Consider the following 560,758-nt stretch of genomic DNA (forward strand, 5'->3'; position numbering starts at 1 on the left):
GGCAGGGTGCGGGCCGGCCCCGGCGGCGATTGCGGCGGGCAGCAGGCCTCTTGGACAGGTTGAGAGATAAAAAAATAATAATTCCCATGCAGTCTCAATGGCGGGGTGCGGGCCGGGGAATAGGCCTCTTGGCCGGGGTGAATAGCGTTGGAACACGGCCCGCGGAAATAGTAGCGGCTGGAGGTACCGGGGGCGATGCCCGCCCCGGCCCGGCGGCCAAGTTAAAAAAATAAATAATCCCCTTCAGTCTCATGGCAGGGTGCGGGCCGGCCCGGCGGCGAGTGCGGCGGGCAGCAGGCCTCTTGGACAGGTTGAGAGATAAAAAAATATTAATTCCCGTTCAGTCTCAATGGCAGGGTGCGGGCCGGCCCGGCGGCGAGTGCGGCGGGCAGCAGGCCTCTTGGACAGGTTGAGAGATAAAAAAATAATAATTCCCGTTCAGTCTCAATGGCAGGGTGCGGGCCGGCCCGGCGGCGATTGCGGCGAGCAGCAGGCCTCTTGGACAGGTTGAGAGATAAAAAAATAATAATTCCCGTTCAGTCTCAATGGCAGGGTGCGGGCCGGCCCGGCGGCAATTGCGGCGGGCAGCAGGCCTCTTGGACAGGTTGAGAGATAAAAAAATAATAATTCCCATGCAGTCTCATTGGCGGGGTGCGGGCCGGGGAATAGGCCTCTTGGCCGGGGTGAATGTGTTGGAACGCGGCGCGCGTAAATAGAAGCGGCTGGAGGTACCGGGGGCGAAGCCCGCCCCGGGCCGGAGGCCGAGTTAAAAAAAATAATAATCCCCGTTCAGTCTCAATGGCGGGGTGCGGGCCGGCCCGGCGGCGAGTGCGGCGGGCAGCAGGCCTCTTGGACAGGTTGAGAGATAAAAAAATAATAATTCCCGTGCAGTCTCAATGGCGGGGTGCGGGCCGGGGAATAGGCCTCTTGGCCGGGGTGAATATGTTGGAACGCGGCGCGCGTAAATAGAAGCGGCTGGAGGTACCGGGGGCGAAGCCCGCCCCGGCCCGGAGGCCGGGTTTAAAAAAATAATAATCCCCGTTCAGTCTCAATGGCGGGGTGCGGGCCGGCCCGGCGGCGAGTGCGGCGGGCAGCAGGCCTCTTGGACAGGTTGAGAGATAAAAAAATAATAATTCCCGTGCAGTCTCAATGGCGGGGTGCGGGCCGGGGAATAGGCCTCTTGGCCGGGGTGAATAGTGTTGGAACACGGCCCGCGGAAATAGTAGCGGCTGGAGGTACCGGGGGCGATGCCCGCCCCGGCCCGGCGGCCAAGTTAAAAAAATAAATAATCCCGTTCAGTCTCAATGGCAGGGTGCGGGCCGGCCCGGCGGCGATTGCGGCGGGCAGCAGGCCTCTTGGACAGGTTGAGAGATAAAAAAAATAATAATTCCCGTGCAGTCTCAATGGCGGGGTGCGGGCCGGGGAATAGGCCTCTTGGCCGGGGTGAATATGTTGGAACGCGGCGCGCGTAAATAGAAGCGGCTGGAGGTACCGGGGGCGAAGCCCGCCCCGGCCCGGAGGCCGAGTTAAAAAAAATAATAATCCCCGTTCAGTCTCAATGGCGGGGTGCGGGCCGGCCCGGCGGCGAGTGCGGCGGGCAGCAGGCCTCTTGGACAGGTTGAGAGATAAAAAAATAATAATTCCCGTGCAGTCTCAATGGCGGGGTGCGGGCCGGGGAATAGGCCTCTTGGCCGGGGTGAATAGTGTTGGAACACGGCCCGCGGAAATAGTAGCGGCTGGAGGTACCGGGGGCGATGCCCGCCCCGGGCCGGCGGCCAAGTTAAAAAAATAAATAATCCCCGTTCAGTCTCAATGGCAGGGTGCGGGCCGGCCCGGCGGCGAGTGCGGCGGGCAGCAGGCCTCTTGGACAGGTTGAGAGATAAAAAAATAATAATTCCCCTTCAGTCTCAATCGCAGGGTGCGGGCCGGCCCGGCGGCAATTGTGGCGGGCAGCAGGCCTCTTGGACAGGTTGAGAGATAAAAAAATAATAATTCCCATGCAGTCTCAATGGCGGGGTGCGGGCCGGGGAATAGGCCTCTTGGCCGGGGTGAATAGTGTTGGAACACGGCCCGCGGAAATAGTAACGGCTGGAGGTACCGGGGGCGATGCCCGCCCCGGCCCGGCGGCCAAGTTAAAAAAATAAATAATCCCCGTTCAGTCTCAATGGCAGGGTGCGGGCCGGCCCGGCGGCGATTGCGGCGGGCAGCAGGCCTCTTGGATAGGTTGAGAGATATAAAAATAATAATTCCCGTGCAGTCTCAACGGCGGGGTGCGGGCCGGCCCGGCGGACGAGTGTGGCCGGGGAATAGGCCTCTTGGCCGGGGTGAATATGTTGGAACGCGGCGCGCGTAAATAGAAGCGGCTGGAGGTACCGGGGGCGAAGCCCGCCCCGGCCCGGAGGCCGAGTTAAAAAAAATAATAATCCCCGTTCAGTCTCAATGGCGGGGTGCGGGCCGGCCCGGCGGCGAGTGCGGCGGGCAGCAGGCCTCTTGGACAGGTTGAGAGATAAAAAAATTATAATTCCGTGCAGTCTCAATGGCGGGGTGCGGGCCGGGGAATAGGCCTCTTGGCCGGGGTGAATAGTGTTGGAACATGGCCCGCGGAAATAGTAGCGGCTGGAGGTACCGGGGGCGATGCCCGGCCATGCCCGGCGGCCAAGTTAAAAAAATAAATAATCCCCGTTCAGTCTCAATGGCAGGGTGCGGGCCGGCCCGGCGGCGATTGCGGCGGGCAGCAGGCCTCTTGGACAGGTTGAGAGATAAAAAAATAATAATTCCCATGCAGTCTCAATGGCGGGGTGCGGGCCGGGGAATAGGCCTCTTGGCCGGGGTGAATAGTGTTGGAACACGGCCCGCGGAAATAGTAGCGGCTGGAGGTACCGGGGGCGATGCCCGCCCCGGGCCGGCGGCCAAGTTAAAAAAATAAATAATCCCCGTTCAGTCTCAATGGCAGGGTGCGGGCCGGCCCGGCGGCGAGTGCGGCGGGCAGCAGGCCTCTTGGACAGGGTGAGAGATAAAAAAATAATAATTCCCGTTCAGTCTCAATGGCAGGGTGCGGGCCGGCCCGGCGGCAATTGCGGCGGGCAGCAGGCCTCTTGGACAGGTTGAGAGATAAAAAAATAATAATTCCCATGCAGTCTCAATGGCGGGGTGCGGGCCGGGGAATAGGCCTCTTGGCCGGGGTGAATATGTTGGAACGCGGCGCGCGTAAATAGAAGCGGCTGGAGGTACCGGGGGCGAAGCCCGCCCCGGCCCGGAGGCCGAGTTAAAAAAAATAATAATCCCCGTTCAGTCTCAATGGCGGGGTGCGGGCCGGCCCGGCGGCGAGTGCGGCGGGCAGCAGGCCTCTTGGACAGGTTGAGAGATAAAAAAATAATAATTCCCATGCAGTCTCAATGGCGGGGTGCGGGCCGGGGAATAGGCCTCTTGGCCGGGGTGAATAGTGTTGGAACACGGCCCGCGGAAATAGTAACGGCTGGAGGTACCGGGGGCGATGCCCGCCCCGGCCCGGCGGCAAAGTTAAAAAAATAAATAATCCCCGTTCAGTCTCAATGGCAGGGTGCGGGCCGGCCCGGCGGCGATTGCGGCGGGCAGCAGGCCTCTTGGACAGGTTGAGAGATAAAAAAATAATAATTCCCATGCAGTCTCAATGGCGGGGTGCGGGCCGGGGAATAGGCCTCTTGGCCGGGGTGAATATGTTGGAACGCGGCGCGCGTAAATAGAAGCGGCTGGAGGTACCGGGGGCGAAGCCCGCCCCGGCCCGGAGGCCGAGTTAAAAAAAATAATAATCCCCGTTCAGTCTCAATGGCGGGGTGCGGGCCGGCCCGGCGGCGAGTGCGGCGGGCAGCAGGCCTCTTGGACAGGTTGAGAGATAAAAAAATAATAATTCCCATGCAGTCTCAATGGCGGGGTGCGGGCCGGGGAATAGGCCTCTTGGCCGGGGTGAATAGTGTTGGAACACGGCCCGCGGAAATAGTAGCGGCTGGAGGTACCGGGGGCGATGCCCGCCCCGGCCCGGCGGCCAAGTTAAAAAAATAAATAATTCCCGTTCAGTCTCAATGGCGGGGTGCGGGCCGGCCCGGCGGCAATTGCGGCGGGCAGCAGGCCTCTTGGACAGGTTGAGAGATAAAAAAATAATAATTCCCATGCAGTCTCAATGGCGGGGTGCGGGCCGGGGAATAGGCCTCTTGGCCGGGGTGAATGTGTTGGAACGCGGCGCGCGTAAATAGAAGCGGCTGGAGGTACCGGGGGCGAAGCCCGCCCCGGCCCGGAGGCCGAGTTAAAAAAATAATAATCCCCGTTCAGTCTCAATGGCGGGGTGCGGGCCGGCCCGGCGGCGAGTGCGGCGGGCAGCAGGCCTCTTGAACAGGTTGAGAGATAAAAAAATAATAATTCCCGTGCAGTCTCAATGGCGGGGTGCGGGCCGGGGAATAGGCCTCTTGGCCGGGGTGAATATGTTGGAACGCGGTGCGCGTAAATAGAAGCGGCTGGAGGTACCGGGGGCGAAGCCCGCCCCGGCCCGGCGGCCAAGTTAAAAAAATAAATAATCCCCGTTCAGTCTCAATGGCAGGGTGCGGGCCGGCCCGGCGGCGATTGCGGCGGGCAGCAGGCCTCTTGGACAGGTTGAGAGATAAAAAAATAATAATTCCCATGCAGTCTCAATGGCGGGGTGCGGGCCGGGGAATAGGCCTCTTGGCCGGGGTGAATAGTGTTGGAACACGGCCCGCGGAAATAGTAGCGGCTGGAGGTACCGGGGGCGATGCCCGCCCCGGGCCGGCGGCCAAGTTAAAAAAATAAATAATCCCCGTTCAGTCTCAATGGCAGGGTGCGGGCCGGCCCGGCGGCGAGTGCGGCGGGCAGCAGGCCTCTTGGACAGGGTGAGAGATAAAAAAATAATAATTCCCGTTCAGTCTCAATGGCAGGGTGCGGGCCGGCCCGGCGGCAATTGCGGCGGGCAGCAGGCCTCTTGGACAGGTTGAGAGATAAAAAAATAATAATTCCCATGCAGTCTCAATGGCGGGGTGCGGGCCGGGGAATAGGCCTCTTGGCCGGGGTGAATATGTTGGAACGCGGCGCGCGTAAATAGAAGCGGCTGGAGGTACCGGGGGCGAAGCCCGCCCCGGCCCGGAGGCCGAGTTAAAAAAAATAATAATCCCCGTTCAGTCTCAATGGCGGGGTGCGGGCCGGCCCGGCGGCGAGTGCGGCGGGCAGCAGGCCTCTTGGACAGGTTGAGAGATAAAAAAATAATAATTCCCATGCAGTCTCAATGGCGGGGTGCGGGCCGGGGAATAGGCCTCTTGGCCGGGGTGAATAGTGTTGGAACACGGCCCGCGGAAATAGTAACGGCTGGAGGTACCAGGGGCGATGCCTGCCCCGGCCCGGCGGCAAAGTTAAAAAAATAAATAATCCCCGTTCAGTCTCAATGGCAGGGTGCGGGCCGGCCCGGCGGCGATTGCGGCGGGCAGCAGGCCTCTTGGACAGGTTGAGAGATAAAAAAATAATAATTCCCATGCAGTCTCAATGGCGGGGTGCGGGCCGGGGAATAGGCCTCTTGGCCGGGGTGAATATGTTGGAACGCGGCGCGCGTAAATAGAAGCGGCTGGAGGTACCGGGGGCGAAGCCCGCCCCGGCCCGGAGGCCGAGTTAAAAAAAATAATAATCCCCGTTCAGTCTCAATGGCGGGGTGCGGGCCGGCCCGGCGGCGAGTGCGGCGGGCAGCAGGCCTCTTGGACAGGTTGAGAGATAAAAAAATTATAATTCCGTGCAGTCTCAATGGCGGGGTGCGGGCCGGGGAATAGGCCTCTTGGCCGGGGTGAATAGTGTTGGAACATGGCCCGCGGAAATAGTAGCGGCTGGAGGTACCGGGGGCGATGCCCGGCCATGCCCGGCGGCCAAGTTAAAAAAATAAATAATCCCCGTTCAGTCTCAATGGCAGGGTGCGGGCCGGCCCGGCGGCGATTGCGGCGGGCAGCAGGCCTCTTGGACAGGTTGAGAGATAAAAAAATAATAATTCCCATGCAGTCTCAATGGCGGGGTGCGGGCCGGGGAATAGGCCTCTTGGCCGGGGTGAATAGTGTTGGAACACGGCCCGCGGAAATAGTAGCGGCTGGAGGTACCGGGGGCGATGCCCGCCCCGGGCCGGCGGCCAAGTTAAAAAAATAAATAATCCCCGTTCAGTCTCAATGGCAGGGTGCGGGCCGGCCCGGCGGCGAGTGCGGCGGGCAGCAGGCCTCTTGGACAGGGTGAGAGATAAAAAAATAATAATTCCCGTTCAGTCTCAATGGCAGGGTGCGGGCCGGCCCGGCGGCAATTGCGGCGGGCAGCAGGCCTCTTGGACAGGTTGAGAGATAAAAAAATAATAATTCCCATGCAGTCTCAATGGCGGGGTGCGGGCCGGGGAATAGGCCTCTTGGCCGGGGTGAATATGTTGGAACGCGGCGCGCGTAAATAGAAGCGGCTGGAGGTACCGGGGGCGAAGCCCGCCCCGGCCCGGAGGCCGAGTTAAAAAAAATAATAATCCCCGTTCAGTCTCAATGGCGGGGTGCGGGCCGGCCCGGCGGCGAGTGCGGCGGGCAGCAGGCCTCTTGGACAGGTTGAGAGATAAAAAAATAATAATTCCCATGCAGTCTCAATGGCGGGGTGCGGGCCGGGGAATAGGCCTCTTGGCCGGGGTGAATAGTGTTGGAACACGGCCCGCGGAAATAGTAGCGGCTGGAGGTACCGGGGGCGATGCCCGCCCCGGCCCGGCGGCCAAGTTAAAAAAATAAATAATCCCCTTCAGTCTCATGGCAGGGTGCGGGCCGACCCGGCGGCGATTGCGGCGGGCAGCAGGCCTCTTGGACAGGTTGACAGATAAAAAAATAATAATTCCCGTGCAGTCTCAATGGCGGGGTGCGGGCCGGGGAATAGGCCTCTTGGCCGGGGTGAATATGTTGGAACGCGGCGCGCGTAAATAGAAGCGGCTGGAGGTACCGGGGGCGATGCCCGCCCTGGCCCGGCGGCCAAGTTAAAAAAATAAATAATCCCGTTCAGTCTCAATGGCAGGGTGCGGGCCGGCCCGGCGGCGATTGCGGCGGGCAGCAGGCCTCTTGGACAGGTTGAGAGATAAAAAAATAATAATTCCCATGCAGTCTCAATGGCGGGGTGCGGGCCGGGGAATAGGCCTCTTGGCCGGGGTGAATATGTTGGAACGCGGCGCGCGTAAATAGAAGCGGCTGGAGGTACCGGGGGCGATGCCCGCCCTGGCCCGGCGGCCAAGTTAAAAAAATAAATAATCCCGTTCAGTCTCAATGGCAGGGTGCGGGCCGGCCCGGCGGCGATTGCGGCGGGCAGCAGGCCTCTTGGACAGGTTGAGAGATAAAAAAATAATAATTCCCATGCCGTCTCAATGGCGGGGTGCGGGCCGGGGAATAGGCCTCTTGGCCGGGGTGAATAGTGTTGGAACACGGCCCGCGGAAATAGTAGCGGCTGGAGGTACCGGGGGCGATGCCCGCCCCGGCCCGGCGGCCGAGTTAAAAAAAATAATAATCCCCGTTCAGTCTCAATGGCGGGGTGCGGCCGACCCGGCGGCGAGTGCGGCGGGCAGCAGGCCTCTTGGACAGGTTGAGAGATAAAAAAATAATAATTCCCGTTCAGTCTCAATGGCAGGGTGCGGGCCGGCCCGGCGGCAATTGCGGCGGGCAGCAGGCCTCTTGGACAGGTTGAGAGATAAAAAAATAATAATTCCCATGCAGTCTCAATGGCGGGGTGCGGGCCGGGGAATAGGCCTCTTGGCCGGGGTGAATATGTTGGAACGCGGTGCGCGTAAATAGAAGCGGCTGGAGGTACGGGGGCGAAGCCCGCCCCGGCCCGGAGGCCGAGTTAAAAAAAATAATAATCCCCGTTCAGTCTCAATGGCGGGGTGCGGGCCGACCCGGCGGCGATTGCGGCGGGCAGCAGGACTCTTGGACAGGTTGACAGATAAAAAAATAATAATTCCCGTGCAGTCTCAATGGCGGGGTGCGGGCCGGGGAATAGGCCTCTTGGCCGGGGTGAATATGTTGGAACGCGGCGCGCGTAAATAGAAGCGGCTGGAGGTACCGGGGGCGATGCCCGCCCTGGCCCGGCGGCCAAGTTAAAAAAATAAATAATCCCGTTCAGTCTCAATGGCAGGGTGCGGGCCGGCCCGGCGGCGATTGCGGCGGGCAGCAGGCCTCTTGGACAGGTTGAGAGATAAAAAAATAATAATTCCCATGCAGTCTCAATGGCGGGGTGCGGGCCGGGGAATAGGCCTCTTGGCCGGGGTGAATATGTTGGAACGCGGCGCGCGTAAATAGAAGCGGCTGGAGGTACCGGGGGCGATGCCCGCCCTGGCCCGGCGGCCAAGTTAAAAAAATAAATAATCCCGTTCAGTCTCAATGGCAGGGTGCGGGCCGGCCCCGGCGGCGATTGCGGCGGGCAGCAGGCCTCTTGGACAGGTTGAGAGATAAAAAAATAATAATTCCCATGCAGTCTCAATGGCGGGGTGCGGGCCGGGGAATAGGCCTCTTGGCCGGGGTGAATAGCGTTGGAACACGGCCCGCGGAAATAGTAGCGGCTGGAGGTACCGGGGGCGATGCCCGCCCCGGCCCGGCGGCCAAGTTAAAAAAATAAATAATCCCCTTCAGTCTCATGGCAGGGTGCGGGCCGGCCCGGCGGCGAGTGCGGCGGGCAGCAGGCCTCTTGGACAGGTTGAGAGATAAAAAAATATTAATTCCCGTTCAGTCTCAATGGCAGGGTGCGGGCCGGCCCGGCGGCGAGTGCGGCGGGCAGCAGGCCTCTTGGACAGGTTGAGAGATAAAAAAATAATAATTCCCGTTCAGTCTCAATGGCAGGGTGCGGGCCGGCCCGGCGGCGATTGCGGCGAGCAGCAGGCCTCTTGGACAGGTTGAGAGATAAAAAAATAATAATTCCCGTTCAGTCTCAATGGCAGGGTGCGGGCCGGCCCGGCGGCAATTGCGGCGGGCAGCAGGCCTCTTGGACAGGTTGAGAGATAAAAAAATAATAATTCCCATGCAGTCTCATTGGCGGGGTGCGGGCCGGGGAATAGGCCTCTTGGCCGGGGTGAATGTGTTGGAACGCGGCGCGCGTAAATAGAAGCGGCTGGAGGTACCGGGGGCGAAGCCCGCCCCGGGCCGGAGGCCGAGTTAAAAAAAATAATAATCCCCGTTCAGTCTCAATGGCGGGGTGCGGGCCGGCCCGGCGGCGAGTGCGGCGGGCAGCAGGCCTCTTGGACAGGTTGAGAGATAAAAAAATAATAATTCCCGTGCAGTCTCAATGGCGGGGTGCGGGCCGGGGAATAGGCCTCTTGGCCGGGGTGAATATGTTGGAACGCGGCGCGCGTAAATAGAAGCGGCTGGAGGTACCGGGGGCGAAGCCCGCCCCGGCCCGGAGGCCGGGTTTAAAAAAATAATAATCCCCGTTCAGTCTCAATGGCGGGGTGCGGGCCGGCCCGGCGGCGAGTGCGGCGGGCAGCAGGCCTCTTGGACAGGTTGAGAGATAAAAAAATAATAATTCCCGTGCAGTCTCAATGGCGGGGTGCGGGCCGGGGAATAGGCCTCTTGGCCGGGGTGAATAGTGTTGGAACACGGCCCGCGGAAATAGTAGCGGCTGGAGGTACCGGGGGCGATGCCCGCCCCGGCCCGGCGGCCAAGTTAAAAAAATAAATAATCCCGTTCAGTCTCAATGGCAGGGTGCGGGCCGGCCCGGCGGCGATTGCGGCGGGCAGCAGGCCTCTTGGACAGGTTGAGAGATAAAAAAAATAATAATTCCCGTGCAGTCTCAATGGCGGGGTGCGGGCCGGGGAATAGGCCTCTTGGCCGGGGTGAATATGTTGGAACGCGGCGCGCGTAAATAGAAGCGGCTGGAGGTACCGGGGGCGAAGCCCGCCCCGGCCCGGAGGCCGAGTTAAAAAAAATAATAATCCCCGTTCAGTCTCAATGGCGGGGTGCGGGCCGGCCCGGCGGCGAGTGCGGCGGGCAGCAGGCCTCTTGGACAGGTTGAGAGATAAAAAAATAATAATTCCCGTGCAGTCTCAATGGCGGGGTGCGGGCCGGGGAATAGGCCTCTTGGCCGGGGTGAATAGTGTTGGAACACGGCCCGCGGAAATAGTAGCGGCTGGAGGTACCGGGGGCGATGCCCGCCCCGGGCCGGCGGCCAAGTTAAAAAAATAAATAATCCCCGTTCAGTCTCAATGGCAGGGTGCGGGCCGGCCCGGCGGCGAGTGCGGCGGGCAGCAGGCCTCTTGGACAGGTTGAGAGATAAAAAAATAATAATTCCCCTTCAGTCTCAATCGCAGGGTGCGGGCCGGCCCGGCGGCAATTGTGGCGGGCAGCAGGCCTCTTGGACAGGTTGAGAGATAAAAAAATAATAATTCCCATGCAGTCTCAATGGCGGGGTGCGGGCCGGGGAATAGGCCTCTTGGCCGGGGTGAATAGTGTTGGAACACGGCCCGCGGAAATAGTAACGGCTGGAGGTACCGGGGGCGATGCCCGCCCCGGCCCGGCGGCCAAGTTAAAAAAATAAATAATCCCCGTTCAGTCTCAATGGCAGGGTGCGGGCCGGCCCGGCGGCGATTGCGGCGGGCAGCAGGCCTCTTGGATAGGTTGAGAGATATAAAAATAATAATTCCCGTGCAGTCTCAACGGCGGGGTGCGGGCCGGCCCGGCGGACGAGTGTGGCCGGGGAATAGGCCTCTTGGCCGGGGTGAATATGTTGGAACGCGGCGCGCGTAAATAGAAGCGGCTGGAGGTACCGGGGGCGAAGCCCGCCCCGGCCCGGAGGCCGAGTTAAAAAAAATAATAATCCCCGTTCAGTCTCAATGGCGGGGTGCGGGCCGGCCCGGCGGCGAGTGCGGCGGGCAGCAGGCCTCTTGGACAGGTTGAGAGATAAAAAAATTATAATTCCGTGCAGTCTCAATGGCGGGGTGCGGGCCGGGGAATAGGCCTCTTGGCCGGGGTGAATAGTGTTGGAACATGGCCCGCGGAAATAGTAGCGGCTGGAGGTACCGGGGGCGATGCCCGGCCATGCCCGGCGGCCAAGTTAAAAAAATAAATAATCCCCGTTCAGTCTCAATGGCAGGGTGCGGGCCGGCCCGGCGGCGATTGCGGCGGGCAGCAGGCCTCTTGGACAGGTTGAGAGATAAAAAAATAATAATTCCCATGCAGTCTCAATGGCGGGGTGCGGGCCGGGGAATAGGCCTCTTGGCCGGGGTGAATAGTGTTGGAACACGGCCCGCGGAAATAGTAGCGGCTGGAGGTACCGGGGGCGATGCCCGCCCCGGGCCGGCGGCCAAGTTAAAAAAATAAATAATCCCCGTTCAGTCTCAATGGCAGGGTGCGGGCCGGCCCGGCGGCGAGTGCGGCGGGCAGCAGGCCTCTTGGACAGGGTGAGAGATAAAAAAATAATAATTCCCGTTCAGTCTCAATGGCAGGGTGCGGGCCGGCCCGGCGGCAATTGCGGCGGGCAGCAGGCCTCTTGGACAGGTTGAGAGATAAAAAAATAATAATTCCCATGCAGTCTCAATGGCGGGGTGCGGGCCGGGGAATAGGCCTCTTGGCCGGGGTGAATATGTTGGAACGCGGCGCGCGTAAATAGAAGCGGCTGGAGGTACCGGGGGCGAAGCCCGCCCCGGCCCGGAGGCCGAGTTAAAAAAAATAATAATCCCCGTTCAGTCTCAATGGCGGGGTGCGGGCCGGCCCGGCGGCGAGTGCGGCGGGCAGCAGGCCTCTTGGACAGGTTGAGAGATAAAAAAATAATAATTCCCATGCAGTCTCAATGGCGGGGTGCGGGCCGGGGAATAGGCCTCTTGGCCGGGGTGAATAGTGTTGGAACACGGCCCGCGGAAATAGTAACGGCTGGAGGTACCGGGGGCGATGCCCGCCCCGGCCCGGCGGCAAAGTTAAAAAAATAAATAATCCCCGTTCAGTCTCAATGGCAGGGTGCGGGCCGGCCCGGCGGCGATTGCGGCGGGCAGCAGGCCTCTTGGACAGGTTGAGAGATAAAAAAATAATAATTCCCATGCAGTCTCAATGGCGGGGTGCGGGCCGGGGAATAGGCCTCTTGGCCGGGGTGAATATGTTGGAACGCGGCGCGCGTAAATAGAAGCGGCTGGAGGTACCGGGGGCGAAGCCCGCCCCGGCCCGGAGGCCGAGTTAAAAAAAATAATAATCCCCGTTCAGTCTCAATGGCGGGGTGCGGGCCGGCCCGGCGGCGAGTGCGGCGGGCAGCAGGCCTCTTGGACAGGTTGAGAGATAAAAAAATAATAATTCCCATGCAGTCTCAATGGCGGGGTGCGGGCCGGGGAATAGGCCTCTTGGCCGGGGTGAATAGTGTTGGAACACGGCCCGCGGAAATAGTAGCGGCTGGAGGTACCGGGGGCGATGCCCGCCCCGGCCCGGCGGCCAAGTTAAAAAAATAAATAATTCCCGTTCAGTCTCAATGGCGGGGTGCGGGCCGGCCCGGCGGCAATTGCGGCGGGCAGCAGGCCTCTTGGACAGGTTGAGAGATAAAAAAATAATAATTCCCATGCAGTCTCAATGGCGGGGTGCGGGCCGGGGAATAGGCCTCTTGGCCGGGGTGAATGTGTTGGAACGCGGCGCGCGTAAATAGAAGCGGCTGGAGGTACCGGGGGCGAAGCCCGCCCCGGCCCGGAGGCCGAGTTAAAAAAATAATAATCCCCGTTCAGTCTCAATGGCGGGGTGCGGGCCGGCCCGGCGGCGAGTGCGGCGGGCAGCAGGCCTCTTGAACAGGTTGAGAGATAAAAAAATAATAATTCCCGTGCAGTCTCAATGGCGGGGTGCGGGCCGGGGAATAGGCCTCTTGGCCGGGGTGAATATGTTGGAACGCGGTGCGCGTAAATAGAAGCGGCTGGAGGTACCGGGGGCGAAGCCCGCCCCGGCCCGGCGGCCAAGTTAAAAAAATAAATAATCCCCGTTCAGTCTCAATGGCAGGGTGCGGGCCGGCCCGGCGGCGATTGCGGCGGGCAGCAGGCCTCTTGGACAGGTTGAGAGATAAAAAAATAATAATTCCCATGCAGTCTCAATGGCGGGGTGCGGGCCGGGGAATAGGCCTCTTGGCCGGGGTGAATAGTGTTGGAACACGGCCCGCGGAAATAGTAGCGGCTGGAGGTACCGGGGGCGATGCCCGCCCCGGGCCGGCGGCCAAGTTAAAAAAATAAATAATCCCCGTTCAGTCTCAATGGCAGGGTGCGGGCCGGCCCGGCGGCGAGTGCGGCGGGCAGCAGGCCTCTTGGACAGGGTGAGAGATAAAAAAATAATAATTCCCGTTCAGTCTCAATGGCAGGGTGCGGGCCGGCCCGGCGGCAATTGCGGCGGGCAGCAGGCCTCTTGGACAGGTTGAGAGATAAAAAAATAATAATTCCCATGCAGTCTCAATGGCGGGGTGCGGGCCGGGGAATAGGCCTCTTGGCCGGGGTGAATATGTTGGAACGCGGCGCGCGTAAATAGAAGCGGCTGGAGGTACCGGGGGCGAAGCCCGCCCCGGCCCGGAGGCCGAGTTAAAAAAAATAATAATCCCCGTTCAGTCTCAATGGCGGGGTGCGGGCCGGCCCGGCGGCGAGTGCGGCGGGCAGCAGGCCTCTTGGACAGGTTGAGAGATAAAAAAATAATAATTCCCATGCAGTCTCAATGGCGGGGTGCGGGCCGGGGAATAGGCCTCTTGGCCGGGGTGAATAGTGTTGGAACACGGCCCGCGGAAATAGTAACGGCTGGAGGTACCAGGGGCGATGCCTGCCCCGGCCCGGCGGCAAAGTTAAAAAAATAAATAATCCCCGTTCAGTCTCAATGGCAGGGTGCGGGCCGGCCCGGCGGCGATTGCGGCGGGCAGCAGGCCTCTTGGACAGGTTGAGAGATAAAAAAATAATAATTCCCATGCAGTCTCAATGGCGGGGTGCGGGCCGGGGAATAGGCCTCTTGGCCGGGGTGAATATGTTGGAACGCGGCGCGCGTAAATAGAAGCGGCTGGAGGTACCGGGGGCGAAGCCCGCCCCGGCCCGGAGGCCGAGTTAAAAAAAATAATAATCCCCGTTCAGTCTCAATGGCGGGGTGCGGGCCGGCCCGGCGGCGAGTGCGGCGGGCAGCAGGCCTCTTGGACAGGTTGAGAGATAAAAAAATTATAATTCCGTGCAGTCTCAATGGCGGGGTGCGGGCCGGGGAATAGGCCTCTTGGCCGGGGTGAATAGTGTTGGAACATGGCCCGCGGAAATAGTAGCGGCTGGAGGTACCGGGGGCGATGCCCGGCCATGCCCGGCGGCCAAGTTAAAAAAATAAATAATCCCCGTTCAGTCTCAATGGCAGGGTGCGGGCCGGCCCGGCGGCGATTGCGGCGGGCAGCAGGCCTCTTGGACAGGTTGAGAGATAAAAAAATAATAATTCCCATGCAGTCTCAATGGCGGGGTGCGGGCCGGGGAATAGGCCTCTTGGCCGGGGTGAATAGTGTTGGAACACGGCCCGCGGAAATAGTAGCGGCTGGAGGTACCGGGGGCGATGCCCGCCCCGGGCCGGCGGCCAAGTTAAAAAAATAAATAATCCCCGTTCAGTCTCAATGGCAGGGTGCGGGCCGGCCCGGCGGCGAGTGCGGCGGGCAGCAGGCCTCTTGGACAGGGTGAGAGATAAAAAAATAATAATTCCCGTTCAGTCTCAATGGCAGGGTGCGGGCCGGCCCGGCGGCAATTGCGGCGGGCAGCAGGCCTCTTGGACAGGTTGAGAGATAAAAAAATAATAATTCCCATGCAGTCTCAATGGCGGGGTGCGGGCCGGGGAATAGGCCTCTTGGCCGGGGTGAATATGTTGGAACGCGGCGCGCGTAAATAGAAGCGGCTGGAGGTACCGGGGGCGAAGCCCGCCCCGGCCCGGAGGCCGAGTTAAAAAAAATAATAATCCCCGTTCAGTCTCAATGGCGGGGTGCGGGCCGGCCCGGCGGCGAGTGCGGCGGGCAGCAGGCCTCTTGGACAGGTTGAGAGATAAAAAAATAATAATTCCCATGCAGTCTCAATGGCGGGGTGCGGGCCGGGGAATAGGCCTCTTGGCCGGGGTGAATAGTGTTGGAACACGGCCCGCGGAAATAGTAACGGCTGGAGGTACCGGGGGCGATGCCCGCCCCGGCCCGGCGGCAAAGTTAAAAAAATAAATAATCCCCGTTCAGTCTCAATGGCAGGGTGCGGGCCGGCCCGGCGGCGATTGCGGCGGGCAGCAGGCCTCTTGGACAGGTTGAGAGATAAAAAAATAATAATTCCCATGCAGTCTCAATGGCGGGGTGCGGGCCGGGGAATAGGCCTCTTGGCCGGGGTGAATATGTTGGAACGCGGCGCGCGTAAATAGAAGCGGCTGGAGGTACCGGGGGCGAAGCCCGCCCCGGCCCGGAGGCCGAGTTAAAAAAAATAATAATCCCCGTTCAGTCTCAATGGCGGGGTGCGGGCCGGCCCGGCGGCGAGTGCGGCGGACAGCAGGCCTCTTGGACAGGTTGAGAGATAAAAAAAATAATAATTCCCGTGCAGTCTCAATGGCGGGGTGCGGGCCGGGGAATAGGCCTCTTGGCCGGGGTGAATATGTTGGAACGCGGCGCGCGTAAATAGAAGCGGCTGGAGGTACCGGGGGCGAAGCCCGCCCCGGCCCGGAGGCCGAGTTAAAAAAAATAATAATCCCCGTTCAGTCTCAATGGCGGGGTGCGGGCCGGCCCGGTGGCGAGTGGGGCGGGCAGCAGGCCTCTTGGACAGGTTGAGAGATAAAAAAATAATAATTCCCGTGCAGTCTCAATGGCGGGGTGCGGGCCGGGGAATAGGCCTCTTGGCCGGGGTGAATAGTGTTGGAACACGGCCCGCGGAAATAGTAGCGGCTGGAGGTACCGGGGGCGATGCCCGCCCCGGCCCGGCGGCCAAGTTAAAAAAATAAATAATCCCCGTTCAGTCTCAATGGCAGGGTGCGGGCCGGCCCGGCGGCGATTGCGGCGGGCAGCAGGCCTCTTGGACAGGTTGAGAGATAAAAAAATAATAATTCCCGTTCAGTCTCAATGGCAGGGTGCGGGCCGGCCCGGCGGCAATTGCGGCGGGCAGCAGGCCTCTTGGACAGGTTGAGAGATAAAAAAATAATAATTCCCATGCAGTCTCAATGGCGGGGTGCGGGCCGGGGAATAGGCCTCTTGGCCGGGGTGAATGTGTTGGAACGCGGCGCGCGTAAATAGAAGCGGCTGGAGGTACCGGGGGCGAAGCCCGCCCCGGCCCGGAGGCCGAGTTAAAAAAAATAATAATCCCCGTTCAGTCTCAATGGCGGGGTGCGGGCCGGCCCGGCGGCGAGTGCGGCGGGCAGCAGGCCTCTTGGACAGGTTGAGAGATAAAAAAAATAATAATTCCCGTGCAGTCTCAATGGCGGGGTGCGGGCCGGGGAATAGGCCTCTTGGCCGGGGTGAATAGTGTTGGAACGCGGCGCGCGTAAATAGAAGCGGCTGGAGGTACCGGGGGCGAAGCCCGCCCCAGCCCGGAGGCCGAGTTAAAAAAATAAATAATCCCCGTTCAGTCTCAATGGCAGGGTGCGGGCCGGCCCGGCGGCGATTGCGGCGGGCAGCAGGCCTCTTGGACAGGTTGAGAGATATAAAAATAATAATTCCCGTGCAGTCTCAACGGCGGGGTGCGGGCCGGCCCGGCGGACGAGTGTGGCCGGGGAATAGGCCTCTTGGCCGGGGTGAATATGTTGGAACGCGGCGCGCGTAAATAGAAGCGGCTGGAGGTACCGGGGGCGAAGCCCGCCCCGGCCCGGAGGCCGAGTTAAAAAAAATAATAATCCCCGTTCAGTCTCAATGGCGGGGTGCGGGCCGGCCCGGCGGCGAGTGCGGCGGGCAGCAGGCCTCTTGGACAGGTTGAGAGATAAAAAAATAATAATTCCCGTGCAGTCTCAATGGCGGGGTGCGGGCCGGGGAATAGGCCTCTTGGCCGGGGTGAATAGTGTTGGAACACGGCCCGCGGAAATAGTAGCGGCTGGAGGTACCGGGGGCGATGCCCGCCCCGGGCCGGCGGCCAAGTTAAAAAAATAAATAATCCCCGTTCAGTCTCAATGGCAGGGTGCGGGCCGGCCCGGCGGCGAGTGCGGCGGGCAGCAGGCCTCTTGGACAGGTTGAGAGATAAAAAAATAATAATTCCCGTTCAGTCTCAATCGCAGGGTGCGGGCCGGCCCGGCGGCAATTGCGGCGGGCAGCAGGCCTCTTGGACAGGTTGAGAGATAAAAAAATAATAATTCCCATGCAGTCTCAATGGCGGGGTGCGGGCCGGGGAATAGGCCTCTTGGCCGGGGTGAATATGTTGGAACGCGGCGCGCGTAAATAGAAGCGGCTGGAGGTACCGGGGGCGAAGCCCGCCCCGGCCCGGAGGCCGAGTTAAAAAAAATAATAATCCCCGTTCAGTCTCAATGGCGGGGTGCGGGCCGGCCCGGCGGCGAGTGCGGCGGGCAGCAGGCCTCTTGGACAGGTTGAGAGATAAAAAAATAATAATTCCCATGCAGTCTCAATGGCGGGGTGCGGGCCGGGGAATAGGCCTCTTGGCCGGGGTGAATAGTGTTGGAACACGGCCCGCGGAAATAGTAACGGCCGGAGGTACCGGGGGCGATGCCCGCCCCGGCCCGGCGGCCAAGTTAAAAAAATAAATAATCCCCGTTCAGTCTCAATGGCAGGGTGCGGGCCGGCCCGGCGGCGATTGCGGCGGGCAGCAGGCCTCTTGGACAGGTTGAGAGATATAAAAATAATAATTCCCGTGCAGTCTCAACGGCGGGGTGCGGGCCGGCCCGGCGGACGAGTGTGGCCGGGGAATAGGCCTCTTGGCCGGGGTGAATATGTTGGAACGCGGCCCGCGGAAATAGTAGCGGCTGGAGGTACCGGGGGCGATGCCCGCCCCGGCCCAGAGGCCGAGTTAAAAAAATAAATAATCCCCGTTCAGTCTCAATGGCGGGGTGCGGGCCGGCCCGGCGGCGATTGCGGCGGGCAGCAGGCCTCTTGGACAGGTTGAGAGATAAAAAAATTATAATTCCGTGCAGTCTCAATGGCGGGGTGCGGGCCGGGGAATAGGCCTCTTGGCCGGGGTGAATAGTGTTGGAACACGGCCCGCGGAAATAGTAGCGGCTGGAGGTACCGGGGGCGATGCCCGCCCCGGGCCGGCGGCCAAGTTAAAAAAATAAATAATCCCCGTTCAGTCTCAATGGCAGGGTGCGGGCCGGCCCGGCGGCGAGTGCGGCGGGCAGCAGGCCTCTTGGACAGGGTGAGAGATAAAAAAATAATAATTCCCGTTCAGTCTCAATGGCAGGGTGCGGGCCGGCCCGGCGGCAATTGCGGTGGGCAGCAGGCCTCTTGGACAGGTTGAGAGATAAAAAAATAATAATTCCCATGCAGTCTCAATGGCGGGGTGCGGGCCGGGGAATAGGCCTCTTGGCCGGGGTGAATATGTTGGAACGCGGCGCGCGTAAATAGAAGCGGCTGGAGGTACCGGGGGCGAAGCCCGCCCCGGCCCGGAGGCCGAGTTAAAAAAAATAATAATCCCCGTTCAGTCTCAATGGCGGGGTGCGGGCCGGCCCGGCGGCGAGTGCGGCGGGCAGCAGGCCTCTTGGACAGGTTGAGAGATAAAAAAATAATAATTCCCATGCAGTCTCAATGGCGGGGTAGGGCCGGGGAATAGGCCTCTTGGCCGGGGTGAATAGTGTTGGAACACGGCCCGCGGAAATAGTAACGGCTGGAGGTACCGGGGGCGATGCCCGCCCCGGCCCGGCGGCAAAGTTAAAAAAATAAATAATCCCCGTTCAGTCTCAATGGCAGGGTGCGGGCCGGCCCGGCGGCGATTGCGGCGGGCAGCAGGCCTCTTGGACAGGTTGAGAGATAAAAAAATAATAATTCCCATGCAGTCTCAATGGCGGGGTGCGGGCCGGGGAATAGGCCTCTTGGCCGGGGTGAATATGTTGGAACGCGGCGCGCGTAAATAGAAGCGGCTGGAGGTACCGGGGGCGAAGCCCGCCCCGGCCCGGAGGCCGAGTTAAAAAAAATAATAATCCCCGTTCAGTCTCAATGGCGGGGTGCGGGCCGGCCCGGCGGCGAGTGCGGCGGGCAGCAGGCCTCTTGGACAGGTTGAGAGATAAAAAAATAATAATTCCCATGCAGTCTCAATGGCGGGGTGCGGGCCGGGGAATAGGCCTCTTGGCCGGGGTGAATAGTGTTGGAACACGGCCCGCGGAAATAGTAGCGGCTGGAGGTACCGGGGGCGATGCCCGCCCCGGCCCGGCGGCCAAGTTAAAAAAATAAATAATCCCGTTCAGTCTCAATGGCAGGGTGCGGGCCGGCCCGGCGGCGATTGCGGCGGGCAGCAGGCCTCTTGGACAGGTTGAGAGATAAAAAAATAATAATTCCCATGCAGTCTCAATGGCGGGGTGCGGGCCGGGGAATAGGCCTCTTGGCCGGGGTGAATATGTTGGAACGCGGCGCGCGTAAATAGAAGCGGCTGGAGGTACCGGGGGCGAAGCCCGCCCCGGCCCGGAGGCCGAGTTAAAAAAAAATAATAATCCCCGTTCAGTCTCAATGGCGGGGTGCGGGCCGGCCCGGCGGCGAGTGCGGCGGGCAGCAGGCCTCTTGGACAGGTTGAGAGATAAAAAAATAATAATTCCCATGCAGTCTCAATGGCGGGGTGCGGGCCGGGGAATAGGCCTCTTGGCCGGGGTGAATAGTGTTGGAACACGGCCCGCGGAAATAGTAACGGCTGGAGGTACCGGGGGCGATGCCCGCCCCGGCCCGGCGGCAAAGTTAAAAAAATAAATAATCCCCGTTCAGTCTCAATGGCAGGGTGCGGGCCGGCCCGGCGGCGATTGCGGCGGGCAGCAGGCCTCTTGGACAGGTTGAGAGATAAAAAAATAATAATTCCCATGCAGTCTCAATGGCGGGTTGCGGGCCGGGGAATAGGCCTCTTGGCCGGGGTGAATATGTTGGAACGCGGCGCGCGTAAATAGAAGCGGCTGGAGGTACCGGGGGCGAAGCCCGCCCCGGCCCGGAGGCCGAGTTAAAAAAAATAATAATCCCCGTTCAGTCTCAATGGCGGGGTGCGGGCCGGCCCGGCGGCGAGTGCGGCGGGCAGCAGGACTCTTGGACAGGTTGAGAGATAAAAAAATAATAATTCCCATGCAGTCTCAATGGCGGGGTGCGGGCCGGGGAATAGGCCTCTTGGCCGGGGTGAATAGTGTTGGAACACGGCCCGCGGAAATAGTAGCGGCTGGAGGTACCGGGGGCGATGCCCGCCCCGGCCCGGCGGCCAAGTTAAAAAAATAAATAATCCCGTTCAGTCTCAATGGCAGGGTGCGGGCCGGCCCGGCGGCGAGTGCGGCGGGCAGCAGGCCTCTTGGACAGGTTGAGAGATAAAAAAATAATAATTCCCGTGCAGTCTCAATGGCGGGGTGCGGGCCGGGGAATAGGCCTCTTGGCCGGGGTGAATAGTGTTGGAACACGGCCCGCGGAAATAGTAACGGCTGGAGGTACCGGGGGCGATGCCCGCCCCGGCCCGGCGGCCAAGTTAAAAAAATAAATAATCCCCGTTCAGTCTCAATGGCAGGGTGCGGGCCTGCCCGGCGGCGATTGCGGCGGGCAGCAGGCCTCTTGGACAGGTTGAGAGATATAAAAATAATAATTCCCGTGCCGTCTCAATGGCGGGGTGCGGGCCGGCCCGGCGGACGAGTGTGGCCGGGGAAGAGGCCTCTTGGCCGGGGTGAATATGTTGGAACGCGGCGCGCGTAAATAGAAGCGGCTGGAGGTACCGGGGGCGAAGCCCGCCCCGGCCCGGAGGCCGAGTTAAAAAAAATAATAATCCCCGTTCAGTCTCAACGGCGGGGTGCGGGCCGGCCCGGCGGCGAGTGCGGCGGGCTGCAGGCCTCTTGGACAGGTTGAGAGATAAAAAAATAATAATTCCCGTGCAGTCTCAATGGCGGGGTGCGGGCCGGCCCGGCGGACGAGTGTGGCCGGGGAAGAGGCCTCTTGGCCGGGGTGAATATGTTGGAACGCGGCGCGCGTAAATAGAAGCGGCTGGAGGTACCGGGGGCGAAGCCCGCCCCGGCCCGGCGGCCGAGTTAAAAAAAATAATAATCCCCGTACAGTCTCAATGGCGGGGTGCGGGCCGGCCCGGCGGCGAGTGCGGCGGGCAGCAGGCCTCTTGGACAGGTTGAGAGATAAAAAAATAATAATTCCCGTGCAGTCTCAATGGCGGGGTGCGGGCCGGCCCGGCGGACGAGTGTGGCCGGGGAAGAGGCCTCTTGGCCGGGGTGAATATGTTGGAACGCGGCGCGCGTAAATAGAAGCGGCTGGAGGTACCGGGGGCGAAGGCCTTCCCCGGCCCGGAGGCCGAGTTAAAAAAAATAATAATCCCCGTTCAGTCTCAATGGCGGGGTGCGGGCCGGCCCGGCGGCGAGTGCGGCGGGCAGCAGGCCTCTTGGACAGGTTGAGAGATAAAAAAATAATAATTCCCGTGCAGTCTCAATGGCGGGGTGCGGGCCGGGGAATAGGCCTCTTGGCCGGGGTGAATAGTGTTGGAACACGGCCCGCGGAAATAGTAGCGGCTGGAGGTACCGGGGGCGATGCCCGCCCCGGCCCGGCGGCCAAGTTAAAAAAATAAATAATCCCGTTCAGTCTCAATGGCAGGGTGCGGGCCGGCCCGGCGGCGATTGCGGCGGGCAGCAGGCCTCTTGGACAGGTTGAGAGATAAACAAATAATAATTCCCATGCAGTCTCAATGGCGGGGTGCGGGCCGGGGAATAGGCCTCTTGGCCGGGGTGAATATGTTGGAACGCGGCGCGCGTAAATAGAAGCGGCTGGAGGTACCGGGGGCGAAGCCCGCCCCGGCCCGGAGGCCGAGTTAAAAAAAAAAATAATCCCCGTTCAGTCTCAATGGCGGGGTGCGGGCCGGCCCGGCGGCGAGTGCGGCGGGCAGCAGGCCTCTTGGACAGGTTGAGAGATAAAAAAATAATAATTCCCGTGCAGTCTCAATGGCGGGGTGCGGGCCGGGGAATAGGCCTCTTGGCCGGGGTGAATAGTGTTGGAACACGGCCCGCGGAAATAGTAGCGGCTGGAGGTACCGGGGGCGATGCCCGCCCCGGCCCGGCGGCCAAGTTAAAAAAATAAATAATCCCGTTCAGTCTCAATGGCAGGGTGCGGGCCGGCCCGGCGGCGATTGCGGCGGGCAGCAGGCCTCTTGGACAGGTTGAGAGATAAAAAAATAATAATTCCCATGCAGTCTCAATGGCGGGGTGCGGGCCGGGGAATAGGCCTCTTGGCCGGGGTGAATAGTGTTGGAACACGGCCCGCGGAAATAGTAGCGGCTGGAGGTACCGGGGGCGATGCCCGCCCCGGCCCGGCGGCCAAGTTAAAAAAATAAATAATCCCCGTTCAGTCTCAATGGCAGGGTGCGGGCCGGCCCGGCGGCGATTGCGGCGGGCAGCAGGCCTCTTGGACAGGTTGAGAGATAAAAAAATAATAATTCCCATGCAGTCTCAATGGCGGGGTGCGGGCCGGGGAATAGGCCTCTTGGCCGGGGTGAATATGTTGGAACGCGGCGCGCGTAAATAGAAGCGGCTGGAGGTACCGGGGGCGATGCCCGCCCTGGCCCGGCGGCCAAGTTAAAAAAATAAATAATCCCCTTCAGTCTCATGGCAGGGTGCGGGCCGGCCCGGCGGCGAGTGCGGCGGGCAGCAGGCCTCTTGGACAGGTTGAGAGATAAAAAAATAATAATTCCCGCTCAGTCTCAATGGCAGGGTGCGGGCCGGCCCGGCGGCGAGTGCGGCGGGCAGCAGGCCTCTTGGAAAGGTTGAGAGATAAAAAAATAATAATTCCCGTGCAGTCTCAATGGCGGGGTGCGGGCCGGGGAATAGGCCTCTTGGCCGGGGTCAATATGTTGGAACGCGGCGCGCGTAAATAGAAGCGGCTGGAGGTACCGGGGGCGAAGCCCGCCCCGGCCCGGAGGCCGAGTTAAAAAAAATAATAATCCCCGTTCAGTCTCAATGGCGGGGTGCGGGCCGGCCCGGCGGCGAGTGCGGCGGGCAGCAGGCCTCTTGGACAGGTTGAGAGATAAAAAAATAATAATTCCCGTGCAGTCTCAATGGCGGGGTGCGGGCCGGGGAATAGGCCTCTTGGCCGGGGTGAATAGTGTTGGAACACGGCCCGCGGAAATAGTAGCGGCTGGAGGTACCGGGGGCGATGCCCGCCCCGGCCCGGCGGCCAAGTTAAAAAAATAAATAATCCCGTTCAGTCTCAATGGCAGGGTGCGGGCCGGCCCGGCGGCGATTGCGGCGGGCAGCAGGCCTCTTGGACAGGTTGAGAGATAAAAAAATAATAATTCCCGTTCAGTCTCAATGGCAGGGTGCGGGCCGGCCCGGCGGCAATTGCGGCGGGCAGCAGGCCTCTTGGACAGGTTGAGAGATAAAAAAATAATAATTCCCATGCAGTCTCAATGGCGGGGTGCGGGCCGGGGAATAGGCCTCTTGGCCGGGGTGAATATGTTGGAACGCGGCGCGCGTAAATAGAAGCGGCTGGAGGTACCGGGGGGCGAAGCCCGCCCCGGCCCGGAGGCCGAGTTAAAAAAAATAATAATCCCCGTTCAGTCTCAATGGCGGGGTGCGGGCCGGCCCGGCGGCGAGTGCGGCGGGCAGCAGGCCTCTTGGACAGGTTGAGAGATAAAAAAAATAATAATTCCCGTGCAGTCTCAATGGCGGGGTGCGGGCCGGGGAATAGGCCTCTTGGCCGGGGTGAATATGTTGGAACGCGGCGCGCGTAAATAGAAGCGGCTGGAGGTACCGGGGGCGAAGCCCGCCCCGGCCCGGAGGCCGAGTTAAAAAAAATAATAATCCCCGTTCAGTCTCAATGGCGGGGTGCGGGCCGGCCCGGCGGCGAGTGCGGCGGACAGCAGGCCTCTTGGACAGGTTGAGAGATAAAAAAAATAATAATTCCCGTGCAGTCTCAATGGCGGGGTGCGGGCCGGGGAATAGGCCTCTTGGCCGGGGTGAATATGTTGGAACGCGGCGCGCGTAAATAGAAGCGGCTGGAGGTACCGGGGGCGAAGCCCGCCCCGGCCCGGAGGCCGAGTTAAAAAAAATAATAATCCCCGTTCAGTCTCAATGGCGGGGTGCGGGCCGGCCCGGTGGCGAGTGGGGCGGGCAGCAGGCCTCTTGGACAGGTTGAGAGATAAAAAAATAATAATTCCCGTGCAGTCTCAATGGCGGGGTGCGGGCCGGGGAATAGGCCTCTTGGCCGGGGTGAATAGTGTTGGAACACGGCCCGCGGAAATAGTAGCGGCTGGAGGTACCGGGGGCGATGCCCGCCCCGGCCCGGCGGCCAAGTTAAAAAAATAAATAATCCCCGTTCAGTCTCAATGGCAGGGTGCGGGCCGGCCCGGCGGCGATTGCGGCGGGCAGCAGGCCTCTTGGACAGGTTGAGAGATAAAAAAATAATAATTCCCGTTCAGTCTCAATGGCAGGGTGCGGGCCGGCCCGGCGGCAATTGCGGCGGGCAGCAGGCCTCTTGGACAGGTTGAGAGATAAAAAAATAATAATTCCCATGCAGTCTCAATGGCGGGGTGCGGGCCGGGGAATAGGCCTCTTGGCCGGGGTGAATGTGTTGGAACGCGGCGCGCGTAAATAGAAGCGGCTGGAGGTACCGGGGGCGAAGCCCGCCCCGGCCCGGAGGCCGAGTTAAAAAAAATAATAATCCCCGTTCAGTCTCAATGGCGGGGTGCGGGCCGGCCCGGCGGCGAGTGCGGCGGGCAGCAGGCCTCTTGGACAGGTTGAGAGATAAAAAAATAATAATTCCCGTGCAGTCTCAATGGCGGGGTGCGGGCCGGGGAATAGGCCTCTTGGCCGGGGTGAATGTGTTGGAACGCGGCGCGCGTAAATAGAAGCGGCTGGAGGTAACGGGGGCGAAGCCCGCCCCGGCCCGGAGGCCGAGTTAAAAAAAATAATAATCCCCGTTCAGTCTCAATGACGGGGTGCGGGCCGGCCCGGCGGCGAGTGCGGCGGGCAGCAGGCCTCTTGGACAGGTTGAGAGATAAAAAAAATAATAATTCCCGTGCAGTCTCAATGGCGGGGTGCGGGCCGGGGAATAGGCCTCTTGGCCGGGGTGAATAGTGTTGGAACGCGGCGCGCGTAAATAGAAGCGGCTGGAGGTACCGGGGGCGAAGCCCGCCCCAGCCCGGAGGCCGAGTTAAAAAAAATAATAATCCCCGTTCAGTCTCAATGGCGGGGTGCGGGCCGGCCCGGCGGCGAGTGCGGCGGGCAGCAGGCCTCTTGGACAGGTTGAGAGATAAAAAAATAATAATTCCCGTGCAGTCTCAATGGCGGGGTGCGGGCCGGGGAATAGGCCTCTTGGCCGGGGTGAATAGTGTTGGAACACGGCCCGCGGAAATAGTAGCGGCTGGAGGTACCGGGGGCGATGCCCGCCCCGGCCCGGCGGCCAAGTTAAAAAAATAAATAATCCCCGTTCAGTCTCAATGGCAGGGTGCGGGCCGGCCCGGCGGCGATTGCGGCGGGCAGCAGGCCTCTTGGACAGGTTGAGAGATATAAAAATAATAATTCCCGTGCAGTCTCAACGGCGGGGTGCGGGCCGGCCCGGCGGACGAGTGTGGCCGGGGAATAGGCCTCTTGGCCGGGGTGAATATGTTGGAACGCGGCGCGCGTAAATAGAAGCGGCTGGAGGTACCGGGGGCGAAGCCCGCCCCGGCCCGGAGGCCGAGTTAAAAAAAATAATAATCCCCGTTCAGTCTCAATGGCGGGGTGCGGGCCGGCCCGGCGGCGAGTGCGGCGGGCAGCAGGCCTCTTGGACAGGTTGAGAGATAAAAAAATAATAATTCCCGTGCAGTCTCAATGGCGGGGTGCGGGCCGGGGAATAGGCCTCTTGGCCGGGGTGAATAGTGTTGGAACACGGCCCGCGGAAATAGTAGCGGCTGGAGGTACCGGGGGCGATGCCCGCCCCGGGCCGGCGGCCAAGTTAAAAAAATAAATAATCCCCGTTCAGTCTCAATGGCAGGGTGCGGGCCGGCCCGGCGGCGAGTGCGGCGGGCAGCAGGCCTCTTGGACAGGTTGAGAGATAAAAAAATAATAATTCCCGTTCAGTCTCAATCGCAGGGTGCGGGCCGGCCCGGCGGCAATTGCGGCGGGCAGCAGGCCTCTTGGACAGGTTGAGAGATAAAAAAATAATAATTCCCATGCAGTCTCAATGGCGGGGTGCGGGCCGGGGAATAGGCCTCTTGGCCGGGGTGAATATGTTGGAACGCGGCGCGCGTAAATAGAAGCGGCTGGAGGTACCGGGGGCGAAGCCCGCCCCGGCCCGGAGGCCGAGTTAAAAAAAATAATAATCCCCGTTCAGTCTCAATGGCGGGGTGCGGGCCGGCCCGGCGGCGAGTGCGGCGGGCAGCAGGCCTCTTGGACAGGTTGAGAGATAAAAAAATAATAATTCCCATGCAGTCTCAATGGCGGGGTGCGGGCCGGGGAATAGGCCTCTTGGCCGGGGTGAATAGTGTTGGAACACGGCCCGCGGAAATAGTAACGGCCGGAGGTACCGGGGGCGATGCCCGCCCCGGCCCGGCGGCCAAGTTAAAAAAATAAATAATCCCCGTTCAGTCTCAATGGCAGGGTGCGGGCCGGCCCGGCGGCGATTGCGGCGGGCAGCAGGCCTCTTGGACAGGTTGAGAGATATAAAAATAATAATTCCCGTGCAGTCTCAACGGCGGGGTGCGGGCCGGCCCGGCGGACGAGTGTGGCCGGGGAATAGGCCTCTTGGCCGGGGTGAATATGTTGGAACGCGGCGCGCGTAAATAGAAGCGGCTGGAGGTACCGGGGGCGAAGCCCGCCCCGGCCCAGAGGCCGAGTTAAAAAAAATAATAATCCCCGTTCAGTCTCAATGGCGGGGTGCGGGCCGGCCCGGCGGCGAGTGCGGCGGGCAGCAGGCCTCTTGGACAAGTTGAGAGATAAAAAAATAATAATTCTGTGCAGTCTCAATGGCGGGGTGCGGGCCGGGGAATAGGCCTCTTGGCCGGGGTGAATAGTGTTGGAACACGGCCCGCGGAAATAGTAGCGGCTGGAGGTACCGGGGGCGATGCCCGCCCCGGCCCGGCGGCCAAGTTAAAAAAATAAATAATCCCCGTTCAGTCTCAATGGCAGGGTGCGGGCCGACCCGGCGGCGATTGCGGCGGGCAGCAGGCCTCTTGGACAAGTTGAGAGATAAAAAAATAATAATTCCCATGCAGTCTCAATGGCGGGGTGCGGGCCGGGGAATAGGCCTCTTGGCCGGGGTGAATAGTGTTGGAACACGGCCCGCGGAAATAGTAGCGGCTGGAGGTACCGGGGGCGATGCCCGCCCCGGGCCGGCGGCCAAGTTAAAAAAATAAATAATCCCCGTTCAGTCTCAATGGCAGGGTGCGGGCCGGCCCGGCGGCGAGTGCGGCGGGCAGCAGGCCTCTTGGACAGGGTGAGAGATAAAAAAATAATAATTCCCGTTCAGTCTCAATGGCAGGGTGCGGGCCGGCCCGGCGGCAATTGCGGTGGGCAGCAGGCCTCTTGGACAGGTTGAGAGATAAAAAAATAATAATTCCCATGCAGTCTCAATGGCGGGGTGCGGGCCGGGGAATAGGCCTCTTGGCCGGGGTGAATATGTTGGAACGCGGCGCGCGTAAATAGAAGCGGCTGGAGGTACCGGGGGCGAAGCCCGCCCCGGCCCGGAGGCCGAGTTAAAAAAAATAATAATCCCCGTTCAGTCTCAATGGCGGGGTGCGGGCCGGCCCGGCGGCGAGTGCGGCGGGCAGCAGGCCTCTTGGACAGGTTGAGAGATAAAAAAATAATAATTCCCATGCAGTCTCAATGGCGGGGTGCGGGCCGGGGAATAGGCCTCTTGGCCGGGGTGAATAGTGTTGGAACACGGCCCGCGGAAATAGTAACGGCTGGAGGTACCGGGGGCGATGCCCGCCCCGGCCCGGCGGCAAAGTTAAAAAAATAAATAATCCCCGTTCAGTCTCAATGGCAGGGTGCGGGCCGGCCCGGCGGCGATTGCGGCGGGCAGCAGGCCTCTTGGACAGGTTGAGAGATAAAAAAATAATAATTCCCATGCAGTCTCAATGGCGGGGTGCGGGCCGGGGAATAGGCCTCTTGGCCGGGGTGAATATGTTGGAACGCGGCGCGCGTAAATAGAAGCGGCTGGAGGTACCGGGGGCGAAGCCCGCCCCGGCCCGGAGGCCGAGTTAAAAAAAATAATAATCCCCGTTCAGTCTCAATGGCGGGGTGCGGGCCGGCCCGGCGGCGAGTGCGGCGGGCAGCAGGCCTCTTGGACAGGTTGAGAGATAAAAAAATAATAATTCCCATGCAGTCTCAATGGCGGGGTGCGGGCCGGGGAATAGGCCTCTTGGCCGGGGTGAATAGTGTTGGAACACGGCCCGCGGAAATAGTAGCGGCTGGAGGTACCGGGGGCGATGCCCGCCCCGGCCCGGCGGCCAAGTTAAAAAAATAAATAATCCCGTTCAGTCTCAATGGCAGGGTGCGGGCCGGCCCGGCGGCGATTGCGGCGGGCAGCAGGCCTCTTGGACAGGTTGAGAGATAAAAAAATAATAATTCCAATGCAGTCTCAATGGCGGGGTGCGGGCCGGGGAATAGGCCTCTTGGCCGGGGTGAATATGTTGGAACGCGGCGCGCGTAAATAGAAGCGGTTGGAGGTACCGGGGGCGAAGCCCGCCCCGGCCCGGAGGCCGAGTTAAAAAAAAATAATAATCCCCGTTCAGTCTCAATGGCGGGGTGCGGGCCGGCCCGGCGGCGAGTGCGGCGGGCAGCAGGCCTCTTGGACAGGTTGAGAGATAAAAAAATAATAATTCCCATGCAGTCTCAATGGCGGGGTGCGGGCCGGGGAATAGGCCTCTTGGCCGGGGTGAATAGTGTTGGAACACGGCCCGCGGAAATAGTAACGGCTGGAGGTACCGGGGGCGATGCCCGCCCCGGCCCGGCGGCAAAGTTAAAAAAATAAATAATCCCCGTTCAGTCTCAATGGCAGGGTGCGGGCCGGCCCGGCGGCGATTGCGGCGGGCAGCAGGCCTCTTGGACAGGTTGAGAGATAAAAAAATAATAATTCCCATGCAGTCTCAATGGCGGGGTGCGGGCCGGGGAATAGGCCTCTTGGCCGGGGTGAATATGTTGGAACGCGGCGCGCGTAAATAGAAGCGGCTGGAGGTACCGGGGGCGAAGCCCGCCCCGGCCCGGAGGCCGAGTTAAAAAAAATAATAATCCCCGTTCAGTCTCAATGGCGGGGTGCGGGCCGGCCCGGCGGCGAGTGCGGCGGGCAGCAGGCCTCTTGGACAGGTTGAGAGATAAAAAAATAATAATTCCCATGCAGTCTCAATGGCGGGGTGCGGGCCGGGGAATAGGCCTCTTGGCCGGGGTGAATAGTGTTGGAACACGGCCCGCGGAAATAGTAGCGGCTGGAGGTACCGGGGGCGATGCCCGCCCCGGCCCGGCGGCCAAGTTAAAAAAATAAATAATCCCGTTCAGTCTCAATGGCAGGGTGCGGGCCGGCCCGGCGGCGAGTGCGGCGGGCAGCAGGCCTCTTGGACAGGTTGAGAGATAAAAAAATAATAATTCCCGTGCAGTCTCAATGGCGGGGTGCGGGCCGGGGAATAGGCCTCTTGGCCGGGGTGAATAGTGTTGGAACACGGCCCGCGGAAATAGTAACGGCTGGAGGTACCGGGGGCGATGCCCGCCCCGGCCCGGCGGCCAAGTTAAAAAAATAAATAATCCCCGTTCAGTCTCAATGGCAGGGTGCGGGCCTGCCCGGCGGCGATTGCGGCGGGCAGCAGGCCTCTTGGACAGGTTGAGAGATATAAAAATAATAATTCCCGTGCCGTCTCAATGGCGGGGTGCGGGCCGGCCCGGCGGACGAGTGTGGCCGGGGAAGAGGCCTCTTGGCCGGGGTGAATATGTTGGAACGCGGCGCGCGTAAATAGAAGCGGCTGGAGGTACCGGGGGCGAAGCCCGCCCCGGCCCGGAGGCCGAGTTAAAAAAAATAATAATCCCCGTTCAGTCTCAACGGCGGGGTGCGGGCCGGCCCGGCGGCGAGTGCGGCGGGCTGCAGGCCTCTTGGACAGGTTGAGAGATAAAAAAATAATAATTCCCGTGCAGTCTCAATGGCGGGGTGCGGGCCGGCCCGGCGGACGAGTGTGGCCGGGGAAGAGGCCTCTTGGCCGGGGTGAATATGTTGGAACGCGGCGCGCGTAAATAGAAGCGGCTGGAGGTACCGGGGGCGAAGCCCGCCCCGGCCCGGCGGCCGAGTTAAAAAAAATAATAATCCCCGTACAGTCTCAATGGCGGGGTGCGGGCCGGCCCGGCGGCGAGTGCGGCGGGCAGCAGGCCTCTTGGACAGGTTGAGAGATAAAAAAATAATAATTCCCGTGCAGTCTCAATGGCGGGGTGCGGGCCGGCCCGGCGGACGAGTGTGGCCGGGGAAGAGGCCTCTTGGCCGGGGTGAATATGTTGGAACGCGGCGCGCGTAAATAGAAGCGGCTGGAGGTACCGGGGGCGAAGGCCTTCCCCGGCCCGGAGGCCGAGTTAAAAAAAATAATAATCCCCGTTCAGTCTCAATGGCGGGGTGCGGGCCGGCCCGGCGGCGAGTGCGGCGGGCAGCAGGCCTCTTGGACAGGTTGAGAGATAAAAAAATAATAATTCCCGTGCAGTCTCAATGGCGGGGTGCAGGCCGGGGAATAGGCCTCTTGGCCGGGGTGAATAGTGTTGGAACACGGCCCGCGGAAATAGTAGCGGCTGGAGGTACCGGGGGCGATGCCCGCCCCGGCCCGGCGGCCAAGTTAAAAAAATAAATAATCCCGTTCAGTCTCAATGGCAGGGTGCGGGCCGGCCCGGCGGCGATTGCGGCGGGCAGCAGGCCTCTTGGACAGGTTGAGAGATAAACAAATAATAATTCCCATGCAGTCTCAATGGCGGGGTGCGGGCCGGGGAATAGGCCTCTTGGCCGGGGTGAATATGTTGGAACGCGGCGCGCGTAAATAGAAGCGGCTGGAGGTACCGGGGGCGAAGCCCGCCCCGGCCCGGAGGCCGAGTTAAAAAAAAAAAAAATCCCCGTTCAGTCTCAATGGCGGGGTGCGGGCCGGCCCGGCGGCGAGTGCGGCGGGCAGCAGGCCTCTTGGACAGGTTGAGAGATAAAAAAATAATAATTCCCGTGCAGTCTCAATGGCGGGGTGCGGGCCGGGGAATAGGCCTCTTGGCCGGGGTGAATAGTGTTGGAACACGGCCCGCGGAAATAGTAGCGGCTGGAGGTACCGGGGGCGATGCCCGCCCCGGCCCGGCGGCCAAGTTAAAAAAATAAATAATCCCGTTCAGTCTCAATGGCAGGGTGCGGGCCGGCCCGGCGGCGATTGCGGCGGGCAGCAGGCCTCTTGGACAGGTTGAGAGATAAAAAAATAATAATTCCCATGCAGTCTCAATGGCGGGGTGCGGGCCGGGGAATAGGCCTCTTGGCCGGGGTGAATAGTGTTGGAACACGGCCCGCGGAAATAGTAGCGGCTGGAGGTACCGGGGGCGATGCCCGCCCCGGCCCGGCGGCCAAGTTAAAAAAATAAATAATCCCCGTTCAGTCTCAATGGCAGGGTGCGGGCCGGCCCGGCGGCGAGTGCGGCGGGCAGCAGGCCTCTTGGACAGGTTGAGAGATAAAAAAATAATAATTCCCGTTCAGTCTCAATGGCAGGGTGCGGGCCGGCCCGGCGGCAATTGCGGCGGGCAGCAGGCCTCTTGGACAGGTTGAGAGATAAAAAAATAATAATTCCCATGCAGTCTCAATGGCGGGGTGCGGGCCGGGGAATAGGCCTCTTGGCCGGGGTGAATATGTTGGAACGCGGCGCGCGTAAATAGAGGCGGCTGGAGGTACCGGGGGCGAAGCCCGCCCCGGCCCGGAGGCCGAGTTAAAAAAAATAATAATCCCCGTTCAGTCTCAATGGCGGGGTGCGGGCCGGCCCGGCGGCGAGTGCGGCGGGCAGCAGGCCTCTTGGACAGGTTGAGAGATAAAAAAATAATAATTCCCGTGCAGTCTCAATGGCGGGGTGCGGGCCGGGGAATAGGCCTCTTGGCCGGGGTGAATAGTGTTGGAACACGGCCCGCGGAAATAGTAGCGGCTGGAGGTACCGGGGGCGATGCCCGCCCCGGCCCGGCGGCCAAGTTAAAAAAATAAATAATCCCGTTCAGTCTCAATGGCAGGGTGCGGGCCGGCCCGGCGGCGATTGCGGCGGGCAGCAGGCCTCTTGGACAGGTTGAGAGATAAAAAAATAATAATTCCCATGCAGTCTCAATGGCGGGGTGCGGGCCGGGGAATAGGCCTCTTGGCCGGGGTGAATATGTTGGAACGCGGCGCGCATAAATAGAAGCGGCTGGAGGTACCGGGGGCGAAGCCCGCCCCGGCCCGGAGGCCGAGTTAAAAAAAATAATAATCCCCGTTCAGTCTCAATGGCGGGGTGCGGGCCGGCCCGGCGGCGAGTGCGGCGGGCAGCAGGCCTCTTGGACAGGTTGAGAGATAAAAAAATAATAATTCCCGTGCAGTCTCAATGGCGGGGTGCGGGCCGGGGAATAGGCCTCTTGGCCGGGGTGAATAGTGTTGGAACACGGCCCGCGGAAATAGTAGCGGCTGGAGGTACCGGGGGCGATGCCCACCCCGGCCCGGCGGCCAAGTTAAAAAAAAAAAAATCCCCGTTCAGTCTCAATGGCAGGGTGCGGGCCGGCCCGGCGGCGATTGCGGCGGGCAGCAGGCCTCTTGGACAGGTTGAGAGATAAAAAAATAATAATTCCCATGCAGTCTCAATGGCGGGGTGCGGGCCGGGGAATAGGCCTCTTGGCCGGGGTGAATATGTTGGAACGCGGCGCGCATAAATAGAAGCGGCTGGAGGTACCGGGGGCGAAGCCCGCCCCGGCCCGGAGGCCGAGTTAAAAAAAATAATAATCCCCGTTCAGTCTCAATGGCGGGGTGCGGGCCGGCCCGGCGGCGAGTGCGGCGGGCAGCAGGCCTCTTGGACAGGTTGAGAGATAAAAAAATAATAATTCCCGTGCAGTCTCAATGGCGGGGTGCGGGCCGGGGAATAGGCCTCTTGGCCGGGGTGAATAGTGTTGGAACACGGCCCGCGGAAATAGTAGCGGCTGGAGGTACCTGGGGCGATGCCCACCCCGGCCCGGCGGCCAAGTTAAAAAAAAAAAAAATCCCCGTTCAGTCTCAATGGCAGGGTGCGGGCCGGCCCGGCGGCGATTGCGGCGGGCAGCAGGCCTCTTGGACAGGTTGAGAGATAAAAAAATAATAATTCCCATGCAGTTTCAATGGCGGGTTGCGGGCCGGGGAATAGGCCTCTTGGCCGGGGTGAATAGTGTTGGAACATGGCCCGCGGAAATAGTAGCGGCTGGAGGTACCGGGGGCGATGCCCGTCCCGGGCCGGCGGCCAAGTTAAAAAAATAAATAATCCCCGTTCAGTCTCAATGGCAGGGTGCGGGCCGGCCCGGCGGCGATTGCGGCGGGCAGCAGGCCTCTTGGACAGGTTGAGAGATAAAAAAATAATAATTCCCGTGCAGTCTCAATGGCGGGGTGCGGGCCGGGGAATAGGCCTCTTGGCCGGGGTGAATAGTGTTGGAACACGGCCCGCGGAAATAGTAGCGGCTGGAGGTACCGGGGGCGATGCCCGCCCCGGCCCGGCGGCCAAGTTAAAAAAATAAATAATCCCGTTCAGTCTCAATGGCAGGGTGCGGGCCGGCCCGGCGGCGATTGCGGCGGGCAGCAGGCCTCTTGGACAGGTTGAGAGATAAAAAAATAATAATTCCCATGCAGTCTCAATGGCGGGGTGCGGGCCGGGGAATAGGCCTCTTGGCCGGGGTGAATATGTTGGAACGCGGCGCGCATAAATAGAAGCGGCTGGAGGTACCGGGGGCGAAGCCCGCCCCGGCCCGGAGGCCGAGTTAAAAAAAATAATAATCCCCGTTCAGTCTCAATGGCGGGGTGCGGGCCGGCCCGGCGGCGAGTGCGGCGGGCAGCAGGCCTCTTGGACAGGTTGAGAGATAAAAAAATAATAATTCCCGTGCAGTCTCAATGGCGGGGTGCGGGCCGGGGAATAGGCCTCTTGGCCGGGGTGAATAGTGTTGGAACACGGCCCGCGGAAATAGTAGCGGCTGGAGGTACCGGGGGCGATGCCCACCCCGGCCCGGCGGCCAAGTTAAAAAAAAAAATAATCCCCGTTCAGTCTCAATGGCAGGGTGCGGGCCGGCCCGGCGGCGATTGCGGCGGGCAGCAGGCCTCTTGGACAGGTTGAGAGATAAAAAAATAATAATTCCCGTGCAGTCTCAATGGCGGGGTGCGGGCCGGCCCGGCGGACGAGTGTGGCCGGGGAAGAGGCCTCTTTGCCGGGGTGAATATGTTGGAACGCGGCGCGCGTAAATAGAAGCGGCTGGAGGTACCGGGGGCGAAGCCCGCCCCGGCCCGGAGGCCGAGTTAAAAAAAATAATAATCCCCGTTCAGTCTCAATGGCGGGGTGCGGGCCGGCCCGGCGGCGAGTGCGGCGGGCAGCAGGCCTCTTGGACAGGTTGAGAGATAAAAAAATAATAATTCCCGTGCAGTCTCAATGGCGGGGTGCGGGCCGGCCCGGCGGACGAGTGTGGCCGGGGAAGAGGCCTCTTGGCCGGGGTGAATATGTTGGAACGCGGCGCGCGTAAATAGAAGCGGCTGGAGGTACCGGGGGCGAAGCCCGCCCCGGCCCGGCGGCCGAGTTAAAAAAAATAATAATCCCCGTACAGTCTCAATGGCGGGGTGCGGGCCGGCCCGGCGGCGAGTGCGGCGGGCAGCAGGCCTCTTGGACAGGTTGAGAGATAAAAAAATAATAATTCCCGTGCAGTCTCAATGGCGGGGTGCGGGCCGGGGAATAGGCCTCTTGGCCGGGGTGAATAGTGTTGGAACACGGCCCGCGGAAATAGTAGCGGCTGGAGGTACCGGGGGCGATGCCCGCCCCGGCCCGGCGGCCAAGTTAAAAAAATAAATAATCCCCGTTCAGTCTCAATGGCAGGGTGCGGGCCGGCCCGGCGGCGATTGCGGCGGGCAGCAGGCCTCTTGGACAGGTTGAGAGATAAAAAAATAATAATTCCCATGCAGTCTCAATGGCGGGGTGCGGGCCGGGGAATAGGCCTCTTGGCCGGGGTGAATAGTGTTGGAACACGGCCCGCGGAAATAGTAGCGGCTGGAGGTACCGGGGGCGATGCCCGCCCCGGGCCGGCGGCCAAGTTAAAAAAATAAATAATCCCCGTTCAGTCTCAATGGCAGGGTGCGGGCCGGCCCGGCGGCGATTGCGGCGGGCAGCAGGCCTCTTGGACAGGTTGAGAGATATAAAAATAATAATTCCCGTGCAGTCTCAACGGCGGGGTGCGGGCCGGCCCGGCGGACGAGTGTGGCCGGGGAATAGGCCTCTTGGCCGGGGTGAATATGTTGGAACGCGGCGCGCGTAAATAGAAGCGGCTGGAGGTACCGGGGGCGAAGCCCGCCCCGGCCCGGAGGCCGAGTTAAAAAAAATAATAATCCCCGTTCAGTCTCAATGGCGGGGTGCGGGCCGGCCCGGCAGCGAGTGCGGCGGGCAGCAGGCCTCTTGGACAGGTTGAGAGATAAAAAAATAATAATTCCCGTGCAGTCTCAATGGCGGGGTGCGGGCCGGGGAATAGGCCTCTTGGCCGGGGTGAATAGTGTTGGAACACGGCCCGCGGAAATAGTAGCGGCTGGAGGTACCGGGGGCGATGCCCGCCCTGGCCCGGCGGCCAAGTTAAAAAAATAAATAATCCCCGTTCAGTCTCAATGGCAGGGTGCGGGCCGGCCCGGCGGCGATTGCGGCGGGCAGCAGGCCTCTTGGACAGGTTGAGAGATAAAAAAATAATAATTCCCGTTCAGTCTCAATGGCAGGGTGCGGGCCGGCCCGGCGGCAATTGCGGCGGGCAGCAGGCCTCTTGGACAGGTTGAGAGATAAAAAAATAATAATTCCCTTGCAGTCTCAATGGCGGGGTGCGGGCCGGGGAATAGGCCTCTTGGCCGGGGTGAATATGTTGGAACGCAGCGCGCGTAAATAGAAGCGGCTGGAGGTACCGGGGGCGAAGCCCGCCCCGGCCCGGAGGCCGAGTTAAAAAAAATAATAATCCCCGTTCAGTCTCAATGGCGGGGTGCGGGCCGGCCCGGCGGCGAGTGCGGCGGGCAGCAGGCCTCTTGGACAGGTTGAGAGATAAAAAAATAATAATTCCCGTGCAGTCTCAATGGCGGGGTGCGGGCCGGGGAATAGGCCTCTTGGCCGGGGTGAATATGTTGGAACGCGGCGCGCGTAAATAGAAGCGGCTGGAGGTACCGGGGGCGAAGCCCGCCCCGGCCCGGAGGCCGAGTTAAAAAAAATAATAATCCCCGTTCAGTCTCAATGGCGGGGTGCGGGCCGGCCCGGCGGCGAGTGCGGCGGGCAGCAGGCCTCTTGGACAGGTTGAGAGATAAAAAAATAATAATTCCCGTGCAGTCTCAATTGCGGGGTGCGGGCCGGGGAATAGGCCTCTTGGCCGGGGTGAATATGTTGGAACGCGGCGCGCGTAAATAGAAGCGGCTGGAGGTACCGGGGGCGAAGCCCGCCCCGGCCCGGAGGCCGAGTTAAAAAAAATAATAATCCCCGTTCAGTCTCAATGGCGGGGTGCGGGCCGGCCCGGCGGCGAGTGCGGCGGGCAGCAGGCCTCTTGGACAGGTTGAGAGATAAAAAAATAATAATTCCCGTGCAGTCTCAATGGCGGGGTGCGGGCCGGGGAATAGGCCTCTTGGCCGGGGTGAATAGTGTTGGAACACGGCCCGCGGAAATAGTAGCGGCTGGAGGTACCGGGGGCGATGCCCGCCCCGGCCCGGCGGCCAAGTTAAAAAAATAAATAATCCCGTTCAGTCTCAATGGCAGGGTGCGGGCCGGCCCGGCGGCGATTGCGGCGGGCAGCAGGCCTCTTGGACAGGTTGAGAGATAAAAAAATAATAATTCCCATGCAGTCTCAATGGCGGGGTGCGGGCCGGGGAATAGGCCTCTTGGCCGGGGTGAATATGTTGGAACGCGGCGCGCGTAAATAGAAGCGGCTGGAGGTACCGGGGGCGAAGCCCGCCCCGGCCCGGAGGCCGAGTTAAAAAAAATAATAATCCCCCTTCAGTCTCAATGGCGGGGTGCGGGCCGGCCCGGCAGCGAGTGCGGCGGGCAGCAGGCCTCTTGGACAGGTTGAGAGATAAAAAAATAATAATTCCCGTGCAGTCTCAATGGCGGGGTGCGGGCCGGGGAATAGGCCTCTTGGCCGGGGTGAATAGTGTTGGAACACGGCCCGCGGAAATAGTAGCGGCTGGAGGTACCGGGGGCGATGCCCGCCCCGGCCCGGCGGCCAAGTTAAAAAAATAAATAATCCCGTTCAGTCTCAATGGCAGGGTGCGGGCCGGCCCGGCGGCGATTGCGGCGGGCAGCAGGCCTCTTGGACAGGTTGAGAGATAAAAAAATAATAATTCCCATGCAGTCTCAATGGCGGGGTGCGGGCCGGGGAATAGGCCTCTTGGCCGGGGTGAATATGTTGGAACGCGGCGCGCGTAAATAGAAGCGGCTGGAGGTACCGGGGGCGATGCCCGCCCTGGCCCGGCGGCCAAGTTAAAAAAATAAATAATCCCCGTTCAGTCTCAATGGCAGGGTGCGGGCCGGCCCGGCGGCGATTGCGGCGGGCAGCAGGCCTCTTGGACAGGTTGAGAGATAAAAAAATAATAATTCCCGTTCAGTCTCAATGGAAGGGTGCGGGCCGGCCCGGCGGCAATTGCGGCGGGCAGCAGGCCTCTTGGACAGGTTGAGAGATAAAAAAATAATAATTCCCTTGCAGTCTCAATGGCGGGGTGCGGGCCGGGGAATAGGCCTCTTGGCCGGGGTGAATATGTTGGAACGCGGTGCGCGTAAATAGAAGCGGCTGGAGGTACCGGGGGCGAAGCCCGCCCCGGCCCGGAGGCCGAGTTAAAAAAAATAATAATCCCTGTTCAGTCTCAATGGCGGGGTGCGGGCCGGCCCGGCGGCGAGTGCGGCGGGCAGCAGGCCTTTTGGACAGGTTGAGAGATAAAAAAATAATAATTCCCGTGCAGTCTCAATGGCGTGGTGCGGGCCGGGGAATAGGCCTCTTGGCCGGGGTGAATATGTTGGAACGCGGCGCGCGTAAATAGAAGCGGCTGGAGGTACCGGGGGCGAAGCCCGCCCCGGCCCGGAGGCCGAGTTAAAAAAAATAATAATCCCCGTTCAGTCTCAATGGCGGGGTGCGGGCCGGCCCGGCGGCGAGTGCGGCGGGCAGCAGGCCTCTTGGACAGGTTGAGAGATAAAAAAATAATAATTCCCGTGCAGTCTCAATGGCGGGGTGCGGGCCGGGGAATAGGCCTCTTGGCCGGGGTGAATAGTGTTGGAACACGGCCCGCGGAAATAGTAGCGGCTGGAGGTACCGGGGGCGATGCCCGCCCCGGCCCGGCGGCCAAGTTAAAAAAATAAATAATCCCGTTCAGTCTCAATGGCAGGGTGCGGGCCGGCCCGGCGGCGATTGCGGCGGGCAGCAGGCCTCTTGGACAGGTTGAGAGATAAAAAAATAATAATTCCCATGCAGTCTCAATGGCGGGGTGCGGGCCGGGGAATAGGCCTCTTGGCCGGGGTGAATATGTTGGAACGCGGCGCGCGTAAATAGAAGCGGCTGGAGGTACCGGGGGCGAAGCCCGCCCCGGCCCGGAGGCCGAGTTAAAAAAAATAATAATCCCCGTTCAGTCTCAATGGCGGGGTGCGGGCCGGCCCGGCAGCGAGTGCGGCGGGCAGCAGGCCTCTTGGACAGGTTGAGAGATAAAAAAATAATAATTCCCGTGCAGTCTCAATGGCGGGGTGCGGGCCGGGGAATAGGCCTCTTGGCCGGGGTGAATAGTGTTGGAACACAGCCCGCGGAAATAGGAGCGGCTGGAGGTACCGGGGGCGATGCCCGCCCTGGCCCGGCGGCCAAGTTAAAAAAATAAATAATCCCCGTTCAGTCTCAATGGCAGGGTGCGGGCCGGCCCGGCGGCGATTGCGGCGGGCAGCAGGCCTCTTGGACAGGTTGAGAGATAAAAAAATAATAATTCCCGTTCAGTCTCAATGGCAGGGTGCGGGCCGGCCCGGCGGCAATTGCGGCGGGCAGCAGGCCTCTTGGACAGGTTGAGAGATAAAAAAATAATAATTCCCTTGCAGTCTCAATGGCGGGGTGCGGGCCGGGGAATAGGCCTCTTGGCCGGGGTGAATATGTTGGAACGCGGCGCGCGTAAATAGAAGCGGCTGGAGGTACCGGGGGCGAAGCCCGCCCCGGCCCGGAGGCCGAGTTAAAAAAAATAATAATCCCCGTTCAGTCTCAATGGCGGGGTGCGGGCCGGCCCGGCGGCGAGTGCGGCGGGCAGCAGGCCTCTTGGACAGGTTGAGAGATAAAAAAATAATAATTCCCGTGCAGTCTCAATGGCGGGGTGCGGGCCGGGGAATAGGCCTCTTGGCCGGGGTGAATATGTTGGAACGCGGCGCGCGTAAATAGAAGCGGCTGGAGGTACCGGGGGCGAAGCCCGCCCCGGCCCGGAGGCCGAGTTAAAAAAAATAATAATCCCCTTTCAGTCTCAATGGCGGGGTGCGGGCCGGCCCGGCGGCGAGTGCGGCGGGCAGCAGGCCTCTTGGACAGGTTGAGAGATAAAAAAATAATAATTCCCGTGCAGTCTCAATGGCGGGGTGCGGGCCGGGGAATAGGCCTCTTGGCCGGGGTGAATAGTGTTGGAACACGGCCCGCGGAAATAGTAGCGGCTGGAGGTACCGGGGGCGATGCCCGCCCTGGCCCGGCGGCCAAGTTAAAAAAATAAATAATCCCCGTTCAGTCTCAATGGCAGGGTGCGGGCCGGCCCGGCGGCAATTGCGGCGGGCAGCAGGCCTCTTGGACAGGTTGAGAGATAAAAAAATAATAATTCCCTTGCAGTCTCAATGGCGGGGTGCGGGCCGGGGAATAGGCCTCTTGGCCGGGGTGAATATGTTGGAACGCGGCGCGCGTAAATAGAAGCGGCTGGAGGTACCGGGGGCGAAGCCCGCCCCGGCCCGGAGGCCGAGTTAAAAAAAATAATAATCCCCGTTACAGTCTCAATGGCGGGGTGCGGGCCGGCCCGGCGGCGAGTGCGGCGGGCAGCAGGCCTCTTGGACAGGTTGAGAGATAAAAAAATAATAATTCCCGTGCAGTCTCAATGGCGGGGTGCGGGCCGGGGAATAGGCCTCTTGGCCGGGGTGAATAGTGTTGGAACACGGCCCGCGGAAATAGTAGCGGCTGGAGGTACCGGGGGCGATGCCCGCCCTGGCCCGGCGGCCAAGTTAAAAAAATAAATAATCCCCGTTCAGTCTCAATGGCAGGGTGCGGGCCGGCCCGGCGGCAATTGCGGCGGGCAGCAGGCCTCTTGGACAGGTTGAGAGATAAAAAAATAATAATTCCCGTGCAGTCTCAATGGCGGGGTGCGGGCCGGGGAATAGGCCTCTTGGCCGGGGTGAATATGTTGGAACGCGGCGCGCGTAAATAGAAGCGGCTGGAGGTACCGGGGGCGAAGCCCGCCCCGGCCCGGAGGCCGAGTTAAAAAAAATAATAATCCCCGTTCAGTCTCAATGGCGGGGTGCGGGCCGGCCCGGCGGCGATTGCGGCGGGCAGCAGGCCTCTTGGACAGGTTGAGAGATAAAAAAATAATAATTCCCGTTCAGTCTCAATGGCAGGGTGCGGGCCGGCCCGGCGGCAATTGCGGCGGGCAGCAGGCCTCTTGGACAGGTTGAGAGATAAAAAAATAATAATTCCCTTGCAGTCTCAATGGCGGGGTGCGGGCCGGGGAATAGGCCTCTTGGCCGGGGTGAATATGTTGGAACGCGGCGCGCGTAAATAGAAGCGGCTGGAGGTACCGGGGGCGAAGCCCGCCCCGGCCCGGAGGCCGAGTTAAAAAAAATAATAATCCCCGTTCAGTCTCAATGGCGGGGTGCGGGCCGGCCCGGCGGCGAGTGCGGCGGGCAGCAGGCCTCTTGGACAGGTTGAGAGATAAAAAAATAATAATTCCCGTGCAGTCTCAATGGCGGGGTGCGGGCCGGGGAATAGGCCTCTTGGCCGGGGTGAATATGTTGGAACGCGGCGCGCGTAAATAGAAGCGGCTGGAGGTACCGGGGGCGAAGCCCGCCCCGGCCCGGAGGCCGAGTTAAAAAAAATAATAATCCCCGTTCAGTCTCAATGGCGGGGTGCGGGCCGGCCCGGCGGCGAGTGCGGCGGGCAGCAGGCCTCTTGGACAGGTTGAGAGATAAAAAAATAATAATTCCCGTGCAGTCTCAATGGCGGGGTGCGGGCCGGGGAATAGGCCTCTTGGCCGGGGTGAATAGTGTTGGAACACGGCCCGCGGAAATAGTAGCGGCTGGAGGTACCGGGGGCGATGCCCGCCCCGGCCCGGCGGCCAAGTTAAAAAAATAAATAATCCCGTTCAGTCTCAATGGCAGGGTGCGGGCCGGCCCGGCGGCGATTGCGGCGGGCAGCAGGCCTCTTGGACAGGTTGAGAGATAAAAAAATAATAATTCCCATGCAGTCTCAATGGCGGGGTGCGGGCCGGGGAATAGGCCTCTTGGCCGGGGTGAATATGTTGGAACGCGGCGCGCGTAAATAGAAGCGGCTGGAGGTACCGGGGGCGATGCCCGCCCCGGCCCGGCGGCCAAGTTAAAAAAATAAATAATCCCGTTCAGTCTCAATGGCAGGGTGCGGGCCGGCCCGGCGGCGATTGCGGCGGGCAGCAGGCCTCTTGGACAGGTTGAGAGATAAAAAAATAATAATTCCCATGCAGTCTCAATGGCGGGGTGCGGGCCGGGGAATAGGCCTCTTGGCCGGGGTGAATATGTTGGAACGCGGCGCGCGTAAATAGAAGCGGCTGGAGGTACCGGGGGCGAAGCCCGCCCCGGCCCGGAGGCCGAGTTAAAAAAAAAAATAATCCCCGTTCAGTCTCAATGGCGGGGTGCGGGCCGGCCCGGCAGCGAGTGCGGCGGGCAGCAGGCCTCTTGGACAGGTTGAGAGATAAAAAAAATAATAATTCCCGTGCAGTCTCAATGGCGGGGTGCGGGCCGGGGAATAGGCCTCTTGGCCGGGGTGAATAGTGTTGGAACACGGCCCGCGGAAATAGTAGCGGCTGGAGGTACCGGGGGCGATGCCCGCCCTGGCCCGGCGGCCAAGTTAAAAAAATAAATAATCCCCGTTCAGTCTCAATGGCAGGGTGCGGGCCGGCCCGGCGGCAATTGCGGCGGGCAGCAGGCCTCTTGGACAGGTTGAGAGATAAAAAAATAATAATTCCCTTGCAGTCTCAATGGCGGGGTGCGGGCCGGGGAATAGGCCTCTTGGCCGGGGTGAATATGTTGGAACGCGGCGCGCGTAAATAGAAGCGGCTGGAGGTACCGGGGGCGAAGCCCGCCCCGGCCCGGAGGCCGAGTTAAAAAAAATAATAATCCCCGTTCAGTCTCAATGGCGGTGTGCGGGCCGGCCCGGCGGCGAGTGCGGCGGGCAGCAGGCCTCTTGGACAGGTTGAGAGATAAAAAAATAATAATTCCCGTGCAGTCTCAATGGCGGGGTGCGGGCCGGGGAATAGGCCTCTTGGCCGGGGTGAATATGTTGGAACGCTGCGCGCGTAAATAGAAGCGGCTGGAGGTACCGGGGGCGAAGCCCGCCCCGGCCCGGAGGCCGAGTTAAAAAAAATAATAATCCCCGTTCAGTCTCAATGGCGGGGTGCGGGCCGGCCCGGCGGCGAGTGCGGCGGGCAGCAGGCCTCTTGGACAGGTTGAGAGATAAAAAAATAATAATTCCCGTGCAGTCTCAATGGCGGGGTGCGGGCCGGGGAATAGGCCTCTTGGCCGGGGTGAATAGTGTTGGAACACGGCCCGCGGAAATAGTAGCGGCTGGAGGTACCGGGGGCGATGCCCGCCCCGGCCCGGCGGCCAAGTTAAAAAAATAAATAATCCCGTTCAGTCTCAATGGCAGGGTGCGGGCCGGCCCGGCGGCGATTGCGGCGGGCAGCAGGCCTCTTGGACAGGTTGAGAGATAAAAAAATAATAATTCCCATGCAGTCTCAATGGCGGGGTGCGGGCCGGCCCGGCAGCGAGTGCGGCGGGCAGCAGGCCTCTTGGACAGGTTGAGAGATAAAAAAAATAATAATTCCCGTGCAGTCTCAATGGCGGGGTGCGGGCCGGGGAATAGGCCTCTTGGCCGGGGTGAATAGTGTTGGAACACGGCCCGCGGAAATAGTAGCGGCTGGAGGTACCGGGGGCGAAGCCCGCCCCGGCCCGGAGGCCGAGTTAAAAAAAATAATAATCCCCGTTCAGTCTCAATGGCGGGGTGCGGGCCGGCCCGGCAGCGAGTGCGGCGGGCAGCAGGCCTCTTGGACAGGTTGAGAGATAAAAAAATAATAATTCCCGTGCAGTCTCAATGGCGGGGTGCGGGCCGGGGAATAGGCCTCTTGGCCGGGGTGAATAGTGTTGGAACACGGCCCGCGGAAATAGTAGCGGCTGGAGGTACCGGGGGCGATGCCCGCCCTGGCCCGGCGGCCAAGTTAAAAAAATAAATAATCCCCGTTCAGTCTCAATGGCAGGGTGCGGGCCGGCCCGGCGGCAATTGCGGCGGGCAGCAGGCCTCTTGGACAGGTTGAGAGATAAAAAAATAATAATTCCCTTGCAGTCTCAATGGCGGGGTGCGGGCCGGGGAATAGGCCTCTTGGCCGGGGTGAATATGTTGGAACGCGGCGCGCGTAAATAGAAGCGGCTGGAGGTACCGGGGGCGAAGCCCGCCCCGGCCCGGAGGCCGAGTTAAAAAAAATAATAATCCCCGTTCAGTCTCAATGGCGGTGTGCGGGCCGGCCCGGCGGCGAGTGCGGCGGGCAGCAGGCCTCTTGGACAGGTTGAGAGATAAAAAAATAATAATTCCCGTGCAGTCTCAATGGCGGGGTGCGGGCCGGGGAATAGGCCTCTTGGCCGGGGTGAATATGTTGGAACGCTGCGCGCGTAAATAGAAGCGGCTGGAGGTACCGGGGGCGAAGCCCGCCCCGGCCCGGAGGCCGAGTTAAAAAAAATAATAATCCCCGTTCAGTCTCAATGGCGGGGTGCGGGCCGGCCCGGCGGCGAGTGCGGCGGGCAGCAGGCCTCTTGGACAGGTTGAGAGATAAAAAAATAATAATTCCCGTGCAGTCTCAATGGCGGGGTGCGGGCCGGGGAATAGGCCTCTTGGCCGGGGTGAATAGTGTTGGAACACGGCCCGCGGAAATAGTAGCGGCTGGAGGTACCGGGGGCGATGCCCGCCCCGGCCCGGCGGCCAAGTTAAAAAAATAAATAATCCCGTTCAGTCTCAATGGCAGGGTGCGGGCCGGCCCGGCGGCGATTGCGGCGGGCAGCAGGCCTCTTGGACAGGTTGAGAGATAAAAAAATAATAATTCCCGTGCAGTCTCAATGGCGGGGTGCGGGCCGGGGAATAGGCCTCTTGGCCGGGGTGAATATGTTGGAACGCGGCGCGCGTAAATAGAAGCGGCTGGAGGTACCGGGGGCGATGCCCGCCCCGGCCCGGCGGCCAAGTTAAAAAAATAAATAATCCCGTTCAGTCTCAATGGCAGGGTGCGGGCCGGCCCGGCGGCGATTGCGGCGGGCAGCAGGCCTCTTGGACAGGTTGAGAGATAAAAAAATAATAATTCCCATGCAGTCTCAATGGCGGGGTGCGGGCCGGGGAATAGGCCTCTTGGCCGGGGTGAATATGTTGGAACGCGGCGCGCGTAAATAGAAGCGGCTGGAGGTACCGGGGGCGAAGCCCGCCCCGGCCCGGAGGCCGAGTTAAAAAAAAAAAAAATCCCCGTTCAGTCTCAATGGCGGGGTGCGGGCCGGCCCGGCGGCGAGTGCGGCGGGCAGCAGGCCTCTTGGACAGGTTGAGAGATAAAAAAATAATAATTCCCGTGCAGTCTCAATGGCGGGGTGCGGGCCGGGGAATAGGCCTCTTGGCCGGGGTGAATAGTGTTGGAACACGGCCCGCGGAAATAGTAGCGGCTGGAGGTACCGGGGGCGATGCCCGCCCCGGCCCGGCGGCCAAGTTAAAAAAATAAATAATCCCGTTCAGTCTCAATGGCAGGGTGCGGGCCGGCCCGGCGGCGATTGCGGCGGGCAGCAGGCCTCTTGGACAGGTTGAGAGATAAAAAAATAATAATTCCCATGCAGTCTCAATGGCGGGGTGCGGGCCGGGGCCTCTTGGCCGGGGTGAATAGTGTTGGAACACGGCCCGCGGAAATAGTAGCGGCTGGAGGTACCGGGGGCGATGCCCGCCCCGGCCCGGCGGCCAAGTTAAAAAAAAAAAAATCCCCGTTCAGTCTCAATGGCAGGGTGCGGGCCGGCCCGGCGGCGATTGCGGCGGGCAGCAGGCCTCTTGGACAGGTTGAGAGATAAAAAAATAATAATTCCCATGCAGTCTCAATGGCGGGGTGCGGGCCGGGGAATAGGCCTCTTGGCCGGGGTGAATAGTGTTGGAACACGGCCCGCGGAAATAGTAGCGGCTGGAGGTACCGGGGGCGATGCCCGCCCCGGCCCGGCGGCCAAGTTAAAAAAATAAATAATCCCCGTTCAGTCTCAATGGCAGGGTGCGGGCCGGCCCGGCGGCGAGTGCGGCGGGCAGCAGGCCTCTTGGACAGGTTGAGAGATAAAAAAATAATAATTCCCGTTCAGTCTCAATGGCAGGGTGCGGGCCGGCCCGGCGGCAATTGCGGCGGGCAGCAGGCCTCTTGGACAGGTTGAGAGATAAAAAAATAATAATTCCCGTGCAGTCTCAATGGCGGGGTGCGGGCCGGGGAATAGGCCTCTTGGCCGGGGTGAATAGTGTTGGAACACGGCCCGCGGAAATAGTAGCGGCTGGAGGTACCGGGGGCGATGCCCGCCCCGGCCCGGCGGCCAAGTTAAAAAAATAAATAATCCCGTTCAGTCTCAATGGCAGGGTGCGGGCCGGCCCGGCGGCGATTGCGGCGGGCAGCAGGCCTCTTGGACAGGTTGAGAGATAAAAAAATAATAATTCCCGTGCAGTCTCAATGGCGGGGTGCGGGCCGGGGAATAGGCCTCTTGGCCGGGGTGAATATGTTGGAACGCGGCGCGCGTAAATAGAAGCGGCTGGAGGTACCGGGGGCGATGCCCGCCCCGGCCCGGCGGCCAAGTTAAAAAAATAAATAATCCCGTTCAGTCTCAATGGCAGGGTGCGGGCCGGCCCGGCGGCGATTGCGGCGGGCAGCAGGCCTCTTGGACAGGTTGAGAGATAAAAAAATAATAATTCCCATGCAGTCTCAATGGCGGGGTGCGGGCCGGGGAATAGGCCTCTTGGCCGGGGTGAATATGTTGGAACGCGGCGCGCGTAAATAGAAGCGGCTGGAGGTACCGGGGGCGAAGCCCGCCCCGGCCCGGAGGCCGAGTTAAAAAAAAAAAAAATCCCCGTTCAGTCTCAATGGCGGGGTGCGGGCCGGCCCGGCGGCGAGTGCGGCGGGCAGCAGGCCTCTTGGACAGGTTGAGAGATAAAAAAATAATAATTCCCGTGCAGTCTCAATGGCGGGGTGCGGGCCGGGGAATAGGCCTCTTGGCCGGGGTGAATAGTGTTGGAACACGGCCCGCGGAAATAGTAGCGGCTGGAGGTACCGGGGGCGATGCCCGCCCCGGCCCGGCGGCCAAGTTAAAAAAATAAATAATCCCGTTCAGTCTCAATGGCAGGGTGCGGGCCGGCCCGGCGGCGATTGCGGCGGGCAGCAGGCCTCTTGGACAGGTTGAGAGATAAAAAAATAATAATTCCCATGCAGTCTCAATGGCGGGGTGCGGGCCGGGGCCTCTTGGCCGGGGTGAATAGTGTTGGAACACGGCCCGCGGAAATAGTAGCGGCTGGAGGTACCGGGGGCGATGCCCGCCCCGGCCCGGCGGCCAAGTTAAAAAAAAAAAAATCCCCGTTCAGTCTCAATGGCAGGGTGCGGGCCGGCCCGGCGGCGATTGCGGCGGGCAGCAGGCCTCTTGGACAGGTTGAGAGATAAAAAAATAATAATTCCCATGCAGTCTCAATGGCGGGGTGCGGGCCGGGGAATAGGCCTCTTGGCCGGGGTGAATAGTGTTGGAACACGGCCCGCGGAAATAGTAGCGGCTGGAGGTACCGGGGGCGATGCCCGCCCCGGCCCGGCGGCCAAGTTAAAAAAATAAATAATCCCCGTTCAGTCTCAATGGCAGGGTGCGGGCCGGCCCGGCGGCGAGTGCGGCGGGCAGCAGGCCTCTTGGACAGGTTGAGAGATAAAAAAATAATAATTCCCGTTCAGTCTCAATGGCAGGGTGCGGGCCGGCCCGGCGGCAATTGCGGCGGGCAGCAGGCCTCTTGGACAGGTTGAGAGATAAAAAAATAATAATTCCCGTGCAGTCTCAATGGCGGGGTGCGGGCCGGCCCGGCGGACGAGTGTGGCCGGGGAAGAGGCCTCTTTGCCGGGGTGAATATGTTGGAACGCGGCGCGCGTAAATAGAAGCGGCTGGAGGTACCGGGGGCGAAGCCCGCCCCGGCCCGGAGGCCGAGTTAAAAAAAATAATAATCCCGTTCAGTCTCAATGGCGGGGTGCGGGCCGGCCCGGCGGCGAGTGCGGCGGGCAGCAGGCCTCTTGGACAGGTTGAGAGATAAAAAAATAATAATTCCCGTGCAGTCTCAATGGCGGGGTGCGGGCCGGCCCGGCGGACGAGTGTGGCCGGGGAAGAGGCCTCTTGGCCGGGGTGAATATGTTGGAACGCGGCGCGCGTAAATAGAAGCGGCTGGAGGTACCGGGGGCGAAGCCCGCCCCGGCCCGGCGGCCGAGTTAAAAAAAATAATAATCCCCGTACAGTCTCAATGGCGGGGTGCGGGCCGGCCCGGCGGCGAGTGCGGCGGGCAGCAGGCCTCTTGGACAGGTTGAGAGATAAAAAAATAATAATTCCCGTGCAGTCTCAATGGCGGGGTGCGGGCCGGGGAATAGGCCTCTTGGCCGGGGTGAATAGTGTTGGAACACGGCCCGCGGAAATAGTAGCGGCTGGAGGTACCGGGGGCGAAGCCCGCCCCGGCCCGGCGGCCGAGTTAAAAAAAAATAATAATCCCCGTTCAGTCTCAATGGCGGGGTGCGGGCCGGCCCGGCGGCGAGTGCGGCGTGCAGCAGGCCTCTTGGACAGGTTGAGAGATAAAAAAATAATAATTCCCGTGCAGTCTCAATGGCGGGGTGCGGGCCGGGGAATAGGCCTCTTGGCCGGGGTGAATAGTGTTGGAACACGGCCCGCGGAAATAGTAGCGGCTGGAGGTACCGGGGGCGATGCCCGCCCCGGCCCGGCGGCCAAGTTAAAAAAATAAATAATCCCGTTCAGTATCAATGGCAGGGTGCGGGCCGGCCCGGCGGCGATTGCGGCGGGCAGCAGGCCTCTTGGACAGGTTGAGAGATAAAAAAATAATAATTCCAATGCAGTCTCAATGGCGGGGTGCGGGCCGGGGAATAGGCCTCTTGGCCGGGGTGAATATGTTGGAACGCGGCGCGCGTAAATAGAAGCGGCTGGAGGTACCGGGGGCGAAGCCCGCCCCGGCCCGGAGGCCGAGTTAAAAAAAAATAATAATCCCGTTCAGTCTCAATGGCGGGGTGCGGGCCGGCCCGGCGGCGAGTGCGGCGGGCAGCAGGCCTCTTGGACAGGTTGAGAGATAAAAAAATAATAATTCCCATGCAGTCTCAATGGCGGGGTGCGGGCCGGCCCGGCGGACGAGTGTGGCCGGGGAAGAGGCCTCTTGGCCGGGGTGAATATGTTGGAACGCGGCGCGCGTAAATAGAAGCGGCTGGAGGTACCGGGGGCGAAGCCCGCCCCGGCCCGGCGGCCGAGTTAAAAAAAATAATAATCCCCGTACAGTCTCAATGGCGGGGTGCGGGCCGGCCCGGCGGCGAGTGCGGCGGGCAGCAGGCCTCTTGGACAGGTTGAGAGATAAAAAAATAATAATTCCCGTGCAGTCTCAATGGCGGGGTGCGGGCCGGCCCGGCGGACGAGTGTGGCCGGGGAAGAGGCCTCTTGGCCGGGGTGAATATGTTGGAACGCGGCGCGCGTAAATAGAAGCGGCTGGAGGTACCGGGGGCGAAGGCCTTCCCCGGCCCGGAGGCCGAGTTAAAAAAAATAATAATCCCCGTTCAGTCTCAATGGCGGGGTGCGGGCCGGCCCGGCGGCGAGTGCGGCGGGCAGCAGGCCTCTTGGACAGGTTGAGAGATAAAAAAATAATAATTCCCGTGCAGTCTCAATGGCGGGGTGCGGGCCGGGGAATAGGCCTCTTGGCCGGGGTGAATAGTGTTGGAACACGGCCCGCGGAAATAGTAGCGGCTGGAGGTACCGGGGGCGATGCCCGCCCCGGCCCGGCGGCCAAGTTAAAAAAATAAATAATCCCGTTCAGTCTCAATGGCAGGGTGCGGGCCGGCCCGGCGGCGATTGCGGCGGGCAGCAGGCCTCTTGGACAGGTTGAGAGATAAACAAATAATAATTCCCATGCAGTCTCAATGGCGGGGTGCGGGCCGGGGAATAGGCCTCTTGGCCGGGGTGAATATGTTGGAACGCGGCGCGCGTAAATAGAAGCGGCTGGAGGTACCGGGGGCGAAGCCCGCCCCGGCCCGGAGGCCGAGTTAAAAAAAAAAATAATCCCCGTTCAGTCTCAATGGCGGGGTGCGGGCCGGCCCGGCGGCGAGTGCGGCGGGCAGCAGGCCTCTTGGACAGGTTGAGAGATAAAAAAATAATAATTCCCGTGCAGTCTCAATGGCGGGGTGCGGGCCGGGGAATAGGCCTCTTGGCCGGGGTGAATAGTGTTGGAACACGGCCCGCGGAAATAGTAGCGGCTGGAGGTACCGGGGGCGATGCCCGCCCCGGCCCGGCGGCCAAGTTAAAAAAATAAATAATCCCGTTCAGTCTCAATGGCAGGGTGCGGGCCGGCCCGGCGGCGATTGCGGCGGGCAGCAGGCCTCTTGGACAGGTTGAGAGATAAAAAAATAATAATTCCCATGCAGTCTCAATGGCGGGGTGCGGGCCGGGGAATAGGCCTCTTGGCCGGGGTGAATAGTGTTGGAACACGGCCCGCGGAAATAGTAGCGGCTGGAGGTACCGGGGGCGATGCCCGCCCCGGCCCGGCGGCCAAGTTAAAAAAATAAATAATCCCCGTTCAGTCTCAATGGCAGGGTGCGGGCCGGCCCGGCGGCGAGTGCGGCGGGCAGCAGGCCTCTTGGACAGGTTGAGAGATAAAAAAATAATAATTCCCGTTCAGTCTCAATGGCAGGGTGCGGGCCGGCCCGGCGGCAATTGCGGCGGGCAGCAGGCCTCTTGGACAGGTTGAGAGATAAAAAAATAATAATTCCCATGCAGTCTCAATGGCGGGGTGCGGGCCGGGGAATAGGCCTCTTGGCCGGGGTGAATATGTTGGAACGCGGCGCGCGTAAATAGAAGCGGCTGGAGGTACCGGGGGCGAAGCCCGCCCCGGCCCGGAGGCCGAGTTAAAAAAAATAATAATCCCCGTTCAGTCTCAATGGCGGGGTGCGGGCCGGCCCGGCGGCGAGTGCGGCGGGCAGCAGGCCTCTTGGACAGGTTGAGAGATAAAAAAATAATAATTCCCGTGCAGTCTCAATGGCGGGGTGCGGGCCGGGGAATAGGCCTCTTGGCCGGGGTGAATAGTGTTGGAACACGGCCCGCGGAAATAGTAGCGGCTGGAGGTACCGGGGGCGATGCCCGCCCCGGCCCGGCGGCCAAGTTAAAAAAATAAATAATCCCGTTCAGTCTCAATGGCAGGGTGCGGGCCGGCCCGGCGGCGATTGCGGCGGGCAGCAGGCCTCTTGGACAGGTTGAGAGATAAAAAAATAATAATTCCCATGCAGTCTCAATGGCGGGGTGCGGGCCGGGGAATAGGCCTCTTGGCCGGGGTGAATATGTTGGAACGCGGCGCGCATAAATAGAAGCGGCTGGAGGTACCGGGGGCGAAGCCCGCCCCGGCCCGGAGGCCGAGTTAAAAAAAATAATAATCCCCGTTCAGTCTCAATGGCGGGGTGCGGGCCGGCCCGGCGGCGAGTGCGGCGGGCAGCAGGCCTCTTGGACAGGTTGAGAGATAAAAAAATAATAATTCCCGTGCAGTCTCAATGGCGGGGTGCGGGCCGGGGAATAGGCCTCTTGGCCGGGGTGAATAGTGTTGGAACACGGCCCGCGGAAATAGTAGCGGCTGGAGGTACCGGGGGCGATGCCCACCCCGGCCCGGCGGCCAAGTTAAAAAAAAAAAAATCCCCGTTCAGTCTCAATGGCAGGGTGCGGGCCGGCCCGGCGGCGATTGCGGCGGGCAGCAGGCCTCTTGGACAGGTTGAGAGATAAAAAAATAATAATTCCCATGCAGTCTCAATGGCGGGGTGCGGGCCGGGGAATAGGCCTCTTGGCCGGGGTGAATATGTTGGAACGCGGCGCGCATAAATAGAAGCGGCTGGAGGTACCGGGGGCGAAGCCCGCCCCGGCCCGGAGGCCGAGTTAAAAAAAATAATAATCCCCGTTCAGTCTCAATGGCGGGGTGCGGGCCGGCCCGGCGGCGAGTGCGGCGGGCAGCAGGCCTCTTGGACAGGTTGAGAGATAAAAAAATAATAATTCCCGTGCAGTCTCAATGGCGGGGTGCGGGCCGGGGAATAGGCCTCTTGGCCGGGGTGAATAGTGTTGGAACACGGCCCGCGGAAATAGTAGCGGCTGGAGGTACCTGGGGCGATGCCCACCCCGGCCCGGCGGCCAAGTTAAAAAAAAAAAAATCCCCGTTCAGTCTCAATGGCAGGGTGCGGGCCGGCCCGGCGGCGATTGCGGCGGGCAGCAGGCCTCTTGGACAGGTTGAGAGATAAAAAAATAATAATTCCCATGCAGTTTCAATGGCGGGTTGCGGGCCGGGGAATAGGCCTCTTGGCCGGGGTGAATAGTGTTGGAACATGGCCCGCGGAAATAGTAGCGGCTGGAGGTACCGGGGGCGATGCCCGTCCCGGGCCGGCGGCCAAGTTAAAAAAATAAATAATCCCCGTTCAGTCTCAATGGCAGGGTGCGGGCCGGCCCGGCGGCGATTGCGGCGGGCAGCAGGCCTCTTGGACAGGTTGAGAGATAAAAAATAATAATTCCCGTGCAGTCTCAATGGCGGGGTGCGGGCCGGGGAATAGGCCTCTTGGCCGGGGTGAATAGTGTTGGAACACGGCCCGCGGAAATAGTAGCGGCTGGAGGTACCGGGGGCGATGCCCGCCCCGGCCCGGCGGCCAAGTTAAAAAAATAAATAATCCCGTTCAGTCTCAATGGCAGGGTGCGGGCCGGCCCGGCGGCGATTGCGGCGGGCAGCAGGCCTCTTGGACAGGTTGAGAGATAAAAAAATAATAATTCCCATGCAGTCTCAATGGCGGGGTGCGGGCCGGGGAATAGGCCTCTTGGCCGGGGTGAATATGTTGGAACGCGGCGCGCATAAATAGAAGCGGCTGGAGGTACCGGGGGCGAAGCCCGCCCCGGCCCGGAGGCCGAGTTAAAAAAAATAATAATCCCCGTTCAGTCTCAATGGCGGGGTGCGGGCCGGCCCGGCGGCGAGTGCGGCGGGCAGCAGGCCTCTTGGACAGGTTGAGAGATAAAAAAATAATAATTCCCGTGCAGTCTCAATGGCGGGGTGCGGGCCGGGGAATAGGCCTCTTGGCCGGGGTGAATAGTGTTGGAACACGGCCCGCGGAAATAGTAGCGGCTGGAGGTACCGGGGGCGATGCCCACCCCGGCCCGGCGGCCAAGTTAAAAAAAAAAAAAATCCCCGTTCAGTCTCAATGGCAGGGTGCGGGCCGGCCCGGCGGCGATTGCGGCGGGCAGCAGGCCTCTTGGACAGGTTGAGAGATAAAAAAATAATAATTCCCATGCAGTTTCAATGGCGGGTTGCGGGCCGGGGAATAGGCCTCTTGGCCGGGGTGAATAGTGTTGGAACACGGCCCGCGGAAATAGTAGCGGCTGGAGGTACCGGGGGCGATGCCCGTCCCGGGCCGGCGGCCAAGTTAAAAAAATAAATAATCCCCGTTCAGTCTCAATGGCAGGGTGCGGGCCGGCCCGGCGGCGATTGCGGCGGGCAGCAGGCCTCTTGGACAGGTTGAGAGATAAAAAAATAATAATTCCCGTGCAGTCTCAATGGCGGGGTGCGGGCCGGCCCGGCGGACGAGTGTGGCCGGGGAAGAGGCCTCTTTGCCGGGGTGAATATGTTGGAACGCGGCGCGCGTAAATAGAAGCGGCTGGAGGTACCGGGGGCGAAGCCCGCCCCGGCCCGGAGGCCGAGTTAAAAAAAATAATAATCCCCGTTCAGTCTCAATGGCGGGGTGCGGGCCGGCCCGGCGGCGAGTGCGGCGGGCAGCAGGCCTCTTGGACAGGTTGAGAGATAAAAAAATAATAATTCCCGTGCAGTCTCAATGGCGGGGTGCGGGCCGGCCCGGCGGACGAGTGTGGCCGGGGAAGAGGCCTCTTGGCCGGGGTGAATATGTTGGAACGCGGCGCGCGTAAATAGAAGCGGCTGGAGGTACCGGGGGCGAAGCCCGCCCCGGCCCGGCGGCCGAGTTAAAAAAAATAATAATCCCCGTACAGTCTCAATGGCGGGGTGCGGGCCGGCCCGGCGGCGAGTGCGGCGGGCAGCAGGCCTCTTGGACAGGTTGAGAGATAAAAAAATAATAATTCCCGTGCAGTCTCAATGGCGGGGTGCGGGCCGGGGAATAGGCCTCTTGGCCGGGGTGAATAGTGTTGGAACACGGCCCGCGGAAATAGTAGCGGCTGGAGGTACCGGGGGCGATGCCCGCCCCGGCCCGGCGGCCAAGTTAAAAAAATAAATAATCCCCGTTCAGTCTCAATGGCAGGGTGCGGGCCGGCCCGGCGGCGATTGCGGCGGGCAGCAGGCCTCTTGGACAGGTTGAGAGATAAAAAAATAATAATTCCCATGCAGTCTCAATGGCGGGGTGCGGGCCGGGGAATAGGCCTCTTGGCCGGGGTGAATAGTGTTGGAACACGGCCCGCGGAAATAGTAGCGGCTGGAGGTACCGGGGGCGATGCCCGCCCCGGGCCGGCGGCCAAGTTAAAAAAATAAATAATCCCCGTTCAGTCTCAATGGCAGGGTGCGGGCCGGCCCGGCGGCGATTGCGGCGGGCAGCAGGCCTCTTGGACAGGTTGAGAGATATAAAAATAATAATTCCCGTGCAGTCTCAACGGCGGGGTGCGGGCCGGCCCGGCGGACGAGTGTGGCCGGGGAATAGGCCTCTTGGCCGGGGTGAATATGTTGGAACGCGGCGCGCGTAAATAGAAGCGGCTGGAGGTACCGGGGGCGAAGCCCGCCCCGGCCCGGAGGCCGAGTTAAAAAAAATAATAATTCCCGTGCAGTCTCAATGGCGGGGTGCGGGCCGGGGAATAGGCCTCTTGGCCGGGGTGAATAGTGTTGGAACACGGCCCGCGGAAATAGTAGCGGCTGGAGGTACCGGGGGCGATGCCCGCCCTGGCCCGGCGGCCAAGTTAAAAAAATAAATAATCCCCGTTCAGTCTCAATGGCAGGGTGCGGGCCGGCCCGGCGGCGATTGCGGCGGGCAGCAGGCCTCTTGGACAGGTTGAGAGATAAAAAAATAATAATTCCCGTTCAGTCTCAATGGCAGGGTGCGGGCCGGCCCGGCGGCAATTGCGGCGGGCAGCAGGCCTCTTGGACAGGTTGAGAGATAAAAAAATAATAATTCCCGTTCAGTCTCAATGGCAGGGTGCGGGCCGGCCCGGCGGCGAGTGCGGCGGGCAGCAGGCCTCTTGGACAGGTTGAGAGATAAAAAAATAATAATTCCCGTGCAGTCTCAATGGCGGGGTGCGGGCCGGGGAATAGGCCTCTTGGCCGGGGTGAATATGTTGGAACGCGGCGCGCGTAAATAGAAGCGGCTGGAGGTACCGGGGGCGAAGCCCGCCCCGGCCCGGAGGCCGAGTTAAAAAAAATAATAATCCCCGTTCAGTCTCAATGGCGGGGTGCGGGCCGGCCCGGCGGCGAGTGCGGCGGGCAGCAGGCCTCTTGGACAGGTTGAGAGATAAAAAAATAATAATTCCCGTGCAGTCTCAATTGCGGGGTGCGGGCCGGGGAATAGGCCTCTTGGCCGGGGTGAATATGTTGGAACGCGGCGCGCGTAAATAGAAGCGGCTGGAGGTACCGGGGGCGAAGCCCGCCCCGGCCCGGAGGCCGAGTTAAAAAAAATAATAATCCCCGTTCAGTCTCAATGGCGGGGTGCGGGCCGGCCCGGCGGCGAGTGCGGCGGGCAGCAGGCCTCTTGGACAGGTTGAGAGATAAAAAAATAATAATTCCCGTGCAGTCTCAATGGCGGGGTGCGGGCCGGGGAATAGGCCTCTTGGCCGGGGTGAATAGTGTTGGAACACGGCCCGCGGAAATAGTAGCGGCTGGAGGTACCGGGGGCGATGCCCGCCCCGGCCCGGCGGCCAAGTTAAAAAAATAAATAATCCCGTTCAGTCTCAATGGCAGGGTGCGGGCCGGCCCGGCGGCGATTGCGGCGGGCAGCAGGCCTCTTGGACAGGTTGAGAGATAAAAAAATAATAATTCCCATGCAGTCTCAATGGCGGGGTGCGGGCCGGGGAATAGGCCTCTTGGCCGGGGTGAATATGTTGGAACGCGGCGCGCGTAAATAGAAGCGGCTGGAGGTACCGGGGGCGAAGCCCGCCCCGGCCCGGAGGCCGAGTTAAAAAAAATAATAATCCCCGTTCAGTCTCAATGGCGGGGTGCGGGCCGGCCCGGCAGCGAGTGCGGCGGGCAGCAGGCCTCTTGGACAGGTTGAGAGATAAAAAAATAATAATTCCCGTGCAGTCTCAATGGCGGGGTGCGGGCCGGGGAATAGGCCTCTTGGCCGGGGTGAATAGTGTTGGAACACGGCCCGCGGAAATAGTAGCGGCTGGAGGTACCGGGGGCGATGCCCGCCCCGGCCCGGCGGCCAAGTTAAAAAAATAAATAATCCCGTTCAGTCTCAATGGCAGGGTGCGGGCCGGCCCGGCGGCGATTGCGGCGGGCAGCAGGCCTCTTGGACAGGTTGAGAGATAAAAAAATAATAATTCCCATGCAGTCTCAATGGCGGGGTGCGGGCCGGGGAATAGGCCTCTTGGCCGGGGTGAATATGTTGGAACGCGGCGCGCGTAAATAGAAGCGGCTGGAGGTACCGGGGGCGATGCCCGCCCTGGCCCGGCGGCCAAGTTAAAAAAATAAATAATCCCCGTTCAGTCTCAATGGCAGGGTGCGGGCCGGCCCGGCGGCGATTGCGGCGGGCAGCAGGCCTCTTGGACAGGTTGAGAGATAAAAAAATAATAATTCCCGTTCAGTCTCAATGGAAGGGTGCGGGCCGGCCCGGCGGCAATTGCGGCGGGCAGCAGGCCTCTTGGACAGGTTGAGAGATAAAAAAATAATAATTCCCTTGCAGTCTCAATGGCGGGGTGCGGGCCGGGGAATAGGCCTCTTGGCCGGGGTGAATATGTTGGAACGCGGCGCGCGTAAATAGAAGCGGCTGGAGGTACCGGGGGCGAAGCCCGCCCCGGCCCGGAGGCCGAGTTAAAAAAAATAATAATCCCTGTTCAGTCTCAATGGCGGGGTGCGGGCCGGCCCGGCGGCGAGTGCGGCGGGCAGCAGGCCTTTTGGACAGGTTGAGAGATAAAAAAATAATAATTCCCGTGCAGTCTCAATGGCGTGGTGCGGGCCGGGGAATAGGCCTCTTGGCCGGGGTGAATATGTTGGAACGCGGCGCGCGTAAATAGAAGCGGCTGGAGGTACCGGGGGCGAAGCCCGCCCCGGCCCGGAGGCCGAGTTAAAAAAAATAATAATCCCCGTTCAGTCTCAATGGCGGGGTGCGGGCCGGCCCGGCAGCGAGTGCGGCGGGCAGCAGGCCTCTTGGACAGGTTGAGAGATAAAAAAATAATAATTCCCGTGCAGTCTCAATGGCGGGGTGCGGGCCGGGGAATAGGCCTCTTGGCCGGGGTGAATAGTGTTGGAACACGGCCCGCGGAAATAGTAGCGGCTGGAGGTACCGGGGGCGATGCCCGCCCCGGCCCGGCGGCCAAGTTAAAAAAATAAATAATCCCGTTCAGTCTCAATGGCAGGGTGCGGGCCGGCCCGGCGGCGATTGCGGCGGGCAGCAGGCCTCTTGGACAGGTTGAGAGATAAAAAAATAATAATTCCCATGCAGTCTCAATGGCGGGGTGCGGGCCGGGGAATAGGCCTCTTGGCCGGGGTGAATATGTTGGAACGCGGCGCGCGTAAATAGAAGCGGCTGGAGGTACCGGGGGCGATGCCCGCCCTGGCCCGGCGGCCAAGTTAAAAAAATAAATAATCCCCGTTCAGTCTCAATGGCAGGGTGCGGGCCGGCCCGGCGGCGATTGCGGCGGGCAGCAGGCCTCTTGGACAGGTTGAGAGATAAAAAAATAATAATTCCCGTTCAGTCTCAATGGAAGGGTGCGGGCCGGCCCGGCGGCAATTGCGGCGGGCAGCAGGCCTCTTGGACAGGTTGAGAGATAAAAAAATAATAATTCCCTTGCAGTCTCAATGGCGGGGTGCGGGCCGGGGAATAGGCCTCTTGGCCGGGGTGAATATGTTGGAACGCGGCGCGCGTAAATAGAAGCGGCTGGAGGTACCGGGGGCGAAGCCCGCCCCGGCCCGGAGGCCGAGTTAAAAAAAATAATAATCCCTGTTCAGTCTCAATGGCGGGGTGCGGGCCGGCCCGGCGGCGAGTGCGGCGGGCAGCAGGCCTTTTGGACAGGTTGAGAGATAAAAAAATAATAATTCCCGTGCAGTCTCAATGGCGTGGTGCGGGCCGGGGAATAGGCCTCTTGGCCGGGGTGAATATGTTGGAACGCGGCGCGCGTAAATAGAAGCGGCTGGAGGTACCGGGGGCGAAGCCCGCCCCGGCCCGGAGGCCGAGTTAAAAAAAATAATAATCCCCGTTCAGTCTCAATGGCGGGGTGCGGGCCGGCCCGGCGGCGAGTGCGGCGGGCAGCAGGCCTCTTGGACAGGTTGAGAGATAAAAAAATAATAATTCCCGTGCAGTCTCAATGGCGGGGTGCGGGCCGGGGAATAGGCCTCTTGGCCGGGGTGAATAGTGTTGGAACACGGCCCGCGGAAATAGTAGCGGCTGGAGGTACCGGGGGCGATGCCCGCCCCGGCCCGGCGGCCAAGTTAAAAAAATAAATAATCCCGTTCAGTCTCAATGGCAGGGTGCGGGCCGGCCCGGCGGCGATTGCGGCGGGCAGCAGGCCTCTTGGACAGGTTGAGAGATAAAAAAATAATAATTCCCATGCAGTCTCAATGGCGGGGTGCGGGCCGGGGAATAGGCCTCTTGGCCGGGGTGAATATGTTGGAACGCGGCGCGCGTAAATAGAAGCGGCTGGAGGTACCGGGGGCGAAGCCCGCCCCGGCCCGGAGGCCGAGTTAAAAAAAATAATAATCCCCGTTCAGTCTCAATGGCGGGGTGCGGGCCGGCCCGGCAGCGAGTGCGGCGGGCAGCAGGCCTCTTGGACAGGTTGAGAGATAAAAAAATAATAATTCCCGTGCAGTCTCAATGGCGGGGTGCGGGCCGGGGAATAGGCCTCTTGGCCGGGGTGAATAGTGTTGGAACACGGCCCGCGGAAATAGGAGCGGCTGGAGGTACCGGGGGCGATGCCCGCCCTGGCCCGGCGGCCAAGTTAAAAAAATAAATAATCCCCGTTCAGTCTCAATGGCAGGGTGCGGGCCGGCCCGGCGGCGATTGCGGCGGGCAGCAGGCCTCTTGGACAGGTTGAGAGATAAAAAAATAATAATTCCCGTTCAGTCTCAATGGCAGGGTGCGGGCCGGCCCGGCGGCAATTGCGGCGGGCAGCAGGCCTCTTGGACAGGTTGAGAGATAAAAAAATAATAATTCCCTTCAGTCTCAATGGCGGGGTGCGGGCCGGGGAATAGGCCTCTTGGCCGGGGTGAATATGTTGGAACGCGGCGCGCGTAAATAGAAGCGGCTGGAGGTACCGGGGGCGAAGCCCGCCCCGGCCCGGAGGCCGAGTTAAAAAAAATAATAATCCCCGTTCAGTCTCAATGGCGGGGTGCGGGCCGGCCCGGCGGCGAGTGCGGCGGGCAGCAGGCCTCTTGGACAGGTTGAGAGATAAAAAAATAATAATTCCCGTGCAGTCTCAATGGCGGGGTGCGGGCCGGGGAATAGGCCTCTTGGCCGGGGTGAATATGTTGGAACGCGGCGCGCGTAAATAGAAGCGGCTGGAGGTACCGGGGGCGAAGCCCGCCCCGGCCCGGAGGCCGAGTTAAAAAAAATAATAATCCCCTTTCAGTCTCAATGGCGGGGTGCGGGCCGGCCCGGCGGCGAGTGCGGCGGGCAGCAGGCCTCTTGGACAGGTTGAGAGATAAAAAAATAATAATTCCCGTGCAGTCTCAATGGCGGGGTGCGGGCCGGGGAATAGGCCTCTTGGCCGGGGTGAATAGTGTTGGAACACGGCCCGCGGAAATAGTAGCGGCTGGAGGTACCGGGGGCGATGCCCGCCCTGGCCCGGCGGCCAAGTTAAAAAAATAAATAATCCCCGTTCAGTCTCAATGGCAGGGTGCGGGCCGGCCCGGCGGCAATTGCGGCGGGCAGCAGGCCTCTTGGACAGGTTGAGAGATAAAAAAATAATAATTCCCTTGCAGTCTCAATGGCGGGGTGCGGGCCGGGGAATAGGCCTCTTGGCCGGGGTGAATATGTTGGAACGCGGCGCGCGTAAATAGAAGCGGCTGGAGGTACCGGGGGCGATGCCCGCCCCGGCCCGGCGGCCAAGTTAAAAAAATAAATAATCCCGTTCAGTCTCAATGGCAGGGTGCGGGCCGGCCCGGCGGCGATTGCGGCGGGCAGCAGGCCTCTTGGACAGGTTGAGAGATAAAAAAATAATAATTCCCATGCAGTCTAAATGGCGGGGTGCGGGCCGGGGAATAGGCCTCTTGGCCGGGGTGAATATGTTGGAACGCGGCGCGCGTAAATAGAAGCGGCTGGAGGTACCGGGGGCGAAGCCCGCCCCGGCCCGGAGGCCGAGTTAAAAAAAATAATAATCCCCGTTCAGTCTCAATGGCGGGGTGCGGGCCGGCCCGGCAGCGAGTGCGGCGGGCAGCAGGCCTCTTGGACAGGTTGAGAGATAAAAAAAATAATAATTCCCGTGCAGTCTCAATGGCGGGGTGCGGGCCGGGGAATAGGCCTCTTGGCCGGGGTGAATAGTGTTGGAACACGGCCCGCGGAAATAGTAGCGGCTGGAGGTACCGGGGGCGAAGCCCGCCCCGGCCCGGAGGCCGAGTTAAAAAAAATAATAATCCCCGTTCAGTCTCAATGGCGGGGTGCGGGCCGGCCCGGCAGCGAGTGCGGCGGGCAGCAGGCCTCTTGGACAGGTTGAGAGATAAAAAAATAATAATTCCCGTGCAGTCTCAATGGCGGGGTGCGGGCCGGGGAATAGGCCTCTTGGCCGGGGTGAATAGTGTTGGAACACGGCCCGCGGAAATAGTAGCGGCTGGAGGTACCGGGGGCGATGCCCGCCCTGGCCCGGCGGCCAAGTTAAAAAAATAAATAATCCCCGTTCAGTCTCAATGGCAGGGTGCGGGCCGGCCCGGCGGCAATTGCGGCGGGCAGCAGGCCTCTTGGACAGGTTGAGAGATAAAAAAATAATAATTCCCTTGCAGTCTCAATGGCGGGGTGCGGGCCGGGGAATAGGCCTCTTGGCCGGGGTGAATATGTTGGAACGCGGCGCGCGTAAATAGAAGCGGCTGGAGGTACCGGGGGCGAAGCCCGCCCCGGCCCGGAGGCCGAGTTAAAAAAAATAATAATCCCCGTTCAGTCTCAATGGCGGTGTGCGGGCCGGCCCGGCGGCGAGTGCGGCGGGCAGCAGGCCTCTTGGACAGGTTGAGAGATAAAAAAATAATAATTCCCGTGCAGTCTCAATGGCGGGGTGCGGGCCGGGGAATAGGCCTCTTGGCCGGGGTGAATATGTTGGAACGCTGCGCGCGTAAATAGAAGCGGCTGGAGGTACCGGGGGCGAAGCCCGCCCCGGCCCGGAGGCCGAGTTAAAAAAAATAATAATCCCCGTTCAGTCTCAATGGCGGGGTGCGGGCCGGCCCGGCGGCGAGTGCGGCGGGCAGCAGGCCTCTTGGACAGGTTGAGAGATAAAAAAATAATAATTCCCGTGCAGTCTCAATGGCGGGGTGCGGGCCGGGGAATAGGCCTCTTGGCCGGGGTGAATAGTGTTGGAACACGGCCCGCGGAAATAGTAGCGGCTGGAGGTACCGGGGGCGATGCCCGCCCCGGCCCGGCGGCCAAGTTAAAAAAATAAATAATCCCGTTCAGTCTCAATGGCAGGGTGCGGGCCGGCCCGGCGGCGATTGCGGCGGGCAGCAGGCCTCTTGGACAGGTTGAGAGATAAAAAAATAATAATTCCCATGCAGTCTCAATGGCGGGGTGCGGGCCGGCCCGGCAGCGAGTGCGGCGGGCAGCAGGCCTCTTGGACAGGTTGAGAGATAAAAAAAATAATAATTCCCGTGCAGTCTCAATGGCGGGGTGCGGGCCGGGGAATAGGCCTCTTGGCCGGGGTGAATAGTGTTGGAACACGGCCCGCGGAAATAGTAGCGGCTGGAGGTACCGGGGGCGAAGCCCGCCCCGGCCCGGAGGCCGAGTTAAAAAAAATAATAATCCCCGTTCAGTCTCAATGGCGGGGTGCGGGCCGGCCCGGCAGCGAGTGCGGCGGGCAGCAGGCCTCTTGGACAGGTTGAGAGATAAAAAAATAATAATTCCCGTGCAGTCTCAATGGCGGGGTGCGGGCCGGGGAATAGGCCTCTTGGCCGGGGTGAATAGTGTTGGAACACGGCCCGCGGAAATAGTAGCGGCTGGAGGTACCGGGGGCGATGCCCGCCCTGGCCCGGCGGCCAAGTTAAAAAAATAAATAATCCCCGTTCAGTCTCAATGGCAGGGTGCGGGCCGGCCCGGCGGCAATTGCGGCGGGCAGCAGGCCTCTTGGACAGGTTGAGAGATAAAAAAATAATAATTCCCTTGCAGTCTCAATGGCGGGGTGCGGGCCGGGGAATAGGCCTCTTGGCCGGGGTGAATATGTTGGAACGCGGCGCGCGTAAATAGAAGCGGCTGGAGGTACCGGGGGCGAAGCCCGCCCCGGCCCGGAGGCCGAGTTAAAAAAAATAATAATCCCCGTTCAGTCTCAATGGCGGTGTGCGGGCCGGCCCGGCGGCGAGTGCGGCGGGCAGCAGGCCTCTTGGACAGGTTGAGAGATAAAAAAATAATAATTCCCGTGCAGTCTCAATGGCGGGGTGCGGGCCGGGGAATAGGCCTCTTGGCCGGGGTGAATATGTTGGAACGCTGCGCGCGTAAATAGAAGCGGCTGGAGGTACCGGGGGCGAAGCCCGCCCCGGCCCGGAGGCCGAGTTAAAAAAAATAATAATCCCCGTTCAGTCTCAATGGCGGGGTGCGGGCCGGCCCGGCGGCGAGTGCGGCGGGCAGCAGGCCTCTTGGACAGGTTGAGAGATAAAAAAATAATAATTCCCGTGCAGTCTCAATGGCGGGGTGCGGGCCGGGGAATAGGCCTCTTGGCCGGGGTGAATAGTGTTGGAACACGGCCCGCGGAAATAGTAGCGGCTGGAGGTACCGGGGGCGATGCCCGCCCCGGCCCGGCGGCCAAGTTAAAAAAATAAATAATCCCGTTCAGTCTCAATGGCAGGGTGCGGGCCGGCCCGGCGGCGATTGCGGCGGGCAGCAGGCCTCTTGGACAGGTTGAGAGATAAAAAAATAATAATTCCCATGCAGTCTCAATGGCGGGGTGCGGGCCGGCCCGGCAGCGAGTGCGGCGGGCAGCAGGCCTCTTGGACAGGTTGAGAGATAAAAAAAATAATAATTCCCGTGCAGTCTCAATGGCGGGGTGCGGGCCGGGGAATAGGCCTCTTGGCCGGGGTGAATAGTGTTGGAACACGGCCCGCGGAAATAGTAGCGGCTGGAGGTACCGGGGGCGAAGCCCGCCCCGGCCCGGAGGCCGAGTTAAAAAAAATAATAATCCCCGTTCAGTCTCAATGGCGGGGTGCGGGCCGGCCCGGCAGCGAGTGCGGCGGGCAGCAGGCCTCTTGGACAGGTTGAGAGATAAAAAAATAATAATTCCCGTGCAGTCTCAATGGCGGGGTGCGGGCCGGGGAATAGGCCTCTTGGCCGGGGTGAATAGTGTTGGAACACGGCCCGCGGAAATAGTAGCGGCTGGAGGTACCGGGGGCGATGCCCGCCCTGGCCCGGCGGCCAAGTTAAAAAAATAAATAATCCCCGTTCAGTCTCAATGGCAGGGTGCGGGCCGGCCCGGCGGCAATTGCGGCGGGCAGCAGGCCTCTTGGACAGGTTGAGAGATAAAAAAATAATAATTCCCTTGCAGTCTCAATGGCGGGGTGCGGGCCGGGGAATAGGCCTCTTGGCCGGGGTGAATATGTTGGAACGCGGCGCGCGTAAATAGAAGCGGCTGGAGGTACCGGGGGCGAAGCCCGCCCCGGCCCGGAGGCCGAGTTAAAAAAAATAATAATCCCCGTTCAGTCTCAATGGCGGTGTGCGGGCCGGCCCGGCGGCGAGTGCGGCGGGCAGCAGGCCTCTTGGACAGGTTGAGAGATAAAAAAATAATAATTCCCGTGCAGTCTCAATGGCGGGGTGCGGGCCGGGGAATAGGCCTCTTGGCCGGGGTGAATATGTTGGAACGCTGCGCGCGTAAATAGAAGCGGCTGGAGGTACCGGGGGCGAAGCCCGCCCCGGCCCGGAGGCCGAGTTAAAAAAAATAATAATCCCCGTTCAGTCTCAATGGCGGGGTGCGGGCCGGCCCGGCGGCGAGTGCGGCGGGCAGCAGGCCTCTTGGACAGGTTGAGAGATAAAAAAATAATAATTCCCGTGCAGTCTCAATGGCGGGGTGCGGGCCGGGGAATAGGCCTCTTGGCCGGGGTGAATAGTGTTGGAACACGGCCCGCGGAAATAGTAGCGGCTGGAGGTACCGGGGGCGATGCCCGCCCCGGCCCGGCGGCCAAGTTAAAAAAATAAATAATCCCGTTCAGTCTCAATGGCAGGGTGCGGGCCGGCCCGGCGGCGATTGCGGCGGGCAGCAGGCCTCTTGGACAGGTTGAGAGATAAAAAAATAATAATTCCCATGCAGTCTCAATGGCGGGGTGCGGGCCGGGGAATAGGCCTCTTGGCCGGGGTGAATATGTTGGAACGCGGCGCGCGTAAATAGAAGCGGCTGGAGGTACCGGGGGCGAAGCCCGCCCCGGCCCGGAGGCCGAGTTAAAAAAAATAATAATCCCCGTTCAGTCTCAATGGCGGGGTGCGGGCCGGCCCGGCGGCGAGTGCGGCGGGCAGCAGGCCTCTTGGACAGGTTGAGAGATAAAAAAATAATAATTCCCGTGCAGTCTCAATGGCGGGGTGCGGGCCGGGGAATAGGCCTCTTGGCCGGGGTGAATATGTTGGAACGCGGCGCGCGTAAATAGAAGCGGCTGGAGGTACCGGGGGCGATGCCCGCCCCGGCCCGGCGGCCAAGTTAAAAAAATAAATAATCCCGTTCAGTCTCAATGGCAGGGTGCGGGCCGGCCCGGCGGCGATTGCGGCGGGCAGCAGGCCTCTTGGACAGGTTGAGAGATAAAAAAATAATAATTCCCATGCAGTCTCAATGGCGGGGTGCGGGCCGGGGAATAGGCCTCTTGGCCGGGGTGAATATGTTGGAACGCGGCGCGCGTAAATAGAAGCGGCTGGAGGTACCGGGGGCGAAGCCCGCCCCGGCCCGGAGGCCGAGTTAAAAAAAAAAATAATCCCCGTTCAGTCTCAATGGCGGGGTGCGGGCCGGCCCGGCGGCGAGTGCGGCGGGCAGCAGGCCTCTTGGACAGGTTGAGAGATAAAAAAATAATAATTCCCGTGCAGTCTCAATGGCGGGGTGCGGGCCGGGGAATAGGCCTCTTGGCCGGGGTGAATAGTGTTGGAACACGGCCCGCGGAAATAGTAGCGGCTGGAGGTACCGGGGGCGATGCCCGCCCCGGCCCGGCGGCCAAGTTAAAAAAATAAATAATCCCGTTCAGTCTCAATGGCAGGGTGCGGGCCGGCCCGGCGGCGATTGCGGCGGGCAGCAGGCCTCTTGGACAGGTTGAGAGATAAAAAAATAATAATTCCCATGCAGTCTCAATGGCGGGGTGCGGGCCGGGGCCTCTTGGCCGGGGTGAATAGTGTTGGAACACGGCCCGCGGAAATAGTAGCGGCTGGAGGTACCGGGGGCGATGCCCGCCCCGGCCCGGCGGCCAAGTTAAAAAAATAAATAATCCCCGTTCAGTCTCAATGGCAGGGTGCGGGCCGGCCCGGCGGCGAGTGCGGCGGGCAGCAGGCCTCTTGGACAGGTTGAGAGATAAAAAAATAATAATTCCCGTTCAGTCTCAATGGCAGGGTGCGGGCCGGCCCGGCGGCAATTGCGGCGGGCAGCAGGCCTCTTGGACAGGTTGAGAGATAAAAAAATAATAATTCCCATGCAGTCTCAATGGCGGGGTGCGGGCCGGGGAATAGGCCTCTTGGCCGGGGTGAATATGTTGGAACGCGGCGCGCGTAAATAGAAGCGGCTGGAGGTACCGGGGGCGAAGCCCGCCCCGGCCCGGAGGCCGAGTTAAAAAAAAAAATAATCCCCGTTCAGTCTCAATGGCGGGGTGCGGGCCGGCCCGGCGGCGAGTGCGGCGGGCAGCAGGCCTCTTGGACAGGTTGAGAGATAAAAAAATAATAATTCCCATGCAGTTTCAATGGCGGGGTGCGGGCCGGGGAATAGGCCTCTTGGCCGGGGTGAATAGTGTTGGAACACGGCCCGCGGAAATAGTAGCGGCTGGAGGTACCGGGGGCGATGCCCGCCCCGGCCCGGCGGCCAAGTTAAAAAAAAAAAAATCCCCGTTCAGTCTCAATGGCAGGGTGCGGGCCGGCCCGGCGGCGATTGCGGCGGGCAGCAGGCCTCTTGGACAGGTTGAGAGATAAAAAAATAATAATTCCCATGCAGTCTCAATGGCGGGGTGCGGGCCGGGGAATAGGCCTCTTGGCCGGGGTGAATAGTGTTGGAACACGGCCCGCGGAAATAGTAGCGGCTGGAGGTACCGGGGGCGATGCCCGCCCCGGCCCGGCGGCCAAGTTAAAAAAATAAATAATCCCCGTTCAGTCTCAATGGCAGGGTGCGGGCCGGCCCGGCGGCGAGTGCGGCGGGCAGCAGGCCTCTTGGACAGGTTGAGAGATAAAAAAATAATAATTCCCGTTCAGTCTCAATGGCAGGGTGCGGGCCGGCCCGGCGGCAATTGCGGCGGGCAGCAGGCCTCTTGGACAGGTTGAGAGATAAAAAAATAATAATTCCCGTGCAGTCTCAATGGCGGGGTGCGGGCCGGCCCGGCGGACGAGTGTGGCCGGGGAAGAGGCCTCTTTGCCGGGGTGAATATGTTGGAACGCGGCGCGCGTAAATAGAAGCGGCTGGAGGTACCGGGGGCGAAGCCCGCCCCGGCCCGGAGGCCGAGTTAAAAAAAATAATAATCCCGTTCAGTCTCAATGGCGGGGTGCGGGCCGGCCCGGCGGCGAGTGCGGCGGGCAGCAGGCCTCTTGGACAGGTTGAGAGATAAAAAAATAATAATTCCCGTGCAGTCTCAATGGCGGGGTGCGGGCCGGCCCGGCGGACGAGTGTGGCCGGGGAAGAGGCCTCTTGGCCGGGGTGAATATGTTGGAACGCGGCGCGCGTAAATAGAAGCGGCTGGAGGTACCGGGGGCGAAGCCCGCCCCGGCCCGGCGGCCGAGTTAAAAAAAATAATAATCCCCGTACAGTCTCAATGGCGGGGTGCGGGCCGGCCCGGCGGCGAGTGCGGCGGGCAGCAGGCCTCTTGGACAGGTTGAGAGATAAAAAAATAATAATTCCCGTGCAGTCTCAATGGCGGGGTGCGGGCCGGGGAATAGGCCTCTTGGCCGGGGTGAATAGTGTTGGAACACGGCCCGCGGAAATAGTAGCGGCTGGAGGTACCGGGGGCGATGCCCGCCCCGGCCCGGCGGCCAAGTTAAAAAAATAAATAATCCCCGTTCAGTCTCAATGGCAGGGTGCGGGCCGGCCCGGCGGCGATTGCGGCGGGCAGCAGGCCTCTTGGACAGGTTGAGAGATAAAAAAAAAAAATAATTCCCGTGTAGTCTCAATGGCGGGGTGCGGGCCGGCCCGGCGGACGAGTGTGGCCGGGGAAGAGGCCTCTTGGCCGGGGTGAATATGTTGGAACACGGCCCGCGGAAATAGTAGCGGCTGGAGGTACCGGGGGCGATGCCCGCCCCGCCCGGCGGCCAAGTTAAAAAAATAAATAATCCCGTTCAGTCTCAATGGCAGGGTGCGGGCCGGCCCGGCGGCGATTGCGGCGGGCAGCAGGCCTCTTGGACAGGTTGAGAGATAAAAAAATAATAATTCCCATGCAGTCTCAATGGCGGGGTGCGGGCCGGGGACTAGGCCTCTTGGCCGGGGTGAATATGTTGGAACGCGGCGCGCGTAAATAGAAGCGGCTGGAGGTACCGGGGGCGAAGCCCGCCCCGGCCCGGAGGCCGAGTTAAAAAAAATAATAATCCCCGTTCAGTCTCAATGGCGGGGTGCGGGCCGGCCCGGCAGCGAGTGCGGCGGGCAGCAGGCCTCTTGGACAGGTTGAGAGATAAAAAAATAATAATTCCCGTGCAGTCTCAATGGCGGGGTGCGGGCCGGGGAATAGGCCTCTTGGCCGGGGTGAATAGTGTTGGAACACGGCCCGCGGAAATAGTAGCGGCTGGAGGTACCGGGGGCGATGCCCGCCCTGGCCCGGCGGCCAAGTTAAAAAAATAAATAATCCCCGTTCAGTCTCAATGGCAGGGTGCGGGCCGGCCCGGCGGCGATTGCGGCGGGCAGCAGGCCTCTTGGACAGGTTGAGAGATAAAAAAATAATAATTCCCGTTCAGTCTCAATGGCAGGGTGCGGGCCGGCCCGGCGGCAATTGCGGCGGGCAGCAGGCCTCTTGGACAGGTTGAGAGATAAAAAAATAATAATTCCCTTGCAGTCTCAATGGCGGGGTGCGGGCCGGGGAATAGGCCTCTTGGCCGGGGTGAATATGTTGGAACGCGGCGCGCGTAAATAGAAGCGGCTGGAGGTACCGGGGGCGAAGCCCGCCCCGGCCCGGAGGCCGAGTTAAAAAAAATAATAATCCCCGTTCAGTCTCAATGGCGGGGTGCGGGCCGGCCCGGCGGCGAGTGCGGCGGGCAGCAGGCCTCTTGGACAGGTTGAGAGATAAAAAAATAATAATTCCCGTGCAGTCTCAATGGCGGGGTGCGGGCCGGGGAATAGGCCTCTTGGCCGGGGTGAATAGTGTTGGAACACGGCCCGCGGAAATAGTAGCGGCTGGAGGTACCGGGGGCGATGCCCGCCCCGGCCCGGCGGCCAAGTTAAAAAAATAAATAATCCCGTTCAGTCTCAATGGCAGGGTGCGGGCCGGCCCGGCGGCGATTGCGGCGGGCAGCAGGCCTCTTGGACAGGTTGAGAGATAAAAAAATAATAATTCCCATGCAGTCTCAATGGCGGGGTGCGGGCCGGGCAATAGGCCTCTTGGCCGGGGTGAATATGTTGGAACGCGGCGCGCGTAAATAGAAGCGGCTGGAGGTACCGGGGGCGAAGCCCGCCCCGGCCCGGAGGCCGAGTTAAAAAAAATAATAATCCCCGTTCAGTCTCAATGGCGGGGTGCGGGCCGGCCCGGCGGCGAGTGCGGCGGGCAGCAGGCCTCTTGGACAGGTTGAGAGATAAAAAAAATAATAATTCCCGTGCAGGCTCAATGGCGGGGTGCGGGCCGGGGAATAGGCCTCTTGGCCGGGGTGAATAGTCTTGGAACACGGCCCGCGGAAATAGTAGCGGCTGGAGGTACCGGGGGCGATGCCCGCCCCGGCCCGGCGGCCAAGTTAAAAAAATAAATAATCCCCGTTCAGTCTCAATGGCAGGGTGCGGGCCGGCCCGGCGGCGATTGCGGCGGGCAGCAGGCCTCTTGGACAGGTTGAGAGATAAAAAAATAATAATTCCCATGCAGTCTCAATGGCGGGGTGCGGGCCGGGAATAGGCCTCTTGGCCGGGGTGAATAGTGTTGGAACACGGCCCGCGGAAATAGTAGCGGCTGGAGGTACCGGGGGCGATGCCCGCCCCGGCCCGGCGGCCAAGTTAAAAAAATAAATAATCCCCTTCAGTCTCATGGCAGGGTGCGGGCCGGCCCGGCGGCGAGTGCGGCGGGCAGCAGGCCTCTTGGACAGGATGAGAGATAAAAAAATAATAATTCCCGTTCAGTCTCAATGGCAGGGTGCGGGCCGGCCCGGTGGCAATTGCGGCGGGCAGCAGGCCTCTTGGACAGGTTGAGAGATAAAAAATTCCCATGCAGTCTCAATGGCGGGGTGCGGGCCGGGGAATAGGCCTCTTGGCCGGGGTGAATATGTTGGAACGCGGCGCGCGTAAATAGAAGCGGCTGGAGGTACCGGGGGCGAAGCCCGCCCCGGCCCGGAGGCCGAGTTAAAAAAAATAATAATCCCCGTTCAGTCTCAATGGCGGGGTGCGGGCCGGCCCGGCGGCGAGTGCGGCGGGCAGCAGGCCTCTTGGACAGGTTGAGAGATAAAAAAATAATAATTCCCGTGCAGTCTCAATGGCGGGGTGCGGGCCGGGGAATAGGCCTCTTGGCCGGGGTGAATATGTTGGAACGCGGCGCGTGTAAATAGAAGCGGCTGGAGGTACCGGGGGCGAAGCCCGCCCCGGCCCGGAGGCCGAGTTAAAAAAAATAATAATCCCCGTTCAGTCTCAATGGCGGGGTGCGGGCCGGCCCGGCGGCGAGTGCGGCGGGCAGCAGGCCTCTTGGACAGGTTGAGAGATAAAAAAATAATAATTCCCGTGCAGTCTCAATGGCGGGGTGCGGGCCGGGGAATAGGCCTCTTGGCCGGGGTGAATAGTGTTGGAACACGGCCCGCGGAAATAGTAGCGGCTGAAGGTACCGGGGGCGATGCCCGCCCCGGCCCGGCGGCCAAGTTAAAAAAATAAATAATCCCGTTCAGTCTCAATGGCAGGGTGCGGGCCGGCCCGGCGGCGATTGCGGCGGGCAGCAGGCCTCTTGGACAGGTTGAGAGATAAAAAAATAATAATTCCCATGCAGTCTCAATGGCGGGGTGCGGGCCGGGGAATAGGCCTCTTGGCCGGGGTGAATAGTGTTGGAACACGGCCCGCGGAAATAGTAACGGCTGGAGGTACCGGGGGCGATGCCCGCCCCGGCCCGGCGGCCAAGTTAAAAAAATAAATAATCCCCGTTCAGTCTCAATGGCAGGGTGCGGGCCGGCCCGGCGGACGAGTGTGGCCGGGGAAGAGGCCTCTTGGCCGGGGTGAATATGTTGGAACGCGGCGCGCGTAAATAGAAGCGGCTGGAGGTACCGGGGGCGAAGCCCGCCCCGGCCCGGAGGCCGAGTTAAAAAAAATAATAATCCCCGTTCAGTCTCAATGGCGGGGTGCGGGCCGGCCCGGCGGCGAGTGCGGCGGGCAGCAGGCCTCTTGGACAGGTTGAGAGATAAAAAAATAATAATTCCCATGCAGTCTCAATGGCGGGGTGCGGGCCGGGGAATAGGCCTCTTGGCCGGGGTGAATAGTGTTGGAACACGGCCCGCGGAAATAGTAGCGGCTGGAGGTACCGGGGGCGATGCCCGCCCCGGCCCGGCGGCCAAGTTAAAAAAATAAATAATCCCCTTCAGTCTCATGGCAGGGTGCGGGCCGACCCGGCGGCGATTGCGGCGGGCAGCAGGCCTCTTGGACAGGTTGACAGATAAAAAAATAATAATTCCCGTGCAGTCTCAATGGCGGGGTGCGGGCCGGGGAATAGGCCTCTTGGCCGGGGTGAATATGTTGGAACGCGGCGCGCGTAAATAGAAGCGGCAGGAGGTACCGGGGGCGATGCCCGCCCTGGCCCGGCGGCCAAGTTAAAAAAAATAAATAATCCCGTTCAGTCTCAATGGCAGGGTGCGGGCCGGCCCGGCGGCGATTGCGGCGGGCAGCAGGCCTCTTGGACAGGTTGAGAGATAAAAAAATAATAATTCCCATGCAGTCTCAATGGCGGGGTGCGGGCCGGGGAATAGGCCTCTTGGCCGGGGTGAATAGTGTTGGAACACGGCCCGCGGAAATAGTAGCGGCTGGAGGTACCGGGGGCGATGCCCGCCCCGGCCCGGCGGCCAAGTTAAAAAAATAAATAATCCCCTTCAGTCTCATGGCAGGGTGCGGGCCGACCCGGCGGCGATTGCGGCGGGCAGCAGGCCTCTTGGACAGGTTGACAGATAAAAAAATAATAATTCCCGTGCAGTCTCAATGGCGGGGTGCGGGCCGGGGAATAGGCCTCTTGGCCGGGGTGAATATGTTGGAACGCGGCGCGCGTAAATAGAAGCGGCTGGAGGTACCGGGGGCGATGCCCGCCCTGGCCCGGCGGCCAAGTTAAAAAAATAAATAATCCCGTTCAGTCTCAATGGCAGGGTGCGGGCCGGCCCGGCGGCGATTGCGGCGGGCAGCAGGCCTCTTGGACAGGTTGAGAGATAAAAAAATAATAATTCCCATGCAGTCTCAATGGCGGGGTGCGGGCCGGGGAATAGGCCTCTTGGCCGGGGTGAATATGTTGGAACGCGGCGCGCGTAAATAGAAGCGGCTGGAGGTACCGGGGGCGATGCCCGCCCTGGCCCGGCGGCCAAGTTAAAAAAATAAATAATCCCGTTCAGTCTCAATGGCAGGGTGCGGGCCGGCCCGGCGGCGATTGCGGCGGGCAGCAGGCCTCTTGGACAGGTTGAGAGATAAAAAAATAATAATTCCCATGCAGTCTCAATGGCGGGGTGCGGGCCGGGGAATAGGACTCTTGGCCGGGGTGAATAGTGTTGGAACACGGCCCGCGGAAATAGTAGCGGCTGGAGGTACCGGGGGCGATGCCCGCCCCGGCCCGGCGGCCGAGTTAAAAAAAATAATAATCCCCGTTCAGTCTCAATGGCGGGGTGCGGGCCGACCCGGCGGCGAGTGCGGCGGGCAGCAGGCCTCTTGGACAGGTTGAGAGATAAAAAAATAATAATTCCCGTTCAGTCTCAATGGCAGGGTGCGGGCCGGCCCGGCGGCAATTGCGGCGGGCAGCAGGCCTCTTGGACAGGTTGAGAGATAAAAAAATAATAATTCCCATGCAGTCTCAATGGCGGGGTGCGGGCCGGGGAATAGGCCTCTTGGCCGGGGTGAATATGTTGGAACGCGGTGCGCGTAAATAGAAGCGGCTGGAGGTACCGGGGGCGAAGCCCGCCCCGGCCCGGAGGCCGAGTTAAAAAAAATAATAATCCCCGTTCAGTCTCAATGGCGGGGTGCGGGCCGACCCGGCGGCGATTGCGGCGGGCAGCAGGACTCTTGGACAGGTTGACAGATAAAAAAATAATAATTCCCGTGCAGTCTCAATGGCGGGGTGCGGGCCGGGGAATAGGCCTCTTGGCCGGGGTGAATATGTTGGAACGCGGCGCGCGTAAATAGAAGCGGCTGGAGGTACCGGGGGCGATGCCCGCCCTGGCCCGGCGGCCAAGTTAAAAAAATAAATAATCCCGTTCAGTCTCAATGGCAGGGTGCGGGCCGGCCCGGCGGCGATTGCGGCGGGCAGCAGGCCTCTTGGACAGGTTGAGAGATAAAAAAATAATAATTCCCATGCAGTCTCAATGGCGGGGTGCGGGCCGGGGAATAGGCCTCTTGGCCGGGGTGAATATGTTGGAACGCGGCGCGCGTAAATAGAAGCGGCTGGAGGTACCGGGGGCGATGCCCGCCCTGGCCCGGCGGCCAAGTTAAAAAAATAAATAATCCCGTTCAGTCTCAATGGCAGGGTGCGGGCCGGCCCGGCGGCGATTGCGGCGGGCAGCAGGCCTCTTGGACAGGTTGAGAGATAAAAAAATAATAATTCCCATGCAGTCTCAATGGCGGGGTGCGGGCCGGGGAATAGGCCTCTTGGCCGGGGTGAATAGTGTTGGAACACGGCCCGCGGAAATAGTAGCGGCTGGAGGTACCGGGGGCGATGCCCGCCCCGGCCCGGCGGCCAAGTTAAAAAAATAAATAATCCCCTTCAGTCTCATGGCAGGGTGCGGGCCGGCCCGGCGGCGAGTGCGGCGGGCAGCAGGCCTCTTGGACAGGTTGAGAGATAAAAAAATATTAATTCCCGTTCAGTCTCAATGGCAGGGTGCGGGCCGGCCCGGCGGCGAGTGCGGCGGGCAGCAGGCCTCTTGGACAGGTTGAGAGATAAAAAAATAATAATTCCCGTTCAGTCTCAATGGCAGGGTGCGGGCCGGCCCGGCGGCGATTGCGGCGAGCAGCAGGCCTCTTGGACAGGTTGAGAGATAAAAAAATAATAATTCCCGTTCAGTCTCAATGGCAGGGTGCGGGCCGGCCCGGCGGCAATTGCGGCGGGCAGCAGGCCTCTTGGACAGGTTGAGAGATAAAAAAATAATAATTCCCATGCAGTCTCATTGGCGGGGTGCGGGCCGGGGAATAGGCCTCTTGGCCGGGGTGAATGTGTTGGAACGCGGCGCGCGTAAATAGAAGCGGCTGGAGGTACCGGGGGCGAAGCCCGCCCCGGGCCGGAGGCCGAGTTAAAAAAAATAATAATCCCCGTTCAGTCTCAATGGCGGGGTGCGGGCCGGCCCGGCGGCGAGTGCGGCGGGCAGCAGGCCTCTTGGACAGGTTGAGAGATAAAAAAATAATAATTCCCGTGCAGTCTCAATGGCGGGGTGCGGGCCGGGGAATAGGCCTCTTGGCCGGGGTGAATATGTTGGAACGCGGCGCGCGTAAATAGAAGCGGCTGGAGGTACCGGGGGCGAAGCCCGCCCCGGCCCGGAGGCCGAGTTTAAAAAAATAATAATCCCCGTTCAGTCTCAATGGCGGGGTGCGGGCCGGCCCGGCGGCGAGTGCGGCGGGCAGCAGGCCTCTTGGACAGGTTGAGAGATAAAAAAATAATAATTCCCGTGCAGTCTCAATGGCGGGGTGCGGGCCGGGGAATAGGCCTCTTGGCCGGGGTGAATAGTGTTGGAACACGGCCCGCGGAAATAGTAGCGGCTGGAGGTACCGGGGGCGATGCCCGCCCCGGCCCGGCGGCCAAGTTAAAAAAATAAATAATCCCGTTCAGTCTCAATGGCAGGGTGCGGGCCGGCCCGGCGGCGATTGCGGCGGGCAGCAGGCCTCTTGGACAGGTTGAGAGATAAAAAATAATAATTCCCGTGCAGTCTCAATGGCGGGGTGCGGGCCTTCCCGGCGGCAAGTGCGGCGGGCAGCCGGCCTCTTGGACAGGTTGAGAGATAAAAAAATAATAATTCCCGTGCAGTCTCAATGGCGGGGTGCGGGCCGCCCGGCGGACGAGTGTGGCCGGGGAAGAGGCCTCTTGGCCGGGCTGAATAGTGTTGGAACGCGGCCCGCGAAAATAGTAGCGGCTGGAGGTACCGGGGGTGATGCCCGCCCCGGCCCGGCGGCCAAGTTAAAAAAAGAAATAATTCCCGTTCAGTCTCAATGGCAGGGTGCGGGCCGGCCCGGTGGCCGAGTGTGGCCGAGGAAGAGGCCTCTTGGCCGGGGTTAATAGTGTTGGAACGCGGCCCGCGGAAATAGTAGCGGCTGGAGGTACCGGGGGCGAAGCCCGCCCCGGCCCGGCGGCCGAGTTAAAAATAATAATAATCCCCGTTCAGTCTCAATGGCGGGGTGCGGGCCTGCCCGGCGGCGAGTGCTGTGGGCAGCAGGCCTCTTGGACAGGTTGAGAGATAAAAAAATAATAATTCCCGTGCAGTCTCAATGGCGGGGTGCGGGCCTGCCCGGCGGCGAGTGCGGCGGGCAGCAGGCCTCTTGGACAGGTTGAGAGATAAAAAAATAATAATTCCCGTGCAGTCTCAATGGCGGGGTGCGGGCCGGGGAATAGGCCTCTTGGCCGGGGTGAATAGTGTTGGAACGCGGCCCGCGGAAATAGTAGCGGCTGGAGGTACCGGGGGCGATGCCCGCCCCGGCCCGGCGGCCAAGTTAAAAAAATAAATAATCCCCGTTCAGTCTCAATGGCAGGGTGCGGGCCGGCCCGGTGGCGAGTGCGGCGGGCAGCAGGCCTCTTGGACAGTTTGAGAGATAAAAAAAAATAATAATTCCCATGCAGTCTCAATGGCGGGGTGCGGGCCGGGGAATAGGCCTCTTGGCCGGGGTGAATAGTGTTGGAACACGGCCCGCGGAAATAGTAACGGCTGGAGGTACCGGGGGCGATGCCCGCCCCGGGCCGGCGGCCAAGTTAAAAAAATAAATAATCCCCGTTCAGTCTCAATGGCAGGGTGCGGGCCGGCCCGGCGGCGATTGCGGCGGGCAGCAGGCCTCTTGGACAGGTTGAGAGATATAAAAATAATAATTCCCGTGCAGTCTCAACGGCGGGGTGCGGGCCGGCCCGGCGGACGAGTGTGGCCGGGGAATAGGCCTCTTGGCCGGGGTGAATATGTTGGAACGCGGCGCGCGTAAATAGAAGCGGCTGGAGGTACCGGGGGCGAAGCCCGCCCCGGCCCGGAGGCCGAGTTAAAAAAAATAATAATCCCCGTTCAGTCTCAATGGCGGGGTGCGGGCCGGCCCGGCGGCGAGTGCGGCGGGCAGCAGGCCTCTTGGACAGGTTGAGAGATAAAAAAATAATAATTCCCGTGCAGTCTCAATGGCGGGGTGCGGGCCGGGGAATAGGCCTCTTGGCCGGGGTGAATAGTGTTGGAACACGGCCCGCGGAAATAGTAGCGGCTGGAGGTACCGGGGGCGATGCCCGCCCCGGGCCGGCGGCCAAGTTAAAAAAATAAATAATCCCCGTTCAGTCTCAATGGCAGGGTGCGGGCCGGCCCGGCGGCGAGTGCGGCGGGCAGCAGGCCTCTTGGACAGGTTGAGAGATAAAAAAATAATAATTCCCGTTCAGTCTCAATCGCAGGGTGCGGGCCGGCCCGGCGGCAATTGTGGCGGGCAGCAGGCCTCTTGGACAGGTTGAGAGATAAAAAAATAATAATTCCCATGCAGTCTCAATGGCGGGGTGCGGGCCGGGGAATAGGCCTCTTGGCCGGGGTGAATAGTGTTGGAACACGGCCCGCGGAAATAGTAACGGCTGGAGGTACCGGGGGCGATGCCCGCCCCGGCCCGGCGGCCAAGTTAAAAAAATAAATAATCCCCGTTCAGTCTCAATGGCAGGGTGCGGGCCGGCCCGGCGGCGATTGCGGCGGGCAGCAGGCCTCTTGGACAGGTTGAGAGATATAAAAATAATAATTCCCGTGCAGTCTCAACGGCGGGGTGCGGGCCGGCCCGGCGGACGAGTGTGGCCGGGGAATAGGCCTCTTGGCCGGGGTGAATATTTTGGAACGCGGCGCGCGTAAATAGAAGCGGCTGGAGGTACCGGGGGCGAAGCCCGCCCCGGCCCGGAGGCCGAGTTAAAAAAAATAATAATCCCCGTTCAGTCTCAATGGCGGGGTGCGGGCCGGCCCGGCGGCGAGTGCGGCGGGCAGCAGGCCTCTTGGACAGGTTGAGAGATAAAAAAATTATAATTCCGTGCAGTCTCAATGGCGGGGTGCGGGCCGGGGAATAGGCCTCTTGGCCGGGGTGAATAGTGTTGGAACATGGCCCGCGGAAATAGTAGCGGCTGGAGGTACCGGGGGCGATGCCCGGCCATGCCCGGCGGCCAAGTTAAAAAAATAAATAATCCCGTTCAGTCTCAATGGCAGGGTGCGGGCCGGCCCGGCGGCGATTGCGGCGGGCAGCAGGCCTCTTGGACAGGTTGAGAGATAAAAAAATAATAATTCCCATGCAGTCTCAATGGCGGGGTGCGGGCCGGGGAATAGGCCTCTTGGCCGGGGTGAATAGTGTTGGAACACGGCCCGCGGAAATAGTAGCGGCTGGAGGTACCGGGGGCATGCCCGCCCCGGGCCGGCGGCCAAGTTAAAAAAATAAATAATCCCCGTTCAGTCTCAATGGCAGGGTGCGGGCCGGCCCGGCGGCGAGTGCGGCGGGCAGCAGGCCTCTTGGACAGGGTGAGAGATAAAAAAATAATAATTCCCGTTCAGTCTCAATGGCAGGGTGCGGGCCGGCCCGGCGGCAATTGCGGCGGGCAGCAGGCCTCTTGGACAGGTTGAGAGATAAAAAAATAATAATTCCCATGCAGTCTCAATGGCGGGGTGCGGGCCGGGGAATAGGCCTCTTGGCCGGGGTGAATATGTTGGAACGCGGCGCGCGTAAATAGAAGCGGCTGGAGGTACCGGGGGCGAAGCCCGCCCCGGCCCGGAGGCCGAGTTAAAAAAAATAATAATCCCCGTTCAGTCTCAATGGCGGGGTGCGGGCCGGCCCGGCGGCGAGTGCGGCGGGCAGCAGGCCTCTTGGACAGGTTGAGAGATAAAAAAATAATAATTCCCATGCAGTCTCAATGGCGGGGTGCGGGCCGGGGAATAGGCCTCTTGGCCGGGGTGAATAGTGTTGGAACACGGCCCGCGGAAATAGTAACGGCTGGAGGTACCGGGGGCGATGCCCGCCCCGGCCCGGCGGCAAAGTTAAAAAAATAAATAATCCCCGTTCAGTCTCAATGGCAGGGTGCGGGCCGGCCCGGCGGCGATTGCGGCGGGCAGCAGGCCTCTTGGACAGGTTGAGAGATAAAAAAATAATAATTCCCATGCAGTCTCAATGGCGGGGTGCGGGCCGGGGAATAGGCCTCTTGGCCGGGGTGAATATGTTGGAACGCGGCGCGCGTAAATAGAAGCGGCTGGAGGTACCGGGGGCGAAGCCCGCCCCGGCCCGGAGGCCGAGTTAAAAAAAATAATAATCCCCGTTCAGTCTCAATGGCGGGGTGCGGGCCGGCCCGGCGGCGAGTGCGGCGGGCAGCAGGCCTCTTGGACAGGTTGAGAGATAAAAAAATAATAATTCCCGTGCAGTCTCAATGGCGGGGTGCGGGCCGGGGAATAGGCCTCTTGGCCGGGGTGAATAGTGTTGGAACACGGCCCGCGGAAATAGTAGCGGCTGGAGGTACCGGGGGCGATGCCCGCCCCGGCCCGGCGGCCAAGTTAAAAAAATAAATAATCCCCGTTCAGTCTCAATGGCAGGGTGCGGGCCGGCCCGTCGGCGATTGCGGCGGGCAGCAGGCCTCTTGGACAGGTTGAGAGATAAAAAAATAATAATTCCCATGCAGTCTCAATGGCGGGGTGCGGGCCGGGGAATAGGCCTCTTGGCCGGGGTGAATAGTGTTGGAACACGGCCCGCGGAAATAGTAACGGCTGGAGGTACCGGGGGCGATGCCCGCCCCGGGCCGGCGGCCAAGTTAAAAAAATAAATAATCCCCGTTCAGTCTCAATGGCAGGGTGCGGGCCGGCCCGGCGGCGAGTGCGGCGGGCAGCAGGCCTCTTGGACAGGTTGAGAGATAAAAAAATAATAATTCCCGTTCAGTCTCAATCGCAGGGTGCGGGCCGGCCCGGCGGCAATTGTGGCGGGCAGCAGGCCTCTTGGACAGGTTGAGAGATAAAAAAATAATAATTCCCATGCAGTCTCAATGGCGGGGTGCGGGCCGGGGAATAGGCCTCTTGGCCGGGGTGAATAGTGTTGGAACACGGCCCGCGGAAATAGTAACGGCTGGAGGTACCGGGGGCGATGCCCGCCCCGGCCCGGCGGCCAAGTTAAAAAAATAAATAATCCCCGTTCAGTCTCAATGGCAGGGTGCGGGCCGGCCCGGCGGCGATTGCGGCGGGCAGCAGGCCTCTTGGACAGGTTGAGAGATATAAAAATAATAATTCCCGTGCAGTCTCAACGGCGGGGTGCGGGCCGGCCCGGCGGACGAGTGTGGCCGGGGAATAGGCCTCTTGGCCGGGGTGAATATGTTGGAACGCGGCGCGCGTAAATAGAAGCGGCTGGAGGTACCGGGGGCGAAGCCCGCCCCGGCCCGGAGGCCGAGTTAAAAAAAATAATAATCCCCGTTCAGTCTCAATGGCGGGGTGCGGGCCGGCCCGGCGGCGAGTGCGGCGGGCAGCAGGCCTCTTGGACAGGTTGAGAGATAAAAAAATTATAATTCCGTGCAGTCTCAATGGCGGGGTGCGGGCCGGGGAATAGGCCTCTTGGCCGGGGTGAATAGTGTTGGAACATGGCCCGCGGAAATAGTAGCGGCTGGAGGTACCGGGGGCGATGCCCGGCCATGCCCGGCGGCCAAGTTAAAAAAATAAATAATCCCCGTTCAGTCTCAATGGCAGGGTGCGGGCCGGCCCGGCGGCGATTGCGGCGGGCAGCAGGCCTCTTGGACAGGTTGAGAGATAAAAAAATAATAATTCCCATGCAGTCTCAATGGCGGGGTGCGGGCCGGGGAATAGGCCTCTTGGCCGGGGTGAATAGTGTTGGAACACGGCCCGCGGAAATAGTAGCGGCTGGAGGTACCGGGGGCGATGCCCGCCCCGGGCCGGCGGCCAAGTTAAAAAAATAAATAATCCCCGTTCAGTCTCAATGGCAGGGTGCGGGCCGGCCCGGCGGCGAGTGCGGCGGGCAGCAGGCCTCTTGGACAGGGTGAGAGATAAAAAAATAATAATTCCCGTTCAGTCTCAATGGCAGGGTGCGGGCCGGCCCGGCGGCAATTGCGGCGGGCAGCAGGCCTCTTGGACAGGTTGAGAGATAAAAAAATAATAATTCCCATGCAGTCTCAATGGCGGGGTGCGGGCCGGGGAATAGGCCTCTTGGCCGGGGTGAATATGTTGGAACGCGGCGCGCGTAAATAGAAGCGGCTGGAGGTACCTGGGGCGAAGCCCGCCCCGGCCCGGAGGCCGAGTTAAAAAAAATAATAATCCCCGTTCAGTCTCAATGGCGGGGTGCGGGCCGGCCCGGCGGCGAGTGCGGCGGGCAGCAGGCCTCTTGGACAGGTTGAGAGATAAAAAAATAATAATTCCCATGCAGTCTCAATGGCGGGGTGCGGGCCGGGGAATAGGCCTCTTGGCCGGGGTGAATAGTGTTGGAACACGGCCCGCGGAAATAGTAACGGCTGGAGGTACCGGGGGCGATGCCCGCCCCGGCCCGGCGGCAAAGTTAAAAAAATAAATAATCCCCGTTCAGTCTCAATGGCAGGGTGCGGGCCGGCCCGGCGGCGATTGCGGCGGGCAGCAGGCCTCTTGGACAGGTTGAGAGATAAAAAAATAATAATTCCCATGCAGTCTCAATGGCGGGGTGCGGGCCGGGGAATAGGCCTCTTGGCCGGGGTGAATATGTTGGAACGCGGCGCGCGTAAATAGAAGCGGCTGGAGGTACCGGGGGCGAAGCCCGCCCCGGCCCGGAGGCCGAGTTAAAAAAAATAATAATCCCCGTTCAGTCTCAATGGCGGGGTGCGGGCCGGCCCGGCGGCGAGTGCGGCGGGCAGCAGGCCTCTTGGACAGGTTGAGAGATAAAAAAATAATAATTCCCATGCAGTCTCAATGGCGGGGTGCGGGCCGGGGAATAGGCCTCTTGGCCGGGGTGAATAGTGTTGGAACACGGCCCGCGGAAATAGTAGCGGCTGGAGGTACCGGGGGGAATGCCCGCCCCGGCCCGGCGGCCAAGTTAAAAAAATAAATAATCCCGTTCAGTCTCAATGGCAGGGTGCGGGCCGGCCCGGCGGCGATTGCGGCGGGCAGCAGGCCTCTTGGACAGGTTGAGAGATAAAAAAATAATAATTCCCATGCAGTCTCAATGGCGGGGTGCGGGCCGGGGAATAGGCCTCTTGGCCGGGGTGAATATGTTGGAACGCGGCGCGCGTAAATAGAAGCGGCTGGAGGTACCGGGGGCGAAGCCCGCCCCGGCCCGGAGGCCGAGTTAAAAAAAAAAATAATCCCCGTTCAGTCTCAATGGCGGGGTGCGGGCCGGCCCGGCGGCGAGTGCGGCGGGCAGCAGGCCTCTTGGACAGGTTGAGAGATAAAAAAATAATAATTCCCATGCAGTCTCAATGGCGGGGTGCGGGCCGGGGAATAGGCCTCTTGGCCGGGGTGAATAGTGTTGGAACACGGCCCGCGGAAATAGTAGCGGCTGGAGGTACCGGGGGGAATGCCCGCCCCGGCCCGGCGGCCAAGTTAAAAAAATAAATAATCCCGTTCAGTCTCAATGGCAGGGTGCGGGCCGGCCCGGCGGCTATTGCGGCGGGCAGCAGGCCTCTTGGACAGGTTGAGAGATAAAAAAATAATAATTCCCATGCAGTCTCAATGGCGGGGTGCGGGCCGGGGAATAGGCCTCTTGGCCGGGGTGAATATGTTGGAACGCGGCGCGCGTAAATAGAAGCGGCTGGAGGTACCGGGGGCGAAGCCCGCCCCGGCCCGGAGGCCGAGTTAAAAAAAATAATAATCCCCGTTCAGTCTCAATGGCGGGGTGCGGGCCGGCCCGGCGGCGAGTGCGGCGGGCAGCAGGCCTCTTGGACAGGTTGAGAGATAAAAAAATAATAATTCCCATGCAGTCTCAATGGCGGGGTGCGGGCCGGGGAATAGGCCTCTTGCCCGGGGTGAATAGTGTTGGAACACGGCCCGCGGAAATAGTAACGGCTGGAGGTACCGGGGGCGATGCCCGCCCCGGCCCGGCGGCAAAGTTAAAAAAATAAATAATCCCCGTTCAGTCTCAATGGCAGGGTGCGGGCCGGCCCGGCGGCGATTGCGGCGGGCAGCAGGCCTCTTGGACAGGTTGAGAGATAAAAAAATAATATTTCCCATGCAGTCTCAATGGCGGGGTGCGGGCCGGGGAATAGGCCTCTTGGCCGGGGTGAATATGTTGGAACGCGGCGCGCGTAAATAGAAGCGGCTGGAGGTACCGGGGGCGAAGCCCGCCCCGGCCCGGAGGCCGAGTTAAAAAAAATAATAATCCCCGTTCAGTCTCAATGGCGGGGTGCGGGCCGGCCCGGCGGCGAGTGCGGCGGGCAGCAGGCCTCTTGGACAGGTTGAGAGATAAAAAAATAATAATTCCCGTGCAGTCTCAATGGCGGGGTGCGGGCCGGGGAATAGGCCTCTTGGCCGGGGTGAATAGTGTTGGAACGCGGCGCGCGTAAATAGAAGCGGCTGGAGGTACCGGGGGCGAAGCCCGCCCCGGCCCGGAGGCCGAGTTAAAAAAAATAATAATCCCCGTTCAGTCTCAATGGCGGGGTGCGGGCCGGCCCGGCGGCGAGTGCGGCGGGCAGCAGGCCTCTTGGACAGGTTGAGAGATAAAAAAATAATAATTCCCGTGCAGTCTCAATGGCGGGGTGCGGGCCGGGGAATAGGCCTCTTGGCCGGGGTGAATAGTGTTGGAACACGGCCCGCGGAAATAGTAGCGGCTGGAGGTACCGGGGGCGATGCCCGCCCCGGCCCGGCGGCCAAGTTAAAAAAATAAATAATCCCCGTTCAGTCTCAATGGCAGGGTGCGGGCCGGCCCGGCGGCGATTGCGGCGGGCAGCAGGCCTCTTGGACAGGTTGAGAGATAAAAAAATAATAATTCCCATGCAGTCTCAATGGCGGGGTGCGGGCCGGGGAATAGGCCTCTTGGCCGGGGTGAATAGTGTTGGAACACGGCCCGCGGAAATAGTAACGGCTGGAGGTACCGGGGGCGATGCCCGCCCCGGGCCGGCGGCCAAGTTAAAAAAATAAATAATCCCCGTTCAGTCTCAATGGCAGGGTGCGGGCCGGCCCGGCGGCGATTGCGGCGGGCAGCAGGCCTCTTGGACAGGTTGAGAGATATAAAAATAATAATTCCCGTGCAGTCTCAACGGCGGGGTGCGGGCCGGCCCGGCGGACGAGTGTGGCCGGGGAATAGGCCTCTTGGCCGGGGTGAATATGTTGGAACGCGGCGCGCGTAAATAGAAGCGGCTGGAGGTACCGGGGGCGAAGCCCGCCCCGGCCCGGAGGCCGAGTTAAAAAAAATAATAATCCCCGTTCAGTCTCAATGGCAGGGTGCGGGCCGGCCCGGCGGCGATTGCGGCGGGCAGCAGGCCTCTTGGACAGGTTGAGAGATAAAAAAATAATAATTCCCATGCAGTCTCAATGGCGGGGTGCGGGCCGGGGAATAGGCCTCTTGGCCGGGGTGAATATGTTGGAACGCGGCGCGCGTAAATAGAAGCGGCTGGAGGTACCGGGGGCGAAGCCCGCCCCGGCCCGGAGGCCGAGTTAAAAAAAATAATAATCCCCGTTCAGTCTCAATGGCGGGGTGCGGGCCGGCCCGGCGGCGAGTGCGGCGGGCAGCAGGCCTCTTGGACAGGTTGAGAGATTAAAAAATAATAATTCCCATGCAGTCTCAATGGCGGGGTGCGGGCCGGGGAATAGGCCTCTTGGCCGGGGTGAATAGTGTTGGAACACGGCCCGCGGAAATAGTAGCGGCTGGAGGTACCGGGGGCGATGCCCGCCCCGGCCCGGCGGCCAAGTTAAAAAAATAAATAATTCCCGTTCAGTCTCAATGGCGGGGTGCGGGCCGGCCCGGCGGCAATTGCGGCGGGCAGCAGGCCTCTTGGACAGGTTGAGAGATAAAAAAATAATAATTCCCATGCAGTCTCAATGGCGGGGTGCGGGCCGGGGAATAGGCCTCTTGGCCGGGGTGAATGTGTTGGAACGCGGCGCGCGTAAATAGAAGCGGCTGGAGGTACCGGGGGCGAAGCCCGCCCCGGCCCGGAGGCCGAGTTAAAAAAAATAATAATCCCCGTTCAGTCTCAATGGCGGGGTGCGGGCCGGCCCGGCGGCGAGTGCGGCGGGCAGCAGGCCTCTTGGACAGGTTGAGAGATAAAAAAATAATAATTCCCGTGCAGTCTCAATGGCGGGGTGCGGGCCGGGGAATAGGCCTCTTGGCCGGGGTGAATATGTTGGAACGCGGTGCGCGTAAATAGAAGCGGCTGGAGGTACCGGGGGCGAAGCCCGCCCCGGCCCGGCGGCCAAGTTAAAAAAATAAATAATCCCCGTTCAGTCTCAATGGCAGGGTGCGGGCCGGCCCGGCGGCGATTGCGGCGGGCAGCAGGCCTCTTGGACAGGTTGAGAGATAAAAAAATAATAATTCCCATGCAGTCTCAATGGCGGGGTGCGGGCCGGGGAATAGGCCTCTTGGCCGGGGTGAATAGTGTTGGAACACGGCCCGCGGAAATAGTAGCGGCTGGAGGTACCGGGGGCGATGCCCGCCCCGGGCCGGCGGCCAAGTTAAAAAAATAAATAATCCCCGTTCAGTCTCAATGGCAGGGTGCGGGCCGGCCCGGCGGCGAGTGCGGCGGGCAGCAGGCCTCTTGGACAGGGTGAGAGATAAAAAAATAATAATTCCCGTTCAGTCTCAATGGCAGGGTGCGGGCCGGCCCGGCGGCAATTGCGGCGGGCAGCAGGCCTCTTGGACAGGTTGAGAGATAAAAAAATAATAATTCCCATGCAGTCTCAATGGCGGGGTGCGGGCCGGGGAATAGGCCTCTTGGCCGGGGTGAATATGTTGGAACGCGGCGCGCGTAAATAGAAGCGGCTGGAGGTACCGGGGGCGAAGCCCGCCCCGGCCCGGAGGCCGAGTTAAAAAAAATAATAATCCCCGTTCAGTCTCAATGGCGGGGTGCGGGCCGGCCCGGCGGCGAGTGCGGCGGGCAGCAGGCCTCTTGGACAGGTTGAGAGATAAAAAAATAATAATTCCCATGCAGTCTCAATGGCGGGGTGCGGGCCGGGGAATAGGCCTCTTGGCCGGGGTGAATAGTGTTGGAACACGGCCCGCGGAAATAGTAACGGCTGGAGGTACCGGGGGCGATGCCCGCCCCGGCCCGGCGGCAAAGTTAAAAAAATAAATAATCCCCGTTCAGTCTCAATGGCAGGGTGCGGGCCGGCCCGGCGGCGATTGCGGCGGGCAGCAGGCCTCTTGGACAGGTTGAGAGATAAAAAAATAATAATTCCCATGCAGTCTCAATGGCGGGGTGCGGGCCGGGGAATAGGCCTCTTGGCCGGGGTGAATATGTTGGAACGCGGCGCGCGTAAATAGAAGCGGCTGGAGGTACCGGGGGCGAAGCCCGCCCCGGCCCGGAGGCCGAGTTAAAAAAAATAATAATCCCCGTTCAGTCTCAATGGCGGGGTGCGGGCCGGCCCGGCGGCGAGTGCGGCGGGCAGCAGGCCTCTTGGACAGGTTGAGAGATAAAAAAATTATAATTCCGTGCAGTCTCAATGGCGGGGTGCGGGCCGGGGAATAGGCCTCTTGGCCGGGGTGAATAGTGTTGGAACATGGCCCGCGGAAATAGTAGCGGCTGGAGGTACCGGGGGCGATGCCCGGCCATGCCCGGCGGCCAAGTTAAAAAATTTAATTAATCCCCGTTCAGTCTCAATGGCAGGGTGCGGGCCGGCCCGGCGGCGATTGCGGCGGGCAGCAGGCCTCTTGGACAGGTTGAGAGATAAAAAAATAATAATTCCCATGCAGTCTCAATGGCGGGGTGCGGGCCGGGGAATAGGCCTCTTGGCCGGGGTGAATAGTGTTGGAACACGGCCCGCGGAAATAGTAGCGGCTGGAGGTACCGGGGGCGATGCCCGCCCCGGGCCGGCGGCCAAGTTAAAAAAATAAATAATCCCCGTTCAGTCTCAATGGCAGGGTGCGGGCCGGCCCGGCGGCGAGTGCGGCGGGCAGCAGGCCTCTTGGACAGGGTGAGAGATAAAAAAATAATAATTCCCGTTCAGTCTCAATGGCAGGGTGCGGGCCGGCCCGGCGGCAATTGCGGCGGGCAGCAGGCCTCTTGGACAGGTTGAGAGATAAAAAAATAATAATTCCCATGCAGTCTCAATGGCGGGGTGCGGGCCGGGGAATAGGCCTCTTGGCCGGGGTGAATATGTTGGAACGCGGCGCGCGTAAATAGAAGCGGCTGGAGGTACCGGGGGCGAAGCCCGCCCCGGCCCGGAGGCCGAGTTAAAAAAAATAATAATCCCCGTTCAGTCTCAATGGCGGGGTGCGGGCCGGCCCGGCGGCGAGTGCGGCGGGCAGCAGGCCTCTTGGACAGGTTGAGAGATAAAAAAATAATAATTCCCATGCAGTCTCAATGGCGGGGTGCGGGCCGGGGAATAGGCCTCTTGGCCGGGGTGAATAGTGTTGGAACACGGCCCGCGGAAATAGTAACGGCTGGAGGTACCGGGGGCGATGCCCGCCCCGGCCCGGCGGCAAAGTTAAAAAAATAAATAATCCCCGTTCAGTCTCAATGGCAGGGTGCGGGCCGGCCCGGCGGCGATTGCGGCGGGCAGCAGGCCTCTTGGACAGGTTGAGAGATAAAAAAATAATAATTCCCATGCAGTCTCAATGGCGGGGTGCGGGCCGGGGAATAGGCCTCTTGGCCGGGGTGAATATGTTGGAACGCGGCGCGCGTAAATAGAAGCGGCTGGAGGTACCGGGGGCGAAGCCCGCCCCGGCCCGGAGGCCGAGTTAAAAAAAATAATAATCCCCGTTCAGTCTCAATGGCGGGGTGCGGGCCGGCCCGGCGGCGAGTGCGGCGGGCAGCAGGCCTCTTGGACAGGTTGAGAGATAAAAAAATAATAATTCCCATGCAGTCTCAATGGCGGGGTGCGGGCCGGGGAATAGGCCTCTTGGCCGGGGTGAATAGTGTTGGAACACGGCCCGCGGAAATAGTAGCGGCTGGAGGTACCGGGGGGAATGCCCGCCCCGGCCCGGCGGCCAAGTTAAAAAAATAAATAATCCCGTTCAGTCTCAATGGCAGGGTGCGGGCCGGCCCGGCGGCGATTGCGGCGGGCAGCAGGCCTCTTGGACAGGTTGAGAGATAAAAAAATAATAATTCCCATGCAGTCTCAATGGCGGGGTGCGGGCCGGGGAATAGGCCTCTTGGCCGGGGTGAATATGTTGGAACGCGGCGCGCGTAAATAGAAGCGGCTGGAGGTACCGGGGGCGAAGCCCGCCCCGGCCCGGAGGCCGAGTTAAAAAAAATAATAATCCCCGTTCAGTCTCAATGGCGGGGTGCGGGCCGGCCCGGCGGCGAGTGCGGCGGGCAGCAGGCCTCTTGGACAGGTTGAGAGATAAAAAAATAATAATTCCCATGCAGTCTCAATGGCGGGGTGCGGGCCGGGGAATAGGCCTCTTGGCCGGGGTGAATAGTGTTGGAACACGGCCCGCGGAAATAGTAACGGCTGGAGGTACCGGGGGCGATGCCCGCCCCGGCCCGGCGGCAAAGTTAAAAAAATAAATAATCCCCGTTCAGTCTCAATGGCAGGGTGCGGGCCGGCCCGGCGGCGATTGCGGCGGGCAGCAGGCCTCTTGGACAGGTTGAGAGATAAAAAAATAATATTTCCCATGCAGTCTCAATGGCGGGGTGCGGGCCGGGGAATAGGCCTCTTGGCCGGGGTGAATATGTTGGAACGCGGCGCGCGTAAATAGAAGCGGCTGGAGGTACCGGGGGCGAAGCCCGCCCCGGCCCGGAGGCCGAGTTAAAAAAAATAATAATCCCCGTTCAGTCTCAATGGCGGGGTGCGGGCCGGCCCGGCGGCGAGTGCGGCGGGCAGCAGGCCTCTTGGACAGGTTGAGAGATAAAAAAATAATAATTCCCGTGCAGTCTCAATGGCGGGGTGCGGGCCGGGGAATAGGCCTCTTGGCCGGGGTGAATAGTGTTGGAACGCGGCGCGCGTAAATAGAAGCGGCTGGAGGTACCGGGGGCGAAGCCCGCCCCGGCCCGGAGGCCGAGTTAAAAAAAATAATAATCCCCGTTCAGTCTCAATGGCGGGGTGCGGGCCGGCCCGGCGGCGAGTGCGGCGGGCAGCAGGCCTCTTGGACAGGTTGAGAGATAAAAAAATAATAATTCCCGTGCAGTCTCAATGGCGGGGTGCGGGCCGGGGAATAGGCCTCTTGGCCGGGGTGAATAGTGTTGGAACACGGCCCGCGGAAATAGTAGCGGCTGGAGGTACCGGGGGCGATGCCCGCCCCGGCCCGGCGGCCAAGTTAAAAAAATAAATAATCCCCGTTCAGTCTCAATGGCAGGGTGCGGGCCGGCCCGGCGGCGATTGCGGCGGGCAGCAGGCCTCTTGGACAGGTTGAGAGATAAAAAAATAATAATTCCCATGCAGTCTCAATGGCGGGGTGCGGGCCGGGGAATAGGCCTCTTGGCCGGGGTGAATAGTGTTGGAACACGGCCCGCGGAAATAGTAACGGCTGGAGGTACCGGGGGCGATGCCCGCCCCGGGCCGGCGGCCAAGTTAAAAAAATAAATAATCCCCGTTCAGTCTCAATGGCAGGGTGCGGGCCGGCCCGGCGGCGATTGCGGCGGGCAGCAGGCCTCTTGGACAGGTTGAGAGATATAAAAATAATAATTCCCGTGCAGTCTCAACGGCGGGGTGCGGGCCGGCCCGGCGGACGAGTGTGGCCGGGGAATAGGCCTCTTGGCCGGGGTGAATATGTTGGAACGCGGCGCGCGTAAATAGAAGCGGCTGGAGGTACCGGGGGCGAAGCCCGCCCCGGCCCGGAGGCCGAGTTAAAAAAAATAATAATCCCCGTTCAGTCTCAATGGCGGGGTGCGGGCCGGCCCGGCGGCGAGTGCGGCGGGCAGCAGGCCTCTTGGACAGGTTGAGAGATAAAAAAATAATAATTCCCATGCAGTCTCAATGGCGGGGTGCGGGCCGGGGAATAGGCCTCTTGGCCGGGGTGAATAGTGTTGGAACACGGCCCGCGGAAATAGTAACGGCTGGAGGTACCGGGGGCGATGCCCGCCCCGGCCCGGCGGCCAAGTTAAAAAAATAAATAATCCCCGTTCAGTCTCAATGGCAGGGTGCGGGCCGGCCCGGCGGCGATTGCGGCGGGCAGCAGGCCTCTTGGACAGGTTGAGAGATAAAAAAATAATAATTCCCATGCAGTCTCAATGGCGGGGTGCGGGCCGGGGAATAGGCCTCTTGGCCGGGGTGAATATGTTGGAACGCGGCGCGCGTAAATAGAAGCGGCTGGAGGTACCGGGGGCGAAGCCCGCCCCGGCCCGGAGGCCGAGTTAAAAAAAATAATAATCCCCGTTCAGTCTCAATGGCGGGGTGCGGGCCGGCCCGGCGGCGAGTGCGGCGGGCAGCAGGCCTCTTGGACAGGTTGAGAGATAAAAAAATAATAATTCCCATGCAGTCTCAATGGCGGGGTGCGGGCCGGGGAATAGGCCTCTTGGCCGGGGTGAATAGTGTTGGAACACGGCCCGCGGAAATAGTAGCGGCTGGAGGTACCGGGGGCGATGCCCGCCCCGGCCCGGCGGCCAAGTTAAAAAAATAAATAATTCCCGTTCAGTCTCAATGGCGGGGTGCGGGCCGGCCCGGCGGCAATTGCGGCGGGCAGCAGGCCTCTTGGACAGGTTGAGAGATAAAAAAATAATAATTCCCATGCAGTCTCAATGGCGGGGTGCGGGCCGGGGAATAGGCCTCTTGGCCGGGGTGAATGTGTTGGAACGCGGCGCGCGTAAATAGAAGCGGCTGGAGGTACCGGGGGCGAAGCCCGCCCCGGCCCGGAGGCCGAGTTAAAAAAAATAATAATCCCCGTTCAGTCTCAATGGCGGGGTGCGGGCCGGCCCGGCGGCGAGTGCGGCGGGCAGCAGGCCTCTTGGACAGGTTGAGAGATAAAAAAATAATAATTCCCGTGCAGTCTCAATGGCGGGGTGCGGGCCGGGGAATAGGCCTCTTGGCCGGGGTGAATAGTGTTGGAACATGGCCCGCGGAAATAGTAGCGGCTGGAGGTACCGGGGGCGATGCCCGGCCATGCCCGGCGGCCAAGTTAAAAAAATAAATAATCCCCGTTCAGTCTCAATGGCAGGGTGCGGGCCGGCCCGGCGGCGATTGCGGCGGGCAGCAGGCCTCTTGGACAGGTTGAGAGATAAAAAAATAATAATTCCCATGCAGTCTCAATGGCGGGGTGCGGGCCGGGGAATAGGCCTCTTGGCCGGGGTGAATAGTGTTGGAACACGGCCCGCGGAAATAGTAGCGGCTGGAGGTACCGGGGGCGATGCCCGCCCCGGGCCGGCGGCCAAGTTAAAAAAATAAATAATCCCCGTTCAGTCTCAATGGCAGGGTGCGGGCCGGCCCGGCGGCGAGTGCGGCGGGCAGCAGGCCTCTTGGACAGGGTGAGAGATAAAAAAATAATAATTCCCGTTCAGTCTCAATGGCAGGGTGCGGGCCGGCCCGGCGGCAATTGCGGCGGGCAGCAGGCCTCTTGGACAGGTTGAGAGATAAAAAAATAATAATTCCCATGCAGTCTCAATGGCGGGGTGCGGGCCGGGGAATAGGCCTCTTGGCCGGGGTGAATATGTTGGAACGCGGCGCGCGTAAATAGAAGCGGCTGGAGGTACCGGGGGCGAAGCCCGCCCCGGCCCGGAGGCCGAGTTAAAAAAAATAATAATCCCCGTTCAGTCTCAATGGCGGGGTGCGGGCCGGCCCGGCGGCGAGTGCGGCGGGCAGCAGGCCTCTTGGACAGGTTGAGAGATAAAAAAATAATAATTCCCATGCAGTCTCAATGGCGGGGTGCGGGCCGGGGAATAGGCCTCTTGGCCGGGGTGAATAGTGTTGGAACACGGCCCGCGGAAATAGTAACGGCTGGAGGTACCGGGGGCGATGCCCGCCCCGGCCCGGCGGCAAAGTTAAAAAAATAAATAATCCCCGTTCAGTCTCAATGGCAGGGTGCGGGCCGGCCCGGCGGCGATTGCGGCGGGCAGCAGGCCTCTTGGACAGGTTGAGAGATAAAAAAATAATAATTCCCATGCAGTCTCAATGGCGGGGTGCGGGCCGGGGAATAGGCCTCTTGGCCGGGGTGAATATGTTGGAACGCGGCGCGCGTAAATAGAAGCGGCTGGAGGTACCGGGGGCGAAGCCCGCCCCGGCCCGGAGGCCGAGTTAAAAAAAATAATAATCCCCGTTCAGTCTCAATGGCGGGGTGCGGGCCGGCCCGGCGGCGAGTGCGGCGGGCAGCAGGCCTCTTGGACAGGTTGAGAGATAAAAAAATAATAATTCCCATGCAGTCTCAATGGCGGGGTGCGGGCCGGGGAATAGGCCTCTTGGCCGGGGTGAATAGTGTTGGAACACGGCCCGCGGAAATAGTAGCGGCTGGAGGTACCGGGGGGAATGCCCGCCCCGGCCCGGCGGCCAAGTTAAAAAAATAAATAATCCCGTTCAGTCTCAATGGCAGGGTGCGGGCCGGCCCGGCGGCGATTGCGGCGGGCAGCAGGCCTCTTGGACAGGTTGAGAGATAAAAAAATAATAATTCCCATGCAGTCTCAATGGCGGGGTGCGGGCCGGGGAATAGGCCTCTTGGCCGGGGTGAATATGTTGGAACGCGGCGCGCGTAAATAGAAGCGGCTGGAGGTACCGGGGGCGAAGCCCGCCCCGGCCCGGAGGCCGAGTTAAAAAAAATAATAATCCCCGTTCAGTCTCAATGGCGGGGTGCGGGCCGGCCCGGCGGCGAGTGCGGCGGGCAGCAGGCCTCTTGGACAGGTTGAGAGATAAAAAAATAATAATTCCCATGCAGTCTCAATGGCGGGGTGCGGGCCGGGGAATAGGCCTCTTGGCCGGGGTGAATAGTGTTGGAACACGGCCCGCGGAAATAGTAACGGCTGGAGGTACCGGGGGCGATGCCCGCCCCGGCCCGGCGGCAAAGTTAAAAAAATAAATAATCCCCGTTCAGTCTCAATGGCAGGGTGCGGGCCGGCCCGGCGGCGATTGCGGCGGGCAGCAGGCCTCTTGGACAGGTTGAGAGATAAAAAAATAATATTTCCCATGCAGTCTCAATGGCGGGGTGCGGGCCGGGGAATAGGCCTCTTGGCCGGGGTGAATATGTTGGAACGCGGCGCGCGTAAATAGAAGCGGCTGGAGGTACCGGGGGCGAAGCCCGCCCCGGCCCGGAGGCCGAGTTAAAAAAAATAATAATCCCCGTTCAGTCTCAATGGCGGGGTGCGGGCCGGCCCGGCGGCGAGTGCGGCGGGCAGCAGGCCTCTTGGACAGGTTGAGAGATAAAAAAATAATAATTCCCGTGCAGTCTCAATGGCGGGGTGCGGGCCGGGGAATAGGCCTCTTGGCCGGGGTGAATAGTGTTGGAACGCGGCGCGCGTAAATAGAAGCGGCTGGAGGTACCGGGGGCGAAGCCCGCCCCGGCCCGGAGGCCGAGTTAAAAAAAATAATAATCCCCGTTCAGTCTCAATGGCGGGGTGCGGGCCGGCCCGGCGGCGAGTGCGGCGGGCAGCAGGCCTCTTGGACAGGTTGAGAGATAAAAAAATAATAATTCCCGTGCAGTCTCAATGGCGGGGTGCGGGCCGGGGAATAGGCCTCTTGGCCGGGGTGAATAGTGTTGGAACACGGCCCGCGGAAATAGTAGCGGCTGGAGGTACCGGGGGCGATGCCCGCCCCGGCCCGGCGGCCAAGTTAAAAAAATAAATAATCCCCGTTCAGTCTCAATGGCAGGGTGCGGGCCGGCCCGGCGGCGATTGCGGCGGGCAGCAGGCCTCTTGGACAGGTTGAGAGATAAAAAAATAATAATTCCCATGCAGTCTCAATGGCGGGGTGCGGGCCGGGGAATAGGCCTCTTGGCCGGGGTGAATAGTGTTGGAACACGGCCCGCGGAAATAGTAACGGCTGGAGGTACCGGGGGCGATGCCCGCCCCGGGCCGGCGGCCAAGTTAAAAAAATAAATAATCCCCGTTCAGTCTCAATGGCAGGGTGCGGGCCGGCCCGGCGGCGATTGCGGCGGGCAGCAGGCCTCTTGGACAGGTTGAGAGATATAAAAATAATAATTCCCGTGCAGTCTCAACGGCGGGGTGCGGGCCGGCCCGGCGGACGAGTGTGGCCGGGGAATAGGCCTCTTGGCCGGGGTGAATATGTTGGAACGCGGCGCGCGTAAATAGAAGCGGCTGGAGGTACCGGGGGCGAAGCCCGCCCCGGCCCGGAGGCCGAGTTAAAAAAAATAATAATCCCCGTTCAGTCTCAATGGCGGGGTGCGGGCCGGCCCGGCGGCGAGTGCGGCGGGCAGCAGGCCTCTTGGACAGGTTGAGAGATAAAAAAATAATAATTCCCATGCAGTCTCAATGGCGGGGTGCGGGCCGGGGAATAGGCCTCTTGGCCGGGGTGAATAGTGTTGGAACACGGCCCGCGGAAATAGTAACGGCTGGAGGTACCGGGGGCGATGCCCGCCCCGGCCCGGCGGCCAAGTTAAAAAAATAAATAATCCCCGTTCAGTCTCAATGGCAGGGTGCGGGCCGGCCCGGCGGCGATTGCGGCGGGCAGCAGGCCTCTTGGACAGGTTGAGAGATAAAAAAATTATAATTCCCATGCAGTCTCAATGGCGGGGTGCGGGCCGGGGAATAGGCCTCTTGGCCGGGGTGAATATGTTGGAACGCGGCGCGCGTAAATAGAAGCGGCTGGAGGTACCGGGGGCGAAGCCCGCCCCGGCCCGGAGGCCGAGTTAAAAAAAATAATAATCCCCGTTCAGTCTCAATGGCGGGGTGCGGGCCGGCCCGGCGGCGAGTGCGGCGGGCAGCAGGCCTCTTGGACAGGTTGAGAGATAAAAAAATAATAATTCCCATGCAGTCTCAATGGCGGGGTGCGGGCCGGGGAATAGGCCTCTTGGCCGGGGTGAATAGTGTTGGAACACGGCCCGCGGAAATAGTAGCGGCTGGAGGTACCGGGGGCGATGCCCGCCCCGGCCCGGCGGCCAAGTTAAAAAAATAAATAATTCCCGTTCAGTCTCAATGGCGGGGTGCGGGCCGGCCCGGCGGCAATTGCGGCGGGCAGCAGGCCTCTTGGACAGGTTGAGAGATAAAAAAATAATAATTCCCATGCAGTCTCAATGGCGGGGTGCGGGCCGGGGAATAGGCCTCTTGGCCGGGGTGAATGTGTTGGAACGCGGCGCGCGTAAATAGAAGCGGCTGGAGGTACCGGGGGCGAAGCCCGCCCCGGCCCGGAGGCTGAGTTAAAAAAAATAATAATCCCCGTTCAGTCTCAATGGCGGGGTGCGGGCCGGCCCGGCGGCGAGTGCGGCGGGCAGCAGGCCTCTTGGACAGGTTGAGAGATAAAAAAATAATAATTCCCGTGCAGTCTCAATGGCGGGGTGCGGGCCGGGGAATAGGCCTCTTGGCCGGGGTGAATATGTTGGAACGCGGTGCGCGTAAATAGAAGCGGCTGGAGGTACCGGGGGCGAAGCCCGCCCCGGCCCGGCGGCCAAGTTAAAAAAATAAATAATCCCCGTTCAGTCTCAATGGCAGGGTGCGGGCCGGCCCGGCGGCGATTGCGGCGGGCAGCAGGCCTCTTGGACAGGTTGAGAGATAAAAAAATTATAATTCCCATGCAGTCTCAATGGCGGGGTGCGGGCCGGGGAATAGGCCTCTTGGCCGGGGTGAATATGTTGGAACGCGGCGCGCGTAAATAGAAGCGGCTGGAGGTACCGGGGGCGAAGCCCGCCCCGGCCCGGAGGCCGAGTTAAAAAAAATAATAATCCCCGTTCAGTCTCAATGGCGGGGTGCGGGCCGGCCCGGCGGCGAGTGCGGCGGGCAGCAGGCCTCTTGGACAGGTTGAGAGATAAAAAAATAATAATTCCCATGCAGTCTCAATGGCGGGGTGCGGGCCGGGGAATAGGCCTCTTGGCCGGGGTGAATAGTGTTGGAACACGGCCCGCGGAAATAGTAGCGGCTGGAGGTACCGGGGGCGATGCCCGCCCCGGCCCGGCGGCCAAGTTAAAAAAATAAATAATTCCCGTTCAGTCTCAATGGCGGGGTGCGGGCCGGCCCGGCGGCAATTGCGGCGGGCAGCAGGCCTCTTGGACAGGTTGAGAGATAAAAAAATAATAATTCCCATGCAGTCTCAATGGCGGGGTGCGGGCCGGGGAATAGGCCTCTTGGCCGGGGTGAATGTGTTGGAACGCGGCGCGCGTAAATAGAAGCGGCTGGAGGTACCGGGGGCGAAGCCCGCCCCGGCCCGGAGGCTGAGTTAAAAAAAATAATAATCCCCGTTCAGTCTCAATGGCGGGGTGCGGGCCGGCCCGGCGGCGAGTGCGGCGGGCAGCAGGCCTCTTGGACAGGTTGAGAGATAAAAAAATAATAATTCCCGTGCAGTCTCAATGGCGGGGTGCGGGCCGGGGAATAGGCCTCTTGGCCGGGGTGAATATGTTGGAACGCGGTGCGCGTAAATAGAAGCGGCTGGAGGTACCGGGGGCGAAGCCCGCCCCGGCCCGGCGGCCAAGTTAAAAAAATAAATAATCCCCGTTCAGTCTCAATGGCAGGGTGCGGGCCGGCCCGGCGGCGATTGCGGCGGGCAGCAGGCCTCTTGGACAGGTTGAGAGATAAAAAAATAATAATTCCCATGCAGTCTCAATGGCGGGGTGCGGGCCGGGGAATAGGCCTCTTGGCCGGGGTGAATAGTGTTGGAACACGGCCCGCGGAAATAGTAGCGGCTGGAGGTACCGGGGGCGATGCCCGCCCCGGGCCGGCGGCCAAGTTAAAAAAATAAATAATCCCCGTTCAGTCTCAATGGCAGGGTGCGGGCCGGCCCGGCGGCGATTGCGGCGGGCAGCAGGCCTCTTGGACAGGTTGAGAGATATAAAAATAATAATTCCCGTGCAGTCTCAACGGCGGGGTGCGGGCCGGCCCGGCGGACGAGTGTGGCCGGGGAATAGGCCTCTTGGCCGGGGTGAATATGTTGGAACGCGGCGCGCGTAAATAGAAGCGGCTGGAGGTACCGGGGGCGAAGCCCGCCCCGGCCCGGAGGCCGAGTTAAAAAAAATAATAATCCCCGTTCAGTCTCAATGGCGGGGTGCGGGCCGGCCCGGCGGCGAGTGCGGCGGGCAGCAGGCCTCTTGGACAGGTTGAGAGATAAAAAAATAATAATTCCCGTGCAGTCTCAATGGCGGGGTGCGGGCCGGGGAATAGGCCTCTTGGCCGGGGTGAATATGTTGGAACGCGGTGCGCGTAAATAGAAGCGGCTGGAGGTACCGGGGGCGAAGCCCGCCCCGGCCCGGCGGCCAAGTTAAAAAAATAAATAATCCCCGTTCAGTCTCAATGGCAGGGTGCGGGCCGGCCCGGCGGCGATTGCGGCGGGCAGCAGGCCTCTTGGACAGGTTGAGAGATAAAAAAATAATAATTCCCATGCAGTCTCAATGGCGGGGTGCGGGCCGGGGAATAGGCCTCTTGGCCGGGGTGAATAGTGTTGGAACACGGCCCGCGGAAATAGTAGCGGCTGGAGGTACCGGGGGCGATGCCCGCCCCGGGCCGGCGGCCAAGTTAAAAAAATAAATAATCCCCGTTCAGTCTCAATGGCAGGGTGCGGGCCGGCCCGGCGGCGATTGCGGCGGGCAGCAGGCCTCTTGGACAGGTTGAGAGATATAAAAATAATAATTCCCGTGCAGTCTCAACGGCGGGGTGCGGGCCGGCCCGGCGGACGAGTGTGGCCGGGGAATAGGCCTCTTGGCCGGGGTGAATATGTTGGAACGCGGCGCGCGTAAATAGAAGCGGCTGGAGGTACCGGGGGCGAAGCCCGCCCCGGCCCGGAGGCCGAGTTAAAAAAAATAATAATCCCCGTTCAGTCTCAATGGCGGGGTGCGGGCCGGCCCGGCGGCGAGTGCGGCGGGCAGCAGGCCTCTTGGACAGGTTGAGAGATAAAAAAATAATAATTCCCATGCAGTCTCAATGGCGGGGTGCGGGCCGGGGAATAGGCCTCTTGGCCGGGGTGAATAGTGTTGGAACACGGCCCGCGGAAATAGTAACGGCTGGAGGTACCGGGGGCGATGCCCGCCCCGGCCCGGCGGCCAAGTTAAAAAAATAAATAATCCCCGTTCAGTCTCAATGGCAGGGTGCGGGCCGGCCCGGCGGCGATTGCGGCGGGCAGCAGGCCTCTTGGACAGGTTGAGAGATAAAAAAATAATAATTCCCATGCAGTCTCAATGGCGGGGTGCGGGCCGGGGAATAGGCCTCTTGGCCGGGGTGAATATGTTGGAACGCGGCGCGCGTAAATAGAAGCGGCTGGAGGTACCGGGGGCGAAGCCCGCCCCGGCCCGGAGGCCGAGTTAAAAAAAATAATAATCCCCGTTCAGTCTCAATGGCGGGGTGCGGGCCGGCCCGGCGGCGAGTGCGGCGGGCAGCAGGCCTCTTGGACAGGTTGAGAGATAAAAAAATAATAATTCCCATGCAGTCTCAATGGCGGGGTGCGGGCCGGGGAATAGGCCTCTTGGCCGGGGTGAATAGTGTTGGAACACGGCCCGCGGAAATAGTAGCGGCTGGAGGTACCGGGGGCGATGCCCGCCCCGGCCCGGCGGCCAAGTTAAAAAAATAAATAATTCCCGTTCAGTCTCAATGGCGGGGTGCGGGCCGGCCCGGCGGCAATTGCGGCGGGCAGCAGGCCTCTTGGACAGGTTGAGAGATAAAAAAATAATAATTCCCATGCAGTCTCAATGGCGGGGTGCGGGCCGGGGAATAGGCCTCTTGGCCGGGGTGAATGTGTTGGAACGCGGCGCGCGTAAATAGAAGCGGCTGGAGGTACCGGGGGCGAAGCCCGCCCCGGCCCGGAGGCCGAGTTAAAAAAAATAATAATCCCCGTTCAGTCTCAATGGCGGGGTGCGGGCCGGCCCGGCGGCGAGTGCGGCGGGCAGCAGGCCTCTTGGACAGGTTGAGAGATAAAAAAATAATAATTCCCGTGCAGTCTCAATGGCGGGGTGCGGGCCGGGGAATAGGCCTCTTGGCCGGGGTGAATATGTTGGAACGCGGTGCGCGTAAATAGAAGCGGCTGGAGGTACCGGGGGCGAAGCCCGCCCCGGCCCGGCGGCCAAGTTAAAAAAATAAATAATCCCCGTTCAGTCTCAATGGCAGGGTGCGGGCCGGCCCGGCGGCGATTGCGGCGGGCAGCAGGCCTCTTGGACAGGTTGAGAGATAAAAAAATAATAATTCCCATGCAGTCTCAATGGCGGGGTGCGGGCCGGGGAATAGGCCTCTTGGCCGGGGTGAATAGTGTTGGAACACGGCCCGCGGAAATAGTAGCGGCTGGAGGTACCGGGGGCGATGCCCGCCCCGGGCCGGCGGCCAAGTTAAAAAAATAAATAATCCCCGTTCAGTCTCAATGGCAGGGTGCGGGCCGGCCCGGCGGCGAGTGCGGCGGGCAGCAGGCCTCTTGGACAGGGTGAGAGATAAAAAAATAATAATTCCCATGCAGTCTCAATGGCGGGGTGCGGGCCGGGGAATAGGCCTCTTGGCCGGGGTGAATATGTTGGAACGCGGCGCGCGTAAATAGAAGCGGCTGGAGGTACCGGGGGCGAAGCCCGCCCCGGCCCGGAGGCCGAGTTAAAAAAAATAATAATCCCCGTTCAGTCTCAATGGCGGGGTGCGGGCCGGCCCGGCGGCGAGTGCGGCGGGCAGCAGGCCTCTTGGACAGGTTGAGAGATAAAAAAATAATAATTCCCATGCAGTCTCAATGGCGGGGTGCGGGCCGGGGAATAGGCCTCTTGGCCGGGGTGAATAGTGTTGGAACACGGCCCGCGGAAATAGTAACGGCTGGAGGTACCGGGGGCGATGCCCGCCCCGGCCCGGCGGCAAAGTTAAAAAAATAAATAATCCCCGTTCAGTCTCAATGGCAGGGTGCGGGCCGGCCCGGCGGCGATTGCGGCGGGCAGCAGGCCTCTTGGACAGGTTGAGAGATAAAAAAATAATAATTCCCATGCAGTCTCAATGGCGGGGTGCGGGCCGGGGAATAGGCCTCTTGGCCGGGGTGAATATGTTGGAACGCGGCGCGCGTAAATAGAAGCGGCTGGAGGTACCGGGGGCGAAGCCCGCCCCGGCCCGGAGGCCGAGTTAAAAAAAATAATAATCCCCGTTCAGTCTCAATGGCGGGGTGCGGGCCGGCCCGGCGGCGAGTGCGGCGGGCAGCAGGCCTCTTGGACAGGTTGAGAGATAAAAAAATAATAATTCCCATGCAGTCTCAATGGCGGGGTGCGGGCCGGGGAATAGGCCTCTTGGCCGGGGTGAATAGTGTTGGAACACGGCCCGCGGAAATAGTAGCGGCTGGAGGTACCGGGGGCGATGCCCGCCCCGGCCCGGCGGCCAAGTTAAAAAAATAAATAATCCCGTTCAGTCTCAATGGCACGGTGCGGGCCGGCCCGGCGGCGATTGCGGCGGGCAGCAGGCCTCTTGGACAGGTTGAGAGATAAAAAAATAATAATTCCCATGCAGTCTCAATGGCGGGGTGCGGGCCGGGGAATAGGCCTCTTGGCCGGGGTGAATATGTTGGAACGCGGCGCGCGTAAATAGAAGCGGCTGGAGGTACCGGGGGCGAAGCCCGCCCCGGCCCGGAGGCCGAGTTAAAAAAAATAATAATCCCCGTTCAGTCTCAATGGCGGGGTGCGGGCCGGCCCGGCGGCGAGTGCGGCGGGCAGCAGGCCTCTTGGACAGGTTGAGAGATAAAAAAATAATAATTCCCATGCAGTCTCAATGGCGGGGTGCGGGCCGGGGAATAGGCCTCTTGGCCGGGGTGAATAGTGTTGGAACACGGCCCGCGGAAATAGTAACGGCTGGAGGTACCGGGGGCGATGCCCGCCCCGGCCCGGCGGCAAAGTTAAAAAAATAAATAATCCCCGTTCAGTCTCAATGGCAGGGTGCGGGCCGGCCCGGCGGCGATTGCGGCGGGCAGCAGGCCTCTTGGACAGGTTGAGAGATAAAAAAATAATAATTCCCATGCAGTCTCAATGGCGGGGTGCGGGCCGGGGAATAGGCCTCTTGGCCGGGGTGAATATGTTGGAACGCGGCGCGCGTAAATAGAAGCGGCTGGAGGTACCGGGGGCGAAGCCCGCCCCGGCCCCGAGGCCGAGTTAAAAAAAATAATTATCCCCGTTCAGTCTCAATGGCGGGGTGCGGGCCGGCCCGGCGGCGAGTGCGGCGGGCAGCAGGCCTCTTGGACAGGTTGAGAGATAAAAAAATAATAATTCCCATGCAGTCTCAATGGCGGGGTGCGGGCCGGGGAATAGGCCTCTTGGCCGGGGTGAATAGTGTTGGAACACGGCCCGCGGAAATAGTAGCGGCTGGAGGTACCGGGGGCGATGCCCGCCCCGGCCCGGCGGCCAAGTTAAAAAAATAAATAATCCCGTTCAGTCTCAATGGCAGGGTGCGGGCCGGCCCGGCGGCGATTGCGGCGGGCAGCAGGCCTCTTGGACAGGTTGAGAGATAAAAAAATAATAATTCCCATGCAGTCTCAATGGCGGGGTGCGGGCCGGGGAATAGGCCTCTTGGCCGGGGTGAATATGTTGGAACGCGGCGCGCGTAAATAGAAGCGGCTGGAGGTACCGGGGGCGAAGCCCGCCCCGGCCCAGAGGCCGAGTTAAAAAAAATAATAATCCCCGTTCAGTCTCAATGGCGGGGTGCGGGCCGGCCCGGCGGCGAGTGCGGCGGGCAGCAGGCCTCTTGGACAGGTTGAGAGATAAAAAAATAATAATTCCCGTGCAGTCTCAATGGCGGGGTGCGGGCCGGGGAATAGGCCTCTTGGCCGGGGTGAATAGTGTTGGAACGCGGCGCGCGTAAATAGAAGCGGCTGGAGGTACCGGGGGCGAAGCCCGCCCCGGCCCGGAGGCCGAGTTAAAAAAAATAATAATCCCCGTTCAGTCTCAATGGCGGGGTGCGGGCCGGCCCGGCGGCGAGTGCGGCGGGCAGCAGGCCTCTTGGACAGGTTGAGAGATAAAAAAATAATAATTCCCATGCAGTCTCAATGGCGGGGTGCGGGCCGGGGAATAGGCCTCTTGGCCGGGGTGAATATGTTGGAACGCGGCGCGCGTAAATAGAAGCGGCTGGAGGTACCGGGGGCGAAGCCCGCCCCGGCCCGGAGGCCGAGTTAAAAAAAATAATAATCCCCGTTCAGTCTCAATGGCGGGGTGCGGGCCGGCCCGGCGGCGAGTGCGGCGGGCAGCAGGCCTCTTGGACAGGTTGAGAGATAAAAAAATAATAATTCCCATGCAGTCTCAATGGCGGGGTGCGGGCCGGGGAATAGGCCTCTTGGCCGGGGTGAATAGTGTTGGAACACGGCCCGCGGAAATAGTAGCGGCTGGAGGTACCGGGGGCGATGCCCGCCCCGGCCCGGCGGCCAAGTTAAAAAAATAAATAATTCCCGTTCAGTCTCAATGGCGGGGTGCGGGCCGGCCCGGCGGCAATTGCGGCGGGCAGCAGGCCTCTTGGACAGGTTGAGAGATAAAAAAATAATAATTCCCATGCAGTCTCAATGGCGGGGTGCGGGCCGGGGAATAGGCCTCTTGGCCGGGGTGAATGTGTTGGAACGCGGCGCGCGTAAATAGAAGCGGCTGGAGGTACCGGGGGCGAAGCCCGCCCCGGCCCGGAGGCCGAGTTAAAAAAAATAATAATCCCCGTTCAGTCTCAATGGCGGGGTGCGGGCCGGCCCGGCGGCGAGTGCGGCGGGAAGCAGGCCTCTTGGACAGGTTGAGAGATAAAAAAATAATAATTCCCGTGCAGTCTCAATGGCGGGGTGCGGGCCGGGGAATAGGCCTCTTGGCCGGGGTGAATATGTTGGAACGCGGTGCGCGTAAATAGAAGCGGCTGGAGGTACCGGGGGCGAAGCCCGCCCCGGCCCGGAGGCCGAGTTAAAAAAAATAATAATCCCCGTTCAGTCTCAATGGCGGGGTGCGGGCCGGCCCGGCGGCGAGTGCGGCGGGCAGCAGGCCTCTTGGACAGGTTGAGAGATAAAAAAATAATAATTCCCGCGCAGTCTCAATGGCGGGGTGCGGGCCGGGGAATAGGCCTCTTGGCCGGGGTGAATAGTGTTGGAACACGGCCCGCGGAAATAGTAGCGGCTGGAGGTACCGGGGGCGATGCCCGCCCCGGCCCGGCGGCCAAGTTAAAAAAATAAATAATCCCGTTCAGTCTCAATGGCAGGGTGCGGGCCGGCCCGGCGGCGATTGCGGCGGGCAGCAGGCCTCTTGGACAGGTTGAGAGATAAAAAAATAATAATTCCCATGCAGTCTCAATGGCGGGGTGCGGGCCGGGGAATAGGCCTCTTGGCCGGGGTGAATATGTTGGAACGCGGCGCGCGTAAATAGAAGCGGCTGGAGGTACCGGGGGCGAAGCCCGCCCCGGCCCGGAGGCCGAGTTAAAAAAAATAATAATCCCCGTTCAGTCTCAATGGCGGGGTGCGGGCCGGCCCGGCGGCGAGTGCGGCGGGCAGCAGGCCTCTTGGACAGGTTGAGAGATAAAAAAATAATAATTCCCGTGCAGTCTCAATGGCGGGGTGCGGGCCGGGGAATAGGCCTCTTGGCCGAGGTGAATAGTGTTGGAACACGGCCCGCGGAAATAGTAGCGGCTGGAGGTACCGGGGGCGATGCCCGCCCCGGCCCGGCGGCCAAGTTAAAAAAATAAATAATCCCGTTCAGTCTCAATGGCAGGGTGCGGGCCGGCCCGGCGGCGATTGCGGCGGGCAGCAGGCCTCTTGGACAGGTTGAGAGATAAAAAAATAATAATTCCCATGCAGTCTCAATGGCGGGGTGCGGGCCGGGAATAGGCCTCTTGGCCGGGGTGAATAGTGTTGGAACACGGCCCGCGGAAATAGTAGCGGCTGGAGGTACCGGGGGCGATGCCCGCCCCGGCCCGGCGGCCAAGTTAAAAAAATAAATAATCCCCTTCAGTCTCATGGCAGGGTGCGGGCCGGCCCGGCGGCGAGTGCGGCGGGCAGCAGGCCTCTTGGACAGGTTGAGAGATAAAAAAATAATAATTCCCGTTCAGTCTCAATGGCAGGGTGCGGGCCGGCCCGGCGGCAATTGCGGCGGGCAGCAGGCCTCTTGGACAGGTTGAGAGATAAAAAAATAATAATTCCCATGCAGTTTCAATGGCGGGGTGCGGGCCGGGGAATAGGCCTCTTGGCCGGGGTGAATATGTTGGAACGCGGCGCGCGTAAATAGAAGCGGCTGGAGGTACCGGGGGCGAAGCCCGCCCCGGCCCGGAGGCCGAGTTAAAAAAAATAATAATCCCCGTTCAGTCTCAATGGCGGGGTGCGGGCCGGCCCGGCGGCGAGTGCGGCGGGCAGCAGGCCTCTTGGACAGGTTGAGAGATAAAAAAATAATAATTCCCGTGCAGTCTCAATGGCGGGGTGCGGGCCGGGGAATAGGCCTCTTGGCCGGGGTGAATATGTTGGAACGCGGCGCGTGTAAATAGAAGCGGCTGGAGGTACCGGGGGCGAAGCCCGCCCCGGCCCGGAGGCCGAGTTAAAAAAAATAATAATCCCCGTTCAGTCTCAATGGCGGGGTGGGGGCCGGCCCGGCGGCGAGTGCGGCGGGCAGCAGGCCTCTTGGACAGGTTGAGAGATAAAAAAAGAATAATTCCCGTGCAGTCTCAATGGCGGGGTGCGGGACGGGGAATAGGCCTCTTGGCCGGGGTGAATAGTGTTGGAACACGGCCCGCGGAAATAGTAGCGGCTGGAGGTACCGGGGGCGATGCCCGCCCCGGCCCGGCGACCAAGTTAAAAAAATAAATAATCCCCGTTCAGTCTCAATGGCAGGGTGCGGGCCGGCCCGGCGGCGATTGCGGCGGGCAGCAGGCCTCTTGGACAGGTTGAGAGATAAAAAAATAATAATTCCCATGCAGTCTCAATGGCGGGGTGCGGGCCGGGGAATAGGCCTCTTGGCCGGGGTGAATAGTGTTGGAACACGCCCCGCGGAAATAGTAGCGGCTGGAGGTACCGGGGGCGATGCCCGCCCCGGGCCGGCGGCCAAGTTAAAAAAATAAATAATCCCCGTTCAGTCTCAATGGCAGGGTGCGGGCCGGCCCGGCGGCGATTGCGGCGGGCAGCAGGCCTCTTGGACAGGTTGAGAGATATAAAAATAATAATTCCCGTGCTGTCTCAATGGCGGGGTGCGGGCCGGCCTGGCGGACGAGTGTGGCCGGGGAAGAGGCCTCTTGGCCGGGGTGAATAGTGTTGGAACACGGCCCGCGGAAATAGTAGCGGCTGGAGGTACCGGGGGCGATGCCCGCCCCGGCCCGGCGGCCAAGTTAAAAAAATAAATAATCCCCGTTCAGTCTCAATGGCAGGGTGCGGGCCGGCCCCTGCGGCGATTGCGGCGGGCAGCAGGCCTCTTGGACAGGTTGAGAGATAAAAAAATAATAATTCCCATGCAGTCTCAATGGCGGGGTGCGGGCCGGGGAATAGGCCTCTTGGCCGGGGTGAATAGTGTTGGAACACGGCCCGCGGAAATAGTAGCGGCTGGAGGTACCGGGGGCGATGCCCGCCCCGGGCCGGCGGCCAAGTTAAAAAAATAAATAATCCCCGTTCAGTCTCAATGGCAGGGTGCGGGCCGGCCCCTGCGGCGATTGCGGCGGGCAGCAGGCCTCTTGGACAGGTTGAGAGATAAAAAAATAATAATTCCCATGCAGTCTCAATGGCGGGGTGCGGGCCGGGGAATAGGCCTCTTGGCCGGGGTGAATAGTGTTGGAACACGGCCCGCGGAAATAGTAGCGGCTGGAGGTACCGGCGGCCAAGTTAAAAAAATAAATAATCCCCGTTCAGTCTCAATGGCAGGGTGCGGGCCGGCCCGGCGGCGATTGCGGCGGGCAGCAGGCCTCTTGGACAGGTTGAGAGATAAAAAAATAATAATTCCCATGCCGTCTCAATGGCGGGGTGCGGGCCGGGGAATAGGCCTCTTGGCCGGGGTGAATAGTGTTGGAACACGGCCCGCGGAAATAGTAGCGGCTGGAGGTACCGGGGGCGATGCCCGCCCCGGGCCGGCGGCCAAGTTAAAAAAAATAAATAATCCCCGTTCAGTCTCAATGGCAGGGTGCGGGCCGGCCCGGCGGCGATTGCGGCGGGCAGCAGGCCTCTTGGACAGGTTGAGAGATAAAAAAATAATAATTCCCATGCAGTCTCAATGGCGGGGTGCGGCCCGGGGAATAGGCCTCTTGGCCGGGGTGAATAGTGTTGGAACACGGCCCGCGGAAATAGTAGCGGCTGGAGGTACCGGGGACGATGCCCGCCCCGGGCCGGCGGCCAAGTTAAAAAAATAAATAATCCCCGTTTCAGTCTCAATGGCAGGGTGCGGGCCGGCCCGGCGGCGAGTGCGGCGGGCAGCAGGCCTCTTGGACAGGTTGAGAGATAAAAAAAATAATAATTCCCGTGCAGTCTCAATGACGGGGTGCGGGCCGGGGAATAGGCCTCTTGGCCGGGGTGAATATGTTGGAACGCGGCGCGCGTAAATAGAAGCGGCTGGAGGTACCGGGGGCGAAGCCCGCCCCGGCCCGGAGGCCGAGTTAAAAAAAATAATAATCCCCGTTCAGTCTCAATGGCGGGGTGCGGGCCGGCCCGGCGGCGAGTGCGGCGGGCAGCAGGCCTCTTGGACAGGTTGAGAGATAAAAAAATAATAATTCCCGTGCAGTCTCAATGGCGGGGTGCGGGACGGGGAATAGGCCTCTTGGCCGGGGTGAATAGTGTTGGAACACGGCCCGCGGAAATAGTAGCGGCTGGAGGTACCGGGGGCGATGCCCGCCCCGGCCCGGCGGCCAAGTTAAAAAAATAAAAAATCCCCGTTCAGTCTCAATGGCAGGGTGCGGGCCGGCCCGGCGGCGATTGCGGCAGGCAGCAGGCCTCTTGGACAGGTTGAGAGATAAAAAAATAATAATTCCCATGCAGTCTCAATGGCGGGGTGCGGGCCGGGGAATAGGCCTCTTGGCCGGGGTGAATAGTGTTGGAACACGGCCCGCGGAAATAGTAGCGGCTGGAGGTACCGGGGGCGATGCCCGCCCCGGGCCGGCGGCCAAGTTAAAAAAATAAATAATCCCCGTTCAGTCTCAATGGCAGGGTGCGGGCCGGCCCGGCGGCTATTGCGGCGGGCAGCAGGCCTCTTGGACAGGTTGAGAGATATAAAAATAATAATTCCCGTGCAGTCTCAATGGCGGGGTGCGGGCCGGCCTGGCGGACGAGTGTGGCCGGGGAAGAGGCCTCTTGGCCGGGGTGAATATGTTGGAACGCGGCGCGCGTAAATAGAAGCGGCTGGAGGTACCGGGGTCGAAGCCCGCCCCGGCCCGGAGGCCTAGTTAAAAAAAATAATAATCCCCGTTCAGTCTCAATGGCGGGGTGCGGGCCGGCCCGGCGGCGATTGCGGCGGGCAGCAGGCCTCTTGGACAGGTTGAGAGATAAAAAAATAATAATTCCCATGCAGTCTCAATGGCGGGGTGCGGGCCGGGGAATAGGCCTCTTGGCCGGGGTGAATAGTGTTGGAACACGGCCCGCGGAAATAGTAGCGGCTGGAGGTACCGGGGGCGATGCCCGCCCCGGCCCGGCGGCCAAGTTAAACAAATAAATAATCCCCGTTCAGTCTCAATGGCGGGGTGCGGGCCGGGGAATAGGCCTCTTGGCCGGGGTGAATAGTGTTGGAACACGGCCCGCGGAAATAGTAGCGGCTGGAGGTACCGGGGGCGATGCCCGCCCCGGCCCGGCGGCCAAGTTAAAAAAATAAATAATCCCCGTTCAGTCTCAATGGCAGGGTGCAGGCCGGCCCGGCGGCGATTGCGGCGGGCAGCAGGCCTCTTGGACAGGTTGAGAGATAAAAAAAATAATAATTCCCATGCAGTCTCAATGGCGGGGTGCGGGCCGGGGAATAGGCCTCTTGGCCGGCGTGAATAGTGTTGGAACACGGCCCGCGGAAATAGTAGCGGCTGGAGGTACCGGGGGCAATGCCCGCCCCGGCCCGGCGGCCAAGTTAAACAAATAAATAATCCCCGTTCAGTCTCAATGGCGGGGTGCGGGCCGGGGAATAGGCCTCTTGGCCGGGGTGAATAGTGTTGGAACACGGCCCGCGGAAATAGTAGCGGCTGGAGGTACCGGGGGCGATGCCCGCCCCGGCCCGGCGGCCAAGTTAAAAAAATAAATAATCCCCGTTCAGTCTCAATGGCAGGGTGCGGGCCGGCCCGGCGGCGATTGCGGCGGGCAGCAGGCCTCTTGGACAGGTTGAGAGATAAAAAAATAATAATTCCCATGCCGTCTCAATGGCGGGGTGCGGGCCGGGGAATAGGCCTCTTGGCCGGGGTGAATAGTGTTGGAACACGGCCCGCGGAAATAGTAGCGGCTGGAGGTACCGGGGGCAATGCCCGCCCCGGCCCGGCCAAGTTAAACAAATAAATAATCCCCGTTCAGTCTCAATGGCGGGGTGCGGGCCGGGGAATAGGCCTCTTGGCCGGGGTGAATAGTGTTGGAACACGGCCCGCGGAAATAGTAGCGGCTGGAGGTACCGGGGGCGATGCCCGCCCCGGCCCGGCGGCCAAGTTAAAAAAATAAATAATCCCCGTTCAGTCTCAATGGCAGGGTGCGGGCCGGCCCGGCGGCGATTGCGGCGGGCAGCAGGCCTCTTGGACAGGTTGAGAGATAAAAAAATAATAATTCCCATGCAGTCTCAATGGCGGGGTGCGGCCCGGGGAATAGGCCTCTTGGCCGGGGTGAATAGTGTTGGAACACGGCCCGCGGAAATAGTAGCGGCTGGAGGTACCGGGGGCAATGCCCGCCCCGGCCCGGCCAAGTTAAACAAATAAATAATCCCCGTTCAGTCTCAATGGCGGGGTGCGGGCCGGGGAATAGGCCTCTTGGCCGGGGTGAATAGTGTTGGAACACGGCCCGCGGAAATAGTAGCGGCTGGAGGTACCGGGGGCGATGCCCGCCCCGGCCCGGCGGCCAAGTTAAAAAAATAAATAATCCCCGTTCAGTCTCAATGGCAGGGTGCGGGCCGGCCCGGCGGCGATTGCGGCGGGCAGCAGGCCTCTTGGACAGGTTGAGAGATAAAAAAATAATAATTCCCGTGCTGTCTCAATGGCGGGGTGCGGGCCGGCCTGGCGGACGAGTGTGGCCGGGGAAGAGGCCTCTTGGCCGGGGTGAATATGTTGGAACGCGGCGCGCGTAAATAGAAGCGGCTGGAGGTACCGGGGTCGAAGCCCGCCCCGGCCCGGAGGCCGAGTTAAAAAAAATAATAATCCCCGTTCAGTCTCAATGGCGGGGTGCGGGCCGGCCCGGAGGCGAGTGCGGCGGGCAGCAGGCCTCTTGGACAGGTTGAGAGATAAAAAAATAATAATTCCCGTGCAGTCTCAATGGCGGGGTGCGGGCCGGGGAATAGGCCTCTTGGCCGGGGTGAATAGTGTTGGAACACGGCCCGCGGAAATAGTAGCGGCTGGAGGTACCGGGGGCGATGCCCGCCCCGGGCCGGCGGCCAAGTTAAAAAAAATAAATAATCCCCGTTCAGTCTCAATGGCAGGGTGCGGGCCGGCCCGGCGGCGATTGCGGCGGGCAGCAGGCCTCTTGGACAGGTTGAGAGATAAAAAAATAATAATTCCCATGCAGTCTCAATGACGGGGTGCGGGCCGGGGAATAGGCCTCTTGGCCGGGGTGAATAGTGTTGGAACACGGCCCGCGGAAATAGTAGCGGCTGGAGGTACCGGGGGCGATGCCCGCCCCGGCCCGGAGGCCGAGTTAAAAAAAAAAATAATCCCCGTTCAGTCTCAATGGAGGGGTTCGGGCCGGCCCGGCGGCGAGTGCGGCGGGCAGCAGGCCTCTTGGACAGGTTGAGAGATAAAAAAATAATAATTCCCGTGCAGTCTCAATGGCGGGGTGCGGGCCGGGGAATAGGCCTCTTGGCCGGGGTGAATAGTGTTGGAACACGGCCCGCGGAAATAGTAGCGGCTGGAGGTACCGGGGGCGATGCCCGCCCCGGGCCGGCGGCCAAGTTAAAAAAATAAATAATCCCCGTTCAGTCTCAATGGCAGGGTGCGGGCCGGCCCCTGCGGCGATTGCGGCGGGCAGCAGGCCTCTTGGACAGGTTGAGAGATAAAAAAATAATAATTCCCATGCAGGCGGCCCGGTAGTCCAGTGGTTAGCACGTCGGCTTCACAGTGCAGAGGTACCGGGTTCGATTCCAGCTCCGGCCTCCCTGTGTGGAGTTTGCATGTTCTCCCCGGGCTTGCGTGGGTTTTCTCCGGGTTCTCCGGTTTCCTCCCACATTCCAAAAACATGCGTGGCAGGCTGATTGAACACTCTAAATTGTCCCTAGGTGTGAGTGTGAGTGCGAATGGTTGTTCGTTTCCGTGTGCCCTGCGATTGGCTGGCAGCCGATTCAGGGTGTCCCCCGCCTACTGCCCGAAGACAGCTGGGATAGGCTCCAGCACCCCCCGCGACCCTAGTGAGGATCAAGCGGCTCGGAAGATGAATGAATGAATGAATGAATAATTCCCATGCAGTCTCAATGGCGGGGTGCGGGCCGGGGAATAGGCCTCTTGGCCGGGGTGAATAGTGTTGGAACACGGCCCGCGGAAATAGTAGCGGCTGGAGGTACCGGGGGCAATGCCCGCCCCGGCCCGGCGGCCAAGTTAAACAAATAAATAATCCCCGTTCAGTCTCAATGGCGGGGTGCGGGCCGGGGAATAGGCCTCTTGGCCGGGGTGAATAGTGTTGGAACACGGCCCGCGGAAATAGTAGCGGCTGGAGGTACCGGGGGCGATGCCCGCCCCGGCCCGGCGGCCAAGTTAAAAAAATAAATAATCCCCGTTCAGTCTCAATGGCAGGGTGCGGGCCGGCCCGGCGGCGATTGCGGCGGGCAGCAGGCCTCTTGGACAGGTTGAGAGATAAAAAAATAATAATTCCCATGCCGTCTCAATGGCGGGGTGCGGGCCGGGGAATAGGCCTCTTGGCCGGGGTGAATAGTGTTGGAACACGGCCCGCGGAAATAGTAGCGGCTGGAGGTACCGGGGGCGATGCCCGCCCCGGGCCGGCGGCCAAGTTAAAAAAAATAAATAATCCCCGTTCAGTCTCAATGGCAGGGTGCGGGCCGGCCCGGCGGCGATTGCGGCGGGCAGCAGGCCTCTTGGACAGGTTGAGAGATAAAAAAATAATAATTCCCATGCAGTCTCAATGGCGGGGTGCGGCCCGGGGAATAGGCCTCTTGGCCGGGGTAAATAGTGTTGGAACACGGCCCGCGGAAATAGTAGCGGCTGGAGGTACCGGGGGCGATGCCCGCCCCGGGCCGGCGGCCAAGTTAAAAAAATAAATAATCCCCGTTCAGTCTCAATGGCGGGGTGCGGGCCGGCCCGGCGGCGAGTGCGGCGGGCAGCAGGCCTCTTGGACAGGTTGAGAGATAAAAAAATAATAATTCCCGTGCAGTCTCAATGGCGGGGTGCGGGCCGGGGAATAGGCCTCTTGGCCGGGGTGAATAGTGTTGGAACACGGCCCGCGGAAATAGTAGCGGCTGGAGGTACCGGGGGCGATGCCCGCCCCGGCCCGGCGGCCAAGTTAAAAAAATAAATAATCCCCGTTCAGTCTCAATGGCAGGGTGCGGACCGGCCCCTGCGGCGATTGCGGCGGGCAGCAGGCCTCTTGGACAGGTTGAGAGATAAAAAAATAATAATTCCCATGCAGTCTCAATGGCGGGGTGCGGGCCGGGGAATAGGCCTCTTGGCCGGGGTGAATAGTGTTGGAAAACGGCCCGCGGAAATAGTAGCGGCTGGAGGTACCGGGGGCGATGCCCGCCCCGGGCCGGCGGCCAAGTTAAAAAAATAAATAATCCCCGTTCAGTCTCAATGGCGGGGTGCGGGCCGGGGAATAGGCCTCTTGGCCGGGGTGAATAGTGTTGGAACACGGCCCGCGGAAATAGTAGCGGCTGGAGGTACCGGGGGCGATGCCCGCCCCGGGCCGGCGGCCAAGTTAAACAAATAAATAATCCCCGTTCAGTCTCAATGGCAGGGTGCGGGCCGGCCCGGCGGCGATTGCGGCGGGCAGCAGGCCTCTTGGACAGGTTGAGAGATATAAAAATAATAATTCCCGTGCAGTCTCAATGGCGGGGTGCGGGCCGGCCTGGCGGACGAGTGTGGCCGGGGAAGAGGCCTCTTGGCCGGGGTGAATATGTTGGAACGCGGCGCGCGTAAATAGAAGCGGCTGGAGGTACCGGGGTCGAAGCCCGCCCCGGCCCGGAGGCCTAGTTAAAAAAAATAATAATCCCCGTTCAGTCTCAATGGCGGGGTGCGGGCCGGCCCGGCGGCGATTGCGGCGGGCAGCAGGCCTCTTGGACAGGTTGAGAGATAAAAAAATAATAATTCCCATGCAGTCTCAATGGCGGGGTGCGGGCCGGGGAATAGGCCTCTTGGCCGGGGTGAATAGTGTTGGAACACGGCCCGCGGAAATAGTAGCGGCTGGAGGTACCGGGGGCGATGCCCGCCCCGGCCCGGCGGCCAAGTTAAATAAATAAATAATCCCCGTTCAGTCTCAATGGCGGACGAGTGTGGCCGGGGAAGAGGCCTCTTGGCCGGGGTGAATATGTTGGAACGCGGCGCGCGTAAATAGAAGCGGCTGGAGGTACCGGGGTCGAAGCCCGCCCCGGCCCGGAGGCCGAGTTAAAAAAAATAATAATCCCCGTTCAGTCTCAATGGCGGGGTGGGGGCCGGCCCGGCGGCGAGTGCGGCGGGCAGCAGGCCTCTTGGACAGGTTGAGAGATAAAAAAATAATAATTCCCGTGCAGTCTCAATGGCGGGGTGCGGGACGGGGAATAGGCCTCTTGGCCGGGGTGAATAGTGTTGGAACACGGCCCGCGGAAATAGTAGCGGCTGGAGGTACCGGGGGCGATGCCCGCCCCGGCCCGGCGACCAAGTTAAAAAAATAAATAATCCCCGTTCAGTCTCAATGGCAGGGTGCGGGCCGGCCCGGCGGCGATTGCGGCGGGCAGCAGGCCTCTTGGACAGGTTGAGAGATAAAAAAATAATAATTCCCGTGCAGTCTCAATGGCGGGGTGCGGGACGGGGAATAGGCCTCTTGGCCGGGGTGAATAGTGTTGGAACACGGCCCGCGGAAATAGTAGCGGCTGGAGGTACCGGGGGCGATGCCCGCCCCGGCCCGGCGACCAAGTTAAAAAAATAAATAATCCCCGTTCAGTCTCAATGGCAGGGTGCGGGCCGGCCCGGCGGCGATTGCGGCGGGCAGCAGGCCTCTTGGACAGGTTGAGAGATAAAAAAATAATAATTCCCATGCAGTCTCAATGGCGGAGTGCGGGCCGGGGAATAGGCCTCTTGGCCGGGGTGAATAGTGTTGGAACACGCCCCGCGGAAATAGTAGCGGCTGGAGGTACCGGGGGCGATGCCCGCCCCGGGCCGGCGGCCAAGTTAAAAAAATAAATAATCCCCGTTCAGTCTCAATGGCAGGGTGCGGTCCGGCCCGGCGGCGATTGCGGCGGGCAGCAGGCCTCTTGGACAGGTTGAGAGATAAAAAAATAATAATTCCCGTGCAGTCTCAATGGCGGGGTGCGGGCCGGCCCGGCGGACGAGTGTGGCCGGGGAAGAGGCCTCTTGGCCGGGGTGAATAGTGTTGGAACACGGCCCGCGGAAATAGTAGCGGCTGGAGGTACCGGGGGCGATGCCCGCCCCGGCCCGGCGGCCAAGTTAAAAAAATAAATAATCCCGTTCAGTCTCAATGGCAGGGTGCGGGCCGGCCCGGCGGCGATTGCGGCGGGCAGCAGGCCTCTTGGACAGGTTGAGAGATAAAAAAATAATAATTCCCATGCAGTCTCAATGGCGGGGTGCGGGCCGGGGAATAGGCCTCTTGGCCGGGGTGAATAGTGTTGGAACACGGCCCGCGGAAATAGTAGCGGCTGGAGGTACCGGGGGCGATGCCCGCCCCGGCCCGGCGGCCAAGTTAAAAAAATAAATAATCCCCGTTCAGTCTCAATGGCAGGGTGCGGGCCGGCCCGCCGGCGATTGCGGCGGGCAGCAGGCCTCTTGGACAGGTTGAGAGATATAAAAATAATAATTCCCGTGCAGTCTCAATGGCGGGGTGCGGGCCGGCCCGGCGGACGAGTGTGGCCGGGGAAGAGGCCTCTTGGCCGGGGTGAATATGTTGGAACGCGGCGCGCGTAAATAGAAGCGGCTGGAGGTACCGGGGTCGAAGCCCGCCCCGGCCCGGAGGCCGAGTTAAAAAAAATAATAATCCCCGTTCAGTCTCAATGGCGGGGTGGGGGCCGGCCCGGCGGCGAGTGCGGCGGGCAGCAGGCCTCTTGGACAGGTTGAGAGATAAAAAAATAATAATTCCCGTGCAGTCTCAATGGCGGGGTGCGGGACGGGGAATAGGCCTCTTGGCCGGGGTGAATAGTGTTGGAACACGGCCCGCGGAAATAGTAGCGGCTGGAGGTACCGGGGGCGATGCCCGCCCCGGCCCGGCGACCAAGTTAAAAAAATAAATAATCCCCGTTCAGTCTCAATGGCAGGGTGCGGGCAGGCCCGGCGGCGATTGCGGCGGGCAGCAGGCCTCTTGGACAGGTTGAGAGATAAAAAAATAATAATTCCCGTGCAGTCTCAATGGCGGGGTGCGGGACGGGGAATAGGCCTCTTGGCCGGGGTGAATAGTGTTGGAACACGGCCCGCGGAAATAGTAGCGGCTGGAGGTACCGGGGGCGATGCCCGCCCCGGCCCGGCGACCAAGTTAAAAAAATAAATAATCCCCGTTCAGTCTCAATGGCAGGGTGCGGGCCGGCCCGGCGGCGATTGCGGCGGGCAGCAGGCCTCTTGGACAGGTTGAGAGATAAAAAAATAATAATTCCCATGCAGTCTCAATGGCGGAGTGCGGGCCGGGGAATAGGCCTCTTGGCCGGGGTGAATAGTGTTGGAACACGCCCCGCGGAAATAGTAGCGGCTGGAGGTACCGGGGGCGATGCCCGCCCCGGGCCGGCGGCCAAGTTAAAAAAATAAATAATCCCCGTTCAGTCTCAATGGCAGGGTGCGGTCCGGCCCGGCGGCGATTGCGGCGGGCAGCAGGCCTCTTGGACAGGTTGAGAGATAAAAAAATAATAATTCCCGTGCAGTCTCAATGGCGGGGTGCGGGCCGGCCCGGCGGACGAGTGTGGCCGGGGAAGAGGCCTCTTGGCCGGGGTGAATATGTTGGAACGCGGCGCGCGTAAATAGAAGCGGCTGGAGGTACCGGGGGCGAAGCCCGCCCCGGCCCGGAGGCCGAGTTAAAAAAAATAATAATCCCCGTTCAGTCTCAATGGCGGGGTGCGGGCCGGCCCGGCGGCGAGTGCGGCGGGCAGCAGGCATCTTGGACAGGTTGAGAGATAAAAAAATAATAATTCCCATGCAGTCTCAATGGCGGGGTGCGGGCCGGGGAATAGGCCTCTTGGCCGGGGTGAATAGTGTTGGAACACGGCCCGCGGAAATAGTAGCGGCTGGAGGTACCGGGGGCGATGCCCGCCCCGGCCCGGCGGCCAAGTTAAACAAATAAATAATCCCCGTTCAGTCTCAATGGCGGGGTGCGGGCCGGGGAATAGGCCTCTTGGCCGGGGTGAATAGTGTTGGAACACGGCCCGCGGAAATAGTAGCGGCTGGAGGTACCGGGGGCGATGCCCGCCCCGGCCCGGCGGCCAAGTTAAACAAATAAATTATCCCCGTTCAGTCTCAATGGCAGGGTGCGGGCCGGCCTGGCGGCGATTGCGGCGGGCAGCAGGCCTCTTGGACAGGTTGAGAGATAAAAAAATAATAATTCCCATGCAGTCTCAATGGCGGGGTGCGGGCCGGGGAATAGGCCTCTTGGCCGGGGTGAATAGTGTTGGAACACGGCCCGCGGAAATAGTAGCGGCTGGAGGTACCGGGGGCGATGCCCGCCCCGGCCCGGCGGCCAAGTTAAAAAAATAAATTATCCCCGTTCAGTCTCAATGGCAGGGTGCGGGCCGGCCCGGCGGCGATTGCGGCGGGCAGCAGGCCTCTTGGACAGGTTGAGAGATAAAAAAATAATAATTCCCATGCAGTCTCAATGGCGGGGTGCGGGCCGGGGAATAGGCCTCTTGGCCGGGGTGAATAGTGTTGGAACACGGCCCGCGGAAATAGTAGCGGCTGGAGGTACCGGGGGCGATGCCCGCCCCGGGCCGGCGGCCAAGTTAAAAAAAATAAATAATCCCCGTTCAGTCTCAATGGCAGGGTGCGGGCCGGCCCGGCGGCGATTGCGGCGGGCAGCAGGCCTCTTGGACAGGTTGAGAGATAAAAAAATAATAATTCCCGTGCAGTCTCAATGGCGGGGTGCGGGACGGGGAATAGGCCTCTTGGCCGGGGTGAATAGTGTTGGAACACGGCCCGCGGAAATAGTAGCGGCTGGAGGTACCGGGGGCGATGCCCGCCCCGGCCCGGCGACCAAGTTAAAAAAATAAATAATCCCCGTTCAGTCTCAATGGCAGGGTGCGGGCCGGCCCGGCGGCGATTGCGGCGGGCAGCAGGCCTCTTGGACAGGTTGAGAGATAAAAAAATAATAATTCCCATGCAGTCTCAATGGCGGAGTGCGGGCCGGGGAATAGGCCTCTTGGCCGGGGTGAATAGTGTTGGAACACGCCCCGCGGAAATAGTAGCGGCTAGAGGTACCGGGGGCGATGCCCGCCCCGGGCCGGCGGCCAAGTTAAAAAAATAAATAATCCCCGTTCAGTCTCAATGGCAGGGTGCGGTCCGGCCCGGCGGCGATTGCGGCGGGCAGCAGGCCTCTTGGACAGGTTGAGAGATAAAAAAATAATAATTCCCGTGCAGTCTCAATGGCGGGGTGCGGGCCGGCCCGGCGGACGAGTGTGGCCGGGGAAGAGGCCTCTTGGCCGGGGTGAATATGTTGGAACGCGGCGCGCGTAAATAGAAGCGGCTGGAGGTACCGGGGGCGAAGCCCGCCCCGGCCCGGAGGCCGAGTTAAAAAAAATAATAATCCCCGTTCAGTCTCAATGGCGGGGTGCGGGCCGGCCCGGCGGCGAGTGCGGCGGGCAGCAGGCATCTTGGACAGGTTGAGAGATAAAAAAATAATAATTCCCATGCAGTCTCAATGGCGGGGTGCGGGCCGGGGAATAGGCCTCTTGGCCGGGGTGAATAGTGTTGGAACACGGCCCGCGGAAATAGTAGCGGCTGGAGGTACCGGGGGCGATGCCCGCCCCGGCCCGGCGGCCAAGTTAAACAAATAAATAATCCCCGTTCAGTCTCAATGGCGGGGTGCGGGCCGGGGAATAGGCCTCTTGGCCGGGGTGAATAGTGTTGGAACACGGCCCGCGGAAATAGTAGCGGCTGGAGGTACCGGGGGCGATGCCCGCCCCGGCCCGGCGGCCAAGTTAAACAAATAAATTATCCCCGTTCAGTCTCAATGGCAGGGTGCGGGCCGGCCTGGCGGCGATTGCGGCGGGCAGCAGGCCTCTTGGACATTTTGAGAGATAAAAAAATAATAATTCCCATGCAGTCTCAATGGCGGGGTGCGGGCCGGGGAATAGGCCTCTTGGCCGTGGTGAATAGTGTTGGAACACGGCCCGCGGAAATAGTAGCGGCTGGAGGTACCGGGGGCGATGCCCGCCCCGGCCCGGCGGCCAAGTTAAAAAAATAAATTATCCCCGTTCAGTCTCAATGGCAGGGTGCGGGCCGGCCCGGCGGCGATTGCGGCGGGCAGCAGGCCTCTTGGACAGGTTGAGAGATAAAAAAATAATAATTCCCATGCAGTCTCAATGGCGGGGTGCGGGCCGGGGAATAGGCCTCTTGGCCGGGGTGAATAGTGTTGGAACACGGCCCGCGGAAATAGTAGCGGCTGGAGGTACCGGGGGCGATGCCCGCCCCGGCCCGGCGGCCAAGTTAAACAAATAAATAATCCCCGTTCAGTCTCAATGGCAGGGTGCGGGCCGGCCTGGCGGCGATTGCGGCGGGCAGCAGGCCTCTTGGACAGGTTGAGAGATAAAAAAATAATAATTCCCGTGCAGTCTCAATGACGGGGTGAGGGCCGGGGAATAGGCCTCTTGGCCGGGGTGAATATGTTGGAACGCTGCGCGCGTAAATAGAAGCGGCTGGAGGTACCGGGGGCGAAGCCCGCCCCGGCCCGGAGGCCGAGTTAAAAAAAATAATAATCCCCGTTCAGTCTCAATGCCGGGGTGCGGGCCGGCCCGGCGGCGAGTGCGGCGGGCAGCAGGCCTCTTGGACAGGTTGAGAGATAAAAAAATAATAATTCCCGTGCAGTCTCAATGGCGGGGTGCGGGCCGGGGAATAGGCCTCTTGGCCCGGGTGAATAGTGTTGGAACACGGCCCGCGGAAATAGTAGCGGCTGGAGGTACCGGGGGCGATGCCCGCCCCGGCCCGGCGGCCAAGTTAAAAAAATAAATAATCCCGTTCAGTCTCAATGGCAGGGTGCGGGCCGGCCCGCCGGCGATTGCGGCGGGCAGCAGGCCTCTTGGACAGGTTGAGAGATATAAAAATAATAATTCCCGTGCAGTCTCAATGGCGGGGTGCGGGCCGGCCCGGCGGACGAGTGTGGCCGGGGAAGAGGCCTCTTGGCCGGGGTGAATATGTTGGAACGCGGCGCGCGTAAATAGAAGCGGCTGGAGGTACCAGGGTCGAAGCCCGCCCCGGCCCGGAGGCCGAGTTAAAAAAAATAATAATCCCCGTTCAGTCTCAATGGCGGGGTGGGGGCCGGCCCGGCGGCGAGTGCGGCGGGCAGCAGGCCTCTTGGACAGGTTGAGAGATAAAAAAATAATAATTCCCGTGCAGTCTCAATGGCGGGGTGCGGGACGGGGAATAGGCCTCTTGGCCGGGGTGAATAGTGTTGGAACACGGCCCGCGGAAATAGTAGCGGCTGGAGGTACCGGGGGCGATGCCCGCCCCGGCCCGGCGACCAAGTTAAAAAAATAAATAATCCCCGTTCAGTCTCAATGGCAGGGTGCGGGCCGGCCCGGCGGCGATTGCGGCGGGCAGCAGGCCTCTTGGACAGGTTGAGAGATAAAAAAATAATAATTCCCATGCAGTCTCAATGGCGGGGTGCGGGCCGGGGAATAGGCCTCTTGGCCGGGGTGAATAGTGTTGGAACACGCCCCGCGGAAATAGTAGCGGCTGGAGGTACCGGGGGCGATGCCCGCCCCGGGCCGGCGGCCAAGTTAAAAAAATAAATAATCCCCGTTCAGTCTCAATGGCAGGGTGCGGGCCGGCCCGGCGGCGATTGCGGCGGGCAGCAGGCCTCTTGGACAGGTTGAGAGATATAAAAATAATAATTCCCGTGCTGTCTCAATGGCGGGGTGCGGGCCGGCCTGGCGGACGAGTGTGGCCGGGGAAGAGGCCTCTTGGCCGGGGTGAATATGTTGGAACGCGGCGCGCGTAAATAGAAGCGGCTGGAGGTACCGGGGTCGAAGCCCGCCCCGGCCCGAAGGCCGAGTTAAAAAAAATAATAATCCCCGTTCAGTCTCAATGGCGGGGTGCGGGCCGGCCCGGCGGCGATTGCGGCGGGCAGCAGGCCTCTTGGACAGGTTGAGAGATAAAAAAATAATAATTCCCATGCAGTCTCAATGGCGGGGTGCGGGCCGGGGAATAGGCCTCTTGGCCGGGGTGAATAGTGTTGGAACACGGCCCGCGGAAATAGTAGCGGCTGGAGGTACCGGGGGCGATGCCCGCCCCGGGCCGGCGGCCAAGTTAAAAAAAATAAATAATCCCCGTTCAGTCTCAATGGCAGGGTGCGGGCCGGCCCGGCGGCGATTGCGGCGGGCAGCAGGCCTCTTGGACAGGTTGAGAGATAAAAAAATAATAATTCCCATGCAGTCTCAATGACGGGGTGCGGGCCGGGGAATAGGCCTCTTGGCCGGGGTGAATAGTGTTGGAACACGGCCCGCGGAAATAGTAGCGGCTGGAGGTACCGGGGGCGATGCCCGCCCCGGCCCGGAGGCCGAGTTAAAAAAAATAATAATCCCCGTTCAGTCTCAATGGCGGGGTGCGGGCCGGCCCGGCGGCGAGTGCGGCGGGCAGCAGGCCTCTTGGACAGGTTGAGAGATAAAAAAATAATAATTCCCGTGCAGTCTCAATGGCGGGGTGCGGGCCGGGGAATAGGCCTCTTGGCCGGGGTGAATAGTGTTGGAACACGGCCCGCGGAAATAGTAGCGGCTGGAGGTACCGGGGGCGATGCCCGCCCCGGCCCGGCGGCCAAGTTAAAAAAATAAATAATCCCCGTTCAGTCTCAATGGCAGGGTGCGGGCCGGCCCCTGCGGCGATTGCGGCGGGCAGCAGGCCTCTTGGACAGGTTGAGAGATAAAAAAATAATAATTCCCATGCAGTCTCAATGGCGGGGTGCGGGCCGGGGAATAGGCCTCTTGGCCGGGGTGAATAGTGTTGGAACACGGCCCGCGGAAATAGTAGCGGCTGGAGGTACCGGGGGCGATGCCCGCCCCGGGCCGGCGGCCAAGTTAAAAAAATAAATAATCCCCGTTCAGTCTCAATGGCAGGGTGCGGGCCGGCCCCTGCGGCGATTGCGGCGGGCAGCAGGCCTCTTGGACAGGTTGAGAGATAAAAAAATAATAATTCCCATGCAGTCTCAATGGCGGGGTGCGGGCCGGGGAATAGGCCTCTTGGCCGGGGTGAATAGTGTTGGAACACGGCCCGCGGAAATAGTAGCGGCTGGAGGTACCGGGGGCAATGCCCGCCCCGGCCCGGCGGCCAAGTTAAACAAATAAATAATCCCCGTTCAGTCTCAATGGCGGGGTGCGGGCCGGGGAATAGGCCTCTTGGCCGGGGTGAATAGTGTTGGAACACGGCCCGCGGAAATAGTAGCGGCTGGAGGTACCGGGGGCGATGCCCGCCCCGGCCCGGCGGCCAAGTTAAAAAAATAAATAATCCCCGTTCAGTCTCAATGGCAGGGTGCGGGCCGGCCCGGCGGCGATTGCGGCGGGCAGCAGGCCTCTTGGACAGGTTGAGAGATAAAAAAATAATAATTCCCATGCCGTCTCAATGGCGGGGTGCGGGCCGGGGAATAGGCCTCTTGGCCGGGGTGAATAGAGTTGGAACACGGCCCGCGGAAATAGTAGCGGCTGGAGGTACCGGGGGCGATGCCCGCCCCGGGCCGGCGGCCAAGTTAAAAAAAATAAATAATCCCCGTTCAGTCTCAATGGCAGGGTGCGGGCCGGCCCTGCGGCGATTGCGGCGGGCAGCAGGCCTCTTGGACAGGTTGAGAGATAAAAAAATAATAATTCCCATGCAGTCTCAATGGCGGGGTGCGGCCCGGGGAATAGGCCTCTTGGCCGGGGTGAATAGTGTTGGAACACGGCCCGCGGAAATAGTAGCGGCTGGAGGTACCGGGGGCGATGCCCGCCCCGGGCCGGCGGCCAAGTTAAAAAAATAAATAATCCCCGTTTCAGTCTCAATGGCAGGGTGCGGGCCGGCCCGGCGGCGAGTGCGGCGGGCAGCAGGCCTCTTGGACAGGTTGAGAGATAAAAAAAATAATAATTCCCGTGCAGTCTCAATGACGGGGTGCGGGCCGGGGAATAGGCCTCTTGGCCGGGGTGAATATGTTGGAACGCGGCGCGCGTAAATAGAAGCGGCTGGAGGTACCGGGGGCGAAGCCCGCCCCGGCCCGGAGGCCGAGTTAAAAAAAATAATAATCCCCGTTCAGTCTCAATGGCGGGGTGCGGGCCGGCCCGGCGGCGAGTGCGGCGGGCAGCAGGCCTCTTGGACAGGTTGAGAGATAAAAAAATAATAATTCCCGTGCAGTCTCAATGGCGGGGTGCGGGCCGGGGAATAGGCCTCTTGGCCGGGGTGAATAGTGTTGGAACACGGCCCGCGGAAATAGTAGCGGCTGGAGGTACCGGGGGCGATGCCCGCCCCGGCCCGGCGGCCAAGTTAAAAAAATAAAAAATCCCCGTTCAGTCTCAATGGCAGGGTGCGGGCCGGCCCGGCGGCGATTGCGGCAGGCAGCAGGCCTCTTGGACAGGTTGAGAGATAAAAAAATAATAATTCCCATGCAGTCTCAATGGCGGGGTGCGGGCCGGGGAATAGGCCTCTTGGCCGGGGTGAATAGTGTTGGAACACGGCCCGCGGAAATAGTAGCGGCTGGAGGTACCGGGGGCGATGCCCGCCCCGGGCCGGCGGCCAAGTTAAAAAAATAAATAATCCCCGTTCAGTCTCAATGGCAGGGTGCGGGCCGGCCCGGCGGCGATTGCGGCGGGCAGCAGGCCTCTTGGACAGGTTGAGAGATATAAAAATAATAATTCCCGTGCAGTCTCAATGGCGGGGTGCGGGCCGGCCTGGCGGACGAGTGTGGCCGGGGAAGAGGCCTCTTGGCCGGGGTGAATATGTTGGAACGCGGCGCGCGTAAATAGAAGCGGCTGGAGGTACCGGGGTCGAAGCCCGCCCCGGCCCGGAGGCCTAGTTAAAAAAAATAATAATCCCCGTTCAGTCTCAATGGCGGGGTGCGGGCCGGCCCGGCGGCGATTGCGGCGGGCAGCAGGCCTCTTGGACAGGTTGAGAGATAAAAAAATAATAATTCCCATGCAGTCTCAATGGCGGGGTGCGGGCCGGGGAATAGGCCTCTTGGCCGGGGTGAATAGTGTTGGAACACGGCCCGCGGAAATAGTAGCGGCTGGAGGTACCGGGGGCGATGCCCGCCCCGGCCCGGCGGCCAAGTTAAACAAATAAATAATCCCCGTTCAGTCTCAATGGCGGGGTGCGGGCCGGGGAATAGGCCTCTTGGCCGGGGTGAATAGTGTTGGAACACGGCCCGCGGAAATAGTAGCGGCTGGAGGTACCGGGGGCGATGCCCGCCCCGGCCCGGCGGCCAAGTTAAAAAAATAAATAATCCCCGTTCAGTCTCAATGGCAGGGTGCAGGCCGGCCCGGCGGCGATTGCGGCGGGCAGCAGGCCTCTTGGACAGGTTGAGAGATAAAAAAAATAATAATTCCCATGCAGTCTCAATGGCGGGGTGCGGGCCGGGGAATAGGCCTCTTGGCCGGCGTGAATAGTGTTGGAACACGGCCCGCGGAAATAGTAGCGGCTGGAGGTACCGGGGGCGATGCCCGCCCCGGGCCGGCGGCCAAGTTAAAAAAATAAATAATCCCCGTTTAGTCTCAATGGCAGGGTGCGGGCCGGCCCCTGCGGCGATTGCGGCGGGCAGCAGGCCTCTTGGACAGGTTGAGAGATAAAAAAATAATAATTCCCATGCAGTCTCAATGGCGGGGTGCGGGCCGGGGAATAGGCCTCTTGGCCGGGGTGAATAGTGTTGGAACACGGCCCGCGGAAATAGTAGCGGCTGGAGGTACCGGGGGCAATGCCCGCCCCGGCCCGGCGGCCAAGTTAAACAAATAAATAATCCCCGTTCAGTCTCAATGGCGGGGTGCGGGCCGGGGAATAGGCCTCTTGGCCGGGGTGAATAGTGTTGGAACACGGCCCGCGGAAATAGTAGCGGCTGGAGGTACCGGGGGCGATGCCCGCCCCGGCCCGGCGGCCAAGTTAAAAAAATAAATAATCCCCGTTCAGTCTCAATGGCAGGGTGCGGGCCGGCCCGGCGGCGATTGCGGCGGGCAGCAGGCCTCTTGGACAGGTTGAGAGATAAAAAAATAATAATTCCCATGCCGTCTCAATGGCGGGGTGCGGGCCGGGGAATAGGCCTCTTGGCCGGGGTGAATAGTGTTGGAACACGGCCCGCGGAAATAGTAGCGGCTGGAGGTACCGGGGGCGATGCCCGCCCCGGGCCGGCGGCCAAGTTAAAAAAAATAAATAATCCCCGTTCAGTCTCAATGGCAGGGTGCGGGCTGGCCCGGCGGCGATTGCGGCGGGCAGCAGGCCTCTTGGACAGGTTGAGAGATAAAAAAATAATAATTCCCATGCGGTCTCAATGGCGGGGTGCGGCCCGGGGAATAGGCCTCTTGGCCGGGGTGAATAGTGTTGGAACACGGCCCGCGGAAATAGTAGCGGCTGGAGGTACCGGGGGCGATGCCCGCCCCGGGCCGGCGGCCAAGTTAAAAAAATAAATAATCCCCGTTTCAGTCTCAATGGCAGGGTGCGGGCCGGCCCGGCGGCGAGTGCGGCGGGCAGCAGGCCTCTTGGACAGGTTGAGAGATAAAAAAAATAATAATTCCCGTGCAGTCTCAATGACGGGGTGCGGGCCGGGGAATAGGCCTCTTGGCCGGGGTGAATATGTTGGAACGCGGCGCGCGTAAATAGAAGCGGCTGGAGGTACCGGGGGCGAAGCCCGCCCCGGCCCGGAGGCCGAGTTAAAAAAAATAATAATCCCCGTTCAGTCTCAATGGCGGGGTGCGGGCCGGCCCGGCGGCGAGTGCGGCGGGCAGCAGGCATCTTGGACAGGTTGAGAGATAAAAAAATAATAATTCCCATGCAGTCTCAATGGCGGGGTGCGGGCCGGGGAATAGGCCTCTTGGCCGGGGTGAATAGTGTTGGAACACGGCCCGCGGAAATAGTAGCGGCTGGAGGTACCGGGGGCGATGCCCGCCCCGGCCCGGCGGCCAAGTTAAACAAATAAATAATCCCCGTTCAGTCTCAATGGCGGGGTGCGGGCCGGGGAATAGGCCTCTTGGCCGGGGTGAATAGTGTTGGAACACGGCCCGCGGAAATAGTAGCGGCTGGAGGTACCGGGGGCGATGCCCGCCCCGGCCCGGCGGCCAAGTTAAACAAATAAATTATCCCCGTTCAGTCTCAATGGCAGGGTGCGGGCCGGCCTGGCGGCGATTGCGGCGGGCAGCAGGCCTCTTGGACAGGTTGAGAGATAAAAAAATAATAATTCCCATGCAGTCTCAATGGCGGGGTGCGGGCCGGGGAATAGGCCTCTTGGCCGGGGTGAATAGTGTTGGAACACGGCCCGCGGAAATAGTAGCGGCTGGAGGTACCGGGGGCGATGCCCGCCCCGGCCCGGCGGCCAAGTTAAAAAAATAAATTATCCCCGTTCAGTCTCAATGGCAGGGTGCGGGCCGGCCCGGCGGCGATTGCGGCGGGCAGCAGGCCTCTTGGACAGGTTGAGAGATAAAAAAATAATAATTCCCATGCAGTCTCAATGGCGGGGTGCGGGCCGGGGAATAGGCCTCTTGGCCGGGGTGAATAGTGTTGGAACACGGCCCGCGGAAATAGTAGCGGCTGGAGGTACCGGGGGCGATGCCCGCCCCGGGCCGGCGGCCAAGTTAAAAAAAATAAATAATCCCCGTTCAGTCTCAATGGCAGGGTGCGGGCCGGCCCGGCGGCGATTGCGGCGGGCAGCAGGCCTCTTGGACAGGTTGAGAGATAAAAAAATAATAATTCCCGTGCAGTCTCAATGGCGGGGTGCGGGACGGGGAATAGGCCTCTTGGCCGGGGTGAATAGTGTTGGAACACGGCCCGCGGAAATAGTAGCGGCTGGAGGTACCGGGGGCGATGCCCGCCCCGGCCCGGCGACCAAGTTAAAAAAATAAATAATCCCCGTTCAGTCTCAATGGCAGGGTGCGGGCCGGCCCGGCGGCGATTGCGGCGGGCAGCAGGCCTCTTGGACAGGTTGAGAGATAAAAAAATAATAATTCCCATGCAGTCTCAATGGCGGAGTGCGGGCCGGGGAATAGGCCTCTTGGCCGGGGTGAATAGTGTTGGAACACGCCCCGCGGAAATAGTAGCGGCTGGAGGTACCGGGGGCGATGCCCGCCCCGGGCCGGCGGCCAAGTTAAAAAAATAAATAATCCCCGTTCAGTCTCAATGGCAGGGTGCGGTCCGGCCCGGCGGCGATTGCGGCGGGCAGCAGGCCTCTTGGACAGGTTGAGAGATAAAAAAATAATAATTCCCGTGCAGTCTCAATGGCGGGGTGCGGGCCGGCCCGGCGGACGAGTGTGGCCGGGGAAGAGGCCTCTTGGCCGGGGTGAATATGTTGGAACGCGGCGCGCGTAAATAGAAGCGGCTGGAGGTACCGGGGGCGAAGCCCGCCCCGGCCCGGAGGCCGAGTTAAAAAAAATAATAATCCCCGTTCAGTCTCAATGGCGGGGTGCGGGCCGGCCCGGCGGCGAGTGCGGCGGGCAGCAGGCATCTTGGACAGGTTGAGAGATAAAAAAATAATAATTCCCATGCAGTCTCAATGGCGGGGTGCGGGCCGGGGAATAGGCCTCTTGGCCGGGGTGAATAGTGTTGGAACACGGCCCGCGGAAATAGTAGCGGCTGGAGGTACCGGGGGCGATGCCCGCCCCGGCCCGGCGGCCAAGTTAAACAAATAAATAATCCCCGTTCAGTCTCAATGGCGGGGTGCGGGCCGGGGAATAGGCCTCTTGGCCGGGGTGAATAGTGTTGGAACACGGCCCGCGGAAATAGTAGCGGCTGGAGGTACCGGGGGCGATGCCCGCCCCGGCCCGGCGGCCAAGTTAAACAAATAAATTATCCCCGTTCAGTCTCAATGGCAGGGTGCGGGCCGGCCTGGCGGCGATTGCGGCGGGCAGCAGGCCTCTTGGACATTTTGAGAGATAAAAAAATAATAATTCCCATGCAGTCTCAATGGCGGGGTGCGGGCCGGGGAATAGGCCTCTTGGCCGTGGTGAATAGTGTTGGAACACGGCCCGCGGAAATAGTAGCGGCTGGAGGTACCGGGGGCGATGCCCGCCCCGGCCCGGCGGCCAAGTTAAAAAAATAAATTATCCCCGTTCAGTCTCAATGGCAGGGTGCGGGCCGGCCCGGCGGCGATTGCGGCGGGCAGCAGGCCTCTTGGACAGGTTGAGAGATAAAAAAATAATAATTCCCATGCAGTCTCAATGGCGGGGTGCGGGCCGGGGAATAGGCCTCTTGGCCGGGGTGAATAGTGTTGGAACACGGCGCGCGTAAATAGAAGCGGCTGGAGGTACCAGGGTCGAAGCCCGCCCCGGCCCGGAGGCCGAGTTAAAAAAAATAATAATCCCCGTTCAGTCTCAATGGCGGGGTGGGGGCCGGCCCGGCGGCGAGTGCGGCGGGCAGCAGGCCTCTTGGACAGGTTGAGAGATAAAAAAATAATAATTCCCGTGCAGTCTCAATGGCGGGGTGCGGGACGGGGAATAGGCCTCTTGGCCGGGGTGAATAGTGTTGGAACACGGCCCGCGGAAATAGTAGCGGCTGGAGGTACCGGGGGCGATGCCCGCCCCGGCCCGGCGACCAAGTTAAAAAAATAAATAATCCCCGTTCAGTCTCAATGGCAGGGTGCGGGCCGGCCCGGCGGCGATTGCGGCGGGCAGCAGGCCTCTTGGACAGGTTGAGAGATAAAAAAATAATAATTCCCATGCAGTCTCAATGGCGGGGTGCGGGCCGGGGAATAGGCCTCTTGGCCGGGGTGAATAGTGTTGGAACACGCCCCGCGGAAATAGTAGCGGCTGGAGGTACCGGGGGCGATGCCCGCCCCGGGCCGGCGGCCAAGTTAAAAAAATAAATAATCCCCGTTCAGTCTCAATGGCAGGGTGCGGGCCGGCCCGGCGGCGATTGCGGCGGGCAGCAGGCCTCTTGGACAGGTTGAGAGATATAAAAATAATAATTCCCGTGCTGTCTCAATGGCGGGGTGCGGGCCGGCCTGGCGGACGAGTGTGGCCGGGGAAGAGGCCTCTTGGCCGGGGTGAATATGTTGGAACGCGGCGCGCGTAAATAGAAGCGGCTGGAGGTACCGGGGTCGAAGCCCGCCCCGGCCCGAAGGCCGAGTTAAAAAAAAAAATAATCCCCGTTCAGTCTCAATGGCGGGGTGCGGGCCGGCCCGGCGGCGATTGCGGCGGGCAGCAGGCCTCTTGGACAGGTTGAGAGATAAAAAAATAATAATTCCCATGCAGTCTCAATGGCGGGGTGCGGGCCGGGGAATAGGCCTCTTGGCCGGGGTGAATAGTGTTGGAACACGGCCCGCGGAAATAGTAGCGGCTGGAGGTACTGGGGGCGATGCCCGCCCCGGGCCGGCGGCCAAGTTAAAAAAAATAAATAATCCCCGTTCAGTCTCAATGGCAGGGTGCGGGCCGGCCCGGCGGCGATTGCGGCGGGCAGCAGGCCTCTTGGACAGGTTGAGAGATAAAAAAATAATAATTCCCATGCAGTCTCAATGACGGGGTGCGGGCCGGGGAATAGGCCTCTTGGCCGGGGTGAATAGTGTTGGAACACGGCCCGCGGAAATAGTAGCGGCTGGAGGTACCGGGGGCGATGCCCGCCCCGGCCCGGAGGCCGAGTTAAAAAAAATAATAATCCCCGTTCAGTCTCAATGGCGGGGTGCGGGCCGGCCCGGCGGCGAGTGCGGCGGGCAGCAGGCCTCTTGGACAGGTTGAGAGATAAAAAAATAATAATTCCCGTGCAGTCTCAATGGCGGGGTGCGGGCCGGGGAATAGGCCTCTTGGCCGGGGTGAATAGTGTTGGAACACGGCCCGCGGAAATAGTAGCGGCTGGAGGTACCGGGGGCGATGCCCGCCCCGGCCCGGCGGCCAAGTTAAAAAAATAAATAATCCCCGTTCAGTCTCAATGGCAGGGTGCGGGCCGGCCCCTGCGGCGATTGCGGCGGGCAGCAGGCCTCTTGGACAGGTTGAGAGATAAAAAAATAATAATTCCCATGCAGTCTCAATGGCGGGGTGCGGGCCGGGGAATAGGCCTCTTGGCCGGGGTGAATAGTGTTGGAACACGGCCCGCGGAAATAGTAGCGGCTGGAGGTACCGGGGGCGATGCCCGCCCCGGGCCGGCGGCCAAGTTAAAAAAATAAATAATCCCCGTTCAGTCTCAATGGCAGGGTGCGGGCCGGCCCCTGCGGCGATTGCGGCGGGCAGCAGGCCTCTTGGACAGGTTGAGAGATAAAAAAATAATAATTCCCATGCAGTCTCAATGGCGGGGTGCGGGCCGGGGAATAGGCCTCTTGGCCGGGGTGAATAGTGTTGGAACACGGCCCGCGGAAATAGTAGCGGCTGGAGGTACCGGGGGCAATGCCCGCCCCGGCCCGGCGGCCAAGTTAAACAAATAAATAATCCCCGTTCAGTCTCAATGGCGGGGTGCGGGCCGGGGAATAGGCCTCTTGGCCGGGGTGAATAGTGTTGGAACACGGCCCGCGGAAATAGTAGCGGCTGGAGGTACCGGGGGCGATGCCCGCCCCGGCCCGGCGGCCAAGTTAAAAAAATAAATAATCCCCGTTCAGTCTCAATGGCAGGGTGCGGGCCGGCCCGGCGGCGATTGCGGCGGGCAGCAGGCCTCTTGGACAGGTTGAGAGATAAAAAAATAATAATTCCCATGCCGTCTCAATGGCGGGGTGCGGGCCGGGGAATAGGCCTCTTGGCCGGGGTGAATAGAGTTGGAACACGGCCCGCGGAAATAGTAGCGGCTGGAGGTACCGGGGGCGATGCCCGCCCCGGGCCGGCGGCCAAGTTAAAAAAAATAAATAATCCCCGTTCAGTCTCAATGGCAGGGTGCGGGCCGGCCCTGCGGCGATTGCGGCGGGCAGCAGGCCTCTTGGACAGGTTGAGAGATAAAAAAATAATAATTCCCATGCAGTCTCAATGGCGGGGTGCGGCCCGGGGAATAGGCCTCTTGGCCGGGGTGAATAGTGTTGGAACACGGCCCGCGGAAATAGTAGCGGCTGGAGGTACCGGGGGCGATGCCCGCCCCGGGCCGGCGGCCAAGTTAAAAAAATAAATAATCCCCGTTTCAGTCTCAATGGCAGGGTGCGGGCCGGCCCGGCGGCGAGTGCGGCGGGCAGCAGGCCTCTTGGACAGGTTGAGAGATAAAAAAAATAATAATTCCCGTGCAGTCTCAATGACGGGGTGCGGGCCGGGGAATAGGCCTCTTGGCCGGGGTGAATATGTTGGAACGCGGCGCGCGTAAATAGAAGCGGCTGGAGGTACCGGGGGCGAAGCCCGCCCCGGCCCGGAGGCCGAGTTAAAAAAAATAATAATCCCCGTTCAGTCTCAATGGCGGGGTGCGGGCCGGCCCGGCGGCGAGTGCGGCGGGCAGCAGGCCTCTTGGACAGGTTGAGAGATAAAAAAATAATAATTCCCGTGCAGTCTCAATGGCGGGGTGCGGGACGGGGAATAGGCCTCTTGGCCGGGGTGAATAGTGTTGGAACACGGCCCGCGGAAATAGTAGCGGCTGGAGGTACCGGGGGCGATGCCCGCCCCGGCCCGGCGGCCAAGTTAAAAAAATAAAAAATCCCCGTTCAGTCTCAATGGCAGGGTGCGGGCCGGCCCGGCGGCGATTGCGGCAGGCAGCAGGCCTCTTGGACAGGTTGAGAGATAAAAAAATAATAATTCCCATGCAGTCTCAATGGCGGGGTGCGGGCCGGGGAATAGGCCTCTTGGCCGGGGTGAATAGTGTTGGAACACGGCCCGCGGAAATAGTAGCGGCTGGAGGTACCGGGGGCGATGCCCGCCCCGGGCCGGCGGCCAAGTTAAAAAAATAAATAATCCCCGTTCAGTCTCAATGGCAGGGTGCGGGCCGGCCCGGCGGCGATTGCGGCGGGCAGCAGGCCTCTTGGACAGGTTGAGAGATATAAAAATAATAATTCCCGTGCAGTCTCAATGGCGGGGTGCGGGCCGGCCTGGCGGACGAGTGTGGCCGGGGAAGAGGCCTCTTGGCCGGGGTGAATATGTTGGAACGCGGCGCGCGTAAATAGAAGCGGCTGGAGGTACCGGGGTCGAAGCCCGCCCCGGCCCGGAGGCCTAGTTAAAAAAAATAATAATCCCCGTTCAGTCTCAATGGCGGGGTGCGGGCCGGCCCGGCGGCGATTGCGGCGGGCAGCAGGCCTCTTGGACAGGTTGAGAGATAAAAAAATAATAATTCCCATGCAGTCTCAATGGCGGGGTGCGGGCCGGGGAATAGGCCTCTTGGCCGGGGTGAATAGTGTTGGAACACGGCCCGCGGAAATAGTAGCGGCTGGAGGTACCGGGGGCGATGCCCGCCCCGGCCCGGCGGCCAAGTTAAACAAATAAATAATCCCCGTTCAGTCTCAATGGCGGGGTGCGGGCCGGGGAATAGGCCTCTTGGCCGGGGTGAATAGTGTTGGAACACGGCCCGCGGAAATAGTAGCGGCTGGAGGTACCGGGGGCGATGCCCGCCCCGGCCCGGCGGCCAAGTTAAAAAAATAAATAATCCCCGTTCAGTCTCAATGGCAGGGTGCAGGCCGGCCCGGCGGCGATTGCGGCGGGCAGCAGGCCTCTTGGACAGGTTGAGAGATAAAAAAAATAATAATTCCCATGCAGTCTCAATGGCGGGGTGCGGGCCGGGGAATAGGCCTCTTGGCCGGCGTGAATAGTGTTGGAACACGGCCCGCGGAAATAGTAGCGGCTGGAGGTACCGGGGGCGATGCCCGCCCCGGGCCGGCGGCCAAGTTAAAAAAATAAATAATCCCCGTTTAGTCTCAATGGCAGGGTGCGGGCCGGCCCCTGCGGCGATTGCGGCGGGCAGCAGGCCTCTTGGACAGGTTGAGAGATAAAAAAATAATAATTCCCATGCAGTCTCAATGGCGGGGTGCGGGCCGGGGAATAGGCCTCTTGGCCGGGGTGAATAGTGTTGGAACACGGCCCGCGGAAATAGTAGCGGCTGGAGGTACCGGGGGCAATGCCCGCCCCGGCCCGGCGGCCAAGTTAAACAAATAAATAATCCCCGTTCAGTCTCAATGGCGGGGTGCGGGCCGGGGAATAGGCCTCTTGGCCGGGGTGAATAGTGTTGGAACACGGCCCGCGGAAATAGTAGCGGCTGGAGGTACCGGGGGCGATGCCCGCCCCGGCCCGGCGGCCAAGTTAAAAAAATAAATAATCCCCGTTCAGTCTCAATGGCAGGGTGCGGGCCGGCCCGGCGGCGATTGCGGCGGGCAGCAGGCCTCTTGGACAGGTTGAGAGATAAAAAAATAATAATTCCCATGCCGTCTCAATGGCGGGGTGCGGGCCGGGGAATAGGCCTCTTGGCCGGGGTGAATAGTGTTGGAACACGGCCCGCGGAAATAGTAGCGGCTGGAGGTACCGGGGGCGATGCCCGCCCCGGGCCGGCGGCCAAGTTAAAAAAAATAAATAATCCCCGTTCAGTCTCAATGGCAGGGTGCGGGCTGGCCCGGCGGCGATTGCGGCGGGCAGCAGGCCTCTTGGACAGGTTGAGAGATAAAAAAATAATAATTCCCATGCGGTCTCAATGGCGGGGTGCGGCCCGGGGAATAGGCCTCTTGGCCGGGGTGAATAGTGTTGGAACACGGCCCGCGGAAATAGTAGCGGCTGGAGGTACCGGGGGCGATGCCCGCCCCGGGCCGGCGGCCAAGTTAAAAAAATAAATAATCCCCGTTTCAGTCTCAATGGCAGGGTGCGGGCCGGCCCGGCGGCGAGTGCGGCGGGCAGCAGGCCTCTTGGACAGGTTGAGAGATAAAAAAAATAATAATTCCCGTGCAGTCTCAATGACGGGGTGCGGGCCGGGGAATAGGCCTCTTGGCCGGGGTGAATATGTTGGAACGCGGCGCGCGTAAATAGAAGCGGCTGGAGGTACCGGGGGCGAAGCCCGCCCCGGCCCGGAGGCCGAGTTAAAAAAAATAATAATCCCCGTTCAGTCTCAATGGCGGGGTGCGGGCCGGCCCGGCGGCGAGTGCGGCGGGCAGCAGGCCTCTTGGACAGGTTGAGAGATAAAAAAATAATAATTCCCGTGCAGTCTCAATGGCGGGGTGCGGGCCGGGGAATAGGCCTCTTGGCCGGGGTGAATAGTGTTGGAACACGGCCCGCGGAAATAGTAGCGGCTGGAGGTACCGGGGGCGATGCCCGCCCCGGCCCGGCGGCCAAGTTAAAAAAATAAATAATCCCCGTTCAGTCTCAATGGCAGGGTGCGGGCCGGCCCCTGCGGCGATTGCGGCGGGCAGCAGGCCTCTTGGACAGGTTGAGAGATAAAAAAATAATAATTCCCATGCAGTCTCAATGGCGGGGTGCGGGCCGGGGAATAGGCCTCTTGGCCGGGGTGAATAGTGTTGGAACACGGCCCGCGGAAATAGTAGCGGCTGGAGGTACCGGGGGCGATGCCCGCCCCGGGCCGGCGGCCAAGTTAAAAAAATAAATAATCCCCGTTCAGTCTCAATGGCAGGGTGCGGGCCGGCCCCTGCGGCGATTGCGGCGGGCAGCAGGCCTCTTGGACAGGTTGAGAGATAAAAAAATAATAATTCCCATGCAGTCTCAATGGCGGGGTGCGGGCTGGGGAATAGGCCTCTTGGCCGGGGTGAATAGTGTTGGAACACGGCCCGCGGAAATAGTAGCGGCTGGAGGTACCGGGGGCAATGCCCGCCCCGGCCCGGCCAAGTTAAACAAATAAATAATCCCCGTTCAGTCTCAATGGCGGGGTGCGGGCCGGGGAATAGGCCTATTGGCCGGGGTGAATAGTGTTGGAACACGGCCCGCGGAATTAGTAGCGGCTGGAGGTACCGGGGGCGATGCCCGCCCCGGCCCGGCGGCCAAGTTAAAAAAATAAATAATCCCCGTTCAGTCTCAATGGCAGGGTGCGGGCCGGCCCGGCGGCGATTGCGGCGGGCAGCAGGCCTCTTGGACAGGTTGAGAGATAAAAAAATAATAATTCCCATGCCGTCTCAATGGCGGGGTGCGGGCCGGGGAATAGGCCTCTTGGCCGGGGTGAATAGTGTTGGAACACGGCCCGCGGAAATAGTAGCGGCTGGAGGTACCGGGGGCGATGCCCGCCCCGGGCCGGCGGCCAAGTTAAAAAAAATAAATAATCCCCGTTCAGTCTCAATGGCAGGGTGCGGGCCGGCCCGGCGGCGATTGCGGCGGGCAGCAGGCCTCTTGGACAGGTTGAGAGATAAAAAAATAATAATTCCCATGCAGTCTCAATGGCGGGGTGCGGGCTGGGGAATAGGCCTCTTGGCCGGGGTGAATAGTGTTGGAACACGGCCCGCGGAAATAGTAGCGGCTGGAGGTACCGGGGGCGATGCCCGCCCCGGGCCGGCGGCCAAGTTAAAAAAATAAATAATCCCCGTTTCAGTCTCAATGGCAGGGTGCGGGCCGGCCCGGCGGCGAGTGCGGCGGGCAGCAGGCCTCTTGGACAGGTTGAGAGATAAAAAAAATAATAATTCCCGTGCAGTCTCAATGACGGGGTGCGGGCCGGGGAATAGGCCTCTTGGCCGGGGTGAATATGTTGGAATGCGGCGCGCGTAAATAGAAGCGGCTGGAGGTACCGGGGGCGAAGCCCGCCCCGGCCCGGAGGCCGAGTTAAAAAAAATAATAATCCCCGTTCAGTCTCAATGGCGGGGTGCGGGCCGGCCCGGAGGCGAGTGCGGCGGGCAGCAGGCCTCTTGGACAGGTTGAGAGATAAAAAAATAATAATTCCCGTGCAGTCTCAATGGCGGGGTGCGGGCCGGGGAATAGGCCTCTTGGCCGGGGTGAATAGTGTTGGAACACGGCCCGCGGAAATAGTAGCGGCTGGAGGTACCAGGGGCGATGCCCGCCCCGGGCCGGCGGCCAAGTTAAAAAAATAAATAATCCCCGTTCAGTCTCAATGGCAGGGTGCGGGCCGGCCCGGCGGCGATTGCGGCGGGCAGCAGGCCTCTTGGACAGGTTGAGAGATATAAAAATAATAATTCCCGTGCTGTCTCAATGGCGGGGTGCGGGCCGGCCTGGCGGACGAGTGTGGCCGGGGAAGAGGCCTCTTGGCCGGGGTGAATATGTTGGAACGCGGCGCGCGTAAATAGAAGCGGCTGCAGGTACCGGGGTCGAAGCCCGCCCCGGCCCGAAGGCCGAGTTAAAAAAAATAATAATCCCCGTTCAGTCTCAATGGCGGGGTGCGGGCCGGCCCGGCGGCGATTGCGGCGGGCAGCAGGCCTCTTGGACAGGTTGAGAGATAAAAAAATAATAATTCCCATGCAGTCTCAATGGCGGGGTGCGGGCCGGGGAATAGGCCTCTTGGCCGGGGTGAATAGTGTTGGAACACAGCCCGCGGAAATAGTAGCGGCTGGAGGTACCGGGGGCGATGCCCGCCCCGGGCCGGCGGCCAAGTTAAAAAAAATAAATAATCCCCGTTCAGTCTCAATGGCAGGGTGCGGGCCGGCCCGGCGGCGATTGCGGCGGGCAGCAGGCCTCTTGGACAGGTTGAGAGATAAAAAAATAATAATTCCCATGCAGTCTCAATGACGGGGTGCGGGCCGGGGAATAGGCCTCTTGGCCGGGGTGAATAGTGTTGGAACACGGCCCGCGGAAATAGTAGCGGCTGGAGGTACCGGGGGCGATGCCCGCCCCGGCCCGGAGGCCGAGTAAAAAAAAATAATAATCCCCGTTCAGTCTCAATGGCGGGGTGCGGGCCGGCCCGGCGGCGAGTGCGGCGGGCAGCAGGCCTCTTGGACAGGTTGAGAGATAAAAAAATAATAATTCCCGTGCAGTCTCAATGGCGGGGTGCGGGCCGGGGAATAGGCCTCTTGGCCGGGGTGAATAGTGTTGGAACACGGCCCGCGGAAATAGTAGCGGCTGGAGGTACCGGGGGCGATGCCCGCCCCGGGCCGGCGGCCAAGTTAAAAAAATAAATAATCCCCGTTCAGTCTCAATGGCAGGGTGCGGGCCGGCCCCTGCGGCGATTGCGGCGGGCAGCAGGCCTCTTGGACAGGTTGAGAGATAAAAAAATAATAATTCCCATGCAGTCTCAATGGCGGGGTGCGGGCCGGGGAATAGGCCTCTTGGCCGGGGTGAATAGTGTTGGAACACGGCCCGCGGAAATAGTAGCGGCTGGAGGTACCGGGGGCAATGCCCGCCCCGGGCCGGCGGCCAAGTTAAACAAATAAATAATCCCCGTTCAGTCTCAATGGCGGGGTGCGGGCCGGGGAATAGGCCTCTTGGCCGGGGTGAATAGTGTTGGAACACGGCCCGCGGAAATAGTAGCGGCTGGAGGTACCGGGGGCGATGCCCGCCCCGGCCCGGCGGCCAAGTTAAAAAAATAAATAATCCCCGTTCAGTCTCAATGGCAGGGTGCGGGCCGGCCCGGCGGCGATTGCGGCGGGCAGCAGGCCTCTTGGACAGGTTGAGAGATAAAAAAATAATAATTCCCATGCAGTCTCAATGGCGGGGTGCGGCCCGGGGAATAGGCCTCTTGGCCGGGGTGAATAGTGTTGGAACACGGCCCGCGGAAATAGTAGCGGCTGGAGGTACCGGGGGCGATGCCCGCCCCGGCCCGGCGGCCAAGTTAAAAAAATAATAATTCCCATGCCGTCTCAATGGCGGGGTGCGGGCCGGGGAATAGGCCTCTTGGCCGGGGTGAATAGTGTTGGAACACGGCCCGCGGAAATAGTAGCTGCTGGAGGTACCGGGGGCGATGCCCGCCCCGGGCCGGCGGCCAAGTTAAACAAATAAATAATCCCCGTTCAGTCTCAATGGCGGGGTGCGGGCCGGGGAATAGGCCTCTTGGCCGGGGTGAATAGTGTTGGAACACGGCCCGCGGAAATAGTAGCGGCTGGAGGTACCGGGGGCGATGCCCGCCCCGGCCCGGCGGCCAAGTTAAAAAAATAATAATTCCCATGCCGTCTCAATGGCGGGGTGCGGGCCGGGGAATAGGCCTCTTGGCCGGGGTGAATAGTGTTGGAACACGGCCCGCGGAAATAGTAGCGGCTGGAGGTACCGGGGGCGATGCCCGCCCCGGGCCGGCGGCCAAGTTAAAAAAATAAATAATCCCCGTTCAGTCTCAATGGCAGGGTGCGGGCCGGCCCGGCGGCGATTGCGGCGGGCAGCAGGCCTCTTGGACAGGTTGAGAGATATAAAAATAATAATTCCCGTGCAGTCTCAATGGCGGGGTGCGGGCCGGCCTGGCGGACGAGTGTGGCCGGGGAATAGGCCTCTTGGCCGGGGTGAATAGTGTTGGAACACGGCCCGCGGAAATAGTAGCGGCTGGAGGTACCGGGGGCGATGCCCGCCCCGGGCCGGCGGCCAAGTTAAAAAAATAAATAATCCCCGTTTCAGTCTCAATGGCAGGGTGCGGGTCGGCCCGGCGGCGAGTGCGGCGGGCAGCAGGCCTCTTGGACAGGTTGAGAGATAAAAAAAATAATAATTCCCGTGCAGTCTCAATGACGGGGTGCGGGCCGGGGAATAGGCCTCTTGGCCGGGGTGAATATGTTGGAACGCGGCGCGCGTAAATAGAAGCGGCTGGAGGTACCGGGGGCGAAGCCCGCCCCGGCCCGGAGGCCGAGTTAAAAAAAATAATAATCCCCGTTCAGTCTCAATGGCGGGGTGCGGGCCGGCCCGGCGGCGAGTGCGGTGGGCAGCAGGCCTCTTGGACAGGTTGAGAGATAAAAAAATAATAATTCCCGTGCAGTCTCAATGGCGGGGTGCGGGACGGGGAATAGGCCTCTTGGCCGGGGTGAATAGTGTTGGAACACGGCCCGCGGAAATAGTAGCGGCTGGAGGTACCGGGGGCGATGCCCGCCCCGGCCCGGCGGCCAAGTTAAAAAAATAAAAAATCCCCGTTCAGTCTCAATGGCAGGGTGCGGGCCGGCCCGGCGGCGATTGCGGCAGGCAGCAGGCCTCTTGGACAGGTTGAGAGATAAAAAAATAATAATTCCCATGCAGTCTCAATGGCGGGGTGCGGGCCGGGGAATAGGCCTCTTGGCCGGGGTGAATAGTGTTGGAACACGGCCCGCGGAAATAGTAGCGGCTGGAGGTACCGGGGGCGATGCCCGCCCCGGGCCGGCGGCCAAGTTAAAAAAAATAAATAATCCCCGTTCAGTCTCAATGGCAGGGTGCGGGCCGGCCCGGCGGCGATTGCGGCGGGCAGCAGGCCTCTTGGACAGGTTGAGAGATAAAAAAATAATAATTCCCATGCAGTCTCAATGACGGGGTGCGGGCCGGGGAATAGGCCTCTTGGCCGGGGTGAATAGTGTTGGAACACGGCCCGCGGAAATAGTAGCGGCTGGAGGTACCGGGGGCGATGCCCGCCCCGGCCCGGAGGCCGAGTAAAAAAAAATAATAATCCCCGTTCAGTCTCAATGGCGGGGTGCGGGCCGGCCCGGCGGCGAGTGCGGCGGGCAGCAGGCCTCTTGGACAGGTTGAGAGATAAAAAAATAATAATTCCCGTGCAGTCTCAATGGCGGGGTGCGGGCCGGGGAATAGGCCTCTTGGCCGGGGTGAATAGTGTTGGAACACGGCCCGCGGAAATAGTAGCGGCTGGAGGTACCGGGGGCGATGCCCGCCCCGGGCCGGCGGCCAAGTTAAAAAAATAAATAATCCCCGTTCAGTCTCAATGGCAGGGTGCGGGCCGGCCCCTGCGGCGATTGCGGCGGGCAGCAGGCCTCTTGGACAGGTTGAGAGATAAAAAAATAATAATTCCCATGCAGTCTCAATGGCGGGGTGCGGGCCGGGGAATAGGCCTCTTGGCCGGGGTGAATAGTGTTGGAACACGGCCCGCGGAAATAGTAGCGGCTGGAGGTACCGGGGGCAATGCCCGCCCCGGGCCGGCGGCCAAGTTAAACAAATAAATAATCCCCGTTCAGTCTCAATGGCGGGGTGCGGGCCGGGGAATAGGCCTCTTGGCCGGGGTGAATAGTGTTGGAACACGGCCCGCGGAAATAGTAGCGGCTGGAGGTACCGGGGGCGATGCCCGCCCCGGCCCGGCGGCCAAGTTAAAAAAATAAATAATCCCCGTTCAGTCTCAATGGCAGGGTGCGGGCCGGCCCGGCGGCGATTGCGGCGGGCAGCAGGCCTCTTGGACAGGTTGAGAGATAAAAAAATAATAATTCCCATGCAGTCTCAATGGCGGGGTGCGGCCCGGGGAATAGGCCTCTTGGCCGGGGTGAATAGTGTTGGAACACGGCCCGCGGAAATAGTAGCGGCTGGAGGTACCGGGGGCGATGCCCGCCCCGGCCCGGCGGCCAAGTTAAAAAAATAATAATTCCCATGCCGTCTCAATGGCGGGGTGCGGGCCGGGGAATAGGCCTCTTGGCCGGGGTGAATAGTGTTGGAACACGGCCCGCGGAAATAGTAGCTGCTGGAGGTACCGGGGGCGATGCCCGCCCCGGGCCGGCGGCCAAGTTAAACAAATAAATAATCCCCGTTCAGTCTCAATGGCGGGGTGCGGGCCGGGGAATAGGCCTCTTGGCCGGGGTGAATAGTGTTGGAACACGGCCAGTCTCAAAAAAAATAAATAATCCCCGTTCAGTCTCAATGGCAGGGTGCGGGCCGGCCCGGCGGCGATTGCGGCGGGCAGCAGGCCTCTTGGACAGGTTGAGAGATAAAAAAATAATAATTCCCATGCAGTCTCAATGGCGGGGTGCGGCCCGGGGAATAGGCCTCTTGGCCGGGGTGAATAGTGTTGGAACACGGCCCGCGGAAATAGTAGCGGCTGGAGGTACCGGGGGCGATGCCCGCCCCGGGCCGGCGGCCAAGTTAAAAAAATAAATAATCCCCGTTTCAGTCTCAATGGCAGGGTGCGGGTCGGCCCGGCGGCGAGTGCGGCGGGCAGCAGGCCTCTTGGACAGGTTGAGAGATAAAAAAAATAATAATTCCCGTGCAGTCTCAATGACGGGGTGCGGGCCGGGGAATAGGCCTCTTGGCCGGGGTGAATATGTTGGAACGCGGCGCGCGTAAATAGAAGCGGCTGGAGGTACCGGGGGCGAAGCCCGCCCCGGCCCGGAGGCCGAGTTAAAAAAAATAATAATCCCCGTTCAGTCTCAATGGCGGGGTGCGGGCCGGCCCGGCGGCGAGTGCGGTGGGCAGCAGGCCTCTTGGACAGGTTGAGAGATAAAAAAATAATAATTCCCGTGCAGTCTCAATGGCGGGGTGCGGGACGGGGAATAGGCCTCTTGGCCGGGGTGAATAGTGTTGGAACACGGCCCGCGGAAATAGTAGCGGCTGGAGGTACCGGGGGCGATGCCCGCCCCGGCCCGGCGGCCAAGTTAAAAAAATAAAAAATCCCCGTTCAGTCTCAATGGCAGGGTGCGGGCCGGCCCGGCGGCGATTGCGGCAGGCAGCAGGCCTCTTGGACAGGTTGAGAGATAAAAAAATAATAATTCCCATGCAGTCTCAATGGCGGGGTGCGGGCCGGGGAATAGGCCTCTTGGCCGGGGTGAATAGTGTTGGAACACGGCCCGCGGAAATAGTAGCGGCTGGAGGTACCGGGGGCGATGCCCGCCCCGGGCCGGCGGCCAAGTTAAAAAAATAAATAATCCCCGTTCAGTCTCAATGGCAGGGTGCGGGCCGGCCCGGCGGCGATTGCGGCGGGCAGCAGGCCTCTTGGACAGGTTGAGAGATATAAAAATAATAATTCCCGTGCAGTCTCAATGGCGGGGTGCGGGCCGGCCTGGCGGACGAGTGTGGCCGGGGAAGAGGCCTCTTGGCCGGGGTGAATATGTTGGAACGCGGCGCGCGTAAATAGAAGCGGCTGGAGGTACCGGGGTCGAAGCCCGCCCCGGCCCGGAGGCCTAGTTAAAAAAAATAATAATCCCCGTTCAGTCTCAATGGCGGGGTGCGGGCCGGCCCGGCGGCGATTGCGGCGGGCAGCAGGCCTCTTGGACAGGTTGAGAGATAAAAAAATAATAATTCCCATGCAGTCTCAATGGCGGGGTGCGGGCCGGGGAATAGGCCTCTTGGCCGGGGTGAATAGTGTTGGAACACGGCCCGCGGAAATAGTAGCGGCTGGAGGTACCGGGGGCGATGCCCGCCCCGGCCCGGCGGCCAAGTTAAACAAATAAATAATCCCCGTTCAGTCTCAATGGCGGGGTGCGGGCCGGGGAATAGGCCTCTTGGCCGGGGTGAATAGTGTTGGAACACGGCCCGCGGAAATAGTAGCGGCTGGAGGTACCGGGGGCGATGCCCGCCCCGGCCCGGCGGCCAAGTTAAAAAAATAAATAATCCCCGTTCAGTCTCAATGGCAGGGTGCAGGCCGGCCCGGCGGCGATTGCGGCGGGCAGCAGGCCTCTTGGACAGGTTGAGAGATAAAAAAAATAATAATTCCCATGCAGTCTCAATGGCGGGGTGCGGGCCGAGGAATAGGCCTCTTGGCCGGCGTGAATAGTGTTGGAACACGGCCCGCGGAAATAGTAGCGGCTGGAGGTACCGGGGGCGATGCCCGCCCCGGGCCGGCGGCCAAGTTAAAAAAATAAATAATCCCCGTTCAGTCTCAATGGCAGGGTGCGGGCCGGCCCCTGCGGCGATTGCGGCGGGCAGCAGGCCTCTTGGACAGGTTGAGAGATAAAAAAATAATAATTCCCATGCAGTCTCAATGGCGGGGTGCGGGCCGGGGAATAGGCCTCTTGGCCGGGGTGAATAGTGTTGGAACACGGCCCGCGGAAATAGTAGCGGCTGGAGGTACCGGGGGCAATGCCCGCCCCGGCCCGGCGGCCAAGTTAAACAAATAAATAATCCCCGTTCAGTCTCAATGGCGGGGTGCGGGCCGGGGAATAGGCCTCTTGGCCGGGGTGAATAGTGTTGGAACACGGCCCGCGGAAATAGTAGCGGCTGGAGGTACCGGGGGCGATGCCCGCCCCGGCCCGGCGGCCAAGTTAAAAAAATAAATAATCCCCGTTCAGTCTCAATGGCAGGGTGCGGGCCGGCCCGGCGGCGATTGCGGCGGGCAGCAGGCCTCTTGGACAGGTTGAGAGATAAAAAAATAATAATTCCCATGCCGTCTCAATGGCGGGGTGCGGGCCGGGGAATAGGCCTCTTGGCCGGGGTGAATAGTGTTGGAACACGGCCCGCGGAAATAGTAGCGGCTGGAGGTACCGGGGGCGATGCCCGCCCCGGGCCGGCGGCCAAGTTAAAAAAAATAAATAATCCCCGTTCAGTCTCAATGGCAGGGTGCGGGCCGGCCCGGCGGCGATTGCGGCGGGCAGCAGGCCTCTTGGACAGGTTGAGAGATAAAAAAATAATAATTCCCATGCAGTCTCAATGGCGGGGTGCGGCCCGGGGAATAGGCCTCTTGGCCGGGGTGAATAGTGTTGGAACACGGCCCGCGGAAATAGTAGCGGCTGGAGGTACCGGGGGCGATGCCCGCCCCGGGCCGGCGGCCAAGTTAAAAAAATAAATAATCCCCGTTTCAGTCTCAATGGCAGGGTGCGGGCCGGCCCGGCGGCGAGTGCGGCGGGCAGCAGGCCTCTTGGACAGGTTGAGAGATAAAAAAAATAATAATTCCCGTGCAGTCTCAATGACGGGGTGCGGGCCGGGGAATAGGCCTCTTGGCCGGGGTGAATATGTTGGAACGCGGCGCGCGTAAATAGAAGCGGCTGGAGGTACCGGGGGCGAAGCCCGCCCCGGCCCGGAGGCCGAGTTAAAAAAAATAATAATCCCCGTTCAGTCTCAATGGCGGGGTGCGGGCCGGCCCGGCGGCGAGTGCGGCGGGCAGCAGGCCTCTTGGACAGGTTGAGAGATAAAAAAATAATAATTCCCGTGCAGTCTCAATGGCGGGGTGCGGGCCGGGGAATAGGCCTCTTGGCCGGGGTGAATAGTGTTGGAATACGGCCCGCGGAAATAGTAGCGGCTGGAGGTACCGGGGGCGATGCCCGCCCCGGCCCGGCGGCCAAGTTAAAAAAATAAATAATCCCCGTTCAGTCTCAATGGCAGGGTGCGGGCCGGCCCCTGCGGCGATTGCGGCGGGCAGCAGGCCTCTTGGACAGGTTGAGAGATAAAAAAATAATAATTCCCATGCAGTCTCAATGGCGGGGTGCGGGCCGGGGAATAGGCCTCTTGGCCGGGGTGAATAGTGTTGGAACACGGCCCGCGGAAATAGTAGCGGCTGGAGGTACCGGGGGCGATGCCCGCCCCGGGCCGGCGGCCAAGTTAAAAAAATAAATAATCCCCGTTCAGTCTCAATGGCAGGGTGCGGGCCGGCCCCTGCGGCGATTGCGGCGGGCAGCAGGCCTCTTGGACAGGTTGAGAGATAAAAAAATAATAATTCCCATGCAGTCTCAATGGCGGGGTGCGGGCTGGGGAATAGGCCTCTTGGCCGGGGTGAATAGTGTTGGAACACGGCCCGCGGAAATAGTAGCGGCTGGAGGTACCGGGGGCAATGCCCGCCCCGGCCCGGCCAAGTTAAACAAATAAATAATCCCCGTTCAGTCTCAATGGCGGGGTGCGGGCCGGGGAATAGGCCTCTTGGCCGGGGTGAATAGTGTTGGAACACGGCCCGCGGAAATAGTAGCGGCTGGAGGTACCGGGGGCGATGCCCGCCCCGGCCCGGCGGCCAAGTTAAAAAAATAAATAATCCCCGTTCAGTCTCAATGGCAGTGTGCGGGCCGGCCCGGCGGCGATTGCGGCGGGCAGCAGGCCTCTTGGACAGGTTGAGAGATAAAAAAATAATAATTCCCATGCCGTCTCAATGGCGGGGTGCGGGCCGGGGAATAGGCCTCTTGGCCGGGGTGAATAGTGTTGGAACACGGCCCGCGGAAATAGTAGCGGCTGGAGGTACCGGGGGCGATGCCCGCCCCGGGCCGGCGGCCAAGTTAAAAAAAATAAATAATCCCCGTTCAGTCTCAATGGCAGGGTGCGGGCCGGCCCGGCGGCGATTGCGGCGGGCAGCAGGCCTCTTGGACAGGTTGAGAGATAAAAAAATAATAATTCCCATGCAGTCTCAATGGCGGGGTGCGGCCCGGGGAATAGGCCTCTTGGCCGGGGTGAATAGTGTTGGAACACGGCCCGCGGAAATAGTAGCGGCTGGAGGTACCGGGGGCGATGCCCGCCCCGGGCCGGCGGCCAAGTTAAAAAAATAAATAATCCCCGTTTCAGTCTCAATGGCAGGGTGCGGGCCGGCCCGGCGGCGAGTGCGGCGGGCAGCAGGCCTCTTGGACAGGTTGAGAGATAAAAAAAATAATAATTCCCGTGCAGTCTCAATGACGGGGTGCGGGCCGGGGAATAGGCCTCTTGGCCGGGGTGAATATGTTGGAACGCGGCGCGCGTAAATAGAAGCGGCTGGAGGTACCGGGGGCGAAGCCCGCCCCGGCCCGGAGGCCGAGTTAAAAAAAATAATAATCCCCGTTCAGTCTCAATGGCGGGGTGCGGGCCGGCCCGGAGGCGAGTGCGGCGGGCAGCAGGCCTCTTGGACAGGTTGAGAGATAAAAAAATAATAATTCCCGTGCAGTCTCAATGGCGGGGTGCGGGCCGGGGAATAGGCCTCTTGGCCGGGGTGAATAGTGTTGGAACACGGCCCGCGGAAATAGTAGCGGCTGGAGGTACCGGGGGCGATGCCCGCCCCGGGCCGGCGGCCAAGTTAAAAAAATAAATAATCCCCGTTCAGTCTCAATGGCAGGGTGCGGGCCGGCCCGGCGGCGATTGCGGCGGGCAGCAGGCCTCTTGGACAGGTTGAGAGATATAAAAATAATAATTCCCGTGCTGTCTCAATGGCGGGGTGCGGGCCGGCCTGGCGGACGAGTGTGGCCGGGGAAGAGGCCTCTTGGCCGGGGTGAATATGTTGGAACGCGGCGCACGTAAATAGAAGCGGCTGGAGGTACCGGGGTCGAAGCCCGCCCCGGCCCGAAGGCCGAGTTAAAAAAAAAAATAATCCCCGTTCAGTCTCAATGGCGGGGTGCGGGCCGGCCCGGCGGCGATTGCGGCGGGCAGCAGGCCTCTTGGACAGGTTGAGAGATAAAAAAATAATAATTCCCATGCAGTCTCAATGGCGGGGTGCGGGCCGGGGAATAGGCCTCTTGGCCGGGGTGAATAGTGTTGGAACACGGCCCGCGGAAATAGTAGCGGCTGGAGGTACCGGGGGCGATGCCCGCCCCGGGCCGGCGGCCAAGTTAAAAAAAATAAATAATCCCCGTTCAGTCTCAATGGCAGGGTGCGGGCCGGCCCGGCGGCGATTGCGGCGGGCAGCAGGCCTCTTGGACAGGTTGAGAGATAAAAAAATAATAATTCCCGTGCAGTCTCAATGGCGGGGTGCGGGCCGGGGAATAGGCCTCTTGGCCGGGGTGAATAGTGTTGGAACACGGCCCGCGGAAATAGTAGCGGCTGGAGGTACCGGGGGCGATGCCCGCCCCGGCCCGGCGGCCAAGTTAAAAAAATAAATAATCCCCGTTCAGTCTCAATGGCAGGGTGCGGGCCGGCCCCTGCGGCGATTGCGGCGGGCAGCAGGCCTCTTGGACAGGTTGAGAGATAAAAAAATAATAATTCCCATGCAGTCTCAATGGCGGGGTGCGGGCCGGGGAATAGGCCTCTTGGTGAATAGTGTTGGAACACGGCCCGCGGAAATAGTAGCGGCTGGAGGTACCGGGGGCGATGCCCGCCCCGGGCCGGCGGCCAAGTTAAAAAAATAAATAATCCCCGTTCAGTCTCAATGGCAGGGTGCGGGCCGGCCCCTGCGGCGATTGCGGCGGGCAGCAGGCCTCTTGGACAGGTTGAGAGATAAAAAAATAATAATTCCCATGCAGTCTCAATGGCGGGGTGCGGGCCGGGGAATAGGCCTCTTGGCCGGGGTGAATAGTGTTGGAACACGGCCCGCGGAAATAGTAGTGGCTGGAGGTACCGGGGGCAATGCCCGCCCCGGCCCGGCGGCCAAGTTAAACAAATAAATAATCCCCGTTCAGTCTCAATGGCGGGGTGCGGGCCGGGGAATAGGCCTCTTGGCCGGGGTGAATAGTGTTGGAACACGGCCCGCGGAAATAGTAGCGGCTGGAGGTACCGGGGGCGATGCCCGCCCCGGCCCGGCGGCCAAGTTAAAAAAATAAATAATCCCCGTTCAGTCTCAATGGCAGGGTGCGGGCCGGCCCGGCGGCGATTGCGGCGGGCAGCAGGCCTCTTGGACAGGTTGAGAGATAAAAAAATAATAATTCCCATGCCGTCTCAATGGCGGGGTGCGGGCCGGGGAATAGGCCTCTTGGCCGGGGTGAATAGTGTTGGAACACGGCCCGCGGAAATAGTAGCGGCTGGAGGTACCGGGGGCGATGCCCGCCCCGGGCCGGCGGCCAAGTTAAAAAAAATAAATAATCCCCGTTCAGTCTCAATGGCAGGGTGCGGGCCGGCCCGGCGGCGAGTGCGGCGGGCAGCAGGCCTCTTGGACAGGTTGAGAGATAAAAAAATAATAATTCCCATGCAGTCTCAATGGCGGGGTGCGGGCCGGGGAATAGGCCTCTTGGCCGGGGTGAATAGTGTTGGAACACGGCCCGCGGAAATAGTAGCGGCTGGAGGTACCGGGGGCAATGCCCGCCCCGGCCCGGCGGCCAAGTTAAACAAATAAATAATCCCCGTTCAGTCTCAATGGCGGGGTGCGGGCCGGGGAATAGGCCTCTTGGCCGGGGTGAATAGTGTTGGAACACGGCCCGCGGAAATAGTAGCGGCTGGAGGTACCGGGGGCGATGCCCGCCCCGGCCCGGCGGCCAAGTTAAAAAAATAAATAATCCCCGTTCAGTCTCAATGGCAGGGTGCGGGCCGGCCCGGCGGCGATTGCGGCGGGCAGCAGGCCTCTTGGACAGGTTGAGAGATAAAAAAATAATAATTCCCATGCCGTCTCAATGGCGGGGTGCGGGCCGGGGAATAGGCCTCTTGGCCGGGGTGAATAGTGTTGGAACACGGCCCGCGGAAATAGTAGCGGCTGGAGGTACCGGGGGCGATGCCCGCCCCGGGCCGGCGGCCAAGTTAAAAAAAATAAATAATCCCCGTTCAGTCTCAATGGCAGGGTGCGGGCCGGCCCGGCGGCGATTGCGGCGGGCAGCAGGCCTCTTGGACAGGTTGAGAGATAAAAAAATAATAATTTCCATGCAGTCTCAATGGCGGGGTGCGGCCCGGGGAATAGGCCTCTTGGCCGGGGTGAATAGTGTTGGAACACGGCCCGCGGAAATAGTAGCGGCTGGAGGTACCGGGGGCGATGCCCGCCCCGGGCCGGCGGCCAAGTTAAAAAAATAAATAATCCCCGTTTCAGTCTCAATGGCAGGGTGCGGGCCGGCCCGGCGGCGAGTGCGGCGGGCAGCAGGCCTCTTGGACAGGTTGAGAGATAAAAAAAATAATAATTCCCGTGCAGTCTCAATGACGGGGTGCGGGCCGGGGAATAGGCCTCTTGGCCGGGGTGAATATGTTGGAACGCGGCGCGCGTAAATAGAAGCGGCTGGAGGTACCGGGGGCGAAGCCCGCCCCGGCCCGGAGGCCGAGTTAAAAAAAAAAATAATCCCCGTTCAGTCTCAATGGCGGGGTGCGGGCCGGCCCGGCGGCGAGTGCGGCGGGCAGCAGGCCTCTTGGACAGGTTGAGAGATAAAAAAATAATAATTCCCGTGCAGTCTCAATGGCGGGGTGCGGGCCGGGGAATAGGCCTCTTGGCCGGGGTGAATAGTGTTGGAATACGGCCCGCGGAAATAGTAGCGGCTGGAGGTACCGGGGGCGATGCCCGCCCCGGGCCGGCGGCCAAGTTAAAAAAATAAATAATCCCCGTTCAGTCTCAATGGCAGGGTGCGGGCCGGCCCCTGCGGCGATTGCGGCGGGCAGCAGGCCTCTTGGACAGGTTGAGAGATAAAAAAATAATAATTCCCATGCAGTCTCAATGGCGGGGTGCGGGCTGGGGAATAGGCCTCTTGGCCGGGGTGAATAGTGTTGGAACACGGCCCGCGGAAATAGTAGCGGCTGGAGGTACCGGGGGCAATGCCCGCCCCGGCCCGGCCAAGTTAAACAAATAAATAATCCCCGTTCAGTCTCAATGGCGGGGTGCGGGCCGGGGAATAGGCCTCTTGGCCGGGGTGAATAGTGTTGGAACACGGCCCGCGGAAATAGTAGCGGCTGGAGGTACCGGGGGCGATGCCCGCCCCGGCCCGGCGGCCAAGTTAAAAAAATAAATAATCCCCGTTCAGTCTCAACGGCAGGGTGCGGGCCGGCCCGGCGGCGATTGCGGCGGGCAGCAGGCCTCTTGGACAGGTTGAGAGATAAAAAAAATAATAATTCCCATGCCGTCTCAATGGCGGGGTGCGGGCCGGGGAATAGGCCTCTTGGCCGGGGTGAATAGTGTTGGAACACGGCCCGCGGAAATAGTAGCGGCTGGAGGTACCGGGGGCGATGCCCGCCCCGGGCCGGCGGCCAAGTTAAAAAAAATAAATAATCCCCGTTCAGTCTCAATGGCAGGGTGCGGGCCGGCCCGGCGGCGATTGCGGCGGGCAGCAGGCCTCTTGGACAGGTTGAGAGATAAAAAAATAATAATTCCCATGCAGTCTCAATGGCGGGGTGCGGCCCGGGGAATAGGCCTCTTGGCCGGGGTGAATAGTGTTGGAACACGGCCCGCGGAAATAGTAGCGGCTGGAGGTACCGGGGGCGATGCCCGCCCCGGGCCGGCGGCCAAGTTAAAAAAATAAATAATCCCCGTTTCAGTCTCAATGGCAGGGTGCGGGCCGGCCCGGCGGCGAGTGCGGCGGGCAGCAGGCCTCTTGGACAGGTTGAGAGATAAAAAAAATAATAATTCCCGTGCAGTCTCAATGACGGGGTGCGGGCCGGGGAATAGGCCTCTTGGCCGGGGTGAATATGTTGGAACGCGGCGCGCGTAAATAGAAGCGGCTGGAGGTACCGGGGGCGAAGCCCGCCCCGGCCCGGAGGCCGAGTTAAAAAAAATAATAATCCCCGTTCAGTCTCAATGGCGGGGTGCGGGCCGGCCCGGCGGCGAGTGCGGCGGGCAGCAGGCCTCTTGGACAGGTTGAGAGATAAAAAAATAATAATTCCCGTGCAGTCTCAATGGCGGGGTGCGGGCCGGGGAATAGGCCTCTTGGCCGGGGTGAATAGTGTTGGAACACGGCCCGCGGAAATAGTAGCGGCTGGAGGTACCGGGGGCGATGCCCGCCCCGGGCCGGCGGCCAAGTTAAAAAAATAAATAATCCCCGTTCAGTCTCAATGGCAGGGTGCGGGCCGGCCCGGCGGCGATTACGGCGGGCAGCAGGCCTCTTGGACAGGTTGAGAGATATAAAAATAATAATTCCCGTGCTGTCTCAATGGCGGGGTGCGGGCCGGCCTGGCGGACGAGTGTGGCCGGGGAAGAGGCCTCTTGGCCGGGGTGAATATGTTGGAACGCGGCGCGCGTAAATAGAAGCGGCTGGAGGTACCGGGGTCGAAGCCCGCCCCGGCCCGAAGGCCGAGTTAAAAAAAATAATAATCCCCGTTCAGTCTCAATGGCGGGGTGCGGGCCGGCCCGGCGGCGATTGCGGCGGGCAGCAGGCCTCTTGGACAGGTTGAGAGATAAAAAAATAATAATTCCCATGCAGTCTCAATGGCGGGGTGCGGGCCGGGGAATAGGCCTCTTGGCCGGGGTGAATAGTGTTGGAACACGGCCCGCGGAAATAGTAGCGGCTGGAGGTACCGGGGGCGATGCCCGCCCCGGGCCGGCGGCCAAGTTAAAAAAAATAAATAATCCCCGTTCAGTCTCAATGGCAGGGTGCGGGCCGGCCCGGCGGCGATTGCGGCGGGCAGCAGGCCTCTTGGACAGGTTGAGAGATAAAAAAATAATAATTCCCATGCAGTCTCAATGACGGGGTGCGGGCCGGGGAATAGGCCTCTTGGCCGGGGTGAATAGTGTTGGAACACGGCCCGCGGAAATAGTAGCGGCTGGAGGTACCGGGGGCGATGCCCGCCCCGGCCCGGAGGCCGAGTTAAAAAAAATAATAATCCCCGTTCAGTCTCAATGGCGGGGTGCGGGCCGGCCCGGCGGCGAGTGCGGCGGGCAGCAGGCCTCTTGGACAGGTTGAGAGATAAAAAAATAATAATTCCCGTGCAGTCTCAATGGCGGGGTGCGGGCCGGGGAATAGGCCTCTTGGCCGGGGTGAATAGTGTTGGAACACGGCCCGCGGAAATAGTAGCGGCTGGAGGTACCGGGGGCGATGCCCGCCCCGGCCCGGCGGCCAAGTTAAAAAAATAAATAATCCCCGTTCAGTCTCAATGGCAGGGTGCGGGCCGGCCCCTGCGGCGATTGCGGCGGGCAGCAGGCCTCTTGGACAGGTTGAGAGATAAAAAAATAATAATTCCCGTGCAGTCTCAATGGCGGGGTGCGGGCCGGGGAATAGGCCTCTTGGCCGGGGTGAATAGTGTTGGAACACGGCCCGCGGAAATAGTAGCGGCTGGAGGTACCGGGGGCGATGCCCGCCCCGGGCCGGCGGCCAAGTTAAAAAAATAAATAATCCCCGTTCAGTCTCAATGGCAGGGTGCGGGCCGGCCCCTGCGGCGATTGCGGCGGGCAGCAGGCCTCTTGGACAGGTTGAGAGATAAAAAAATAATAATTCCCATGCAGTCTCAATGGCGGGGTGCGGGCCGGGGAATAGGCCTCTTGGCCGGGGTGAATAGTGTTGGAACACGGCCCGCGGAAATAGTAGCGGCTGGAGGTACCGGGGCGATGCCCGCCCCGGGCCGGCGGCCAAGTTAAAAAAATAAATAATCCCCGTTCAGTCTCAATGGCTGGGTGCGGGCCGGGGAATAGGCCTCTTGGCCGGGGTGAATAGTGTTGGAACACGGCCCGCGGAAATAGTAGCGGCTGGAGGTACCGGGGGCGATGCCCGCCCCGGCCCGGCGGCCAAGTTAAAAAAAATAAATAATCCCCGTTCAGTCTCAATGGCAGGGTGCGGGCCGGCCCGGCGGCGATTGCGGCGGGCAGCAGGCCTCTTGGACAGGTTGAGAGATAAAAAAATAATAATTCCCATGCCGTCTCAATGGCGGGGTGCGGGCCGGGGAATAGGCCTCTTGGCCGGGGTGAATAGTGTTGGAACACGGCCCGCGGAAATAGTAGCGGCTGGAGGTACCGGGGGCGATGCCCGCCCCGGGCCGGCGGCCAAGTTAAAAAAAATAAATAATCCCCGTTCAGTCTCAATGGCAGGGTGCGGGCCGGCCCGGCGGCGATTGCGGCGGGCAGCAGGCCTCTTGGACAGGTTGAGAGATAAAAAAATAATAATTCCCATGCAGTCTCAATGGCGGGGTGCGGCCCGGGGAATAGGCCTCTTGGCCGGGGTGAATAGTGTTGGAACACGGCCCGCGGAAATAGTAGCGGCTGGAGGTACCGGGGGCGATGCCCGCCCCGGGCCGGCGGCCAAGTTAAAAAAATAAATAATCCCCGTTTCAGTCTCAATGGCAGGGTGCGGGCCGGCCCGGCGGCGAGTGCGGCGGGCAGCAGGCCTCTTGGACAGGTTGAGAGATAAAAAAAATAATAATTCCCGTGCAGTCTCAATGACGGGGTGCGGGCCGGGGAATAGGCCTCTTGGCCGGGGTGAATATGTTGGAACGCGGCGCGCGTAAATAGAAGCGGCTGGAGGTACCGGGGGCGAAGCCCGCCCCGGCCCGGAGGCCGAGTTAAAAAAAATAATAATCCCCGTTCAGTCTCAATGGCGGGGTGCGGGCCGGCCCGGCGGCGAGTGCGGCGGGCAGCAGGCCTCTTGGACAGGTTGAGAGATAAAAAAATAATAATTCCCGTGCAGTCTCAATGGCGGGGTGCGGGACGGGGAATAGGCCTCTTGGCCGGGGTGAATAGTGTTGGAACACGGCCCGCGGAAATAGTAGCGGCTGGAGGTACCGGGGGCGATGCCCGCCCCGGCCCGGCGGCCAAGTTAAAAAAATAAAAAATCCCCGTTCAGTCTCAATGGCAGGGTGCGGGCCGGCCCGGCGGCGATTGCGGCAGGCAGCAGGCCTCTTGGACAGGTTGAGAGATAAAAAAATAATAATTCCCATGCAGTCTCAATGGCGGGGTGCGGGCCGGGGAATAGGCCTCTTGGCCGGGGTGAATAGTGTTGGAACACGGCCCGCGGAAATAGTAGCGGCTGGAGGTACCGGGGGCGATGCCCGCCCCGGGCCGGCGGCCAAGTTAAAAAAAATAAATAATCCCCGTTCAGTCTCAATGGCAGGGTGCGGGCCGGCCCGGCGGCGATTGCGGCGGGCAGCAGGCCTCTTGGACAGGTTGAGAGATAAAAAAATAATAATTCCCATGCAGTCTCAATGGCGGGGTGCGGCCCGGGGAATAGGCCTCTTGGCCGGGGTGAATAGTGTTGGAACACGGCCCGCGGAAATAGTAGCGGCTGGAGGTACCGGGGGCGATGCCCGCCCCGGCCCGGAGGCCGAGTTAAAAAAAATAATAATCCCCGTTCAGTCTCAATGGCGGGGTGCGGGCCGGCCCGGCGGCGAGTGCGGCGGGCAGCAGGCCTCTTGGACAGGTTGAGAGATAAAAAAATAATAATTCCCGTGCAGTCTCAATGGCGGGGTGCGGGACGGGGAATAGGCCTCTTGGCCGGGGTGAATAGTGTTGGAACACGGCCCGCGGAAATAGTAGCGGCTGGAGGTACCGGGGGCGATGCCCGCCCCGGCCCGGCGGCCAAGTTAAAAAAATAAAAAATCCCCGTTCAGTCTCAATGGCAGGGTGCGGGCCGGCCCGGCGGCGATTGCGGCAGGCAGCAGGCCTCTTGGACAGGTTGAGAGATAAAAAAATAATAATTCCCATGCAGTCTCAATGGCGGGGTGCGGGCCGGGGAATAGGCCTCTTGGCCGGGGTGAATAGTGTTGGAACACGGCCCGCGGAAATAGTAGCGGCTGGAGGTACCGGGGGCGATGCCCGCCCCGGGCCGGCGGCCAAGTTAAAAAAAATAAATAATCCCCGTTCAGTCTCAATGGCAGGGTGCGGGCCGGCCCGGCGGCGATTGCGGCGGGCAGCAGGCCTCTTGGACAGGTTGAGAGATAAAAAAATAATAATTCCCATGCAGTCTCAATGGCGGGGTGCGGCCCGGGGAATAGGCCTCTTGGCCGGGGTGAATAGTGTTGGAACACGGCCCGCGGAAATAGTAGCGGCTGGAGGTACCGGGGGCGATGCCCGCCCCGGGCCGGCGGCCAAGTTAAAAAAATAAATAATCCCCGTTTCAGTCTCAATGGCAGGGTGCGGGCCGGCCCGGCGGCGAGTGCGGCGGACAGCAGGCCTCTTGGACAGGTTGAGAGATAAAAAAAATAATAATTCCCGTGCAGTCTCAATGACGGGGTGCGGGCCGGGGAATAGGCCTCTTGGCCGGGGTGAATATGTTGGAACGCGGCGCGCGTAAATAGAAGCGGCTGGAGGTACCGGGGGCGAAGCCCGCCCCGGCCCGGAGGCCGAGTTAAAAAAAATAATAATCCCCGTTCAGTCTCAATGGCGGGGTGCGGGCCGGCCCGGCGGCGAGTGCGGCGGGCAGCAGGCCTCTTGGACAGGTTGAGAGATAAAAAAATAATAATTCCCGTGCAGTCTCAATGGCGGGGTGCGGGCCGGGGAATAGGCCTCTTGGCCGGGGTGAATAGTGTTGGAACACGGCCCGCGGAAATAGTAGCGGCTGGAGGTACCGGGGGCGATGCCCGCCCCGGGCCGGCGGCCAAGTTAAAAAAATAAATAATCCCCGTTCAGTCTCAATGGCAGGGTGCGGGCCGGCCCGGCGGCGATTACGGCGGGCAGCAGGCCTCTTGGACAGGTTGAGAGATATAAAAATAATAATTCCCGTGCTGTCTCAATGGCGGGGTGCGGGCCGGCCTGGCGGACGAGTGTGGACGGGGAAGAGGCCTCTTGGCCGGGGTGAATATGTTGGAACGCGGCGCGCGTAAATAGAAGCGGCTGGAGGTACCGGGGTCGAAGCCCGCCCCGGCCCGAAGGCCGAGTTAAAAAAAATAATAATCCCCGTTCAGTCTCAATGGCGGGGTGCGGGCCGGCCCGGCGGCGATTGCGGCGGGCAGCAGGCCTCTTGGACAGGTTGAGAGATAAAAAAATAATAATTCCCATGCAGTCTCAATGGCGGGGTGCGGGCCGGGGAATAGGCCTCTTGGCCGGGGTGAATAGTGTTGGAACACGGCCCGCGGAAATAGTAGCGGCTGGAGGTACCGGGGGCGATGCCCGCCCCGGGCCGGCGGCCAAGTTAAAAAAAATAAATAATCCCCGTTCAGTCTCAATGGCAGGGTGCGGGCCGGCCCGGCGGCGATTGCGGCGGGCAGCAGGCCTCTTGGACAGGTTGAGAGATAAAAAAATAATAATTCCCATGCAGTCTCAATGACGGGGTGCGGGCCGGGGAATAGGCCTCTTGGCCGGGGTGAATAGTGTTGGAACACGGCCCGCGGAAATAGTAGCGGCTGGAGGTACCGGGGGCGATGCCCGCCCCGGCCCGGAGGCCGAGTTAAAAAAAATAATAATCCCCGTTCAGTCTCAATGGCGGGGTGCGGGCCGGCCCGGCGGCGAGTGCGGCGGGCAGCAGGCCTCTTGGACAGGTTGAGAGATAAAAAAATAATAATTCCCGTGCAGTCTCAATGGCGGGGTGCGGGCCGGGGAATAGGCCTCTTGGCCGGGGTGAATAGTGTTGGAACACGGCCCGCGGAAATAGTAGCGGCTGGAGGTACCGGGGGCGATGCCCGCCCCGGCCCGGCGGCCAAGTTAAAAAAATAAATAATCCCCGTTCAGTCTCAATGGCAGGGTGCGGGCCGGCCCCTGCGGCGATTGCGGCGGGCAGCAGGCCTCTTGGACAGGTTGAGAGATAAAAAAATAATAATTCCCATGCAGTCTCAATGGCGGGGTGCGGGCCGGGGAATAGGCCTCTTGGCCGGGGTGAATAGTGTTGGAACACGGCCCGCGGAAATAGTAGCGGCTGGAGGTACCGGGGGCGATGCCCGCCCCGGGCCGGCGGCCAAGTTAAAAAAATAAATAATCCCCGTTCAGTCTCAATGGCAGGGTGCGGGCCGGCCCCTGCGGCGATTGCGGCGGGCAGCAGGCCTCTTGGACAGGTTGAGAGATAAAAAAATAATAATTCCCATGCAGTCTCAATGGCGGGGTGCGGGCCGGGGAATAGGCCTCTTGGCCGGGGTGAATAGTGTTGGAACACGGCCCGCGGAAATAGTAGCGGCTGGAGGTACCGGGGGCAATGCCCGCCCCGGCCCGGCGGCCAAGTTAAACAAATAAATAATCCCCGTTCAGTCTCAATGGCGGGGTGCGGGCCGGGGAATAGGCCTCTTGGCCGGGGTGAATAGTGTTGGAACACGGCCCGCGGAAATAGTAGCGGCTGGAGGTACCGGGGGCGATGCCCGCCCCGGCCCGGCGGCCAAGTTAAAAAAATAAATAATCCCCGTTCAGTCTCAATGGCAGGGTGCGGGCCGGCCCGGCGGCGATTGCGGCGGGCAGCAGGCCTCTTGGACAGGTTGAGAGATAAAAAAATAATAATTCCCATGCCGTCTCAATGGCGGGGTGCGGGCCGGGGAATAGGCCTCTTGGCCGGGGTGAATAGTGTTGGAACACGGCCCGCGGAAATAGTAGCGGCTGGAGGTACCGGGGGCGATGCCCGCCCCGGGCCGGCGGCCAAGTTAAAAAAAATAAATAATCCCCGTTCAGTCTCAATGGCAGGGTGCGGGCCGGCCCGGCGGCGATTGCGGCGGGCAGCAGGCCTCTTGGACAGGTTGAGAGATAAAAAAATAATAATTCCCATGCAGTCTCAATGGCGGGGTGCGGCCCGGGGAATAGGCCTCTTGGCCGGGGTGAATAGTGTTGGAACACGGCCCGCGGAAATAGTAGCGGCTGGAGGTACCGGGGGCGATGCCCGCCCCGGGCCGGCGGCCAAGTTAAAAAAATAAATAATCCCCGTTTCAGTCTCAATGGCAGGGTGCGGGCCGGCCCGGCGGCGAGTGCGGCGGGCAGCAGGCCTCTTGGACAGGTTGAGAGATAAAAAAAATAATAATTCCCGTGCAGTCTCAATGACGGGGTGCGGGCCGGGGAATAGGCCTCTTGGCCGGGGTGAATATGTTGGAACGCGGCGCGCGTAAATAGAAGCGGCTGGAGGTACCGGGGGCGAAGCCCGCCCCGGCCCGGAGGCCGAGTTAAAAAAAATAATAATCCCCGTTCAGTCTCAATGGCGGGGTGCGGGCCGGCCCGGCGGCGAGTGCGGCGGGCAGCAGGCCTCTTGGACAGGTTGAGAGATAAAAAAATAATAATTCCCGTGCAGTCTCAATGGCGGGGTGCGGGACGGGGAATAGGCCTCTTGGCCGGGGTGAATAGTGTTGGAACACGGCCCGCGGAAATAGTAGCGGCTGGAGGTACCGGGGGCGATGCCCGCCCCGGCCCGGCGGCCAAGTTAAAAAAATAAAAAATCCCCGTTCAGTCTCAATGGCAGGGTGCGGGCCGGCCCGGCGGCGATTGCGGCAGGCAGCAGGCCTCTTGGACAGGTTGAGAGATAAAAAAATAATAATTCCCATGCAGTCTCAATGGCGGGGTGCGGGCCGGGGAATAGGCCTCTTGGCCGGGGTGAATAGTGTTGGAACACGGCCCGCGGAAATAGTAGCGGCTGGAGGTACCGGGGGCGATGCCCGCCCCGGGCCGGCGGCCAAGTTAAAAAAATAAATAATCCCTGTTCAGTCTCAATGGCAGGGTGCGGGCCGGCCCGGCGGCGATTGCGGCGGGCAGCAGGCCTCTTGGACAGGTTGAGAGATATAAAAATAATAATTCCCGTGCAGTCTCAATGGCAGGGTGCGGGCCGGCCTGGCGGACGAGTGTGGCCGGGGAAGAGGCCTCTTGGCCGGCGTGAATAGTGTTGGAACACGGCCCGCGGAAATAGTAGCGGCTGGAGGTACCGGGGGCGATGCCCGCCCCGGGCCGGCGGCCAAGTTAAAAAAATAAATAATCCCCGTTCAGTCTCAATGGCATGGTGCGGGCCGGCCCCTGCGGCGATTGCGGCGGGCAGCAGGCCTCTTGGACAGGTTGAGAGATAAAAAAATAATAATTCCCATGCAGTCTCAATGGCGGGGTGCGGGCCGGGGAATAGGCCTCTTGGCCGGGGTGAATAGTGTTGGAACACGGCCCGCGGAAATAGTAGCGGCTGGAGGTACCGGGGGCAATGCCCGCCCCGGCCCGGCGGCCAAGTTAAACAAATAAATAATCCCCGTTCAGTCTCAATGGCGGGGTGCGGGCCGGGGAATAGGCCTCTTGGCCGGGGTGAATAGTGTTGGAACACGGCCCGCGGAAATAGTAGCGGCTGGAGGTACCGGGGGCGATGCCCGCCCCGGCCCGGCGGCCAAGTTAAAAAAATAAATAATCCCCGTTCAGTCTCAATGGCAGGGTGCGGGCCGGCCCGGCGGCGATTGCGGCGGGCAGCAGGCCTCTTGGACAGGTTGAGAGATAAAAAAATAATAATTCCCATGCCGTCTCAATGGCGGGGTGCGGGCCGGGGAATAGGCCTCTTGGCCGGGGTGAATAGTGTTGGAACACGGCCCGCGGAAATAGTAGCGGCTGGAGGTACCGGGGGCGATGCCCGCCCCGGGCCGGCGGCCAAGTTAAAAAAAAAAATAATCCCCGTTTCAGTCTCAATGGCAGGGTGCGGGCCGGCCCGGCGGCGAGTGCGGCGGGCAGCAGGCCTCTTGGACAGGTTGAGAGATAAAAAAAATAATAATTCCCGTGCAGTCTCAATGACGGGGTGCGGGCCGGGGAATAGGCCTCTTGGCCGGGGTGAATATGTTGGAACGCGGCGCGCGTAAATAGAAGCGGCTGGAGGTACCGGGGGCGAAGCCCGCCCCGGCCCGGAGGCCGAGTTAAAAAAAATAATAATCCCCGTTCAGTCTCAATGGCGGGGTGCGGGCCGGCCCGGCGGCGAGTGCGGCGGGCAGCAGGCCTCTTGGACAGGTTGAGAGATAAAAAAATAATAATTCCCGTGCAGTCTCAATGGCGGGGTGCGGGCCGGGGAATAGGCCTCTTGGCCGGGGTGAATAGTGTTGGAACACGGCCCGCGGAAATAGTAGCGGCTGGAGGTACCGGGGGCGATGCCCGCCCCGGCCCGGCGGCCAAGTTAAAAAAATAAATAATCCCCGTTCAGTCTCAATGGCAGGGTGCGGGCCGGCCCCTGCGGCGATTGCGGCGGGCAGCAGGCCTCTTGGACAGGTTGAGAGATAAAAAAATAATAATTCCCATGCAGTCTCAATGGCGGGGTGCGGGCCGGGGAATAGGCCTCTTGGCCGGGGTGAATAGTGTTGGAACACGGCCCGCGGAAATAGTAGCGGCTGGAGGTACCGGGGCGATGCCCGCCCCGGGCCGGCGGCCAAGTTAAAAAAATAAATAATCCCCGTTCAGTCTCAATGGCTGGGTGCGGGCCGGGGAATAGGCCTCTTGGCCGGGGTGAATAGTGTTGGAACACGGCCCGCGGAAATAGTAGCGGCTGGAGGTACCGGGGGCGATGCCCGCCCCGGCCCGGCGGCCAAGTTAAAAAAAATAAATAATCCCCGTTCAGTCTCAATGGCAGGGTGCGGGCCGGCCCGGCGGCGATTGCGGCGGGCAGCAGGCCTCTTGGACAGGTTGAGAGATAAAAAAATAATAATTCCCATGCCGTCTCAATGGCGGGGTGCGGGCCGGGGAATAGGCCTCTTGGCCGGGGTGAATAGTGTTGGAACACGGCCCGCGGAAATAGTAGCGGCTGGAGGTACCGGGGGCGATGCCCGCCCCGGGCCGGCGGCCAAGTTAAAAAAAATAAATAATCCCCGTTCAGTCTCAATGGCAGGGTGCGGGCCGGCCCGGCGGCGATTGCGGCGGGCAGCAGGCCTCTTGGACAGGTTGAGAGATAAAAAAATAATAATTCCCATGCAGTCTCAATGGCGGGGTGCGGCCCGGGGAATAGGCCTCTTGGCCGGGGTGAATATGTTGGAACGCGGCGCGCGTAAATAGAAGCGGCTGGAGGTACCGGGGGCGAAGCCCGCCCCGGCCCGGAGGCCGAGTTAAAAAAAATAATAATCCCCGTTCAGTCTCAATGGCGGGGTGCGGGCCGGCCCGGCGGCGAGTGCGGCGGGCAGCAGGCCTCTTGGACAGGTTGAGAGATAAAAAAATAATAATTCCCGTGCAGTCTCAATGGCGGGGTGCGGGACGGGGAATAGGCCTCTTGGCCGGGGTGAATAGTGTTGGAACACGGCCCGCGGAAATAGTAGCGGCTGGAGGTACCGGGGGCGATGCCCGCCCCGGCCCGGCGGCCAAGTTAAAAAAATAAAAAATCCCCGTTCAGTCTCAATGGCAGGGTGCGGGCCGGCCCGGCGGCGATTGCGGCAGGCAGCAGGCCTCTTGGACAGGTTGAGAGATAAAAAAATAATAATTCCCATGCAGTCTCAATGGCGGGGTGCGGGCCGGGGAATAGGCCTCTTGGCCGGGGTGAATAGTGTTGGAACACGGCCCGCGGAAATAGTAGCGGCTGGAGGTACCGGGGGCGATGCCCGCCCCGGGCCGGCGGCCAAGTTAAAAAAATAAATAATCCCCGTTCAGTCTCAATGGCAGGGTGCGGGCCGGCCCGGCGGCGATTGCGGCGGGCAGCAGGCCTCTTGGACAGGTTGAGAGATATAAAAATAATAATTCCCGTGCAGTCTCAATGGCAGGGTGCGGGCCGGCCTGGCGGACGAGTGTGGCCGGGGAAGAGGCCTCTTGGCCGGGGTGAATATGTTGGAACGCGGCGCGCGTAAATAGAAGCGGCTGGAGGTACCGGGGTCGAAGCCCGCCCCGGCCCGAAGGCCGAGTTAAAAAAAATAATAATCCCCGTTCAGTCTCAATGGCGGGGTGCGGGCCGGCCCGGCGGCGATTGCGGCGGGCAGCAGGCCTCTTGGACAGGTTGAGAGATAAAAAAATAATAATTCCCATGCAGTCTCAATGGCGGGGTGCGGGCCGGGGAATAGGCCTCTTGGCCGGGGTGAATAGTGTTGGAACACGGCCCGCGGAAATAGTAGCGGCTGGAGGTACCGGGGGCGATGCCCGCCCCGGGCCGGCGGCCAAGTTAAAAAAAATAAATAATCCCCGTTCAGTCTCAATGGCAGGGTGCGGGCCGGCCCGGCGGCGATTGCGGCGGGCAGCAGGCCTCTTGGACAGGTTGAGAGATAAAAAAATAATAATTCCCATGCAGTCTCAATGACGGGGTGCGGGCCGGGGAATAGGCCTCTTGGCCGGGGTGAATAGTGTTGGAACACGGCCCGCGGAAATAGTAGCGGCTGGAGGTACCGGGGGCGATGCCCGCCCCGGCCCGGAGGCCGAGTTAAAAAAAATAATAATCCCCGTTCAGTCTCAATGGCGGGGTGCGGGCCGGCCCGGCGGCGAGTGCGGCGGGCAGCAGGCCTCTTGGACAGGTTGAGAGATAAAAAAATAATAATTCCCGTGCAGTCTCAATGGCGGGGTGCGGGCCGGGGAATAGGCCTCTTGGCCGGGGTGAATAGTGTTGGAACACGGCCCGCGGAAATAGTAGCGGCTGGAGGTACCGGGGGCGATGCCCGCCCCGGCCCGGCGGCCAAGTTAAAAAAATAAATAATCCCCGTTCAGTCTCAATGGCAGGGTGCGGGCCGGCCCCTGCGGCGATTGCGGCGGGCAGCAGGCCTCTTGGACAGGTTGAGAGATAAAAAAATAATAATTCCCATGCAGTCTCAATGGCGGGGTGCGGGCCGGGGAATAGGCCTCTTGGCCGGGGTGAATAGTGTTGGAACACGGCCCGCGGAAATAGTAGCGGCTGGAGGTACCGGGGGCGATGCCCGCCCCGGGCCGGCGGCCAAGTTAAAAAAATAAATAATCCCCGTTCAGTCTCAATGGCAGGGTGCGGGCCGGCCCCTGCGGCGATTGCGGCGGGCAGCAGGCCTCTTGGACAGGTTGAGAGATAAAAAAATAATAATTCCCATGCAGTCTCAATGGCGGGGTGCGGGCCGGGGAATAGGCCTCTTGGCCGGGGTGAATAGTGTTGGAACACGGCCCGCGGAAATAGTAGCGGCTGGAGGTACCGGGGGCAATGCCCGCCCCGGCCCGGCGGCCAAGTTCAACAAATAAATAATCCCCGTTCAGTCTCAATGGCGGGGTGCGGGCCGGGGAATAGGCCTCTTGGCCGGGGTGAATAGTGTTGGAACACGGCCCGCGGAAATAGTAGCGGCTGGAGGTACCGGGGGCGATGCCCGCCCCGGCCCGGCGGCCAAGTTAAAAAAATAAATAATCCCCGTTCAGTCTCAATGGCAGGGTGCGGGCCGGCCCGGCGGCGATTGCGGCGGGCAGCAGGCCTCTTGGACAGGTTGAGAGATAAAAAAATAATAATTCCCATGCCGTCTCAATGGCGGGGTGCGGGCCGGGGAATAGGCCTCTTGGCCGGGGTGAATAGTGTTGGAACACGGCCCGCGGAAATAGTAGCGGCTGGAGGTACCGGGGGCGATGCCCGCCCCGGGCCGGCGGCCAAGTTAAAAAAAATAAATAATCCCCGTTCAGTCTCAATGGCAGGGTGCGGGCCGGCCCGGCGGCGATTGCGGCGGGCAGCAGGCCTCTTGGACAGGTTGAGAGATAAAAAAATAATAATTCCCATGCAGTCTCAATGGCGGGGTGCGGCCCGGGGAATAGGCCTCTTGGCCGGGGTGAATAGTGTTGGAACACGGCCCGCGGAAATAGTAGCGGCTGGAGGTACCGGGGGCGATGCCCGCCCCGGGCCGGCGGCCAAGTTAAAAAAATAAATAATCCCCGTTTCAGTCTCAATGGCAGGGTGCGGGCCGGCCCGGCGGCGAGTGCGGCGGGCAGCAGGCCTCTTGGACAGGTTGAGAGATAAAAAAAATAATAATTCCCGTGCAGTCTCAATGACGGGGTGCGGGCCGGGGAATAGGCCTCTTGGCCGGGGTGAATATGTTGGAACGCGGCGCGCGTAAATAGAAGCGGCTGGAGGTACCGGGGGCGAAGCCCGCCCCGGCCCGGAGGCCGAGTTAAAAAAAATAATAATCCCCGTTCAGTCTCAATGGCGGGGTGCGGGCCGGCCCGGCGGCGAGTGCGGCGGGCAGCAGGCCTCTTGGACAGGTTGAGAGATAAAAAAATAATAATTCCCGTGCAGTCTCAATGGCGGGGTGCGGGACGGGGAATAGGCCTCTTGGCCGGGGTGAATAGTGTTGGAACACGGCCCGCGGAAATAGTAGCGGCTGGAGGTACCGGGGGCGATGCCCGCCCCGGCCCGGCGGCCAAGTTAAAAAAATAAAAAATCCCCGTTCAGTCTCAATGGCAGGGTGCGGGCCGGCCCGGCGGCGATTGCGGCAGGCAGCAGGCCTCTTGGACAGGTTGAGAGATAAAAAAATAATAATTCCCATGCAGTCTCAATGGCGGGGTGCGGGCCGGGGAATAGGCCTCTTGGCCGGGGTGAATAGTGTTGGAACACGGCCCGCGGAAATAGTAGCGGCTGGAGGTACCGGGGGCGATGCCCGCCCCGGGCCGGCGGCCAAGTTAAAAAAATAAATAATCCCTGTTCAGTCTCAATGGCAGGGTGCGGGCCGGCCCGGCGGCGATTGCGGCGGGCAGCAGGCCTCTTGGACAGGTTGAGAGATATAAAAATAATAATTCCCGTGCAGTCTCAATGGCAGGGTGCGGGCCGGCCTGGCGGACGAGTGTGGCCGGGGAAGAGGCCTCTTGGCCGGCGTGAATAGTGTTGGAACACGGCCCGCGGAAATAGTAGCGGCTGGAGGTACCGGGGGCGATGCCCGCCCCGGGCCGGCGGCCAAGTTAAAAAAATAAATAATCCCCGTTCAGTCTCAATGGCATGGTGCGGGCCGGCCCCTGCGGCGATTGCGGCGGGCAGCAGGCCTCTTGGACAGGTTGAGAGATAAAAAAATAATAATTCCCATGCAGTCTCAATGGCGGGGTGCGGGCCGGGGAATAGGCCTCTTGGCCGGGGTGAATAGTGTTGGAACACGGCCCGCGGAAATAGTAGCGGCTGGAGGTACCGGGGGCAATGCCCGCCCCGGCCCGGCGGCCAAGTTAAACAAATAAATAATCCCCGTTCAGTCTCAATGGCGGGGTGCGGGCCGGGGAATAGGCCTCTTGGCCGGGGTGAATATGTTGGAACGCGGCGCGCGTAAATAGAAGCGGCTGGAGGTACCGGGGGCGAAGCCCGCCCCGGCCCGGAGGCCGAGTTAAAAAAAATAATAATCCCCGTTCAGTCTCAATGGCGGGGTGCGGGCCGGCCCGGCGGCGAGTGCGGCGGGCAGCAGGCCTCTTGGACAGGTTGAGAGATAAAAAAATAATAATTCCCGTGCAGTCTCAATGGCGGGGTGCGGGCCGGGGAATAGGCCTCTTGGCCGGGGTGAATAGTGTTGGAACACGGCCCGCGGAAATAGTAGCGGCTGGAGGTACCGGGGGCGATGCCCGCCCCGGCCCGGCGGCCAAGTTAAAAAAATAAATAATCCCCGTTCAGTCTCAATGGCAGGGTGCGGGCCGGCCCCTGCGGCGATTGCGGCGGGCAGCAGGCCTCTTGGACAGGTTGAGAGATAAAAAAATAATAATTCCCATGCAGTCTCAATGGCGGGGTGCGGGCCGGGGAATAGGCCTCTTGGCCGGGGTGAATAGTGTTGGAACACGGCCCGCGGAAATAGTAGCGGCTGGAGGTACCGGGGGCGATGCCCGCCCCGGCCCGGCGGCCAAGTTAAAAAAAATAAATAATCCCCGTTCAGTCTCAATGGCAGGGTGCGGGCCGGCCCGGCGGCGATTGCGGCGGGCAGCAGGCCTCTTGGACAGGTTGAGAGATAAAAAAATAATAATTCCCATGCCGTCTCAATGGCGGGGTGCGGGCCGGGGAATAGGCCTCTTGGCCGGGGTGAATAGTGTTGGAACACGGCCCGCGGAAATAGTAGCGGCTGGAGGTACCGGGGGCGATGCCCGCCCCGGGCCGGCGGCCAAGTTAAAAAAAATAAATAATCCCCGTTCAGTCTCAATGGCAGGGTGCGGGCCGGCCCGGCGGCGATTGCGGCGGGCAGCAGGCCTCTTGGACAGGTTGAGAGATAAAAAAATAATAATTCCCATGCAGTCTCAATGGCGGGGTGCGGCCCGGGGAATAGGCCTCTTGGCCGGGGTGAATAGTGTTGGAACACGGCCCGCGGAAATAGTAGCGGCTGGAGGTACCGGGGGCGATGCCCGCCCCGGGCCGGCGGCCAAGTTAAAAAAATAAATAATCCCCGTTTCAGTCTCAATGGCAGGGTGCGGGCCGGCCCGGCGGCGAGTGCGGCGGGCAGCAGGCCTCTTGGACAGGTTGAGAGATAAAAAAAATAATAATTCCCGTGCAGTCTCAATGACGGGGTGCGGGCCGGGGAATAGGCCTCTTGGCCGGGGTGAATATGTTGGAACGCGGCGCGCGTAAATAGAAGCGGCTGGAGGTACCGGGGGCGAAGCCCGCCCCGGCCCGGAGGCCGAGTTAAAAAAAATAATAATCCCCGTTCAGTCTCAATGGCGGGGTGCGGGCCGGCCCGGCGGCGAGTGCGGCGGGCAGCAGGCCTCTTGGACAGGTTGAGAGATAAAAAAATAATAATTCCCGTGCAGTCTCAATGGCGGGGTGCGGGACGGGGAATAGGCCTCTTGGCCGGGGTGAATAGTGTTGGAACACGGCCCGCGGAAATAGTAGCGGCTGGAGGTACCGGGGGCGATGCCCGCCCCGGCCCGGCGGCCAAGTTAAAAAAATAAAAAATCCCCGTTCAGTCTCAATGGCAGGGTGCGGGCCGGCCCGGCGGCGATTGCGGCAGGCAGCAGGCCTCTTGGACAGGTTGAGAGATAAAAAAATAATAATTCCCATGCAGTCTCAATGGCGGGGTGCGGGCCGGGGAATAGGCCTCTTGGCCGGGGTGAATAGTGTTGGAACACGGCCCGCGGAAATAGTAGCGGCTGGAGGTACCGGGGGCGATGCCCGCCCCGGGCCGGCGGCCAAGTTAAAAAAATAAATAATCCCCGTTCAGTCTCAATGGCAGGGTGCGGGCCGGCCCGGCGGCGATTGCGGCGGGCAGCAGGCCTCTTGGACAGGTTGAGAGATATAAAAATAATAATTCCCGTGCAGTCTCAATGGCAGGGTGCGGGCCGGCCTGGCGGACGAGTGTGGCCGGGGAAGAGGCCTCTTGGCCGGGGTGAATATGTTGGAACGCGGCGCGCGTACATAGAAGCGGCTGGAGGTACCGGGGTCGAAGCCCGCCCCGGCCCGGAGGCCTAGTTAAAAAAAATAATAATCCCCGTTCAGTCTCAATGGCGGGGTGCGGGCCGGCCCGGCGGCGATTGCGGCGGGCAGCAGGCCTCTTGGACAGGTTGAGAGATAAAAAAATAATAATTCCCATGCAGTCTAAATGTCGGGGTGCGGGCCGGGGAATAGGCCTCTTGGCCGGGGTGAATAGTGTTGGAACACGGCCCGCGGAAATAGTAGCGGCTGGAGGTACCGGGGGCGATGCCCGCCCCGGCCCGGCGGCCAAGTTAAACAAATAAATAATCCCCGTTCAGTCTCAATGGCGGGGTGCGGGCCGGGAAATAGGCCTCTTGGCCGGGGTGAATAGTGTTGGAACACGGCCCGCGGAAATAGTAGCGGCTGGAGGTACCGGGGGCGATGCCCGCCCCGGCCCGGCGGCCAAGTTAAAAAAATAAATAATCCCCGTTCAGTCTCAATGGCAGGGTGCAGGCCGGCCCGGCGGCGATTGCGGCGGGCAGCAGGCCTCTTGGACAGGTTGAGAGATAAAAAAATAATAATTCCCATGCAGTCTCAATGGCGGGGTGCGGGCCGGGGAATAGGCCTCTTGGCCGGCGTGAATAGTGTTGGAACACGGCCCGCGGAAATAGTAGCGGCTGGAGGTACCGGGGGCGATGCCCGCCCCGGGCCGGCGGCCAAGTTAAAAAAATAAATAATCCCCGTTCAGTCTCAATGGCAGGGTGCGGGCCGGCCCGGCGGCGATTGCGGCGGGCAGCAGGCCTCTTGGACAGGTTGAGAGATAAAAAAATAATAATTCCCATGCAGTCTCAATGGCGGGGTGCAGGCCGGGGAATAGGCCTCTTGGCCGGGGTGAATAGTGTTGGAACACGGCCCGCGGAAATAGTAGCGGCTGGAGGTACCGGGGGCGATGCCCGCCCCGGTCCGGCGGCCAAGTTAAAAAAAATAAATAATCCCCGTTCAGTCTCAATGGCAGGGTGCGGGCCGGCCCGGCGGCGATTGCGGCGGGCAGCAGGCCTCTTGGACAGGTTGAGAGATAAAAAAATAATAATTCCCATGCAGTCTCAATGGCGGGTTGCGGCCCGGGGAATAGGCCTCTTGGCCGGGGTGAATAGTGTTGGAACACGGCCCGCGGAAATAGTAGCGGCTGGAGGTACCGGGGGCGATGCCCGCCCCGGGCCGGCGGCCAAGTTAAAAAAATAAATAATCCCCGTTTCAGTCTCAATGGCAGGGTGCGGGCCGGCCCGGCGGCGAGTGCGGCGGGCAGCAGGCCTCTTGGACAGGTTGAGAGATAAAAAAAATAATATTTCCCGTGCAGTCTCAATGACGGGGTGCGGGCCGGGGAATAGGCCTCTTGGCCGGGGTGAATATGTTGGAACGCGGCGCGCGTAAATAGAAGCGGCTGGAGGTACCGGGGGCGAAGCCCGCCCCGGCCCGGAGGCCGAGTTAAAAAAAATAATAATCCCCGTTCAGTCTCAATGGCGGGGTGCGGGCCGGCCCGGAGGCGAGTGCGGCGAGCAGCAGGCCTCTTGGACAGGTTGAGAGATAAAAAAATAATAATTCCCGTGCAGTCTCAATGGCGGGGTGCGGGCCGGGGAATAGGCCTCTTGGCCGGGGTGAATAGTGTTGGAACACGGCCCGCGGAAATAGTAGCGGCTGGAGGTACCGGGGGCGATGCCCGCCCCGGGCCGGCGGCCAAGTTAAAAAAAATAAATAATCCCCGTTCAGTCTCAATGGCAGGGTGCGGGCCGGCCCGGCGGCGATTGCGGCGGGCAGCAGGCCTCTTGGACAGGTTGAGAGATAAAAAAATAATAATTCCCATGCAGTCTCAATGGCGGGGTGCGGCCCGGGGAATAGGCCTCTTGGCCGGGGTGAATAGTGTTGGAACACGGCCCGCGGAAATAGTAGCGGCTGGAGGTACCGGGGGCGATGCCCGCCCCGGGCCGGCGGCCAAGTTAAAAAAATAAATAATCCCGTTTCAGTCTCAATGGCAGGGTGCGGGCCGGCCCGGCGGCGAGTGCGGCGGGCAGCAGGCCTCTTAGACAGGTTGAGAGATAAAAAAAATAATAATTCCCGTGCAGTCTCAATGACGGGGTGCGGGCCGGGGAATAGGCCTCTTGGCCGGGGTGAATATGTTGGAACGCGGCGCGCGTAAATAGAAGCGGCTGGAGGTACCGGGGGCGAAGCCCGCCCCGGCCCGGAGGCCGAGTTAAAAAAAATAATAATCCCCGTTCAGTCTCAATGGCGGGGTGCGGGCCGGCCCGGAGGCGAGTGCGGCGGGCAGCAGGCCTCTTGGACAGGTTGAGAGATAAAAAAATAATAATTCCCGTGCAGTCTCAATGGCGGGGTGCGGGCCGGGGAATAGGCCTCTTGGCCGGGGTGAATAGTGTTGGAACACGGCCCGCGGAAATAGTAGCGGCTGGAGGTACCGGGGGCGATGCCCGCCCCGGCCCGGCGGCCAAGTTAAAAAAATAAAAAATCCCCGTTCAGTCTCAATGGCAGGGTGCGGGCCGGCCCGGCGGCGATTGCGGCAGGCAGCAGGCCTCTTGGACAGGTTGAGAGATAAAAAAATAATAATTCCCATGCAGTCTCAATGGCGGGTTGCGGGCCGGGGAATAGGCCTCTTGGCCGGGGTGAATAGTGTTGGAACACGGCCCGCGGAAATAGTAGCGGCTGGAGGTACCGGGGGCGATGCCCGCCCCGGGCCGGCGGCCAAGTTAAACAAATAAATAATCCCCGTTCAGTCTCAATGGCAGGGTGCGGGCCGGCCCGGCGGCGATTGCGGCGGGCAGCAGGCCTCTTGGACAGGTTGAGAGATATAAAAATAATAATTCCCGTGCAGTCTCAATGGCGGGGTGCGGGCCGGCGTGGCGGACGAGTGTGGCCGGGGAAGAGGCCTCTTGGCCGGGGTGAATATGTTGGAACCCGGCGCGCGTAAATAGAAGCGGCTGGAGGTACCGGGGTCGAAGCCCGCCCCGGCCCGGAGGCCTAGTTAAAAAAAATAATAATCCCCGTTCAGTCTCAATGGCGGGGTGCGGGCCGGCCCGGCGGCGATTGCGGCGGGCAGCAGGCCTCTTGGACAGGTTGAGAGATAAAAAAATAATAATTCCCATGCAGTCTCAATGGCGGGGTGCGGGCCGGGGAATAGGCCTCTTGGCCGGGGTGAATAGTGTTGGAACACGGCCCGCGGAAATAGTAGCGGCTGGAGGTACCGGGGGCGATGCCCGCCCCGGCCCGGCGGCCAAGTTAAAAAAATAAATAATCCCCGTTCAGTCTCAATGGCAGGGTGCGGGCCGGCCCGGCGGCGATTGCGGCGGGCAGCAGGCCTCTTGGACAGGTTGAGAGATAAAAAAATAATAATTCCCATGCAGTCTCAATGGCGGGGTGCGGGCCGGGGAATAGGCCTCTTGGCCGGGGTGAATAGTGTTGGAACACGGCCCGCGGAAATAGTAGCGGCTGGAGGTACCGGGGGCGATATCCGCCCCGGCCCGGCGGCCAAGTTAAAAAAATAAATAATCCCCGTTCAGTCTCAATGGCAGGGTGCGGGCCGGCCCGGCGGCGATTGCGGCGGGCAGCAGGCCTCTTGGACAGGTTGAGTGATAAAAAAATAATAATTCCCGTGCAGTCTCAATGGCGGGGTGCGGGCCGGCCCGGCGGACGAGTGTGGCCGGGGAAGAGGCCTCTTGGCCGGGGTGAATATGTTGGAACGCGGCGCACGTAAATAGAAGCGGCTGGAGGTACCGGGGGCGAAGCCCGCCCCGGCCCGGAGGCCGAGTTAAAAAAAATAATAATCCCCGTTCAGTCTCAATGGCGGGGTGCGGGCCGGCCCGGCGGCGAGTGCGGCGGGCAGCAGGCCTCTTGGACAGGTTGAGAGATAAAAAAATAATAATTCCCGTGCAGTCTCAATGACGGGGTGCGGGCCGCGGAATAGGCCTCTTGGCCGGGGTGAATAGTGTTGGAACACGGCCCGCGGAAATAGTAGTGGCTGGAGGTACCGGGGGCAATGCCCGCCCCGGCCCGGCGGCCAAGTTAAAAAAATAAATAATCCCCGTTCAGTCTCAATGGCAGGGTGCGGGCCGGCCCGGCGGCGATTGCGGCGGGCAGCAGGCCTCTTGGACAGGTTGAGAGATAAAAAAATAATAATTCCCATGCAGTCTCAATGGCGGGGTGCGGGCCGTGGAATAGGCCTCTTGGCCGGGGTGAATAGTGTTGGAACACGGCCCGCGGAAATAGTAGCGGCTGGAGGTACCGGGGGCGATGCCCGCCCCGGCCCGGCGGCCAAGTTAAACAAATAAATAATCCCCGTTCAGTCTCAATGGCGGGGTGCGGGCCGGGGAATAGGCCTCTTGGCCGGGGTGAATAGTTTTGGAACACGGCCCGCGGAAATAGTAGCGGCTGGAGGTACCGGGGGCGATGCCCGCCCCGGCCCGGCGGCCAAGTTAAAAAAATAAATTATCCCCGTTCAGTCTCAATGGCAGGGTGCGGGCCGGCCCGGCGGCGATTGCGGCGGGCAGCAGGCCTCTTGGACAGGTTGAGAGATAAAAAAATAATAATTCCCGTGCAGTCTCAATGACGGGGTGCGGGCCGGGGAATTGGCCTCTTGGCCGGGGTGAATATGTTGGAACGCGGCGCGCGTAAATAGAAGCGGCTGGAGGTACCGGGGGCGAAGCCCGCCCCGGCCCGGAGGCCAAGTTAAAAAAAATAATAATCCCGTTCAGTCTCAATGGCGGGGTGCGGGCCAGCCCGGCGGCGAGTGCGGCGGGGAGCAGGCCTCTTGGACAGGTTGAGAGATAAAAAAATAATAATTCCCGTGCAGTCTCAATGGCGGGGTGCGGGCCGGGGAATAGGCCTCTTGGCCCGGGTGAATAGTGTTGGAACACGGCCCGCGGAAATAGTAGCGGCTGGAGGTACCGGGGGCGATGCCCGCCCCGGCCCGGCGGCCAAGTTAAAAAAATAAATAATCCCCGTTCAGTCTCAATGGCAGGGTGCGGGCCGGCCCGCCGGCGATTGCGGCGGGCAGCAGGCCTCTTGGACAGGTTGAGAGATATAAAAATAATAATTCCCGTGCAGTCTCAATGGCGGGGTGCGGGCCGGCCCGGCGGACGAGTGTGGCCGGGGAAGAGGCCTCTTGGCCGGGGTGAATATGTTGGAACGCGGCGCGCGTAAATAGAAGCGGCTGGAGGTACCGGGGTCGAAGCCCGCTCCGGCCCGGAGGCCGAGTTAAAAAAAATAATAATCCCGTTCAGTCTCAATGGCGGGGTGGGGGCCGGCCCGGCGGCGAGTGCGGCGGGCAGCAGGCCTCTTGGACAGGTTGAGAGATAAAAAAATAATAATTCCCGTGCAGTCTCAATGGCGGGGTGCGGGACGGGGAATAGGCCTCTTGGCCGGGGTGAATAGTGTTGGAACACGGCCCGCGGAAATAGTAGCGGCTGGAGGTACCGGGGGCGATGCCCGCCCCGGCCCGGCGGCCAAGTTAAACAAATAAATAATCCCCGTTCAGTCTCAATGGCAGGGTGCGGGCCGGCCCGGCGGCGATTGCGGCGGGCAGCAGGCCTCTTGGACAGGTTGAGAGATAAAAAAATAATAATTCCCATGCAGTCTCAATGGCGGGGTGCGGGCCGGGGAATAGGCCTCTTGGCCGGGGTGAATAGTGTTGGAACACGCCCCGCGGAAATAGTAGCGGCTGGAGGTACCGGGGGTGATGCCCGCCCCGGGCCGGCGGCCAAGTTAAAAAAATAAATAATCCCCGTTCAGTCTCAATGGCAGGGTGCGGGCCGGCCCGGCGGCGATTGCGGCGGGCAGCAGGCCTCTTGGACAGGTTGAGAGATATAAAAATAATAATTCCCGTGCTGTCTCAATGGCGGGGTGCGGGCCGGCCTGGCGGACGAGTGTGGCCGGGGAAGAGGCCTCTTGGCCGGGGTGAATATGTTGGAACGCGGCGCGCGTAAATAGAAGCGGCTGGAGGTACCGGGGTCGAAGCCCGCCCCGGCCCGGAGGCCGAGTTAAAAAAAATAATAATCCCCGTTCAGTCTCAATGGCGGGGTGCGGGCCGGCCCGGCGGCGATTGCGGCGGGCAGCAGGCCTCTTGGACAGGTTGAGAGATAAAAAAATAATAATTCCCATGCAGTCTCAATGGCGGGGTGCGGGCCGGGGAATAGGCCTCTTGGCCGGGGTGAATAGTGTTGGAACACGGCCCGCGGAAATAGTAGCGGCTGGAGGTACCGGGGGCGATGCCCGCCCCGGCCCGGCGGCCAAGTTAAACAAATAAATAATCCCCGTTCAGTCTCAATGGCGGGGTGCGGGCCGGGGAATAGGCCTCTTGGCCGGGGTGAATAGTGTTGGAACACGGCCCGCGGAAATAGTAGCGGCTGGAGGTACCGGGGGCGATGCCCGCCCCGGCCCGGCGGCCAAGTTAAAAAAATAAATAATCCCCGTTCAGTCTCAATGGCAGGGTGCGGGCCGGCCCGGCAGCGATTGCGGCGGGCAGCAGGCCTCTTGGACAGGTTGAGAGATAAAAAAATAATAATTCCCATGCAGTCTCAATGGCGGGGTGCGGGCCGGGGAATAGGCCTCTTGGCCGGGGTGAATAGTGTTGGAACACGGCCCGCGGAAATAGTAGCGGCTGGAGGTACCGGGGGCGATGCCCGCCCCGGCCCGGCGGCCAAGTTAAACAAATAAATAATCCCCGTTCAGTCTCAATGGCGGGGTGCGGGCCGGGGAATAGGCCTCTTGGCCGGGGTGAATAGTGTTGGAACACGGCCCGCGGAAATAGTAGCGGCTGGAGGTACCGGGGGCGATGCCCGCCCCGGCCCGGCGGCCAAGTTAAAAAAATAAATAATCCCCGTTCAGTCTCAATGGCAGGGTGCGGGCCGGCCCGGCAGCGATTGCGGCGGGCAGCAGGCCTCTTGGACAGGTTGAGAGATAAAAAAATAATAATTCCCATGCAGTCTCAATGGCGGGGTGCGGGCCGGGGAATAGGCCTCTTGGCCGGGGTGAATAGTGTTGGAACACGGCCCGCGGAAATAGTAGCGGCTGGAGGTACCGGGGGCGATGCCCGCCCCGGCCCGGCGGCCAAGTTAAACAAATAAATAATCCCCGTTCAGTCTCAATGGCAGGGTGCGGGCCGGCCCGGCGGCGATTGCGGCGGGCAGCAGGCCTCTTGGACAGGTTGAGAGATAAAAAAATAATAATTCCCGTGCAGTCTCAATGGCGGGGTGCGGGCCGGGGAATAGGCCTCTTGGCCGGGGTGAATAGTGTTGGAACACGGCCCGCGGAAATAGTAGCGGCTGGAGGTACCGGGGGCGATGCCCGCCCCGGCCCGGCGGCCAAGTTAAAAAAATAAATAATCCCCGTTCAGTCTCAATGGCAGGGTGCGGGCCGGCCCCTGCGGCGATTGCGGCGGGCAGCAGGCCTCTTGGACAGGTTGAGAGATAAAAAAATAATAATTCCCATGCAGTCTCAATGGCGGGGTGCGGGCCGGGGAATAGGCCTCTTGGCCGGGGTGAATAGTGTTGGAACACGGCCCGCGGAAATAGTAGCGGCTGGAGGTACCGGGGGCGATGCCCGCCCCGGGCCGGCGGCCAAGTTAAAAAAATAAATAATCCCCGTTCAGTCTCAATGGCAGGGTGCGGGCCGGCCCGGCGGCGATTGCGGCGGGCAGCAGGCCTCTTGGACAGGTTGAGAGATAAAAAAATAATAATTCCCATGCAGTCTCAATGGCGGGGTGCGGGCCGGGGAATAGGCCTCTTGGCCGGGGTGAATAGTGTTGGAACACGGCCCGCGGAAATAGTAGCGGATGGAGGTACCGGGGGCGATGCCCGCCCCGGCCCGGCGGCCAAATTAAACAAATAAATAATCCCCGTTCAGTCTCAATGGCGGGGTGCGGGCCGGGGAATAGGCCTCTTGGCCGGGGTGAATAGTGTTGGAACACGGCCCGCGGAAATAGTAGCGGCTGGAGGTACCGGGGGCGATGCCCGCCCCGGCCCGGCGGCCAAGTTAAAAAAATAAATAATCCCCGTTCAGTCTCAATGGCAGGGTGCGGGCCGGCCCGGCGGCGATTGCGGCGGGCAGCAGGCCTCTTGGACAGGTTGAGAGATAAAAAAATAATAATTCCCATGCAGTCTCAATGGCGGGGTGCGGGCCGGGGAATAGGCCTCTTGGCCGGGGTGAATAGTGTTGGAACACGGCCCGCGGAAATAGTAGCGGCTGGAGGTACCGGGGGCGATATCCGCCCCGGCCCGGCGGCCAAGTTAAAAAAATAAATAATCCCCGTTCAGTCTCAATGGCAGGGTGCGGGCCGGCCCGGCGGCGATTGCGGCGGGCAGCAGGCCTCTTGGACAGGTTGAGTGATAAAAAAATAATAATTCCCGTGCAGTCTCAATGGCGGGGTGCGGGCCGGCCCGGCGGACGAGTGTGGCCGGGGAAGAGGCCTCTTGGCCGGGGTGAATATGTTGGAACGCGGCGCACGTAAATAGAAGCGGCTGGAGGTACCGGGGGCGAAGCCCGCCCCGGCCCGGAGGCCGAGTTAAAAAAAATAATAATCCCCGTTCAGTCTCAATGGCGGGGTGCGGGCCGGCCCGGCGGCGAGTGCGGCGGGCAGCAGGCCTCTTGGACAGGTTGAGAGATAAAAAAATAATAATTCCCGTGCAGTCTCAATGACGGGGTGCGGGCCGCGGAATAGGCCTCTTGGCCGGGGTGAATAGTGTTGGAACACGGCCCGCGGAAATAGTAGTGGCTGGAGGTACCGGGGGCAATGCCCGCCCCGGCCCGGCGGCCAAGTTAAAAAAATAAATAATCCCCGTTCAGTCTCAATGGCAGGGTGCGGGCCGGCCCGGCGGCGATTGCGGCGGGCAGCAGGCCTCTTGGACAGGTTGAGAGATAAAAAAATAATAATTCCCATGCAGTCTCAATGGCGGGGTGCGGGCCGTGGAATAGGCCTCTTGGCCGGGGTGAATAGTGTTGGAACACGGCCCGCGGAAATAGTAGCGGCTGGAGGTACCGGGGGCGATGCCCGCCCCGGCCCGGCGGCCAAGTTAAACAAATAAATAATCCCCGTTCAGTCTCAATGGCGGGGTGCGGGCCGGGGAATAGGCCTCTTGGCCGGGGTGAATAGTTTTGGAACACGGCCCGCGGAAATAGTAGCGGCTGGAGGTACCGGGGGCGATGCCCGCCCCGGCCCGGCGGCCAAGTTAAAAAAATAAATTATCCCCGTTCAGTCTCAATGGCAGGGTGCGGGCCGGCCCGGCGGCGATTGCGGCGGGCAGCAGGCCTCTTGGACAGGTTGAGAGATAAAAAAATAATAATTCCCGTGCAGTCTCAATGACGGGGTGCGGGCCGGGGAATTGGCCTCTTGGCCGGGGTGAATATGTTGGAACGCGGCGCGCGTAAATAGAAGCGGCTGGAGGTACCGGGGGCGAAGCCCGCCCCGGCCCGGAGGCCAAGTTAAAAAAAATAATAATCCCGTTCAGTCTCAATGGCGGGGTGCGGGCCAGCCCGGCGGCGAGTGCGGCGGGGAGCAGGCCTCTTGGACAGGTTGAGAGATAAAAAAATAATAATTCCCGTGCAGTCTCAATGGCGGGGTGCGGGCCGGGGAATAGGCCTCTTGGCCCGGGTGAATAGTGTTGGAACACGGCCCGCGGAAATAGTAGCGGCTGGAGGTACCGGGGGCGATGCCCGCCCCGGCCCGGCGGCCAAGTTAAAAAAATAAATAATCCCCGTTCAGTCTCAATGGCAGGGTGCGGGCCGGCCCGCCGGCGATTGCGGCGGGCAGCAGGCCTCTTGGACAGGTTGAGAGATATAAAAATAATAATTCCCGTGCAGTCTCAATGGCGGGGTGCGGGCCGGCCCGGCGGACGAGTGTGGCCGGGGAAGAGGCCTCTTGGCCGGGGTGAATATGTTGGAACGCGGCGCGCGTAAATAGAAGCGGCTGGAGGTACCGGGGTCGAAGCCCGCTCCGGCCCGGAGGCCGAGTTAAAAAAAATAATAATCCCGTTCAGTCTCAATGGCGGGGTGGGGGCCGGCCCGGCGGCGAGTGCGGCGGGCAGCAGGCCTCTTGGACAGGTTGAGAGATAAAAAAATAATAATTCCCGTGCAGTCTCAATGGCGGGGTGCGGGACGGGGAATAGGCCTCTTGGCCGGGGTGAATAGTGTTGGAACACGGCCCGCGGAAATAGTAGCGGCTGGAGGTACCGGGGGCGATGCCCGCCCCGGCCCGGCGGCCAAGTTAAACAAATAAATAATCCCCGTTCAGTCTCAATGGCAGGGTGCGGGCCGGCCCGGCGGCGATTGCGGCGGGCAGCAGGCCTCTTGGACAGGTTGAGAGATAAAAAAATAATAATTCCCATGCAGTCTCAATGGCGGGGTGCGGGCCGGGGAATAGGCCTCTTGGCCGGGGTGAATAGTGTTGGAACACGCCCCGCGGAAATAGTAGCGGCTGGAGGTACCGGGGGTGATGCCCGCCCCGGGCCGGCGGCCAAGTTAAAAAAATAAATAATCCCCGTTCAGTCTCAATGGCAGGGTGCGGGCCGGCCCGGCGGCGATTGCGGCGGGCAGCAGGCCTCTTGGACAGGTTGAGAGATATAAAAATAATAATTCCCGTGCTGTCTCAATGGCGGGGTGCGGGCCGGCCTGGCGGACGAGTGTGGCCGGGGAAGAGGCCTCTTGGCCGGGGTGAATATGTTGGAACGCGGCGCGCGTAAATAGAAGCGGCTGGAGGTACCGGGGTCGAAGCCCGCCCCGGCCCGGAGGCCGAGTTAAAAAAAATAATAATCCCCGTTCAGTCTCAATGGCGGGGTGCGGGCCGGCCCGGCGGCGATTGCGGCGGGCAGCAGGCCTCTTGGACAGGTTGAGAGATAAAAAAATAATAATTCCCATGCAGTCTCAATGGCGGGGTGCGGGCCGGGGAATAGGCCTCTTGGCCGGGGTGAATAGTGTTGGAACACGGCCCGCGGAAATAGTAGCGGCTGGAGGTACCGGGGGCGATGCCCGCCCCGGCCCGGCGGCCAAGTTAAACAAATAAATAATCCCCGTTCAGTCTCAATGGCGGGGTGCGGGCCGGGGAATAGGCCTCTTGGCCGGGGTGAATAGTGTTGGAACACGGCCCGCGGAAATAGTAGCGGCTGGAGGTACCGGGGGCGATGCCCGCCCCGGCCCGGCGGCCAAGTTAAAAAAATAAATAATCCCCGTTCAGTCTCAATGGCAGGGTGCGGGCCGGCCCGGCAGCGATTGCGGCGGGCAGCAGGCCTCTTGGACAGGTTGAGAGATAAAAAAATAATAATTCCCATGCAGTCTCAATGGCGGGGTGCGGGCCGGGGAATAGGCCTCTTGGCCGGGGTGAATAGTGTTGGAACACGGCCCGCGGAAATAGTAGCGGCTGGAGGTACCGGGGGCGATGCCCGCCCCGGCCCGGCGGCCAAGTTAAACAAATAAATAATCCCCGTTCAGTCTCAATGGCGGGGTGCGGGCCGGGGAATAGGCCTCTTGGCCGGGGTGAATAGTGTTGGAACACGGCCCGCGGAAATAGTAGCGGCTGGAGGTACCGGGGGCGATGCCCGCCCCGGCCCGGCGGCCAAGTTAAAAAAATAAATAATCCCCGTTCAGTCTCAATGGCAGGGTGCGGGCCGGCCCGGCAGCGATTGCGGCGGGCAGCAGGCCTCTTGGACAGGTTGAGAGATAAAAAAATAATAATTCCCATGCAGTCTCAATGGCGGGGTGCGGGCCGGGGAATAGGCCTCTTGGCCGGGGTGAATAGTGTTGGAACACGGCCCGCGGAAATAGTAGCGGCTGGAGGTACCGGGGGCGATGCCCGCCCCGGCCCGGCGGCCAAGTTAAACAAATAAATAATCCCCGTTCAGTCTCAATGGCAGGGTGCGGGCCGGCCCGGCGGCGATTGCGGCGGGCAGCAGGCCTCTTGGACAGGTTGAGAGATAAAAAAATAATAATTCCCGTGCAGTCTCAATGGCGGGGTGCGGGCCGGGGAATAGGCCTCTTGGCCGGGGTGAATAGTGTTGGAACACGGCCCGCGGAAATAGTAGCGGCTGGAGGTACCGGGGGCGATGCCCGCCCCGGCCCGGCGGCCAAGTTAAAAAAATAAATAATCCCCGTTCAGTCTCAATGGCAGGGTGCGGGCCGGCCCCTGCGGCGATTGCGGCGGGCAGCAGGCCTCTTGGACAGGTTGAGAGATAAAAAAATAATAATTCCCATGCAGTCTCAATGGCGGGGTGCGGGCCGGGGAATAGGCCTCTTGGCCGGGGTGAATAGTGTTGGAACACGGCCCGCGGAAATAGTAGCGGCTGGAGGTACCGGGGGCGATGCCCGCCCCGGGCCGGCGGCCAAGTTAAAAAAATAAATAATCCCCGTTCAGTCTCAATGGCAGGGTGCGGGCCGGCCCGGCGGCGATTGCGGCGGGCAGCAGGCCTCTTGGACAGGTTGAGAGATAAAAAAATAATAATTCCCATGCAGTCTCAATGGCGGGGTGCGGGCCGGGGAATAGGCCTCTTGGCCGGGGTGAATAGTGTTGGAACACGGCCCGCGGAAATAGTAGCGGATGGAGGTACCGGGGGCGATGCCCGCCCCGGCCCGGCGGCCAAATTAAACAAATAAATAATCCCCGTTCAGTCTCAATGGCGGGGTGCGGGCCGGGGAATAGGCCTCTTGGCCGGGGTGAATAGTGTTGGAACACGGCCCGCGGGAATAGTAGCGGCGAGAGGTACCGGGGGCGATGCCCGCCCCGGCCCGGCGGCCAAGTTAAAAAAATAAATAATCCCCGTTCAGTCTCAATGGCAGGGTGCGGGCCGGCCCGGCGGCGATTGCGGCGGGCAGCAGGCCTCTTGGACAGGTTGAGAGATAAAAAAATAATAATTCCCATGCAGTCTCAATGGCGGGGTGCGGGCCGGGGAATAGGCCTCTTGGCCGGGGTGAATAGTGTTGGAACACGGCCCGCGGAAATAGTAGCGGCTGGAGGTACCGGGGGCGATGCCCGCCCCGGGCCGGCGGCCAAGTTAAAAAAAATAAATAATCCCCGTTCAGTCTCAATGGCAGGGTGCGGGCCGGCCCGGCGGCGATTGCGGCGGGCAGCAGGCCTCTTGGACAGGTTGAGAGATAAAAAAATAATAATTCCCATGCAGTCTCAATGGCGGGGTGCGGCCCGGGGAATAGGCCTCTTGGCCGGGGTGAATAGTGTTGGAACACGGCCCGCGGAAATAGTAGCGGCTGGAGGTACCGGGGGCGATGCCCGCCCCGGCCCGGCGGCCAAGTTAAAAAAATAAATAATCCCCGTTCAGTCTCAATGGCAGTGTGCGGGCCGGCCCGCCGGCGATTGCGGCGGGCAGCAGGCCTCTTGGGCAGGTTGAGAGATATAAAAATAATAATTCCCGTGCAGTCTCAATGGCGGGGTGCGGGCCGGCCCGGCGGACGAGTGTGGCCGGGGAAGAGGCCTCTTGGCCGGGGTGAATATGTTGGAACGCGGCGCGCGTAAATAGAAGCGGCTGGAGGTACCGGGGTCGAAGCCCGCCCCGGCCCGGAGGCCGAGTTAAAAAAAATAATAATCCCCGTTCAGTCTCAATGGCGGGGTGGGGGCCGGCCCGGCGGCGAGTGCGGCGGGCAGCAGGCCTCTTGGACAGGTTGAGAGATAAAAAAATAATAATTCCCGTGCAGTCTCAATGGCGGGGTGCGGGCCGGGGAATAGGCCTCTTGGCCGGGGTGAATAGTGTTGGAACACGGCCCGCGGAAATAGTAGCGGCTGGAGGTACCGGGGGCGATGCCCGCCCCGGCCCGGCGGCCAAGTTAAAAAGATAAATAATCCCCGTTCAGTCTCAATGGCAGGGTGCGGGCCGGCCCGGCGGCGATTGCGGCGGGCAGCAGGCCTCTTGGACAAGTTGAGAGATAAAAAAATAATAATTCCCATGCAGTCTCAATGGCGGGGTGCGGGCCGGCCCGGCGGCGAGTGCGGCGGGCAGCAGGCCTCTTGGACAGGTTGAGAGATAAAAAAATAATAATTCCCGTGCAGTCTCAATGGCGGGGTGCGGGCCGGGGAATAGGCCTCTTGGCCCGGGTGAATAGTGTTGGAACACGGCCCGCGGAAATAGTAGCGGCTGGAGGTACCGGGGGCGATGCCCGCCCCGGCCCGGCGGCCAAGTTAAAAAAATAAATAATCCCCGTTCAGTCTCAATGGCAGGGTGCGGGCCGGCCCGCCGGCGATTGCGGCGGGCAGCAGGCCTCTTGGACAGGTTGAGAGATATAAAAATAATAATTCCCGTGCAGTCTCAATGGCGGGGTGCGGGCCGGCCCGGCGGACGAGTGTGGCCGGGGAAGAGGCCTCTTGGCCGGGGTGAATATGTTGGAACGCGGCGCGCGTAAATAGAAGCGGCTGGAGGTACCGGGGTCGAAGCCCGCCCCGGCCCGGAGGCCGAGTTAAAAAAAATAATAATCCCCGTTCAGTCTCAATGGCGGGGTGGGGGCCGGCCCGGCGGCGAGTGCGGCGGGCAGCAGGCCTCTTGGACAGGTTCAGAGATAAAAAAATAATAATTCCCGTGCAGTCTCAATGGCGGGGTGCGGGACGGGGAATAGGCCTCTTGGCCGGGGTGAATAGTGTTGGAACACGGCCCGCGGAAATAGTAGCGGCTGGAGGTACCGGGGGCGATGCCCGCCCCGGCCCGGCGACCAAGTTAAAAAAATAAATAATCCCCGTTCAGTCTCAATGGCAGGGTGCGGGCCGGCCCGGCGGCGATTGCGGCGGGCAGCAGGCCTCTTGGACAGGTTGAGAGATAAAAAAATAATAATTCCCATGCAGTCTCAATGGCGGGGTGCGGGCCGGCCCGGCGGACGAGTGTGGCCGGGGAAGAGGCCTCTTGGCCGGGGTGAATAGTGTTGGAACGCGGCCCGCGGAAATAGTAGCGGCTGGAGGTACCGGGGGCGATGCCCGCCCCGGGCCGGCGGCCAAGTTAAAAAAATAAATAATCCCCGTTCAGTCTCAATGGCAGGGTGCGGGCCGGCCCGGCGGCGATTGCGGCGGGCAGCAGGCCTCTTGGACAGGTTGAGAGATAAAAAAATAATAATTCCCATGCAGTCTCAATGGCGGGGTGCGGGCCGGGGAATAGGCCTCTTGGCCGGGGTGAATAGTGTTGGAACACGGCCCGCGGAAATAGTAGCGGCTGGAGGTACCGGGGGCGATGCCCGCCCCGGCCCGGCGGCCAAGTTAAACAAATAAATAATCCCCGTTCAGTCTCAATGGCGGGGTGCGGGCCGGGGAATAGGCCTCTTGGCCGGGGTGAATAGTGTTGGAACACGGCCCGCGGAAATAGTAGCGGCTGGAGGTACCGGGGGCGATGCCCGCCCCGGCCCGGCGGCCAAGTTAAAAAAATAAATAATCCCCGTTCAGTCTCAATGGCAGGGTGCGGGCCGGCCCGGCAGCGATTGCGGCGGGCAGCAGGCCTCTTGGACAGGTTGAGAGATAAAAAAATAATAATTCCCATGCAGTCTCAATGGCGGGGTGCGGGCCGGGGAATAGGCCTCTTGGCCGGGGTGAATAGTGTTGGAACACGGCCCGCGGAAATAGTAGCGGCTGGAGGTACCGGGGGCGATGCCCGCCCCGGCCCGGCGGCCAAGTTAAACAAATAAATAATCCCCGTTCAGTCTCAATGGCAGGGTGCGGGCCGGCCCGGCGGCGATTGCGGCGGGCAGCAGGCCTCTTGGACAGGTTGAGAGATAAAAAAATAATAATTCCCGTGCAGTCTCAATGGCGGGGTGCGGGCCGGGGAATAGGCCTCTTGGCCGGGGTGAATAGTGTTGGAACACGGCCCGCGGAAATAGTAGCGGCTGGAGGTACCGGGGGCGATGCCCGCCCCGGCCCGGCGGCCAAGTTAAAAAAATAAATAATCCCCGTTCAGTCTCAATGGCAGGGTGCGGGCCGGCCCCTGCGGCGATTGCGGCGGGCAGCAGGCCTCTTGGACAGGTTGAGAGATAAAAAAATAATAATTCCCATGCAGTCTCAATGGCGGGGTGCGGGCCGGGGAATAGGCCTCTTGGCCGGGGTGAATAGTGTTGGAACACGGCCCGCGGAAATAGTAGCGGCTGGAGGTACCGGGGGCGATGCCCGCCCCGGGCCGGCGGCCAAGTTAAAAAAATAAATAATCCCCGTTCAGTCTCAATGGCAGGGTGCGGGCCGGCCCGGCGGCGATTGCGGCGGGCAGCAGGCCTCTTGGACAGGTTGAGAGATAAAAAAATAATAATTCCCATGCAGTCTCAATGGCGGGGTGCGGGCCGGGGAATAGGCCTCTTGGCCGGGGTGAATAGTGTTGGAACACGGCCCGCGGAAATAGTAGCGGATGGAGGTACCGGGGGCGATGCCCGCCCCGGCCCGGCGGCCAAATTAAACAAATAAATAATCCCCGTTCAGTCTCAATGGCGGGGTGCGGGCCGGGGAATAGGCCTCTTGGCCGGGGTGAATAGTGTTGGAACACGGCCCGCGGGAATAGTAGCGGCGAGAGGTACCGGGGGCGATGCCCGCCCCGGCCCGGCGGCCAAGTTAAAAAAATAAATAATCCCCGTTCAGTCTCAATGGCAGGGTGCGGGCCGGCCCGGCGGCGATTGCGGCGGGCAGCAGGCCTCTTGGACAGGTTGAGAGATAAAAAAATAATAATTCCCATGCAGTCTCAATGGCGGGGTGCGGGCCGGGGAATAGGCCTCTTGGCCGGGGTGAATAGTGTTGGAACACGGCCCGCGGAAATAGTAGCGGCTGGAGGTACCGGGGGCGATGCCCGCCCCGGGCCGGCGGCCAAGTTAAAAAAAATAAATAATCCCCGTTCAGTCTCAATGGCAGGGTGCGGGCCGGCCCGGCGGCGATTGCGGCGGGCAGCAGGCCTCTTGGACAGGTTGAGAGATAAAAAAATAATAATTCCCATGCAGTCTCAATGGCGGGGTGCGGCCCGGGGAATAGGCCTCTTGGCCGGGGTGAATAGTGTTGGAACACGGCCCGCGGAAATAGTAGCGGCTGGAGGTACCGGGGGCGATGCCCGCCCCGGCCCGGCGGCCAAGTTAAAAAAATAAATAATCCCCGTTCAGTCTCAATGGCAGTGTGCGGGCCGGCCCGCCGGCGATTGCGGCGGGCAGCAGGCCTCTTGGACAGGTTGAGAGATATAAAAATAATAATTCCCGTGCAGTCTCAATGGCGGGGTGCGGGCCGGCCCGGCGGACGAGTGTGGCCGGGGAAGAGGCCTCTTGGCCGGGGTGAATATGTTGGAACGCGGCGCGCGTAAATAGAAGCGGCTGGAGGTACCGGGGTCGAAGCCCGCCCCGGCCCGGAGGCCGAGTTAAAAAAAATAATAATCCCCGTTCAGTCTCAATGGCGGGGTGGGGGCCGGCCCGGCGGCGAGTGCGGCGGGCAGCAGGCCTCTTGGACAGGTTGAGAGATAAAAAAATAATAATTCCCGTGCAGTCTCAATGGCGGGGTGCGGGCCGGGGAATAGGCCTCTTGGCCGGGGTGAATAGTGTTGGAACACGGCCCGCGGAAATAGTAGCGGCTGGAGGTACCGGGGGCGATGCCCGCCCCGGCCCGGCGGCCAAGTTAAAAAGATAAATAATCCCCGTTCAGTCTCAATGGCAGGGTGCGGGCCGGCCCGGCGGCGATTGCGGCGGGCAGCAGGCCTCTTGGACAAGTTGAGAGATAAAAAAATAATAATTCCCATGCAGTCTCAATGGCGGGGTGCGGGCCGGCCCGGCGGCGAGTGCGGCGGGCAGCAGGCCTCTTGGACAGGTTGAGAGATAAAAAAATAATAATTCCCGTGCAGTCTCAATGGCGGGGTGCGGGCCGGGGAATAGGCCTCTTGGCCCGGGTGAATAGTGTTGGAACACGGCCCGCGGAAATAGTAGCGGCTGGAGGTACCGGGGGCGATGCCCGCCCCGGCCCGGCGGCCAAGTTAAAAAAATAAATAATCCCCGTTCAGTCTCAATGGCAGGGTGCGGGCCGGCCCGCCGGCGATTGCGGCGGGCAGCAGGCCTCTTGGACAGGTTGAGAGATATAAAAATAATAATTCCCGTGCAGTCTCAATGGCGGGGTGCGGGCCGGCCCGGCGGACGAGTGTGGCCGGGGAAGAGGCCTCTTGGCCGGGGTGAATATGTTGGAACGCGGCGCGCGTAAATAGAAGCGGCTGGAGGTACCGGGGTCGAAGCCCGCCCCGGCCCGGAGGCCGAGTTAAAAAAAATAATAATCCCCGTTCAGTCTCAATGGCGGGGTGGGGGCCGGCCCGGCGGCGAGTGCGGCGGGCAGCAGGCCTCTTGGACAGGTTCAGAGATAAAAAAATAATAATTCCCGTGCAGTCTCAATGGCGGGGTGCGGGACGGGGAATAGGCCTCTTGGCCGGGGTGAATAGTGTTGGAACACGGCCCGCGGAAATAGTAGCGGCTGGAGGTACCGGGGGCGATGCCCGCCCCGGCCCGGCGACCAAGTTAAAAAAATAAATAATCCCCGTTCAGTCTCAATGGCAGGGTGCGGGCCGGCCCGGCGGCGATTGCGGCGGGCAGCAGGCCTCTTGGACAGGTTGAGAGATAAAAAAATAATAATTCCCATGCAGTCTCAATGGCGGGGTGCGGGCCGGCCCGGCGGACGAGTGTGGCCGGGGAAGAGGCCTCTTGGCCGGGGTGAATAGTGTTGGAACGCGGCCCGCGGAAATAGTAGCGGCTGGAGGTACCGGGGGCGATGCCCGCCCCGGGCCGGCGGCCAAGTTAAAAAAATAAATAATCCCCGTTCAGTCTCAATGGCAGGGTGCGGGCCGGCCCGGCGGCGATTGCGGCGGGCAGCAGGCCTCTTGGACAGGTTGAGAGATAAAAAAATAATAATTCCCATGCAGTCTCAATGGCGGGGTGCGGGCCGGGGAATAGGCCTCTTGGCCGGGGTGAATAGTGTTGGAACACGGCCCGCGGAAATAGTAGCTGCTGGAGGTACCGGGGGCGATGCCCGCCCCGGGCCGGCGGCCAAGTTAAAAAAATAAATAATCCCGTTCAGTCTCAATGGCAGGGTGCGGGCCGGCCCGGCGGCGAGTGCGGCGGGCAGCAGGCCTCTTGGACAGGTTGAGAGATAAAAAAATAATAATTCCCGTGCAGTCTCAATGACGGGGTGCGGGCCGGGGAATAGGCCTCTTGGCCGGGGTGAATATGTTGGAACGCGGCGCGCGTAAATAGAAGCGGCTGGAGGTACCGGGTGCGAAGCCCGCCCCGGCCCGGAGGCCGAGTTAAAAAAAATAATAATCCCCGTTCAGTCTCAATGGCGGGGTGCGGGCCGGCCCGGCGGCGAGTGCGGCGGGCAGCAGGCCTCTTGGACAGGTTGAGAGATAAAAAAATAATAATTCCCGTGCAGTCTCAATGGCGGGGTGCGGGCCGGGGAATAGGCCTCTTGGCCCGGGTGAATAGTGTTGGAACACGGCCCGCGGAAATAGTAGCGGCTGGAGGTACCGGGGGCGATGCCCGCCCCGGCCCGGCGGCCAAGTTAAAAAAATAAATAATCCCCGTTCAGTCTCAATGGCAGGGTGCGGGCCGGCCCGCCGGCGATTGCGGCGGGCAGCAGGCCTCTTGGACAGGTTGAGAGATATAAAAATAATAATTCCCGTGCAGTCTCAATGGCGGGGTGCGGGCCGGCCCGGCGGACGAGTGTGGCCGGGGAAGAGGCCTCTTGGCCGGGCTGAATATGTTGGAACGCGGCGCGCGTAAATAGAAGCGGCTGGAGGTACCGGGGTCGAAGCCCGCCCCGGCCCGGAGGCCGAGTTAAAAAAAATAATAATCCCCGTTCAGTCTCAATGGCGGGGTGCGGGCCGGGGAATAGGCCTCTTGGCCGGGGTGAATAGTGTTGGAACACGGCCCGCGGAAATAGTAGCGGCTGGAGGTACCGGGGGCGATGCCCGCCCCGGCCCGGCGGCCAAGTTAAAAAAATAAATAATCCCCGTTCAGTCTCAATGGCGGGGTGCGGGCCGGCCCGGCGGACGAGTGTGGCCGGGGAAGAGGCCTCTTGGCCGGGGTGAATATGTTGGAACGCGGCGCGCGTAAATAGAAGCGGCTGGAGGTACCGGGGTCGAAGCCCGCCCCGGCCCGGAGGCCGAGTTAAAAAAAATAATAATCCCCGTTCAGTCTCAATGGCGGGGTGGGGGCCGGCCCGGCGGCGAGTGCGGCGGGCAGCAGGCCTCTTGGACAGGTTGAGAGATAAAAAAATAATAATTCCCGTGCAGTCTCAATGGCGGGGTGCGGGCCGGGGAATAGGCCTCTTGGCCGGGGTGAATAGTGTTGGAACACGGCACGCGGAAATAGTAGCGGCTGGAGGTACCGGGGGCGATGCCCGCCCCGGCCCGGCGGCCAAGTTAAAAAGATAAATAATCCCCGTTCAGTCTCAATGGCAGGGTGCGGGCCGGCCCGGCGGCGATTGCGGCGGGCAGCAGGCCTCTTGGACAAGTTGAGAGATAAAAAAATAATAATTCCCATGCAGTCTCAATGGCGGGGTGCGGGCCGGCCCGGCGGCGAGTGCGGCGGGCAGCAGGCCTCTTGGACAGGTTGAGAGATAAAAAAATAATAATTCCCGTGCAGTCTCAATGGCGGGGTGCGGGCCGGGGAATAGGCCTCTTGGCCCGGGTGAATAGTGTTGGAACACGGCCCGCGGAAATAGTAGCGGCTGGAGGTACCGGGGGCGATGCCCGCCCCGGCCCGGCGGCCAAGTTAAAAAAATAAATAATCCCCGTTCAGTCTCAATGGCAGGGTGCGGGCCGGCCCGCCGGCGATTGCGGCGGGCAGCAGGCCTCTTGGACAGGTTGAGAGATATAAAAATAATAATTCCCGTGCAGTCTCAATGGCGGGGTGCGGGCCGGCCCGGCGGACGAGTGTGGCCGGGGAAGAGGCCTCTTGGCCGGGGTGAATATGTTGGAACGCGGCGCGCGTAAATAGAAGCGGCTGGAGGTACCGGGGTCGAAGCCCGCCCCGGCCCGGAGGCCGAGTTAAAAAAAATAATAATCCCCGTTCAGTCTCAATGGCGGGGTGGGGGCCGGCCCGGCGGCGAGTGCGGCGGGCAGCAGGCCTCTTGGACAGGTTCAGAGATAAAAAAATAATAATTCCCGTGCAGTCTCAATGGCGGGGTGCGGGACGGGGAATAGGCCTCTTGGCCGGGGTGAATAGTGTTGGAACACGGCCCGCGGAAATAGTAGCGGCTGGAGGTACCGGGGGCGATGCCCGCCCCGGCCCGGCGACCAAGTTAAAAAAATAAATAATCCCCGTTCAGTCTCAATGGCAGGGTGCGGGCCGGCCCGGCGGCGATTGCGGCGGGCAGCAGGCCTCTTGGACAGGTTGAGAGATAAAAAAATAATAATTCCCATGCAGTCTCAATGGCGGGGTGCGGGCCGGCCCGGCGGACGAGTGTGGCCGGGGAAGAGGCCTCTTGGCCGGGGTGAATAGTGTTGGAACGCGGCCCGCGGAAATAGTAGCGGCTGGAGGTACCGGGGGCGATGCCCGCCCCGGGCCGGCGGCCAAGTTAAAAAAATAAATAATCCCCGTTCAGTCTCAATGGCAGGGTGCGGGCCGGCCCGGCGGCGATTGCGGCGGGCAGCAGGCCTCTTGGACAGGTTGAGAGATAAAAAAATAATAATTCCCATGCAGTCTCAATGGCGGGGTGCGGGCCGGGGAATAGGCCTCTTGGCCGGGGTGAATAGTGTTGGAACACGGCCCGCGGAAATAGTAGCTGCTGGAGGTACCGGGGGCGATGCCCGCCCCGGGCCGGCGGCCAAGTTAAAAAAATAAATAATCCCGTTCAGTCTCAATGGCAGGGTGCGGGCCGGCCCGGCGGCGAGTGCGGCGGGCAGCAGGCCTCTTGGACAGGTTGAGAGATAAAAAAATAATAATTCCCGTGCAGTCTCAATGACGGGGTGCGGGCCGGGGAATAGGCCTCTTGGCCGGGGTGAATATGTTGGAACGCGGCGCGCGTAAATAGAAGCGGCTGGAGGTACCGGGTGCGAAGCCCGCCCCGGCCCGGAGGCCGAGTTAAAAAAAATAATAATCCCCGTTCAGTCTCAATGGCGGGGTGCGGGCCGGCCCGGCGGCGAGTGCGGCGGGCAGCAGGCCTCTTGGACAGGTTGAGAGATAAAAAAATAATAATTCCCGTGCAGTCTCAATGGCGGGGTGCGGGCCGGGGAATAGGCCTCTTGGCCCGGGTGAATAGTGTTGGAACACGGCCCGCGGAAATAGTAGCGGCTGGAGGTACCGGGGGCGATGCCCGCCCCGGCCCGGCGGCCAAGTTAAAAAAATAAATAATCCCCGTTCAGTCTCAATGGCAGGGTGCGGGCCGGCCCGCCGGCGATTGCGGCGGGCAGCAGGCCTCTTGGACAGGTTGAGAGATATAAAAATAATAATTCCCGTGCAGTCTCAATGGCGGGGTGCGGGCCGGCCCGGCGGACGAGTGTGGCCGGGGAAGAGGCCTCTTGGCCGGGCTGAATATGTTGGAACGCGGCGCGCGTAAATAGAAGCGGCTGGAGGTACCGGGGTCGAAGCCCGCCCCGGCCCGGAGGCCGAGTTAAAAAAAATAATAATCCCCGTTCAGTCTCAATGGCGGGGTGGGGGCCGGCCCGGCGGCGAGTGCGGCGGGCAGCAGGCCTCTTGGACAGGTTGAGAGATAAAAAAATAATAATTCCCGTGCAGTCTCAATGGCGGGGTGCGGGACGGGGAATAGGCCTCTTGGCCGGGGTGAATAGTGTTGGAACACGGCCCGCGGAAATAGTAGCGGCTGGAGGTACCGGGGGCGATGCCCGCCCCGGCCCGGCGACCAAGTTAAAAAAATAAATAATCCCCGTTCAGTCTCAATGGCAGGGTGCGGGCCGGCCCGGCGGCGATTGCGGCGGGCAGCAGGCCTCTTGGACAGGTTGAGAGATAAAAAAATAATAATTCCCATGCAGTCTCAATGGCGGGGTGCGGGCCGGCCCGGCGGACGAGTGTGGCCGGGGAAGAGGCCTCTTGGCCGGGGTGAATAGTGTTGGAACGCGGCCCGCGGAAATAGTAGCGGCTGGAGGTACCGGGGGCGATGCCCGCCCCGGGCCGGTGGCCAAGTTAAAAAAATAAATAATCCCCGTTCAGTCTCAATGGCAGGGTGCGGGCCGGCCCGGCGGCGATTGCGGCGGGCAGCAGGCCTCTTGGACAGGTTGAGAGATAAAAAAATAATAATTCCCATGCAGTCTCAATGGCGGGGTGCGGGCCGGGGAATAGGCCTCTAGGCCGGGGTGAATAGTGTTGGAACACGGCCCGCGGAAATAGTAGCTGCTGGAGGTACCGGGGGCGATGCCCGCCCCGGGCCGGCGGCCAAGTTAAAAAAATAAATAATCCCGTTCAGTCTCAATGGCAGGGTGCGGGCCGGCCCGGCGGCGAGTGCGGCGGGCAGCAGGCCTCTTGGACAGGTTGAGAGATAAAAAAATAATAATTCCCGTGCAGTCTCAATGACGGGGTGCGGGCCGGGGAATAGGCCTCTTGGCCGGGGTGAATATGTTGGAACGCGGCGCGCGTAAATAGAAGCGGCTGGAGGTACCGGGGGCGAAGCCCGCCCCGGCCCGGAGGCCGAGTTAAAAAAAATAATAATCCCCGTTCAGTCTCAATGGCGGGGTGCGGGCCGGCCCGGCGGCGAGTGCGGCGGGCAGCAGGCCTCTTGGACAGGTTGAGAGATAAAAAAATAATAATTCCCGTGCAGTCTCAATGGCGGGGTGCGGGCCGGGGAATAGGCCTCTTGGCCCGGGTGAATAGTGTTGGAACACAGCCCGCGGAAATAGTAGCGGCTGGAGGTACCGGGGGCGATGCCCGCCCCGGCCCGGCGGCCAAGTTAAAAAAATAAATAATCCCCGTTCAGTCTCAATGGCAGGGTGCGGGCCGGCCCGCCGGCGATTGCGGCGGGCAGCAGGCCTCTTGGACAGGATGAGAGATATAAAAATAATAATTCCCGTGCAGTCTCAATGGCGGGGTGCGGGCCGGCCCGGCGGACGAGTGTGGCCGGGGAAGAGGCCTCTTGGCCGGGGCGAATATGTTGGAACGCGACGCGCGTAAATAGAAGCGGCTGGAGGTACCGGGGTCGAAGCCCGCCCCGGCCCGGAGGCCGAGTTAAAAAAAATAATAATCCCCGTTCAGTCTCAATGGCGGGGTGGGGGCCGGCCCGGCGGCGAGTGCGGCGGGCAGCAGGCCTCTTGGACAGGTTGAGAGATAAAAAAATAATAATTCCCGTGCAGTCTCAATGGCGGGGTGCGGGACGGGGAATAGGCCTCTTGGCCGGGGTGAATAGTGTTGGAACACGGCCCGCGGAAATAGTAGCGGCTGGAGGTACCGGGGGCGATGCCCGCCCCGGCCCGGCGGCCAAGTTAAAAAAATAAATAATCCCCGTTCAGTCTCAATGGCAGGGTGCGGGCCGGCCCGGCGGCGATTGCGGCGGGCAGCAGGCCTCTTGGACAGGTTGAGAGATAAAAAAATAATAATTCCCATGCAGTCTCAATGGCGGGGTGCGGGCCGGGGAATAGGCCTCTTGGCCGGGGTGAATAGTGTTGGAACACGCCCCGCGGAAATAGTAGCGGCTGGAGGTACCGGGGGCGATGCCCGCCCCGGGCCGGCGGCCAAGTTAAAAAAATAAATAATCCCCGTTCAGTCTCAATGGCAGGGTGCGGGCCGGCCCGGCGGCGATTGCGGCGGGCAGCAGGCCTCTTGGACAGGTTGAGAGATATAAAAATAATAATTCCCGTGCTGTCTCAATGGCGGGGTGCGGGCCGGCCTGGCGGACGAGTGTGGCCGGGGAAGAGGCCTCTTGGCCGGGGTGAATATGTTGGAACGCGGCGCGCGTAAATAGAAGCGGCTGGAGGTACCGGGGTCGAAGCCCGCCCCGGCCCGAAGGCCGAGTTAAAAAAAATAATAATCCCCGTTCAGTCTCAATGGCGGGGTGCGGGCCGGCCCGGCGGCGATTGCGGCGGGCAGCAGGCCTCTTGGACAGGTTGAGAGATAAAAAAATAATAATTCCCATGCAGTCTCAATGGCGGGGTGCGGGCCGGGGAATAGGCCTCTTGGCCGGGGTGAATAGTGTTGGAACACGGCCCGCGGAAATAGTAGCGGCTGGAGGTACCGGGGGCGATGCCCGCCCCGGCCCGGCGGCCAAGTTAAAAAAATAAATAATCCCCGTTCAGTCTCAATGGCAGGGTGCGGGCCGGCCCGGCGGCGATTGCGGCGGGCAGCAGGCCTCTTGGACAGGTTGAGAGATAAAAAAATAATAATTCCCATGTAGTCTCAATGGCGGGGTGCGGGCCGGGGAATAGGCCTCTTGGCCGGGGTGAATAGTGTTGGAACACGGCCCGCGGAAATAGTAGCGGCTGGAGGTACCGGGGGCGATGCCCGGCCCGGGCCGGCGGCCAAGTTAAAAAAAATAAATAATCCCCGTTCAGTCTCAATGGCAGGGTGCGGGCCGGCCCGGCGGCGATTGCGGCGGGCAGCAGGCCTCTTGGACAGGTTGAGAGATAAAAAAATAATAATTCCCATGCAGTCTCAATGACGGGGTGCGGGACGGGGAATAGGCCTCTTGGCCGGGGTGAATATGTTGGAACGCGGCGCGCGTAAATAGAAGCGGCTGGAGGTACCGGGGGCGATGCCCGCCCCGGGCCGGCGGCCAAGTTAAAAAAAATAAATAATCCCCGTTCAGTCTCAATGGCAGGGTGCGGGCCGGCCCGGCGGCGATTGCGGCGGGCAGCAGGCCTCTTGGACAGGTTGAGAGATAAAAAAATAATAATTCCCATGCAGTCTCAATGGCGGGGTGCGGCCCGGGGAATAGGCCTCTTGGCCGGGGTGAATAGTGTTGGAACACGGCCCGCGGAAATAGTAGCGGCTGGAGGTACCGGGGGCGATGCCCGCCCCGGGCCGGCGGCCAAGTTAAAAAAATAAATAATCCCCGTTCAGTCTCAATGGCAGGGTGCGGGCCGGCCCGGCGGCGAGTGCGGCGGGCAGCAGGCCTCTTGGACAGGTTGAGAGATAAAAAAAATAATAATTCCCGTGCAGTCTCAATGACGGGGTGCGGGCCGGGGAATAGGCCTCTTGGCCGGGGTGAATAGTGTTGGAACACGGCCCGCGGAAATAGTAGCGGCTGGAGGTACCGGGGGCGATGCCCGCCCCGGCCCGGCGGCCAAGTTAAAAAGATAAATAATCCCCGTTCAGTCTCAATGGCAGGGTGCGGGCCGGCCCGGCGGCGATTGCGGCGGGCAGCAGGCCTCTTGGACAGGTTGAGAGATAAAAAAATAATAATTCCCATGCAGTCTCAATGGCGGGGTGCGGGCCGGCCCGGCGGCGAGTGCGGCGGGCAGCAGGCCTCTTGGACAGGTTGAGAGATAAAAAAATAATAATTCCCGTGCAGTCTCAATGGCGGGGTGCGGGCCGGGGAATAGGCCTCTTGGCCCGGGTGAATAGTGTTGGAACACGGCCCGCGGAAATAGAAGCGGCTGGAGGTACCGGGGGCGAAGCCCGCCCCGGCCCGGAGGCCGAGTTAAAAAAAATAATAATCCCCGTTCAGTCTCAATGGCGGGGTGCGGGCCGGCCCGGCGGCGAGTGCGGCGGGCAGCAGGCCTCTTGGACAGGTTGAGAGATAAAAAAATAATAATTCCCATGCAGTCTCAATGGCGGGGTGCGGGCCGGGGAATAGGCCTCTTGGCCGGGGTGAATAGTGTTGGAACACGGCACGCTGAAATAGTAGCGGCTGGAGGTACCGGGGGCGATGCCCGCCCCGGCCCGGCGGCCAAGTTAAAAAAATAAATAATCCCCGTTCAGTCTCAATGGCAGGGTGCGGGCCGGCCCGGCGGACGAGTGTGGCCGGGGAAGAGGCCTCTTGGCCGGGGTGAATATGTTGGAACGCGGCGCGCGTAAATAGAAGCGGCTGGAGGTCCCGGGGGCGAAGCCCGCCCGGCCCGGCGGCCGAGTTAAAAAAAATAATAATCCCCGTTCAGTCTCAATGGCGGGGTGCGGGCCGGCCCGGCGGCGAGTGCGGCGGGCAGCAGGCCTCTTGGACAGGTTGAGAGATAAAAAAATAATAATTCCCATGCAGTCTCAATGGCGGGGTGCGGGCCGGCCCGGCGCCGAGTGCGGCGGGCAGCAGGCCTCTTGGACAGGTTGAGAGATAAAAAAATAATAATTCCCATGCAGTCTCAATGGCGGGGTGCGGGCCGGGGAATAGGCCTCTTGGCCGGGGTGAATAGTGTTGGAACACGGCCCGCGGAAATAGTAGCGGATGGAGGTACCGGGGGCGATGCCCGCCCCGGCCCGGCGGCCAAATTAAACAAATAAATAATCCCCGTTCAGTCTCAATGGCGGGGTGCGGGCCGGGGAATAGGCCTCTTGGCCGGGGTGAATAGTGTTGGAACACGGCCCGCGGGAATAGTAGCGGCGAGAGGTACCGGGGGCGATGCCCGCCCCGGCCCGGCGGCCAAGTTAAAAAAATAAATAATCCCCGTTCAGTCTCAATGGCAGGGTGCGGGCCGGCCCGGCAGCGATTGCGGCGGGCAGCAGGCCTCTTGGACAGGTTGAGAGATAAAAAAATAATAATTCCCATGCAGTCTCAATGGCGGGGTGCGGGCCGGGGAATAGGCCTCTTGGCCGGGGTGAATAGTGTTGGAACACGGCCCGCGGAAATAGTAGCGGCTGGAGGTACCGGGGGCGATGCCCGCCCCGGCCCGGCGGCCAAGTTAAACAAATAAATAATCCCCGTTCAGTCTCAATGGCAGGGTGCGGGCCGGCCCGGCGGCGATTGCGGCGGGCAGCAGGCCTCTTGGACAGGTTGAGAGATAAAAAAATAATAATTCCCGTGCAGTCTCAATGGCGGGGTGCGGGCCGGGGAATAGGCCTCTTGGCCGGGGTGAATAGTGTTGGAACACGGCCCGCGGAAATAGTAGCGGCTGGAGGTACCGGGGGCGATGCCCGCCCCGGCCCGGCGGCCAAGTTAAAAAAATAAATAATCCCCGTTCAGTCTCAATGGCAGGGTGCGGGCCGGCCCCTGCGGCGATTGCGGCGGGCAGCAGGCCTCTTGGACAGGTTGAGAGATAAAAAAATAATAATTCCCATGCAGTCTCAATGGCGGGGTGCGGGCCGGGGAATAGGCCTCTTGGCCGGGGTGAATAGTGTTGGAACACGGCCCGCGGAAATAGTAGCGGCTGGAGGTACCGGGGGCGATGCCCGCCCCGGGCCGGCGGCCAAGTTAAAAAAATAAATAATCCCCGTTCAGTCTCAATGGCAGGGTGCGGGCCGGCCCGGCGGCGATTGCGGCGGGCAGCAGGCCTCTTGGACAGGTTGAGAGATAAAAAAATAATAATTCCCATGCAGTCTCAATGGCGGGGTGCGGCCCGGGGAATAGGCCTCTTGGCCGGGGTGAATAGTGTTGGAACACGGCCCGCGGAAATAGTAGCGGCTGGAGGTACCGGGGGCGATGCCCGCCCCGGGCCGGCGGCCAAGTTAAAAAAATAAATAATCCCCGTTCAGTCTCAATGGCAGGGTGCGGGCCGGCCCGGCGGCGATTGCGGCGGGCAGCAGGCCTCTTGGACAGGTTGAGAGATAAAAAAATAATAATTCCCATGCAGTCTCAATGGCGGGGTGCGGGCCGGCCCGGCGGACGAGTGTGGCCGGGGAAGAGGCCTCTTGGCCGGGGTGAATAGTGTTGGAACGCGGCCCGCGGAAATAGTAGCGGCTGGAGGTACCGGGGGCGATGCCCGCCCCGGGCCGGCGGCCAAGTTAAAAAAATAAATAATCCCCGTTCAGTCTCAATGGCAGGGTGCGGGCCGGCCCGGCGGCGATTGCGGCGGGCAGCAGGCCTCTTGGACAGGTTGAGAGATAAAAAAATAATAATTCCCATGCAGTCTCAATGGCGGGGTGCGGGCCGGGGAATAGGCCTCTTGGCCGGGGTGAATAGTGTTGGAACACGGCCCGCGGAAATAGTAGCTGCTGGAGGTACCGGGGGCGAAGCCCGCCCCGGCCCGGAGGCCGAGTTAAAAAAAATAATAATCCCCGTTCAGTCTCAATGGCGGGGTGCGGGCCGGCCCGGCGGCGAGTGCGGCGGGCAGCAGGCCTCTTGGACAGGTTGAGAGATAAAAAAATAATAATTCCCGTGCAGTCTCAATGGCGGGGTGCGGGCCGGGGAATAGGCCTCTTGGCCCGGGTGAATAGTGTTGGAACACGGCCCGCGGAAATAGTAGCGGCTGGAGGTACCGGGGGCGATGCCCGCCCCGGCCCGGCGGCCAAGTTAAAAAAATAAATAATCCCCGTTCAGTCTCAATGGCAGGGTGCGGGCCGGCCCGCCGGCGATTGCGGCGGGCAGCAGGCCTCTTGGACAGGTTGAGAGATATAAAAATAATAATTCCCGTGCAGTCTCAATGGCGGGGTGCGGGCCGGCCCGGCGGACGAGTGTGGCCGGGGAAGAGGCCTCTTGGCCGGGGTGAATATGTTGGAACGCGGCGCGCGTAAATAGAAGCGGCTGGAGGTACCGGGGTCGAAGCCCGCCCCGGCCCGGAGGCCGAGTTAAAAAAAATAATAATCCCCGTTCAGTCTCAATGGCGGGGTGGGGGCCGGCCCGGCGGCGAGTGCGGCGGGCAGCAGGCCTCTTGGACAGGTTGAGAGATAAAAAAATAATAATTCCCGTGCAGTCTCAATGGCGGGGTGCGGGACGGGGAATAGGCCTCTTGGCCGGGGTGAATAGTGTTGGAACACGGCCCGCGGAAATAGTAGCGGCTGGAGGTACCGGGGGCGATGCCCGCCCCGGCCCGGCGACCAAGTTAAAAAAATAAATAATCCCCGTTCAGTCTCAATGGCAGGGTGCGGGCCGGCCCGGCGGCGATTGCGGCGGGCAGCAGGCCTCTTGGACAGGTTGAGAGATAAAAAAATAATAATTCCCATGCAGTCTCAATGGCGGGGTGCGGGCCGGGGAATAGGCCTCTTGGCCGGGGTGAATAGTGTTGGAACACGCCCCGCGGAAATAGTAGCGGCTGGAGGTACCGGGGGCGATGCCCGCCCCGGGCCGGCGGCCAAGTTAAAAAAATAAATAATCCCCGTTCAGTCTCAATGGCAGGGTGCGGGCCGGCCCGGCGGCGATTGCGGCGGGCAGCAGGCCTTTTGGACAGGTTGAGAGATATAAAAATAATAATTCCCGTGCTGTCTCAATGGCGGGGTGCGGGCCGGCCTGGCGGACGAGTGTGGCCGGGGAAGAGGCCTCTTGGCCGGGGTGAATATGTTGGAACGCGGCGCGCGTAAATAGAAGCGGCTGGAGGTACCGGGGTCGAAGCCCGCCCCGGCCCGAAGGCCGAGTTAAAAAAAATAAATAATCCCCGTTCAGTCTCAATGGCAGGGTGCGGGCCGGCCCGCCGGCGATTGCGGCGGGCAGCAGGCCTCTTGGACAGGTTGAGAGATATAAAAATAATAATTCCCGTGCAGTCTCAATGGCGGGGTGCGGGCCGGCCCGGCGGACGAGTGTGGCCGGGGAAGAGGCCTCTTGGCCGGGGTGAATATGTTGGAACGCGGCGCGCGTAAATAGAAGCGGCTGGAGGTACCGGGGTCGAAGCCCGCCCCGGCCCGGAGGCCGAGTTAAAAAAAATAATAATCCCCGTTCAGTCTCAATGGCGGGGTGGGGGCCGGCCCGGCGGCGAGTGCGGCGGGCAGCAGGCCTCTTGGACAGGTTCAGAGATAAAAAAATAATAATTCCCGTGCAGTCTCAATGGCGGGGTGCGGGACGGGGAATAGGCCTCTTGGCCGGGGTGAATAGTGTTGGAACACGGCCCGCGGAAATAGTAGCGGCTGGAGGTACCGGGGGCGATGCCCGCCCCGGCCCGGCGACCAAGTTAAAAAAATAAATAATCCCCGTTCAGTCTCAATGGCAGGGTGCGGGCCGGCCCGGCGGCGATTGCGGCGGGCAGCAGGCCTCTTGGACAGGTTGAGAGATAAAAAAATAATAATTCCCATGCAGTCTCAATGGCGGGGTGCGGGCCGGCCCGGCGGACGAGTGTGGCCGGGGAAGAGGCCTCTTGGCCGGGGTGAATAGTGTTGGAACGCGGCCCGCGGAAATAGTAGCGGCTGGAGGTACCGGGGGCGATGCCCGCCCCGGGCCGGCGGCCAAGTTAAAAAAATAAATAATCCCCGTTCAGTCTCAATGGCAGGGTGCGGGCCGGCCCGGCGGCGATTGCGGCGGGCAGCAGGCCTCTTGGACAGGTTGAGAGATAAAAAAAATAATAATTCCCATGCAGTCTCAATGGCGGGGTGCGGGCCGGGGAATAGGCCTCTTGGCCGGGGTGAATAGTGTTGGAACACGGCCCGCGGAAATAGTAGCTGCTGGAGGTACCGGGGGCGATGCCCGCCCCGGGCCGGCGGCCAAGTTAAAAAAATAAATAATCCCGTTCAGTCTCAATGGCAGGGTGCGGGCCGGCCCGGCGGCGAGTGCGGCGGGCAGCAGGCCTCTTGGACAGGTTGAGAGATAAAAAAATAATAATTCCCGTGCAGTCTCAATGACGGGGTGCGGGCCGGGGAATAGGCCTCTTGGCCGGGGTGAATATGTTGGAACGCGGCGCGCGTAAATAGAAGCGGCTGGAGGTACCGGGGGCGATGCCCGCCCCGGGCCGGTGGCCAAGTTAAAAAAATAAATAATCCCCGTTCAGTCTCAATGGCAGGGTGCGGGCCGGCCCGGCGGCGATTGCGGCGGGCAGCAGGCCTCTTGGACAGGTTGAGAGATAAAAAAATAATAATTCCCATGCAGTCTCAATGGCGGGGTGCGGGCCGGGGAATAGGCCTCTTGGCCGGGGTGAATAGTGTTGGAACACGGCCCGCGGAAATAGTAGCTGCTGGAGGTACCGGGGGTGATGCCCGCCCCGGGCCGGCGGCCAAGTTAAAAAAATAAATAATCCCGTTCAGTCTCAATGGCAGGGTGCGGGCCGGCCCGGCGGCGAGTGCGGCGGGCAGCAGGCCTCTTGGACAGGTTGAGAGATAAAAAAATAATAATTCCCGTGCAGTCTCAATGACGGGGTGCGGGCCGGGGAATAGGCCTCTTGGCCGGGGTGAATATGTTGGAACGCGGCGCGCGTAAATAGAAGCGGCTGGAGGTACCGGGGGCGAAGCCCGCCCCGGCCCGGAGGCCGAGTTAAAAAAAATAATAATCCCCGTTCAGTCTCAATGGCGGGGTGCGGGCCGGCCCGGCGGCGAGTGCGGCGGGCAGCAGGCCTCTTGGACAGGTTGAGAGATAAAAAAATAATAATTCCCGTGCAGTCTCAATGGCGGGGTGCGGGCCGGGGAATAGGCCTCTTGGCCCGGGTGAATAGTGTTGGAACACGGCCCGCGGAAATAGTAGCGGCTGGAGGTACCGGGGGCGATGCCCGCCCCGGCCCGGCGGCCAAGTTAAAAAAATAAATAATCCCCGTTCAGTCTCAATGGCAGGGTGCGGGCCGGCCCGCCGGCGATTGCGGCGGGCAGCAGGCCTCTTGGACAGGTTGAGAGATATAAAAATAATAATTCCCGTGCAGTCTCAATGGCGGGGTGCGGGCCGGCCCGGCGGACGAGTGTGGCCGGGGAAGAGGACTCTTGGCCGGGGCGAATATGTTGGAACGCGGCGCGCGTAAATAGAAGCGGCTGGAGGTACCGGGGTCGAAGCCCGCCCCGGCCCGGAGGCCGAGTTAAAAAAAATAATAATCCCCGTTCAGTCTCAATGGCGGGGTGGGGGCCGGCCCGGCGGCGAGTGCGGCGGGCAGCAGGCCTCTTGGACAGGTTGAGAGATAAAAAAATAATAATTCCCGTGCAGTCTCAATGGCGGGGTGCGGGACGGGGAATAGGCCTCTTGGCCGGGGTGAATAGTGTTGGAACACGGCCCGCGGAAATAGTAGCGGCTGGAGGTACCGGGGGCGATGCCCGCCCCGGCCCGGCGACCAAGTTAAAAAAATAAATAATCCCCGTTCAGTCTCAATGGCAGGGTGCGGGCCGGCCCGGCGGCGATTGCGGCGGGCAGCAGGCCTCTTGGACAGGTTGAGAGATAAAAAAATAATAATTCCCATGCAGTCTCAATGGCGGGGTGCGGGCCGGGGAATAGGCCTCTTGGCCGGGGTGAATAGTGTTGGAACACGCCCCGCGGAAATAGTAGCGGCTGGAGGTACCGGGGGCGATGCCCGCCCCGGGCCGGCGGCCAAGTTAAAAAAATAAATAATCCCCGTTCAGTCTCAATGGCAGGGTGCGGGCCGGCCCGGCGGCGATTGCGGCGGGCAGCAGGCCTCTTGGACAGGTTGAGAGATATAAAAATAATAATTCCCGTGCTGTCTCAATGGCGGGGTGCGGGCCGGCCTGGCGGACGAGTGTGGCCGGGGAAGAGGCCTCTTGGCCGGGGTGAATATGTTGGAACGCGGCGCGCGTAAATAGAAGCGGCTGGAGGTACCGGGGTCGAAGCCCGCCCCGGCCCGAAGGCCGAGTTAAAAAAAATAAATCATCCCCGTTCAGTCTCAATGGCAGGGTGCGGGCCGGCCCGCCGGCGATTGCGGCGGGCAGCAGGCCTCTTGGACAGGTTGAGAGATATAAAAATAATAATTCCCGTGCAGTCTCAATGGCGGGGTGCGGGCCGGCCCGGCGGACGAGTGTGGCCGGGGAAGAGGCCTCTTGGCCGGGGTGAATATGTTGGAACGCGGCGCGCGTAAATAGAAGCGGCTGGAGGTACCGGGGGCGATGCCCGCCCCGGGCCGGCGGCCAAGTTAAAAAAATAAATAATCCCCGTTCAGTCTCAATGGCAGGGTGCGGGCCGGCCCGGCGGCGATTGCGGCGGGCAGCAGGCCTCTTGGACAGGTTGAGAGATAAAAAAATAATAATTCCCATGCAGTCTCAATGGCGGGGTGCGGGCCGGGGAATAGGCCTCTTGGCCGGGGTGAATAGTGTTGGAACACGGCCCGCGGAAATAGTAGCTGCTGGAGGTACCGGGGGCGATGCCCGCCCCGGGCCGGCGGCCAAGTTAAAAAAATAAATAATCCCGTTCAGTCTCAATGGCAGGGTGCGGGCCGGCCCGGCGGCGAGTGCGGCGGGCAGCAGGCCTCTTGGACAGGTTGAGAGATAAAAAAATAATAATTCCCGTGCAGTCTCAATGACGGGGTGCGGGCCGGGGAATAGGCCTCTTGGCCGGGGTGAATATGTTGGAACGCGGCGCGCGTAAATAGAAGCGGCTGGAGGTACCGGGGGCGAAGCCCGCCCCGGCCCGGAGGCCGAGTTAAAAAAAATAATAATCCCCGTTCAGTCTCAATGGCGGGGTGCGGGCCGGCCCGGCGGCGAGTGCGGCGGGCAGCAGGCCTCTTGGACAGGTTGAGAGATAAAAAAATAATAATTCCCGTGCAGTCTCAATGGCGGGGTGCGGGCCGGGGAATAGGCCTCTTGGCCCGGGTGAATCGTGTTGGAACACGGCCCGCGGAAATAGTAGCGGCTGGAGGTACCGGGGGCGATGCCCGCCCCGGCCCGGCGGCCAAGTTAAAAAAATAAATAATCCCCGTTCAGTCTCAATGGCAGGGTGCGGGCCGGCCCGCCGGCGATTGCGGCGGGCAGCAGGCCTCTTGGACAGGTTGAGAGATATAAAAATAATAATTCCCGTGCAGTCTCAATGGCGGGGTGCGGGCCGGCCCGGCGGACGAGTGTGGCCGGGGAAGAGGCCTCTTGGCCGGGGTGAATATGTTGGAACGCGGCGCGCGTAAATAGAAGCGGCTGGAGGTACCGGGGTCGAAGCCCGCCCCGGCCCGAGGCCGAGTTAAAAAAAATAATAATCCCCGTTCAGTCTCAATGGCGGGGTGGGGGCCGGCCCGGCGGCGAGTGCGGCGGGCAGCAGGCCTCTTGGACAGGTTGAGAGATAAAAAAATAATAATTCCCGTGCAGTCTCAATGGCGGGGTGCGGGACGGGGAATAGGCCTCTTGGCCGGGGTGAATAGTGTTGGAACACGGCCCGCGGAAATAGTAGCGGCTGGAGGTACCGGGGGCGATGCCCGCCCCGGCCCGGCGACCAAGTTAAAAAAATAAATAATCCCCGTTCAGTCTCAATGGCAGGGTGCGGGCCGGCCCGGCGGCGATTGCGGCGGGCAGCAGGCCTCTTGGACAGGTTGAGAGATAAAAAAATAATAATTCCCATGCAGTCTCAATGGCGGGGTGCGGGCCGGCCCGGCGGACGAGTGTGGCCGGGGAAGAGGCCTCTTGGCCGGGGTGAATAGTGTTGGAACGCGGCCCGCGGAAATAGTAGCGGCTGGAGGTACCGGGGGCGATGCCCGCCCCGGGCCGGTGGCCAAGTTAAAAAAATAAATAATCCCCGTTCAGTCTCAATGGCAGGGTGCGGGCCGGCCCGGCGGCGATTGCGGCGGGCAGCAGGCCTCTTGGACAGGTTGAGAGATAAAAAAATAATAATTCCCATGCAGTCTCAATGGCGGGGTGCGGGCCGGGGAATAGGCCTCTTGGCCGGGGTGAATAGTGTTGGAACACGGCCCGCGGAAATAGTAGCTGCTGGAGGTACCGGGGGTGATGCCCGCCCCGGGCCGGCGGCCAAGTTAAAAAAATAAATAATCCCGTTCAGTCTCAATGGCAGGGTGCGGGCCGGCCCGGCGGCGAGTGCGGCGGGCAGCAGGCCTCTTGGACAGGTTGAGAGATAAAAAAATAATAATTCCCGTGCAGTCTCAATGACGGGGTGCGGGCCGGGGAATAGGCCTCTTGGCCGGGGTGAATAGTGTTGGAACACGCCCCGCGGAAATAGTAGCGGCTGGAGGTACCGGGGGCGATGCCCGCCCCGGGCCGGCGGCCAAGTTAAAAAAATAAATAATCCCCGTTCAGTCTCAATGGCAGGGTGCGGGCCGGCCCGGCGGCGATTGCGGCGGGCAGCAGGCCTCTTGGACAGGTTGAGAGATATAAAAATAATAATTCCCGTGCTGTCTCAATGGCGGGGTGCGGGCCGGCCTGGCGGACGAGTGTGGCCGGGGAAGAGGCCTCTTGGCCGGGGTGAATATGTTGGAACGCGGCGCGCGTAAATAGAAGCGGCTGGAGGTACCGGGGTCGAAGCCCGCCCCGGCCCGAAGGCCGAGTTAAAAAAAATAATAATCCCCGTTCAGTCTCAATGGCGGGGTGCGGGCCGGCCCGGCGGCGATTGCGGCGGGCAGCAGGCCTCTTGGACAGGTTGAGAGATAAAAAAATAATAATTCCCATGCAGTCTCAATGGCGGGGTGCGGGCCGGGGAATAGGCCTCTTGGCCGGGGTGAATAGTGTTGGAACACGGCCCGCGGAAATAGTAGCGGCTGGAGGTACCGGGGGCGATGCCCGCCCCGGCCCGGCGGCCAAGTTAAAAAAATAAATAATCCCCGTTCAGTCTCAATGGCAGGGTGCGGGCCGGCCCGGCGGCGATTGCGGCGGGCAGCAGGCCTCTTGGACAGGTTGAGAGATAAAAAAATAATAATTCCCATGTAGTCTCAATGGCGGGGTGCGGGCCGGGGAATAGGCCTCTTGGCCGGGGTGAATAGTGTTGGAACACGGCCCGCGGAAATAGTAGCGGCTGGAGGTACCGGGGGCGATGCCCGCCCCGGGCCGGCGGCCAAGTTAAAAAAAATAAATAATCCCCGTTCAGTCTCAATGGCAGGGTGCGGGCCGGCCCGGCGGCGATTGCGGCGGGCAGCAGGCCTCTTGGACAGGTTGAGAGATAAAAAAATAATAATTCCCATGCAGTCTCAATGACGGGGTGCGGGACGGGGAATAGGCCTCTTGGCCGGGGTGAATATGTTGGAACGCGGCGCGCGTAAATAGAAGCGGCTGGAGGTACCGGGGGCGAAGCCCGCCCCGGCCCGGAGGCCGAGTTAAAAAAAAAAAAAATCCCCGTTCAGTCTCAATGGCGGGGTGCGGGCCGGCCCGGCGGCGATTGCGGCGGGCAGCAGGCCTCTTGGACAGGTTGAGAGATAAAAAAATAATAATTCCCATGCAGTCTCAATGGCGGGGTGCGGGCCGGGGAATAGGCCTCTTGGCCGGGGTGAATAGTGTTGGAACACGGCCCGCGGAAATAGTAGCGGATGGAGGTACCGGGGGCGATGCCCGCCCCGGCCCGGCGGCCAAATTAAACAAATAAATAATCCCCGTTCAGTCTCAATGGCGGGGTGCGGGCCGGGGAATAGGCCTCTTGGCCGGGGTGAATAGTGTTGGAACACGGCCCGCGGGAATAGTAGCGGCGAGAGGTACCGGGGGCGATGCCCGCCCCGGCCCGGCGGCCAAGTTAAAAAAATAAATAATCCCCGTTCAGTCTCAATGGCAGGGTGCGGGCCGGCCCGGCGGCGATTGCGGCGGGCAGCAGGCCTCTTGGACAGGTTGAGAGATAAAAAAATAATAATTCCCATGCAGTCTCAATGGCGGGGTGCGGGCCGGGGAATAGGCCTCTTGGCCGGGGTGAATAGTGTTGGAACACGGCCCGCGGAAATAGTAGCGGCTGGAGGTACCGGGGGCGATGCCCGCCCCGGGCCGGCGGCCAAGTTAAAAAAAATAAATAATCCCCGTTCAGTCTCAATGGCAGGGTGCGGGCCGGCCCGGCGGCGATTGCGGCGGGCAGCAGGCCTCTTGGACAGGTTGAGAGATATAAAAATAATAATTCCCGTGCTGTCTCAATGGCGGGGTGCGGGCCGGCCTGGCGGACGAGTGTGGCCGGGGAAGAGGCCTCTTGGCCGGGGTGAATATGTTGGAACGCGGCGCGCGTAAATAGAAGCGGCTGGAGGTACCGGGGTCGAAGCCCGCACCGGCCCGAAGGCCGAGTTAAAAAAAATAATAATCCCCGTTCAGTCTCAATGGCGGGGTGCGGGCCGGCCCGGCGGCGATTGCGGCGGGCAGCAGGCCTCTTGGACAGGTTGAGAGATAAAAAAATAATAATTCCCATGCAGTCTCAATGGCGGGGTGCGGGCCGGGGAATAGGCCTCTTGGCCGGGGTGAATAGTGTTGGAACACGGCCCGCGGAAATAGTAGCGGCTGGAGGTACCGGGGGCGATGCCCGCCCCGGCCCGGCGGCCAAGTTAAAAAAATAAATAATCCCCGTTCAGTCTCAATGGCAGGGTGCGGGCCGGCCCGGCGGCGATTGCGGCGGGCAGCAGGCCTCTTGGACAGGTTGAGAGATAAAAAAATAATAATTCCCATGCAGTCTCAATGACGGGGTGCGGGACGGGGAATAGGCCTCTTGGCCGGGGTGAATATGTTGGAACGCGGCGCGCGTAAATAGAAGCGGCTGGAGGTACCGGGGGCGAAGCCCGCCCCGGCCCGGAGGCCGAGTTAAAAAAAATAATAATCCCCGTTCAGTCTCAATGGCGGGGTGCGGGCCGGCCCGGCGGCGATTGCGGCGGGCAGCAGGCCTCTTGGACAGGTTGAGAGATAAAAAAATAATAATTCCCATGCAGTCTCAATGGCGGGGTGCGGGCCGGGGAATAGGCCTCTTGGCCGGGGTGAATAGTGTTGGAACACGGCCCGCGGAAATAGTAGCGGATGGAGGTACCGGGGGCGATGCCCGCCCCGGCCCGGCGGCCAAATTAAACAAATAAATAATCCCCGTTCAGTCTCAATGGCGGGGTGCGGGCCGGGGAATAGGCCTCTTGGCCGGGGTGAATAGTGTTGGAACACGGCCCGCGGGAATAGTTGCGGCGAGAGGTACCGGGGGCGATGCCCGCCCCGGCCCGGCGGCCAAGTTAAAAAAATAAATAATCCCCGTTCAGTCTCAATGGCAGGGTGCGGGCCGGCCCGGCGGCGATTGCGGCGGGCAGCAGGCCTCTTGGACAGGTTGAGAGATAAAAAAATAATAATTCCCATGCAGTCTCAATGGCGGGGTGCGGGCCGGGGAATAGGCCTCTTGGCCGGGGTGAATAGTGTTGGAACACGGCCCGCGGAAATAGTAGCGGCTGGAGGTACCGGGGGCGATGCCCGCCCCGGGCCGGCGGCCAAGTTAAAAAAAATAAATAATCCCCGTTCAGTCTCAATGGCAGGGTGCGGGCCGGCCCGGCGGCGATTGCGGCGGGCAGCAGGCCTCTTGGACAGGTTGAGAGATAAAAAAATAATAATTCCCATGCAGTCTCAATGGCGGGGTGCGGCCCGGGGAATAGGCCTCTTGGCCGGGGTGAATAGTGTTGGAACACGGCCCGCGGAAATAGTAGCGGCTGGAGGTACCGGGGGCGATGCCCGCCCCGGGCCTGCGGCCAAGTTAAAAAAATAAATAATCCCCGTTCAGTCTCAATGGCAGGGTGCGGGCCGGTCCGGCGGCGAGTGCGGCTGGCAGCAGGCCTCTTGGACAGGTTGAGAGATAAAAAAATAATAATTCCCGTGCAGTCTCAATGGCGGGGTGCGGGCCGGTGAATAGGCCTCTTGGCCCGGGTGAATAGTGTTGGAACACGGCCCGCGGAAATAGTAGCGGCTGGAGGTACCGGGGGCGATGCCCGCCCCGGCCCGGCGGCCAAGTTAAAAAAATAAATAATCCCCGTTCAGTCTCAATGGCAGGGTGCGGGCCGGCCCGCCGGCGATTGCGGCGGGCAGCAGGCCTCTTGGACAAGTTGAGAGATAAAAAAATAATAATTCCCATGCAGTCTCAATGGCGGGGTGCGGGCCGGCCCGGCGGACGAGTGTGGCCGGGGAAGAGGCCTCTTGGCCGGGGTGAATATGTTGGAACGCGGCGCGCGTAAATAGAAGCGGCTGGAGGTACCGGGGTCGAAGCCCGCCCCGGCCCGGAGGCCGAGTTAAAAAAAATAATAATCCCCGTTCAGTCTCAATGGCGGGGTGGGGGCCGGCCCGGCGGCGAGTGCGGTGGGCAGCAGGCCTCTTGGACAGGTTGAGAGATAAAAAAATAATAATTCCCGTGCAGTCTCAATGGCGGGGTGCGGGCCGGGGAATAGGCCTCTTGGCCGGGGTGAATAGTGTTGGAACACGGCCCGCGGAAATAGTAGCGGCTGGAGGTACCGGGGGCAATGCCCGCCCCGGCCCGGCGGCCAAGTTAAAAAGATAAATAATCCCCGTTCAGTCTCAATGGCAGGGTGCGGGCCGGCCCGGCGGCGATTGCGGCGGGCAGCAGGCCTCTTGGACAAGTTGAGAGATAAAAAAATAATAATTCCCATGCAGTCTCAATGGCGGGGTGCGGGCCGGCCCGGCGGCGAGTGCGGCGGGCAGCAGGCCTCTTGGACAGGTTGAGAGATAAAAAAATAATAATTCCCGTGCAGTCTCAATGGCGGGGTGCGGGCCGGGGAATAGGCCTCTTGGCCCGGGTGAATAGTGTTGGAACACGGCCCGCGGAAATAGTAGCGGCTGGAGGTACCGGGGGCGATGCCCGCCCCGGCCCGGCGGCCAAGTTAAAAAAATAAATAATCCCCGTTCAGTCTCAATGGCAGGGTGCGGGCCGGCCCGCCGGCGATTGCGGCGGGCAGCAGGCCTCTTGGACAGGTTGAGAGATATAAAAATAATAATTCCCGTGCAGTCTCAATGGCGGGGTGCGGGCCGGCCCGGCGGACGAGTGTGGCCGGGGAAGAGGCCTCTTGGCCGGGGTGAATATGTTGGAACGCGGCGCGCGTAAATAGAAGCGGATGGAGGTACCGGGGTCGAAGCCCGCCCCGGCCCGGAGGCCGAGTTAAAAAAAATAATAATCCCCGTTCAGTCTCAATGGCGGGGTGGGGGCCGGCCCGGCGCCGAGTGCGGCGGGCAGCAGGCCTCTTGGACAGGTTCAGAGATAAAAAAATAATAATTCCCGTGCAGTCTCAATGGCGGGGTGCGGGACGGGGAATAGGCCTCTTGGCCGGGGTGAATAGTGTTGGAACACGGCCCGCGGAAATAGTAGCGGCTGGAGGTACCGGGGGCGATGCCCGCCCCGGCCCGGCGACCAAGTTAAAAAAATAAATAATCCCCGTTCAGTCTCAATGGCAGGGTGCGGGCCGGCCCGGCGGCGATTGCGGCGGGCAGCAGGCCTCTTGGACAGGTTGAGAGATAAAAAAATAATAATTCCCATGCAGTCTCAATGGCGGGGTGCGGGCCGGCCCGGCGGACGAGTGTGGCCGGGGAAGAGGCCTCTTGGCCGGGGTGAATAGTGTTGGAACGCGGCCCGCGGAAATAGTAGCGGCTGGAGGTACCGGGGGCGATGCCCGCCCCGGGCCGGCGGCCAAGTTAAAAAAATAAATAATCCCCGTTCAGTCTCAATGGCAGGGTGCGGGCCGGCCCGGCGGCGATTGCGGCGGGCAGCAGGCCTCTTGGACAGGTTGAGAGATAAAAAAATAATAATTCCCATGCAGTCTCAATGGCGGGGTGCGGGCCGGGGAATAGGCCTCTTGGCCGGGGTGAATAGTGTTGGAACACGGCCCGCGGAAATAGTAGCTGCTGGAGGTACCGGGGGCGATGCCCGCCCCGGGCCGGCGGCCAAGTTAAAAAAATAAATAATCCCGTTCAGTCTCAATGGCAGGGTGCGGGCCGGCCCGGCGGCGATTGCGGCGGGCAGCAGGCCTCTTGGACAGGTTGAGAGATAAAAAAATAATAATTCCCGTGCAGTCTCAATGACGGGGTGCGGGCCGGGGAATAGGCCTCTTGGCCGGGGTGAATATGTTGGAACGCGGCGCGCGTAAATAGAAGCGGCTGGAGGTACCGGGGGCGAAGCCCGCCCCGGCCCGGAGGCCGAGTTAAAAAAAATAATAATCCCCGTTCAGTCTCAATGGCGGGGTGCGGGCCGGCCCGGCGGCGATTGCGGCGGGCAGCAGGCCTCTTGGACAGGTTGAGAGATAAAAAAATAATAATTCCCATGCAGTCTCAATGGCGGGGTGCGGGCCGGGGAATAGGCCTCTTGGCCGGGGTGAATAGTGTTGGAACACGGCCCGCGGAAATAGTAGCGGATGGAGGTACCGGGGGCGATGCCCGCCCCGGCCCGGCGGCCAAATTAAACAAATAAATAATCCCCGTTCAGTCTCAATGGCGGGGTGCGGGCCGGGGAATAGGCCTCTTGGCCGGGGTGAATAGTGTTGGAACACGGCCCGCGGGAATAGTAGCGGCGAGAGGTACCGGGGGCGATGCCCGCCCCGGCCCGGCGGCCAAGTTAAAAAAATAAATAATCCCCGTTCAGTCTCAATGGCAGGGTGCGGGCCGGCCCGGCGGCGATTGCGGCGGGCAGCAGGCCTCTTGGACAGGTTGAGAGATAAAAAAATAATAATTCCCATGCAGTCTCAATGGCGGGGTGCGGGCCGGGGAATAGGCCTCTTGGCCGGGGTGAATAGTGTTGGAACACGGCCCGCGGAAATAGTAGCGGCTGGAGGTACCGGGGGCGATGCCCGCCCCGGGCCGGCGGCCAAGTTAAAAAAAATAAATAATCCCCGTTCAGTCTCAATGGCAGGGTGCGGGCCGGCCCGGCGGCGATTGCGGCGGGCAGCAGGCCTCTTGGACAGGTTGAGAGATAAAAAAATAATAATTCCCATGCAGTCTCAATGGCGGGGTGCGGCCCGGGGAATAGGCCTCTTGGCCGGGGTGAATAGTGTTGGAACACGGCCCGCGGAAATAGTAGCGGCTGGAGGTACCGGGGGCGATGCCCGCCCCGGGCCGGCGGCCAAGTTAAAAAAATAAATAATCCCCGTTCAGTCTCAATGGCAGGGTGCGGGCCGGTCCGGCGGCGAGTGCGGCTGGCAGCAGGCCTCTTGGACAGGTTGAGAGATAAAAAAATAATAATTCCCGTGCAGTCTCAATGGCGGGGTGCGGGCCGGTGAATAGGCCTCTTGGCCCGGGTGAATAGTGTTGGAACACGGCCCGCGGAAATAGTAGCGGCTGGAGGTACCGGGGGCGATGCCCGCCCCGGCCCGGCGGCCAAGTTAAAAAAATAAATAATCCCCGTTCAGTCTCAATGGCAGGGTGCGGGCCGGCCCGCCGGCGATTGCGGCGGACAGCAGGCCTCTTGGACAAGTTGAGAGATAAAAAAATAATAATTCCCATGCAGTCTCAATGGCGGGGTGCGGGCCGGCCCGGCGGACGAGTGTGGCCGGGGAAGAGGCCTCTTGGCCGGGGTGAATATGTTGGAACGCGGCGCGCGTAAATAGAAGCGGCTGGAGGTACCGGGGTCGAAGCCCGCCCCGGCCCGGAGGCCGAGTTAAAAAAAATAATAATCCCCGTTCAGTCTCAATGGCGGGGTGGGGGCCGGCCCGGCGGCGAGTGCGGTGGGCAGCAGGCCTCTTGGACAGGTTGAGAGATAAAAAAATAATAATTCCCGTGCAGTCTCAATGGCGGGGTGCGGGCCGGGGAATAGGCCTCTTGGCCGGGGTGAATAGTGTTGGAACACGGCCCGCGGAAATAGTAGCGGCTGGAGGTACCGGGGGCAATGCCCGCCCCGGCCCGGCGGCCAAGTTAAAAAGATAAATAATCCCCGTTCAGTCTCAATGGCAGGGTGCGGGCCGGCCCGGCGGCGATTGCGGCGGGCAGCAGGCCTCTTGGACAAGTTGAGAGATAAAAAAATAATAATTCCCATGCAGTCTCAATGGCGGGGTGCGGGCCGGCCCGGCGGCGAGTGCGGCGGGCAGCAGGCCTCTTGGACAGGTTGAGAGATAAAAAAATAATAATTCCCGTGCAGTCTCAATGGCGGGGTGCGGGCCGGGGAATAGGCCTCTTGGCCCGGGTGAATAGTGTTGGAACACGGCCCGCGGAAATAGTAGCGGCTGGAGGTACCGGGGGCGATGCCCGCCCCGGCCCGGCGGCCAAGTTAAAAAAATAAATAATCCCCGTTCAGTCTCAATGGCAGGGTGCGGGCCGGCCCGCCGGCGATTGCGGCGGGCAGCAGGCCTCTTGGACAGGTTGAGAGATATAAAAATAATAATTCCCGTGCAGTCTCAATGGCGGGGTGCGGGCCGGCCCGGCGGACGAGTGTGGCCGGGGAAGAGGCCTCTTGGCCGGGGTGAATATGTTGGAACGCGGCGCGCGTAAATAGAAGCGGATGGAGGTACCGGGGTCGAAGCCCGCCCCGGCCCGGAGGCCGAGTTAAAAAAAATAATAATCCCCGTTCAGTCTCAATGGCGGGGTGGGGGCCGGCCCGGCGCCGAGTGCGGCGGGCAGCAGGCCTCTTGGACAGGTTCAGAGATAAAAAAATAATAATTCCCGTGCAGTCTCAATGGCGGGGTGCGGGACGGGGAATAGGCCTCTTGGCCGGGGTGAATAGTGTTGGAACACGGCCCGCGGAAATAGTAGCGGCTGGAGGTACCGGGGGCGATGCCCGCCCCGGCCCGGCGACCAAGTTAAAAAAATAAATAATCCCCGTTCAGTTTCAATGGCAGGGTGCGGGCCGGCCCGGCGGCGATTGCGGCGGGCAGCAGGCCTCTTGGACAGGTTGAGAGATAAAAAAATAATAATTCCCATGCAGTCTCAATGGCGGGGTGCGGGCCGGCCCGGCGGACGAGTGTGGCCGGGGAAGAGGCCTCTTGGCCGGGGTGAATAGTGTTGGAACGCGGCCCGCGGAAATAGTAGCGGCTGGAGGTACCGGGGGCGATGCCCGCCCCGGGCCGGCGGCCAAGTTAAAAAAATAAATAATCCCCGTTCAGTCTCAATGGCAGGGTGCGGGCCGGCCCGGCGGCGATTGCGGCGGGCAGCAGGCCTCTTGGACAGGTTGAGAGATAAAAAAATAATAATTCCCATGCAGTCTCAATGGCGGGGTGCGGGCCGGGGAATAGGCCTCTTGGCCGGGGTGAATAGTGTTGGAACACGGCCCGCGGAAATAGTAGCTGCTGGAGGTACCGGGGGCGATGCCCGCCCCGGGCCGGCGGCCAAGTTAAAAAAATAAATAATCCCGTTCAGTCTCAATGGCAGGGTGCGGGCCGGCCCGGCGGCGAGTGCGGCGGGCAGCAGGCCTCTTGGTCAGGTTGAGAGATAAAAAAATAATAATTCCCGTGCAGTCTCAATGGCGGGGTGCGGGCCGGGGAATAGGCCTCTTGGCCCGGGTGAATAGTGTTGGAACACGGCCCGCGGAAATAGTAGCGGCTGGAGGTACCGGGGGCGAAGCCCGCCCCGGCCCGGAGGCCGAGTTAAAAAAAATAATAATCCCCGTTCAGTCTCAATGGCGGGGTGCGGGCCGGCCCGGCGGCGAGTGCGGCGGGCAGCAGGCCTCTTGGACAGGTTGAGAGATAAAAAAATAATAATTCCCGTGCAGTCTCAATGGCGGGGTGCGGGCCGGGGAATAGGCCTCTTGGCCCGGGTGAATAGTGTTGGAACACGGCCCGCGGAAATAGTAGCGGCTGGAGGTACCGGGGGCGATGCCCGCCCCGGCCCGGCGGCCAAGTTAAAAAAATAAATAATCCCCGTTCAGTCTCAATGGCAGGGTGCGGGCCGGCCCGCCGGCGATTGCGGCGGGCAGCAGGCCTCTTGGACAGGTTGAGAGATATAAAAATAATAATTCCCGTGCAGTCTCAATGGCGGGGTGCGGGCCGGCCCGGCGGACGAGTGTGGCCGGGGAAGAGGCCTCTTGGCCGGGGTGAATATGTTGGAACGCGGCGCGCGTAAATAGAAGCGGCTGGAGGTACCGGGGTCGAAGCCCGCCCCGGCCCGGAGGCCGAGTTAAAAAAAATAATAATCCCCGTTCAGTCTCAATGGCGGGGTGGGGGCCGGCCCGGCGGCGAGTGCGGCGGGCAGCAGGCCTCTTGGACAGGTTGAGAGATAAAAAAATAATAATTCCCGTGCAGTCTCAATGGCGGGGTGCGGGACGGGGAATAGGCCTCTTGGCCGGGGTGAATAGTGTTGGAACACGGCCCGCGGAAATAGTAGCGGCTGGAGGTACCGGGGGCGATGCCCGCCCCGGCCCGGCGACCAAGTTAAAAAAATAAATAATCCCCGTTCAGTCTCAATGGCAGGGTGCGGGCCGGCCCGGCGGCGATTGCGGCGGGCAGCAGGCCTCTTGGACAGGTTGAGAGATAAAAAAATAATAATTCCCATGCAGTCTCAATGGCGGGGTGCGGGCCGGCCCGGCGGACGAGTGTGGCCGGGGAAGAGGCCTCTTGGCCGGGGTGAATAGTGTTGGAACGCGGCCCGCGGAAATAGTAGCGGCTGGAGGTACCGGGGGCGATGCCCGCCCCGGGCCGGTGGCCAAGTTAAAAAAATAAATAATCCCCGTTCAGTCTCAATGGCAGGGTGCGGGCCGGCCCGGCGGCGATTGCGGCGGGCAGCAGGCCTCTTGGACAGGTTGAGAGATAAAAAAATAATAATTCCCATGCAGTCTCAATGGCGCGGTGCGGGCCGGGGAATAGGCCTCTTGGCCGGGGTGAATAGTGTTGGAACACGGCCCGCGGAAATAGTAGCTGCTGGAGGTACCGGGGGTGATGCCCGCCCCGGGCCGGCGGCCAAGTTAAAAAAATAAATAATCCCCGTTCAGTCTCAATGGCAGGGTGCGGGCCGGCCCGGCGGCGAGTGCGGCGGGCAGCAGGCCTCTTGGACAGGTTGAGAGATAAAAAAATAATAATTCCCGTGCAGTCTCAATGGCGGGGTGCGGGACGGGGAATAGGCCTCTTGGCCGGGGTGAATAGTGTTGGAACACGGCCCGCGGAAATAGTAGCGGCTGGAGGTACCGGGGGCGATGCCCGCCCCGGCCCGGCGACCAAGTTAAAAAAATAAATAATCCCCGTTCAGTCTCAATGGCAGGGTGCGGGCCGGCCCGGCGGCGATTGCGGCGGGCAGCAGGCCTCTTGGACAGGTTGAGAGATAAAAAAATAATAATTCCCATGCAGTCTCAATGGCGGGGTGCGGGCCGGCCCGGCGGACGAGTGTGGCCGGGGAAGAGGCCTCTTGGCCGGGGTGAATAGTGTTGGAACGCGGCCCGCGGAAATAGTAGCGGCTGGAGGTACCGGGGGCGATGCCCGCCCCGGGCCGGTGGCCAAGTTAAAAAAATAAATAATCCCCGTTCAGTCTCAATGGCAGGGTGCGGGCCGGCCCGGCGGCGATTGCGGCGGGCAGCAGGCCTCTTGGACAGGTTGAGAGATAAAAAAATAATAATTCCCATGCAGTCTCAATGGCGGGGTGCGGGCCGGGGAATAGGCCTCTTGGCCGGGGTGAATAGTGTTGGAACACGGCCCGCGGAAATAGTAGCTGCTGGAGGTACCGGGGGTGATGCCCGCCCCGGGCCGGCGGCCAAGTTAAAAAAATAAATAATCCCGTTCAGTCTCAATGGCAGGGTGCGGGCCGGCCCGGCGGCGAGTGCGGCGGGCAGCAGGCCTCTTGGACAGGTTGAGAGATAAAAAAATAATAATTCCCGTGCAGTCTCAATGACGGGGTGCGGGCCGGGGAATAGGCCTCTTGGCCGGGGTGAATATGTTGGAACGCGGCGCGCGTAAATAGAAGCGGCTGGAGGTACCGGGGGCGAAGCCCGCCCCGGCCCGGAGGCCGAGTTAAAAAAAATAATAATCCCCGTTCAGTCTCAATGGCGGGGTGCGGGCCGGCCCGGCGGCGAGTGCGGCGGGCAGCAGGCCTCTTGGACAGGTTGAGAGATAAAAAAATAATAATTCCCGTGCAGTCTCAATGGCGGGGTGCGGGCCGGGGAATAGGCCTCTTGGCCCGGGTGAATAGTGTTGGAACACGGCCCGCGGAAATAGTAGCGGCTGGAGGTACCGGGGGCGATGCCCGCCCCGGCCCGGCGGCCAAGTTAAAAAAATAAATAATCCCCGTTCAGTCTCAATGGCAGGGTGCGGGCCGGCCCGCCGGCGATTGCGGCGGGCAGCAGGCCTCTTGGACAGGTTGAGAGATATAAAAATAATAACTCCCGTGCAGTCTCAATGGCGGGGTGCGGGCCGGCCCGGCGGACGAGTGTGGCCGGGGAAGAGGCCTCTTGGCCGGGGCGAATATGTTGGAACGCGGCGCGCGTAAATAGAAGCGGCTGGAGGTACCGGGGTCGAAGCCCGCCCCGGCCCGGAGGCCGAGTTAAAAAAAATAATAATCCCCGTTCATTCTCAATGGCGGGGTGGGGGCCGGCCCGGCGGCGAGTGCGGCGGGCAGCAGGCCTCTTGGACAGGTTGAGAGATAAAAAAATAATAATTCCCGTGCAGTCTCAATGGCGGGGTGCGGGACGGGGAATAGGCCTCTTGGCCGGGGTGAATAGTGTTGGAACACGGCCCGCGGAAATAGTAGCGGCTGGAGGTACCGGGGGCGATGCCCGCCCCGGCCCGGCGACCAAGTTAAAAAAATAAATAATCCCCGTTCAGTCTCAATGGCAGGGTGCGGGCCGGCCCGGCGGCGATTGCGGCGGGCAGCAGGCCTCTTGGACAGGTTGAGAGATAAAAAAATAATAATTCCCATGCAGTCTCAATGGCGGGGTGCGGGCCGGCCCGGCGGACGAGTGTGGCCGGGGAAGAGGCCTCTTGGCCGGGGTGAATAGTGTTGGAACGCGGCCCGCGGAAATAGTAGCGGCTGGAGGTACCGGGGGCGATGCCCGCCCCGGGCCGGTGGCCAAGTTAAAAAAATAAATAATCCCCGTTCTTTCTCAATGGCAGGGTGCGGGCCGGCCCGGCGGCGATTGCGGCGGGCAGCAGGCCTCTTGGACAGGTTGAGAGATAAAAAAATAATAATTCCCATGCAGTCTCAATGGCGCGGTGCGGGCCGGGGAATAGGCCTCTTGGCCGGGGTGAATAGTGTTGGAACACGGCCCGCGGAAATAGTAGCTGCTGGAGGTACCGGGGGTGATGCCCGCCCCGGGCCGGCGGCCAAGTTAAAAAAATAAATAATCCCCGTTCAGTCTCAATGGCAGGGTGCGGGCCGGCCCGGCGGCGAGTGCGGCGGGCAGCAGGCCTCTTGGACAGGTTGAGAGATAAAAAAATAATAATTCCCGTGCAGTCTCAATGGCGGGGTGCGGGACGGGGAATAGGCCTCTTGGCCGGGGTGAATAGTGTTGGAACACGGCCCGCGGAAATAGTAGCGGCTGGAGGTACCGGGGGCGATGCCCGCCCCGGCCCGGCGACCAAGTTAAAAAAATAAATAATCCCCGTTCAGTCTCAATGGCAGGGTGCGGGCCGGCCCGGCGGCGATTGCGGCGGGCAGCAGGCCTCTTGGACAGGTTGAGAGATAAAAAAATAATAATTCCCATGCAGTCTCAATGGCGGGGTGCGGGCCGGCCCGGCGGACGAGTGTGGCCGGGGAAGAGGCCTCTTGGCCGGGGTGAATAGTGTTGGAACGCGGCCCGCGGAAATAGTAGCGGCTGGAGGTACCGGGGGCGATGCCCGCCCCGGGCCGGTGGCCAAGTTAAAAAAATAAATAATCCCCGTTCAGTCTCAATGGCAGGGTGCGGGCCGGCCCGGCGGCGATTGCGGCGGGCAGCAGGCCTCTTGGACAGGTTGAGAGATAAAAAAATAATAATTCCCATGCAGTCTCAATGGCGGGGTGCGGGCCGGGGAATAGGCCTCTTGGCCGGGGTGAATAGTGTTGGAACACGGCCCGCGGAAATAGTAGCTGCTGGAGGTACCGGGGGTGATGCCCGCCCCGGGCCGGCGGCCAAGTTAAAAAAATAAATAATCCCGTTCAGTCTCAATGGCAGGGTGCGGGCCGGCCCGGCGGCGAGTGCGGCGGGCAGCAGGCCTCTTGGACAGGTTGAGAGATAAAAAAATAATAATTCCCGTGCAGTCTCAATGACGGGGTGCGGGCCGGGGAATAGGCCTCTTGGCCGGGGTGAATATGTTGGAACGCGGCGCGCGTAAATAGAAGCGGCTGGAGGTACCGGGGGCGAAGCCCGCCCCGGCCCGGAGGCCGAGTTAAAAAAAATAATAATCCCCGTTCAGTCTCAATGGCGGGGTGCGGGCCGGCCCGGCGGCGAGTGCGGCGGGCAGCAGGCCTCTTGGACAGGTTGAGAGATAAAAAAATAATAATTCCCGTGCAGTCTCAATGGCGGGGTGCGGGACGGGGAATAGGCCTCTTGGCCGGGGTGAATAGTGTTGGAACACGGCCCGCGGAAATAGTAGCGGCTGGAGGTACCGGGGGCGATGCCCGCCCCGGCCCGGCGACCAAGTTAAAAAAATAAATAATCCCCGTTCAGTCTCAATGGCAGGGTGCGGGCCGGCCCGCCGGCGATTGCGGCGGGCAGCAGGCCTCTTGGACAGGTTGAGAGATATAAAAATAATAACTCCCGTGCAGTCTCAATGGCGGGGTGCGGGCCGGCCCGGCGGACGAGTGTGGCCGGGGAAGAGGCCTCTTGGCCGGGGCGAATATGTTGGAACGCGGCGCGCGTAAATAGAAGCGGCTGGAGGTACCGGGGTCGAAGCCCGCCCCGGCCCGGAGGCCGAGTTAAAAAAAATAATAATCCCCGTTCAGTCTCAATGGCGGGGTGGGGGCCGGCCCGGCGGCGAGTGCGGCGGGCAGCAGGCCTCTTGGACAGGTTGAGAGATAAAAAAATAATAATTCCCGTGCAGTCTCAATGGCGGGGTGCGGGACGGGGAATAGGCCTCTTGGCCGGGGTGAATAGTGTTGGAACACGGCCCGCGGAAATAGTAGCGGCTGGAGGTACCGGGGGCGATGCCCGCCCCGGCCCGGCGACCAAGTTAAAAAAATAAATAATCCCCGTTCAGTCTCAATGGCAGGGTGCGGGCCGGCCCGCCGGCGATTGCGGCGGGCAGCAGGCCTCTTGGACAGGTTGAGAGATAAAAAAATAATAATTCCCGTGCAGTCTCAATGGCGGGGTGCGGGCCGGCCCGGCGGACGAGTGTGGCCGGGGAAGAGGCCTCTTGGACAGGTTGAGAGATAAAAAAATAATAATTCCCGTGCAGTCTCAATGGCAGGGTGCGGGCCGGCCCGGCGGCGATTGCGGCGGGCAGCAGGCCTCTTGGACAGGTTGAGAGATAAAAAAATAATAATTCCCATGCAGTCTCAATGGCGGGGTGCGGGCCGGGGAATAGGCCTCTTGGCCGGGGTGAATAGTGTTGGAACACGCCCCGCGGAAATAGTAGCGGCTGGAGGTACCGGGGGCGATGCCCGCCCCGGGCCGGCGGCCAAGTTAAAAAAATAAATAATCCCCGTTCAGTCTCAATGGCAGGGTGCGGGCCGGCCCGGCGGCGATTGCGGCGGGCAGCAGGCCTCTTGGACAGGTTGAGAGATATAAAAATAATAATTCCCGTGCTGTCTCAATGGCGGGGTGCGGGCCGGCCTGGCGGACGAGTGTGGCCGGGGAAGAGGCCTCTTGGCCGGGGTGAATATGTTGGAACGCGGCGCGCGTAAATAGAAGCGGCTGGAGGTACCGGGGGCGAAGCCCGCCCCGGCCCGAAGGCCGAGTTAAAAAAAAAAATAATCCCCGTTCAGTCTCAATGGCGGGGTGCGGGCCGGCCCGGCGGGCAGCAGGCCTCTTGGACAGGTTGAGAGATATAAAAATAATAATTCCCGTGCTGTCTCAATGGCGGGGTGCGGGCCGGCCTGGCGGACGAGTGTGGCCGGGGAAGAGGCCTCTTGGACAGGTTGAGAGATAAAAAAATAATAATTCCCATGCAGTCTCAATGGCGGGGTGCGGCCCGGGGAATAGGCCTCTTGGCCGGGGTGAATAGTGTTGGAACACGGCCCGCGGAAATAGTAGCGGCTGGAGGTACCGGGGGCGATGCCCGCCCCGGGCCGGCGGCCAAGTTAAAAAAAATAAATAATCCCCGTTCAGTCTCAATGGCAGGGTGCGGGCCGGCCCGGCGGCGATTGCGGCGGGCAGCAGGCCTCTTGGACAGGTTGAGAGATAAAAAAATAATAATTCCCATGCAGTCTCAATGGCGGGGTGCGGCCCGGGGAATAGGCCTCTTGGCCGGGGTGAATAGTGTTGGAACACGGCCCGCGGAAATAGTAGCGGCTGGAGGTACCGGGGGCGATGCCCGCCCCGGGCCGGCGGCCAAATTAAAAAAATAAATAATCCCCGTTCAGTCTCAATGGCAGGGTGCGGGCCGGCCCGGCGGCGAGTGCGGCGGGCAGCAGGCCTCTTGGACAGGTTGAGAGATAAAAAAAATAATAATTCCCGTGCAGTCTCAATGACGGGGTGCGGGCCGGGGAATAGGCCTCTTGGCCGGGGTGAATAGTGTTGGAACACGGCCCGCGGAAATAGTAGCGGCTGGAGGTACCGGGGGCGATGCCCGCCCCGGCCCGGCGGCCAAGTTAAAAAGATAAATAATCCCCGTTCAGTCTCAATGGCAGGGTGCGGGCCGGCCCGGCGGCGATTGCGGCGGGCAGCAGGCCTCTTGGACAGGTTGAGAGATAAAAAAATAATAATTCCCATGCAGTCTCAATGGCGGGGTGCGGGCCGGCCCGGCGGCGAGTGCGGCGGGCAGCAGGCCTCTTGGACAGGTTGAGAGATAAAAAAATAATAATTCCCGTGCAGTCTCAATGGCGGGGTGCGGGCCGGGGAATAGGCCTCTTGGCCCGGGTGAATAGTGTTGGAACACGGCCCGCGGAAATAGAAGCGGCTGGAGGTACCGGGGGCGAAGCCCGCCCCGGCCCGGAGGCCGAGTTAAAAAAAATAATAATCCCCGTTCAGTCTTAATGGCGGGGTGCGGGCCGGCCCGGCGGCGAGTGCGGCGGGCAGCAGGCCTCTTGGACAGGTTGAGAGATAAAAAAATAATAATTCCCATGCAGTCTCAATGGCGGGGTGCGGGCCGGGGAATAGGCCTCTTGGCCGGGGTGAATAGTGTTGGAACACGGCCCGCGGAAATAGTAGCGGCTGGAGGTACCGGGGGCGATGCCCGCCCCGGGCCGGCGGCCAAGTTAAAAAAATAAATAATCCCCGTTCAGTCTCAATGGCAGGGTGCGGGCCGGCCCGGCGGCGATTGCGGCGGGCAGCAGGCCTCTTGGACAGGTTGAGAGATAAAAAAATAATAATTCCCATGTAGTCTCAATGGCGGGGTGCGGGCCGGGGAATAGGCCTCTTGGCCGGGGTGAATAGTGTTGGAACACGGCCCGCGGAAATAGTAGCGGCTGGAGGTACCGGGGGCGATGCCCGCCCCGGGCCGGCGGCCAAGTTAAAAAAAAAAAATAATCCCCGTTCAGTCTCAATGGCAGGGTGCGGGCCGGCCCGGCGGCGATTGCGGCGGGCAGCAGGCCTCTTGGACAGGTTGAGAGATAAAAAAATAATAATTCCCATGCAGTCTCAATGACGGGATGCGGGACGGGGAATAGGCCTCTTGGCCGGGGTGAATATTTTGGAACGCGGCGCGCGTAAATAGAAGCGGCTGGAGGTACCGGGGGCGAAGCCCGCCCCGGCCCGGAGGCAGAGTTAAAAAAAATAATAATCCCCGTTCAGTCTCAATGGCGGGGTGCGGGCCGGCCCGGCGGCGATTGCGGCGGGCAGCAGGCCTCTTGGACAGGTTGAGAGATAAAAAAATAATAATTCCCATGCAGTCTCAATGGCGGGGTGCGGGCCGGGGAATAGGCCTCTTGGCCGGGGTGAATAGTGTTGGAACACGGCCCGCGGAAATAGTAGCGGATGGAGGTACCGGGGGCGATGCCCGCCCCGGCCCGGCGGCCAAATTAAACAAATAAATAATCCCCGTTCAGTCTCAATGGCGGGGTGCGGGCCGGGGAATAGGCCTCTTGGCCGGGGTGAATAGTGTTGGAACACGGCCCGCGGGAATAGTAGCGGCGAGAGGTACCGGGGGCGATGCCCGCCCCGGCCCGGCGGCCAAGTTAAAAAAATAAATAATCCCCGTTCAGTCTCAATGGCAGGGTGCGGGCCGGCCCGGCGGCGATTGCGGCGGGCAGCAGGCCTCTTGGACAGGTTGAGAGATAAAAAAATAATAATTCCCATGCAGTCTCAATGGCGGGGTGCGGGCCGGGGAATAGGCCTCTTGGCCGGGGTGAATAGTGTTGGAACACGGCCCGCGGAAATAGTAGCGGCTGGAGGTACCGGGGGCGATGCCCGCCCCGGGCCGGCGGCCAAGTTAAAAAAAATAAATAATCCCCGTTCAGTCTCAATGGCAGGGTGCGGGCCGGCCCGGCGGCGATTGCGGCGGGCAGCAGGCCTCTTGGACAGGTTGAGAGATAAAAAAATAATAATTCCCATGCAGTCTCAATGGCGGGGTGCGGCCCGGGGAATAGGCCTCTTGGCCGGGGTGAATAGTGTTGGAACACGGCCCGCGGAAATAGTAGCGGCTGGAGGTACCGGGGGCGATGCCCGCCCCGGCCCGGCGGCCAAGTTAAAAAAATAAATAATCCCCGTTCAGTCTCAATGGCAGGGTGCGGGCCGGCCCGCCGGCGATTGCGGCGGGCAGCAGGCCTCTTGGACAGGTTGAGAGATATAAAAATAATAATTCCCGTGCAGTCTCAATGGCGGGGTGCGGGCCGGCCCGGCGGACGAGTGTGGCCGGGGAAGAGGCCTCTTGGCCGGGGTGAATATGTTGGAACGCGGCGCGCGTAAATAGAAGCGGCTGGAGGTACCGGGGTCGAAGCCCGCCCCGGCCCGGAGGCCGAGTTAAAAAAAATAATAATCCCCGTTCAGTCTCAATGGCGGGGTGGGGGCCGGCCCGGCGGCGAGTGCGGCGGGCAGCAGGCCTCTTGGACAGGTTGAGAGATAAAAAAATAATAATTCCCGTGCAGTCTCAATGGCGGGGTGCGGGCCGGGGAATAGGCCTCTTGGCCGGGGTGAATAGTGTTGGAACACGGCCCGCGGAAATAGTAGCGGCTGGAGGTACCGGGGGCAATGCCCGCCCCGGCCCGGCGGCCAAGTTAAAAAGATAAATAATCCCCGTTCAGTCTCAATGGCAGGGTGCGGGCCGGCCCGGCGGCGATTGCGGCGGGCAGCAGGCCTCTTGGACAAGTTGAGAGATAAAAAAATAATAATTCCCATGCAGTCTCAATGGCGGGGTGCGGGCCGGCCCGGCGGCGAGTGCGGCGGGCAGCAGGCCTCTTGGACAGGTTGAGAGATAAAAAAATAATAATTCCCGTGCAGTCTCAATGGCGGGGTGCGGGCCGGGGAATAGGCCTCTTGGCCCGGGTGAATAGTGTTGGAACACGGCCCGCGGAAATAGTAGCGGCTGGAGGTACCGGGGGCGATGCCCGCCCCGGCCCGGCGGCCAAGTTAAAAAAATAAATGATCCCCGTTCAGTCTCAATGGCAGGGTGCGGGCCGGCCCGCCGGCGATTGCGGCGGGCAGCAGGCCTCTTGGACAGGTTGAGAGATATAAAAATAATAATTCCCGTGCAGTCTCAATGGCGGGGTGCGGGCCGGCCCGGCGGACGAGTGTGGCCGGGGAAGAGGCCTCTTGGCCGGGGTGAATATGTTGGAACGCGGCGCGCGTAAATAGAAGCGGCTGGAGGTACCGGGGTCGAAGCCCGCCCCGGCCCGGAGGCCGAGTTAAAAAAAATAATAATCCCCGTTCAGTCTCAATGGCGGGGTGGGGGCCGGCCCGGCGGCGAGTGCGGCGGGCAGCAGGCCTCTTGGACAGGTTCAGAGATAAAAAAATAATAATTCCCGTGCAGTCTCAATGGCGGGGTGCGGGACGGGGAATAGGCCTCTTGGCCGGGGTGAATAGTGTTGGAACACGGCCCGCGGAAATAGTAGCGGCTGGAGGTACCGGGGGCGATGCCCGCCCCGGCCCGGCGACCAAGTTAAAAAAATAAATAATCCCCGTTCAGTCTCAATGGCAGGGTGCGGGCCGGCCCGGCGGCGATTGCGGCGGGCAGCAGGCCTCTTGGACAGGTTGAGAGATAAAAAAATAATAATTCCCATGCAGTCTCAATGGCGGGGTGCGGGCCGGCCCGGCGGACGAGTGTGGCCGGGGAAGAGGCCTCTTGGCCGGGGTGAATAGTGTTGGAACGCGGCCCGCGGAAATAGTAGCGGCTGGAGGTACCGGGGGCGATGCCCGCCCCGGGCCGGCGGCCAAGTTAAAAAAATAAATAATCCCCGTTCAGTCTCAATGGCAGGGTGCGGGCCGGCCCGGCGGCGATTGCGGCGGGCAGCAGGCCTCTTGGACAGGTTGAGAGATAAAAAAATAATAATTCCCATGCAGTCTCAATGGCGGGGTGCGGGCCGGGGAATAGGCCTCTTGGCCGGGGTGAATAGTGTTGGAACACGGCCCGCGGAAATAGTAGCTGCTGGAGGTACCGGGGGCGATGCCCGCCCCGGGCCGGCGGCCAAGTTAAAAAAATAAATAATCCCGTTCAGTCTCAATGGCAGGGTGCGGGCCGGCCCGGCGGCGAGTGCGGCGGGCAGCAGGCCTCTTGGACAGGTTGAGAGATAAAAAAATAATAATTCCCGTGCAGTCTCAATGACGGGGTGCGGGCCGGGGAATAGGCCTCTTGGCCGGGGTGAATATGTTGGAACGCGGCGCGCGTAAATAGAAGCGGCTGGAGGTACCGGGGGCGAAGCCCGCCCCGGCCCGGAGGCCGAGTTAAAAAAAATAATAATCCCCGTTCAGTCTCAATGGCGGGGTGCGGGCCGGCCCGGCGGCGAGTGCGGCGGGCAGCAGGCCTCTTGGACAGGTTGAGAGATAAAAAAAAAATAATTCCCGTGCAGTCTCAATGGCGGGGTGCGGGCCGGGGAATAGGCCTCTTGGCCCAGTGAATAGTGTTGGAACACGGCCCGCGGAAATAGTAGCGGCTGGAGGTACCGGGGGCGATGCCCGCCCCGGCCCGGCGGCCAAGTTAAAAAAATAAATAATCCCCGTTCAGTCTCAATGGCAGGGTGCGGGCCGGCCCGCCGGCGATTGCGGCGGGCAGCAGGCCTCTTGGACAGGTTGAGAGATATAAAAATAATAATTCCCGTGCAGTCTCAATGGCGGGGTGCGGGCCGGCCCGGCGGACGAGTTTGGCCGGGGAAGAGGCCTCTTGGCCGGGGTGAATATGTTGGAACGCGGCGCGCGTAAATAGAAGCGGCTGGAGGTACCGGGGTCGAAGCCCGCCCCGGCCCGGAGGCCGAGTTAAAAAAAATAATAATCCCCGTTCAGTCTCAATGGCGGGGTGGGGGCCGGCCCGGCGGCGAGTGCGGCGGGCAGCAGGCCTCTTGGACAGGTTGAGAGATAAAAAAATAATAATTCCCGTGCAGTCTCAATGGCGGGGTGCGGGACGGGGAATAGGCCTCTTGGCCGGGGTGAATAGTGTTGGAACACGGCCCGCGGAAATAGTAGCGGCTGGAGGTACCGGGGGCGATGCCCGCCCCGGCCCGGCGACCAAGTTAAAAAAATAAATAATCCCCGTTCAGTCTCAATGGCAGGGTGCGGGCCGGCCCGGCGGCGATTGCGGCGGGCAGCAGGCCTCTTGGACAGGTTGAGAGATAAAAAAATAATAATTCCCATGCAGTCTCAATGGCGGGGTGCGGGCCGGCCCGGCGGACGAGTGTGGCCGGGGAAGAGGCCTCTTGGCCGGGGTGAATAGTGTTGGAACGCGGCCCGCGGAAATAGTAGCGGCTGGAGGTACCGGGGGCGATGCCCGCCCCGGGCCGGTGGCCAAGTTAAAAAAATAAATAATCCCCGTTCAGTCTCAATGGCAGGGTGCCGGCCGGCCCGGCGGCGATTGCGGCGGGCAGCAGGCCTCTTGGACAGGTTGAGAGATAAAAAAATAATAATTCCCATGCAGTCTCAATGGCGGGGTGCGGGCCGGGGAATAGGCCTCTTGGCCGGGGTGAATAGTGTTGGAACACGGCCCGCGGAAATAGTAGCTGCTGGAGGTACCGGGGGTGATGCCCGCCCCGGGCCGGCGGCCAAGTTAAAAAAATAAATAATCCCCGTTCAGTCTCAATGGCAGGGTGCGGGCCGGCCCGGCGGCGAGTGCGGCGGGCAGCAGGCCTCTTGGACAGGTTGAGAGATAAAAAAATAATAATTCCCGTGCAGTCTCAATGGCGGGGTGCGGGACGGGGAATAGGCCTCTTGGCCGGGGTGAATAGTGTTGGAACACGGCCCGCGGAAATAGTAGCGGCTGGAGGTACCGGGGGCGATGCCCGCCCCGGCCCGGCGACCAAGTTAAAAAAATAAATAATCCCCGTTCAGTCTCAATGGCAGGGTGCGGGCCGGCCCGGCGGCGATTGCGGCGGGCAGCAGGCCTCTTGGACAGGTTGAGAGATAAAAAAATAATAATTCCCATGCAGTCTCAATGGCGGGGTGCGGGCCGGCCCGGCGGACGAGTGTGGCCGGGGAAGAGGCCTCTTGGCCGGGGTGAATAGTGTTGGAACGCGGCCCGCGGAAATAGTAGCGGCTGGAGGTACCGGGGGCGATGCCCGCCCCGGGCCGGTGGCCAAGTTAAAAAAATAAATAATCCCCGTTCAGTCTCAATGGCAGGGTGCGGGCCGGCCCGGCGGCGATTGCGGCGGGCAGCAGGCCTCTTGGACAGGTTGAGAGATAAAAAAATAATAATTCCCATGCAGTCTCAATGGCGGGGTGCGGGCCGGGGAATAGGCCTCTTGGCCGGGGTGAATAGTGTTGGAACACGGCCCGCGGAAATAGTAGCTGCTGGAGGTACCGGGGGTGATGCCCGCCCCGGGCCGGCGGCCAAGTTAAAAAAATAAATAATCCCGTTCAGTCTCAATGGCAGGGTGCGGGCCGGCCCGGCGGCGAGTGCGGCGGGCAGCAGGCCTCTTGGACAGGTTGAGAGATAAAAAAATAATAATTCCCGTGCAGTCTCAATGACGGGGTGCGGGCCGGGGAATAGGCCTCTTGGCCGGGGTGAATATGTTGGAACGCGGCGCGCGTAAATAGAAGCGGCTGGAGGTACCGGGGGCGAAGCCCGCCCCGGCCCGGAGGCCGAGTTAAAAAAAATAATAATCCCCATTCAGTCTCAATGGCGGGGTGCGGGCCGGCCCGGCGGCGAGTGCGGCGGGCAGCAGGCCTCTTGGACAGGTTGAGAGATAAAAAAATAATAATTCCCGTGCAGTCTCAATGGCGGGGTGCGGGCCGGGGAATAGGCCTCTTGGCCCGGGTGAATAGTGTTGGAACACGGCCCGCGGAAATAGTAGCGGCTGGAGGTACCGGGGGCGATGCCCGCCCCGGCCCGGCGGCCAAGTTAAAAAAATAAATAATCCCCGTTCAGTCTCAATGGCAGGGTGCGGGCCGGCCCGCCGGCGATTGCGGCGGGCAGCAGGCCTCTTGGACAGGTTGAGAGATATAAAAATAATAATTCCCGTGCAGTCTCAATGGCGGGGTGCGGGCCGGCCCGGCGGACGAGTGTGGCCGGGGAAGAGGCCTCTTGGCCGGGGCGAATATGTTGGAACGCGGCGCGCGTAAATAGAAGCGGCTGGAGGTACCGGGGTCGAAGCCCGCCCCGGCCCGGAGGCCGAGTTAAAAAAAATAATAATCCCCGTTCAGTCTCAATGGCGGGGTGGGGGCCGGCCCGGCGGCGAGTGCGGCGGGCAGCAGGCCTCTTGGACAGGTTGAGAGATAAAAAAATAATAATTCCCGTGCAGTCTCAATGGCGGGGTGCGGGACGGGGAATAGGCCTCTTGGCCGGGGTGAATAGTGTTGGAACACGGCCCGCGGAAATAGTAGCGGCTGGAGGTACCGGGGGCGATGCCCGCCCCGGCCCGGCGACCAAGTTAAAAAAATAAATAATCCCCGTTCAGTCTCAATGGCAGGGTGCGGGCCGGCCCGGCGGCGATTGCGGCGGGCAGCAGGCCTCTTGGACAGGTTGAGAGATAAAAAAATAATAATTCCCATGCAGTCTCAATGGCGGGGTGCGGGCCGGGGAATAGGCCTCTTGGCCGGGGTGAATAGTGTTGGAACACGCCCCGCGGAAATAGTAGCGGCTGGAGGTACCGGGGGCGATGCCCGCCCCGGGCCGGCGGCCAAGTTAAAAAAATAAATAATCCCCGTTCAGTCTCAATGGCAGGGTGCGGGCCGGCCCGGCGGCGATTGCGGCGGGCAGCAGGCCTCTTGGACAGGTTGAGAGATATAAAAATAATAATTCCCGTGCTGTCTCAATGGCGGGGTGCGGGCCGGCCTGGCGGACGAGTGTGGCCGGGGAAGAGGCCTCTTGGCCGGGGTGAATATGTTGGAACGCAGCGCGCGTAAATAGAAGCGGCTGGAGGTACCGGGGTCGAAGCCCGCCCCGGCCCGAAGGCCGAGTTAAAAAAAATAATAATCCCCGTTCAGTCTCAATGGCGGGGTGCGGGCCGGCCCGGCGGCGATTGCGGCGGGCAGCAGGCCTCTTGGACAGGTTGAGAGATAAAAAAATAATAATTCCCATGCAGTCTCAATGGCGGGGTGCGGGCCGGGGAATAGGCCTCTTGGCCGGGGTGAATAGTGTTGGAACACGGCCCGCGGAAATAGTAGCGGCTGGAGGTAACGGGGGCGATGCCCGCCCCGGCCCGGCGGCCAAGTTGAAAAAATAAATAATCCCCGTTCAGTCTCAATGGCAGGGTGCGGGCCGGCCCGGCGGCGATTGCGGCGGGCAGCAGGCCTCTTGGACAGGTTGAGAGATAAAAAAATAATAATTCCCATGTAGTCTCAATGGCGGGGTGCGGGCCGGGGAATAGGCCTCTTGGCCGGGGTGAATAGTGTTGGAACACGGCCCGCGGAAATAGTAGCGGCTGGAGGTACCGGGGGCGATGCCCGCCCCGGGCCGGCGGCCAAGTTAAAAAAAATAAATAATCCCCGTTCAGTCTCAATGGCAGGGTGCGGGCCGGCCCGGCGGCGATTGCGGCGGGCAGCAGGCCTCTTGGACAGGTTGAGAGATAAAAAAATAATAATTCCCATGCAGTCTCAATGACGGGGTGCGGGACGGGGAATAGGCCTCTTGGCCGGGGTGAATATGTTGGAACGCGGCGCGCGTAAATAGAAGCGGCTGGAGGTACCGGGGGCGAAGCCCGCCCCGGCCCGGAGGCCGAGTTAAAAAAAAAAATAATCCCCGTTCAGTCTCAATGGCGGGGTGCGGGCCGGCCCGGCGGCGAGTGCGGCGGGCAGCAGGCCTCTTGGACAGGTTGAGAGATTAAAATATAATAATTCCCATGCAGTCTCAATGGCGGGGTGCGGGCCGGGGAATAGGCCTCTTGGCCGGGGTGAATAGTGTTGGAACACGGCCCGCGGGAATAGTAGCGGCTGGAGGTACCGGGGGCGATGCCCGCCCCGGCCCGGCGGCCAAGTTAAAAAAATAAATAATCCCCGTTCAGTCTCAATGGCAGGGTGCGGGCCGGCCCGGCGGCGATTGCGGCGGGCAGCAGGCCTCTTGGACAGGTTGAGAGATAAAAAAATAATAATTCCCATGCAGTCTCAATGGCGGGGTGCGGGCCGGGGAATAGGCCTCTTGGCCGGGGTGAATAGTGTTGGAACACGGCCCGCGGAAATAGTAGCGGCTGGAGGTACCGGGGGCGATGCCCGCCCCGGGCCGGCGGCCAAGTTAAAAAAAATAAATAATCCCCGTTCAGTCTCAATGGCAGGGTGCGGGCCGGCCCGGCGGCGATTGCGGCGGGCAGCAGGCCTCTTGGACAGGTTGAGAGATAAAAAAATAATAATTCTCATGCAGTCTCAATGGCGGGGTGCGGCCCGGGGAATAGGCCTCTTGGCCGGGGTGAATAGTGTTGGAACACGGCCCGCGGAAATAGTAGCGGCTGGAGGTACCGGGGGCGATGCCCGCCCCGGGCCGGCGGCCAAGTTAAAAAAATAAATAATCCCCGTTCAGTCTCAATGGCAGGGTGCGGGCCGGCCCGGCGGCGAGTGCGGCGGGCAGCAGGCCTCTTGGACAGGTTGAGAGATAAAAAAAATAATAATTCCCGTGCAGTCTCAATGACGGGGTGCGGGCCGGGGAATAGGCCTCTTGGCCGGGGTGAATAGTGTTGGAACACGGCCCGCGGAAATAGTAGCGGCTGGAGGTACCGGGGGCGATGCCCGCCCCGGCCCGGCGGCCAAGTTAAAAAGATAAATAATCCCCGTTCAGTCTCAATGGCAGGGTGCGGGCCGGCCCGGCGGCGATTGCGGCGGGCAGCAGGCCTCTTGGACAGGTTGAGAGATAAAAAAATAATAATTCCCATGCAGTCTCAATGGCGGGGTGCGGGCCGGCCCGGCGGCGAGTGCGGCGGGCAGCAGGCCTCTTGGACAGGTTGAGAGATAAAAAAATAATAATTCCCGTGCAGTCTCAATGGCGGGGTGCGGGCCGGGGAATAGGCCTCTTGGCCCGGGTGAATAGTGTTGGAACACGGCCCGCGGAAATAGAAGCGGCTGGAGGTACCGGGGGCGAAGCCCGCCCCGGCCCGGCGGCCAAGTTAAAAAAATAAATAATCCCCGTTCAGTCTCAATGGCAGGGTGCGGGCCGGCCCGGCGGCGAGTGCGGCGGGCAGCAGGCCTCTTGGACAGGTTGAGAGATAAAAAAATAATAATTCCCGTGCAGTCTCAATGGCGGGGTGCGGGCCGGGGAATAGGCCTCTTGGCCGGGGTGAATAGTGTTGGAACACGGCCCGCTGAAATAGTAGCGGCTGGAGGTACCGGGGGCGATGCCCGCCCCGGCCCGGCGGCCAAGTTAAAAAAATAAATAATCCCCGTTCAGTCTCAATGGCAGGGTGCGGGCCGGCCCGGCGGACGAGTGTGGCCGGGGAAGAGGCCTCTTGGCCGGGGTGAATATGTTGGAACGCGGCGCGCGTAAATAGAAGCGGCTGGAGGTCCCGGGGGCGAAGCCCGCCCGGCCCGGCGGCCGAGTTAAAAAAAATAATAATCCCCGTTCAGTCTCAATGGCGGGGTGCGGGCCGGCCCGGCGGCGAGTGCGGCGGGCAGCAGGCCTCTTGGACAGGTTGAGAGATAAAAAAATAATAATTCCCATGCAGTCTCAATGGCGGGGTGCGGGCCGGCCCGGCGGCGAGTGCGGCGGGCAGCAGGCCTCTTGGACAGGTTGAGAGATAAAAAAATAATAATTCCCATGCAGTCTCAATGGCGGGGTGCGGGCCGGGGAATAGGCCTCTTGGCCGGGGTGAATAGTGTTGGAACACGGCCCGCGGAAATAGTAGCGGCTGGAGGTACCGGAGGCGATGCCCGCCCCGGCCCGGCGGCCAAGTTAAAAAAATAAATAATCCCCGTTTAGTCTCAATGGCGGGGTGCGGGCCGGCCCGGCGGCGAGTGCGGCGGGCAGCAGGCCTCTTGGACAGGTTGACAGATAAAAAAATAATAATTCCCGTGCAGTCTCAATGGCGGGGTGCGGGCCGGGGAATAGGCCTCTTGGCCGGGGTGAATAGTGTTGGAACACGGCCCGCGGAAATAGTAGCGGCTGGAGGTACCGGGGGCGATGCCCGCCCCGGCCCGGCGGCCAAGTTAAAAAAATAAATAATCCCCGTTCAGTCTCAATGGCAGGGTGCGGGCCGGCCCGGCGGCGATTGCGGCGGGCAGCAGGCCTCTTGGCCAGTATGAGAGATAAAAAAATAATAATTCCCATGCAGTCTCAATGGCGGGGTGCGGGCCGGGGAATAGGCCTCTTGGCCGGGGTGAATAGTGTTGGAACACGGCCCGCGGAAATAGTAGCGGCTGGAGGTACCGGGGGCGATGCCCGCCCCGGGCCGGCGGCCAAGTTAAAAAAATAAATAATCCCCGTTCAGTCTCAATGGCAGGGTGCGGGCCGGCCCGGCGGCGATTGCGGCGGGCAGCAGGCCTCTTGGACAGGTTGAGAGATAAAAAAATAATAATTCCCGTGCAGTCTCAATGGCGGGGTGCGGGCCGGCCCGGCGGACGGGTGTGGCCGGGGAAGAGGCCTCTTTGCCGGGGTGAATATGTTGGAACGCGGCGCGCGTAAATAGAAGCGGCTGGAGGTACCGGGGGCGAAGCCCGCCCCGGCCCGGAGGCCGAGTTAAAAAAAATAATAATCCCCGTTCAGTCTCAATGGCGGGGTGCGGGCCGGCCCGGCGGCGAGTGCGGCGGGCAGCAGGCCTCTTGGACAGGTTGAGAGATAAAAAAATAATAATTCCCGTGCAGTCTCAATGGCGGGGTGCGGGCCGGGGAATAGGCCTCTTGGCCGGGGTGAATAGTGTTGGAACACGGCCCGCTGAAATAGTAGCGGCTGGAGGTACCGGGGGCGATGCCCGCCCCGGGCCGGCGGCCAAGTTAAAAAAATAAATAATCCCCGTTCAGTCTCAATGGCAGGGTGCGGGCCGGCCCGGCGGCGAGTGCGGCGGGCAGCAGGCCTCTTGGACAGGTTGAGAGATAAAAAAATAATAATTCCCGTGCAGTCTCAATGACGGGGTGCGGGCCGGGGAATAGGCCTCTTGGCCGGGGTGAATAGTGTTGGAACACGGCCCGCGGAAATAGTAGCGGCTGGAGGTACCGGGGGCGATGCCCGCCCCGGCCCGGCGGCCAAGTTAAAAAGATAAATAATCCCCGTTCAGTCTCAATGGCAGGGTGCGGGCCGGCCCGGCGGCGATTGCGGCGGGCAGCAGGCCTCTTGGACAGGTTGAGAGATAAAAAAATAATAATTCCCATGCAGTCTCAATGGCGGGGTGCGGGCCGGCCCGGCGGCGAGTGCGGCGGGCAGCAGGCCTCTTGGACAGGTTGAGAGATAAAAAAATAATAATTCCCGTGCAGTCTCAATGGCGGGGTGCGGGCCGGGGAATAGGCCTCTTGGCCCGGGTGAATAGTGTTGGAACACGGCCCGCGGAAATAGAAGCGGCTGGAGGTACCGGGGGCGAAGCCCGCCCCGGCCCGGCGGCCAAGTTAAAAAAATAAATAATCCCCGTTCAGTCTCAATGGCAGGGTGCGGGCCGGCCCGGCGGCGAGTGCGGCGGGCAGCAGGCCTCTTGGACAGGTTGAGAGATAAAAAAATAATAATTCCCGTGCAGTCTCAATGGCGGGGTGCGGGCCGGGGAATAGGCCTCTTGGCCGGGGTGAATAGTGTTGGAACACGGCCCGCTGAAATAGTAGCGGCTGGAGGTACCGGGGGCGATGCCCGCCCCGGCCCGGCGGCCAAGTTAAAAAAATAAATAATCCCCGTTCAGTCTCAATGGCAGGGTGCGGGCCGGCCCGGCGGACGAGTGTGGCCGGGGAAGAGGCCTCTTGGCCGGGGTGAATATGTTGGAACGCGGCGCGCGTAAATAGAAGCGGCTGGAGGTCCCGGGGGCGAAGCCCGCCCGGCCCGGCGGCCGAGTTAAAAAAAATAATAATCCCCGTTCAGTCTCAATGGCGGGGTGCGGGCCGGCCCGGCGGCGAGTGCGGCGGGCAGCAGGCCTCTTGGACAGGTTGAGAGATAAAAAAATAATAATTCCCATGCAGTCTCAATGGCGGGGTGCGGGCCGGCCCGGCGGCGAGTGCGGCGGGCAGCAGGCCTCTTGGACAGGTTGAGAGATAAAAAAATAATAATTCCCATGCAGTCTCAATGGCGGGGTGCGGGCCGGGGAATAGGCCTCTTGGCCGGGGTGAATAGTGTTGGAACACGGCCCGCGGAAATAGTAGCGGCTGGAGGTACCGGAGGCGATGCCCGCCCCGGCCCGGCGGCCAAGTTAAAAAAATAAATAATCCCCGTTTAGTCTCAATGGCGGGGTGCGGGCCGGCCCGGCGGCGAGTGCGGCGGGCAGCAGGCCTCTTGGACAGGTTGAGAGATAAAAAAATAATAATTCCCGTGCAGTCTCAATGGCGGGGTGCGGGCCGGGGAATAGGCCTCTTGGCCGGGGTGAATAGTGTTGGAACACGGCCCGCGGAAATAGTAGCGGCTGGAGGTACCGGGGGCGATGCCCGCCCCGGCCCGGCGGCCAAGTTAAAAAAATAAATAATCCCCGTTCAGTCTCAATGGCAGGGTGCGGGCCGGCCCGGCGGCGATTGCGGCGGGCAGCAGGCCTCTTGGACAGTATGAGAGATAAAAAAATAATAATTCCCATGCAGTCTCAATGGCGGGGTGCGGGCCGGGGAATAGGCCTCTTGGCCGGGGTGAATAGTGTTGGAACACGGCCCGCGGAAATAGTAGCGGCTGGAGGTACCGGGGGCGATGCCCGCCCCGGGCCGGCGGCCAAGTTAAAAAAATAAATAATCCCCGTTCAGTCTCAATGGCAGGGTGCGGGCCGGCCCGGCGGCGATTGCGGCGGGCAGCAGGCCTCTTGGACAGGTTGAGAGATAAAAAAATAATAATTCCCGTGCAGTCTCAATGGCGGGGTGCGGGCCGGCCCGGCGGACGGGTGTGGCCGGGGAAGAGGCCTCTTTGCCGGGGTGAATATGTTGGAACGCGGCGCGCGTAAATAGAAGCGGCTGGAGGTACCGGGGGCGAAGCCCGCCCCGGCCCGGAGGCCGAGTTAAAAAAAAAAAAAAATCCCCGTTCAGTCTCAATGGCGGGGTGCGGGCCGGCCCGGCGGCGATTGCGGCGGGCAGCAGGCCTCTTGGACAGGTTGAGAGATAAAAAAATAATAATTCCCGTGCAGTCTCAATGGCGGGGTGCGGGCCGGGGAATAGGCCTCTTGGCCGGGGTGAATAGTGTTGGAACACGGCCCGCGGAAATAGTAGCGGCTGGAGGTACCGGGGGCGATGCCCGCCCCGGCCCGGAGGCCGAGTTAAAAAAAATAATAATCCCCGTTCAGTCTCAATGGCGGGGTGCGGGCCGGCCCGGCGGCGAGTGCGGCGGGCAGCAGGCCTCTTGGACAGGTTGAGAGATAAAAAAATAATAATTCCCGTGCAGTCTCAATGGCGGGGTGCGGGCCGGGGAATAGGCCTCTTGGCCGGGGTGAATAGTGTTGGAACACGGCCCGCTGAAATAGTAGCGGCTGGAGGTACCGGGGGCGATGCCCGCCCCGGGCCGGCGGCCAAGTTAAAAAAATAAATAATCCCCGTTCAGTCTCAATGGCAGGGTGCGGGCCGGCCCGGCGGCGAGTGCGGCGGGCAGCAGGCCTCTTGGACAGGTTGAGAGATAAAAAAATAATAATTCCCGTGCAGTCTCAATGGCGGGGTGCGGGCCGGGGAATAGGCCTCTTGGCCGGGGTGAATAGTGTTGGAACACGGCCCGCTGAAATAGTAGCGGCTGGAGGTACCGGGGGCGATGCCCGCCCCGGCCCGGCGGCCTGGTTAAAAAAATAAATAATCCCCGTTCAGTCTCAATGGCAGGGTGCGGGCCGGCCCGGCGGCGATTGCGGCGGGCAGCAGGCCTCTTGGACAGGTTGAGAGATAAAAAAATAATAATTCCCATGCAGTCTCAATGGCGGGGTGCGGGCCGGGGAATAGGCCTCTTGGCCGGGGTGAATATGTTGGAACGCGGCGCGCGTAAATAGAAGCGGCTGGAGGTACCGGGGGCGAAGCCCGCCCCGGCCCGGAGGCCGAGTTAAAAAAAAAAAAAAATCCCCGTTCAGTCTCAATGGCGGGGTGCGGGCCGGCCCGGCGGCGATTGCGGCGGGCAGCAGGCCTCTTGGACAGGTTGAGAGATAAAAAAATAATAATTCCCATGCAGTCTCAATGGCGGGGTGCGGGCCGGGGAATAGGCCTCTTGGCCGGGGTGAATAGTGTTGGAACACGGCCCGCGGAAATAGTAGCGGCTGGAGGTACCGGGGGCGATGCCCGCCCCGGGCCGGCGGCCAAGTTAAAAAAATAAATAATCCCCGTTCAGTCTCAATGGCAGGGTGCGGGCCGGCCCGGCGGCGATTGCGGCGGGCAGCAGGCCTCTTGGACAGTTTGAGAGATAAAAAAATAATAATTCCCGTGCAGTCTCAATGGCGGGGTGCGGGCCGGCCCGGCGGACGAGTGTGGCCGGGGAAGAGGCCTCTTGGCCGGGGTGAATATGTTGGAACGCGGCGCGCGTAAATAGAAGCGGCTGGAGGTACCGGGGGCGAAGCCCGCCCCGGCCCGGAGGCCGAGTTAAAAAAAATAATAATCCCCGTTCAATCTCAATGGCGGGGTGCGGGCCGGCCCGGCGGCGAGTCCGGCGGGCAGCAGGCCTCTTGGACAGGTTGAGAGATAAAAAAATATTAATTCCCGTGCAGTCTCAATGGCGGGGTGCGGGCCGGGGAATAGGCCTCTTGGCCGGGGTGAATAGTGTTGGAACACGGCCCGCGGAAATAGTAGCGGCTGGAGGTACCGGGGGCGATGCCTGCCCCGGCCCGGCGGCCAAGTTAAAAAAATAAATAATCCCCGTTCTGTCACGTCGCGTGTCCGCCAGCAGGTGGCGGGTTTTCTCCCCCGCCATCTGCGCACCTGTCCGTAATTTCGGGCTGATTACCCTCCTATATTAATGAGACTCCGGCAGTTCTCCCACTGCCGGAGAATTCCTCACCGTGCCATTGATCTCTCGTGCTAAATCCTCTATTTGTAGATTACTCGTTGCCTTCTTGCCTTGCGGCCTTTACTCTTGCCATTCGCGTTAGTCACTAAATTGAATACTTCGATATTGCCTAATCAGTAGTTCCTCGCACTTTGTTTTTCAGCGAGCGTTTTCAGTTGTTTCCTTATTTCTTCCCTGGTCCTTATTTGACCAGCTTTTTGTGTTTCCGTTTTTTCCCTGTCGGGCTCTTTCTGTTTTTGTCATTAAAGACACTCTTTGCTTTGAGAAAATTCTTTCGTTGTCTGTTTTCCGGGGATCCAATTCTTTATTTTTCTCGTTCTGCACGGAGCGATCATTATCGCTTCGGGCAGATCGTGACAGAATTCTCCGGCCACCATGGATCCCGCAGACATCGAAAAAATTTTGTCCGCTCTTTCCCGACAAGAGCAACAGATGAGTCAGCAGGGCCAAGCCATTAGGGAACTCCGTGGCGCGGTCTCCATGCTGGCTCATCGGTCCGATGATTTAGAACCTCGGTTGGTCCGGGTGGAAGAGCGGAGACCATCTCCCCCCGGGGTTCGTTCTATTATTCCCGAAGCGCCCTCCTCATATCCCATTATGACGAGGGAGCCATCGCTTCCACACCCCCCTCGCTACGGGGGCGAGCACGGGCAGTGTGGACACTTCCTCCACCTGTGTTCTCTCATATTCGACCTACAGCCTTCTGCCTATGCTAATGACGCCGCCAAGGTGGCTTATGTCATGAGTCTGTTAACAGGTCCGGCGGCATCGTGGGCGATTGCGACCAGTGACGCTAAGCCGAATCTCCGTACTTCGTTCCCCGACTTCGTGGCTGCGTTCCGCCGGGTGTTCCATCATCCCGTGCGAGGCAGAGAGGCAGAGGGCCGGCTACTCGCCCTCCACCAGGGAGAGCGATCGGTAGCGGATTACTCCATCGAGTTCCGGATCCTGGCCGCCCAGAGTGGATACGGTGATCGGGCGCTGTGTGGCCTGTTTCGCCGCGGGCTAAACCCTCAACTCAAGGACGAGCTGGCGACCCGCGACCACAGCACCAACCTGGAGGAATTAATCGACCTCTCCCTCCTCATGGACAATCGCCTGAGGGAGCGAAGCCGGGAGCGTGGAGGTGATCGGTCCCAGTTCCGACGAACACCCACGGAGGAACAGGTGCAGCTGGGAGGCAGGGACGCTGGTGCGGAGGAAAGAAAGCGTCGTTTCAGCGACCGAGCGACGATTGACGGCGTTCCACCATCTCCTCACGCCGCAACCAGCCATCCGGGGTCGTCACCCCCTGCCCACCAGGAGTACTGTGAGTCACGACCGCGCGCGCCCCCCTTGGAGTCTAGGCGAGTCGACTCGCGGCCTGGACACCCCAACAGACTCGAACTCGAGGGGGAGATATTAACGGGGTCCCGGTCGTGGCGGGTTCGGGCTCTGGTAGACTCGGGGGCTGATGACTGTATAATGGACACCGATCTCGCATCCGAGCTGGGTTGTTCCGTGGAGAGGTTGATAGATAGGAAGCGGGTTTGTGATCTTGATGGGCGCCTCCTGGCGGTAGTTACGCATAGGACGGAGCCGTTGAAACTTCTACTGTCCGGCAACCATGTCGAACATCGCCGTTTTTACCTAATGCAGTCTCGCAATGCCCCGATCGTTCTCGGGTTACCCTGGCTGAAGACACACAATCCCGTGATTTCCTGGGCGCGCCCAGCGATAGACAGCTGGAGCCCATATTGTTACCAGCACTGTCTACAATCGGCCGTCGGGAAGCATGAACGTGTCACGCCCCCCGAGGAGATCTGCCTTGACGGAGTGCCGGATTGCTATCGGGATCTAAAGGAGGTGTTCAGCGAGGATCGTGCCCACTCTTTGCCTCCACACCGCCCCTACGATTGTGCTATAGACCTGCAGGCGGGCGCTCCGTTGCCTACCTCGCGGCTGTATCAGGTGTCCCAACCCGAGCGCGAGGCATTGACGGAGTACATCAACAGCTCGCTCGCCGCAGGTCTTATTAGACCATCGCGTTCACCGTTAGGGGCGGGTTTTTTCTTCGTAGGGAAGAAAGACAAGACCCTGCGACCCTGCGTAGACTATCGGGGATTAAACGAGATAACAATTAAGAATAGATACCCGCTACCCTTGCTGGACTCCGCCTTCGCCCCATTACAGTCAGCCACCATTTTCTCCAAATTAGACTTGCGCAGCGCTTACCACTTGGTTCGCATCCGGGAGGGTGACGAGTGGAAGACGGCTTTTAAGACCCCTCTGGGTCATTTTGAATACCTGGTTATGCCTTTTGGGCTCACCAACGCCCCTGCCGTTTTCCAAAATCTAATCAATGATGTGCTAAGGGACATGATAAACATCTTTTGTTTCGTTTACCTTGACGATATTTTAATTTTTTCCCAGTCATTACACGAGCACCAGCAACACGTTAGGCTGGTGCTACAACGTCTACTGGAGAACCGGCTCTTCGTCAAGGCAGAAAAGTGTGAATTCCATGTCCCCGTCATCTCCTTCCTAGGGTTCATTATTGAACAGGGCAGGTTAAGGGCGGACCCCAATTAAGACGCGTGCAGTCACTAACTGGCCGGTTCCAGCCAATCGCAAGGAACTGCAGCGCTTTCTGGGGTTCGCCAACTTCTACCGACGCTTCATCCGCGGTTATAGTCAGAAGGCGCTCCCCTTAACCCGCCTTACGTCCATTAAAACCCCATTTAAGTGGGACCCGACCACGGATGCGGCGTTCGCAAACCTGAAGGCGGCGTTCACCAGTCCCCCCGTACTACAGCACCCTGATCCTGATCTCCCCTTTATCGTGGAGGTGGACGCCTCGGATTCGGGGGTGGGGGCTGTGCTGTCCCAGCGCTCTCCGGTCGACCAGAAGTTGCACCCCTGCGCCTTCTTCTCCCGTCGACTCAGTGCCGCCGAGTCCAATTACGACGTGGGCAACCGTGAACTGTTGGCAGTTGTGACCGCCTTGCAGGAGTGGCGGCACTGGCTCGAGGGGGCAAAGGAACCCTTTACGGTCTACACGGATCATAAGAACCTCGCCTACCTCCGCTCCGCCAAAAGACTGAACGCCCGTCAGGCCCGGTGGGCCCTCTTCCTTACCAGGTTCGACTTCATCCTCACCTACTCCCCCGGGTCTAAGAACACCAAGCCCGACGCCCTCTCCCGTCTCCACGAGCCTGCGGGGAGGGATCGATCCCCGGAGACCATCCTCCCGACCCGGTGCGTCGTGGGGGCCGTCCAGTGGGAGGTTGAGCAGCGGATCCAGGCAGCCCTGGAGGGGGTTCAGGTGCCGACGGAGTGCCCAGCAGGGAGGCTATTCGTACCTCCTCCCTTACGATCTGAAGTTCTGCAGTGGGGACATGGGTCCAAGGTGGCGTGTCATCCCGGGGTGAACCGGACTGTGCAACTCGTCGCCCAGCGTTTCTGGTGGCCGGAGCTCCGCAATGACGTGACGGAGTTCATCAAGGCCTGCACCTCCTGCGCCTGCGGCAAGTCTTCCCATCAGCCGCCGGCGGGACTGCTCCAGCCGTTGCCCATTCCTCCTCGCCCGTGGTCCCACATCGCCCTGGACTTCGTCACGGGTCTCCCGCCTTCCCGGGGTCGAACTGTCGTACTCACGATCGTGGACCGCTTCTCCAAGGCGGCTCATTTTGTTCCTCTGTCCAGGTTGCCGTCGGCGCTGGAGACCGCCGACCTCCTTGTCGAACACGTCTTCCGTCTCCACGGCATCCCACTGGACATTGTCTCGGACCGGGGGCCCCAGTTCGTATCCCGCGTCTGGAAGCAGTTCTGCCGGTCCCTCGGGGCCACGGCCAGTCTGACCTCGGGGTACCACCCCCAGTCCAATGGACAAGCCGAGCGTGCCAACCAGGATCTGGGGGCGGCCCTCCGCTGTGTGTGCCTTCACCGTCCCTCATCCTGGGTCGACCACTTACCCTGGGTGGAGTACGCGCACAACACCCTCGTCTCTTCTGCCACTGGTAGGTCCCCCTTCATGGCCGCCTACGGGTACCAGCCGCCGCTGTTCCCGTCCCAGGAGGGGCAGGTGGAGGTCCCCTCTGTGCAGCACCACCTCAAGCGGGCCCATCGCGTGTGGAAGGAGGCCCGGGCTGCGTTGTCCCGCACGGCGGCCAGGAACCAGCGGATCGCGGATCGTCGCCGGCGCCCGGCTCCTTCATACGTGGTAGGACAGAAGGTGTGGCTGGCGACTAGGGATCTTCGGCTGGCCGGCACGTCTGCGAAACTGGGACCCCGATTTACTGGACCGTTCGAGGTCGAGGCCGTCATCAGTCCATCTGCAGTCAGGCTCCGGCTGCCACCCACCATGAAGGTTCACCCCGTCTTCCACGTCTCCCTACTCAAACCCGTGTCTTCCAGTGACTTGGCTCCTCCTCCCACGCCGCCGCCCCCTCCGCGGGTCGTCGACGGTGACCCGGTGTACACGGTTCGTGCCATCCTGGACTCTCGGCGCAGGGGAAAGGGGTTCCAGTATCTGGTCGACTGGGAGGGCTACGGGCCTGAGGAGCGGCAGTGGGTGCCTCGCTCCTGGATCCTTGATCCGTCCCTTTTGCGCGACTTCCACGCTGCACATCCATCCAAGCCGGGTAGTCCGCCGGGAGGCGTCCATTGAGGGGGGGGTACTGTCACGTCGCGTGTCCGCCAGCAGGTGGCGGGTTTTCTCCCCCGCCATCTGCGCACCTGTCCGTAATTTCGGGCTGATTACCCTCCTATATTAATGAGACTCCGGCAGTTCTCCCACTGCCGGAGAATTCCTCACCGTGCCATTGATCTCTCGTGCTAAATCCTCTATTTGTAGATTACTCGTTGCCTTCTTGCCTTGCGGCCTTTACTCTTGCCATTCGCGTTAGTCACTAAATTGAATACTTCGATATTGCCTAATCAGTAGTTCCTCGCACTTTGTTTTTCAGCGAGCGTTTTCAGTTGTTTCCTTATTTCTTCCCTGGTCCTTATTTGACCAGCGTTTTGTGTTTCCGTTTTTTCCCTGTCGGGCTCTTTCTGTTTTTGTCATTAAAGACACTCTTTGCTTTGAGAAAATTCTTTCGTTGTCTGTTTTCCGGGGATCCAATTCTTTATTTTTCTCGTTCTGCACGGAGCGATCATTATCGCTTCGGGCAGATCGTGACACGTTCAGTCTCAATGGCAGGGTGCGGGCCGGCCCGGCGGCGATTGCGGCGGGCAGCAGGCCTCTTGGACAGGTTGAAAGATAAAAAAATAATAATTCCCATGCAGTCTCAATGGCGGGGTGCGGGCCGGGGAATAGGCCTCTTGGCCGGGGTGAATAGTGTTGGAACACGGCCCGCGGAAATAGTAGCGGCTGGAGGTACCGGGGGCGATGCCCGCCCCGGCCCGGCGGCCAAGTTAAAAAAAATAAATAATCCCCGTTCAGTCTCAATGGCAGGGTGCGGGCTGGCCCGGCGGCGATTGCGGCGGGCAGCAGTTCTCTTGGACAGGTTGAGAGATAAAAAAATAATAATTCCCATGCAGTCTCAATGGCGGGGTGCGGGCCGGCCCGGCGGCGAGTGCGGCGGGCAGCAGGCCTCTTGGACAGGTTGAGAGATAAAAAAATAATAATTCCCGTGCAGTCTCAATGGCGGGGTGCGGGCCGGGGAATAGGCCTCTTGGCCGGGGTGAATAGTGTTGGAACACGGCCCGCGGAAATAGTAGCGGCTGGAGGTAGCGGGGGTGATGCCCGCCCGGCCCGGCGGCCAAGTTAAAAAAATAAATAATCCCCGTTCAGTCTCAATGGCAGGGTGCGGGCCGGCCCGGCGGCGATTGCGGCGGGCAGCAGGCCTCTTGGACAGGTTGAGAGATAAAAAAATAATAATTCCCATGCAGTCTCAATGGCGGGGTGCGGGCCGGGGAATAGGCCTCTTGGCCGGGTTGAATAGTGTTGGAACACGGCCCGCGGAAATAGTAGCGGCTGGAGGTACCGGGGGCGATGCCCGCCCCGGGCCGGCGGCCAAGTTAAAAAAATAAATAATCCCCGTTCAGTCTCAATGGCAGGGTGCGGGCCGGCCCGGCGGCGATTGCGGCGGGCAGCAGGCCTCTTGGACAGGTTGAGAGATAAAAAAATAATAATTCCCTTGCAGTCTCAATGGCGGGGTGCGGGCCGGGGAATAGGCCTCTTGGCCGGGGTGAATAGTGTTGGAACACGGCCCGCGGAAATAGTAGCGGCTGGAGGTACCGGGGGCGATGCCCGCCCCGGGCCGGCGGCCAAGGTAAAAAAATAAATAATCCCGTTCAGTCTCAATGGCAGGGTGCGGGCCGGCCCGGCGGCGAGTGCGGCGGGCAGCAGGCCTCTTGGACAGGTTGAGAAATAAAAAAATAATAATTCCCATGCAGTCTCAATGGCGGGGTGCAGGCCGGGGAATAGGCCTCTTGGCCGGGGTGAATAGTGTTGGAACACGGCCCGCGGAAATAGTAGCGGCTGGAGGTAGCGGGGGTGATGCCCGCCCCGGCCCGGCGGCCAAGTTAAAAAAATAAATAATCCCCGTTCAGTCTCAATGGCAGGGTGCGGGCCGGCCCGGCGGCGATTGCGGCGGGCAGCAGGCCTCTTGGACAGGTTGAGAGATAAAAAAAAAATAATTCCCATGCAGTCTCAATGGCGGGGTGCGGGCCGGGGAATAGGCCTCTTGACCGGGGTGAATATGTTGGAACGCGGCGCGCGTAAATAGAAGCGGCTGGAGGTACCGGGGGCGAAGCCTGCCCCGGCCCGGAGGCCGAGTTAAAAAAAATAATAATCCCCGTTCAGTCTCAATGGCGGGGTGCGGGCCGGCCCGGCGGCGAGTGCGGCGGGCAGCAGGCCTCTTGGACAGGTTGAGAGATAAAAAAATAATAATTCCCGTGCAGTCTCAATGGTGGGGTGCGGGCCAGGGAATAGGCCTCTTGGCCGGGGTGAATAGTGTTGGAACACGGCCCGCGGAAATAGTAGCGGCTGGAGGTACCGGGGGCGATGCCCGCCCCGGGCCGGCGGCCAAGGTAAAAAAATAAATAATCCCGTTCAGTCTCAATGCCAGGGTGCGGGCCGGCCCGGCGGCGAGTGCGGCGGGCAGCAGGCCTCTTGGACAGGTTGAGAAATAAAAAAATAATAATTCCCATGCAGTCGCAATGGCGGGGTGCGGGCCGGGGAATAGGCCTCTTGGCCGGGGTGAATAGTGTTGGAACACGGCCCGCGGAAATAGTAGCGGCTGGAGGTACCGGGGGCGATGCCCGCCCCGGCCCGGCGGCCAAGTTAAAAAAATAAATAATCCCCGTTCAGTCTCAATGGCAGGGTGCGGGCCGGCCCGGCGGCGATTGCGGCGGGCAGCAGGCCTCTTGGACAGGTTGAGAGATAAAAAAGTAATAATTCCCATGCAGTCTCAATGGCGGGGTGCGGGCCGGGGATTAGGCCTCTTGACCGGGGTGAATATGTTGGAACGCGGCGCGCGTAAATAGAAGCGGCTGGAGGTACCGGGGGCGAAGCCTGCCCCGGCCCGGAGGCCGAGTTAAAAAAAATAATAATCCCCGTTCAGTCTCAATGGCGGGGTGCGGGCCGGCCCGGCGGCGAGTGCGGCGGGCAGCAGGCCTCTTGGACAGGTTGAGAGATAAAAAAATAATAATTCCCGTGCAGTCTCAATGGTGGGGTGCGGGCCAGGGAATAGGCCTCTTGGCCGGGGTGAATAGTGTTGGAACACGGCCCGCGGAAATAGTAGCGGCTGGAGGTACCGGGGGCGATGCCCGCCCCGGCCCGGCGGCCAAGTTAAAAAAAATAAATAATCCCCGTTCAGTCTCAATGGCAGGGTGCGGGCCGGCCCGGCGGCGATTGCGGCGGGCAGCAGTTCTCTTGGACAGGTTGAGAGATAAAAAAATAATAATTCCCATGCAGTCTCAATGGCGGGGTGCGGGCCGGCCCGGCGGCGAGTGCGGCGGGCAGCAGGCCTCTTGGACAGGTTGAGAGATAAAAAAATAATAATTCCCGTGCAGTCTCAATGGTTGGGTGCGGGCCGGCCCGGCGGACGAGTGTGGCCGGGGAAGAGGCCTCTTGGCCGGGGTGAATATGTTGGAACGCGGCGCGCGTAAATAGAAGCGGCTGGAGGTCCCGGGGGCGGAGCCCGCCCGGCCCGGCGGCCGAGTTAAAAAAATTTAATAATCCCCGTTCAGTCTCAATGGCGGGGTGCGGGCCGGCCCGGCGGCGAGTGCGGCGGGCAGCAGGCCTCTTGGACAGGTTGAGTGATAAAAAAATAATAATTCCCGTGCAGTCTCAATGGCGGGGTGCGGGCCGGGGAATAGGCCTCTTGGCCGGGGTGAATAGTGTTGGAACACGGCCCGCGGAAATAGTAGCGGCTGGAGGTACCGGGGGCGATGCCCGCCCGGCCCGGCGGCCAAGTTAAAAAAATAAATAATCCCCGTTCAGTCTCAATGGCAGGGTGCGGGCCGGCCCGGCGAGAATTGCGGCGGGCAGCAGGCCTCTTGGACAGGTTGAGAGATAAAAAAATAATAATTCCCATGCAGTCTCAATGGCGGGGTGCGGGCCGGGGAATAGGCCTCTTGGCCGGGGTGAATATGTTGGAACGCGGCGCGCGTAAATAGAAGCGGCTGGAGGTACCGGGGGCGAAGCCCGCCCCGGCCCGGAGGCCGAGTTAAAAAAAATAATAATCCCGTTCAGTCTCAATGGCGGGGTGCGGGCCGGCCCGGCGGCGATTGCGGCGGGCAGCAGGCCTCTTGGACAGGTTGAGAGATAAAAAAATAATAATTCCCATGCAGTCTCAATGGCGGGGTGCGGGCCGGGGAATAGGCCTCTTGGCCGGGGTGAATAGTGTTGGAACACGGCCCGCGGAAATAGTAGCGGCTGGAGGTACCGGGGGCGATGCCCGCCCCGGGCCGGCGGCCAAGTTAAAAAAATAAATAATCCCCGTTCAGTCTCAATGGCAGGGTGCGGGCCGGCCCGGCGGCGATTGCGGCGGGCAGCAGGCCTCTTGGACAGTTTGAGAGATAAAAAAATAATAATTCCCGTGCAGTCTCAATGGCGGGGTGCGGGCCGGCCCGGCGGACGAGTGTGGCCGGGGAAGAGGCCTCTTGGCCGGGGTGAATATGTTGGAACGCGGCGCGCGTAAATAGAAGCGGCTGGAGGTACCGGGGGCGAAGCCCGCCCCGGCCCGGAGGCCGAGTTAAAAAAAATAATAATCCCCGTTCAGTCTCAATGGCGGGGTGCGGGCCGGCCCGGCGGCGAGTCCGGCGGGCAGCAGGCCTCTTGGACAGGTTGAGAGATAAAAAAATAATAATTCCCGTGCAGTCTCAATGGCGGGGTGCGGGCCGGGGAATAGGCCTCTTGGCCGGGGTGAATAGTGTTGGAACACGGCCCGCGGAAATAGTAGCGGCTGGAGGTACCGGGGGCGATGCCTGCCCCGGACCGGCGGCCAAGTTAAAAAAATAAATAATCCCCGTTCAGTCTCAATGGCAGGGTGCGGGCCGGCCCGGCGGCGATTGCGGCGGGCAGCAGGCCTCTTGGACAGGTTGAGAGATAAAAAAATAATAATTCCCATGCAGTCTCAATGGCGGGGTGCGGGCCGGGGAATAGGCCTCTTGGCCGGGGTGAATAGTGTTGGAACACGGCCCGCGGAAATAGTAGCGGCTGGAGGTACCGGGGGCGATGCCCGCCCCGGCCCGGCGGCCAAGTTAAAAAAAATAAATAATCCCCGTTCAGTCTCAATGGCAGGGTGCGGGCTGGCCCGGCGGCGATTGCGGCGGGCAGCAGTTCTCTTGGACAGGTTGAGAGATAAAAAAATAATAATTCCCATGCAGTCTCAATGGCGGGGTGCGGGCCGGCCCGGCGGCGAGTGCGGCGGGCAGCAGGCCTCTTGGACAGGTTGAGAGATAAAAAAATAATAATTCCCGTGCAGTCTCAATGGCGGGGTGCGGGCCGGGGAATAGGCCTCTTGGCCGGGGTGAATAGTGTTGGAACACGGCCCGCGGAAATAGTAGAGGCTGGAGGTAGCGGGGGTGATGCCCGCCCGGCCCGGCGGCCAAGTTAAAAAAATAAATAATCCCCGTTCAGTCTCAATGGCAGGGTGCGGGCCGGCCCGGCGGCGATTGCGGCGGGCAGCAGGCCTCTTGGACAGGTTGAGAGATAAAAAAATAATAATTCCCATGCAGTCTCAATGGCGGGGTGCGGGCCGGGGAATAGGCCTCTTGGCCGGGTTGAATAGTGTTGGAACACGGCCCGCGGAAATAGTAGCGGCTGGAGGTACCGGGGGCGATGCCCGCCCCGGGCCGGCGGCCAAGTTAAAAAAATAAATAATCCCCGTTCAGTCTCAATGGCAGGGTGCGGGCCGGCCCGGCGGCGATTGCGGCGGGCAGCAGGCCTCTTGGACAGGTTGAGAGATAAAAAAATAATAATTCCCTTGCAGTCTCAATGGCGGGGTGCGGGCCGGGGAATAGGCCTCTTGGCCGGGGTGAATAGTGTTGGAACACGGCCCGCGGAAATAGTAGCGGCTGGAGGTACCGGGGGCGATGCCAGCCCCGGGCCGGCGGCCAAGTTAAAAAAATAAATAATCCCGTTCAGTCTCAATGGCAGGGTGCGGGCCGGCCCGGCGGCGAGTGCGGCGGGCAGCAGGCCTCTTGGACAGGTTGAGAAATAAAAAAATAATAATTCCCATGCAGTCTCAATGGCGGGGTGCGGGCCGGGGAATAGGCCTCTTGGCCGGGGTGAATAGTGTTGGAACACGGCCCGCGGAAATAGTAGCGGCTGGAGGTACCGGGGGCGATGCCCGCCCCGGCCCGGCGGCCAAGTTAAAAAAATAAATAATCCCCGTTCAGTCTCAATGGCAGGGTGCGGGCCGGCCCGGCGGCGATTGCGGCGGGCAGCAGGCCTCTTGGACAGGTTGAGAGATAAAAAAATAATAATTCCCATGCAGTCTCAATGGCGGGGTGCGGGCCGGGGAATAGGCCTCTTGACCGGGGTGAATATGTTGGAACGCGGCGCGCGTAAATAGAAGCGGCTGGAGGTACCGGGGGCGAAGCCCGCCCCGGCCCAGAGGCCGAGTTAAAAAAAATAATAATCCCCGTTCAGTCTCAATGGCGGGGTGCGGGCCGGCCCGGCGGCGAGTGCGGCGGGCAGCAGGCCTCTTGGACAGGTTGAGAGATAAAAAAATAATAATTCCCGTGCAGTCTCAATGGTGGGGTGCGGGCCAGGGAATAGGCCTCTTGGCCGGGGTGAATAGTGTTGGAACACGGCCCGCGGAAATAGTAGCGGCTGGAGGTACCGGGGGCGATGCCCGCCCCGGCCCGGCGGCCAAGTTAAAAAAAATAAATAATCCCCGTTCAGTCTCAATGGCAGGGTGCGGGCCGGCCCGGCGGCGATTGCGGCGGGCAGCAGTTCTCTTGGACAGGTTGAGAGATAAAAAAATAATAATTCCCATGCAGTCTCAATGGCGGGGTGCGGGCCGGCCCGGCGGCGAGTGCGGCGGGCAGCAGGCCTCTTGGACAGGTTGAGAGATAAAAAAATAATAATTCCCGTGCAGTCTCAATGGTGGGGTGCGGGCCAGGGAATAGGCCTCTTGGCCGGGGTGAATAGTGTTGGAACACGGCCCGCGGAAATAGTAGCGGCTGGAGGTACCGGGGGCGATGCCCGCCCCGGCCCGGCGGCCAAGTTAAAAAAAATAAATAATCCCCGTTCAGTCTCAATGGCAGGGTGCGGGCTGGCCCGGCGGCGATTGCGGCGGGCAGCAGTTCTCTTGGACAGGTTGAGAGATAAAAAAATAATAATTCCCATGCAGTCTCAATGGCGGGGTGCGGGCCGGCCCGGCGGCGAGTGCGGCGGGCAGCAGGCCTCTTGGACAGGTTGAGAGATAAAAAAATAATAATTCCCGTGCAGTCTCAATGGCGGGGTGCGGGCCGGGGAATAGGCCTCTTGGCCGGGGTGAATAGTGTTGGAACACGGCCCGCGGAAATAGTAGCGGCTGGAGGTAGCGGGGGTGATGCCCGCCCGGCCCGGCGGCCAAGTTAAAAAAATAAATAATCCCCGTTCAGTCTCAATGGCAGGGTGCGGGCCGGCCCGGCGGCGATTGCGGCGGGCAGCAGGCCTCTTGGACAGGTTGAGAGATAAAAAAATAATAATTCCCATGCAGTCTCAATGGCGGGGTGCGGGCCGGGGAATAGGCCTCTTGGCCGGGTTGAATAGTGTTGGAACACGGCCCGCGGAAATAGTAGCGGCTGGAGGTACCGGGGGCGATGCCCGCCCCGGGCCGGCGGCCAAGTTAAAAAAATAAATAATCCCCGTTCAGTCTCAATGGCAGGGTGCGGGCCGGCCCGGCGGCGATTGCGGCGGGCAGCAGGCCTCTTGGACAGGTTGAGAGATAAAAAAATAATAATTCCCTTGCAGTCTCAATGGCGGGGTGCGGGCCGGGGAATAGGCCTCTTGGCCAGGGTGAATAGTGTTGGAACACGGCCCGCGGAAATAGTAGCGGCTGGAGGTACCGGGGGCGATGCCCGCCCCGGGCCGGCGGCCAAGGTAAAAAAATAAATAATCCCGTTCAGTCTCAATGGCAGGGTGCGGGCCGGCCCGGCGGCGAGTGCGGCGGGCAGCAGGCCTCTTGGACAGGTTGAGAAATAAAAAAATAATAATTCCCATGCAGTCTCAATGGCGGGGTGCGGGCCGGGGAATAGGCCTCTTGGCCGGGGTGAATAGTGTTGGAACACGGCCCGCGGAAATAGTAGCGGCTGGAGGTAGCGGGGGTGATGCCCGCCCGGCCCGGCGGCCAAGTTAAAAAAATAAATAATCCCCGTTCAGTCTCAATGGCAGGGTGCGGGCCGGCCCGGCGGCGATTGCGGCGGGCAGCAGGCCTCTTGGACAGGTTGAGAGATAAAAAAATAATAATTCCCATGCAGTCTCAATGGCGGGGTGCGGGCCGGGGAATAGGCCTCTTGGCCGGGTTGAATAGTGTTGGAACACGGCCCGCGGAAATAGTAGCGGCTGGAGGTACCGGGGGCGATGCCCGCCCCGGGCCGGCGGCCAAGTTAAAAAAATAAATAATCCCCGTTCAGTCTCAATGGCAGGGTGCGGGCCGGCCCGGCGGCGATTGCGGCGGGCAGCAGGCCTCTTGGACAGGTTGAGAGATAAAAAAATAATAATTCCCTTGCAGTCTCAATGGCGGGGTGCGGGCCGGGGAATAGGCCTCTTGGCCAGGGTGAATAGTGTTGGAACACGGCCCGCGGAAATAGTAGCGGCTGGAGGTACCGGGGGCGATGCCCGCCCCGGGCCGGCGGCCAAGGTAAAAAAATAAATAATCCCGTTCAGTCTCAATGGCAGGGTGCGGGCCGGCCCGGCGGCGAGTGCGGCGGGCAGCAGGCCTCTTGGACAGGTTGAGAAATAAAAAAATAATAATTCCCATGCAGTCTCAATGGCGGGGTGCGGGCCGGGGAATAGGCCTCTTGGCCGGGGTGAATAGTGTTGGAACACGGCCCGCGGAAATAGTAGCGGCTGGAGGTAGCGGGGGTGATGCCCGCCCGGCCCGGCGGCCAAGTTAAAAAAATAAATAATCCCCGTTCAGTCTCAATGGCAGGGTGCGGGCCGGCCCGGCGGCGATTGCGGCGGGCAGCAGGCCTCTTGGACAGGTTGAGAGATAAAAAAATAATAATTCCCATGCAGTCTCAATGGCGGGGTGCGGGCCGGGGAATAGGCCTCTTGGCCGGGTTGAATAGTGTTGGTACACGGCCCGCGGAAATAGTAGCGGCTGGAGGTACCGGGGGCGATGCCCGCCCCGGGCCGGCGGCCAAGTTAAAAAAATAAATAATCCCCGTTCAGTCTCAATGGCAGGGTGCGGGCCGGCCCGGCGGCGATTGCGGCGGGCAGCAGGCCTCTTGGACAGGTTGAGAGATAAAAAAATAATAATTCCCTTGCAGTCTCAATGGCGGGGTGCGGGCCGGGGAATAGGCCTCTTGGCCGGGGTGAATAGTGTTGGAACACGGCCCGCGGAAATAGTAACGGCTGGAGGTACCGGGGGCGATGCCCGCCCCGGCCCGGCGGCCAAGTTAAAAAAAATAAATAATCCCCGTTCAGTCTCAATGGCAGGGTGCGGGCCGGCCCGGCGGCGATTGCGGCGGGCAGCAGTTCTCTTGGACAGGTTGAGAGATAAAAAAATAATAATTCCCATGCAGTCTCAATGGCGGGGTGCGGGCCGGCCCGGCGGCGAGTGCGGCGGGCAGCAGGCCTCTTGGACAGGTTGAGAGATAAAAAAATAATAATTCCCGTGCAGTCTCAATGGTTGGGTGCGGGCCGGCCCGGCGGACGAGTGTGGCCGGGGAAGAGGCCTCTTGGCCGGGGTGAATATGTTGGAACGCGGCGCGCGTAAATAGAAGCGGCTGGAGGTCCCGGGGGCGGAGCCCGCCCGGCCCGGCGGCCGAGTTAAAAAAAATAATAATCCCCGTTCAGTCTCAATGGCGGGGTGCGGGCCGGCCCGGCGGCGAGTGCGGCGGGCAGCAGGCCTCTTGGACAGGTTGAGTGATAAAAAAATAATAATTCCCGTGCAGTCTCAATGGCGGGGTGCGGGCCGGGGAATAGGCCTCTTGGCCGGGGTGAATAGTGTTGGAACACGGCCCGCGGAAATAGTAGCGGCTGGAGGTACCGGGGGCGATGCCCGCCCGGCCCGGCGGCCAAGTTAAAAAAATAAATAATCCCCGTTCAGTCTCAATGGCAGGGTGCGGGCCGGCCCGGCGAGAATTGCGGCGGGCAGCAGGCCTCTTGGACAGGTTGAGAGATAAAAAAATAATAATTCCCATGCAGTCTCAATGGCGGGGTGCGGGCCGGGGAATAGGCCTCTTGGCCGGGGTGAATATGTTGGAACGCGGCGCGCGTAAATAGAAGCGGCTGGAGGTACCGGGGGCGAAGCCCGCCCCGGCCCGGAGGCCGAGTTAAAAAAAATAATAATCCCGTTCAGTCTCAATGGCGGGGTGCGGGCCGGCCCGGCGGCGATTGCGGCGGGCAGCAGGCCTCTTGGACAGGTTGAGAGATAAAAAAATAATAATTCCCATGCAGTCTCAATGGCGGGGTGCGGGCCGGGGAATAGGCCTCTTGGCCGGGGTGAATAGTGTTGGAACACGGCCCGCGGAAATAGTAGCGGCTGGAGGTACCGGGGGCGATGCCCGCCCCGGGCCGGCGGCCAAGTTAAAAAAATAAATAATCCCCGTTTAGTCTCAATGGCAGGGTGCGGGCCGGCCCGGCGGCGATTGCGGCGGGCAGCAGGCCTCTTGGACAGTTTGAGAGATAAAAAAATAATAATTCCCGTGCAGTCTCAATGGCGGGGTGCGGGCCGGCCCGGCGGACGAGTGTGGCCGGGGAAGAGGCCTCTTGGCCGGGGTGAATATGTTGGAACGCGGCGCGCGTAAATAGAAGCGGCTGGAGGTACCGGGGGCGAAGCCCGCCCCGGCCCGGAGGCCGAGTTAAAAAAAATAATAATCCCCGTTCAATCTCAATGGCGGGGTGCGGGCCGGCCCGGCGGCGAGTCCGGCGGGCAGCAGGCCTCTTGGACAGGTTGAGAGATAAAAAAATAATAATTCCCGTGCAGTCTCAATGGCGGGGTGCGGGCCGGGGAATAGGCCTCTTGGCCGGGGTGAATAGTGTTGGAACACGGCCCGCGGAAATAGTAGCGGCTGGAGGTACCGGGGGCGATGCCTGCCCCGGCCCGGCGGCCAAGTTAAAAAAATAAATAATCCCCGTTCAGTCTCAATGGCAGGGTGCGGGCCGGCCCGGCGGCGATTGCGGCGGGCAGCAGGCCTCTTGGACAGGTTGAGAGATAAAAAAATAATAATTCCCATGCAGTCTCAATGGCGGGGTGCGGGCCGGGGAATAGGCCTCTTGGCCGGGGTGAATAGTGTTGGAACACGGCCCGCGGAAATAGTAGCGGCTGGAGGTACCGGGGGCGATGCCCGCCCCGGCCCGGCGGCCAAGTTAAAAAAAATAAATAATCCCCGTTCAGTCTCAATGGCAGGGTGCGGGCTGGCCCGGCGGCGATTGCGGCGGGCAGCAGTTCTCTTGGACAGGTTGAGAGATAAAAAAATAATAATTCCCATGCAGTCTCAATGGCGGGGTGCGGGCCGGCCCGGCGGCGAGTGCGGCGGGCAGCAGGCCTCTTGGACAGGTTGAGAGATAAAAAAATAATAATTCCCGTGCAGTCTCAATGGCGGGGTGCGGGCCGGGGAATAGGCCTCTTGGCCGGGGTGAATAGTGTTGGAACACGGCCCGCGGAAATAGTAGAGGCTGGAGGTAGCGGGGGTGATGCCCGCCCGGCCCGGCGGCCAAGTTAAAAAAATAAATAATCCCCGTTCAGTCTCAATGGCAGGGTGCGGGCCGGCCCGGCGGCGATTGCGGCGGGCAGCAGGCCTCTTGGACAGGTTGAGAGATAAAAAAATAATAATTCCCATGCAGTCTCAATGGCGGGGTGCGGGCCGGGGAATAGGCCTCTTGGCCGGGTTGAATAGTGTTGGAACACGGCCCGCGGAAATAGTAGCGGCTGGAGGTACCGGGGGCGATGCCCGCCCCGGGCCGGCGGCCAAGTTAAAAAAATAAATAATCCCCGTTCAGTCTCAATGGCAGGGTGCGGGCCGGCCCGGCGGCGATTGCGGCGGGCAGCAGGCCTCTTGGACAGGTTGAGAGATAAAAAAATAATAATTCCCTTGCAGTCTCAATGGCGGGGTGCGGGCCGGGGAATAGGCCTCTTGGCCAGGGTGAATAGTGTTGGAACACGGCCCGCGGAAATAGTAGCGGCTGGAGGTACCGGGGGCGATGCCCGCCCCGGGCCGGCGGCCAAGGTAAAAAAATAAATAATCCCGTTCAGTCTCAATGGCAGGGTGCGGGCCGGCCCGGCGGCGAGTGCGGCGGGCAGCAGGCCTCTTGGACAGGTTGAGAAATAAAAAAATAATAATTCCCATGCAGTCTCAATGGCGGGGTGCGGGCCGGGGAATAGGCCTCTTGGCCGGGGTGAATAGTGTTGGAACACGGCCCGCGGAAATAGTAGCGGCTGGAGGTAGCGGGGGTGATGCCCGCCCGGCCCGGCGGCCAAGTTAAAAAAATAAATAATCCCCGTTCAGTCTCAATGGCAGGGTGCGGGCCGGCCCGGCGGCGATTGCGGCGGGCAGCAGGCCTCTTGGACAGGTTGAGAGATAAAAAAATAATAATTCCCATGCAGTCTCAATGGCGGGGTGCGGGCCGGGGAATAGGCCTCTTGGCCGGGTTGAATAGTGTTGGAACACGGCCCGCGGAAATAGTAGCGGCTGGAGGTACCGGGGGCGATGCCCGCCCCGGGCCGGCGGCCAAGTTAAAAAAATAAATAATCCCCGTTCAGTCTCAATGGCAGGGTGCGGGCCGGCCCGGCGGCGATTGCGGCGGGCAGCAGGCCTCTTGGACAGGTTGAGAGATAAAAAAATAATAATTCCCTTGCAGTCTCAATGGCGGGGTGCGGGCCGGGGAATAGGCCTCTTGGCCGGGGTGAATAGTGTTGGAACACGGCCCGCGGAAATAGTAGCGGCTGGAGGTACCGGGGGCGATGCCCGCCCCGGCCCGGCGGCCAAGTTAAAAAAAATAAATAATCCCCGTTCAGTCTCAATGGCAGGGTGCGGGCCGGCCCGGCGGCGATTGCGGCGGGCAGCAGTTCTCTTGGACAGGTTGAGAGATAAAAAAATAATAATTCCCATGCAGTCTCAATGGCGGGGTGCGGGCCGGCCCGGCGGCGAGTGCGGCGGGCAGCAGGCCTCTTGGACAGGTTGAGAGATAAAAAAATAATAATTCCCGTGCAGTCTCAATGGTTGGGTGCGGGCCGGCCCGGCGGACGAGTGTGGCCGGGGAAGAGGCCTCTTGGCCGGGGTGAATATGTTGGAACGCGGCGCGCGTAAATAGAAGCGGCTGGAGGTCCCGGGGGCGGAGCCCGCCCGGCCCGGCGGCCGAGTTAAAAAAAATAATAATCCCCGTTCAGTCTCAATGGCGGGGTGCGGGCCGGCCCGGCGGCGAGTGCGGCGGGCAGCAGGCCTCTTGGACAGGTTGAGTGATAAAAAAATAATAATTCCCGTGCAGTCTCAATGGCGGGGTGCGGGCCGGGGAATAGGCCTCTTGGCCGGGGTGAATAGTGTTGGAACACGGCCCGCGGAAATAGTAGCGGCTGGAGGTACCGGGGGCGATGCCCGCCCGGCCCGGCGGCCAAGTTAAAAAAATAAATAATCCCCGTTCAGTCTCAATGGCAGGGTGCGGGCCGGCCCGGCGAGAATTGCGGCGGGCAGCAGGCCTCTTGGACAGGTTGAGAGATAAAAAAATAATAATTCCCATGCAGTCTCAATGGCGGGGTGCGGGCCGGGGAATAGGCCTCTTGGCCGGGGTGAATATGTTGGAACGCGGCGCGCGTAAATAGAAGCGGCTGGAGGTACCGGGGGCGAAGCCCGCCCCGGCCCGGAGGCCGAGTTAAAAAAAATAATAATCCCGTTCAGTCTCAATGGCGGGGTGCGGGCCGGCCCGGCGGCGATTGCGGCGGGCAGCAGGCCTCTTGGACAGGTTGAGAGATAAAAAAATAATAATTCCCATGCAGTCTCAATGGCGGGGTGCGGGCCGGGGAATAGGCCTCTTGGCCGGGGTGAATAGTGTTGGAACACGGCCCGCGGAAATAGTAGCGGCTGGAGGTACCGGGGGCGATGCCCGCCCCGGGCCGGCGGCCAAGTTAAAAAAATAAATAATCCCCGTTCAGTCTCAATGGCAGGGTGCGGGCCGGCCCGGCGGCGATTGCGGCGGGCAGCAGGCCTCTTGGACAGTTTGAGAGATAAAAAAATAATAATTCCCGTGCAGTCTCAATGGCGGGGTGCGGGCCGGCCCGGCGGACGAGTGTGGCCGGGGAAGAGGCCTCTTGGCCGGGGTGAATATGTTGGAACGCGGCGCGCGTAAATAGAAGCGGCTGGAGGTACCGGGGGCGAAGCCCGCCCCGGCCCGGAGGCCGAGTTAAAAAAAATAATAATCCCCGTTCAATCTCAATGGCGGGGTGCGGGCCGGCCCGGCGGCGAGTCCGGCGGGCAGCAGGCCTCTTGGACAGGTTGAGAGATAAAAAAATAATAATTCCCGTGCAGTCTCAATGGCGGGGTGCGGGCCGGGGAATAGGCCTCTTGGCCGGGGTGAATAGTGTTGGAACACGGCCCGCGGAAATAGTAGCGGCTGGAGGTACCGGGGGCGATGCCTGCCCCGGCCCGGCGGCCAAGTTAAAAAAATAAATAATCCCCGTTCAGTCTCAATGGCAGGGTGCGGGCCGGCCCGGCGGCGATTGCGGCGGGCAGCAGGCCTCTTGGACAGGTTGAGAGATAAAAAAATAATAATTCCCATGCAGTCTCAATGGCGGGGTGCGGGCCGGGGAATAGGCCTCTTGGCCGGGGTGAATAGTGTTGGAACACGGCCCGCGGAAATAGTAGCGGCTGGAGGTACCGGGGGCGATGCCCGCCCCGGCCCGGCGGCCAAGTTAAAAAAAATAAATAATCCCCGTTCAGTCTCAATGGCAGGGTGCGGGCTGGCCCGGCGGCGATTGCGGCGGGCAGCAGTTCTCTTGGACAGGTTGAGAGATAAAAAAATAATAATTCCCATGCAGTCTCAATGGCGGGGTGCGGGCCGGCCCGGCGGCGAGTGCGGCGGGCAGCAGGCCTCTTGGACAGGTTGAGAGATAAAAAAATAATAATTCCCGTGCAGTCTCAATGGCGGGGTGCGGGCCGGGGAATAGGCCTCTTGGCCGGGGTGAATAGTGTTGGAACACGGCCCGCGGAAATAGTAGAGGCTGGAGGTAGCGGGGGTGATGCCCGCCCGGCCCGGCGGCCAAGTTAAAAAAATAAATAATCCCCGTTCAGTCTCAATGGCAGGGTGCGGGCCGGCCCGGCGGCGATTGCGGCGGGCAGCAGGCCTCTTGGACAGGTTGAGAGATAAAAAAATAATAATTCCCATGCAGTCTCAATGGCGGGGTGCGGGCCGGGGAATAGGCCTCTTGGCCGGGTTGAATAGTGTTGGAACACGGCCCGCGGAAATAGTAGCGGCTGGAGGTACCGGGGGCGATGCCCGCCCCGGGCCGGCGGCCAAGTTAAAAAAATAAATAATCCCCGTTCAGTCTCAATGGCAGGGTGCGGGCCGGCCCGGCGGCGATTGCGGCGGGCAGCAGGCCTCTTGGACAGGTTGAGAGATAAAAAAATAATAATTCCCTTGCAGTCTCAATGGCGGGGTGCGGGCCGGGGAATAGGCCTCTTGGCCGGGGTGAATAGTGTTGGAACACGGCCCGCGGAAATAGTAGCGGCTGGAGGTACCGGGGGCGATGCCCGCCCCGGGCCGGCGGCCAAGTTAAAAAAATAAATAATCCCGTTCAGTCTCAATGGCAGGGTGCGGGCCGGCCCGGCGGCGAGTGCGGCGGGCAGCAGGCCTCTTGGACAGGTTGAGAAATAAAAAAATAATAATTCCCATGCAGTCTCAATGGCGGGGTGCGGGCCGGGGAATAGGCCTCTTGGCCGGGGTGAATAGTGTTGGAACACGGCCCGCGGAAATAGTAGCGGCTGGAGGTACCGGGGGCGATGCCCGCCCCGGCCCGGCGGCCAAGTTAAAAAAATAAATAATCCCCGTTCAGTCTCAATGGCAGGGTGCGGGCCGGCCCGGCGGCGATTGCGGCGGGCAGCAGTTCTCTTGGACAGGTTGAGAGATAAAAAAATAATAATTCCCATGCAGTCTCAATGGCGGGGTGCGGGCCGGCCCGGCGGCGAGTGCGGCGGGCAGCAGGCCTCTTGGACAGGTTGAGAGATAAAAAAATAATAATTCCCGTGCAGTCTCAATGGTTGGGTGCGGGCCGGCCCGGCGGACGAGTGTGGCCGGGGAAGAGGCCTCTTGGCCGGGGTGAATATGTTGGAACGCGGCGCGCGTAAATAGAAGCGGCTGGAGGTCCCGGGGGCGGAGCCCGCCCGGCCCGGCGGCCGAGTTAAAAAAAATAATAATCCCCGTTCAGTCTCAATGGCGGGGTGCGGGCCGGCCCGGCGGCGAGTGCGGCGGGCAGCAGGCCTCTTGGACAGGTTGAGTGATAAAAAAATAATAATTCCCGTGCAGTCTCAATGGCGGGGTGCGGGCCGGGGAATAGGCCTCTTGGCCGGGGTGAATAGTGTTGGAACACGCCCGCTGAAATAGTAGCGGCTGGAGGTACCGGGGGCGATGCCCGCCCCGGCCCAGCGGCCAAGTTAAAAAAATAAATAATCCCCGTTCAGTCTCAATGGCAGGGTGCGGGCCGGCCCGGCGGCGATTGCGGCGGGCAGCAGGCCTCTTGGACAGGTTGAGAGATAAAAAAATAATAATTCCCATGCAGTCTCAATGGCGGGGTGCGGGCCGGGGAATAGGCCTCTTGGCCGGGGTGAATATGTTGGAACGCGGCGCGCGTAAATAGAAGCGGCTGGAGGTACCGGGGGCGAAGCCCGCCCCGGCCCGGAGGCCGAGTTAAAAAAAAAAATAATCCCCGTTCAGTCTCAATGGCGGGGTGCGGGCCGGCCCGGCGGCGAGTGCGGCGGGCAGCAGGCCTCTTGGACAGGTTGAGAGATAAAAAAATAATAATTCCCGTGCAGTCTCAATGGCGGGGTGCGGGCCGGGGAATAGGCCTCTTGGCAGGGGTGAATAGTGTTGGAACACGGCCCGCGGAAATAGTAGCGGCTGGAGGTACCGGGGGCGATGCCCGCCCCGGGCCGGCGGCCAAGTTAAAAAAATAAATAATCCCCGTTCAGTCTCAATGGCAGGGTGCGGGCCGGCCCGGCGGCGAGTGCGGCGGGCAGCAGGCCTCTTGGACAGGTTGAGAGATAAAAAAATAATAATTCCCGTGCAGTCTCAATGGCGGGGTGCGGGCCGGGGAATAGGCCTCTTGGCCGGGGTGAATAGTGTTGGAACACGGCCCGCTGAAATAGTAGCGGCTGGAGGTACCGGGGGCGATGCCCGCCCCGGCCCGGCGGCCAAGTTAAAAAAATAAATAATCCCCGTTCAGTCTCAATGGCAGGGTGCGGGCCGGCCCGGCGGACGAGTGTGGCCGGGGAAGAGGCCTCTTGGCCGGGGTGAATATGTTGGAACGCGGCGCGCGTAAATAGAAGCGGCTGGAGGTCCCGGGGGCGAAGCCCGCCCGGCCCGGCGGCCGAGTTAAAAAAAATAATAATCCCCGTTCAGTCTCAATGGCGGGGTGCGGGCCGGCCCGGCGGCGAGTGCGGCGGGCAGCAGGCCTCTTGGACAGGTTGAGAGATAAAAAAATAATAATTCCAATGCAGTCTCAATGGCGGGGTGCGGGCCGGGGAATAGGCCTCTTGGCCGGGGTGAATAGTGTTGGAACACGGCACGCGGAAATAGTAGCGGCTGGAGGTACCGGGGGCGATGCCCGCCCCGGGCCGGCGGCCAAGTTAAAAAAATAAATAATCCCCGTTCAGTCTCAATGGCAGGGTGCGGGCCGGCCCGGCGGCGAGTGCGGCGGGCAGCAGGCCTCTTGGACAGGTTGAGAGATAAAAAAATAATAATTCCCGTGCAGTCTCAATGGCGGGGTGCGGGCCGGGGAATAGGCCTCTTGGCCGGGGTGAATAGTGTTGGAACACGCCCGCTGAAATAGTAGCGGCTGGAGGTACCGGGGGCGATGCCCGCCCCGGCCCGGCGGCCAAGTTAAAAAAATAAATAATCCCCGTTCAGTCTCAATGACAGGGTGCGGGCCGGCCCGGCGGCGATTGCGGCGGGCAGCAGGCCTCTTGGACAGGTTGAGAGATAAAAAAATAATAATTCCCATGCAGTCTCAATGGCGGGGTGCGGGCCGGGGAATAGGCCTCTTGGCCGGGGTGAATATGTTGGAACGCGGCGAGCGTAAATAGAAGCGGCTGGAGGTACCGGGGGCGAAGCCCGCCCCGGCCCGGAGGACGAGTTAAAAAAAATAATAATCCCCGTTCAGTCTCAATGGCGGGGTGCGGGCCGGCCCGGCGGCGATTGCGGCGGGCAGCAGGCCTCTTGGACAGGTTGAGAGATAAAAAAATAATAATTCCCATGCAGTCTCAATGGCGGGGTGCGGGCCGGGGAATAGGCCTCTTGGCCGGGGTGAATAGTGTTGGAACACGGCCCGCGGAAATAGTAGCGGCTGGAGGTACCGGGGGCGATGCCCGCCCCGGGCCGGCGGCCAAGTTAAAAAAATAAATAATCCCCGTTCAGTCTCAATGGCAGGGTGCGGGCCGGCCCGGCGGCGATTGCGGCGGGCAGCAGGCCTCTTGGACAGTTTGAGAGATAAAAAAATAATAATTCCCGTGCAGTCTCAATGGCGGGGTGCGGGCCGGCCCGGCGGACGAGTGTGGCCGGGGAAGAGGCCTCTTGGCCGGGGTGAATATGTTGGAACGCGGCGCGCGTAAATAGAAGCGGCTGGAGGTACCGGGGGCGAAGCCCGCCCCGGCCCGGAGGCCGAGTTAAAAAAAAAAAAAATCCCCGTTCAGTCTCAATGGCGGGGTGCGGGCCGGCCCGGCGGCGAGTGCGGCGGGCAGCAGGCCTCTTGGACAGGTTGAGAGATAAAAAAATAATAATTCCCGTGCAGTCTCAATGGCGGGGTGCGGGCCGGGGAATAGGCCTCTTGGCCGGGGTGAATAGTGTTGGAACACGGCCCGCGGAAATAGTAGCGGCTGGAGGTACCGGGGGCGGTGCCCGCCCCGGCCCGGCGGCCAAGTTAAAAAAATAAATAATCCCCGTTCAGTTTCAATGGCAGGGTGCGGGCCGGCCCGGCGGCGATTGCGGCGGGCAGCAGGCCTCTTGGACAGGTTGAGAGATAAAAAAATAATAATTCCCATGCAGTCTCAATGGCGGGGTGCGGGCCGGGGAATAGGCCTCTTGGCCGGGGTGAATATGTTGGAACGCGGCGCGCGTAAATAGAAGCGGCTGGAGGTACCGGGGGCGAAGCCCGCCCCGGCCCGGAGGCCGAGTTAAAAAAAAAAATAATCCCCGTTCAGTCTCAATGGCGGGGTGCGGGCCGGCCCGGCGTCGAGTGCGGCGGGCAGCAGGCCTCTTGGACAGGTTGAGAGATAAAAAAATAATAAATCCCGTGCAGTCTCAATGGCGGGGTGCGGGCCGGGGAATAGGCCTCTTGGCCGGGGTGAATAGTGTTGGAACACGGCCCGCGGAAATAGTAGCGGCTGGAGGTACCGGGGGCGATGCCCGCCCCGGCCCGGCGGCCAAGTTAAAAAAAATAAATAATCCCCGTTCAGTCTCAATGGCAGGGTGCGGGCCGGCTCGGCGGCGATTGCGGCAGGCAGCAGTTCTCTTGGACAGGTTGAGAGATAAAAAAATAATAATTCCCATGCAGTCTCAATGGCGGGGTGCGGGCCGGCCCGGCGGCGAGTGCGGCGGGCAGCAGGCCTCTTGGACAGGTTGAGAGATAAAAAAAAAATAATTCCCGTGCAGTCTCAATGGCGGGGTGCGGGCCGGGGAATAGGCCTCTTGGCCGGGGTGAATAGTGTTGGAACACGGCCCGCGGAAATAGTAGCGGCTGGAGGTACCGGGGGCGATGCCTGCCCCGGCCCGGCGGCCAAGTTAAAAAAATAAATAATCCCCGTTCAGTCTCAATGGCAGGGTGCGGGCCGGCCCGGCGGCGATTGCGGCGGGCAGCAGGCCTCTTGGACAGGTTGAGAGATAAAAAAATAATAATTCCCGTGCAGTCTCAATGGCGGGGTGCGGGCCGGGGAATAGGCCTCTTGGCCGGGGTGAATAGTGTTGGAACACGGCCCGCGGAAATAGTAGCGGCTGGAGGTACCGGGGGCGATGCCCGCCCCGGCCCGGCGGCCAAGTTAAAAAAATAAATAATCCCCGTTCAGTCTCAATGGCAGGGTGCGGGCCGGCCCGGCGGCGATTGCGGCGGGCAGCAGGCCTCTTGGACAGGTTGAGAGATAAAAAAATAATAATTCCCATGCAGTCTCAATGGCGGGGTGCGGGCCGGGGAATAGGCCTCTTGGCCGGGGTGAATAGTGTTGGAACACGGCCCGCGGAAATAGTAGCGGCTGGAGGTACCGGGGGCGATGCCCGCCCCGGGCCGGCGGCCAAGTTAAAAAAATAAATAATCCCCGTTCAGTCTCAATGGCAGGGTGCGGGCCGGCCCGGCGGCGATTGCGGCGGGCAGCAGGCCTCTTGGACAGGTTGAGAGATAAAAAAATAATAATTCCCGTGCAGTCTCAATGGCGGGGTGCGGGCCGGCCCGGCGGACGGGTGTGGCCGGGGAAGAGGCCTCTTGGCCGGGGTGAATATGTTGGAACGCGGCGCGCGTAAATAGAAGCGGCTGGAGGTCCCGGGGGCGAAGCCCGCCCGGCCCGGCGGCCGAGTTAAAAAAAATAATAATCCCCGTTCAGTCTCAATGGCGGGGTGCGGGCCGGCCCGGCGGCGAGTGCGGCGGGCAGCAGGCCTCTTGGACAGGTTGAGAGATAAAAAAATAATAATTCCGTGCAGTCTCAATGGCGGGGTGCGGGCCGGGGAATAGGCCTCTTGGCCGGGGTGAATAGTGTTGGAACACGGCCCGCTGAAATAGTAGCGGCTGGAGGTACCGGGGCCGATGCCCGCCCCGGCACGGCGGCCAAGTTAAAAAAATAAATAATCCCCGTTCAGTCTCAATGGCAGGGTGCGGGCCGGCCCGGCGGACGAGTGTGGCCGGGGAAGAGGCCTCTTGGCCGGGGTGAATATGTTGGAACGCGGCGCGCGTAAATAGAAGCGGCTGGAGGTCCCGGGGGCGAAGCCCGCCCGGCCCGGCGGCCGAGTTAAAAAAAATAATAATCCCCGTTCAGTCTCAATGGCGGGGTGCGGGCCGGCCCGGCGGCGAGTGCGGCGGGCAGCAGGCCTCTTGGACAGGTTGAGAGATAAAAAAATAATAACTCCCATGCAGTCTCAATGGCGGGGTGCGGGCCGGGGAATAGGCCTCTTGGCCGGGGTGAATAGTGTTGGAACACGGCACGCGGAAATAGTAGCGGCTGGAGGTACCGGGGGCGATGCCCGCCCCGGGCCGGCGGCCAAGTTAAAAAAATAAATAATCCCCGTTCAGTCTCAATGGCAGGGTGCGGGCCGGCCCGGCGGCGAGTGCGGCGGGCAGCAGGCCTCTTGGACAGGTTGAGAGATAAAAAAATAATAATTCCCGTGCAGTCTCAATGGCGGGGTGCGGGCCGGGGAATAGGCCTCTTGGCCGGGGTGAATAGTGTTGGAACACGGCCCGCTGAAACAGTAGCGGCTGGAGGTACCGGGGGCGATGCCCGCCCCGGCCCGGCGGCCTGGTTAAAAAAATAAATAATCCCCGTTCAGTCTCAATGGCAGGGTGCGGGCCGGCCCGGCGGCGATTGCGGCGGGCAGCAGGCCTCTTGGACAGGTTGAGAGATAAAAAAATAATAATTCCCATGCAGTCTCAATGGCGGGGTGCGGGCCGGGGAATAGGCCTCTTGGCCGGGGTGAATATGTTGGAACACGGCACGCGGAAATAGTAGCGGCTGGAGGTACCGGGGGCGATGCCCGCCCCGGGCCGGCGGCCAAGTTAAAAAAATAAATAATCCCCGTTCAGTCTCAATGGCAGGGTGCGGGCCGGCCCGGCGGCGATTGCGGCGGGCAGCAGGCCTCTTGGACAGGTTGAGAGATAAAAAAATAATAATTCCCATGCAGTCTCAATGGCGGGGTGCGGGCCGGGGAATAGGCCTCTTGGCCGGGGTGAATATGTTGGAACGCGGCGCGCGTAAATAGAAGCAGCTGGAGGTACCGGGGGCGAAGCCCGCCCCGGCCCGGAGGTCGAGTTAAAAAAAATAATAATCCCCGTTCAGTCTCAATGGCGGGGTGCGGGCCGGCCCGGCGGCGATTGCGGCGGGCAGCAGGCCTCTTGGACAGGTTGAGAGATAAAAAAATAATAATTCCCATGCAGTCTCAATGGCGGGGTGCGGGCCGTGGAATAGGCCTCTTGGCCGGGGTGAATAGTGTTGGAACACGGCCCGCGGAAATAGTAGCGGCTGGAGGTACCGGGGGCGATGCCCGCCCCGGGCCGGCGGCCAAGTTAAAAAAATAAATAATCCCCGTTCAGTCTCAATGGCAGGGTGCGGGCCGGCCCGGCGGCGATTGCGGCGGGCAGCAGGCCTCTTGGACAGTTTGAGAGATAAAAAAATAATAATTCCCGTGCAGTCTCAATGGCGGGGTGCGGGCCGGCCCGGCGGACGAGTGTGGCCGGGGAAGAGGCCTCTTGGCCGGGGTGAATATGTTGGAACGCGGCGCGCGTAAATAGAAGCGGCTGGAGGTACCGGGGGCGAAGCCCGCCCCGGCCCGGAGGCCGAGTTAAAAAAAATAATAATCCCCGTTCAATCTCAATGGCGGGGTGCGGGCCGGCCCGGCGGCGAGTGCGGCGGGCAGCAGGCCTCTTGGACAGGTTGAGAGATAAAAAAAATAATAATTCCCGTGCAGTCTCAATGGCGGGGTGCGGGCCGGGGAATAGGCCTCTTGGCCGGGGTGAATAGTGTTGGAACACGGCCCGCGGAAATAGTAGCGGCTGGAGGTACCGGGGGCGATGCCTGCCCCGGCCCGGCGGCCAAGTTAAAAAAATAAATAATCCCCGTTCAGTCTCAATGGCAGGGTGCGGGCCGGCCCGGCGGCGATTGCGGCGGGCAGCAGGCCTCTTGGACAGGTTGAGAGATAAAAAAATAATAATTCCCGTGCAGTCTCAATGGCGGGGTGCGGGCCGGGGAATAGGCCTCTTGGCCGGGGTGAATAGTGTTGGAACACGGCCCGCGGAAATAGTAGCGGCTGGAGGTACCGGGGGCGATGCCCGCCCCGGCCCGGCGGCCAAGTTAAAAAAATAAATAATCCCCGTTCAGTCTCAATGGCAGGGTGCGGGCCGGCCCGGCGGCGATTGCGGCGGGCAGCAGGCCTCTTGGACAGGTTGAGAGATAAAAAAATAATAATTCCCATGCAGTCTCAATGGCGGGGTGCGGGCCGGGGAATAGGCCTCTTGGCCGGGGTGAATAGTGTTGGAACACGGCCCGCGGAAATAGTAGCGGCTGGAGGTACCGGGGGCGATGCCCGCCCCGGGCCGGCGGCCAAGTTAAAAAAATAAATAATCCCCGTTCAGTCTCAATGGCAGGGTGCGGGCCGGCCCGGCGGCGATTGCGGCGGGCAGCAGGCCTCTTGGACAGGTTGAGAGATAAAAAAATAATAATTCCCGTGCAGTCTCAATGGCGGGGTGCGGGCCGGCCCGGCGGACGGGTGTGGCCGGGGAAGAGGCCTCTTTGCCGGGGTGAATATGTTGGAACGCGGCGCGCGTAAATAGAAGCGGCTGGAGGTACCGGGGGCGAAGCCCGCCCCGGCCCGGAGGCCGAGTTAATAAAAATAATAATCCCCGTTCAGTCTCAATGGCGGGGTGCGGGCCGGCCCGGCGGCGAGTGCGGCGGGCAGCAGGCCTCTTGGACAGGTTGAGAGATAAAAAAATAATAATTCCCGTGCAGTCTCAATGGCGGGGTGCGGGCCGGGGAATAGGCCTCTTGGCCGGGGTGAATAGTGTTGGAACACGGCCCGCTGAAATAGTAGCGGCTGGAGGTACCGGGGGCGATGCCCGCCCCGGCCCGGCGGCCAAGTTAAAAAAATAAATAATCCCCGTTCAGTCTCAATGGCAGGGTGCGGGCCGGCCCGGCGGCGATTGCGGCGGGCAGCAGGCCTCTTGGACAGGTTGAGAGATAAAAAAATAATAATTCCCATGCAGTCTCAATGGCGGAGTGCGGGCCGGGGAATAGGCCTCTTGGCCGGGGTGAATAGTGTTGGAACACGGCACGCGGAAATAGTAGCGGCTGGAGGTACCGGGGGCGATGCCCGCCCCGGGCCGGCGGCCAAGTTAAAAAAATAAATAATCCCCGTTCAGTCTCAATGGCAGGGTGCGGGCCGGCCCGGCGGCGAGTGCGGCGGGCAGCAGGCCTCTTGGACAGGTTGAGAGATAAAAAAATAATAATTCCGTGCAGTCTCAATGGCGGGGTGCGGGCCGGGGAATAGGCCTCTTGGCCGGGGTGAATAGTGTTGGAACACGGCCCGCTGAAATAGTAGCGGCTGGAGGTACCGGGGGCGATGCCCGCCCCGGCACGGCGGCCAAGTTAAAAAAATAAATAATCCCCGTTCAGTCTCAATGGCAGGGTGCGGGCCGGCCCGGCGGACGAGTGTGGCCGGGGAAGAGGCCTCTTGGCCGGGGTGAATATGTTGGAACGCGGCGCGCGTAAATAGAAGCGGCTGGAGGTCCCGGGGGCGAAGCCCGCCCGGCCCGGCGGCCGAGTTAAAAAAAATAATAATCCCCGTTCAGTCTCAATGGCGGGGTGCGGGCCGGCCCGGCGGCGAGTGCGGCGGGCAGCAGGCCTCTTGGACAGGTTGAGAGATAAAAAAATAATAACTCCCATGCAGTCTCAATGGCGGGGTGCGGGCCGGGGAATAGGCCTCTTGGCCGGGGTGAATAGTGTTGGAACACGGCACGCGGAAATAGTAGCGGCTGGAGGTACCGGGGGCGATGCCCGCCCCGGGCCGGCGGCCAAGTTAAAAAAATAAATAATCCCCGTTCAGTCTCAATGGCAGGGTGCGGGCCGGCCCGGCGGCGAGTGCGGCGGGCAGCAGGCCTCTTGGACAGGTTGAGAGATAAAAAAATAATAATTCCCGTGCAGTCTCAATGGCGGGGTGCGGGCCGGGGAATAGGCCTCTTGGCCGGGGTGAATAGTGTTGGAACACGGCCCGCTGAAATAGTAGCGGCTGGAGGTACCGGGGGCGATGCCCGCCCCGGCCCGGCGGCCTGGTTAAAAAAATAAATAATCCCCGTTCAGTCTCAATGGCAGGGTGCGGGCCGGCCCGGCGGCGATTGCGGCGGGCAGCAGGCCTCTTGGACAGGTTGAGAGATAAAAAAATAATAATTCCCATGCAGTCTCAATGGCGGGGTGCGGGCCGGGGAATAGGCCTCTTGGCCGGGGTGAATATGTTGGAACGCGGCGCGCGTAAATAGAAGCAGCTGGAGGTACCGGGGGCGAAGCCCGCCCCGGCCCGGAGGCCGAGTTAAAAAAAATAATAATCCCCGTTCAGTCTCAATGGCGGGGTGCGGGCCGGCCCGGCGGCGATTGCGGCGGGCAGCAGGCCTCTTGGACAGGTTGAGAGATAAAAAAATAATAATTCCCATGCAGTCTCAATGGCGGGGTGCGGGCCGGGGAATAGGCCTCTTGGCCGGGGTGAATAGTGTTGGAACACGGCCCGCGGAAATAGTAGCGGCTGGAGGTACCGGGGGCGATGCCCGCCCCGGGCCGGCGGCCAAGTTAAAAAAATAAATAATCCCCGTTCAGTCTCAATGGCAGGGTGCGGGCCGGCCCGGCGGCGATTGCGGCGGGCAGCAGGCCTCTTGGACAGTTTGAGAGATAAAAAAATAATAATTCCCGTGCAGTCTCAATGGCGGGGTGCGGGCCGGCCCGGCGGACGAGTGTGGCCGGGGAAGAGGCCTCTTGGCCGGGGTGAATATGTTGGAACGCGGCGCGCGTAAATAGAAGCGGCTGGAGGTACCGGGGGCGAAGCCCGCCCCGGCCCGGAGGCCGAGTTAAAAAAAATAATAATCCCCGTTCAATCTCAATGGCGGGGTGCGGGCCGGCCCGGCGGCGAGTGCGGCGGGCAGCAGGCCTCTTGGACAGGTTGAGAGATAAAAAAATAATAATTCCCGTGCAGTCTCAATGGCGGGGTGCGGGCCGGGGAATAGGCCTCTTGGCCGGGGTGAATAGTGTTGGAACACGGCCCGCGGAAATAGTAGCGGCTGGAGGTACCGGGGGCGATGCCTGCCCCGGCCCGGCGGCCAAGTTAAAAAAATAAATAATCCCCGTTCAGTCTCAATGGCAGGGTGCGGGCCGGCCCGGCGGCGATTGCGGCGGGCAGCAGGCCTCTTGGACAGGTTGAGAGATAAAAAAATAATAATTCCCATGCAGTCTCAATGGCGGGGTGCGGGCCGGGGAATAGGCCTCTTGGCCGGGGTGAATAGTGTTGGAACACGGCCCGCGGAAATAGTAGCGGCTGGAGGTACCGGGGGCGATGCCCGCCCCGGCCCGGCGGCCAAGTTAAAAAAAATAAATAATCCCCGTTCAGTCTCAATGGCAGGGTGCGGGCCGGCCCGGCGGCGATTGCGGCGGGCAGCAGTTCTCTTGGACAGGTTGAGAGATAAAAAAATAATAATTCCCATGCAGTCTCAATGGCAGGGTGCGGGCCGGCCCGGCGGCGATTGCGGCGGGCAGCAGGCCTCTTGGACAGGTTGAGAGATAAAAAAATAATAATTCCCATGCAGTCTCAATGGCGGGGTGCGGGCCGGGGAATAGGCCTCTTGGCAGGGGTGAATAGTGTTGGAACACGGCCCGCGGAAATAGTAGCGGCTGGAGGTACCGGGGGCGATGCCCGCCCCGGCCCGGCGGCCAAGTTAAAAAAAATAAATAATCCCCGTTCAGTCTCAATGGCAGGGTGCGGGCCGGCCCGGCGGCGATTGCGGCGGGCAGCAGTTCTCTTGGACAGGTTGAGAGATAAAAAAATAATAATTCCCATGCAGTCTCAATGGCGGGGTGCGGGCCGGCCCGGCGGCGAGTGCGGCGGGCAGCAGGCCTCTTGGACAGGTTGAGAGATAAAAAAATAATAATCCCCGTTCAGTCTCAATGGCGGGGTGCGGGCCGGCCTGGCGGCGAGTGCGGCGGGCAGCAGGCCTCTTGGACAGGTTGAGAGATAAAAAAATAATAATTCCCATGCAGTCTCAATGGCGGGGTGCGGGCCGGGGAATAGGCCTCTTGGCCGGGGTGAATAGTGTTGGAACACGGCCCTCGGAAATAGTAGCGGCTGGAGGTACCGGGGGCGATGCCCGCCCCGGGCCGGCGGCCAAGTTAAAAAAATAAATAATCCCCGTTCAGTCTCAATGGCAGGGTGCGGGCCGGCCCGGCGGCGATTGCGGCGGGCAGCAGGCCTCTTGGACAGGTTGAGAGATAAAAAAATAATAATTCCCATGCAGTCTCAATGGCGGGGTGCGGGCCGGGGAATAGGCCTCTTGGCCGGGGTGAATAGTGTTGGAACACGGCCCGCGGAAATAGTAGCGGCTGGAGGTACCGGGGGCGATGCCCGCCCCGGGCCGGCGGCCAAGTTAAAAAAATAAATAATCCCCGTTCAGTCTCAATGGCAGGGTGCGGGCCGGCCCGGCGGCGATTGCGGCGGGCAGCAGGCCTCTTGGACAGTTTGAGAGATAAAAAAATAATAATTCCCGTGCAGTCTCAATGGCGGGGTGCGGGCCGGCCCGGCGGACGAGTGTGGCCGGGGAAGAGGCCTCTTGGCCGGGGTGAATATGTTGGAACGCGGCGCGCGTAAATAGAAGCGGCTGGAGGTACCGGGGGCGAAGCCCGCCCCGGCCCGGAGGCCGAGTTAAAAAAAATAATAATCCCCGTTCAATCTCAATGGCGGGGTGCGGGCCGGCCCGGCGGCGAGTGCGGCGGGCAGCAGGCCTCTTGGACAGGTTGAGAGATAAAAAAATAATAATTCCCGTGCAGTCTCAATGGCGGGGTGCGGGCCGGGGAATAGGCCTCTTGGCCGGGGTGAATAGTGTTGGAACACGGCCCGCGGAAATAGTAGCGGCTGGAGGTACCGGGGGCGATGCCTGCCCCGGCCCGGCGGCCAAGTTAAAAAAATAAATAATCCCCGTTCAGTCTCAATGGCAGGGTGCGGGCCGGCCCGGCGGCGATTGCGGCGGGCAGCAGGCCTCTTGGACAGGTTGAGAGATAAAAAAATAATAATTCCCATGCAGTCTCAATGGCGGGGTGCGGGCCGGGGAATAGGCCTCTTGGCCGGGGTGAATAGTGTTGGAACACGGCCCGCGGAAATAGTAGCGGCTGGAGGTACCGGGGGCGATGCCCGCCCCGGCCCGGCGGCCAAGTTAAAAAAAATAAATAATCCCCGTTCAGTCTCAATGGCAGGGTGCGGGCCGGCCCGGCGGCGATTGCGGCGGGCAGCAGTTCTCTTGGACAGGTTGAGAGATAAAAAAATAATAATTCCCATGCAGTCTCAATGGCAGGGTGCGGGCCGGCCCGGCGGCGATTGCGGCGGGCAGCAGGCCTCTTGGACAGGTTGAGAGATAAAAAAATAATAATTCCCATGCAGTCTCAATGGCGGGGTGCGGGCCGGGGAATAGGCCTCTTGGCAGGGGTGAATAGTGTTGGAACACGGCCCGCGGAAATAGTAGCGGCTGGAGGTACCGGGGGCGATGCCCGCCCCGGCCCGGCGGCCAAGTTAAAAAAAATAAATAATCCCCGTTCAGTCTCAATGGCAGGGTGCGGGCCGGCCCGGCGGCGATTGCGGCGGGCAGCAGTTCTCTTGGACAGGTTGAGAGATAAAAAAATAATAATTCCCATGCAGTCTCAATGGCGGGGTGCGGGCCGGCCCGGCGGCGAGTGCGGCGGGCAGCAGGCCTCTTGGACAGGTTGAGAGATAAAAAAATAATAATCCCCGTTCAGTCTCAATGGCGGGGTGCGGGCCGGCCTGGCGGCGAGTGCGGCGGGCAGCAGGCCTCTTGGACAGGTTGAGAGATAAAAAAATAATAATTCCCATGCAGTCTCAATGGCGGGGTGCGGGCCGGGGAATAGGCCTCTTGGCCGGGGTGAATAGTGTTGGAACACGGCCCTCGGAAATAGTAGCGGCTGGAGGTACCGGGGGCGATGCCCGCCCCGGGCCGGCGGCCAAGTTAAAAAAATAAATAATCCCCGTTCAGTCTCAATGGCAGGGTGCGGGCCGGCCCGGCGGCGATTGCGGCGGGCAGCAGGCCTCTTGGACAGGTTGAGAGATAAAAAAATAATAATTCCCATGCAGTCTCAATGGCGGGGTGCGGGCCGGGGAATAGGCCTCTTTGCAGGGGTGAATAGTGTTGGAACACGGCCCGCGGAAATAGTAGCGGCTGGAGGTACCGGGGGCGATGCCCGCCCCGGGCCGGCGGCCAAGTTAAGAAAATAAATAATCCCCGTTCAGTCTCAATGGCAGGGTGCGGGCCGGCCCGGCGGCGAGTGCGGCGGGCAGCAGGCCTCTTGGACAGGTTGAGAGATAAAAAAATAATAATTCCCGTGCAGTCTCAATGGCGGGGTGCGGGCCGGGGAATAGGCCTCTTGGCCGGGGTGAATAGTGTTGGAACACGGCCCGCTGAAATAGTAGCGGCTGGAGGTACCGGGGGCGATGCCCGCCCCGGCCCGGCGGCCAAGTTAAAAAAATAAATAATCCCCGTTCAGTCTCAATGGCAGGGTGCGGGCCGGCCCGGCGGCGATTGCGGCGGGCAGCAGGCCTCTTGGACAGGTTGAGAGATAAAAAAATAATAATTCCCATGCAGTCTCAATGGCGGAGTGCGGGCCGGGGAATAGGCCTCTTGGCCGGGGTGAATAGTGTTGGAACACGGCACGCGGAAATAGTAGCGGCTGGAGGTACCGGGGGCGATGCCCGCCCCGGGCCGGCGGCCAAGTTAAAAAAATAAATAATCCCCGTTCAGTCTCAATGGCAGGGTGCGGGCCGGCCCGGCGGCGAGTGCGGCGGGCAGCAGGCCTCTTGGACAGGTTGAGAGATAAAAAAATAATAATTCCCGTGCAGTCTCAATGGCGGGGTGCAGGCCGGGGAATAGGCCTCTTGGCCGGGGTGAATAGTGTTGGAACACGGCCCGCTGAAATAGTAGCGGCTGGAGGTACCGGGGGCGATGCCCGCCCCGGCCCGGCGGCCAAGTTAAAAAAATAAATAATCCCCGTTCAGTCTCAATGGCAGGGTGCGGGCCGGCCCGGCGGACGAGTGTGGCCGGGGAAGAGGCCTCTTGGCCGGGGTGAATATGTTGGAACGCGGCGCGCGTAAATAGAAGCGGCTGGAGGTCCCGGGGGCGAAGCCCGCCCGGCCCGGCGGCCGAGTTAAAAAAAATAATAATCCCCGTTCAGTCTCAATGGCGGGGTGCGGGCCGGCCCGGCGGCGAGTGCGGCGGGCAGCAGGCCTCTTGGACAGGTTGAGAGATAAAAAAATAATAATTCCCGTGCAGTCACAATGGCGGGGTGCGGGCCGGCCCGGCGGACGAGTGTGGCCGGGGAAGAGGCCTCTTGGCCGGGGTGAATATGTTGGAACTCGGCGCGCGTATATAGAAGCGGCTGGAGGTACCGGGGGCGAAGCCCGTCCCGGCCCGGCGGCCGAGTTAAAAAAAATAATAATCCCCGTTCAGTCTCAATGGCGGGGTGCGGGCCGGCCCGGCGGCGAGTGCGGCGGGCAGCAGGCCTCTTGGACAGGTTGAGAGATAAAAAAATAATAATTCCCGTGCAGTCTCAATGGCGGGGTGCGGGCCGGGGAATAGGCCTCTTGGCCGGGGTGAATAGTGTTGGAACACGGCCCGCGGAAATAGTAGCGGCTGGAGGTACCGGGGGCGATGCCCGCCCCGGCCCGGCGGCCAAGTTAAAAAAATAAATAATCCCCGTTCAGTCTCAATGGCAGGGTGCGGGCCGGCCCGGCGGCGATTGCGGCGGGCAGCAGGCCTCTTGGACAGGTTGAGAGATGAAAACACGGCCCGCGGAAATAGTAGCGGCTGGAGGTACCGGGGGCGCTGCCCGCCCCGGCCCGGCGGCCAAGTTAAAAAAATAAATAATCCCCGTTCAGTCTCAATGGCAGGGTACGGGCCGGCCCGGCGGCGATTGCGGCGGGCAGCAGGCCTCTTGGACAGGTTGAGAGATAAAAAAATAATAATTCCCATGCAGTCTCAATGGCGGGGTGCGGGCCGGGGAATAGGCCTCTTGGCCGGGGTGAATAGTGTTGGAACACGGCCCGCGGAAATAGTAGCGGCTGGAGGTACCGGGGGCGATGCCCGCCCCGGGCCGGCGGCCAAGTTAAAAAAATAAATAATCCCCGTTCAGTCTCAATGGCAGGGTGCGGGCCGGCCCGGCGGCGATTGCGGCGGGCAGCAGGCCTCTTGGACAGGTTGAGAGATAAAAAAATAATAATTCCCATGCAGTCTCAATAGCGGGGTGCGGACCGGCCCGGCGGACGAGTGTGGCCGGGGAAGAGGCCTCTTGGCCGGGGTGAATAGTGTTGGAACGCGGCCCGCGGAAATAGTAGCGTCTGGAGGTACCGGGGGCGAAGCCCGCCCCGGCCCGGCGGCCAAGTTAAAAAAATAAATAATTCCGTTCAGTCTCAATGGCGGGGTGCGGCCGGCCCGGCGGCGATTGCGGCGGGCAGCAGTTCTCTTGGACAGGTTGAGAGATAAAAAAATAATAATTCCCATGCAGTCTCAATGGCGGGGTGCGGGCCGGCCCGGCGGCGAGTGCGGCGGGCAGCAGGCCTCTTGGACAGGTTGAGAGATAAAAAAATAATAATCCCCGTTCAGTCGGGCCGGCCCGGCGGCGAGTGCGGCGGGCAGCAGGCCTCTTGGACAGGTTGAGAGATAAAAAATAATAATTCCCGTGCAGTCTCAATGGCGGGGTGCGGGCCGGCCCGGCGGACGAGTGCGGCCGGGGAAGAGGCCTCTTGGCCGGGGTGAATATGTTGGAACGCGGCGCGCGTAAATAGAAGCGGCTGGAGGTACCCGGCCCGGAGGCCGAGTTTAAAAAAATAATAATCCCCGTTCAGTCTCAATGGCGGGGTGCGGGCCGGCCCGGCGGCGAGTGCGGCGGGCAGCAGGCCTTTTGGACAGGTTGAGAGATAAAAAAATAATAATTCCCGTGCAGTCTCAATGGCGGGGTGCGGGCCGGGGAATAGGCCTCTTGGCCGGGGTGAATAGTGTTGGAACACGGCCCGCGGAAATAGTAGCGGCTGGAGGTACCGGGGGCGATGCCCGCCCCGGGCCGGCGGCCAAGTTAAAAAAATAAATAATCCCCGTTCAGTCTCAATGGCAGGGTGCGGGCCGGCCCGGCGGCGATTGCGGCGGGCAGCAGGCCTCTTGGACAGGTTGAGAGATAAAAAAATAATAATTCCCATGCAGTCTCAATGGCGGGGTGCGGGCCGGGGAATAGGCCTCTTGGCCGGGGTGAATAGTGTTGGAACACGGCCCGCGGAAATAGTAGCGGCTGGAGGTACCGGGGGCGATGCCCGCCCCGGCCCGGCGGCCTGGTTAAAAAAATAAATAATCCCCGTTCAGTCTCAATGGCAGGGTGCGGGCCGGCCCGGCGGCGATTGCGGCGGGCAGCAGGCCTCTTGGACAGGTTGAGAGATAAAAAAATAATAATTCCCATGCAGTCTCAATGGCGGGGTGCGGGCCGGGGAATAGGCCTCTTGGCCGGGGTGAATAGTGTTGGAACACGGCCCGCGGAAATAGTAGCGGCTGGAGGTACCGGGGGCGATGCCCGCCCCGGGCCGGCGGCCAAGTTAAAAAAATAAATAATCCCCGTTCAGTCTCAATGGCAGGGTGCGGGCCGGCCCGGCGGCGATTGCGGCGGGCAGCAGGCCTCTTGGACAGGTTGAGAGATAAAAAAATAATAATTCCCATGCAGTCTCAATAGCGGGGTGCGGACCGGCCCGGCGGACGAGTGTGGCCGGGGAAGAGGCCTCTTGGCCGGGGTGAATAGTGTTGGAACGCGGCCCGCGGAAATAGTAGCGTCTGGAGGTACCGGGGGCGAAGCCCGCCCCGGCCCGGCGGCCAAGTTAAAAAAATAAATAATTCCGTTCAGTCTCAATGGCGGGGTGCGGCCGGCCCGGCGGCGATTGCGGCGGGCAGCAGTTCTCTTGGACAGGTTGAGAGATAAAAAAATAATAATTCCCATGCAGTCTCAATGGCGGGGTGCGGGCCGGCCCGGCGGCGAGTGCGGCGGGCAGCAGGCCTCTTGGACAGGTTGAGAGATAAAAAAATAATAATCCCCGTTCAGTCGGGCCGGCCCGGCGGCGAGTGCGGCGGGCAGCAGGCCTCTTGGACAGGTTGAGAGATAAAAAATAATAATTCCCGTGCAGTCTCAATGGCGGGGTGCGGGCCGGCCCGGCGGCAAGTGCGGCGGGCAGCAGGCCTCTTGGACAGGTTGAGGGATAAAAAAATAATAATTCCCGTGCAGTCTCAATGGCGGGGTGCGGGCCGGCCCGGCGGACGAGTGCGGCCGGGGAAGAGGCCTCTTGGCCGGGGTGAATATGTTGGAACGCGGCGCGCGTAAATAGAAGCGGCTGGAGGTACCCGGCCCGGAGGCCGAGTTTAAAAAAATAATAATCCCCGTTCAGTCTCAATGGCGGGGTGCGGGCCGGCCCGGCGGCGAGTGCGGCGGGCAGCAGGCCTTTTGGACAGGTTGAGAGATAAAAAAATAATAATTCCCGTGCAGTCTCAATGGCGGGGTGCGGGCCGGGGAATAGGCCTCTTGGCCGGGGTGAATAGTGTTGGAACACGGCCCGCGGAAATAGTAGCGGCTGGAGGTACCGGGGGCGATGCCCGCCCCGGGCCGGCGGCCAAGTTAAAAAAATAAATAATCCCCGTTTAGTCTCAATGGCAGGATGCGGGCCGGCCCGGCGGCGATTGCGGCGGGCAGCAGGCCTCTTGGACAGGTTGAGAGATAAAAAAATAATAATTCCCATGCAGTCTCAATGGCGGGGTGCGGGCCGGGGAATAGGCCTCTTGGCCGGGGTGAATAGTGTTGGAACACGGCCCGCGGAAATAGTAGCGGCTGGAGGTACCGGGGGCGATGCCCGCCCCGGCACGGCGGCCAAGTTAAAAAAATAAATAATCCCCGTTCAGTCTCAATGGCAGGGTGCGGGCCGGCCCGGCGGCGATTGCGGCGGGCAGCAGGCCTCTTGGACAGGTTGAGAGATAAAAAAATAATAATTCCCATGCAGTCTCAATGGCGGGGTGCGGGCCGGGGAATAGGCCTCTTGGCCGGGGTGAATAGTGTTGGAACACGGCCCGCGGAAATAGTAGCGGCTGGAGGTACCGGGGGCGATGCCCGCCCCGGGCCGGCGGCCAAGTTAAAAAAATAAATAATCCCCGTTCAGTCTCAATGGCAGGGTGCGGGCCGGCCCGGCGGCGATTGCGGCGGGCAGCAGGCCTCTTGGACAGGTTGAGAGATAAAAAAATAATAATTCCCGTGCAGTCTCAATGGCGGGGTGCGGGCCGGCTCGGCGGACGGGTGTGGCCGGGGAAGAGGCCTCTTGGCCGGGGTGAATATGTTGGAACGCGGCGCGCGTAAATAGAAGCGGCTGGAGGTCCCGGGGGCGAAGCCCGCCCGGCCCGGCGGCCGAGTTAAAAAAAATAATAATCCCCGTTCAGTCTCAATGGCGGGGTGCGGGCCGGCCCGGCGGCGAGTGCGGCGTGGCAGCAGGCCTCTTGGACAGGTTGAGAGATAAAAAAATAATAATTCCGTGCAGTCTCAATGGCGGGGTGCGGGCCGGGGAATAGGCCTCTTGGCCGGGGTGAATAGTGTTGGAACACGGCCCGCTGAAATAGTAGCGGCTGGAGGTACCGGGGGCGATGCCCGCCCCGGCACGGCGGCCAAGTTAAAAAAATAAATAATCCCCGTTCAGTCTCAATGGCAGGGTGCGGGCCGGCCCGGCGGACGAGTGTGGCCGGGGAAGAGGCCTCTTGGCCGGGGTGAATATGTTGGAACGCGGCGCGCGTAAATAGAAGCGGCTGGAGGTCCCGGGGGCGAAGCCCGCCCGGCCCGGCGGCCGAGTTAAAAAAAATAATAATCCCCGTTCAGTCTCAATGGCGGGGTGCGGGCCGGCCCGGCGGCGAGTGCGGCGGGCAGCAGGCCTCTTGGACAGGTTGAGAGATAAAAAAATAATAACTCCCATGCAGTCTCAATGGCGGGGTGCGGGCCGGGGAATAGGCCTCTTGGCCGGGGTGAATAGTGTTGGAACACGGCACGCGGAAATAGTAGCGGCTGGAGGTACCGGGGGCGATGCCCGCCCCGGGCCGGCGGCCAAGTTAAAAAAATAAATAATCCCCGTTCAGTCTCAATGGCAGGGTGCGGGCCGGCCCGGCGGCGAGTGCGGCGGGCAGCAGGCCTCTTGGACAGGTTGAGAGATAAAAAAATAATAATTCACGTGCAGTCTCAATGGCGGGGTGCGGGCCGGGGAATAGGCCTCTTGGCCGGGGTGAATAGTGTTGGAACACGGCCCGCTGAAATAGTAGCGGCTGGAGGTACCGGGGGCGATGCCCGCCCCGGCACGGCGGCCAAGTTAAAAAAATAAATAATCCCCGTTCAGTCTCAATGGCAGGGTGCGGGCCGGCCCGGCGGACGAGTGTGGCCGGGGAAGAGGCCTCTTGGCCGGGGTGAATATGTTGGAACGCGGCGCGCGTAAATAGAAGCGGCTGGAGGTCCCGGGGGCGAAGCCCGCCCGGCCCGGCGGCCGAGTTAAAAAAAATAATAATCCCCGTTCAGTCTCAATGGCGGGGTGCGGGCCGGCCCGGCGGCGAGTGCGGCGGGCAGCAGGCCTCTTGGACAGGTTGAGAGATAAAAAAATAATAACTCCCATGCAGTCTCAATGGCGGGGTGCGGGCCGGGGAATAGGCCTCTTGGCCGGGGTGAATAGTGTTGGAACACGGCACGCGGAAATAGTAGCGGCTGGAGGTACCGGGGGCGATGCCCGCCCCGGGCCGGCGGCCAAGTTAAAAAAATAAATAATCCCCGTTCAGTCTCAATGGCAGGGTGCGGGCCGGCCCGGCGGCGAGTGCGGCGGGCAGCAGGCCTCTTGGACAGGTTGAGAGATAAAAAAATAATAATTCCCGTGCAGTCTCAATGGCGGGGTGCGGGCCGGGGAATAGGCCTCTTGGCCGGGGTGAATAGTGTTGGAACACGGCCCGCTGAAATAGTAGCGGCTGGAGGTACCGGGGGCGATGCCCGCCCCGGCCCGGCGGCCTGGTTAAAAAAATAAATAATCCCCGTTCAGTCTCAATGGCAGGGTGCGGGCCGGCCCGGCGGCGATTGCGGCGGGCAGCAGGCCTCTTGGACAGGTTGAGAGATAAAAAAATAATAATTCCCATGCAGTCTCAATGGCGGGGTGCGGGCCGGGGAATAGGCCTCTTGGCCGGGGTGAATATGTTGGAACGCGGCGCGCGTAAATAGAAGCAGCTGGAGGTACCGGGGGCGAAGCCCGCCCCGGCCCGGAGGCCGAGTTAAAAAAAATAATAATCCCCGTTCAGTCTCAATGGCGGGGTGCGGGCCGGCCCGGCGGCGATTGCGGCGGGCAGCAGGCCTCTTGGACAGGTTGAGAGATAAAAAAATAATAATTCCCATGCAGTCTCAATGGCGGGGTGCGGGCCGGGGAATAGGCCTCTTGGCCGGGGTGAATAGTGTTGGAACACGGCCCGCGGAAATAGTAGCGGCTGGAGGTACCGGGGGCGATGCCCGCCCCGGGCCGGCGGCCAAGTTAAAAAAATAAATAATCCCCGTTCAGTCTCAATGGCAGGGTGCGGGCCGGCCCGGCGGCGATTGCGGCGGGCAGCAGGCCTCTTGGACAGTTTGAGAGATAAAAAAATAATAATTCCCGTGCAGTCTCAATGGCGGGGTGCGGGCCGGCCCGGCGGACGAGTGTGGCCGGGGAAGAGGCCTCTTGGCCGGGGTGAATATGTTGGAACGCGGCGCGCGTAAATAGAAGCGGCTGGAGGTCCCGGGGGCGAAGCCCGCCCCGGCCCGGAGGCCGAGTTAAAAAAAATAATAATCCCCGTTCAATCTCAATGGCGGGGTGCGGGCCGGCCCGGCGGCGAGTGCGGCGGGCAGCAGGCCACTTGGACAGGTTGAGAGATAAAAAAATAATAATTCCCGTGCAGTCTCAATGGCGGGGTGCGGGCCGGGGAATAGGCCTCTTGGCCGGGGTGAATAGTGTTGGAACACGGCCCGCGGAAATAGTAGCGGCTGGAGGTACCGGGGGCGATGCCTGCCCCGGCCCGGCGGCCAAGTTAAAAAAATAAATAATCCCCGTTCAGTCTCAATGGCAGGGTGCGGGCCGGCCCGGCGGCGATTGCGGCGGGCAGCAGGCCTCTTGGACAGGTTGAGAGATAAAAAAATAATAATTCCCATGCAGTCTCAATGGCGGGGTGCGGGCCGGGGAATAGGCCTCTTGGCCGGGGTGAATAGTGTTGGAACACGGCCCGCGGAAATAGTAGCGGCTGGAGGTACCGGGGGCGATGCCCGCCCCGGCCCGGCGGCCAAGTTAAAAAAAATAAATAATCCCCGTTCAGTCTCAATGGCAGGGTGCGGGCCGGCCCGGCGGCGATTGCGGCGGGCAGCAGTTCTCTTGGACAGGTTGAGAGATAAAAAAATAATAATTCCCATGCAGTCTCAATGGCGGGGTGCGGGCCGGCCCGGCGGCGAGTGTGGCGGGCAGCAGGCCTCTTGGACAGGTTGAGAGATAAAAAAATAATAATTCCCGTGCAGTCTCAATGGCGGGGTGCGGGCCGGCCCGGCGGACGAGTGTGGCCGGGGAAGAGGCCTCTTTGCCGGGGTGAATATGTTGGAACGCGGCGGGCGTAAATAGAAGCGGCTGGAGGTCCCGGGGGCGGAGCCCGCCCGGCCCGGCGGCCGAGTTAAAAAAAATAATAATCCCCGTTCAGTCTCAATGGCGGGGTGCGGGCCGGCCCGGCGGCGAGTGCGGCGGGCAGCAGGCCTCTTGGACAGGTTGAGAGATAAAAAAATAATAATTCCCGTGCAGTCTCAATGGCGGGGTGCGGGCCGGGGAATAGGCCTCTTGGCCGGGGTGAATAGTGTTGGAACACGGCCCGCGGAAATAGTAGCGGCTGGAGGTAGCGGGGGTGATGCCCGCCCGGCCCGGCGGCCAAGTTAAAAAAATAAATAATCCCCGTTCAGTCTCAATGGCAGGGTGCGGGCCGGCCCGGCGGCGATTGCGGCGGGCAGCAGGCCTCTTGGACAGGTTGAGAGATAAAAAAATAATAATTCCCATGCAGTCTCAATGGCGGGGTGCGGGCCGGGGAATAGGCCTCTTGGCCGGGTTGAATAGTGTTGGAACACGGCCCGCGGAAATAGTAGCGGCTGGAGGTACCGGGGGCGATGCCCGCCCCGGGCCGGCGGCCAAGTAAAAAAAATAAATAATCCCCGTTCAGTCTCAATGGCAGGGTGCGGGCCGGCCCGGCGGCGATTGCGGCGGGCAGCAGGCCTCTTGGACAGGTTGAGAGATAAAAAAATAATAATTCCCATGCAGTCTCAATGGCGGGGTGCGGGCCGGGGAATAGGCCTCTTGGCAGGGGTGAATAGTGTTGGAACACGGCCCGCGGAAATAGTAGCGGCTGGAGGTACCGGGGGCGATGCCCGCCCCGGCCCGGCGGCCAAGTTAAAAAAAATAAATAATCCCCGTTCAGTCTCAATGGCAGGGTGCGGGCCGGCCCGGCGGCGATTGCGGCGGGCAGCAGTTCTCTTGGACAGGTTGAGAGATAAAAAAATAATAATTCCCATGCAGTCTCAATGGCGGGGTGCGGGCCGGCCCGGCGGCGAGTGCGGCGGGCAGCAGGCCTCTTGGACAGGTTGAGAGATAAAAAAATAATAATCCCCGTTCAGTCTCAATGGCGGGGTGCGGGCCGGCCTGGCGGCGAGTGCGGCGGGCAGCAGGCCTCTTGGACAGGTTGAGAGATAAAAAAATAATAATTCCCATGCAGTCTCAATGGCGGGGTGCGGGCCGGGGAATAGGCCTCTTGGCCGGGGTGAATAGTGTTGGAACACGGCCCTCGGAAATAGTAGCGGCTGGAGGTACCGGGGGCGATGCCCGCCCCGGGCCGGCGGCCAAGTTAAAAAAATAAATAATCCCCGTTCAGTCTCAATGGCAGGGTGCGGGCCGGCCCGGCGGCGATTGCGGCGGGCAGCAGGCCTCTTGGACAGGTTGAGAGATAAAAAAATAATAATTCCCATGCAGTCTCAATGGCGGGGTGCGGGCCGGGGAATAGGCCTCTTTGCAGGGGTGAATAGTGTTGGAACACGGCCCGCGGAAATAGTAGCGGCTGGAGGTACCGGGGGCGATGCCCGCCCCGGGCCGGCGGCCAAGTTAAAAAAATAAATAATCCCCGTTCAGTCTCAATGGCAGGGTGCGGGCCGGCCCGGCGGCGATTGCGGCGGGCAGCAGGCCTCTTGGACAGGTTGAGAGATAAAAAAATAATAATTCCCATGCAGTCTCAATGGCGGAGTGCGGGCCGGGGAATAGGCCTCTTGGCCGGGGTGAATAGTGTTGGAACACGGCACGCGGAAATAGTAGCGGCTGGAGGTACCGGGGGCGATGCCCGCCCCGGGCCGGCGGCCAAGTTAAAAAAATAAATAATCCCCGTTCAGTCTCAATGGCAGGGTGCGGGCCGGCCCGGCGGACGAGTGTGGCCGGGGAAGAGGCCTCTTGGCCGGGGTGAATATGTTGGAACGCGGCGCGCGTAAATAGAAGCGGCTGGAGGTCCCGGGGGCGAAGCCCGCCCGGCCCGGCGGCCGAGTTAAAAAAAATAATAATCCCCGTTCAGTCTCAATGGCGGGGTGCGGGCCGGCCCGGCGGCGAGTGCGGCGGGCAGCAGGCCTCTTGGACAGGTTGAGAGATAAAAAAATAATAATTCCCGTGCAGTCACAATGGCGGGGTGCGGGCCGGCCCGGCGGACGAGTGTGGCCGGGGAAGAGGCCTCTTGGCCGGGGTGAATATGTTGGAACTCGGCGCGCGTATATAGAAGCGGCTGGAGGTACCGGGGGCGAAGCCCGTCCCGGCCCGGCGGCCGAGTTAAAAAAAATAATAATCCCCGTTCAGTCTCAATGGCGGGGTGCGGGCCGGCCCGGCGGCGAGTGCGGCGGGCAGCAGGCCTCTTGGACAGGTTGAGAGATAAAAAAATAATAATTCCCGTGCAGTCTCAATGGCGGGGTGCGGGCCGGGGAATAGGCCTCTTGGCCGGGGTGAATAGTGTTGGAACACGGCCCGCGGAAATAGTAGCGGCTGGAGGTACCGGGGGCGATGCCCGCCCCGGCCCGGCGGCCAAGTTAAAAAAATAAATAATCCCCGTTCAGTCTCAATGGCAGGGTGCGGGCCGGCCCGGCGGCGATTGCGGCGGGCAGCAGGCCTCTTGGACAGGTTGAGAGATGAAAACACGGCCCGCGGAAATAGTAGCGGCTGGAGGTACCGGGGGCGCTGCCCGCCCCGGCCCGGCGGCCAAGTTAAAAAAATAAATAATCCCCGTTCAGTCTCAATGGCAGGGTACGGGCCGGCCCGGCGGCGATTGCGGCGGGCAGCAGGCCTCTTGGACAGGTTGAGAGATAAAAAAATAATAATTCCCATGCAGTCTCAATGGCGGGGTGCGGGCCGGGGAATAGGCCTCTTGGCCGGGGTGAATAGTGTTGGAACACGGCCCGCGGAAATAGTAGCGGCTGGAGGTCCCGGGGGCGATGCCCGCCCCGGGCCGGCGGCCAAGTTAAAAAAATAAATAATCCCCGTTCAGTCTCAATGGCAGGGTGCGGGCCGGCCCGGCGGCGATTGCGGCGGGCAGCAGGCCTCTTGGACAGGTTGAGAGATAAAAAAATAATAATTCCCATGCAGTCTCAATAGCGGGGTGCGGACCGGCCCGGCGGACGAGTGTGGCCGGGGAAGAGGCCTCTTGGCCGGGGTGAATAGTGTTGGAACGCGGCCCGCGGAAATAGTAGCGTCTGGAGGTACCGGGGGCGAAGCCCGCCCCGGCCCGGCGGCCAAGTTAAAAAAATAAATAATTCCGTTCAGTCTCAATGGCGGGGTGCGGCCGGCCCGGCGGCGATTGCGGCGGGCAGCAGTTCTCTTGGACAGGTTGAGAGATAAAAAAATAATAATTCCCATGCAGTCTCAATGGCGGGGTGCGGGCCGGCCCGGCGGCGAGTGCGGCGGGCAGCAGGCCTCTTGGACAGGTTGAGAGATAAAAAAATAATAATCCCCGTTCAGTCGGGCCGGCCCGGCGGCGAGTGCGGCGGGCAGCAGGCCTCTTGGACAGGTTGAGAGATAAAAAATAATAATTCCCGTGCAGTCTCAATGGCGGGGTGCGGGCCGGCCCGGCGGCAAGTGCGGCGGGCAGCAGGCCTCTTGGACAGGTTGAGGGATAAAAAAATAAATAATCCCCGTTCAGTCTCAATGGCAGGGTGCGGGCCGGCCCGGCGGACGAGTGTGGCCGGGGAAGAGGCCTCTTGGCCGGGGTGAATATGTTGGAACGCGGCGCGCGTAAATAGAAGCGGCTGGAGGTCCCGGGGGCGAAGCCCGCCCGGCCTGGCGGCCGAGTTAAAAAAAATAATAATCCCCGTTCAGTCTCAATGGCGGGGTGCGGGCCGGCCCGGCGGCGAGTGCGGCGGGCAGCAGGCCTCTTGGACAGGTTGAGAGATAAAAAAATAATAATTCCCGTGCAGTCTCAATGGCGGGGTGCGGGCCGGCCCGGCGGACGAGTGTGGCCGGGGTGAATATGTTGGAACTCGGCGCGCGTATATAGAAGCGGCTGGAGGTACCGGGGGCGAAGCCCGTCCCGGCCCGGCGGCCGAGTTAAAAAAAATAATAATCCCCGTTCAGTCTCAATGGCGGGGTGCGGGCCGGCCCGGCGGCGAGTGCGGCGGGCAGCAGGCCTCTTGGACAGGTTGAGAGATAAAAAAATAATAATTCCCGTGCAGTCTCAATGGCGGGGTGCGGGCCGGGGAATAGGCCTCTTGGCCGGGGTGAATAGTGTTGGAACACGGCCCGCGGAAATAGTAGCGGCTGGAGGTACCGGGGGCGATGCCCGCCCCGGCCCGGCGGCCAAGTTAAAAAAATAAATAATCCCCGTTCAGTCTCAATGGCAGGGTGCGGGCCGGCCCGGCGGCGATTGCGGCGGGCAGCAGGCCTCTTGGACAGGTTGAGAGATGAAAACACGGCCCGCGGAAAGAGTAGCGGCTGGAGGTACCGGGGGCGCTGCCCGCCCCGGCCCGGCGGCCAAGTTAAAAAAATAAATAATCCCCGTTCAGTCTCAATGGCAGGGTACGGGCCGGCCCGGCGGCGATTGCGGCGGGCAGCAGGCCTCTTGGACAGGTTGAGAGATAAAAAAATAATAATTCCCATGCAGTCTCAATGGCGGGGTGCGGGCCGGGGAATAGGCCTCTTGGCCGGGGTGAATAGTGTTGGAACACGGCCCGCGGAAATAGTAGCGGCTGGAGGTACCGGGGGCGATGCCCGCCCCGGGCCGGCGGCCAAGTTAAAAAAATAAATAATCCCCGTTCAGTCTCAATGGCAGGGTGCGGGCCGGCCCGGCGGCGATTGCGGCGGGCAGCAGGCCTCTTGGACAGGTTGAGAGATAAAAAAATAATAATTCCCATGCAGTCTCAATGGCGGGGTGCGGACCGGCCCGGCGGACGAGTGTGGCCGGGGAAGAGGCCTCTTGGGTGAATAGTGTTGGAACGCGGCCCGCGGAAATAGTAGCGGCTGGAGGTACCGGGGGCGATGCCCGCCCCGGCCCGGCGGCCAAGTTAAAAAAATAAATAATCCCCGTTCAGTCTCAATGGCAGGGTGCGGGCCGGCCCGGCGGCGATTGCGGCGGGCAGCAGGCCTCTTGGACAGGTTGAGAGATGAAAACACGGCCCGCGGAAATAGTAGCGGCTGGAGGTACCGGGGGCGCTGCCCGCCCCGGCCCGGCGGCCAAGTTAAAAAAATAAATAATCCCCGTTCAGTCTCAATGGCAGGGTACGGGCCGGCCCGGCGGCGATTGCGGCGGGCAGCAGGCCTCTTGGACAGGTTGAGAGATAAAAAAATAATAATTCCCATGCAGTCTCAATGGCGGGGTGCGGACCGGCCCGGCGGACGAGTGTGGCCGGGGAAGAGGCCTCTTGGGTGAATAGTGTTGGAACGCGGCCCGCGGAAATAGTAGCGTCTGGAGGTACCGGGGGCGATGCCCGCCCCGGCCCGGCGGGCAAGTTAAAATAACTAAATAATTCCGTTCAGTCTCAATGGCGGGGTGCGGCCGGCCCGGCGGCGATTGCGGCGGGCAGCAGTTCTCTTGGACAGGTTGAGAGATAAAAAAATAATAATTCCCATGCAGTCTCAATGGCGGGGTGCGGGCCGGCCCGGCGGCGAGTGCGGCGGGCAGCAGGCCTCTTGGACAGGTTGAGAGATAAAAAAATAATAATTCCCGTGCAGTCTCAATGGCGGGGTGCGGGCCGGGGAATAGGCCTCTTGGCCGGGGTGAATAGTGTTGGAACACGGCCCGCTGAAATAGTAGCGGCTGGAGGTACCGGGGGCGATGCCCGCCCCGGCCCGGCGGCCAAGTTAAAAAAATAAATAATCCCCGTTCAGTCTCAATGGCAGGGTGCGGGCCGGCCCGGCGGCGATTGCGGCGGGCAGCAGGCCTCTTGGACAGGTTGAGAGATAAAAAAATAATAATTCCCATGCAGTCTCAATGGCGGAGTGCGGGCCGGGGAATAGGCCTCTTGGCCGGGGTGAATAGTGTTGGAACACGGCCCGCTGAAATAGTAGCGGCTGGAGGTACCGGGGGCGATGCCCGCCCCGGCCCGGCGGCCAAGTTAAAAAAATAAATAATCCCCGTTCAGTCTCAATGGCAGGGTGCGGGCCGGCCCGGCGGACGAGTGTGGCCGGGGAAGAGGCCTCTTGGCCGGGGTGAATATGTTGGAACGCGGCGCGCGTAAATAGAAGCGGCTGGAGGTCCCGGGGGCGAAGCCCGCCCGGCCCGGCGGCCGAGTTAAAAAAAAAAATAATCCCCGTTCAGTCTCAATGGCGGGGTGCGGGCCGGCCCGGCGGCGAGTGCGGCGGGCAGCAGGCCTCTTGGACAGGTTGAGAGATAAAAAAATAATAATTCCCGTGCAGTCTCAATGGCGGGGTGCGGGCCGGCCCGGCGGACGAGTGTGGCCGGGGTGAATATGTTGGAACTCGGCGCGCGTATATAGAAGCGGCTGGAGGTACCGGGGGCGAAGCCCGTCCCGGCCCGGCGGCCGAGTTAAAAAAAATAATAATCCCCGTTCAGTCTCAATGGCGGGGTGCGGGCCGGCCCGGCGGCGAGTGCGGCGGGCAGCAGGCCTCTTGGACAGGTTGAGAGATAAAAAAATAATAATTCCCGTGCAGTCTCAATGGCGGGGTGCGGGCCGGGGAATAGGCCTCTTGGCCGGGGTGAATAGTGTTGGAACACGGCACGCGGAAATAGTAGCGGCTGGAGGTACCGGGGGCGATGCCCGCCCCGGGCCGGCGGCCAAGTTAAAAAAATAAATAATCCCCGTTCAGTCTCAATGGCAGGGTGCGGGCCGGCCCGGCGGCGAGTGCGGCGGGCAGCAGGCCTCTTGGACAGGTTGAGAGATAAAAAAATAATAATTCCCGTGCAGTCTCAATGGCGGGGTGCAGGCCGGGGAATAGGCCTCTTGGCCGGGGTGAATAGTGTTGGAACACGGCCCGCTGAAATAGTAGCGGCTGGAGGTACCGGGGGCGATGCCCGCCCCGGCCCGGCGGCCAAGTTAAAAAAATAAATAATCCCCGTTCAGTCTCAATGGCAGGGTGCGGGCCGGCCCGGCGGACGAGTGTGGCCGGGGAAGAGGCCTCTTGGCCGGGGTGAATATGTTGGAACGCGGCGCGCGTAAATAGAAGCGGCTGGAGGTCCCGGGGGCGAAGCCCGCCCGGCCCGGCGGCCGAGTTAAAAAAAAAAAAAATCCCCGTTCAGTCTCAATGGCGGGGTGCGGGCCGGCCCGGCGGCGAGTGCGGCGGGCAGCAGGCCTCTTGGACAGGTTGAGAGATAAAAAAATAATAATTCCCGTGCAGTCTCAATGGCGGGGTGCGGGCCGGCCCGGCGGACGAGTGTGGACGGGGAAGAGGCCTCTTGGACAGGTTGAGAGAGAAAAAAATAATAATTCCCGTGCAGTCTCAATGGCGGGGTGCGGGCCTGCCCGGCGGGGAGTGCGGCGGGCAGCCGGCCTCTTGGACAGGTTGAGAGATAAAAAAATAATAATTCCCGTGCAGTCTCAATGGCGGGGTGCGGGCCGGCCCGGCGGACGAGTGTGGCCGGGGAAGAGGCCTCTTGGCCGGTGTGAATAGTGTTGGAACGCGGCCCGCGGAAATAGTAGCGGCTGGAGGTACCGGGGGTGATGCCCGCCCCGGCGGCCAAGTTAAAAAAATAAATAATTCCCGTTCAGTCTCAATGGCGGGGTGCGGGCCGGGGAATAGGCCTCTTGGCCGGGGTGAATAGTGTTGGAACGCGGCCCGCGGAAATAGTAGCGGCTGGAGGTACCGGGGGCGAAGCCCGCCCCGGCCCGGCGGCCAAGTTACAAAAATAAATAATCCCCGTTCAGTCTCAATGGTAGGGTGCGGGCCGGCCCGGCGGCGATTGCGGCGGGCAGCAGGCCTCTTGGACAGGTTGAGAGATAAAAAAATAATAATTCCCATGCAGTCTCAATGGCGGGGTGCGGGCCGGGGAATAGGCCTCTTGGCCGGGGTGAATAGTGTTGGAACACGGCCCGCGGAAATAGTAGCGGCTGGAGGTACCGGGGGCGATGCCCGCCCCGGCCCGGCGGCCAAGTTAAAAAAATAAATAATCCCCGTTCAGTCTCAATGGCAGGGTGCGGGCCGGCCCGGCGGACGAGTGTGGCCGGGGAAGAGGCCTCTTGGCCGGGGTGAATATGTTGGAACGCGGCGCGCGTAAATAGAAGCGGCTGGAGGTCCCGGGGGCGAAGCCCGCCCGGCCCGGCGGCCGAGTTAAAAAAAAAAAAAATCCCCGTTCAGTCTCAATGGCGGGGTGCGGGCCGGCCCGGCGGCGAGTGCGGCGGGCAGCAGGCCTCTTGGACAGGTTGAGAGATAAAAAAATAATAATTCCCGTGCAGTCTCAATGGCGGGGTGCGGGCCGGCCCGGCGGACGAGTGTGGACGGGGAAGAGGCCTCTTGGACAGGTTGAGAGAGAAAAAAATAATAATTCCCGTGCAGTCTCAATGGCGGGGAGCGGGCCTGCCCGGCGGGGAGTGCGGCGGGCAGCCGGCCTCTTGGACAGGTTGAGAGATAAAAAAATAATAATTCCCGTGCAGTCTCAATGGCGGGGTGCGGGCCGGCCCGGCGGACGAGTGTGGCCGGGGAAGAGGCCTCTTGGCCGGTGTGAATAGTGTTGGAACGCGGCCCGCGGAAATAGTAGCGGCTGGAGGTACCGGGGGTGATGCCCGCCCCGGCGGCCAAGTTAAAAAAATAAATAATTCCCGTTCAGTCTCAATGGCGGGGTGCGGGCCGGGGAATAGGCCTCTTGGCCGGGGTGAATAGTGTTGGAACGCGGCCCGCGGAAATAGTAGCGGCTGGAGGTACCGGGGGCGAAGCCCGCCCCGGCCCGGCGGCCAAGTTACAAAAATAAATAATCCCCGTTCAGTCTCAATGGTAGGGTGCGGGCCGGCCCGGCGGCGATTGCGGCGGGCAGCAGGCCTCTTGGACAGGTTGAGAGATAAAAAAATAATAATTCCCATGCAGTCTCAATGGCGAGGTGCGGGCCGGCCCGGCGGCGAGTGCGGCGGGCAGCAGGCCTCTTGGACAGTTTGAGAGATAAAAAAAATAATAATTCCCGTGCAGTCTTTATGGCGGGGTGCGGGCCGGCCCGGCGGACGAGTGTGGCCGGGGAAGAGGCCTCTTGGCCGGGGTGAATAGTGTTGGAACGCGGCCCGCGGAAATAGTAGCGGCTGTAGGTACCGGGGGCGATGCCCGCCCCGGCCCGGCGGCCAAGTTAAAAAAATAAATAATCCCAGTTCAGTCTCAACGGCAGGGTGCGGGCCGGCCCGGCGGCGATTGCGGCGGGCAGCACGCCTCTTGGACAGGTTGAGAGATAAAAAAGTAATAATTCCCATGCAGTCTCAATGGCGGGGTGCGGGCCTGCCCTGCGGCGAGTGCGGCGGGCAGCAGGCCTCTTGGACAGGTTGAGAGATAAAAAAATAATAATTCCCGTGCAGTCTCAATGGCGGGGTGCGGGCCGGGGAATAGGCCTCTTGGCCGGGGTGAATAGTGTTGGAACGCGGCCCGCGGAAATAGTAGCGGCTGGAGGTACCGGGGGCGATGCCCGCCCCGGCCCGGCGGCCAAGTTAAAAAAATAAATAATCCCCGTTCAGTCTCAATGGCAGGGTGCGGGCCGGCCCGGCGGCGATTGCGGCGGGCAGCAGGCCTCTTGGACAGGTTGAGAGATAAAAAAATAATAATTCCCATGCAGTCTCAATGGCGGGGTGCGGGCCGGCCCGGCGGACGAGTGTGGCCGGGGAAGAGGCCTCTTGGCCGGGGTGAATAGTGTTGGAACGCGGCCCGCGGAAATAGTAGCGGCTGGAGGTACCGGGGGCGAAGCCCGCCCCGGCCCGGCGGCCAAGTTAAAAAAATAAATAATCCCTTCAGTCTCAATGGCAGGGTGCGGGCCGGCCCGGTGGCCGAGTGTGGCCGGGGAATAGGCCTCTTGAACGGGGTTAATAGTGTTGGAACGCGGCCCGCGGAAATAGTAGCGTCTGGAGGTACCGGGGGCGAAGCCCGCCCCGGCCCGGCGGCCGAGTTAAAAAAAATAATAATTCCGTTCAGTCTCAATGGCGGGGTGCGGGCCGGCCCGGCGGCGATTGCGGCGGGCAGCAGTTCTCTTGGACAGGTTGAGAGATAAAAAAATAATAATTCCCGTGCAGTCTTTATGGCGGGGTGCGGGCCGGCCCGGCGGACGAGTGTGGCCGGGGAAGAGGCCTCTTGGCCGGGGTGAATAGTGTTGGAACGCGGCCCGCGGAAATAGTAGCGGCTGTAGGTACCGGGGGCGATGCCCGCCCCGGCCCGGCGGCCAAGTTAAAAAAATAAATAATCCCAGTTCAGTCTCAACGGCAGGGTGCGGGCCGGCCCGGCGGCGATTGCGGCGGGCAGCACGCCTCTTGGACAGGTTGAGAGATAAAAAAGTAATAATTCCCATGCAGTCTCAATGGCGGGGTGCGGGCCTGCCCTGCGGCGAGTGCGGCGGGCAGCAGGCCTCTTGGACAGGTTGAGAGATAAAAAAATAATAATTCCCGTGCAGTCTCAATGGCGGGGTGCGGGCCGGGGAATAGGCCTCTTGGCCGGGGTGAATAGTGTTGGAACGCGGCCCGCGGAAATAGTAGCGGCTGGAGGTACCGGGGGTGATGCCCGCCCCGGCCCGGCGGCCAAGTTAAAAAAATAAATAATCCCCGTTCAGTCTCAATGGCAGGGTGCGGGCCGGCCCGGCGGCGATTGCGGCGGGCAGCAGGCCTCTTGGACAGGTTGAGAGATAAAAAAATAATAATTCCCATGCAGTCTCAATGGCGGGGTGCGGGCCGGCCCGGCGGACGAGTGTGGCCGGGGAAGAGGCCTCTTGGCCGGGGTGAATAGTGTTGGAACGCGGCCCGCGGAAATAGTAGCGGCTGGAGGTACCGGGGGCGAAGCCCGCCCCGGCCCGGCGGCCAAGTTAAAAAAATAAATAATCCCTTCAGTCTCAATGGCAGGGTGCGGGCCGGCCCGGTGGCCGAGTGTGGCCGGGGAATAGGCCTCTTGAACGGGGTTAATAGTGTTGGAACGCGGCCCGCGGAAATAGTAGCGTCTGGAGGTACCGGGGGCGAAGCCCGCCCCGGCCCGGCGGCCGAGTTAAAAAAAATAATAATTCCGTTCAGTCTCAATGGCGGGGTGCGGGCCGGCCCGGCGGCGATTGCGGCGGGCAGCAGTTCTCTTGGACAGGTTGAGAGATAAAAAAATAATAATTCCCATGCAGTCTCAATGGCGGGGTGCGGGCCGGCCCGGCGGACGAGTGTGGCCGGGGAAGAGGCCTCTTGGCCGGGGTGAATATGTTGGAACTCGGCGCGCGTAAATAGAAGCGGCTGGAGGTACCGGGGGCGAAGCCCGCCCCGGCCCGGCGGCCGAGTTAAAAAAAAATAATAATCCCCGTTCAGTCTCAATGACGGGGTGCGGGCCGGCCCGGCGGCGAGTGCGGCGGGCAGCAGGCCTCTTGGACAGGTTGAGAGATAAAAAAATAATAATTCCCGTGCAGTCTCAATGGCGGGGTGCGGGCCGGGGAATAGGCCTCTTGGCCGGGGTGAATAGTGTTGGAACACGGCCCGCGGAAATAGTAGCGGCTGGAGGTACCGGGGGCGATGCCCGCCCCGGCCCGGCGGCCAAGTTAAAAAAATAAATAATCCCCGTTCAGTCTCAATGGCAGGGTGCGGGCCGGCCCGGCGGCGATTGCGGTGGGCAGCAGGCCTCTTGGACAGGTTGAGAGATGAAAACACGGCCCGCGGAAATAGTAACGGCTGGAGGTACCGGGGGCGATGCCCGCCCCGGGCCGGCGGCCAAGTTAAAAAAATAAATAATCCCCGTTCAGTCTCAATGGCAGGGTGCGGGCCGGCCCGGCGGCGATTGCGGCGGGCAGCAGGCCTCTTGGACAGGTTGAGAGATAAAAAAATAATAATTCCCGTGCAGTCTCAATGGCGGGGTGCGGGCCGGGGAATAGGCCTCTTGGCCGGGGTGAATAGTGTTGGAACGCGGCCCGCGGAAATAGTAGCGGCTGGAGGTACCGGGGGCGATGCCCGCCCCGGCCCGGCGGCCAAGTTAAAAAAATAAATAATCCCCGTTCAGTCTCAATGGCAGGGTGCGGGCCGGCCCGGCGGCGATTGCGGCGGGCAGCAGGCCTCTTGGACAGGTTGAGAGATAAAAAAATAATAATTCCCATGCAGTCTCAATGGCGGGGTGCGGGCCGGCCCGGCGGACGAGTGTGGCCGGGGAAGAGGCCTCTTGGCCGGGGTGAATAGTGTTGGAACGCGGCCCGCGGAAATAGTAGCGGCTGGAGGTACCGGGGGCGAAGCCCGCCCCGGCCCGGCGGCCAAGTTAAAAAAATAAATAATCCCTTCAGTCTCAATGGCAGGGTGCGGGCCGGCCCGGTGGCCGAGTGTGGCCGGGGAATAGGCCTCTTGAACGGGGTTAATAGTGTTGGAACGCGGCCCGCGGAAATAGTAGCGTCTGGAGGTACCGGGGGCGAAGCCCGCCCCGGCCCGGCGGCCGAGTTAAAAAAAATAATAATTCCGTTCAGTCTCAATGGCGGGGTGCGGGCCGGCCCGGCGGCGATTGCGGCGGGCAGCAGTTCTCTTGGACAGGTTGAGAGATAAAAAAATAATAATTCCCGTGCAGTCTTTATGGCGGGGTGCGGGCCGGCCCGGCGGACGAGTGTGGCCGGGGAAGAGGCCTCTTGGCCGGGGTGAATAGTGTTGGAACGCGGCCCGCGGAAATAGTAGCGGCTGTAGGTACCGGGGGCGATGCCCGCCCCGGCCCGGCGGCCAAGTTAAAAAAATAAATAATCCCAGTTCAGTCTCAACGGCAGGGTGCGGGCCGGCCCGGCGGCGATTGCGGCGGGCAGCACGCCTCTTGGACAGGTTGAGAGATAAAAAAGTAATAATTCCCATGCAGTCTCAATGGCGGGGTGCGGGCCTGCCCTGCGGCGAGTGCGGCGGGCAGCAGGCCTCTTGGACAGGTTGAGAGATAAAAAAATAATAATTCCCGTGCAGTCTCAATGGCGGGGTGCGGGCCGGGGAATAGGCCTCTTGGCCGGGGTGAATAGTGTTGGAACGCGGCCCGCGGAAATAGTAGCGGCTGGAGGTACCGGGGGCGATGCCCGCCCTGGCCCGGCGGCCAAGTTAAAAAAATAAATAATCCCCGTTCAGTCTCAATGGCAGGATGCGGGCCGGCCCGGCGGCGATTGCGGCGGGCAGCAGGCCTCTTGGACAGGTTGAGAGATAAAAAAATAATAATTCCCATGCAGTCTCAATGGCGGGGTGCGGGCCGGCCCGGCGGACGAGTGTGGCCGGGGAAGAGGCCTCTTGGCCGGGGTGAATAGTGTTGGAACGCGGCCCGCGGAAATAGTAGCGGCTGGAGGTACCGGGGGCGAAGCCCGCCCCGGCCCGGCGGCCAAGTTAAAAAAATAAATAATCCCTTCAGTCTCAATGGCAGGGTGCGGGCCGGCCCGGTGGCCGAGTGTGGCCGGGGAATAGGCCTCTTGAACGGGGTTAATAGTGTTGGAACGCGGCCCGCGGAAATAGTAGCGTCTGGAGGTACCGGGGGCGAAGCCCGCCCCGGCCCGGCGGCCGAGTTAAAAAAAATAATAATTCCGTTCAGTCTCAATGGCGGGGTGCGGGCCGGCCCGGCGGCGATTGCGGCGGGCAGCAGTTCTCTTGGACAGGTTGAGAGATAAAAAAATAATAATTCCCATGCAGTCTCAATGGCGGGGTGCGGGCCGGCCCGGCGGACGAGTGTGGCCGGGGAAGAGGCCTCTTGGCCGGGGTGAATATGTTGGAACTCGGCGCGCGTAAATAGAAGCGGCTGGAGGTACCGGGGGCGAAGCCCGCCCCGGCCCGGCGGCCGAGTTAAAAAAAAATAATAATCCCCGTTCAGTCTCAATGACGGGGTGCGGGCCGGCCCGGCGGCGAGTGCGGCGGGCAGCAGGCCTCTTGGACAGGTTGAGAGATAAAAAAATAATAATTCCCGTGCAGTCTCAATGGCGGGGTGCGGGCCGGGGAATAGGCCTCTTGGCCGGGGTGAATAGTGTTGGAACACGGCCCGCGGAAATAGTAGCGGCTGGAGGTACCGGGGGCGATGCCCGCCCCGGCCCGGCGGCCAAGTTAAAAAAATAAATAATCCCCGTTCAGTCTCAATGGCAGGGTGCGGGCCGGCCCGGCGGCGATTGCGGTGGGCAGCAGGCCTCTTGGACAGGTTGAGAGATGAAAACACGGCCCGCGGAAATAGTAACGGCTGGAGGTACCGGGGGCGATGCCCGCCCCGGGCCGGCGGCCAAGTTAAAAAAATAAATAATCCCCGTTCAGTCTCAATGGCAGGGTGCGGGCCGGCCCGGCGGCGATTGCGGCGGGCAGCAGGCCTCTTGGACAGGTTGAGAGATAAAAAAATAATAATTCCCATGCAGTCTCAATGGCGGGGTGCGGACCGGCCCGGCGGACGAGTGTGGCCGGGGAAGAGGCCTCTTGGCCGGGGTGAATAGTGTTGGAACGCGGCCCGCGGAAATAGTAGCGTCTGGAGGTACCGGGGGCGAAGCCCGCCCCGGCCCGGCGTCCAAGTTAAAAAAATAAATAATTCCGTTCAGTCTCAATGGCGGGGTGCGGCCGGCCCGGCGGCGATTGCGGCGGGCAGCAGTTCTCTTGGACAGGTTGAGAGATAAAAAAATAATAATTCCCATGCAGTCTCAATGGCGGGGTGCGGGCCGGCCCGGCGGCGAGTGCGGCGGGCAGCAGGCCTCTTGGACAGGTTGAGAGATAAAAAAATAATAATTCCCGTGCAGTCTCAATGGCGGGGTGCGGGCCGGCCCGGCGGACGAGTGTGGCCGGGGAAGAGGCCTCTTGGCCGGGGTGAATATGTTGGAACGCGGCGCGCGTAAATAGAAGCGGCTGGAGGTACCGGGGGCGAAGCCCGCCCCGGCCCGGCGGCCGAGTTAAAAAAAAAAAATCCCCGTTCAGTCTCAATGGCAGGGTGCGGGCCGGCCCGGTGGCCGAGTGTGGCCGAGGAAGAGGCCTCTTGGCCGGGGTTAATAGTGTTGGAACGCGGCCCGCAGAAATAGTAGCGGTTGGAGGTACCGGGGGCGAAGCCCGCCCCGGCCCGGCGGCCGAGTTAAAAATAATAATAATCCCCGTTCAGTCTCAATGGCGGGGTGCGGGCCGGCCCGGCGGACGAGTGTAGCTGGGGAAGAGGCCTCTTGGCCGGGGTGAATAGTGTTGGAACGCGGCCCGCGGAAATAGTAGCGGCTGGAGGTACCGGGGGTGATGCCCGCCCCGGCCCGGCGGCCAAGTTAAAAAAATAAATAATTTCCGTTCAGTCTCAATGGCAGGGTGCGGGCCGGCCCGGTGGCCGAGTGTGGCCGAGGAAGAGGCCTCTTGGCCGGGGTTAATAGTGTTGGAACGCGGCCCGCGGAAATAGTAGCGGTTGGAGGTACCGGGGGCGAAGCCCGCCCCGGCCCGGCGGCCGAGTTAAAAATAATAATAATCCCCGTTCAGTCTCAATGGCGGGGTGCGGGCCGGCCCGGCGGCGATTGCGGCGGGCAGCAGGCCTCTTGGACAGGTTGAGAGATAAAAAAATAATAATCCCCGTTCAGTCTCAATGGCGGGGTGCGGGCCGGCCCGGCGGCGAGTGCGGTGGGCAGCAGGCCTCTTGGACAGGTTGAGAGATAAAAAAATAATAATTCCCGTGCAGTCTCAATGGCGGGGTGCGGGCCTGCCCGGCGGCGAGTGCGGCGGGCAGCAGGCCTCTTGGACAGGTTGAGAGATAAAAAAATAATAATTCCCGTGCAGTCTCAATGGCGGGGTGCGGGCCGGGGAATAGGCCTCTTGGCCGGGGTGAATAGTGTTGGAACGCGGCCCGCGGAAATAGTAGCGGCTGGAGGTACCGGGGGCGATGCCCGCCCCGGCCCGGCGGCCAAGTTAAAAAAATAAATAATCCCCGTTCAGTCTCAATGGCAGGGTGCGGGCCGGCCCGGCGGCGATTGCGGCGGGCAGCAGGCCTCTTGGACAGGTTGAGAGATAAAAAAATAATAATTCCCATGCAGTCTCAATGGCGGGGTGCGGGCCGGGGAATAGGCCTCTTGGCCGGGGTGAATAGTGTTGGAACACGGCCCGCGGAAATAGTAGCGGCTCGAGGTACCGGGGGCGATGCCCGCCCCGGGCCGGCGGCCAAGTTAAAAAAATAAATAATCCCCGTTCAGTCTCAATGGCAGGGTGCGGGCCGGCCCGGCGGCGATTGCGGCGGGCAGCAGGCCTCTTGGACAGGTTGAGAGATAAAAAAATAATAATTCCCATGCAGTCTCAATGGCGGGGTGCGGACCGGCCCGGCGGACGAGTGTGGCCGGGGAAGAGGCCTCTTGGCCGGGGTGAATAGTGTTGGAACGCGGCCCGCGGAAATAGTAGCGTCTGGAGGTACCGGGGGCGAAGCCCGCCCCGGCCCGGCGGCCAAGTTAAAAAAATAAATAATTCCGTTCAGTCTCAATGGCGGGGTGCGGCCGGCCCGGCGGCGATTGCGGCGGGCAGCAGTTCTCTTGGACAGGTTGAGAGATAAAAAAATAATAATCCCCGTTCAGTCTCAATGGCAGGGTGCGGGCCGGCCCGGCGGCGATTGCGGCGGGCAGCAGGCCTCTTGGACAGGTTGAGAGATAAAAAAATAATAATTCCCATGCAGTCTCAATGGCGGGGTCCGGGCCGGCCCGGCGGCGAGTGCGGCGGGCAGCAGGCCTCTTGGACAGGTTGAGAGATAAAAAATAATAATTCCCGTGCAGTCTCAATGGCGGGGTGCGGGCCTTCCCGGCGGCAAGTGCGGCGGGCAGCCGGCCTCTTGGACATGTTGAGAGATAAAAAAATAATAATTCCCGTGCAGTCTCAATGGCGGGGTGCGGGCCGGCCCGGCGGACGAGTGTGGCCGGGGAAGAGGCCTCTTGGCCGGGGTGAATAGTGTTGGAACGCGGCCCGCGGAAATAGTAGCGGCTGGAGGTACCGGGGGTGATGCCCGCCCCGGCCCGGCGGCCAAGTTAAAAAAATAAATAATTTCCGTTCAGTCTCAATGGCAGGGTGCGGGCCGGCCCGGTGGCCGAGTGTGGCCGAGGAAGAGGCCTCTTGGCCGGGGTTAATAGTGTTGGAACGCGGCCCGCGGAAATAGTAGCGGTTGGAGGTACCGGGGGCGAAGCCCGCCCCGGCCCGGCGGCCGAGTTAAAAATAATAATAATCCCCGTTCAGTCTCAATGGCGGGGTGCGGGCCGGCCCGGCGGCGATTGCGGCGGGCAGCAGGCCTCTTGGACAGGTTGAGAGATAAAAAAATAATAATCCCCGTTCAGTCTCAATGGCGGGGTGCGGGCCGGCCCGGCGGCGAGTGCGGTGGGCAGCAGGCCTCTTGGACAGGTTGAGAGATAAAAAAATAATAATTCCCGTGCAGTCTCAATGGCGGGGTGCGGGCCTGCCCGGCGGCGAGTGCGGCGGGCAGCAGGCCTCTTGGACAGGTTGAGAGATAAAAAAATAATAATTCCCGTGCAGTCTCAATGGCGGGGTGCGGGCCGGGGAATAGGCCTCTTGGCCGGGGTGAATAGTGTTGGAACGCGGCCCGCGGAAATAGTAGCGGCTGGAGGTACCGGGGGCGATGCCCGCCCCGGCCCGGCGGCCAAGTTAAAAAAATAAATAATCCCCGTTCAGTCTCAATGGCAGGGTGCGGGCCGGCCCGGCGGCGATTGCGGCGGGCAGCAGGCCTCTTGGACAGGTTGAGAGATAAAAAAATAATAATTCCCATGCAGTCTCAATGGCGGGGTGCGGGCCGGGGAATAGGCCTCTTGGCCGGGGTGAATAGTGTTGGAACACGGCCCGCGGAAATAGTAGCGGCTCGAGGTACCGGGGGCGATGCCCGCCCCGGGCCGGCGGCCAAGTTAAAAAAATAAATAATCCCCGTTCAGTCTCAATGGCAGGGTGCGGGCCGGCCCGGCGGCGATTGCGGCGGGCAGCAGGCCTCTTGGACAGGTTGAGAGATAAAAAAATAATAATTCCCATGCAGTCTCAATGGCGGGGTGCGGACCGGCCCGGCGGACGAGTGTGGCCGGGGAAGAGGCCTCTTGGCCGGGGTGAATAGTGTTGGAACGCGGCCCGCGGAAATAGTAGCGTCTGGAGGTACCGGGGGCGAAGCCCGCCCCGGCCCGGCGGCCAAGTTAAAAAAATAAATAATTCCGTTCAGTCTCAATGGCGGGGTGCGGCCGGCCCGGCGGCGATTGCGGCGGGCAGCAGTTCTCTTGGACAGGTTGAGAGATAAAAAAATAATAATCCCCGTTCAGTCTCAATGGCAGGGTGCGGGCCGGCCCGGCGGCGATTGCGGCGGGCAGCAGGCCTCTTGGACAGGTTGAGAGATAAAAAAATAATAATTCCCATGCAGTCTCAATGGCGGGGTCCGGGCCGGCCCGGCGGCGAGTGCGGCGGGCAGCAGGCCTCTTGGACAGGTTGAGAGATAAAAAATAATAATTCCCGTGCAGTCTCAATGGCGGGGTGCGGGCCTTCCCGGCGGCAAGTGCGGCGGGCAGCCGGCCTCTTGGACAGGTTGAGAGATAAAAAAATAATAATTCCCGTGCAGTCTCAATGGCGGGGTGCGGGCCGGCCCGGCGGACGAGTGTGGCCGGGGAAGAGGCCTCTTGGCCGGGGTGAATAGTGTTGGAACGCGGCCCGCGGAAATAGTAGCGGCTGGAGGTACCGGGGGTGATGCCCGCCCCGGCCCGGCGGCCAAGTTAAAAAAATAAATAATTCCCGTTCAGTCTCAATGGCAGGGTGCGGGCCGGCCCGGTGGCCGAGTGTGGCCGAGGAAGAGGCCTCTTGGCCGGGGTTAATAGTGTTGGAACGCGGCCCGCGGAAATAGTAGCGGCTGGAGGTACCGGGGGCGAAGCCCGCCCCGGCCCGGCGGCCGAGTTAAAAATAATAATAATCCCCGTTCAGTCTCAATGGCGGGGTGCGGGCCGGCCCGGCGGCGATTGCGGCGGGCAGCAGGCCTCTTGGACAGGTTGAGAGATAAAAAAATAAATAATCCCCGGTCAGTCTCAATGGCAGGGTGCGGGCCGGCCCGGTGGCCGAGTGTGGCCGGGGAAGAGGCCTCTTGGCCGGGGTTAATATTGTTGGAACGCGGCCCGCGGAAATAGTAGCGGCTGGAGGTACCGGGGGCGAAGCCCGCCCCGGCCCGGCGGCCGAGTTAAAAATAATAATAATCCCCGTTCAGTCTCAATGGCGGGGTGCGGGCCGGCCCGGCGGCGATTGCGGCGGGCAGCAGGCCTCTTGGACAGGTTGAGAGATAAAAAAATAATAATCCCCGTTCAGTCTCAATGGCGGGGTGCGGGCCGGCCCGGCGGCGAGTGCGGTGGGCAGCAGGCCTCTTGGACAGGTTGAGAGATAAAAAAATAATAATTCCCGTGCAGTCTCAATGGCGGGGTGCGGGCCTGCCCGGCGGCGAGTGCGGAGGGCAGCAGGCCTCTTGGACAGGTTGAGAGATAAAAAAATAATAATTCCCGTGCAGTCTCAATGGCGGGGTGTGGGCCGGGGAATAGGCCTCTTGGCCGGGGTGAATAGTGTTGGAACACGGCCCGCGGAAATAGTAGCGGCTCGAGGTACCGGGGGCGATGCCCGCCCCGGGCCGGCGGCCAAGTTAAAAAAATAAATAATCCCCGTTCAGTCTCAATGGCAGGGTGCGGGCCGGCCCGGCGGCGATTGCGGCGGGCAGCAGGCCTCTTGTACAGGTTGAGAGATAAAAAAATAATAATTCCCATGCAGTCTCAATGGCGGGGTGCGGACCGGCCCGGCGGACGAGTGTGGCCGGGGAAGAGGCCTCTTGGCCGGGGTGAATAGTGTTGGAACGCGGCCCGCGGAAATAGTAGCGTCTGGAGGTACCGGGGGAGAAGCCCGCCCCGGCCCGGCGGCCAAGTTAAAAAAATAAATAATTCCGTTCAGTCTCAATGGCGGGGTGCGGCCGGCCCGGCGGCGATTGCGGCGGGCAGCAGTTCTCTTGGACAGGTTGAGAGATAAAAAAATAATAATCCCCGTTCAGTCTCAATGGCGGGCTGCGGGTCGGCCCGGCGCCGAGTGCGGTGGGCAGCAGGCCTCTTGGACAGGTTGAGAGATAAAATAATAATAATTCCCGTGCAGTCTCAATGGCGGGGTGCGGGCCGGGGAATAGGCCTCTTGGCCGGGGTTAATAGTGTTGGAAGGCGGCCCGCGGAAATAGTAGCGGCTGGAGGTACCGGGGGCGATGTCCGCCCCGGCCCGGCGGCCGAGTTAAAAAAAATAAATAATCCCCGTTCAGTCTCAATGGCGGGGTGCGGGCCGGCCCGGCGGCGAGTCCGGCGGGAAGCAGTTCTCTTGGACAGGTTGAGAGATTAAAAAATAATAATTCCCATGCAGTCTCAATGGCGGGATGCGGGCCGGCCCGGCGGCGAGTCCGGCGGGAAGCAGTTCTCTTGGACAGGTTGAGAGATAAAAAAATAATAATTCCCGTGCAGTCTCAATGGCGATGTGCGGGCCGGGGAATAGGCCTCTTGGCCGGGGTTAATAGTGTTGGAAGGCGGCCCGCGGAAATAGTAGCGGCTGGAGGTACCGGGGGCGAAGCCCGCCCCGGCCCGGCGGCCGAGTTAAAAAAAAAAATAATCCCCGTTCAGTCTCAATGGCAGGGTGCGGGCCGGCCCGGCGGCGATTGCGGCGGGCAGCAGTTCTCTTGGACAGGTTGAGAGACAAAAAAATAATAATTCCCATGCAGTCTCAATGGCGGGGTGCGGGCCGGCCCGGCTGCGAGTGCGGCGGGCAGCAGGCCTCTTGGACAGGTTTAGAGATAAAAAAATAATAATTCCCGTGCAGTCTCAATGGCGGGGTGCGGGCCGGCCCGGCGGACGAGTGTGGCCGGGGAAGAGGCCTCTTGGCCGGGGTGAATATGTTGGAACGCGACGCGCGTAAATAGAAGCGGCTGGAGGTACCGGGGGCGATGCCCGCCCCGGCCCGGCGGTCAAGTTAAAAAAATAAATAATCCCCGTTCAGTCTCAATGGCAGGGTGCGGGCCGGCCCGGCGGCGATTGCGGCGGGCAGCAGGCCTCTTGGACAGGTTGAGAGATAAAAAAATAATAATTCCCATGCAGTCTCAATGGCGGGGTGCGGACCGGCCCGGCGGACGAGTGTGGCCGGGGAAGAGGCCTCTTGGCCGGGGTGAATAGTGTTGGAACGCGGCCCGCGGAAATAGTAGCGTCTGGAGGTACCGGGGGCGAAGCCCGCCCCGGCCCGGCGGCCAAGTTAAAAAAATAAATAATTCCGTTCAGTCTCAATGGCGGGGTGCGGGCCGGCCCGGTGGCCGAGTGTGGCCGAGGAAGAGGCCTCTTGGCCGGGGTTAATAGTGTTGGAACGCGGCCCGCGGAAATAGTAGCGGCTGGAGGTACCGGGGGCGAAGCCCGCCCCGGCCCGGCGGCCGAGTTAAAAATAATAATAATCCCCGTTCAGTCTCAATGGCGGGGTGCGGGCCGGCCCGGCGGCGATTGCGGCGGGCAGCAGGCCTCTTGGACAGGTTGAGAGATAAAAAAATAATAATCCCCGTTCAGTCTCAATGGCGGGGTGCGGGCCGGCCCGGCGGCGAGTGCGGTGGGCAGCAGGCCTCTTGGACAGGTTGAGAGATAAAAAAATAATAATTCCCGTGCAGTCTCAATGGCGGGGTGCGTTCCTGCCCGGCGGCGAGTGCGGCGGGCAGCAGGCCTCTTGGACAGGTTGAGAGATAAAAAAATAATAATTCCCGTGCAGTCTCAATGGCGGGGTGCGGGCCGGGGAATAGGCCTCTTGGCCGGGGTGAATAGTGTTGGAACGCGGCCCGCGGAAATAGTAGCGGCTGGAGGTACCGGGGGCGATGCCCGCCCCGGCCCGGCGGCCAAGTTAAAAAAATAAATAATCCCCGTTCAGTCTCAATGGCAGGGTGCGGGCCGGCCCGGCGGCGATTGCGGCGGGCAGCAGGCCTCTTGGACAGGTTGAGAGATAAAAAAATAATAATTCCCGTGCAGTCTCAATGGCGGGGTGCGGGCCGGCCCGGCGGACGAGTGTGGCCGGGGAAGAGGCCTCTTGGCCGGGGTTAATAGTGTTGGAACGCGGCCCGCGGAAATAGTAGCGGCTGGAGGTACCGGGGGCGATGCCCGCCACGGCCCGGCGGCCAAGTTAAAAAAATAAATAATCCCCGTTCAGTCTCAATGGCAGGGTGCGGGCCGGCCCGGTGGCCAAGTGTGGCCGGGGAAGAGGCCTCTTGGCCGGGGTTAATAGTGTTGGAACGCGGCCCGCGGAAATAGTAGCGACTGGAGGTACCGGGGGCGAAGCCCGCCCCGGCCCGGCGGCCGAGTTAAAAAAAATAATAATCCCCGTTCAGTCTCAATGGCGGGGTGCGGGCCGGCCCGGCGGCGAGTGCGGCGGGCAGCAGGCCTCTTGGACAGATTGAGAGATAAAAAAATAATAATTCCCGTGCAGTCTCAATGGCGGGGTGCGGGCCGGCCCGGCGGACGAGTGTGGCCAGTGAAGAGGCCTCTTGGCCGGGGTGAATAGTGTTGGAACGCGGCCCGCGGAAATAGTAGCGGATGGAGGTACCGGGGGCGATGCCCGCCCCGGCCCGGCGGCCAAGTTAAAAAAATAAATAATCCCCGGTCAGTCTCAATGGCAGGGTGCGGGCCGGCCCGGTGGCCGAGTGTGGCCGGGGAAGAGGCCTCTTGGCCGGGGTTAATAGTGTTGGAACGCGGCCCGCGGAAATAGTAGCGGCTGGAGGTACCGGGGGCGATGCCCGCCCCGGCCCGGCGGCCGGGTTAAAAAAAATAATAATCCCCGTTCAGTCTCAATGGCGGGGTGCGGGCCGGCCCGGCGGCGATTACGGCGGGCAGCAGGCCTCTTGGACAGGTTGAGAGATAAAAAAATAATAATTCCCATGCAGTCTCAATGGCGGGGTACGGGCCGGCCCGGCGGCGAGTGCGGCGGGCAGCAGGCCTCTTGGACAGGTTGAGAGATAAAAAAATAATAATTCCCATGCAGTCTCAATGGCGGGGTGCGGGCCGGCCCGGCGGACGAGTGTGGCCAGTGAAGAGGCCTCTTGGCCGGGGTGAATAGTGTTGGAACGCGGCCCGCGGAAATAGTAGCGGCTGGAGGTACCGGGGGCGATGCCCGCCCCGGCCCGGCGGCCAAGTTAAAAAAAATAAATAATCCCCGTTCAGTCTCAATGGCGGGGTGCGGGCCGGCCCGGCGGCGAGTCCGGCGGGAAGCAGTTCTCTTGGACAGGTTGAGAGATTAAAAAATAATAATTCCCATGCAGTCTCAATGGCGGGATGCGGGCCGGCCCGGCGGCGAGTCCGGCGGGAAGCAGTTCTCTTGGACAGGTTGAGAGATAAAAAAATAATAATTCCCATGCAGTCTCAATGGCGGGGTGCGGACCGGCCCGGCGGACGAGTCCGGCGGGAAGCAGTTCTCTTGGACAGGTTGAGAGATAAAAAAATAATAATTCCCGTGCAGTCTCAATGGCGATGTGCGGGCCGGGGAATAGGCCTCTTGGCCGGGGTTAATAGTGTTGGAAGGCGGCCCGCGGAAATAGTAGCGGCTGGAGGTACCGGGGGCGAAGCCCGCCCCGGCCCGGCGGCCAAGTTAAAAAAATAAATAATTCCCGTTCAGTCTCAATGGCGGGGTGCGGGCCGGCCCGGCGGCGAGTGCGGCGGGCAGCAGGCCTCTTGGACAGGTTGAGAGATAAAAAAATAATAATTCCCGTGCAGTCTCAATGGCGATGTGCGGGCCGGGGAATAGGCCTCTTGGCCGGGGTTAATAGTGTTGGAAGGCGGCCCGCGGAAATAGTAGCGGCTGGAGGTACCGGGGGCGAAGCCCGCCCCGGCCCGGCGGCCGAGTTAAAAAAAATAATAATCCCCGTTCAGTCTCAATGGCGGGGTGCGGGCCGGCCCGGCGGCGATTGCGGCGGGCAGCAGGCCTCTTGGACAGGTTGAGAGATAAAAAAATAATAATCCCCGTTCAGTCGGGCCGGCCCGGCGGCGATTGCGGCGGGCAGCAGGCCTCTTGGACAGGTTGAGAGATAAAAAAATAATAATCCCCGTTCAGTCTCAATGGCGGGGTGCGGGCCGGCCCGGCGGCGAGTGCGGTGGGCAGCAGGCCTCTTGGACAGGTTGAGAGATAAAAAAATAATAATTCCCGTGCAGTCTCAATGGCGGGGTGCGGGCCGGGGAATAGGCCTCTTGGCCGGGGTGAATAGTGTTGGAATGCGGCCCGCGGAAATAGTAGCGGCTGGAGGTACCGGGGGCGATGCCCGCCCCGGCCCGGCGGCCAAGTTAAAAAAATAAATAATCCCCGTTCAGACTCAATGGCAGGGTGCGGGCCGGCCCGGCGGCGAGTGCGGCGGGCAGCAGGCCTCTAGGACAGTTTGAGAGATAAAAAAAATTATAATTCCGTGTAGTCTCAATGGCGGGGTGCGGGCCGGCCCGGAGGACGAGTGTGGCCGGGGAAGAGGCCTCTTGGCCTGGGTTAATAGTGTTGGAACGCGGCCCGCGGAAATAGTAGCGGCTGGAGGTACCGGGGGCGAAGCCCGCCCCGGCCCGGCGGCCGAGTTAAAAAAAATAATAATCCCCGTTCAGACTCAATGGCGGGGTGCGGGCCGGCCCGGCGGACGAGTGTGGCCGGGGAAGAGGCCTCTTGGCCGGGGTGAATAGTGTTGGAACGCGGCCCGCGGAAATAGTAGCGGCTGGAGGTACCGGGGGCGATGCCCGCCCCGGCCCTGCGGCCAAGTTAAAAAAAAAAATAATCCCTGTTCAGTCTCAATGGCAGGGTGCGGGCCGGCCCGGCGGCGATTGCGGCGGGCAGCAGGCCTCTTGGACAGGTTGAGAGATAAAAAAATAATAATTCCCGTGCAGTCTCAATGGCGATGTGCGGGCCGGGGAATAGGCCTCTTGGCTGGGGTTAATAGTGTTGGAAGGCGGCCCGCGGAAATAGTAGCGGCTGGAGGTACCGGGGGCGAAGCCCGCCCCGGCCCGGCGGCCGAGTTAAAAAAAATAATAATCCCCGTTCAGTCTCAATGGCAGGGTGCGGGCCGGCCCGGCGGCGATTGCGGCGGGCAGCAGTTCTCTTGGACAGGTTGAGAGATAAAAAAATAATAATTCCCATGCAGTCTCAATGGCGGGGTGCGGGCCGGCCCGGCTGCGAGTGCGGCGGGCAGCAGGCCTCTTGGACAGGTTTAGAGATAAAAAAATAATAATTCCCGTGCAGTCTCAATGGCGGGGTGCGGGCCGGCCCGGCGGACGAGTGTGGCCGGGGAAGAGGCCTCTTGGCCGGGGTGAATATGTTGGAACGCGACGTGCGTAAATAGAAGCGGCTGGAGGTACCGGGGGCGATGTCCGCCCCGGCCCGGCGGCCGAGTTAAAAAAAATAATAATCCCCGTTCAGTCTCAATGGCGGGGTGCGGGCCAGCCCGGCGGCGAGTGCGGCGGGCAGCAGGCCTCTTGGACAGGTTGAGAGATAAAAAAATAATAATTCCCGTGCAGTCTCAATGGCGGGGTGCGGGCCGGCCCGGCGGACGAGTGTGGCCGGGGAATAGGCCTCTTGGCCGGGGTGAATAGTGTTGGAACACGGCCCGCGGAAATAGTAGCGGCTGGAGGTACCGGGGGCGATGCCCGCCCCGGCCCGGCGGTCAAGTTAAAAAAATAAATAATCCCCGTTCAGTCTCAATGGCAGGGTGCGGGCCGGCCCGGCGGCGATTGCGGCGGGCAGCAGGCCTCTTGGACAGGTTGAGAGATAAAAAAATAATAATTCCCATGCAGTCTCAATGGCGGGGTGCGGACCGGCCCGGCGGACGAGTGTGGCCGGGGAAGAGGCCTCTTGGCCGGGGTGAATAGTGTTGGAACGCGGCCCGCGGAAATAGTAGCGTCTGGAGGTACCGGGGGCGAAGCCCGCCCCGGCCCGGCGGCCAAGTTAAAAAAATAAATAATTCCGTTCAGTCTCAATGGCGGGGTGCGGGCCGGCCCGGTGGCCGAGTGTGGCCGAGGAAGAGGCCTCTTGGCCGGGGTTAATAGTGTTGGAACGCGGCCCGCGGAAATAGTAGCGGCTGGAGGTACCGGGGGCGAAGCCCGCCCCGGCCCGGCGGCCGAGTTAAAAATAATAATAATCCCCGTTCAGTCTCAATGGCGGGGTGCGGGCCGGCCCGGCGGCGATTGCGGCGGGCAGCAGGCCTCTTGGACAGGTTGAGAGATAAAAAAATAATAATCCCCGTTCAGTCTCAATGGCGGGGTGCGGGCCGGCCCGGCGGCGAGTGCGGTGGGCAGCAGGCCTCTTGGACAGGTTGAGAGATAAAAAAATAATAATTCCCGTGCAGTCTCAATGGCGGGGTGCGGGCCTGCCCGGCGGCGAGTGCGGCGGGCAGCAGGCCTCTTGGACAGGTTGAGAGATAAAAAAATAATAATTCCCGTGCAGTCTCAATGGCGGGGTGCGGGCCGGGGAATAGGCCTCTTGGCCGGGGTGAATAGTGTTGGAACGCGGCCCGCGGAAATAGTAGCGGCTGGAGGTACCGGGGGCGATGCCCGCCCCGGCCCGGCGGCCAAGTTAAAAAAATAAATAATCCCCGTTCAGTCTCAATGGCAGGGTGCGGGCCGGCCCGGCGGCGATTGCGGCGGGCAGCAGGCCTCTTGGACAGGTTGAGAGATAAAAAAATAATAATTCCCGTGCAGTCTCAATGGCGGGGTGCGGGCCGGCCCGGCGGACGAGTGTGGCCGGGGAAGAGGCCTCTTGGCCGGGGTTAATAGTGTTGGAACGCGGCCCGCGGAAATAGTAGCGGCTGGAGGTACCGGGGGCGATGCCCGCCACGGCCCGGCGGCCAAGTTAAAAAAATAAATAATCCCCGTTCAGTCTCAATGGCACGGTGCGGGCCGGCCCGGTGGCCAAGTGTGGCCGGGGAAGAGGCCTCTTGGCCGGGGTTAATAGTGTTGGAACGCGGCCCGCGGAAATAGTAGCGACTGGAGGTACCGGGGGCGAAGCCCGCCCCGGCCCGGCGGCCGAGTTAAAAAAAATAATAATCCCCGTTCAGTCTCAATGGCGGGGTGCGGGCCGGCCCGGCGGCGAGTGCGGCGGGCAGCAGGCCTCTTGGACAGATTGAGAGATAAAAAAATAATAATTCCCGTGCAGTCTCAATGGCGGGGTGCGGGCCGGCCCGGCGGACGAGTGTGGCCAGTGAAGAGGCCTCTTGGCCGGGGTGAATAGTGTTGGAACGCGGCCCGCGGAAATAGTAGCGGATGGAGGTACCGGGGGCGATGCCCGCCCCGGCCCGGCGGCCAAGTTAAAAAAATAAATAATCCCCGGTCAGTCTCAATGGCAGGGTGCGGGCCGGCCCGGTGGCCGAGTGTGGCCGGGGAAGAGGCCTCTTGGCCGGGGTTAATAGTGTTGGAACGCGGCCCGCGGAAATAGTAGCGGCTGGAGGTACCGGGGGCGATGCCCGCCCCGGCCCGGCGGCCGGGTTAAAAAAAATAATAATCCCCGTTCAGTCTCAATGGCGGGGTGCGGGCCGGCCCGGCGGCGATTACGGCGGGCAGCAGGCCTCTTGGACAGGTTGAGAGATAAAAAAATAATAATTCCCATGCAGTCTCAATGGCGGGGTACGGGCCGGCCCGGCGGCGAGTGCGGCGGGCAGCAGGCCTCTTGGACAGGTTGAGAGATAAAAAAATAATAATTCCCATGCAGTCTCAATGGCGGGGTGCGGGCCGGCCCGGCGGACGAGTGTGGCCAGTGAAGAGGCCTCTTGGCCGGGGTGAATAGTGTTGGAACGCGGCCCGCGGAAATAGTAGCGGCTGGAGGTACCGGGGGCGATGCCCGCCCCGGCCCGGCGGCCAAGTTAAAAAAAATAAATAATCCCCGTTCAGTCTCAATGGCGGGGTGCGGGCCGGCCCGGCGGCGAGTCCGGCGGGAAGCAGTTTTCTTGGACAGGTTGAGAGATTAAAAAATAATAATTCCCATGCAGTCTCAATGGCGGGATGCGGGCCGGCCCGGCGGCGAGTCCGGCGGGAAGCAGTTCTCTTGGACAGGTTGAGAGATAAAAAAATAATAATTCCCATGCAGTCTCAATGGCGGGGTGCGGGCCGGCCCGGCGGCGAGTGCGGCGGGCAGCAGGCCTCTTGGACAGGTTGAGAGATAAAAAAATAATAATTCCCGTGCAGTCTCAATGGCGGGGTGCGGGCCGGGGAATAGGCCTCTTGGCCGGGGTGAATAGTGTTGGAACGCGGCGCGCGTAAATAGAAGCGGCTGGAGGTACCGGGGGCGAAGCCCGCCCCGGCCCGGCGGCCGAGTTAAAAAAAATAATAATCCCCGGTCAGTCTCAATGGCGGGGTGCGGGCAGGCCCGGCGGCGAGTGTGGCGGGCATCAGGCCTCTTGGACAGGTTGAGAGATAAAAAAATAATAATTCCCGTGCAGTCTCAATGGCGGGGTGCGGGCCGGGGAATAGGCCTCTTGGTGTTGGAACACGGCCCGCGGAAATAGTAGCGGCTGGAGGTACCGGGGGCGATGCCCGCCCCGGGCCGGCGGCCAAGTTAAAAAAATAAATAATCCCCGTTCAGTCTCAATGGCAGGGTGCGGGCCGGTTCGGCGGCGATTGCGACGGGCAGCAGTTCTCTTGGACAGGTTGAGAGATAAAAAAAAAATAATTCCCGTGCAGTCTCAATGGCAGGGTGCGGGCCGGCCCGGCGGCGAGTGCGGCGGGCAGCAGGCCTCTTGCACAGGTTGAGAGATAAAAAAATAATAATTCCCGTGCAGTCTCAATGGCGGGGTGCGGGCCGGCCCGGCGGCGAGTGCGGCGGGCAGCAGTTCTCTTGGACAGGTTGAGAGATTAAAAAATAATAATTCCCATGCAGTCTCAATGGCGGGGTGCGGGCCGGCCCGGCGGCGAGTGCGGCGGGCAGCAGTTCTCTTGGACAGGTTGAGAGATAAAAAAATAATAATTCCCATGCAGTCTCAATGGCGGGGTGCTGGCCGGCCCGGCGGCGAGTGCGGCGGGCAGCAGGCCTCTTGGACAGGTTGAGAGATAAAAAAATAATAATTCCCGTGCAGTCTCAATGGCGGGGTGCGGGCCGGCCCGGCGGACGAGTGTGGCCCGGGAAGAGGCCTCTTGGCCGGGGTGAATATGTTGGAACGCGGCGCGCGTAAATAGAAGCGGCTGGAGGTACCGGGGGCGAAGCCCGGCCCGGCCCGGCGGCCGAGTTAAAAAAAATAATAATCCCCGGTCAGTCTCAATGGCGGGGTGCGGGCCGGCCCGGCGGCGAGTGCGGCGGGCAGCAGGCCTCTTGGACAGGTTGAGAGATAAAAAAATAATAATTCCCATGCAGTCTCAATGGCGGGGTGCGGGCCGGCCCGGCGGACGAGTGTGGCCGGGGAAGAGGCCTCTTGGCCGGGGTGAATAGTGTTGGAACGCGGCCCGCGGAAATAGTAGCGGCTGGAGGTACCGGGGGCGATGCCCGCCCCGGGCCGGCGGCCAAGTTAAAAAAATAAATAATCCCCGTTCAGTCTCAATGGCAGGGTGCGGGCCGGCCCGGCGGCGAGTGCGGCGGGCAGCAGGCCTCTTGGACAGGTTGAGAGATAAAAAAATAATAATTCCCGTGCAGTCTCAATGGCGGGGTGCGGGCCGGGGAATAGGCCTCTTGGCCGGGGTGAATAGTGTTGGAACACGGCCCGCGGAAATAGTAGCGGCTGGAGGTACCGGGGGCGATGCCCGCCCCGGCCCGGCGGCCAAGTTAAAAAAATAAATAATCCCCGTTCAGTCTCAATGGCAGGGTGCGGGCCGGCCCGGCGGCGATTGCGGCGGGCAGCAGGCCTCTTGGACAGGTTGAGAGATAAAAAAATAATAATTCCCATGCAGTCTCAATGGCGGGGTGCGGGCCGGCCCGGCGGACGAGTGTGGCCGGGGAAGAGGCCTCTTGGCCGGGGTGAATAGTGTTGGAACGCGGCCCGCGGAAATAGTAGCGGCTGGAGGTACCGGGGGTGATGCCCGCCCCGGCCCGGCGGCCAAGTTAAAAAAATAAATAATTCCCGTTCAGTCTCAATGGCAGGGTGCGGGCCGGCCCGGTGGCCGAGTGTGGCCGAGGAAGAGGCCTCTTGGCCGGGGTTAATAGTGTTGGAACGCGGCCCGCGGAAATAGTAGCGGCTGGAGGTACCGGGGGCGATGCCCGCCCCGGCCCGGCGGCCAAGTTAAAAAAAATAAATAATCCCCGTTCAGTCTCAATGGCGGGGTGCGGGCCGGCCCGGCGGCGAGTCCGGCGGGAAGCAGTTCTCTTGGACAGGTTGAGAGATTAAAAAATAATAATTCCCATGCAGTCTCAATGGCGGGATGCGGGCCGGCCCGGCGGCGAGTCCGGCGGGAAGCAGTTCTCTTGGACAGGTTGAGAGATAAAAAAATAATAATTCCCATGCAGTCTCAATGGCGGGGTGCGGGCCGGCCCGGCGGCGAGTGCGGCGGGCAGCAGGCCTCTTGGACAGGTTGAGAGATAAAAAAATAATAATTCCCGTGCAGTCTCAATGGCGGGGTGCGGGCCGGGGAATAGGCCTCTTGGCCGGGGTGAATAGTGTTGGAACGCGGCGCGCGTAAATAGAAGCGGCTGGAGGTACCGGGGGCGAAGCCCGCCCCGGCCCGGCGGCCGAGTTAAAAAAAATAATAATCCCCGGTCAGTCTCAATGGCGGGGTGCGGGCCGGCCCGGCGGCGAGTGCGGCGGGCAGCAGGCCTCTTGGACAGGTTGAGAGATAAAAAAATAATAATTCCCGTGCAGTCTCAATGGCGGGGTGCGGGCCGGGGAATAGGCCTCTTGGCCGGGGTGAATAGTGTTGGAACACGGCCCGCGGAAATAGTAGCGGCTGGAGGTACCGGGGGCGATGCCCGCCCCGGCCCGGCGGCCAAGTTAAAAAAATAAATAATCCCCGTTCAGTCTCAATGGCAGGGTGCGGGCCGGTTCGGCGGCGATTGCGGCGGGCAGCAGTTCTCTTGGACAGGTTGAGAGATAAAAAAAAAATAATTCCCGTGCAGTCTCAATGGCAGGGTGCGGGCCGGCCCGGCGGCGAGTGCGGCGGGCAGCAGGCCTCTTGCACAGGTTGAGAGATAAAAAAATAATAATTCCCGTGCAGTCTCAATGGCGGGGTGCGGGCCGGCCCGGCGGCGAGTGCGGCGGGCAGCAGTTCTCTTGGACAGGATGAGAGATAAAAAAATAATAATTCCCATGCAGTCTCAATGGCGGGGTGCGGGCCGGCCCGGCGGCGAGTGCGGCGGGCAGCAGTTCTCTTGGACAGGTTGAGAGATAAAAAAATAATAATTCCCATGCAGTCTCAATGGCGGGGTGCTGGCCGGCCCGGCGGCGAGTGCGGCGGGCAGCAGGCCTCTTGGACAGGTTGAGAGATAAAAAAATAATAATTCCCGTGCAGTCTCAATGGCGGGGTGCGGGCCGGCCCGGCGGACGAGTGTGGCCCGGGAAGAGGCCTCTTGGCCGGGGTGAATATGTTGGAACGCGGCGCGCGTAAATAGAAGCGGCTGGAGGTACCGGGGGCGAAGCCCGGCCCGGCCCGGCGGCCGAGTTAAAAAAAATAATAATCCCCGGTCAGTCTCAATGGCGGGGTGCGGGCCGGCCCCGCGGCGAGTGCGGCGGGCAGCAGGCCTCTTGGACAGGTTGAGAGATAAAAAAATAATAATTCCCATGCAGTCTCAATGGCGGGGTGCGGGCCGGCCCGGCGGACGAGTGTGGCCGGGGAAGAGGCCTCTTGGCCGGGGTGAATAGTGTTGGAACGCGGCCCGCGGAAATAGTAGCGGCTGGAGGTACCGGGGGCGATGCCCGCCCCGGGCCGGCGGCCAAGTTAAAAAAATAAATAATCCCCGTTCAGTCTCAATGGCAGGGTGCGGGCCGGCCCGGCGGCGAGTGCGGCGGGCAGCAGGCCTCTTGGACAGGTTGAGAGATAAAAAAATAATAATTCCCGTGCAGTCTCAATGGCGGGGTGCGGGCCGGGGAATAGGCCTCTTGGCCGGGGTGAATAGTGTTGGAACACGGCCCGCGGAAATAGTAGCGGCTGGAGGTACCGGGGGCGATGCCCGCCCCGGCCCGGCGGCCAAGTTAAAAAAATAAATAATCCCCGTTCAGTCTCAATGGCAGGGTGCGGGCCGGCCCGGCGGCGATTGCGGCGGGCAGCAGGCCTCTTGGACAGGTTGAGAGATAAAAAAATAATAATTCCCATGCAGTCTCAATGGCGGGGTGCGGGCCGGCCCGGCGGACGAGTGTGGCCGGGGAAGAGGCCTCTTGGCCGGGGTGAATAGTGTTGGAACGCGGCCCGCGGAAATAGTAGCGGCTGGAGGTACCGGGGGTGATGCCCGCCCCGGCCCGGCGGCCAAGTTAAAAAAATAAATAATTCCCGTTCAGTCTCAATGGCAGGGTGCGGGCCGGCCCGGTGGCCGAGTGTGGCCGAGGAAGAGGCCTCTTGGCCGGGGTTAATAGTGTTGGAACGCGGCCCGCGGAAATAGTAGCGGCTGGAGGTACCGGGGGCGAAGCCCGCCCCGGCCCGGCGGCCGAGTTAAAAAAAATAATAATCCCCGTTCAGTCTCAATGGCGGGGTGCGGGCCGGCCCGGCGGCGGGCAGCAGGCCTCTTGGACAGGTTGAGAGATAAAAAAATAATAATTCCCGTGCAGTCTCAATGGCGGGGTGCGGGCCTGCCCGGCGGCGAGTGCGGCGGGCAGCAGGCCTCTTGGACAGGTTGAGAGATAAAAAAATAATAATTCCCGTGCAGTCTCAATGGCGGGGTGCGGGCCGGCCCGGTGGACGAGTGTGGCCGGGGAAGAGGCCTCTTGGCCGGGGTGAATAGTGTTGGAACGCGGCCCGCGGAAATAGTATCGGCTGGAGGTACCGGGGGTGATGCCCGCCCCGGCCCGGCGGCCAAGTTAAAAAAATAAATAATTCCCGTTCAGTCTCAATGGCGGGGTGCGGGCCGGCCCGGCGGCGAGTGCGGCGGGCAGCAGGCCTCTTGGACAGGTTGAGAGATAAAAAAATAATAATTCCCGTGCAGTCTCAATGGCGATGTGCGGGCCGGGGAATAGGCCTCTTGGCCGGGGTTAATAGTGTTGGAAGGCGGCCCGCGGAAATAGTAGCGGCTGGAGGTACCGGGGGCGAAGCCCGCCCCGGCCCGGCGGCCGAGTTAAAAAAAATAATAATCCCCGTTCAGTCTCAATGGCGGGGTGCGGGCCGGCCCGGCGGCGATTGCGGCGGGCAGCAGGCCTCTTGGACAGGTTGAGAGATAAAAAAATAATAATCCCCGTTCAGTCGGGCCGGCCCGGCGGCGATTGCGGCGGGCAGCAGGCCTCTTGGACAGGTTGAGAGATAAAAAAATAATAATCCCCGTTCAGTCTCAATGGCGGGGTGCGGGCCGGGGAATAGGCCTCTTGGCCGGGGTGAATAGTGTTGGAACACGGCCCGCGGAAATAGTAGCGGCTGGAGGTACCGGGGGCGATGCCCGCCCCGGCCCGGCGGCCAAGTTAAAAAAATAAATAATCCCCGTTCAGACTCAATGGCAGGGTGCGGGCCGGCCCGGCGGCGAGTGCGGCGGGCAGCAGGCCTCTAGGACAGTTTGAGAGATAAAAAAAATAATAATTCCGTGTAGTCTCAATGGCGGGGTGCGGGCCAAGGAATAGGCCTCTTGGCCGGGGTGAATAGTGTTGGAACACGGCCCGCGGAAATAGTAGCGGCTGGAGGTACCGGGGGCGATGCCCGCCCCGGGCCGGCGGCCAAGTTAAAAAAATAAATAATCCCCGTTCAGTCTCAATGGCAGGGAGCGGGCCGGCCCGGCGGACGAGTGTGGCCGGGGAAGAGGCCTCTTGGCCTGGGTTAATAGTGTTGGAACGCGGCCCGCGGAAATAGTAGCGGCTGGAGGTACCGGGGGCGAAGCCCGCCCCGGCCCGGCGGCCGAGTTAAAAAAAATAATAATCCCCGTTCAGACTCAATGGCGGGGTGCGGGCCGGCCCGGCGGACGAGTGTGGCCGGGGAAGAGGCCTCTTGGCCGGGGTGAATAGTGTTGGAACGCGGCCCGCGGAAATAGTAGCGGCTGGAGGTACCGGGGGCGATGCCCGCCCCGGCCCTGCGGCCAAGTTAAAAAAAAAAATAATCCCTGTTCAGTCTCAATGGCAGGGTGCGGGCCGGCCCGGCGGCGATTGCGGCGGGCAGCAGGCCTCTTGGACAGGTTGAGAGATAAAAAAATAATAATTCCCATGCAGTCTCAATGGCGGGGTGCGGGCCGGCCCGGCGGCGATTGCGGCGGGCAGCAGGCCTCTTGGACAGTTTGAGAGATAAAAAAAATAATAATTCCCGTGCAGTCTCAATGGCGGGGTGCGGGCCGGCCCGGCGGACGAGTGTGGCCGGGGAAGAGGCCTCTTGGACAGGTTGAGAGATAAAAAAATAATAATTCCCGTGCAGTCTCAATGGCGGGGTGCGGGCCTGCCCGGCGGCGAGTGCTGCGGGCAGCCGGCCTCTTGGACAGGTTGAGAGATAAAAAAATAATAATTCCCGTGCAGTCTCAATGGCGGGGTGCGGGCCGGCCCGGCGGACGAGTGTGGCCGGGGAAGATGCCTCTTGGCCGGTGTGAATAGTGTTGGAACGCGGCCCGCGGAAATAGTAGCGGCTGGAGGGACCGGGGGTGATGCCCGCCCCGGCCCGGCGGCCAAGTTAAAAAAATAAATAATTCCCGTTCAGTCTCAATGGCGGGGTGCGGGCCGGGGAATAGGCCTCTTGGCCGGGGTGAATAGTGTTGGAACGCGGCCCGCGGAAATAGTAGCGGCTGGAGGTACCGGGGGCGAAGCCCGCCCCGGCCCGGCGGCCAAGTTAAAAAAATAAATAATCCCCGTTCAGTCTCAATGGCAGGGTGCGGCCGGCCCGGCGGCGATTGCGGCGGGCAGCAGGCCTCTTGGACAGGTTGAGAGATAAAAAAATAATAATCCCCGTTCAGTCGGGCCGGCCCGGCGGCGATTGCGGCGGGCAGCAGGCCTCTTGGACAGGTTGAGAGATAAAAAAATAATAATCCCCGTTCAGTCTCAATGGCGGGGTGCGGGCCGGGGAATAGGCCTCTTGGCCGGGGTGAATAGTGTTGGAACGCGGCCCGCGGAAATAGTAGCGGCTGGAGGTACCGGGGGCGATGCCCGCCCCGGCCCGGCGGCCAAGTTAAAAAAATAAATAATCCCCGTTCAGTCTCAATGGCAGGGTGCGGGCCGGCCCGGCGGCGAGTGCGGCGGGCAGCAGGCCTCTAGGACAGTTTGAGAGATAAAAAAAATAATAATTCCGTGTAGTCTCAATGGCGGGGTGCGGGCCGGCCCGGAGGACGAGTGTGGCCGGGGAAGAGGCCTCTTGGCCTGGGTTAATAGTGTTGGAACGCGGCCCGCGGAAATAGTAGCGGCTGGAGGTACCGGGGACGAAGCCCGCCCCGGCCCGGCGGCCGAGTTAAAAAAAATAATAATCCCCGTTCAGACTCAATGGCGGGGTGCGGGCCGGCCCGGCGGACGAGTGTGGCCGGGGAAGAGGCCTCTTGGGGTGAATAGTGTTGGAACGCGGCCCGCGGAAATAGTAGCGGCTGGAGGTACCGGGGGCGATGCCCGCCCCGGCCCTGCGGCCAAGTTAAAAAAAAAAAAAATCCCTGTTCAGTCTCAATGGCAGGGTGCGGGCCGGCCCGGCGGCGATTGCGGCGGGCAGCAGGCCTCTTGGACAGGTTGAGAGATAAAAAAATAATAATTCCCATGCAGTCTCAATGGCGGGGTGCGGGCCGGCCCAGCGGCGAGTGCGGCGGGCAGCAGGCCTCTTGGACAGGTTGAGAGATAAAAAAATAATAATTCCCATGCAGTCTCAATGGCGGGGTGCGGGCCGGCCCGGCGGACGAGTGTGGCCAGTGAAGAGGCCTCTTGGCCGGGGTGAATAGTGTTGGAACGCGGCCCGCGGAAATAGTAGCGGCTGGAGGTACCGGGGGCGATGCCCGCCCCGGCCCGGCGGCCAAGTTAAAAAAAATAAATAATCCCCGTTCAGTCTCAATGGCGGGGTGCGGGCCGGCCCGGCGGCGAGTGCGGCGGGCAGCAGTTCTCTTGGACAGGTTGAGAGATAAAAAAATAATAATTCCCATGCAGTCTCAATGGCGGGGTGCGGACCGGCCCGGCGGCGAGTCCGGCGGGAAGCAGTTCTCTTGGACAGGTTGAGAGATAAAAAAATAATAATTCCCATGCAGTCTCAATGGCGGGGTGCGGGCCGGCCCGGCGGCGAGTGCGGCGGGCAGCAGGCCTCTTGGACAGGTTGAGAGATAAAAAAATAATAATTCCCGTGCAGTCTCAATGGCGGGGTGCGGGCCGGGGAATAGGCCTCTTGGCCGGGGTGAATATGTTGGAACGCGGCGCGTGTAAATAGAAGCGGCTGGAGGTACCGGGGGCGAAGCCCGCCCCGGCCCGGCGGCCGAGTTAAAAAAAATAATAATCCCCGGTCAGTCTCAATGGCGGGGTGCGGGCCGGCCCGGCGGCGAGTGCGGCGGGCAGCAGGCCTCTTGGACAGGTTGAGAGATAAAAAAATAATAATTCCCGTGCAGTCTCAATGGCGGGGTGCGGGCCGGGGAATAGGCCTCTTGGCCGGGGTGAATAGTGTTGGAACACGGCCCGCGGAAATAGTAGCGGCTGGAGGTACCGGGGGCGATGCCCGCCCCGGCCCGGCGGCCAAGTTAAAAAAATAAATAATCCCCGTTCAGTCTCAATGGCAGGGTGCGGGCCGGTTCGGCGGCGATTGCGGCGGGCAGCAGTTCTCTTGGACAGGTTGAGAGATAAAAAAATAATAATTCCCGTGCAGTCTCAATGGCAGGGTGCGGGCCGGCCCGGCGGCGAGTGCGGCGGGCAGTAGGCCTCTTGGACAGGTTGAGAGATAAAAAAATAATAATTCCCGTGCAGTCTCAATGGCGGGGTGCGGGCCGGCCCGGCGGCGAGTGCGGCGGGCAGCAGTTCTCTTGGACAGGTTGAGAGATAAAAAAATAATAATTCCCATGCAGTCTCAATGGCGGGGTGCGGGCTGGCCCGCCGGCGAGTGCGGCGGGCAGCAGTTCTCTTGGACAGGTTGAGAGATAAAAAAATAATAATTCCCATGCAGTCTCAATGGCGGGGTGCGGGCCGGCCCGGCGGCGAGTGCGGCGGGCAGCAGGCCTCTTGGACAGGTTGAGAGATAAAAAAATAATAATTCCCGTGCAGTCTCAATGGCGGGGTGCGGGCCGGCCCGGCGGACGAGTGTGGCCCGGGAAGAGGCCTCTTGGCCGGGGTGAATATGTTGGAACGCGGCGCGCGTAAATAGAAGCGGCTGGAGGTACCGGGGGCGAAGCCCGGCCCGGCCCGGCGGCCGAGTTAAAAAAAATAATAATCCCCGGTCAGTCTCAATGGCGGGGTGCGGGCCGGCCCGGCGGCGAGTGCGGCGGGCAGCAGGCCTCTTGGACAGGTTGAGAGATAAAAAAATAATAATTCCCATGCAGTCTCAATGGCGGGGTGCGGGCCGGCCCGGCGGACGAGTGTGGCCGGGGAAGAGGCCTCTTGGCCGGGGTGAATAGTGTTGGAACGCGGCCCGCGGAAATAGTATCGGCTGGAGGTACCGGGGGTGATGCCCGCCCCGGCCCGGCGGCCAAGTTAAAAAAATAAATAATTCCCGTTCAGTCTCAATGGCGGGGTGCGGGCCAGCCCGGCGGCGAGTGCGGCGGGCAGCAGGCCTCTTGGACAGGTTGAGAGATAAAAAAATAATAATTCCCGTGCAGTCTCAATGGCGGGGTGCGGGCCGGCCCGGCGGCGAGTGCGGCGGGCAGCAGGCCTCGTGGACAGGTTGAGAGATAAAAAAATAATAATTCCCGTGCAGTCTCAATGGCGGGGTGCGGGCCGGCCCAGCGGCGAGTGCGGCGGGCAGCAGTTCTCTTGGACAGGTTGAGAGATAAAAAAATAATAATTCCCATGCAGTCTAAATGGCGGGGTGCGGGCCGGCCCGCCGGCGAGTGCGGCGGGCAGCAGTTCTCTTGGACAGGTTGAGAGATAAAAAAATAATAATTCCCATGCAGTCTCAATGGCGGGGTGCGGGCCGGCCCGGCGGCGAGTGCGGCGGGCAGCAGGCCTCATGGACAGGTTGAGAGATAAAAAAATAATAATTCCCGTGCAGTCTCAATGGCGGGGTGCGGGCCGGCCCGGCGGACGAGTGTGGCCCGGGAAGAGGCCTCTTGGCCGGGGTGAATATGTTGGAACGCGGCGCGCGTAAATAGAAGCGGCTGGAGGTACCGGGGGCGAAGCCCGGCCCGGCCCGGCGGCCGAGTTAAAAAAAATAATAATCCCCGGTCAGTCTCAATGGCGGGGTGCGGGCCGGCCCGGCGGCGAGTGCGGCGGGCAGCAGGCCTCTTGGACAGGTTGAGAGATAAAAAAATAATAATTCCCATGCAGTCTCAATGGCGGGGTGCGGGCCGGCCCGGCGGACGAGTGTGGCCGGGGAAGAGGCCTCTTGGCCGGGGTGAATAGTGTTGGAACGCGGCCCGCGGAAATAGTATCGGCTGGAGGTACCGGGGGTGATGCCCGCCCCGGCCCGGCGGCCAAGTTAAAAAAATAAATAATTCCCGTTCAGTCTCAATGGCGGGGTGCGGGCCAGCCCGGCGGCGAGTGCGGCGGGCAGCAGGCCTCTTGGACAGGTTGAGAGATAAAAAAATAATAATTCCCGTGCAGTCTCAATGGCGATGTGCGGGCCGGGGAATAGGCCTCTTGGCCGGGGTTAATAGTGTTGGAACGCGGCCCGCGGAAATAGTAGCGGCTGGAGGTACCGGGGGCGAAGCCCGCCCCGGCCCGGCGGCCGAGTTAAAAAAAATAATAATCCCCGTTCAGTCTCAATGGCGGGGTGCGGGCCGGCCCGGCGGCGATTGCGGCGGGCAGCAGGCCTCTTGGACAGGTTGAGAGATAAAAAAATAATAATCCCCGTTCAGTCGGGCCGGCCCGGCGGCGATTGCGGCGGGCAGCAGGCCTCTTGGACAGGTTGAGAGATAAAAAAATAATAATCCCCGTTCAGTCTCAATGGCGGGGTGCGGGACGGCCCCGCGGCGAGTGCGGTGGGCAGCAGGCCTCTTGGACAGGTTGAGAGATAAAAAAATAATAATTCCCGTGCAGTCTCAATGGCGGGGTGCGGGCCGGGGAATAGGCCTCTTGGCCGGGGTGAATAGTGTTGGAACGCGGCCCGCGGAAATAGTAGCGGCTGGAGGTACCGGGGGCGATGCCCGCCCTGGCCCGGCGGCCAAGTTAAAAAAATAAATAATCCCCGTTCAGTCTCAATGGCAGGGTGCGGGCCGGCCCGGCGGCGAGTGCGGCGGGCAGCAGGCCTCTAGGACAGTTTGAGAGATAAAAAAAAATAATAATTCCGTGTAGTCTCAATGGCGGGGTGCGGGCCGGCCCGGAGGACGAGTGTGGCCGGGGAAGAGGCCTCTTGGCCTGGGTTAATAGTGTTGGAACGCGGCCCGCGGAAATAGTAGCGGCTGGAGGTACCGGGGGCGAAGCCCGCCCCGGCCCGGCGGCCGAGTTAAAAAAAATAATAATCCCCGTTCAGACTCAATGGCGGGGTGCGGGCCGGCCCGGCGGACGAGTGTGGCCGGGGAAGAGGCCTCTTGGCCGGGGTGAATAGTGTTGGAACGCGGCCCGCGGAAATAGTAGCGGCTGGAGGTACCGGGGGCGATGCCCGCCCCGGCCCTACGGCCAAGTTAAAAAAAAAAATAATCCCTGTTCAGTCTCAATGGCAGGGTGCGGGCCGGCCCGGCGGCGATTGCGGCGGGCAGCAGGCCTCTTGGACAGGTTGAGAGATAAAAAAATAATAATTCCCATGCAGTCTCAATGGCGGGGTGCGGGCCGGCCCAGCGGCGAGTGCGGCGGGCAGCAGGCCTCTTGGACAGGTTGAGAGATAAAAAAATAATAATCCCCGTTCAGTCGGGCCGGCCCGGCGGCGATTGCGGCGGGCAGCAGGCCTCTTGGACAGTTTGAGAGATAAAAAAAATAATAATTCCCGTGCAGTCTCAATGGCGGGGTGCGGGCCGGCCCGGCGGCGAGTGCGGCGGGCAGCAGGCCTCTTGGACAGGTTGAGAGATAAAAAAATAATAATTCCTGTGCAGTCTCAATGGCGGGGTGCGGGCCTGCCCGGCGGCGAGTGCGGCGGGCAGCCGGCCTCTTGGACAGGTTGAGAGATAAAAAAATAATAATTCCCGTGCAGTCTCAATGGCGGGGTGCGGGCCGGCCCGGCGGACGAGTGTGGCCGGGGAAGAGGCCTCTTGGCCGGTGTGAATAGTGTTGGAACGCGGCCCGCGGAAATAGTAGCGGCTGGAGGTACCGGGGGTGATGCCCGCCCCGGCCCGGCGGCCAAGTTAAAAAAATAAATAATTCCCGTTCAGTCTCAATGGCAGGGTGCGGGCCGGGGAATAGGCCTCTTGGCCGGGGTGAATAGTGTTGGAACGCGGCCCGCGGAAATAGTAGCGGCTGGAGGTACCGGGGGCGAAGCCCGCCCTGGCCCGGCGGCCAAGTTAAAAAAATAAATAATCCCCGTTCAGTCTCAATGGCAGGGTGCGGGCCGGCCCGGCGGCGATTGCGGCGGGCAGCAGGCCTCTTGGACAGGTTGAGAGATAAAAAAATAATAATTCCCATGCAGTCTCAATGGCGGGGTGCGGGCCGGCCCGGCGGCGAGTGCGGCGGGCAGCAGGCCTCTTGGACAGTTTGAGAGATAAAAAAAATAATAATTCCCGTGCAGTCTTAATGGCGGGGTGCGGGCCGGCCCGGCGGACGAGTGTGGCCGGGGAAGAGGCCTCTTGGCCGGGGTGAATAGTGTTGGAACGCGGCCCGCGGAAATAGTAGCGGCTGGAGGTACCGGGGGCGATGCCCGCCCCGGCCCGGCGGCCAAGTTAAAAAAATAAATAATCCCAGTTCAGTCTCAATGGCAGGGTGAGGGCCGGCCCGGCGGCGATTGCGGCGGGCAGCAGGCCTCTTGGACAGGTTGAGAGATAAAAAAAGTAATAATTCCCATGCAGTCTCAATGGCGGGGTGCGGGCCTGCCCTGCGGCGAGTGCGGCGGGCAGCAGGCCTCTTGGACAGTTTGAGAGATATAAAAATAATAATTCCCGTGCAGTCTCAATGGCGGGGTGCAGGCCGGGGAATAGCCCTCTTGGCCGGGGTGAATAGTGTTGGAACGCGGCCCGCGGAAATAGTAGCGGCTGGAGGTACCGGGGGCGATGCCCGCCCCGGCCCGGCGGCCAAGTTAAAAAAATAAATAATCCCCGTTCAGTCTCAATGGCAGGGTGCGGGCCGGCCCGGCGGCGATTGCGGCGGGCAGCAGGCCTCTTGGACAGGTTGAGAGATAAAAAAATAATAATTCCCATGTAGTCTCAATGGCGGGGTGCGGGCCGGCCCGGCGGACGAGTGTGGCCGGGGAAGAGGCCTCTTGGCCGGGGTGAATATGTTGGAACTCGGCGTGCGTAAATAGAAGCGGCTGGAGGTACCGGGGGCGAAGCCCGCCCCGGCCCGGCGGCCGAGTTAAAAAAAATAATAATCCCTTCAGTCTCAATGGCAGGGTGCGGGCCGGCCCGGTGGCCGAGTGTGGCCGGGGAAGAGGCCTCTTGAACGGGGTTAATAGTGTTGGAACGCGGCCCGCAGAAATAGTAGTGTCTGGAGGTACCGGGGGCGAAGCCCGCCCCGGCCCGGCGGCCGAGTTAAAAAAAATAATAATTCCGTTCAGTCTCAATGGCGGGGTGCGGGCCGGCCCGGCGGCTAGTGCGGCGGGCAGCAGGCCTCTTGGACAGGTTGAGAGATAAAAAAATAATAATTCCCGTGCAGTCTCAATGGCGGGGTGCAGGCCGGCCCGGCGGACGAGTGTGGCCGGGGAAGAGGCCTCTTGGCCGGGGTGAATATGTTGGAACTCGGCGCGCGTAAATAGAAGCGGCTGGAGGTACCGGGGGCGAAGCCCGCCCCGGCCCGGCGGCCGAGTTAAAAAAAATAATAATCCCCGTTCAGTCTCAATGGCGGGGTGCGGGCCGGCCCGGCGGCGAGTGCGGCGGGCAGCAGGCCTCTTGGACAGGTTGAGAGATAAAAAAATAATAATTCCCGTGCAGTCTCAATGGCGGGGTGCGGGCCGGGGAATAGGCCTCTTGGCCGGGGTGAATAGTGTTGGAACACGGCCCGCGGAAATAGTAGCGGCTGGAGGTACCGGGGGCGATGCCCGCCCCGGCCCGGCGGCCAAGTTAAAAAAATAAATAATCCCCGTTCAGTCTCAATGGCAGGGTGCGGGCCGGCGGCGATTGCGGCGGGCAGCAGGCCTCTTGGACAGGTTGAGAGATAAAAAAATAATAATTCCCATGCAGTCTCAATGGCGGGGTGCGGACCGGCCCGGCGGACGAGTGTGGCCGGGGAAGAGGCCTCTTGGCCGGGGTGAATAGTGTTGGAACGCGGCCCGCGGAAATAGTAGCGTCTGGAGGTACCGGGGGCGAAGCCCGCCCCGGCCCGGCGGCCAAGTTAAAAAAATAAATAATTCCGTTCAGTCTCAATGGCGGGGTGCGGCCGGCCCGGCGGCGATTGCGGCGGGCAGCAGTTCTCTTGGACAGGTTGAGAGATAAAAAAATAATAATTCCCGTGCAGTCTGAATGGCGGGGTGCGGTCCGGCCCGGCGGACGAGTGTGGCCGGGGAAGAGGCCTCTTGGCCGGGGTGAATATGTTGGAACGCGGCGCGCGTAAATAGAAGCGGCTGGAGGTACCGGGGGCGAAGCCCGCCCCGGCCCGGCGGCCGAGTTAAAAAAAATAATAATCCCCGTTCAGTCTCAATGGCGGGGTGCGGGCCGGCCCGGCGGCGAGTGCGGCGGGCAGCAGGCCTCTTGGACAGGTTGAGAGATAAAAAAATAATAATTCCCGTGCAGTCTCAATGGCGGGGTGCGGGCCGGGGAATAGGCCTCTTGGCCGGGGTGAATAGTGTTGGAACACGGCCCGCGGAAATAGTAGCGGCTGGAGGTACCGGGGGCGATGCCCGCCCCGGCCCGGCGGCCAAGTTAAAAAAACAAATAATCCCCGTTCAGTCTCAATGGCAGGGTGCGGGCCGGCCCGGCGGCGATTGCGGCGGGCAGCAGGCCTCTTGGACAGGTTGAGAGATAAAAAAATAATAATTCCCATGCAGTCTCAATGGCGGGGTCCGGGCCGGCCCGGCGGCGAGTGCGGCGGGCAGCAGGCCTCTTGGACAGGTTGAGAGATAAAAAATAATAATTCCCGTGCAGTCTCAATGGCGGGGTGCGGGCCTTCCCGGCGGCAAGTGGGGCAGGCAGCCGGCCTCTTGGACAGGTTGAGAGATAAAAAAATAATAATTCCCGTGCAGTCTCAATGGCGGGGTGCGGGCCGCCCGGCGGACGAGTGTGGCCGGGGAAGAGGCCTCTTGGCCGGGGTGAATAGTGTTGGAACGCGGCCCGCGGAAATAGTAGCGGCTGGAGGTACCGGGGGTGATGCCCGCCCCGGCCCGGCGGCCAAGTTAAAAAAATAAATAATCCCAGTTCAGTCTCAATGGCAGGGTGAGGGCCGGCCCGGCGGCGATTGCGGCGGGCAGCAGGCCTCTTGGACAGGTTGAGAGATAAAAAAAGTAATAATTCCCATGCAGTCTCAATGGCGGGGTGCGGGCCTGCCCTGCGGCGAGTGCGGCGGGCAGCAGGCCTCTTGGACAGTTTGAGAGATATAAAAATAATAATTCCCGTGCAGTCTCAATGGCGGGGTGCAGGCCGGGGAATAGCCCTCTTGGCCGGGGTGAATAGTGTTGGAACGCGGCCCGCGGAAATAGTAGCGGCTGGAGGTACCGGGGGCGATGCCCGCCCCGGCCCGGCGGCCAAGTTAAAAAAATAAATAATCCCCGTTCAGTCTCAATGGCAGGGTGCGGGCCGGCGGCGATTGCGGCGGGCAGCAGGCCTCTTGGACAGGTTGAGAGATAAAAAAATAATAATTCCCATGCAGTCTCAATGGCGGGGTGCGGACCGGCCCGGCGGACGAGTGTGGCCGGGGAAGAGGCCTCTTGGCCGGGGTGAATAGTGTTGGAACGCGGCCCGCGGAAATAGTAGCGTCTGGAGGTACCGGGGGCGAAGCCCGCCCCGGCCCGGCGGCCAAGTTAAAAAAATAAATAATTCCGTTCAGTCTCAATGGCGGGGTGCGGCCGGCCCGGCGGCGATTGCGGCGGGCAGCAGTTCTCTTGGACAGGTTGAGAGATAAAAAAATAATAATTCCCGTGCAGTCTGAATGGCGGGGTGCGGTCCGGCCCGGCGGACGAGTGTGGCCGGGGAAGAGGCCTCTTGGCCGGGGTGAATATGTTGGAACGCGGCGCGCGTAAATAGAAGCGGCTGGAGGTACCGGGGGCGAAGCCCGCCCCGGCCCGGCGGCCGAGTTAAAAAAAATAATAATCCCCGTTCAGTCTCAATGGCGGGGTGCGGGCCGGCCCGGCGGCGAGTGCGGCGGGCAGCAGGCCTCTTGGACAGGTTGAGAGATAAAAAAATAATAATTCCCGTGCAGTCTCAATGGCGGGGTGCGGGCCGGGGAATAGGCCTCTTGGCCGGGGTGAATAGTGTTGGAACACGGCCCGCGGAAATAGTAGCGGCTGGAGGTACCGGGGGCGATGCCCGCCCCGGCCCGGCGGCCAAGTTAAAAAAACAAATAATCCCCGTTCAGTCTCAATGGCAGGGTGCGGGCCGGCCCGGCGGCGATTGCGGCGGGCAGCAGGCCTCTTGGACAGGTTGAGAGATAAAAAAATAATAATTCCCATGCAGTCTCAATGGCGGGGTCCGGGCCGGCCCGGCGGCGAGTGCGGCGGGCAGCAGGCCTCTTGGACAGGTTGAGAGATAAAAAATAATAATTCCCGTGCAGTCTCAATGGCGGGGTGCGGGCCTTCCCGGCGGCAAGTGGGGCAGGCAGCCGGCCTCTTGGACAGGTTGAGAGATAAAAAAATAATAATTCCCGTGCAGTCTCAATGGCGGGGTGCGGGCCGCCCGGCGGACGAGTGTGGCCGGGGAAGAGGCCTCTTGGCCGGGGTGAATAGTGTTGGAACGCGGCCCGCGGAAATAGTAGCGGCTGGAGGTACCGGGGGTGATGCCCGCCCCGGCCCGGCGGCCAAGTTAAAAAAATAAATAATCCCAGTTCAGTCTCAATGGCAGGGTGAGGGCCGGCCCGGCGGCGATTGCGGCGGGCAGCAGGCCTCTTGGACAGGTTGAGAGATAAAAAATAATAATTCCCGTGCAGTCTCAATGGCGGGGTGCGGGCCTGCCCTGCGGCGAGTGCGGCGGGCAGCAGGCCTCTTGGACAGTTTGAGAGATATAAAAATAATAATTCCCGTGCAGTCTCAATGGCGGGGTGCAGGCCGGGGAATAGCCCTCTTGGCCGGGGTGAATAGTGTTGGAACGCGGCCCGCGGAAATAGTAGCGGCTGGAGGTACCGGGGGCGATGCCCGCCCCGGCCCGGCGGCCAAGTTAAAAAAATAAATAATCCCCGTTCAGTCTCAATGGCAGGGTGCGGGCCGGCCCGGCGGCGATTGCGGCGGGCAGCAGGCCTCTTGGACAGGTTGAGAGATAAAAAAATAATAATTCCCATGTAGTCTCAATGGCGGGGTGCGGGCCGGCCCGGCGGACGAGTGTGGCCGGGGAAGAGGCCTCTTGGCCGGGGTGAATATGTTGGAACTCGGCGTGCGTAAATAGAAGCGGCTGGAGGTACCGGGGGCGAAGCCCGCCCCGGCCCGGCGGCCGAGTTAAAAAAAATAATAATCCCTTCAGTCTCAATGGCAGGGTGCGGGCCGGCCCGGTGGCCGAGTGTGGCCGGGGAAGAGGCCTCTTGAACGGGGTTAATAGTGTTGGAACGCGGCCCGCAGAAATAGTAGTGTCTGGAGGTACCGGGGGCGAAGCCCGCCACGGCCCGGCGGCCGAGTTAAAAAAAATAATAATTCCGTTCAGTCTCAATGGCGGGGTGCGGGCCGGCCCGGCGGCTAGTGCGGCGGGCAGCAGGCCTCTTGGACAGGTTGAGAGATAAAAAAATAATAATTCCCGTGCAGTCTCAATGGCGGGGTGCAGGCCGGCCCGGCGGACGAGTGTGGCCGGGGAAGAGGCCTCTTGGCCGGGGTGAATATGTTGGAACTCGGCGCGCGTAAATAGAAGCGGCTGGAGGTACCGGGGGCGAAGCCCGCCCCGGCCCGGCGGCCGAGTTAAAAAAAATAATAATCCCCGTTCAGTCTCAATGGCGGGGTGCGGGCCGGCCCGGCGGCGAGTGCGGCGGGCAGCAGGCCTCTTGGACAGGTTGAGAGATAAAAAAATAATAATTCCCGTGCAGTCTCAATGGCGGGGTGCGGGCCGGGGAATAGGCCTCTTGGCCGGGGTGAATAGTGTTGGAACACGGCCCGCGGAAATAGTAGCGGCTGGAGGTACCGGGGGCGATGCCCGCCCCGGCCCGGCGGCCAAGTTAAAAAAATAAATAATCCCCGTTCAGTCTCAATGGCAGGGTGCGGGCCGGCGGCGATTGCGGCGGGCAGCAGGCCTCTTGGACAGGTTGAGAGATAAAAAAATAATAATTCCCATGCAGTCTCAATGGCGGGGTGCGGACCGGCCCGGCGGACGAGTGTGGCCGGGGAAGAGGCCTCTTGGCCGGGGTGAATAGTGTTGGAACGCGGCCCGCGGAAATAGTAGCGTCTGGAGGTACCGGGGGCGAAGCCCGCCCCGGCCCGGCGGCCAAGTTAAAAAAATAAATAATTCCGTTCAGTCTCAATGGCGGGGTGCGGCCGGCCCGGCGGCGATTGCGGCGGGCAGCAGTTCTCTTGGACAGGTTGAGAGATAAAAAAATAATAATTCCCGTGCAGTCTGAATGGCGGGGTGCGGTCCGGCCCGGCGGACGAGTGTGGCCGGGGAAGAGGCCTCTTGGCCGGGGTGAATATGTTGGAACGCGGCGCGCGTAAATAGAAGCGGCTGGAGGTACCGGGGGCGAAGCCCGCCCCGGCCCGGCGGCCGAGTTAAAAAAAATAATAATCCCCGTTCAGTCTCAATGGCGGGGTGCGGGCCGGCCCGGCGGCGAGTGCGGCGGGCAGCAGGCCTCTTGGACAGGTTGAGAGATAAAAAAATAATAATTCCCGTGCAGTCTCAATGGCGGGGTGCGGGCCGGGGAATAGGCCTCTTGGCCGGGGTGAATAGTGTTGGAACACGGCCCGCGGAAATAGTAGCGGCTGGAGGTACCGGGGGCGATGCCCGCCCCGGCCCGGCGGCCAAGTTAAAAAAACAAATAATCCCCGTTCAGTCTCAATGGCAGGGTGCGGGCCGGCCCGGCGGCGATTGCGGCGGGCAGCACGCCTCTTGGACAGGTTGAGAGATAAAAAAATAATAATTCCCATGCAGTCTCAATGGCGGGGTCCGGGCCGGCCCGGCGGCGAGTGCGGCGGGCAGCAGGCCTCTTGGACAGGTTGAGGGATAAAAAATAATAATTCCCGTGCAGTCTCAATGGCGGGGTGCGGGCCTTCCCGGCGGCAAGTGCGGCAGGCAGCCGGCCTCTTGGACAGGTTGAGAGATAAAAAAATAATAATTCCCGTGCAGTCTCAATGGCGGGGTGCGGGCCGCCCGGCGGACGAGTGTGGCCGGGGAAGAGGCCTCTTGGCCGGGGTGAATAGTGTTGGAACGCGGCCCGCGGAAATAGTAGCGGCTGGAGGTACCGGGGGTGATGCCCGCCCCGGCCCGGCGGCCAAGTTAAAAAAATAAATAATTCCCGTTCAGTCTCAATGGCAGGGTGCGGGCCGGCCCGGTGGCCGAGTGTGGCCGAGGAAGAGGCCTCTTGGCCGGGGTTAATAGTGTTGGAACGCGGCCCGCGGAAATAGTAGCGGCTGGAGGTACCGGGGGCGAAGCCCGCCCCGGCCCGGCGGCCGAGTTAAAAATAATAATAATCCCCGTTCAGTCTCAATGGCGGGGTGCGGGCCGGCCCGGCGGCGATTGCGGCGGGCAGCAGGCCTCTTGGACAGGTTGAGAGATAAAAAAATAATAATCCCCGTTCAGTCTCAATGGCGGGGTGCGGGCCGGCCCGGCGGCGAGTGCGGCGGGCAGCAGGCCTCTTGGACAGGTTGAGAGATAAAAAAATAATAATTCCCGTGCAGTCTCAATGGCGGGGTGCGGGCCGGGGAATAGGCCTCTTGGCCGGGGTGAATATGTTGGAACGCGGCGCGCGTAAATAGAAGCGGCTGGAGGTACCGGGGGCGAAGCCCGCCCCGGCCCGGCGGCCGAGTTAAAAAAAATAATAATCCCCGGTCAGTCTCAATGGCGGGGTGCGGGCCGGCCCGGCGGCGAGTGCGGCGGGCAGCAGGCCTCTTGGACAGGTTGAGAGATAAAAAAATAATAATTCCCATGCAGTCTCAATGGCGGGGTGCGGGCCGGGGAATAGGCCTCTTGGCCGGGGTGAATAGTGTTGGAACACGGCCCGCGGAAATAGTAGCGGCTGGAGGTACCGGGGGCGATGCCCGCCCCGGGCCGGCGGCCAAGTTAAAAAAATAAATAATCCCCGTTCAGTCTCAATGGCAGGGTGCGGGCCGGCCCGGCGGCGATTGCGGCGGGCAGCAGGCCTCTTGGACAGGTTGAGAGATAAAAAAATAATAATTCCCATGCAGTCTCAATGGTGGGGTGCGGGCCGGCCCGGCGGACGAGTGTGGCCGGAGAAGAGGCCTCTTGGCCGGGGTGAATAGTGTTGGAACGCGGCCCGCGGAAATAGTAGCGGCTGGAGGTACCGGGGGCGATGCCCGCCCCGGGCCGGCGGCCAAGTTAAAAAAATAAATAATCCCCGTTCAGTCTCAATGGCAGGGTGCGGGCCGGCCTGGCGGCGAGTGCGGCGGGCAGCAGGCCTCTTGGACAGGTTGAGAGATAAAAAAAATAATAATTCCCATGCAGTCTCAATGGCGGGGTGCGGACCGGCCCGGCGGACGAGTGTGGCCGGGGAAGAGGCCTCTTGGCCGGGGTGAATAGTGTTGGAACGCGGCCCGCGGAAATAGTAGCGTCTGGAGGTACCGGGGGCGAAGCCCGCCCCGGCCCGGCGGCCAAGTTAAAAAAATAAATAATTCCGTTCAGTCTCAATGGCGGGGTGCGGCCGGCCCGGCGGCGATTGCGGCGGGCAGCAGTTCTCTTGGACAGGTTGAGAGATAAAAAAATAATAATTCCCATGCAGTCTCAATGGCGGGGTGCGGGCCGGCCCGGCGGCGAGTGCGGCGGGCAGCAGGCCTCTTGGACAGGTTGAGAGATAAAAAAATAATAATTCCCGTGCAGTCTCAATGGCGGGGTGCGGGCCGGCCCGGCGGACAAGTGTGGCCGGGGAAGAGGCCTCTTGGCCGGGGTGAATATGTTGGAACGCGGCGCGCGTAAATAGAAGCGGCTGGAGGTACCGGGGGCGAAGCCCGCCCCGGCCCGGCGGCCGAGTTAAAAAAAATAATAATCCCCGTTCAGTCTCAATGGCGGGGTGCGGGCCGGCCCGGCGGCGAGTGCGGCGGGCAGCAGGCCTCTTGGACAGGTTGAGAGATAAAAAAATAATTCCCGTGCAGTCTCAATGGCGGGGTGCGGGCCGGGGAATAGGCCTCTTGGCCGGGGTGAATAGTGTTGGAACACGGCCCGCGGAAATAGTAGCGGCTGGAGGTACCGGGGGCGATGCCCGCCCCGGCCCGGCGGCCAAGTTAAAAAAACAAATAATCCCCGTTCAGTCTCAATGGCAGGGTGCGGGCCGGCCCGGCGGCGATTGCGGCGGGCAGCAGGCCTCTTGGACAGGTTGAGAGATAAAAAAATAATAATTCCCATGCGGTCTCAATGGCGGGGTCCGGGCCGGCCCGGCGGCGAGTGCGGCGGGCAGCAGGCCTCTTGGACAGGTTGAGAGATAAAAAATAATAATTCCCGTGCAGTCTCAATGGCGGGGTGCGGGCCTTCCCGGCGGCAAGTGCGGCAGGCAGCCGGCCTCTTGGACAGGTTGAGAGATAAAAAAATAATAATTCCCGTGCAGTCTCAATGGCGGGGTGCGGCCGCCCGGCGGACGAGTGTGGCCGGGGAAGAGGCCTCTTGGCCGGGGTGAATAGTGTTGGAACGCGGCCCGCGGAAATAGTAGCGGCTGGAGGTACCGGGGGTGATGCCCGCCCCGGCCCGGCGGCCAAGTTAAAAAAATAAATAATTCCCGTTCAGTCTCAATGGCAGGGTGCGGGCCGGCCCGGTGGCCGAGTGTGGCCGAGGAAGAGGCCTCTTGGCCGGGGTTAATAGTGTTGGAACGCGGCCCGCGGAAATAGTAGCGGCTGGAGGTACCGGGGGCGAAGCCCGCCCCGGCCCGGCGGCCGAGTTAAAAATAATAATAATCCCCGTTCAGTCTCAATGGCGGGGTGCGGGCCGGCCCGGCGGCGATTGCGGCGGGCAGCAGGCCTCTTGGACAGGTTGAGAGATAAAAAAATAATAATCCCCGTTCAGTCTCAATGGCGGGGTGCGGGCCGGGGAATAGGCCTCTTGGCCGGGGTGAATAGTGTTGGAACACTGGTGGAGGAAGTACCCACACTGCCCGTGCTCACCCCCGTAACGTGGGGGGTGTGGAAGCGAAGGCTCCCTCATCATTGTGGGAAATGATGCGGGTGCCTCAGGGGTGGCAGGACGAATCACGGAGGGAGGTGCTCTCCGTTCCTCCACCCGTACAAGACGGGGTTCGAAATCATCGAACCTGTGAGCCAGCATGGCAACCGCGCGGCTGATTTCCGCAATGGCTTGGCCCTGCTGACTCAACTGTTGCTCTCGGCAGGGCAGAGCGGAAAAAATCTTTTCTAAGTCTGCGGGATCCATGGTGGCCGGAGTATTCTGTCACGTTGTGCCCGAAGCGATAAAATGATCGCTTCATGCACAACAAGATAATGAGGTGGATCCCCGGAATAGCAGACAGAGAAAAGATGGTCCGAGAACAAATGAGTTTTAATACAAACACAAAATACCCGTCCGGGAGCAACAAACAGAAAACGCTGGTCAAAATCAGGACCAGGAATAAAAGGAAGTAACAGAAAACGCTTGCGAGAAAATGGCAAGGAATATAGTTGGTAACAATTAGGAATTGACAATAGTGGATTAAACGACGCGCAATCACAGTCACAAGGCTACACGGCAACGAATAGATTTGGGCAATAATCGAGAGAGTTGGCACGGCGTTGAATACTCCGGCAGTAAGTCAACTGTCCGAGCACAAAGATAAAGCCTGTGTAATCAGTCCTAGATGGGTGACAGGGGTGTCGGCGGTAGGCAGGAAAAGCCTGCCCCCTGCTGGCAAACACGGGACGTGACAGGTGCGGGCCGGGGAATAGGCCTCTTGGCCGGGGTGAATATGTTGGAACGCGGCGCGCGTAAATAGAAGCGGCTGGAGGTACCGGGGGCGAAGCCCGCCCCGGCCCGGCGGCCGAGTTAAAAAAAATAATAATCCCCGGTCAGTCTCAATGGCGGGGTGCGGGCCGGCCCGGCGGTGAGTGCGGCGGGCAGCAGGCCTCTTGGACAGGTTGAGAGATAAAAAAATAATAATTCCCATGAAGTCTCAATGGCGGGGTGCGGGCCGGGGAATAGGCCTCTTGGCCGGGGTGAATAGTGTTGGAACACGGCCCGCGGAAATAGTAGCGGCTGGAGGTACCGGGGGCGATGCCCGCCCCGGGCCGGCGGCCAAGTTAAAAAAATAAATAATCCCCGTTCAGTCTCAATGGCAGGGTGCGGGCCGGCCCGGCGGCGATTGCGGCGGGCAGCAGGCCTCTTGGACAGGTTGAGAGATAAAAAAATAATAATTCCCATGCAGTCTCAATGGTGGGGTGCGGGCCGGCCCGGCGGACGAGTGTGGCCGGAGAAGAGGCCTCTTGGCCGGGGTGAATAGTGTTGGAACGCGGCCCGCGGAAATAGTAGCGGCTGGAGGTACCGGGGGCGATGCCCGCCCCGGGCCGGCGGCCAAGTTAAAAAAATAAATAATCCCCGTTCAGTCTCAATGGCAGGGTGCGGGCCGGCCTGGCGGCGAGTGCGGCGGGCAGCAGGCCTCTTGGACAGGTTGAGAGATAAAAAAAATAATAATTCCCATGCAGTCTCAATGGCGGGGTGCGGACCGGCCCGGTGGACGAGTGTGGCCGGGGAAGAGGCCTCTTGGCCGGGGTGAATAGTGTTGGAACGCGGCCCGCGGAAATAGTAGCGTCTGGAGGTACCGGGGGCGAAGCCCGCCCCGGCCCGGCGGCCAAGTTAAAAAAATAAATAATTCCGTTCAGTCTCAATGGCGGGGTGCGGCCGGCCCGGCGGCGATTGCGGCGGGCAGCAGTTCTCTTGGACAGGTTGAGAGATAAAAAAATAATAATTCCCATGCAGTCTCAATGGCGGGGTGCGGGCCGGCCCTGCGGCGAGTGCGGCGGGCAGCAGGCCTCTTGGACAGGTTAAGAGATAAAAAAATAATAATTCCCGTGCAGTCTCAATGGCGGGGTGCGGGCCGGCCCGGCGGACAAGTGTGGCCGGGGAAGAGGCCTCTTGGCCGGGGTGAATATGTTGGAACGCGGCGCGCGTAAATAGAAGCGGCTGGAGGTACCGGGGGCGAAGCCCGCCCCGGCCCGGCGGCCGAGTTAAAAAAAATAATAATCCCCGTTCAGTCTCAATGGCGGGGTGCGGGCCGGCCCGGCGGCGAGTGCGGCGGGCAGCAGGCCTCTTGGACAGGTTGAGAGATAAAAAAATAATAATTCCCGTGCAGTCTCAATGGCGGGGTGCGGGCCGGGGAATAGGCCTCTTGGCCGGGGTGAATAGTGTTGGAACACGGCCCGCGGAAATAGTAGCGGCTGGAGGTACCGGGGGCGATGCCCGCCCCGGCCCGGCGGCCAAGTTAAAAAAACAAATAATCCCCGTTCAGTCTCAATGGCAGGGTGCGGGCCGGCCCGGCGGCGATTGCGGCGGGCAGCAGGCCTCTTGGACAGGTTGAGAGATAAAAAAATAATAATTCCCATGCAGTCTCAATGGCGGGGTCCGGGCCGGCCCGGCGGCGAGTGCGGCGGGCAGCAGGCCTCTTGGACAGGTTGAGAGATAAAAAATAATAATTCCCGTGCAGTCTCAATGGCGGGGTGCGGGCCTTCCCGGCGGCAAGTGCGGCAGGCAGCCGGCCTCTTGGACAGGTTGAGAGATAAAAAAATAATAATTCCCGTGCAGTCTCAATGGCGGGGTGCGGGCCGCCCGGCGGACGAGTGTGGCCGGGGAAGAGGCCTCTTGGCCGGGGTGAATAGTGTTGGAACGCGGCCCGCGGAAATAGTAGCGGCTGGAGGTACCGGGGGTGATGCCCGCCCCGGCCCGGCGGCCAAGTAAAAAAAATAAATAATTCCCGTTCAGTCTCAATGGCAGGGTGCGGGCCGGCCCGGTGGCCGAGTGTGGCCGAGGAAGAGGCCTCTTGGCCGGGGTTAATAGTGTTGGAACGCGGCCCGCAGAAATAGTAGCGGCTGGAGGTACCGGGGGCGAAGCCCGCCCCGGCCCGGCGGCCGAGTTAAAAATAATAATAATCCCCGTTCAGTCTTAATGGCGGGGTGCGGGCCGGCCCGGCGGCGATTGCGGCGGGCAGCAGGCCTCTTGGACAGGTTGAGAGATAAAAAAATAATAATCCCCGTTCAGTCTCAATGGCGGGGTGCGGGCCGGCCCGGCGGCGAGTGCGGCGGGCATCAGGCCTCTTGGACAGGTTGAGAGATAAAAAAATAATAATTCCCGTGCAGTCTCAATGGCGGGGTGCGGGCCGGGGAATAGGCCTCTTGGCCGGGGTGAATATGTTGGAACGCGGCGCGCGTAAATAGAAGCGGCTGGAGGTACCGGGGGCGAAGCCCGCCCCGGCCCGGCGGCCGAGTTAAAAAAAATAATAATCCCCGGTCAGTCTCAATGGCGGGGTGCGGGCCGGCCCGGCGGCGAGTGCGGCGGGCAGCAGGCCTCTTGGACAGGTTGAGAGATAAAAAAATAATAATTCCCATGCAGTCTCAATGGCGGGGTGCGGGCCGGGGAATAGGCCTCTTGGCCGGGGTGAATAGTGTTGGAACACGGCCCGCGGAAATAGTAGCGGCTGGAGGTACCGGGGGCGATGCCCGCCCCGGGCCGGCGGCCAAGTTAAAAAAATAAATAATCCCCGTTCAGTCTCAATGGCAGGGTGCGGGCCGGCCCGGCGGCGATTGCGGCGGGCAGCAGGCCTCTTGGACAGGTTGAGAGATAAAAAAATAATAATTCCCATGCAGTCTCAATGGTGGGGTGCGGGCCGGCCCGGCGGACGAGTGTGGCCGGAGAAGAGGCCTCTTGGCCGGGGTGAATAGTGTTGGAACACGGCCCGCGGAAATAGTAGCGGCTGGAGGTACCGGGGGCGATGCCCGCCCCGGGCCGGCGGCCAAGTTAAAAAAATAAATAATCCCCGTTCAGTCTCAATGGCAGGGTGCGGGCCGGCCCGGCGGCGAGTGCGGCGGGCAGCAGGCCTCTTGGACAGGTTGAGAGATAAAAAAATAATAATTCCCGTGCAGTCTCAATGGCGGGGTGCGGGCCGGCCCGGCGGACGAGTGTGGGAAGAGGCCTCTTGGCCGGGGTGAATATGTTGGAACGCGGCGCGCGTAAATAGAAGCGGCTGGAGGTACCGGGGGCGAAGCCCGCCCCGGCCCGGCGGCCGAGTTAAAAAAAAAAAAAATCCCCGTTCAGTCTCAATGGCGGGGTGCGGGCCGGCCCGGCGGCGAGTGCGGCGGGCAGCAGGCCTCTTGGACAGGTTGAGAGATAAAAAAATAATAATTCCCGTGCAGTCTCAATGGCGGGGTGCGGGCCGGGGAATAGGCCTCTTGGCCGGGGTGAATATTGTTGGAACACGGCCCGCGGAAATAGTAGCGGCTGGAGGTACCGGGGGCGATGCCCGCCCCGGCCCGGCGGCCAAGTTAAAAAAACAAATAATCCCCGTTCAGTCTCAATGGCAGGGTGCGGGCCGGCCCGGCGGCGATTGCGGCGGGCAGCAGGCCTCTTGGACAGGTTGAGAGATAAAAAATAATAATTCCCGTGCAGTCTCAATGGCGGGGTGCGGGCCTTCCCGGCGGCAAGTGCGGCGGGCAGCCGGCCTCTTGGACAGGTTGAGAGATAAAAAAATAATAATTCCCGTGCAGTCTCAATGGCGGGGTGCGGGCCGCCCGGCGGACGAGTGTGGCCGGGGAAGAGGCCTCTTGGCCGGGCTGAATAGTGTTGGAACGCGGCCCGCGAAAATAGTAGCGGCTGGAGGTACCGGGGGTGATGCCCGCCCCGGCCCGGCGGCCAAGTTAAAAAAAGAAATAATTCCCGTTCAGTCTCAATGGCAGGGTGCGGGCCGGCCCGGTGGCCGAGTGTGGCCGAGGAAGAGGCCTCTTGGCCGGGGTTAATAGTGTTGGAACGCGGCCCGCGGAAATAGTAGCGGCTGGAGGTACCGGGGGCGAAGCCCGCCCCGGCCCGGCGGCCGAGTTAAAAATAATAATAATCCCCGTTCAGTCTCAATGGCGGGGTGCGGGCCTGCCCGGCGGCGAGTGCTGTGGGCAGCAGGCCTCTTGGACAGGTTGAGAGATAAAAAAATAATAATTCCCGTGCAGTCTCAATGGCGGGGTGCGGGCCTGCCCGGCGGCGAGTGCGGCGGGCAGCAGGCCTCTTGGACAGGTTGAGAGATAAAAAAATAATAATTCCCGTGCAGTCTCAATGGCGGGGTGCGGGCCGGGGAATAGGCCTCTTGGCCGGGGTGAATAGTGTTGGAACGCGGCCCGCGGAAATAGTAGCGGCTGGAGGTACCGGGGGCGATGCCCGCCCCGGCCCGGCGGCCAAGTTAAAAAAATAAATAATCCCCGTTCAGTCTCAATGGCAGGGTGCGGGCCGGCCCGGTGGCGAGTGCGGCGGGCAGCAGGCCTCTTGGACAGTTTGAGAGATAAAAAAAAATAATAATTCCCGTGCAGTCTCAATGGCGGGGTGCGGGCCGGCCCGGCGGACGAGTGTGGCCGGGGAAGAGGCCTCTTGGCCGGGGTTAATAGTGTTGGAACGCGGCCCGCGGAAATAGTAGCGGCTGGAGGTACCGGGGGCGATGCCCGCCACGGCCCGGCGGCCAAGTTAAAAAAATAAATAATCCCCGTTCAGTCTCAATGGCAGGGTGCGGGCCGGCCCGGTGGCCGAGTGTGGCCGGGGAAGAGGCCTCTTAGCCGGGGTTAATAGTGTTGGAACGCGGCCCGCGGAAATAGTAGCGACTGGAGGTACCGGGGGCGAAGCCCGCCCCGGCCCGGCGGCCGAGTTAAAAAAAATAATAATCCCCGTTCAGTCTCAATGGCGGGGTGCGGGCCGGCCCGGCGGCGAGTGCGGCGGGCATCAGGCCTCTTGGACAGTTTGAGAGATAAAAAAATAATAATTCCCGTGCAGTCTCAATGGCGGGGTGCGGGCCGGCCCGGCGGACGAGTGTGGCCAGTGAAGAGGCCTCTTGGCCGGGGTGAATAGTGTTGGAACGCGGCCCGCGGAAATAGTAGCGGCTGGAGGTACCGGGGGCGATGCCCGCCCCGGCCCGGCGGCCAAGTTAAAAAAATAAATAATCCCCGGTCAGTCTCAATGGCAGGGTGCGGGCCGGCCCGGTGGCCGAGTGTGGCCGGGGAAGAGGCCTCTTGGCCGGGGTTAATAGTGTTGGAACGCGGCCCGCGGAAATAGTAGCGGCTGGAGGTACCGGGGGCGATGCCCGCCCCGGCCCGGCGGCCGGGTTAAAAAAAATAATAATCCCCGTTCAGTCTCAATGGCGGGGTGCGGGCCGGCCCGGCGGCGATTACGGCGGGCAGCAGGCCTCTTGGACAGGTTGAGAGATAAAAAAATAATAATTCCCATGCAGTCTCAATGGCGGGGTACGGGCCGGCCCGGCGGCGAGTGCGGCGGGCAGCAGGCCTCTTGGACAGGTTGAGAGATAAAAAAATAATAATTCCCATGCAGTCTCAATGGCGGGGTGCGGGCCGGCCCGGCGGACGAGTGTGGCCAGTGAAGAGGCCTCTTGGCCGGGGTGAATAGTGTTGGAACGCGGCCCGCGGAAATAGTAGCGGCTGGAGGTACCGGGGGCGATGCCCGCCCCGGCCCGGCGGCCAAGTTAAAAAAAATAAATAATCCCCGTTCAGTCTCAATGGCGTGGTGCGGGCCGGCCCGGCGGCGAGTGCGGCGGGCAGCAGTTCTCTTGGACAGGTTGAGAGATAAAAAAATAATAATTCCCATGCAGTCTCAATGGCGGGGTGCGGGCCGGCCCGGCGGCGAGTCCGGCGGGCAGCAGTTCTCTTGGACAGGTTGAGAGATAAAAAATAATAATTCCCGTGCAGTCTCAATGGCGGGGTGCGGGCCTTCCCGGCGGCAAGTGCGGCGGGCAGCCGGCCTCTTGGACAGGTTGAGAGATAAAAAAATAATAATTCCCGTGCAGTCTCAATGGCGGGGTGCGGGCCGCCCGGCGGACGAGTGTGGCCGGGGAAGAGGCCTCTTGGCCGGGGTGAATAGTGTTGGAACGCGGCCCGCGGAAATAGTAGCGGCTGGAGGTACCGGGGGTGATGCCCGCCCCGGCCCGGCGGCCAAGTTAAAAAAATAAATAATTCCCGTTCAGTCTCAATGGCAGGGTGCGGGCCGGCCCGGTGGCCGAGTGTGGCCGAGGAAGAGGCCTCTTGGCCGGGGTTAATAGTGTTGGAATGCGGCCCGCGGAAATAGTAGCGGCTGGAGGTACCGGGGGCGAAGCCCGCCCCGGCCCGGCGGCCGAGTTAAAAATAATAATAATCCCCGTTCAGTCTCAATGGCGGGGTGCGGGCCGGCCCGGCGGCGAGTGCGGCGGGCATCAGGCCTCTTGGACAGTTTGAGAGATAAAAAAATAATAATTCCCGTGCAGTCTCAATGGCGGGGTGCGGGCCGGCCCGGCGGACGAGTGTGGCCAGTGAAGAGGCCTCTTGGCCGGGGTGAATAGTGTTGGAACGCGGCCCGCGGAAATAGTAGCGGCTGGAGGTACCGGGGGCGATGCCCGCCCCGGCCCGGCGGCCAAGTTAAAAAAATAAATAATCCCCGGTCAGTCTCAATGGCAGGGTGCGGGCCGGCCCGGTGGCCGAGTGTGGCCGGGGAAGAGGCCTCTTGGCCGGGGTTAATAGTGTTGGAACGCGGCCCGCGGAAATAGTAGCGGCTGGAGGTACCGGGGGCGATGCCCGCCCCGGCCCGGCGGCCGGGTTAAAAAAAATAATAATCCCCGTTCAGTCTCAATGGCGGGGAGCGGGCCGGCCCGGCGGCGATTACGGCGGGCAGCAGGCCTCTTGGACAGGTTGAGAGATAAAAAAATAATAATTCCCATGCAGTCTCAATGGCGGGGTACGGGCCGGCCCGGCGGCGAGTGCGGCGGGCAGCAGGCCTCTTGGACAGGTTGAGAGATAAAAAAATAATAATTCCCATGCAGTCTCAATGGCGGGGTGCGGGCCGGCCCGGCGGACGAGTGTGGCCAGTGAAGAGGCCTCTTGGCCGGGGTGAATAGTGTTGGAACGCGGCCCGCGGAAATAGTAGCGGCTGGAGGTACCGGGGGCGATGCCCGCCCCGGCCCGGCGGCCAAGTTAAAAAAAATAAATAATCCCCGTTCAGTCTCAATGGCGTGGTGCGGGCCGGCCCGGCGGCGAGTGCGGCGGGCAGCAGTTCTCTTGGACAGGTTGAGAGATAAAAAAATAATAATTCCCATGCAGTCTCAATGGCGGGGTGCGGGCCGGCCCGGCGGCGAGTCCGGCGGGCAGCAGTTCTCTTGGACAGGTTGAGAGATAAAAAATAATAATTCCCGTGCAGTCTCAATGGCGGGGTGCGGGCCTTCCCGGCGGCAAGTGCGGCGGGCAGCCGGCCTCTTGGACAGGTTGAGAGATAAAAAAATAATAATTCCCGTGCAGTCTCAATGGCGGGGTGCGGGCCGCCCGGCGGACGAGTGTGGCCGGGGAAGAGGCCTCTTGGCCGGGGTGAATAGTGTTGGAACGCGGCCCGCGGAAATAGTAGCGGCTGGAGGTACCGGGGGTGATGCCCGCCCCGGCCCGGCGGCCAAGTTAAAAAAATAAATAATTCCCGTTCAGTCTCAATGGCAGGGTGCGGGCCGGCCCGGTGGCCGAGTGTGGCCGAGGAAGAGGCCTCTTGGCCGGGGTTAATAGTGTTGGAACGCGGCCCGCGGAAATAGTAGCGGCTGGAGGTACCGGGGGCGAAGCCCGCCCCGGCCCGGCGGCCGAGTTAAAAATAATAATAATCCCCGTTCAGTCTCAATGGCGGGGTGCGGGCCGGCCCGGCGGCGATTGCGGCGGGCAGCAGGCCTCTTGGACAGGTTGAGAGATAAAAAAATAATAATCCCCGTTCAGTCTCAATGGCGGGGTGCGGGCCGGCCCAGCGGCGAGTGCGGTGGGCAGCAGGCCTCTTGGACAGGTTGAGAGATAAAAAAATAATAATTCCCGTGCAGTCTCAATGGCGGGGTGCGGGCCTGCCCGGCGGCGAGTGCGGCTGGCAGCAGGCCTCTTGGACAGGTTGAGAGATAAAAAAATAATAATTCCCGTGCAGTCTCAATGGCGGGGTGCGGGCCGGGGAATAGGCCTCTTGGCCGGGGTGAATAGTGTTGGAACGCGGCCCGCGGAAATAGTAGCGGCTGGAGGTACCGGGGGCGATGCCCGCCCCGGCCCGGCGGCCAAGTTAAAAAAATAAATAATCCCCGTTCAGTCTCAATGGCAGGGTGCGGGCCGGCCCGGCGGCGAGTGCGGCGGGCAGCAGGCCTCTTGGACAGTTTGAGAGATTAAAAAAAATAATAATTCCCGTGCAGTCTCAATGGCGGGGTGCGGGCCGGCCCGGCGGACGAGTGTGGCCGGGGAAGAGGCCTCTTGGCCGGGGTTAATAGTGTTGGAACGCGGCCCGCGGAAATAGTAGCGGCTGGAGGTACCGGGGGCGATGCCCGCCACGGCCCGGCGGCCAAGTTAAAAAAATAAATAATCCCCGTTCAGTCTCAATGGCAGGGTGCGGGCCGGCCCGGTGGCCGAGTGTGGCCGGGGAAGAGGCCTCTTAGCCGGGGTTAATAGTGTTGGAACGCGGCCCGCGGAAATAGTAGCGACTGGAGGTACCGGGGGCGAAGCCCGCCCCGGCCCGTCGGCCGAGTTAAAAAAAATAATAATCCCCGTTCAGTCTCAATGGCGGGGTGCGGGCCGGCCCGGCGGCGAGTGCGGCGGGCATCAGGCCTCTTGGACAGTTTGAGAGATAAAAAAATAATAATTCCCGTGCAGTCTCAATGGCGGGGTGCGGGCCGGCCCGGCGGACGAGTGTGGCCAGTGAAGAGGCCTCTTGGCCGGGGTGAATAGTGTTGGAACGCGGCCCGCGGAAATAGTAGCGGCTGGAGGTACCGGGGGCGATGCCCGCCCCGGCCCGGCGGCCAAGTTAAAAAAATAAATAATCCCCGGTCAGTCTCAATGGCAGGGTGCGGGCCGGCCCGGTGGCCGAGTGTGGCCGGGGAAGAGGCCTCTTGGCCGGGGTTAATAGTGTTGGAACGCGGCCCGCGGAAATAGTAGCGGCTGGAGGTACCGGGGGCGATGCCCGCCCCGGCCCGGCGGCCGGGTTAAAAAAAATAATAATCCCCGTTCAGTCTCAATGGCGGGGTGCGGGCCGGCCCGGCGGCGATTACGGCGGGCAGCAGGCCTCTTGGACAGGTTGAGAGATAAAAAAATAATAATTCCCATGCAGTCTCAATGGCGGGGTACGGGCCGGCCCGGCGGCGAGTGCGGCGGGCAGCAGGCCTCTTGGACAGGTTGGGAGATAAAAAAATAATAATTCCCATGAAGTCTCAATGGCGGGGTGCGGGCCGGCCCGGCGGACGAGTGTGGCCAGTGAAGAGGCCTCTTGGCCGGGGTGAATAGTGTTGGAACGCGGCCCGCGGAAATAGTAGCGGCTGGAGGTACCGGGGGCGATGCCCGCCCCGGCCCGGCGGCCAAGTTAAAAAAAATAAATAATCCCCGTTCAGTCTCAATGGCGGGGTGCGGGCCGGCCCGGCGGCGAGTGCGGCGGGCAGCAGTTCTCTTGGACAGGTTGAGAGATAAAAAAATAATAATTCCCATGCAGTCTCAATGGCGGGGTGCGGGCCGGCCCGGCGGCGAGTCCGGCGGGCAGCAGTTCTCTTGGACAGGTTGAGAGATAAAAAAATAATAATTCCCATGCAGTCTCAATGGCGGGGTGCGGGCCGGCCCGGCGGCGAGTGTGGCCAGTGAAGAGGCCTCTTGGCCGGGGTGAATAGTGTTGGAACGCGGCCCGCGGAAATAGTAGCGGCTGGAGGTACCGGGGGCGATGCCCGCCCCGGCCCGGCGGCCAAGTTAAAAAAATAAATAATCCCCGGTCAGTCTCAATGGCAGGGTGCGGGCCGGCCCGGTGGCCGAGTGTGGCCGGGGAAGAGGCCTCTTGGCCGGGGTTAATAGTGTTGGAACGCGGCCCGCGGAAATAGTAGCGGCTGGAGGTACCGGGGGCGATGCCCGCCCCGGCCCGGCGGCCGGGTTAAAAAAAATAATAATCCCCGTTCAGTCTCAATGGCGGGGTGCGGGCCGGCCCGGCGGCGATTACGGCGGGCAGCAGGCCTCTTGGACAGGTTGAGAGATAAAAAAATAATAATTCCCATGCAGTCTCAATGGCGGGGTACGGGCCGGCCCGGCGGCGAGTGCGGCGGGCAGCAGGCCTCTTGGACAGGTTGAGAGATAAAAAAATAATAATTCCCATGCAGTCTCAATGGCGGGGTGCGGGCCGGCCCGGCGGCGAGTGCGGCGGGCAGCAGGCCTCTTGGACAGGTTGAGAGATAAAAAAATAATAATTCCCGTGCAGTCTCAATGGCGGGGTGCGGGCCGGGGAATAGGCCTCTTGGCCGGGGTGAATAGTGTTGGAACACGGCCCGCGGAAATAGTAGCGGCTGGAGGTACCGGGGGCGATGCCCGCCCCGGGCCGGCGGCCAAGTTAAAAAAATAAATAATCCCCGTTCAGTCTCAATGGCAGGGTGCGGGCCGGCCCGGCGGCGATTGCGGCGGGCAGCAGGCCTCTTGGACAGGTTGAGAGATAAAAAAATAATAATTCCCATGCAGTCTCAATGGTGGGGTGCGGGCCGGCCCGGCGGACGAGTGTGGCCGGAGAAGAGGCCTCTTGGCCGGGGTGAATAGTGTTGGAACACGGCCCGCGGAAATAGTAGCGGCTGGAGGTACCGGGGGCGATGCCCGCCCCGGCCCGGCGGCCAAGTTAAAAAAAGAAATAATCCCCGTTCAGTCTCAATGGCAGGGTGCGGGCCGGCCCGGCGGCGAGTGCGGCGGGCAGCAGGCCTCTTGGACAGGTTGAGAGATAAAAAAATAATAATTCCCGTGCAGTCTCAATGGCGGGGTGCGGGCCGGGGAATAGGCCTCTTGGCCGGGGTGAATAGTGTTGGAACACGGCCCGCGGAAATAGTAGCGGCTGGAGGTACCGGGGGCGATGCCCGCCCCGGCCCGGCGGCCAAGTTAAAAAAATAAATAATCCCCGTTCAGTCTCAATGGCAGGGTGCGGGCCGGCCCGGCGGCGATTGCGGCGGGCAGCAGTTCTCTTGGACAGGTTGAGAGATAAAAAAATAATAATTCCCGTGCAGTCTCAATGGCGGGGTGCGGGCCGGCCCGGCGGACGAGTGTGGCCGGGGAAGAGGCCTCTTGGCCGGGGTGAATATGTTGGAACGCGGCGCGCGTAAATAGAAGCGGCTGGAGGTACCGGGTGCGAAGCCCGCCCCGGCCCGGCGGCCGAGTTAAAAAAAAAAAAAATCCCCGATTCAGTCTCAATGGCGGGGTGCGGGCCGGCCCGGCGGCGATTGCGGCGGGCAGCAGGCCTCTTGGACAGGTTGAGAGATAAAAAAATAATAATCCCCGTTCAGTCTCAATGGCGGGGTGCGGGCCGGCCCGGCGGCGAGTGCGGTGGGCAGCAGGCCTCTTGGACAGGTTGAGAGATAAAAAAATAATAATTCCCGTGCAGTCTCAATGGCGGGGTGCGGGCCTGCCCGGCGGCGAGTGCGGCGGGCAGCAGGCCTCTTGGACAGGTTGAGAGATAAAAAAATAATAATTCCCGTGCAGTCTCAATGGCGTGGTGCGGGCCGGGGAATAGGCCTCTTGGCCGGGGTGAATAGTGTTGGAACGCGGCCCGCGGAAATAGTAGCGGCTGGAGGTACCGGGGGCGATGCCCGCCCCGGCCCGGCGGCCAAGTTAAAAAAATAAATAATCCCCGTTCAGTCTCAATGGCAGGGTGCGGGCCGGCCCGGCGGCGAGTGCGGCGGGCAGCAGGCCTCTTGGACAGTTTGAGAGATAAAAAAAAATAATAATTCCCGTGCAGTCTCAATGGCGGGGTGCGGGCCGGCCCGGCGGACGAGTGTGGCCGGGGAAGAGGCCTCTTGGCCGGGGTTAATAGTGTTGGAACGCGGCCCGCGGAAATAGTAGCGGCTGGAGGTACCGGGGGCGATGTCCGCCACGGCCCGGCGGCCAAGTTAAAAAAATAAATAATCCCCGTTCAGTCTCAATGGCAGGGTGCGGGCCGGCCCGGTGGCCGAGTGTGGCCGGGGAAGATTCCTCTTAGCCGGGGTTAATAGTGTTGGAACGCGGCCCGCGGAAATAGTAGCGACTGGAGGTACCGGGGGCGAAGCCCGCCCCGGCCCGGCGGCCGAGTTAAAAAAAATAATAATCCCCGTTCAGTCTCAATGGCGGGGTGCGGGCCGGCCCGGCGGCGAGTGCGGCGGGCATCAGGCCTCTTGGACAGTTTGAGAGATAAAAAAATAATAATTCCCGTACAGTCTCAATTGCGGGGTGCGGGCCGGCCCGGCGGACGAGTGTGGCCAGTGAAGAGGCCTCTTGGCCGGGGTGAATAGTGTTGGAACGAGGCCCGCGGAAATAGTAGCGGCTGGAGGTACCGGGGGCGATGCCCGCCCCGGCCCGGCGGCCAAGTTAAAAAAATAAATAATCCCCGGTCAGTCTCAATGGCAGCGTGCGGGCCGGCCCGGTGGCCGAGTGTGGCCGGGGAAGAGGCCTCTTGGCCGGGGTTAATAGTGTTGGAACGCGGCCCGCGGAAATAGTAGCGGCTGGAGGTACCGGGGGCGATGCCCGCCCCGGCCCGGCGGCCGGGTTAAAAAAAATAATAATCCCCGTTCAGTCTCAATGGCGGGGTGCGGGCCGGCCCGGCGGCGATTACGGCGGGCAGCAGGCCTCTTGGACAGGTTGAGAGATAAAAAAATAATAATTCCCATGCAGTCTCAATGGCGGGGTACGGGCCGGCCCGGCGGCGAGTGCGGCGGGCAGCAGGCCTCTTGGACAGGTTGAGAGATAAAAAAATAATAATTCCCATGCAGTCTCAATGGCGGGGTGCGGGCCGGCCCGGCGGACGAGTGTGGCCAATGAAGAGGCCTCTTGGCCGGGGTGAATAGTGTTGGAACGCGGCCCGCGGAAATAGTAGCGGCTGGAGGTACCGGGGGCGATGCCCGCCCCGGCCCGGCGGCCAAGTTAAAAAAAATAAATAATCCCCGTTCAGTCTCAATGGCGGGGTGCGGGCCGGCCCGGCGGCGAGTGCGGCGGGCAGCAGTTCTCTTGGACAGGTTGAGAGATAAAAAAATAATAATTCCCATGCAGTCTCAATGGCGGGGTGCGGGCCGGCCCGGCGGCGAGTCCGGCGGGCAGCAGTTCTCTTGGACAGGTTGAGAGATAAAAAAATAATAATTCCCATGCAGTCTCAATGGCGGGGTGCGGGCCGGCCCGGCGGCGAGTGCGGCGGGCAGCAGGCCTCTTGGACAGGTTGAGAGATAAAAAAATAATAATTCCCGTGCAGTCTCAATGGCGGGGTGCGGGCCGGGGAATAGGCCTCTTGGCCGGGGTGAATATGTGGGAACGCGGCGCGCGTAAATAGAAGCGGCTGGAGGTACCGGGGGCGAAGCCCGCCCCGGCCCGGCGGCCGAGTTAAAAAAAAAAATAATCCCCAGTCAGTCTCAATGGCGGGGTGCGGGCCGGCCCGGCGGCGAGTGCGGCGGGCAGCAGGCCTCTTGGACAGGTTGGGAGATAAAAAAATAATAATTCCCATGCAGTCTCAATGGCGGGGTGCGGGCCGGGGAATAGGCCTCTTGGCCGGGGTGAATAGTGTTGGAACACGGCCCGCGGAAATAGTAGCGGCTGGAGGTACCGGGGGCGATGCCCGCCCCGGGCCGGCGGCCAAGTTAAAAAAATAAATAATCCCCGTTCAGTCTCAATGGCAGGGTGCGGGCCGGCCCGGCGGCGATTGCGGCGGGCAGCAGGCCTCTTGGACAGGTTGAGAGATAAAAAAATAATAATTCCCATGCAGTCTCAATGGTGGGGTGCGGGCCGGCCCGGCGGACGAGTGTGGCCGGAGAAGAGGCCTCTTGGCCGGGGTGAATAGTGTTGGAACACGGCCCGCGGAAATAGTAGCGGCTGGAGGTACCGGGGGCGATGCCCGCCCCGGGCCGGCGGCCAAGTTAAAAAAATAAATAATCCCCGTTCAGTCTCAATGGCAGGGTGCGGGCCGGCCCGGCGGCGAGTGCGGCGGGCAGCAGGCCTCTTGGACAGGTTGAGAGATAAAAAAATAATAATTCCCGTGCAGTCTCAATGGCGGGGTGCGGGCCGGCCCGGCGGCGAGTGCGGCGGGCAGCAGGCCTCTTGGACAGGTTGAGAGACAAAAAAATAATAATTCCCGTGCAGTCTCAATGGCGGGGTGCGGGCCGGGGAATAGGCCTCTTGGCCGGGGTGAATAGTGTTGGAACGCGGCCCGCGGAAATAGTAGCGGCTGGAGGTACCGGGGGCGATGCCCGCCCCGGCCCGGCGGCCAAGTTAAAAAAATAAATAATCCCCGTTCAGTCTCAATGGCAGGGTGCGGGCCGGCCCGGCGGCGAGTGCGGCGGGCAGCAGGCCTCTTGGACAGTTTGAGAGATAAAAAAAATAATAATTCCCGTGTAGTCTCAATGGCAGGGTGCGGGCCGGCCCGGAGGACGAGTGTGGCCGGGGAAGAGGCCTCTTGGCCGGGGTTAATAGTGTTGGAACGCGGCCAGCGGAAATAGTAGCGGCTGGAGGTACCGGGGGCGAAGCCCGCCCCGGCCCGGCGGCCGAGTTAAAAAAAATAATAATCCCCGTTCAGTCTCAATGGCGGGGTGCGGGCCGGCCCGGCGGACGAGTGTGGCCGGGGAAGAGGCCTCTTGGCCGGGGTGAATAGTGTTGGAACGCGGCCCGCGGAAATAGTAGCGGCTGGAGGTCCCGGGGGCGATGCCCGCCCCGGTCCGGCGGCCAAGTTAAAAAAAAAAAAAATCCCTGTTCAGTCTCAATGGCAGGGTGCGGGCCGGCCCGGCGGCGATTGCGGCGGGCAGCAGGCCTCTTGGACAGGTTGAGAGATAAAAAAATAATTCCCATGCAGTCTCAATGGCGGGGTGCGGGCCGGCCCAGCGGCGAGTGCGGCGGGCAGCAGGCCTCTTGGACAGGTTGAGAGATAAAAAAATAATAATCCCCGTTCAGTCGGGCCGGCCCGGCGGCGATTGCGGCGGGCAGCAGGCCTCTTGGACAGTTTGAGAGATAAAAAAAATAATAATTCCCGTGCAGTCTCAATGGCGGGGTGCGGGCCTGCCCGGCGGCGAGTGTGGCGGGCAGCCAGCCTCTTGGACAGGTTGAGAGATAAAAAAATAATAATTGCCGTGCAGTCTCAATGGCGGGGTGCGGGCCGGCCCGGCGGACGAGTGTGGCCGGGGAAGAGGCCTCTTGGCCGGGGTGAATAGTGTTGGAACGCGGCCCGCGGAAATAGTAGCGGCTGGAGGTACCGGGGGCGATGCCCGCCCCGGGCCGGCGGCCAAGTTAAAAAAATAAATAATCCCCGTTCAGTCTCAATGGCAGGGTGCGGGCCGGCCCGGCGGCGAGTGCGGCGGGCAGCAGGCCTCTTGGACAGGTTGAGAGATAAAAAAATAATAATTCCCGTGCAGTCTCAATGGCGGGGTGCGGGCCGGGGAATAGGCCTCTTGGCCGGGGTGAATAGTGTTGGAACACGGCCCGCGGAAATAGTAGCGGCTGGAGGTACCGGGGGCGATGCCCGCCCCGGCCCGGCGGCCAAGTTAAAAAAATAAATAATCCCCGTTCAGTCTCAATGGCAGGGTGCGGGCCGGCCCGGCGGCGATTGCGGCGGGCAGCAGGCCTCTTGGACAGGTTGAGAGATAAAAAAATAATAATTCCCATGCAGTCTCAATGGCGGGGTCCGGGCCGGCCCGGCGGCGAGTGCGGCGGGCAGCAGGCCTCTTGGACAGGTTGAGAGATAAAAAATAATAATTCCCGTGCAGTCTCAATGGCGGGGTGCGGGCCTTCCCGGCGGCAAGTGCGGCGGGCAGCCGGCCTCTTGGACAGGTTGAGAGATAAAAAAATAATAATTCCCGTGCAGTCTCAATGGCGGGGTGCGGGCCGCCCGGCGGACGAGTGTGGCCGGGGAAGAGGCCTCTTGGCCGGGGTGAATAGTGTTGGAACGCGGCCCGCGGAAATAGTAGCGGCTGGAGGTACCGGGGGTGATGCCCGCCCCGGCCCGGCGGCCAAGTTAAAAAAATAAATAATTCCCGTTCAGTCTCAATGGCAGGGTGCGGGCCGGCCCGGTGGCCGAGTGTGGCCGAGGAAGAGGCCTCTTGGCCGGGGTTAATAGTGTTGGAACGCGGCCCGCGGAAATAGTAGCGGCTGGAGGTACCGGGGGCGAAGCCCGCCCCGGCCCGGCGGCCGAGTTAAAAATAATAATAATCCCCGTTCAGTCTCAATGGCGGGGTGCGGGCCGGCCCGGCGGCGATTGCGGCGGGCAGCAGGCCTCTTGGACAGGTTGAGAGATAAAAAAATAATAATCCCCGTTCAGTCTCAATGGCGGGGTGCGGGCCAGCCCGGCGGCGAGTGCGGTGGGCAGCAGGCCTCTTGGACAGGTTGAGAGATAAAAAAATAATAATTCCCGTGCAGTCTCAATGGCGGGGTGCGGGCCTGCCCGGCGGCGAGTGCGGCGGGCAGCAGGCCTCTTGGACAGGTTGAGAGATAAAAAAATAATAATTCCCGTGCAGTCTCAATGGCGGGGTGCGGGCCGGGGAATAGGCCTCTTGGCCGGGGTGAATAGTGTTGGAACGCGGCCCGCGGAAATAGTAGCGGCTGGAGGTACCGGGGGCGATGCCCGCCCCGGGCCGGCGGCCAAGTTAAAAAAATAAATAATCCCCGTTCAGTCACAATGGCAGGGTGCGGGCCGGCCCGGCGGCGATTGCGGCGGGCAGCAGGCCTCTTGGACAGGTTGAGAGATAAAAAAATAATAATTCCCATGCAGTCTCAATGGTGGGGTGCGGGCCGGCCCGGCGGACGAGTGTGGCCGCAGAAGAGGCCTCTTGGCCGGGGTGAATAGTGTTGGAACGCGGCCCGGGGAAATAGTAGCGGCTGGAGGTACCGGGGGCGATGCCCGCCCCGGGCCGGCGGCCAAGTTAAAAAAATAAATAATCCCCGTTCAGTCTCAATGGCAGGGTGCGGGCCGGCCCGGCGGCGAGTGCGGCGGGCAGCAGGCCTCTTGGACAGGTTGAGAGATAAAAAAATAATAATTCCCGTGCAGTCTCAATGGCGGGGTGCGGGCCGGGGAATAGGCCTCTTGGCCGGGGTGAATAGTGTTGGAACACGGCCCGCGGAAATAGTAGCGGCTGGAGGTACCGGGGGCGATGCCCGCCCCGGCCCGGCGGCCAAGTTAAAAAAATAAATAATCCCCGTTCAGTCTCAATGGCAGGGTGCGGGCCGGCCCGGCGGCGATTGCGGCGGGCAGCAGTTCTCTTGGACAGGTTGAGAGATAAAAAAATAATAATTCCCGTGCAGTCTCAATGGCGGGGTGCGGGCCGGCCCGGCGGCGAGTGCGGCGGGCAGCAGGCCTCTTGGACAGGTTGAGAGATAAAAAAATAATAATTCCCGTGCAGTCTCAATGGCGGGGTGCGGGCCGGCCCGGCGGACGAGTGTGGCCGGGGAAGAGGCCTCTTGGCCGGGGTGAATATGTTGGAACGCGGCGCGCGTAAATAGAAGCGGCTGGAGGTACCGGGGGCGAAGCCCGCCCCGGCCCGGCGGCCGAGTTAAAAAAAATAATAATCCCCGTTCAGTCTCAATGGCGGGGTGCGGGCCGGCCCGGCGGCGAGTGCGGCGGGCAGCAGGCCTCTTGGACAGGTTGAGAGATAAAAAAATAATAATTCCCGTGCAGTCTCAATGGCGGGGTGCGGGCCGGGGAATAGGCCTCTTGGCCGTGGTGAATAGTGTTGGAACACGGCCCGCGGAAATAGTAGCGGCTGGAGGTACCGGGGGCGATGCCCGCCCCGGCCCGGCGGCCAAGTTAAAAAAACAAATAATCCCCGTTCAGTCTCAATGGCAGGGTGCGGGCCGGCCCGGTGGCCGAGTGTGGCCGAGGAAGAGGCCTCTTGGCCGGGGTTAATAGTGTTGGAACGCGGCCCGCGGAAATAGTAGCGGCTGGAGGTACCGGGGGCGAAGCCCGCCCCGGCCCGGCGGCCGAGTTAAAAATAATAATAATCCCCGTTCAGTCTCAATGGCGGGGTGCGGGCCGGCCCGGCGGCGATTGCGGCGGGCAGCAGGCCTCTTGGACAGGTTGAGAGATAAAAAAATAATAATCCCCGTTCAGTCTCAATGGCGGGGTGCGGGCCAGCCCGGCGGCGAGTGCGGTGGGCAGCAGGCCTCTTGGACAGGTTGAGAGATAAAAAAATAATAATTCCCGTGCAGTCTCAATGGCGGGGTGCGGGCCTGCCCGGCGGCGAGTGCGGCGGGCAGCAGGCCTCTTGGACAGGTTGAGAGATAAAAAAATAATAATTCCCGTGCAGTCTCAATGGCGGGGTGCGGGCCGGGGAATAGGCCTCTTGGCCGGGGTGAATAGTGTTGGAACGCGGCCCGCGGAAATAGTAGCGGCTGGAGGTACCGGGGGCGATGCCCGCCCCGGCCCGGCGGCCAAGTTAAAAAAATAAATAATCCCCGTTCAGTCTCAATGGCAGGGTGCGGGCCGGCCCGGCGGCGAGTGCGGCGGGCAGCAGGCCTCTTGGACAGTTTGAGAGATAAAAAAAAATAATAATTCCCGTGCAGTCTCAATGGCGGGGTGCGGGCCGGCCCGGCGGACGAGTGTGGCCGGGGAAGAGGCCTCTTGGCCGGGGTTAATAGTGTTGGAACGCGGCCCGCGGAAATAGTAGCGGCTGGAGGTACCGGGGGCGATGCCCGCCACGGCCCGGCGGCCAAGTTAAAAAAATAAATAATCCCCGTTCAGTCTCAATGGCAGGGTGCGGGCCGGCCCGGTGGCCGAGTGTGGCCGGGGAAGAGGCCTCTTAGCCGGGGTTAATAGTGTTGGAACGCGGCCCGCGGAAATAGTAGCGACTGGAGGTACCGGGGGCGAAGCCCGCCCCGGCCCGGCGGCCGAGTTAAAAAAAATAATAATCCCCGTTCAGTCTCAATGGCGGGGTGCGGGCCGGCCCGGCGGCGAGTGCGGCGGGCATCAGGCCTCTTGGACAGTTTGAGAGATAAAAAAATAATAATTCCCGTGCAGTCTCAATGGCGGGGTGCGGGCCGGCCCGGCGGACGAGTGTGGCCAGTGAAGAGGCCTCTTGGCCGGGGTGAATAGTGTTGGAACGCGGCCCGCGGAAATAGTAGCGGCTGGAGGTACCGGGGGCGATGCCCGCCCCGGCCCGGCGGCCAAGTTAAAAAAATAAATAATCCCCGGTCAGTCTCAATGGCAGGGTGCGGGCCGGCCCGGTGGCCGAGTGTGGCCGGGGAAGAGGCCTCTTGGCCGGGGTTAATAGTGTTGGAACGCGGCCCGCGGAAATAGTAGCGGCTGGAGGTACCGGGGGCGATGCCCGCCCCGGCCCGGCGGCCGGGTTAAAAAAAAAAATAATCCCTGTTCAGTCTCAATGGCGGGGTGCGGGCCGGCCCGGCGGCAATTACGGCGGGCAGCAGGCCTCTTGGACAGGTTGAGAGATAAAAAAATAATAATTCCCATGCAGTCTCAATGGCGGGGTACGGGCCGGCCCGGCGGCGAGTGCGGCGGGCAGCAGGCCTCTTGGACAGGTTGAGAGATAAAAAAATAATAATTCCCATGCAGTCTCAATGGCGGGGTGCGGGCCGGCCCGGCGGACGAGTGTGGCCAGTGAAGAGGCCTCTTGGCCGGGGTGAATAGTGTTGGAATGCGGCCCGCGGAAATAGTAGCGGCTGGAGGTACCGGGGGCGATGCCCGCCCCGGCCCGGCGGCCAAGTTAAAAAAAATAAATAATCCCCGTTCAGTCTCAATGGCGGGGTGCGGGCCGGCCCGGCGGCGAGTGCGGCGGGCAGCAGTTCTCTTGGACAGGTTGAGAGATAAAAAAATAATAATTCCCATGCAGTCTCAATGGCGGGGTGCGGGCCGGCCCGGCGGCGAGTCCGGCGGGCAGCAGTTCTCTTGGACAGGTTGAGAGATAAAAAAATAATAATTCCCATGCAGTCTCAATGGCGGGGTGCGGGCCGGCCCGGCGGCGAGTGCGGCGGGCAGCAGGCCTCTTGGACAGGTTGAGAGATAAAAAAATAATAATTCCCTTGCAGTCTCAATGGCGGGGTGCGGGCCGGGGAATAGGCCTCTTGGCCGGGGTGAATAGTGTTGGAACACGGCCCGCGGAAATAGTAGCGGCTGGAGGTACCGGGGGCGATGCCCGCCCCGGGCCGGCGGCCAAGTTAAAAAAATAAATAATCCCCGTTCAGTCTCAATGGCAGGGTGCGGGCCGGCCCGGCGGCGATTGCGGCGGGCAGCAGGCCTCTTGGACAGGTTGAGAGATAAAAAAATAATAATTCCCATGCAGTCTCAATGGTGGGGTGCGGGCCGGCCCGGCGGACGAGTGTGGCCGGAGAAGAGGCCTCTTGGCCGGGGTGAATAGTGTTGGAACGCGGCCCGCGGAAATAGTAGCGGCTGGAGGTACCGGGGGCGATGCCCGCCCCGGGCCGGCGGCCAAGTTAAAAAAATAAATAATCCCCGTTCAGTCTCAATGGCAGGGTGCGGGCCGGCCCGGCGGCGAGTGCGGCGGGCAGCAGGCCTCTTGGACAGGTTGAGAGATAAAAAAATAATAATTCCCGTGCAGTCTCAATGGCGGGGTGCGGGCCGGCCCGGCGGCGAGTGCGGCGGGCAGCAGGCCTCTTGGACAGGTTGAGAGATAAAAAAATAATAATTCCCGTGCAGTCTCAATGGCGGGGTGCGGGCCGGCCCGGCGGCGAGTGCGGCGGGCAGCAGTTCTCTTGGACAGGTTGAGAGATAAAAAAATAATAATTCCCATGCAGTCTCAATGGCGGGGTGCGGGCCGGCCCGCCGGCGAGTGCGGCGGGCAGCAGGCCTCTTGGACAGGTTGAGAGATAAAAAAATAATAATTCCCGTGCAGTCTCAATGGCGGGGTGCGGGCCGGCCCGGCGGACGAGTGTGGCCCGGGAAGAGGCCTCTTGGCCGGGGTGAATATGTTGGAACGCGGCGCGCGTAAATAGAAGCGGCTGGAGGTACCGGGGGCGAAGCCCGGCCCGGCCCGGCGGCCGAGTTAAAAAAATAAAATAATCCCCGGTCAGTCTCAATGGCGGGGTGCGGGCCGGCCCGGCGGCGAGTGCGGCGGGCAGCAGGCCTCTTGGACAGGTTGAGAGATAAAAAAATAATAATTCCCATGCAGTCTCAATGGCGGGGTGCGGGCCGGGGAATAGGCCTCTTGGCCGGGGTGAATAGTGTTGGAACACGGCCCGCGGAAATAGTAGCGGCTGGAGGTACCGGGGGCGATGCCCGCCCCGGGCCGGCGGCCAAGTTAAAAAAATAAATAATCCCCGTTCAGTCTCAATGGCAGGGTGCGGGCCGGCCCGGTGGCGATTGCGGCGGGCAGCAGGCCTCTTGGACAGGTTGAGAGATAAAAAAATAATAATTCCCATGCAGTCTCAATGGCGGGGTGCGGGCCGGCCCGGCGGACGAGTGTGGCCGGGGAAGAGGACTCTTGGCCGGGGTGAATAGTGTTGGAACGCGGCCCGCGGAAATAGTAGCGGCTGGAGGTACCGGGGGCGATGCCCGCCCCGGGCCGGCGGCCAAGTTAAAAAAATAAATAATCCCCGTTCAGTCTCAATGGCAGGGTGCGGGCCGGCCCGGCGGCGAGTGCGGCGGGCAGCAGGCCTCTTGGACAGGTTGAGAGATAAAAAAATAATAATTCCCGTGCAGTCTCAATGGCGGGGTGCGGGCCGGGGAATAGGCCTCTTGGCCGGGGTGAATAGTGTTGGAACACGGCCCGCGGAAATAGTAGCGGCTGGAGGTACCGGGGGCGATGCCCGCCCCGGCCCGGCGGCCAAGTTAAAAAAAAAAATAATTCCGTTCAGTCTCAATGGCGGGGTGCGGGCCGGCCCGGCGGCGATTGCGGCGGGCAGCAGTTCTCTTGGACAGGTTGAGAGATAAAAAAATAATAATTCCCATGCAGTCTCAATGGCGGGGTGCGAGCCGGCCCGGCGGCGAGTGCGGCGTGCAGCAGGCCTCTTGGACAGGTTGAGAGATAAAAAAATAATAATTCCCGTGCAGTCTCAATGGCGGGGTGCGGGCCGGCCCGGCGGACGAGTGTGGCCGGGGAAGAGGCCTCTTGGCCGGGGTGAATATGTTGGAACGCGGCGCGCGTAAATAGAAGCGGCTGGAGGTACCGGGGGCGAAGCCCGCCCCGGCCCGGCGGCCGAGTTAAAAAAAATAATAATCCCCGTTCAGTCTCAATGGCGGGGTGCGGGCCGGCCCGGCGGCGATTGCGGCGGGCAGCAGGCCTCTTGGACAGGTTGAGAGATAAAAAAATAATAATTCCCATGCAGTCTCAATGGCGGGGTGCGGGCCGGCCCGGCGGCGAGTGCGGCGGGCAGCAGGCCTCTTGGACAGGTTGAGAGATAAAAAAATAATAATTCCCGTGCAGTCTCAATGGCGGGGTGCGGGCCGGCCCGGCGGACGAGTGTGGCCGGGGAAGAGGCCTCTTGGCCGGGGAGAATAGTGTTGGAACGCGGCCCGCGGAAATAGTAGCGGCTGGAGGTACCGGGGGTGATGCCCGCCCCGCCCCGGCCCGGCGGCCAAGTTGAAAAAATAAATAATTCCCGTTCAGTCTCAATGGCAGGGTGCGGGCCGGCCCGGTGGCCGAGTGTGGCCGAGGAAGAGGCCTCTTGGCCGGGGTTAATAGTGTTGGAACGCGGCCCGCGGAAATAGTAGCGGCTGGAGGTACCGGGGGCGAAGCCCGCCCCGGCCCGGCGGCCGAGTTAAAAAAAATAATAATCCCCGTTCAGTCTGAATGGCGGGGTGCGGGCCGGCCCGGCGGCGATTGCGGCGGGCAGCAGGCCTCTTGGACAGGTTGAGAGATAAAAAAATAATAATTCCCGTGCAGTCTCAATGGCGGGGTGCGGGCCGGGGAATAGGCCTCTTGGCCGGGGTGAATAGTGTTGGAACGCGGCCCGCGGAAATAGTAGCGGCTGGAGGTACCGGGGGCGATGCCCGCCCCGGCCCGGCGGCCAAGTTAAAAAAATAAATAATCCCCGTTCAGTCTCAATGGCAGGGTGCGGGCCGGCCCGGCGGCGAGTGCGGCGGGCAGCAGGCCTCTTGGACAGTTTGAGAGATAAAAAAAATAATAATTCCCGTGTAGTCTCAATGGCAGGGTGCGGGCCGGCCCGGAGGACGAGTGTGGCCGGGGAAGAGGCCTCTTGGCCGGGGTGAATAGTGTTGGAACGCGGCCCGCGGAAATAGTAGCGGCTGGAGGTACCGGGGGCGATGCCCGCCCCGGGCCGGCGGCCAAGTTAAAAAAATAAATAATCCCCGTTCAGTCTCAATGGCAGGGTGCGGGCCGGCCCGGTGGCGATTGCGGCGGGCAGCAGGCCTCTTGGACAGGTTGAGAGATAAAAAAATAATAATTCCCATGCAGTCTCAATGGCGGGGTGCGGGCCGGCCCGGCGGACGAGTGTGGCCGGGGAAGAGGACTCTTGGCCGGGGTGAATAGTGTTGGAACGCGGCCCGCGGAAATAGTAGCGGCTGGAGGTACCGGGGGCGATGCCCGCCCCGGGCCGGCGGCCAAGTTAAAAAAATAAATAATCCCCGTTCAGTCTCAATGGCAGGGTGCGGGCCGGCCCGGCGGCGAGTGCGGCGGGCAGCAGGCCTCTTGGACAGGTTGAGAGATAAAAAAATAATAATTCCCGTGCAGTCTCAATGGCGGGGTGCGGGCCGGGGAATAGGCCTCTTGGCCGGGGTGAATAGTGTTGGAACACGGCCCGCGGAAATAGTAGCGGCTGGAGGTACCGGGGGCGATGCCCGCCCCGGCCCGGCGGCCAAGTTAAAAAAAAAAATAATTCCGTTCAGTCTCAATGGCGGGGTGCGGGCCGGCCCGGCGGCGATTGCGGCGGGCAGCAGTTCTCTTGGACAGGTTGAGAGATAAAAAAATAATAATTCCCATGCAGTCTCAATGGCGGGGTGCGGGCCGGCCCGGCGGCAGGTGCGGCGTGCAGCAGGCCTCTTGGACAGGTTGAGAGATAAAAAAATAATAATTCCCGTGCAGTCTCAATGGCGGGGTGCGGGCCGGCCCGGCGGACGAGTGTGGCCGGGGAAGAGGCCTCTTGGCCGGGGTGAATATGTTGGAACGCGGCCCGCGGAAATAGTAGCGGCTGGAGGTACCGGGGGCGAAGCCCGCCCCGGCCCGGCGGCCGAGTTAAAAAAAATAATAATCCCCGTTCAGTCTCAATGGCGGGGTGCGGGCCGGCCCGGCGGCGATTGCGGCGGGCAGCAGGCCTCTTGGACAGGTTGAGAGATAAAAAAATAATAATTCCCATGCAGTCTCAATGGCGGGGTGCGGGCCGGCCCGGCGGCGAGTGCGGCGGGCAGCAGGCCTCTTGGACAGGTTGAGAGATAAAAAAATAATAATTCCCGTGCAGTCTCAATGGCGGGGTGCGGGCCGGCCCGGCGGACGAGTGTGGCCGGGGAAGAGGCCTCTTGGCCGGGGAGAATAGTGTTGGAACGCGGCCCGCGGAAATAGTAGCGGCTGGAGGTACCGGGGGTGATGCCCGCCCCGCCCCGGCCCGGCGGCCAAGTTGAAAAAATAAATAATTCCCGTTCAGTCTCAATGGCAGGGTGCGGGCCGGCCCGGTGGCCGAGTGTGGCCGAGGAAGAGGCCTCTTGGCCGGGGTTAATAGTGTTGGAACGCGGCCCGCGGAAATAGTAGCGGCTGGAGGTACCGGGGGCGAAGCCCGCCCCGGCCCGGCGGCCGAGTTAAAAAAAATAATAATCCCCGTTCAGTCTCAATGGCGGGGTGCGGGCAGGCCCGGCGGCGATTGCGGCGGGCAGCAGGCCTCTTGGACAGGTTGAGAGATAAAAAAATAATATTCCCCGTTCAGTCTCAATGGAGGGGTGCGGGCCGGCCCGGCGGCGAGTGCGGTGGGCAGCAGGCCTCTACGACAGGTTGAGAGATAAAAAAATAATAATTCCCATGCAGTCTCAATGGCGGGGTGCGGGCCTGCCCGGCGGCGAGTGCGGCGGGCAGCAGGCCTCTTGGACAGGTTGAGAGATAAAAAAATAATAATTCCCGTGCAGTCTCAATGGCGGGGTGCGGGCCGGGGAATAGGCCTCTTGGCCGGGGTGAATAGTGTTGGAACGCGGCCCGCGGAAATAGTAGCGGCTGGAGGTACCGGGGGCGATGCCCGCCCCGGCCCGGCGGCCAAGTTAAAAAAATAAATAATCCCCGTTCAGTCTCAATGGCAGGGTGCGGGCCGGCCCGGCGGCGAGTGCGGCGGGCAGCAGGCCTCTTGGACAGTTTGAGAGATAAAAAAAATAATAATTCCCGTGTAGTCTCAATGGCAGGGTGCGGGCCGGCCCGGAGGACGAGTGTGGCCGGGGAAGAGGCCTCTTGGCCGGGGTGAATAGTGTTGGAACGCGGCCCGCGGAAATAGTAGCGGCTGGAGGTACCGGGGGCGAAGCCCGCCCCGGCCCGGCGGCCAAGTTAAAAAAATAAATAATCCCTTCAGTCTCAATGGCAGGGTGAGGGCCGGCCCGGTGGCCGAGTGTGGCCGGGGAAGAGGCCTCTTGAACGGGGTTAATAGTGTTGGAACGCGGCCCGCGGAAATAGTAGCGTCTGGAGGTACCGGGGGCGAAGCCCGCCCCGGCCCGGCGGCCGAGTTAAAAAAAATAATAATTCCGTTCAGTCTCAATGGCGGGGTGCGGGCCGGCCCGGCGGCGATTGCGGCGGGCAGCAGTTCTCTTGGACAGGTTGAGAGATAAAAAAATAATAATTCCCATGCAGTCTCAATGGCGGGGTGCGGGCCGGCCCGGCGGCGAGTGTGGCGTGCAGCAGGCCTCTTGGACAGGTTGAGAGATAAAAAAATAATAATTCCCGTGCAGTCTCAATGGCGGGGTGCGGGCCGGCCCGGCGGACGAGTGTGGCCGGGGAAGAGGCCTCTTGGCCGGGGTGAATATGTTGGAACGCGGCGCGCGTAAATAGAAGCGGCTGGAGGTACCGGGGGCGAAGCCCGTCCCGGCCCGGCGGCCGAGTTAAAAAAAATAATAATCCCCGTTCAGTCTCAATGGCGGGGTGCGGGCCGGCCCGGCGGCGATTGCGGCGGGCAGCAGGCCTCTTGGACAGGTTGAGAGATTAAAAAATAATAATTCCCATGCAGTCTCAATGGCGGGGTGCGGGCCGGCCCGGCGGCGAGTGCGGCGGGCAGCAGGCCTCGTGGACAGGTTGAGAGATAAAAAAATAATAATTCACGTGCAGTCTCAATGGCGGGGTGCGGGCCTGCCCGGCGGCGAGTGCGGCGGGCAGCAGGCCTCTTGGACAGGTTGAGAGATAAAAAAATAATAATTCCCGTGCAGTCTCAATGGCGGGGTGCGGGCCGGCCCGGCGGACGAGTGTGGCCGGGGAAGAGGCCTCTTGGCCGGGGTGAATATGTTGGAATGCGGCCCGCGGAAATAGTAGCGGCTGGAGGTACCGGGGGTGATGCCCGCCACGGCCCGGCGGCCAAGTTGAAAAAATAAATAATTCCCGTTCAGTCTCAATGGCAGGGTGCGGGCCGGCCCGGCGGCGATTGCGGCGGGCAGCAGGCCTCTTGGACAGGTTGAGAGATAAAAAAATAATAATTCCCGTGCAGTCTCAATGGCGGGGTGCGGGCCGGCCCGGCGGACGAGTGTGGCCGGGGAAGAGGCCTCTTGGCCGGGGTGAATAGTGTTGGAACGCGGCCCGCGGAAATAGTAGCGGCTGGAGGTACCGGGGGTGATGCCCGCCCCGGCCCGGCGGCCAAGTTGAAAAAATAAATAATTCCCGTTCAGTCTCAATGGCAGGGTGCGGGCCGGCCCGGCGGCGATTGCGGCGGGCAGCAGGCCTCTTGGACAGGTTGAGAGATAAAAAAATAATAATTCCCATGCAGTCTCAATGGCGGGGTGCGGGCCGGCCCGGCGGACGAGTGTGCCCGGGGAAGAGGCCTCTTGGCCGGGGTGAATAGTGTTGGAACGCGGCCCGCGGAAATAGTAGCGGCTGGAGGTACCGGGGGTGATGCCCGCCCCGGCCCGGCGGCCAAGTTAAAAAAAAAAATAATTCCCGTTCAGTCTCAATGGCAGGGTGCGGGCCGGCCCGGTGGCCGAGTGTGGCCGAGGAAGAGGCCTCTTGGCCGGGGTTAATAGTGTTGGAACGCGGCCCGCGGAAATAGTAGCGGTTGGAGGTACCGGGGGCGAAGCCCGCCCCGGCCCGGCGGCCGAGTTAAAAAAAATAATAATCCCCGTTCAGTCTCAATGGCGGGGTGCGGGCCGGCCCGGCGGCGATTGCGGCGGGCAGCAGGCCTCTTGGACAGGTTGAGAGATAAAAAAATAATAATTCCCGTGCAGTCTCAATGGCGGGGTGCGGGCCTGCCCGGCGGCGAGTGCGGCGGGCAGCAGGCCTCTTGGACAGGTTGAGAGATAAAAAAATAATAATTCCCGTGCAGTCTCAATGGCGGGGTGCGGGCCGGCCCGGCGGACGAGTGTGGCCGGGGAAGAGGCCTCTTGGCCGGGGTGAATAGTGTTGGAACGCGGCCCGCGGAAATAGTAGCGGCTGGAGGTACCGGGGGTGATGCCCGCCCCGGCCCGGCGGCCAAGTTAAAAAAATAAATAATTCCCGTTCAGTCTCAATGGCGGGGTGCGGGCCGGCCCGGCGGCGAGTGCGGCGGGCAGCAGGCCTCTTGGACAGGTTGAGAGATAAAAAAATAATAATTCCCGTGCAGTCTCAATGGCGATGTGCGGGCCGGGGAATAGGCCTCTTGGCCGGGGTTAATAGTGTTGGAACGCGGCCCGCGGAAATAGTAGCGGCTGGAGGTACCGGGGGCGAAGCCCGCCCCGGCCCGGCGGCCGAGTTAAAAAAAATAATAATCCCCGTTCAGTCCCAATGGCGGGGTGCGGGCCGGCCCGGCGGCGATTGCGGCCGGGGAAGAGGCCTCTTGGCCGGGGTGAATAGTGTTGGAACGCGGGCCGCGGAAATAGTAGCGGCTGGAGGTACCGGGGGCGATGCCCGCCCCGGCCCGGCGGCCAAGTTAAAAAAAAAAAATAATCCCCGTTCAGTCTCAATGGCAGGGTGCGGGCCGGCCCGGCGGCGATTGCGGCGGGCAGCAGGCCTCTTGGACAGGTTGAGAGATAAAAAAGTAATAATTCCCATGAAGTCTCAATGGCGGGGTGCGGGCCTGCCCTGCGGCGAGTGCGGCGGGCAGCAGGCCTCTTGGACAGGTTGAGAGATCAAAAAAAATAATAATTCCCGTGCAGTCTCAATGGCGGGGTGCGGGCCGGGGAATAGGCCTCTTGGCCGGGGTGAATATTGTTGGAACGCGGCCCGCGGAAATAGTAGCGGCTGGAGGTACCGGGGGCGATGCCCGCCCCGGCCCGGCGGCCAAGTTAAAAAAATAAATAATCCCGGTTCAGTCTCAATGGCAGGGTGCGGGCCGGCCCGGCGGCGAGTGCGGCGGGCAGCAGGCCTCTTGGACAGTTTGAGAGATAAAAAAAAAAATAATTCCCGTGTAGTCTCAATGGCGGGGTGCGGGCCGGCCCGGAGGACGAGTGTGGCCGGGGAAGAGGCCTCTTGGCCGGGGTTAATAGTGTTGGAACGCGGCCCGCGGAAATAGTAGCGGCTGGAGGTACCGGGGGCGAAGCCCGCCCCGGCCCGGCGGCCGAGTTAAAAAAAATAATAATCCCCGTTCAGTCTCAATGGCGGGGTGCGGGCCGGCCCGGCGGACGAGTGTGGCCGGGGAAGAGGCCTCTTGGCCGGGGTGAATAGTGTTGGAACGCGGCCCGCGGAAATAGTAGCGGCTGGAGGTACCGGGGGCGATGCCCGCCCCGGCCCGGCGGCCAAGTTAAAAAAAAAAAAATCCCTGTTCAGTCTCAATGGCAGGGTGCGGGCCGGCCCGGCGGCGATTGCGGCGGGCAGCAGGCCTCTTGGACAGGTTGAGAGATAAAAAAATAATAATTCCCATGCAGTCTCAATGGCGGGGTGCGGGCCGGCCCAGCGGCGAGTGCGGCGGGCAGCAGGCCTCTTGGACAGGTTGAGAGTTAAAAAAATAAATAATCCCGGTTCAGTCTCAATGGCAGGGTGCGGGCCGGCCCGGCGGCGAGTGCGGTGGGCAGCAGGCCTCTTGGACAGTTTGAGAGATAAAAAAAAAAATAATTCCCGTGTAGTCTCAATGGCGGGGTGCGGGCCGGCCCGGAGGACGAGTGTGGCCGGGGAAGAGGCCTCTTGGCCGGGGTTAATAGTGTTGGAACGCGGCCCGCGGAAATAGTAGCGGCTGGAGGTACCGGGGGCGAAGCCCGCCCCGGCCCGGCGGCCGAGTTAAAAAAAATAATAATCCCCGTTCAGTCTCAATGGCGGGGTGCGGGCCGGCCCGGCGGACGAGTGTGGCCGGGTAAGAGGCCTCTTGGCCGGGGTGAATAGTGTTGGAACGCGGCCCGCGGAAATAGTAGCGGCTGGAGGTACCGGGGGCGATGCCCGCCCCGGCCCGGCGGCCAAGTTAAAAAAAAAAAAAATCCCTGTTCAGTCTCAATGGCAGGGTGCGGGCCGGCCCGGCGGCGATTGCGGCGGGCAGCAGGCCTCTTGGACAGGTTGAGAGATAAAAAAATAATAATTCCCGTGCAGTCTCAATGGCGGGGTGCGGGCCGGCCCGGCGGCGAGTGCGGCGGGCAGCAGGCCTCTTGGACAGGTTGAGAGATAAAAAAAATAATAATTCCCGTGCAGTCTCAATGGCGGGGTGCGGGCCGGCCCGGCGGACGAGTGTGGCTGGGGAAGAGGCCTCTTGGACAGGTTGAGAGATAAAAAAATAATAATTCCCGTGCAGTCTCAATGGCGGGGTGCGGGCCTGCCCGGCGGCGAGTGCGGCGGGCAGCCGGCCTCTTGGACAGGTTGAGAGATAAAAAAATAATAATTCCCGTGCAGTCTCAATGGCGGGGTGCGGGCCGGCCCGGCGGACGAGTGTGGCCGGGGAAGAGGCCTCTTGGCCGGTGTGAATAGTGTTGGAACGCGGCACGCGGAAATAGTAGCGGCTGGAGGTACCGGGGGTGATGCCCGCCCCGGCCCGGCGGCCAAGTTAAAAAAATAAATAATTCCCGTTCAGTCTCAATGGCGGGGTGCGGGCCGGGGAATAGGCCTCTTGGCCGGGGTGAATAGTGTTGGAACGCGGCCCGCGGAAATAGTAGCAGCTGGAGGTACCGGGGGCGAAGCCCGCCCCGGCCCGGCGGCCAAGTTAAAAAAATAAATAATCCCCGTTCAGTCTCAATGGCAGGGTGCGGGCCGGCCCGGCGGCGATTGCGGCGGGCAGCAGGCCTCTTGGACAGGTTGAGAGATAAAAAAATAATAATTCCCGTGCAGTCTCAATGGCGGGGTGCGGGCCGGCCCGGCGGACGAGTGTGGCCGGGGAAGAGGCCTCTTGGCCGGGGTGAATAGTGTTGGAACGCGGCCCGCGGAAATAGTAGCGGCTGGAGGTACGGGGGTGATGCCCGCCCCGGCCCGGCGGCCAAGTTGAAAAAATAAATAATTCCCGTTCAGTCTCAATGGCAGGGTGCGGGCCGGCCCGGCGGCGATTGCGGCGGGCAGCAGGCCTCTTGGACAGGTTGAGAGATAAAAAAATAATAATTCCCATGCAGTCTCAATGGCGGGGTGCGGGCCGGCCCGGCGGACGAGTGTGCCCGGGGAAGAGGCCTCTTGGCCGGGGTGAATAGTGTTGGAACGCGGCCCGCGGAAATAGTAGCGGCTGGAGGTACCGGGGGTGATGCCCGCCCCGGCCCGGCGGCCAAGTTAAAAAAATAAATAATTCCCGTTCAGTCTCAATGGCAGGGTGCGGGCCGGCCCGGTGGCCGAGTGTGGCCGAGGAAGAGGCCTCTTGGCCGGGGTTAATAGTGTTGGAACGCGGCCCGCGGAAATAGTAGCGGTTGGAGGTACCGGGGGCGAAGCCCGCCACGGCCCGGCGGCCGAGTTAAAAAAAATAATAATCCGCGTTCAGTCTCAATGGCGGGGTGCGGGCCGGCCCGGCGGCGATTGCGGCGGGCAGCAGGCCTCTTGGACAGGTTGAGAGATAAAAAAATAATAATTCCCGTGCAGTCTCAATGGCGGGGTGCGGGCCTGCCCGGCGGCGAGTGCGGCGGGCAGCAGGCCTCTTGGACAGGTTGAGAGATAAAAAAATAATAATTCCCGTGCAGTCTCAATGGCGGGGTGCGGGCCGGCCCGGCGGACGAGTGTGGCCGGGGAAGAGGCCTCTTGGCCGGGGTGAATAGTGTTGGAACGCGGCCCGCGGAAATAGTAGCGGCTGGAGGTACCGGGGGTGATGCCCGCCCCGGCCCGGCGGCCAAGTTAAAAAAATAAATAATTCCCGTTCAGTCTCAATGGCGGGGTGCGGGCCGGCCCGGCGGCGAGTGCGGCGGGCAGCAGGCCTCTTGGACAGGTTGAGAGATAAAAAAATAATAATTCCCGTGCAGTCTCAATGGCGATGTGCGGGCCGGGGAATAGGCCTCTTGGCCGGGGTTAATAGTGTTGGAACGCGGCCCGCGGAAATAGTAGCGGCTGGAGGTACCGGGGGCGAAGCCCGCCCCGGCCCGGCGGCCGAGTTAAAAAAAATAATAATTCCCGTGCAGTCTCAATGGCGGGGTGCGGGCCGGCCCGGCGGACGAGTGTGGCCGGGGAAGAGGCCTCTTGGCCGGGGTGAATAGTGTTGGAACGCGGCCCGCGGAAATAGTAGCGGCTGGAGGTACCGGGGGCGATGCCCGCCCCGGCCCGGCGGCCAAGTTAAAAAAATAAATAATCCCAGTTCAGTCTCAATGGCAGGGTGCGGGCCGGCCCGGCGGCGATTGCGGCGGGCAGCAGGCCTCTTGGACAGGTTGAGAGATAAAAAAGTAATAATTCCCATGCAGTCTCAATGGCGGGGTGCGGGCCTGCCCTGCGGCGAGTGCGGCGGGCAGCAGGCCTCTTGGACAGGTTGAGAGATAAAAAAATAATAATCCCCGTTCAGTCGGGCCGGCCCGGCGGCGATTGCGGCGGGCAGCAGGCCTCTTGGACAGTTTGAGAGATAAAAAAAATAATAATTCCCGTGCAGTCTCAATGGCGGGGTGCGGGCCTGCCCGGCGGCGAGTGCGGCGGGCAGCCGGCCTCTTGGACAGGTTGAGAGATAAAAAAATAATAATTCCCGTGCAGTCTCAATGGCGGGGTGCGGGCCGGGGAATAGGCCTCTTGGCCGGGGTGAATAGTGTTGGAACACGGCCCGCGGAAATAGTAGCGGCTGGAGGTACCGGGGGCGATGCCCGCCCCGGGCCGGCGGCCAAGTTAAAAAAATAAATAATCCCCGTTCAGTCTCAATGGCAGGGTGCGGGCCGGCCCGGCGGCGATTGCGGCGGGCAGCAGGCCTCTTGGACAGGTTGAGAGATAAAAAAATAATAATTCCCATGCAGTCTCAATGGTGGGGTGCGGGCCGGCCCGGCGGACGAGTGTGGCCGGAGAAGAGGCCTCTTGGCCGGGGTGAATAGTGTTGGAACACGGCCCGCGGAAATAGTAGCGGCTGGAGGTACCGGGGGCGATGCCCGCCCCGGCCCGGCGGCCAAGTTAAAAAAAGAAATAATCCCCGTTCAGTCTCAATGGCAGGGTGCGGGCCGGCCCGGCGGCGAGTGCGGCGGGCAGCAGGCCTCTTGGACAGGTTGAGAGATAAAAAAATAATAATTCCCGTGCAGTCTCAATGGCGGGGTGCGGGCCGGGGAATAGGCCTCTTGGCCGGGGTGAATAGTGTTGGAACACGGCCCGCGGAAATAGTAGCGGCTGGAGGTACCGGGGGCGATGCCCGCCCCGGCCCGGCGGCCAAGTTAAAAAAATAAATAATCCCCGTTCAGTCTCAATGGCAGGGTGCGGGCCGGCCCGGCGGCGATTGCGGCGGGCAGCAGTTCTCTTGGACAGGTTGAGAGATAAAAAAATAATAATTCCCGTGCAGTCTCAATGGCGGGGTGCGGGCCGGCCCGGCGGACGAGTGTGGCCGGGGAAGAGGCCTCTTGGCCGGGGTGAATATGTTGGAACGCGGCGCGCGTAAATAGAAGCGGCTGGAGGTACCGGGTGCGAAGCCCGCCCCGGCCCGGCGGCCGAGTTAAAAAAAAAAATAATCCCCGATTCAGTCTCAATGGCGGGGTGCGGGCAAGCCCGGCGGCGATTGCGGCGGGCAGCAGGCCTCTTGGACAGGTTGAGAGATAAAAAAATAATAATCCCCGTTCAGTCTCAATGGCGGGGTGCGGGCCGGCCCGGCGGCGAGTGCGGTGGGCAGCAGGCCTCTTGGACAGGTTGAGAGATAAAAAAATAATAATTCCCGTGCAGTCTCAATGGCGGGGTGCGGGCCTGCCCGGCGGCGAGTGCGGCGGGCAGCAGGCCTCTTGGACAGGTTGAGAGATAAAAAAATAATAATTCCCGTGCAGTCTCAATGGCGGGGTGCGGGCCGGGGAATAGGCCTCTTGGCCGGGGTGAATAGTGTTGGAACGCGGCCCGCGGAAATAGTAGCGGCTGGAGGTACCGGGGGCGATGCCCGCCCCGGCCCGGCGGCCAAGTTAAAAAAATAAATAATCCCCGTTCAGTCTCAATGGCAGGGTGCGGGCCGGCCCGGCGGCGAGTGCGGCGGGCAGCAGGCCTCTTGGACAGTTTGAGAGATAAAAAAAAATAATAATTCCCGTGCAGTCTCAATGGCGGGGTGCGGGCCGGCCCGGCGGACGAGTGTGGCCGGGGAAGAGGCCTCTTGGCCGGGGTTAATAGTGTTGGAACGCGGCCCGCGGAAATAGTAGCGGCTGGAGGTACCGGGGGCGATGTCCGCCACGGCCCGGCGGCCAAGTTAAAAAAAGAAATAATCCCCGTTCAGTCTCAATGGCAGGGTGCGGGCCGGCCCGGTGGCCGAGTGTGGCCGGGGAAGATTCCTCTTAGCCGGGGTTAATAGTGTTGGAACGCGGCCCGCGGAAATAGTAGCGACTGGAGGTACCGGGGGCGAAGCCCGCCCCGGCCCGGCGGCCGAGTTAAAAAAAATAATAATCCCCGTTCAGTCTCAATGGCGGGGTGCGGGCCGGCCCGGCGGCGAGTGCGGCGGGCATCAGGCCTCTTGGACAGTTTGAGAGATAAAAAAATAATAATTCCCGTGCAGTCTCAATTGCGGGGTGCGGGCCGGCCCGGCGGACGAGTGTGGCCAGTGAAGAGGCCTCTTGGCCGGGGTGAATAGTGTTGGAACGAGGCCCGCGGAAATAGTAGCGGCTGGAGGTACCGGGGGCGATGCCCGCCCCGGCCCGGCGGCCAAGTTAAAAAAATAAATAATCCCCGGTCAGTCTCAATGGCAGCGTGCGGGCCGGCCCGGTGGCCGAGTGTGGCCGGGGAAGAGGCCTCTTGGCCGGGGTTAATAGTGTTGGAACGCGGCCCGCGGAAATAGTAGCGGCTGGAGGTACCGGGGGCGATGCCCGCCCCGGCCCGGCGGCCGGGTTAAAAAAAATAATAATCCCCGTTCAGTCTCAATGGCGGGGTGCGGGCCGGCCCGGCGGCGATTACGGCGGGCAGCAGGCCTCTTGGACAGGTTGAGAGATAAAAAAATAATAATTCCCATGCAGTCTCAATGGCGGGGTACGGGCCGGCCCGGCGGCGAGTGCGGCGGGCAGCAGGCCTCTTGGACAGGTTGAGAGATAAAAAAATAATAATTCCCATGCAGTCTCAATGGCGGGGTGCGGGCCGGCCCGGCGGACGAGTGTGGCCAATGAAGAGGCCTCTTGGCCGGGGTGAATAGTGTTGGAACGCGGCCCGCGGAAATAGTAGCGGCTGGAGGTACCGGGGGCGATGCCCGCCCCGGCCCGGCGGCCAAGTTAAAAAAAATAAATAATCCCCGTTCAGTCTCAATGGCGGGGTGCGGGCCGGCCCGGCGGCGAGTGCGGCGGGCAGCAGTTCTCTTGGACAGGTTGAGAGATAAAAAAATAATAATTCCCATGCAGTCTCAATGGCGGGGTGCGGGCCGGCCCGGCGGCGAGTCCGGCGGGCAGCAGTTCTCTTGGACAGGTTGAGAGATAAAAAAATAATAATTCCCATGCAGTCTCAATGGCGGGGTGCGGGCCGGCCCGGCGGCGAGTGCGGCGGGCAGCAGGCCTCTTGGACAGGTTGAGAGATAAAAAAATAATAATTCCCGTGCAGTCTCAATGGCGGGGTGCGGGCCGGGGAATAGGCCTCTTGGCCGGGGTGAATATGTGGGAACGCGGCGCGCGTAAATAGAAGCGGCTGGAGGTACCGGGGGCGAAGCCCGCCCCGGCCCGGCGGCCGAGTTAAAAAAAATAATAATCCCCAGTCAGTCTCAATGGCGGGGTGCGGGCCGGCCCGGCGGCGAGTGCGGCGGGCAGCAGGCCTCTTGGACAGGTTGGGAGATAAAAAAATAATAATTCCCATGCAGTCTCAATGGCGGGGTGCGGGCCGGGGAATAGGCCTCTTGGCCGGGGTGAATAGTGTTGGAACACGGCCCGCGGAAATAGTAGCGGCTGGAGGTACCGGGGGCGATGCCCGCCCCGGGCCGGCGGCCAAGTTAAAAAAATAAATAATCCCCGTTCAGTCTCAATGGCAGGGTGCGGGCCGGCCCGGCGGCGATTGCGGCGGGCAGCAGGCCTCTTGGACAGGTTGAGAGATAAAAAAATAATAATTCCCATGCAGTCTCAATGGTGGGGTGCGGGCCGGCCCGGCGGACGAGTGTGGCCGGAGAAGAGGCCTCTTGGCCGGGGTGAATAGTGTTGGAACACGGCCCGCGGAAATAGTAGCGGCTGGAGGTACCGGGGGCGATGCCCGCCCCGGGCCGGCGGCCAAGTTAAAAAAATAAATAATCCCCGTTCAGTCTCAATGGCAGGGTGCGGGCCGGCCCGGCGGCGAGTGCGGCGGGCAGCAGGCCTCTTGGACAGGTTGAGAGATAAAAAAATAATAATTCCCGTGCAGTCTCAATGGCGGGGTGCGGGCCGGCCCGGCGGCGAGTGCGGCGGGCAGCAGGCCTCTTGGACAGGTTGAGAGACAAAAAAATAATAATTCCCGTGCAGTCTCAATGGCGGGGTGCGGGCCGGGGAATAGGCCTCTTGGCCGGGGTGAATAGTGTTGGAACGCGGCCCGCGGAAATAGTAGCGGCTGGAGGTACCGGGGGCGATGCCCGCCCCGGCCCGGCGGCCAAGTTAAAAAAATAAATAATCCCCGTTCAGTCTCAATGGCAGGGTGCGGGCCGGCCCGGCGGCGAGTGCGGCGGGCAGCAGGCCTCTTGGACAGTTTGAGAGATAAAAAAAATAATAATTCCCGTGTAGTCTCAATGGCAGGGTGCGGGCCGGCCCGGAGGACGAGTGTGGCCGGGGAAGAGGCCTCTTGGCCGGGGTTAATAGTGTTGGAACGCGGCCCGCGGAAATAGTAGCGGCTGGAGGTACCGGGGGCGAAGCCCGCCCCGGCCCGGCGGCCGAGTTAAAAAAAATAATAATCCCCGTTCAGTCTCAATGGCGGGGTGCGGGCCGGCCCGGCGGACGAGTGTGGCCGGGGAAGAGGCCTCTTGGCCGGGGTGAATAGTGTTGGAACGCGGCCCGCGGAAATAGTAGCGGCTGGAGGTCCCGGGGGCGATGCCCGCCCCGGTCCGGCGGCCAAGTTAAAAAAAAAAATAATCCCTGTTCAGTCTCAATGGCAGGGTGCGGGCCGGCCCGGCGGCGATTGCGGCGGGCAGCAGGCCTCTTGGACAGGTTGAGAGATAAAAAAATAATTCCCATGCAGTCTCAATGGCGGGGTGCGGGCCGGCCCAGCGGCGAGTGCGGCGGGCAGCAGGCCTCTTGGACAGGTTGAGAGATAAAAAAATAATAATCCCCGTTCAGTCGGGCCGGCCCGGCGGCGATTGCGGCGGGCAGCAGGCCTCTTGGACAGTTTGAGAGATAAAAAAACTAATAATTCCCGTGCAGTCTCAATGGCGGGGTGCGGGCCTGCCCGGCGGCGAGTGTAGCGGGCAGCCAGCCTCTTGGACAGGTTGAGAGATAAAAAAATAATAATTGCCGTGCAGTCTCAATGGCGGGGTGCGGGCCGGCCCGGCGGACGAGTGTGGCCGGGGAAGAGGCCTCTTGGCCGGGGTGAATAGTGTTGGAACGCGGCCCGCGGAAATAGTAGCGGCTGGAGGTACCGGGGGCGATGCCCGCCCCGGGCCGGCGGCCAAGTTAAAAAAATAAATAATCCCCGTTCAGTCTCAATGGCAGGGTGCGGGCCGGCCCGGCGGCGAGTGCGGCGGGCAGCAGGCCTCTTGGACAGGTTGAGAGATAAAAAAATAATAATTCCCGTGCAGTCTCAATGGCGGGGTGCGGGCCGGGGAATAGGCCTCTTGGCCGGGGTGAATAGTGTTGGAACACGGCCCGCGGAAATAGTAGCGGCTGGAGGTACCGGGGGCGATGCCCGCCCCGGCCCGGCGGCCAAGTTAAAAAAATAAATAATCCCCGTTCAGTCTCAATGGCAGGGTGCGGGCCGGCCCGGCGGCGATTGCGGCGGGCAGCAGGCCTCTTGGACAGGTTGAGAGATAAAAAAATAATAATTCCCATGCAGTCTCAATGGCGGGGTCCGGGCCGGCCCGGCGGCGAGTGCGGCGGGCAGCAGGCCTCTTGGACAGGTTGAGAGATAAAAAATAATAATTCCCGTGCAGTCTCAATGGCGGGGTGCGGGCCTTCCCGGCGGCAAGTGCGGCGGGCAGCCGGCCTCTTGGACAGGTTGAGAGATAAAAAAATAATAATTCCCGTGCAGTCTCAATGGCGGGGTGCGGGCCGCCCGGCGGACGAGTGTGGCCGGGGAAGAGGCCTCTTGGCCGGGGTGAATAGTGTTGGAACGCGGCCCGCGGAAATAGTAGCGGCTGGAGGTACCGGGGGTGATGCCCGCCCCGGCGGCCAAGTTAAAAAAATAAATAATTCCCGTTCAGTCTCAATGGCAGGGTGCGGGCCGGCCCGGTGGCCGAGTGTGGCCGAGGAAGAGGCCTCTTGGCCGGGGTTAATAGTGTTGGAACGCGGCCCGCGGAAATAGTAGCGGCTGGAGGTACCGGGGGCGAAGCCCGCCCCGGCCCGGCGGCCGAGTTAAAAATAATAATAATCCCCGTTCAGTCTCAATGGCGGGGTGCGGGCCGGCCCGGCGGCGATTGCGGCGGGCAGCAGGCCTCTTGGACAGGTTGAGAGATAAAAAAATAATAATCCCCGTTCAGTCTCAATGGCGGGGTGCGGGCCAGCCCGGCGGCGAGTGCGGTGGGCAGCAGGCATCTTGGACAGGTTGAGAGATAAAAAAATAATAATTCCCGTGCAGTCTCAATGGCGGGGTGCGGGCCTGCCCGGCGGCGAGTGCGGCGGGCAGCAGGCCTCTTGGACAGGTTGAGAGATAAAAAAATAATAATTCCCGTGCAGTCTCAATGGCGGGGTGCGGGCCGGGGAATAGGCCTCTTGGCCGGGGTGAATAGTGTTGGAACGCGGCCCGCGGAAATAGTAGCGGCTGGAGGTACCGGGGGCGATGCCCGCCCCGGGCCGGCGGCCAAGTTAAAAAAATAAATAATCCCCGTTCAGTCTCAATGGCAGGGTGCGGGCCGGCCCGGCGGCGATTGCGGCGGGCAGCAGGCCTCTTGGACAGGTTGAGAGATAAAAAAATAATAATTCCCATGCAGTCTCAATGGTGGGGTGCGGGCCGGCCCGGCGGACGAGTGTGGCCGGAGAAGAGGCCTCTTGGCCGGGGTGAATAGTGTTGGAACGCGGCCCGCGGAAATAGTAGCGGCTGGAGGTACCGGGGGCGATGCCCGCCCCGGGCCGGCGGCCAAGTTAAAAAAATAAATAATCCCCGTTCAGTCTCAATGGCAGGGTGCGGGCCGGCCCGGCGGCGAGTGCGGCGGGCAGCAGGCCTCTTGGACAGGTTGAGAGATAAAAAAATAATAATTCCCGTGCAGTCTCAATGGCGGGGTGCGGGCCGGGGAATAGGCCTCTTGGCCGGGGTGAATAGTGTTGGAACACGGCCCGCGGAAATAGTAGCGGCTGGAGGTACCGGGGGCGATGCCCGCCCCGGCCCGGCGGCCAAGTTAAAAAAATAAATAATCCCCGTTCAGTCTCAATGGCAGGGTGCGGGCCGGCCCGGCGGCGATTGCGGCGGGCAGCAGTTCTCTTGGACAGGTTGAGAGATAAAAAAATAATAATTCCCGTGCAGTCTCAATGGCGGGGTGCGGGCCGGCCCGGCGGCGAATGCGGCGGGCAGCAGGCCTCTTGGACAGGTTGAGAGATAAAAAAATAATAATTCCCGTGCAGTCTCAATGGCGGGGTGCGGGCCGGCCCGGCGGACGAGTGTGGCCGGGGAAGAGGCCTCTTGGCCGGGGTGAATATGTTGGAACGCGGCGCGCGTAAATAGAAGCGGCTGGAGGTACCGGGGGCGAAGCCCGCCCCGGCCCGGCGGCCGAGTTAAAAAAAATAATAATCCCCGTTCAGTCTCAATGGCGGGGTGCGGGCCGGCCCGGCGGCGAGTGCGGCGGGCAGCAGGCCTCTTGGACAGGTTGAGAGATAAAAAAATAATAATTCCCGTGCAGTCTCAATGGCGGGGTGCGGGCCGGGGAATAGGCCTCTTGGCCGTGGTGAATAGTGTTGGAACACGGCCCGCGGAAATAGTAGCGGCTGGAGGTACCGGGGGCGATGCCCGCCCCGGCCCGGCGGCCAAGTTAAAAAAACAAATAATCCCCGTTCAGTCTCAATGGCAGGGTGCGGGCCGGCCCGGTGGCCGAGTGTGGCCGAGGAAGAGGCCTCTTGGCCGGGGTTAATAGTGTTGGAACGCGGCCCGCGGAAATAGTAGCGGCTGGAGGTACCGGGGGCGAAGCCCGCCCCGGCCCGGCGGCCGAGTTAAAAATAATAATAATCCCCGTTCAGTCTCAATGGCGGGGTGCGGGCCGGCCCGGCGGCGATTGCGGCGGGCAGCAGGCCTCTTGGACAGGTTGAGAGATAAAAAAATAATAATCCCCGTTCAGTCTCAATGGCGGGGTGCGGGCCAGCCCGGCGGCGAGTGCGGTGGGCAGCAGGCCTCTTGGACAGGTTGAGAGATAAAAAAATAATAATTCCCGTGCAGTCTCAATGGCGGGGTGCGGGCCTGCCCGGCGGCGAGTGCGGCGGGCAGCAGGCCTCTTGGACAGGTTGAGAGATAAAAAAATAATAATTCCCGTGCAGTCTCAATGGCGGGGTGCGGGCCGGGGAATAGGCCTCTTGGCCGGGGTGAATAGTGTTGGAACGCGGCCCGCGGAAATAGTAGCGGCTGGAGGTACCGGGGGCGATGCCCGCCCCGGCCCGGCGGCCAAGTTAAAAAAATAAATAATCCCCGTTCAGTCTCAATGGCAGGGTGCGGGCCGGCCCGGCGGCGAGTGCGGCGGGCAGCAGGCCTCTTGGACAGTTTGAGAGATAAAAAAAAATAATAATTCCCGTGCAGTCTCAATGGCGGGGTGCGGGCCGGCCCGGCGGACGAGTGTGGCCGGGGAAGAGGCCTCTTGGCCGGGGTTAATAGTGTTGGAACGCGGCCCGCGGAAATAGTAGCGGCTGGAGGTACCGGGGGCGATGCCCGCCACGGCCCGGCGGCCAAGTTAAAAAAATAAATAATCCCCGTTCAGTCTCAATGGCAGGGTGCGGGCCGGCCCGGTGGCCGAGTGTGGCCGGGGAAGAGGCCTCTTAGCCGGGGTTAATAGTGTTGGAACGCGGCCCGCGGAAATAGTAGCGACTGGAGGTACCGGGGGCGAAGCCCGCCCCGGCCCGGCGGCCGAGTTAAAAAAAATAATAATCCCCGTTCAGTCTCAATGGCGGGGTGCGGGCCGGCCCGGCGGCGAGTGCGGCGGGCATCAGGCCTCTTGGACAGTTTGAGAGATAAAAAAATAATAATTCCCGTGCAGTCTCAATGGCGGGGTGCGGGCCGGCCCGGCGGACGAGTGTGGCCAGTGAAGAGGCCTCTTGGCCGGGGTGAATAGTGTTGGAACGCGGCCCGCGGAAATAGTAGCGGCTGGAGGTACCGGGGGCGATGCCCGCCCCGGCCCGGCGGCCAAGTTAAAAAAATAAATAATCCCCGGTCAGTCTCAATGGCAGGGTGCGGGCCGGCCCGGTGGCCGAGTGTGGCCGGGGAAGAGGCCTCTTGGCCGGGGTTAATAGTGTTGGAACGCGGCCCGCGGAAATAGTAGCGGCTGGAGGTACCGGGGGCGATGCCCGCCCCGGCCCGGCGGCCGGGTTAAAAAAAATAATAATCCCTGTTCAGTCTCAATGGCGGGGTGCGGGCCGGCCCGGCGGCGATTACGGCGGGCAGCAGGCCTCTTGGACAGGTTGAGAGATAAAAAAATAATAATTCCCATGCAGTCTCAATGGCGGGGTACGGGCCGGCCCGGCGGCGAGTGCGGCGGGCAGCAGGCCTCTTGGACAGGTTGAGAGATAAAAAAATAATAATTCCCATGCAGTCTCAATGGCGGGGTGCGGGCCGGCCCGGCGGACGAGTGTGGCCAGTGAAGAGGCCTCTTGGCCGGGGTGAATAGTGTTGGAATGCGGCCCGCGGAAATAGTAGCGGCTGGAGGTACCGGGGGCGATGCCCGCCCCGGCCCGGCGGCCAAGTTAAAAAAAATAAATAATCCCCGTTCAGTCTCAATGGCGGGGTGCGGGCCGGCCCGGCGGCGAGTGCGGCGGGCAGCAGTTCTCTTGGACAGGTTGAGAGATAAAAAAATAATAATTCCCATGCAGTCTCAATGGCGGGGTGCGGGCCGGCCCGGCGGCGAGTCCGGCGGGCAGCAGTTCTCTTGGACAGGTTGAGAGATAAAAAAATAATAATTCCCATGCAGTCTCAATGGCGGGGTGCGGGCCGGCCCGGCGGCGAGTGCGGCGGGCAGCAGGCCTCTTGGACAGGTTGAGAGATAAAAAAATAATAATTCCCGTGCAGTCTCAATGGCGGGGTGCGGGCCGGGGAATAGGCCTCTTGGCCGGGGTGAATAGTGTTGGAACACGGCCCGCGGAAATAGTAGCGGCTGGAGGTACCGGGGGCGATGCCCGCCCCGGGCCGGCGGCCAAGTTAAAAAAATAAATAATCCCCGTTCAGTCTCAATGGCAGGGTGCGGGCCGGCCCGGCGGCGATTGCGGCGGGCAGCAGGCCTCTTGGACAGGTTGAGAGATAAAAAAATAATAATTCCCATGCAGTCTCAATGGTGGGGTGCGGGCCGGCCCGGCGGACGAGTGTGGCCGGAGAAGAGGCCTCTTGGCCGGGGTGAATAGTGTTGGAACGCGGCCCGCGGAAATAGTAGCGGCTGGAGGTACCGGGGGCGATGCCCGCCCCGGGCCGGCGGCCAAGTTAAAAAAATAAATAATCCCCGTTCAGTCTCAATGGCAGGGTGCGGGCCGGCCCGGCGGCGAGTGCGGCGGGCAGCAGGCCTCTTGGACAGGTTGAGAGATAAAAAAATAATAATTCCCGTGCAGTCTCAATGGCGGGGTGCGGGCCGGCCCGGCGGCGAGTGCGGCGGGCAGCAGGCCTCTTGGACAGGTTGAGAGATAAAAAAATAATAATTCCCGTGCAGTCTCAATGGCGGGGTGCGGGCCGGCCCGGCGGCGAGTGCGGCGGGCAGCAGTTCTCTTGGACAGGTTGAGAGATAAAAAAATAATAATTCCCATGCAGTCTCAATGGCGGGGTGCGGGCCGGCCCGCCGGCGAGTGCGGCGGGCAGCAGGCCTCTTGGACAGGTTGAGAGATAAAAAAATAATAATTCCCGTGCAGTCTCAATGGCGGGGTGCGGGCCGGCCCGGCGGACGAGTGTGGCCCGGGAAGAGGCCTCTTGGCCGGGGTGAATATGTTGGAACGCGGCGCGCGTAAATAGAAGCGGCTGGAGGTACCGGGGGCGAAGCCCGGCCCGGCCCGGCGGCCGAGTTAAAAAAAAAAATAATCCCCGGTCAGTCTCAATGGCGGGGTGCGGGCCGGCCCGGCGGCGAGTGCGGCGGGCAGCAGGCCTCTTGGACAGGTTGAGAGATAAAAAAATAATAATTCCCATGCAGTCTCAATGGCGGGGTGCGGGCCGGGGAATAGGCCTCTTGGCCGGGGTGAATAGTGTTGGAACACGGCCCGCGGAAATAGTAGCGGCTGGAGGTACCGGGGGCGATGCCCGCCCCGGGCCGGCGGCCAAGTTAAAAAAATAAATAATCCCCGTTCAGTCTCAATGGCAGGGTGCGGGCCGGCCCGGTGGCGATTGCGGCGGGCAGCAGGCCTCTTGGACAGGTTGAGAGATAAAAAAATAATAATTCCCATGCAGTCTCAATGGCGGGGTGCGGGCCGGCCCGGCGGACGAGTGTGGCCGGGGAAGAGGACTCTTGGCCGGGGTGAATAGTGTTGGAACGCGGCCCGCGGAAATAGTAGCGGCTGGAGGTACCGGGGGCGATGCCCGCCCCGGGCCGGCGGCCAAGTTAAAAAAATAAATAATCCCCGTTCAGTCTCAATGGCAGGGTGCGGGCCGGCCCGGCGGCGAGTGCGGCGGGCAGCAGGCCTCTTGGACAGGTTGAGAGATAAAAAAATAATAATTCCCGTGCAGTCTCAATGGCGGGGTGCGGGCCGGGGAATAGGCCTCTTGGCCGGGGTGAATAGTGTTGGAACACGGCCCGCGGAAATAGTAGCGGCTGGAGGTACCGGGGGCGATGCCCGCCCCGGCCCGGCGGCCAAGTTAAAAAAAAAAATAATTCCGTTCAGTCTCAATGGCGGGGTGCGGGCCGGCCCGGCGGCGATTGCGGCGGGCAGCAGTTCTCTTGGACAGGTTGAGAGATAAAAAAATAATAATTCCCATGCAGTCTCAATGGCGGGGTGCGGGCCGGCCCGGCGGCGAGTGCGGCGTGCAGCAGGCCTCTTGGACAGGTTGAGAGATAAAAAAATAATAATTCCCGTGCAGTCTCAATGGCGGGGTGCGGGCCGGCCCGGCGGACGAGTGTGGCCGGGGAAGAGGCCTCTTGGCCGGGGTGAATATGTTGGAACGCGGCGCGCGTAAATAGAAGCGGCTGGAGGTACCGGGGGCGAAGCCCGCCCCGGCCCGGCGGCCGAGTTAAAAAAAATAATAATCCCCGTTCAGTCTCAATGGCGGGGTGCGGGCCGGCCCGGCGGCGATTGCGGCGGGCAGCAGGCCTCTTGGACAGGTTGAGAGATAAAAAAATAATAATTCCCATGCAGTCTCAATGGCGGGGTGCGGGCCGGCCCGGCGGCGAGTGCGGCGGGCAGCAGGCCTCTTGGACAGGTTGAGAGATAAAAAAATAATAATTCCCGTGCAGTCTCAATGGCGGGGTGCGGGCCGGCCCGGCGGACGAGTGTGGCCGGGGAAGAGGCCTCTTGGCCGGGGAGAATAGTGTTGGAACGCGGCCCGCGGAAATAGTAGCGGCTGGAGGTACCGGGGGTGATGCCCGCCCCGCCCCGGCCCGGCGGCCAAGTTGAAAAAATAAATAATTCCCGTTCAGTCTCAATGGCAGGGTGCGGGCCGGCCCGGTGGCCGAGTGTGGCCGAGGAAGAGGCCTCTTGGCCGGGGTTAATAGTGTTGGAACGCGGCCCGCGGAAATAGTAGCGGCTGGAGGTACCGGGGGCGAAGCCCGCCCCGGCCCGGCGGCCGAGTTAAAAAAAATAATAATCCCCGTTCAGTCTCAATGGCGGGGTGCGGGCCGGCCCGGCGGCGATTGCGGCGGGCAGCAGGCCTCTTGGACAGGTTGAGAGATAAAAAAATAATAATTCCCGTGCAGTCTCAATGGCGGGGTGCGGGCCGGGGAATAGGCCTCTTGGCCGGGGTGAATAGTGTTGGAACGCGGCCCGCGGAAATAGTAGCGGCTGGAGGTACCGGGGGCGATGCCCGCCCCGGCCCGGCGGCCAAGTTAAAAAAATAAATAATCCCCGTTCAGTCTCAATGGCAGGGTGCGGGCCGGCCCGGCGGCGAGTGCGGCGGGCAGCAGGCCTCTTGGACAGTTTGAGAGATAAAAAAAATAATAATTCCCGTGTAGTCTCAATGGCAGGGTGCGGGCCGGCCCGGAGGACGAGTGTGGCCGGGGAAGAGGCCTCTTGGCCGGGGTGAATAGTGTTGGAACGCGGCCCGCGGAAATAGTAGCGGCTGGAGGTACCGGGGGCGATGCCCGCCCCGGGCCGGCGGCCAAGTTAAAAAAATAAATAATCCCCGTTCAGTCTCAATGGCAGGGTGCGGGCCGGCCCGGTGGCGATTGCGGCGGGCAGCAGGCCTCTTGGACAGGTTGAGAGATAAAAAAATAATAATTCCCATGCAGTCTCAATGGCGGGGTGCGGGCCGGCCCGGCGGACGAGTGTGGCCGGGGAAGAGGACTCTTGGCCGGGGTGAATAGTGTTGGAACGCGGCCCGCGGAAATAGTAGCGGCTGGAGGTACCGGGGGCGATGCCCGCCCCGGGCCGGCGGCCAAGTTAAAAAAATAAATAATCCCCGTTCAGTCTCAATGGCAGGGTGCGGGCCGGCCCGGCGGCGAGTGCGGCGGGCAGCAGGCCTCTTGGACAGGTTGAGAGATAAAAAAATAATAATTCCCGTGCAGTCTCAATGGCGGGGTGCGGGCCGGGGAATAGGCCTCTTGGCCGGGGTGAATAGTGTTGGAACACGGCCCGCGGAAATAGTAGCGGCTGGAGGTACCGGGGGCGATGCCCGCCCCGGCCCGGCGGCCAAGTTAAAAAAAAAAATAATTCCGTTCAGTCTCAATGGCGGGGTGCGGGCCGGCCCGGCGGCGATTGCGGCGGGCAGCAGTTCTCTTGGACAGGTTGAGAGATAAAAAAATAATAATTCCCATGCAGTCTCAATGGCGGGGTGCGGGCCGGCCCGGCGGCGAGTGCGGCGTGCAGCAGGCCTCTTGGACAGGTTGAGAGATAAAAAAATAATAATTCCCGTGCAGTCTCAATGGCGGGGTGCGGGCCGGCCCGGCGGACGAGTGTGGCCGGGGAAGAGGCCTCTTGGCCGGGGTGAATATGTTGGAACGCGGCCCGCGGAAATAGTAGCGGCTGGAGGTACCGGGGGCGAAGCCCGCCCCGGCCCGGCGGCCGAGTTAAAAAAAATAATAATCCCCGTTCAGTCTCAATGGCGGGGTGCGGGCCGGCCCGGCGGCGATTGCGGCGGGCAGCAGGCCTCTTGGACAGGTTGAGAGATAAAAAAATAATAATTCCCATGCAGTCTCAATGGCGGGGTGCGGGCCGGCCCGGCGGCGAGTGCGGCGGGCAGCAGGCCTCTTGGACAGGTTGAGAGATAAAAAAATAATAATTCCCGTGCAGTCTCAATGGCGGGGTGCGGGCCGGCCCGGCGGACGAGTGTGGCCGGGGAAGAGGCCTCTTGGCCGGGGAGAATAGCGTTGGAACGCGGCCCGCGGAAATAGTAGCGGCTGGAGGTACCGGGGGTGATGCCCGCCCCGCCCCGGCCCGGCGGCCAAGTTGAAAAAATAAATAATTCCCGTTCAGTCTCAATGGCAGGGTGCGGGCCGGCCCGGTGGCCGAGTGTGGCCGAGGAAGAGGCCTCTTGGCCGGGGTTAATAGTGTTGGAACGCGGCCCGCGGAAATAGTAGCGGCTGGAGGTACCGGGGGCGAAGCCCGCCCCGGCCCGGCGGCCGAGTTAAAAAAAATAATAATCCCCGTTCAGTCTCAATGGCGGGGTGCGGGCAGGCCCGGCGGCGATTGCGGCGGGCAGCAGGCCTCTTGGACAGGTTGAGAGATAAAAAAATAATATTCCCCGTTCAGTCTCAATGGAGGGGTGCGGGCCGGCCCGGCGGCGAGTGCGGTGGGCAGCAGGCCTCTACGACAGGTTGAGAGATAAAAAAATAATAATTCCCGTGCAGTCTCAATGGCGGGGTGCGGGCCTGCCCGGCGGCGAGTGCGGCGGGCAGCAGGCCTCTTGGACAGGTTGAGAGATAAAAAAATAATAATTCCCGTGCAGTCTCAATGGCGGGGTGCGGGCCGGGGAATAGGCCTCTTGGCCGGGGTGAATAGTGTTGGAACGCGGCCCGCGGAAATAGTAGCGGCTGGAGGTACCGGGGGCGATGCCCGCCCCGGCCCGGCGGCCAAGTTAAAAAAATAAATAATCCCCGTTCAGTCTCAATGGCAGGGTGCGGGCCGGCCCGGCGGCGAGTGCGGCGGGCAGCAGGCCTCTTGGACAGTTTGAGAGATAAAAAAAATAATAATTCCCTTGTAGTCTCAATGGCAGGGTGCGGGCCGGCCCGGAGGACGAGTGTGGCCGGGGAAGAGGCCTCTTGGCCGGGGTGAATAGTGTTGGAACGCGGCCCGCGGAAATAGTAGCGGCTGGAGGTACCGGGGGCGAAGCCCGCCCCGGCCCGGCGGCCAAGTTAAAAAAATAAATAATCCCTTCAGTCTCAATGGCAGGGTGCGGGCCGGCCCGGTGGCCGAGTGTGGCCGGGGAAGAGGCCTCTTGAACGGGGTTAATAGTGTTGGAACGCGGCCCGCGGAAATAGTAGCGTCTGGAGGTACCGGGGGCGAAGCCCGCCCCGGCCCGGCGGCCGAGTTAAAAAAAATAATAATTCCGTTCAGTCTCAATGGCGGGGTGCGGGCCGGCCCGGCGGCGATTGCGGCGGGCAGCAGTTCTCTTGGACAGGTTGAGAGATAAAAAAATAATAATTCCCATGCAGTCTCAATGGCGGGGTGCGGGCCGGCCCGGCGGCGAGTGTGGCGTGCAGCAGGCCTCTTGGACAGGTTGAGAGATAAAAAAATAATAATTCCCGTGCAGTCTCAATGGCGGGGTGCGGGCCGGCCCGGCGGACGAGTGTGGCCGGGGAAGAGGCCTCTTGGCCGGGGTGAATATGTTGGAACGCGGCGCGCGTAAATAGAAGCGGCTGGAGGTACCGGGGGCGAAGCCCGTCCCGGCCCGGCGGCCGAGTTAAAAAAAATAATAATCCCCGTTCAGTCTCAATGGCGGGGTGCGAGCCGGCCCGGCGGCGATTGCGGCGGGCAGCAGGCCTCTTGGACAGGTTGAGAGATTAAAAAATAATAATTCCCATGCAGTCTCAATGGCGGGGTGCGGGCCGGCCCGGCGGCGAGTGCGGCGGGCAGCAGGCCTCGTGGACAGGTTGAGAGATAAAAAAATAATAATTCACGTGCAGTCTCAATGGCGGGGTGCGGGCCTGCCCGGCGGCGAGTGCGGCGGGCAGCAGGCCTCTTGGACAGGTTGAGAGATAAAAAAATAATAATTCCCGTGCAGTCTCAATGGCGGGGTGCGGGCCGGCCCGGCGGACGAGTGTGGCCGGGGAAGAGGCCTCTTGGCCGGGGTGAATATGTTGGAATGCGGCCCGCGGAAATAGTAGCGGCTGGAGGTACCGGGGGTGATGCCCGCCCCGGCCCGGCGGCCAAGTTGAAAAAATAAATAATTCCCGTTCAGTCTCAATGGCAGGGTGCGGGCCGGCCCGGCGGCGATTGCGGCGGGCAGCAGGCCTCTTGGACAGGTTGAGAGATAAAAAAATAATAATTCCCGTGCAGTCTCAATGGCGGGGTGCGGGCCGGCCCGGCGGACGAGTGTGGCCGGGGAAGAGGCCTCTTGGCCGGGGTGAATAGTGTTGGAACGCGGCCCGCGGAAATAGTAGCGGCTGGAGGTACCGGGGGTGATGCCCGCCCCGGCCCGGCGGCCAAGTTGAAAAAATAAATAATTCCCGTTCAGTCTCAATGGCAGGGTGCGGGCCGGCCCGGCGGCGATTGCGGCGGGCAGCAGGCCTCTTGGACAGGTTGAGAGATAAAAAAATAATAATTCCCATGCAGTCTCAATGGCGGGGTGCGGGCCGGCCCGGCGGACGAGTGTGCCCGGGGAAGAGGCCTCTTGGCCGGGGTGAATAGTGTTGGAACGCGGCCCGCGGAAATAGTAGCGGCTGGAGGTACCGGGGGTGATGCCCGCCCCGGCCCGGCGGCCAAGTTAAAAAAAAAAATAATTCCCGTTCAGTCTCAATGGCAGGGTGCGGGCCGGCCCGGTGGCCGAGTGTGGCCGAGGAAGAGGCCTCTTGGCCGGGGTTAATAGTGTTGGAACGCGGCCCGCGGAAATAGGAGCGGTTGGAGGTACCGGGGGCGAAGCCCGCCCCGGCCCGGCGGCCGAGTTAAAAAAAATAATAATCCCCGTTCAGTCTCAATGGCGGGGTGCGGGCCGGCCCGGCGGCGATTGCGGCGGGCAGCAGGCCTCTTGGACAGGTTGAGAGATAAAAAAATAATAATTCCCGTGCAGTCTCAATGGCGGGGTGCGGGCCTGCCCGGCGGCGAGTGCGGCGGGCAGCAGGCCTCTTGGACAGGTTGAGAGATAAAAAAATAATAATTCCCGTGCAGTCTCAATGGCGGGGTGCGGGCCGGCCCGGCGGACGAGTGTGGCCGGGGAAGAGGCCTCTTGGCCGGGGTGAATAGTGTTGGAACGCGGCCCGCGGAAATAGTAGCGGCTGGAGGTACCGGGGGTGATGCCCGCCCCGGCCCGGCGGCCAAGTTAAAAAAATAAATAATTCCCGTTCAGTCTCAATGGCGGGGTGCGGGCCGGCCCGGCGGCGAGTGCGGCGGGCAGCAGGCCTCTTGGACAGGTTGAGAGATAAAAAAATAATAATTCCCGTGCAGTCTCAATGGCGATGTGCGGGCCGGGGAATAGGCCTCTTGGCCGGGGTTAATAGTGTTGGAACGCGGCCCGCGGAAATAGTAGCGGCTGGAGGTACCGGGGGCGAAGCCCGCCCCGGCCCGGCGGCCGAGTTAAAAAAAATAATAATCCCCGTTCAGTCCCAATGGCGGGGTGCGGGCCGGCCCGGCGGCGATTGCGGCCGGGGAAGAGGCCTCTTGGCCGGGGTGAATAGTGTTGGAACGCGGGCCGCGGAAATAGTAGCGGCTGGAGGTACCGGGGGCGATGCCCGCCCCGGCCCGGCGGCCAAGTTAAAAAAAAAAAATAATCCCCGTTCAGTCTCAATGGCAGGGTGCGGGCCGGCCCGGCGGCGATTGCGGCGGGCAGCAGGCCTCTTGGACAGGTTGAGAGATAAAAAAGTAATAATTCCCATGAAGTCTCAATGGCGGGGTGCGGGCCTGCCCTGCGGCGAGTGCGGCGGGCAGCAGGCCTCTTGGACAGGTTGAGAGATCAAAAAAAATAATAATTCCCGTGCAGTCTCAATGGCGGGGTGCGGGCCGGGGAATAGGCCTCTTGGCCGGGGTGAATATTGTTGGAACGCGGCCCGCGGAAATAGTAGCGGCTGGAGGTACCGGGGGCGATGCCCGCCCCGGCCCGGCGGCCAAGTTAAAAAAATAAATAATCCCGGTTCAGTCTCAATGGCAGGGTGCGGGCCGGCCCGGCGGCGAGTGCGGCGGGCAGCAGGCCTCTTGGACAGTTTGAGAGATAAAAAAAAAAATAATTCCCGTGTAGTCTCAATGGCGGGGTGCGGGCCGGCCCGGAGGACGAGTGTGGCCGGGGAAGAGGCCTCTTGGCCGGGGTTAATAGTGTTGGAACGCGGCCCGCGGAAATAGTAGCGGCTGGAGGTACCGGGGGCGAAGCCCGCCCCGGCCCGGCGGCCGAGTTAAAAAAAATAATAATCCCCGTTCAGTCTCAATGGCGGGGTGCGGGCCGGCCCGGCGGACGAGTGTGGCCGGGGAAGAGGCCTCTTGGCCGGGGTGAATAGTGTTGGAACGCGGCCCGCGGAAATAGTAGCGGCTGGAGGTACCGGGGGCGATGCCCGCCCCGGCCCGGCGGCCAAGTTAAAAAAAAAAAAATCCCTGTTCAGTCTCAATGGCAGGGTGCGGGCCGGCCCGGCGGCGATTGCGGCGGGCAGCAGGCCTCTTGGACAGGTTGAGAGATAAAAAAATAATAATTCCCATGCAGTCTCAATGGCGGGGTGCGGGCCGGCCCAGCGGCGAGTGCGGCGGGCAGCAGGCCTCTTGGACAGGTTGAGAGTTAAAAAAATAAATAATCCCGGTTCAGTCTCAATGGCAGGGTGCGGGCCGGCCCGGCGGCGAGTGCGGTGGGCAGCAGGCCTCTTGGACAGTTTGAGAGATAAAAAAAAAAATAATTCCCGTGTAGTCTCAATGGCGGGGTGCGGGCCGGCCCGGAGGACGAGTGTGGCCGGGGAAGAGGCCTCTTGGCCGGGGTTAATAGTGTTGGAACGCGGCCCGCGGAAATAGTAGCGGCTGGAGGTACCGGGGGCGAAGCCCGCCCCGGCCCGGCGGCCGAGTTAAAAAAAATAATAATCCCCGTTCAGTCTCAATGGCGGGGTGCGGGCCGGCCCGGCGGACGAGTGTGGCCGGGTAAGAGGCCTCTTGGCCGGGGTGAATAGTGTTGGAACGCGGCCCGCGGAAATAGTAGCGGCTGGAGGTACCGGGGGCGATGCCCGCCCCGGCCCGGCGGCCAAGTTAAAAAAATAAATAATCCCGGTTCAGTCTCAATGGCAGGGTGCGGGCCGGCCCGGCGGCGAGTGCGGCGGGCAGCAGGCCTCTTGGACAGTTTGAGAGATAAAAAAAAAAATAATTCCCGTGTAGTCTCAATGGCGGGGTGCGGGCCGGCCCGGAGGACGAGTGTGGCCGGGGAAGAGGCCTCTTGGCCGGGGTTAATAGTGTTGGAACGCGGCCCGCGGAAATAGTAGCGGCTGGAGGTACCGGGGGCGAAGCCCGCCCCGGCCCGGCGGCCGAGTTAAAAAAAATAATAATCCCCGTTCAGTCTCAATGGCGGGGTGCGGGCCGGCCCGGCGGACGAGTGTGGCCGGGGAAGAGGCCTCTTGGCCGGGGTGAATAGTGTTGGAACGCGGCCCGCGGAAATAGTAGCGGCTGGAGGTACCGGGGGCGATGCCCGCCCCGGCCCGGCGGCCAAGTTAAAAAAAAAAAAAATCCCTGTTCAGTCTCAATGGCAGGGTGCGGGCCGGCCCGGCGGCGATTGCGGCGGGCAGCAGGCCTCTTGGACAGGTTGAGAGATAAAAAAATAATAATTCCCGTGCAGTCTCAATGGCGGGGTGCGGGCCGGCCCGGCGGCGAGTGCGGCGGGCAGCAGGCCTCTTGGACAGGTTGAGAGATTAAAAAAATAATAATTCCCGTGCAGTCTCAATGGCGGGGTGCGGGCCGGCCCGGCGGACGAGTGTGGCCGGGGAAGAGGCCTCTTGGACAGGTTGAGAGATAAAAAAATAATAATTCCCGTGCAGTCTCAATGGCGGGGTGCGGGCCTGCCCGGCGGCGAGTGCGGCGGGCAGCCGGCCTCTTGGACAGGTTGAGAGATAAAAAAATAATAATTCCCGTGCAGTCTCAATGGCGGGGTGCGGGCCGGCCCGGCGGACGAGTGTGGCCGGGGAAGAGGCCTCTTGGCCGGTGTGAATAGTGTTGGAACGCGGCACGCGGAAATAGTAGCGGCTGGAGGTACCGGGGGTGATGCCCGCCCCGGCCCGGCGGCCAAGTTAAAAAAATAAATAATTCCCGTTCAGTCTCAATGGCGGGGTGCGGGCCGGGGAATAGGCCTCTTGGCCGGGGTGAATAGTGTTGGAACGCGGCCCGCGGAAATAGTAGCAGCTGGAGGTACCGGGGGCGAAGCCCGCCCCGGCCCGGCGGCCAAGTTAAAAAAATAAATAATCCCCGTTCAGTCTCAATGGCAGGGTGCGGGCCGGCCCGGCGGCGATTGCGGCGGGCAGCAGGCCTCTTGGACAGGTTGAGAGATAAAAAAATAATAATTCCCGTGCAGTCTCAATGGCGGGGTGCGGGCCGGCCCGGCGGACGAGTGTGGCCGGGGAAGAGGCCTCTTGGCCGGGGTGAATAGTGTTGGAACGCGGCCCGCGGAAATAGTAGCGGCTGGAGGTACGGGGGTGATGCCCGCCCCGGCCCGGCGGCCAAGTTGAAAAAATAAATAATTCCCGTTCAGTCTCAATGGCAGGGTGCGGGCCGGCCCGGCGGCGATTGCGGCGGGCAGCAGGCCTCTTGGACAGGTTGAGAGATAAAAAAATAATAATTCCCATGCAGTCTCAATGGCGGGGTGCGGGCCGGCCCGGCGGACGAGTGTGCCCGGGGAAGAGGCCTCTTGGCCGGGGTGAATAGTGTTGGAACGCGGCCCGCGGAAATAGTAGCGGCTGGAGGTACCGGGGGTGATGCCCGCCCCGGCCCGGCGGCCAAGTTAAAAAAATAAATAATTCCCGTTCAGTCTCAATGGCAGGGTGCGGGCCGGCCCGGTGGCCGAGTGTGGCCGAGGAAGAGGCCTCTTGGCCGGGGTTAATAGTGTTGGAACGCGGCCCGCGGAAATAGTAGCGTTTGGAGGTACCGGGGGCGAAGCCCGCCACGGCCCGGCGGCCGAGTTAAAAAAAATAATAATCCGCGTTCAGTCTCAATGGCGGGGTGCGGGCCGGCCCGGCGGCGATTGCGGCGGGCAGCAGGCCTCTTGGACAGGTTGAGAGATAAAAAAATAATAATTCCCGTGCAGTCTCAATGGCGGGGTGCGGGCCTGCCCGGCGGCGAGTGCGGCGGGCAGCAGGCCTCTTGGACAGGTTGAGAGATAAAAAAATAATAATTCCCATGCAGTCTCAATGGCGGGGTGCGGGCCGGCCCGGCGGACGAGTGTGGCCGGGGAAGAGGCCTCTTGGCCGGGGTGAATAGTGTTGGAACGCGGCCCGCGGAAATAGTAGCGGCTGGAGGTACCGGGGGTGATGCCCGCCCCGGCCCGGCAGCCAAGTTAAAAAAATAAATAATTCCCGTTCAGTCTCAATGGCGGGGTGCGGGCCGGCCCGGCGGCGAGTGCGGCGGGCAGCAGGCCTCTTGGACAGGTTGAGAGATAAAAAAATAATAATTCCCGTGCAGTCTCAATGGCGATGTGCGGGCCGGGGAATAGGCCTCTTGGCCGGGGTTAATAGTGTTGGAACGCGGCCCGCGGAAATAGTAGCGGCTGGAGGTACCGGGGGCGAAGCCCGCCCCGGCCCGGCGGCCGAGTTAAAAAAAATAATAATTCCCGTGCAGTCTCAATGGCGGGGTGCGGGCCGGCCCGGCGGACGAGTGTGGCCGGGGAAGAGGCCTCTTGGCCGGGGTGAATAGTGTTGGAACGCGGCCCGCGGAAATAGTAGCGGCTGGAGGTACCGGGGGCGATGCCCGCCCCGGCCCGGCGGCCAAGTTAAAAAAATAAATAATCCCAGTTCAGTCTCAATGGCAGGGTGCGGGCCGGCCCGGCGGCGATTGCGGCGGGCAGCAGGCCTCTTGGACAGGTTGAGAGATAAAAAAGTAATAATTCCCATGCAGTCTCAATGGCGGGGTGCGGGCCTGCCCTGCGGCGAGTGCGGCGGGCAGCAGGCCTCTTGGACAGGTTGAGAGATAAAAAAATAATAATCCCCGTTCAGTCGGGCCGGCCCGGCGGCGATTGCGGCGGGCAGCAGGCCTCTTGGACAGTTTGAGAGATAAAAAAAATAATAATTCCCGTGCAGTCTCAATGGCGGGGTGCGGGCCTGCCCGGCGGCGAGTGCGGCGGGCAGCCGGCCTCTTGGACAGGTTGAGAGATAAAAAAATAATAATTCCCGTGCAGTCTCAATGGCGGGGTGCGGGCCGGCCCGGCGGACGAGTGTGGCCGGGGAAGAGGCCTCTTGGCCGGTGTGAAGAGTGTTGGAACGCGGCCCGCGGAAATAGTAGCGGCTGGAGGTACCGGGGGTGATGCCCGCCCCGGCCCGGCGGCCAAGTTAAAAAAATAAATAATTCCCGTTCAGTCTCAATGGCGGGGTGCGGGCCGGGGAATAGGCCTCTTGGCCGGGGTGAATAGTGTTGGAACGCGGCCCGCGGAAATAGTAGCGGCTGGAGGTACCGGGGGCGAAGCCCGCCCCGGCCCGGCGGCCAAGTTAAAAAAATAAATAATCCCCGTTCAGTCTCAATGGCAGGGTGCGGGCCGGCCCGGCGGCGATTGCGGCGGGCAGCAGGCCTCTTGGACAGGTTGAGAGATAAAAAAATAATAATTCCCATGCAGTCTCAATGGCGGGGTGCGGGCCGGCCCGGCGGCGAGTGCGGCGGGCAGCAGGCCTCTTGGACAGTTTGAGAGATAAAAAAAATAATAATTCCCGTGCAGTCTCAATGGCGGGGTGCGGGCCGGCCCGGCGGACGAGTGTGGCCGGGGAAGAGGCCTCTTGGCCGGGGTGAATAGTGTTGGAACGCGGCCCGCGGAAATAGTAGCGGCTGGAGGTACAGGGGGCGATGCCCGCCCCGGCCCGGCGGCCAAGTTAAAAAAATAAATAATCCCAGTTCAGTCTCAATGGCAGGGTGCGGGCCGGCCCGGCGGCGATTGCGGCGGGCAGCAGGCCTCTTGGACAGGTTGAGAGATAAAAAAGTAATAATTCCCATGCAGTCTCAATGGCGGGGTGCGGGCCTGCCCTGCGGCGAGTGCGGCGGGCAGCAGGCCTCTTGGACAGGTTGAGAGATAAAAAAATAATAATTCCCGTGCAGTCTCAATGGCGGGGTGCGGGCCGGGGAATAGGCCTCTTGGCCGGGGTGAATAGTGTTGGAACGCGGCCCGCGGAAATAGTAGCGGCTGGGGTTACCGGGGGCGATGCCCGCCCCGGCCCGGCGGCCAAGTTAAAAAAATAAATAATCCCCGCTCAGTCTCAATGGCAGGGTGCGGGCCGGCCCGGCGGCGATTGCGGCGGGCAGCAGGCCTCTTGGACAGGTTGAGAGATAAAAAAATAATAATTCCCATGCAGTCTCAATGGCGGGGTGCGGGCCGGCCCGGCGGACGAGTGTGGCCGGGGAAGAGGCCTCTTGGCCGGGGTGAATAGTGTTGGAACGCGGCCCGCGGAAATAGTAGCGGCTGGAGGTACCGGGGGCGAAGCCCGCCCCGGCCCGGCGGCCAAGTTAAAAAAATAAATAATCCCTTCAGTCTCAATGGCAGGGTGCGGGCCGGCCCGGTGGCCGAGTGTGGCCGGGGAAGAGGCCTCTTGAACGGGGTTAATAGTGTTGGAACGCGGCCCGCGGAAATAGTAGCGTCTGGAGGTACCGGGGGTGAAGCCCGCCCCGGCCCGGCGGCCGAGTTAAAAAAAATAATAATTCCGTTCAGTCTCAATGGCGGGGTGCGGGCCGGCCCGGCGGCGATTGCGGCGGGCAGCAGTTCTCTTGGACAGGTTGAGAGATAAAAAAATAATAATTCCCATGCAGTCTCAATGGCGGGGTGCGGGCCGGCCCGGCGGCGAGTGCGGCGTGCAGCAGGCCTCTTGGACAGGTTGAGAGATAAAAAAATAATAATTCCCGTGCAGTCTCAATGGCGGGGTGCGGGCCGGCCCGGCGGACGAGTGTGGCCGGGGAAGAGGCCTCTTGGCCGGGGTGAATATGTTGGAACGCGGCGCGCGTAAATAGAAGCGGCTGGAGGTACCGGGGGCGAAGCCCGTCCCGGCCCGGCGGCCGAGTTAAAAAAAATAATAATCCCCGTTCAGTCTCAATGGCGGGGTGCGGGCCGGCCCGGCGGCGATTGCGGCGGGCAGCAGGCCTCTTGGACAGATTGAGAGATAAAAAAATAATAATTCCCATGCAGTCTCAATGGCGGAGTGCGGGCCGGCCCGGCGGCGAGTGCGGCGGGCAGCAGGCCTCGTGGACAGGTTGAGAGATAAAAAAATAATAATTCCCGTGCAGTCTCAATGGCGGGGTGCGGGCCTGCCCGGCGGCGAGTGCGGCGGGCAGCAGGCCTCTTGGACAGTTTGAGAGATAAAAAAATAATAATTCCCGTGCAGTCTCAATGGCGGGGTGCGGGCCGGCCCGGCGGACGAGTGTGGCCGGGGAAGAGGCCTCTTGGCCGGGGTGAATATGTTGGAATGCGGCCCGCGGAAATAGTAGCGGCTGGAGGTACCGGGGGTGATGCCCGCCCCGGCCCGGCGGCCAAGTTGAAAAAATAAATAATTCCCGTTCAGTCTCAATGGCAGGGTGCGGGCCGGCCCGGCGGCGATTGCGGCGGGCAGCAGGCCTCTTGGACAGGTTGAGAGATAAAAAAATAATAATTCCCGTGCAGTCTCAATGGCGGGGTGCGGGCCGGCCCGGCGGACTAGTGTGGCCGGGGAAGAGGCCTCTTGGCCGGGGTGAATAGTGTTGGAACGCGGCCCGCGGAAATAGTAGCGGCTGGAGGTACCGGGGGTGATGCCCGCCCCGGCCCGGCGGCCAAGTTGAAAAAATAAATAATTCCCGTTCAGTCTCAATGGCAGGGTGCGGGCCGGCCCGGCGGCGATTGCGGCGGGCAGCAGGCCTCTTGGACAGGTTGAGAGATAAAAAAATAATAATTCCCATGCAGTCTCAATGGCGGGGTGCGGGCCGGCCCGGCGGACGAGTGTGCCCGGGGAAGAGGCCTCTTGGCCGGGGTGAATAGTGTTGGAACGCGGCCCGCGGAAATAGTAGCGGCTGGAGGTACCGGGGGTGATGCCCGCCCCGGCCCGGCGGCCAAGTTAAAAAAATAAATAATTCCCGTTCAGTCTCAATGGCAGGGTGCGGGCCGGCCCGGTGGCCGAGTGTGGCCGAGGAAGAGGCCTCTTGGCCGGGGTTAATAGTGTTGGAACGCGGCCCGCGGAAATAGTAGCGGTTGGAGGTACCGGGGGCGAAGCCCGCCCCGGCCCGGCGGCCGAGTTAAAAAAAATAATAATCCCCGTTCAGTCTCAATGGCGGGGTGCGGGCCGGCCCGGCGGCGATTGCGGCGGGCAGCAGGCCTCTTGGACAGGTTGAGAGATAAAAAAATAATAATTCCCGTGCAGTCTCAATGGCGGGGTGCGGGCCTGCCCGGCGGCGAGTGCGGCGGGCAGCAGGCCTCTTGGACAGGTTGAGAGATAAAAAAATAATAATTCCCGTGCAGTCTCAATGGCGGGGTGCGGGCCGGGGAATAGGCCTCTTGGCCGGGGTTAATAGTGTTGGAACGCGGCCCGCGGAAATAGTAGCGGCTGGAGGTACCGGGGGCGAAGCCCGCCCCGGCCCGGCGGCCAGGTTAAAAAAAATAATAATCCCCGTTCAGTCTCAATGGCGGGGTGCGGGCCGGCCCGGCGGCGATTGCGGCCGGGGAAGAGGCCTCTTGGCCGGGGTGAATAGTGTTGGAACGCGGCCCGCGGAAATAGTAGCGGCTGGAGGTACCGGGGGTGATGCCCGCCCCGGCCCGGCGGCCAAGTTAAAAAAATAAATAATTCCCGTTCAGTCTCAATGGCGGGGTGCGGGCCGGCCCGGCGGCGAGTGCGGCGGGCAGCAGGCCTCTTGGACAGGTTGAGAGATAAAAAAATAATAATTCCCGTGCAGTCTCAATGGCGATGTGCGGGCCGGGGAATAGGCCTCTTGGCCGGGGTTAATAGTGTTGGAACGCGGCCCGCGGAAATAGTAGCGTCTGGAGGTACCGGGGGTGAAGCCCGCCCCGGCCCGGCGGCCGAGTTAAAAAAAATAATAATTCCGTTCAGTCTCAATGGCGGGGTGCGGGCCGGCCCGGCGGCGATTGCGGCGGGCAGCAGTTCTCTTGGACAGGTTGAGAGATAAAAAAATAATAATTCCCATGCAGTCTCAATGGCGGGGTGCGGGCCGGCCCGGCGGCGAGTGCGGCGTGCAGCAGGCCTCTTGGACAGGTTGAGAGATAAAAAAATAATAATTCCCGTGCAGTCTCAATGGCGGGGTGCGGGCCGGCCCGGCGGACGAGTGTGGCCGGGGAAGAGGCCTCTTGGCCGGGGTGAATATGTTGGAACGCGGCGCGCGTAAATAGAAGCGGCTGGAGGTACCGGGGGCGAAGCCCGTCCCGGCCCGGCGGCCGAGTTAAAAAAAATAATAATCCCCGTTCAGTCTCAATGGCGGGGTGCGGGCCGGCCCGGCGGCGATTGCGGCGGGCAGCAGGCCTCTTGGACAGATTGAGAGATAAAAAAATAATAATTCCCATGCAGTCTCAATGGCGGAGTGCGGGCCGGCCCGGCGGCGAGTGCGGCGGGCAGCAGGCCTCGTGGACAGGTTGAGAGATAAAAAAATAATAATTCCCGTGCAGTCTCAATGGCGGGGTGCGGGCCTGCCCGGCGGCGAGTGCGGCGGGCAGCAGGCCTCTTGGACAGTTTGAGAGATAAAAAAATAATAATTCCCGTGCAGTCTCAATGGCGGGGTGCGGGCCGGCCCGGCGGACGAGTGTGGCCGGGGAAGAGGCCTCTTGGCCGGGGTGAATATGTTGGAATGCGGCCCGCGGAAATAGTAGCGGCTGGAGGTACCGGGGGTGATGCCCGCCCCGGCCCGGCGGCCAAGTTGAAAAAATAAATAATTCCCGTTCAGTCTCAATGGCAGGGTGCGGGCCGGCCCGGCGGCGATTGCGGCGGGCAGCAGGCCTCTTGGACAGGTTGAGAGATAAAAAAATAATAATTCCCGTGCAGTCTCAATGGCGGGGTGCGGGCCGGCCCGGCGGACTAGTGTGGCCGGGGAAGAGGCCTCTTGGCCGGGGTGAATAGTGTTGGAACGCGGCCCGCGGAAATAGTAGCGGCTGGAGGTACCGGGGGTGATGCCCGCCCCGGCCCGGCGGCCAAGTTGAAAAAATAAATAATTCCCGTTCAGTCTCAATGGCAGGGTGCGGGCCGGCCCGGCGGCGATTGCGGCGGGCAGCAGGCCTCTTGGACAGGTTGAGAGATAAAAAAATAATAATTCCCATGCAGTCTCAATGGCGGGGTGCGGGCCGGCCCGGCGGACGAGTGTGCCCGGGGAAGAGGCCTCTTGGCCGGGGTGAATAGTGTTGGAACGCGGCCCGCGGAAATAGTAGCGGCTGGAGGTACCGGGGGTGATGCCCGCCCCGGCCCGGCGGCCAAGTTAAAAAAATAAATAATTCCCGTTCAGTCTCAATGGCAGGGTGCGGGCCGGCCCGGTGGCCGAGTGTGGCCGAGGAAGAGGCCTCTTGGCCGGGGTTAATAGTGTTGGAACGCGGCCCGCGGAAATAGTAGCGGTTGGAGGTACCGGGGGCGAAGCCCGCCCCGGCCCGGCGGCCGAGTTAAAAAAAATAATAATCCCCGTTCAGTCTCAATGGCGGGGTGCGGGCCGGCCCGGCGGCGATTGCGGCGGGCAGCAGGCCTCTTGGACAGGTTGAGAGATAAAAAAATAATAATTCCCGTGCAGTCTCAATGGCGGGGTGCGGGCCTGCCCGGCGGCGAGTGCGGCGGGCAGCAGGCCTCTTGGACAGGTTGAGAGATAAAAAAATAATAATTCCCGTGCAGTCTCAATGGCGGGGTGCGGGCCGGGGAATAGGCCTCTTGGCCGGGGTTAATAGTGTTGGAACGCGGCCCGCGGAAATAGTAGCGGCTGGAGGTACCGGGGGCGAAGCCCGCCCCGGCCCGGCGGCCAGGTTAAAAAAAATAATAATCCCCGTTCAGTCTCAATGGCGGGGTGCGGGCCGGCCCGGCGGCGATTGCGGCCGGGGAAGAGGCCTCTTGGCCGGGGTGAATAGTGTTGGAACGCGGCCCGCGGAAATAGTAGCGGCTGGAGGTACCGGGGGTGATGCCCGCCCCGGCCCGGCGGCCAAGTTAAAAAAATAAATAATTCCCGTTCAGTCTCAATGGCGGGGTGCGGGCCGGCCCGGCAGCGAGTGCGGCGGGCAGCAGGCCTCTTGGACAGGTTGAGAGATAAAAAAATAATAATTCCCGTGCAGTCTCAATGGCGATGTGCGGGCCGGGGAATAGGCCTCTTGGCCGGGGTTAATAGTGTTGGAACGCGGCCCGCGGAAATAGTAGCGGCTGGAGGTACCGGGGGCGAAGCCCGCCCCGGCCCGGCGGCCAGGTTAAAAAAAATAATAATCCCCGTTCAGTCTCAATGGCGGGGTGCGGGCCGGCCCGGCGGCGATTGCGGCCGGGGAAGAGGCCTCTTGGCCGGGGTGAATAGTGTTGGAACGCGGCCCGCGGAAATAGTAGCGGCTGGAGGTACCGGGGGCGATGCCCGCCCCGGCCCGGCGGCCAAGTTAAAAAAATAAATAATCCCCGTTCAGTCTCAATGGCAGGGTGCGGGCCGGCCCGGCGGCGATTGCGGCGGGCAGTAGGCCTCTTGGACAGGTTGAGAGATAAAAAAGTAATAATTCCCATGAAGTCTCAATGGCGGGGTGCGGGCCTGCCCTGCGGCGAGTGCGGCGGGCAGCAGGCCTCTTGGACAGGTTGAGAGATCAAAAAAAATAATAATTCCCGTGCAGTCTCAATGGCGGGGTGCGGGCCGGGGAATAGGCCTCTTGGCCGGGGTGAATATTGTTGGAACGCGGCCCGCGGAAATAGTAGCGGCTGGAGGTACCGGGGGCGATGCCCGCCCCGGCCCGGCGGCCAAGTTAAAAAAATAAATAATCCCGGTTCAGTCTCAATGGCAGGGTGCGGGCCGGCCCGGCGGCGAGTGCGGCGGGCAGCAGGCCTCTTGGACAGTTTGAGAGATAAAAAAAAAAATAATTCCCGTGTAGTCTCAATGGCGGGGTGCGGGCCGGCCCGTAGGACGAGTGTGGCCGGGGAAGAGGCCTCTTGGCCGGGGTTAATAGTGTTGGAACGCGGCCCGCGGAAATAGTAGCGGCTGGAGGTACCGGGGGCGAAGCCCGCCCCGGCCCAGCGGCCGAGTTAAAAAAAATAATAATCCCCGTTCAGTCTCAATGGCGGGGTGCGAGCCGGCCCGGCGGACGAGTGTGGCCGGGGAAGAGGCCTCTTGGCCGGGGTGAATAGTGTTGGAACGCGGCCCGCGGAAATAGTAGCGGCTGGAGGTACCGGGGGCGATGCCCGCCCCGGCCCGGCGGTCAAGTTAAAAAAAAAAAAAATCCCTGTTCAGTCTCAATGGCAGGGTGCGGGCCGGCCCGGCGGCGATTGCGGCGGGCAGCAGGCCTCTTGGACAGGTTGAGAGATAAAAAAATAATAATTCCCATGCAGTCTCAATGGCGGGGTGCGGGCCGGCCCAGCGGCGAGTGCGGCGGGCAGCAGGCCTCTTGGACAGGTTGAGAGATAAAAAAATAATAATCCCCGTTCAGTCGGGCCGGCCCGGCGGCGATTGCGGCGGGCAGCAGGCCTCTTGGACAGGTTGAGAGATAAAAAAATAATAATTCCCGTGCAGTCTCAATGGCGGGGTGCGGGCCGGCCCGGCGGCGAGTGCGGCGGGCAGCAGGCCTCTTGGACAGGTTGAGAGATAAAAAAAAAAATAATTCCCGTGCAGTCTCAATGGCGGGGTGCGGGCCGGCCCGGCGGACGAGTGTGGCCGGGGAAGAGGCCTCTTGGACAGGTTGAGAGATAAAAAAATAATAATTCCCGTGCAGTCTCAATGGCGGGGTGCGGGCCTGCCCGGCGGCGAGTGCGGCGGGCAGCCGGCCTCTTGGACAGGTTGAGAGATAAAAAAATAATAATTCCCGTGCAGTCTCAATGGCGGGGTGCGGGCCGGCCCGGCGGACGAGTGTGGCCGGGGAAGAGGCCTCTTGGCCGGTGTGAATAGTGTTGGAACGCGGCACGCGGAAATAGTAGCGGCTGGAGGTACCGGGGGTGATGCCCGCCCCGGCCCGGCGGCCAAGTTAAAAAAATAAATAATTCCCGTTCAGTCTCAATGGCGGGGTGCGGGCCGGGGAATAGGCCTCTTGGCCGGGGTGAATAGTGTTGGAACGCGGCCCGCGGAAATAGTAGCAGCTGGAGGTACCGGGGGCGAAGCCCGCCACGGCCCGGCGGCCAAGTTAAAAAAATAAATAATCCCCGTTCAGTCTCAATGGCAGGGTGCGGGCCGGCCCGGCGGCGATTGCGGCGGGCAGCAGGCCTCTTGGACAGGTTGACAGATAAAAAAATAATAATTCCCATGCAGTCTCAATGGCGGGGTGCGGGCCGGACCGGCGGCGAGTGCGGCGGGCAGCAGGCCTCTTGGACAGTTTGAGAGATAAAAAAAAAAATAATTCCCGTGCAGTCTCAATGGCGGGGTGCGGGCCGGCCCGGCGGACGAGTGTGGCCGGGGAAGAGGCCTCTTGGCCGGGGTGAATAGTGTTGGAACGCGGCCCGCGGAAATAGTAGCGGCTGGAGGTACCGGGGGCGATGCCCGCCCCGGCCCGGCGGCCAAGTTAAAAAAATAAATAATCCCCGTTCAGTCTCAATGGCAGGGTGCGGGCCGGCCCGGCGGCGATTGCGGCGGGCAGCAGGCCTCTTGGACAGGTTGAGAGATAAAAAAGTAATAATTCCCATGCAGTCTCAATGGCGGGGTGCGGGCCGGGGAATAGGCCTCTTGGCCGGGGTGAATAGTGTTGGAACGCGGCCCGCGGAAATAGTAGCGGCTGGAGGTACCGGGGGCGATGCCCGCCCCGGCCCGGCGGCCAAGTTAAAAAAATAAATAATCCCCGTTCAGTCTCAATGGCGGGGTGCGGGCCGGCCCGGCGGCGAGTGCGGCGGGCAGCAGGCCTCTTGGACAGGTTGAGAGATAAAAAAAATAATAATTCCCGTGCAGTCTCAATGGCGGGGTGCGGGCCGGGGAATAGGCCTCTTGGCCGGGGTGAATAGTGTTGGAACACGGCCCGCGGAAATAGTAGCGGCTGGAGGTACCGGGGGCGATGCCCGCCCCGGGCCGGCGGCCAAGTTAAAAAAATAAATAATACACGTTCAGTCTCAATGGCAGGGTGCGGGCCGGCCCGGCGGCGATTGCGGCGGGCAGCAGGCCTCTTGGACAGGTTGAGAGATAAAAAAATAATAATTCCCATGCAGTCTCAATGGCAGGGTGCGGGCCGGCCCGGCGGCGAGTGCGGCGAGCAGCAGGCCTCTTGGACAGGTTGAGAGATAAAAAAATAATAATTCCCGTGCAGTCTCAATGGCGGGGTGCGGGCCGGCCCGGCGGACGAGTGTGGCCGGGGAAGAGGCCTCTTGGCCGGGGTGAATATGTTGGAACGCGGCGCGCGTAAATAGAAGCGGCTGGAGGTACCGGGGGCGAAGCCCGCCCCGGCCCGGCGGCCGAGTTAAAAAAAATAATAATCCCCGTTCAGTCTCAATGGCGGGGTGCGGGCCGGCCCGGCGGCGAGTGCGGCGGGCAGCAGGCCTCTTGGACAGGTTGAGAGATAAAAAAATAATAATTCCCGTGCAGTCTCAATGGCGGGGTGCGGGCCAGGGAATAGTTCTCTTGGCCGGGGTGAATAGTGTTGGAACACGGCCCGCGGAAATAGTAGCGGCTGGAGGTACCGGGGGCGATGCCCGCCCCGGCCCGGCGGCCAAGTTAAAAAAATAAATAATCCCCGTTCAGTCTCAATGGCAGGGTGCGGGCCGGCCCGGCGGCGATTGCGGCGGGCAGCAGGCCTCTTGGACAGGTTGAGAGATAAAAAAGTAATAATTCCCATGCAGTCTCAATGGCGGGGTGCGGGCCGGCCCGGCGGACGAGTGTGGCCGGGGAAGAGGCCTCTTGGCCGGGGTGAATAGTGTTGGAACGCGGCCCGCGGAAATAGTAGCGGCTGGAGGTACCTGGGGCGAAGCCCGCCCCGGCCCGGCGGCCGAGTTAAAAAAAATAATAATTCCGTTCAGTCTCAATGGCGGGGTGCGGGCCGGCCCGGCGGCGATTGCGGCGGGCAGCAGTTCTCTTGGATAGGTTGAGAGATAAAAAAATAATAATTCCCATGCAATCTCAATGGCGGGGTGCGGGCCGGCCCGGCGGCGAGTGCGGCGGGCAGCAGGCCTCTTGGACAGGTTGAGAGATAAAAAAATAATAATTCCCATGCAGTCTCAATGGCGGGGTGCGGGCCGGCCCGGCGGACGAGTGTGGCCGGGGAAGAGGCCTCTTGGCCGGGGTGAATAGTGTTGGAACGCGGCCCGCGGAAATAGTAGCGGCTGGAGGTACCGGGGGCGAAGCCCGCCCCGGCCCGGCAGCCAAGTTAAAAAAATAAATAATTCCGTTCAGTCTCAATGGCGGGGTGCAGCCGGCCCGGCGGCGATTGCGGCGGGCAGCAGTTCTCTTGGACAGGTTGAGAGATAAAAAAATAATAATTCCCATGCAGTCTCAATGGCGGGGTGCGGGCCGGTCCGGCGGCGAGTGCGGCGGGCAGCAGGCCTCTTGGACAGGTTGAGAGATAAAAAAATAATAATTCCCGTGCAGTCTCAATGGCGGGGTGCGGGCCAGGGAATAGGCCTCTTGGCCGGGGTGAATAGTGTTGGAACACGGCCCGCGGAAATAGTAGCGGCTGGAGGTACCGTGGGCGATGCCCGCCCCGGCCCGGCGGCCAAGTTAAAAAAATAAATAATCCCCGTTCAGTCTCAATGGCAGGGTGCGGGCCGGCCCGGCGGCGATTGCGGCGGGCAGCAGGCCTCTTGGACAGGTTGAGAGATAAAAAAATAATAATTCCCATGCAGTCTCAATGGCGGGGTGCGGGCCGGGGAATAGGCCTCTTGGCCGGGGTGAATAGTGTTGGAACACGGCCCGCGGAAATAGTAGCGGCTGGAGGTACCGGGGGTGATGCCCGCCCCGGGCCGGCGGCCAAGTTAAAATAATAAATAATCCCCGTTCAGTCTCAATGGCAGGGTGCGGGCCGGCCCGGCGGCGATTGCGGCGGGCAGCAGGCCTCTTGGACAGGTTGAGAGATAAAAAAAATAATAATTCCCATGCAGTCTCAATGGCGGGGTGCGGGCCGGCCCGGCGGACGAGTGTGGCCGGGGAAGAGGCCTCTTGGCCGGGGTGAATAGTGTTGGAACGCGGCCCGCGGAAATAGTAGCGGCTGGAGGTACCGGGGGCGAAGCCCGCCCCGGCCCGGCGGCCAAGTTAAAAAAATAAATAATCCCTTCAGTCTCAATGGCAGGGTGCGGGCCGGCCCGGTGGCCGAGTGTGGCCGGGGAAGAGGCCTCTTGGCCCGGGTTAATAGTGTTGGAACGCGGCCCGCGGAAATAGTAGCGTCTGGAGGTACCTGGGGCAAAGCCCGCCCCGGCCCGGCGGCCGAGTTAAAAAAAATAATAATTCCGTTCAGTCTCAATGGCGGGGTGCGGGCCGGCCCGGCGGCGATTGCGGCGGGCAGCAGTTCTCTTGGATAGGTTGAGAGATAAAAAAATAATAATTCCCATGCAGTCTCAATGGCGGGGTGCGGGCCGGCCCGGCGGCGAGTGCGGCGGGCAGCAGGCCTCTTGGACAGGTTGAGAGATAAAAAAATAATAATTCCCATGCAGTCTCAATGGCGGGGTGCGGGCCGGCCCGGCGGACGAGTGTGGCCGGGGAAGAGGCCTCTTGGCCGGGGTGAATAGTGTTGGAACGCGGCCCGCGGAAATAGTAGCGGCTGGAGGTACCGGGGGCGAAGCCCGCCGCCGGCCCGGCGGCCAAGTTAAAAAAATAAATAATTCCGTTCAGTCTCAATGGCGGGGTGCGGCCGGCCCGGCGGCGATTGCGGCGGGCAGCAGTTCTCTTGGACAGGTTGAGAGATAGAAAAAATAATAATTCCCATGCAGTCTCAATGGCGGGGTGCGGGCCGGCCCGGCGGCGAGTGCGGCGTGCAGCAGGCCTCTTGGACAGGTTGAGAGATAAAAAAATAATAATTCCCGTGCAGTCTCAATGGCGGGGATCGGGCCGGCCCGGCGGACGAGTGTGGCCGGGGAAGAGGCCTCTTGGCCGGGGTGAATATGTTGGAACGCGGCGCGCGTGAATAGAAGCGGCTGGAGGTACCGGTGGCGAAGCCCGCCCCGGCCCGGCGGCCGAGTTAAAAAAAATAATAATCCCCGTTCAGTCTCAATGGCGGGGTGCGGGCCGGCCCGGCGGCGATTGCGGCGGGCAGCAGGCCTCTTGGACAGGTTGAGAGATAAAAAAATAATAATTCCCATGCAGTCTCAATGGCGGGGTGCGGGCCGGCCCGGCGGCGAGTGCGGCGGGCAGCAGGCCTCGTGGACAGGTTGAGAGATAAAAAAATAATAATTCCCGTGCAGTCTCAATGGCGGGGTGCGGGCCTGCCCGGCGGCGAGTGCGGCGGGCAGTAGTCCTCTTGGACAGGTTGAGAGATAAAAAAATAATAATTCCCGTGCAGTCTCAATGGCGGGGTGCGGGCCGGCCCGGCGGACGAGTGTGGCCGGGGAAGAGGCCTCTTGGCCGGGGTGAATAGTGTTGGAACGCGGCCCGCGGAAATAGTAGCGGCTGGAGGTACCGGGGGTGATGCCCGCCCCGGCCCGGCGGCCAAGTTGAAAAAATAAATAATTCCCGTTCAGTCTCAATGGCAGGGTGCGGGCCGGCCCGGCGGCGATTGCGGCGGGCAGCAGGCCTCTTGGACAGGTTGAGAGATAAAAAAATAATAATTCCCGTGCAGTCTCAATGGCGGGGTGCGGGCCGGCCCGGCGGACGAGTGTGGCCGGGGAAGAGGCCTCTTGGCCGGGGTGAATAGTGTTGGAACGCGGCCCGCGGAAATAGTAGCGGCTGGAGGTACCGGGGGTGATGCCCGCCCCGGCCCGGCGGCCAAGTTGAAAAAATAAATAATTCCCGTTCAGTCTCAATGGCAGGGTGCGGGCCGGCCCGGCGGCGATTGCGGCGGGCAGCAGGCCTCTTGGACAGGTTGAGAGATAAAAAAATAATAATTCCCGTGCAGTCTCAATGGCGGGGTGCGGGCCGGCCCGGCGGCGAGTGCGGCGGGCAGCAGGCCTCGTGGACAGGTTGAGAGATAAAAAAATAATAATCCCCGTTCAGTCGGGCCGGCCCGGCGGCGATTGCGGCGGGCAGCAGGCCTCTTGGACAGGTTGAGAGATAAAAAAATAATAATTCCCATGCAGTCTCAATGGCGGGGTGCGGGCCGGCCCGGCGGCGAGTGCGGCGGGCAGCAGGCCTCGTGGACAGGTTGAGAGATAAAAAAATAATAATTCCCGTGCAGTCTCAATGGCGGGGTGCGGGCCTGCCCGGCGGCGAGTGCGGCGGGCAGCAGGCCTCTTGGACAGGTTGAGAGATAAAAAAATAATAATTCCCGTGCAGTCTCAATGGCGGGGTGCGGGCCGGCCCGGCGGACGAGTGTGGCCGGGGAAGAGGCCTCTTGGCCGGGGTGAATATGTTGGAATGCGGCCCGCGGAAATAGTAGCGGCTGGAGGTACCGGGGGTGATGCCCGCCCCGGCCCGGCGGCCAAGTTGAAAAAATAAATAATTCCCGTTCAGTCTCAATGGCAGGGTGCGGGCCGGCCCGGCGGCGATTGCGGCGGGCAGCAGGCCTCTTGGACAGGTTGAGAGATAAAAAAATAATAATTCCCGTGCAGTCTCAATGGCGGGGTGCGGGCCGGCCCGGCGGACGAGTGTGGCCGGGGAAGAGGCCTCTTGGCCGGGGTGAATAGTGTTGGAACGCGGCCCGCGGAAATAGTAGCGGCTGGAGGTACCGGGGGTGATGCCCGCCCCGGCCCGGCGGCCAAGTTGAAAAAATAAATAATTCCCGTTCAGTCTCAATGGCAGGGTGCGGGCCGGCCCGGCGGCGATTGCGGCCGGGGAAGAGGCCTCTTGGCCGGGGTGAATAGTGTTGGAACGCGGGCCGCGGAAATAGTAGCGGCTGGAGGTACCGGGGGCGATGCCCGCCCCGGCCCGGCGGCCAAGTTAAAAAAAAAAAATAATCCCCGTTCAGTCTCAATGGCAGGGTGCGGGCCGGCCCGGCGGCGATTGCGGCGGGCAGCAGGCCTCTTGGACAGGTTGAGAGATAAAAAAGTAATAATTCCCATGAAGTCTCAATGGCGGGGTGCGGGCCTGCCCTGCGGCGAGTGCGGCGGGCAGCAGGCCTCTTGGACAGGTTGAGAGATCAAAAAAAATAATAATTCCCGTGCAGTCTCAATGGCGGGGTGCGGGCCGGGGAATAGGCCTCTTGGCCGGGGTGAATATTGTTGGAACGCGGCCCGCGGAAATAGTAGCGGCTGGAGGTACCGGGGGCGATGCCCGCCCCGGCCCGGCGGCCAAGTTAAAAAAATAAATAATCCCGGTTCAGTCTCAATGGCAGGGTGCGGGCCGGCCCGGCGGCGAGTGCGGCGGGCAGCAGGCCTCTTGGACAGTTTGAGAGATAAAAAAAATAATAATTCCCGTGTAGTCTCAATGGCGGGGTGCGGGCCGGCCCGGAGGACGAGTGTGGCCGGGGAAGAGGCCTCTTGGCCGGGGTTAATAGTGTTGGAACGCGGCCCGCGGAAATAGTAGCGGCTGGAGGTACCGGGGGCGAAGCCCGCCCCGGCCCGGCGGCCGAGTTAAAAAAAATAATAATCCCCGTTCAGTCTCAATGGCGGGGTGCGGGCCGGCCCGGCGGACGAGTGTGGCCGGGGAAGAGGCCTCTTGGCCGGGGTGAATAGTGTTGGAACGCGGCCCGCGGAAATAGTAGCGGCTGGAGGTACCGGGGGCGATGCCCGCCCCGGCCCGGCGGCCAAGTTAAAAAAAAAAAAATCCCTGTTCAGTCTCAATGGCAGGGTGCGGGCCGGCCCGGCGGCGATTGCGGCGGGCAGCAGGCCTCTTGGACAGGTTGAGAGATAAAAAAATAATAATTCCCATGCAGTCTCAATGGCGGGGTGCGGGCCGGCCCAGCGGCGAGTGCGGCGGGCAGCAGGCCTCTTGGACAGGTTGAGAGTTAAAAAAATAAATAATCCCGGTTCAGTCTCAATGGCAGGGTGCGGGCCGGCCCGGCGGCGAGTGCGGTGGGCAGCAGGCCTCTTGGACAGTTTGAGAGATAAAAAAAAAAATAATTCCCGTGTAGTCTCAATGGCGGGGTGCGGGCCGGCCCGGAGGACGAGTGTGGCCGGGGAAGAGGCCTCTTGGCCGGGGTTAATAGTGTTGGAACGCGGCCCGCGGAAATAGTAGCGGCTGGAGGTACCGGGGGCGAAGCCCGCCCCGGCCCGGCGGCCGAGTTAAAAAAAATAATAATCCCCGTTCAGTCTCAATGGCGGGGTGCGGGCCGGCCCGGCGGACGAGTGTGGCCGGGTAAGAGGCCTCTTGGCCGGGGTGAATAGTGTTGGAACGCGGCCCGCGGAAATAGTAGCGGCTGGAGGTACCGGGGGCGATGCCCGCCCCGGCCCGGCGGCCAAGTTAAAAAAATAAATAATCCCGGTTCAGTCTCAATGGCAGGGTGCGGGCCGGCCCGGCGGCGAGTGCGGCGGGCAGCAGGCCTCTTGGACAGTTTGAGAGATAAAAAAAAAAATAATTCCCGTGTAGTCTCAATGGCGGGGTGCGGGCCGGCCCGGAGGACGAGTGTGGCCGGGGAAGAGGCCTCTTGGCCGGGGTTAATAGTGTTGGAACGCGGCCCGCGGAAATAGTAGCGGCTGGAGGTACCGGGGGCGAAGCCCGCCCCGGCCCGGCGGCCGAGTTAAAAAAAATAATAATCCCCGTTCAGTCTCAATGGCGGGGTGCGGGCCGGCCCGGCGGACGAGTGTGGCCGGGGAAGAGGCCTCTTGGCCGGGGTGAATAGTGTTGGAACGCGGCCCGCGGAAATAGTAGCGGCTGGAGGTACCGGGGGCGATGCCCGCCCCGGCCCGGCGGCCAAGTTAAAAAAAAAAAAAATCCCTGTTCAGTCTCAATGGCAGGGTGCGGGCCGGCCCGGCGGCGATTGCGGCGGGCAGCAGGCCTCTTGGACAGGTTGAGAGATAAAAAAATAATAATTCCCGTGCAGTCTCAATGGCGGGGTGCGGGCCGGCCCGGCGGCGAGTGCGGCGGGCAGCAGGCCTCTTGGACAGGTTGAGAGATAAAAAAAATAATAATTCCCGTGCAGTCTCAATGGCGGGGTGCGGGCCGGCCCGGCGGACGAGTGTGGCTGGGGAAGAGGCCTCTTGGACAGGTTGAGAGATAAAAAAATAATAATTCCCGTGCAGTCTCAATGGCGGGGTGCGGGCCTGCCCGGCTGCGAGTGCGGCGGGCAGCCGGCCTCTTGGACAGGTTGAGAGATAAAAAAATAATAATTCCCGTGCAGTCTCAATGGCGGGGTGCGGGCCGGCCCGGCGGACGAGTGTGGCCGGGGAAGAGGCCTCTTGGCCGGTGTGAATAGTGTTGGAACGCGGCACGCGGAAATAGTAGCGGCTGGAGGTACCGGGGGTGATGCCCGCCCCGGCCCGGCGGCCAAGTTAAAAAAATAAATAATTCCCGTTCAGTCTCAATGGCGGGGTGCGGGCCGGGGAATAGGCCTCTTGGCCGGGGTGAATAGTGTTGGAACGCGGCCCGCGGAAATAGTAGCAGCTGGAGGTACCGGGGGCGAAGCCCGCCCCGGCCCGGCGGCCAAGTTAAAAAAATAAATAATCCCCGTTCAGTCTCAATGGCAGGGTGCGGGCCGGCCCGGCGGCGATTGCGGCGGGCAGCAGGCCTCTTGGACAGGTTGAGAGATAAAAAAATAATAATTCCCGTGCAGTCTCAATGGCGGGGTGCGGGCCGGCCCGGCGGACGAGTGTGGCCGGGGAAGAGGCCTCTTGGCCGGGGTGAATAGTGTTGGAACGCGGCCCGCGGAAATAGTAGCGGCTGGAGGTACGGGGGTGATGCCCGCCCCGGCCCGGCGGCCAAGTTGAAAAAATAAATAATTCCCGTTCAGTCTCAATGGCAGGGTGCGGGCCGGCCCGGCGGCGATTGCGGCGGGCAGCAGGCCTCTTGGACAGGTTGAGAGATAAAAAAATAATAATTCCCATGCAGTCTCAATGGCGGGGTGCGGGCCGGCCCGGCGGACGAGTGTGCCCGGGGAAGAGGCCTCTTGGCCGGGGTGAATAGTGTTGGAACGCGGCCCGCGGAAATAGTAGCGGCTGGAGGTACCGGGGGTGATGCCCGCCCCGGCCCGGCGGCCAAGTTAAAAAAATAAATAATTCCCGTTCAGTCTCAATGGCAGGGTGCGGGCCGGCCCGGTGGCCGAGTGTGGCCGAGGAAGAGGCCTCTTGGCCGGGGTTAATAGTGTTGGAACGCGGCCCGCGGAAATAGTAGCGGTTGGAGGTACCGGGGGCGAAGCCCGCCACGGCCCGGCGGCCGAGTTAAAAAAAATAATAATCCGCGTTCAGTCTCAATGGCGGGGTGCGGGCCGGCCCGGCGGCGATTGCGGCGGGCAGCAGGCCTCTTGGACAGGTTGAGAGATAAAAAAATAATAATTCCCGTGCAGTCTCAATGGCGGGGTGCGGGCCTGCCCGGCGGCGAGTGCGGCGGGCAGCAGGCCTCTTGGACAGGTTGAGAGATAAAAAAATAATAATTCCCGTGCAGTCTCAATGGCGGGGTGCGGGCCGGCCCGGCGGACGAGTGTGGCCGGGGAAGAGGCCTCTTGGCCGGGGTGAATAGTGTTGGAACGCGGCCCGCGGAAATAGTAGCGGCTGGAGGTACCGGGGGTGATGCCCGCCCCGGCCCGGCAGCCAAGTTAAAAAAATAAATAATTCCCGTTCAGTCTCAATGGCGGGGTGCGGGCCGGCCCGGCGGCGAGTGCGGCGGGCAGCAGGCCTCTTGGACAGGTTGAGAGATAAAAAAATAATAATTCCCGTGCAGTCTCAATGGCGATGTGCGGGCCGGGGAATAGGCCTCTTGGCCGGGGTTAATAGTGTTGGAACGCGGCCCGCGGAAATAGTAGCGGCTGGAGGTACCGGGGGCGAAGCCCGCCCCGGCCCGGCGGCCGAGTTAAAAAAAATAATAATTCCCGTGCAGTCTCAATGGCGGGGTGCGGGCCGGCCCGGCGGACGAGTGTGGCCGGGGAAGAGGCCTCTTGGCCGGGGTGAATAGTGTTGGAACGCGGCCCGCGGAAATAGTAGCGGCTGGAGGTACCGGGGGCGATGCCCGCCCCGGCCCGGCGGCCAAGTTAAAAAAATAAATAATCCCAGTTCAGTCTCAATGGCAGGGTGCGGGCCCGCCCGGCGGCGATTGCGGCGGGCAGCAGGCCTCTTGGACAGGTTGAGAGATAAAAAAGTAATAATTCCCATGCAGTCTCAATGGCGGGGTGCGGGCCTGCCCTGCGGCGAGTGCGGCGGGCAGCAGGCCTCTTGGACAGGTTGAGAGATAAAAAAATAATAATCCCCGTTCAGTCGGGCCGGCCCGGCGGCGATTGCGGCGGGCAGCAGGCCTCTTGGACAGTTTGAGAGATAAAAAAAATAATAATTCCCGTGCAGTCTCAATGGCGGGGTGCGGGCCTGCCCGGCGGCGAGTGCGGCGGGCAGCCGGCCTCTTGGACAGGTTGAGAGATAAAAAAATAATAATTCCCGTGCAGTCTCAATGGCGGGGTGCGGGCCGGCCCGGCGGACGAGTGTGGCCGGGGAAGAGGCCTCTTGGCCGGTGTGAAGAGTGTTGGAACGCGGCCCGCGGAAATAGTAGCGGCTGGAGGTACCGGGGGTGATGCCCGCCCCGGCCCGGCGGCCAAGTTAAAAAAATAAATAATTCCCGTTCAGTCTCAATGGCGGGGTGCGGGCCGGGGAATAGGCCTCTTGGCCGGGGTGAATAGTGTTGGAACGCGGCCCGCGGAAATAGTAGCGGCTGGAGGTACCGGGGGCGAAGCCCGCCCCGGCCCGGCGGCCAAGTTAAAAAAATAAATAATCCCCGTTCAGTCTCAATGGCAGGGTGCGGGCCGGCCCGGCGGCGATTGCGGCGGGCAGCAGGCCTCTTGGACAGGTTGAGAGATAAAAAAATAATAATTCCCATGCAGTCTCAATGGCGGGGTGCGGGCCGGCCCGGCGGCGAGTGCGGCGGGCAGCAGGCCTCTTGGACAGTTTGAGAGATAAAAAAAATAATAATTCCCGTGCAGTCTCAATGGCGGGGTGCGGGCCGGCCCGGCGGACGAGTGTGGCCGGGGAAGAGGCCTCTTGGCCGGGGTGAATAGTGTTGGAACGCGGCCCGCGGAAATAGTAGCGGCTGGAGGTACAGGGGGCGATGCCCGCCCCGGCCCGGCGGCCAAGTTAAAAAAATAAATAATCCCAGTTCAGTCTCAATGGCAGGGTGCGGGCCGGCCCGGCGGCGATTGCGGCGGGCAGCAGGCCTCTTGGACAGGTTGAGAGATAAAAAAGTAATAATTCCCATGCAGTCTCAATGGCGGGGTGCGGGCCTGCCCTGCGGCGAGTGCGGCGGGCAGCAGGCCTCTTGGACAGGTTGAGAGATAAAAAAATAATAATTCCCGTGCAGTCTCAATGGCGGGGTGCGGGCCGGGGAATAGGCCTCTTGGCCGGGGTGAATAGTGTTGGAACGCGGCCCGCGGAAATAGTAGCGGCTGGAGGTACCGGGGGCGATGCCCGCCCCGGCCCGGCGGCCAAGTTAAAAAAATAAATAATCCCCGCTCAGTCTCAATGGCAGGGTGCGGGCCGGCCCGGCGGCGATTGCGGCGGGCAGCAGGCCTCTTGGACAGGTTGAGAGATAAAAAAATAATAATTCCCATGCAGTCTCAATGGCGGGGTGCGGGCCGGCCCGGCGGACGAGTGTGGCCGGGGAAGAGGCCTCTTGGCCGGGGTGAATAGTGTTGGAACGCGACCCGCGGAAATAGTAGCGGCTGGAGGTACCGGGGGCGAAGCCCGCCCCGGCCCGGCGGCCAAGTTAAAAAAATAAATAATCCCTTCAGTCTCAATGGCAGGGTGCGGGCCGGCCCGGTGGCCGAGTGTGGCCGGGGAAGAGGCCTCTTGAACGGGGTTAATAGTGTTGGAACGCGGCCCGCGGAAATAGTAGCGTCTGGAGGTACCGGGGGTGAAGCCCGCCCCGGCCCGGCGGCCGAGTTAAAAAAAATAATAATTCCGTTCAGTCTCAATGGCGGGGTGCGGGCCGGCCCGGCGGCGATTGCGGCGGGCAGCAGTTCTCTTGGACAGGTTGAGAGATAAAAAAATAATAATTCCCATGCAGTCTCAATGGCGGGGTGCGGGCCGGCCCGGCGGCGAGTGCGGCGTGCAGCAGGCCTCTTGGACAGGTTGAGAGATAAAAAAATAATAATTCCCGTGCAGTCTCAATGGCGGGGTGCGGGCCGGCCCGGCGGACGAGTGTGGCCGGGGAAGAGGCCTCTTGGCCGGGGTGAATATGTTGGAACGCGGCGCGCGTAAATAGAAGCGGCTGGAGGTACCGGGGGCGAAGCCCGTCCCGGCCCGGCGGCCGAGTTAAAAAAAATAATAATCCCCGTTCAGTCTCAATGGCGGGGTGCGGGCCGGCCCGGCGGCGATTGCGGCGGGCAGCAGGCCTCTTGGACAGATTGAGAGATAAAAAAATAATAATTCCCATGCAGTCTCAATGGCGGGGTGCGGGCCGGCCCGGCGGCGAGTGCGGCGGGCAGCAGGCCTCGTGGACAGGTTGAGAGATAAAAAAATAATAATTCCCGTGCAGTCTCAATGGCGGGGTGCGGGCCTGCCCGGCGGCGAGTGCGGCGGGCAGCAGGCCTCTTGGACAGTTTGAGAGATAAAAAAATAATAATTCCCGTGCAGTCTCAATGGCGGGGTGCGGGCCGGCCCGGCGGACGAGTGTGGCCGGGGAAGAGGCCTCTTGGCCGGGGTGAATATGTTGGAATGCGGCCCGCGGAAATAGTAGCGGCTGGAGGTACCGGGGGTGATGCCCGCCCCGGCCCGGCGGCCAAGTTGAAAAAATAAATAATTCCCGTTCAGTCTCAATGGCAGGGTGCGGGCCGGCCCGGCGGCGATTGCGGCGGGCAGCAGGCCTCTTGGACAGGTTGAGAGATAAAAAAATAATAATTCCCGTGCAGTCTCAATGGCGGGGTGCGGGCCGGCCCGGCGGACTAGTGTGGCCGGGGAAGAGGCCTCTTGGCCGGGGTGAATAGTGTTGGAACGCGGCCCGCGGAAATAGTAGCGGCTGGAGGTACCGGGGGTGATGCCCGCCCCGGCCCGGCGGCCAAGTTGAAAAAATAAATAATTCCCGTTCAGTCTCAATGGCAGGGTGCGGGCCGGCCCGGCGGCGATTGCGGCGGGCAGCAGGCCTCTTGGACAGGTTGAGAGATAAAAAAATAATAATTCCCATGCAGTCTCAATGGCGGGGTGCGGGCCGGCCCGGCGGACGAGTGTGCCCGGGGAAGAGGCCTCTTGGCCGGGGTGAATAGTGTTGGAACGCGGCCCGCGGAAATAGTAGCGGCTGGAGGTACCGGGGGTGATGCCCGCCCCGGCCCGGCGGCCAAGTTAAAAAAATAAATAATTCCCGTTCAGTCTCAATGGCAGGGTGCGGGCCGGCCCGGTGGCCGAGTGTGGCCGAGGAAGAGGCCTCTTGGCCGGGGTTAATAGTGTTGGAACGCGGCCCGCGGAAATAGTAGCGGTTGGAGGTACCGGGGGCGAAGCCCGCCCCGGCCCGGCGGCCGAGTTAAAAAAAATAATAATCCCCGTTCAGTCTCAATGGCGGGGTGCGGGCCGGCCCGGCGGCGATTGCGGCGGGCAGCAGGCCTCTTGGACAGGTTGAGAGATAAAAAAATAATAATTCCCGTGCAGTCTCAATGGCGGGGTGCGGGCCTGCCCGGCGGCGAGTGCGGCGGGCAGCAGGCCTCTTGGACAGGTTGAGAGATAAAAAAATAATAATTCCCGTGCAGTCTCAATGGCGGGGTGCGGGCCGGGGAATAGGCCTCTTGGCCGGGGTTAATAGTGTTGGAACGCGGCCCGCGGAAATAGTAGCGGCTGGAGGTACCGGGGGCGAAGCCCGCCCCGGCCCGGCGGCCAGGTTAAAAAAAATAATAATCCCCGTTCAGTCTCAATGGCGGGGTGCGGGCCGGCCCGGCGGCGATTGCGGCCGGGGAAGAGGCCTCTTGGCCGGGGTGAATAGTGTTGGAACGCGGCCCGCGGAAATAGTAGCGGCTGGAGGTACCGGGGGTGATGCCCGCCCCGGCCCGGCGGCCAAGTTAAAAAAATAAATAATTCCCGTTCAGTCTCAATGGCGGGGTGCGGGCCGGCCCGGCGGCGAGTGCGGCGGGCAGCAGGCCTCTTGGACAGGTTGAGAGATAAAAAAATAATAATTCCCGTGCAGTCTCAATGGCGATGTGCGGGCCGGGGAATAGGCCTCTTGGCCGGGGTTAATAGTGTTGGAACGCGGCCCGCGGAAATAGTAGCGGCTGGAGGTACCGGGGGCGAAGCCCGCCCCGGCCCGGCGGCCAGGTTAAAAAAAATAATAATCCCCGTTCAGTCTCAATGGCGGGGTGCGGGCCGGCCCGGCGGCGATTGCGGCCGGGGAAGAGGCCTCTTGGCCGGGGTGAATAGTGTTGGAACGCGGCCCGCGGAAATAGTAGCGGCTGGAGGTACCGGGGGCGATGCCCGCCCCGGCCCGGCGGCCAAGTTAAAAAAATAAATAATCCCCGTTCAGTCTCAATGGCAGGGTGCGGGCCGGCCCGGCGGCGATTGCGGCGGGCAGCAGGCCTCTTGGACAGGTTGAGAGATAAAAAAGTAATAATTCCCATGAAGTCTCAATGGCGGGGTGCGGGCCTGCCCTGCGGCGAGTGCGGCGGGCAGCAGGCCTCTTGGACAGGTTGAGAGATCAAAAAAAATAATAATTCCCGTGCAGTCTCAATGGCGGGGTGCGGGCCGGGGAATAGGCCTCTTGGCCGGGGTGAATATTGTTGGAACGCGGCCCGCGGAAATAGTAGCGGCTGGAGGTACCGGGGGCGATGCCCGCCCCGGCCCGGCGGCCAAGTTAAAAAAATAAATAATCCCGGTTCAGTCTCAATGGCAGGGTGCGGGCCGGCCCGGCGGCGAGTGCGGCGGGCAGCAGGCCTCTTGGACAGTTTGAGAGATAAAAAAAAAAATAATTCCCGTGTAGTCTCAATGGCGGGGTGCGGGCCGGCCCGTAGGACGAGTGTGGCCGGGGAAGAGGCCTCTTGGCCGGGGTTAATAGTGTTGGAACGCGGCCCGCGGAAATAGTAGCGGCTGGAGGTACCGGGGGCGAAGCCCGCCCCGGCCCAGCGGCCGAGTTAAAAAAAATAATAATCCCCGTTCAGTCTCAATGGCGGGGTGCGAGCCGGCCCGGCGGACGAGTGTGGCCGGGGAAGAGGCCTCTTGGCCGGGGTGAATAGTGTTGGAACGCGGCCCGCGGAAATAGTAGCGGCTGGAGGTACCGGGGGCGATGCCCGCCCCGGCCCGGCGGCCAAGTTAAAAAAAAAAAAAATCCCTGTTCAGTCTCAATGGCAGGGTGCGGGCCGGCCCGGCGGCGATTGCGGCGGGCAGCAGGCCTCTTGGACAGGTTGAGAGATAAAAAAATAATAATTCCCATGCAGTCTCAATGGCGGGGTGCGGGCCGGCCCAGCGGCGAGTGCGGCGGGCAGCAGGCCTCTTGGACAGGTTGAGAGATAAAAAAATAATAATCCCCGTTCAGTCGGGCCGGCCCGGCGGCGATTGCGGCGGGCAGCAGGCCTCTTGGACAGGTTGAGAGATAAAAAAATAATAATTCCCGTGCAGTCTCAATGGCGGGGTGCGGGCCGGCCCGGCGGCGAGTGCGGCGGGCAGCAGGCCTCTTGGACAGGTTGAGAGATAAAAAAAATAATAATTCCCGTGCAGTCTCAATGGCGGGGTGCGGGCCGGCCCGGCGGACGAGTGTGGCCGGGGAAGAGGCCTCTTGGACAGGTTGAGAGATAAAAAAATAATAATTCCCGTGCAGTCTCAATGGCGGGGTGCGGGCCTGCCCGGCGGCGAGTGCGGCGGGCAGCCGGCCTCTTGGACAGGTTGAGAGATAAAAAAATAATAATTCCCGTGCAGTCTCAATGGCGGGGTGCGGGCCGGCCCGGCGGACGAGTGTGGCCGGGGAAGAGGCCTCTTGGCCGGTGTGAATAGTGTTGGAACGCGGCACGCGGAAATAGTAGCGGCTGGAGGTACCGGGGGTGATGCCCGCCCCGGCCCGGCGGCCAAGTTAAAAAAATAAATAATTCCCGTTCAGTCTCAATGGCGGGGTGCGGGCCGGGGAATAGGCCTCTTGGCCGGGGTGAATAGTGTTGGAACGCGGCCCGCGGAAATAGTAGCAGCTGGAGGTACCGGGGGCGAAGCCCGCCACGGCCCGGCGGCCAAGTTAAAAAAATAAATAATCCCCGTTCAGTCTCAATGGCAGGGTGCGGGCCGGCCCGGCGGCGATTGCGGCGGGCAGCAGGCCTCTTGGACAGGTTGACAGATAAAAAAATAATAATTCCCATGCAGTCTCAATGGCGGGGTGCGGGCCGGACCGGCGGCGAGTGCGGCGGGCAGCAGGCCTCTTGGACAGTTTGAGAGATAAAAAAAAAAATAATTCCCGTGCAGTCTCAATGGCGGGGTGCGGGCCGGCCCGGCGGACGAGTGTGGCCGGGGAAGAGGCCTCTTGGCCGGGGTGAATAGTGTTGGAACGCGGCCCGCGGAAATAGTAGCGGCTGGAGGTACCGGGGGCGATGCCCGCCCCGGCCCGGCGGCCAAGTTAAAAAAATAAATAATCCCCGTTCAGTCTCAATGGCAGGGTGCGGGCCGGCCCGGCGGCGATTGCGGCGGGCAGCAGGCCTCTTGGACAGGTTGAGAGATAAAAAAGTAATAATTCCCATGCAGTCTCAATGGCGGGGTGCGGGCCGGGGAATAGGCCTCTTGGCCGGGGTGAATAGTGTTGGAACGCGGCCCGCGGAAATAGTAGCGGCTGGAGGTACCGGGGGCGATGCCCGCCCCGGCCCGGCGGCCAAGTTAAAAAAATAAATAATCCCCGTTCAGTCTCAATGGCGGGGTGCGGGCCGGCCCGGCGGCGAGTGCGGCGGGCAGCAGGCCTCTTGGACAGGTTGAGAGATAAAAAAATAATAATTCCCGTGCAGTCTCAATGGCGGGGTGCGGGCCGGGGAATAGGCCTCTTGGCCGGGGTGAATAGTGTTGGAACACGGCCCGCGGAAATAGTAGCGGCTGGAGGTACCGGGGGCGATGCCCGCCCCGGCCCGGCGGCCAAGTTAAAAAAATAAATAATCCCCGTTCAGTCTCAATGGCGGGGTGCGGGCCGGCCCGGCGGCGAGTGCGGCGGGCAGCAGGCCTCTTGGACAGGTTGAGAGATAAAAAAAATAATAATTCCCGTGCAGTCTCAATGGCGGGATGCGGGCCGGGGAATAGGCCTCTTGGCCGGGGTGAATAGTGTTGGAACACGGCCCGCGGAAATAGTAGCGGCTGGAGGTACCGGGGGCGATGCCCGCCCCGGGCCGGCGGCCAAGTTAAAAAAATAAATAATACACGTTCAGTCTCAATGGCAGGGTGCGGGCCGGCCCGGCGGCGATTGCGGCGGGCAGCAGGCCTCTTGGACAGGTTGAGAGATAAAAAAATAATAATTCCCATGCAGTCTCAATGGCAGGGTGCGGGCCGGCCCGGCGGCGAGTGCGGCGAGCAGCAGGCCTCTTGGACAGGTTGAGAGATAAAAAAATAATAATTCCCGTGCAGTCTCAATGGCGGGGTGCGGGCCGGCCCGGCGGACGAGTGTGGCCGGGGAAGAGGCCTCTTGGCCGGGGTGAATATGTTGGAACGCGGCGCGTAAATAGAAGCGGCTGGAGGTACCGGGGGCGAAGCCCGCCCCGGCCCGGCGGCCGAGTTAAAAAAAATAATAATCCCCGTTCAGTCTCAATGGCGGGGTGCGGGCCGGCCCGGCGGCGAGTGCGGCGGGCAGCAGGCCTCTTGGACAGGTTGAGAGATAAAAAAATAATAATTCCCGTGCAGTCTCAATGGCGGGGTGCGGGCCAGGGAATAGTTCTCTTGGCCGGGGTGAATAGTGTTGGAACACGGCCCGCGGAAATAGTAGCGGCTGGAGGTACCGGGGGCGATGCCCGCCCCGGCCCGGCGGCCAAGTTAAAAAAATAAATAATCCCCGTTCAGTCTCAATGGCAGGGTGCGGGCCGGCCCGGCGGCGATTGCGGCGGGCAGCAGGCCTCTTGGACAGGTTGAGAGATAAAAAAGTAATAATTCCCATGCAGTCTCAATGGCGGGGTGCGGGCCGGCCCGGCGGACGAGTGTGGCCGGGGAAGAGGCCTCTTGGCCGGGGTGAATAGTGTTGGAACGCGGCCCGCGGAAATAGTAGCGGCTGGAGGTACCTGGGGCGAAGCCCGCCCCGGCCCGGCGGCCGAGTTAAAAAAAATAATAATTCCGTTCAGTCTCAATGGCGGGGTGCGGGCCGGCCCGGCGGCGATTGCGGCGGGCAGCAGTTCTCTTGGATAGGTTGAGAGATAAAAAAATAATAATTCCCATGCAATCTCAATGGCGGGGTGCGGGCCGGCCCGGCGGCGAGTGCGGCGGGCAGCAGGCCTCTTGGACAGGTTGAGAGATAAAAAAATAATAATTCCCATGCAGTCTCAATGGCGGGGTGCGGGCCGGCCCGGCGGACGAGTGTGGCCGGGGAAGAGGCCTCTTGGTGAATAGTGTTGGAACGCGGCCCGCGGAAATAGTAGCGGCTGGAGGTACCGGGGGCGAAGCCCGCCCCGGCCCGGCAGCCAAGTTAAAAAAATAAATAATTCCGTTCAGTCTCAATGGCGGGGTGCAGCCGGCCCGGCGGCGATTGCGGCGGGCAGCAGTTCTCTTGGACAGGTTGAGAGATAAAAAAATAATAATTCCCATGCAGTCTCAATGGCGGGGTGCGGGCCGGCCCGGCGGCGAGTGCGGCGGGCAGCAGGCCTCTTGGACAGGTTGAGAGATAAAAAAATAATAATTCCCGTGCAGTCTCAATGGCGGGGTGCGGGCCAGGGAATAGGCCTCTTGGCCGGGGTGAATAGTGTTGGAACACGGCCCGCGGAAATAGTAGCGGCTGGAGGTACCGTGGGCGATGCCCGCCCCGGCCCGGCGGCCAAGTTAAAAAAATAAATAATCCCCGTTCAGTCTCAATGGCAGGGTGCGGGCCGGCCCGGCGGCGATTGCGGCGGGCAGCAGGCCTCTTGGACAGGTTGAGAGATAAAAAAATAATAATTCCCATGCAGTCTCAATGGCGGGGTGCGGGCCGGGGAATAGGCCTCTTGGCCGGGGTGAATAGTGTTGGAACACGGCCCGCGGAAATAGTAGCGGCTGGAGGTACCGGGGGTGATGCCCGCCCCGGGCCGGCGGCCAAGTTAAAATAATAAATAATCCCCGTTCAGTCTCAATGGCAGGGTGCGGGCCGGCCCGGCGGCGATTGCGGCGGGCAGCAGGCCTCTTGGACAGGTTGAGAGATAAAAAAATAATAATTCCCATGCAGTCTCAATGGCGGGGTGCGGGCCGGGCCGGCCCGGCGGACGAGTGTGGCCGGGGAAGAGGCCTCTTGGCCGGGGTGAATAGTGTTGGAACGCGGCCCGCGGAAATAGTAGCGGCTGGAGGTACCGGGGGCGAAGCCCGCCCCGGCCCGGCGGCCGAGTTAAAAAAAATAATAATTCCGTTCAGTCTCAATGGCGGGGTGCGGGCCGGCCCGGCGGCGATTGCGGCGGGCAGCAGTTCTCTTGGATAGGTTGAGAGATAAAAAAATAATAATTCCCATGCAGTCTCAATGGCGGGGTGCGGGCCGGCCCGGCGGCGAGTGCGGCGGGCAGCAGGCCTCTTGGACAGGTTGAGAGATAAAAAAATAATAATTCCCATGCAGTCTCAATGGCGGGGTGCGGGCCGGCCCGGCGGACGAGTGTGGCCGGGGAAGAGGCCTCTTGGCCGGGGTGAATAGTGTTGGAACGCGGCCCGCGGAAATAGTAGCGGCTGGAGGTACCGGGGGCGAAGCCCGCCCCGGCCCGGCGGCCAAGTTAAAAAAATAAATAATTCCGTTCAGTCTCAATGGCGGGGTGCGGCCGGCCCGGCGGCGATTGCGGCGGGCAGCAGTTCTCTTGGACAGGTTGAGAGATAAAAAAATAATAATTCCCATGCAGTCTCAATGGCGGGGTGCGGGCCGGCCCGGCGGCGAGTGCGGCGTGCAGCAGGCCTCTTGGACAGGTTGAGAGATAAAAAAATAATAATTCCCGTGCAGTCTCAATGGCGGGGATCGGGCCGGCCCGGCGGACGAGTGTGGCCGGGGAAGAGGCCTCTTGGCCGGGGTGAATATGTTGGAACGCGGCGCGCGTAAATAGAAGCGGCTGGAGGTACCGGTGGCGAAGCCCGCCCCGGCCCGGCGGCCGAGTTAAAAAAAATAATAATCCCCGTTCAGTCTCAATGGCGGGGTGCGGGCCGGCCCGGCGGCGATTGCGGCGGGCAGCAGGCCTCTTGGACAGGTTGAGAGATAAAAAAATAATAATTCCCATGCAGTCTCAATGGCGGGGTGCGGGCCGGCCCGGCGGCGAGTGCGGCGGGCAGCAGGCCTCGTGGACAGGTTGAGAGATAAAAAAATAATAATTCCCGTGCAGTCTCAATGGCGGGGTGCGGGCCTGCCCGGCGGCGAGTGTGGCGGGCAGTAGTCCTCTTGGACAGGTTGAGAGATAAAAAAATAATAATTCCCGTGCAGTCTCAATGGCGGGGTGCGGGCCGGCCCGGCGGACGAGTGTGGCCGGGGAAGAGGCCTCTTGGCCGGGGTGAATAGTGTTGGAACGCGGCCCGCGGAAATAGTAGCGGCTGGAGGTACCGGGGGTGATGCCCGCCCCGGCCCGGCGGCCAAGTTGAAAAAATAAATAATTCCCGTTCAGTCTCAATGGCAGGGTGCGGGCCGGCCCGGCGGCGATTGCGGCGGGCAGCAGGCCTCTTGGACAGGTTGAGAGATAAAAAAATAATAATTCCCGTGCAGTCTCAATGGCGGGGTGCGGGCCGGCCCGGCGGACGAGTGTGGCCGGGGAAGAGGCCTCTTGGCCGGGGTGAATAGTGTTGGAACGCGGCCCGCGGAAATAGTAGCGGCTGGAGGTACCGGGGGTGATGCCCGCCCCGGCCCGGCGGCCAAGTTGAAAAAATAAATAATTCCCGTTCAGTCTCAATGGCAGGGTGCGGGCCGGCCCGGCGGCGATTGCGGCGGGCAGCAGGCCTCTTGGACAGGTTGAGAGATAAAAAAATAATAATTCCCGTGCAGTCTCAATGGCGGGGTGCGGGCCGGCCCGGCGGCGAGTGCGGCGGGCAGCAGGCCTCGTGGACAGGTTGAGAGATAAAAAAATAATAATCCCCGTTCAGTCGGGCCGGCCCGGCGGCGATTGCGGCGGGCAGCAGGCCTCTTGGACAGGTTGAGAGATAAAAAAATAATAATTCCCATGCAGTCTCAATGGCGGGGTGCGGGCCGGCCCGGCGGCGAGTGCGGCGGGCAGCAGGCCTCGTGGACAGGTTGAGAGATAAAAAAATAATAATTCCCGTGCAGTCTCAATGGCGGGGTGCGGGCCTGCCCGGCGGCGAGTGCGGCGGGCAGCAGGCCTCTTGGACAGGTTGAGAGATAAAAAAATAATAATTCCCGTGCAGTCTCAATGGCGGGGTGCGGGCCGGCCCGGCGGACGAGTGTGGCCGGGGAAGAGGCCTCTTGGCCGGGCTGAATATGTTGGAATGCGGCCCGCGGAAATAGTAGCGGCTGGAGGTACCGGGGGTGATGCCCGCCCCGGCCCGGCGGCCAAGTTGAAAAAATAAATAATTCCCGTTCAGTCTCAATGGCAGGGTGCGGGCCGGCCCGGCGGCGATTGCGGCGGGCAGCAGGCCTCTTGGACAGGTTGAGAGATAAAAAAATAATAATTCCCGTGCAGTCTCAATGGCGGGGTGCGGGCCGGCCCGGCGGACGAGTGTGGCCGGGGAAGAGGCCTCTTGGCCGGGGTGAATAGTGTTGGAACGCGGCCCGCGGAAATAGTAGCGGCTGGAGGTACCGGGGGTGATGCCCGCCCCGGCCCGGCGGCCAAGTTGAAAAAATAAATAATTCCCGTTCAGTCTCAATGGCAGGGTGCGGGCCGGCCCGGCGGCGATTGCGGCGGGCAGCAGGCCTCTTGGACAGGTTGAGAGATAAAAAAATAATAATTCCCATGCAGTCTCAATGGCGGGGTGCGGGCCGGCCGGGCGGACGAGTGTGCCCGGGGAAGAGGCCTCTTGGCCGGGGTGAATAGTGTTGGAACGCGGCCCGCGGAAATAGTAGCGGCTGGAGGTACCGGGGGTGATGCCCGCCCCGGCCCGGCGGCCAAGTTAAAAAAATTAATAATTCCCGTTCAGTCTCAATGGCAGGGTGCGGGCCGGCCCGGTGGCCGAGTGTGGCCGAGGAAGAGGCCTCTTGGCCGGGGTTAATAGTGTTGGAACGCGGCCCGCGGAAATAGTAGCGGTTGGAGGTACCGGGGGCGAAGCCCGCCCCGGCCCGGCGGCCGAGTTAAAAAAAATAATAATCCCCGTTCAGTCTCAATGGCGGGGTGCGGGCCGGCCCGGCGGCGATTGCGGCGGGCAGCAGGCCTCTTGGACAGGTTGAGAGATAAAAAAATAATAATTCCCGTGCAGTCTCAATGGCGGGGTGCGGGCCTGCCCGGCGGCGAGTGCGGCGGGCAGCAGGCCTCTTGGACAGGTTGAGAGATAAAAAAATAATAATTCCCGTGCAGTCTCAATGGCGGGGTGCGGGCCGGCCCGGCGGACGAGTGTGGCCGGGGAAGAGGCCTCTTGGCCGGGGTTAATAGTGTTGGAACGCGGCCCGCGGAAATAGTAGCGGCTGGAGGTACCGGGGGCGAAGCCCGCCCCGGCCCGGCGGCCGAGTTAAAAAAAATAATAATCCCCGTTCAGTCTCAATGGCGGGGTGCGGGCCGGCCCGGCGGACGAGTGTGGCCGGGGAAGAGGCCTCTTGGCCGGGGTGAATAGTGTTGGAACGCGGCCCGCGGAAATAGTAGCGGCTGGAGGTACCGGGGGCGATGCCCGCCCCGGCCCGGCGGCCAAGTTAAAAAAAAAAAAATCCCTGTTCAGTCTCAATGGCAGGGTGCGGGCCGGCCCGGCGGCGATTGCGGCGGGCAGCAGGCCTCTTGGACAGGTTGAGAGATAAAAAAATAATAATTCCCATGCAGTCTCAATGGCGGGGTGCGGGCCGGCCCAGCGGCGAGTGCGGCGGGCAGCAGGCCTCTTGGACAGGTTGAGAGATAAAAAAATAATAATCCCCGTTCAGTCGGGCCGGCCCGGCGGCGATTGCGGCGGGCAGCAGGCCTCTTGGACAGGTTGAGAGATAAAAAAATAATAATTCCCGTGCAGTCTCAATGGCGGGGTGCGGGCCGGCCCGGCGGCGAGTGCGGCGGGCAGCAGGCCTCTTGGACAGGTTGAGAGATAAAAAAAATAATAATTCCCGTGCAGTCTCAATGGCGGGGTGCGGGCCGGCCCGGCGGACGAGTGTGGCCGGGGAAGAGGCCTCTTGGACAGGTTGAGAGATAAAAAAATAATAATTCCCGTGCAGTCTCAATGGCGGGGTGCGGGCCTGCCTGGCGGCGAGTGCGGCGGGCAGCCGGCCTCTTGGACAGGTTGAGAGATAAAAAAATAATAATTCCCGTGCAGTCTCAATGGCGGGGTGCGGGCCGGCCCGGCGGACGAGTGTGGCCGGGGAAGAGGCCTCTTGGCCGGTGTGAATAGTGTTGGAACGCGGCACGCGGAAATAGTAGCGGCTGGAGGTACCGGGGGTGATGCCCGCCCCGGCCCGGCGGCCAAGTTAAAAAAATAAATAATTCCCGTTCAGTCTCAATGGCGGGGTGCGGGCCGGGGAATAGGCCTCTTGGCCGGGGTGAATAGTGTTGGAACGCGGCCCGCGGAAATAGTAGCAGCTGGAGGTACCGGGGGCGAAGCCCGCCCCGGCCCGGCGGCCAAGTTAAAAAAATAAATAATCCCCGTTCAGTCTCAATGGCAGGGTGCGGGCCGGCCCGGCGGCGATTGCGGCGGGCAGCAGGCCTCTTGGACAGGTTGACAGATAAAAAAATAATAATTCCCATGCAGGCCCAATGGCGGGGTGCGGGCCGGCCCGGCGGCGAGTGCGGCGGGCAGCAGGCCTCTTGGACAGTTTGAGAGATAAAAAAAATAATAATTCCCGTGCAGTCTCAATGGCGGGGTGCGGGCCGGCCCGGCGGACGAGTGTGGCCGGGGAAGAGGCCTCTTGGCCGGGGTGAATAGTGTTGGAACGCGGCCCGCGGAAATAGTAGCGGCTGGAGGTACCGGGGGCGATGCCCGCCCCGGCCCGGCGGCCAAGTTAAAAAAATAAATAATCCCCGTTCAGTCTCAATGGCAGGGTGCGGGCCGGCCCGGCGGCGATTGCGGCGGGCAGCAGGCCTCTTGGACAGGTTGAGAGATAAAAAAGTAATAATTCCCATGCAGTCTCAATGGCGGGGTGCGGGCCTGCCCTGCGGCGAGTGCGGCGGGCAGCAGGCCTCTTGGACAGGTTGAGAGATAAAAAAAAATAATAATTCCCGTGCAGTCTCAATGGCGGGGTGCGGGCCGGGGAATAGGCCTCTTGGCCGGGGTGAATAGTGTTGGAACGCGGCCCGCGGAAATAGTAGCGGCTGGAGGTACCGGGGGCGATGCCCGCCCCGGCCCGGCGGCCAAGTTAAAAAAATAAATAATCCCCGTTCAGTCTCAATGGCAGGGTGCGGGCCGGCCCGGCGGCGATTGCGGCGGGCAGCAGGCCTCTTGGACAGGTTGAGAGATAAAAAAATAATAATTCCCATGCAGTCTCAATGGCGGGGTGCGGGCCGGCCCGGCGGACGAGTGTGGCCGGGGAAGAGGCCTCTTGGCCGGGGTGAATAGTGTTGGAACGCGGCCCGCGGAAATAGTAGCGGCTGGAGGTACCGGGGGCGAAGCCCGCCCCGGTCCGGCGGCCAAGTTAAAAAAATAAATAATCCCTTCAGTCTCAATGGCAGGGTGCGGGCCGGCCCGGTGGCCGAGTGTGGCCGGGGAAGAGGCCTCTTGAACGGGGTTAATAGTGTTGGAACGCGGCCCGCGGAAATAGTAGCGTCTGGAGGTACCGGGGGCGAAGCCCGCCCCGGCCCGGCGGCCGAGTTAAAAAAAATAATAATTCCGTTCAGTCTCAATGGCGGGGTGCGGGCCGGCCCGGCGGCGATTGCGGCGGGCAGCAGTTCTCTTGGACAGGTTGAGAGATAAAAAAATAATAATTCCCATGCAGTCTCAATGGCGGGGTGCGGGCCGGCCCGGCGGCGAGTGCGGCGGGCAGCAGGCCTCTTGGACAGGTTGAGAGATAAAAAAATAATAATTCCCGTGCAGTCTCAATGGCGGGGTGCGGGCCGGCCCGGCGGACGAGTGTGGCCGGGGAAGAGACCTCTTGGCCGGGGTGAATATGTTGGAACTCGGCGCGCGTAAATAGAAGCGGCTGGAGGTACCGGGGGCGCAGCCCGCCCCGACCCGGCGGCCGAGTTAAAAAAAATAATAATCCCCGTTCAGTCTCAATGGCGGGGTGCGGGCCGGCCCGGCGGCGAGTGCGGCGGGCAGCAGGCCTCTTGGACAGGTTGAGAGATAAAAAAAATAATAATTCCCGTGCAGTCTCAATGGCGGGGTGCGGGCCGGGGAATAGGCCTCTTGGCCGGGGTGAATAGTGTTGGAACACGGCCCGCGGAAATAGTAGCGGCTGGAGGTACCGGGGGCGATGCCCGCCCCGGTCCGGCGGCCAAGTTAAAAAAATAAATAATACACGTTCAGTCTCAATGGCAGGGTGCGGGCCGGCCCGGCGGCGATTGCGGCGGGCAGCAGGCCTCTTGGACAGGTTGAGAGATAAAAAAATAATAATTCCCATGCAGTCTCAATGGCGGGGTGCGGGCCGGGGAATAGGCCTCTTGGCCGGGGTGAATAGTGTTGGAACACGGCCCGCGAAAATAGTAGCGGCTGGAGGTACCGGGGGTGATGCCCGCCCCGGCCCGGCGGCCAAGTTAAAAAAATAAATAATTCCCGTTCACTCTCAATGGCGGGGTGCGGGCCGGCCCGGCGGCGAGTGCGGCGGGCAGCAGGCCTCTTGGACAGGTTGAGAGATAAAAAAATAATAATTCCCGTGCAGTCTCAATGGCGGGGTGCGGGCCGGCCCGGCGGACGAGTGTGGCCGGGGAAGAGGCCTCTTGGCCGGGGTGAATAGTGTTGGAACGCGGCCCGCGGAAATAGTAGCGGCTGGAGGTACCGGGGGCGAAGCCCGCCCCGGCCCGGCGGCCGAGTTAAAAAAATAAATAATTCCCGTTCACTCTCAATGGCGGGGTGCGGGCCGGCCCGGCGGCGAGTGCGGCGGGCAGCAGGCCTCTTGGACAGTTTGAGAGATAAAAAAAATAATAATTCCCGTGCAGTCTCAATGGCGGGGTGCGGGCCGGCCCGGCGGACGAGTGTGGCCGGGGAAGAGGCCTCTTGGCCGGGGTGAATAGTGTTGGAACGCGGCCCGCGGAAATAGTAGCGGCTGGAGGTACCGGGGGCGATGCCCGCCCCGGCCCGGCGGCCAAGTTAAAAAAATAAATAATCCCCGTTCAGTCTCAATGGCAGGGTGCGGGCCGGCCCGGCGGCGATTGCGGCGGGCAGCAGGCCTCTTGGACAGGTTGAGAGATAAAAAAGTAATAATTCCCATGCAGTCTCAATGGCGGGGTGCGGGCCTGCCCTGCGGCGAGTGCGGCGGGCAGCAGGCCTCTTGGACAGGTTGAGAGATAAAAAAAAATAATAATTCCCGTGCAGTCTCAATGGCGGGGTGCGGGCCGGGGAATAGGCCTCTTGGCCGGGGTGAATAGTGTTGGAACGCGGCCCGCGGAAATAGTAGCGGCTGGAGGTACCGGGGGCGATGCCCGCCCCGGCCCGGCGGCCAAGTTAAAAAAATAAATAATCCCCGTTCAGTCTCAATGGCAGGGTGCGGGCCGGCCCGGCGGCGATTGCGGCGGGCAGCAGGCCTCTTGGACAGGTTGAGAGATAAAAAAATAATAATTCCCATGCAGTCTCAATGGCGGGGTGCGGGCCGGCCCGGCGGACGAGTGTGGCCGGGGAAGAGGCCTCTTGGCCGGGGTGAATAGTGTTGGAACGCGGCCCGCGGAAATAGTAGCGGCTGGAGGTACCGGGGGCGAAGCCCGCCCCGGTCCGGCGGCCAAGTTAAAAAAATAAATAATCCCTTCAGTCTCAATGGCAGGGTGCGGGCCGGCCCGGTGGCCGAGTGTGGCCGGGGAAGAGGCCTCTTGAACGGGGTTAATAGTGTTGGAACGCGGCCCGCGGAAATAGTAGCGTCTGGAGGTACCGGGGGCGAAGCCCGCCCCGGCCCGGCGGCCGAGTTAAAAAAAATAATAATTCCGTTCAGTCTCAATGGCGGGGTGCGGGCCGGCCCGGCGGCGATTGCGGCGGGCAGCAGTTCTCTTGGACAGGTTGAGAGATAAAAAAATAATAATTCCCATGCAGTCTCAATGGCGGGGTGCGGGCCGGCCCGGCGGCGAGTGCGGCGGGCAGCAGGCCTCTTGGACAGGTTGAGAGATAAAAAAATAATAATTCCCGTGCAGTCTCAATGGCGGGGTGCGGGCCGGCCCGGCGGACGAGTGTGGCCGGGGAAGAGACCTCTTGGCCGGGGTGAATATGTTGGAACTCGGCGCGCGTAAATAGAAGCGGCTGGAGGTACCGGGGGCGCAGCCCGCCCCGACCCGGCGGCCGAGTTAAAAAAAATAATAATCCCCGTTCAGTCTCAATGGCGGGGTGCGGGCCGGCCCGGCGGCGAGTGCGGCGGGCAGCAGGCCTCTTGGACAGGTTGAGAGATAAAAAAAATAATAATTCCCGTGCAGTCTCAATGGCGGGGTGCGGGCCGGGGAATAGGCCTCTTGGCCGGGGTGAATAGTGTTGGAACACGGCCCGCGGAAATAGTAGCGGCTGGAGGTACCGGGGGCGATGCCCGCCCCGGTCCGGCGGCCAAGTTAAAAAAATAAATAATACACGTTCAGTCTCAATGGCAGGGTGCGGGCCGGCCCGGCGGCGATTGCGGCGGGCAGCAGGCCTCTTGGACAGGTTGAGAGATAAAAAAATAATAATTCCCATGCAGTCTCAATGGCGGGGTGCGGGCCGGGGAATAGGCCTCTTGGCCGGGGTGAATAGTGTTGGAACACGGCCCGCGAAAATAGTAGCGGCTGGAGGTACCGGGGGCGATGCCCGCCCCGGGCCGGCGGCCAAGTTAAAAAAATAAATAATCCCCGTTCAGTCTCAATGGCAGGGTGCGGGCCGGCCTGGCGGCGATTGCGGCGGGCAGCAGGCCTCTTGGACAGGTTGAGAGATAAAAAAATAATAATTCCCATGCAGTCTCAATGGCGGGGTGCGGGCCGGCCCGGCGGACGAGTGTGGCCGGGTAAGAGGCCTCTTGGCCGGGGTGAATAGTGTTTGAATGCGGCCCGCGGAAATAGTAGCGACTGGAGGTACCGGGGGTGATGCCCGCCCCGGCCCGGCGGCCAAGTTAAAAAAATAAATAATTCCCGTTCACTCTCAATGGCGGGGTGCGGGCCGGCCCGGCGGCGAGTGCGGCGGGCAGCAGGCCTCTTGGACAGGTTGAGAGATAAAAAAATAATAATTCCCGTGCAGTCTCAATGGCGGGGTGCGGGCCGGCCCGGCGGACGAGTGTGGCCGGGGAAGAGGCCTCTTGGCCGGGGTGAATAGTGTTGGAACGCGGCCCGGGGTGAATAGTGTTGGAACGCGGCCCGCGGAAATAGTAGCGGCTGGAGGTACCGGGGGCGATGCCCGCCCCGGCCCGGCGGCCAAGTTAAAAAAATAAATAATCCCCGTTCAGTCTCAATGGCAGGGTGCGGGCCGGCCCGGCGGCGATTGCGGCGGGCAGCAGGCCTCTTGGACAGGTTGAGAGATAAAAAAGTAATAATTCCCATGCAGTCTCAATGGCGGGGTGCGGGCCTGCCCTGCGGCGAGTGCGGCGGGCAGCAGGCCTCTTGGACAGGTTGAGAGATCAAAAAAAATAATAATTCCCGTGCAGTCTCAATGGCGGGGTGCGGGCCGGGGAATAGGCCTCTTGGCCGGGGTGAATAGTGTTGGAACGCGGCCCGCGGAAATAGTAGCGGCTGGAGGTACCGGGGGCGATGCCCGCCCCGGCCCGGCGGCCAAGTTAAAAAAATAAATAATCCCGGTTCAGTCTCAATGGCAGGGTGCGGGCCGGCCCGGCGGCGAGTGCGGCGGCGAGCAGGCCTCTTGGACAGTTTGAGAGATAAAAAAAAAAATAATTCCCGTGTAGTCTCAATGGCGGGGTGCGGGCCGGCCCGGAGGACGACTGTGGCCGGGGAAGAGGCCTCTTGGCCGGGGTTAATAGTGTTGGAACGCGGCCCGCGGAAATAGTAGCGGCTGGAGGTACCGGGGGCGAAGCCCGCCCCGGCCCGGCGGCCGAGTTAAAAAAAAAAATAATCCCCGTTCAGTCTCAATGGCGGGGTGCGGGCCGGCCCGGCGGACGAGTGTGGCCGGGGAAGAGGCCTCTTGGCCGGGGTGAATAGTGTTGGAACGCGGCCCGCGGAAATAGTAGCGGCTGGAGGTACCGGGGGCGATGCCCGCCCCGGCCCGGCGGCCAAGTTAAAAAAAAAAAAAATCCCTGTTCAGTCTCAATGGCAGGGTGCGGGCCGGCCCGGCGGCGATTGCGGCGGGCAGCAGGCCTCTTGGACAGGTTGAGAGATAAAAAAATAATAATTCCCATGCAGTCTCAATGGCGGGGTGCGGGCCGGCCCAGCGGCGAGTGCGGCGGGCAGCAGGCCTCTTGGACAGGTTGAGAGATAAAAAAATAATAATCCCCGTTCAGTCGGGCCGGCCCGGCGGCGATTGCGGCGGGCAGCAGGCCTCTTGGACAGGTTGAGAGATAAAAAAATAATAATTCCCGTGCAGTCTCAATGGCGGGGTGCGGGCCGGGGAATAGGCCTCTTGGCCGGGGTGAATAGTGTTGGAACGCGGCCCGCGGAAATAGTAGCAGCTGGAGGTACCGGGGGCGAAGCCCGCCCCGGCCCGGCGGCCAAGTTAAAAAAATAAATAATCCCCGTTCAGTCTCAATGGCAGGGTGCGGGCCGGCCCGGCGGCGATTGCGGCGGGCAGCAGGCCTCTTGGACAGGTTGACAGATAAAAAAATAATAATTCCCATGCAGTCTCAATGGCGGGGTGCGGGCCGGCCCGGCGGCGAGTGCGGCGGGCAGCAGGCCTCTTGGACAGGTTGAGAGATAAAAAAGTAATAATTCCCATGCAGTCTCAATGGCGGGGTGCGGGCCTGCCCTGCGGCGAGTGCGGCGGGCAGCAGGCCTCTTGGACAGGTTGAGAGATAAAAAAAAATAATAATTCCCGTGCAGTCTCAATGGCGGGGTGCGGGCCGGGGAATAGGCCTCTTGGCCGGGGTGAATAGTGTTGGAACGCGGCCCGCGGAAATAGTAGCGGCTGGAGGTACCGGGGGCGATGCCCGCCCCGGCCCGGCGGCCAAGTTAAAAAAATAAATAATCCCCGTTCAGTCTCAATGGCAGGGTGCGGGCCGGCCCGGCGGCGATTGCGGCGGGCAGCAGGCCTCTTGGACAGGTTGAGAGATAAAAAAATAATAATTCCCATGCAGTCTCAATGGCGGGGTGCGGGCCGGCCCGGCGGACGAGTGTGGCCGGGGAAGAGGCCTCTTGGCCGGGGTGAATAGTGTTGGAACGCGGCCCGCGGAAATAGTAGCGGCTGGAGGTACCGGGGGCGAAGCCCGCCCCGGCCCGGCGGCCAAGTTAAAAAAATAAATAATCCCTTCAGTCTCAATGGCAGGGTGCGGGCCGGCCCGGTGGCCGAGTGTGGCCGGGGAAGAGGCCTCTTGAACGGGGTTAATAGTGTTGGAACGCGGCCCGCGGAAATAGTAGCGTCTGGAGGTACCGGGGGCGCAGCCCGCCCCGACCCGGCGGCCGAGTTAAAAAAAATAATAATCCCCGTTCAGTCTCAATGGCGGGGTGCGGGCCGGCCCGGCGGCGAGTGCGGCGGGCAGCAGGCCTCTTGGACAGGTTGAGAGATAAAAAAAATAATAATTCCCGTGCAGTCTCAATGGCGGGGTGCGGGCCGGGGAATAGGCCTCTTGGCCGGGGTGAATAGTGTTGGAACACGGCCCGCGGAAATAGTAGCGGCTGGAGGTACCGGGGGCGATGCCCGCCCCGGTCCGGCGGCCAAGTTAAAAAAATAAATAATACACGTTCAGTCTCAATGGCAGGGTGCGGGCCGGCCCGGCGGCGATTGCGGCGGGCAGCAGGCCTCTTGGACAGGTTGAGAGATAAAAAAATAATAATTCCCATGCAGTCTCAATGGCGGGGTGCGGGCCGGGGAATAGGCCTCTTGGCCGGGGTGAATAGTGTTGGAACACGGCACGCGGAAATAGGAGCGGCTGGAGGTACCGGGGGCGATGCCCGCCCCGGCCCGGCGGCCAAGTTAAAATAATAAATAATCCCCGTTCAGTCTCAATGGCAGGGTGCGGGCCGGCCCGGCGGCGATTGCGGCGGGCAGCAGGCCTCTTGGACAGGTTGAGAGATAAAAAAATAATAATTCCCATGCAGTCTCAATGGCGGGGTGCGGGCCGGCCCGGCGGACGAGTGTGGCCGGGGAAGAGGCCTCTTGGCCGGGGTGAATAGTGTTGGAACGCGGCCCGCGGAAATAGTAGCGGCTGGAGGTACCGGGGGCGAAGCCCGCCCCGGCCCGGCGGCCAAGTTAAAAAAATAAATAATCCCTTCAGTCTCAATGGCAGGGTGCGGGCCGGCCCGGTGGCCGAGTGTGGCCGGGGAAGAGGCCTCTTGGCCCGGGTTAATAGTGTTGGAACGCGGCCCGCGGAAATAGTAGCGTCTGGAGGTACCTGGGGCGAAGCCCGCCCCGGCCCGGCTGCCGAGTTAAAAAAAATAATAATTCCGTTCAGTCTCAATGGCGGGGTGCGGGCCGGCCCGGCGGCGATTGCGGCGGGCAGCAGTTCTCTTGGATAGGTTGAGAGATAAAAAAATAATAATTCCCATGCAGTCTCAATGGCGGGGTGCGGACCGGCCCGGCGGCGAGTGCGGCGGGCAGCAGGCCTCTTGGACAGGTTGAGAGATAAAAAAATAATAATTCCCATGCAGTCTCAATGGCGGGGTGCGGGCCGGCCCGGCGGACGAGTGTGGCCGGGGAAGAGGCCTCTTGGCCGGGGTGAATAGTGTTGGAACGCGGCCCGCGGAAATAGTAGCGGCTGGAGGTACCGGGGGCGAAGCCCGCCCCGGCCCGGCGGCCAAGTTAAAAAAATAAATAATTCCGTTCAGTCTCAATGGCGGGGTGCGGCCGGCCCGGCGGCGATTGCGGCGGGCAGCAGTTCTCTTGGACAGGTTGAGAGATAAAAAAATAATAATTCCCATGCAGTCTCAATGGCGGGGTGCGGGCCGGCCCGGCGGCGAGTGCGGCGTGCAGCAGGCCTCTTGGACAGGTTGAGAGATAAAAAAATAATAATTCCCGTGCAGTCTCAATGGCGGGGATCGGGCCTGCCCGGCGGACGAGTGTGGCCGGGGAAGAGGCCTCTTGGCCGGGGTGAATATGTTGGAACGCGGCGCGCGTAAATAGAAGCGGCTGGAGGTACCGGTGGCGAAGCCCGCCCCGGCCCGGCGGCCGAGTTAAAAAAAATAATAATCCCCGTTCAGTCTCAATGGCGCGGTGCGGGCCGGCCCGGCGGCGATTGCGGCGGGCAGCAGGCCTCTTGGACAGGTTGAGAGATAAAAAAATAATAATTCCCATGCAGTCTCAATGGCGGGGTGCGGGCCGGCCCGGCGGCGAGTGCGGCGGGCAGCAGGCCTCGTGGACAGGTTGAGAGATAAAAAAATAATAATTCCCGTGCAGTCTCAATGGCGGGGTGCGGGCCTGCCCGGCGGCGAGTGCGGCGGGCAGCAGGCCTCTTGGACAGGTTGAGAGATAAAAAAAAAATAATTCCCGTGCAGTCTCAATGGCGGGGTGCGGGCCGGCCCGGCGGACGAGTGTGGCCGGGGAAGAGGCCTCTTGGCCGGGGTGAATAGTGCTGGAACGCGGCCCGCGGAAATAGTAGCGGCTGGAGGTACCGGGGGCGAAGCCCGCCCCGGCCCGGCGGCCAAGTTAAAAAATAAATAATCCCCGTTCAGTCTCAATGGCGGGGTGCGGGCCGGCCCGGCGGCGATTGCGGCGGGCAGCAGGCCTCTTGGACAGGTTGAGAGATAAAAAAATAATAATTCCCATGCAGTCTCAATGGCGGGGTGCGGGCCGGGGAATAGGCCTCTTGGCCGGGGTGAATAGTGTTGGAACACGGCCCGCGGAAATAGTAGCGGCTGGAGGTACCGGGGGCGATGCCCGCCGCGGGCCGGCGGCCAAGATAAAAAAATAAATAATCCCCGTTCAGTCTCAATGGCAGGGTGCGGGCCGGCCCGGCGGCGATTGCGGCGGGCAGCAGGCCTCTTGGACAGGTTGAGAGATAAAAAAATAATAATTCCCATGCAGTCTCAATGGCGGGGTGCGGGCCGGCCCGGCGGCGAGTGCGGCGGGCAGCAGGCATCTTGGACAGGTTGAGAGATAAAAAAATAATAATTCCCGTGCAGTCTCAATGGCGGGGTGCGGGCCGGCCCGGCGGCGAGTGCGGCGGGCAGCAGGCCTCTTGGACAGGTTGAGAGATAAAAAAATAATAATTCCCATGCAGTCTCAATGGCGGGGTGCGGGCCGGCCCGGCGGACGAGTGTGGCCGGGGAAGAGGCCTCTTGGCCGGGGTTAATAGTGTTGGAACGCGGCCCGCGGAAATAGTAGCGTCTGGAGGTACCGGGGGCGAAGCCCGCCCCGGCCCGGCGGCCGAGTTAAAAAAAATAATAATTCCGTTCAGTCTCAATGGCGGGGTGCGGGCCGGCCCGGCGGCGATTGCGGCGGGCAGCAGTTCTCTTGGACAGGTTGAGAGATAAAAAAATAATAATTCCCATGCAGTCTCAATGGCGGGGTGCGGGCCGGCCCGGCGGCGAGTGCGGCGTGCAGCAGGCCTCTTGGACAGGTTGAGAGATAAAAAAATAATAATTCCCGTGCAGTCTCAATGGCGGGGTGCGGGCCGGCCCGGCGGACGAGTGTGGCCGGGGAAGAGGCCTCTTGGCCGGGGTGAATATGTTGGAACGCGGCGCGCGTAAATAGAAGCGGCTGGAGGTACCGGGGGCGAAGCCGGCCCCGGCCCGGCGGCCGAGTTAAAAAAAATAATAATCCCCGTTCAGTCTCAATGGCGGGGTGCGGGCCGGCCCGGCGGCGATTGCGGCGGGCAGCAGGCCTCGTGGACAGGTTGAGAGATAAAAAAATAATAATTCCCATGCAGTCTCAATGGCGGGGTGCGGGCCGGCCCGGCGGCGAGTGCGGCGGGCAGCAGGCCTCGTGGACAGGTTGAGAGATAAAAAAATAATAATTCCCGTGCAGTCTCAATGGCGGGGTGCGGGCCTGCCCGGCGGCGAGTGCGGCGGGCAGCAGGCCTCTTCGACAGGTTGAGAGATAAAAAAATAATAATTCCCGTGCAGTCTCAATGGCGGGGTGCGGGCCGGCCCGGCGGACGAGTGTGGCCGGGGAAGAGGCCTCTTGGCCGGGGTGAATAGTGTTGGAACGCGGCCCGCGGAAATAGTAGCGGCTGGAGGTACCGGGGGTGATGCCCGCCCCGGCCCGGCGGCCAAGTTGAAAAAATAAATAATTCCCATGCAGTCTCAATGGCGGGGTGCGGGCCGGCCCGGCGGCGAGTGCGGCGGGCAGCAGGCCTCTTGGACAGGTTGAGAGATAAAAAAATAATAATTCCCGTGCAGTCTCAATGGCGGGGTGCGGGCCGGCCTGGCGGCGAGTGCGGCGGGCAGCAGGCCTCTTGGACAGGTTGAGAGATAAAAAAATAATAATTCCCATGCAGTCTCAATGGCGGGGTGCGGGCCGGCCCGGCGGACGAGTGTGGCCGGGGAAGAGGCCTCTTGGCCGGGGTTAATAGTGTTGGAACACGGCCCGCGGAAATAGTAGCGTCTGGAGGTACCGGGGGCGAAGCCCGCCCCGGCCAGGCGGCCGAGTTAAAAAAAATAATAATTCCGTTCAGTCTCAATGGCGGGGTGCGGGCCGGCCCGGCGGCGATTGCGGCGGGCAGCGGTTCTCTTGGACAGGTTGAGAGATAAAAAAATAATAATTCCCATGCAGTCTCAATGGCGGGGTGCGGGCCGGCCCGGCGGCGAGTGCGGCGTGCAGCAGGCCTCTTGGACAGGTTGAGAGATAAAAAAATAATAATTCCCGTGCAGTCTCAATGGCGGGGTGCGGGCCGGCCCGGCGGACGAGTGTGGCCGGGGAAGAGGCCTCTTGGCCGGGGTGAATATGTTGGAACGCGGCGCGCGTAAATAGAAGCGGCTGGAGGTACCGGGGGCGAAGCCGGCCCCGGCCCGGCGGCCGAGTTAAAAAAAATAATAATCCCCGTTCAGTCTCAATGGCGGGGTGCGGGCCGGCCCGGCGGCGATTGCGGCGGGCAGCAGTTCTCTTGGACAGGTTGAGAGATAAAAAAATAATAATTCCCATGCAGTCTCAATGGCGGGGTGCGGGCCGGCCCGGCGGCGAGTGCGGCGTGTAGCAGGCCTCTTGGACAGGTTGAGAGATAAAAAAATAATAATTCCCGTGCAGTCTCAATGGCGGGGTGCGGGCCGGCCCGGCGGACGAGTGTGGCCGGGGAAGAGGCCTCTTGGCCGGGGTTAATAGTGTTGGAACACGGCCCGCGGAAATAGTAGCGTCTGGAGGTACCGGGGGCGAAGCCCGCCCCGGCCCGGCGGCCGAGTTAAAAAAAATAATAATCCCCGTTCAGTCTCAATGGCGGGGTGCGGGCCGGCCCGGCGGCGATTGCGGCGGGCAGCAGGCCTTTTGGACAGGTTGAGAGATAAAAAAATAATAATTCCCATGCAGTCTCAATGGCGGGGTGCGGGCCGGCCCGGCGGCGAGTGCGGCGGGCAGCAGGCCTCGTGGACAGGTTGAGAGATAAAAAAATAATAATTCCCGTGCAGTCTCAATGGCGGGGTTCGGGCCTGCCCGGCGGCGAGTGCGGCGGGCAGCAGGCCTCTTGGACAGGTTGAGAGATAAAAAAATAATAATTCCCGTGCAGTCTCAATGGCGGGGTGCGGGCCGGCCCGGCGGACGAGTGTGGCCGGGGAAGAGGCCTCTTGGCCGGGGTGAATAGTGTTGGAACGCGGCCCGCGGAAATAGTAGCGGCTGGAGGTACCGGGGGTGATGCCCGCCCCGGCCCGGCGGCCAAGTTGAAAAAATAAATAATTCCCGTTCAGTCTCAATGGCAGGGTGCGGGCCGGCCCGGCGGCGATTGCGGCGGGCAGCAGGCCTCTTGGACAGGTTGAGAGATAAAAAAATAATAATTCCCATGCAGTCTCAATGGCGGGGTGCGGGCCGGCCCGGCGGACGAGTGTGGCCGGGGAAGAGGCCTCTTGGCCGGGGTGAATAGTGTTGGAACGCGGCCCGCGGAAATAGTAGCGGCTGGAGGTACCGGGGGTGATGCCCGCCCCGGCCCGGCGGCCAAGTTAAAAAAATAAATAATTCCCGTTCAGTCTCAATGGCAGGGTGCGGGCCGGCCCGGTGGCCGAGTGTGGCCGAGGAAGAGGCCTCTTGGCCGGGGTTAATAGTGTTGGAACGCGGCCCGCGGAAATAGTAGCGGCTGGAGGTACCGGGGGCGAAGCCCACCCCGGCCCGGCGGCCGAGTTAAAAAAAATAATAATCCCCGTTCAGTCTCAATGGCGGGGTGCGGGCCGGCCCGGCGGCGATTGCGGCGGGCAGCAGGCCTCTTGGACAGGTTGAGAGATAAAAAAATAATAATTCCCGTGCAGTCTCAATGGCGGGGTGCGGGCCGGCCCGGCGGCGATTGCGGCGGGAAGCAGGCCTCTTGGACAGGTTGAGAGATAAAAAAATAATAATTCCCGTGCAGTCTCAATGGCGGGGTGCGGGCCGGCCCGGCGGACGAGTGTGGCCGGGGAAGAGGCCTCTTGGCCGGGGTGAATAGTGTTGGAACGCGGCCCGCGGAAATAGTAGCGGCTGGAGGTACCGGGGGTGATGCCCGCCCCGGCCCGGCGGCAAAGTTGAAAAAATAAATAATTCCCGTTCAGTCTCAATGGCGGGGTGCGGGCCGGCCCGGCGGCGATTGCGGCGGGCAGCAGGCCTCTTGGACAGGTTGAGAGATAAAAAAATAATAATTCCCGTGCAGTCTCAATGGCGGGGTGCGGGCCTGCCCGGCGGCGAGTGCGGCGGGCAGCAGGCCTCTTCGACAGGTTGAGAGATAAAAAAATAATAATTCCCGTGCAGTCTCAATGGCGGGGTGCGGGCCGGCCCGGCGGACGAGTGTGGCCGGGGAAGAGGCCTCTTGGCCGGGGTGAATAGTGTTGGAACGCGGCCCGCGGAAATAGTAGCGGCTGGAGGTACCGGGGGTGATGCCCGCCCCGGCCCGGCGGCCAAGTTGAAAAAATAAATAATTCCCATGCAGTCTCAATGGCGGGGTGCGGGCCGGCCCGGCGGCGAGTGCGGCGGGCAGCAGGCCTCTTGGACAGGTTGAGAGATAAAAAAATAATAATTCCCGTGCAGTCTCAATGGCGGGGTGCGGGCCGGCCTGGCGGCGAGTGCGGCGGGCAGCAGGCCTCTTGGACAGGTTGAGAGATAAAAAAATAATAATTCCCATGCAGTCTCAATGGCGGGGTGCGGGCCGGCCCGGCGGACGAGTGTGGCCGGGGAAGAGGCCTCTTGGCCGGGGTTAATAGTGTTGGAACACGGCCCGCGGAAATAGTAGCGTCTGGAGGTACCGGGGGCGAAGCCCGCCCCGGCCCGGCGGCCGAGTTAAAAAAAATAATAATCCCCGTTCAGTCTCAATGGCGGGGTGCGGGCCGGCCCGGCGGCGATTGCGGCGGGCAGCGGTTCTCTTGGACAGGTTGAGAGATAAAAAAATAATAATTCCCATGCAGTCTCAATGGCGGGGTGCGGGCCGGCCCGGCAGCGAGTGCGGCGTGCAGCAGGCCTCTTGGACAGGTTGAGAGATAAAAAAATAATAATTCCCGTGCAGTCTCAATGGCGGGGTGCGGGCCGGCCCGGCGGACGAGTGTGGCCGGGGAAGAGGCCTCTTGGCCGGGGTTAATAGTGTTGGAACACGGCCCGCGGAAATAGTAGCGTCTGGAGGTACCGGGGGCGAAGCCCGCCCCGGCCCGGCGGCCGAGTTAAAAAAAATAATAATCCCCGTTCAGTCTCAATGGCGGGGTGCGGGCCGGCCCGGCGGCGATTGCGGCGGGCAGCAGGCCTTTTGGACAGGTTGAGAGATAAAAAAATAATAATTCCCATGCAGTCTCAATGGCGGGGTGCGGGCCGGCCCGGCGGCGAGTGCGGCGGGCAGCAGGCCTCGTGGACAGGTTGAGAGATAAAAAAATAATAATTCCCGTGCAGTCTCAATGGCGGGGTGCGGGCCTGCCCGGCGGCGAGTGCGGCGGGCAGCAGGCCTCTTCGACAGGTTGAGAGATAAAAAAATAATAATTCCCGTGCAGTCTCAATGGCGGGGTGCGGGCCGGCCCGGCGGACGAGTGTGGCCGGGGAAGAGGCCTCTTGGACAGGTTGAGAGATAAAAAAATAATAATTCCCGTGCAGTCTCAATGGCGATGTGCGGGCCGGGGTATAGGCCTCTTGGCCGGGGTTAATAGTGTTGGAACGCGGCCCGCGGAAATAGTAGCGGCTGGAGGTACCGGGGGCGAAGCCCACCCCGGCCCGGCGGCCGAGTTAAAAAAAATAATAATCCCCGTTCAGTCTCAATGGCGGGGTGCGGGCCGGCCCGGCGGCGATTGCGGCGGGCAGCAGGCCTCTTGGACAGGTTGAGAGATAAAAAAATAATAATTCCCGTGCAGTCTCAATGGCGGGGTGCGGGCCGGCCCGGCGGCGATTGCGGCGGGAAGCAGGCCTCTTGGACAGGTTGAGAGATAAAAAAATAATAATTCCCGTGCAGTCTCAATGGCGGGGTGCGGGCCGGCCCGGCGGACGAGTGTGGCCGGGGAAGAGGCCTCTTGGTGAATAGTGTTGGAACGCGGCCCGCGGAAATAGTAGCGGCTGGAGGTACCGGGGGTGATGCCCGCCCCGGCCCGGCGGCAAAGTTGAAAAAATAAATAATTCCCGTTCAGTCTCAATGGCGGGGTGCGGGCCGGCCCGGCGGCGATTGCGGCGGGCAGCAGGCCTCTTGGACAGGTTGAGAGATAAAAAAATAATAATTCCCATGCAGTCTCAATGGCGGGGTGCGGGCCGGCCCGGCGGACGAGTGTGGCCGGGGAAGAGGCCTCTTGGCCGGGGTGAATAGTGTTGGAACGCGGCCCGCGGAAATAGTAGCGGCTGGAGGTACCGGGGGTGATGCCCGCCCCGGCCCGGCGGCCAAGTTAAAAAAATAAATAATTCCCGTTCAGTCTCAATGGCAGGGTGCGGGCCGGCCCGGTGGCCGAGTGTGGCCGAGGAAGAGGCCTCTTGGCCGGGGTTAATAGTGTTGGAACGCGGCCCGCGGAAATAGTAGCGGCTGGAGGTACCGGGGGCGAAGCCCGCCCCGGCCCGGCGGCCGAGTTAAAAAAAAATAATAATCCCCGTTCAGTCTCAATGGCGGGGTGCGGGCCGGCCCGGCGGCGATTAAGGCGGGCAGCAGGCCTCTTGGACAGGTTGAGAGATAAAAAAATAATAATTCCCGTGCAGTCTCAATGGCGGGGTTCGGGCCTGCCCGGCGGCGAGTGCGGCGGGCAGCAGGCCTCTTGGACAGGTTGAGAGATAAAAAAATAATAATTCCCGTGCAGTCTCAATGGCGGGGTGCGGGCCGGCCCGGCGGACGAGTGTGGCCGGGGAAGAGGCCTCTTGGCCGGGGTGAATAGTGTTGGAACGCGGCCCGCGGAAATAGTAGCGGCTGGAGGTACCGGGGGTGATGCCCGCCCCGGCCCGGCGGCCAAGTTGAAAAAATAAATAATTCCCGTTCAGTCTCAATGGCAGGGTGCGGGCCGGCCCGGCGGCGATTGCGGCGGGCAGCAGGCCTCTTGGACAGGTTGAGAGATAAAAAAATAATAATTCCCATGCAGTCTCAATGGCGGGGTGCGGGCCGGCCCGGCGGACGAGTGTGGCCGGGGAAGAGGCCTCTTGGCCGGGGTGAATAGTGTTGGAACGCGGCCCGCGGAAATAGTAGCGGCTGGAGGTACCGGGGGTGATGCCCGCCCCGGCCCGGCGGCCAAGTTAAAAAAATAAATAATTCCCGTTCAGTCTCAATGGCAGGGTGCGGGCCGGCCCGGTGGCCGAGTGTGGCCGAGGAAGAGGCCTCTTGGCCGGGGTTAATAGTGTTGGAACGCGGCCCGCGGAAATAGTAGCGGCTGGAGGTACCGGGGGCGAAGCCCACCCCGGCCCGGCGGCCGAGTTAAAAAAAATAATAATCCCCGTTCAGTCTCAATGGCGGGGTGCGGGCCGGCTCGGCGGCGATTGCGGCGGGCAGCAGGCCTCTTGGACAGGTTGAGAGATAAAAAAATAATAATTCCCGTGCAGTCTCAATGGCGGGGTGCGGGCCGGCCCGGCGGCGATTGCGGCGGGAAGCAGGCCTCTTGGACAGGTTGAGAGATAAAAAAATAATAATTCCCGTGCAGTCTCAATGGCGGGGTGCGGGCCGGCCCGGCGGACGAGTGTGGCCGGGGAAGAGGCCTCTTGGCCGGGGTGAATAGTGTTGGAACGCGGCCCGCGGAAATAGTAGCGGCTGGAGGTACCGGGGGTGATGCCCGCCCCGGCCCGGCGGCAAAGTTGAAAAAATAAATAATTCCCGTTCAGTCTCAATGGCGGGGTGCGGGCCGGCCCGGCGGCGATTGCGGCGGGCAGCAGGCCTCTTGGACAGGTTGAGAGATAAAAAAATAATAATTCCCATGCAGTCTCAATGGCGGGGTGCGGGCCGGCCCGGCGGACGAGTGTGGCCGGGGAAGAGGCCTCTTGGCCGGGGTGAATAGTGTTGGAACGCGGCCCGCGGAAATAGTAGCGGCTGGAGGTACCGGGGGTGATGCCCGCCCCGGCCCGGCGGCCAAGTTAAAAAAATAAATAATTCCCGTTCAGTCTCAATGGCAGGGTGCGGGCCGGCCCGGTGGCCGAGTGTGGCCGAGGAAGAGGCCTCTTGGCCGGGGTTAATAGTGTTGGAACGCGGCCCGCGGAAATAGTAGCGGCTGGAGGTACCGGGGGCGAAGCCCGCCCCGGCCCGGCGGCCGAGTTAAAAAAAAATAATAATCCCCGTTCAGTCTCAATGGCGGGGTGCGGGCCGGCCCGGCGGCGATTAAGGCGGGCAGCAGGCCTCTCGGACAGGTTGAGAGATAAAAAAATAATAATTCCCGTGCAGTCTCAATGGCGGGGTTCGGGCCTGCCCGGCGGCGAGTGCGGCGGGCAGCAGGCCTCTTGGACAGGTTGAGAGATAAAAAAATAATAATTCCCGTGCAGTCTCAATGGCGGGGTGCGGGCCGGCCCGGCGGACGAGTGTGGCCGGGGAAGAGGCCTCTTGGCCGGGGTGAATAGTGTTGGAATGCGGCCCGCGGAAATAGTAGCGGCTGGAGGTACCGGGGGTGATGCCCGCCCCGGCCCGGCGGCCAAGTTAAAAAAATAAATAATTCCCGTTCAGTCTCAATGGCGGGGTGCGGGCCGGCCCGGCGGCGAGTGCGGCGGGCAGCAGGCCTCTTGGACAGGTTGAGAGATAAAAAAATAATAATTCCCGTGCAGTCTCAATGGCGATGTGCGGGCCGGGGAATAGGCCTCTTGGCCGGGGTTAATAGTGTTGGAACGCAGCCCGCGGAAATAGTAGCGGCTGGAGGTACCGGGGGCGAAGCCCGCCCCGGCCCGACGGCCGAGTTAAAAAAAATAATAATCCCCGTTCAGTCTCAATGGCGGGGTGCGGGCCGGCCCGGCTGCGATTGCGGCGGGCAGCAGGCCTCTTGGACAGGTTGAGAGATAAAAAAATAATAATCCCCGTTCAGTCGGGCCGGCCCGGCGGCGATTGCGGCGGGCAGCAGGCCTCTTGGACAGGTTCAGAGATAAAAAAATAATAATCCCCGTTCAGTCTCAATGGCGGGGTGCGGGCCGGCCCGGCGGCGAGTGCGGTGGGCAGCAGGCCTCTTGGACAGGTTGAGAGATAAAAAAATAATAATTCCCGTGCAGTCTCAATGGCGGGGTGCGGGCCTGCCCGGCGGCGAGTGCGACGGGCAGCAGGCCTCTTGGACAGGTTGAGAGATAAAAAAATAATAATTCCCGTGCAGTCTCAATGGCGGGGTGCGGGCCGGGGAATAGGCCTCTTGGCCGGGTTGAATAGTGTTGGAACGCGGCCCGCGGAAATAGTAGCGGCTGGAGGTACCGGGGGCGATGCCCGCCCCGGCCCGGCGGCCAAGTTAAAAAAATAAATAATCCCCGTTCAGTCTCAATGGCAGGGTGCGGGCCGGCCCGGCGGCGAGTGCGGCGGGCAGCAGGCCTCTTGGACAGTTTGAGAGATAAAAAAAATAATAATTCCCGTGTAGTCTCAATGGCGGGGTGCGGGCCGGCCCGGAGGATGAGTGTGGCCGGGGAAGAGGCCTCTTGGCCGGGGTGAATAGTGTTGGAACGCGGCCCGCGGAAATAGTAGCGGCTGGAGGTACCGGGGGCGATGCCCGCCCCGGGCCGGCGGCCAAGTTAAAAAAATAAATAATCCCCGTTCAGTCTCAATGGCAGGGTGCGGGCCGGGCCGGCGGCGATTGCGGCGGGCAGCAGGCCTCTTGGACAGGTTGAGAGATAAAAAAATAATAATTCCCGTGTAGTCTCAATGGCGGGGTGCGGGCCGGCCCGGTGGCCGAGTGTGGCCGGGGAAGAGGCCTCTTGGCCGGGGTTAATAGTGTTCGAACGCGGCCCGCGGAAATAGTAGCGTCTGGAGGTACCGGGGGCGAAGCCCGCCCCGGCCCGGCGGCCGAGTTAAAAAAAATAATAATTCCGTTCAGTCTCAATGGCGGGGTGCGGGCCCGCCCGGCGGCGATTGTGGCGGGCAGCAGTTCTCTTGGACAGGTTGAGAGATAAAAAAATAATAATTCCCATGCAGTCTCAATGGCGGGGTGCGGGCCGGGGAATAGGCCTCTTGGCCGGGGTGAATAGTGTTGGAACACGGCCCGCGGAAATAGTAGCGGCTGGAGGTACCGGGGGCGATGCCCGACCCGGCCCGGCGGCCGAGTTAAAAAAAATAATAATCCCCGTTCAGTCTCAATGGCGGGGTGCGGGCCGGCCCGGCGGCGAGTGCGGCGGGCAGCAGGCCTCTTGGACAGGTTGAGAGATAAAAAAATAATAATTCCCGTGCAGTCTCAATGGCGGGGTGCGGGCCGGGGAATAGGCCTCTTGGCCGGGGTGAATAGTGTTGGAACACGGCCCGCGGAAATAGTAGCGGCTGGAGGTACCGGGGGCGATGCCCGCCCCGGCCCGGCGGCCAAGTTAAAAAAATAAATAATCCCCGTTCAGTCTCAATGGCAAGGTGCGGGCCGGCCCGGCGGCGAGTGCGGCGGGCAGCAGGCCTCTTGGACAGGTTGAGAGATAAAAAAATAATAATTCCCGTTCAGTCTCAATGGCGGGGTTCGGGCCTGCCCGGCGGCGAGTGCGGCGGGCAGCAGGCCTCTTGGACAGGTTGAGAGATAAAAAAATAATAATTCCCGTGCAGTCTCAATGGCGGGGTGCGGGCCGGCCCGGCGGACGAGTGTGGCCGGGGAAGAGGCCTCTTGGCCGGGGTGAATAGTGTTGGAACGCGGCCCGCGGAAATAGTAGCGGCTGGAGGTACCGGGGGTGATGCCCGCCCCGGCCCGGCGGCCAAGTTAAAAAAATAAATAATTCCCGTTCAGTCTCAATGGCAGGGTGCGGGCCGGCCCGGTGGCCGAGTGTGGCCGAGGAAGAGGCCTCTTGGCCGGGGTTAATAGTGTTGGAACGCGGCCCGCGGAAATAGTAGCGGCTGGAGGTACCGGGGGCGAAGCCCACCCCGGCCCGGCGGCCGAGTTAAAAAAAATAATAATCCCCGTTCAGTCTCAATGGCGGGGTGCGGGCCGGCCCGGCGGCGATTGCGGCGGGCAGCAGGCCTCTTGGACAGGTTGAGAGATAAAAAAATAATAATTCCCGTTCAGTCTCAATGGCAAGGTGCGGGCCGGCCCGGCGGCGATTGCGGCGGGCAGCAGTTCTCTTGGACAGGTTGAGAGATAAAAAAATAATAATTCCCGTGCAGTCTCAATGGCGGGGTGCGGGCCGGCCCGGCGGACGAGTGTGGCCGGGGAAGAGGCCTCTTGGCCGGGGTGAATATGTTGGAACGCGGCGCGCGTAAATAGAAGCGGCTGGAGGTACCGGGGGCGAAGCCCGCCCCGGCCCGGCGGCCGAGTTAAAAAAAAAAAAATCCCCGTTCAGTCTCAATGGCGGGGTGCGGGCCGGCCCGGCGGCGATTGCGGCGGGCAGCAGGCCTCTTGGACAGGTTGAGAGATAAAAAAATAATAATTCCCATGCAGTCTCAATGGCGGGGTGCGGGCCGGCCCGGCGGCGAGTGCGGCGTGCAGCAGGCCTCTTGGACAGGTTGAGAGATAAAAAAATAATAATTCCCGTGCAGTCTCAATGGCGGGGATCGGGCCGGCCCGGCGGACGAGTGTGGCCGGGGAAGAGGCCTCTTGGCCGGGGTGAATATGTTGGAACGCGGCGCGCGTAAATAGAAGCGGCTGGAGGTACCGGGGGCGAAGCCCGCCCCGGCCCGGCGGCCGAGTTAAAAAAAATAATAATCCCCGTTCAGTCTCAATGGCGGGGTGCGGGCCGGCCCGGCGGCGATTGCGGCGGGCAGCAGGCCTCTTGGACAGGTTGAGAGATAAAAAAATAATAATTCCCATGCAGTCTCAATGGCGGGGTGCGGTCCGGCCCGGCGGCGAGTGCGGCGGGCAGCAGGCCTCGTGGACAGGTTGAGAGATAAAAAAATAATAATTCCCGTGCAGTCTCAATGGCGGGGTGCGGGCCTGCCCGGCGGCGAGTGCGGCGGGCAGCAGGCCTCTTGGACAGGTTGAGAGATAAAAAAATAATAATTCCCGTGCAGTCTCAATGGCGGGGTGCGGGCCGGCCCGGCGGACGAGTGTGGCCGGGGAAGAGGCCTCTTGGCCGGGGTGAATAGTGTTGGAACGCGGCCCGCGGAAATAGTAGCGGCTGGAGGTACCGGGGGTGATGCCCGCCCCGGCCCGGCGGCCAAGTTGAAAAAATAAATAATTCCCGTTCAGTCTCAATGGCGGGGTGCGGGCCGGCCCGGCGGCGATTGCGGCGGGCAGCAGGCCTCTTGGACAGGTTGAGAGATAAAAAAATAATAATTCCCATGCAGTCTCAATGGCGGGGTGCGGGCCGGCCCGGCGGACGAGTGTGGCCGGGGAAGAGGCCTCTTGGCCGGGGTGAATAGTGTTGGAACGCGGCCCGCGGAAATAGTAGCGGCTGGAGGTACCGGGGGTGATGCCCGCCCCGGCCCGGCGGCCAAGTTAAAAAAATAAATAATTCCCGTTCAGTCTCAATGGCAGGGTGCGGGCCGGCCCGGTGGCCGAGTGTGGCCGAGGAAGAGGCCTCTTGGCCGGGGTTAATAGTGTTGGAACGCGGCCCGCGGAAATAGTAGCGGCTGGAGGTACCGGGGGCGAAGCCCGCCCCGGCCCGGCGGCCGAGTTAAAAAAAAATAATAATCCCCGTTCAGTCTCAATGGCGGGGTGCGGGCCGGCCCGGCGGCGAGTGCGGCGGGCAGCAGGCCTCTTGGACAGTTTGAGAGATAAAAAAAATAATAATTCCCGTGTAGTCTCAATGGCGGGGTGCGGGCCGGCCCGGAGGACGAGTGTGGCCGGGGAAGAGGCCTCTTGGCCGGGGTTAATAGTGTTGGAACGCGGCCCGCGGAAATAGTAGCGGCTGGAGGTGCTGGGGGCGAAGCCCGCCCCGGCTGGGCGGCCGAGTTAAAAAAAATAATAATCCCCGTACAGTCTCAATGGCGGGGCGCGGGCCGGCCCGGCGGACGAGTGTGGCCGGGGAAGAGGCCTCTTGGCCGGGGTGAATAGTGTTGGAACGCGGCCCGCGGAAATAGTAGCGGCTGGAGGTACCGGGGGCGATGCCCGCCCCGGCCCGGCGGCCAAGTTAAAAAAATAAATAATCCCTGTTCAGTCTCAATGGCAGGGTGCGGGCCGGCCCGGCGGCGATTGCGGCGGGCAGCAGGCCTCTTGGACAGGTTGAGAGATAAAAAAATAATAATTCCCATGCAGTCTCAATGGCGGGGTGCGGGCCGGCCCAGCGGCGAGTGCGGCGGGCAGCAGGCCTCTTGGACAGGTTGAGAGATAAAAAAATAATAATTCCCGTTCAGTCGGGCCGGCCCGGCGGCGATTGTGGCGGGCAGCAGGCCTCTTGGACAGTTTGAGAGATAAAAAAAATAATAATTCCCGTGCAGTCTCAATGGCGGGGTGCGGGCCGGCCCGGCGGCGAGTGCGGCGGGCAGCAGGCCTCTTGGACAGGTTGAGAGATAAAAAAAATAATAATTCCCGTGCAGTCTCAATGGCGGGGTGCGGAACGGCCCGCGGACGAGTGTGGCCGGGGAAGAGGCCTCTTGGACAGGTTGAGAGATAAAAAAATAATAATTCCCGTGCAGTCTCAATGGCGGGGTGCGGGCCTGCCCGGCGGCGAGTGCGGCGGGCAGCCGGCCTCTTGGACAGGTTGAGAGATAAAAAAATAATAATTCCCGTGCAGTCTCAATGGCGGGGTGCGGGCCGGCCCGGCGGACGAGTGTGGCCGGGGAAGAGGCCTCTTGGCCGGGGTGAATAGTGTTGGAACGCGGCCCGCGGAAATAGTAGCGGCTGGAGGTACCGGGGGTGATGCCCGCCCCGGCCCGGCGGCCAAGTTAAAAAAATAAATAATTCCCGTTCAGTCTCAATGGCGGGGTGCGGGCCGGCCCGGCGGCGAGTGCGGCGGGCAGCAGGCCTCTTGGACAGGTTGAGAGATAAAAAAATAATAATTCCCGTGCAGTCTCAATGGCGATGTGCGGGCCGGGGTATAGGCCTCTTGGCCGGGGTGAATAGTGTTGGAACGCGGCCCGCGGAAATAGTAGCGGCTGGAGGTACCGGGGGCGATGCCCGCCCCGGCCCGGCGGCCAAGTTAAAAAAATAAATAATCCCCGTTCAGTCTCAATGGCAGGGTGCGGGCCGGCCCGGCGGCGAGTGCGGCGGGCAGCAGGCCTCTTGGACAGTTTGAGAGATAAAAAAAATAATAATTCCCGTGTAGTCTCAATGGCGGGGTGCGGGCCGGCCCGGAGGACGAGTGTGGCCGGGGAAGAGGCCTCTTGGCCGGGGTTAATAGTGTTGGAACGCGGCCCGCGGAAATAGTAGCGGCTGGAGGTACTGGGGGCGAAGCCCGCCCCGGCCGGGCGGCCGAGTTAAAAAAAATAATAATCCCCGTACAGTCTCAATGGCGGGGCGCGGGCCGGCCCGGCGGACGAGTGTGGCCGGGGAAGAGGCCTCTTGGCCGGGGTGAATAGTGTTGGAACGCGGCCCGCGGAAATAGTAGCGGCTGGAGGTACCGGGGGCGATGCCCGCCCCGGCCCGGCGGCCAAGTTAAAAAAATAAATAATCCCTGTTCAGTCTCAATGGCAGGGTGCGGGCCGGCCCGGCGGCGATTGCGGCGGGCAGCAGGCCTCTTGGACAGGTTGAGAGATAAAAAAATAATAATTCCCATGCAGTCTCAATGGCGGGGTGCGGGCCGGCCCAGCGGCGAGTGCGGCGGGCAGCAGGCCTCTTGGACAGGTTGAGAGATAAAAAAATAATAATTCCCGTTCAGTCGGGCCGGCCCGGCGGCGATTGTGGCGGGCAGCAGGCCTCTTGGACAGTTTGAGAGATAAAAAAAATAATAATTCCCGTGCAGTCTCAATGGCGGGGTGCGGGCCGGCCCGGCGGCGAGTGCGGCGGGCAGCAGGCCTCTTGGACAGGTTGAGAGATAAAAAAAATAATAATTCCCGTGCAGTCTCAATGGCGGGGTGCGGAACGGCCCGGCGGACGAGTGTGGCCGGGGAAGAGGCCTCTTGGACAGGTTGAGAGATAAAAAAATAATAATTCCCGTGCAGTCTCAATGGCGGGGTGCGGGCCTGCCCGGCGGCGAGTGCGGCGGGCAGCCGGCCTCTTGGACAGGTTGAGAGATAAAAAAATAATAATTCCCGTGCAGTCTCAATGGCGGGGTGCGGGCCGGCCCGGCGGACGAGTGTGGCCGGGGAAGAGGCCTCTTGGCCGGGGTGAATAGTGTTGGAACGCGGCCCGCGGAAATAGTAGCGGCTGGAGGTATTGGGGGTGATGCCCGCCCCGGCCCGGCGGCCAAGTTAAAAAAATAAATAATTCCCGTTCAGTCTCAATGGCGGGGTGCGGGCCGGCCCGGCGGCGAGTGCGGCGGGCAGCAGGCCTCTTGGACAGGTTGAGAGATAAAAAAATAATAATTCCCGTGCAGTCTCAATGGCGATGTGCGGGCCGGGGTATAGGCCTCTTGGCCGGGGTTAATAGTGTTGGAACGCGGCCCGCGGAAATAGTAGCGGCTGGAGGTACCGGGGGCGAAGCCCGCCCCGGCCCGGCGGCCGAGTTAAAAAAAATAATAATCCCCGTTCAGTCTCAATGGCGGGGTGCGGGCCGGCCCGGCGGCGATTGCGGCGGGCAGCAGGCCTCTTGGACAGGTTGAGAGATAAAAAAATAATAATCCCTGTTCAGTCGGGCCGGCCCGGCGGCGATTGCGGCGGGCAGCAGGCCTCTTGGACAGGTTGAGAGATAAAAAAATAATAATCCCCGTTCAGTCTCAATGGCGGGGTGCGGGCCGGCCCGGCGGCGAGTGCGGTCGGCAGCAGGCCTCTTGGACAGGTTGAGAGATAAAAAAATAATAATTCCCGTGCAGTCTCAATGGCGGGGTGCGGGCCTGCCCGGCGGCGAGTGCGGCGGGCAGCAGGCCTCTTGGACAGGTTGAGAGATAAAAAAATAATAATTCCCGTGCAGTCTCAATGGCGGGGTGCGGGCCGGGGAATAGGCCTCTTGGCCGGGGTGAATAGTGTTGGAACGCGGCCCGCGGAAATAGTAGCGGCTGGAGGTACCGGCTGGAGGTACCGGGGGCGATGCCCGCCCCGGCCCGGCGGCCAAGTTAAAAAAATAAATAATTCCCGTTCAGTCTCAATGGCGGGGTGCGGGCCGGCCCGGCGGCGAGTGCGGCGGGCAGCAGGCCTCTTGGACAGGTTGAGAGATAAAAAAATAATAATTCCCGTGCAGTCTCAATGGCGATGTGCGCGCCGGGGTATAGGCCTCTTGGCCGGGGTTAATAGTGTTGGAACGCGGCCCGCGGAAATAGTAGCGGCTGGAGGTACCGGGGGCGAAGCCCGCCCCGGCCCGGCGGCCGAGTTAAAAAAAATAATAATCCCCGTTCAGTCTCAATGGCGGGGTGCGGGCCGGCCCGGCGGCGATTGCGGCGGGCAGCAGGCCTCTTGGACAGGTTGAGAGATAAAAAAATAATAATCCCTGTTCAGTCGGGCCGGCCCGGCGGCGATTGCGGCGGGCAGCAGGCCTCTTGGACAGGTTGAGAGATAAAAAAATAATAATCCCCGTTCAGTCTCAATGGCGGGGTGCGGGCCGGCCCGGCGGCGAGTGCGGTCGGCAGCAGGCCTCTTGGACAGGTTGAGAGATAAAAAAATAATAATTCCCGTGCAGTCTCAATGGCGGGGTGCGGGCCTGCCCGGCGGCGAGTGCGGCGGGCAGCAGGCCTCTTGGACAGGTTGAGAGATAAAAAAATAATAATTCCCGTGCAGTCTCAATGGCGGGGTGCGGGCCGGGGAATAGGCCTCTTGGCCGGGGTGAACAGTGTTGGAACGCGGCCCGCGGAAATAGTAGCGGCTGGAGGTACCGGCTGGAGGTACCGGGGGCGATGCCCGCCCCGGCCCGGCGGCCAAGTTAAAAAAATAAATAATCCCCGTTCAGTCTCAATGGCAGGGTGCGGGCCGGCCCGGAGGACGAGTGTGGCCGGGGAAGAGGCCTCTTGGCCGGGGTGAATAGTGTTGGAACGCGGCCCGCGGAAATAGTAGTGTCACGTCGCGTGTCCGCCAGCAGGTGGCGGGTTTTCTCCCCCGCCATCTGTGCACCTGTCCGTAATTTCGGGCTGATTACCCTCCTATATTAATGAGACTCCGGCAGTTCTCCCACTGCCGGAGAATTCCTCACCGTGCCATTGATCTCTCGTGCTAATTCCTCTATTTGTAGATTACTCGTTGCCTTCTTGCCTTGCGGCCTTTACTCTTGCCATTCGCGTTAGTCACTAAATTGAATACTTCGATATTGCCTAATCAGTAGTTCCTCGCACTTTGTTTTTCAGCGAGCGTTTTCAGTTGTTTCCTTATTTCTTCCCTGGTCCTTATTTGACCAGCGTTTTGTGTTTCCGTTTTTTCCCTGTCGGGCTCTTTCTGTTTTTGTCATTAAAGACACTCTTTGCTTTGAGAAAATTCTTTCGTTGTCTGTTTTCCGGGGATCCAATTCTTTATTTTTCTCGTTCTGCACGGAGCGATCATTATCGCTTCGGGCAGATCGTGACAGAATTCTCCGGCCACCATGGATCCCGCAGACATCGAAAAGATTTTGTCCGCTCTTTCCCGACAAGAGCAACAGATGAGTCAGCAGGGCCAAGCCATTAGGGAACTCCGTGGCGCAGTCTCCATGCTGGCTCATCGGTCCGATGATTTAGAACCTCGGTTGGTCCGGGTGGAAGAGCGGAGACCATCTCCCCCCGGGGTTCGTTCTATTATTCCCGAAGCGCCCTCCTCATATCCCATTATGACGAGGGAGCCATCGCTTCCACACCCCCCTCGCTACGGGGGCGAGCACGGGCAGTGTGGACACTTCCTCCACCTGTGCTCTCTCATATTCGACCTACAGCCTTCTGCCTATGCTAATGACGCCGCCAAGGTGGCTTATGTCATGAGTCTGTTAACAGGTCCGGCGGCATCGTGGGCGATTGCGACCAGTGACGCTAAGCCGAATCTCCGTACTTCGTTCCCCGACTTCGTGGCTGCGTTCCGCCGGGTGTTCCATCATCCCGTGCGAGGCAGAGAGGCAGAGGGCCGGCTACTCGCCCTCCACCAGGGAGAGCGATCGGTAGCGGATTACTCCATCGAGTTCCGGATCCTGGCCGCCCAGAGTGGATACGGTGATCGGGCGCTGTGTGGCCTGTTTCGCCGCGGGCTAAACCCTCAACTCAAGGAAGAGCTGGCGACCCGCGACCACAGCACCAACCTGGAGGAATTAATCGACCTCTCCCTCCTCATGGACAATCGCCTGAGGGAGCGAAGCCGGGAGCGTGGAGGTGATCGGTCCCAGTTCCGACGAACACCCACGGAGGAACAGGTGCAGCTGGGAGGCAGGGACGCTGGTGCGGAGGAAAGAAAGCGTCGTTTCAGCGACCGAGCGACGACTGACGGCGTTCCACCATCTCCTCACGCCGCAACCAGCCATCCGGGGTCGTCACCCCCTGCCCACCAGGAGTACTGTGAGTCACGACCGCGCGCGCCCCCCTTCGAGTCTAGGCGAGTCGACTCGCGGCCTGGACACCCCAACAGACTCGAACTCGAGGGGGAGATATTAACGGGGTCCCGGTCGTGGCGGGTTCGGGCTCTGGTAGACTCGGGGGCAGATGACTGTATAATGGACACCGATCTCGCATCCGAGCTGGGTTGTTCCGTGGAGAGGTTGGTAGATAGGAAGCGGGTTTGTGATCTTGATGGGCGCCTCCTGGCGGTAGTTACGCATAGGACGGAGCCGTTGAAACTTCTACTGTCCGGCAACCATGTCGAACATCGCCGTTTTTACCTAATGCAGTCTCGCAATGCCCCGATCGTTCTCGGGTTACCCTGGCTGAAGACACACAATCCCGTGATTTCCTGGGCGCGCCCAGCGATAGACAGCTGGAGCCCATATTGTTACCAGCACTGTCTACAATCGGCCGTCGGGAAGCATGAACGTGTCACGCCCCCCGAGGAGATCTGCCTTGACGGAGTGCCGGATTGCTATCGGGATCTAAAGGAGGTGTTCAGCGAGGATCGTGCCCACTCTTTGCCCCACACCGCCCCTACGATTGTGCTATAGACCTGCAGGCGGGCGCTCCGTTGCCGACCTCGCGGCTGTATCAGGTGTCCCAACCCGAGCGCGAGGCATTGACGGAGTACATCAACAGCTCGCTCGCCGCAGGTCTTATTAGACCATCGCGTTCACCGTTAGGGGCGGGTTTTTTCTTCGTAGGGAAGAAAGACAAGACCCTGCGACCCTGCGTAGACTATCGGGGATTAAACGAGATAACAATTAAGAATAGATACCCGCTACCCTTGCTGGACTCCGCCTTCGCCCCATTACAGTCAGCCACCATTTTCTCCAAATTAGACTTGCGCAGCACTTACCACTTGGTTCGCATCCGGGAGGGTGACGAGTGGAAGACGGCTTTTAAGACCCCTCTGGGTCATTTTGAATACCTGGTTATGCCTTTTGGGCTCACCAACGCCCCTGCCGTTTTCCAAAATCTAATCAATGATGTGCTAAGGGACATGATAAACAGCTTTTGTTTCGTTTACCTTGACGATATTTTAATTTTTTCCCAGTCATTACACGAGCACCAGCAACACGTTAGGCTGGTGCTACAACGTCTACTGGAGAACCGGCTCTTCGTCAAGGCAGAAAAGTGTGAATTCCATGTCCCCGTCATCTCCTTCCTAGGGTTCATTATTGAACAGGGCAGGTTAAGGGCGGACCCCATTAAGACGCGTGCAGTCACTAACTGGCCGGTTCCAGCCAATCGCAAGGAACTGCAGCGCTTTCTGGGGTTCGCCAACTTCTACCGACGCTTCATCCGCGGTTATAGTCAGAAGGCGCTCCCCTTAACCCGCCTTACGTCCATTAAAACCCCATTTAAGTGGGATCCGACCGCGGATGCGGCGTTCGCAAACCTGAAGGCGGCGTTCACCAGTCCCCCCGTACTACAGCACCCTGATCCTGATCTCCCCTTTATCGTGGAGGTGGACGCCTCGGATTCGGGGGTGGGGGCTGTGCTGTCCCAGCGCTCTCCGGTCGACCAGAAGTTGCACCCCTGCGCCTTCTTCTCCCGTCGACTCAGTGCCGCCGAGTCCAATTACGACGTGGGCAACCGTGAACTGTTGGCAGTTGTGACCGCCTTGCAGGAGTGGCGGCACTGGCTCGAGGGGGCAAAGGAACCCTTTACGGTCTACACGGATCATAAGAACCTCGCCTACCTCCGCTCCGCCAAAAGACTGAACGCCCGTCAGGGACATGGGTCCAAGGTGGCGTGTCATCCCGGGGTGAACCGGACTGTGCAACTCGTCGCCCAGCGTTTCTGGTGGCCGGAGCTCCGCAACGACGTGACGGAGTTCATCAAGGCCTGCACCTCCTGCGCCTGCGGCAAGTCGTCCCATCAGCCGCCGGCGGGACTGCTCCAGCCGTTGCCCATTCCTCCTCGCCCGTGGTCCCACATCGCCCTGGACTTCGTCACGGGTCTCCCGCCTTCCCGGGGTCGAACTGTCGTACTCACGATCGTGGACCGCTTCTCCAAGGCGGCTCATTTTGTTCCTTTGTCCAGGTTGCCGTCGGCGCTGGAGACCGCCGACCTCCTTGTCGAACACGTCTTCCGTCTCCACGGCATTCCACTGGACATTGTCTCGGACCGGGGGCCCCAGTTCGTATCCCGCGTCTGGAAGCAGTTCTGCCGGTCCCTCGGGGCCACGGCCAGTCTGACCTCGGGGTACCACCCCCAGTCCAATGGACAAGCCGAGCGTGCCAACCAGGATCTGGGGGCGGCCCTCCGCTGTGTGTGCCTTCACCGTCCCTCATCCTGGGTCGACCACTTACCCTGGGTGGAGTACGCGCACAACACCCTCGTCTCTTCTGCCACTGGTAGGTCCCCCTTCATGGCCGCCTACGGGTACCAGCCGCCGCTGTTCCCGTCCCAGGAGGGGCAGGTGGAGGTCCCCTCTGTGCAGCACCACCTCAAGCGGGCCCATCGCGTGTGGAAGGAGGCCCGGGCTGCGTTGTCCCGCACGGCGGCCAGGAACCAGCGGATCGCGGATCGTCGCCGGCGCCCGGCTCCTTCATACGTGGTAGGACAGAAGGTGTGGTTGGCGACTAGGGATCTTCGGCTGGCCGGCACGTCTGCGAAACTGGGACCCCGATTTACTGGACCGTTCGAGGTCGAGGCCGTCATCCGTCCATCTGCAGTCAGGCTCCGGCTGCCACCCACCATGAAGGTTCACCCCGTCTTCCACGTCTCCCTACTCAAACCCGTGTCTTCCAGTGACTTGGCTCCTCCTCCCACGCCGCCGCCCCCTCCGCGGGTCGTCGACGGTGACCCGGTGTACACGGTTCGTGCCATCCTGGACTCTCGGCGCAGGGGAAAGGGGTTCCAGTATCTGGTCGACTGGGAGGGCTACGGGCCTGAGGAGCGGCAGTGGGTGCCTCGCTCCTGGATCCTTGATCCGTCCCTTTTGCGCGACTTCCACGCTGCACATCCATCCAAGCCGGGTAGTCCGCCGGGAGGCGTCCATTGAGGGGGGGGTACTGTCACGTCGCGTGTCCGCCAGCAGGTGGCGGGTTTTCTCCCCCGCCATCTGTGCACCTGTCCGTAATTTCGGGCTGATTACCCTCCTATATTAATGAGACTCCGGCAGTTCTCCCACTGCCGGAGAATTCCTCACCGTGCCATTGATCTCTCGTGCTAATTCCTCTATTTGTAGATTACTCGTTGCCTTCTTGCCTTGCGGCCTTTACTCTTGCCATTCGCGTTAGTCACTAAATTGAATACTTCGATATTGCCTAATCAGTAGTTCCTCGCACTTTGTTTTTCAGCGAGCGTTTTCAGTTGTTTCCTTATTTCTTCCCTGGTCCTTATTTGACCAGCGTTTTGTGTTTCCGTTTTTTCCCTGTCGGGCTCTTTCTGTTTTTGTCATTAAAGACACTCTTTGCTTTGAGAAAATTCTTTCGTTGTCTGTTTTCCGGGGATCCAATTCTTTATTTTTCTCGTTCTGCACGGAGCGATCATTATCGCTTCGGGCAGATCGTGACAAGTAGCGGCTGGAGGTACCGGGGGCGATGCCCGCCCCGGCCCGGCGGCCAAGTTAAAAAAATAAATAATCCCTGTTCAGTCTCAATGGCAGGGTGCGGGCCGGCCCGGCGGCGATTGCGGCGGGCAGCAGGCCTCTTGGACAGGTTGAGAGATAAAAAAATAATAATTCCCATGCAGTCTCAATGGCGGGGTGCGGGCCGGCCCAGCGGCGAGTGCGGCGGGCAGCAGGCCTCTTGGACAGGTTGAGAGATAAAAAAATAATAATCCCCGTTCAGTCGGGCCGGCCCGGCGGCGATTGCGGCGGGCAGCAGGCCTCTTGGACAGTTTGAGAGATAAAAAAAATAATAATTCCCGTGCAGTCTCAATGGCGGGGTGCGGGCCGGCCCGGCGGCGAGTGCGGCGGGCAGCAGGCCTCTTGGACAGGTTGAGAGATAAAAAAAATAATAATTCCCGTGCAGTCTCAATGGCGGGGTGCGGGCCTGCCCGGCGGCGAGTGCGGCGGGCAGCCGGCCTCTTGGACAGGTTGAGAGATAAAAAAATAATAATTCCCGTGCAGTCTCAATGGCGGGGTGCGGGCCGGGCCGGCCCGGCGGACGAGTGTGGCCGGGGAAGAGGCCTCTTGGCCGGGGTGAATAGTGTTGGAACGCGGCCCGCGGAAATAGTAGCGGCTGGAGGTACCGGGGGTGATGCCCGCCCCGGCCCGGCGGCCAAGTTAAAAAAATAAATAATTCCCGTTCAGTCTCAATGGCGGGGTGCGGGCCGGCCCGGCGGCGAGTGCGGCGGGCAGCCGGCCTCTTGGACAGGTTGAGAGATAAAAAAATAATAATTCCCGTGCAGTCTCAATGGCGGGGTGCGGGCCGGCCCGGCGGACGAGTGTGGCCGGGGAAGAGGCCTCTTGGCCGGGGTGAATAGTGTTGGAACGCGGCCCGCGGAAATAGTAGCGGCTGGAGGTACCGGGGGCGATGCCCGCCCCGGCCCGGCGGCCAAGTTAAAAAAATAAATAATCCCCGTTCAGTCTCAATGGCGGGGTGCGGGCCGGCCCGGCGGCGATTGCGGCGGGCAGCAGGCCTCTTGGACAGGTTGAGAGATAAAAAAGTAATAATTCCCATGCAGTCTCAATGGCGGGGTGCGGGCCTGCCCTGCGGCGAGTGCGGCGGGCAGCAGGCCTCTTGGACAGGTTGAGAGATAAAAAAAATAATAATTCCCGTGCAGTCTCAATGGCGGGGTGCGGGCCGGGGAATAGGCCTCTTGGCCGGGGTGAATAGTGTTGGAACGCGGCCCGCGGAAATAGTAGCGGCTGGAGGTACCGGGGGCGATGCCCGCCCCGGCCCGGCGGCCAAGTTAAAAAAATAAATAATCCCCGTTCAGTCTCAATGGCAGGGTGCGGGCCGGCCCGGCGGCGATTGCGGCGGGCAGCAGGCCTCTTTGACAGGTTGAGAGATAAAAAAATAATAATTCCCATGCAGTCTCAATGGCGGGGTGCGGGCCGGCCCGGCGGACGAGTGTGGCCTGGGAAGAGGCCTCTTGGCCGGGGTGAATAGTGTTGGAACGCGGCCCGCGGAAATAGTAGCGGCTGGAGGTACCGGGGGCGAAGCCCGCCCCGGCCCGGCAGCCAAGTTAAAAAAATAAATAATCCCTTCAGTCTCAATGGCAGGGTGCGGGCCGGCCCGGTGGCCGAGTGTGGCCGGGGAAGAGGCCTCTTGAACGGGGTTAATAGTGTTGGAACGCGGCCCGCGGAAATAGTAGCGTCTGGAGGTACCGGGGGCGAAGCCCGCCCCGGCCCGGCGGCCGAGTTAAAAAAAATAATAATTCCGTTCAGTCTGAATGGCGGGGTGCGGGCCGGCCCGGCGGCGATTGCGGCGGGCAGCAGTTCTCTTGGACAGGTTGAGAGATAAAAAAATAATAATTCCCATGCAGTCTCAATGGCGGGGTGCGGGCCGGCCCGGCGGACGAGTGTGGCCGGGGAAGAGGCCTCTTGGCCGGGGTGAATATGTTGGAACTCGGCGCGCGTAAATAGAAGCGGCTGGAGGTACCGGGGGCGAAGCCCGCCCCGGCCCGGCGGCCGAGTTAAAAAAAATAATAATCCCCGTTCAGTCTCAATGGCGGGGTGCGGGCCGGCCCGGCGGCGAGTGCGGCGGGCAGCAGGCCTCTTGGACAGGTTGAGAGATAAAAAAAAAAATAATTCCCGTGCAGTCTCAATGGCGGGGTGCGGGCCGGGGAATAGGCCTCTTGGCCGGGGTGAATAGTGTTGGAACACGGCCCGCGGAAATAGTAGCGGCTGGAGGTACCGGGGGCGATGCCCGCCCCGGCCCGGCGGCCAAGTTAAAAAAATAAATAATACACGTTCAGTCTCAATGGCAGGGTGCGGGCCGGCCCGGCGGCGATTGCGGCGGGCAGCAGGCCTCTTGGACAGGTTGAGAGATAAAAAAATAATAATTCCCATGCAGTCTCAATGGCGGGGTGCGGGCCGGGGAATAGGCCTCTTGGCCGGGGTGAATAGTGTTGGAACACGGCCCGCGGAAATAGTAGCGGCTGGAGGTACCGGGGGCGATGCCCGTTCCGGGCCGGCGGCCAAGTTAAAAAAATAAATAATTCCGTTCAGTCTCAATGGCGGGGTGCGGCCGGCCCGGCGGCGATTGCGGTGGGCAGCAGTTCTCTTGGACAGGTTGAGAGATAAAAAAATAATAATTCCCATGCAGTCTCAATGGCGGGGTGCGGGCCGGCCCGGCGGCGAGTGCGGCGGGCAGCAGGCCTCTTGGACAGGTTGAGAGATAAAAAAATAATAATTCCCGTGCAGTCTCAATGGCGGGGTGCGGGCCGGCCCGGCGGACGAGTGTGGCCGGGGAAGAGGCCTCTTGGCCGGGGTGAATATGTTGGAATGCGGCGCGCGTAAATAGAAGCGGCTGGAGGTACCGGGGGCGAAGTCCGCCCCGGCCCGGCCCGGCGGCCGAGTTAAAAAAAAAAATAATCCCCGTTCAGTCTCAATGGCGGGGTGCGGGCCGGCCCGGTGGCGAGTGCGGCGGGCAGCAGGCCTCTTGGACAGGTTGAGAGATAAAAAAATAATAATTCCCGTGCAGTCTCAATGGCGGGGTGCGGGCCAGGGAATAGGCCTCTTGGCCGGGGTGAATAGTGTTGGAACACGGCCCGTGGAAATAGTAGCGGCTGTAGGTACCGGGGGCGATGCCCGCCCCGGCCCGGCGGCCAAGTTAAAAAAATAAATAATCCCCGTTCAGTCTCAATGGCAGGGTGCGGGCCGGCCCGGCGGCGATTGCGGCGGGCAGCAGGCCTCTTGGACAGGTTGAGAGATAAAAAAATAATAATTCCCATGCAGTCTCAATGGCGGGGTGCGGGCCGGGGAATAGGCCTCTTGGCCGGGGTGAATAGTGTTGGAACACGGCCCGCGGAAATAGTAGCGGCTGGAGGTACCGGGGGCGATGCCCGCCCCGGGCCGGCGGCCAAGTTAAAAAAATAAATAATCCCCGTTCAGTCTCAATGGCAGGGTGCGGGCCGGTCCGGCGGCGATTGCGGCGGGCAGCAGGCCTCTTGGACAGGTTGAGAGATAAAAAAATAATAATTCCCATGCAGTCTCAATGGCGGGGTGCGGGCCGGCCCGGCGGACGAGTGTGGCCGGGGAAGAGGCCTCTTGGCCGGGGTGAATAGTGTTGGAACGCGGCCCGCGGAAATAGTAGCGGCTGGAGGTACCGGGGGCGAAGCCCGCCCCGGCCCGGCGGCCAAGTTAAAAAAATAAATAATCCCTTCAGTCTCAATGGCAGGGTGCGGGCCGGCCCGGTGGCCGAGTGTGGCCGGGGAAGAGGCCTCTTGGCCGGGGTTAATAGTGTTGGAACGCGGCCCGCGGAAATAGTAGCGTCTGGAGGTACCTGGGGCGAAGCCCGCCCCGGCCCGGCGGCCGAGTTAAAAAAAATAATAATTCCGTTCAGTCTCAATGGCGGGGTGCGGGCCGGCCCGGCGGCGATTGCGGCGGGCAGCAGTTCTCTTGGATAGGTTGAGAGATAAAAAAATAATAATTCCCATGCTGTCTCAATGGCGGGGTGCGGGCCGGCCCGGCGGCGAGTGCGGCGGGCAGCAGGCCTCTTGGACAGGTTGAGAGATAAAAAAATAATAATTCCCGTGCAGTCTCAATGGCGGGGTGCTGGCCAGGGAATAGGCCTCTTGGCCGGGGTGAATAGTGTTGGAACACGGCCCGCGGAAATAGTAGCGGCTGGAGGTACCGGGGGCGATGCCCGCCCCGGCCCGGCGGCCAAATTAAAAAAATAAATAATCCCCGTTCAGTCTCAATGGCAGGGTGCGGGCCGGCCCGGCGGCGATTGCGGCGGGCAGCAGGCCTCTTGGACAGGTTGAGAGATAAAAAAATAATAATTCCCATGCAGTCTCAATGGCGGGGTGCGGGCCGGGGAATAGGCCTCTTGGCCGGGGTGAATAGTGTTGGAACACGGCCCGCGGAAATAGTAGCGGCTGGAGGTACCGGGGGCGATGCCCGCCCCGGGCCGGCGGCCAAGTTAAAAAAATAAATAATCCCCGTTCAGTCTCAATGGCAGGGTGCGGGCCGGCCCGGCGGCGATTGCGGCGGGCAGCAGGCCTCTTGGACAGGTTGAGAGATAAAAAAATAATAATTCCCATGCAGTCTCAATGGCGGGGTGCGGGCCGGCCCGGCGGACGAGTGTGGCCGGGGAAGAGGCCTCTTGGCCGGGGTGAATAGTGTTGGAACGCGGCCCGCGGAAATAGTAGCGGCTGGAGGTACCGGGGGCGAAGCCCGCCCCGGCCCGGCGGCCAAGTTAAAAAAATAAATAATCCCTTCAGTCTCAATGGCAGGGTGCGGGCCGGCCCGGTGGCCGAGTGTGGCCGGGGAAGAGGCTTCTTGGCCGGGGTTAATAGTGTTGGAACGCGGCCCGCGGAAATAGTAGCGTCTGGAGGTACCTGGGGCGAAGCCCGCCCCGGCCCGGCGGCCGAGTTAAAAAAAATAATAATTCCGTTCAGTCTCAATGGCGGGGTGCGGGCCGGCCCGGCGGCGATTGCGGCGGGCAGCAGTTCTCTTGGATAGGTTGAGAGATAAAAAAATAATAATTCCCATGCAGTCTCAATGGCGGGGTGCGGGCCGGCCCGGCGGCGAGTGCGGCGGGCAGCAGGCCTCTTGGACAGGTTGAGAGATAAAAAAATAATAATTCCCGTGCAGTCTCAATGGCGGGGTGCGGGCCGGGGAATAGGCCTCTTGGCCGGGGTGAATAGTGTTGGAACACGGCCCGCGGAAATAGTAGCGGCTGGAGGTACCGGGGGCGATGCCCGCCCCGGCCCGGCGGCCAAGTTAAAAAAACAAATAATCCCCGTTCAGTCTCAATGGCAGGGTGCGGGCCGGCCCGGCGGCGATTGCGGCGGGCAGCAGGCCTCTTGGACAGGTTGAGAGATAAAAAAATAATAATTCCCATGCAGTCTCAATGGCGGGGTGCGGGCCGGCCCGGCGGACGAGTGTGGCCGGGGAAGAGGCCTCTTGGCCGGGGTGAATAGTGTTGGAACGCGGCCCGCGGAAATAGTAGCGTCTGGAGGTACCGGGGCCGAAGCCCGCCCCGGCCCGGCGGCCAAGTTAAAAAAATAAATAATTCCGTTCAGTGTCAATGGCGGGGTGCTGCCGGCCCGGCGGCGATTGCGGCGGGCAGCAGTTCTCTTGGACAGGTTGAGAGATAAAAAAATAATAATTCCCATGCAGTCTCAATGGCGGGGTGCGGGCCGGCCCGGCGGCGAGTGCGGCGGGCAGCAGGCCTCTTGGCCGGTGTGAATAGTGTTGGAACGCGGCCCGCGGAAATAGTAGCGGCTGGAGGTACCGGGGGCGAAGCCCGCCCCGGCCCGGCGGCCGAGTTAAAAAAAATAATAATCCCCGTTCAGTCTCAATGGCGGGGTGCGGGCCGGCCCGGCGGCGAGTGCGGCGGGCAGCAGGCCTCTTGGACAGGTTGAGAGATAAAAAAATAATAATTCCCATGCAGTCTCAATGGCGGGGTGCGGGCCGGCCCGGCGGCGAGTGCGGCGTGCAGCAGGCCTCTTGGACAGGTTGAGAGATAAAAAAATAATAATTCCCGTGCAGTCTCAATGGCGGGGATCGGGCCGGCCCGGCGGACGAGTGTGGCCGGGGAAGAGGCCTCTTGGCCGGGGTGAATATGTTGGAACGCGGCGCGCGTAAATAAAAGCGGCTGGAGGTACCGGGGGCGAAGCCCGCCCCGGCCCGGCGGCCGAGTTAAAAAAAATAATAATCCCCTTTCAGTCTCAATGGCGGGGTGCGGGCCGGCCCGGCGGCGATTGCGGCGGGCAGCAGGCCTCTTGGACAGGTTGAGAGATAAAAAAATAATAATTCCCATGCAGTCTCAATGGCGGGGTGCGGGCCGGCCCGGCGGCGAGTGCGGCGGGCAGCAGGCCTCGTGGACAGGTTGAGAGATAAAAAAATAATAATTCCCGTGCAGTCTCAATGGCGGGGTGCGGGCCTGCCCGGCGGCGAGTGCGGCGGGCAGCAGGCCTCTTGGACAGGTTGAGAGATAAAAAAATAATAATTCCCGTGCAATCTCAATGGCGGGGTGCGGGCCGGCCCGGCGGACGAGTGTGGCCGGGGAAGAGGCCTCTTGGCCGGGGTGAATAGTGTTGGAACGCGGCCCGCGGAAATAGTAGCGGCTGGAGGTACCGGGGGTGATGCCCGCCCCGGCCCGGCGGCCAAGTTGAAAAAATAAATAATTCCCGTTCAGTCTCAATGGCAGGGTGCGGGCCGGCCCGGCGGCGATTGCGGCGGGCAGCAGGCCTCTTGGACAGGTTGAGAGATAAAAAAATAATAATTCCCATGCAGTCTCAATGGCGGGGTGCGGGCCGGCCCGGCGGACGAGTGTGGCCGGGGAAGAGACCTCTTGGCCGGGGTGAATAGTGTTGGAACGCGGCCCGCGGAAATAGTAGCGGCTGGAGGTACCGGGGGTGATGCCCGCCCCGGCCCGGCGGCCAAGTTAAAAAAATAAATAATTCCCGTTCAGTCTCAATGGCAGGGCGCGGGCCGGCCCGGTGGCCGAGTGTGGCCGAGGAAGAGGCCTCTTGGCCGGGGTTAATAGTGTTGGAACGCGGCCCGCGGAAATAGTAGCGGCTGGAGGTACCGGGGGCGAAGCCCGCCCCGGCCCGGCGGCCGAGTTAAAAAAAATAATAATCCCCGTTCAGTCTCAATGGCGGGGTGCGGGCCGGCCCGGCGGCGATTGCGGCGGGCAGCAGGCCTCTTGGACAGGTTGAGAGATAAAAAAATAATAATTCCCGTGCAGTCTCAATGGCGGGATGCGGGCCTGCCCGGCGGCGAGTGCGGCGGGCAGCAGGCCTCTTGGACAGGTTGAGAGATAAAAAAATAATAATTCCCGTGCAGTCTCAATGGCGGGGTGCGGGCCGGCCCGGCGGACGAGTGTGGCCGGGGAAGAGGCCTCTTGGCCGGGGTGAATAGTGTTGGAACGCGGCCCGCGGAAATAGTAGCGGCTGGAGGTACCGGGGGTGATGCCCGCCCCGGCCCGGCGGCCAAGTTAAAAAAATAAATAATTCCCGTTCAGTCTCAATGGCGGGGTGCGGGCCGGCCCGGCGGTGAGTGCGGCGGGCAGCAGGCCTCTTGGACAGGTTGAGAGATAAAAAAATAATAATTCCCGTGCAGTCTCAATGGCGGGGTGCGGGCCGGCCCGGCGGACGAGTGTGGCCGGGGAAGAGGCCTCTTGGCCGGGGTGAATAGTGTTGGAACGCGGCCCGCGGAAATAGTAGCGGCTGGAGGTACCGGGGGTGATGCCCGCCCCGGCCTGGCGGCCAAGTTGAAAAAATAAATATTTCCCGTTCAGTCTCAATGGCGGGGTGCGGGCCGGCCCGGCGGCGATTGCGGCGGGCAGCAGGCCTCTTGGACAGGTTGAGAGATAAAAAAATAATAATTCCCATGCAGTCTCAATGGCGGGGTGCGGGCCGGCCCGGCGGACGAGTGTGGCCGGGGAAGAGGCCTCTTGGCCGGGGTGAATAGTGTTGGAACGCGGCCCGCGGAAATAGTAGCGGCTGGAGGTACCGGCGGTGATGCCCGCCCCGGCCCGGCGGCCAAGTTAAAAAAATAAATAATTCCCGTTCAGTCTCAATGGCAGGGTGCGGGCCGGCCCGGTGGCCGAGTGTGGCCGAGGAAGAGGCCTCTTGGCCGGGGTTAATAGTGTTGGAACGCGGCCCGCGGAAATAGTAGCGGCTGGAGGTACCGGGGGCGAAGCCCGCCCCGGCCCGGCGGCCGAGTTAAAAAAAATAATAATCCCCGTTCAGTCTCAATGGCGGGGTGCGGGCCGGCCCGGCGGCGATTGCGGCGGGCAGCAGGCCTCTTGGACAGGTTGAGAGATAAAAAAATAATAATTCCCGTGCAGTCTCAATGGCGGGGTGCGGGCCGGCCCGGCGGCGGTTGCGGCGGGCAGCAGGCCTCTTGGACAGGTTGAGAGATAAAAAAATAATAATTCCCATGCAGTCTCAATGGCGGGGTGCGGGCCGGCCCGGCGGACGAGTGTGGCCGGGGAAGAGGCCTCTTGGCCGGGGTGAATAGTGTTGGAAAGCGGCCCGCGGAAATAGTAGCGGCTGGAGGTACCGGGGGTGATGCCCGCCCCGGCCCGGCGGCCAAGTTAAAAAAATAAATAATTCCCGTTCAGTCTCAATGGCAGGGCGCGGGCCGGCCCGGTGGCCGAGTGTGGCCGAGGAAGAGGCCTCTTGGCCGGGGTTAATAGTGTTGGAACGCGGCCCGCGGAAATAGTAGCGGCTGGAGGTACCGGGGGCGAAGCCCGCCCCGGCCCGGCGGCCGAGTTAAAAAAAATAATAATCCCCGTTCAGTCTCAATGGCGGGGTGCGGGCCGGCCCGGCGGCGATTGCGGCGGGCAGCAGGCCTCTTGGACAGGTTGAGAGATAAAAAAATAATAATTCCCGTGCAGTCTCAATGGCGGGGTGCGGGCCTGCCCGGCGGCGAGTGCGGCGGGCAGCAGGCCTCTTGGACAGGTTGAGAGATAAAAAAATAATAATTCCCGTGCAGTCTCAATGGCGGGGTGCGGGCCGGCCCGGCGGACGAGTGTGGCCGGGGAAGAGGCCTCTTGGCCGGGGTGAATAGTGTTGGAACGCGGCCCGCGGAAATAGTAGCGGCTGGAGGTACCGGGGGTGATGCCCGCCCCGGCCCGGCGGCCAAGTTAAAAAAATAAATAATTCCCGTTCAGTCTCAATGGCGGGGTGCGGGCCGGCCCGGCGGCGAGTGCGGCGGGCAGCAGGCCTCTTGGACAGGTTGAGAGATAAAAAAATAATAATTCCCGTGCAGTCTCAATGGCGGGGTGCGGGCCGGCCCGGCGGACGAGTGTGGCCGGGGAAGAGGCCTCTTGGCCGGGGTGAATAGTGTTGGAACGCGGCCCGCGGAAATAGTAGCGGCTGGAGGTACCGGGGGTGATGCCCGCCCCGGCCTGGCGGCCAAGTTGAAAAAATAAATATTTCCCGTTCAGTCTCAATGGCGGGGTGCGGGCCGGCCCGGCGGCGATTGCGGCGGGCAGCAGGCCTCTTGGACAGGTTGAGAGATAAAAAAATAATAATTCCCATGCAGTCTCAATGGCGGGGTGCGGGCCGGCCCGGCGGACGAGTGTGGCCGGGGAAGAGGCCTCTTGGCCGGGGTGAATAGTGTTGGAACGCGGCCCGCGGAAATAGTCGCGGCTGGAGGTACCGGCGGTGATGCCCGCCCCGGCCCGGCGGCCAAGTTAAAAAAATAAATAATTCCCGTTCAGTCTCAATGGCAGGGTGCGGGCCGGCCCGGTGGCCGAGTGTGGCCGAGGAAGAGGCCTCTTGGCCGGGGTTAATAGTGTTGGAACGCGGCCCGCGGAAATAGTAGCGGCTGGAGGTACCGGGGGCGAAGCCCGCCCCGGCCCGGCGGCCGAGTTAAAAAAAATAATAATCCCCGTTCAGTCTCAATGGCGGGGTGCGGGCCGGCCCGGCGGCGATTGCGGCGGGCAGCAGGCCTCTTGGACAGGTTGAGAGATAAAAAAATAATAATTCCCGTGCAGTCTCAATGGCGGGGTGCGGGCCTGCCCGGCGGCGAGTGCGGCGGGCAGCAGGCCTCTTGGACAGGTTGAGAGATAAAAAAATAATAATTCCCGTGCAGTCTCAATGGCGGGGTGCGGGCCGGCCCGGCGGACGAGTGTGGCCGGGGAAGAGGCCTCTTGGCCGGGGTGAATAGTGTTGGAACGCGGCCCGCGGAAATAGTAGCGGCTGGAGGTACCGGGGGTGATGCCCGCCCCGGCCCGGCGGCCAAGTAAAAAAAATAAATAATTCCCGTTCAGTCTCAATGGCGGGGTGCGGGCCGGCCCGGCGGCGAGTGCGGCGGGCAGCAGGCCTCTTGGACAGGTTGAGAGATAAAAAAATAATAATTCCCGTGCAGTCTCAATGGCGATGTGCGGGCCGGGGAATAGGCCTCTTGGCCGGGGTTAATAGTGTTGGAACGCGGCCCGCGGAAATAGTAGCGGCTGGAGGTACCGGGGGCGAAGCCCGCCCCGGCCCGGCGGCCGAGTTAAAAAAAATAATAATCCCCGTTCAGTCTGAATGGCGGGGTGCGGGCCGGCCCGGCGGCGATTGCGGCGGGCAGCAGGCCTCTTGGACAGGTTGAGAGATAAAAAAATAATAATCCCCGTTCAGTCGGGCCGGCCCGGCGGCGATTGCGGCGGGCAGCAGGCCTCTTGGACAGGTTGAGAGATAAAAAAATAATAATCCCCGTTCAGTCTCAATGGCGGGGTGCGGGCCGGCCCGGCGGCGAGTGCGGTGAGCAGCAGGCCTCTTGGACAGGTTGAGAGATAAAAAAATAATAATTCCCGTGCAGTCTCAATGGCGGGGTGCGGGCCTGCCCGGCGGCGAGTGCGGCGGGCAGCAGGTCTCTTGGACAGGTTGAGAGATAAAAAAATAATAATTCCCGTGCAGTCTCAATGGCGGGGTGCGGGCCGGGGAATAGGCCTCTTGGCCGGGGTGAATAGTGTTGGAACGCGGCCCGCGGAAATAGTAGCGGCTGGAGGTACCGGGGGCGATGCCCGCCCCGGCCCGGCGGCCAAGTTAAAAAAATAAATAATCCCCGTTCAGTCTCAATGGCAGGGTGCGGGCCGGCCCGGCGGCGAGTGCGGCGGGCAGCAGGCCTCTTGGACAGTTTGAGAGATAAAAAAAATAATAATTCCCGTGTAGTCTCAATGGCGGGGTGCGGGCCGGCCCGGAGGACGAGTGTGGCCGGGGAAGAGGCCTCTTGGCCGGGGTTAATAGTGTTGGAACGCGGCCCGCGGAAATAGTAGCGGCTGGAGGTACCGGGGGCGAAGCCCGCCCCGGCCCGGCGGCCGAGTTAAAAAAAATAATAATCCCCGTACAGTCTCAATGGCGGGGTGCGGGCCGGCCCGGCGGACGAGTGTGGCCGGGGAAGAGGCCTCTTGGCCGGGGTGAATAGTGTTGGAACGCGGCCCGCGGAAATAGTAGCGGCTGGAGGTACCGGGGGCGAAGCCCGCCCCGGCCCGGCGGCCAAGTTAAAAAAATAAATAATCCCTTCAGTCTCAATGGCAGGGTGCGGGCCGGCCCGGTGGCCGTGTGTGGCCGGGGAAGAGGCCTCTTGAACGGGGTTAATAGTGTTGGAACGCGACCCGCGGAAATAGTAGCGTCTGGAGGTACCGGGGGCGAAGCCCGCCCCGGCCCGGCGGCCGAGTTAAAAAAAAATAATAATTCCGTTCAATCTCAATGGCGGGGTGCGGGCCGGCCCGGCGGCGATTGCGGTGGGCAGCAGTTCTCTTGGACAGGTTGAGAGATAAAAAAATAATAATTCCCATGCAGTCTCAATGGCGGGGTGCGGGCCGGCCCGGCGGCGAGTGCGGCGGGCAGCAGGCCTCTTGGACAGGTTGAGAGATAAAAAAATAATAATTCCCGTGCAGTCTCAATGGCAGGGTGCGGGCCGGCCCGGCGGCGATTGCGGCGGGCAGCAGGCCTCTTGGACAGGTTGAGAGATAAAAAAAAAATAATTCCCGTGCAGTCTCAATGGCGGGGTGCGGGCCGGCCCGGCGGACGAGTGTGGCCGGGGAAGAGGCCTCTTGGCCGGGGTGAATAGTGTTGGAACGCGGCCCGCGGAAATAGTAGCGGCTGGAGGTACCGGGGGTGATGCCCGCCCCGGCCCGGCGGCCAAGTTGAAAAAATAAATAATTCCCGTTCAGTCTCAATGGCAGGGTGCGGGCCGGCCCGGCGGCGATTGCGGCGGGCAGCAGGCCTCTTGGACAGGTTGAGAGATAAAAAAATAATAATTCCCATGCAGTCTCAATGGCGGGGTGCGGGCCGGCCCGGCGGACGAGTGTGGCCGGGGAAGAGGCCTCTTGGCCGGGGTGAATAGTGTTGGAACGCGGCCCGCGGAAATAGTAGCGGCTGGAGGTACCGGGGGTGATGCCCGCCCCGGCCCGGCGGCCAAGTTAAAAAAATAAATAATTCCCGTTCAGTCTCAATGGCAGGGCGCAGGCCGGCCCGGTGGCCGAGTGCGGCCGAGGAAGAGGCCTCTTGGCCGGGGTTAATAGTGTTGGAACGCGGCCCGCGGAAATAGTAGCGGCTGGAGGTACCGGGGGCGAAGCCCGCCCCGGCCCGGCGGCCGAGTTAAAAAAAATAATAATCCCCGTTCAGTCTCAATGGCGGGGTGCGGGCCGACCCGGCGGCGATTGCGGCGGGCAGCAGGCCTCTTGGACAGGTTGAGAGATAAAAAAATAATAATTCCCGTGCAGTCTCAATGGCGGGGTGCGGGCCTGCCCGGCGGCGAGTGCGGCGGGCAGCAGGCCTCTTGGACAGGTTGAGAGATAAAAAAATAATAATTCCCGTGCAGTCTCAATGGCGGGGTGCGGGCCGGCCCGGCGGACGAGTGTGGCCGGGGAAGAGGCCTCTTGGCCGGGGTGAATAGTGTTGGAACGCGGCCCGCGGAAATAGTAGCGGCTGGAGGTACCGGGGGTGATGCCCGCCCCGGCCCGGCGGCCAAGTTAAAAAAATAAATAATTGCCGTTCAGTCTCAATGGCGGGGTGCGGGCCGGCCCGGCGGCGAGTGCGGCGGGCAGCAGGCCTCTTGGCCGGGGTGAATAGTGTTGGAACGCGGCCCGCGGAAATAGTAGCGGCTGGAGGTACCGGGGGTGATGCCCGCCCCGGCCTGGCGGCCAAGTTGAAAAAATAAATATTTCCCGTTCAGTCTCAATGGCGGGGTGCGGGCCGGCCCGGCGGCAATTGCGGCGGGCAGCAGGCCTCTTGGACAGGTTGAGAGATAAAAAAATAATAATTCCCATGCAGTCTCAATGGCGGGGTGCGGGCCGGCCCGGCGGACGAGTGTGGCCGGGGAAGAGGCCTCTTGGCCGGGGTGAATAGTGTTGGAACGCGGCCCGCGGAAATAGTAGCGGCTGGAGGTACAGGCGGTGATGCCCGCCCCGGCCCGGCGGCCAAGTTAAAAAAATAAATAATTCCCGTTCAGTCTCAATGGCAGGGCGCGGGCCGGCCCGGTGGCCGAGTGTGGCCGAGGAAGAGGCCTCTTGGCCGGGGTTAATAGTGTTGGAACGCGGCCCGCGGAAATAGTAGCGGCTGGAGGTACCGGGGGCGAAGCCCGCCCCGGCCCGGCGGCCGAGTTAAAAAAAATAATAATCCCCGTTCAGTCTCAATGGCGGGGTGCGGGCCGGCCCGGCGGCGATTGCGGCGGGCAGCAGGCCTCTTGGACAGGTTGAGAGATAAAAAAATAATAATTCCCGTGCTGTCTCAATGGCGGGGTGCGGGCCTGCCCGGCGGCGAGTGCGGCGGGCAGCAGGCCTCTTGGACAGGTTGAGAGATAAAAAAATAATAATTCCCGTGCAGTCTCAATGGCGGGGTGCGGGCCGGCCCGGCGGACGAGTGTGGCCGGGGAAGAGGCCTCTTGGCCGGGGTGAATAGTGTTGGAACGCGGCCCGCGGAAATAGTAGCGGCTGGAGGTACCGGGGGTGATGCCCGCCCCGGCCCGGCGGCCAAGTTAAAAAAATAAATAATTCCCGTTCAGTCTCAATGGCGGGGTGCGGGCCGGCCCGGCGGCGAGTGCGGCGGGCAGCAGGCATCTTGGACAGGTTGAGAGATAAAAAAATAATAATTCCCGTGCAGTCTCAATGGCGATGTGCGGGCCGGGGAATAGGCCTCTTGGCCGGGGTTAATAGTGTTGGAACGCGGCCCGCGGAAATAGTAGCGGCTGGAGGTACCGGGGGCGAAGCCCGCCCCGGCCCGGCGGCCGAGTTAAAAAAAAAAATAATCCCCGTTCAGTCTCAATGGCGGGGTGCGGGCCTGCCCGGCGGCGAGTGCGGCGGGCAGCAGGCCTCTTGGACAGGTTGAGAGATAAAAAAATAATAATTCCCGTGCAGTCTCAATGGCGGGGTGCGGGCCGGCCCGGCGGACGAGTGTGGCCGGGGAAGAGGCCTCTTGGCCGGGGTGAATAGTGTTGGAACGCGGCCCGCGGAAATAGTAGCGGCTGGAGGTACCGGGGGTGATGCCCGCCCCGGCCCGGCGGCCAAGTTAAAAAAATAAATAATTCCCGTTCAGTCTCAATGGCGGGGTGCGGGCCGGCCCGGCGGCGAGTGCGGCGGGCAGCAGGCATCTTGGACAGGTTGAGAGATAAAAAAATAATAATTCCCGTGCAGTCTCAATGGCGATGTGCGGGCCGGGGAATAGGCCTCTTGGCCGGGGTTAATAGTGTTGGAACGCGGCCCGCGGAAATAGTAGCGGCTGGAGGTACCGGGGGCGAAGCCCGCCCCGGCCCGGCGGCCGAGTTAAAAAAAAAAATAATCCCCGTTCAGTCTCAATGGCGGGGTGCGGGCCTGCCCGGCGGCGAGTGCGGCGGGCAGCAGGCCTCTTGGACAGGTTGAGAGATAAAAAAATAATAATTCCCGTGCAGTCTCAATGGCGGGGTGCGGGCCGGCCCGGCGGACGAGTGTGGCCGGGGAAGAGGCCTCTTGGCCGGGGTGAATAGTGTTGGAACGCGGCCCGCGGAAATAGTAGCGGCTGGAGGTACCGGGGGTGATGCCCGCCCCGGCCCGGCGGCCAAGTTAAAAAAATAAATAATTCCCGTTCAGTCTCAATGGCGGGGTGCGGGCCGGCCCGGCGGCGAGTGCGGCGGGCAGCAGGCCTCTTGGACAGGTTGAGAGATAAAAAAATAATAATTCCCGTGCAGTCTCAATGGCGATGTGCGGGCCGGGGAATAGGCCTCTTGGCCGGGGTTAATAGTGTTGGAACGCGGCCCGCGGAAATAGTAGCGGCTGGAGGTACCGGGGGCGAAGCCCGCCCCGGCCCGGCGGCCGAGTTAAAAAAAATAATAATCCCCGTTCAGTCTCAATGGCGGGGTGCGGGCCGGCCCGGCGGCGATTGCGGCGGGCAGCAGGCCTCTTGGACAGGTTGAGAGATAAAAAAATAATAATCCCCGTTCAGTCGGGCCGGCCCGGCGGCGATTGCGGCGGGCAGCAGGCCTCTTGGACAGGTTGAGAGATAAAAAAATAATAATCCCCGTTCAGTCTCAATGGCGGGGTGCGGGCCGGCCCGGCGGCGAGTGCGGTGGGCAGCAGGCCTCTTGGACAGGTTGAGAGATAAAAAAATAATAATTCCCGTGCAGTCTCAATGGCGGGGTGCGGGCCTGCCCGGCGGCGAGTGCGGCGGGCAGCAGGCCTCTTGGACAGGTTGAGAGATAAAAAAATAATAATTCCCGTGCAGTCTCAATGGCGGGGTGCGGGCCGGGGAATAGGCCTCTTGGCCGGGGTGAATAGTGTTGGAACGCGGCCCGCGGAAATAGTAGCGGCTGGAGGTACCGGGGGCGATGCCCGCCCCGGCCCGGCGGCCAAGTTAAAAAAATAAATAATCCCCGTTCAGTCTCAATGGCAGGGTGCGGGCCGGCCCGGCGGCGAGTGCGGCGGGCAGCAGGCCTCTTGGACAGTTTGAGAGATAAAAAAAATAATAATTCCCGTGTAGTCTCAATGGCGGGGTGCGGGCCGGCCCGGAGGACGAGTGTGGCCGGGGAAGAGGCCTCTTGGCCGGGGTTAATAGTGTTGGAACGCGGCCCGCGGAAATAGTAGCGGCTGGAGGTACCGGGGGCGAAGCCCGCCCCGGCCCGGCGGCCGAGTTAAAAAAAATAATAATCCCCGTACAGTCTCAATGGCGGGGTGCGGGCCGGCCCGGCGGACGAGTGTGGCCGGGGAAGAGGCCTCTTGGCCGGGGTGAATAGTGTTGGAACGCGGCCCGCGGAAATAGTAGCGGCTGGAGGTACCGGGGGCGAAGCCCGCCCCGGCCCGGCGGCCAAGTTAAAAAAATAAATAATCCCTTCAGTCTCAATGGCAGGGTGCGGGCCGGCCCGGTGGCCGTGTGTGGCCGGGGAAGAGGCCTCTTGAACGGGGTTAATAGTGTTGGAACGCGACCCGCGGAAATAGTAGCGTCTGGAGGTACCGGGGGCGAAGCCCGCCCCGGCCCGGCGGCCGAGTTAAAAAAAATAATAATCCCCGTTCAGTCTCAATGGTGGGGTGCGGGCCGGCCCGGCGGCGAGTGCGGCGGGCAGCAGGCCTCTTGGACAGGTTGAGAGATAAAAAAATAATAATTCCCATGCAGTCTCAATGGCGGGGTGCGGGCCGGCCCGGCGGACGAGTGTGGCCGGGGAAGAGGCCTCTTGGCCGGGGTGAATAGTGTTGGAACGCGGCCCGCGGAAATAGTAGCGGCTGGAGGTACCGGGGGCGAAGCCCGCCCCGGCCCGGCGGCCAAGTTAAAAAAATAAATAATCCCTTCAGTCTCAATGGCAGGGTGCGGGCCGGCCCGGTGGCCGTGTGTGGCCGGGGAAGAGGCCTCTTGAACGGGGTTAATAGTGTTGGAACGCGACCCGCGGAAATAGTAGCGTCTGGAGGTACCGGGGGCGAAGCCCGCCCCGGCCCGGCGGCCGAGTTAAAAAAAATAATAATCCCCGTTCAGTCTCAATGGTGGGGTGCGGGCCGGCCCGGCGGCGAGTGCGGCGGGCAGCAGGCCTCTTGGACAGGTTGAGAGATAAAAAAATAATAATTCCCATGCAGTCTCAATGGCGGGGTGCGGGCCGGCCCGGCGGACGAGTGTGGCCGGGGAAGAGGCCTCTTGGCCGGGGTGAATAGTGTTGGAACGCGGCCTGCGGAAATAGTAGCGGCTGGAGGTACCGGGGGCGAACCCCGCCCCGGCCCGGCGGCCAAGTTAAAAAAATAAATAATCCCTTCAGTCTCAATGGCAGGGTGCGGGCCGGCCCGGTGGCCGAGTGTGGCCGGGGAAGAGGCCTCTTGGCCGGGGTTAATAGTGTTCGAACGCGGCCCGCGGAAATAGTAGCGTCTGGAGGTACCGGGGGCGAAGCCTGCCCCGGCCCGGCGGCCGAGTTAAAAAAAATAATAATTCCGTTCAGTCTCAATGGCGGGGTGCGGGCCCGCCCGGCGGCGATTGCGGCGGGCAGCAGTTCTCTTGGACAGGTTGAGAGATAAAAAAATAATAATTCCCATGCAGTCTCAATGGCGGGGTGCGGGCCGGCCCGGCGGCGAGTGCGGCGGGCAGCAGGCCTCTTGGACAGGTTGAGAGATAAAAAAATAATAATTCCCGTGCAGTCTCAATGGCGGGGTGCGGGCCGGCCCGGCGGACGAGTGTGGCCGGGGAAGAGGCCTCTTGGCCGGGGTGAATATGTTGGAACGCGGCACGCGTAAATAGAAGCGGCTGGAGGTACCGGGTGCGAAGCCCGACCCGGCCCGCCGGCCGAGTTAAAAAAAATAATAATCCCCGTTCAGTCTCAATGGCGGGGTGCGGGCCGGCCCGGCGGCGAGTGCGGCGGGCAGCAGGCCTCTTGGACAGGTTGAGAGATAAAAAAATAATAATTCCCGTGCAGTCTCAATGGCGGGGTGCGGGCTTGGGAATAGGCCTCTTGGCCGGGGTGAATAGTGTTGGAACACGGCCCGCGGAAATAGTAGCGGCTGGAGGTACCGGGGGCGATGCCCGCCCCGGCCCGGCGGCCAAGTTAAAAAAATAAATAATCCCCGTTCAGTCTCAATGGCAAGGTGCGGGCCGGCCCGGCGGCGATTGCGGCGGGCAGCAGTTCTCTTGGACAGGTTGAGAGATAAAAAAATAATAATTCCCGTGCAGTCTCAATGGCGGGGTGCGGGCCGGCCCGGCGGACGAGTGTGGCCGGGGAAGAGGGCTCTTGGCCGGGGTGAATATGTTGGAACTCGGCGCGCGTAAATAGAAGCGGCTGGAGGTACCGGGGGCGAAGCCCGCCCCGGCCCGGCGGCCGAGTTAAAAAAAATAATAATCCCCGTTCAGTCTCAATGGCGGGGTGCGGGCCGGCCCGGCGGCGATTGCGGCGGGCAGCAGTTCTCTTGGACAGGTTGAGAGATAAAAAAATAATAATTCCCATGCAGTCTCAATGGCGGGGTGCGGGCCGGCCCGGCGGCGAGTGCGGCGTGCAGCAGGCCTCTTGGACAGGTTGAGAGATAAAAAAATAATAATTCCCGTGCAGTCTCAATGGCGGGGATCGGGCCGGCCCGGCGGACGAGTGTGGCCGGGGAAGAGGCCTCTTGGCCGGGGTGAATATGTTGGAACGCGGCGCGCGTAAATAGAAGCGGCTGGAGGTACCGGGGGCGAAGCCCGCCTCGGCCCGGCGGCCGAGTTAAAAAAAATAATAATCCCCGTTCAGTCTCAATGGCGGGGTGCGGGCCGGCCCGGCGGCGATTGCGGCGGGCAGCAGTTCTCTTGGACAGGTTGAGAGATAAAAAAATAATAATTCCCGTGCAGTCTCAATGGCGGGGTGCGGGCCTGCCCGGCGGCGAGTGCGGCGGGCAGCAGGCCTCTTGGACAGGTTGAGAGATAAAAAAATAATAATTCCCGTGCAGTCTCAATGGCGGGGTGCGGGCCGGCCCGGCGGACGAGTGTGGCCGGGGAAGAGGCCTCTTGGCCGGGGTGAATAGTGTTGGAACGCGGCCCGCGGAAATAGTAGCGGCTGGAGGTACCGGGGGTGATGCCCGCCCCGGCCCGGCGGCCAAGTTGAAAAAATAAATAATTCCCGTTCAGTCTCAATGGCAGGGTGCGGGCCGGCCCGGCGGCGATTGCGGCGGGCAGCAGGCCTCTTGGACAGGTTGAGAGATAAAAAAATAATAATTCCCATGCAGTCTCAATGGCGGGGTGCGGGCCGGCCCGGCGGACGAGTGTGGCCGGGGAAGAGGCCTCTTGGCCGGGGTGAATAGTGTTGGAACGCGGCCCGCGGAAATAGTAGCGGCTGGAGGTACCGGGGGTGATGCCCGCCCCGGCCCGGCGGCCAAGTTAAAAAAAAAAATAATTCCCGTTCAGTCTCAATGGCAGGGTGCGGGCCGGCCCGGTGGCCGAGTGTGGCCGAGGAAGAGGCGTCTTGGCCGGGGTTAATAGTGTTGGAACGCGGCCCGCGGAAATAGTAGCGGCTGGAGGTACCGGGGGCGAAGCCCGCCCCGGCCCGGCGGCCGAGTTAGAAAAAATAATAATCCCCGTTCAGTCTCAATGGCGGGGTGCGGGCCGGCCCGGCGGCGATTGCGGCGGGCAGCAGGCCTCTTGGACAGGTTGAGAGATAAAAAAATAATAATTCCCGTGCAGTCTCAATGGCGGGGTGCGGGCCTGCCCGGCGGCGAGTGCGGCGTGCAGCAGGCCTCTTGGACAGGTTGAGAGATAAAAAAATAATAATTCCCGTGCAGTCTCAATGGCGGGGATCGGGCCGGCCCGGCGGACGAGTGTGGCCGGGGAAGAGGCCTCTTGGCCGGGGTGAATATGTTGGAACGCGGCGCGCGTAAATAGAAGCGGCTGGAGGTACCGGGGGCGAAGCCCGCCCCGGCACGGCGGCCGAGTTAAAAAAAATAATAATCCCCGTTCAGTCTCAATGGCGGGGTGCGGGCCGGCCCGGCGGCGATTGCGGCGGGCAGCAGGCCTCTTGGACAGGTTGAGAGATAAAAAAATAATAATTCCCGTGCAGTCTCAATGGCGGGGTGCGGGCCGGCCCGGCGGACGAGTGTGGCCGGGGAAGAGGCCTCTTGGCCGGGGTGAATAGTGTTGGAACGCGGCCCGCGGAAATAGTAGCGGCTGGAGGTACCGGGGGCGAAGCCCGCCCCGGCCCGGCGGCCAAGTTGAAAAAATAAATAATTCCCGTTCAGTCTCAATGGCAGGGTGCGGGCCGGCCCGGCGGCGATTGCGGCGTGCAGCAGGCCTCTTGGACAGGTTGAGAGATAAAAAAATAATAATTCCCATGCAGTCTCAATGGCGGGGTGCGGGCCGGCCCGGCGGACGAGTGTGGCCGGGGAAGAGGCCTCTTGGCCGGGGTGAATAGTGTTGGAACGCGGCCCGCGGAAATAGTAGCGGCTGGAGGTACCGGGGGTGATGCCCGCCCCGGCCCGGCGGCCAAGTTAAAAAAATAAATAATTCCCGTTCAGTCTCAATGGCAGGGTGCGGGCCGGCCCGGTGGCCGAGTGTGGCCGAGGAAGAGGCCTCTTGGCCGGGGTTAATAGTGTTGGAACACGGCCCGCGGAAATAGAAGCGGCTGGAGGTACCTGGGGCGAAGCCCGCCCCGGCCCGGCGGCCGAGTTAGAAAAAATAATAATCCCCGTTCAGTCTCAATGGCGGGTTGCGGGCCGGCCCGGCGGCGATTGCGGCGGACAGCAGGCCTCTTGGACAGGTTGAGAGATAAAAAAATAATAATTCCCGTGCAGTCTCAATGGCGGGGTGCGGGCCTGCCCGGCGGCGAGTGCGGCGTGCAGCAGGCCTCTTGGACAGGTTGAGAGATAAAAAAATAATAATTCCCGTGCAGTCTCAATGGCGGGGTGCGGGCCGGCCCGGCGGACGAGTGTGGCCGGGGAAGAGGCCTCTTGGCCGGGGTGAATAGTGTTGGAACGCGGCCCGCGGAAATAGTAGCGGCTGGAGGTACCGGGGGTGATGCCCGCCCCGGCCCGGCGGCCAAGTTAAAAAAATAAATAATTCCCGTTCAGTCTCAATGGCGGGGTGCGGGCCGGCCCGGCGGCGAGTGCGGCGGGCAGCAGGCCTCTTGGACAGGTTGAGAGATAAAAAAATAATAATTCCCGTGCAGTCTCAATGGCGATGTGCGGGCCGGGGAATAGGCCTCTTGGCCGGGGTTAATAGTGTTGGAACGCGGCCCGCGGAAATAGTAGCGGCTGGAGGTACCGGGGGCGAAGCCCGCCCCGGCCCGGCGGCCGAGTTAAAAAAAATAATAATCCGCGTTCAGTCTCAATGGCGGGGTGCAGGCCGGCCCGGCGGCGATTGCGGCGGGCAGCAGGCCTCTTGGACAGGTTGAGAGATAAAAAAATAATAATCCCCGTTCAGTCGGGCCGGCCCGGCGGCGATTGCGGCGGGCAGCAGGCCTCTTGGACAGGTTGAGAGATAAAAAAATAATAATCCCCGTTCAGTCTCAATGGCGGGGTGCGGGCCGGCCCGGCGGCGAGTGCGGTGGGCAGCAGGCCTCTTGGACAGGTTGAGAGATAAAAAAATAATAATTCCCGTGCAGTCTCAATGGCGGGGTGCGGGCCTGCCCGGCGGCGAGTGCGGCGGGCAGCAGGCCTCTTGGACAGGTTGAGAGATAAAAAAATAATAATTCCCGTGCAGTCTCAATGGCGGGGTGCGGGCCGGGGAATAGGCCTCTTGGCCGGGGTGAATAGTGTTGGAACGCGGCCCGCGGAAATAGTAGCGGCTGGAGGTACCGGGGGCGAAGCCCGCCCCGGCCCGGCGGCCGAGTTAAAAAAAATAATAATCCCCGTACAGTCTCAATGGCGGGGTGCGGGCCGGCCCGGCGGACGAGTGTGGCCGGGGAAGAGGCCTCTTGGCCGGGGTGAATAGTGTTGGAACGCGGCCCGCGGAAATAGTAGCGGCTGGAGGTACCGGGGGCGATGCCCGCCCCGGCCCGGCGGCCAAGTTAATAAAAAAAATAATCCCTGTTCAGTCTCAATGGCTGGGTGCGGGCCGGCCCGGCGGCGATTGCGGCGGGCAGCAGGCCTCTTGGACAGGTTGAGAGATAAAAAAATAATAATTCCCATGCAGTCTCAATGGCGGGGTGCGGGCCGGCCCAGCGGCGAGTGCGGCGGGCAGCAGGCCTCTTGGACAGGTTGAGAGATAAAAAAATAATAATCCCCGTTCAGTCGGGCCGGCCCGGCGGCGATTGCGGCGGGCAGCAGGCCTCTTGGACAGTTTGAGAGATAAAAAAATAATAATTCCCGTGCAGTCTCAATGGCTGGGTGCGGGCCGGCCCGGCGGCGAGTGCGGCGGGCAGCAGGCCTCTTGGACAGGTTGAGAGATAAAAAAAATAATAATTCCCGTGAGTGTCTCAATGGCGGGGTGCGGAACGGCCCGGCGGACGAGTGTGGCCGGGGAAGAGGCCTCTTGGACAGGTTGAGAGATAAAAAAATAATAATTCCCGTGCAGTCTCAATGGCGGGGTGCGGGCCTGCCCGGCGGCGAGTGCGGCGGGCAGCCGGCCTCTTGGACAGGTTGAGAGATAAAAAAATAATAATTCCCGTGCAGTCTCAATGGCGGGGTGCGGGCCGGCCCGGCGGACGAGTGTGGCCGGGGAAGAGGCCTCTTGGCCGGTGTGAATAGTGTTGGAACGCGGCCCGCGGAAATAGTAGCGGCTGGAGGTACCGGGGGTGATGCCCGCCCCGGCCCGGCGGCCAAGTTAAAAAAATAAATAATTCCCGTTCAGTCTCAATGGCGGGGTGCGGGCCGGGGAATAGGCCTCTTGGCCGGGGTGAATAGTGTTGGAACGCGGCCCGCGGAAATAGTAGCGGCTGGAGGTACCGGGGGCGATGCCCGCCCCGGCCCGGCGGCCAAGTTAAAAAAATAAATAATCCCCGTTCAGTCTCAATGGCAGGGTGCGGGCCGGCCCGGCGGCGATTGCGGCGGGCAGCAGGCCTCTTGGACAGGTTGAGAGATAAAAAAATAATAATTCCCATGCAGTCTCAATGGCGGGGTGCGGGCCGGGGAATAGGCCTCTTGGCCGGGGTGAATAGTGTTGGAACACGGCCCGCGGAAATAGTAGCGGCTGGAGGTACCGGGGGCGATGCCCGCCGCGGGCCGGCGGCCAAGTTAAAAAAATAAATAATCCCCGTTCAGTCTCAATGGCAGGGTGCGGAACGGCCCGGCGGACGAGTGTGGCTGGGGAAGATGCCTCTTGGACAGGTTGAGAGATAAAAAAATAATAATTCCCATGCAGTCTCAATGGCGGGGTGCGGGCCGGGGAATAGGCCTCTTGGCCGGGGTGAATAGTGTTGGAACACGGCCCGCGGAAATAGTAGCGGCTGGAGGTACCGGGGGCGATGCCCGCCGCGGGCCGGCGGCCAAGTTAAAAAAATAAATAATCCCCGTTCAGTCTCAATGGCAGGGTGCGGGCCGGCCCGGCAGCGATTGCGGCGGGCAGCAGGCCTCTTGGACAGGTTGAGAGATAAAAAAATAATAATTCCCATGCAGTCTCTATGGCGGGGTGCGGGCCGGCCCAGCGGCGAGTGCGGCGGGCAGCAGGCCTCTTGGACAGGTTGAGAGATAAAAAAATAATAATTCCCGTGCAGTCTCAATGGCGGGGTGCGGGCCGGCCCAGCGGCGAGTGCGGCGGGCAGCAGGCCTCTTGGACAGGTTGAGAGATAAAAAAATAATAATCCCCGTTCAGTCGGGCCGGCCCGGCGGCGATTGCGGCGGGCAGCAGGCCTCTTGGACAGTTTGAGAGATAAAAAAAATAATAATTCCCGTGCAGTCTCAATGGCGGGGTGCGGGCCGGCCCGGCGGCGAGTGCGGCGGGCAGCAGGCCTCTTGGACAGGTTGAGAGATAAAAAAAATAATAATTCCCGTGCAGTCTCAATGGCGGGGTGCGGAACGGCCCGGCGGACGAGTGTGGCCGGGGAAGAGGCCTCTTGGACAGGTTGAGAGATAAAAAAATAATAATTCCCGTGCAGTCTCAATGGCGGGGTGCGGGCCTGCCCGGCGGCGAGTGCGGCGGGCAGCCGGCCTCTTGGACAGGTTGAGAGATAAAAAAAATAATAATTCCCGTGCAGTCTCAATGGCGGGGTGCGGAACGGCCCGGCGGACGAGTGTGGCCGGGGAAGATGCCTCTTGGACAGGTTGAGAGATAAAAAAATAATAATTCCCGTGCAGTCTCAATGGCGGGGTGCGGGCCGGCCCGGCGGACGAGTGTGGCCGGGGAAGAGGCCTCTTGGCCGGTGTGAATAGTGTTGGAACGCGGCCCGCGGAAATAGTAGCGGCTGGAGGTACCGGGGGTGATGCCCGCCCCGGCCCGGCGGCCAAGTTAAAAAAATAAATAATTCCCGTTCAGTCTCAATGGCGGGGTGCGGGCCGGGGAATAGGCCTCTTGGCCGGGGTGAATAGTGTTGGAACGCGGCCCGCGGAAATAGTAGCGGCTGGAGGTACCGGGGGCGATGCCCGCCCCGGCCCGGCGGCCAAGTTAAAAAAATAAATAATCCCCGTTCAGTCTCAATGGCAGGGTGCGGGCCGGCCCGGCGGCGATTGCGGCGGGCAGCAGGCCTCTTGGACAGGTTGAGAGATAAAAAAATAATAATTCCCATGCAGTCTCAATGGCGGGGTGCGGGCCGGGGAATAGGCCTCTTGGCCGGGGTGAATAGTGTTGGAACACGGCCCGCGGAAATAGTAGCGGCTGGAGGTACCGGGGGCGATGCCCGCCGCGGGCCGGCGGCCAAGTTAAAAAAATAAATAATCCCCGTTCAGTCTCAATGGCAGGGTGCGGGCCGGCCCGGCGGCGATTGCGGCGGGCAGCAGGCCTCTTGGACAGGTTGAGAGATAAAAAAATAATAATTCCCATGCAGTCTCAATGGCGGGGTGCGGGCCGGCCCGGCGGCGAGTGCGGCGGGCAGCAGGCCTCTTGGACAGGTTGAGAGATAAAAAAATAATAATTCCCGTGCAGTCTCAATGGCGGGGTGCGGGCCGGCCCGGCGGCGAGTGCGGCGGGCAGCAGGCCTCTTGGACAGGTTGAGAGATAAAAAAATAATAATTCCCATGCAGTCTCAATGGCGGGGTGCGGGCCGGCCCGGCGGACGAGTGTGGCCGGGGAAGAGGCCTCTTGGCCGGGGTTAATAGTGTTGGAACGCGGCCCGCGGAAATAGTAGCGTCTGGAGGTACCGGGGGCGAAGCCCGCCCCGGCCCGGCGGCCGAGTTAAAAAAAATAATAATTCCGTTCAGTCTCAATGGCGGGGTGCGGGCCGGCCCGGCGGCGATTGCGGCGGGCAGCAGTTCTCTTGGACAGGTTGAGAGATAAAAAAATAATAATTCCCATGCAGTCTCAATGGCGGGGTGCGGGCCGGCCCGGCGGCGAGTGCGGCGTGCAACAGGCCTCTTGGACAGGTTGAGAGATAAAAAAATAATAATTCCCGTGCAGTCTCAATGGCGGGGTGCGGGCCGGCCGGGCGGACGAGTGTGGCCGGGGAAGAGGCCTCTTGGCCGGGGTTAATAGTGTTGGAACGCGGCCCGCGGAAATAGTAGCGTCTGGAGGTACCGGGGGCGAAGCCCGCCCCGGCCCGGCGGCCGAGTTAAAAAAAATAATAATCCCCGTTCAGTCTCAATGGCGGGGTGCGGGCCGGCCCGGCGGCGAGTGCGGCGGGCAGCAGGCCTCTTGGACAGGTTGAGAGATAAAAAAATAATAATTCCCGTGCAGTCTCAATGGCGGGGTGCGGGCCGGGGAATAGGCCTCTTGGCCGGGGTGAATAGTGTTGGAACGCGGCCCGCGGAAATAGTAGCGGCTGGAGGTACCGGGGGCGAAGCCCGCCCCGGCCCGGCGGCCAAGTTAAAAAAATAAATAATCCCTTCAGTCTCAATGGCAGGGTGCGGACCGGCCCGGTGGCCGAGTGTGGCGGGCAGCAGGCCTCGTGGACAGGTTGAGAGATAAAAAAATAATAATTCCCGTGCAGTCTCAATGGCGGGGTGCGGGCCTGCCCGGCGGCGAGTGCGGCTGGCAGCAGGCCTCTTGGACAGGTTGAGAGATAAAAAAATAATAATTCCCGTGCAGTCTCAATGGCGGGGTGCAGGCCGGCCCGGCGGACGAGTGTGGCCGGGGAAGAGGCCTCTTGGCCGGGGTGAATAGTGTTGGAACGCGGCCCGCGGAAATAGTAGCGGCTGGAGGTACCGGGGGTGATGCCCGCCCCGGCCCGGCGGCCAAGTTGAAAAAATAAATAATTCCCGTTCAGTCTCAATGGCAGGGTGCGGGCCGGCCCGGCGGCGATTGCGGCGGGCAGCAGGCCACTTGGACAGGTTGAGAGATAAAAAAATAATAATTCCCATGCAGTCTCAATGGCGGGGTGCGGGCCGGCCCGGTGGGCGAGTGTGGCCGAGGAAGAGGCCTCTTGGCCGGGGTTAATAGTGTTGGAACGCGGCCCGCGGAAATCGTAGCGTCTGGAGGTACCTGGGGCGAAGCCCGCCCCGGCCCGGCGGCCGAGTTAAAAAAAATAATAATTCCGTTCAGTCTCAATGGCGGGGTGCGGGCCGGCCCGGCGGCGATTGCGGCGGGCAGCAGTTCTCTTGGATAGGTTGAGAGATAAAAAAATAATAATTCCCATGCAGTCTCAATGGCGGGGTGCGGGCCGGCCCGGCGGCAAGTGCGGCGGGCAGCAGGCCTCTTGGACAGGTTGAGAGATAAAAAAATAATAATTCCCATGAAGTCTCAATGGCGGGGTGCGGGCCGGCCCGGCGGACGAGTGTGGCCGGGGAAGAGGCCTCTTGGCCGGGGTGAAAATGTTGGAACGCGGCGCGCGTAAATAGAAGCGGCTGGAGGTACCGGGGGCGAAGCCCGCCCGGGCCCGGCGGCCGAGTTAAAAAAAATAATAATCCCCGTTCAGTCTCAATGGCGGGGTGCGGGCCGGCCCGGCGGCGAGTGCGGCGGGCAGCAGGCCTCTTGGACAGGTTGAGAGATAAAAAAATAATAATTCCCGTGCAGTCTCAATGGCGGGGTGCGGGCCAGGGAATAGGCCTCTTGGCCGGGGTGAATAGTGTTGGAACACGGCCCGCGGAAATAGTAGCGGCTGGAGGTACCGGGGGCGATGCCCGCCCCGGCCCGGCGGCCAAGTTAAAAAAATAAATAATCCCCGTTCAGTCTCAATGGCAGGGTGCGGGCCGGCCCGGCGGCGATTGCGGCGGGCAGCAGGCCTCTTGGACAGGTTGAGAGATAAAAAAATAATAATTCCCATGCAGTCTCAATGGCGGGGTGCGGGCCGGGGAATAGGCCTCTTGGCCGGGGTGAATAGTGTTGGAACACGGCCCGCGGAAATAGTAGCGGCTGGAGGTACCGGGGGCGATGCCCGCCCCGGGCCGGCGGCCAAGTTAAAAAAATAAATAATCCCCGTTCAGTCTCAATGGCAGGGTGCGGGCCGGCCCGGCGGCGATTGCGGCGGGCAGCAGGCCTCTTGGACAGGTTGAGAGATAAAAAAATAATAATTCCCATGCAGTCTCAATGGCGGGGTGCGGGCCGGCCCGGCGGACGAGTGTGGCCGGGGAAGAGGCCTCTTGGCCGGGGTGAATAGTGTTGGAACGCGGCCCGCGTAAATAGTAGCGGCTGGAGGTACCGGGGGCGAAGCCCGCCTCGGCCCGGCGGCCAAATTAAAAAAATAAATAATCCCTTCAGTCTCAATGGCAGGGTGCGGGCCTGCCCGGCGGCGATTGCGGCGGGCAGCAGGCCTCTTGGACAGGTTGAGAGATAAAAAAATAATAATTCCCATGCAGTCTCAATGGCGGGGTGCGGGCCGGCCCGGCGGACGAGTGTGGCCGGGGAAGAGGCCTCTTGGCCGGGGTGAATAGTGTTGGAACGCGGCCCGCGGAAATAGTAGCGGCTGGAGGTAGGGGGGTGATGCCCGCCCCGGCCCGGCGGCCAAGTTAAAAAAATAAATAATTCACGTTCAGTCTCAATGGCAGGGTGCGGGCCGGCCCGGTGGCCGAGTGTGGCCGAGGAAGAGGCCTCTTGGCCGGGGTTAATAGTGTTGGAACGCGGCCCGCGGAAATAGTAGCGGCTGGAGGTACCGGGGGTGATGCCCGCCCCGGCCCGGCGGCCAAGTTAAAAAAATAAATAATCCCTTCAGTCTCAATGGCAGGGTGCGGGCCGGCCCGGTGGCCGAGTGTGGCCGGGGAAGAGGCCTCTTGGCCGGGGTTAATAGTGTTGGAACGCGGCCCGCGGAAATAGTAGCGGCTGGAGGTACCGGGGGCGAAGCCCGCCCCGGCCCGGCGGCCAAGTTAAAAAAATAAATAATTCCGTTCAGTCTCAATGGCGGGGTGCGGCCGGCCCGGCGGCGATTGCGGCGGGCAGCAGTTCTCTTGGACAGGTTGAGAGATAAAAAAATAATAATTCCCATGCAGTCTCAATGGCGGGGTGCGGGCCGGCCCGGCGGCGAGTGCGGCGTGCAGCAGGCCTCTTGGACAGGTTGAGAGATAAAAAAATAATAATTCCCGTGCAATCTCTATGGCGGGGATCGGGCCGGCCCGGCGGACGAGTGTGGCCGGGGAAGAGGCCTCTTGGACAGGTTGAGAGATAAAAAAATAATAATTCCCGTGCAGTCTCAATGGCGGGGTGCGGGCCTGCCCGGCGGCGAGTGCGGCGGACAGCAGGCCTCTTGGACAGGTTGAGAGATAAAAAAATAATAATTCCCGTGCAGTCTCAATGGCGGGGTGCGGGCCGGCCCGGCGGCGAGTGCGGCGGGCAGCAGGCCTCTTGGACAGGTTGAGAGATAAAAAAAATAATAATTCCCGTGCAGTCTCAATGGCGGGGTGCGGAACGGCCCGGCGGACGAGTGTGGCCGGGGAAGAGGCCTCTTGGACAGGTTGAGAGATAAAAAAATAATAATTCCCGTGCAGTCTCAATGGCGGGGTGCGGGCCTGCCCGGCGGCGAGTGCGGCGGGCAGCCGGCCTCTTGGACAGGTTGAGGGATAAAAAAAATAATAATTCCCGTGCAGTCTCAATGGCGGGGTGCGGAACGGCCCGGCGGACGAGTGTGGCCGGGGAAGATGCCTCTTGGCCGGTGTGAATAGTGTTGGAACGCGGCCCGCGGAAATAGTAGCGGCTGGAGGTACCGGGGGTGATGCCCGCCCCGGCCCGGCGGCCAAGTTAAAAAAATAAATAATTCCCGTTCAGTCTCAATGGCGGGGTGCGGGCCGGGGAATAGGCCTCTTGGCCGGGGTGAATAGTGTTGGAACGCGGCCCGCGGAAATAGTAGCGTCTGGAGGTACCGGGGGCGATGCCCGCCCCGGCCCGGCGGCCAAGTTAAAAAAATAAATAATCCCCGTTCAGTCTCAATGGCAGGGTGCGGGCCGGCCCGGCGGCGATTGCGGCGGGCAGCAGGCCTCTTGGACAGGTTGAGAGATAAAAAAATAATAATTCCCATGCAGTCTCAATGGCGGGGTGCGGGCCGGGGAATAGGCCTCTTGGCCGGGGTGAATAGTGTTGGAACACGGCCCGCGGAAATAGTAGCGGCTGGAGGTACCGGGGGCGATGCCCGCCGCGGGCCGGCGGCCAAGTTAAAAAAATAAATAATCCCCGTTCAGTCTCAATGGCAGGGTGCGGGCCGGCCCGGCGGCGATTGCGGCGGGCAGCAGGCCTCTTGGACAGGTTGAGAGATAAAAAAATAATAATTCCCATGCAGTCTCAATGGCGGGGTGCGGGCCGGCCCGGCGGCGAGTGCGGCGGGCAGCAGGCCTCTTGGACAGGTTGAGAGATAAAAAAATAATAATTCCCGTGCAGTCTCAATGGCGGGGTGCGGGCCGGCCCGGCGGCGAGTGCGGCGGGCAGCAGGCCTCTTGGACAGGTTGAGAGATAAAAAAATAATAATTCCCATGCAGTCTCAATGGCGGGGTGCGGGCCGGCCCGGCGGACGAGTGTGGCCGGGGAAGAGGCCTCTTGGCCGGGGTTAATAGTGTTGGAACGCGGCCCGCGGAAATAGTAGCGTCTGGAGGTACCGGGGGCGAAGCCCGCCCCGGCCCGGCGGCCGAGTTAAAAAAAATAATAATTCCGTTCAGTCTCAATGGCGGGGTGCGGGCCGGCCCGGCGGCGATTGCGGCGGGCAGCAGTTCTCTTGGACAGGTTGAGAGATAAAAAAATAATAATTCCCATGCAGTCTCAATGGCGGGGTGCGGGCCGGCCCGGCGGCGAGTGCGGCGTGCAACAGGCCTCTTGGACAGGTTGAGAGATAAAAAAATAATAATTCCCGTGCAGTCTCAATGGCGGGGTGCGGGCCGGCCCGGCGGACGAGTGTGGCCGGGGAAGAGGCCTCTTGGCCGGGGTTAATAGTGTTGGAACGCGGCCCGCGGAAATAGTAGCGTCTGGAGGTACCGGGGGCGAAGCCCGCCCCGGCCCGGCGGCCGAGTTAAAAAAAATAATAATCCCCGTTCAGTCTCAATGGCGGGGTGCGGGCCGGCCCGGCGGCGAGTGCGGCGGGCAGCAGGCCTCTTGGACAGGTTGAGAGATAAAAAAATAATAATTCCCGTGCAGTCTCAATGGCGGGGTGCGGGCCGGGGAATAGGCCTCTTGGCCGGGGTGAATAGTGTTGGAACGCGGCCCGCGGAAATAGTAGCGGCTGGAGGTACCGGGGGCGAAGCCCGCCCCGGCCCGGCGGCCAAGTTAAAAAAATAAATAATCCCTTCAGTCTCAATGGCAGGGTGCGGGCCGGCCCGGTGGCCGAGTGTGGCGGGCAGCAGGCCTCGTGGACAGGTTGAGAGATAAAAAAATAATAATTCCCGTGCAGTCTCAATGGCGGGGTGCGGGCCTGCCCGGCGGCGAGTGCGGCTGGCAGCAGGCCTCTTGGACAGGTTGAGAGATAAAAAAATAATAATTCCCGTGCAGTCTCAATGGCGGGGTGCGGGCCGGCCCGGCGGACGAGTGTGGCCGGGGAAGAGGCCTCTTGGCCGGGGTGAATAGTGTTGGAACGCGGCCCGCGGAAATAGTAGCGGCTGGAGGTACCGGGGGTGATGCCCGCCCCGGCCCGGCGGCCAAGTTGAAAAAATAAATAATTCCCGTTCAGTCTCAATGGCAGGGTGCGGGCCGGCCCGGCGGCGATTGCGGCGGGCAGCAGGCCACTTGGACAGGTTGAGAGATAAAAAAATAATAATTCCCATGCAGTCTCAATGGCGGGGTGCGGGCCGGCCCGGTGGGCGAGTGTGGCCGAGGAAGAGGCCTCTTGGCCGGGGTTAATAGTGTTGGAACGCGGCCCGCGGAAATCGTAGCGTCTGGAGGTACCTGGGGCGAAGCCCGCCCCGGCCCGGCGGCCGAGTTAAAAAAAATAATAATTCCGTTCAGTCTCAATGGCGGGGTGCGGGCCGGCCCGGCGGCGATTGCGGCGGGCAGCAGTTCTCTTGGATAGGTTGAGAGATAAAAAAATAATAATTCCCATGCAGTCTCAATGGCGGGGTGCGGGCCGGCCCGGCGGCAAGTGCGGCGGGCAGCAGGCCTCTTGGACAGGTTGAGAGATAAAAAAATAATAATTCCCATGAAGTCTCAATGGCGGGGTGCGGGCCGGCCCGGCGGACGAGTGTGGCCGGGGAAGAGGCCTCTTGGCCGGGGTGAAAATGTTGGAACGCGGCGCGCGTAAATAGAAGCGGCTGGAGGTACCGGGGGCGAAGCCCGCCCGGGCCCGGCGGCCGAGTTAAAAAAAAAAATAATCCCCGTTCAGTCTCAATGGCGGGGTGCGGGCCGGCCCGGCGGCGAGTGCGGCGGGCAGCAGGCCTCTTGGACAGGTTGAGAGATAAAAAAATAATAATTCCCGTGCAGTCTCAATGGCGGGGTGCGGGCCAGGGAATAGGCCTCTTGGCCGGGGTGAATAGTGTTGGAACACGGCCCGCGGAAATAGTAGCGGCTGGAGGTACCGGGGGCGATGCCCGCCCCGGCCCGGCGGCCAAGTTAAAAAAATAAATAATCCCCGTTCAGTCTCAATGGCAGGGTGCGGGCCGGCCCGGCGGCGATTGCGGCGGGCAGCAGGCCTCTTGGACAGGTTGAGAGATAAAAAAAATAATAATTCCCATGCAGTCTCAATGGCGGGGTGCGGGCCGGGGAATAGGCCTCTTGGCCGGGGTGAATAGTGTTGGAACACGGCCCGCGGAAATAGTAGCGGCTGGAGGTACCCGGGGGCGATGCCCGCCCCGGGCCGGCGGCCAAGTTAAAAAAATAAATAATCCCCGTTCAGTCTCAATGGCAGGGTGCGGGCCGGCCCGGCGGCGATTGCGGCGGGCAGCAGGCCTCTTGGACAGGTTGAGAGATAAAAAAATAATAATTCCCATGCAGTCTCAATGGCGGGGTGCGGGCCGGCCCGGCGGACGAGTGTGGCCGGGGAAGAGGCCTCTTGGCCGGGGTGAATAGTGTTGGAACGCGGCCCGCGGAAATAGTAGCGGCTGGAGGTACCGGGGGCGAAGCCCGCCCCGGCCCGGCGGCCAAATTAAAAAAATAAATAATCCCTTCAGTCTCAATGGCAGGGTGCGGGCCTGCCCGGCGGCGATTGCGGCGGGCAGCAGGCCTCTTGGACAGGTTGAGAGATAAAAAAATAATAATTCCCATGCAGTCTCAATGGCGGGGTGCGGGCCGGCCCGGCGGACGAGTGTGGCCGGGGAAGAGGCCTCTTGGCCGGGGTGAATAGTGTTGGAACGCGGCCCGCGGAAATAGTAGCGGCTGGAGGTATGGGGGTGATGCCCGCCCCGGCCCGGCGGCCAAGTTAAAAAAAAAAATAATTCACGTTCAGTCTCAATGGCAGGGTGCGGGCCGGCCCGGTGGCCGAGTGTGGCCGAGGAAGAGGCCTCTTGGCCGGGGTTAATAGTGTTGGAACGCGGCCCGCGGAAATAGTAGCGGCTGGAGGTACCGGGGGTGATGCCCGCCCCGGCCCGGTGGCCAAGTTAAAAAAATAAATAATCCCTTCAGTCTCAATGGCAGGGTGCGGGCCGGCCCGGTGGCCGAGTGTGGCCGGGGAAGAGGCCTCTTGGCCGGGGTTAATAGTGTTGGAACGCGGCCCGCGGAAATAGTAGCGGCTGGAGGTACCGGGGGCGAAGCCCGCCCCGGCCCGGCGGCCAAGTTAAAAAAATAAATAATTCCGTTCAGTCTCAATGGCGGGGTGCGGCCGGCCCGGCGGCGATTGCGGCGGGCAGCAGTTCTCTTGGACAGGTTGAGAGATAAAAAAATAATAATTCCCATGCAGTCTCAATGGCGGGGTGCGGGCCGGCCCGGCGGCGAGTGCGGCGTGCAGCAGGCCTCTTGGACAGGTTGAGAGATAAAAAAATAATAATTCCCGTGCAATCTCTATGGCGGGGATCGGGCCGGCCCGGCGGACGAGTGTGGCCGGGGAAGAGGCCTCTTGGACAGGTTGAGAGATAAAAAAATAATAATTCCCGTGCAGTCTCAATGGCGGGGTGCGGGCCGGCCCGGCGGACGAGTGTGGCCGGGGAAGAGGCCTCTTGGCCGGGGTGAATAGTGTTGGAACGCGGCCCGCGGAAATAGTCGCGGCTGGAGGTACCGGGGGTGATGCCCGCCCCGGCCCGGCGGCCAAGTTGAAAAAATAGATAATTCCCGTTCAGTCTCAATGGCAGGGTGCGGGCCGGCCCGGCGGCGATTGCGGCGGGCAGCAGGCCTCTTGGAAAGGTTGAGAGATAAAAAAATAATAATTCCCGTGCAGTCTCAATGGCGGGGTGTGGGCCGGCCCGGCGGACGAGTGTGGCCGGGGAAGAGGCCTCTTGGCCGGGGTGAATAGTGTTGGAACGCGGCCCGCGGAAATAGTAGCGGCTGGAGGTACCGGGGGTGATGCCCGCCCCGGCCCGGCGGCCAAGTTGAAAAAATAAATAATTCCCGTTCAGTCTCAATGGCAGGGTGCGGGCCGGCCCGGCGGCGATTGCGGCGGGCAGCAGGCCTCTTGGACAGGTTGAGAGATAAAAAAATAATAATTCCCATGCAGTCTCAATGGCGGGGTGCGGGCCGGCCCGGCGGACGAGTGTGCCCGGGGAAGAGGCCTCTTGGCCGGGGTGAATAGTGTTGGAACGCGGCCCGCGGAACTAGTAGCGGCTGGAGGTACCGGGGGTGATGCCCGCCCCGGCCCGGCGGCCAAGTTAAAAAAATAAATAATTCCCGTTCAGTCTCAATGGCAGGGTGCGGGCCGGCCCGGTGGCCGAGTGTGGCCGAGGAAGAGGCCTCTTGGCCGGGGTTAATAGTGTTGGAACGCGGCCCGCGGAAATAGTAGCGGCTGGAGGTACCGGGGGCGAAGCCCGCCCCGGCCCGGCGGCCGAGTTAAAAAAAATAATAATCCCCGTTCAGTCTCAATGGCGGGGTGCGGGCCGGCCCGGCGGCGATTGCGGCGGGCAGCAGGCCTCTTGGACAGGTTGAGAGATAAAAAAATAATAATTCCCGTGCAGTCTCAATGGCGGGGTGCGGGCCGGCCCGGCGGCGAGTGCGGCGGGCAGCAGGCCTCTTGGACAGGTTGAGAGATAAAAAAATAATAATTCCCGTGCAGTCTCAATGGCGGGGTGCGGGCCGGCCCGGCGGACGAGTGTGGCCGGGGAAGAGGCCTCTTGGCCGGGGTGAATAGTGTTGGAACGCGGCCCGCGGAAATAGTAGCAGCTGGAGGTACCGGGGGTGATGCCCGCCCCGGCCCGGCGGCCAAGTTAAAAAAATAAATAATTCCCGTTCAGTCTCAATGGCGGGGTGCGGGCCGGCCCGGCGGCGAGTGCGGCGGGCAGCAGGCCTCTTGGACAGGTTGAGAGATAAAAAATAATAATTCCCGTGCAGTCTCAATGGCGATGTGCGGGCCGGGGAATAGGCCTCTTGGCCGGGGTTAATAGTGTTGGAACGCGGCCCGCGGAAATAGTAGCGGCTGGAGGTACCGGGGGCGAAGCCCGCCCCGGCCCGGCGGCCGAGTTAAAAAAAATAATAATCCCCGTTCAGTCTCAATGGCGGGGTGCGGGCCGGCCCGGCGGCGATTGCGGCGGGCAGCAGGCCTCTTGGACAGGTTGAGAGATAAAAAAATAATAATCCCCGTTCAGTCGGGCCGGCCCGGCGGCGATTGCGGTGGGCAGCAGGCCTCTTGGACAGGTTGAGAGATAAAAAAATAATAATCCCCGTTCAGTCTCAATGGCGGGGTGCGGGCCGGCCCGGCGGCGAGTGCGGTGGGCAGCAGGCCTCTTGGACAGGTTGAGAGATAAAAAAATAATAATTCCCGTGCAGTCTCAATGGCGGGGTGCGGGCCTGCCCGGCGGCGAGTGCGGCGGGCAGCAGGCCTCTTGGACAGGTTGAGAGATAAAAAAATAATAATTCCCGTGCAGTCTCAATGGCGGGGTGCGGGCCGGGGAATAGGCCTCTTGGCCGGGGTGAATAGTGTTGGAACGCGGCCCGCGGAAATAGTAGCGGCTGGAGGTACCGGGGGCGATGCCCGCCCCGGCCCGGCGGCCAAGTTAAAAAAATAAATAATCCCCGTTCAGTCTCAATGGCAGGGTGCGGGCCGGCCCGGTGGCGAGTGCCGCGGGCAGCAGGCCTCTTGGACAGTTTGAGAGATAAAAAAAATAATAATTCCCGTGTAGTCTCAATGGCGGGGTGCGGGCCGGCCCGGAGGACGAGTGTGGCCGGGGAAGAGGCCTCTTGGCCGGGGTTAATAGTGTTGGAACGCGGCCCACGGAAATAGTAGCGGCTGGAGGTACCGGGGGCGAAGCCCGCCCCGGCCCGGCGGCCGAGTTAAAAAAAATAATAATCCCCGTACAGTCTCAATGGCGGGGTGCGGGCCGGCCCGGCGGACGAGTGTGGCCGGGGAAGAGGCCTCTTGGCCGGGGTGAATAGTGTTGGAACGCGGCCCGCGGAAATAGTAGCGGCTGGAGGTACCGGGGGCGATGCCCGCCCCGGCCCGGCGGCCAAGTTAAAAAAATAAATAATCCCTGTTCAGTCTCAATGGCAGGGTGCGGGCCGGCCCGGCGGCGATTGCGGCGGGCAGCAGGCCTCTTGGACAGGTTGAGAGATAAAAAAATAATAATTCCCATGCAGTCTCAATGGCGGGGTGCGGGCCGGCCCAGCGGCGAGTGCGGCGGGCAGCAGGCCTCTTGGACAGGTTGAGAGATAAAAAAATAATAATCCCCGTTCAGTCGGGCCGGCACGGCGGCGATTGCGGCGGGCAGCAGGCCTCTTGGACAGTTTGAGAGATAAAAAAAATAATAATTCCCGTGCAGTCTCAATGGCGGGGTGCGGGCCGGCCCGGCGGCGAGTGCGGCGGGCAGCAGGCCTCTTGGACAGGTTGAGAGATAAAAAAATAATAATTCCCGTGCAGTCTCAATGGCGGGGTGCGGGCCGGCCCGGCGGACGAGTGTGGCCGGGGAAGAGGCCTCTTGGCCGGTGTGAATAGTGTTGGAACGCGGCCCGCGGAAATAGTAGCGGCTGGAGGTACCGGGGGTGATGCCCGCCCCGGCCCGGCGGCCAAGTTAAAAAAATAAATAATTCCCATGCAGTCTCAATGGCGGGGTGCGGGCCGGGGAATAGGCCTCTTGGCCGGGGTGAATAGTGTTGGAACACGGCCCGCGGAAATAGTAGCGGCTGGAGGTACCGGGGGCGATGCCCGCCCCGGGCCGGCGGCCAAGTTAAAATAATAAATAATCCCCGTTCAGTCTCAATGGCAGGGTGCGGGCCGGCCCGGCGGCGAGTGCGGCGTGCAGCAGGCCTCTTGGACAGGTTGAGAGATAAAAAAATAATAATTCCCGTGCAGTCTCAATGGCGGGGTGCGGGCCTGCCCGGCGGACGAGTGTGGCCGGGGAAGAGGCCTCTTGGCCGGGGTTAATAGTGTTGGAACGCGGCCCGCGGAAATAGTAGCGTCTGGAGGTACCGGGGGCGAAGCCCGCCCCGGCCCGGCGGCCGAGTTAAAAAAAATAATAATCCCCGTTCAGTCTCAATGGCGGGGTGCGGGCCGGCCCGGCGGCGAGTGCGGCGGGCAGCAGGCCTCTTGGACAGGTTGAGAGATAAAAAAATAATAATTCCCATGCAGTCTCAATGGCGGGGTGCGGGCCGGGGAATAGGCCTCTTGGCCGGGGTGAATAGTGTTGGAACGCGGCCCGCGGAAATAGTAGCGGCTGGAGGTGCCGGGGGCGAAGCCCGCCCCGGCCCGGCGGCCAAGTTAAAAAAATAAATAATCCCTTCAGTCTCAATGGCAGGGTGCGGGCCGGCCCGGTGGCCGAGTGTGGCGGGCAGCAGGCCTCGTGGACAGGTTGAGAGATAAAAAAATAATAATTCCCGTGCAGTCTCAATGGCGGGGTGCGGGCCTGCCCGGCGGCGAGTGCGGCTGGCAGCAGGCCTCTTGGACAGGTTGAGAGATAAAAAAATAATAATTCCCGTGCAGTCTCAATGGCGGGGTGCGGGCCGGCCCGGCGGACGAGTGTGGCCGGGGAAGAGGCCTCTTGGCCGGGGTGAATAGTGTTGGAACGCGGCCCGCGGAAATAGTAGCGGCTGGAGGTACCGGGGGTGATGCCCGCCCCGGCCCGGCGGCCAAGTTGAAAAAATAAATAATTCCCGTTCAGTCTCAATGGCAGGGTGCGGGCCGGCCCGGCGGCGATTGCGGCGGGCAGCAGGCCACTTGGACAGGTTGAGAGATAAAAAAATAATAATTCCCATGCAGTCTCAATGGCGGGGTGCGGGCCGGCCCGGTGGGCGAGTGTGGCCGAGGAAGAGGCCTCTTGGCCGGGGTTAATAGTGTTGGAACGCGGCCCGCGGAAATAGTAGCGGCTGGAGGTACCGGGGGCGAAGCCCGCCCCGGCCCGGCGGCCGAGTTAAAAAAAATAATAATCCCCGTTCAGTCTCAATGGCGGGGTGCGGGCCTGCCGGCGGCGAGTGCGGCGGGCAGCAGGCCTCTTGGACAGGTTGAGAGATAAAAAAATAATAATTCCCGTGCAGTCTCAATGGCGGGGTGCGGGCCGGCCCGGCGGACGAGTGTGGCCGGGGAAGAGGCCTCTTGGCCGGGGTGAATAGTGTTGGAACGCGGCCCGCGGAAATAGTAGCGGCTGGAGGTACCGGGGGTGATGCCCGCCCCGGCCCGGCGGCCAAGTTAAAAAAATAAATAATTCCCGTTCAGTCTCAATGGCGGGGTGCGGGCCGGCCCGGCGGCGAGTGCGGCGGGCAGCAGGCCTCTTGGACAGGTTGAGAGATAAAAAAATAATAATTCCCGTGCAGTCTCAATGGCGATGTGCGGGCCGGGGAATAGGCCTCTTGGCCGGGGTTAATAGTGTTGGAACGCGGCCCGCGGAAATAGTAGCGGCTGGAGGTACCGGGGGCGAAGCCCGCCCCGGCCCGGCGGCCGAGTTAAAAAAAATAATAATCCCCGTTCAGTCTCAATGGCGGGGTGCGGGCCGGCCTGGCGGCGATTGCGGCGGGCAGCAGGCCTCTTGGACAGGTTGAGAGATAAAAAAATAATAATCCCCGTTCAGTCGGGCCGGCCCGGCGGCGATTGCGGCGGGCAGCAGGCCTCTTGGACAGGTTGAGAGATAAAAAAATAATAATCCCCGTTCAGTCTCAATGGCGGGGTGCGGGCCGGCCCGGCGGCGAGTGCGGCGGGCAGCAGGCCTCTTGGACAGGTTGAGAGATAAAAAAATAATAATTCCCGTGCAGTCTCAATGGCGGGGTGCGGGCCTGCCCGGCGGCGAGTGCGGCGGGCAGCAGGCCTCTTGGACAGGTTGAGAGATAAAAAAATAATAATTCCCGTGCAGTCTCAATGGGGGGGTGCGGGCCGGGGAATAGGCCTCTTGGCCGGGGTGAATAGTGTTGGAACGCGGCCCGCGGAAATAGTAGCGGCTGGAGGTACCGGGGGCGATGCCCGCCCCGGCCCGGCGGCCAAGTTAAAAAAATAAATAATCCCCGTTCAGTCTCAATGGCAGGGTGCGGGCCGGCCCGGCGGCGAGTGCGGCGGGCAGCAGGCCTCTTGGACAGTTTGAGAGATAAAAAAAATAATAATTCCCGTGTAGTCTCAATGGCGGGGTGCGGGCCGGCCCGGAGGACGAGTGTGGCCGGGGAAGAGGCCTCTTGGCCGGGGTTAATAGTGTTGGAACGCGGCCCGCGGAAATAGTAGCGGCTGGAGATACCGGGGGCGAAGCCCGCCCCGGCCCGGCGGCCGAGTTAAAAAAAATAATAATCCCGTTCAGTCTCAATGGCGGGGTGCGGGCCGGCCCGGCGGCGATTGCGGCGGGCAGCAGGCTTCTTGGACAGGTTGAGAGATAAAAAAATAATAATTCCCATGCAGTCTCAATGGCGGGGTGCGGGCCGGCCCGGCGGACGAGTGTGGCCGGGGAAGAGGCCTCTTGGCCGGGGTGAATAGTGTTGGAACGCGGCCCGCGGAAATAGTAGCGGCTGGAAGTACCGGGGGCGAAGCCCGCCCCGGCCCGGCGGCCAAGTTAAAAAAATAAATAATCCCTTCAGTCTCAATGGCAGGGTGCGGGCCGGCCCGGTGGCCGAGTGTGGCCGGGGAAGAGGCCTCTTGGCCGGGGTTAATAGTGTTGGAACGCGGCCCGCGGAAATCGTAGCGTCTGGAGGTACCTGGGGCGAAGCCCGCCCCGGCCCGGCGGCCGAGTTAAAAAAAATAATAATTCCGTTCAGTCTCAATGGCGGGGTGAGGGCCGGCCCGGCGGCGATTGCGGCGGGCAGCAGTTCTCTTGGATAGGTTGAGAGATAAAAAAATAATAATTCCCATGCAGTCTCAATGGCGGGGTGCGGGCCGGCCCGGCGGCAAGTGCGGCGGGCAGCAGGCCTCTTGGACAGGTTGAGAGATAAAAAAATAATAATTCCCATGAAGTCTCAATGGCGGGGTGCGGGCCGGCCCGGCGGACGAGTGTGGCCGGGGAAGAGGCCTCTTGGCCGGGGTGAAAATGTTGGAACGCGGCGCGCGTAAATAGAAGCGGCTGGAGGTACCGGGGGCGAAGCCCGCCCCGGCCCGGCGGCCGAGTTAAAAAAAATAATAATCCCCGTTCAGTCTCAATGGCGGGGTGCGGGCCGGCCCGGCGGCGAGTGCGGCGGGCAGCAGGCCTCTTGGACAGGTTGAGAGATAAAAAAATAATAATTCCCGTGCAGTCTCAATGGCGGGGTGCGGGCCAGGGAATAGGCCTCTTGGCCGGGGTGAATAGTGTTGGAACACGGCCCGCGGAAATAGTAGCGGCTGGAGGTACCGGGGGCGATGCCCGCCCCGGCCCGGCGGCCAAGTTAAAAAAATAAATAATCCCCGTTCAGTCTCAATGGCAGGGTGCGGGCCGGCCCGGCGGCGATTGCGGCGGGCAGCAGGCCTCTTGGACAGGTTGAGAGATAAAAAAATAATAATTCCCATGCAGTCTCAATGGCGGGGTGCGGGCCGGCCCGGCGGACGAGTGTGGCCGGGGAAGAGGCCTCTTGGCCGGGGTGAATAGTGTTGGAACGCGGCCCGCGGAAATAGTAGCGGCTGGAGGTACCGGGGGCGAAGCCCGCCCCGGCCCGGCGGCCAAATTAAAAAAATAAATAATCCCTTCATTCTCAATGGAAGGGTGTGGGCCGGCCCGGCGGCGATTGCGGCGGGCAGCAGGCCTCTTGGACAGGTTGAGAGATAAAAAAATAATAATTCCCATGCAGTCTCAATGGCGGGGTGCGGGCCGGCCCGGCGGACGAGTGTGGCCGGGGAAGAGGCCTCTTGGCCGGGGTGAATAGTGTTGGAACGCGGCCCGCGGAAATAGTAGCGGCTGGAGGTAGGGGGGTGATGCCCGCCCCGGCCCGGCGGCCAAGTTAAAAAAATAAATAATTCCCGTTCAGTCTCAATGGCAGGGTGCGGGCCGGCCCGGTGGCCGAGTGTGGCCGAGGAAGAGGCCTCTTGGCCGGGGTTAATAGTGTTGGAACGCGGCCCGCGGAAATAGTAGCGGCTGGAGGTACCGGGGGTGATGCCCGCCCCGGCCCGGCGGCCAAGTTAAAAAAATAAATAATCCCTTCAGTCTCAATGGCAGGGTGCGGGCCGGCCCGGTGGCCGAGTGTGGCCGGGGAAGAGGCCTCTTGGCCGGGGTTAATAGTGTTGGAACGCGGCCCGCGGAAATAGTAGCGGCTGGAGGTACCGGGGGCGAAGCCCGCCCCGGCCCGGCGGCCAAGTTAAAAAAATAAATAATTCCGTTCAGTCTCAATGGCGGGGTGCGGCCGGCCCGGCGGCGATTGCGGCGGGCAGCAGTTCTCTTGGACAGGTTGAGAGATAAAAAAATAATAATTCCCATGCAGTCTCAATGGCGGGGTGCGGGCCGGCCCGGCGGCGAGTGCGGCGTGCAGCAGGCCTCTTGGACAGGTTGAGAGATAAAAAAATAATAATTCCCGTGCAATCTCTATGGCGGGGATCGGGCCGGCCCGGCGGACGAGTGTGGCCGGGGAAGAGGCCTCTTGGACAGGTTGAGAGATAAAAAAATAATAATTCCCGTGCAGTCTCAATGGCGGGGTGCGGAACGGCCCGGCGGACGAGTGTGGCCGGGGAAGAGGCCTCTTGGACAGGTTGAGAGATAAAAAAATAATAATTCCCGTGCAGTCTCAATGGCGGGGTGCGGGCCTGCCCGGCGGCGAGTGCGGCGGGCAGCCGGCCTCTTGGACAGGTTGAGAGATAAAAAAAATAATAATTCCCGTGCAGTCTCAATGGCGGGGTGCGGAACGGCCCGGCGGACGAGTGTGGCCGGGGAAGATGCCTCTTGGACAGGTTGAGAGATAAAAAAATAATAATTCCCGTGCAGTCTCAATGGCGGGGTGCGGGCCGGCCCGGCGGACGAGTGTGGCCGGGGAAGAGGCCTCTTGGCCGGTGTGAATAGTGTTGGAACGCGGCCCGCGGAAATAGTAGCGGCTGGAGGTACCGGGGGTGATGCCCGCCCCGGCCCGGCGGCCAAGTTAAAAAAATAAATAATTCCCGTTCAGTCTCAATGGCGGGGTGCGGGCCGGGGAATAGGCCTCTTGGCCGGGGTGAATAGTGTTGGAACGCGGCCCGCGGAAATAGTAGCGTCTGGAGGTACCGGGGGCGATGCCCGCCCCGGCCCGGCGGCCAAGTTAAAAAAATAAATAATCCCCGTTCAGTCTCAATGGCAGGGTGCGGGCCGGCCCGGCGGCGATTGCGGCGGGCAGCAGGCCTCTTGGACAGGTTGAGAGATAAAAAAATAATAATTCCCATGCAGTCTCAATGGCGGGGTGCGGGCCGGGGAATAGGCCTCTTGGCCGGGGTGAATAGTGTTGGAACACGGCCCGCGGAAATAGTAGCGGCTGGAGGTACCGGGGGCGATGCCCGCCGCGGGCCGGCGGCCAAGTTAAAAAAATAAATAATCCCCGTTCAGTCTCAATGGCAGGGTGCGGGCCGGCCCGGCGGCGATTGCGGCGGGCAGCAGGCCTCTTGGACAGGTTGAGAGATAAAAAAATAATAATTCCCATGCAGTCTCAATGGCGGGGTGCGGGCCGGCCCGGCGGCGAGTGCGGCGGGCAGCAGGCCTCTTGGACAGGTTGAGAGATAAAAAAATAATAATTCCCGTGCAGTCTCAATGGCGGGGTGCGGGCCGGCCCGGCGGCGAGTGCGGCGGGCAGCAGGCCTCTTGGACAGGTTGAGAGATAAAAAAATAATAATTCCCATGCAGTCTCAATGGCGGGGTGCGGGCCGGCCCGGCGGACGAGTGTGGCCGGGGAAGAGGCCTCTTGGCCGGGGTTAATAGTGTTGGAACGCGGCCCGCGGAAATAGTAGCGTCTGGAGGTACCGGGGGCGAAGCCCGCCCCGGCCCGGCGGCCGAGTTAAAAAAAATAATAATTCCGTTCAGTCTCAATGGCGGGGTGCGGGCCGGCCCGGCGGCGATTGCGGCGGGCAGCAGTTCTCTTGGACAGGTTGAGAGATAAAAAAATAATAATTCCCATGCAGTCTCAATGGCGGGGTGCGGGCCGGCCCGGCGGCGAGTGCGGCGTGCAACAGGCCTCTTGGACAGGTTGAGAGATAAAAAAATAATAATTCCCGTGCAGTCTCAATGGCGGGGTGCGGGCCGGCCCGGCGGACGAGTGTGGCCGGGGAAGAGGCCTCTTGGCCGGGGTTAATAGTGTTGGAACGCGGCCCGCGGAAATAGTAGCGTCTGGAGGTACCGGGGGCGAAGCCCGCCCCGGCCCGGCGGCCGAGTTAAAAAAAATAATAATCCCCGTTCAGTCTCAATGGCGGGGTGCGGGCCGGCCCGGCGGCGAGTGCGGCGGGCAGCAGGCCTCTTGGACAGGTTGAGAGATAAAAAAATAATAATTCCCGTGCAGTCTCAATGGCGGGGTGCGGGCCGGGGAATAGGCCTCTTGGCCGGGGTGAATAGTGTTGGAACGCGGCCCGCGGAAATAGTAGCGGCTGGAGGTACCGGGGGCGAAGCCCGCCCCGGCCCGGCGGCCAAGTTAAAAAAATAAATAATCCCTTCAGTCTCAATGGCAGGGTGCGGGCCGGCCCGGTGGCCGAGTGTGGCGGGCAGCAGGCCTCGTGGACAGGTTGAGAGATAAAAAAATAATAATTCCCGTGCAGTCTCAATGGCGGGGTGCGGGCCTGCCCGGCGGCGAGTGCGGCTGGCAGCAGGCCTCTTGGACAGGTTGAGAGATAAAAAAATAATAATTCCCGTGCAGTCTCAATGGCGGGGTGCGGGCCGGCCCGGCGGACGAGTGTGGCCGGGGAAGAGGCCTCTTGGCCGGGGTGAATAGTGTTGGAACGCGGCCCGCGGAAATAGTAGCGGCTGGAGGTACCGGGGGTGATGCCCGCCCCGGCCCGGCGGCCAAGTTGAAAAAATAAATAATTCCCGTTCAGTCTCAATGGCAGGGTGCGGGCCGGCCCGGCGGCGATTGCGGCGGGCAGCAGGCCACTTGGACAGGTTGAGAGATAAAAAAATAATAATTCCCATGCAGTCTCAATGGCGGGGTGCGGGCCGGCCCGGTGGGCGAGTGTGGCCGAGGAAGAGGCCTCTTGGCCGGGGTTAATAGTGTTGGAACGCGGCCCGCGGAAATCGTAGCGTCTGGAGGTACCTGGGGCGAAGCCCGCCCCGGCCCGGCGGCCGAGTTAAAAAAAATAATAATTCCGTTCAGTCTCAATGGCGGGGTGCGGGCCGGCCCGGCGGCGATTGCGGCGGGCAGCAGTTCTCTTGGATAGGTTGAGAGATAAAAAAATAATAATTCCCATGCAGTCTCAATGGCGGGGTGCGGGCCGGCCCGGCGGCAAGTGCGGCGGGCAGCAGGCCTCTTGGACAGGTTGAGAGATAAAAAAATAATAATTCCCATGAAGTCTCAATGGCGGGGTGCGGGCCGGCCCGGCGGACGAGTGTGGCCGGGGAAGAGGCCTCTTGGCCGGGGTGAAAATGTTGGAACGCGGCGCGCGTAAATAGAAGCGGCTGGAGGTACCGGGGGCGAAGCCCGCCCGGGCCCGGCGGCCGAGTTAAAAAAAATAATAATCCCCGTTCAGTCTCAATGGCGGGGTGCGGGCCGGCCCGGCGGCGAGTGCGGCGGGCAGCAGGCCTCTTGGACAGGTTGAGAGATAAAAAAATAATAATTCCCGTGCAGTCTCAATGGCGGGGTGCGGGCCAGGGAATAGGCCTCTTGGCCGGGGTGAATAGTGTTGGAACACGGCCCGCGGAAATAGTAGCGGCTGGAGGTACCGGGGGCGATGCCCGCCCCGGCCCGGCGGCCAAGTTAAAAAAATAAATAATCCCCGTTCAGTCTCAATGGCAGGGTGCGGGCCGGCCCGGCGGCGATTGCGGCGGGCAGCAGGCCTCTTGGACAGGTTGAGAGATAAAAAAAATAATAATTCCCATGCAGTCTCAATGGCGGGGTGCGGGCCGGGGAATAGGCCTCTTGGCCGGGGTGAATAGTGTTGGAACACGGCCCGCGGAAATAGTAGCGGCTGGAGGTACCGGGGGCGATGCCCGCCCCGGGCCGGCGGCCAAGTTAAAAAAATAAATAATCCCCGTTCAGTCTCAATGGCAGGGTGCGGGCCGGCCCGGCGGCGATTGCGGCGGGCAGCAGGCCTCTTGGACAGGTTGAGAGATAAAAAAATAATAATTCCCATGCAGTCTCAATGGCGGGGTGCGGGCCGGCCCGGCGGACGAGTGTGGCCGGGGAAGAGGCCTCTTGGCCGGGGTGAATAGTGTTGGAACGCGGCCCGCGGAAATAGTAGCGGCTGGAGGTATGGGGGTGATGCCCGCCCCGGCCCGGCGGCCAAGTTAAAAAAAAAAATAATTCACGTTCAGTCTCAATGGCAGGGTGCGGGCCGGCCCGGTGGCCGAGTGTGGCCGAGGAAGAGGCCTCTTGGCCGGGGTTAATAGTGTTGGAACGCGGCCCGCGGAAATAGTAGCGGCTGGAGGTACCGGGGGTGATGCCCGCCCCGGCCCGGTGGCCAAGTTAAAAAAATAAATAATCCCTTCAGTCTCAATGGCAGGGTGCGGGCCGGCCCGGTGGCCGAGTGTGGCCGGGGAAGAGGCCTCTTGGCCGGGGTTAATAGTGTTGGAACGCGGCCCGCGGAAATAGTAGCGGCTGGAGGTACCGGGGGCGAAGCCCGCCCCGGCCCGGCGGCCAAGTTAAAAAAATAAATAATTCCGTTCAGTCTCAATGGCGGGGTGCGGCCGGCCCGGCGGCGATTGCGGCGGGCAGCAGTTCTCTTGGACAGGTTGAGAGATAAAAAAATAATAATTCCCATGCAGTCTCAATGGCGGGGTGCGGGCCTGCCCGGCGGCGAGTGCGGCGGACAGCAGGCCTCTTGGACAGGTTGAGAGATAAAAAAATAATAATTCCCGTGCAGTCTCAATGGCGGGGTGCGGGCCGGCCCGGCGGACGAGTGTGGCCGGGGAAGAGGCCTCTTGGCCGGGGTGAATAGTGTTGGAACGCGGCCCGCGGAAATAGTCGCGGCTGGAGGTACCGGGGGTGATGCCCGCCCCGGCCCGGCGGCCAAGTTGAAAAAATAGATAATTCCCGTTCAGTCTCAATGGCAGGGTGCGGGCCGGCCCGGCGGCGATTGCGGCGGGCAGCAGGCCTCTTGGAAAGGTTGAGAGATAAAAAAATAATAATTCCCGTGCAGTCTCAATGGCGGGGTGCGGGCCGGCCCGGCGGACGAGTGTGGCCGGGGAAGAGGCCTCTTGGCCGTGGTGAATAGTGTTGGAACGCGGCCCGCGGAAATAGTAGCGGCTGGAGGTACCGGGGGTGATGCCCGCCCCGGCCCGGCGGCCAAGTTGAAAAAATAAATAATTCCCGTTCAGTCTCAATGGCAGGGTGCGGGCCGGCCCGGCGGCGATTGCGGCGGGCAGCAGGCCTCTTGGACAGGTTGAGAGATAAAAAAATAATAATTCCCATGCAGTCTCAATGGCGGGGTGCGGGCCGGCCCGGCGGACGAGTGTGGCCGGGGAAGAGGCCTCTTGGCCGGGGTGAATAGTGTTGGAACGCGGCCCGCGGAACTAGTAGCGGCTGGAGGTACCGGGGGTGATGCCCGCCCCGGCCCGGCGGCCAAGTTAAAAAAATAAATAATTCCCGTTCAGTCTCAATGGCAGGGTGCGGGCCGGCCCGGTGGCCGAGTGTGGCCGAGGAAGAGGCCTCTTGGCCGGGGTTAATAGTGTTGGAACGCGGCCCGCGGAAATAGTAGCGGCTGGAGGTACCGGGGGCGAAGCCCGCCCCGGCCCGGCGGCCGAGTTAAAAAAAATAATAATCCCCGTTCAGTCTCAATGGCGGGGTGCGGGCCGGCCCGGCGGCGATTGCGGCGGGCAGCAGGCCTCTTGGACAGGTTGAGAGATAAAAAAATAATAATTCCCGTGCAGTCTCAATGGCGGGGTGCGGGCCGGCCCGGCGGCGAGTGCGGCGTGCAGCAGGCCTCTTGGACAGGTTGAGAGATAAAAAAATAATAATTCCCGTGCAATCTCTATGGCGGGGATCGGGCCGGCCCGGCGGACGAGTGTGGCCGGGGAAGAGGCCTCTTGGACAGGTTGAGAGATAAAAAAATAATAATTCCCGTGCAGTCTCAATGGCGGGGTGCGGAACGGCCCGGCGGACGAGTGTGGCCGGGGAAGAGGCCTCTTGGACAGGTTGAGAGATAAAAAAATAATAATTCCCGTGCAGTCTCAATGGCGGGGTGCGGGCCTGCCCGGCGGCGAGTGCGGCGGGCAGCCGGCCTCTTGGACAGGTTGAGAGATAAAAAAAATAATAATTCCCGTGCAGTCTCAATGGCGGGGTGCGGAACGGCCCGGCGGACGAGTGTGGCCGGGGAAGATGCCTCTTGGACAGGTTGAGAGATAAAAAAATAATAATTCCCGTGCAGTCTCAATGGCGGGGTGCGGGCCGGCCCGGCGGACGAGTGTGGCCGGGGAAGAGGCCTCTTGGCCGGTGTGAATAGTGTTGGAACGCGGCCCGCGGAAATAGTAGCGGCTGGAGGTACCGGGGGTGATGCCCGCCCCGGCCCGGCGGCCAAGTTAAAAAAATAAATAATTCCCGTTCAGTCTCAATGGCGGGGTGCGGGCCGGGGAATAGGCCTCTTGGCCGGGGTGAATAGTGTTGGAACGCGGCCCGCGGAAATAGTAGCGTCTGGAGGTACCGGGGGCGATGCCCGCCCCGGCCCGGCGGCCAAGTTAAAAAAATAAATAATCCCCGTTCAGTCTCAATGGCAGGGTGCGGGCCGGCCCGGCGGCGATTGCGGCGGGCAGCAGGCCTCTTGGACAGGTTGAGAGATAAAAAAATAATAATTCCCATGCAGTCTCAATGGCGGGGTGCGGGCCGGGGAATAGGCCTCTTGGCCGGGGTGAATAGTGTTGGAACACGGCCCGCGGAAATAGTAGCGGCTGGAGGTACCGGGGGCGATGCCCGCCGCGGGCCGGCGGCCAAGTTAAAAAAATAAATAATCCCCGTTCAGTCTCAATGGCAGGGTGCGGGCCGGCCCGGCGGCGATTGCGGCGGGCAGCAGGCCTCTTGGACAGGTTGAGAGATAAAAAAATAATAATTCCCATGCAGTCTCAATGGCGGGGTGCGGGCCGGCCCGGCGGCGAGTGCGGCGGGCAGCAGGCCTCTTGGACAGGTTGAGAGATAAAAAAATAATAATTCCCGTGCAGTCTCAATGGCGGGGTGCGGGCCGGCCCGGCGGCGAGTGCGGCGGGCAGCAGGCCTCTTGGACAGGTTGAGAGATAAAAAAATAATAATTCCCATGCAGTCTCAATGGCGGGGTGCGGGCCGGCCCGGCGGACGAGTGTGGCCGGGGAAGAGGCCTCTTGGCCGGGGTTAATAGTGTTGGAACGCGGCCCGCGGAAATAGTAGCGTCTGGAGGTACCGGGGGCGAAGCCCGCCCCGGCCCGGCGGCCGAGTTAAAAAAAATAATAATTCCGTTCAGTCTCAATGGCGGGGTGCGGGCCGGCCCGGCGGCGATTGCGGCGGGCAGCAGTTCTCTTGGACAGGTTGAGAGATAAAAAAATAATAATTCCCATGCAGTCTCAATGGCGGGGTGCGGGCCGGCCCGGCGGCGAGTGCGGCGTGCAACAGGCCTCTTGGACAGGTTGAGAGATAAAAAAATAATAATTCCCGTGCAGTCTCAATGGCGGGGTGCGGGCCGGCCCGGCGGACGAGTGTGGCCGGGGAAGAGGCCTCTTGGCCGGGGTTAATAGTGTTGGAACGCGGCCCGCGGAAATAGTAGCGTCTGGAGGTACCGGGGGCGAAGCCCGCCCCGGCCCGGCGGCCGAGTTAAAAAAAATAATAATCCCCGTTCAGTCTCAATGGCGGGGTGCGGGCCGGCCCGGCGGCGAGTGCGGCGGGCAGCAGGCCTCTTGGACAGGTTGAGAGATAAAAAAATAATAATTCCCGTGCAGTCTCAATGGCGGGGTGCGGGCCGGGGAATAGGCCTCTTGGCCGGGGTGAATAGTGTTGGAACGCGGCCCGCGGAAATAGTAGCGGCTGGAGGTACCGGGGGCGAAGCCCGCCCCGGCCCGGCGGCCAAGTTAAAAAAATAAATAATCCCTTCAGTCTCAATGGCAGGGTGCGGGCCGGCCCGGTGGCCGAGTGTGGCGGGCAGCAGGCCTCGTGGACAGGTTGAGAGATAAAAAAATAATAATTCCCGTGCAGTCTCAATGGCGGGGTGCGGGCCTGCCCGGCGGCGAGTGCGGCTGGCAGCAGGCCTCTTGGACAGGTTGAGAGATAAAAAAATAATAATTCCCGTGCAGTCTCAATGGCGGGGTGCGGGCCGGCCCGGCGGACGAGTGTGGCCGGGGAAGAGGCCTCTTGGCCGGGGTGAATAGTGTTGGAACGCGGCCCGCGGAAATAGTAGCGGCTGGAGGTACCGGGGGTGATGCCCGCCCCGGCCCGGCGGCCAAGTTGAAAAAATAAATAATTCCCGTTCAGTCTCAATGGCAGGGTGCGGGCCGGCCCGGCGGCGATTGCGGCGGGCAGCAGGCCACTTGGACAGGTTGAGAGATAAAAAAATAATAATTCCCATGCAGTCTCAATGGCGGGGTGCGGGCCGGCCCGGTGGGCGAGTGTGGCCGAGGAAGAGGCCTCTTGGCCGGGGTTAATAGTGTTGGAACGCGGCCCGCGGAAATCGTAGCGTCTGGAGGTACCTGGGGCGAAGCCCGCCCCGGCCCGGCGGCCGAGTTAAAAAAAATAATAATTCCGTTCAGTCTCAATGGCGGGGTGCGGGCCGGCCCGGCGGCGATTGCGGCGGGCAGCAGTTCTCTTGGATAGGTTGAGAGATAAAAAAATAATAATTCCCATGCAGTCTCAATGGCGGGGTGCGGGCCGGCCCGGCGGCAAGTGCGGCGGGCAGCAGGCCTCTTGGACAGGTTGAGAGATAAAAAAATAATAATTCCCATGAAGTCTCAATGGCGGGGTGCGGGCCGGCCCGGCGGACGAGTGTGGCCGGGGAAGAGGCCTCTTGGCCGGGGTGAAAATGTTGGAACGCGGCGCGCGTAAATAGAAGCGGCTGGAGGTACCGGGGGCGAAGCCCGCCCGGGCCCGGCGGCCGAGTTAAAAAAAATAATAATCCCCGTTCAGTCTCAATGGCGGGGTGCGGGCCGGCCCGGCGGCGAGTGCGGCGGGCAGCAGGCCTCTTGGACAGGTTGAGAGATAAAAAAATAATAATTCCCGTGCAGTCTCAATGGCGGGGTGCGGGCCAGGGAATAGGCCTCTTGGCCGGGGTGAATAGTGTTGGAACACGGCCCGCGGAAATAGTAGCGGCTGGAGGTACCGGGGGCGATGCCCGCCCCGGCCCGGCGGCCAAGTTAAAAAAATAAATAATCCCCGTTCAGTCTCAATGGCAGGGTGCGGGCCGGCCCGGCGGCGATTGCGGCGGGCAGCAGGCCTCTTGGACAGGTTGAGAGATAAAAAAAATAATAATTCCCATGCAGTCTCAATGGCGGGGTGCGGGCCGGGGAATAGGCCTCTTGGCCGGGGTGAATAGTGTTGGAACACGGCCCGCGGAAATAGTAGCGGCTGGAGGTACCGGGGGCGATGCCCGCCCCGGGCCGGCGGCCAAGTTAAAAAAATAAATAATCCCCGTTCAGTCTCAATGGCAGGGTGCGGGCCGGCCCGGCGGCGATTGCGGCGGGCAGCAGGCCTCTTGGACAGGTTGAGAGATAAAAAAATAATAATTCCCATGCAGTCTCAATGGCGGGGTGCGGGCCGGCCCGGCGGACGAGTGTGGCCGGGGAAGAGGCCTCTTGGCCGGGGTGAATAGTGTTGGAACGCGGCCCGCGGAAATAGTAGCGGCTGGAGGTATGGGGGTGATGCCCGCCCCGGCCCGGCGGCCAAGTTAAAAAAAAAAATAATTCACGTTCAGTCTCAATGGCAGGGTGCGGGCCGGCCCGGTGGCCGAGTGTGGCCGAGGAAGAGGCCTCTTGGCCGGGGTTAATAGTGTTGGAACGCGGCCCGCGGAAATAGTAGCGGCTGGAGGTACCGGGGGTGATGCCCGCCCCGGCCCGGTGGCCAAGTTAAAAAAATAAATAATCCCTTCAGTCTCAATGGCAGGGTGCGGGCCGGCCCGGTGGCCGAGTGTGGCCGGGGAAGAGGCCTCTTGGCCGGGGTTAATAGTGTTGGAACGCGGCCCGCGGAAATAGTAGCGGCTGGAGGTACCGGGGGCGAAGCCCGCCCCGGCCCGGCGGCCAAGTTAAAAAAATAAATAATTCCGTTCAGTCTCAATGGCGGGGTGCGGCCGGCCCGGCGGCGATTGCGGCGGGCAGCAGTTCTCTTGGACAGGTTGAGAGATAAAAAAATAATAATTCCCATGCAGTCTCAATGGCGGGGTGCGGGCCTGCCCGGCGGCGAGTGCGGCGGACAGCAGGCCTCTTGGACAGGTTGAGAGATAAAAAAATAATAATTCCCGTGCAGTCTCAATGGCGGGGTGCGGGCCGGCCCGGCGGACGAGTGTGGCCGGGGAAGAGGCCTCTTGGCCGGGGTGAATAGTGTTGGAACGCGGCCCGCGGAAATAGTCGCGGCTGGAGGTACCGGGGGTGATGCCCGCCCCGGCCCGGCGGCCAAGTTGAAAAAATAGATAATTCCCGTTCAGTCTCAATGGCAGGGTGCGGGCCGGCCCGGCGGCGATTGCGGCGGGCAGCAGGCCTCTTGGAAAGGTTGAGAGATAAAAAAATAATAATTCCCGTGCAGTCTCAATGGCGGGGTGCGGGCCGGCCCGGCGGACGAGTGTGGCCGGGGAAGAGGCCTCTTGGCCGTGGTGAATAGTGTTGGAACGCGGCCCGCGGAAATAGTAGCGGCTGGAGGTACCGGGGGTGATGCCCGCCCCGGCCCGGCGGCCAAGTTGAAAAAATAAATAATTCCCGTTCAGTCTCAATGGCAGGGTGCGGGCCGGCCCGGCGGCGATTGCGGCGGGCAGCAGGCCTCTTGGACAGGTTGAGAGATAAAAAAATAATAATTCCCATGCAGTCTCAATGGCGGGGTGCGGGCCGGCCCGGCGGACGAGTGTGGCCGGGGAAGAGGCCTCTTGGCCGGGGTGAATAGTGTTGGAACGCGGCCCGCGGAACTAGTAGCGGCTGGAGGTACCGGGGGTGATGCCCGCCCCGGCCCGGCGGCCAAGTTAAAAAAATAAATAATTCCCGTTCAGTCTCAATGGCAGGGTGCGGGCCGGCCCGGTGGCCGAGTGTGGCCGAGGAAGAGGCCTCTTGGCCGGGGTTAATAGTGTTGGAACGCGGCCCGCGGAAATAGTAGCGGCTGGAGGTACCGGGGGCGAAGCCCGCCCCGGCCCGGCGGCCGAGTTAAAAAAAATAATAATCCCCGTTCAGTCTCAATGGCGGGGTGCGGGCCGGCCCGGCGGCGATTGCGGCGGGCAGCAGGCCTCTTGGACAGGTTGAGAGATAAAAAAATAATAATTCCCGTGCAGTCTCAATGGCGGGGTGCGGGCCGGCCCGGCGGCGAGTGCGGCGGGCAGCAGGCCTCTTGGACAGGTTGAGAGATAAAAAAATAATAATTCCCGTGCAGTCTCAATGGCGGGGTGCGGGCCGGCCCGGCGGACGAGTGTGGCCGGGGAAGAGGCCTCTTGGCCGGGGTGAATAGTGTTGGAACGCGGCCCGCGGAAATAGTAGCGGCTGGAGGTACCGGGGGTGATGCCCGCCCCGGCCCGGCGGCCAAGTTAAAAAAATAAATAATTCCCGTTCAGTCTCAATGGCGGGGTGCGGGCCGGCCCGGCGGCGAGTGCGGCGGGCAGCAGGCCTCTTGGACAGGTTGAGAGATAAAAAATAATAATTCCCGTGCAGTCTCAATGGCGATGTGCGGGCCGGGGAATAGGCCTCTTGGCCGGGGTTAATAGTGTTGGAACGCGGCCCGCGGAAATAGTAGCGGCTGGAGGTACCGGGGGCGAAGCCCGCCCCGGCCCGGCGGCCGAGTTAAAAAAAATAATAATCCCCGTTCAGTCTCAATGGCGGGGTGCGGGCCGGCCCGGCGGCGATTGCGGCGGGCAGCAGGCCTCTTGGACAGGTTGAGAGATAAAAAAATAATAATCCCCGTTCAGTCGGGCCGGCCCGGCGGCGATTGCGGTGGGCAGCAGGCCTCTTGGACAGGTTGAGAGATAAAAAAATAATAATCCCCGTTCAGTCTCAATGGCGGGGTGCGGGCCGGCCCGGCGGCGAGTGCGGTGGGCAGCAGGCCTCTTGGACAGGTTGAGAGATAAAAAAATAATAATTCCCGTGCAGTCTCAATGGCGGGGTGCGGGCCTGCCCGGCGGCGAGTGCGGCGGGCAGCAGGCCTCTTGGACAGGTTGAGAGATAAAAAAATAATAATTCCCGTGCAGTCTCAATGGCGGGGTGCGGGCCGGGGAATAGGCCTCTTGGCCGGGGTGAATAGTGTTGGAACGCGGCCCGCGGAAATAGTAGCGGCTGGAGGTACCGGGGGCGATGCCCGCCCCGGCCCGGCGGCCAAGTTAAAAAAATAAATAATCCCCGTTCAGTCTCAATGGCAGGGTGCGGGCCGGCCCGGTGGCGAGTGCCGCGGGCAGCAGGCCTCTTGGACAGTTTGAGAGATAAAAAAAATAATAATTCCCGTGTAGTCTCAATGGCGGGGTGCGGGCCGGCCCGGAGGACGAGTGTGGCCGGGGAAGAGGCCTCTTGGCCGGGGTTAATAGTGTTGGAACGCGGCCCACGGAAATAGTAGCGGCTGGAGGTACCGGGGGCGAAGCCCGCCCCGGCCCGGCGGCCGAGTTAAAAAAAATAATAATCCCCGTACAGTCTCAATGGCGGGGTGCGGGCCGGCCCGGCGGACGAGTGTGGCCGGGGAAGAGGCCTCTTGGCCGGGGTGAATAGTGTTGGAACGCGGCCCGCGGAAATAGTAGCGGCTGGAGGTACCGGGGGCGATGCCCGCCCCGGCCCGGCGGCCAAGTTAAAAAAATAAATAATCCCTGTTCAGTCTCAATGGCAGGGTGCGGGCCGGCCCGGCGGCGATTGCGGCGGGCAGCAGGCCTCTTGGACAGGTTGAGAGATAAAAAAATAATAATTCCCATGCAGTCTCAATGGCGGGGTGCGGGCCGGCCCAGCGGCGAGTGCGGCGGGCAGCAGGCCTCTTGGACAGGTTGAGAGATAAAAAAATAATAATCCCCGTTCAGTCGGGCCGGCACGGCGGCGATTGCGGCGGGCAGCAGGCCTCTTGGACAGTTTGAGAGATAAAAAAAATAATAATTCCCGTGCAGTCTCAATGGCGGGGTGCGGGCCGGCCCGGCGGCGAGTGCGGCGGGCAGCAGGCCTCTTGGACAGGTTGAGAGATAAAAAAATAATAATTCCCGTGCAGTCTCAATGGCGGGGTGCGGGCCGGCCCGGCGGACGAGTGTGGCCGGGGAAGAGGCCTCTTGGCCGGTGTGAATAGTGTTGGAACGCGGCCCGCGGAAATAGTAGCGGCTGGAGGTACCGGGGGTGATGCCCGCCCCGGCCCGGCGGCCAAGTTAAAAAAATAAATAATTCCCATGCAGTCTCAATGGCGGGGTGCGGGCCGGGGAATAGGCCTCTTGGCCGGGGTGAATAGTGTTGGAACACGGCCCGCGGAAATAGTAGCGGCTGGAGGTACCGGGGGCGATGCCCGCCCCGGGCCGGCGGCCAAGTTAAAATAATAAATAATCCCCGTTCAGTCTCAATGGCAGGGTGCGGGCCGGCCCGGCGGCGAGTGCGGCGTGCAGCAGGCCTCTTGGACAGGTTGAGAGATAAAAAAATAATAATTCCCGTGCAGTCTCAATGGCGGGGTGCGGGCCTGCCCGGCGGACGAGTGTGGCCGGGGAAGAGGCCTCTTGGCCGGGGTTAATAGTGTTGGAACGCGGCCCGCGGAAATAGTAGCGTCTGGAGGTACCGGGGGCGAAGCCCGCCCCGGCCCGGCGGCCGAGTTAAAAAAAATAATAATCCCCGTTCAGTCTCAATGGCGGGGTGCGGGCCGGCCCGGCGGCGAGTGCGGCGGGCAGCAGGCCTCTTGGACAGGTTGAGAGATAAAAAAATAATAATTCCCATGCAGTCTCAATGGCGGGGTGCGGGCCGGGGAATAGGCCTCTTGGCCGGGGTGAATAGTGTTGGAACGCGGCCCGCGGAAATAGTAGCGGCTGGAGGTGCCGGGGGCGAAGCCCGCCCCGGCCCGGCGGCCAAGTTAAAAAAATAAATAATCCCTTCAGTCTCAATGGCAGGGTGCGGGCCGGCCCGGTGGCCGAGTGTGGCGGGCAGCAGGCCTCGTGGACAGGTTGAGAGATAAAAAAATAATAATTCCCGTGCAGTCTCAATGGCGGGGTGCGGGCCTGCCCGGCGGCGAGTGCGGCTGGCAGCAGGCCTCTTGGACAGGTTGAGAGATAAAAAAATAATAATTCCCGTGCAGTCTCAATGGCGGGGTGCGGGCCGGCCCGGCGGACGAGTGTGGCCGGGGAAGAGGCCTCTTGGCCGGGGTGAATAGTGTTGGAACGCGGCCCGCGGAAATAGTAGCGGCTGGAGGTACCGGGGGTGATGCCCGCCCCGGCCCGGCGGCCAAGTTGAAAAAATAAATAATTCCCTTTCAGTCTCAATGGCAGGGTGCGGGCCGGCCCGGCGGCGATTGCGGCGGGCAGCAGGCCACTTGGACAGGTTGAGAGATAAAAAAATAATAATTCCCATGCAGTCTCAATGGCGGGGTGCGGGCCGGCCCGGTGGGCGAGTGTGGCCGAGGAAGAGGCCTCTTGGCCGGGGTTAATAGTGTTGGAACGCGGCCCGCGGAAATAGTAGCGGCTGGAGGTACCGGGGGCGAAGCCCGCCCCGGCCCGGCGGCCGAGTTAAAAAAAATAATAATCCCCGTTCAGTCTCAATGGCGGGGTGCGGGCCTGCCGGCGGCGAGTGCGGCGGGCAGCAGGCCTCTTGGACAGGTTGAGAGATAAAAAAATAATAATTCCCGTGCAGTCTCAATGGCGGGGTGCGGGCCGGCCCGGCGGACGAGTGTGGCCGGGGAAGAGGCCTCTTGGCCGGGGTGAATAGTGTTGGAACGCGGCCCGCGGAAATAGTAGCGGCTGGAGGTACCGGGGGTGATGCCCGCCCCGGCCCGGCGGCCAAGTTAAAAAAATAAATAATTCCCGTTCAGTCTCAATGGCGGGGTGCGGGCCGGCCCGGCGGCGAGTGCGGCGGGCAGCAGGCCTCTTGGACAGGTTGAGAGATAAAAAAATAATAATTCCCGTGCAGTCTCAATGGCGATGTGCGGGCCGGGGAATAGGCCTCTTGGCCGGGGTTAATAGTGTTGGAACGCGGCCCGCGGAAATAGTAGCGGCTGGAGGTACCGGGGGCGAAGCCCGCCCCGGCCCGGCGGCCGAGTTAAAAAAAATAATAATCCCCGTTCAGTCTCAATGGCGGGGTGCGGGCCGGCCTGGCGGCGATTGCGGCGGGCAGCAGGCCTCTTGGACAGGTTGAGAGATAAAAAAATAATAATCCCCGTTCAGTCGGGCCGGCCCGGCGGCGATTGCGGCGGGCAGCAGGCCTCTTGGACAGGTTGAGAGATAAAAAAATAATAATCCCCGTTCAGTCTCAATGGCGGGGTGCGGGCCGGCCCGGCGGCGAGTGCGGCGGGCAGCAGGCCTCTTGGACAGGTTGAGAGATAAAAAAATAATAATTCCCGTGCAGTCTCAATGGCGGGGTGCGGGCCTGCCCGGCGGCGAGTGCGGCGGGCAGCAGGCCTCTTGGACAGGTTGAGAGATAAAAAAATAATAATTCCCGTGCAGTCTCAATGGGGGGGTGCGGGCCGGGGAATAGGCCTCTTGGCCGGGGTGAATAGTGTTGGAACGCGGCCCGCGGAAATAGTAGCGGCTGGAGGTACCGGGGGCGATGCCCGCCCCGGCCCGGCGGCCAAGTTAAAAAAATAAATAATCCCCGTTCAGTCTCAATGGCAGGGTGCGGGCCGGCCCGGCGGCGAGTGCGGCGGGCAGCAGGCCTCTTGGACAGTTTGAGAGATAAAAAAAATAATAATTCCCGTGTAGTCTCAATGGCGGGGTGCGGGCCGGCCCGGAGGACGAGTGTGGCCGGGGAAGAGGCCTCTTGGCCGGGGTTAATAGTGTTGGAACGCGGCCCGCGGAAATAGTAGCGGCTGGAGATACCGGGGGCGAAGCCCGCCCCGGCCCGGCGGCCGAGTTAAAAAAAATAATAATCCCGTTCAGTCTCAATGGCGGGGTGCGGGCCGGCCCGGCGGCGATTGCGGCGGGCAGCAGGCTTCTTGGACAGGTTGAGAGATAAAAAAATAATAATTCCCATGCAGTCTCAATGGCGGGGTGCGGGCCGGCCCGGCGGACGAGTGTGGCCGGGGAAGAGGCCTCTTGGCCGGGGTGAATAGTGTTGGAACGCGGCCCGCGGAAATAGTAGCGGCTGGAAGTACCGGGGGCGAAGCCCGCCCCGGCCCGGCGGCCAAGTTAAAAAAATAAATAATCCCTTCAGTCTCAATGGCAGGGTGCGGGCCGGCCCGGTGGCCGAGTGTGGCCGGGGAAGAGGCCTCTTGGCCGGGGTTAATAGTGTTGGAACGCGGCCCGCGGAAATCGTAGCGTCTGGAGGTACCTGGGGCGAAGCCCGCCCCGGCCCGGCGGCCGAGTTAAAAAAAATAATAATTCCGTTCAGTCTCAATGGCGGGGTGAGGGCCGGCCCGGCGGCGATTGCGGCGGGCAGCAGTTCTCTTGGATAGGTTGAGAGATAAAAAAATAATAATTCCCATGCAGTCTCAATGGCGGGGTGCGGGCCGGCCCGGCGGCAAGTGCGGCGGGCAGCAGGCCTCTTGGACAGGTTGAGAGATAAAAAAATAATAATTCCCATGAAGTCTCAATGGCGGGGTGCGGGCCGGCCCGGCGGACGAGTGTGGCCGGGGAAGAGGCCTCTTGGCCGGGGTGAAAATGTTGGAACGCGGCGCGCGTAAATAGAAGCGGCTGGAGGTACCGGGGGCGAAGCCCGCCCCGGCCCGGCGGCCGAGTTAAAAAAAATAATAATCCCCGTTCAGTCTCAATGGCGGGGTGCGGGCCGGCCCGGCGGCGAGTGCGGCGGGCAGCAGGCCTCTTGGACAGGTTGAGAGATAAAAAAATAATAATTCCCGTGCAGTCTCAATGGCGGGGTGCGGGCCAGGGAATAGGCCTCTTGGCCGGGGTGAATAGTGTTGGAACACGGCCCGCGGAAATAGTAGCGGCTGGAGGTACCGGGGGCGATGCCCGCCCCGGCCCGGCGGCCAAGTTAAAAAAATAAATAATCCCCGTTCAGTCTCAATGGCAGGGTGCGGGCCGGCCCGGCGGCGATTGCGGCGGGCAGCAGGCCTCTTGGACAGGTTGAGAGATAAAAAAATAATAATTCCCATGCAGTCTCAATGGCGGGGTGCGGGCCGGCCCGGCGGACGAGTGTGGCCGGGGAAGAGGCCTCTTGGCCGGGGTGAATAGTGTTGGAACGCGGCCCGCGGAAATAGTAGCGGCTGGAGGTACCGGGGGCGAAGCCCGCCCCGGCCCGGCGGCCAAATTAAAAAAATAAATAATCCCTTCATTCTCAATGGAAGGGTGTGGGCCGGCCCGGCGGCGATTGCGGCGGGCAGCAGGCCTCTTGGACAGGTTGAGAGATAAAAAAATAATAATTCCCATGCAGTCTCAATGGCGGGGTGCGGGCCGGCCCGGCGGACGAGTGTGGCCGGGGAAGAGGCCTCTTGGCCGGGGTGAATAGTGTTGGAACGCGGCCCGCGGAAATAGTAGCGGCTGGAGGTAGGGGGGTGATGCCCGCCCCGGCCCGGCGGCCAAGTTAAAAAAATAAATAATTCCCGTTCAGTCTCAATGGCAGGGTGCGGGCCGGCCCGGTGGCCGAGTGTGGCCGAGGAAGAGGCCTCTTGGCCGGGGTTAATAGTGTTGGAACGCGGCCCGCGGAAATAGTAGCGGCTGGAGGTACCGGGGGTGATGCCCGCCCCGGCCCGGCGGCCAAGTTAAAAAAATAAATAATCCCTTCAGTCTCAATGGCAGGGTGCGGGCCGGCCCGGTGGCCGAGTGTGGCCGGGGAAGAGGCCTCTTGGCCGGGGTTAATAGTGTTGGAACGCGGCCCGCGGAAATAGTAGCGGCTGGAGGTACCGGGGGCGAAGCCCGCCCCGGCCCGGCGGCCAAGTTAAAAAAATAAATAATTCCGTTCAGTCTCAATGGCGGGGTGCGGCCGGCCCGGCGGCGATTGCGGCGGGCAGCAGTTCTCTTGGACAGGTTGAGAGATAAAAAAATAATAATTCCCATGCAGTCTCAATGGCGGGGTGCGGGCCGGCCCGGCGGCGAGTGCGGCGTGCAGCAGGCCTCTTGGACAGGTTGAGAGATAAAAAAATAATAATTCCCGTGCAATCTCTATGGCGGGGATCGGGCCGGCCCGGCGGACGAGTGTGGCCGGGGAAGAGGCCTCTTGGACAGGTTGAGAGATAAAAAAATAATAATTCCCGTGCAGTCTCAATGGCGGGGTGCGGGCCTGCCCGGCGGCGAGTGCGGCGGACAGCAGGCCTCTTGGACAGGTTGAGAGATAAAAAAATAATAATTCCCGTGCAGTCTCAATGGCGGGGCGCGGGCCGGCCCGGCGGACGAGTGTGGCCGGGGAAGAGGCCTCTTGGCCGGGGTGAATAGTGTTGGAACGCGGCCCGCGGAAATAGTCGCGGCTGGAGGTACCGGGGGTGATGCCCGCCCCGGCCCGGCGGCCAAGTTGAAAAAATAGATAATTCCCGTTCAGTCTCAATGGCAGGGTGCGGGCCGGCCCGGCGGCGATTGCGGCGGGCAGCAGGCCTCTTGGAAAGGTTGAGAGATAAAAAAATAATAATTCCCGTGCAGTCTCAATGGCGGGGTGCGGGCCGGCCCGGCGGACGAGTGTGGCCGGGGAAGAGGCCTCTTGGCCGGGGTGAATAGTGTTGGAACGCGGCCCGCGGAAATAGTAGCGGCTGGAGGTACCGGGGGTGATGCCCGCCCCGGCCCGGCGGCCAAGTTGAAAAAATAAATAATTCCCGTTCAGTCTCAATGGCAGGGTGCGGGCCGGCCCGGCGGCGATTGCGGCGGGCAGCAGGCCTCTTGGACAGGTTGAGAGATAAAAAAATAATAATTCCCATGCAGTCTCAATGGCGGGGTGCGGGCCGGCCCGGCGGACGAGTGTGGCCGGGGAAGAGGCCTCTTGGCCGGGGTGAATAGTGTTGGAACGCGGCCCGCGGAACTAGTAGCGGCTGGAGGTACCGGGGGTGATGCCCGCCCCGGCCCGGCGGCCAAGTTAAAAAAATAAATAATTCCCGTTCAGTCTCAATGGCAGGGTGCGGGCCGGCCCGGTGGCCGAGTGTGGCCGAGGAAGAGGCCTCTTGGCCGGGGTTAATAGTGTTGGAACGCGGCCCGCGGAAATAGTAGCGGCTGGAGGTACCGGGGGCAAAGCCCGCCCCGGCCCGGCGGCCGAGTTAAAAAAAATAATAATCCCCGTTCAGTCTCAATGGCGGGGTGCGGGCCGGCCCGGCGGCGATTGCGGCGGGCAGCAGGCCTCTTGGACAGGTTGAGAGATAAAAAAATAATAATTCCCGTGCAGTCTCAATGGCGGGGTGCGGGCCGGCCCGGCGGCGAGTGCGGCGGGCAGCAGGCCTCTTGGACAGGTTGAGAGATAAAAAAATAATAATTCCCGTGCAGTCTCAATGGCGGGGTGCGGGCCGGCCCGGCGGACGAGTGTGGCCGGGGAAGAGGCCTCTTGGCCGGGGTGAATAGTGTTGGAACGCGGCCCGCGGAAATAGTAGCGGCTGGAGGTACCGGGGGTGATGCCCGCCCCGGCCCGGCGGCCAAGTTAAAAAAATAAATAATTCCCGTTCAGTCTCAATGGCGGGGTGCGGGCCGGCCCGGCGGCGAGTGCGGCGGGCAGCAGGCCTCTTGGACAGGTTGAGAGATAAAAAAATAATAATTCCCGTGCAGTCTCAATGGCGACGTGCGGGCCGGGGAATAGGCCTCTTGGCCGGGGTTAATAGTGTTGGAACGCGGCCCGCGGAAATAGTAGCGGCTGGAGGTACCGGGGGCGAAGCCCGCCCCGGCCCGGCGGCCGAGTTAAAAAAAATAATAATCCCCGTTCAGTCTCAATGGCGGGGTGCGGGCCGGCCCGGCGGCGATTGCGGCGGGCAGCAGGCCTCTTGGACAGGTTGAGAGATAAAAAAATAATAATCCCCGTTCAGTCGGGCCGGCCCGGCGGCGATTGCGGCGGGCAGCAGGCCTCTTGGACAGGTTGAGAGATAAAAAAATAATAATCCCCGTTCAGTCTCAATGGCGGGGTGCGGGCCGGCCCGGCGGCGAGTGCGGTGGGCAGCAGGCCTCTTGGACAGGTTGAGAGATAAAAAAATAATAATTCCCGTGCAGTCTCAATGGCGGGGTGCGGGCCTGCCCGGCGGCGAGTGCGGCGGGCAGCAGGCCTCTTGGACAGGTTGAGAGATAAAAAAATAATAATTCCCGTGCAGTCTCAATGGCGGGGTGCGGGCCGGGGAATAGGCCTCTTGGCCGGGGTGAATAGTGTTGGAACGCGGCCCGCGGAAATAGTAGCGGCTGGAGGTACCGGGGGCGATGCCCGCCCCGGCCCGGCGGCCAAGTTAAAAAAATAAATAATCCCCGTTCAGTCTCAATGGCAGGGTGCGGGCCGGCCCGATGGCGAGTGCGGCGGGCAGCAGGCCTCTTGGACAGTTTGAGAGATAAAAAAAATAATAATTCCCGTGTAGTCTCAATGGCGGGGTGCGGGCCGGTCCGGAGGACGAGTGTGGCCGGGGAAGAGGCCTCTTGGCCGGGGTTAATAGTGTTGGAACGCGGCCCGCGGAAATAGTAGCGGCTGGAGGTACCGGGGGCGAAGCCCGCCCCGGCCCGGCGGCCGAGTTAAAAAAAATAATAATCCCCGTACAGTCTCAATGGCGGGGTGCGGGCCGGCCCGGCGGACGAGTGTGGCCGGGGAAGAGGCCTCTTGGCCGGGGTGAATAGTGTTGGAACGCGGCCCGCGGAAATAGTAGCGGCTGGAGGTACCGGGGGCGATGCCCGCCCCGGCCCGGCGGCCAAGTTAAAAAAATAAATAATCCCTGTTCAGTCTCAATGGCAGGGTGCGGGCCGGCCCGGCGGCGATTGCGGCGGGCAGCAGGCCTCTTGGACAGGTTGAGAGATAAAAAAATAATAATTCCCATGCAGTCTCAATGGCGGGGTGCGGGCCGGCCCAGCGGCGAGTGCGGCGGGCAGCAGGCCTCTTGGACAGGTTGAGAGATAAAAAAATAATAATCCCCGTTCAGTCGGGCCGGCACGGCGGCGATTGCGGCGGGCAGCAGGCCTCTTGGACAGTTTGAGAGATAAAAAAAATAATAATTCCCGTGCAGTCTCAATGGCGGGGTGCGGGCCGGCCCGGCGGCGAGTGCGGCGGGCAGCAGGCCTCTTGGACAGGTTGAGAGATAAAAAAATAATAATTCCCGTGCAGTCTCAATGGCGGGGTGCGGGCCGGCCCGGCGGACGAGTGTGGCCGGGGAAGAGGCCTCTTGGCCGGTGTGAATAGTGTTGGAACGCGGCCCGCGGAAATAGTAGCGGCTGGAGGTACCGGGGGTGATGCCCGCCCCGGCCCGGCGGCCAAGTTAAAAAAATAAATAATTCCCATGCAGTCTCAATGGCGGGGTGCGGGCCGGGGAATAGGCCTCTTGGCCGGGGTGAATAGTGTTGGAACACGGCCCGCGGAAATAGTAGCGGCTGGAGGTACCGGGGGCGATGCCCGCCCCGGGCCGGCGGCCAAGTTAAAATAATAAATAATCCCCGTTCAGTCTCAATGGCAGGGTGCGGGCCGGCCCGGCGGCGATTGCGGCGGGCAGCAGGCCTCTTGGACAGGTTGAGAGATAAAAAAATAATAATTCCCATGCAGTCTCAATGGCGGGGTGCGGGCCTGCCCGGCGGCGAGTGCGGCGGGCAGCCGGCCTCTTGGACAGGTTGAGAGATAAAAAAATAATAATTCCCGTGCAGTCTCAATGGCGGGGTGCGGGCCGGCCCGGCGGACGAGTGTGGCCGGGGAAGAGGCCTCTTGGCCGGGGTGAATATGTTGGAACGCGGCGCGCGTAAATAGAAGCGGCTGGAGGTACCGGGGGTGATGCCCGCCCCGGCCCGGCGGCCAAGTTAAAAAAATAAATAATTCCCATGCAGTCTCAATGGCGGGGTGCGGGCCGGGGAATAGGCCTCTTGGCCGGGGTGAATAGTGTTGGAACGCGGCCCGCGGAAATAGTAGCGTCTGGAGGTACCGGGGGCGAAGCCCGCCCCGGCCCGGCGGCCGAGTTAAAAAAAATAATAATTCCGTTCAGTCTCAATGGCGGGGTGCGGGCCGGCCCGGCGGCGATTGCGGCGGGCAGCAGTTCTCTTGGATAGGTTGAGAGATAAAAAAATAATAATTCCCATGCAGTCTCAATGGCGGGGTGCGGGCCGGCCCGGCGGCGAGTGCGGCGGGCAGCAGGCCTCTTGGACAGGTTGAGAGATAAAAAAATAATAATTCCCATGCAGTCTCAATTGCGGGGTGCGGGCCGGCCCGGCGGACGAGTGTGGCCGGGGAAGAGGCCTCTTGGCCGGGGTGAATATGTTGGAACGCGGCGCGCGTAAATAGAAGCGGCTGGAGGTACCAGGGGCGAAGCCCGCCCCGGCCCGGCGGCCGAGTTAAAAAAAATAATAATCCCCGTTCAGTCTCAATGGCGGGGTGCGGGCCGGCCCGGCGGCGAGTGCGGCGGGCAGCAGGCCTCTTGGACAGGTTGAGAGATAAAAAAATAATAATTCCCGTGCAGTCTCAATGGCGGGGTGCGGGCCGGGGAATAGGCCTCTTGGGCAGTATAGTGTTGAATAGTGTTGGAACACGGCCCGCGGAAATAGTAGCGGCTGGAGGTACCGGGGGCGATGCCCGCCCCGGGCCGGCGGCCAAGTTAAAAAAATAAATAATCCCCGTTCAGTCTCAATGGCAGGGTGCGGGCCGGCCCGGCGGCGATTGCGGCGGGCAGCAGGCCTCTTGGACAGGTTGAGAGATAAAAAAATAATAATTCCCATGCAGTCTCAATGGCGGGGTGCGGGCCGGCCCGGCGGAGGAGTGTGGCCGGGGAAGAGGCCTCTTGGCCGGGGTGAATAGTGTTGGAACGCGGCCCGCGAAAATAGTAGCGGCTGGAGGTACCGGGGCGAAGCCCGCCCCGGCCCGGCGGCCAAGTTAAAAAAATAAATAATCCCTTCAGTCTCAATGGCAGGGTGCGGGCCGGCCCGGTGGCCGAGTGTGGCCGGGGAAGAGGCCTCTTGGCCGGGGTTAATAGTGTTGGAACGCGGCCCGCGGAAATAGTAGCGTCTGGAGGTACCGGGGGCGAAGCCCGCCCCGGCCCGGCGGCCGAGTTAAAAAAAATAATAATTCCCATGCAGTCTCAATGGCGGGGTGCGGGCCGGCCCGGCGGCGAGTGCGGCGTGCAGCAGGCCTCTTGGACAGGTTGAGAGATAAAAAAATAATAATTCCCGTGCAGTCTCAATGGCGGGGTGCGGGCCGGCCCGGCGGCGAGTGCGGCGGGCAGCAGGCCTCTTGGACAGGTTGAGAGATAAAAAAATAATAATTCCCGTGCAGTCTCAATGGCGATGTGCGGGCCGGGGAATAGGCCTCTTGGCCGGGGTTAATAGTGTTGGAACGCGGCCCGCGGAAATAGTAGCGGCTGGAGGTACCGGGGGCGAAGCCCGCCCCGGCCCGGCGGCCGAGTTAAAAAAAATAATAATCCCCGTTCAGTCTCAATGGCGGGGTGCGGGCCGGCCCGGCGGCGATTGCGGCGGGCAGCAGGCCTCTTGGACAGGTTGAGAGATAAAAAAATAATAATCCCCGTTCAGTCGGGCCGGCCCGGCGGCGATTGCGGCGGGCAGCAGGCCTCTTGGACAGGTTGAGAGATAAAAAAATAATAATCCCCGTTCAGTCGGGCCGGCCCGGCGGCGATTGCGGCGGGCAGCAGGCCTCTTGGACAGTTTGAGAGATAAAAGAAATAATAATTCCCGTGCAGTCTCAATGGCGGGGTGCGGGCCGGCCCGGCGGACGAGTGTGGCCGGGGAAGAGGCCTCTTGGACAGGTTGAGAGATAAAAAAATAATAATTCCCGTGCAGTCTCAATGGCGGGGTGCGGGCCTGCCCGGCGGCGAGTGCGGCGGGCAGCCGGCCTCTTGGACAGGTTGAGAGATAAAAAAATAATAATTCCCGTGCAGTCTCAATGGCGGGGTGCGGGCCGGCCCGGCGGACGAGTGTGGCCGGGGAAGAGGCCTCTTGGCCGGTGTGAATAGTGTTGGAACGCAGCCCGTGGAAATAGTAGCGGCTGGAGGTACCGGGGGTGATGCCCGCCCCGGCCCGGCGGCCAAGTTAAAAAAATAAATAATTCCCGTTCAGTCTCAATGGCGGGGTGCGGGCCGGGGAATAGGCCTCTTGGCCGGGGTGAATAGTGTTGGAACGCGGCCCGCGGAAATAGTAGCGGCTGGAGGTACCGGGGGTGATGCCCGCCCCGGCCCGGCGGCCAAGTTAAAAAAATAAATAATCCCCGTTCAGTCTCAATGGCAGGGTGCGGGCCGGCCCGGCGGCGATTGCGGCGGGCAGCAGGCCTCTTGGACAGGTTGAGAGATAAAAAAATAATAATTCCCATGCAGTCTCAATGGCGGGGTGCGGGCCGGCCCGGCGGCGAGTGCGGCGGGCAGCGGGCCTCTTGGACAGTTTGAGAGATAAAAAAAATAATAATTCCCGTGCAGTCTCAATGGCGGGGTGCGGGCCGGCCCGGCGGACGAGTGTGGCCGGGGAAGAGGCCTCTTGGCCGGGGTGAATAGTGTTGGAACGCGGCCCGCGGAAATAGTAGCGGCTGGAGGTACCGGGGGTACACAACTCATTCCTATGAAGATACATTCAAACTCAGAAACGTGCTCTACTCGGCCTGAAAATGCATTTAAAGCAATAAAAACTCAAAATGAGTGTCACGCCTAAACCAAAGGACTTATGCACACATTTCAACATGTATTTAGTTCAGGTTGACCTCCTGAAGCCTAAATGAGCATTAATTTGACTACACAACTCATTCCTATGAAGATACATTCAAAGTAAAAAAAACGTGCTCTACTCGGCCTGAAAATGCATTTAAAGCAATAAAAACTCAAAATGAGTGTCACACCTAAACCAAAGGATTTATGCACACATTTCAACATGTATTTAGTTCAGGTTGACGTCCTGAAGCCTAAATGAGCATTAATTTGACTACACAACTCATTCCTATGAAGATACATTCAAACTCAGAAACGTGCTCTACTCGGCCTGAAAATGCATTTAAAGCAATAAAAACTCAAAATGAGTGTCACGCCTAAACCAAAGGACTTATGCACACATTTCAACATGTATTTAGTTCAGGTTGACCTCCTGAAGCCTAAATGAGCATTAATTTGACTACACAACTCATTCCTATGAAGATAAATTCAAAGTAAAAAAACGTGCTCTACTCGGCCTGAAAATGCATTTAAAGCAATAAAAACTCAAAATGAGTGTCACACCTAAACCAAAGGATTTATGCACACATTTCAACATGTATTTAGTTCAGGTTGACGTCCTGAAGCCTAAATGAGCATTAATTTGACTACACAACTCATTCCTATGAAGATACATTCAAACTCAGAAACGTGCTCTACTCGGCCTGAAAATGCATTTAAAGCAATAAAAACTCAAAATGAGTGTCACGCCTAAACCAAAGGACTTATGCACACATTTCAACATGTATTTAGTTCAGGTTGACGTCCTGAAGCCTAAATGAGCATTAATTTGACTACACAACTTATTCCTATGAAGATACATTCAAAGTAAAAAAACGTCCTCTACGCGGCCTGAAAATGCATTTAAAGCAATAAAAACTCAAAATGAGTGTCACGCCTAAACCAAAGGCCTTATGCACACATTTCAACATGTATTTAGTTCAGGTTGACCTCCTGAAGCCTAAATGAGCATTAATTTGACTACACAACTCATTCCTATGAAGGAACATTCAAAGTAAAAAAACGGGCTCAACTCGGACTGAAAGGGCATTTAAAGCAATAAAAACTGAAAATGAGTGTCACGCCTAAACCAAAGGACTTATGCACACATTTCAACATGTATTTAGTTCAGGTTGACCTCCTGAAGCCTAAATGAGTATAATTTGACTACACAACTCATTCCTATGAAGGTACATTAAAAGTCACAAAACGTGCTCAACTAGGCCTGAAAGTGCATTTAAAGCAATAAAAACTCAAAATGAGTGTCACGCCTAAACCAAAGGACTTATGCACACATTTCAACATGTATTTAGTTCAGGTTGACATTCTGAAGCCTAAATGAGCATTAATTTGATCACACAACTCATTCCTATGAAGATACATTCAAACTCAGAAACGTGCTCTACTCGGCCTGAAAATGCATTTAAAGCAATAAAAACTCAAAATGAGTGTCACGCCTAAACCAAAGGACTTATGCACACATTTCAACATGTATTTAGTTCAGGTTGACATTCTGAAGCCTAAATGAGCATTATTTTGTCTATACAACTCATTCCTATGAAGGTACATTCAAAGTCACAAAACGTGCTCAACTAGGCCTGAAAGTGCATTTAAAGCAATAAAATCTCAAAATGAGTTTCACGCCTAAATCAAAGGACTTATGCACACATTTCAACATGTATTTAGTTTAGGTTGACCTCATGAAGCCTAAATGAGCATTAATTTGATCACACAACTCATTCCCATGAAGATACATTCAAAGTCAGTAAGTGCCCTGCTCTGTCTGAAAATGCATTTGAATCAATAAAAACTAAAATTGAGTGTCACGCCTAAACCAAAGGACTTATGCACACATTTCAACATGTATTTAGTTCAGGTTGACCTCCTGAAGCCTAAATGACCATTAATTTGACTACACAACTTAATCCTATGAAGATACATTCAAAGTAAAAAAACGGGCTCAACTCGGACTGAAAGTGCATTTAAAGCAATAAAAACTGAAAATGAGTGTCACGCCTAAACCAAAGGACTTATGCACACATTTCAACATGTATTTAGTTCAGGTTGACGTCCTGAAGCCTAAATGAGCATTAATTTGACTACACAACTTATTCCTATGAAGATACATTCAAAGTAAAAAAACGTGCTCTACTCGGCCTGAAAATGCATTTAAAGCAATAAAAACTCAAAATGAGTGTCACGCCTAAACCAAAGGCCTTATGCACACATTTCAACATGTATTTAGTTCAGGTCGACCTCCTGAAGCCTAAATGAGCATTAATTTGACTACACAACTCATTCCTATGAAGGAACATTCAAAGTAAAAAAACGGGCTCAACTCGGACTGAAAGTGCATTTAAAGCAATAAAAACTGAAAATGAGTGTCACGCCTAAATCAAAGGACTTATGCACACATTTCAACATGTATTTAGTTCAGGTTGACCTCCTGAAGCCTAAATGAGCATTAATTTGACGACACAACTCATTCCTATGAAGGTACATTCAAAGTCACAAAACGTGCTCAACTAGGCCTGAAAGTGCATTTAAAGCAATAAAAACTGAAAATGAGTGTCACGCCTAAACCAAAGGACTTATGCACACATTTCAACATGTATTTAGTTCAGGTTGACCTCCTGAAGCCTAAATGAGTAGAATTTGACTACACAACTCATTCCTATGAAGGTACATTAAAAGTCACAAAACGTGCTCAACTAGGCCTGAAAGTGCATTTAAAGCAATAAAAACTCAAAATGAGTGTCACGCCTAAACCAAAGGACTTATGCACACATTTCAACATGTATTTAGTTCAGGTTGACATTCTGAAGCCTAAATGAGCATTAATTTGATCACACAACTCATTCCTATGAAGATACATTCAAACTCAGAAACGTGCTCTACTCGGCCTGAAAATGCATTTAAAGCAATAAAAACTCAAAATGAGTGTCACGCCTAAACCAAAGGACTTATGCACACATTTCAACATGTATTTAGTTCAGGTTGACCTCCTGAAGCCTAAATGAGCATTAATTTGACTACACAACTCATTCCTATGAAGATACATTCAAAGTAAAAAAACGTGCTCTACTCGGCCTGAAAATGCATTTAAAGCAATAAAAACTCAAATTGAGTGTCACGCCTAAACCAAAGGACTTATACACACATTTCAACATGTATTTAGTTCAGGTTGACATTCTGAAGCCTAAATGAGCATTATTTTCTCTATACAACTCATTCCTATGAAGGTACATTCAAAGTCACAAAACGTGCTCAACTAGGCCTGAAAGTGCATTTAAAGCAATAAAATCTCAAAATGAGTTTCACGCCTAAATCAAAGGACTTATGCACACATTTCAACATGTATTTAGTTTAGGTTGACCTCCTGAAGCCTAAATGAGCATTAATTTGATCACACAACTCATTCCCATGAAGATACATTCAAAGTCAGTAAGTGCCCTGCTCTGTCTGAAAATGCATTTGAATCAATAAAAACTAAAATTGAGTGTCATGCCTAAACCAAAGGACGTCTGCACACATTTCAACGTCTAAAGTGTTGTTTCCGATGCCTGCTAGTGTATGTGTGCGTGCGTGTGTGAGAGTGTGTAAGTGTGTGCGTGTGTTTGTGTGTGTTTGTGTGGGTGGGTGTGTGTATGTGTGTGCGTGTGTGTGTTGTGCGCACCCCCCCCCCCCAAAAAAAGTACTGTATTCGGATAAAAATGACGAATTACTCAGAGGTTTTAACTTTTGCTTGCACTTGATTTGTTCTGACACCGACGACGTCCACCAATGACAGCCCGAGTGGATCTAGCCCACGTGGTGTGAGAGCAGGGGGAGGTGAAAAGATGCAAAGCCTAGGTGATTGGCTGTGCATCTTTCAGTCTTCCACGTGGGTTAGTCTTTGATCTTCAATCAGTGTCCAAATGTTGTTTACATGCGTAGCGTGTGCGGATGTGTGTGCCTCTCATGAGTTTGTGTGTGTGTTTGCGCGCGCGTGATCGTGTGCCCATACATGTGTGAGTGTTTCTTTGATCTAAATCATCGTTGGTGTGTTGTTTACGATACGTGCTCGTCTGTGCGTACGTTTGTGTGAGTGTGTGTGCGTGCGTTTGTGTGTGTGCTTGCTGCGTGCTGGCGCGCTCGGAAGCGTGTGTGTCACAGAGAAAGAGAGGGAGCGGGAACGCTGGCCTGTATGTACTCTATGTGAAACACACAGGACATTTGTAATTTCGTCCCTTTCACATTTTTTGGCTTTTTTAAAAATAAAACTTATTTTCATCAATGGTTCATAATGAGTGTCACGCCTAGACCAAATGACTTATGCACAAATTTCAACATGTATTTAGTTCAGGTTGACGTCCTGAAGCCTAAATGAGCATTAATTTGACTACACAACTTATTCCTATGAAGACACATTCAAAGTAAAAAAACGGGCTCAACTCGGACTGAAAGTGCATTTAAAGCAATAAAAACTGAAAATGAGTGTCACGCCTAAACCAAAGGACTTATGCACACATTTCAACATGTATTTAGTTCAGGTTGACCTCCTGAAGCCTAAATGAGCATTAATTTGACTACACAACTCATTCCTATGAAGGTACATTCAAAGTCACAAAACGTGCTCAACTAGGCCTGAAAGTGCATTTAAAGCAATAAAAACTCAAAATGAGTGTCACGCCTAAACCAAAGGACTTATGCACACATTTCAACATGTATTTAGTTCAGGTTGACATTCTGAAGCCTAAATGAGCATTAATTTGACTACACAACTTATTCCTATGAAGATACATTCAAAGTAAAAAAACGGCTCAACTCGGACTGAAAGTGCATTTAAAGCAATAAAAACTGAAAATGAGTGTCACGCCTAAACCAAAGGACTTATGCACACATTTCAACATGTATTTAGTTCAGGTTGACCTCCTGAAGCCTAAATGAGCATTAATTTGACTACACAACTCATTCCTATGAAGGTACATTCAAAGTCACAAAACGTGCTCAACTAGGCCTGAAAGTGCATTTAAAGCAATAAAAACTCAAAATGAGTGTCACGCCTAAACCAAAGGACTTCTGCACACATTTCAACATGTATTTAGTTCAGGTTGACCTCCTGAAGCCTAAATCACCATTAATTTGACTACACAACTTATTCCTATGAAGATACATTCAAAGTAAAAAAACGGGCTCAACTCGGACTGAAAGTGCATTTAAAGCAATAAAAACTGAAAATGAGTGTCACGCCTAAACCAAAGGACTTATGCACACATTTCAACATGTATTTAGTTCAGGTTGACGTCCTGAAGCCTAAATGAGCATTAATTTGACTACACAACTCATTCCTATGAAGGAACATTCAAAGTAAAAAAACGGGCTCAACTCGGACTGAAAGTGCATTTAAAGCAATAAAAACTGAAAATGAGTGTCACGCCTAAACCAAAGGACTTATGCACACATTTCAACATGTATTTAGTTCAGGTTGACCTCCTGAAGCCTAAATCACCATTAATTTGACTACACAACTTATTCCTATGAAGATACATTCAAAGTAAAAAAACGGGCTCTACTCGGCCTGAAAATGCATTTAAAGCAATAAAAACTCAAAATGAGTGTCGCGCCTAAACCAAAGGCCTTATGTACACATTTCAACATGTATTTAGTTCAGGTTGACCTCCTGAAGCCTAAATGAGCATTAATTTGACTACACAACTCATTCCTATGAAGGAACATTCAAAGTAAAAAAACGGGCTCAACTCGGACTGAAAGTGCATTTAAAGCAATAAAAACTGAAAATGAGTGTCACGCCTAAACCAAAGGACTTATGCACACATTTCAACATGTATTTAGTTCAGGTTGACCTCCTGAAGCCTAAATGAGCATTAATTTGACTACACAACTCATTCCTATGAAGGTACATTCAAAGTCACAAAACGTGCTCAACTAGGCCTGAAAGTGCATTTAAAGCAATAAAAACTCAAAATGAGTGTCACGCCTAAACCAAAGGACTTATGCACACATTTCAACATGTATTTAGTTCAGGTTGACATTCTGAAGCCTAAATGAGCATTAATTTGACTACACAACTTATTCCTATGAAGATACATTCAAAGTAAAAAAACGGCTCAACTCGGACTGAAAGTGCATTTAAAGCAATAAAAACTGAAAATGAGTGTCACGCCTAAACCAAAGGACTTATGCACACATTTCAACATGTATTTAGTTCAGGTTGACCTCCTGAAGCCTAAATGACCATTAATTTGACTACACAACTTAATCCTATGAAGATACATTCAAAGTAAAAAAACGGGCTCAACTCGGACTGAAAGTGCATTTAAAGCAATAAAAACTGAAAATGAGTGTCACGCCTAAACCAAAGGACTTATGCACACATTTCAACATGTATTTAGTTCAGGTTGACGTCCTGAAGCCTAAATGAGCATTAATTTGACTACACAACTTATTCCTATGAAGATACATTCAAAGTAAAAAAACGTGCTCTACTCGGCCTGAAAATGCATTTAAAGCAATAAAAACTCAAAATGAGTGTCACGCCTAAACCAAAGGCCTTATGCACACATTTCAACATGTATTTAGTTCAGGTCGACCTCCTGAAGCCTAAATGAGCATTAATTTGACTACACAACTCATTCCTATGAAGGAACATTCAAAGTAAAAAAACGGGCTCAACTCGGACTGAAAGTGCATTTAAAGCAATAAAAACTGAAAATGAGTGTCACGCCTAAATCAAAGGACTTATGCACACATTTCAACATGTATTTAGTTCAGGTTGACCTCCTGAAGCCTAAATGAGCATTAATTTGACGACACAACTCATTCCTATGAAGGTACATTCAAAGTCACAAAACGTGCTCAACTAGGCCTGAAAGTGCATTTAAAGCAATAAAAACTGAAAATGAGTGTCACGCCTAAACCAAAGGACTTATGCACACATTTCAACATGTATTTAGTTCAGGTTGACCTCCTGAAGCCTAAATGAGTAGAATTTGACTACACAACTCATTCCTATGAAGGTACATTAAAAGTCACAAAACGTGCTCAACTAGGCCTGAAAGTGCATTTAAAGCAATAAAAACTCAAAATGAGTGTCACGCCTAAACCAAAGGACTTATGCACACATTTCAACATGTATTTAGTTCAGGTTGACATTCTGAAGCCTAAATGAGCATTAATTTGATCACACAACTCATTCCTATGAAGATACATTCAAACTCAGAAACGTGCTCTACTCGGCCTGAAAATGCATTTAAAGCAATAAAAACTCAAAATGAGTGTCACGCCTAAACCAAAGGACTTATGCACACATTTCAACATGTATTTAGTTCAGGTTGACCTCCTGAAGCCTAAATGAGCATTAATTTGACTACACAACTCATTCCTATGAAGATACATTCAAAGTAAAAAAACGTGCTCTACTCGGCCTGAAAATGCATTTAAAGCAATAAAAACTCAAATTGAGTGTCACGCCTAAACCAAAGGACTTATACACACATTTCAACATGTATTTAGTTCAGGTTGACATTCTGAAGCCTAAATGAGCATTATTTTCTCTATACAACTCATTCCTATGAAGGTACATTCAAAGTCACAAAACGTGCTCAACTAGGCCTGAAAGTGCATTTAAAGCAATAAAATCTCAAAATGAGTTTCACGCCTAAATCAAAGGACTTATGCACACATTTCAACGTCTAAAGTGTTGTTTCCGATGCCTGCTAGTGTATGTGTGCGTGCGTGTGTGAGAGTGTGTAAGTGTGTGCGTGTGTTTGTGTGTGTTTGTGTGGGTGCGTGCGTGTGTGTGTGCGTGTGTGTGTTGTGCGCACCCCCCCCCAAAAAAAAGTACTGTATTCGGATAAAAATGACGAATTACTCAGAGGTTTTAACTTTTGCTTGCACTTGATTTGTTCTGACACCGACGACGTCCACCAATGACAGCCCGAGTGGATCTAGCCCACGTGGTGTGAGAGCAGGGGGAGGTGAAAAGATGCAAAGCCTAGGTGATTGGCTGTGCATCTTTCAGTCTTCCACGTGGGTTAGTCTTTGATCTTCAATCAGTGTCCAAATGTTGTTTACATGCGTAGCGTGTGCGGATGTGTGTGCCTCTCATGAGTTTGTGTGTGTGTTTGCGCGCGTGATCGTGTGCCCATACACGTGTGAGTGTTTCTTTGATCTAAATCATCGTTAGTGTGTTGTTTACGATACGTGCTCGTCTGTGCGTACGTTTGTGTGAGTGTGTGTGCGTGCGTTTGTGTGTGTGTGCTTGCTGCGTGCTGGCGCGCTCGGAAGCGTGTGTGTCACAGAGAAAGAGAGGGAGCGGGATCGCTGGCCTGTATGTACTCTATGTGAAACACACAGGACATTTGTAATTTCGTCCCTTTCACATTTTTTGGCTTTTTTAAAAATAAAACTTATTTTCATCAATGGTTCATAATGAGTGTCACGCCTAGACCAAATGACTTATGCACACATTTCAACATTTATTTAGTTCAGGTTGACCTCCTGAAGCCTAAATGAGCATTAATTTGACTACACAACTCATTCCTATGAAGGTACATTCAAAGTCACAAAACGTGCTCAACTAGGCCTGAAAGTGCATTTAAAGCAATAAAAACTCAAAATGAGTGTCACGCCTAAACCAAATGACTTATGCACACATTTCAACATGTATTTAGGTCAGGTTGACCTCCTGAAGCCTAAATCACCATTAATTTGACTACACAACTTATTCCTATGAAGATACATTCAAAGTAAAAAAAACGTGCTCTACTCGGCCTGAAAATGCATTTAAAGCAATAAAAACTCAAAATGAGTGTCACGCCTAAACCAAAGGCCTTATGCACACATTTCAACATGTATTTAGTTCAGGTTGACCTCCTGAAGCCTAAATCACCATTAATTTGACTACACAACTTATTCCTATGAAGATACATTCAAAGTAAAAAAACAGGCTCAACTCGGACTGAAAGTGCATTTAAAGCAATAAAAACTGAAAATGAGTGTCACGCCTAAACCAAAGGACTTATGCACACATTTCAACATGTATTTAGTTCAGGTTGACGTCCTGAAGCCTAAATGAGCATTAATTTGACTACACAACTTATTCCTATGAAGATACATTCAAAGTAAAAAAACGTGCTCGACTCGGCCTGAAAATGCATTTAAAGCAATAAAAACTCAAAATGAGTGTCACGCCTAAACCAAAGGCCTTATGCACACATTTCAACATGTATTTAGTTCAGGTTGACCTCCTGAAGCCTAAATGAGCATTAATTTGACTACACAACTCATTCCTATGAAGGTACATTCAAAGTCACAAAACGTGCTCAACTAGGCCTGAAAGTGCATTTAAAGCAATAAAAACTCAAAATGAGTGTCACGCCTAAACCAAAGGACTTATGCACACATTTCAACATGTATTTAGTTCAGGTTGACCTCCTGAAGCCTAAATCACCATTAATTTGATCACACAACTCATTCCTATGAAGATACATTCAAACTCAAAAACGTGCTCTACTCGGCCTGAAAATGCATTTAAAGCAATAAAAACTCAAAATGAGTGTCACGCCTAAACCAAAGGCCTTATGCACACATTTCAACATGTATTTAGTTCAGGTTGACCTCCTGAAGCCTAAATGAGCATTAATTTGACTACACAACTCATTCCTATGAAGGAACATTCAAAGTAAAAAAATGGGCTCAACTCGAACTGAAAGTGCATTTAAAGCAATAAAAACTCAAAATGAGTGTCACGCCTAAACCAAAGGCCTTATGCACACATTTCAACATGTATTTAGTTCAGGTTGACCTCCTGAAGCCTAAATGAGCATTAATTTGACTACACAACTCATTCCTATGAAGGTACATTCAAAGTCACAAAACGTGCTCAACTAGGCCTGAAAGTGCATTTAAAGCAATAAAAACTCAAAATGAGTGTCACGCCTAAACCAAAGGACTTATGCCCACATTTCAACATGTATTTAGTTCAGGTTGACCTCCTGAAGCCTAAATCACCATTAATTTGATCACACAACTCATTCCTATGAAGATACATTCAAAGTAAAAAAACGGGCTCAACTCGGACTGAAAGTGCATTTAAAGCAATAAAAACTGAAAATGAGTGTCACACCTAAACCAAAGGACTTATACACACATTTCAACATGTATTTAGTTCAGGTTGACCTCCTGAAGCCTAAATGAGCATTAATTTGACTACACAACTCATTCCTATGAAGGAACATTCAAAGTAAAAAAACGGGCTCAACTCGAACTGAAAGTGCATTTAAAGCAATAAAAACTGAAAATGAGTGTCACGCCTAAACCAAAGGACTTATGCACACATTTCAACACGTATTTAGTTCAGGTTGACCTCCTGAAGCCTAAATGAGCATTAATTTGACTACACAACTCATTCCTATGAAGGAACATTCAAAGTAAAAAAACGGGCTCAACTCGGACTGAAAGTGCATTTAAAGCAATAAAAACTGAAAATGAGTGTCACGCCTAAACCAAAGGACTTATGCACACATTTCAACATGTATTTAGTTCAGGTTGACCTCCTGAAGCCTAAATGAGCATTATTTTGTCAATACAAATCATTCCTATGAAGGTACATTCAAAGTCACAAAACGTTCTCAACTAGGCCTGAAAGTGCATTTAAAGCAATAAAATCTCAAAATGATTGTCACGCCTAAACCAAAGGACTTATGCACACATTTCAACATGTATTTAATTCAGGTTGACCTCCTGAAGCCTAAATGAGCATTAATTTGACTACACAACTCATTCCTATGAAGGTACATTCAAAGTCACAAAACGTGCTCAACTAGGCCTGAAAGTGCATTTAAAGCAATAAAAACTCAAAATGAGTGTCGCGCCTAAACCAAAGGACTTATGCACACATTTCAACATGTATTTAGTTCAGGTTGACCTCCTGAAGCCTAAATCACCATTAATTTGACTACACAACTTATTCCTATGAAGATACATTCAAAGTAAAAAAACGGGCTCAACTCGGACTGAAAGTGCATTTAAAGCAATAAAAACTGAAAATGAGTCTCACGCCTAAACCAAAGGACTTATGCACACATTTCAACATGTATTTAGTTCAGGGTGACGTCCTGAAGCCTAAATGAGCATTAATTTGACTACAAAACTTATTCCTATGAAGATACATTCAAAGTAAAAAAACGTGCTCTACTCGGCCTGAAAATGCATTTAAAGCAATAAAAACTCAAAATGAGTGTCACGCCTAAACCAAAGGACTTATGCACACATTTCAACATGTATTTAGTTCAGGTTGACGTCCTGAAGCCTAAATGAGCATTAATTTGACTACACAACTTATTCCTATGAAGATACATTCAAAGTAAAAAAACGTGCTCTACTCGGCCTGAAAATGCATTTAAAGCAATAAAAACTCAAAATGAGTGTCACGCCTAAACCAAAGGACTTATGCACACATTTCAACATGTATTTAGTTCAGGTTGACATTCTGAAGCCTAAATGAGCATTAATTTGACTACACAACTTATTCCTATGAAGATACATTCAAAGTAAAAAAACGAGATCAACTCGGACTGAAAGTGCATTTAAAGCAATAAAAACTGAAAATGAGTGTCACGCCTAAACCAAAGGACTTATGCACACATTTCAACATGTATTTAGTTTAGGTTGACCTCCTGAAGCCTAAATGAGCATTAATTTGATCACACAACTCATTCCCATGAAGATACATTCAAAGTCAGTAAGTGCCCTGCTCTGTCTGAAAATGCATTTGAATCAAAAAAAACTAAAATTGAGTGTCATGCCTAAACCAAAGGACGTCTGCACACATTTCAACGTCTAAAGTGTTGTTTACGATGCGTGCTAGTGTATGTGTGCGTGCGTGTGTGAGAGTGTGTAGGTGTGTGCGTGTGTTTGTGTGTGTTTGTGTGGGTGCGTGCGTGTGTGTGTGCGTGTGTGTGTTGTGCGCACCCCCCCCCCCAAAAAAAAGTACTGTATTCGGATAAAAATGACGAATTACTCAGAGGTTTTAACTTTTACTTGCACTTGATTTGTTCTGACACCGACGACGTCCACCAATGACAGCCCGAGTGGATCTAGCCCACGTGGTGTGAGAGCAGGGGGAGGTGAAAAGATGCAAAGCCTAGGTGATTGGCTGTGCATCTTTCAGTCTTCCACGTGGGTTAGTCTTTGATCTTCAATCAGTGTCCAAATGTTGTTTACATGCGTAGCGTGTGCGGATGTGTGTGCCTCTCATGAGTTTGTGTGTGTGTTTGCGCGCGTGATCGTGTGCCCATACACGTGTGAGTGTTTCTTTGATCTAAATCATCGTTAGTGTGTTGTTTACGATACGTGCTCGTCTGTGCGTACGTTTGTGTGAGTGTGTGTGCGTGCGTTTGTGTGTGTGTGCTTGCTGCGTGCTGGCGCGCTCGGAAGCGTGTGTGTCACAGAGAAAGAGAGGGAGCGGGATCGCTGGCCTGTATGTACTCTATGTGAAACACACAGGACATTTGTAATTTCGTCCCTTTCACATTTTTTGGCTTTTTTAAAAATAAAACTTATTTTCATCAATGGTTCATAATGAGTGTCACGCCTAGACCAAATGACTTATGCACACATTTCAACATTTATTTAGTTCAGGTTGACCTCCTGAAGCCTAAATGAGCATTAATTTGACTACACAACTCATTCCTATGAAGGTACATTCAAAGTCACAAAACGTGCTCAACTAGGCCTGAAAGTGCATTTAAAGCAATAAAAACTCAAAATGAGTGTCACGCCTAAACCAAATGACTTATGCACACATTTCAACATGTATTTAGGTCAGGTTGACCTCCTGAAGCCTAAATCACCATTAATTTGACTACACAACTTATTCCTATGAAGATACATTCAAAGTAAAAAAAACGTGCTCTACTCGGCCTGAAAATGCATTTAAAGCAATAAAAACTCAAAATGAGTGTCGCGCCTAAACCAAAGGCCTTATGCACACATTTCAACATGTATGTAGTTCAGGTTGACCTCCTGAAGCCTAAGTGAGCATTATTTTGACTACACAACTCATTCTTATGAAGGAACATTCAAAGTAAAAAAACGGGCTCAACTCGGACTGAAAGTGCATTTAAAGCAATAAAAACTGAAAATGAGTGTCACGCCTAAACCAAAGGACTTATGCACACATTTCAACATGTATTTAGTTCAGGTTGACCTCCTGAAGCCTAAATGAGCATTAATTTGACTACACAACTCATTCCTATGAAGGTACATTCAAAGTCACAAAACGTGCTCAACTAGGCCTGAAAGTGCATTTAAAGCAATAAAAACTCAAAATGAGTGTCACGCCTAAACCAAAGGACTTATGCACACATTTCAACATGTATTTAGTTCAGGTTGACCTCCTGAAGCCTAAATGAGTATAATTTGACTACACAACTCATTCCTATGAAGGTACATTAAAAGTCACAAAACGTGCTCAACTAGGCCTGAAAGTGCATTTAAAGCAATAAAAACTCAAAATGAGTGTCACGCCTAAACCAAAGGACTTATGCACACATTTCAACATGTATTTAGTTCAGGTTGACATTCTGAAGCCTAAATGAGCATTAATTTGATCACACAACTCATTCCTATGAAGATACATTCAAACTCAGAAACGTGCTCTACTCGGCCTGAAAATGCATTTAAAGCAATAAAAACTCAAAATGAGTGTCACGCCTAAACCAAAGGACTTATGCACACATTTCAACATGTATTTAGTTCAGGTTGACCTCCTGAAGCCTAAATGAGCATTAATTTGACTACACAACTCATTCCTATGAAGATACATTCAAAGTAAAAAAACGTGCTCTACTCGGCCTGAAAATGCATTTAAAGCAATAAAAACTCAAATTGAGTGTCACGCCTAAACCAAAGGACTTATACACACATTTCAACATGTATTTAGTTCAGGTTGACATTCTGAAGCCTAAATGAGCATTATTTTGTCTATACAACTCATTCCTATGAAGGTACATTCAAAGTCACAAAACGTGCTCAACTAGGCCTGAAAGTGCATTTAAAGCAATAAAATCTCAAAATGAGTTTCACGCCTAAATCAAAGGACTTATGCACACATTTCAACATGTATTTAGTTTAGGTTGACCTCCTGAAGCCTAAATGAGCATTAATTTGATCACACAACTCATTCCCATGAAGATACATTCAAAGTCAGTAAGTGCCCTGCTCTGTCTGAAAATGCATTTGAATCAATAAAAACTAAAATTGAGTGTCATGCCTAAACCAAAGGACGTCTGCACACATTTCAACGTCTAAAGTGTTGTTTCCGATGCCTGCTAGTGTGTGTGTGCGTGCGTGTGTGAGAGTGTGTAAGTGTGTGCGTGTGTTTGTGTGTGTTTGTGTGGGTGCGTGCGTGTGTGTGTTGTGCGCAGCCCCCCCCCCCAAAAAAAGTACTGTATTCGGATAAAAATGACGAATTACTCAGAGGTTTTAACTTTTGCTTGCACTTGATTTGTTCTGACACCGACGACGTCCACCAATGACAGCCCGAGTGGATCTAGCCCACGTGGTGTGAGAGCAGGGGGAGGTGAAAAGATGCAAAGCCTAGGTGATTGGCTGTGCATCTTTCAGTCTTCCACGTGGGTTAGTCTTTGATCTTCAATCAGTGTCCAAATGTTGTTTACATGCGTAGCGTGTGCGGATGTGTGTGCCTCTCATGAGTTTGTCTGTGTGTTTGCGCGCGCGTGATCGTGTGCCCATACATGTGTGAGTGTTTCTTTGATCTAAATCATCGTTGGTGTGTTGTTTACGATACGTGCTCGTCTGTGCGTACGTTTGTGTGAGTGTGTGTGCGTGCGTTTGTGTGTGTGCTTGCTGCGTGCTGGCGCGCTCGGAAGCGTGTGTGTCACAGAGAAAGAGAGGGAGCGGGAACGCTGGCCTGTATGTACTCTATGTGAAACACACAGGACATTTGTAATTTCGTCCCTTTCACATTTTTTGGCTTTTTTAAAAATAAAACTTATTTTCATCAATGGTTCATAATGAGTGTCACGCCTAGACCAAATGACTTATGCACAAATTTCAACATTTATTTAGTTCAGGTTGACCTCCTGAAGCCTAAATCACCATTAATTTGACTACACAACTTATTCCTATGAAGATACATTCAAAGTAAAAAAACGGGCTCAACTCGGACTGAAAGTGCATTTAAAGCAATAAAAACTGAAAATGAGTGTCACGCCTAAACCAAAGGACTTATGCACACATTTCAACATGTATTTAGTTCAGGTTGACCTCCTGAAGCCTAAATCACCATTAATTTGACTACACAACTTATTCCTATGAAGATACATTCAAAGTAAAAAAACGGGCTCAACTCGGACTGAAAGTGCATTTAAAGCAATAAAAACTGAAAATGAGTGTCACGCCTAAACCAAAGCACTTATGCACACATTTCAACATGTATTTAGTTCAGGTTGACGTCCTGAAGCCTAAATGAGCATTAATTTGACTACACAACTTATTCCTATGAAGACACATTCAAAGTAAAAAAACGGGCTCAACTCGGACTGAAAGTGCATTTAAAGCAATAAAAACTGAAAATGAGTGTCACGCCTAAACCAAAGGACTTATGCACACATTTCAACATGTATTTAGTTCAGGTTGACCTCCTGAAGCCTAAATGAGCATTAATTTGACTACACAACTCATTCCTATGAAGGTACATTCAAAGTCACAAAACGTGCTCAACTAGGCCTGAAAGTGCATTTAAAGCAATAAAAACTCAAAATGAGTGACACGCCTAAACCAAAGGACTTATGCACACATTTCAACATGTATTTAGTTCAGGTTGACGTCCTGAAGCCTAAATGAGCATTAATTTGACTACACAACTTATTCCTATGAAGATACATTCAAAGTAAAAAAACGTGCTCTACTCGGCCTGAAAATGCATTTAAAGCAATAAAAACTCAAAATGAGTGTCACGCCTAAACCAAAGGCCTTATGCACACATTTCAACATGTATTTAGTTCAGGTTGACCTCCTGAAGCCTAAATGAGCATTAATTTGACTACACAACTCATTCCTATGAAGGAACATTCAAAGTAAAAAAACGGGCTCAACTCGGACTGAAAGTGAATTTAAAGCAATAAAAACTGAAAATGAGTGTCACGCCTAAACCAAAGGACTTATGCACACATTTCAACATGTATTTAGTTCAGGTTGACCTCCTGAAGCCTAAATGAGTAGAATTTGACTACACAACTCATTCCTATGAAGGTACATTAAAAGTCACAAAACGTACTCAACTAGGCCTGAAAGTGCATTTAAAGCAATAAAAACTCAAAATGAGTGTCACGCCTAAACCAAAGGACTTATGCACACATTTCAACATGTATTTAGTTCAGGTTGACATTCTGAAGCCTAAATGAGCATTAATTTGATCACACAACTCATTCCTATGAAGATACATTCAAACTCAGAAACGTGCTCTACTCGGCCTGAAAATGCATTTAAAGCAATAAAAACTCAAAATGAGTGTCACGCCTAAACCAAAGGACTTATGCACACATTTCAACATGTATTTAGTTCAGGTTGACCTCCTGAAGCCTAAATGAGCATTAATTTGACTACACAACTCATTCCTATGAAGATACATTCAAAGTAAAAAAACGTGCTCTACTCGGCCTGAAAATGCATTTAAAGCAATATAAACTCAAATTGAGTGTCACGCCTAAACCAAAGGTCTTATACACACATTTCAACATGTATTTAGTTCAGGTTGACATTCTGAAGCCTAAATGAGCATTATTTTGTCTATACAACTCATTCCTATGAAGGTACATTCAAAGTCACAAAACGTGCTCAACTAGGCCTGAAAGTGCATTTAAAGCAATAAAATCTCAAAATGAGTTTCACGCCTAAATCAAAGGACTTATGCACACATTTCAACATGTATTTAGTTTAGGTTGACCTCCTGAAGCCTAAATGAGCATTAATTTGATCACACAACTCATTCCCATGAAGATACATTCAAAGTCAGTAAGTGCCCTGCTCTGTCTGAAAATGCATTTGAATCAATAAAAACTAAAATTGAGTGTCATGCCTAAACCAAAGGACGTCTGCACACATTTCAACGTCTAAAGTGTTGTTTCCGATGCCTGCTAGTGTATGTGTGCGTGCGTGTGTGAGAGTGTGTAAGTGTGTGCGTGTGTTTGTGTGTGTTTGTGTGGGTGCGTGCGTGTGAGTGTGCGTGTGTGTGTTGTGCGCACCCCCCCCCCCCAAAAAAAGTACTGTATTCGGATAAAAATGACGAATTACTCAGAGGTTTTAACTTTTGCTTGCACTTGATTTGTTCTGACACCGACGACGTCCACCAATGACAGCCCGAGTGGATCTAGCCCACGTGGTGTGAGAGCAGGGGGAGGTGAAAAGATGCAAAGCCTAGGTGATTGGCTGTGCATCTTTCAGTCTTCCACGTGGGTTAGTCTTTGATCTTCAATCAGTGTCCAAATGTTGTTTACATGCGTAGCGTGTGCGGATGTGTGTGCCTCTCATGAGTTTGTGTGTGTGTTTGCGCGCGTGATCGTGTGCCCATACATGTGTGAGTGTTTCTTTGATCTAAATCATCGTTGGTGTGTTGTTTACGATACGTGCTCGTCTGTGCGTACGTTTGTGTGAGTGTGTGTGCGTGCGTTTGTGTGTGTGTGCTTGCTGCGTGCTGGCGCGCTCGGAAGCGTGTGTGTCACAGAGAAAGAGAGGGAGCGGGATCGCTGGCCTGTATGTACTCTATGTGAAACACACAGGACATTTGTAATTTCGTCCCTTTCACATTTTTTGGCTTTTTTAAAAATAAAACTTATTTTCATCAATGGTTCATAATGAGTGTCACGCCTAGACCAAATGACTTATGCACACATTTCAACATTTATTTAGTTCAGGTTGACCTCCTGAAGCCTAAATGAGCATTAATTTGACTACACAACTCATTCCTATGAAGGTACATTCAAAGTCACAAAACGTGCTCAACTAGGCCTGAAAGTGCATTTAAAGCAATAAAAACTCAAAATGAGTGTCACGCCTAAACCAAAGGACTTATGCACACATTTCAACATGTATTTAGTTCAGGTTGACCTCCTGAAGCCTAAATCACCATTAATTTGACTACACAACTTATTCCTATGAAGATACATTCAAAGTAAAAAAACGTGCTCTACTCGGCCTGAAAATGCATTTAAAGCAATAAAAACTCAAAATGAGTGTCGCGCCTAAACCAAAGGCCTTATGCACACATTTCAACATGTATGTAGTTCAGGTTGACCTCCTGAAGCCTAAATGAGCATTATTTTGACTACACAACTCATTCCTATGAAGGAACATTCAAAGTAAAAAAACGGGCTCAACTCGGACTGAAAGTGCATTTAAAGCAATAAAAACTGAAAATGAGTGTCACGCCTAAACCAAAGGACTTATGCACACATTTCAACATGTATTTAGTTCAGGTTGACCTCCTGAAGCCTAAATGAGCATTAATTTGACTACACAACTCATTCCTATGAAGGTACATTCAAAGTCACAAAACGTGCTCAACTAGGCCTGAAAGTGCATTTAAAGCAATAAAAACTCAAAATGAGTGTCACGCCTAAACCAAAGGACTTATGCACACATTTCAACATGTATTTAGGTCAGGTTGACATTCTGAAGCCTAAATGAGCATTAATTTGACTACACAACTCATTCCTATGAAGGTACATTCAAAGTCACAAAACGTGCTCAACTAGGCCTGAAAGTGCATTTAAAGCAATAAAAACTGAAAATGAGTGTCACGCCTAAACCAAAGGACTTATGCACACATTTCAACATGTATTTAGTTCAGGTTGACGCCCTGAAGCCTAAATGAGCATTAATTTGACTACACAACTTATTCCTATGAAGATACATTCAAAGTAAAAAAACGTGCTCTACTCGGCCTGAAAATGCATTTAAAGCAATAAAAACTGAAAATGAGTGTCACGCCTAAACCAAAGGCCTTATGCACACATTTCAACATGTATTTAGTTCAGGTTGACCTCCTGAAGCCTAAATGAGCATTAATTTGACTACACAACTCATTCCTATGAAGGAACATTCAAAGTAAAAAATCGGGCTCAACTCGGACTGAAAGTGCATTTAAAGCAATAAAAACTGAAAATGAGTGTCACGCCTAAACCAAAGGACTTATGCACACATTTCAACATGTATTTAGTTCAGGTTGACCTCCTGAAGCCTAAATGAGTATAATTTGACTACACAACTCATTCCTATGAAGGTACATTAAAAGTCACAAAACGTGCTCAACTAGGCCTGAAAGTGCATTTAAAGCAATAAAAACTCAAAATGAGTGTCACGCCTAAACCAAAGGACTTATGCACACATTTCAACATGTATTTAGTTCAGGTTGACATTCTGAAGCCTAAATGAGCATTAATTTGATCACACAACTCATTCCTATGAAGATACATTCAAACTCAGAAACGTGCTCTACTCGGCCTGAAAATGCATTTAAAGCAATAAAAACTCAAAATGAGTGTCACGCCTAAACCAAAGGACTTATGCACACATTTCAACATGTATTTAGTTCAGGTTGACCTCCTGAAGCCTAAATGAGCATTAATTTGACTACACAACTCATTCCTATGAAGATACATTCAAAGTAAAAAAACGTGCTCTACTCGGCCTGAAAATGCATTTAAAGCAATAAAAACTCAAATTGAGTGTCACGCCTAAACCAAAGGACTTATACACACATTTCAACATGTATTTAGTTCAGGTTGACATTCTGAAGCCTAAATGAGCATTATTTTGTCTATACAACTCATTCCTATGAAGGTACATTCAAAGTCACAAAACGTGCTCAACTAGGCCTGAAAGTGCATTTAAAGCAATAAAATCTCAAAATGAGTTTCACGCCTAAATCAAAGGACTTATGCACACATTTCAACATGTATTTAGTTTAGGTTGACCTCCTGAAGCCTAAATGAGCATTAATTTGATCACACAACTCATTCCCATGAAGATACATTCAAAGTCAGTAAGTGCCCTGCTCTGTCTGAAAATGCATTTGAATCAATAAAAACTAAAATTGAGTGTCATGCCTAAACCAAAGGACGTCTGCACACATTTCAACGTCTAAAGTGTTGTTTCCGATGCCTGCTAGTGTGTGTGTGCGTGCGTGTGTGAGAGTGTGTAAGTTTGTGCGTGTGTTTGTGTGGGTGCGTGCGTGTGTGTGTTGTGCGCAGCCCCCCCCCCCCCAAAAAAAGTACTGTATTCGGATAAAAATGACGAATTACTCAGAGGTTTTAACTTTTGCTTGCACTTGATTTGTTCTGACACCGACGACGTCCACCAATGACAGCCCGAGTGGATCTAGCCCACGTGGTGTGAGAGCAGGGGGAGGTGAAAAGATGCAAAGCCTAGGTGATTGGCTGTGCATCTTTCAGTCTTCCACGTGGGTTAGTCTTTGATCTTCAATCAGTGTCCAAATGTTGTTTACATGCGTAGCGTGTGCGGATGTGTGTGCCTCTCATGAGTTTGTGTGTGTGTTTGCGCGCGCGTGATCGTGTGCCCATACATGTGTGAGTGTTTCTTTGATCTAAATCATCGTTGGTGTGTTGTTTACGATACGTGCTCGTCTGTGCGTACGTTTGTGTGAGTGTGTGTGCGTGCGTTTGTGTGTGTGCTTGCTGCGTGCTGGCGCGCTCGGAAGCGTGTGTGTCACAGAGAAAGAGAGGGAGCGGGAACGCTGGCCTGTATGTACTCTATGTGAAACACACAGGACATTTGTAATTTCGTCCCTTTCACATTTTTTGGCTTTTTTAAAAATAAAACTTATTTTCATCAATGGTTCATAATGAGTGTCACGCCTAGACCAAATGACTTATGCACAAATTTCAACATTTATTTAGTTCAGGTTGACCTCCTGAAGCCTAAATGAGCATTAATTTGACTACACAACTCATTCCTATGAAGGTACATTCAAAGTCACAAAACGTGCTCAACTAGGCCTGAAAGTGCATTTAAAGCAATAAAAACTCAAAATGAGTGTCACGCCTAAACCAAAGGACTTATGCACACATTTCAACATGTATTTAGTTCAGGTTGACGTCCTGAAGCCTAAATGAGCATTAATTTGACTACACAACTTATTCCTATGAAGACACATTCAAAGTAAAAAAAACGGGCTCAACTCGGACTGAAAGTGCATTTAAAGCAATAAAAACTGAAAATGAGTGTCACGCCTAAACCAAAGGACTTATGCACACATTTCAACATGTATTTAGTTCAGGTTGACCTCCTGAAGCCTAAATCACCATTAATTTGACTACACAACTTAATCCTATGAAGATACATTCAAAGTAAAAAAACGGGCTCAACTCGGACTGAAAGTGCATTTAAAGCAATAAAAACTGAAAATGAGTGTCACGCCTAAACCAAAGGCCTTATGCACACATTTCAACATGTATTTAGTTCAGGTTGACCTCCTGAAGCCTAAATGAGCATTAATTTGACTACACAACTCATTCCTATGAAGGAACATTCAAAATAAAAAAACGGGCTCAACTCGGACTGAAAGTGCATTTAAAGCAATAAAAACTGAAAATGAGTGTCACGCCTAAACCAAAGGACTTATGCACACATTTCAACATGTATTTAGTTCAGGTTGACCTCCTGAAGCCTAAATGAGTATAATTTGACTACACAACTCATTCCTATGAAGGTACATTAAAAGTCACAAAACGTGCTCAACTAGGCCTGAAAGTGCATTTAAAGCAATAAAAACTCAAAATGAGTGTCACGCCTAAACCAAAGGACTTATGCACACATTTCAACATGTATTTAGTTCAGGTTGACAATCTGAAGCCTAAATGAGCATTAATTTGATCACACAACTCATTCCTATGAAGATACATTCAAACTCAGAAACGTGCTCTACTCGGCCTGAAAATGCATTTAAAGCAATAAAAACTCAAAATGAGTGTCACGCCTAAACCAAAGGACTTATGCACACATTTCAACATGTATTTAGTTCAGGTTGACGTCCTGAAGCCTAAATGAGCATTAATTTGACTACACAACTTATTCCTATGAAGATACATTCAAAGTAAAAAAACGTGCTCTACTCGGCCTGAAAATGCATTTAAAGCAATAAAAACTGAAAATGAGTGTCACGCCTAAACCAAAGGCCTTATGCACACATTTCAACATGTATTTAGTTCAGGTTGACCTCCTGAAGCCTAAATGAGCATTAATTTGACTACACAACTCATTCCTATGAAGGTACATTAAAAGTCACAAAACGTGCTCAACTAGGCCTGAAAGTGCATTTAAAGCAATAAAAACTCAAAATGAGTGTCACGCCTAAACCAAAGGACTTATGCACACATTTCAACATGTATTTAGTTCAGGTTGACATTCTGAAGCCTAAATGAGCATTAATTTGATCACACAACTCATTCCTATGAAGATACATTCAAACTCAGAAACGTGCTCTACTCGGCCTGAAAATGCATTTAAAGCAATAAAAACTCAAAATGAGTGTCACGCCTAAACCAAAGGACTTATCCACACATTTCAACATGTATTTAGTTCAGGTTGACATTCTGAAGCCTAAATGAGCATTAATTTGATCACACAACTCATTCCTATGAAGATACATTCAAACTCAGAAACGTGCTCTACTCGGCCTGAAAATGCATTTAAAGCAATAAAAACTCAAATTGAGTGTCACTCCTAAACCAAAGGACTTATACACACATTTCAACGTGTATTTAGTTCAGGTTGACATTCTGAAGCCTAAATGAGCATTATTTTGTCTATACAACTCATTCCTATGAAGGTACATTCAAAGTCACAAAACGTGCTCAACTAGGCCTGAAAGTGCATTTAAAGCAATAAAATCTCAAAATGAGTTTCACGCCTAAATCAAAGGACTTATGCACACATTTCAACATGTATTTAGTTTAGGTTGACCTCCTGAAACCTAAATGAGCATTAATTTGATCACACAACTCATTCCCATGAAGATACATTCAAAGTCAGTAAGTGCCCTGCTCTGTCTGAAAATGCATTTGAATCAATAAAAACTAAAATTGAGTGTCATGCCTAAACCAAAGGACGTCTGCACACATTTCAACGTCTAAAGTGTTGTTTCCGATGCCTGCTAGTGTATGTGTGCGTGCGTGTGTGAGAGTGTGTAAGTGTGTGCGTGTGTTTGTGTGTGTTTGTGTGGGTGCGTGCGTGTGTGTGTTGTGCGCACCCCCCCCCCCCAAAAAAAGTACTGTATTCGGATAAAAATGACGAATTACTCAGAGGTTTTAACTTTTGCTTGCACTTGATTTGTTCTGACACCGACGACGTCCACCAATGACAGCCCGAGTGGATCTAGCCCACGTGGTGTGAGAGCAGGGGGAGGTGAAAAGATGCAAAGCCTAGGTGATTGGCTGTGCATCTTTCAGTCTTCCACGTGGGTTAGTCTTTGATCTTCAATCAGTGTCCAAATGTTGTTTACATGCGTAGCGTGTGCGGATGTGTGTGCCTCTCATGAGTTTGTGTGTGTGTTTGCGCGCGCGTGATCGTGTGCCCATACATGTGTGAGTGTTTCTTTGATCTAAATCATCGTTGGTGTGTTGTTTACGATACGTGCTCGTCTGTGCGTACGTTTGTGTGAGTGTGTGTGCGTGCGTTTGTGTGTGTGCTTGCTGCGTGCTGGCGCGCTCGGAAGCGTGTGTGTCACAGAGAAAGAGAGGGAGCGGGAACGCTGGCCTGTATGTACTCTATGTGAAACACACAGGACATTTGTAATTTCGTCCCTTTGACATTTTTTGGCTTTTTTAAAAATAAAACTTATTTTCATCAATGGTTCATAATGACTGTCACGCCTAGACCAAATGACTTATGCACACATTTCAACATTTATTTAGTTCAGGTTGACCTCCTGAAGCCTAAATGAGCATTAATTTGACTACACAACTCATTCCTATGAAGGTACATTCAAAGTCACAAAACGTGCTCAACTAGGCCTGAAAGTGCATTTAAAGCAATAAAATCTCAAAATGAGTTTCACGCCTAAATCAAAGGACTTATGCACACATTTCAACATGTATTTAGTTTAGGTTGACCTCCTGAAACCTAAATGAGCATTAATTTGATCACACAACTCATTCCCATGAAGATACATTCAAAGTCAGTAAGTGCCCTGCTCTGTCTGAAAATGCATTTGAATCAATAAAAACTAAAATTGAGTGTCATGCCTAAACCAAAGGACGTCTGCACACATTTCAACGTCTAAAGTGTTGTTTCCGATGCCTGCTAGTGTATGTGTGCGTGCGTGTGTGAGAGTGTGTAAGTGTGTGCGTGTGTTTGTGTGTGTTTGTGTGGGTGCGTGCGTGTGTGTGTTGTGCGCACCCCCCCCCCAAAAAAGTACTGTATTCGGATAAAAATGACGAATTACTCAGAGGTTTTAACTTTTGCTTGCACTTGATTTGTTCTGACACCGACGACGTCCACCAATGACAGCCCGAGTGGATCTAGCCCACGTGGTGTGAGAGCAGGGGGAGGTGAAAAGATGCAAAGCCTAGGTGATTGGCTGTGCATCTTTCAGTCTTCCACGTGGGTTAGTCTTTGATCTTCAATCAGTGTCCAAATGTTGTTTACATGCGTAGCGTGTGCGGATGTGTGTGCCTCTCATGAGTTTGTGTGTGTGTTTGCGCGCGCGTGATCGTGTGCCCATACATGTGTGAGTGTTTCTTTGATCTAAATCATCGTTGGTGTGTTGTTTACGATACGTGCTCGTCTGTGCGTACGTTTGTGTGAGTGTGTGTGCGTGCGTTTGTGTGTGTGCTTGCTGCGTGCTGGCGCGCTCGGAAGCGTGTGTGTCACAGAGAAAGAGAGGGAGCGGGAACGCTGGCCTGTATGTACTCTATGTGAAACACACAGGACATTTGTAATTTCGTCCCTTTGACATTTTTTGGCTTTTTTAAAAATAAAACTTATTTTCATCAATGGTTCATAATGACTGTCACGCCTAGACCAAATGACTTATGCACACATTTCAACATTTATTTAGTTCAGGTTGACCTCCTGAAGCCTAAATGAGTATAATTTGACTACACAACTCATTCCTATGAAGGTACATTAAAAGTCACAAAACGTGCTCAACTAGGCCTGAAAGTGCATTTAAAGCAATAAAAACTCAAAATGAGTGTCACGCCTAAACCAAAGGACTTATGCACACATTTCAACATGTATTTAGTTCAGGTTGACAATCTGAAGCCTAAATGAGCATTAATTTGATCACACAACTCATTCCTATGAAGATACATTCAAACTCAGAAACGTGCTCTACTCGGCCTGAAAATGCATTTAAAGCAATAAAAACTCAAAATGAGTGTCACGCCTAAACCAAAGGACTTATGCACACATTTCAACATGTATTTAGTTCAGGTTGACGTCCTGAAGCCTAAATCACCATTAATTTGACTACACAACTTAATCCTATGAAGATACATTCAAAGTAAAAAAACGGGCTCAACTCGGACTGAAAGTGCATTTAAAGCAATAAAAACTGAAAATGAGTGTCACGCCTAAACCAAAGGCCTTATGCACACATTTCAACATGTATTTAGTTCAGGTTGACCTCCTGAAGCCTAAATGAGCATTAATTTGACTACACAACTCATTCCTATGAAGGAACATTCAAAATAAAAAAACGGGCTCAACTCGGACTGAAAGTGCATTTAAAGCAATAAAAACTGAAAATGAGTGTCACGCCTAAACCAAAGGACTTATGCACACATTTCAACATGTATTTAGTTCAGGTTGACCTCCTGAAGCCTAAATGAGTATAATTTGACTACACAACTCATTCCTATGAAGGTACATTAAAAGTCACAAAACGTGCTCAACTAGGCCTGAAAGTGCATTTAAAGCAATAAAAACTCAAAATGAGTGTCACGCCTAAACCAAAGGACTTATGCACACATTTCAACATGTATTTAGTTCAGGTTGACAATCTGAAGCCTAAATGAGCATTAATTTGATCACACAACTCATTCCTATGAAGATACATTCAAACTCAGAAACGTGCTCTACTCGGCCTGAAAATGCATTTAAAGCAATAAAAACTCAAAATGAGTGTCACGCCTAAACCAAAGGACTTATGCACACATTTCAACATGTATTTAGTTCAGGTTGACGTCCTGAAGCCTAAATGAGCATTAATTTGACTACACAACTTATTCCTATGAAGATACATTCAAAGTAAAAAAACGTGCTCTACTCGGCCTGAAAATGCATTTAAAGCAATAAAAACTGAAAATGAGTGTCACGCCTAAACCAAAGGCCTTATGCACACATTTCAACATGTATTTAGTTCAGGTTGACCTCCTGAAGCCTAAATGAGCATTAATTTGACTACACAACTCATTCCTATGAAGGTACATTAAAAGTCACAAAACGTGCTCAACTAGGCCTGAAAGTGCATTTAAAGCAATAAAAACTCAAAATGAGTGTCACGCCTAAACCAAAGGACTTATGCACACATTTCAACATGTATTTAGTTCAGGTTGACATTCTGAAGCCTAAATGAGCATTAATTTGATCACACAACTCATTCCTATGAAGATACATTCAAACTCAGAAACGTGCTCTACTCGGCCTGAAAATGCATTTAAAGCAATAAAAACTCAAAATGAGTGTCACGCCTAAACCAAAGGACTTATCCACACATTTCAACATGTATTTAGTTCAGGTTGACATTCTGAAGCCTAAATGAGCATTAATTTGATCACACAACTCATTCCTATGAAGATACATTCAAACTCAGAAACGTGCTCTACTCGGCCTGAAAATGCATTTAAAGCAATAAAAACTCAAATTGAGTGTCACTCCTAAACCAAAGGACTTATACACACATTTGAACGTGTATTTAGTTCAGGTTGACATTCTGAAGCCTAAATGAGCATTATTTTGTCTATACAACTCATTCCTATGAAGGTACATTCAAAGTCACAAAACGTGCTCAACTAGGCCTGAAAGTGCATTTAAAGCAATAAAATCTCAAAATGAGTTTCACGCCTAAATCAAAGGACTTATGCACACATTTCAACATGTATTTAGTTTAGGTTGACCTCCTGAAACCTAAATGAGCATTAATTTGATCACACAACTCATTCCCATGAAGATACATTCAAAGTCAGTAAGTGCCCTGCTCTGTCTGAAAATGCATTTGAATCAATAAAAACTAAAATTGAGTGTCATGCCTAAACCAAAGGACGTCTGCACACATTTCAACGTCTAAAGTGTTGTTTCCGATGCCTGCTAGTGTATGTGTGCGTGCGTGTGTGAGAGTGTGTAAGTGTGTGCGTGTGTTTGTGTGTGTTTGTGTGGGTGCGTGCGTGTGTGTGTTGTGCGCACCCCCACCCCCCCAAAAAAAGTACTGTATTCGGATAAAAATGACGAATTACTCAGAGGTTTTAACTTTTGCTTGCACTTGATTTGTTCTGACACCGACGACGTCCACCAATGACAGCCCGAGTGGATCTAGCCCACGTGGTGTGAGAGCAGGGGGAGGTGAAAAGATGCAAAGCCTAGGTGATTGGCTGTGCATCTTTCAGTCTTCCACGTGGGTTAGTCTTTGATCTTCAATCAGTGTCCAAATGTTGTTTACATGCGTAGCGTGTGCGGATGTGTGTGCCTCTCATGAGTTTGTGTGTGTGTTTGCGCGCGCGTGATCGTGTGCCCATACATGTGTGAGTGTTTCTTTGATCTAAATCATCGTTGGTGTGTTGTTTACGATACGTGCTCGTCTGTGCGTACGTTTGTGTGAGTGTGTGTGCGTGCGTTTGTGTGTGTGCTTGCTGCGTGCTGGCGCGCTCGGAAGCGTGTGTGTCACAGAGAAAGAGAGGGAGCGGGATCGCTGGCCTGTATGTACTCTATGTGAAACACACAGGACATTTGTAATTTCGTCCCTTTGACATTTTTTGGCTTTTTTAAAAATAAAACTTATTTTCATCAATGGTTCATAATGACTGTCACGCCTAGACCAAATGACTTATGCACACATTTCAACATTTATTTAGTTCAGGTTGACCTCCTGAAGCCTAAATGAGCATTAATTTGACTACACAACTCATTCCTATGAAGGTACATTCAAAGTCACAAAACGTGCTCAACTAGGCCTGAAAGTGCATTTAAAGCAATAAAATCTCAAAATGAGTTTCACGCCTAAATCAAAGGACTTATGCACACATTTCAACATGTATTTAGTTTAGGTTGACCTCCTGAAACCTAAATGAGCATTAATTTGATCACACAACTCATTCCCATGAAGATACATTCAAAGTCAGTAAGTGCCCTGCTCTGTCTGAAAATGCATTTGAATCAATAAAAACTAAAATTGAGTGTCATGCCTAAACCAAAGGACGTCTGCACACATTTCAACGTCTAAAGTGTTGTTTCCGATGCCTGCTAGTGTATGTGTGCGTGCGTGTGTGAGAGTGTGTAAGTGTGTGCGTGTGTTTGTGTGTGTTTGTGTGGGTGCGTGCGTGTGTGTGTTGTGCGCACCCCCCCCCCCCCCAAAAAAGTACTGTATTCGGATAAAAATGACGAATTACTCAGAGGTTTTAACTTTTGCTTGCACTTGATTTGTTCTGACACCGACGACGTCCACCAATGACAGCCCGAGTGGATCTAGCCCACGTGGTGTGAGAGCAGGGGGAGGTGAAAAGATGCAAAGCCTAGGTGATTGGCTGTGCATCTTTCAGTCTTCCACGTGGGTTAGTCTTTGATCTTCAATCAGTGTCCAAATGTTGTTTACATGCGTAGCGTGTGCGGATGTGTGTGCCTCTCATGAGTTTGTGTGTGTGTTTGCGCGCGCGTGATCGTGTGCCCATACATGTGTGAGTGTTTCTTTGATCTAAATCATCGTTGGTGTGTTGTTTACGATACGTGCTCGTCTGTGCGTACGTTTGTGTGAGTGTGTGTGCGTGCGTTTGTGTGTGTGCTTGCTGCGTGCTGGCGCGCTCGGAAGCGTGTGTGTCACAGAGAAAGAGAGGGAGCGGGATCGCTGGCCTGTATGTACTCTATGTGAAACACACAGGACATTTGTAATTTCGTCCCTTTGACATTTTTTGGCTTTTTTAAAAATAAAACTTATTTTCATCAATGGTTCATAATGACTGTCACGCCTAGACCAAATGACTTATGCACACATTTCAACATTTATTTAGTTCAGGTTGACCTCCTGAAGCCTAAATGAGCATTAATTTGACTACACAACTCATTCCTATGAAGGTACATTCAAAGTCACAAAACGTGCTCAACTAGGCCTGAAAGTGCATTTAAAGCAATAAAAACTCAAAATGAATGTCACGCCTAAACCAAAGGACTTATGCACACATTTCAACATGTATTTAGTTCAGGTTGACCTCCTGAAGCCTAAATCACCATTAATTTGATCACACAACTCATTCCTATGAAGATACATTCAAACTCAGAAACGTGCTCGACTCGGCCTGAAAATGCATTTAAAGCAATAAAAACTCAAAATGAGTGTCACGCCTAAACCAAAGGACTTATGCACACATTTCAACATGTATTTAGTTCAGGTTGACATTCTGAAGCCTAAATGAGCATTAATTTGACTACACAACTTATTCCTATGAAGATACATTCAAAGTAAAAAAACGGGCTCAACTCGGACTGAAAGTGCATTTAAAGCAATAAAAACTCAAAATGAGTGTCACGCCTAAACCAAAGGACTTATGCACACATTTCAACATGTATTTAGTTCAGGTTGACCTCCTGAAGCCTAAATGAGCATTTATTTGACTACACAACTCATTCCTATGAAGGTACATTCAAAGTCACAAAACGTGCTCAAGTAGGCTGAAAGTGCATTTAAAGCAATAAAAACTCAAATTGAGTGTCACACCAAAACCAAAGGACTTATGCACACATTTCAACATGTATTTAGTTCAGGTTGACCTCCTGAAGCCTAAATGAGCATTTATTTGACTACACAACTCATTCCTATGAAGGTACATTCAAAGTCACAAAACGTGCTCAACTAGGCCTGAAAGTGCATTTAAAGCAATAAAAACTCAAAATTAGTGTCACACCTAAACCAAAGGATTTATGCACACATTTCAACATGTATTTTGTTCAGGTTGACCTCCTGAAGCCTAAATGAGCATTAATTTGACTACACATCCCATTCCTTTGAAGATACATTCAAAGTAAAAAAACGTGCTCTACTCGGCCTGAAAATGCATTTAAAGCAATAAAAACTCAAATTGAGTGTCACACCTAAACCAAAGGATTTATGCACACATTTCAACATGTATTTAGTTCAGGTTGACCTCCTGAAGCCTAAATGAGCATTTATTTGACTACAAAACTCATTCCTATGAAGGTACATTCAAAGTCACAAAACGTGCTCAACTAGGCCTGAAAGTGCATTTAAAGCAATAAAAACTCAAAATGAGTGTCACGCCTAAACCAAAGGACTTATGCACACATTTCAACATGTATTTAGTTCAGGTTGACCTCCTGAACCCTAAATCACCATTAATTTGATCACACAACTCATTCCTATGAAGACACATTCAAAGTAAAAAAACGGCTCAACTCGGACTGAAAGTGCATTTAAAGCAATAAAAACTGAAAATGAGTGTCACGCCTAAACCAAAGGACTTATGCACACATTTCAACATGTATTTAGTTCAGGTTGACCTCCTGAAGCCTAAATGAGCATTAATTTGACTACACAACTCATTCCTATGAAGGTACATTCAAAGTCACAAAACGTGCTCAACTAGGCCTGAAAGTGCATTTAAAGCAATAAAAACTCAAAATGAGTGTCACGCCTAAACCAAAGGACTTATGCACACATTTCAACATGTATTTAGTTCAGGTTGACCTCCTGAAGCCTAAATCACCATTAATTTGACTACACAACTTAATCCTATGAAGATACATTCAAAGTAAAAAAACGGGCTCAACTCGGACTGAAAGTGCATTTAAAGCAATAAAAACTGAAAATGAGTGTCACGCCTAAACCAAAGGCCTTATGCACACATTTCAACATGTATTTCGTTCATGTTGACCTCCTGAAGCCTAAATGAGCATTAATTTGACTACACAACTTATTCCTATGAAGGAACATTCAAAGTAAAAAAAACGGGCTCAACTCGGACTGAAAGTGCATTTAAAGCAATAAAAACTGAAAATGAGTGTCACGCCTAAACCAAAGGACTTATGCACACATTTCAACATGTATTTAGTTCAGGTTGACCTCCTGAAGCCTAAATGAGCATTAATTTGACTACACAACTCATTCCTATGAAGGTACATTCAAAGTCACAAAACGTGCTCAACTAGGCCTGAAAGTGCATTTAAAGCAATAAAAACTCAAAATGAGTGTCACGCCTAAACCAAAGGCCTTATGCACACATTTCAACATGTATTTAGTTCAGGTTGACCTCCTGAAGCCTAAATGAGCATTAATTTGACTACACAACTCATTCCTATGAAGGAACATTCAAAGTAAAAAAACGGGCTCAACTCGGACTGAAAGTGCATTTAAAGCAATAAAAACTGAAAATGAGTGTCACGCCTAAACCAAAGGACTTATGCACACATTTCAACATGTATTTAGTTCAGGTTGACCTCCTGAAGCCTAAATGAGTAGAATTTGACTACACAACTCATTCCTATGAAGGTACATTAAAAGTCACAAAACGTGCTCAACTAGGCCTGAAAGTGCATTTAAAGCAATAAAAACTCAAAATGAGTGTCACACCTAAACCAAAGGACTTATGCACACATTTCAACATGTATTTAGTTCAGGTTGACATTCTGAAGCCGAAATGAGCATTAATTTGATCACACAACTCATTCCTATGAAGATACATTCAAACTCAGAAACGTGCTCTACTCGGCCTGAAAATGCATTTAAAGCAATAAAAACTCAAATTGAGTGTCACGCCTAAACCAAAGGACTTATACACACATTTCAACATGTATTTAGTTCAGGTTGACATTCTGAAGCCTAAATGAGCATTATTTTGTCTATACAACTCATTCCTATGAAGGTACATTCAAAGTCACAAAACGTGCTCAACTAGGCCTGAAAGTGCATTTAAAGCAATAAAAACTCAAAATGAGTGTCACGCCTAAACCAAAGGACTTATGCACACATTTCAACATGTATTTAGTTCAGGTTGACCTCCTGAAGCCTAAATGAGCATTAATTTGACTACACAACTCATTCCTATGAAGGTACATTCAAAGTCACAAAACGTGCTCAACTAGGCCTGAAAGTGCATTTAAAGCAATAAAAACTCAAAATGAGTGTCACGCCTAAACCAAAGGACTTATGCACACATTTCAACATGTATTTAGTTCAGGTTGACATTCTGAAGCCTAAATGAGCATTAATTTGACTACACAACTTATTCCTATGAAGATACAGTACATTCAAAGTAAAAAAACGGCTCAACTCGGACTGAAAGTGCATTTAAAGCAATAAAAACTCAAAATGAGTGTCGCGCCTAAACCAAAGGCCTTATGCACACATTTCAACATGTATTTAGTTCAGGTTGACCTCCTGAAGCCTAAATGAGCATTAATTTGACTACACAACTCATTCCTATGAAGGTACATTCAAAGTCACAAAACGTGCTCAACTAGGCCTGAAAGTGCATTTAAAGCAATAAAAACTGAAAATGAGTGTCACGCCTAAACCAAAGGACTTATGCACACATTTCAACATGTATTTAGTTCAGGTTGACCTCCTGAAGCCTAAATGAGCATTAATTTGACTACACAACTTATTCCTATGAAGATACATTCAAAGTAAAAAAACGGGCTCAACTCGGACTGAAAGTGCATTTAAAGCAATAAAAACTGAAAATGAGTGTCACGCCTAAACCAAAGGACTTATGCACACATTTCAACATGTATTTAGTTCAGGTTGACCTCCTGAAGCCTAAATGAGCATTAATTTGACTACACAACTCATTCCTATGAAGGTACATTCAAAGTCACAAAACGTGCTCAACTAGGCCTGAAAGTGCATTTAAAGCAATAAAAACTGAAAATGAGTGTCACGCCTAAACCAAAGGACTTATGCACACATTTCAACATGTATTTAGTTCAGGTTGACATTCTGAAGCCTAAATGAGCATTAATTTGACTACACAACTTATTCCTATGAAGATACATTCAAAGTAAAAAAACGGGCTCAACTCGGACTGAAAGTGCATTTAAAGCAATAAAAACTGAAAATGAGTGTCACGCCTAAACCAAAGGACTTATGCACACATTTCAACATGTATTTAGTTCAGGTTGACCTCCTGAAGCCTAAATGAGCATTAATTTGACTACACAACTTATTCCTATGAAGGAACATTCAAAGTAAAAAAACGGGCTCAACTCGGACTGAAAGTGCATTTAAAGCAATAAAAACTGAAAATGAGTGTCACGCCTAAACCAAAGGACTTATGCACACATTTCAACATGTATTTAGTTCAGGTTGACCTCCTGAAGCCTAAATGAGCATTAATTTGACTACACAACTCATTCCTATGAAGGTACATTCAAAGTCACAAAACGTGCTCAACTAGGCCTGAAAGTGCATTTAAAGCAATAAAAACTCAAAATGAGTGTCACGCCTAAACCAAAGGACTTATGCACACATTTCAACATGTATTTAGTTCAGGTTGACATTCTGAAGCCTAAATGAGCATTAATTTGACTACACAACTTATTCCTATGAAGATACATTCAAAGTAAAAAAACGGCTCAACTCGGACTGAAAGTGCATTTAAAGCAATAAAAACTGAAAATGAGTGTCACGCCTAAACCAAAGGACTTATGCACACATTTCAACATGTATTTAGTTCAGGTTGACCTCCTGAAGCCTAAATGAGCATTTATTTGACTACATAACTCATTCCTATGAAGGTACATTCAAAGTCACAAAACGTGCTCAACTAGGCCTGAAAGTGCATTTAAAGCAATAAAAACTCAAAATGAGTGTCACGCCTAAACCAAAGGACTTATGCACACATTTCAACATGTATTTAGTTCAGGTTGACCTCCTGAAGCCTAAATCACCGTTAATTTGACTACACAACTTATTCCTATGAAGATACATTCAAAGTAAAAAAACGGGCTCAACTCGGACTGAAAGTGCATTTAAAGCAATAAAAACTGAAAATGAGTGTCACGCCTAAACCAAAGGACTTATGCACACATTTCAACATGTATTTAGTTCAGGTTGATGTCCTGAAGCCTAAATGAGCATTAATTTGACTACACAACTTATTCCTATGAAGGAACATTCAAAGTAAAAAAACGGGCTCAACTCGGACTGAAAGTGCATTTAAAGCAATAAAAACTGAAAATGAGTGTCACGCCTAAACCAAAGGACTTATGCACACATTTCAACATGTATTTAGTTCAGGTTAACCTCCTGAAGCCTAAATGAGCATTAATTTGACTACACAACTCATTCCTATGAAGGTACATTCAAAGTCACAAAACGTGCTCAACTAGGCCTGAAAGTGCATTTAAAGCAATAAAAACTCAAAATGAGTGTCACGCCTAACCCAAAGGACTTATGCACACATTTCAACATGTATTTAGTTCAGGTTGACATTCTGAAGCCTAAATGAGCATTAATTTGACTACACAACTTATTCCTATGAAGATACATTCAAAGTAAAAAAACGGCTCAACTCGGACTGAAAGTGCATTTAAAGCAATAAAAACTGAAAATGAGTGTCACGCCTAAACCAAAGGACTTATGCACACATTTCAACATGTATTTAGTTCAGGTTGACCTCCTGAAGCCTAAATGAGCATTAATTTGATCACACAACTCATTCCCATGAAGATACATTCAAAGTCAGTAAGTGCCCTGCTCTGTCTGAAAATGCATTTGAATCAATAAAAACTGAAATTGAGTGTCATGCCTAAACCAAAGGACGTCTGCACACATTTCAACGTCTAAAGTGTTGTTTCCGATGCCTGCTAGTGTATGTGTGCGTGCGTGTGTGAGAGTGTGTAAGTGTGTGCTTGTGTTTGTGTGGGTGCGTGCGTGTGTGTGTTGTGCGCACCCCCCCCCCCCAAAAAAAGTACTGTATTCGGATAAAAATGACGAATTACTCAGAGGTTTTAACTTTTGCTTGCACTTGATTTGTTCTGACACCGACGACGTCCACCAATGACAGCCCGAGTGGATCTAGCCCACGTGGTGTGAGAGCAGGGGGAGGTGAAAAGATGCAAAGCCTAGGTGATTGGCTGTGCATCTTTCAGTCTTCCACGTGGGTTAGTCTTTGATCTTCAATCAGTGTCCAAATGTTGTTTACATGCGTAGCGTGTGCGGATGTGTGTGCCTCTCATGAGTTTGTGTGTGTGTTTGCGCGCGCGTGATCGTGTGCCCATACATGTGTGAGTGTTTCTTTGATCTAAATCATCGTTGGTGTGTTGTTTACGATACGTGCTCGTCTGTGCGTACGTTTGTGTGAGTGTGTGTGCGTGCGTTTGTGTGTGTGCTTGCTGCGTGCTGGCGCGCTCGGAAGCGTGTGTGTCACAGAGAAAGAGAGGGAGCGGGATCGCTGGCCTGTATGTACTCTATGTGAAACACACAGGACATTTGTAATTTCGTCCCTTTCACATTTTTTGGCTTTTTTAAAAATAAAACTTATTTTCATCAATGGTTCATAATGACTGTCACGCCTAGACCAAATGACTTATGCACACATTTCAACATTTATTTAGTTCAGGTTGACCTCCTGAAGCCTAAATGAGCATTAATTTGACTACACAACTCATTCCTATGAAGGTACATTCAAAGTCACAAAACGTGCTCAACTAGGCCTGAAAGTGCATTTAAAGCAATAAAAACTCAAAATGAGTGTCACGCCTAAACCAAAGGACTTATGCACACATTTCAACATGTATTTAGTTCAGGTTGACCTCCTGAAGCCTAAATCACCATTAATTTGATCACACAACTCATTCCTATGAAGATACATTCAAACTCAGAAACGTGCTCTACTCGGCCTGAAAATGCATTTAAAGCAATAAAAACTCAAAATGAGTGTCACGCCTAAACCAAAGGACTTATGCACACATTTCAACATGTATTTAGTTCAGGTTGACATTCTGAAGCCTAAATGAGCATTAATTTGACTACACAACTTATTCCTATGAAGATACATTCAAAGTAAAAAAACGGGCTCAACTCGGACTGAAAGTGCATTTAAAGCAATAAAAACTCAAAATGAGTGTCACGCCTAAAACAAAGGACTTATGCACACATTTCAACATGTATTTAGTTCAGGTTGACCTCCTGAAGCCTAAATGAGCATTTATTTGACTACACAACTCATTCCTATGAAGGTACATTCAAAGTCACAAAACGTGCTCAACTAGGCTGAAAGTGCATTTAAAGCAATAAAAACTCAAATTGAGTGTCAAACCAAAACCAAAGGACTTATGCACACATTTCAACATGTATTTAGTTCAGGTTGACCTCCTGAAGCCTAAATGAGCATTTATTTGACTACACAACTCATTCCTATGAAGGTACATTCAAAGTCACAAAACGTGCTCAACTAGGCCTGAAAGTGCATTTAAAGCAATAAAAACTCAAAATTAGTGTCACACCTAAACCAAAGGATTTATGCACACATTTCAACATGTATTTTGTTCAGTTTGACCTCCTGAAGCCTAAATGAGCATTAATTTGACTACACATCCCATTCCTTTGAAGATACATTCAAAGTAAAAAAACGTGCTCTACTCGGCCTGAAAATGCATTTAAAGCAATAAAAACTAAAATTGAGTGTCACACCTAAACCAAAGGATTTATGCACACATTTCAACATGTATTTAGTTCAGGTTGACCTCCTGAAGCCTAAATGAGCATTTATTTGACTACACAACTCATTCCTATGAAGGTACATTCAAAGTCACAAAACGTGCTCAACTAGGCCTGAAAGTGCATTTAAAGCAATAAAAACTCAAAATGAGTGTCACGCCTAAACCAAAGGACTTATGCACACATTTCAACATGTATTTAGTTCAGGTTGACCTCCTGAACCCTAAATCACCATTAATTTGATCACACAACTCATTCCTATGAAGACACATTCAAAGTAAAAAAACGGCTCAACTCGGACTGAAAGTGCATTTAAAGCAATAAAAACTGAAAATGAGTGTCACGCCTAAACCAAAGGACTTATGCACACATTTCAACATGTATTTAGTTCAGGTTGACCTCCTGAAGCCTAAATGAGCATTAATTTGACTACACAACTCATTCCTATGAAGGTACATTCAAAGTCACAAAACGTGCTCAACTAGGCCTGAAAGTGCATTTAAAGCAATAAAAACTCAAAATGAGTGTCACGCCTAAACCAAAGGACTTATGCACACATTTCAACATGTATTTAGTTCAGGTTGACCTCCTGAAGCCTAAATCACCATTAATTTGACTACACAACTTAATCCTATGAAGATACATTCAAAGTAAAAAAACGGGCTCAACTCGGACTGAAAGTGCATTTAAAGCAATAAAAACTGAAAATGAGTGTCACGCCTAAACCAAAGGCCTTATGCACACATTTCAACATGTATTTAGTTCATGTTGACCTCCTGAAGCCTAAATGAGCATTAATTTGACTACACAACTTATTCCTATGAAGGAACATTCAAAGTAAAAAAAACGGGCTCAACTCGGACTGAAAGTGCATTTAAAGCAATAAAAACTGAAAATGAGTGTCACGCCTAAACCAAAGGACTTATGCACACATTTCAACATGTATTTAGTTCAGGTTGACCTCCTGAAGCCTAAATGAGCATTAATTTGACTACACAACTCATTCCTATGAAGGTACATTCAAAGTCACAAAACGTGCTCAACTAGGCCTGAAAGTGCATTTAAAGCAATAAAAACTCAAAATGAGTGTCACGCCTAAACCAAAGGCCTTATGCACACATTTCAACATGTATTTAGTTTAGGTTGACCTCCTGAAGCCTAAATGAGCATTAATTTGACTACACAACTCATTCCTATGAAGGAACATTCAAAGTAAAAAAACGGGCTCAACTCGGACTGAAAGTGCATTTAAAGCAATAAAAACTGAAAATGAGTGTCACGCCTAAACCAAAGGACTTATGCACACATTTCAACATGTATTTAGTTCAGGTTGACCTCCTGAAGCCTAAATGAGTAGAATTTGACTACACAACTCATTCCTATGAAGGTACATTAAAAGTCACAAAACGTGCTCAACTAGGCCTGAAAGTGCATTTAAAGCAATAAAAACTCAAAATGAGTGTCACGCCTAAACCAAAGGACTTATGCACACATTTCAACATGTATTTAGTTCAGGTTGACATTCTGAAGCCTAAATGAGCATTAATTTGATCACACAACTCATTCCTATGAAGATACATTCAAACTCAGAAACGTGCTCTACTCGGCCTGAAAATGCATTTAAAGCAATAAAAACTCAAATTGAGTGTCACGCCTAAACCAAAGGACTTATACACACATTTCAACATGTATTTAGTTCAGGTTGACATTCTGAAGCCTAAATGAGCATTATTTTGTCTATACAACTCATTCCTATGAAGGTACATTCAAAGTCACAAAACGTGCTCAACTCGGCCTGAAAGTGCATTTAAAGCAATAAAAACTCAAAATGAGTGTCACGCCTAAACCAAAGGACTTATGCACACATTTCAACATGTATTTAGTTCAGGTTGACCTCCTGAAGCCTAAATGAGCATTAATTTGACTACACAACTCATTCCTATGAAGGTACATTCAAAGTCACAAAACGTGCTCAACTAGGCCTGAAAGTGCATTTAAAGCAATAAAAACTCAAAATGAGTGTCACGCCTAAACCAAAGGACTTATGCACACATTTCAACATGTATTTAGTTCAGGTTGACATTCTGAAGCCTAAATGAGCATTAATTTGACTACACAACTTATTCCTATGAAGATACATTCAAAGTAAAAAAACGGCTCAACTCGGACTGAAAGTGCATTTAAAGCAATAAAAACTCAAAATGAGTGTCGCGCCTAAACCAAAGGCCTTATGCACACATTTCAACATGTATTTAGTTCAGGTTGACCTCCTGAAGCCTAAATGAGCATTAATTTGACTACACAACTCATTCCTATGAAGGTACATTCAAAGTCACAAAACGTGCTCAACTAGGCCTGAAAGTGCATTTAAAGCAATAAAAACTGAAAATGAGTGTCACGCCTAAACCAAAGGACTTATGCACACATTTCAACATGTATTTAGTTCAGGTTGACCTCCTGAAGCCTAAATGAGCATTAATTTGACTACACAACTCATTCCTATGAAGGTACATTCAAAGTCACAAAACGTGCTCAACTAGGCCTGAAAGTGCATTTAAAGCAATAAAAACTCAAAATGAGTGTCACGCCTAAACCAAAGGACTTATGCACACATTTCAACATGTATTTAGTTCAGGTTGACATTCTGAAGCCTAAATGAGCATTAATTTGACTACACAACTTATTCCTATGAAGATACATTCAAAGTAAAAAAACGGCTCAACTCGGACTGAAAGTGCATTTAAAGCAATAAAAACTCAAATTGAGTGTCACGCCTAAACCAAAGGACTTATGCACACATTTCAACATGTATTTAGTTCAGGTTGACCTCCTGAAGCCTAAATGAGCATTTATTTGACTACACAACTCATTCCTATGAAGGTACATTCAAAGTCACAAAACGTGCTCAACTAGGCCTGAAAGTGCATTTAAAGCAATAAAAACTCAAAATGAGTGTCACGCCTAAACCAAAGGACTTATGCACACATTTCAACATGTATTTAGTTCAGGTTGACCTCCTGAAGCCTAAATGAGCATTAATTTGACTACACAACTCATTCCTATGAAGGTACATTCAAAGTCACAAAACGTGCTCAACTAGGCCTGAAAGTGCATTTAAAGCAATAAAAACTCAAAATGAGTGTCACGCCTAAACCAAAGGACTTATGCACACATTTCAACATGTATTTAGTTCAGGTTGACCTCCTGAAGCCTAAATCACCATTAATTTGACTACACAACTTAATCCTATGAAGATACATTCAAAGTAAAAAAACGGGCTCAACTCGGACTGAAAGTGCATTTAAAGCAATAAAAACTGAAAATGAGTGTCACGCCTAAACCAAAGGCCTTATGCACACATTTCAACATGTATTTAGTTCATGTTGACCTCCTGAAGCCTAAATGAGCATTAATTTGACTACACAACTTATTCCTATGAAGGAACATTCAAAGTAAAAAAAACGGGCTCAACTCGGACTGAAAGTGCATTTAAAGCAATAAAAACTGAAAATGAGTGTCACGCCTAAACCAAAGGACTTATGCACACATTTCAACATGTATTTAGTTCAGGTTGACCTCCTGAAGCCTAAATGAGCATTAATTTGACTACACAACTCATTCCTATGAAGGTACATTCAAAGTCACAAAACGTGCTCAACTAGGCCTGAAAGTGCATTTAAAGCAATAAAAACTCAAAATGAGTGTCACGCCTAAACCAAAGGCCTTATGCACACATTTCAACATGTATTTAGTTCAGGTTGACCTCCTGAAGCCTAAATGAGCATTAATTTGACTACACAACTCATTCCTATGAAGGAACATTCAAAGTAAAAAAACGGGCTCAACTCGGACTGAAAGTGCATTTAAAGCAATAAAAACTGAAAATGAGTGTCACGCCTAAACCAAAGGACTTATGCACACATTTCAACATGTATTTAGTTCAGGTTGACCTCCTGAAGCCTAAATGAGTAGAATTTGACTACACAACTCATTCCTATGAAGGTACATTAAAAGTCACAAAACGTGCTCAACTAGGCCTGAAAGTGCATTTAAATCAATAAAAACTCAAAATGAGTGTCACGCCTAAACCAAAGGACTTATGCACACATTTCAACATGTATTTAGTTCAGGTTGACATTCTGAAGCCTAAATGAGCATTAATTTGATCACACAACTCATTCCTATGAAGATACATTCAAACTCAGAAACGTGCTCTACTCGGCCTGAAAATGCATTTAAAGCAATAAAAACTCAAATTGAGTGTCACGCCTAAACCAAAGGACTTATACACACATTTCAACATGTATTTAGTTCAGGTTGACATTCTGAAGCCTAAATGAGCATTATTTTGTCTATACAACTCATTCCTATGAAGGTACATTCAAAGTCACAAAACGTGCTCAACTCGGCCTGAAAGTGCATTTAAAGCAATAAAAACTCAAAATGAGTGTCACGCCTAAACCAAAGGACTTATGCACACATTTCAACATGTATTTAGTTCAGGTTGACCTCCTGAAGCCTAAATGAGCATTAATTTGACTACACAACTCATTCCTATGAAGGTACATTCAAAGTCACAAAACGTGCTCAACTAGGCCTGAAAGTGCATTTAAAGCAATAAAAACTCAAAATGAGTGTCACGCCTAAACCAAAGGACTTATGCACACATTTCAACATGTATTTAGTTCAGGTTGACATTCTGAAGCCTAAATGAGCATTAATTTGACTACACAACTTATTCCTATGAAGATACATTCAAAGTAAAAAAACGGCTCAACTCGGACTGAAAGTGCATTTAAAGCAATAAAAACTCAAAATGAGTGTCGCGCCTAAACCAAAGGCCTTATGCACACATTTCAACATGTATTTAGTTCAGGTTGACCTCCTGAAGCCTAAATGAGCATTAATTTGACTACACAACTCATTCCTATGAAGGTACATTCAAAGTCACAAAACGTGCTCAACTAGGCCTGAAAGTGCATTTAAAGCAATAAAAACTGAAAATGAGTGTCACGCCTAAACCAAAGGACTTATGCACACATTTCAACATGTATTTAGTTCAGGTTGACCTCCTGAAGCCTAAATGAGCATTAATTTGACTACACAACTTATTCCTATGAAGATACATTCAAAGTAAAAAAACGGGCTCAACTCGGACTGAAAGTGCATTTAAAGCAATAAAAACTGAAAATGAGTGTCACGCCTAAACCAAAGGACTTATGCACACATTTCAACATGTATTTAGTTCAGGTTGACCTCCTGAAGCCTAAATGAGCATTAATTTGACTACACAACTCATTCCTATGAAGGTACATTCAAAGTCACAAAACGTGCTCAACTAGGCCTGAAAGTGCATTTAAAGCAATAAAAACTGAAAATGAGTGTCACGCCTAAACCAAAGGACTTATGCACACATTTCAACATGTATTTAGTTCAGGTTGACATTCTGAAGCCTAAATGAGCATTAATTTGACTACACAACTTATTCCTATGAAGATACATTCAAAGTAAAAAAACGGGCTCAACTCGGACTGAAAGTGCATTTAAAGCAATAAAAACTGAAAATGAGTGTCACGCCTAAACCAAAGGACTTATGCACACATTTCAACATGTATTTAGTTCAGGTTGACCTCCTGAAGCCTAAATGAGCATTAATTTGACTACACAACTTATTCCTATGAAGGAACATTCAAAGTAAAAAAACGGGCTCAACTCGGACTGAAAGTGCATTTAAAGCAATAAAAACTGAAAATGAGTGTCACGCCTAAACCAAAGGACTTATGCACACATTTCAACATGTATTTAGTTCAGGTTGACCTCCTGAAGCCTAAATGAGCATTAATTTGACTACACAACTCATTCCTATGAAGGTACATTCAAAGTCACAAAACGTGCTCAACTAGGCCTGAAAGTGCATTTAAAGCAATAAAAACTCAAAATGAGTGTCACGCCTAAACCAAAGGACTTATGCACACATTTCAACATGTATTTAGTTCAGGTTGACATTCTGAAGCCTAAATGAGCATTAATTTGACTACACAACTTATTCCTATGAAGATACATTCAAAGTAAAAAAACGGCTCAACTCGGACTGAAAGTGCATTTAAAGCAATAAAAACTGAAAATGAGTGTCACGCCTAAACCAAAGGACTTATGCACACATTTCAACATGTATTTAGTTCAGGTTGACCTCCTGAAGCCTAAATGAGCATTTATTTGACTACACAACTCATTCCTATGAAGGTACATTCAAAGTCACAAAACGTGCTCAACTAGGCCTGAAAGTGCATTTAAAGCAATAAAAACTCAAAATGAGTGTCACGCCTAAACCAAAGGACTTATGCACACATTTCAACATGTATTTAGTTCAGGTTGACCTCCTGAAGCCTAAATCACCATTAATTTGACTACACAACTTATTCCTATGAAGATACATTCAAAGTAAAAAAACGGGCTCAACTCGGACTGAAAGTGCATTTAAAGCAATAAAAACTGAAAATGAGTGTCACGCCTAAACCAAAGGACTTATGCACACATTTCAACATGTATTTAGTTCAGGTTGATGTCCTGAAGCCTAAATGAGCATTAATTTGACTACACAACTTATTCCTATGAAGGAACATTCAAAGTAAAAAAACGGGCTCAACTCGGACTGAAAGTGCATTTAAAGCAATAAAAACTCAAAATGAGTGTCACGCCTAACCCAAAGGACTTATGCACACATTTCAACATGTATTTAGTTCAGGTTGACCTCCTGAAGCCTAAATGAGCATTAATTTGACTACACAACTTATTCCTATGAAGATACATTCAAAGTAAAAAAACGGCTCAACTCGGACTGAAAGTGCATTTAAAGCAATAAAAACTGAAAATGAGTGTCACGCCTAAACCAAAGGACTTATGCACACATTTCAACATGTATTTAGTTCAGGTTGACCTCCTGAAGCCTAAATGAGCATTAATTTGATCACACAACTCATTCCCATGAAGATACATTCAAAGTCAGTAAGTGCCCTGCTCTGTCTGAAAATGCATTTGAATCAATAAAAACTAAAATTGAGTGTCATGCCTAAACCAAAGGACGTCTGCACACATTTCAACGTCTAAAGTGTTGTTTCCGATGCCTGCTAGTGTATGTGTGCGTGCGTGTGTGAGAGTGTGTAAGTGTGTGCTTGTGTTTGTGTGTGTTTGTGTGGGTGCGTGCGTGTGTGTGTTGTGCGCACCCCCCCCCCCCAAAAAAGTACTGTATTCGGATAAAAATGACGAATTACTCAGAGGTTTTAACTTTTGCTTGCACTTGATTTGTTCTGACACCGACGACGTCCACCAATGACAGCCCGAGTGGATCTAGCCCACGTGGTGTGAGAGCAGGGGGAGGTGAAAAGATGCAAAGCCTAGGTGATTGGCTGTGCATCTTTCAGTCTTCCACGTGGGTTAGTCTTTGATCTTCAATCAGTGTCCAAATGTTGTTTACATGCGTAGCGTGTGCGGATGTGTGTGCCTCTCATGAGTTTGTGTGTGTGTTTGCGCGCGCGTGATCGTGTGCCCATACATGTGTGAGTGTTTCTTTGATCTAAATCATCGTTGGTGTGTTTTTTACGATACGTGCTCGTCTGTGCGTACGTTTGTGTGAGTGTGTGTGCGTGCGTTTGTGTGTGTGTGCTTGCTGCGTGCTGGCGCGCTCGGAAGCGTGTGTGTCACAGAGAAAGAGAGGGAGCGGGATCGCTGGCCTGTATGTACTCTATGTGAAACACACAGGACATTTGTAATTTCGTCCCTTTCACATTTTTTGGCTTTTTTAAAAATAAAACTTATTTTCATCAATGGTTCATAATGACTGTCACGCCTAGACCAAATGACTTATGCACACATTTCAACATTTATTTAGTTCAGGTTGACCTCCTGAAGCCTAAATGAGCATTAATTTGACTACACAACTCATTCCTATGAAGGTACATTCAAAGTCACAAAACGTGCTCAACTAGGCCTGAAAGTGCATTTAAAGCAATAAAAACTCAAAATGAGTGTCACGCCTAAACCAAAGGACTTATGCACACATTTCAACATGTATTTAGTTCAGGTTGACCTCCTGAAGCCTAATTCACCATTAATTTGATCACACAACTCATTCCTATGAAGATACATTCAAACTCAGAAACGTGCTCTACTCGGCCTGAAAATGCATTTAAAGCAATAAAAACTCAAAATTAGTGTCACGCCTAAACCAAAGGACTTATGCACACATTTCAACATGTATTTAGTTCAGGTTGACATTCTAAAGCCTAAATGAGCATTAATTTGACTACACAACTTATTCCTATGAAGATACATTCAAAGTAAAAAAACGGGCTCAACTCGGACTGAAAGTGCATTTAAAGCAATAAAAACTCAAAATGAGTGTCACGCCTAAACCAAAGGACTTATGCACACATTTCAACATGTATTTAGTTCAGGTTGACCTCCTGAAGCCTAAATGAGCATTTATTTGACTACACAACTCATTCCTATGAAGGTACATTCAAAGTCACAAAACGTGCTCAACTAGGCTGAAAGTGCATTTAAAGCAATAAAAACTCAAATTGAGTGTCACACCAAAACCAAAGGACTTATGCACACATTTCAACATGTATTTAGTTCAGGTTGACCTCCTGAAGCCTAAATGAGCATTTATTTGACTACACAACTCATTCCTATGAAGGTACATTCAAAGTCACAAAACGTGCTCAACTAGGCCTGAAAGTGCATTTAAAGCAATAAAAACTCAAAATTAGTGTCACACCTAAACCAAAGGATTTATGCACACATTTCAACATGTATTTTGTTCAGGTTGACCTCCTGAAGCCTAAATGAGCATTAATTTGACTACACATCCCATTCCTTTGAAGATACATTCAAAGTAAAAAAACGTGCTCTACTCGGCCTGAAAATGCATTTAAAGCAATAAAAACTCAAATTGAGTGTCACACCTAAACCAAAGGATTTATGCACACATTTCAACATGTATTTAGTTCAGGTTGACCTCCTGAAGCCTAAATGAGCATTTATTTGACTACACAACTCATTCCTATGAAGGTACATTCAAAGTCACAAAACGTGCTCAACTAGGCCTGAAAGTGCATTTAAAGCAATAAAAACTCAAAATGAGTGTCACGCCTAAACCAAAGGACTTATGCACACATTTCAACATGTATTTAGTTCAGGTTGACCTCCTGAACCCTAAATCACCATTAATTTGATCACACAACTCATTCCTATGAAGACACATTCAAAGTAAAAAAACGGCTCAACTCGGACTGAAAGTGCATTTAAAGCAATAAAAACTGAAAATGAGTGTCACGCCTAAACCAAAGGACTTATGCACACATTTCAACATGTATTTAGTTCAGGTTGACCTCCTGAAGCCTAAATGAGCATTAATTTGACTACACAACTCATTCCTATGAAGGTACATTCAAAGTCACAAAACGTGCTCAACTAGGACTGAAAGTGCATTTAAAGCAATAAAAACTCAAAATGAGTGTCACGCCTAAACCAAAGGACTTATGCACACATTTCAACATGTATTTAGTTCAGGTTGACCTCCTGAAGCCTAAATCACCATTAATTTGACTACACAACTTAATCCTATGAAGATACATTCAAAGTAAAAAAACGGGCTCAACTCGGACTGAAAGTGCATTTAAAGCAATAAAAACTGAAAATGAGTGTCACGCCTAAACCAAAGGCCTTATGCACACATTTCAACATGTATTTAGTTCATGTTGACCTCCTGAAGCCTAAATGAGCATTAATTTGACTACACAACTTATTCCTATGAAGGAACATTCAAAGTAAAAAAACGGGCTCAACTCGGACTGAAAGTGCATTTAAAGCAATAAAAACTGAAAATGAGTGTCACGCCTAAACCAAAGGACTTATGCACACATTTCAACATGTATTTAGTTCAGGTTGACCTCCTGAAGCCTAAATGAGCATTAATTTGACTACACAACTCATTCCTATGAAGGTACATTCAAAGTCACAAAACGTGCTCAACTAGGCCTGAAAGTGCATTTAAAGCAATAAAAACTCAAAATGAGTGTCACGCCTAAACCAAAGGCCTTATGCACACATTTCAACATGTATTTAGTTCAGGTTGACCTCCTGAAGCCTAAATGAGCATTAATTTGACTACACAACTCATTCCTATGAAGGAACATTCAAAGTAAAAAAACGGGCTCAACTCGGACTGAAAGTGCATTTAAAGCAATAAAAACTGAAAATGAGTGTCACGCCTAAACCAAAGGACTTATGCACACATTTCAACATGTATTTAGTTCAGGTTGACCTCCTGAAGCCTAAATGAGTAGAATTTGACTACACAACTCATTCCTATGAAGGTACATTAAAAGTCACAAAACGTGCTCAACTAGGCCTGAAAGTGCATTTAAAGCAATAAAAACTCAAAATGAGTGTCACGCCTAAACCAAAGGACTTATGCACACATTTCAACATGTATTTAGTTCAGGTTGACATTCTGAAGCCTAAATGAGCATTAATTTGATCACACAACTCATTCCTATGAAGATACATTCAAACTCAGAAACGTGCTCTACTCGGCCTGAAAATGCATTTAAAGCAATAAAAACTCAAATTGAGTGTCACGCCTAAACCAAAGGACTTATACACACATTTCAACATGTATTTAGTTCAGGTTGACATTCTGAAGCCTAAATGAGCATTATTTTGTCTATACAACTCATTCCTATGAAGGTACATTCAAAGTCACAAAACGTGCTCAACTAGGCCTGAAAGTGCATTTAAAGCAATAAAAACTCAAAATGAGTGTCACGCCTAAACCAAAGGACTTATGCACACATTTCAACATGTATTTAGTTCAGGTTGACCTCCTGAAGCCTAAATGAGCATTAATTTGACTACACAACTCATTCCTATGAAGGTACATTCAAAGTCACAAAACGTGCTCAACTAGGCCTGAAAGTGCATTTAAAGCAATAAAAACTCAAAATGAGTGTCACGCCTAAACCAAAGGACTTATGCACACATTTCAACATGTATTTAGTTCAGGTTGACATTCTGAAGCCTAAATGAGCATTAATTTGACTACACAACTTATTCCTATGAAGATACATTCAAAGTAAAAAAACGGCTCAACTCGGACTGAAAGTGCATTTAAAGCAATAAAAACTCAAAATGAGTGTCGCGCCTAAACCAAAGGCCTTATGCACACATTTCAACATGTATTTAGTTCAGGTTGACCTCCTGAAGCCTAAATGAGCATTAATTTGACTACACAACTCATTCCTATGAAGGTACATTCAAAGTCACAAAACGTGCTCAACTAGGCCTGAAAGTGCATTTAAAGCAATAAAAACTGAAAATGAGTGTCACGCCTAAACCAAAGGACTTATGCACACATTTCAACATGTATTTAGTTCAGGTTGACCTCCTGAAGCCTAAATGAGCATTAATTTGACTACACAACTTATTCCTATGAAGATACATTCAAAGTAAAAAAACGGGCTCAACTCGGACTGAAAGTGCATTTAAAGCAATAAAAACTGAAAATGAGTGTCACGCCTAAACCAAAGGACTTATGCACACATTTCAACATGTATTTAGTTCAGGTTGATGTCCTGAAGCCTAAATGAGCATTAATTTGACTACACAACTCATTCCTATGAAGGTACATTCAAAGTCACAAAACGTGCTCAACTAGGCCTGAAAGTGCATTTAAAGCAATAAAAACTGAAAATGAGTGTCACGCCTAAACCAAAGGACTTATGCACACATTTCAACATGTATTTAGTTCAGGTTGACATTCTGAAGCCTAAATGAGCATTAATTTGACTACACAACTTATTCCTATGAAGATACATTCAAAGTAAAAAAACGGGCTCAACTCGGACTGAAAGTGCATTTAAAGCAATAAAAACTGAAAATGAGTGTCACGCCTAAACCAAAGGACTTATGCACACATTTCAACATGTATTTAGTTCAGGTTGACCTCCTGAAGCCTAAATGAGCATTAATTTGACTACACAACTTATTCCTATGAAGGAACATTCAAAGTAAAAAAACGGGCTCAACTCGGACTGAAAGTGCATTTAAAGCAATAAAAACTGAAAATGAGTGTCACGCCTAAACCAAAGGACTTATGCACACATTTCAACATGTATTTAGTTCAGGTTGACCTCCTGAAGCCTAAATGAGCATTAATTTGACTACACAACTCATTCCTATGAAGGTACATTCAAAGTCACAAAACGTGCTCAACTAGGCCTGAAAGTGCATTTAAAGCAATAAAAACTCAAAATGAGTGTCACGCCTAAACCAAAGGACTTATGCACACATTTCAACATGTATTTAGTTCAGGTTGACATTCTGAAGCCTAAATGAGCATTAATTTGACTACACAACTTATTCCTATGAAGATACATTCAAAGTAAAAAAACGGCTCAACTCGGACTGAAAGTGCATTTAAAGCAATAAAAACTGAAAATGAGTGTCACGCCTAAACCAAAGGACTTATGCACACATTTCAACATGTATTTAGTTCAGGTTGACCTCCTGAAGCCTAAATGAGCATTTATTTGACTACACAACTCATTCCTATGAAGGTACATTCAAAGTCACAAAACGTGCTCAACTAGGCCTGAAAGTGCATTTAAAGCAATAAAAACTCAAAATGAGTGTCACGCCTAAACCAAAGGACTTATGCACACATTTCAACATGTATTTAGTTCAGGTTGACCTCCTGAAGCCTAAATCACCATTAATTTGACTACACAACTTATTCCTATTAAGATACATTCAAAGTAAAAAAACGGGCTCAACTCGGACTGAAAGTGCATTTAAAGCAATAAAAACTGAAAATGAGTGTCACGCCTAAACCAAAGGACTTATGCACACATTTCAACATGTATTTAGTTCAGGTTGACCTCCTGAAGCCTAAATCACCATTAATTTGACTACACAACTTATTCCTATGAAGGAACATTCAAAGTAAAAAAACGGGCTCAACTCGGACTGAAAGTGCATTTAAAGCAATAAAAACTGAAAATGAGTGTCACGCCTAAACCAAAGGACTTATGCACACATTTCAACATGTATTTAGTTCAGGTTAACCTCCTGAAGCCTAAATGAGCATTAATTTGACTACACAACTCATTCCTATGAAGGTACATTCAAAGTCACAAAACGTGCTCAACTAGGCCTGAAAGTGCATTTAAAGCAATAAAAACTCAAAATGAGTGTCACGCCTTAACCAAAGGACTTATGCACACATTTCAACATGTATTTAGTTCAGGTTGACATTCTGAAGCCTAAATGAGCATTAATTTGACTACACAACTTATTCCTATGAAGATACATTCAAAGTAAAAAAACGGCTCAACTCGGACTGAAAGTGCATTTAAAGCAATAAAAACTGAAAATGAGTGTCACGCCTAAACCAAAGGACTTATGCACACATTTCAACATGTATTTAGTTCAGGTTGACCTCCTGAAGCCTAAATGAGCATTAATTTGATCACACAACTCATTCCCATGAAGATACATTCAAAGTCAGTAAGTGCCCTGCTCTGTCTGAAAATGCATTTGAATCAATAAAAACTAAAATTGAGTGTCATGCCTAAACCAAAGGACGTCTGCACACATTTCAACGTCTAAAGTGTTGTTTCCGATGCCTGCTAGTGTATGTGTGCGTGCGTGTGTGAGAGTGTGTAAGTGTGTGCTTGTGTTTGTGTGTGTTTGTGTGGGTGCGTGCGTGTGTGTGTTGTGCGCACCCCCCCCCAAAAAAAGTACTGTATTCGGATAAAAATGACGAATTACTCAGAGGTTTTAACTTTTGCTTGCACTTGATTTGTTCTGACACCGACGACGTCCACCAATGACAGCCCGAGTGGATCTAGCCCACGTGGTGTGAGAGCAGGGGGAGGTGAAAAGATGCAAAGCCTAGGTGATTGGCTGTGCATCTTTCAGTCTTCCACGTGGGTTAGTCTTTGATCTTCAATCAGTGTCCAAATGTTGTTTACATGCGTAGCGTGTGCGGATGTGTGTGCCTCTCATGAGTTTGTGTGTGTGTTTGCGCGCGCGTGATCGTGTGCCCATACATGTGTGAGTGTTTCTTTGATCTAAATCATCGTTGGTGTGTTGTTTACGATACGTGCTCGTCTGTGCGTACGTTTGTGTGAGTGTGTGTGCGTGCGTTTGTGTGTGTGCTTGCTGCGTGCTGGCGCGCTCGGAAGCGTGTGTGTCACAGAGAAAGAGAGGGAGCGGGATCGCTGGCCTGTATGTACTCTATGTGAAACACACAGGACATTTGTAATTTCGTCCCTTTCACATTTTTTGGCTTTTTTAAAAATAAAACTTATTTTCATCAATGGTTCATAATGACTGTCACGCCTAGACCAAATGACTTATGCACACATTTAAACATTTATTTAGTTCAGGTTGACCTCCTGAAGCCTAAATGAGCATTAATTTGACTACACAACTCATTCCTATGAAGGTACATTCAAAGTCACAAAACGTGCTCAACTAGGCCTGAAAGTGCATTTAAAGCAATAAAAACTCAAAATGAGTGTCACGCCTAAACCAAAGGACTTATGCACACATTTCAACATGTATTTAGTTCAGGTTGACCTCCTGAAGCCTAAATCACCATTAATTTGATCACACAACTCATTCCTATGAAGATACATTCAAACTCAGAAACGTGCTCTACTCGGCCTGAAAATGCATTTAAAGCAATAAAAACTCAAAATGAGTGTCACGCCTAAACCAAAGGACTTATGCACACATTTCAACATGTATTTAGTTCAGGTTGACATTCTGAAGCCTAAATGAGCATTAATTTGACTACACAACTTATTCCTATGAAGATACATTCAAAGTAAAAAAACGGGCTCAACTCGGACTGAAAGTGCATTTAAAGCAAT

Source organism: Hippocampus zosterae, chromosome 3 (genome assembly GCF_025434085.1).
Source record: "Hippocampus zosterae strain Florida chromosome 3, ASM2543408v3, whole genome shotgun sequence".
Taxonomy (NCBI): domain Eukaryota; kingdom Metazoa; phylum Chordata; class Actinopteri; order Syngnathiformes; family Syngnathidae; genus Hippocampus; species Hippocampus zosterae.